Source organism: Lynx rufus, unplaced genomic scaffold, assembly GCF_022079265.1.
Source record: "Lynx rufus isolate CCGP_SWC_20201006 ecotype Redwood Valley unplaced genomic scaffold, mLynRuf1.p SCAF_2, whole genome shotgun sequence".
Taxonomy (NCBI): Eukaryota; Metazoa; Chordata; class Mammalia; order Carnivora; family Felidae; genus Lynx; species Lynx rufus.
Genome location: NW_025814834.1, coordinates 187,305,248 through 187,749,569, shown reverse-complemented (window position 1 = coordinate 187,749,569; position 444,322 = coordinate 187,305,248). Strand labels below are relative to the sequence as shown.

The window sequence follows — 444,322 nt, the reverse complement described above, 5'->3', positions numbered from 1 at the left end:
GGGGAGTTCACTTTCGAGCTGTGAAAGAAATTTTTTAAATAACAAAAACTTTCTAAGACCTAGAGCGACCCAGGTCCCCCATTTCCGTTTTCCCACCTCCCAATATACTCATGAGGTGAGTATAGGCTCATAAAATGACGTGTTGTATTTAGATGGCTGCTCGTGATTAGTTCATTCAACAAGTCATTATTATCATCCATATTCTGAGGTGGGTCTGGGGAGAGCTGAGAGGAGGGAGAATTTAGGCTAAGAAGAAAATTCTTAGATTTTTGAAGGGCCTCCTACGGAAGAGGGAACTGACTTGTTCAGGTTGGTTCCCGTGGAACATCAGAGTTAAAAGAGTTCTGGCCTCAACTATAGGGAGCTACCACAGAGAGTCTCTTCTGTCATCTGGAGGGAAGTGTGGCCAAAGACCGAGACGTGTTTCTTCATCTTGGTTATGGCTCTTTGGGAAGCCACGGGTAACAGGTTCTGAAGTGGGAAACCTGGGCCTTGGCCAACGATGGCTTTGATAGCCTCCCCATCAGCCAGGAACCATCTTCTGGGACCAGCTTGGTCACCAAGCCCTCTGTCTGCCATTTGCATATTTTCACTTAAGAAAATGATGTAATTTCTGGGCCCTACTACCTCTGTGAAATCTGACCTTTAACATAATGGTTCCTGCCTGAACTGGGAATGCCTAGTAATACCCCTATAAGGGAATGTCTTCCTTAATCCTGCATAATAGGTTAAGTGATTCTACTCTGCACTTACAGAATTTATTGCATTGTTTTATAATTGTCTATTTCCCTGTCTCTCCCCCAGGCCTGTAAATTCACTTAAGGTAAGCATTATTTCTATATTGTTTATCAGTAATACCCAGCACAGTTCCAAATATAAAGCAGGAATCTGGTAAATGTTTGTGGACAAATGAGGAAACAAACATCAGCAGGGACAGATGTCACTTAACCCAAGGTCGGTAAAGTGGATGCACATCTTCCTAACCTTTGATTCTTAGAGCTGGAATTGAGTCTTCTTCCTCCCGTTGATGTCATCGAGACGTTAATCCCAGTTGATTAGTCAGTCAATATATATTTATAGTGTCTCTGTTAAGTGTCAGGCACTGTTTCTGTTGCTAAGGATTCATTGGTGAATAAGACACATAAAACCTGTATCCTTGAGAAGCCTTTATATTGGGGAGGAGAAAAGAGAGGCAGAACAAACAAACAGATAAGTAAATAGACAAATGAGAGGCCCTGAGATGGTCTCTCCTGTCCTTGGCTTTGTTATGTCCTGAGTCTGGCCTAAGAATAGGGCACAGCCAACCTTCTTGGCTGTAAGAATGAAGTACACCTACTGTCTATAGATTGGAGGCTTCTTTTAAGGCCCAGCACCAGTATCCTCCAAGGAGCCATCCATGGTCCCCTTAACTTCTCCAGAATGTGCTCTTTCCTACTTGGTACTCTAGAGCTCACCTTTACAGCTTTCAGAACTTTACCAGACTATAAGCTCTTTTTGAACAAAGACCAGGCAAAATGTATTCAAATAATACAACAGTTTAAGAGCTAAATATATACGTGGTGCCTTACACCGCTGCCAACCTAGCATTTGGCTCCCTCAAGCCTTTGGCTCTGTTGTGATTCCCTCTGTTTTATGGTTTCCCAGAAAACAGCCTGAGTAAAGCTTATTGTGGTAAAACTTCATTGGGAAATACAAGCCCTGGGCAGCAAGAGTTGAGGAGGCAAAGGGAAGTGAGGCAGAGAAGAAAAGAAAGAAAATATAAGGTTGTGTATTATAAAGTTGACCAGAGCTTCAAAAGAAACATGACTAGTTGCTCTCTTATTTAGGCCACATAAAACCATCACTTATCAGAGAGAAAGGGAGGGTTGTGTTACCCCACTACTCCGGTAGCCACAGGGGACACCAGATCCCACACCCTAAAGCACAGTGGTTCAACAGACTAGAAATGATGAGAGGAGTCATAGCCCCTGGTTTGGCCAAATTAGGCCCACTGCAGTCCCATCACTGTGGGCACATTGGAGGCTCTGTCCAAACCTAACCCTTATCCCTGAGGAGGCTAAGACAACCAGATGTGTTAGTAAATGAGGTGACCGTAATGGCAGCTGGGCTGCCCAAAAAACCAAGTGGCCAAAGCCCTGGTGTGGGGGTATAGATGGGGCAAGTGAATTTTTGGAGGCAGATGAACTGAGTACAATACACAGACACAGATATACCTTGGGCAGCCTCCGGGCTTCTGGATTAAGCGACTGAGCTAAAGTGAACACTGAGAGCAGGAGCTAAAGAGACCAAGTTGGTTCTTCTGCTACCCTTTGAAACCACAAGGGTGGCCAACAATTGTAGGGCTTACCAAGCAATGGAAGGGCAGAGAACCCAAGGACCCAAGAACAGTGCATGACAGCTCCCAAACTTGGCACAGCTGAGACAACCCAGACTGGGTCTGAAACTATTTTATCTAAGAACCGGGAAAGCTGCTTCTGCTGTTCACAGTCCCTGTAAGCTGCATAAGACAGCATAGTGTGGTTACAAGGAGTATGAGCTCAGAGAAAACCTGTTCAGGTTTGAGTCCTGGCTCCATCTGTAGCAAGCCACTACCTCTCTGAGGCTCCATTTCTTCATCTCTAGAGTGGAGATAATACTAGTACCTACTTAGTAGAATTAAATACAAACATGCTTAGCATGGCATCCAGCATAAAGCATAAAGAGTTCAGTAAATATTGGTTCTTATTACTATTATTCTCGCCCCTCCTCCACACCTCTCTCCAACTCTTCTTCCCACCATGACCACCACCACCACCCCACCTTCTCGCCCCCCCCCCCACTACTGCCCACAGTCTCTGCTGCAGAAGCTGTGGGAGCTGGACCTGGTCATGCCTTCTTCACCCTGCTTTTCCCCAGGGCTGTTCCCCATGAGCCTGAGCCATTCATCTCCCTGGTGACCTGAATCTGAACTAAGAGATGGATGTGGGGTGGCTGAGGCCAGGGTGGTAATGTGCTCCCTTATCTCTATGCCCCTCACTGGGGCCTAGTTAATTTTCCCTTTGATTTTAATATAGATTTATTGAAAGTTTCAGTTATCAAAACAAACTGCAGCAGCAAATTGGTGTTCTTTGCAGGCCTACAAGTGCCTATAAAGCTGCCATGCTCGGGAACGAATGGCGCTCTCCGGGAGGTCAGTCATGGCAACAGGAAGTCCCTGGGGACACACACACTGCAGTTTAATATTTTTCTTATTAGCCTTTTTCTTCTTGGCCATCTAAGCCTCCCCTTTAAATCGGAAATCAAATGGAGCCACCTGCCCAGGGAGGCTCTCTTGCCCAAGCTGTTCCACTTTGCCTTCTCTGTCCTAGCCTCTTCAGCTCTCATTCTCTGATTTCTCCCTGCCTTGCCCACTGTTCAGAGAGTGTAGTGATTCACATGCCCCAGAGATGTGGCTCACAGTCCTACCCCAACTATGGAAGGTTGGCTTGGGCTATCTAGCCACTCTAGTCAGCAGAGGCAAAGCATTAGAAAAGATTGGGGCCCCAGGCCTCTTCTAGATCTGGTGCTCAGAGGGGAGAAAAAAGACAAGGTTTTAAAGCAAAAGAGTTGTTTGGGGCACCTGGCTGTCAGAAAAGAGTATGACTTTTGATTGCAGGGTCATGGGTTTGAGCCCCATGTTGACTGTAGAGATTACTTAAATAAATAAAACAAGAAGGAAGGAAGGAAGAAAGAAAGTTGTTTTTAAAAAGGCAGACAATCCTTTCAGGATCTATTGAACTCAACAGAAGCAAAAAGGAGATGATGATCCTAGAGACTGGGCAAGTTTTCCTTCCAGCCCCAAAATTGTCTGATTTCATTCCCATTTCCCCAGTGCCACTCCCAATATAGCCTCTCCTCTCAATCACAACTTGATTTTTGAGACCCTCCTTTCTTTGGTCCCAATGTGCCTCTCTAAGAACCAGCCTGGTTTATTGCCTCCATTGCCTTCTATAACTAAAACCACACACTGCCACCTCTAGGCTCTGGAATCAGTCCTACCCTAGGGGAGGGCCTCCATGACCTGGTAACCTTGAGGGCACCATCATCTCTTCTGGACCTGAGCTGCTGCTGGGTCACCTGTACAGGCCACATCTCAATTCCCATTGTCCTCTTCTTGCTCTTAAAAATTTCCTGCCAGCATCAAGGGCTACTGCCCTTCCTCAGAACTTGGACTCTGACAACTATTGCTGTGTGGCTAGAGTGGTGGAAGGTGCTAAGGTTTGAATCCAGACAATCCAGGAATTGATTCCTGGTTCTGACATTTACTGACTCTGTGACTTGGGAAACATCTTTGTGGTGTCATTGCACCTTGTGCTTATGCCTGCCCTTGTCTGCCTCTGTGTCTTTCACCTACAATATTCTGTGGTCCTCAAAGAAGAGGACTGTGTTTTAATCATCTTTATATTCCAAGTGAGTATATTTGATGAATAAGCAGTCACCTTATCTTGGCCTGTTTCCTCCACTATGAGGTGGAGATAATATCTGCATAGCCAAAAAAGTGAAGAAAGCATCTACCACAGTACCCACCCTTCTCCTGAGGTTGGTCATCAGCCACCAGTGCTCCCACCTTTTGCCTGTTCCCATCACAGCTTCAAGTTCAACTCTCTCCTACTGCCTGTTAGAGCTTCTTATCACTGATCAGATGTCTGCATTCACCCTGGACCCTTTGGAGTGGTACTGATGTCTCTTCTCCACCAAACCAGGCTCCCTCAATTTTTCCAAACACACTCATGAACTGCTGCCTCCTGGTGGCTCTGTTTCTATTCCATAGACTGCCTTGTAGTTTGTCTGTAGCATTGCAGATATTCCCTACCATCTATTGCAGCTAGTAGCATCAAGGAGTTTATGTTAACATTAATACACCAGTCTTGCTAATTCTAGACCTCTACCTGCTCCTATAGAAATAACAATCCCTAGCAATGTTTCTTTAAAAAGCTTCAGTTGTGCCCATGGATCAGTCAAAGCTACTGTGCTCCACTGGTTTCTGTCACTAAGTGTACCATGGATGCTGGCCTTGAATGCCTCTGCCTGATATGCTGAATTCTCATGGTATCATGACCATGTGAGAGCACAGCACTCTCTCACAAAGTAAGAAGAATCCCTCCATATTTCATTTATCTAAGAGGATGTGAAGCCCTACAGCAGAATGTTTGAGCTCTTAAGTGTTTCAGAGACAGCTCTTTCCACTTATTTAACTCATTCTGCATGCCTACAACCATGAGAGTAGCTGGGATAGGGTGAGTTTATGTAAGAACCATCACAAAGAACCAGAGCCATGGTCCTCTTCAACCATCAGTCTTACTGTGGAAATTGGCTCATCTTCCAGACTCCTCCCTCCTCTATCATTAAGCCTCTCTCTCCCAAGCTCTGCTGGCCCTTCTAGCAATCTGGTGTTCATTGTGTTGTTCACATACCCCTACTCTAATCATGTTGGTGTATACTGGCCAGGTTTGGTTCAAATTTATTTTTCTCTGAGAGGCTTTGTACCCTAATCATGTTGGTGTATACTGGCCAGGTTTGGTTCAAATTTATTTTTCTCTGAGAGGCTTTGTACCCCCATGTAAAACAGTAGATTCAAATAGATGTTTAGGTCAGGGGATATTGCCTAACTCCTCACAGTGGATGTAGCCCAGTATCATCCCCAACCCACTAGGACCCCCATTACACTGCATATTTCCCCCAAGATTTAGTGAATAAACTTGTACTGCCTGCTACTTTCCTTGATCTTCCTAGACTAATACAGCCTTGTTCTTCCACTGGACCCCTTGTGATTTCATAGTTCTTCCTTCCTGGTCTTGACTTGGCCTTCAAGTGCTTTACAACTCAGGCTCCAACCTACATTTCCAGCCTTATTTCCTAGTAGTTCTTTACCTCCCCCTCTCTTCCAGGACAAAAGGACTATTACTCATCAAGGTGCTTTGTATTTCCTTACCTCCAAGACTTTATTTGCTGGTGGTGCTCTCTCAACTAGGAGTAACCTCCCCATTTTCAACTCTACCACTGAACCCCCAGAGAAATGTGCTCTGCCCTAGGAAGCATTTCCTGATCCTCAAGTGATTGTTCCTTCCCCTCTCTGAGCCCCAAACCCCATCTGTGTGTCCTGTGCAGCATGGCATCCACAGGACCAGGGTCTTGCTCAGTGTTGTTTTTTTTGTTTTGTTTTGTTTTTTTTAGTTGACTCCACATCCAACATGGGGCTTGAACTCACAACCCTGAGATGGAGAATCATGTGCTATACTGACTGAGCCAGCCAGGAGCCCCTTGGCATTTTTAATCTATAGGCAGTGTCTGACCACACCCCTCAGGACCTGAAAGATGCTATGGGGCTTTTAGGAGGCATCTGAAGCCTTCAGGGGGATCTCCTCCAACAACCTCAGCTAAACTAAGAGCTTGAGCCCACTCTTCTTAAAGTGTGTAATTTTTCAAGATTCAACAACATTCTTTGAATATCTGCTTTGTGCTAGGCTCCTTGAAAGCATGGGACAAAAGCATGAGCAATAGACACAGTTCCTGCTCTCGTAAAGCTTACACTATAATGACGGAGACACTGGTAAAGAAATGTGTCACTTCAGAGTGATAACTGTGATCATAGAGACAGACCACTTACAATGAAAGTTTGAAGAGGAGGCACTAATCACAGCTGGAAAGGTTTAACATTGAAGTCCAGTGTGTTTTGAGTAGTAATTTCCCAGACCAAGGAGTGGGGGGAAGACAAGAAGACAGGGTATTCCAGGCAATGGGAATAACATGAGCAAAGTCATGAGGCAAAGAAATGGCCTACATGTGGATGGGAAGAAACTCAGTACTATTGGAGCAGAATGTGTGACAGAGCCAGTGGTGAAAGAGGAGTTTGAAGTAGGCAAGGGTTAGATCATCCCTAGTCTTTTTTTAAAAAAAATGTTTAAGGTGTTTATTTATTCTTGAGAGAGAGGGGGACAGAGCATGAGAGGAGAAGGGTCAGAGAGAGGGAGACACAGAATCCGAAGCAGGCTCCAGGCTCTGAGCTATCAGCACAGAGCCCTACGTAGGGCTTGAACTCAAGAACCATAAGACCTGACCCAAAGTCGGCGCTTAACCAACCAAGCCACCCAGGAGCCCAAGATCATGCCTGGTTTTAAAGTAAACCTTCTTAATGGGTTTGGACTTGAGCTTGAGGGCGTTAGAAAGCCACTGACAGGTTTGAAGCAGAGCAGTGACTAGGTCTGTTCTGTGTTAGAGCAGTGCTTCTCAAACTTGAGTGTGCATTCCAGTCACCTGGGAATCTTGTTAAAATGCAAACTGATTATGGGGTCTGGGAAAGGCCTAGATTCTGCATTTCTAACAGATTCCTTAGTGATGTTGATGCTGCTGGTCCCCAGGCCTCACATGGAGTAGCAATCCCTCTGGCCCATCTTCCCTAAATGCATCCACTTACATCTGCAAGCACAGAGCATTCTTTCTGCTGAAAATGGTCCAAGGCTGCTGTGGCTCTTCGCTTTTAAGAAGTGCCTATCTTTTAGAAGCTGTTTATTGAATATGTATTTGCTATATGTCCGTCTAGCAGAGAACCAGGGGCAGGGCTGGGGGGCTGAGAGAAAACAAAAAGCAAGACATTTTCCTGCCCAAAAGTATTTGGTATCATCTCCGAAGAGGCAGCTTTCCCTGAGCTGCCCTCTGCCAGACCTGTCATAAACATGGTAAATGAGGCCTGTCTCAGTGGTACTCCCTGGGGCCCCCACCACTTCTGCAGCCCCATCCAGAAATGAGCCTGTTTATCCCTAACGGTTGTCTCTGACCTCTAAATCAATTCCCTATCTGATACAAAAACTCCAATCCTCCCAACCAGCCTCCCAATCCTCGACTCTGACAGTTTTTAAGACTGGAGGTGGTATATGATGACAGCCATTCCCAGCCCAGGCTCTGAAGTAAAACTGCCTGGATTCATAGCCCAGCTATACTACACATTAGCTGGGTGACCTTGGGCAAGTGGCTTAACTTCTCTAAGCTTCAGTCTTCTCACCTGTAAATTGGGGATAATAATTATTTCTGCATCATGAGGCTGTTGTGAGAATCAGTATGTCAATGCATATAAAGCATAGCCTCTGAAACATGCAGAGAACACCCAATAACTGCTAGGTATTATTTTCATAAATATGAAAACTTGTGTGTGTAGAAGCTTATCAAAGCCCTTTTGGAAGCCTGTATAAACAAAAGTCCCTGTCATCCCTTATCTACCTATGATGGCTTTTCCTGCTGCCATTAGCCCCTCTCTAATGCTGGGGAGCCAGAGGCAGCCTTGGAGGTCAGTGCAGAGAAGCCTTGCCCTTGGGAGGAAGCAGTCCTTGGGGCCACTTTTGGGACAGGAGGCTTCAGCCTATGAAAACTGAGGCTCTGTGTTGGAGAGGGATCCTTTGTGGATCCCCTCCTACCTCAACCCCATCCCCGCAGTGTCCCCTCTGTCCGGGGTCACCCAGGCTGCCCCTCCTTCTGGCTGCAAGGAAAGAGGCAGCTTCAATCATTCATCTTAATGTCTCTATTAAGCAGGGTTATGACCAGGACGAGACAAGAAACAAGGTCTTTTAGTGTAAAAACATGGCTCCCAGGGCTTGGCCTCAGGGGACTCCTCCCCTGCACTGCTGCTGCTCCCAGATACCACTGCTGGAGGGCCAGTTGAGGCCCCAGATTGAACAAAATGATTCTGCCCTGAGTTCTCTTTCTCCCTTTCCTTCCTGGATCCTTCTATGGGGCTGCCCAGAGTTTTCTTTTCCAAAGAGAAGAACGATGACTTGGCGTTTAGAGGCAGCCACGAGGGTCTTGAAGCTATCTGTTTAGGCCTGCACCCAGACTTGGGATCACTATTCTCATCACCTTCTCATCTCTTGCCAGCAATGTGGAAGCAGTTACAGCCTTAGCCACTAGGCCCTGGGCACAACAGGGCCTCACCTGGAGTCTGGGCTCAGAGCCTTGGGGATAACAGGAGTATTCCTGATTATGGAAAGATCTTAAAAAGACCATACCATAAGTCCCCATCACTCATATTAGAGGTTTAGGAGCTACTGGTAGAGTCAGCATATGCTGGGACCTGGGGCCTGGGTTCTAGGGCAGTAGCTGTCCTCCTGAGGAGCCCCACGCTTACTGATTCTTACCTACACCCATGCACAGGCAGGGATTTGTGAGCAACAGCAGGATCAACCCCCTCACCTGGGAAGAAGGGCTGAGTCTCCTAGAGAACTAGAATCAAAAGGCCTCAAAAAGAGCATGTGCACAGATCCAGCCTTCAGAGGCATAGAAAGAGTCCCCAGATAACTACTCCCATAGTTAGTAATGTCCCCGTTAGAACACAAGTCCTTTAGCTAACCGGTGCTGGAGGGTAAGAAAGTAGAACACAGAGAGGTCAGGTACCAAAGAAGGAGACAGGTCCTTCTCAGCAACACTCCTTGCTGACCACAGCCCTCCTAATCCTCAGGCCACTGACTTCTATTTCCCACTGTGCTGCTGCCTTCTCACTGGTCCTGGAATTTCCCTCTCTATCACTACTTACCCTAAATGTGACCTTTCTCTGTGAGCTTCCCTGAATTGGCCTTCCCTGAGGTGGGCTGGCAAAGACGAAACACCCTAGTGTGGGGCCAGGTAAAAACGCGTTCACATCCTGGCCCTACCTTGTGACCCTGTGCAAGTCAGCGCTGCTCCCTGAGCTTTAGTCTGCTCTTTTGTTCTTAAGATTTTGAGGAGTCAATGAGACAGCATGCATGCATTTGTTTGGCTTAGTGTAGAACCAGGAACACCGTGGAAAGGGAGAAGGGATGGAAGAGAGAACTGGGAGTCTCACTCAGGGTGTGTGGGTAAAGGGGTCTTGACTAAGGAGGGCTGCAAGAGCAGGGGGGCTGTGGAGGGAATGCCAGAGCAGCTGAGGGCAGCACAAAGTCAGAGTGAGTTAGCGCTGGTCCCAGGGGCTGCATGAGCCAGGCAGGCTTTTACAGAGATATCCAGGGAACAAGAAATACCAGCAAGGAAGTTGCCCCATTAATAAATAAGAAGGTGGGAAATTAATGATGGTCTGAAAATGGCTGAGCTACTGAACTCGTTCTTTAAATCTGTCTTTAACAAGAAAAATAAAGAAAAGAGATTTGGCCAATTAGGAGGTAATGAAGACATTGTAGAAATAGCACCTGACAAAAGCACACGTGGTGGTGGGGGTGTTGCTGGGTGAATATCCAATGGCTTTGACCCTGCTCCCTTCAAAAGGAGAATGCCAGAGAAGGGGGGGGGGGCGGGGACAGCCGATCACTGCAGGGCCTGGGAAGGGGTAGGGAGGAAACTAGGGGTGGGGGCAGGATACTGTCTCCTGAGGAGGCTGGAATGAAGGTGAGAATGGGGGGTGGAGGGGACAGATGGAGGTAATAAGAGGGGGCCCAGAGAGGAGAGATCTCTAAGGGCAGAGAAAACCAGAAGGACCCTGATTAGAACTATAAAAGAGCTAGGTCCCTTTTAGGAAGTCTATGCCTATAAATGGAAGAAGGGAAGAGGAGAGGGGGCATGGGAGGGAAGGAAAGAGAAGTCAGGGGGGCCTGAGAGAGAAAGGGAAAGGTAACTGCACAGAGAAAGGAAGATTAAAGATGGTACTTGGGCAGGGCTTAGAGAAGCAGCTGGGGTGGAGGGTGGGAGGAAAAGGGGCCCTTTTGCTAAGTCGAGGAAAACCACATTGCTAGCCAGTTCTAGCCCTCCACTGAGGTGTAGGTGATCCACCCAGGGAGCAGAATGGCAGCCTCTGTGACAGGTGGCAAAAGGATAGAGGGCTCACAGGTTGAGTTTACTTAAGCAGGGGAGCTCAAGAAGTAAGGGAAGGGGAAGCTAGAAAGATGAGGGTGAGAAAGGAGTCTCAGAGCAACTTTACCACTGTGGGGGAGCTTTTGGGGGAAGGAGTGTGAGGGCAGCACAAAGTCAGAGTGAGTTAGCACTGGTCCCAGGGGCTGCATGAGCCAGGCAGGCTTTTACAGAGATATCCAGGAAACCACCCAGGGTCACTGCTGTAGCAGTCCTCATCCTAGCCACACTCTATGAGGAGGTAAGAAAGGATGGGTGCCTATGAGACCAGCAGTGCCACAGAGAAGGCCGTTTAAAGGAACGCTCTTGGGAAGATCTAGGCAGGGAGGGAGTGCAAGGCCTGGAAGGAAGGAAGGAAGGAAGGAAGGAAGGAAGGAAGGAAGGAAGGAAGGAAGGAAGGAAGGAGAATACAGATCCATCTACTCTAGCCACCCTTCCCCTCTCCTACACAGAAATAAAGGCAGTCCTATAGCTAGGAAGGGAGCCCTCTGCTCCCTTAGCCCTCGCATCCTTTTCCAGGCCAGAGACTCCCTCTCCTGTAGCTGCTGGATCCTACCTTTGGACTAACCTCCCTCCACCCCCACCCAGGGAAGCCAAGACCCACAGCTCCCCAGGGACAGATGTGGTCTGGTCTAGGAAGCTTACCAGCTCCAGAATCTGTCCTGAATCTGCATCCGGAATTCAACCCAAAGTGGCTGGGCTATAACAACACTGACACCGTCTGCATGGGGGCATAGGGGGTAGGAGCAATGAAACTGCAGGAGAAGGAGAGGGCAGCCAGTGATGAATAGGGGCAGCCAGAGCCTCGTTAGAGGGGGGTGTGGAGAGGCTGGCCGCTGCAGGGATGAGCCCTGGGCCTGATTTATCATCTTCAGAGCTGATCTGAGCGAGAGGGGTTAAGTAGCAAGTTAATGAAATCCACAGATGCCGCTAAACGGGGAGAGCGGGGAGCACCAGGCTAGAAGGGGTCCAGGAGGGAGGCAGGCAGGCTGGCCACTGAAGAGGGGATTCATCTGGAGGGGAGAGAAGATAGACATGTTCCCGCTGAGGGGGATCCTGTCATAGTCTCTGAAATCCAGTTTGGGCCAGCCAGAGAGAAAGAGGTTAGACAGACAGCAGGGATTCAGGGAGAACCCAGGTCCCATCCCAGGGACATCCTCAGTCAAGCTTCACAGCCCCCTGCTCCAGTCCCAGTGGGCTTCAGCAAACACTTACTGGGCGGCCCCTGAGCCCCTGAGACCAGGAGGTGAATCAGAACAGGTCTCTGCCTCTCTTTCCCCCAGGCTGATTGGTGAAACAAGTAACTACAGTTCGCTGTGATAAGTGCAGTTGAGCAACACAAAAGGAGGGAGCAATTAATTCTGACAGGGGAGGGCAGGGAGGTCAGGATGACATTAAAGCAAGGCTTGAAAAATAAGGGTTTTACCAGGCAGAAAAAGGAAAAGTGGGATTCTGGACAGAAGGAACAGCATGAGCCAAGTTCAGGAAAAGCACAAAGGAAGCCAAGGGAAAGGGAGCTGACCTGGCAGAGATGCCTGTTCAGGGAAGGGAAGGGGCAAGGGGAATGCTACCAAAAGGCCTGTGTGTTCTACCACAGGGCTCTCAGCTGGGGGCGCTGGGTGTTGTAAGGCCAGCGGGTCCAGATCCTATGGTGGTCCTGTAGTGGTCTGAATGCACAGGACAGACACAGGAGCAGCACAATCCTGGCCAAAAGAGCCCCTTCTGCATGCTGACCTCATGCTCTGTCTCCAACAGTAAGCCTGGACCTCCATTCTAGGGCTGACACAGAATTAAATAAAGTCATCCATAGAGCTTTTGGCACAGGCCTGGCACACAGTACATGCTTACTAAATGTAAATTATTATTTTGGTAGTTAATATTACCAGGCTGAACTAAAAACAAAAACAAAAAACCAAAAACAAAACTGGGTTAGTGTAGGACTGCAGCTCCAAAATGCACCCAGGGGACAGGCAGAGACGTGGTTACTTAATAGGTAAAACTTAGGCCCACGGGGCAGAAAGTAATCAATCACTTTAATGATACAGTGGGACAGAGTACTGCAGACATCAAGACTGAGATCCCCAAGAAGGGGAAGATGACACATAGGCTATAACTAAAGGAACTCTGAGGACCAGACCATCAACACTTCCGTCCAGACCCAAGAGGGGCAGCTTTGGGAAGCAGAGGAGAGCAGTTTGCATCTTAGAGCCAAATAGCCAAGCCATCTTATTCCTCCTTCAGCCCACAGAGCTACCTGGGCAAATGAGCTACCTGGGCAGCCTTTTCTATTGATGCCCTCCCTTTCCTACCCTTGTCCTGAGCAGCAACCCTGCCCTTATAGAAGAACCTCCCCTAAGAGAAGTGGCAAGGGTATAGCAGCAAGACATCTGGTTCACTCATTTTTATCCTATAATAATTAGGTATTCACTGAATATTTGTTGGATGAAGGAATGGGTGAGCTCGTAAAAATCTTGAAGCTCTTCAGCAGAGCACAGCACAGCCATAGTGAAAAACCTCCCCCTGCCCACCACACACACACACACACACACACACACACACAACTCTTTCCTCATTCCTCATTCTATCTCATGGCAGCTGGCATGAAGAGATTGGCTGATAGTGTGGCTATTTAAAGATTAGGCCTTGGTGGGGCGCCTGGGTGGCGCAGTCGGTTAAGCGTCCGACTTCAGCCAGGTCACGATCTCGCGGTCTGTGAGTTCGAGCCCCGCGTCAGGCTCTGGGCTGACGGCTCAGAGCCTGGAGCCTGTTTCCGATTCTGTGTCTCCCTCTCTCTCTGCCCCTCCCCCGTTCATGCTCTGTCTCTCTCTGTCCCAAAAATAAATAAACGTTGAAAAAAAAAATTATAAAAAAAAAAAGATTAGGCCTTGGAGTCAGACAGTCCTGGAATTCAGACTTTGTTCTTAAGGAGCACCAACTCTGTGCTCCTTAAGAAGTTACTTAACCTCCCTACATCTCAGCTTCTTCTGTAAAATGGGAATAATAATAATAGTGCCTACTTCATATGTAGTATAGATTAATATATGTAGTATAGATTAAATTAATAATTCATAACAGTTTGTGTGAAGAACTTAGTACAGAAAAACTGGAACAGAAAAAGTAACTTACACAGATGGAATAGGATTTAATCAAATTAAAACAGTAGTAGAGAAAACATCTTAATTCCCCTTCACCTCCACTTTATCCCTTCAGATCTTCTCTGGGTGCCTGTACTCCCTCTGCTGCTGCATGGTTTTTCAGGCAGGTCTTATAACTTCATCCTCTCACTAAAACTGAATTCTGAGATCTGCTGAGTCATGAGGTTACTCAGGCCCAGTGACAGTCCATCCTAAGATAGAAGAGCTACATGTGAGGTCGAGTATGGGTAGAACTGGAGGGCACAAGCAAGCTGCAGCGCAGTATCACAGGCTCCCATGTCATCTACCACTGGTGCAGCCAGTGCCTCTCATCTGCACATCTAACTTGTACAGAGGGCTTCCTTATGACCAGAAAATAGGAGGGAAAAGCCCCACCTTAGTTCATGGGCGGGTTGATGCAGTATGTGAGTACAAGCTGAAATGGACAGTGGCTATACTGAAAGACAGTGGAGAGGGAAGATCCTCCCAATGGGCAGGGCCCCTAGTCGTTTACTTTATGTAAAAAGCAAAGGGATTCAAGGATAGAATATTTATGGACTCATGGGCAGTGGTAATGACTGTGCTAACTGGAAGGGGCAAGACTGGAAGGTCACAGACAAGGAGGCCTGGGGTCGTAGCCAGTGAACAGATATATGAGAATGGGCACAAAGTGTGAAGATCTTTGTATTACATGTTAGTGCCCACTAGTGAGTATCCACCATGGGAGGGGAATTAAACCATTAAGTAAATAAAATGACTCATCCCACTGATACCAGTCAGCTTCTATCATTGGCTACCCCAGTCTCAGCATGATGAATGCATGGATAAAGTAACTATGATGGCAGGGATTTTGGAAGTTATGCACAGGCCCAAGAGCATGAGTTCCCACTTACCAGGGCTGGCCTAGCTACTGCCACTGTGGAATGTTCAATCTGCTAGTCACAGAGACCAATGCAAAGTCCCCAGGATGGCACCATCCATTGAGGAGATCAATCAGCCAGTTGATGGCAAGTTGATTATTTTGGGCCCTTTCCATTTTGGAAGAAGCGGAAATTCACTCAGGAATAGATCTATATTCTGGTTATGAGTTTGTGTTTCCTGCCTACAGGGCTATAGCCAGTGCCATCAAAAGAAAGCTTATAAAGTGCTTGATCCATCAGCATACAATCTTATATGCTACCTACCATATCATACCAATGGATCTACTTTATAGCAATGGAGGTGCAAGAGTGAGCCCATAACATAAGGTCCATTGGTTGTGTCACATGCTACAGCACCTGGAAGCTGCTAACCTAATTGAACAATGCAATGACCTATTGAAGGCACAGCTGAACCACCAGCTAGGAGATGATACTTTATGAGAATGGGGCACCATCTTTTTGGATACTGACTCTCAACTGGGGACAGTTTTGCCTCCTAGGGCAATTGGGTAATGTCTGGAGACATTTTTCATTTTCTCCACTGGAGAGGAGAAGGAGAGGTAGTGCTACTGGTTGGTATACAGTAGGTAGAAGTCAGAGGTGTGCATCCTACAGTGCATAGGACAGTCCTGTCCCTCTCCTCCCCACCTCCAAATAAAGAATCATCCAGCCCCAAATGTCAATAGTGCTAAGATTGAGAAACTCTTGTGGGACACAGCATGCATTTTAAATCAAAGACCTTTAGGGGCGCCTGGGTGGCGCAGTCGGTTAGGCGTCCGACTTCAGCCAGGTCACGATCTCGCGGTCCGTGAGTTCGAGCCCCGCGTCAGGCTCTGGGCTGATGGCTCGGAGCCTGGAGCCTGTTTCCGATTCTGTGTCTCCCTCTCTCTCTGCCCCTCCCCCGTTCATGCTCTGTCTCTCTCTGTCCCAAAAATAAATAAAAAGCGTTGAAAAAAAAAATTAAAAAAAAAAATAAATCAAAGACCTTTATATGTAGATGTGTCCCCATTAGGGTCCAGAAACCAAGGTCTCATTATAATTACTCCCAGTGATCCACTTGTGGAATATGTTATGCTGGGCTTTGCAAATTTAGAATAGCTGATTCCCAAAGGGGAGCATTTCTGTTAGAAGACACAGCAAGAGTCCCACTAAACTATATGAGATGGCTGCGTCCTGGCTTCTTCAGGTTCTTCATGCCAAGGACACAGGCAAGAAGAAAAGTCACTGAATCTTGGCAGAGGTAATTGGCTTAGATCATCAGGAGGCAGTAGGGCTGCTGTTACACAATGGGAGTAGCCAGGTGATTCATGTGACATGTGATCTGTTAGTACTCCCTTCTCCTAATTTAATGGTATAGGGACAAGTGCAACAACCCCAGCCTGAGAAGGGCATGGTAACCAGTCTGAGATCCCTTAAGGATGTGAATCTTCATCATGCCACAAACCAAACTACCATGACCAACAGATGTGCTAGCTGAAGGTGAAAGGAATCTGGCATTGTGAACAGAGAAGGAGTGAAATGGATAAAAGCTGTGACCCTGAGATCAGCTCCAATAGTGGGGTCTGTAGTCATTCTTCAAACCTTCCTCTTCTGTAAGTTTCCCCTGGGAAGAGAGGCCCACTGAAATCCTGGAGGATGTGCTCTCAGAACTAATATGAAAAAGTGAGTCCAAGTGGTACCAGGGTAGATTACAGTGAATGCAGTGATCTGCTGCCTTTAGGAATGAAGGACCAGTTCCTCCAGTTGCTGGGAGTGCTGCTAGCAGCCTTCAACTGTTAGCCTTGTTGGGGGATGGCTGCTGAAGAAAATTTCTTTGTTCAAGGTCCTATCTCCTTCTAAGGACAATTCGCATCAATGACTGATCAATACTGAGACATAAAGATCCAGCCCGCTTGTCCCAACTGTGGATGACTCTGAAAGACCATCCCAGCTCCAGGGCTTCCTATAGGATTAGCTGAGGACTTTGTTGGGACTGCTTCACAATTCAGCTTCTCCCTCTGCCTAATCAGGCTTCCTTCTATTGGTGTTGATCCCAAGAGCAGTCTATTAAACATCTTGTATGCTAATCTTTGTCCCGGAATCTGCTTTCTAGGGAACACAACACATGACAGTCAAAAGCAAAATAAGACCTCTATTCATATTGAGGTTACATTCTGGGGTGGGGGGGAGGAAGCAGGCAAAAAACCATAAGCAAATAAGTAAGTTATCATTAAGTATGTTGGAAGATGATAATTGTGATAAGTTCTAAGGAATAAAGAATAAGTAGAGCAGAGTAAGGAGATCAGTAGTGCCTGGCTATAGGAGTTGGCAGACAGGATGCAGTATTAAATGAGATGCCAAAGCAGGCCTCATTGACAAGATGAGATTTCAGCAAAATTTAAAGGAGGTAAGAGAGTTGAACAAGTGGGTATCTGGAGACATTCTAGATAAAGAAAAGAGCAAGAGCAAAGATCCTAAGGCAGGACCAATGTGTTTCAGGAGCACACAGAAAGCCAACGGAGGTAGAGTAGGGTGAGCAATAGGGGAATACAATGACAGGAATAGAATTTAGGAAGACAATGTGAGAATAGAGGGTCAGATTATGTAGGGTGATCTTAAGGGTGATGATTTTTGCTGTGAATAAAATGAGAACAGTATCTGACTCATCTTCCTCCAAGAAGCCCTCCCTGACTGTCTCTGGCTAGATGTACTCTTTCTGGCGCCTCCTCTGTGCTCTCATAGCCTCCTGGGCTTCTGCTGTAGTTGTGTTTATCACACTCTGTTGTAATTGCCTTATTGTCTGTCTGTGTTACCCACTTAATCATGTTGGTAATAGGGGATCATTGTGAGGATATAGAAAGAAATAAGGAAGTCAAGACATAGCCACACCATGGGACTTCACAGAGCCTATTGAAACTCTGAGAACTCTGTTGTTCAGGACACAGTGTAGTGCTAGAAATTAGGTGTTTTCATTACTGCCTCTGAGTGAGCATTCATTGATCTCCACTCTTGAATTTCACCAGTATAGTCACTTAGTACTCTGCCCTTGCTTCAGCAGCACCTAACACTTATAATTAACATGAGTTTATATTTTCCAAGAAAAAGGATCTAACTGACTTGGCCACATCCCAGTCAGTAACTCTGTTGGGCAAATTTCTTGCTAGGCCACTTCATGGACTCCTGGCCACTGAATAGATTGGCTGTCTTGGGTCACATGTCTATCCCTGATCCAGTTAGGTGTGGCCAGAGTAGTAAAGTCACTTGATACAGGGCATGGTCATCTGTGCATAAGGAAACACCCAGAGCCTCCTTTCCTAGCACGGAGCTATAGATGTAGCAGTTATTCACTCTCCAGTACAAATGACTCTCCAGTAAAACTTAGAACAGTGACTGGTAAATAGGAAACATCAATCAATCATTCTTATATAGTGTCCATCCCTCCCAAGGGCCCAGCACAGTGCCCGGCACCGAATGGATAATAATAATTATTTTGGAATGGAAGGCCAGTGCATGCAGACAGCACAGCCCAGAAAGAGGCAGTACATAGTGGTTTTGCATGTGGACTCTTGCCATAGACTGCTTGAGTTCAGATCCCAGATCTGCTACCCAGCAACCATATGACTTTAAGCAAACTACTTAACCTCTCTATAAATTAATTCTTGCATCTGTAAAATGAAGCCACAAATGGCACCAATGACATAGGAGAATTGGGTGAATTGAAGGAGACAATGTACATAAAGTACTTTTCTATAGACCCTAGCACATGGTGATGCCTCAATAATAGTGATGTTGTTATTTTCTTTTGTGAGACTCATGCTAATGAGCATGGAGCTCTAGGCTAAATACAGGTCTGGAAGGTAGTAGTCATATCCCTCCCTCAACTGAGTGGGACAGGGTCCTACCACACAGAGAGCTGCCTAAGCACACACTGATTCTGAGACTGGCAAGGCTGTGGTCAGCTGGCTGGACTCACTGCCTTCCCTGTGCCCCCACCCACCAGGTTACAAGAAACCTGGTGTTTATGGGTCATCTGGGCAGCTATTGCTGATTTTAGCAAAGAAAGCCACTATGAAGGATATATTCCAAACTTTTCTGGGTCTGTAATAAATATATATATATTTTAATGTTTTTATTTATTTTTGAGACAGAGAGAGACAGAGGATGAGCAGGGGAGGGGCAGAGAGAGAGGGAGACATAGAATCCAAAGCAGGCTCCAGGCTCTGAGCTGTCAACACAGAGCCCTACACGGGGCTCGAACCCATGGACTGTGAGATCATGACCTGAGCCGAAGTCGGACGCTTAACCGACTGAGCTACCCAGGTGCCCCTGTAATAAATATATTAGTTACTGGGCAAGCATGTTGCTATACCCTCAGTCTCTTGAAGTGACAGGTATGTCTAGCAGAAAACAGGGGGAGAGAAGAGAGAGAAAAAGAGAGAGAGAAACAAGAGTGTGCACTGACCAAAGTCAAGGATTCAAGGATTCTGTATTCTCACTCAGTATCTCACCAAGCCAGTCTTAATATTTCCAGTATGGAGAAGCCTTCTGGTCATCACCTCTAGGCACACAGAAATCAATGAGGTGGTCAAGATGGAGATAGCAGTCTGTGCATATATGTGACGGTGGACATGTTTGAGATTGAGGGCTCATTCAGGGCAAGGTAAGGCCAGCCTTAACAAGACCCTCTTGAGCCCTGCGTCAGGCTGGCATATAGACTGGGACTGAGAGCTGATAGAAGATGAGGTTCTGCTTTGGAACCTACTTAACCACGAAGGGCTCCCCATGGAAGAGATTATAAGAAGGTTTGGGGAAAGGAGTGAGAGTAGTTGCCTTGGCTCAGGGTATGTTGAGGAGGCAGAGGGTGGTAGGCAGGGAGAAGGAATATAGAGAGCAGAGGGAAGATGGAGACACTGCTGCAAGCTGGCCTCGGTAGACTGGGCAAAGAGCAACGAGAGTTCCTCTCTCCACAGAGCTCCACAGTGGCCAGCACTGAGGGCGGAAGCCTGCACAGTCTCCCTTTGGAGCTTTCTGGGGCAATATGGATGGGCCTCTTGGTTCGCTCTAGGTGCTCCAACTGCTACAAAACCTGCTGTGCTGGCCCCCAAGGAGCACCACACAGCAACGCCAACTCCCCTTTTACTGTGCATAGCACCCGATGGCCTTGAGACACACTTGCCAAGGGAGAAGTCTCTATTAGGAGATCAATTTTCTCTTTTCCCCACAAATTCAGCTATGAATTTCCTTTGAGGAAATGGTGGTAACTCAGACACCACCAGGGGGCACTAGGGCCTCTAGGCACCAGGGGCCAAGGAAGATAAAATCCCTGAAGTGTGGAGGCCCAGGTCCAGCTGCTGAGCCCCTGCAGCAGCCCCCTCCAGCAGGACCTTGATGTAGTCGATCAGGGAGACTGTGTTGCTGGCTTATCTAACGTGAAACAAGAGGACTGGGCCAAAGAGCCCTATTTCTGTCCAGCCCTACACTACCTGCCATAAAATTAAATGATCACAATGAGTACATTAATTACCTGACACGAATGCTTTAACATAACAAAATTATTAGCCATTTTAGATTTAGTGTTTGTACAGCACTTTATATTTGCAAGGGCGTTGCAATAACTTACCCTGCTGAGGGTGCATTTCAGGCCCTGAACGACATCCTAAAGGGTTTCTTCTGGCCAGCCAGCTGTCTGGCCTCTACCACAGCTGGTCTCCTGCCTTTCTTGCCTGCACTGACTGCTTCTCTTCTTCTCCAGCTGCCACCTGGCATCTCCTCCTGGCAGCCCCCTCATCTGTTCACTGAATCCCTTTTTTCATAGAGCCATGAGACAGTTTCTTCACTTGTGCTCAGGTTACCTACCTGATCCTGCATCAGAATTAAAGGGCCCAAGGGCAACAGCCCTGGGTAGGGCTGGCCTTGGTGTCCAGCAATTGTCTCTCTTGTCCTGGCTATAGCAGCAAATATGGACACCTGATGGGTTCTGCCCTAGTGGGAACTCTGAGTTTAGTTTGGGGCCTGATGTTGCTCAGACTCCCCAGAAATTGACTACATGTCCTGTCCTATCATTTGCCAAGTGTTCACTGTACCCACACCAGAGCAAGCGCTAGGCCGTTGGGGGGCATGGCATTGAGGGGACTCACTACTGTACAGATTCAGTTCCAGACTGGACGGGATATTACAGGAAACTTTACTAGTCAAACTTGTTGCAGTTGGCTTGGGTGTGAAATCTGCTTCCCCAGGCAGAGAGATCAAAAGCTCAGTTGATGGATGTCTGTGTACCCAGCTCTCCTTGCTTGCTTTCATCTTCCTTCCAGAAAGAGGAGTAAACATTCAGCTAGTGAGCACTGCAGGTGTTCCCTTGAGGAGTGGAAAGGAATATCATTGAGAGCAGACAAGACCACCAATGACAGTGTCCACAGGATATGAAGGGTCTCAAGAAGGAACAAAATGAAGGACATTTGCAGCAGCAGTTCCATAATTTCTGGATAGGAAGGTCTTTGGGGAAGCAGCAATTTGATTGGAAGGCTGCTGGAGGACTTAACTTGAAGATGAATTTGTGTAGCTTATACAATGCAGATCAATAATATTTCCTAACATGTTTTTAGTCATACGTTACAAAAGTGGAGAAAATATGAGTTTTCTATGTAAAGTTTATCTTGGTGCATAGTATAGAGGTTAAGTAACTCTGGATCTGTATTGCTTGGGTTCAAACTTTAGCTTCACCATTAACCATCGAGGTGATCTCAGGCAAGGGCTTTAGCTTCTCTGTGACCTAATTTCCTCATCTATAAAATATGGATAACTATAGTGACTACCTCACAGACTTATGAAGATTGAATGAGTTAATTCATATAAAGTGTTTAACACATAGTAAGTCCTCTTTAAGGGTTTGCTACTGTTACTCATCAGGAAGAGACTCAAGAGGGCATAGGGGTGGCTATGGTGCTCAAACTGGGTTTTTGGAAGTCAATTGCTAAGTCATTCAAAGTGGAGTGGAGGTGAGAAGAGGGACTCAAGATTTAGGCGAGGAGTGCGTATGGTATGTATGGTGTGTACGGTGGGGTGCCGAAGAGACTCCTGGTAAAGTCAAGACAATTCCGTCTCCATAGGGGTCATGGAAGGGGAAGGGCTGGGTTTCAAGTCATTGAAGACCCACAGCTTTTCAGTGTGCACTAAGTAGCGGGGGCTGCCTGGCACCCTCTTTGACAAAACTAGATGTTACACCTACGAGTGGTGGGGGAAATGATGTATTCTCTTGCCCTTCTGAGCAGTCTGGGAAACCTGTGGAAGGGAGTACAGAATGGGAGGGAGGAGGGTACAGGCTGAGCCAGGGGAGTGGGAGGAGTGGGGTTGCAGGGGAGTGGGAGGGGTGGGCAGGTGGCTCCAAACCCCTGTCTTGCCCCTGCCTGACTGTCCGGGCCTTGGAGGGAGAGTGTTTCTCATGGATAATCACAGTGACTGGCTAATTAGCTGGTCTCCTCCTGCCCTCCCTGCTGCCTCCAGGCTCTGAACCTCCTAGAAACTCAAGGGGAATGGAGGGGCAGTGACCATTCCAGGGAATGGGGGACATCCTGTTTCCTGGCCCTGACCCAAAGAGGTAATGGGATAGAGAGGAGCTCAGCAGGTGAGAAAACCTGGCCTCTGGCTGGGTCCTGAAAAGCCCCCCAGTTGGGGGCCTTGTGTACCTCACCTCACATCTCCCTCTAAAGTGAAACAAGGGACTCTGACAAGCTTCCCCTAAGAGCCTGTTTCATCAACAAGCCTATCTGAGATTCTGTCTCTTCTTGTGGTTACGAACAGGAAAGTGAGGGAGCAGACCTGAGTTCTATGGTCTTCTGAGCTCTGGAACCTTAAAGCTGAGATGAACAGGCCAAACCCCTGGTCCTGCCCCATGCTCCAGAGACAGAGTAGGTTCACCCACCACACCAGTGAACAAAAAGACCCACATGTCCATGTTTTTTCCTTGGAAAAGCATTCTCAGGAAGACTCTGGATTAAGAATTAGAGAGCCGGGGTGCCTGGGTGGCTCAGTCGGTTAAGCGGATGACTTCGGCTCAGGTCATGATTTCGTGGTCCGTGAGTTCGAGCCCCGCGTCGGGCTCTGTGCTGACAGCTCAGAGCCTGGAGCCTGTTTCAGATTCTGTGTCTCCCTCTCTCTGACCCTCCCCTGTTCATGCTCTGTCTCTCTCTGTCTCAAAAATAAATAAACGTTAAAAAAAAATTTTTTTTAAAAGAATTAGAGAGCCATGGGGCACCTGGGTGGCTTAGTCGGTTAAGCATCCGACTTCAGCTCAGGTCATGAATCTCATGGCTCATGAGTTCGAGCCCCGTGTTGGGCTTTATGCTGTCAGTTCAGAGCCTGGAGCCTGCTTCGGATTCTGTGTTTCCCTGTCTCTCTCTGCGCTTCCCCCGCTCACACTCTGTGTGTGTGTGTGTGTGTGTGTGTGTGTGTGTGTCTCTCAAAAATAAGTAAACATTAAAAAATTAAAAAAAAAAAGAATTAGAGAGACAGCTAGAAAACTTCTGACCTTGTTAACTTGAGGGGGTCCTCTAGTCTAGGGATCTTCAAAGGTGATTCCTTAGGTCAGGAGGAAAATATCAGAATGTATATGTATTTTTAATGTAAGAAAGAAATAAATTGGGTTTTACTGATATTTGGCATACACATTGGGACAGGCACCCTACTTGGTAAGTCACCTGGTCACTTGTCATGAAGGGACATGATGGATCCTGAAGGGAATCTGGGAATTGGACAACATTAGAGGATTGACAGTGGTTCTTACAACATGTTGCAGATAATGTGTATCCAGTTGAGGGATTTACTGGTTATATTAACTAGTTTTAGCTAAACACCTTCATAGAATGGACAGATAGTTTAAAAGATTCCTACAAAGACAACATGACTTTTAAATAATACCCAAAAATGCAAGCACAATCAATTGCTTCTACTCCTAGTGGGAGCTTTTAGACAGATTATCAGATAGAAACAATTGTAAGCTAATCATATCTGACAAGAAGTCAGCAAAAACTTTTTGAAATTATTAAGAAGTGTATTTGAAATACGGATTTACATGCATTTTAATTAATTCTGCCCTAAGTATATATTGTACCTTTAGATATTAGCCGATGGTAGTAATTTAGAAATAAGTATACCTATGTTGGAAGAGTGTGTACTTTTTGTTTTTTAAATGTTTATTTATTTTTTGAGAGAGAGAGACAGAGTGTGAGCAGAAGAGGGGCAGAGAAAGAGGGAGACACAGAATTTGAAGCAGGCTCCAGGCTCTGAGCTGTCAGCACAGAGCCTGATGTGGGGCTCAAACTCACAAACGATGAGATCATGACCTGAGCTGAAGTTGGACGCTTAACCGACTGAGCCACCCAGGCGCTCCAAGAGTGTGTACTTTTTTACTGATAAGTGTGCATGGTCAAGAAATTTGGAGACCACTATGTTAGTTTCTCTGTGGCTCAAGTTTTGTCAAAAATAGTTATTGGGGCACCTGTGTGGCTCAGTCAGTTGGGCGGCTGACTGGCTCAGGTCATAATCTCGTAGTTCGGGAGTTTGAGCCCCGCATTGGGCTCTGTGCTGACAGCTCAGAGCCTGGAGCCAGCTTCACATTATGTGTCTCCCTCTCTCTCTACCTCTCCCCCCTCATGCTCTGTCTCCCTCTGTCTCAAAAATAAATAAACGTCAAAAAATTAAAACAAAAACAATTATTGTTTTCCAGAAAAGTGGTAAGATAAAATTTCACTTATCTTAACATATGATATGCTATTTGGTGTCTGGACTCTCATTTTCTATCTGTGAAACCTTGTACAGGTGTCTTAAAACTCTCTGAACCTTGCTTTGTTTATCTGTAAGTCATTACAGCATTGTTATAGGATTATATAAAAATGTTTATATGTCTGCCACACTGTGGACCCTTGATAAATGGTTGATATTATTACAAAGAAAGGTATTGTTAAGCCAAATTAAGAGGATTCATAAATTAGTAGGATAAACTATTTTTGTGCAACATTTTTAAAGTACCTGAAGGGTTCCAGTTCACTTTGGGCTAAGGGCTGAGGATACAGAGGTGGATTTGGTGGAGACTCTGTAGTCTAGAATTCGGAGCTGACATTGTCTAGATCCCTACAACAGCCTCCTGACTGGTGCCCCTGCCTTCCCTGCCTTCATTGTCCCCCGCTGTTCCCCCCGCTCTAGCTTTCACCTTCACGTGACTGGCAAACCAGTCCTCCCCATCACTTTCATCGCTCACTCCCATGTGCAAAGACCTTCAATAACTCCCTTGTAGTACACAATTCTCTGTTGTGTACAGTCTTGAATTGTTCAGTAATTTTTCTTCAATTCAGACTTCTCTTCCCAGATAAACCTGTTGTAGTTAGGACTTAGAACTTACAAATAAGGAAGATAAGGTTGTCCCTGAGAGAATTTAACTTAATCAGCAGGTGATGAAAGGAACCCAAAGTCTCCTAGGCCCTTGGGAACGGTTACTTGACTACTAATCAGTGGTATTAACACATCTAAGGAAAGAGAGCTTCAGTGTGGTCTGCAGTACAACTCAAAATAGAGGAAAGCCACAGAGATAAACTTTAGCTGAATGCATCCAGCACTGCCCATGGGACAAAGATACTGGAAATAGGAGAACCTGAACATTTCAATCATGAGTCTTCAAGGCTATTTATTGCCTCTGGCCAGGAGAGATCTTCCTCCATTGTACATTATACTTCTCTGGTAAAGATACTCAGCATTCTTGTCATCTTTGATCTCCCGGATGAAATATTCCCCCTTTTTAATTACTAGGTCTGGAAATACTATCAGGGTACTGATTTACTAATTCTACTTCTCAGGTATTTACAGAATGAGATGGGGAACCTCTTACAGGGTGTCAAGCATTCTGGTCAATTGAAAAATTATATCTCTATTGTTTATATGAGTCTGACAATCTTAGCTTATGTGAATCTGATAATTAAGTAAAGATCTAAGTGAAAAAGATGAAACTTATGAGGCAGGAGAAATACAGCAGAATGGTTGTTTTTTTTTTTTAATCATGTGGTTGAAATGCTCCTTTTAAGTAAGACATACCATCTAGAACCTACAAAAGAAAAGATTTAACTAAGTAAAAAACTTAACCTCAATACAAAGAAAAACACTATAAGCAAACTTGAAAGACATGATGGACTAGGATCACATATTTGCAAGTTACATAATAAATAAAGGATTGATATCGACACTATATGAAGAGAACCTAATAATGAGTAAGGAAAAGACAACCCAACAGAAAAATGGGTAAAGAATATGAATTAGGAAAGTTACAGAAAATATGTCTAATAATAATGTCTCACAAACATTTGAAAATGGCTCAAGTTCACTTTTAACTAAGGAAATGAAATTAAAATAACAGTGATATACCCCTTCCATAAGATTGCTATAGTTTTTAAAAGATACATGAGATACATTGAAAAATTGATAGTGTCTTTAATATAACTGATGAGGGTGTGGGAAAACATGTTTCAAATATTAATGGGATATATGTTGGTACAGTTTCTTTTGGAGGATCACTTGGAAGTTTCTATCAAAATCTGACTATTGCTATTATACAGGCACACCTTAGAGATATTGCAGGTTAGGTTCCAGGCCACCCCAATAAAGCAAATATCACAATAAAGCGAATGTCGCCATAAAGCCAGTCAAATGAATTTTTTGATTTCCCAGTGCATACAAAAGTTACATTTACACTACACTGTAGTCTATTACGTGTGCAATAACATTATGTCTAAAAAAAACCACATACCTTAGTTTAAAAATACTTTATTGCCAAAAAATGGTAACCATCAACTGAACTCTCAGTGAGTCATAATCTTTTTGCTGTTGAAGGGTCTTGCCTTGATGTTGATGGCTAGCTGACTAGTCAGGGTGGTGGTTGTTGAAGGCGGGGCTGGCTGTAGCAATTTCCTAAAATAAGACAACAGTGCCATGTGTCTCATTGATTGACTCTTCCTTTCACACAAGATTTCTCTGTAGCATGCAATGCTGCTTGATAACATTTTACCCACAGTAAAACTCCTTTCAAAATTGGAGTTAATCCTTCCAAACTTTATCAACTCAGTTTATGTGATATCCTAAATCCTTTGTTGTCATTTCAATAGTCTTAACAGCATCTTCACCAGGAGGAGATTCCATCCCAAGAAACCACTTTCTTTGTTCATCCCTAAGAAGCAACTCCTAATCTGTTCCAGAGTTATCATGAGATTGAAGCAATTCAGCCACATTTGAGGTTCCACTTGTAATTCTACTTCTCTTGCTCTTTCTACCCCAGGTGCAGTTACTTCCTCCACTAATATCTTGAACCCCTCAAAGCCATCCATGAGGGCTGGAATCAACTTCCTCCAAACTCCTGTTAACCTCTTCTCCTGAATCACAAATGTTTTTAATGGCATCTAGAATGGTGAATCCTTTCCAGAAGGTTTTCAATGTACTTTGCCCAGATTGTCAGAGGAATCACTATCTGTGGCATCTATAACCTTACAAAATGCATTTCTTAAATCATAAGACTTGAAAGCTGAAATTACTCCTTGATCCACAGGCTGCAGAATGGATGCTGTGTTAGTAGGCAAGAAAATAACATCCATCTCATGGTATATTGTCATCAGAGCTTTGGGTGACCAGGTGCATTGTCAATGAGCAACAATATTTTGAAAGGAATCTATTTTCCTGAGCAGTAGTTCTCAATAGTGGGCTTAAAATATTCAGTGAACCATGTTGTAAACAGAATGGTCAATGAGCATTGACTTCAGCTTCAAATCGCCAGCTGCATTAACCTCCAACAAGAGAGTCTGCCTGTCCTTTGATGACTTGAAGCCAGGCATTGACTTCTCCTCTCTAGCTATGCAAGTTTTAGATGGCATCTTCTTCCAATATAAGGCTGCTCTATGTTGAAAATCTGTTGTTTCATGTAGCCACCTTCATTAATGATCTCAGATCTTCTGGGTAACTTGCTGCAGCTTCTACATTGCCACTTGCTGCTTCACCTTGTACCTTTTTGTTATGAAGATGGATCCTTTCCTCAAACCTCATGAACCCCTCTCCACTAGCTTCCGATTTTTCTTCTGTAGCTTCCTTGCCTCTCTCAACCTTCATAGAATTGAACAGACTTGGGGCCTTGCTCTGGATTAGGTTTGGCTTAAGGGAGTGTTGTTGCTGGTTTGATCTTCTATCCAGACCACTCAAACTTTTCCCATATCAGCAATAAGGCTGTTTTGTTTTCTGCCTGAGCCAACCTGAAGGTGGTGTTTTCACCTTATTCATGTGCTCACTGGAGTAGCACTCTTAATTTCCTTCAAGAACTTTTCCTTTGCATTCTCAACTTGACTATTTGGCTTAAGAAGGCTAGCTTTTGGTCTGTCTCAGCTTTTGACATGCCTTCCTCACTATGTTTAATAATTTCGAGCTTTTGATTTAAAGAGAGATGTGCAGCTCTTCCTTTTGATCAAACACTTAGAGGCCAGTGTAGGGTTATTAACTGGCCTAATTTCAATATTGTTGTGTCTCAGGGAACAGCAGGGGCCCAAGGAGAGGGAGAGAGACCAGGGTAACTGCCAATTGGTGGAGAGTTAGAACACATAAAACATTTATGGATTAAGTTTGCCATCTTGTATGGGCACAGTTCATGGTGCCCCAAAGCGATTACAAAGTAACATCAAAGACCACTGATCACAGATCACCATAACAAATATAATAATAATGAAAAAGTTTGAAATATTGCAAGAACTACCAAAATGTGACACTGACACACAAAATGAGCAAATGCTGTTGGAAAAATGGTGAAATAGACTTGCTTGATGCGGGGTTACTACAATTTATTTAAAAAACTATGAAGTGCAGTAAAACGAAGTGCAGTAAAATGAGGTATGCTCATTGTTTTTCTGATGTTGAATGTTGCTTTACTCTTACCCCTGCATTTCCATCCATCTCTTGGTTTAGTTTGATTTCACCCCAAGTTGTTTTTTCAAGAAGGGATTGCATGTTATTTACTCCCCAAGTTCTTGTTTGAGAATGTGTGTTGTTGGCTTGTTTACCTAAATGAAAACCTGACCAGGTATTATATTCTTGGGCTCACTTTATTTCCCTAGAAACTTTGCAGCCACCGAATGCTGCCATGGAGAAGTCTGAGACCAGCCTGATTCTTCCTTCTTGTAAGTGATCTGCTTTTTCTGCCTGTATGACTAAAGAATTCCCTCTTCATCCTGAGAGCTGAAGAACTTAATCAGGATATATCTTTATTTCAACTGTTCCTTCTTGGTTTTTCTTGCAACATAGTATGTCCTTTTAATGTGTAGATTCAGTCCTCCATAGCTCTTCACATCAGGAAAAATTTCTTCTGTTATATATTAAAACACCTTTTCTTTTTAATTTGTTGCATTCTTACACCTGGTTTTATGTTTTCAAAGCATTTTTCAATATTTGAAGGTATCTTGTTTATTAGTTTAATGTCTTTCTAACCCACAAAATGTAAACTCCATGAGAAAAGGAACTTTATCTCTCTGTTGTAATTTCTGTAGCCCCAGTATCATGAACAGGGCCAAAGAAGATCATTGCTCTTTCAATAAATATTTATTTTCGATTTTACAAAGTATGCAGTGAACTTTCTCAGCATAGATCTTTTTGAACCATTTAAGTGATCTCCTTAAAGTAAATTTCTGGAAGTGGGATTACTATATGAAGAGGTAAGCACATTTAATATTATGTTCCCCATTGCCAAACTATTTCCAGAAAGATTGTTCAAATATATGCTCTACCAAAAGTGCAGGTGAGTGCCCATTTCACAGAATGTAGTCTATTTTTCCAATCTCTGCCAACCTATAGGTAAAACTTAATAGCTTATTGTTTTATTTCTATTTTCTTTAGGCTATTAGACACTTGTAGACCTTAGACTGTGAATTTTCTATTTATGCAGCTTGACCTGTTTCTAGTGTTGTTAATATTTTCTTGTTGATATAGGAGCTAGTTAGGTATTTGTTATTAACTCTTTTTAATTAAGTATTATAAATATTCTCACTATTTGTTATTTGTCTTCTGGTCTTATGTATGGCCTTTCTTGCTATGCAGAATGTTTACATTTGTATGTGGTTACTATTTTCTCTTTGTGGCTTCTAACTTTTGGGACATGTTTTGAAAGACTTTCTTCAACTCTAAGATTATACAAATATTTTCCCATGTTTTCTTCAAGTATTTTTATGGTTTCATTCCCCCCATATATTTTGGCTCTAAGGAGTGAGGTTGGGATAAAATTGTATTTTTTCTAAATGGCTGGCCAGTTACTCCAAAATCATTTACTGAATTATTCAACATATATCCACTGATTAGCATTTATCCACTATCATGTGCCAGACCCTAAGTCCTTTACATACATAATCTCGTGTAATCCTTTCATCAAGAGATGACAAAATCAGTTTTACATTTTGTTTGTTTGTTTTTATTTTTACTTGCATTTATTTTATGCAGAATTTATTCCCAGGCCATAAGTTTTTGTTTCTTCAGTTTCTTCTGGGATATCTTTTTTTTCTGTGCAGCTTCCTCTTCTGGTTTAGGAACAATCTGCTCTTTTTCAGTAAGGATCATCTCAATGTGGCAGGGAGAACTCACGTATGGATTAATCTGACCATGAGCCCTGTAAATTCTATGCCGCATTTTGGGGTCTTTGTTCACCTGGATGTGCCTAATGCCTAGAGAATCTACATCTAAACTCTTAAGTTCAGCATTACTCTCTGCATTTTTAGGCATATGCAGTAAAAATTCGGCACTCTTTTTGGGCCACCGACTCTGTGTCCAGCCCCACCGTTTGGCCTGGTCACACCCACACCTACCAACTCCACCCTTGTGGTGACAAAATGGCACACACTGCTTCTACAAAGTTACATTTTCAGATATACATACCCTTGATGGCCTGGGAAATTTCACGTGTATTCTTTTTTTTTTTTTTTTTTCAACGTTTATTTTTTATTTTTGGGACAGAGAGAGACAGAGCATGAACGGGGGAGGGGCAGAGAGAGAGGGAGACACAGAATCGGAAACAGGCTCCAGGCTCTGAGCCATCAGCCCAGAGCCTGACGCGGGGCTCGAACTCACGGACCGCGAGATCGTGACCTGGCTGAAGTCGGACGCTTAACCGACTGCGCCACCCAGGCGCCCCTCACGTGTATTCTTAAAGTGAACACGAATATCTGAACCTCTTAATTTGCATGATTTTGTCGGGTTTTCTGGGTCAAATGAATAGCAAACCATTTTCAGAGATCACCTCAGGCCACTCGCGGGAAGAGAAAATCAGATTTACGTTTAAACAAAACAAAACAAGAACATTGTTTCCAATGTGGAAAATAGACTAGAAGGGGAGAAAAGGAATTCAATGTAACCAGTTATTTAAGTGATCCCGGCAAAAGGCTCCTTTGCAGCTGTATATTCTAGCACTTACAGGTCATGGCACATGGTAGATATTGAGTAAATACTTATTGAACAAAAAATGATAGTGACTTGGACCAAAGAGGTGGCAGTAGAGATGGAGAAAAGTGGACAAATTTTGAGAAATACTTTGGAGATAGAATTAACAAATTGTATTTAAATATGGGGAGATTATTTAAATATGGCGAGATGTAAGAGAGGGAGTCAAAAGTGACTCAGGTTTCTGGAAGGAATAGATTTAATGGGAAAGTGATGAGTTTACTTTTGAACACGCTGAGCTGGAGGTACCTTGGAGATATTCATTTGAAGATGTCAGGTAAGCAGTTAGGTATATCAATCTGGAGCTCAAACAACAAACTGAACTCGGGTATGAATTTGAGGAGCATATGCACACTGATGGTAATTGAACCCATGGGAAGAGTTACGATTACTTAAGGAAAGGGTATTGAATGAAAAGAGAAAATCCCCTAGGACAGATCCCTGAAACACTCTGATATTTAAAGGTTTAGTAATAGAAGAGGGAGGAGCCAGTAAAAATGTCTGTGAAGGGCTGCCAGACAAATAAGGGAAACTGGGAGAGTGATGTCTTTGAAGACAAGGAAAGAGTGTGTTCAAGGAGAGAGTTCAGGGTAATTCTAAGACCGAGTGAAATGATGGACCATGAACGCTAAGCTATATAAACAGAGAAGTAAAAGTAAAGACAGGAAGGGGGTAATAGAAAGGAAGTGAAGTGATCAATAATCTTTTCAAACAAAGGGAGTACAGTTGCAGTCAGGCTGGTTTAATAAGTGAGTTGGAAAGATAGGTGATTGTGGTCAGAAAGTGGACTATTAGAATTATTTTATTTTATTTTATTTTATTTTACTTTATTTTATTTTATTTTATGCATGAGTGGGGGAGAGGAATAGAGGTAGGGAGAGAGAGAGAATCTTAAGTAGCCTCCACACTCAGCATGGAGCCCAACACAGGGCTCTATCCCACGACCCTGGCTGGTATCATGACAAAGCCAAAAATCAGGAGTCCGACGCTCAACCAACTGAGCCACCCAGGAGCCCTAGAATTAGTGATTTTAGAAATAGAGAAAGTAGAGGAGCTTTAGGTGATGATGACCAGGTCCAGGTAGTGACTGTAGGGGGCAAGTGTCAAGTAGCTTTGGAGAAGAACATTGGAGATTAGGTGGGTCTTTCACAAGGACTTTAAACTCACTTAGGACGATGGCAGGACTTGCAGTATAAGAAACACAGTAACCAAGTACCAGTATCTTCTGTGAACAATGCGCACACAGGAGGCAGGTAGATTACAGTGACCAATCAGGGAGAGGATAGCAGGGGTTTTACAAAAGGGTGGGGAAGAAGTGGACTCTGACTAGCACTGAGGAGTATCCTGGTCTCCTGATACTAAATAGGTGTGAAAATATGAGCAGACCTCACTGGAGAGAGTAGCAGGGAAAGTGGCCTAGAGAAGGCCAGGTTTAAATTGTCTTTTTTTTTTTTTTAAACGTTTATTTATTTTTGAGAGAAAGAGAGAGAGTGTGAGCTGGGGAGGGGCAGAGAGGAGAGGGAGACATAGAATCCGAAGCAGGATCCAGGCTCTGAGCTGTCAGCACAGAGCCCGACGCGGGGCTCATACTCACAAGCCATGAAGTTATGACCTGAGCCAAAGTTGGATTGCTTAACCAACTGAGCCATCCAGGCGCCCTGAGAAGGCCAGGTTTAAATAAGTACAGAAGTGGAAGGAACATTCAAGGAAATGATTGGGTGTGTTGAGGAGCTGGTTTCCAGAGGGCAATTGGAAGGTGTGCACAGGGAGAAAAGGGGATTTCATTAGGCTTAAGGAAATACAGAGCATTTTAGGAATGACAGTTCTGTAGAGGACAAATCTGGGAGGAGAGCAGGTAATTGTGTGTGGGGCTTTGACCTATGAAAATTGGAATGAAGCTTGGCAGGTTTAGTCACAGCTGACTCTTGGAGAACAGTGGACATTAAAGGCTTAATAAAAGTCAGCTGTGGTCTGGAAGGTCCTGCAAGTATTTGTTTTCATGCAGAAGTGTGATTAGTCACAGTAGATGCAGCAGAGGACAGTAGTGGGAGCTAAAAAGCATGAAGTTCAAGATTCTTTGAGGGGAGGAAGGAACAGTGGTCCTAAGATTAAATTTAGGTTGCAGCATCAACTGGTATCCTCTTTAATCAGGGTTTGGAGGTCGTGGTACTTACAGCTCCGGGTGGGGTGTGGGGAAAAAGGGACTTAGTAGTAGTCCAGGAATCGAGCCTCGAACTACAGATGCAGATACAGTTTAGCACTTCCACTGGAGAGGGGCGCCTGGGTGCCTCAAGTAGGTTAAGTGTCTGACTTCGCTTGACATGCTTTCATGGTTTGTGAATTTGAGCCCTGCGTTGGGCTCTCTGCTGTCAGCACAGAGCCCATTTCAGATCCTCTGTCCCCCTTTTTCTCTGCCCTTCCCCCTCGTGTGCATCCTCTCTCTCTCAAAAATAAATAAACGTTAAAAAAAAACATTTAAAGAACTTCCACTGGAGAACAAATTTTTTATTTTCACTCTCTGAGTATGGAAATGATGCCAAAACTATTATTTCCAAGTACTTTCACTTGTCATTACAGGCTCAAATTTTAAATGATTTGGGACATTTCCCCCGTTTCCTTCTTATTTTAGCAAAGTTTGTCTTTGCTTAATTCGTAATTTACATAACTGTTGGTAAGTTAAATTTTCCAACACAAGAGAGATCATGGTTTCAGGTTGGTAGGACTATAGAATTCAGAAGTCTTAACAAAACTTGAAGTCACATCTAAGGACGGGATATATAAATGTTAGTTTTCAATTTGTTATTTTCTTGCCAACCTTTATAAAACTGATAGAAAATACATTAGCAGAACTAGGTCAGTGTCATACACAGTACATCTTCCTCACCCCCCTCAGCTCCTTGTGACTTCTTGTTGCACTAAACTTCTGAGATGCTTTTTCATCTCTAACCCTCTGTTGGTACTGTTATGGATATATTCTATTTTTTCACTGCAGAAGCTCTTTGTTTTTTACCCACATATAAGCAGTTATTTTTGTTATTTTTAAAGTTTTTTTTGAATTTTTAAAATGTAGATTTATTTTTGAGAGAGAGCGAGCAAGCATGAGCATGAGCGGGGGAGGGGCAAAAAGAGACTGAGACACAGAATCCAAAGCAGGCTCCAGGCTCTGAGCTGTCTGCCCAGAACCCAGTGTGGGGCTCGAACTCACGAGCTATGAGATCATGACCTGAGCCAAAGTGAGCCACCCAGGCGTCCCAATTTATTTTTGAGAGAGAGAGAGTGCTCTCATGAGCAGGAAGGGGGCAGAGAGAGAGAGAGAATCCCAAGCAGGCTCTGTGCTGACAGCCCAATGTGGGGCTTTTTCTCATGAACCCCAAGGTCATTACCAACAAGAGTTGAACACTTAACCAAATGATCCACCCAGGCTTCCCTTTATTTTTTGTTTTTTTTATAATCACCTCTTAGATGCATATTTTTCCATGTTTTAACAGCTCAGAAATTGAGATACTTCTTATAACCCAAACTGTCTTTGATTTGATGAAATCTAGTGCTTTGTGTCACTCCCTCCCCACAGCCTAACATAATTTCTAATACACAGGAAGCACTGAACAAATGTTTGCTTGCTTATTGATTGACTAATATGTAAGTTAAGAAGAGGCTGTACAAGTTGAATTCTTCCTTCCTTCCTTCCTTCCTTCCTTCCTTCCTTCCTTCCTTCTTTCCTTCCTTTCTTAAAAGATTTTATTTTGAGGGCTCCTTGGTGGCTCAGTTGGTTAAGCATCCTACTTCAGCTTGGGTCATGATCTTACAGTTCATGAGTTTGAGCGCCACATGGGCTGTCTGCTCTCAGCACAGAGCCCACTTTGGATCCTCTGTCTCCCCCTCCCTCTGCCCCTCCCCTGTTCTCTCTCTATGTCTCAAAAATAAATAAAAACATTAAAAAATAAATTTAAAAAGATTTTATTTTTAAGCAATCTCTATACCCAACATGGGACTCGAACTCACAGCTCCAAAATCAAGAGTCACAAGCTCCACTGACTGAGCCAGCCAGGTACTCCAAGTTGAATTATTTCTTAAATACCAACTTTGACTTGACTTCCAGCATTTATTCAAACTCTTAAGTTTCATAAGTCTTTATTCAATAAAATGTTAGGTTATTACAAAAATAGAGGAAAGGAATAAAGAAGGTGTAATAATTTACCTGCTTTTATAATAATTTTAAAATGGATTTAATAAGCATTCCTTGACAATAATAATAATTCCTTAATAAAGCATTCCTTAACAATACCTACCTTACTTTTTTTTTTAATGTTCATTTATTTATTTTGAAATGGGGGGAGGGGCACAAAGAGGAGGAAAGAGAATCCCAAGCAGGCTCCACTCCCAGCATGGAGCTCAATGTTACAACTGTGAGATCATGACCTAAGCCAAAATCAAGAGAAGGACACTTAACCAACTGAGCCACCCAGGAAGCCCCCCCTATTTTACTTTTGTGTAGAATTTGTCACCTCCCCCCCAAAAAAAACAACATGTAGTATTGATAGAAAAAAATGACTATTAGAATCAGAGAGCGGCACCTGTCTGGCTTAGTCCATAAAGCATGTGACTTGGTCTCAGGGTCGTGAGTTTGAGTCCCATGTTGGGCGTAGAGATTACTTAAAAAAAAAAAAAAAAAAGACCATTCACTTGGTGGGGCACCTGGCTGACTCAGTGTTGTAAGTTTGAGCCTCAGGTGTAGAGATTACTTAAATAAATAAATAAAAATAGAGAAAGTATGTCATTTACCTAAGTTCCACAACTAAGCAGTCTTGGTTTCTTGGTTTGTAGTACTTGTTCTTTACGATGGGCTGAGTCATTCCATGGAAAGACAGATGTACCAAAACTATTCTTAAATGCAGTGCATTTTTGCAAAGTGCTTCTTAAAACTGATGGCCTTGAAGTGAAATTCTAACTGAATATGTGCTGTTGCATCCATTTCTTTTTAGCCTTCAAAAGCAGGGATAAAGGGGAAAGGGAAAAGAAGCAGCAGAGCTGAAGTATAATTGCCTAGTAGGCACCGTTCAATGAGAGAGGCAGTAAAAAGTGAAACTCCTGTTATTACATAGTAAAGAACACCTTATTTAGCTCTTGGGAAAGATTGAAGGATATTTACTGCTAAAATGCAATTTTCACTCACTTTGAAGGAATCATCACAACTGTCAACTCTTTTTCTAACTTAGAACCTTTAAGTCATTCTCATGAAATGTTTGTATTCCTTTGTCTTACCTTTTCTGCACATGCCTCCATGGCATCACTCCATTGCTTAGCTTTGATTTGACTTTCGGAGTTATTTTCTCTTCTAAACAGAAATTTCCAGGCACTCCTTAGGTTATCCCTTTCTTGCTTTTGCTTTCATTGCAATGCTATCTTATCTGACATTCATTTTAGCCAAGATTAACTTTCTTTGCCCCGGAATATATGATTTTTCTTCACCTACAAGCTTGTTTGAAGCCAGGTGTGTCCCAGTGTAGAAGTGTCCGTTTTCCATTTCATTGAAGTTGCTTCCTGGAATTACTTCTCTCTTGGGAAACGAAGGGTGGCTTTCAGTGAAGCTCACAACTCCAGAAAATAGCGAGCACTGATTTTGCAAGTTACAGTGAGGGATCTTGATAGTAGTGGTTGCCCTCCCTTATGGGGATGGCATCATATTGATACCTTATTTCTCCCTTCCTACTCAGAGTGCTTCCAAAGTATCAGAGAAGGGACCTCTCATGACTTCCAGATATTTCGCCCTTTGATTTCTTTTTTCAATTATTTGTTTATATTTAGTTAGTTTTGCTTTCTAGCTATGTTTTACTTATTTTTTTTAAACAAGCTCTGATCAACTTTATTAATGAAAAATTTTGCATGTTTTACTTTTCACCAGTCTGTTCTGGCATGCTTCTAATGATATCAGAATCACCTGGATCAATGATAGCCAGTGTGCATACTCCACAGTATTTTCCACGTTCTATGCCCAATTCAATACTATTGCCCCTGTAGTGATAGACACCAGTTTTGGCTAACATGACATAATACTCTATTTCAGGTTTCTTCAAGGCTGGGCAGTTGTTGGTCAGGATGACCAGTTTCGCTTTGCCATGTCTGATCATTTTCCAAGTCCACTTGGTACTTTCCCCTTTTCTTTCTTTCTTTTTTAAAAATTTTTTTGAATGTTTATTTTTGAGGCAGGGAGGGGCAGAGAGAGAGGGAGACACAGAATCTGAAGCAGGCTCCAGGTTCTGAGTTGTCAGCACAGAGCCCGACGTGGGGGCTCAAACTCATGAACCATGAGATCATGACCTGAGCTGAAGTTGGAGGCTTAACTGATTGAGCCACCCAGGTGCCCCCACTTTCCCCTTTTCATAATGAGTTGGAGCCCAGAGTAGATTGACTACAGCAGCTTTTTCATCTTCATTGCAGCCACCATCTTCCCACCTTAGGTGCAGGCTGGCCCCAACCAAGAGTAGCCACCAAGATGGACAGGAGTGAGAAAAAGGTGCTATGTCTTACTTTTTAAGCTATGTTTTAGCTAACTTTTTGAGTGGGTTATTTAAGCTTAAATTATTTTGTCTATAAAATATGGATGAAAATGCCTACCAATCAGGGTTTTTGTGACATCGCTCATCTAAAAGTGGCTAGGTGGTTCATTTCATAGCTCTTTATAAAATGTCATTCAGTTCAGTACATTCCTTCACTATCTGCAACTTGAAATCATTCTAATTGCTTGCTATGCTCTTGTCCTAAATTTTCTTGCCCTTAACTCACTTAACTTCTCCAAATTCATGTGGTCTTCTGGTAGGCTGGTCATATAATTTATTTAGACACTTTTTTTTAACATGGGGGTTGAATTCAAGACCCCAAGATTGAGAGTTGCATGCTCTACCAACTAAGCCAGCCAAGCACCCCTGATTTACTTGGACACTTTTGAGAGTACAAGGGGGCAGCCCCATCAATAATTATGCTAGGACAATAGGTGTAAACACATTAACCCTCTCCTGGCTATAGAAGACTGCTTCCTACCCTGGGAATTATCTTCATGTTGCCATTTCAGGACTTCATTGCTTTACTGACCTGTATAAATTCTTCCCTCTGTCACTACTGCTATCAGAACTGCATGTATTTACTTTCTAAACCACCCTCCTTTACTAACTTTTCTATTTCTGTTAAAAGCTAGTCTATACTTCGGAGTTTATCTTTGACTTTCTATATTCCTTTAGAGCTCATATCCAGCCACTCGACAAAGTTCATTAGTTCAATTTTTTTAAGTTTATTTATTTATTCTGAGAGAGACAGACAGTGTGAGTGGGGGAGGGGCAGAGAGAGAAAGAGAGAGAATCCCAAGCAGATTCTGCACTCCCCAGGCAGAGCCCAACGAGGGGCTTGAACTCACGAAACTGTGAGATCATCACCTGAGCTGAAACCAAGAGTCGGATGCTTAATCAACTGAGCCACCCAGGTGTCCCTGCTAGTTCAAATCTGTAAGCCTATATTGAGCATGCACTTTGTTCCAGACACCAAGTGAAGTGCTAGGGATACAAAGAGAAATAAGATAGATAGTATCTTGGTATAGTGGTGATATTAACATGGAAGTTATCAAATATGCTTGACTGATTCAAGGAAGACTTTGCAGAAAATAAAGGTGAAGCCAACCTGCCACTTACTATGTGAATGAACTAATATATATTTTATTACCTAAATTTGCTAGACACTATGCTATGCACTAGGAATACATTGATAAGCATGCTGGGTATGGCCCCTGTCCTCTTGTATAAAAGTGAGACATGTTAGAAAGGAGAAGAATGGGCATAATATGAATGTATAAAGGGAGAACTAACCAACTCTGCTTTCAGGTAAGCTGAAACCTGAAAAGATGAATAGGGGTAGTTAGGTGAAGGGTAGAGATTGATAGGAGAGGGGAAAAGAGAAAGGTGTGGAAGAGGAGAGAGTATGATGCATTGAAGCACTGATGGGAGCCTAGCATGTCTGCAGAGGAGATAGAAGTGGGGAAGGGCACATAGAATGAAGGTGGAAGCACAGGCAGGGAGGGGCAAGAACGTATAAGACCTTAGAGACCATATTAAGGATTTTGACTTTATCCTTGGGACAGCCATAATATAAGCATTGACAGTGATATAAACAGATTTGCCCTTTTTAAAAGGAGCTGTTGCAGTGGCTTAGATAAGAGATGGTAAAAATGGAGAAAAAGATGGTTTTCAGAATATCTAGAAAGTATAACGACAAAATTAGTAATTGATTTGTAATGAATGGTGAAGAAGGAATGGTCGGGGATGACACTCAAAGCAGCTGATACTATCATTTACTGAGTTGAGAAACACAGAGGACCAGGTGTGGGAATGAAGATGCTAAGTGAGGTGCTAGTGAAACACTCAGGTAGAGGGCTTATGTAGGCAGTTGGATATGTGGGTCTGGAGCTATAGATTTGTGAGTTGCAGGTATATCAATGGTCATAAAGCTGTGGGAATGGATCCATTTACCTTAGGAAAAAGCCAAAGTAGGAAGAGACCTGTGCATTAGAACAGAATGGGAAAAACATTCAGTGGTCACACAAAGGAAGATTTGTCAAAGATGGTCAAAAAGGAACATCGAGAGAAGAAAGAAGAAAATCAGAAATGTGTGATATCACAGAAGTTAGAGGAAGAAAGCATTTCAAACAGGGAATGGTCAAGTAAAATGAGAAATAAAAATTGATGATCTTACTGAGGCAGTTTTCTGAAGAATGGCAGGCACAAATTCTAGCTTGATGGGGTTGAGGAGTAAGAGGTAGGTAATAAAATAAAGGCAGAGTCTGTGGGTAACCCTTTCCACAAGTTTGGGAAGGAGGGGAGGGAGAAAGAGCATAAGAGCTGGAAAAGGATGTGGATGAAGGACTAAGGAGGATTTATCTTTTTTTTTTTTTCTTAATGTTTATTCACTTTTTGAGAGACAGAGACAGAATGTGAGCAAGGCAGGGGGCGGAGAGAGAGGGAGACACAGAATCCACAGCAGCCTCCAGGCTCTGAACTGTCAGCACAGAGCCCGATGCGCGGCTTGAACTCATTAACTGTGCGATCATGTCCTGAGCTGAAGTCGGATGCTTACCCGACTGAGCCACCCAGGCACCCCCTTTTTTTTCTTTTAATGAGAGATACTTGAGTATGTTTAAATGTTGAATAGAAAGGAACCATTAAAGAGGAAGAGGTTGGAAACAGGAAAGAGACAATACTAGTGCAAAGACCCCCAATGAAAGCCAGGGCTCCAAAGCACAGGTGGAGAGTCCAGTCTTTAAAAAGAGGAGGGGCAGGGAGACTTAGTGGCTCAGTCGGTTAGGCATCCAACTCAATTTCAGCCCTGGTCATGATCTCATGGTTGGTGAGTTCAAACCCCGCACTGGGCTGCACATTGATGGTGCAGACCCTGCTTGTGATTCTCTGTCTCCCTCTCTCTCTGCCCCTTCAGTGTGCATGCTCTCTCTCTCTCAAAATAAATAAATGAACTTAAAAAAAAAAAAAGGAGGAGGGGCTCTTCTTCCTTCTCTGCAACAAGAGAGAACAAGGAAAGGGAATTACAGGTGCAAGTAGGAGGTAGGAAGTGAAGTAGTTTCCCCTTGATGGCTTTTCATCTTTCAAGAACAGGTACTCAATAAATATTTATTAAATCAATGAATAAATGCAAGTAACACAAATCTGAAATCACACAGTTTCTTCTTTTCGTCCAGAAGCATTCTGTTGTCTAAAAAAGCATGGAGATGATAGTGGAGGTGAGCGGGTTTAAGAGTATTTTTGGGGAGTGCCTGGGTGGCTCAGTTGGTTAAGCGTCCAACTTCGGCTCAGGTCATGACCTCGCGGTCTGTGAGTTCAAGCCCCACATCAGGCTCTGTGCTGACAGCTCAGAGCCTGGAGCCTGCTTCAGACCTGCGTCTGCCCCTCTCCTGCTCACACTCTGTCTCTGTCTCTCAAAAATAAATAAATGTTAAAAAAAGTTTGGTTTTTTTTTTAAAGAGTATTTTTGGAAAGAGCGCCTTTCAGAAGGAAAACACTGCTATATTGGATGAATTGAAAGTAAAAAGCTGCCTATCTGTTCTATACAGATTTGTTCTATACTTTTAGTTAAAAAAATTTTTCAATCCCTTGAAGTTTCAGGCCACAAACTCAGACTCTAAGGGGAGATCATGGAACTGTCACCTACTGAGCACTTATTTGTCAAGAACTCTGGAGAGTAACTTTCGTTTTACTTTTGTACTGACTTTATGAGGTAGGTGTAATTAATACTGTCTCCAATTTAATATGGTGGAAACAGCTTCAGAGAGGATAAATATGACAAGGCCACTCAACCATTAAGTGGTAGAAACAGGATTCATACCCAAATATGCCTTCAGTTGTTCTTAACTATGGTGCTGTAGGTCCATCTCAGATTTTTTTTTAATGTTTATTTATTTTTGAGAGAGAGAGACAGAGACAGAGCATGAGTCGGGGAAGGGCAGAGAGAGAGGGAGACACAGAATCTGAAGCAAGCTCCAGGCTCTGAGCACAGAGCCTGAAACGGGGCTTGAACCCACAGACTGTGAGATCATGACCTGAGCTGAAGTCAGACACGTAACTGACTGAGCCACCCAGGTGCCCCAAGTCCATCTCAGATTTTAACTCTTACCACTATAGACACTCTTTGTGGTGCCGTTATGAATAAAATGTTCCCCGACATGCTTTATTCTTGTGATATTTCCCATTCATCAAGATTCAAATCCTATCTCCTCTAATGCCCTACTTAAATCCTACTTTCTCCCAAAACACTTCAGGACACCTCAAACCCTGATGGTTTCTCGGTGCTTTGAAATTCTACAGCGGTTTGCCTGTGTTACTCATTTGATGAGTCTTTTCTGCACTGTAGTTAAGAATATTTAACCTTTCTTAGAATTTTCTTATAGTTATGACTTAACACCACAATTCCACAAACTTCTTAGGAAGTAGGAAGTGCATCTTATGTTCTTTTTTTTCTTTTTCCTTTCTTTCTTTGCTCCTTCCTTCCCTTCTTTTTCTTTCTTTCTTTCTTTCTTTCTTTCTTTCTTTCTTTCTTTCTTTCTTTCTTTCTTGACATCTTTTAAAACTTCTTCCTAATACCTTGTCCATATAGTTTGTAGTCAGTTTTTGTTGCTAATGAGATGAAATGGGATTTCTGGGTCAATCTAATCATTGATATTGGTTGAATGTCTCTGAGAACTGTCTGCAACTACTTCAGAAAGTTTCTTGATGATGTCAATCTGAGAAATGGAGGATTTATTACTATTTCTGCTGTAGATTTAATTTTTATTTTTTGGTTACAAAACTGGGAATCTCAAAAAGATTATTGGTTTGTATGTGTATGTGTGTATTGGGAGGGGGTTCTTTTTGAAAGGGACTGTAGAAAAGCAGGCTTTTTATTTTGTCAAGGTTTTTTTGCAGCTTACAAGTTCTCATAAAAAAAAAGTCCAAATTGGTTGAACTTGAAGTTCCCCTCCTCCTTTCTCCTTCTTCAGAGCCTTTTTCTAAACCTACTTCCCTTAAAATGACTTTTATTGATTTTCACTCAATGAGAGTTATTCTTCAGAATGAGGATGGAGGGGTCAGAGAGAGAAATTTACCCTGTGTTACCTGTGGAATAGGTGTACCTCCGTATCTAGTCTTGTTTTATTTGTTCTGTTTCCTGTATCCAGAAACCTGCACACTAGGGATCATTAGGTCCTCTGTGTCTTGGTCAGAGCTTCAGTACAGTATACTAATAGATCAATTTATGTGTTCATTCATTCAGCAAACATTTATTGAGCAGGCATGTCCTAGACATTGGAGATACTAAGATGAATAAGATGTAGTCACTGCCCTCAATGACCTCCAGATGTACATGAAGGCACCAACTTGGTGGGGGTTGGGGTCAGGGAAGGCTTCCTAAATGAGGTAACTGAATATCTTCCCTTAGGGAATCCTAACAGACTAAAGAGGTCAGCCTTGTAAAATACATATAAACATCTAATCAAATTAGCCAATTAGAAAGACATTTATTAAGAAAGGACAGTCTTTTACCAGTATGTCCTATTTCTTTTTCAATTTTTTTCCTAATATCTTTGTCTCCAGTCTTATCCCTATCCAGCCTGCATTTAAAATTGCCTCCAAAGTTATTTTTCTAAACCTTGATCTGATCATGTCATTCCTGTCTTGAGAATTTTTTTAAAAGTTTATTTATTTTATTTGGGGGGGGAGGGGCAGAGAGAGGGAGAGAGGCTAAGCAGGCTCTGCACCATCAGCCCATGGGGCTCAAACTCATGAACCATGAGATCATGACCTCAGCTGAAATCAAGAGTCCAAAAGAGTTGGACGCTTAACCAACTGAGTCACCCAGGTGCCCCTGTCAGGAGAATTTTTAATGGCTACTCATTCATTCATTCTATATAATCATCAATCACCTACTGTGTTGTTAAGTATTTGGGATGCAATGGTAAGCAAACAGTTCTTCTTCAAGAAGCTTATAGCCTAGACCAAGTAAGCAGACAGTTCATACAGTTTCATAGTTTCATACTAGCTTTGACAGGGTAAGCACACAATTCTGTGGGAGTATATAGAGGAGCACCTGTCCTATCTTGGGAAGCCGGGTAGTGCTTCCTGAATCTTGTGCTCAGATTTAAATCAATTCAATCTTCTAACAGATACTAGTATCTGTTGTGCTAAGTCCTATGCAAAACAACTGCTTTTAAGCAGATCTTAGTCTAGTGGAGGTGCCTGTAAACTTAATCGATAATTCCAGCACAATGTGGTAAGTGGATAGATAAATGCATTGGATGCTAGGACAACAGTGGTTGAGGAAAAGAGGACTGGTTGAGCCTAAGAGAGAAGTCTAAGGCCTAAGCAGGGTCTTGAAGTATGAATACAAGTTGTCTACATATTAGATCATCTGTATCCATAACAGACAAACAAAACCCTTCACAATCCATTGATCTACTTTTCCAATGCACCCTTTTATCTTCTATACCTTTGTTTTTCAAATTAGAAACAAGAACCCCTGAGTTATTTAGTGTTACACATGGGATATGAGAAAGTACTGGATAAATGTGGTGCATCTTTCTGGAGCATCAGTTTTATCAGCTGATAAATAATTGAGAACATTGTTTTATATTCAAACATAATATATTTGTGGGTTGAAGGCAAAATTCCCATGAATTTTTTCAAGATAAAACAGGATACATAAATTCCAAGCTAGTGGCAAGCCATTTCAGGCTTGCCCTTAGACACCACCCTCCACCATCACCCCTTTCTTGTGGAAAGTTTGAAATGTACTATCTGAATGTGCCAGGAACTTTCATGTCTCTGTGCCTTAGCATATGCTGTTCCCTCATCCTAGAGTGCTCATCCTACTTTTCTCCCTAGGCAATTTCATGCTTCAAAGCCCAACTTAAATGTCAACCCATAATAGTCATTCTTTTTTGTTGTTGTTGTTAAGTTTATTTATTTTGAGAGGGTGGGGAGGAGAGGCAGAGAAAAGAGGGAGAGAGAAAGAATCCCAAGCAGGGTCTGCACTGTCAGTGCAGAGCTGGATTGCGGGGCTCGAACTCACAAACTGCGAGATCATGACCTGAGCCAAAGTCGGATGCTTAACTGACTGAGCCCCCCAGGTAGCCCCCATAATAGTTATTCTTAATATAATTTCAATGTCATCCCATATAATAGTTATTTTTTTGAACACCCACTCCTGTCTCTGCCTCCTTTCCTGGTAGCTCCAGGCAGAGTTAGCACCTCCCTCTTTTGTGTTCCCACCACCCTTTACTCAGAATTTCCATTACAGCACTGCTCACATTGTACAGCACCGCCCACTATCTGCTTCTGCATCTGTCTCTGCTGCTGAACTGTAAGCTTCTCTAGGGCAGGGATGGACTATTTTAAAATTTATCTTTGTGTCCTTAGTATCTGGCACAATAAATGTCTGTTGAATGTTGTATTTATGGACCATTCCTTATTCTGCATCACCTCTGCTCTTACTTAAAGTAATATCTCCTTTACTTCTCATTTTCAGGGAATGATGTGTTCCATGAAAGTATATTTTCCAGACAACTGAAATTTACTTCCTAAGGTATTAGAATCTGCTTTTGGTGGGAATTTATTTTTCTAAGTTTTTACATACTTGCTTGCTCTCATAAGTAAAATATACTAAGCATAATGTGTTCCCTGATGACTACCCCTGAAAGCATTAGGGTTATGCTGGTTTGGAATTTGTGACATCCTCTGGGGCCACTGATGGGATAGGGCGTTTTGCCTCCACACCGTAGAACTCCATTCCCTTCTGGTTTTTGAGTTCTTGTGCTTGCTTCTTTTATATTGGTCACCACTTCTGGCTGTGAGCATGCTTGCTCTAACCACATTGCCCTTTGCTCTTTTTATATGCTTTTTAATGGATATTAAAATTACAAAACTAATATATGGTCACTGAAACACAAACAAACAGAAGCATTTGAAGTAAAAAGTCCCTTCTTCATTTCTGGCTCCCCCCTTCCCCCCCACCCCAGCACTCACCCACATCCACACTCCCACTCTCTGGCATAACCATTGTTGGCAGTTTAATGTAGGTCCCTACAGGCCATTTCTGTCAATATGTGTGTATACTCGGGGACATACAAAGATCCAGTCTTATTGTACGCTGTTATATGACTTGCTTTTCTTCCCACTCGACAACATACAATAGGTATCTTTGCATGTCAGTATATCCAAGTCTATCTCATCCTTTTTAATGGCTGCCCCCTTTTAATTTGACAATCTTAATCAGCTGTGAATGGGAAAGCCAAATAATCAAGCTTATTAGAATTGTACCTAAGAAAGAGTAAATCGGCTCTGAGTGAAGGCTTGAGGAATTCTCCTAGGGGTAAAATGTGTTAACTTTAGTACAAGGACTTTGTAATGTTTATTTTGGCTATTCTGGGACCCTTTTTGCTTATTTCCTGGTCCATTGTGTTTTGGATAGCTGAGGTTGCTGGACAATGACCTGTGAATTAGTGAGGTATTACATATTCAATATTGCATTATATAATTTTGCTATGATTTTGTGCACTAAATTTTTTCATTATTCCATCTAATTATTTAGTACTTGCATCATAGTGCAGAGCATTGAATATGGTAGCAGTTAAAAAATGGTTGGCTTGATGATTGACATTGGGCTTTTTATCATATCATCTACCTGTGAGAATGTCCACTGGATTTATGAGAACTCTAGAAGCTGATCTGAGGAAGCCTTTTACTACTAATGAACATTAAAGTACTGATAGCATCTTCCTAAAAATAATAAAATCCTATTTTGTATATCTGTAAGTTCTTCCTTCTACTATATCTACCATAGAAAGTGGCTAAATCCTGTTTTCTTTCTTTTCTTTCTTTCTTTCTTTCTTTCTTTCTTTCTTTAGTAATCTCTATACCCAATGTGGGGCTCAAACTTACAACACCAAGATCAAGAGTTGCATGTTCTACTGACTGAGCCAGCCAGGTGCCCCTAAATCCTTTCGATTCCACCTTTTAGATCTCACTGTAACATGTTCCCTCTTCTCCATTCACTGCTTCAGTCACTTGGTTCAGGCCCTACTAGATCCCAACTGAATTACCTGTAATAAACTTCTTAATTGGTCTTCTTGCCTCTTGTCTAACCTCCACCGTGCTCATCCAGTAACTAACTAGTGCTCTTTTTAAGAGAAATCTTACCATGTCACATCCCTGAAAAACCCTCTATGAGTTTCTCATCGGCTTTAGGATGAAGTCCACTTTCCTTAACTTAGTACACATAGTCTTTTGTGATCTGCCCCACTTGTCCTGATTATCTCTTGCTGCTCAATGCCTCATACTTCAAGTTCTAAGGAAATCAAGTGACTTATATAGTTCCTTGAACATATCACACAAGAGAATTCTCAACAAATGCTCGTTAAATGAATGGATGAAACACCTCATATAACTGGGGTGACCATTCAACCTGCTTGGCTCAGGATGGTCTCTGTTCACAGCACCTATCTCAGCATAATTATTAATAGTGCCCCTTTTCACTATCAGACCTGTCTCAGACCAATAAATGACATGGTCATCCTAATTATAGCAGGCATTGAATTGTTTTCTACCTCTAGTCTCCTCTACCAGATGGTGAGCTCTGTGGGGACAGAAATTTTGTTTGTTCATTTTACTTCTCTATCTTCATTTATTCATTCAACTAAGAGACTGCCACTGTTAGATACTGAGGATATAATGTTGAATAAAACAAAAATGGTTCTTGCCCTCAGGAAGCTTACAATCCAGCAGGAAAGAATAATCTAAATGGGAAGAATAGCACTTAATACAATAAATGCTGCTGTGAATGAATGACTAACTGTAGATTAAGATTTAGAGGTTCCTAAACAAACAACCCTAATCCCATGAATTACAGATACAGAAATAATAGTCATAACCATAGAACTCTAGGTTGATCAAACCAACCGTTATAGAGTTGCTAATTAAAATTTTGAAATACAAGCCACACATGTACACCTAAACACACATGACATTTAGATGCTGCCTTAATGTTAAACATAAAAAATGACCATGGAAAAGTAGCAAGAATGAGACTTTTGAGGGGTCTGTGTTTTTAGAGAGACAGTTTGTAACCCCATGTGGTTCTTTGCTTGAGTGGATTATCAGTATGTACCCTACCTGCCCCCCCTACTTTTTTTTTTTCAGATGAGAAATCTGAGGTTTCAGAAACTGAGCCACAAACAAAGGAATGATTTTTTTAAACCAGGATTAGACTTTGGTTGGGCTTTGCTTTCAGAGCTAGGACTACCTCTTATCCTGGACTTGTTAACCATGTTCCATGGGCAAACTGTAAAATGCTTTCAACCTCAGTTTCCTATTTTATATATAAAATAATGACAGTGTTATCTCCAGAATTAATCTAAGGATTAAATGAGGTTATGTAAAGACATTTAGTCCCGTAACCTGGCTCTTAGAAGGCACTCAGGGAATGTTAGTTCTCCATCCATTTCCCCCTATTTATCTTTCTGTCCTTCATATTTAAAAAATGATATAAAATGATTTGAAAAAAACTGTAATATAAATACAGATAAAATTTTCAATTTTTGATTCTGGGTGCTGAACTAGGCCCTCTCCACCATCTCTAAAAGTTGCAGTTTTATTTGTATTCATTTGTTATCTTATTATTATAGGCAAAGACCCTGAGAAGCATTCCAGGAGCAAAGCAGTAGGTAAGATTTTTCTGGAAAAGCAGAGTTTATGAGGGACCCAGGATTTGGGGATCATTTAGCTGCAGTGGGTGTCAGCGTTAAAGATTTACCCACTTATTCTTGGTCACTTTTGGTTCAAGAAAGGAAGAAGAGCACCAAACCATTCATTGAGGTCTCTCGGGGCAGGATGAGGGGGAAATGTGAACAAAAGCAACAGCTCTCTTCAGTTTCCACAATGTCCGGCGACCCCAAGACTTTCGAGCTCTTTCTTGAGGGCCAGCAGGTCTGTTCTCCAGGAGTGCCCTGGGTCTGGACTCCATTTCCCAGAGTCCCTTAGTGCCCTAATGTATTCAGTGCTCAGAGTGCCTGTATGTGTGTGAGTGTGAGAGAATGTGTGCGTGTGTGTGCGTGCGTGTGTGTGTGTGTGTGTGTGTGTGTGTCTCCGAGTCCCTGGGAGAGTGGAGGCTCATTCACTGATTAGAGCCAGCGCTGAGAGGCAGCACTGCTCCTTCTCTCACACCAACCGAGTCTCTTGATCTGTACATGCAATCCCAGGCAGCTCGCGAACACAAACCCGGGGCCAGCCGCCTACTGCTGCTGCTGCCGCTGCCGCCGCCGCCGCCACCGCTGCCTCCGCCGGCTCTGCGCACCCGGGACTTTTCATGCACCACACTCACCGCCTCCTTCCCTCCGTGTCCTGAAAAGTGCGACCGTTCTCCCAAGGAATTTCTACGGCAAGTATGGAGACCAGAATGGGGTGTGGGTGTGTGCGCATACACAGAGGGGTGGGTGTGAGAGCCGCGGGTTGCTCGGGAACCTAACTTTCCGGGTCCGTTTCCTAGGGATTCGGGCGGCTCCCCCCGACAGGGGCAGGGGCTGGGACCTGGGCTGGCGCGTCTCAGATCTTAGCGACGGTGCCTCCCGGCACCGGTGCCCTGCGCACTCTGTGCGCGCTGCCTCGCTCAAACTTTCCGTCTAGAGTTTTCCTTAATGTGTTTTATTTGGGGGGTGTGAGGGGGAGGGACCAGACGCGGGAATTGAACAAGTAGGGAGGGTGAGGGGACAGCCAGGGAAGGGAGCAGGACTTCTTTTCTCTATCTTTTAATAAGCCCCGTTCGCACTTTGTTTGGGTCGATGGGGAGAATGCCCAGTCGCCGGGCTCCCCCATGTACCCCGTGGTGATTTCCGGCAGGGCCCGGCCCGGGCGGTGCTCAGTGGGGAGCCTGAGGCGGCGGGCAGGATGGAGAAGGAGAGATCCTAGGGTCCCCACCGCCCCCACACAGCACACAACCAGCCCCGTGGGGTACCCGCGCACGGCTGGGAGCGTCGGGCCCGCGGGTGCTCGGCTCACTTTTTCCCAGCGGGGGCGGGTGTGAAGGGCGTGGAGGGAGGTGGGGGTGGGGTGGGGGGAGTCGCGGCGCGCAGGAAGGAGGCAGGTGCTGGCACTGAGGTGGACCGTTCGAAACGCAACCGGTAAACTCCCTGCTCCGCCCGGCTGGACCGGCCTGGCCTTAGAGCAACCCGACCCGTGGGGGGTCTCCCGGGATTTTCGGGGTCGGGACTCTCGCCCGGCGGTTCTATGGAGCGGGGCGGGAGGACAACCTTACAGACAGCGGCGCGTGGCTCTTTTTGAGGTTTTATTTTTATTTTAGACCTACCTTAAACTGAGTAACAATTTCTCTTCCTCCGACTTGAGAACAAAACTTTTCAGCGAGCACGCAGGTCGCTGCAGTCCTGCGGCCACCACCGCGGTGCTCGTCGGCCCCCGCGGAGCGACCTTCTCCGCCCGTAGCCGGGCCCCGCCACCACGCTCCTGAGCCTCCGGCCGGCCCCCCTCCCCAGCCTCGGGCTTTTCAGGGCTCGGCCTGGGCGTTTCGCCTTTGTGCTTTGTAAGGGAAAGCCTTTTCTTCCAGGGCACAACAAACTTGGGCGGAGAGCTTCCGTGTGGCCCCCCGGGCGAGGCCGCCCACGGTGGTGAGACTATCCGAGGGGATGCCCGGTCCGTCCTCTGCTCCACGAGCCCCTCCAAGAGCTCGAGGCCCAGGTGGACCCAGGCCGGCGAGGTCGCGCGGGAGCCCCGAAGGAGCGGGGACTCCGGCTGCCCGGAGGCAGAGGAAGAGCTCTCGTTTCCCGTTCAGAACGCGCTCCTTTTTTGGGCCCTGGCCGCGGCTCCAGCGGAGGGCCAGGGCCCGGGCCCCGAGCCGGGCGCGCGTCGCACCGGATGGGTGCTTGGGGCGGGGGCGCTCAGTGTGGGGCCCAGCCCTGCCTGGCGTGGCCGGGCCGTCCGGGGTCTGTGGCCTGCGCCGCCTCCCTGCCCTGGGAGCAGCAGAGAGGGAGGACTCTGGCGCTCTCTGCCCACGATGCCCACCAGCCATGTCTCGCCTCTAGCCTTCGCTCTGGACTCGGCTTGAGGGGCAAAGGGGAAAGAAAGGAAAAATAAAGAGAAAAAAGGGCGGGCAGTGAGGAAGCCGCGGGGCAGGCTGGAGGGAGCAGACCGACCAGGGGTGCCCGGCCTCCTTCTCTGCGGGTCTCGGGGGTTCTTGCCGAAAATGCAAAATGAGCCGTGGGGGGAAGGCAGAAAGAGCGTCGAGTAAGAGATGCGGGCGTCTTCCGTTCCCATCCCTCCTGGCCCGCGGAAACCCGGCAGAAGTGGCGTGAGTTCACTCGCTGCGATCCGGGACGAGGTGGGGGAAGGCCGAGGACTGGGCGGCGCCGCCCCGCTGGTGACCTACGGGGCCGGGGCCGGGCGCCCAGCGAACGGGGACACACACCTGTTCTGCGAGCTGCGTCGTGTGTGGCGGCCGGACGGCAGCGGCGCGAAAGGCAGAACCCTCCCTCCCTCGCCCCAGGCCTGCAGTCCCGGAACCGGGAGGGCCTGGCTGCCCCGCATTTACTGGAGCGCCAGAATCCATGAGCCCGGTGGCTGTCCGCCGAAGCGGTGGCGCGCGGCGATGAGACCCGGGTGACCGCGGGGCGGGGTTGTTCTGGGGCACGAGGTCCTTGGACTTTGATCGAAGGCAGCCTGCCCCCAGCTCCTGTCCCGCGGGCCTTGCCGGGCTGTGGACCAGGGTCCCTCGCACTTGTCCGTTCTTCCCTGGCCGGCGCCCTCGTTCCCCAAAGTTACAAGCAGCTTGTTCCGTGCAGAGGTTGTTGGGACCTAAAGTATTCTTTGTGCAATGGCAGCCGAGAGCTGGAGGGAGAGGTCTGGCCAAGGAGTGGTGGGCTCCGCTCTGTGTTGGCCCCAAGTTTTTGTAGGTTTCGCCTTCACCTCTTCTTCTTCCGTTTTCCCTAAAAGAGTTGGTTTTCCCCGGTTAAGACTCCTACCGGCTGAATTCTGCACCCGCTCAACTGAGCTGGCAGCCTCGTAGCCCCGCACTCTTCCACAGGCCGGGCTGTTTCGGATTCTCGCCCGTTGGCCAAGCCGGGCCTGGGTCGGGGTCCAAATCTGGGACCGATACTCGGCCACGTCTGAATCGCAGGCGTTGGCCCCAGCCGGTGGAATCGTGTTAAGCTTATGCTTCCTGAGCTCTTGCATATGGTGGTAAAATTTCTGTTAGAGCGGTGTTTCCAAATACCCCCTGGGCATTTGGTGTGCGGGAATTCTCTTCAAGCGGAGAAGTCTGTGAACTTAAAAAAAAAAAATTCTTTCCTGAGTTCTTCACAACCCCCCACTACCCTGGCCCCATTTCCCATTGTTCTTTGCTTTTTAAGTTGCCTGTTAATTTTTTAAAAGTTTATTTATGCAAAGGAAAAATATCGTTTAATTTGTTCTATTATTTTAATTCCTGGCTTTTGGAAACGGTTCAGAGACCACAAAAATGTCACCTGTTGTAATAAGCAGGGGAGTGTTGTGTGTGCGTTTTAATTGCCAGCAGAGTCGTAGTTTGGTGGGCGTTCAGAGCTAGGGCTCCGGGAAAGAGGCTTTGCAGCTTTTCTTTGTGGCAGTCATTTGCAAGTGGGTTTGGCTCCCAGCAGCGGCAGCAGCGCCGCTTCCTTCTACGCCGATCCCGGCGCGGGTCAGGAAGCCCAGACCCTGGACAGGGATGGTCAGAGGCTGGGGTGGGAGATTGCCGACTCTCTGAGACTTTCTTTCTGGCTTTCGATTTTTCAGTGCGAAAGTGGCTAGTTCGCGCCGGAGAGCGCGGAGCGCTGCGCATCAGCCCAGCTTCAGACATTTTCACGTTCCGATCGCCAGCTTCTTCGTTTCATTTGTCTTGGTTCTGGCATGTTTAACCACGCAATTAGTAATCTCACTAATTATTCAGTTAGCTGGCGTTGTGCAATCACTTTAAACCAGGGTCGGGTGTGTGATTTAACAAACAAACAAACTCCCACGCATACAGACCTGAACCAAACCCATCACGTCAAGGATTTGAAATTTTTAAAACTCAATATTTGTTGGTCCCTCCGTCCAACCTCACTGCCTGCCAGACAATTTATTTAGCTTCGTGAATTGATCCCTCCTCCTTGTTTAGTTAATTCAACAAAGACTTTTTGCAATCTGTTTGGAGTTTGTCTGATGCCGTGGAAAAGTAGCTGATGATTTATTTGGTTGCTTTTCGATTTCTGTCTTCAGCCCTTCTTTCTCCTCCTTTCAGCGGGGATGTCAGCTGTTATTACTTCCTATTGATCCCTTTGCAAAGTGAGAAGTGAACTAAAATTAATGTCAATTCCACTGCTCGGATCAATAGCTGGAGTTATTTTAATCTGGATTTGCACGAAGTGCTAAATTAAAAAAAATCAGCATAGAGGCAGAAAAGTAACAGTTACTTACTTTCCCTTTGCCTGGTTCTTTACAGTCACCCAAATGCTCCATCAAGCTGATTATCTTACAATCCATATTTTTTTAATTAAGAGGGTCAGTTAGTTTTCTTATTTTGGGTTCTGTGTTTAAACCCATGACATTTTGACATTGGGAGTGTATTAACTATAGATTTTCATAATGACTGTGGTCTGCTGAAGCCTCATCTATACAAGTTGTTAATGTGAGGAGGGGGTAAGAAAGAAAAGGAAAAAGAAAAAAAACCACTCCTCCTTCCCCCACAGAGACCAACGCCCACACAGTGGAGTAAAAGAGATGTGGCCTGGAAAAATATTGTTGATTTATTTTCAGTATAATGAAGTTTCAAATGAATAACCAGGTTTGAGTGATTCACCGTGTTCTGTTGAAGTGTCCGGTGCTGTCACCAGATTACTAATTTATGAAACTCATTTAACATAATGAGGTGATCCAGGAAGTAAAAATAGAAAGTGAATTCTCTGGGCAATTGGTTATTTGGGGGGAAAACATTTGTCCCCTCACCCCAGTGTATTATGTTCGTCCTCTTCTCCTGCTTGCCTCATGTAGTACTGCTTGTTGAGAGAGAAGTAGTTAGTTATTTCTGTTACGAAAAGCTGCTTAGAACCCTTGGAACAGCCCTAGACCCACTTTTAGAGCGTCCATGTTGTGTGACCATTAATCTGACTCGAAAACAGCCAAGAACAGGATTCCCAGACCAGACTCGTCAGGCTAACTGGCTATCCTTGGCAGATCATTCCCTGCACTGCTATAACTTGACAGGAAAGTTATTTAAAATTTGGAAGAGAGAAAAATCCGTTAATGTGAGATACATAATCTGGTAATTTAGCAATGATGTCTATAAGGAGAGATGCCAAATGAGGAAGCAGTCTGATGGTGTGCACTCATCTTCCCAATTAATAACAGTCATTGACACGTCTGCTACAGGATGAGAGAAGGAAATACTCTCTTTGCACTGCATTAAGCCAAGGGGATTCATCTGCAGTTTCACTGAGGCTTCTCTATTTGAGGGAATACCAAAGATACTCCATTATTTAGGTGTGTGTGTGTGTGTGTGTGTGTGTGTGTGTGTGTGTGTGTCTTAGGGGAGGGGGTAAATTCTTATTTGAGACATGATTCTCAATTTAAAGGTTTTAAGTAGTAGCAGATGGTGGCTTTTGGTTTATACTTTGAGTTTCATTAAGTTTCTATCTAGTGTATATTTTTGAAGCTAATAAATAATAGTATTCGTCTTATGTTGTTCTGACTTCTGACGTATAGCCCTTCTCGACCCATGCCTCAGCCCCCTACTCAAAATAAATTTTGAAATGGAATCAGTGGCTATAGAAATGCATAACCTAAATTTAAAAGGGAAATTGAAAGAAGTCTCTCCGAACTCCAATTTGTTCCAGGGACCTTTATCAGACATCAACTCTGACTGGGCCAATAAGCTGAGCAAAATAAGTCAGAAATTTTGTTAACATTTTGCTCCAAATGTTAATGGCAAATTCAAGGCTGTTTACAAATCTACTTAAGAGCAAGTGCATTAGTAACTAAAATTACCGATCCGCTCTTTGCTGCCCCTGGAAGACAGCCGCTTCTAGAGAACATACGCCAAAGGCACCCATTATGGTTTTAAATATTGTCAGAGATGCCAGGTATTTTATTGATGAAGGTTTTGTTCCTTCTCAGAAAAGAGAAAACCTGTATCATTAGAGAAGGGGTGTGCATCAAAAATAATATTGCTGTTGTTTCTTCACATAGCACTTCTTTCTGGAAACAGTCTTAGATGATACATGAAGATGTGTGTTTATGTATGTGCCAATGTGTGTGATTTATCCACATGTACAATTTGTAACAGCTAACACGTACAGATGGTCTAGATGTGCTTGATTTAAGAATTTTTCAGCACCAGGGCATTGTTAGGGGAGATGAAGAGAGGATGTGTTTTTTTGGAGGGGGGTCGTCTAGGTAGAACCTCGCCTCTCTTTGAACATCAGGCCAGCCATGGGTGGTGTATGCAGGGGGAAGCCCTTTAAAATATAGACCCCACCCAATCTACTGGGTGACTTGGCCTTCCAAAGCTCATTTGCTCAGGGAATATTGTATTTGGTGGTTTTATGATTTTTTTTTTTCCTTTGCTGGGCTCAGGCGCATTTCACCCGGAACGTGTAGGGACCAAAGTCAGCTACGCGTACATCACAGTAAGTTGTCTATTGATTTTCCTGAATGAAAATGGTCTGATGCTGCTGCCCACTGGCTCCTAAAGCCTGTGGTGTCTCTTGCCCGAGCATCTGTAAGCCAGAAGGATGGTGTTTCGATCACTTGGGGTTTCCCTTTTTTTTTCTCCCCCTGACCTTCCTCCCCCTTCTTTTTTTCTCTTTGCTGTTTCCACAGGTCTTAGAAGGGGATGATTCCCCAGTAATATTCCCTGCCCTTGATCCAAGGTGCCGCTTGGCCTCCCTCCCAGGGAAGACTGCTTCTTGTGTGACACCAGCCATAGAAAGAGACTCCGATGGACTTACACCGGGCAGCCTTCAAGATGGAGAACTCATCCTACCTCCCCAACCCACTGGCATCCCCAGCACTGATGGTCCTGGCGTCCACGGCTGAGGCCAGCCGCGATGCTTCCATCCCTTGTCAGCAGCCACGACCCTTTGGTGTACCTGTCTCAGTAGACAAGGACGTGCATATTCCATTCACCAACGGTTCCTACACCTTTGCCTCTATGTACCATCGGCAAGGTGGGGTGCCGGGCACTTTTGCCAATCGTGATTTTCCCCCTTCTTTACTACACCTCCACCCTCAGTTTGCTCCCCCAAATCTAGATTGCACCCCAATCAGTATGCTGAATCATAGTGGGGTGGGGGCTTTCCGTCCCTTCGCTTCCACTGAGGACCGGGAGAGTTATCAGTCAGCCTTTACGCCAGCCAAACGACTTAAGAACTGCCATGACACAGAGTCTCCCCACTTGCGCTTCTCAGATGCAGATGGCAAGGAATATGACTTTGGGACACAGCTGCCATCTAGCTCCCCCGGTTCACTTAAGGTTGATGATACTGGGAAGAAGATTTTTGCTGTCTCTGGCCTCATTTCGGATCGGGAAGCTTCATCTAGCCCAGAGGATCGGAATGACAGATGTAAGTACTTTGGTGCAAGCCCTCCCTACCCCCACCAAGCCCTGCCTTACAGTAGTGTTCAACAGGTCGGTGGCAGTTTTCATGCTCCTAGTAATGGGAAGGGCCAACTACTTCCCACTCAATGGCTGTGGAGTGTGAACATTTACTTGTCTGTTGTCAATGAGCATTGACAGTTCTGGTAGGAAATGTTTTTCTGAAGGTAGCCAGAGGCAAGTTGGCCTCCACGCTGCCTCTCTCCAGGGGACTCTGGAGTGAAGAGGGGTGCCATATACATACTGGAGTGACTATCATTTTACTAGAAAGCGTAGGTTTCTATGAAATTTGGGGGACCTGAACAAATTCATCCATCCCTCCTCTCTTTGCTGTCCTTGTTTTGTTTCTCTGATCTTGGTATATTATTTTTTAGCTTTTCCATTGTATCACATCTCTAGTGGACTCCACGTGATTTTATTTTCCCAACTCTCAGCCCTGCTCCACATTAGGCTTTTTTTTTCAGAGAAGGACAAAGGTGTCGTCAATCACCATAAAGCATTTCAAACAGCTGTGTTTTCCTTGTGATCGCAAGGCTAGAAAGCCGACTTCTCTTGGGATTTAACAGGTTTGCTGGATGCTTATCCTTGGGCTCACTTTTAGGACTAGACACGGTTGACCTGTGTGACTGCTCCATATTTGATGTTCACAACTATTATTAATTTCTGCTTATGGAACAGCTTTCTTGTGTTCTCCAAGTGCCTTGTTGAGCTTTGGCTACCCTTGGTAATAGTTAGAACTGAACCTTTATTTGGAACTTGTAGACCAGGAGTGCTGAACCCTACAATCTTCTCCTCTAATAGAATCAGAAAATAATTGTGTTCTGATGCTTTTGGGCTGTGGGTAGGCAGAGCAGTTTTCTTCAAGCCTGGTGAGAATTTATGAACTGAGGGTGTTTTCCCACCCAACCCTTTGTTCTGAGATTTGCTTCATTTTATTTTCTTAAGAAAACTACATCTGAGGTTTGCTTTCCCCTCTTCTGTATTTTTTGTGCTCCTGTCCTCTCTATAACCACCAACACGAATACCATTTTTTCTTCTCTTCTCTTTATGATGCCGAGGAGAGTAATAGAGACATTGCAGCTCTCTCCCCTGTCGGCACTGCTTCCTCAGGCTGTCTCCTTGAATTAGGCACTGTGTTAACTTTCCTGCGCTAAAAGGCATCTGCCTAAACCCAGCGTACCTTTTCAATAAAAGTCATCATAAAATCAACCTGCCTTGTAAATCCATCGCCCTTTGGTTTTGAAATATGTTGCAAGTGTGTCTTTTATGTCAGCGTCTGTAAGCCCGAGACCTCCCCACTTAAGGGAGAAGCTGCTGTATGCCAGCACAAGTGCCCGTGTGTTCTCACTTCCCTTCAGCTCCTTCCACCGGCTCCCCTTCTGGACAGCTGACGTGTGTGTTACCATCTTGCTTTTTGGGTATACCTCCCGAACGTGTTGGCTTTGTGTTGCTCTGTTTTGTTTTACTTCAGCGCAGTTTTCATTTGTCAATGTGCAAGTGATCAAGGCTAGCTGTAATCTGACCTCTGGCTAAAGCTGCCCTGGGTGAGGTTGTGACAGATTCTGCCCCCTTTTTCTCCAAATACAAGTTGAAAATGAAATCCTCTCAAAACTAATATGCTACAAAGTAACATCTGGAGATCAAGATTCCTTTCTTCTCTCCTAACAAATCCAGCTTGTCTCCATTTTTCTCTCTTTTTAGCCCAAACCTGTGTCAGACCCCCAGAGCAGGAGGAAGCTTGTTAGTCAAGTCAGAACTCATAGATGTGGTTATCCATTCCCTTTCCGAGTGTCAAAGCCATAACTCTTCTGTTTGCCTGGTTTGCATTGTGTGGTGGTGCCATCCCCCATGGAGATGGATCCCTCACACAGGAATACGCCTGGGTGGAGAAAAATTAAATGAGTCTATCTCCCAAAGTGAAATGGAATTCTGACCTTGAAATTAATGAGATTCTGATCAGAAGGGTGGGGAAACTTCTTTATTTGAAACTGTAGTATTATATAAATTGGAGCCCTTTCCCCTTTTATTTGTTTAAAATATTCTTCCTTTAGAGAGTACTTTGTGTTCTCTTTTCTCTATCACACAAACATAAAACCTCTAGGCGTGTCTGTGAGTGTAGGGCTTTTGCACACCCACCTTATTATTGAGAGTTGCATTCGTGACCAATCTTCAACAAGAAACAAAGGTGTAAAATGAACAGGAGCCTCTTAGCCTGTGATCCAGGGCTCCTTCCTCCTTTTCTTCCCTTAGGTGGCATAACAGCCCTCCCAGGGTTGTACTGGGTAGCATTTGTGCTTTTGATTTTGAGTTTTGGGAAGGTGGGAGAAACAGTTTTCTGTAGGGAAGGGCTGAAGAGGCACTGGGACAAAGTCTGCAGCAGCTTTCTTGGTTCCTGTCATATGCCGACGTGTGTCAGAATATTTATGGTCTGTTTTATGTAAATACATATTTAAGGGCCGTTAGAAGGCCTGATTATTCCCACTAGATGCCTTTCAGGTCCTCCCTACAGAACCGTTTGAAATAAGTAATATTTCTCAGATAATCGAGTGACAGTGTACAAGACTGCTTCCAAAAGGAGAGCTTAAGGGGCAGATGGGGCAGTGAGGGGGATGGGAAGGCAAGAAGAGAGGATAGAAAGTGTTGGAAAGAGCAAAGTAATAGGATGCAGTGGCTTTTGGTCAGATTGCCAAAATTAACCATGTATATTCTGGTTTTTTATTCTTAAAACTTAGAGTTAATTTCTGATGTGGTGACTTATTTTTCAGTTCTCTTCATATAAATAAATTTTCTCATAAAATGTAAAAAAAAAATGTTTTAATTAAATACAACAGTAAACCTCCTAAATAGGCACTTAGCTTTAGGGGTTTTTTTCAGGGGCGGGGTTTTTTTTCAGTATGGGGATGTGTGTGTGTGTGTCCTTTACTTAGAGTAGAAGTTTTATGACTGAGTTTTAGGTCAATGAAAAATCAGTTTTACAGTGGAAACACTGACAGTTTTTACTGTCGCAGCCACCCCCTGCTCACACACTGCATCCATATGCAGATATGTCCACATGTGAGAGCATTTGAAAGAGGGGCCTGCAGACATGGTGTAATGCACACGTGTGCTTGCCTTAAATCTGGGTACTGATAGGCAGGATTTCTTTTGTGACTAAATATGCATTTTTGTACTGAAATGTAGCTATTTGGGTAAAGTATTGTTTCTCTTAGTAGATGATTCCGGTTTGCTTGCCTGTTCATCTACCTGCCATCACAGGTGATTCATGAGGTAGGTGTTGGGGTCTATGGAGAAAGGAAGCCTTGACTCGACAGGACTAACTTATTTGCCCTGGAAAAAGGGAGACGTGTTTTGTGAGAAGCTATTCATGGAGGATGCGTAATTCCCCAGGAAGGGAACTGAGGTAACTCCTGTTTATTGTCACTCCCTGAACCAGTCTCCAAGGCTTCTTGTCCAGGGAAATGATGCTAAAATTTATGGACCAATTACGAATAGTCCACGTGTGTCTTACATATGAAGTGTCTACAGATATGTTTCCCAGGGCTTTTAAAATAAACATTTCCTCATTAAGGAAACTTTACAACAAAAGGGAAGATAAGTATTGTCTGCTGCCTTGTGCTAGAATCTATACATTTATTACCCCCTCAGTGCCCTGGCTCTTATCATGTGCATTTCCCGATTGTTCTCTGTAGCCACCCCCCCTCATGCCCAGATTCTTGCCTGGGTGACACAGGTTTTTTTGGCCAGCCTGCCAGTCATTCCACTCAGCCCAAATTGGAGTTGGCTAGTATGCACGCTCACCAGAGAGCTGAGAGGAACCAGAACTGCACCAGTTGGAGCAGTGACTGGCCCTGCCTTCTGATTTACCTCAGGGACATGCAATGGGCAATGACCCTAAAGTGTCCCTGCTTCCCTGGCCCTTCCCTGTGTCAGGCAGATTTCACAGGTAGGTAGGAAACCTGGTGGCTCACAGCAGTTCTTGGATGTTCTGCTTTGCTCTCATCTTTGATGTATTTGAAAAGTCATTCTTGGGCCCCAAAAGCCCTGAATAGTAGATGGTATTTTGTACCCTGAGAATGTGTCTTTATGAAGGCATGTATCATTGAAGACCCTGTGTCCTAGGAATCACTCAGCTGAGCCCATGTAGGCCCAAGGGCAGCCTGGAATGAGAAGTCCTGGCTACATTGTGGGGGTAGGATTAAGGGGGATACTTCCCAAGGCTCTGGGACTGGGGTGGCCAGGGACCCTAAACTGGGCTTTTAGGAGGATTGTTCTTGCTGGGGCAGTTGTCACCAGGCTCAACTTCTGGACTGTAGCTGGAGCAGATGACCACTGTGAAAGGGCCAGCAAATCACCAGAGGAGGTGGGTCAGATGGTTCCGTCCGTACTGAGTTGCCCAGACCTAGCCCCGTTGTTGCTCAGCTGCTCCCCAGTTTCTCCCTGAGCCCCTTTTCTCCTCCCTCTGGGGGTGGAGGGCAAGAACTCCCTGTGATGTGTGGTTGTTTCTGGTTGTTCACTCCCAGCACAGTCATGGAGACTCCTTTTCATGCGCTGGGTTTAATTGTCTTGTTGGGATAAAGAAATGTTTGCACAGCTAAAGTGGGGCCGGGCTGGACGGGAGCAGTCCCTGATGGCTGCAGAGCCATCTGGCCTGGCTTGGCTTGGCTCAGCGCGCCGCTCGCCCGCCGCCCGCCCGCCCGCCCGCCCGCCCGGCGGCTGGGCTCGCTCCCGCTCCCGCTCTCTTCCCCTGTCCTCGCTACACACCGCGCCGCTCTGGTCGGCGGCTGCCTCCTCGCGCGGCCGGAATGCCTAATCACCATGGTGAGAAAACGGACACCGCAGCCGTCCTCCCTCCTCGCCTCGCGCCCTCCCTCCCATCAATTGTCATGCAGAAGTGATCCGGGCTGCCGTTTCCTCGCGGCCGCCAGCCAGCCCCTCGCCGCTCCCGGCAGAAGGGTGGCTGGTAATTGATCGTTTGGGGGAGGGGGCGCGGAGAGGCGCGAGGCCCGGCCAGGGGGCTGGAAGGACCACAGAACGGGCACCGTTGGCTCACTTGGAAAGGACTCCCTAGCCTCCGCCACTGAGATGGCTTTTAAGTGGTTTGAGAAATGTTGGTGACCTCGCCGTCGCTCTGCCGGACTCGGAGACTGCGGAAGAACTCCCGGCCCTGCCCCAGGGCCGGGCGATCCCCGCGCTACCACCGCAGCCGCAGGCTGCGGCCCGGACCCCGCAGGCCGGTCTGGTCCCCCACCCCCGCCCCGCCCTCCACGTCGCGCGTCCCCAGGTCGCACTAGGAACCGAACCCTCGGTCGGTTTCCTGTACAGCGGTCTGAGCCGCAGAGTGTGGAGACGGGGTGAGGGGACACTGAGCGAGTGTGACCGGGGAGAGGGGCACGCCCACGCGGGTGTCAGGCTGACACGGGACAGGGCGGGAGGTGCACGTGGGCGGGTGGCGAAGTGAAGAGGCGAGGGGACCCCGCGCGGTCGTTGGGTGCCCTGCGTGCGGGGAGGGGGGCTGGGGGACTGGAGCGGGGGGAGTGGGAGTGGGAGGAGGGCGTGGAGAGGGCGCCGGGGCGCGTCGATGAGGAGGGACGTGTGTACACGCGCATCAGGAGCTAGCATTTCTCTCGGCACCCGAGGACTTTGAGGTTTCTCCTGTAGATTAGAAATGTTTTTTCCGTCTTGCTTTTCAAATCTGTAAAACGTTCCAGGGAATGTTTCCCAAAGTACAGGGGTTCGTGAATCCGCAGGATAGCTGGTATTCGGGCGAGGCGAGTCTTGGTCGCCTCTGACCGTCTGAGTCTCGCAGCCAGCACAGCGGGGCTTGTTAAAGTCCGGGCAGTTTCTGGAACTCTTCCCACGGGAAGTTTTCCGGGGCTGCCTTCCGGTCAGCGGCCCTAGGTTTGATTATTTGGTGGCCCTTTTTTGTTTGAAAACAAAAAACACACATTGTGTCCTAATAACAAAAGTTGCTCTCCTTCCCCATCCCCTTTCCTCATTAGGCAGGGAAGAGGAAACTGAAAAAATAGAATTATATTTTTATATTAGTTTTTGTTATTTTTAACCCTTGTTAACTACATCCATCTGGTCAATAAATATTAACACACATTGAAATGTATTCTTTGTAAATTCTCGGCATTTAGAGTGACAATACATTTAATAGAGTTATATTTTCATAATGGTTTTTCATATTTTTAACTCTTATTAACCACATCCGGAATGTACTCCTTATAAACACTTGGGATTTGGGGTGATGATACATTTTAAGTGTAAAATCCGCAGGATTTGAACACCAAAGCTACAATAATTTATGGATTTGAATTTTCTCTTCCAACAGTTTAACAGCATTTCCCAGTGCCATTTTACTCCTCTTAAAGACAGATGAACTGCAGACTTAAGGATAACTTATTGCTGTATAGCAACTAAAATGCCTTCACATTTTAAAAAATACCATTTAAATTGTGGCATTTGTGGCTGAACAGAGTCTATTTTTATCCTGTATAGCCTAAAAGTGTGTGCTGCAGGTGCGAATTTGTAAATATTTCTTTATGGGCAAGGAGGAGATTTTTCTGCAAAAGAACTTTCACCTACTTAGTCTCTTTCTTATGCCTTTTCCAGGAAAAGATCCTGATTTGGGACTATGGGTTTAGGCCTGGAGAAATGATAGGCTGTGGTATGAATCAGTTAACCTGGTAGATGCTTACATAAATGGGAGGAATTCATTCACTTCCATTTTTACCCAATGGATTTGACTTTTCTATTGTCTTAACTACAGTTTAGTTTTAGTGCTAAAAAAAAATTTTTTTTTTGGCATTGTTGCTAATCACATTGAAGGGTTCAGTAAGTGTTAGTTGAGTATTGAATAAATTAATGGTGGTAACTATAATCTAATGTTTCCTCCAAGTTTTCCTCAGTTTGCCACTCTTCAGCATTGCTCTGGATAATATCTATAAGACTGTGCTATCCCAAAGGTGTAGAGGTTTGAGGAAAGAAAGGAAGAATTTATTTATGCCTTGGGGTATCATAATGACCAAAGTAGGTAGGGAGTTTTTTAAGAGATATGTGAAATTACCTTTCTCAAATATAGACCTATTGTGTTGATTATTTGGGGTGCCACAAAAATCTTTCATAGCTTAACAAATAATTTAAAATTTGCTTTTCTCACCTAACTCTCTAGAAACCTAGGATCAGAGGCTATCCCCTTCCCAAATGTTTTCTCACAGCATTACATCCCCTATCATGGAGTCCACAAATGCTGATCTGCTTTTGATGTGTATTTTAGAAAAACAAGTTCCTACCCAGGTCCTGGTTGAAGCTGGAAGCAGACAAGTGGTGTGGGGGTTTTGTAGACACATATAACCATCTGGCAATTCAGACATTTGACCGTCAGTTTTCTCCATGGAATGTGTTCTGATTGAAGATGACCTAGAGGAAATGAAAGTTGTGTTTTGGGGGAAAGACATGGTGCTGCGTCCCGGACATTCTGTTCAGCAGACATAGAGCTTTAGGGAAGTCTAGAGCTGTATGTGTGAAGAAGGAACCTTTGGTACAGTCTCAAGAGAAATCAAGCCCAGTAAGCCCGAGTGTGACTCACCAGATGAGGGTTGTCTTTTTCCACTGAAATTCATTTGCAGGCTGAGACTTATGGCTTTGCATCCATCTTAGAGCAGCAGACAGTGGGAAAGCTGTAGGGAGGGGGCAAGGGCCAGCCCTGGAGAGACCTTTGGTTTATTTTCAGGTATATGATTCCCATTTAGGTGCCAGCTAATCCTATAGTGCTCTCATTTGGCCTTGCTTTTTGGGGTGTGATTTATACCAAGTCAGAGTGGTCTAGCATAATAAATACCTGTTAGAGGAATAAATGTTGTGGTGACCCCTTTGAGCCTCACCCTGGAGGTGTTTCAAGTCAAAGGTGGGGAGACAATATAACATAGTAGTTATGAGTTCAGCCTCTGGAGTAAGATCCTGACCTTTTAGCTTACTTACTCTGTGTCCCTGGGCACATTACTTGGCCTCCCTGGGCCTTGGTATTCTCACCTGTAAAATGGGAATTATAACCTTAAAGGATTGTTGTGAAGGACTGAATGAGATTAAGTACATAGATAATGCTTAGAACAGTTCCTCATACATAATAAGCCTTCCATATGTAATGACTTATTTCAAGGATAATCTGGTGGCATAATCTTCATTGTCAGAAGCACCAATATAGCCAAACACATGGTCATTAACAACCAGCATATATGCAGGATCCTTTCACACACTCATGCCTTATGGCAGTGTGGAAAAAGGGAGAGTCTCAGAGCCCTTTTCTATGATAGCCAGCTGCTTCACCTCCCTTCATTATTACCCACCCACCAGGATTAGCCCTGGTGGCCCTCTGACCTCTTTCTCCATCCATTTTATTTAGAAGCGAGACAATATTAGAGTTAAAGAAACCAAGTCTGAGTAAGGAAGGGACTTGACCAGGGTTAGGTATCTAGGCAGTGGCCCAGGTCAGGGTATCTAGATCTCATCATATTTTCTTATTCTGGAACTTGGTATTATCAGATATTGCTTGAAATAAATGGGCCATTAGAATTTGTTTGTGGTAGAAATTTGGACTATATGTAATCAGATTTTCTGTAATGGTACTTGACTAGTATTAGAATTCAAAGTACCAGAGTTTCTAGTATGTTGCTAGATTTTAAGTTATACAGGCACTTTTACCCTCTTGCCTGTGTGAGAGAAATCTGTGAACCTTCCCCCATCTGTGTGTGTCACAGTCCCACAGCATGATGGATTGTCTCTGCTTGGGGGAGGCTTAGGACGGGGCTTGAAGGGGCCTTGTAGGTCAGGAGAGAAATACAGCAGCAGGACTGAGCTGGGGGAGCTGCTGGGGAGGGATTAGCAGGGGAAGGGGAGGGCAGTGTTGGGCGGGGATAGGCCTCTTCCATGGTGTCTGTGTGCATTTTCCTAGGACTAAAAGAGGGCTGTCCATTACCCTGAGTGCACAAATAAACTCAATGTTTTCTTCTTTGTAGAAAGAAAGCCCCATGGGGCTTGGGAATATCAGAGAATGATTCTGCATGTCAGTGGGAGAGGTGGGGAGTAGGGGGATGGGAGTGGGCAAGACTGACCTTCTGCCTGAGGACCTTGAATTTGAGTCTGTTATTTAAATATAGTTGCTTGTATTTGAAGTCTTCTGTTCACTTATGTATGTAGCAGAAGTAGCCACTGGAGACCAGTGGAGACTGACACCTCAATCTTTATCAGTTCCTTCATGGCTCCGTTGAAGAGAAGGGATTCAGATCACTGTTGGTGGTGAAGAGCACCCACTTCTCCTCTCTCCCTATCCTCAGTCCTTTCCACATAGAGACAAAAGAATACGGGAGGTAGGAAGGGAAATGCTCAACATTCTTAATTTTCAGTTGTTAAAGAAGGGGGGAGGTCTGAGATTTAGGCCCAAATGCCAAAGTCATCGTAAGGAAGGAATTCCAGAAAAGAGAAGAGTTGGATCCAAGAGGTGAATGGAGAGGTAGAGGCGTAGCGCATGCTAGGGCAAGTAATCAGCAGGACTGCAGTTAGGGCCTAGGCTTTGGCTTCCTTCCTGAGCAGTAAAATTAAAAAAAAAAAAAAATCCTTAGAACAACAAAAGTCTGGACGCATGGGCTTCCTTCCTGACAGGCCAACCTGGTGGGGCTTCATTCAGCCTGAGCAGCAGTCAAGGCTGATTTACTGGTAAGAGATCCCAGACAGACGTTTGAGCTTAACCCTTTCCTAACTGCAGAGATGCCTCACTGCAAATACTTCCCTCTTCTCCCAACTTCCCATCATGGTGTGGGTAGCTTTTCACTGTCATTTGTTCTTTAATTAAAGAAAGTACCTGCTCCTGAAGGGCCAAATACCCTCTTCATGAGAAAGCTGGATCTATGAGAAGTTGAATGACTTGAAAGAGATCTTACCATCAAGTCGTGACAGGGCTGGCATTGTGGTTTATGGCCGGTTTAACTGTTAGGCTCTAGGTGACATTATATTGACTTTGGAGCATTGAATCCATCTTTGGTCATGGAAAGTGCCTCCTGGAGTCTGTATCGGGGGGATCCTGTGAGCCACAGTTCCACCTCCATACAGTCTGGCAGCGTAGAAGGAATAATGCTGCTTATCTTAGGTGTTTATTGGTGCATTATGGATAAAACTGGCAGAGTACGTGAGGCATGATTCAGTTTCCATCTTGCTAGTATGATGCATTCATTTATTCACATAATTATTCAATCAGTATTTACTAAGTACCTGCCTTGTTCCAGGCACTATGCTAGGTGCTGGGGATACAATAATGAGCAAAACAGATTATAGTACCAGCCTTACTAGAGCTTAAGGTTTAGCAAGCAATTGCAAGATGTAGTGAAAAGTATTATCATGAGGGAAGTATAAAATGCCATGGATTAGAAGCAGGAGCACCTAATCTTGTCTATGAGTCAGGATAACTTTCTGGAGCAAGTGACCTTTAGCTGATATCTGGAAATCAAAAAGGAGTTACTTATTCAAAGGGGCTAGGTGTGGCAGTTTGCTTTTCTGGACAAAGTATAGCATCTAAGAGTGGAAGAAAGAACTCCAGAGCTGCCAAGGATTGCTCACAATAAGGTAAAAATAGAATTTTTGTCTGCCAGGACCTGAGACATGACCTCAGATGTCTACAGTACTTCATCCTATAGCCAGTCATTCTTGAGAAGGTGCATTTGGTGCTTATGTGGTTCTGAAGCCCAACATCATATAGGGGCTTGCTTTTAAAGTAACTTTGTTTTGTTGTGTTTGTTTGTTTGCTTTATTGAAGCATAATTAACATAACAGTATTACATTAGTATCAGGCATACAATATAATAATTCAAAATTCTATACATTACTCAGTGCTCATCAAGAAAAGTGTCCTCTTAATGCCCTTCACCTATTTCACCCAGACCCCCACTCACTTCCCCTCTGGTAACCACCAGTTTATTCTCTGTATTTGAGAGTCTGGTTTTTTGTCTCTTTTTTTCTTTGTTTGTTTTGTTTCTTTAACTCCACATATGAGTAAAATCGTATGGTATTTATCTTTCTCTCACTGACTTAACATTTTACCCTCTAGCACCCTACATGTTGTTGCAAATGGCAAGATCTCATTCTCTTTTTTATGGCTGAATAATATTCCATTATATATATGTACATATATACACACACATACATACATATATCAATACATATATAGATACATATATCAATATTTTCTTTGTCCATTCATCTACAGATATGCACTTGAGTTGCTTGCATATCTTGGCTATTGTAAATAATGCTATAATAAACATAGGGGTGCATGTATCTTTTCAAATTAGTGTTTTTATTTTCTTTGGGTAAATACACAGTAGTGGAATTATGGGTTCATATGGTAATTCTAGTTTTAATTTTTTGAGAATAATCCATACTATTTTCCACAGTGGCTGCACCAATTCGTATTCTTGCCAACAGTGCACTTTTCCTCCACATCCTAGCCAACACTTGTTATTTTTTGTGTTTTTGATTCTAGCCATTCTGACAGGTATAAGGTAATATCTCACTGTAGTTTTTATTTGCATTTCCCTGATGATTTGCGGTGTTGAGCATGTTTTCATGTGTCTGTCACCCATCTGTATGTCCTCTTTGGAAAAATGTCTATTCAGGTCCTTTGCCCACTTTTCATCAGATCATTTGTTGTTGTGTTTTTTGTTTTTTTTGTATCGACTTGTATAAGTGCTCTATATATTTTGGATATTAACCCTTCATCAGATATATCATTTGCAAATATCTTCTCCCATTCAGCAGATTGCTGTTTTGTTGGTGGTTTCCTTTGCTGTGCAAACAAAAACAAAAACAAGGAACTTTCTAAAGATAAGTCACTATAGAATACTTTCTGCTGACATATGACATCTTAAGACCCACAAGCACCCAGAACCATGCTTGGCCCAAAGTACTCTGGAAATATTTGTTGAATATGGAAGACCATTATTATTACCCTGATGATCTTTAGGGGGATAGATCATAGGTCCTCGTCTTTTTACTCAAGTTCATGCTTAGCTGTATACTTTGCTTGCACAGAGACCTGATAGGTCTCAAGATCTAGAATAGTCCCTGACCGTTTAAACTAAGCCACATAGCACCCAGGATTCTTGGCAAGATTTCTTGGCAAAGTTTCCTATGGGAGGTGCTTTGCTCAGGCGTGACTTTCATGAGGGAGGTTAGGTGTGTAGTGCCAAGACTATTGAAGAAAGGAAAAAAGAAGGCAAGGCAAACCGTTGTCCCAGCCTGGCCCGCATCAGCATACTAACAACAGTTCCCTTCAGCAGGGGCCTCAGTGCTCTGCCATCCCTGCTGTGGTTTTCCTTCCCTTGGCCTCTTATCATTGTCACTGCTCAACATCCACAGTGTTTCCTGTAGAGTGCTGTGCTCAGGGCTGTTTGCAGAGGAGTCAAAAAAGTAGATGATACTTCCTCTTCTTGAGAGCCTTATGGTTAAGGTGAGTGGTTAAGATGTATATATGAAAAAAATGATAATATGAGATAACAGACAACAAGGGCTCCGGGATTTCAGGAGGAGTCATTCCCAAGGCTAGGTTTCTTAAAGTGTGATCTAAGAACCATGAGCTTCCCTACCATTTGTGGTGGTGGTGGAAGAGGGGGTGGCTTGGGGTTGGGGTGGAAATATTATTTATAATACAGATTCCCTAGGCCCACTCCAGACCTCCTACTCAGAATCACAGGGAATGTGGCCTGGCAATGTGTATATTTAGCAAGCAGGTGATTCTTAGACTCCTTAAAGTATATGCATCACTCACCAAGGGTGAGAGTCTCAGGGGGAAGCTTTCACAAAGGAGTACAGCTTTGAAGGAAGGGAACTCAGCTTAGGCAAGTAGAGAGGAGGAAGAGGCTGGGATTCGGCCCAGAAGCCTGGACTGGTAGGAGTGAAGATTCAGGCTCTGCTCCTGACGGTTCTTCTTCTGTTGTGGGTACGATCTGTCCAACTGCCTCTAGTTGCCCCCTTGGCCTTTGCTCCTCCTCAGGTTGTTTCCCTTTTCCTCCCTTATTGCCCACCAGCTGATTGTACACGCTCAGACAGCCCCTTTCTTGGTGTAATATTGTAGTTATAAGGTGGCCCAGTGGAGGGGCTCACAGTGCTTAGCCAGATGTGAGGGAGCCAGTGTGCGCTTTGGTGCTTCTTGGGCTCCAGCCAGCTTGGCTTCTCACTGCTGTTATACTGCCGAGTTGGGGCTAGAGGGGGGTTTTGCCAGCCTCCTCTCTCCCCTTCCCCAGCCCTTAAGCTTTCTTCTTATGCTAAAATGCTCATTTGTAAAGAAATAAGGGTTAGTGGAGGGTTGGAGGGTTAGAGGAATCTCTCAGAGGCTGAATTAGTCACCAACACCTGCAGATTGGCTCTCTGCTTCAAGCTTTAACACTGCTGGGGACAGCTGCCAGTGGAAAGAAGGTTAAATGAACCGTGAGTAGGGGCTTGGTTTGAGGTTCAGGTGGTTCAGACACCTGTACATTAGTGGATACTCTCATCAACTTTGCTCATGGACTTGGGGGGTGGTATCCTTTTCCCAACATACCCTCCCCTTTTAAAATATCCGTCACATTGTAATGTAATTATTTGCCTAATTATCCCTCCTCCATGGGCCCATGTCTATCTCCTTGTGTGATTCTATCCAGTGTTTCTCCCCATGTAGCACCTGACTCAATAAATATTTGTTGTGAGAATAAGTGAACCCAGGGTCACTGTTTCCTCGACTGTGTTATGCTGAGTGTTGCCAGCTGGCTCTACCCACTCTGACATAGTCTGAAGGACCACACAGGATCTGCCGCAGGGCTGGGCACCCCCTGGCACATTTACAAGTGGGAAGTGATGACTAGAAATAGAAGCTTTGAAAACAGCTCAGTGACAGGGCAAGCTCACAGAGCCAGAAGCTCCGGCTTCTCATTTACTAGCTGTGTACCTTTGGGTAAATCACTGTCTCTTTGAGCCCCAGAGCCTCATATATAAAATGAAAGGTGGCAAAAAAAATCCTTGCCCTACCTTACAGGGCTGTTGAATCAGAAAAGATAACACAGATGTGTTTTGTAATCTAAAAGTAACCTAAATGGCACACACACACATAGACCACAGATAGCACATACACATACACTGTATAATCTATTTATCCCCTTCTGAGAACATCTGTCTAAAGGAGCAGCATGGTCTTGGGAGGCTAACGTAGTTTATGAAATACCTGAGTGTTCAACCTAGAGGGAGCCCTCCTACATGCAGTTTCATCCTTGAAGTTGGACTCTAGAAGAAATGCATTCCCTGCCGCTGGCTGCAGCATTATTTTCCTAGGTGGTTTGGGACAAAAGTTTTGTAGACTCTTTGTGAGTGGAGGTTGGTAGGCCACTTCCTACACAGATCTGTGACATCTGAACTGAAATATTATTTTGCCAGATTCCCACTGAAACAAATTCACCTTCTGCCTTTCTTCTCAGCAAAGTTCGGAGCACCTTTATTTTTTCAGTTCCCAGGGCCCATCCATGACTCTGTTCCTACTCTGTGGACGGAAATATTTTGGCTTACAGGCGTAATGGCTTTACCCAAGGAATGATAGGCAGAATTGAGGTGATGAGGCTTTCTGTCCCAGAGACCTTGCCTAGGCTGCAAGAATAGCCATGCTTTACAGGCGAGTGTGATAAGATGAAGAGGGTCATCAGATTTGGAAGGATTTGGTAGGACTTGCCCTTTAGGCAAAATCTTTAGAAGTCTGAGCTGGGCCAGAAGGATTGGAAAGAGCAAGCATTTGAAAAAGGCTTTACTTGTGCGGTAAACTTCATTGTGTGATTATTTAATAGACCATTAACAAGCAGATTCATTAACAAGATCTTAATTAACAAGTTCCAGGGTTATTCCTCCAACTTCCCAGGGGAACTGTTCTCCTCCTATTTAGTCCCAGAGACTTCCTATCCTCCTTAAACTAACCATACCAGATGCATTTAAATTCAGTCTTTTTATTGCAAGTAAAATGACTGCAGGCAAAGGCAGGCACAGAGCACTACTCCTCATAAGAAGAGCTAACACCTTTGAGTGCTTTCTACCAGTCAGACACTATTCTGCATGCTTTACAAGTAATCATGTGTTTAATCCTCATAAATTCCCTGATAGGTATGGTTATCATCTCCATTTTACAGATGAGGACACTGAGGCCCAGAGCATTTAAGAAATACACCCACTGTCACGAAAGAAAGGGATAGCAGAGATGAGATTCAAACGCAGGCAGTCTGGCTCCAGAGCCAATGGGAAGAAGGAAAACCCCCAGGGGAGGGAAGCCTATGGGTCAGATTCCTGAGTTAATAAGAATAATGCTTGTGTCTACTCTCTGTGTGCCAGACACTTCTCAGAACCTCACGTCTGTATGCCAGGTTGTGTCCATACTGGAAAAAATTGTAGGAGTCCTTTGTAGTGAGGCAGCCCTTGGGCACAATTTATTTTGGCCCACTCACAGGCCTTCGCCACCCTACCTGCAACTGTGAGTTCCTTGGTAGGGACTGTCTTACTCACCTCTGTTCTCAGTACCTAATGTGTTGCCTGGAGCTTACTAGTTATGATCCAAAACAAAACAAAAACCAGTTTGTCAAACATACCCCTGATGGGAGAGAGGGGGAGATGGTTTGGCATCTGCTAACTCCTAATGCTCTTTGTGGTGCAGAGCCCGCCTTTGGCATGCTCTGCACTTCACAGCCAGAGCAGTTCGAGAAGAGCTAACTCTGAGACAGGACAGATGGGTCTAGTCTTTCTGTGCCTCAGTTTCCTCAGGGTAAAGTGGGACTGGTACTAGTACTAGTCTCCTAGGGTTGTTCTAAGGATTAAGTGAGTTCACATAAAATACAAATAAAGTCCCAAGAATAGTGCCTGGCGCAAAGTAGGCCTTTAATACATGTTAGATATAATCACTATTACAAGGGCCCAGGGACAGATCTGAAGTCTCTTGAACCAGATTCTTTCCCCCTTAGCCTCCATTCTTGATTACATTATGGGGGCAGTGACCGGTGAGCCCTGATCTCTTATGGGTTTGTGCAGTTTGTGACAGGTCTTTCTATAGCTGAAAAAAATTCCCAGTTGACATTAAGGGGTTGGTACCTATAATGTTGTCTTTTCTTCTTGGCTCCAGTTAAATGAGGGCTGGAGCAAGGAGGACTAGAGCTCACCTGATGATCTCCACCCCCCGCCCCCACCTTTATCCTAAAAAGCATAGGGTGGAAATAAGCAGAATTCCATACTAAACTCCTACCTGGGGAAGGCCAGTGAGCCATCATGACTTTATTTTGGGATAAAGGGTTTGGTTAGTTTTGTTCCTGCCCTCTACACTGCCAACCTTTCAGATAGTGAGCCTGTGGACTCTGCCAGCTATACTGGGGAGAGGACAAGGAAGTGGCAGAATGCCAGAAATCTTTGGGAAATTTGACCTAGGAAGGAACTGTTGCTGGTTGCTTTATTTGTCTTACTCTCTGATTACTTACATGGAGCTTACGTGAAGCCATGTTTTCCCCTTTATCCTAAGAAAACAATTATTTCTTCTCTATCCAGATTCTCATCCCATTTGTAGATTCTGCAGATACCCTTCTCCTCTGTCTCAGCTTGAAGACCTACAAGAGCACCTGTTCTCACGCTGGCTGCTTTTGCTCCCACTCTAGTATCCACCCCCTGCCCCATCATCTTTCGCTAATGATAAATGCTCATAAACCCCCACACTGGCCTCCCTCTTTGCAACTTAGCATCCTTGTGTTCTCTCTAAGTAGCTTGGCCATAATATCACTTTCTTTAGCAGCATTCTAACTTCTAAGAAGCTTAATAGGCAAGGAGATTGTGGGGTCTTTGACTTTCTCTGAGCCTCAGCCCTAAGTGGTTTATTCTATTAAGCTGATTCTTGGTGGTGGAGCTTTGCTGGATAAGAAGTTGGGGGTGAGGAGGGGGTTGTAGTTTGAGGAATAGGATACTTTCACTCCCTCTTTCACTGTTCCCCACCCTCCAACCCATTCCTGCACTAGGATCCTGTTTTCAGAGCTCAGGAATGAAAGGGGTGGTGATGGAGCCAAAGTAAAGAACTTTTCTTTAAGGACTTAAGTTGGCTTTTTTTTTTTTTTTTTAGTTGTGTTTTGCCTCTTTACCTCTACCCTTCCTGCCCATTTGTTCCTCTTCTTCAATCAGCCACTTTTGGATTTTTCCTTTCTTTCCTTCCACCCTTACTTTTGCCTCCTCTCCAATTCTAGCTACAAAAACAAAGAGTAATTAATAAAAATTATGAACTATTGATTCAAAGAGAGGAAATCCAGGAGTGGAATGTAGGGGGAAAAGTAACAGATTCAATTTTGACAAAGGAAACAATTCAGAATTCTTCTCAATGTTCTTTTTCTTTAGAGTTACACCAAGATGGATTCATTCCTTCTGATATTTTGGCCCCGATTAAAGACCTTCAGGTTTCCCTATTAACATTCTCTCTTGGTTTAGGAGTGCCAGCAGATTGGGAGAACAGGGCAGGAGTGGGGTTTTTTGGTTGTTGTTGAATCCTGTTGAGCTGCATAAAAACTATAAGGGGAATTTGTGAGCAGGAAAAACAAGGTTGCTGGAGAAGTGAGGAAAGGAAATTAAGAGTGTAAGTGTAGAAAAAAAGTACAGCGAGACAAGTGAAGGGGGTTAAGAGGTACAGACTTCTAGTTATACAATAAATAAGTCATGGGGGTGAAAAGTGAAACATAGGGAAGATAGTAATATTGTAATAAGATTATATGTAATGTGTAATAAGTAACATGTAATAAGGCGGTGGCTACATTTATCATGATGAACCTGTGTAATGTAGAGAATTGTTGAATCATTATGTTGTACATCTGAAACTAATATAATATTGTATGTCAACTATACTTCAGTAATAATTTTTTTTTTTTAAAGTACAGAACAGGGGCGCCTGGGTGGCTTAGTTGGTTAAGTGTCCAACTTTGGCTCAGGTCATGATCTCGCAGTTCATGAGTTCAAGCCCTGTGTTGGGCTCTGTGCTGACAGCTCCCGTCTATGAAAATTTTAAATGCGAATATCCTTTGATGCAATTCAACTGTAGGCATTTATCCTACATGTATTTGGTCAAGTACATAAAGATGTATGTACTTTATAGTATGATTTGTAATTTGAAAAACCAGAAGCAGCCTAAATGTACACTAATAGGAAATTAGTAAATTATGACACATCTCTATAGTAGAATACTATGTAGTGGTTTTAAAAGTAAGTTAGGGCCCTGTGTGCTTATATGTAAAACAAGCTACAGAGAAGGGCACCTGGGTGGCTCAGTCGGTTAAGCATTCAACTGTTGGTTTTGGCTCAGGTCATGATCTCACGGTTTGTGAAATCAAGCCCCACATCAGGCTCTGTGCTGACCAGAGCATGGAGTCTGCTTGGGATCCTCTCTCACCCAATCTTTCTGTCACTCTGTCCACTCTCTCTCTCTTTCCCTCAAAATAAATAAGTAAACATTAAAAAAAAAAAAAAAAACAAGGTTCAGAGGGGCGCCTGGGTGGCTCAGTCGGTTAAGTGTCCGACTTCAGCTCAGGTCATGATCTCGCAGTTTGTGAGTTTGAGCCCCGCATCAGGCTCTGTGGTGACAGCTCAGAGCCTGGAGCCTGCTCCAGATTCTGTGTCTTCCTCTCTCTCTGCCCCTCCCTGCTCATGCTCTGTCTCTCTCTTTTTCTCTCAAAAATAAATATTTAAATTAAATAAGTAAGTAAGTAAATAAATAAATAAATAAATAAATAAATAAATAAATAAATAATAAAGATTGAATCTTAGATGATTGGATAAAACTGGGGCATTTCTCTAGTTCTAGAACTAATTATTGATTGGTTCCATGTCTTCCAAATGGCACAGTGTGATGGTATGTGTAGTCACAACTGCTGTGAAAGTGTCTGATTTTGTTGGTGTTGTTGTTGTTTACAAAATTAATTTTCTGAATTAGTTTATGAAAAGGCTAAATTGACTGATGGTTGTTTTTGTTTCACCATCCAAAAAGTACAGACTGATCCAGGAGGTATACAGTGAAGAGAGTTTAAAAATGAAAAGACACTTAAAGGTGGTCACATACTTGCTACTTTCTTCAAGTGAGCAAGATGGGGGTAAACAGAGAACAGATGTGAGGACTAATGGTGTCCCACTTAACCAGCTCTGTTTGTACCCAATTGTATGAGATTTTCCCCACAAGTTGGTACTATGACCAAGTAGATGCAGGGCAGAAGACTATCCCTAAGCCATCCTCTCAGTGGGCTCTCTTCCTTCCTCATGCACTGGTCAGGGTTGGTGGTGGCCATTGGCTGAGGTCTTGGTAGGATTCGAGTCTGGAGAACATAGATCTGCCATTGGCTCAATATGATACGTGCTCTTCTATCTTTCTGCCTTTGATGCTAAAAACTGGTTAAGAGCAAATGTAAGAAGTTTTCCCTTTGAATTAATTTACATGCCAGCCAGAGGAAGGTAGAGTTGATTTTACCTTTCACGTAGTAAAGGGAGATCTCTAAGCCTTGCTCCCAGTTGGCCCTGATACCCAATTCAGAGGAGGGATCCTTTGTAGTATTGGATACAACCGTTGACTTCATCCTTCTTGGATTTCCCATTCCCTTGGCTTCTGGGACATTATACTTTCATTGTTCTTCTCCTACTCCTTTGACCCTGTTCTGTTCTCACAATACCTGTGTTTCCCCATATAACAGCACTTACAACTTTTTTACTGTGATAGTGTAGTGTGCATTGGTGAGGGGAGTAGAGTGCTATGTTAGTCTGTAGAGGAATTTTAAAACAAAAGTCAACTAAAGTTGGTTTGCTTTTTAATGTCATCATGTGCTAGCAGTTTTAAACAACATCAGTTTTAAAATACTTCTCCCCGAAAATATCTTTTGTTGGTCTAAGTTCTAAAAATTTGCTGTGGTTACTCTTGAGTTTTACTAATATATGTGTAAAGTTTTAAAGTAGCACATTTTAAATTTTATTCTTTAATAAGATTATATTCTATAAGGAAGAACTGAGAGAACTTTTAGTTATTTTGTGGACCCATGACACCTGCAGACTTGGTTTGCTTTGAGAGCAAGTGTCTAGCAGTTCAGAAGCAGTTGGGCTCACTTAGGACTCCAGCTCCTGTGATATTGCACATGCCTGCATGTAAATGGTAGATTCAAAATAAACAGCGAGAGCACATTAATTATAAAGATAAAGAAACATAAATTGAGTTATTTCAGTCTGCCATTCTTTTTGACCTCTTGGAGTTCTTATTTGCATTTAAATTTTGAAACAGTGAAACAAACTGTGAAATGGGGTGTGACATTTTTGTTTAGTATTTGCACATTTTAGTTCATCTAATAAAAGTTTACTAAATTAGAATATCTTTAAAAAAATTTTTTTAATGTTTATTATTTGTCTTTGAGAGAGAGAGACAGAGCACAAGTGGGGGAGGGGCAGAGAGAGGGGGAGACACAGAATCCGAAGCAGGCTCCAGGCTCTGAGCTGTCAGCACAGAGCCCGATGCGGGACTCAAACCCACAAACTGTGATATCATGACCTGAGCCACAGTTGGACGCTTAACTGACTAAGCCACCTAGGTGCTCCAAATTAGATTATCTTTAAAAATAAAGTATTATTTTTGGGGCACCTGGGTGGCTTAGTCAATTGAGCATCCGGCTTTGGCTCAGGTCATGATCTCACAGTTCGTGAGTTCGAGCCCCGCGTCAGGCTCTGTGCTGACGGCTCAGAGCCTGGAGCCTGCTTTGGATTCTGTGTCTCCCTCTCTGCTCCTCTCCTGCTCATGCTCGCTCTCTCTCTCTCTCTCTCTCTGTCTGTCTCTCTCAGAAATAAAGAAACTTAAAAAAAATTATAAAATAAAAAACTATTATTTTTATTTTTTTAATGTTTATTTATGTTTGAGAATCTCAATTGTCAAAAGGTCCCAAGTGTTCCTGATATCCCAAGGAACACCAGAGCAGGGTAGAAGCAGAGAGAGAGGGGAACAGAGGATCTGAAGTGGGCTCTGTGCTGACAGCAGAGAGTCTGATGCAGTCAAACTCACGAACCGTGAGATCATGACCTGAGCTGAAGTTGGACGCTTAACCCACTGAACCACCCAGGTGCCCCTAAAACCATTATTTTTAAATTATTAATCACTTATGTTAAACTGAAGAATCAATCAGGAAAATAATTGTCATGATTGATTGTGACATGATTATTTATTTGTCATAAAAAATGATCCGCTGTGTCCAATGTGCCGGGTATGCCCCGGGAGGTGATGTTTGGATTAAAATATGAATGGTGAGCAAGCACATATGGGTTTGGGAGAAGGGTGTCCTGGTACATTTGAAGGATAGACAGGTCTGAGGGCTAGGATGGGGTGAACTTGGGCGAATACAGCAGAAGATGAAAGAAAGAGCAGCCAGATCTCCATGAATCTTTTAGATCATAGAGAGTTTGGATTTTATTCTCTAGACAATGGGAAGCTACAGAGTGTTTTAAATGGAGAAATACCATGTTGTGATTTATCATTTAAAAGATGACAATGGCTGCTTTGTGAATAATGGATTGAAATAGGGTCAGTGTTAGTAAAAGAAGATCATTGTAAAAAGGCTATTGCAGTAGTCACAGTGAGAGAGGGGGAAGGAATAGTGTCTTACACTTTTTGAAATATTCACAATTCCCATTAAGTAGGTACTCAATAAATACTAAGTAAATAAATTTATAGAACACTAAATGCTTTTTTAAAAAACCCAAAACTGCAACAAAGCAGGTGCTGAACAGCGTGGTGTTAAGCCAAGAACACTGACTTTGGAGTTCAACAGATTGGGCTTTAGCTGCAGCTCAGGCACTTACTAGATGTGCTGCTTTGAGGCAGGTAATTTAAGCTCTTTGAGCCTCAGTTTCCTTGTCTGCAAAATAGGAATGAGCTGACTCATCTTTTTGTTTTATTGAAATATTATATTTATTTTTAGCCTAGTGCCTGATCCACAGTGGCCACTCAGTAAATGGTGACTGTTATGGTTAGCAGGACATGAGACAGTGGTCAGTGAAGCTTTGGTATGTTTACAGCCATAGGGAAAGGGCATCTGATGTTCCTTGGGATATCAGGAACACTTGGGACCTTTTGACAATTGAGATTCTGCCTCCTAAATCTAAACTTTTGCTGGCCTTTGAGTAACTGTGTTTGTGAGTCTTAAGAGGAAAAAATATAAGAAGAGACCTTTGGAAAGAGACAGGGTTGGCATATTTTCTGTCAGCTCCTGATTTGGGGAGGAGTCAGATCTCCTGTCCCTTCATTTCCAAGTTGAACAGTGAAGTCCTAAGATATGTGCTTCCTTTACACACAAAATAGCTATCCTCTGAAACAAGTTTCCAGTTTTCTCTGCAAAAGCTGCCTGGGGCACAGGAAGCTTGAGTCTTGTACCTAGTTAAATACCTCAATTAAGGATGCAATCATAGCTGTTTGGCTCTGTATATCATTTGACCCTCACCTAAAGCAGCCCAGGCCTCTGGGGCCGCAGCAGTGATCATTCTGAATCTGTGAGGACAGGGTGGAGCTGGAGACGTCTTTTATCCTTAGTGGAGAGATAGCCACTTCTTTGGGGGTGATATAGTTTTCTTTTTCTTAAGATTTTCTTGCCAAGGTGTGTGTGTGTGTGTGTGTGTGTGTGTGTGTGTGTGTGTGTATGTGAAAGAGAGAGAGAGAGAATAAAAAGAAAGAGAAAAAAAGGCCCAACAGTGCACAGAAACTGTTAGCACAAAGGCCAGGGGAGGGACTTGCAGGGGAAGACAAGGAAGTGATTTTGCCCAGTTTAAATCCCACTTGAACCGTGTGGTTTCTGAGTCCTGAACCTTTTGAGGTTCAAGTTGAGTGCACTCTTGACAAAACGTGATTTTCTGGTTCACATCAAAAAGGCTTTAAAAGACTTCGAAGTCTTTTCCTTGGGACATCAAACAGTCCTCAACAAAGCAGGGTGCTGATGAGATGCCTGCAAATGAACAGATTAAATTCTCCCGTGAGGATTAGATTCTCCTTAAGAAGCATGCAAAGTTGGAAACACGGGAGCCGAGGCTGTGCCCAAACACACTCACACGCGGGACCCCAGAGTGCCCTCACGCCTGTTTACCCACAGTCCCTCCCTCAGCCTAGGGGGCTGACCTTATTTGTTATAAGGTTCACACAGGAGTACCCAGGGAATTAGAAACTGAAAACAAACTCTTCTGTATTCTCTATGTTGCCTAAGGCAACACTTATGTTCCCCAATAAAAGGTGTAAATTAACTTAGAAAAGATAGGTCATTCCTTTGAAAAATTGTCAGTTGTCTTGGTGGCTTAGAGCAGAATTTTGCTTATTGAACCAGCCTCAATCTTTAGAGAAATAAGGACCTAAATGTCTGCTGCCTTGTGGTAAATGCACTAGCAGACTTGAGGATTGGTGTAGCAAACCAACCAGCGCAGTCGGATTTCTGTTAGTAAGCAAGCCCCTGGAGCGAAAGTTGACTGCGTAGACACAGCTGTGGGTGGGTCAGCTGCGAAGAGCAGTTTGTGAGCTGAGCAGCTAAAATATTAATGATTAGCTTTGAGGAGGAGCAACTCTGACTGAGGCCACGCTCTTGAAGAAACCATATTTAGCAATTAAAATATATTTTAAAAACTGTTCCAACCAACAGTTTCTAAATAAATAATTGTCACTGCTGATTGAACTTGTTTTATTTTCCTGTGTTTTTTCTTATCTTTTTTCCCCCTGCATAACTTACAACCCTGTAAATGCTCAGTAGCTGTTAATATGATTCTGTCAATACGTTTACCATGGTGACTTGGGCTGTATTTGGCGAGCATTTGAAGAAATCAGTCACTGGTTGGAGGGAGGAAAGACAAGCTGTCGATATCCAGGGAAAAATGCTAATAACCCTGGTGACAAATCGTCCTCAGGATTCTCCAAGGGTTAAGAAAAAGCACCTCTTAGACGTGGGAGCTCCAGGCTAAGTGGTAGTGACTCGTTAGGAAGCACAGACGTTAGCTGTCACAGAACTGCAATGTCCTTTTCATTGTCATACTTTGCACCTTTCAAGCCACAGATGAGTTTTTCAGAGACAAGCAGGCCTGGATTTGGATCCCGATTCCCCTGCTTTTTAACTGTGTGACCTTGAGCAATCACCAAACCTTCATTTTCTCATCTGTGAGTTAGAGGTTGTAATACGTAGTCTCATAAGCGGGTAGGAGAGGCCTTGCACAGAGACATTATTCACTGTTTCTCAAACTCTTCTGGGAAAGCACACAAATGATAAAATAAAATGAACTTCTAGCCCACAGCATTATAATGGTGTGTAAGAAATATAACATATTTGGGAGTCTTGTATTATCTTAAATTTTTGTGGATTTTATATTCTGGGTTTAATTTATCAAAACAATGTTTACTTATGCTTATCATTAGGTATAATTGGGGCTCTGATACATTTCATTAATTTAATGCATATTTGTTGAATGCCTACTATGTGCCAAGCAATTCAAGACACCAGGGATACCGCAGTGAATAAGATTGGTAGGGTCCATGCTCCCAGTGACTCACAGCTGCATCAACCAGGAAACCTAGTATTGGATGTTTCTTAGGTTCCCTGTGACTCATCTGAGGGGATACCAAAGCCCACACCTGAGAATCCTGGGGAGGACTTCACACTGGCTAACTGCCATAAGTTTAAGTGGGGAAAGAGAATCATTAATATTTTGGTGTATGTCCTTCCACATTCCTTTTTATGAGTTGATAGATAAGAAAGCTGACAAATATTTTTATGTAAGTAGGATCATGCTAACATGCTTGCTTTTTCATTTATTATAGATAATGCTTCATGTTAATAAATACAGATCTATATCACCACCCTTAAACAGCTATTTAGTGTTCCATCGCAGAGATATATTTTATTTAAAAAGTATCTGGTTGTCTACTCAGGTTTTCCCAGTATTATAAACAATGCTGCAGAGAACATCCTTGTAAATTCACCTTTGACAGGTATCTGAGTATTTTCTTAGGATATATTCCTAAAAGTAGAATTGTTTAATAAAAAGTATACATATTTAAATTTTTATGCTTATTGCCAGATTACCTATTTCTTTATACTTTTATCAATATATTATAAAACATTTTCATTTTTGTCAATTTAATAGACAAAAAATGGTATTTTGTTTATTTTATCTGCATTCTTTAGGTACTAATGACATTAATCATTTTAAAAGTGTTTATTGACATTAGTTTGTCTTTTTTGAATTGCCTGTTCATATCCCTTATCCATCTTTGTCTTATCGATTTTAAGAGCTCTTTTTATTTATCTATTTTTAATTTTTTTAATGTTTATTTTTGAGAGAGAGAGACAAGAGTGTGAGCAGAGGAAGGGCAGAGAAAGAGAGAGAGACAGAATCTGAAGCAGGCTTCAAGCTCTAAAGCTGTCCACACAAAGCCCAACGTGGGGCTTGAACTCACGAACCACAAGAGCATGACCTGAGCCGAAGTCAAACGCTTAACTGACTGAGCCACCCAGGCGCCCCAAGAGCTCTTTTTATAAGAAGGATATTCATCCTTTTTTTCAAATCTATCGTATATGTTGCACATTTTTTCCCAGTTATCATTTATCTTGACATATTAAGATGGTGGAGTTTTGTTGTCTATATTGCATACAGAAGTTTTTCATTTTTAATGTTATTTTATAGTTCCTTTCCTTTTTAGTTTCTGACTTGGGCTTATCCTTAGAAAGGTACAAAGCCATTTCTAATCAATCCCTAAAGCTATTCAAACATGCAGTAGTTATCTCAAAGGTAATGGTTCCCGACTTGGAAAAAGTCTAAATCCTAAGCTCCTGTGGATGTCCACTAAAAGGGAAGATAAGAGGCACCCAGATCCATGAGGTAGTCCATAGATAAGATAACTGAAGAAGTTCACAACCTAATGGAAAATACAGGCAATAATTAAAGTAAAATATGATAAGTGATATAATAGAAGTATAGAGGATGCTTGGAAGGTAACAAAGGGGAAACCTAACAGGGTCCAGAGTCCCAGGACACACATCCTGGAAGAATAGATGTTCAAGTTGAGATTTTAAGCCTGAGTAGAAGTTAGCTAGATAAAGAGTGGGGAAATATGTTTCATGCAGGGAAATGGCAAACTCAAAGACCTATAGTCTAAAACTGTAAATTGTTAGCCACCAGGTATGGGGGTTGTTTAAATTTAATTAAATATTTTTTCTCAGTCCCACTTAGCTACAATTCAAGTGCTTGACTACCCACATGTGACTAGGGGCTTTTATGGTGAACAGCTCAGGTACAGAACTTTTTCATTATTTAGAAAGTTGTATTGAACAGCACTGTGGAGAAAGAGCTTTATGTATTCAGGGAACTGAAAAGAGTTCTCTCTAGCAGGTACATAGTGTGCAAAGGAGAGGGTGGCAAAAGATGAAGAGTACATGGGAAAGAGTGGAGGGACTTAGTCAAAGCTGACCCTGATATTGGGACCAATGTTCCTAGCCTGTTAGAGAGGAAGTGGAAGGGAAACAGGAGGATAAATTTAAGTTTTATTATATATCAATCTCTCATAAAATGGTAGATTTCATCTCCATTTTACAGACAACGCAGCAGAGACTGAGAGAACTTGAGACATTTGACCAATGCATACCTAGTTAGTGGCAGAGCTGGGATTCCAAGACAGACCTGTCTGATGCCAAAAACCTGTACTCTTTCTGTCACTTCAGTTGACTAAGGAAAGCTCTACTGAGTGGTCTGTTGGATCAGAATGGAAGAGATTCTCTTTTGGAACAGATCCCTTCTCAATTTGATACTCTACTGTGGGAGTATTACTCATGGGTGAGTTTGGGACCCAGACTAGAAGTCCAAGAGAGAGAGTTTAGAGGCAGAGCTTCCTTTGGATCCCTGAGTCTTCCAAGAGAAATTCCTTCACCTGCCCAGGAGGGGCAGACGTTACCGTGGAGACCGTGACATTAGCCAAATTCAGGGGGGAGCTCTGGCCAGGGCCTGACTCTTAGAACCAAGACTACATTGCCAAAAAGAGCAACTGGCTTGAAGGACCCCATCTGAAACCTGTCAGAGGCACTCTTGGGTATCAGAATATACGACTTGGTTCATCCCTGACCTAGAATCGACTGAGGTGGCCACTTCCAAGTCTATTATCTTTGGAAAGGAAGAGTGATTGCTAGCTAAAGAGAGAAGTCCTTGCCTTAGTACAAAGCCCATCTAGTCAACAGTTGAGAGGAGCACAGGCCATGTCTGCTCCAGTCCTAAGCAGTCATAGGGACTGATGCTTTTAATTTGCTTTTAATTTGCATAGCACCAAAAATTTTCTGAGCCAATGAAAGTCATGCCTGGCAGGATATATTAAAGAGAATATTACTAACAGAATGTGAACTCTACATTAGTCTGTTTCCTAAGTCTAGTATTTTCTAGGGTGAGTATGTTACCTTCACATTGCCTGAGCTTGTATGAGTGAATGAAGGGGAAGATAAAATATGTGATCATACAGATCGGGAATAATGAAAGATGCAAATCTGAGAAGTGCAAGAGATACAGTTAAGGTGATAGATAAAAGGGTTAGCTTTGGAGATGAACAGGAAATCTAAGAAGAGTGATAGAAGAGAAAATTCAAAATGGATGAGGAGGAAGATGCCATGGCCTCTACCTTTAAAGTAGGAAGCAGGATACTTTGTGAAGAACCGTGGAGGAAAGGATGGAGTAGCAGTTAGAAACATAGTATGTAGAGGTTTCTGATCTCTGTCGAATGTCGTGCAGAGATTACTCGAGACTAGTAAGAGGAGTGAGTAGCATGTCATCATTCATTCATTCATTACACACATATATTGAGTACCTGCTATATGCCATGAGCCATTAAGCCATCATAATCCAGTTTAGGGACACCTGGGTGGCTCAGTCAGTTGAGCGTCCAACTTTGGCTCAGGTCATGATTTCATGGTTTGTGAGTTCAAGCTCCACATTGGGCTTGCTGCTGTAACCTGTCAGTGCAGAGCCCTCTTTGGATCCTCTGTCCCCCTCTCTCTGCTCTTCCCCCACTTGTGCTGTCTGTAAAATAAAATAAATATTAAAAAAAAAAAGAATCCAGTGTAAACAAGATCAGGTTCTTCCTTCAAGCAGCTTATAGTTCTTGTGGGGAACACAGATATATAAACAGCTCAATACATTACATTAAGGTAAGTATTTTAGAAGAGATAAGTACATAGTGTAGTTCACAGTAATAACACTCAGCCCAGAATTAGGTTAGGGAATCTCTCTCTCTCTCTCTCTGTCTCTCTTTCTCTGTCTCCCTCTCTGTCTCTCTCTCTTTCAGTTTTATAACTTTGTCAGTTCTCATTCACATTGTAGAATTTTGAAAGTGGTGAGAGGTACGTAGGTAACGAACATATAGAGCTTGTTCGGTGAATCTTTATCCTCATTACATTTGCTGGACGACTGCACACAGGAACAGATATTCCTTATCCCTTTGGCCCAGACAGCTTTGTTGAGCCTGGTTAACATCTGGACTTCCCATCTTCTTCACGGCAATTTCTGGATCTCTTTGAGTGCCTGAGGGGTATACTTCTTGAAGCCCACTCCATGGATGCACTTGTAAATATTGATGGTATGCTCCTAGGCCACCAATTCATTGATGGCAGATTAGCCCTTCTTCTTACCATCTTTACTTGCGGGAACCATTCTGCTGGACCCAGGTTGGAAAGCAGGGAATCCTTAAATACTGTCTTTATACAAATGGAACCAAAAAATTATAACTCCAACTGTGACCTTGTCCTCTAAACTTCACACTGGTCTACATAATTGCCTACCTGATGTCTGTCTTCAATTGGAGGACTAAGAGATATTTCAAGCATAATGTCTAAAAAAGACTAAAGGAGAGCTCTTGATTCTCTTTCCCTCTCTAAAAACAAGAACAATTTAAAATACCTTGTGGGGTGTCTAGGTGGCTCAGTCAGTTAAGCGTCTGACTTCGGCTCAGGTAATAATCTTGCAGTTTGAGCCCTGCATCAGGCACTGTGCTGACAGCTCAGAACCTGTAGCCTGCTTCAGATTCTGTGTCTCCCTCTCTCTCTGCTCCTCCCCCGCTCATGCTCTGTTTCCCTGTCTCTCAGAAATAAATAAACATTAAAAAAATACCCTTGGCGCCTGGGTGGCTCAGTCGGTTAAGCGGCCGACTTCGGCTCAGGTCATGATCTCGCGGTCCGTGAGTTCGAGCCCTGCGTCGGGCTCTGTGCTAACAGCTCAGAGCCTGGAGCCTGTTTCAGATTCTGTGTCTCCCTCTCTCTGACCCTCCCCCGTTCATGCTCTGTCTCTCTCTGTCTCAAAAATAAATAAAGGTTAAAAAAAATTTTTTTTAAAAATACCCTTGCTTCTTCACTAGTTTTTCCCATCTCAGGTGATGACATCACCATTAACCAGTTGCTCTGGCCAGAGAGTTACGAATCATCCCTGTTCCTCTCTACCATCACACCCAAGTATGCTCTTACTCTACTCTTTGCTCAGTGAAAGCAAGGCATCTCAAATTGATGGTGGCTCAAATTACATTGAAGTATTTAACAATTTTGAGACCAAGTATCTCTGGGCTTCATATGTGTATATCTAGCTGCCTTGTAGGCTTTTGTGCTTGGGTGTCCAACAGCACTTCCAGCTCATTAAGACCAAACTGAACTTAACCATCTTCTTGCACCAAACCTACTTCTCCCCCTGCATTACCTATCTTGATTTATCATGCTAACAGTTATTCAAACTAGAAACTTAGGATCTCTTTATTGCTTCACCCTTTACATCTAATCAATCTCCATGGCCTAAAAACTCTACTTATTAAATACCTCTGTCTGTCCGTTCTTCCTTCTCCCTAGTCCATGCTCTCACAATGTCTTACCAAACTATTCCAACAGGCTCTCAACATTCTCTGGCTTTAGTGTTCTCTCTCTTCCAATCCATTCCCATAGACTGCCAACGAGGATCTAACAAGCAAGCCCTTTGTGTTGTCCTCATCCCTAATACTCATTCCTATCACAAAGAATCCAAGACTCTTCATCCTCCCTTTCCAGGCTTTTTCTTAACGGTTCTCCTTCTCTCTCTCTTTTTTGAATGTTTATTTATTTATTTTGAGAGAGAGAAAGAAAGTGCACGTGCGGAGGCGGGGCAGAGAGAGAATCCCAAGCAGGCTCCACACTGTCAGCACAGAGCCCAACACAGGGCTCAATCTCATGACCATGAGATCATGACCTGAGCTGAAAACGAGTCGGATGTTTAACTGACTGAGCCACCCAGGCGCCCCGCATTCTCCTTGTCTTAACTTCTATCTTAGTCGTATAAAGTATTACCATTTCCCTTGTTATGCTCTGTTCTGTCATACTTCCATGGATTTTTGGACATACTATTTTCCCTCCATGGAATCCCTTTTTTTCCTTTATTGGCTGGGCAAATTCCAGCCAGTCCTTTATGTTTCAACTCACATGTATCTTCTATGTGAAGTCTTCTCTGATTTGTTTTTTATTTTCAACAAAAATAGTTTTTCATTTATAAAAACATCTAGCAGTACACAGCTGTTAATGTGCTTTTTGTTTTCTCCCCAAGTACATTCATTTTTTATCTTTTTATTCTCAAATATAACACACATAAAGAGAATGGTACACAAAACATATTGTATGGTTAAATAGTTATATGGTGAACATTCATAAAACCACATCAGCTCAAGACACAGAACATTTCCAGCACCCTAGACCCCCTTGTGTGCTTCTCCTTGATCACAGCCTGTCCCTCCCTTACTTGAGTAATTACTGTCTTGACTTTTACCATGATTATTTTCCTGATTTTCTTTATAATTGTATCACCTATGTATGCATCCCTGAACAGTATAGTTTAGCATGTTTGGATGTTTACCTAGGTGAAATAACTTTTTTGTACTGTTCGTATTTTGTTTCTTCTGTTCATCACTACGTTTGTAGGATTCAACCATATTATTGCATGTAGCTAGAGTTCATTTTTTTTTTAATTTATTTATTTTTGAGTAGGGGGGAAAAGAGAGGGAGGGAGAGAATGAGTGGGGGAGGGGCAGAGAGAGAGGAGACAGAGAATCCCAAGCAGGCTCGGCACTGATGCGGGTCTCCAACTCAACAAACCACGAGATCATAACAACCACGAGATCATGACCTGAGCAGAAATCAAGAGTCCGACGCTTAACCGACTGAGCCACCCAGGCACCCCTAGAGTTCATTCATTTTTATTGCTGTGTTATAATAGTCCATTATATGACTATACCCTGATTTGTATTTCCATTCTTTTAAAAAAATTTTTTTTGGGGGCGCCTGGGTGGCGCAGTCGGTTAAGCGTCCGACTTCGGCCAGGTCACGATCTCACGGTCCGTGAGTTCGAGCCCCGCGTCGGGCTCTGGGCTGATGGCTCGGAGCCTGGAGCCTGTTTCCGATTCTGTGTCTCCCTCTCTCTGCCCCTCCCCCGTTCATGCTCTGTCTCTCTCTGTCCCAAAAATAAATAAACGTGGGAAAAAAAAATTTAAAAAAAAAAATTTTTTTTTTTTAATGTTTGCTTATTTTTGAGAGAGAGAGTGGGGGAGAGAGAGAGGGAGACACAGAGTCTGAAGCAGGCTCCAGGCTGTGAGCTGTCAGCACAGAGCCCCACGCAGGGCTCGAACTCATGAACTGAGAGATCATGACCTGAGCTGAAGCTGGACGGTTAGCCGACTGAGCCACCCAGGAGCCCCGTATTTCCATTCTAATGGTGATACACATTTGAGTTATTTCCAATTTTTGGTTCTTATGAAGAATGCTTTATATGTATCCTCGTATATAGGGCATAAATTTCTTTAGGGTAGAGATCCAGAAGTAGAACTGCCAGGTCCAGGAGTAAGGGCTTCTTCAATTTTACTATTTAAAAAAAAATTTTTTTTAATGTTTGTTTATTTTTGAGAGAGAGAGAGAGAGAGAGAGAGAGAGAGAGACAGAGTGTGAGCAGGGGAGGGGCAGAGAGAGAGAGGGAGACACAGAATCCGAAGTAGGCTCCAGACTCTGAGCCGTCAGCACAGAGCCCCAATGAGGGGCTCCAACTCACGACTGTGAGATCATGACCTGAGCCAAAGTTGGACACTTAACCAACTGAGCCACCCAGGTGGCCTGGCTAACATCGTTTTTTTAAAGAGCTTCTACTGATTTGTTCTACTGCCAGCAGTGCATGGGAATTTTTATTCCTCCACATTCTCCCCAATACTTGGTATTATGAGACCTTTTAAATTTTGCCAGCCTTGTGGATATATAATGATTTCTTAGTGTGGTTCTTACTTACATTTCTTTGATTTCTGATAAGATAGAACACCTTTTCATATTTATTGGCCATTTAATTTTCTCTTTGTGAAGTGCCTGTTCAGAGTTTTGTCCATTTTTCTACTGGGTTGTTTCTTCCCTTATTTCTTCAGGGAAATCAGGGTCTATTCAACCATTGCTCCTTTTGAATATCACCTATAACTATAGCCTATATATTCCTTTTTTTAAGCCTATATATTCTTATTGATCTCATTATTTCTAAACTCAGACCCTTTCATTCCATCTTCTTCGTAGCCACTAGAGTTCTGTTTCTAAGACAAACCTTGTTCTCGTCATTCCCATGCCTGGAGCCCTTCAGTGTCTCCCCATGGCCTCATGGACAACATAGCATGTAAGGCCTCCATCTGCCTGAAAAGCCTCAGCTTTTGCTGGATCCTCTCAGCGCCCTCCTTCATCTTTATTTACTGTAACATCCATCTCTACCAAACTGCTTGCAGTTCCTTAAACACATAAAACTGTTTTGTACCTGCCTTTGCCAGAGTTACCCTTTTTTTCCCCTTTGTCTTTAATTTGGAGAATACCTACTCATCTTTTTTAAACTCAGTTTCAAGGTCACTCCTATAAGACCTTTCCAACGCTCCTTCTCATCCCTCATTAACGTCACCATCTATTGTCCTTCTACTAAACACACTATTATTATTTCTAGCAGGACACCTGGTTATTCTACTGCATATACTGGTTAATATACCTGTCTTTCCCACTAGACTATACATAAGCCCTCCAAAGACATGGGAAGCCCCTTAAATGGAGACATTTTTCTTATTTCTGTCTTTAGTTTTGGGGCCTACCACAGTGTCTGGCACAGAGCAGGTAGCGGTAAATGGTAGAAATTGTCATTAGTGTTATTAGTGTTACTGTGAGTACATATCCACCTGTTTCCTTATAAGATTGTGAATTCCTTGAAGGCCTGGCACTGGGGTGGCATGCAATGACATTTGTTGAATGAATGAGTACCTTTAAAAACTTCTGAAAACAACGATTGCTTTAAAGTGGTATTTGGAGTAGGAATATAGAAGCCATGTGTATTAAATATGCAGAGAAAGAAATTTGATTTACATTCATTTCACGAGGTTGAAATTTCTCATCTCAAATTCAAAGCAAAATTTTATAAGAACAAATGTAAAAGTTTATGCTTGGGTTAAAAATTTAAGCTGCAAAAGTGGGAAAAGCCTAACTTGTCAGTTCCTGTGGAAAAGGAGCTGAAATCTATTATATGATATTATCCTCCATCTAGAAAGATTAAGTTTTGCAACAGATTATGATTTGTATGTGAGTGTGACCGGAAGCGTATCCTTTGGTTAGCACCTATGCCTGCTGTCTAAAGAACTTGTCACTGTTACAGTGAAGTCTCATAGATGGCCCAGCTAAGACTTTCTTTGCTCAGAAAGAATGCCTCTTCCCCAGAGTAACTATTCTTAAACTATTTTCGTCTCCACACAGTGGATGAAGTTCACGTGCATGGTAATCTGTCATAGACAAATCTGTAGTGATGTGTAATTTCTGCTCCATGAGCTCTGCCTCCTCCTCTTTGTCTCCCCCTCAAGAAGGCATATCATAATGGAAGTGTACAATCATGACATTATTTATTATAGTGATAACCTTGATCTGCTCCAAGTTATATTTTCCAAAAACTCAATCATTTCCCTAAACTTCAATACTTTAATTATTAGTGGTAAGAAATTAGTATATTCCTCACAGTTGACATCTTGGTTGAGAACCAAGATAGGAACAGTGGTATATTTTATTTGTAGAAAGTTGAGACTTTGGAGTCGTACCAATTGTGATTCATTTTGCAGTGCAGTCACTGCCATGGGATCCTGAGCTAGTTGCTTAATATCTCTGACTTCCATCTGAAAAATGGGCTACTTTGTAAATTGCTGTCAGGACTATAAATAATTATGTAAAACACCCAGCATAGTGCCTACCTCCTAAATGTCTTTCAAATCTGTATACATATCTCTCCCCAGTCCCTACCCCACACCAGCTGTATCCTTGTTTTGAGCCACGAGTATCTGTGTTCTGGATTTCTGCAGAAGCCTTCTTACTAGTCTTTTGCCCCCACTCTTACTTGCTCTGTTTTGTTCAAAGCAAATATTCTGAAAGGCTGACTTGAACCCTTAACATGTATGTCCCTGGTGTGGAGATGGATGTAGCTGCCATTTATTGAGTGCCTATCACATGAGAGGATGGTCTAGCATTTTATGCATGATCTCACTTAATTCTCAAAATAAAATAAGCCTGAGAAGTAGGTATCATCATTCACCTTTTAAAAACAAGGCTGGAGAGATTGAGTGACTTGCCCACAGCCACTTTGCTAGGAAGTGAGGAGCTCTGTGTGTTCCAGGTTAATCTGGTTCCAGAGTTTATGTTCTGACCCTGTTTCATGCTGCCTCTGCATTGGGTTATCAGCGACTGGTGCTTTTAAACATCCTGATCCTATTACTAACTCCCTGTGTGCTGATTCTGAGTTTACCATAGGGTCTTCTAATAATTTGGCTTTGCACATCACTTGGCTATAGGGGTATGATGATGGATGCAAATATCTGGCCGTATATTAATAAACTGACACTCTAGTTTTCTATGTCAGATTTTTATGACTTAGTGAATGTGCATGTGCCTCCCTGTGTTCTCTCAACCAACAAGATTATATTTCTGGACCAGCAAGGCCAAAGGCCAGATTCTGGACTTGGATAAATTTGCAAAGGGAAATACCCCTTGGTATGAGTCTTCTGGCAACCAGCCTACTGTTCCAAGCTACAATTTTCTGATGCCTATCATTAACCTTGATGACATTGATGAAAAATCTTTTATTTGGTTTGAAACCTGACTGCCTCTATAGACTTTTAGATAGTAACAGAGATGGAGACTCTCTACGCTTGGTTTGCCAAGACTTAGGCTAGCCTTCGTGAATGGCTGCTTATTTCTTAATGTTTTCTCAAGCATTCAGTCGACAAACATGTTTTGGTTTTTATTGACATACATGTTTTGAGCCTTATAACAAGGAGAATACAAGAAATTTAATATTTTAAGACACTTCCTGGTGCAATTGGGAGCATTAGACATGAAAAAAGAAATGACCAACAATTAAAAATACCAGATCTGGGCGCCTGGGTGGCTCTTTTGATTAAGCATCCAACTCTTGACTTCAGCTCAGATCATGATCTCCGCACTGAGCATGGAGCCTGTTTGGGATTCTCTCTCTCCCTCTCTCTCTGCCCCTCCTCAACTCACGTGTGCTCTCTCTCTGTCTCTCTCTCTCTCTCAAAATAAATAAAACATTTTTAAAAATACCAGATCATACCACTTTCACATAGTAAGCATCCTATGAATCAAATGGGTTTGAAGTGAATGTTTGATATCATATGCTCCTGGAACTAATATGGCAGCTCAGTAAATATTTATTGAATGATTATTGAATGTTGACCTCCCAGATACCACTCTCCCATAGACAAGTTCCAATCCATATCTCTAGCTCTGACCTCTTTACAAAGCTGCAGACTTGTGATATCCAGCCGCTCCCTGGACTGCTCCACCTCAATGAATATCCCATTAGCATCTCAATCACAACATGTCAAAATTGATTTTATTAACTTTCCATCTTTAGAGAGGCAGTATAACCTCAGGATTAAGAGCATGGAATCTCGGATATTGGTTTGAATTGCAGCTCCTGTACTTAATGGCTGCATGACCTTGGGAAAGTCTCTTAACCCTTCTTTTCTTATGTGAGGTTGTTCTTAGGAGTCAATGAGATCATGATAATGGTTACAAAGCATTTAGCACAATATCTGCACATAGTCAGTGATCATTAAATTTAGCTATTGTCATAATTTCCCCCAAACTTCCTATTTTTTTTTAACTTGGTAATGACAACATTACCCACTCCAATCCTTTCCTTTACCCCATCTCATCTACTTACTTAGTCAAAACTGTATGTTCTACCTTTTTGTTATCTTCCAGATTATGATTCATTCTACATACATTTACTCAATATCTGCTGAATGCCAAACCCATTGTTAGGCACCAAAGACACAGAGATGAATACTTATCAGTTTGTGTTTGCAAAGGCAGATACATACATAGTTGCAGTCTTTAAGTGATCCCTTTAATGGAAATGCACAAAGTGAGTTAAAAAGAGCCTGGGAGAGATACTCCTTCCTCCTTTCAAAACCAATGCTCTCATTAAAGCCTGTATCACCTCTTAACTGTGGATATTTCAGGAATAATTCTTCCTCCTCCCCTCCTCCTCCTCTTCCTCTTCTCCTTCTCCTCCTCCTCTTCCTCCTTCCTCTTCCTCCTCTTCTTCCTCCTTCTCCCCCTTTTCCTCATCTCTTCCTCCCCTCCTCTTCCTTCTGTTTCTTCTTCTTCTCCTCCTCTTCCTCCTCCTCTCCCTCCTCCTCCTCTTCCCCTCTTCCTCCCCTTTTCCTCCCCTTCTCCTCCTTCTTATTGATTTTGAAAACATACAGGTAAAACAGAAATACATGCTCATTGAAAAAAAATAAGTTGCAGAATAAGTACAAAGTAAAAGTCTCTTTTACTCCACTTCTGTAATCCTACTTCCATCCATAAGGGTAAACACTATTTACAGTTTAGTTTGTACCCTCTTTAGACCTTCTCCTATTTATAGACATATATGCTTATATAGATATATACTTAAATGTAGGTAAAAAATATTTTGTACACAAATGTGTTCATACCGTAAACATATTTCTTGCTTTTTTAACTTAATATATCCTTAATCTTTTTTCATGTCAGTACATAATAGAATCACCTTATTCTTCTAACCCCTAATGCTATTCCATATTTTGTAACTATTATAATTTATTTAGTTGTTTCCCTATTCGAAGCCTTTTAGTTGCTTCATTTTTCACTATTACAAGCAAGCAGCAGTGAACTTTTTACACATATGTTTTTATGGACATACGCAATTGTTTCTGCACGTGAGTTTCTAGTAGTGGAAGGGCTGAGATAAAAGATGTGAGAATTAAAATTTTTGTTTGAGTGTGCTCCCATCCCACAGTGAATGAGAATACTCATTCACATACTCCCACACTGGCTATCATCAGTCCTTCAGTTTATGCAAATCTATTGAGTAAAAAAGCTGTATTATAAACTTTTACAGATTTGTATTTCTGTGGTTACTAATGAATTAGAGCATGCTTCCATATATTTATTGATCATATGTATTTCTTCTGTGAATTGCCTGTCTATATTATATGCCTATTCTCTATTAGATTGTTGTCTTTTTCTTATTGATTTGAAGGCATGCATCATTACGTTTGATATTAATTCTTTCTCTGTTATATACGTTACAGATATTTTTTTCCAAGTCTATTGCTTGTCTTTTTTTTTGGCTGTCTTTGTATACACTGTCTTACATGACACAAAAGGTTTTCTTATGTAGTAAACCCTGCCAGTCTTTTTCTGTTATGACTTCTGAGTTTTGTGTTTGGCTTAGAATGCTATTCCTACTTTCAGGAGATTTTATACATATATATAATCTTTTTCTTTTTAATACTTTCACAGTTTTTTTGTCAAATTAGCTCTTCAATACAATAAAAATAAATCTTTATCGATAGTATGAATTAGATTATAATTTTGGTTTTTCTAAAGTAATTTCCAATTGTCCCAACATAATTAATTAAATACTCTACCTTTCCCCCACTGATTTGAGATGCCAAGTTGTACACAGGTCTGCTTCTGGATTCTATCCTGTTTTCTTGATTTTTTTTTTTTTTTGTGGTCCATTTTTGTGCCCTCACCGCTCACTTTCGATTATTGTAGCATTATAGGACATTTTTATGCCTTAGGGGACCCAAAACTGCGTATTCTACCTTTTTATTATGTTTCTCTTTTTTTTGTCACATAGGTTTTTTTTTTCTCATAATTTTCTTGACTGCTTTTGTACATTTCCTCTACCAAGTGAACTTTGGAATCAATTTGCCAAGTTCCATAAAATATCCTATAAGTATTTTGATTGGAATTTCATTAAATTTATAGTTTAATTTGAGTTTCATCCAAGAACATGATGTATTCTTCATTTATTTTTGTCTTCTTTTAATGTCTTTCAATAAAGTTTACAGTTTCTTCATATAAATCTTGGACACACTGGTGAGTTTAGTCACATGTATCTTATAATTTGCTTGCTATTATAAATAAGGTATTTTCCAATATATGTTTCTATTTGGTTTTAGTTGGTGTGTAGGAAAAGGAGTTGTTGATTATCTTTTATCATGCTTTTACTGAAATCTAATATTTGTTTTGAATTTTTACAGTGAATTTTTAGATTTTCTAAGTTGAAAATTAAATCACTTATGAATTGTGACTGTTTTAGGTATGACTTTGTAATACTCCTATTTCTTTTTCCTGTCTTATTGGAGCAGCTAGGATCTTCTGGGCCATGTTTAGTAGTTACAATAATAGCAGTGAAAGCAGGCATCTTTTTCTTGTTCCTGACTTTAATGTGAATAGTAAATGCCCTTTATCAAATGAAAGAAGTTTCCTTCTATTACTGGCTTGTCAAGAGTTTTTAAAATTTTTGTTTTGTTTTTCATTTGTTTGTTTGTTTTTGCTTGCCTCTTAAAATCAGAAATGGAAATTAAAATATATCACTTTTTAAAGTATCTTTTTGTGTGGCGATCACAGCATTTTTCTTCTTGAATCTATTGATGTAATGGATTATATTAGTAGATTCCCTAATAGAGAATCAGCCCTTATACTTCTGGGTAAATCTTATCTATTAGTCATGAAAAAAGTTTTTTAGAACAATTAAGTTTAAGATACTTGTATTGATGTTCTTAAGTAAGCAGATAGTTTTCTTGTCTGTTTTTCATGTTGGACTAATATTAATTTAGTACAATGTTTCTCAAATTTTTCTGTCTCAGGACCCATTTACACTCTTAAAAATGATTGAGGAACCTCAAGGAACTTTTGGTTGTGTGTTTCTTGTCAATATTAGAAATTAAAATGGAGCAAATTAAAAAAAATTTTTTTTTAACGTTTATTTATTTTTGAGACAGAGAGAGACAGAGCATGAACAGGGGAGGGGCAGAGAGAGAGGGAGACACAGAATCCGAAACAGGCTCCAGGCTCTGAGCTGTCAGCACAGAGCCCGACGCGGGGCTCGAACTCACCGACCGTGAGATCGTGACCTGAGCCGAAGTCGGCCGCTTAACCGACTGAGCCACCCAGGCGCCCCAAAATGGAGCAAATTTTAAAACACAAGAATGTACGAGCACACTTTTCATTAATTGTCAGAACAATGACATCATTACACAGTTTTCCATTAGTCTCTAGAAAATGCCACCTACACTTGTGTGAAAGAATGAAAATGAAGAAGTCAAAACATCTTGCTATTGTTATCAAAATATTTTAGACCATATGGACTCCCGGAAAAAGCCCCAGGGCTCTTGAGGGATCCCTAGTCCACACTTTGGGAACTGTTGGCTAGCAGAATGAGTTGCAAAATTTCCAATTTTTTTCCTATACTATATAAATAACATAGAAATTATTTGTTTCTTGAAGTAGAACTCATCTGTAAATTATTTGGAACTGATGGTTTTTGGAATGTTATAGCTTTGTCTACTATTTTAATTTTTCATATGATTATTGGCCTACTCAGGTTCTATACCCCTCCTTGAGTCAGTATATACATTCATATTTACCTAGAAAAATATGCAATTTCATGTAGATTTTTATTTTTTATATATAAGTTATACTTAAATTACAATTTTTAGATTTTCTTTTTTTTTTTTTTTTTTAATTTTTTTTTTTTTTTCAACGTTTATTCATTTTTGGGACAGAGAGAGACAGAGCATGAACGGGGGAGGGGCAGAGAGAGAGGGAGACACAGAATCGGAAACAGGCTCCAGGCTCTGAGCCATCAGCCCAGAGCCCGACGCGGGGCTCGAACTCCCGGACCGCGAGATCGTGACCTGGCTGAAGTCGGACGCCTAACCGACTGCGCCACCCAGGCGCCCCTTTAGATTTTCTTTGTATGAAAATTAAATCCACTTTTTTATTTCCAATATTGTTTGCCTGTGTGTTTTCTCTTTTATTCTCATTTGGGTTTGCTAAAATGTTTTCTATTTTATTGCTGTGTGTTGGTGTATTTTAAAGAACCTGTTTTTTGTATTGTTTATCAGGTTTATTTTTTGCTTATTTCTGCATCTCTCTTTATTAATTCTTTTATTTTGGTGGATTTATTTTTTAAAGTCATATTTATTGAGATCTAATTTACACATAGTAATGTGAATTTATACTATAAATTCACTCTTTATGGTGTATAGTTCTAAGTGTTTTGACAAATGCATACAATCCAGTAACCACTAGCCCAATCAGGATACAGAAAAGTTCTGCTATCCTCAAAAATTCCTTCATTCTCCTTTGCAGTCAGCTTCCCCTTGATCCTCAGTTTCTGGCATCACATTTCCTGTTTTAGTAATTATTCTTTTTTTTTTCTTCCGAGTGATATTCCATTATATGGATGCATCATAGTTTTATCCATTCACCAGTTGAAGGATATATGGGTTGTTTCCAGTTTGGGGCAATTATGAATAAAGCCACTATAAACATTTGTGGATATGTTTTTGTATAAATTTTGGTTTTTGTTTTTCTGGAATAAATAACCTAGAAGTGGAATTTCTAGGTCATATGATAAGTATATGTTTGACTTTATAAAAAATGCCAAATCGTTTTCCTGTCATTCTCTGTTTACTGGATTTGTATTTGTTTTGTTCTTTCTTTTGCTTCTGTCAAATCTGTCTTTTTAGAATGTGAGTTTGATCTCCTCATGCTGATTCACCTTAGCAAGGGCACAGGGTAACCACAGTGCCTCAAGGATAAAACATGAGGGAGGACACCTCAGTGGCAAGACTTGGGAAGTGGTTGAGCAAGATGATATTAAGTTTTCCCAAGTGAGACCACCCATGAGGTCATAGGAGGGAGAGGAAGAAAATGGGAAAGATGAAAAAGGAGAGCAAAAGAAAGGGAAGGAAAGAAATGAAAATAAAAGTGCTACCTTGTAATACCTTAATGTTACATCAATGTGTCATGGCAGACTAGAGCACTGGCCTTGAGGGCAGTAGAATAGGGGAGATAGGCCAGGAGCCACAAATGCAGATCCTGAAAGTCTGTAGTTCCAAGGTTCGATCTGAGTAGAGACGTAAGCCACTGCAGGCTTTGGAAAAGGGGAATGTTCTGATCCCAGTGACTGTTGTGAAGGGATTGGGGTTTGGGAAAAGGAGAGAGGCTGAAGATGGGGCCAGCAGTGAGGCTACTTTAAGAGTCTTAGCCGGGGGTGGGGGGAGGGGGGAGTCATGGTGCTATCAAAGGAATGAGAAATTTGTGGGATGGAAAATGTGGTAGGTATTCAACAAATACTTGTTTAATTAACTAATTAAAAAACTTGTTATTTTAAGTTGGTTGCAGGAAATAAAGGTTTTTTAGAATTGCAAATGAATGATCTGGAGAGGTGAAAGCATTAAGAACAGTATGAAAAGATGAGTAAGTTGAGAGGGGAAAGAATTCTGATAACTAATTTAATGGTCTAGGGTATGGGAAGGAGTTGGCAACAGATACTTAAAGCTGTGAATATTACACAGACTTTCTGAATAAACATGGAAACATAGTGAAGATCAAGAATGACTTTCTGAGTTCTCTGGCTCTAGCACCTGCCACCTGTCCTTGGTTGATGCCTGAGCTTGTCTGAGGATACCCTGAGGTCAGGCAGCCAAGTGATGAGAAGGAATGTTACTGAAGGGGTTTAAGCTTTGGGGTGGGGGTGAAGGATAGATGACATGACTCTGAAGAACTTTACTAGCCTTAGGGTCTTGTGATTGTAGTGAAAATACTACTCAAATATCACAGTCCCAGAATAAGAACTCTCTTGACTTGGAGACAAGGCCCTAAGACCTTCAGGGGGAAAGAACAAATAAAAGCTATTGGGTAATCCAAACCAAGCCAATTATCATTCATCTCTAGAGGTGTTTAACTTAGGAAAGAAGGAAGCTCTTTTGTACTGCAGAATCTGTGGAGTTTTTTTGTCCAGTGCTTCCATGATGAGACATGGTTACTCCATATTGTAAGAGAAGGAAAAAAAAACAGGTGACAAATATCTTCTCCCTTCAGATTATATGATTTTTTTTCCACAGCTTTAACCATGCATTAAGTAGGACTTTAGTTTCCCTTTTACAGGAAAGGTCATTTACCTTTCGGAGCACTGGAAAAGCTCCGTGGAGATGAGATCCTTCCTGTGTACAAAAATCATTACAGTGTAGTATGAGAAATGACATCATAAAGTGGCGTTATTTAGATAACATTTATTAGGAGCCTACTAAGGGCTGGGTGCTGTTTTAGGCACTGAGGATACAACAGTGAAGAAACAGACCAAGGCCTTGCCCTCAAGAAGCTTCTCAGTTTTGGTGGGAACACATGGGAGAAAGCATTAAGTCCACTTAACTGGCCATACTCCCAATCTGTTCTCTACATGGCAGTCAGAAAGAACTTTTAAAAATCGCAAGCCTGAAAACACTATTCCTTTGCTGAGTCTCACCAATGGCTTCTCTTTGCTTTTCTGAGAAAGATCCACGTCATGTTAGCAAGGCCTTTAGGGCCCTGAGGACCTGGCCTCATCCTCCTGTAGTCTCCCTTATGCTCTGGCAATCCTGCATCCTCACCTTGTCCCACCCTCTGCCTCTGGGTCTTGGCACCTGCTGTTCCCTTGAATCTGGATCCTCCTACACCACCTCTTTGCCCCTATGCACCCCTGCCTCCAACCCACTTTGCCCAGTTAGTCCTACCTATCCCTCAGATCTCAGCTCCAAAGTGAATTCCTCAGTTTTCCTGACCAGTCCCCTTTTCCTGTAAGCCACATATACCCAACTTGTGCCCACCCTGCTTTCCTCTGTTTTCCTTCTCCTCTTCTCCTTCCCTCAGGTATCAAACAAATGAACACAAAAATAAATAGAAAATGGGAAATTTTGATAAATGCTTTGAAGGAAAAAAACAGCTTATCATACATTTCAGGAAGGATATATAAATATATATTACATATATTAATTCATTATTCACACAAATAGATGTCCAGAATTATTTGTTGAATAAATGAATGAAGATCAATTTTGAATAAGATATCTCAAGTTGGAAAATATAATAAGAGAATTCCAGGTAAATAGTATGGCATGTGAGGTTGCCTGGATGGCACATTTGGTTAAGTGTCAGACTTTTAATTTCTGCTCAGGTCATGATCTCACAGTTCATGAGATCAAGCCTTGCATCAGGCTCTGTGCTGAGCATGGAGCCTGCTTGGGATTCTCTCTCCCCCTCCTTCTCTGCCCCTCCCCTGCTTATGCTCTCTCTCTCTCTCAAAATAAATAAAAATAAACATTTTTTAAAAAAGTGTAACATCTGAAAAGGTACAGAAGCATGAATGGGCATGAAGTATAGGCACGACTTGGAGATGTAGTGGGTTCGGTTCCAGACTACACCCAAAAAAAAGCAAATATGGCACTAAAGTGAGTCAGATAAATTTCTTGGTTTCCCAGGCATATAAAAGTTATGTTTACACTATACTGTATTCTATTAAGTATACAATAGCATTGTGTATAAAAAATCAATGTACATACCTTAATTTAAAAATACTTTAGGGGCACCTGGGTGGCTCAGTCAGTTAAACTTCCAACTCTTAATTTCGGCTCAGGTCATGATCTCACATTTCATGAGATAGAGTGCCACATGCTGAGCATGGAACCTGCTTAAGATTCTCTCCTTCTCCCTCACTTTGCCCCTCCCCCACGTGCACACGTGCATTTATGGTCTCTGTCTCAAAAAAAAAAATTAATTGGTTAATTTTTAAAAAGTAAAACTACTTTATTGCTGGGGCTCCTGGCTGGCTCAGTTGGTAAAGCATGTGACTCTTGATCTCGGGCTCATGAGTTCAAGCTTTACATTGGGTGTGGAGTTTACTTAAAATAAACAAACAGATAGCTAGCTAGCTAGCTAGATAATAAATAAGTGAAATTTTTAAAAAATACTTTACTGTTGGGGGCACCTGGGTGGCTCAGTCAGTTAAGCGTCCGACTTGGGCTCAGGTCATGATCTCGCGGTTAGTGAATTTGAGCCCCGAGTCGGGCTCTGCTGACAGCTCAGAGCCTGGAGCCTGCTTTAGATTCTGTGTCTCCCTCTCTCTCTGCCCCTCCCTCACTTGTGCTCTGTCTCTGTCTCTCAAAAATGAAAAAATGTTAAAAAAAATTTTTTTAATACTTTATTGCTAAAAAATGCTAAACATCATCTGAGCTTTCAGCAAGTCATAATCTTTTTGCTGTTGGAGGGTCTTGCCTTGATGTTGATGGCTGCTGACTGGTCAGGGTGGTGGTTGCTGAAGGCAAGGGTGGCTGTGGCAATTTCCTAAAATAAGACAACAGTGCAGTTTGTCTCATTGATTGACTCTTCCTTTCACAAACAATTTCTCTGTAGCATGCAATACTGTTTGATAGCATTTTGCTCACAGCGGAATTTATTTCAAAATTGGAGTTAATCCTCTCAAACCCTGCTGCTGCTTTATCGACTAAGTTTATGCAATATTCTAAATCCTTTGTTGTCATTTCAATAATCTTCATAGCATCTTCACCAGCAGTAGATTCTATCTCAAGAAACCACTTTCTTTGCTCATCCGTAAGAAGTAACCCCATTCAAGTGTTATCATGAGATTGTAGCAATTCAGTCCCATCTTCGGGCTCCACTTTTAAACCTAGTTCTCTTGCTCTTTCTACCCCATCTGTACTTACTTCTTCCACTGAAGTCCTGAACCCCTCAAAGTCACCCATAAGGATTAGAATCAACTTCCTCCAAACTCCTGTTCATGTTGCTATTTTTGACTTCTTCCCGTGAATCATAAATGTTCTTAATGGCATCTAGAATGGTGAATCTTTTGCAGAAGATTTTCAATATACTTTGCCCAGATTCATCAGAGGAATCACTCTCTATGGCAGCCTATAACCTTACAAAATGTATTTCTTAAATAACAAGACTTGAAAGTCGAAATTACTCTTTGATCCATGGGCTGCAGAATGGATAATGTATTAGCAGGCCTGTAAACAACATTAATTCCATTGTATATCTCCATTAGAGCTCTTGGGTGACCAGGTGCATTGCCAATGAGCGGCAATATTTTGAAAGGAATCTTTTTTCTGAGCAGTATGTCTCAATAGTGGGCTTAAAATATTCAGTAAACTATGTTGTAAATAGAATGGTAAATGAGCATTGGCTTCAACTTAAAATCACCAGCTGCATTATTAGCCTCCAGCAAGAGAGTCAGGCTGTCCTTTGAAGTTGTGAAACCAGGCATTGACTTCTCTCTAGTTATGAAAATCCTAGATGGCATCTTTTTCCAATATAAGGGTGTTTCGAAAAATCTGTCGTTTAGTGTAGCCACTTTCATTAATGATCCTAGCTAGATCTGGATAATTTGCTGGAGCCTCTATATCAGCACTTGCTTACTTTAGACTTGTATGTTACAGAGATGACTTCCTCATCCAACCTCGTGAACCTACCTCTGCTAGCTTCCAACTTTTCTTCTGCAGCTTCCTTACCTCTTTCAGTCTTCATATATTGAAAGAGAGTCAGGGTCTTACTCTGGATTAATTAAGCTTTGGTTTAAAGGAGTGTTGTGGCTGGTTTGATCTTCTATCCAGACCACTCAAACTTTCTCCATATCATCAATAAAGTTTTTTTGCTTTCTTATCATTCATGCATTCACTGGAGTAGCACTTTTAATCTCCCTTAAGAACTTTGTGGGTGCCTGGGTGGCTCAGTCAGTTAAGTATCAGACTTCTGCTCAGGTCATGATCTCCTGGTTTGTGGGTTTGAGCCCCATGTCAGACTCTGTGTTAACAGCTTGGAGCCTGGAACCTGTTTTGGATTCTGTGTCTCCCTCTCTGCCTCTCCCCTGCTTGCGAGCTCTCTCTCTCTCTCTCTCAAAAATAAATAAACATTTAAAAAAAATTTTTAAAAAGAACTTTTCCTCTGCATTTGCAATGTGGCTGTTTGGCACAAGAAGCCTAGCTTCTGGCCTGTCTTGGCCTTCCACATTTCTTCCTTGCTAAACTTAATCATTTCTAGCTTTTGATTTAAAGTGAAAGATGAGCAACTCTTCACTCGAACACTTAGAGGCCATTGTAAGGTTATTCATTGGCTTAATTTCACTATTGCGTCTCCATAGAACTGAGAGGCCTGAGGAGAGGGAGAGACACCAAAGGAACTTCTGGTTAGTGGAACAGTCAGAATACACACAACATTTATCTATTAGGTTCACTGTCTTATGTGGGTGGGGTTCATGGCACCCCAAAATAATTGCAATAGTAACGTCAAAAATCACTGATCACAGATCGCCGTAATAAATATAATAATGAAAAAGTTTGAAATATTGCATGAATTACCAAAATATGACTCAGAGACACAAAGCAAGCAAATGCTGTTGGAAAAATGGCACAAATAGACTTGCACAACACAGGGTTGCCACAAACCTTCAATTTGTAAAAAACGTGGTATCTCTGAAGCACAGTAAAATGAGGTATGCCTGTAATTGGCAAATGACTAGAAATATGAGTAAGGGTATTGGCTGAAGATAAAATCATAAAGATAAGGAAGATCCTGTTTGTATCTTTGGATTTTTTCCCAGCTGGGAGTGGGCGGAGCTGGTGGAAATCAAAGGCTTTTAATTTTAAGCAAGGGAGTATTATATTCATATCTGTGTTTTCAGAAGTTAACTGATTCTTCATCTGTTGCTATTCCATCTCCGAAATTTTAGATTCCAAAACAGAGAAGTCCTACTCATTTAGCATTACTAGGTTCATTAAGCAAAATCAGCTAAAGTAGGAAATCATAAAAAGTACCACATATATATGTTCAACATTTTATTCTAATTTAGAATGTATAAATGTACATCCACCACCTAATCTTCAGGTAGTATAGAGTCCTTTATTCTTTTTTTTTTTAACGTTTATTATTTACCTTTGAGAGAGATAAGAGAGAGAGACAGAGCACAAATGGGAGAGGGGCAGAAAGAGGAGACACAGAACCTCAAGCAGGTACCAGGCTCTGAGCTGTCAGCACAGAGTCCGATGTGGGACTTGAACTCACTCCGAGGTGAGATCATGACCTAAGCCAAAGTTGGATGCTTAACCGACTGAGCCACCCAGGCACCCCTGGAGTCCTTTGACTCAACTTCTTTAAATTTTTTTACCTTCAACTTCTTTAAATTTTTTTAATGTTTATTTTTGAGAGAGACAGAGACAGAGCACAAGTGGGGGAGGGGCAGAGAGAGAGGGAGACACAGAATCTGCAGCAGGTTCCAGGCTCTGAGCTGTTAGCACAGAGCCCGATGCAGGGCTCCAGCCCAGGAACCGGGAGATCATGACCTGAGCAAAAGTCAGATGGTTAACTGACTGAGTCACCCAGGCGCCCCAGCTTCAACTTCCTTAAAGCAGAACAAGAAACTTAAATATTTCTTGTAAAATAACCTGAGATTCTGTTGCTATGATTTTTCTGGTTTTTTACATGATAGCATCATAATGATTAAGAGCACAGTCTCTCAAGCCAGACTGCCTGGGTAACAAATCCTAAATGTACTGCTTCCTAACTCAGGCAGATTGCTTAGTTTCTTTGTGCTTCAGTTTCCTCAATACTCACTTCAGAGAGTCATTATGAAGATCATACAGATATTTTATATAAAGCCTTTCTGTGGTGCCTGACACATAGTAAACATTTGATAGATACTAACTATTTTCCAGTTGTCCTACCCATACCCAATTCAACAGCATTTTAAATTTTTTTTTCAACGTTTTTTATTTATTTTTGGGACAGAGAGACAGAGCATGAACGGGGGAGGGGCAGAGAGAGAGGGAGACACAGAATCGGAAACAGGCTCCAGGCTCCGAGCCATCAGCCCAGAGCCTGACGCGGGGCTCGAACTCACGGACCGCGAGATCGTGACCTGGCTGAAGTCGGACGCTTAACCGACTGCGCCACCCAGGCGCCCCTCAACAGCATTTTAAAAAGGAAATTTACCTTTATTGAGACATTACAAAGCATTTGGTTTTGTGTTCTTAGAAGCAACAATTCTTTCTCTTTGCACTGCTGGTTTACGTAATATTTAATTAAATTCTATGAATTCAGTAACCATTACCATTGGCATAAACAAATTTTGGAATAATCACAATGACTTACACTCAACTGGTAGAAGCAGACATGGATGTGCCAGAGAGTAGCTTACTCACCAGGAGCATTCAAGGTGCAGTGACCATTAAGTAGTGCGTGTTACAGTGAGAATGAAAAATTATAGCAAACCCAGTAGGTCATTAAAGACGAGGTCAGTTAAGAGAGCATCTAATCTTGGATGGCAACCTCTATCCTTCCAGCATCCTCTCTCCCTTGCTCCTGTTTTATCTATATTTTAATTTCATCAACTTCCTAGACCCAGGCCAGACCTTTAATCTTCCTAAGCACCAGAAAAGAGAATGCTCCCCTATGGAATTTAAAATAAAAACAATACTAACTTGTAAAATAAGCATAAGGAAGTCCAATAAAGTTCTGACTTTTCCCCTGGTGATTATTTCAGTGCTTTCTTTTTTTTTTTTTTTTAATTTCAAATTCTTTCCCAAAAAATGTTGTAGGTGGTCCCTTTGCTTTGCTGGTGCCCTGAGAATATGTGTATCTGTTGGGTAATTCAGCACTGCCTTTGGCTCTTCCAATTTTTTTGCCAATCTCTCAGCCTCCCCCCAGAATCACTTCTCTCCTTTTTGAGCCTAGATCCTGTGGTCCATCACTTAAAAAAAAAAATTAATGTTTATTTTTGAGAGAAAGAGAGAGACAGAATGCAAGCAGAGGAAGGGCAGAGGGAGAGGGAGACACACAATCCAAAGCAGGCTCCAGGCTCTGAGCTGTCAGTACAGAGCCCGATGTGGGACTTGAACCCACAGCCTATAAGATCTTGACCTGAGCCGAAGTCACACACTTAACCAAATGAGCCACCTAGGCACCCCATCACTTTTTTTAAGAGTTGATTTATTTATTTTGAGAAAGAGAGAGAGCACAAGTTGGGAGGGGCAGAGAGAGAAGGAGAGAGAGAATCCCCAGCAGGCTCCATGCCATCAGCATGGAGCCCCATAAGGGCTTGATCTCACGAACCATGAGATCATGACCTGAGCCAAAATCAAGAGTCAGATGCTTAATTGACTGAGCCACCCAGGTGCCCCTGGTCAGTCACTTGACTTTCTTGCCAGTATCTTCTACCCCATTTCCTTACATACTTATCTTTGCACAGAACCCATCCAATAACCCCTCAAATACTGGATATATTGAATTTGAAGTGACTTTGCAGCTTCTGGGTAAAAATGTCCAATGGGCAATTGAACATAAAAGTCTAGAATGCAGGAGATAGTAAAAATAGATAAAGAGATTTGGAAATCTTGAGTAAATAAATGGGATATGACCCTATGTGAATATGTCACATCACTAAAAATGGGGATGTCAAGTGGGAAAAGCAGTGGCTGAGCAGAGAGCTCAAGGGAATATCATTGTGTAAGGGGTAAGTGGAACAGGAGCTGCTGATGAAAGGGGGAAGCCTGAATCCAAGGAAAGAGGGCTTCAAGAAGGAATGGTTACCAATATCAAATGTAACAAAGAGGTGAGGTAAGATTAGACAGTGCCCAACACATAGTAGGTACTCATTGCATACTTGTTAACTGACTAATTAATTAGGACTAAAATAATTAGGATGTTGGTGGTGATCTTGGTGCTAGGTTTGGGTTTCCCTAGAAGCAGCCTCTGAGATAAGGATTAGTGTATTTGGAAGATGAAGGAACACTAGTAGGAGGTGGAAGAAAGTGAAACAAGCCTGGGGTACCGCCAATAAAGGATGAGTTATCAAGCCAGCAACCACTTCGAGCAGTTAGAGTTTAATCTCACAGGGAAAGCTCTGGAAGTCAGTGCAGAACACCCAGTTATCCCTCTCAAGGGATGAGGGATCTGGAGTATTTATATACCAATTCCTACAGGTTATTGGTTGAGAGCTGATCAGAGAAGGCATTGATTTATTGACATTTCCAGCCTGCTGCTTGGGCAACAAAACAGACCTTGGTTGTACAAGGAAGCAAGTGAATGCAGATACTGGCAGTTGGAAGTCTGGTGTGCACTCTAGTAATAAGTGGAGGAATATGGACAGGGCAGCAAGAGCACCTGTAACTCTTCAGATCTGCAGTTTCGGTAGTAGAAGCTGGATTTTGGGGATTGGTAGTAGATTGGAGGTGAGAAGTGGAGATAAGGAGTGTAGATATCTATTTTAAGAGGCTTAGCTGAAAAACGAAGGTAAAAGATATCTCAGCAGGTTGACTCTGCAGAGAGGAGGAAAGAAGGGCAGGGTATAATGGAAGATCAGAACCTCCTCGTGATGTTCACTGAAGAAATTCACCACATTTTCCCATTTTTAGTTAGGATGAGACATACTTAGCTGCACTAACTACTACTCGCCTCAGGGTCCTTCTTCAGCTTCCTCGGACCTGCATCCAGAGTTTTCTCTGCTGGGCTTTGGGACCTGTGTTCCCCTGCTGGAGAAGCCCTGCTGAACTAGCCTTTTCTAGCCTCAAGGTCCCAGAGGAAGAGACTGACTGTAGTGCCAAGCTGATTGTGGCAGGTGTGGATCCCTGGCCAGTGGCCAGACTGGGAGTCCACAGAGAACTACAAGGTCAGAGGAGAGCTGCTCCTGAGGGGTCTTCCACTAAGTAGCTCCTTGCTTTTTGCTTTCCTGGCCTTCCCCTCTCATGTCCATAAATCGCAATAAGTGGTTTCGTTGGGGCATAACAGGCATAATGTTGAAAGAAATATTCTTGTGACATTGATCTGAAGAATGGCTCTTTATTTGATTGATGTCTATCTCTTAGCTAAAGCATAAGTTCATGAGGGATTGTATTCGTTTTAGCCACATCCTACCCCTAGTGCCTGGCACATAGTCAGTATTCAATAAATATTTGCTTAATGGGGAAAAAACCCACAAATACTGCTGTCTATTGATGGTGCCTAGACCAAGAAAAAGCTGAGATTTTTATCTCCCTAGAAGTAGATTTTCTATGAAGCTAATGAAATATAAACTTACAAGGGCCCCTGACTTGTAGAGCTCCTTTCAAGACCCTGGGAGAGGCCTTAGCAATATTTTTACATGGTCACATTTTTCAAATTTACAAAAATAAAATAGCTTAAAGTTAAGTTAGATCACTGTTTCTGTTCAGACTTCACACATCCCTTCCTGTGGAGTGGCTTTGGAGTGGTTGTGGGTATTTGGGGGACCTGGTGAAGGGAAGTTGAATTGGGAATATATTTAGTTTATTTGGATTCAATGGGATCTATTTATGTGGTTTGCAGTCTCTTCTGTGCTGAGTCAACTTACTACTGGGTGTCCCAGTGTATGGCTGTCAGGAGTACCGCTCCTGCCCACTATGCTAACTCACTGGGTGTCAGGACATGAAGGCGCATGGCCAGAGCTTGTAGGGAACATGAATGTGCCCCATGGCTCCCTGTAATAGAAAAGAAACAAGGCTTAAAATGCATGGATCCATAAAGTAGTCATCACATATGTAAAACGGTAACTGGACATTTTTATTTTTAGTGATGCCTGGTCAAAACAGAACCTTTCACCCATTGGAAATATACTTCTTAATGCAGTATCTACAATGATATACAGTGATAAAGTGTGTGTGTGTGTGTGTGTGTGTGTGTGTGTGTGTAGGATTTTTTTAATGGGAAGCACTTAATAAGATAGTATTTGTTAAAATTTCTGTTTAGGGGTGCCTTGGTGGCTCAGTTGGTTGAGCGTCTGACTCTTGATCTTAGCTGAAGTCATAATCTCACAGTGTGTGAGTTTGAGCCCCACGTCAGGCTCTGCACTGACAGTGTGGGACCTGCTTGGGATTCTCTCTCTCTCTCTCTCTCTCTCTCTCTCTCTCTCTCTCCCCCCCCTCCCCTTCTCTCTCTCTCTCTCCTTCTCTCTCCGTCTCCCTCTCTCTCTGCCCCTACCCCACTTGTGTGCTCTGTCTCTCTCAAAATAAATAAATAAACTTTAAAAAAATTATAGGGCATAATTTTTAATAATTGTTTATGTTTATAGGGCATAAACGTATAGCAATACTATTAATAATGAGTGCATTCTTATGTGAAGTTATATATTTTACTTATCTCCAGAATATTGACATCACCAAAAGCAACATGAAATTCCTAGTATGCTATTATAGCTAGGACATCAATAATAAACTGGTAAAAGAATGTCAATAAAGAGTATTCAGAAAAATTTGAAATGCACTGAAACCTTACAATTCCTATATGAAAGAAACTTGGTAGATGTTTCCCAAATTTCACAATAATCCTAAATGATTTATATAACAATAGGGAGTTTTGCAGCTAAATTATAAGTAATAAAGTTTGATCAACAATGGTAGAAGACTGAATTATATTTCTATTTCTCCATAGAAAGTGACAATATTGTTCATTTGAAGAGTCAGTCAAAAAACCTGCAGCCCAAAAATTGTAGGAAATAATCACTTAGGGGTGTATCAGACAATTAATTTCAAAATTATATTAAAAAATTTTTGTGGGGGCGCCTGGGTGGCGCAGTCGGTTAAGCGTCCGACTTCAGCCAGGTCACGATCTCGCGGTCCGTGAGTTCGAGCCCCGCGTCAGGCTCTGGGCTGATGGCTCGGAGCCTGGAGCCTGTTTCCAATTCTGTGTCTCCCTCTCTCTCTGCCCCTCCCCCATTCATGCTCTGTCTCTCTCTGTCCCAAAAATAAATAAACGTTGAAAAAAAAAAATTTAAAAAAAAATTTTTGTGATGTTGATGGTCAATTTTAAAATTTTTGTAATCTGTTGTATTATCATTTGTCATGCTTAATAAATACTCACATTGAACCTAAATTTATACTTGTAATTTTGTTTCTTTTTTTTTTTTTTTTTTTTTAAGAGTGCCCTCAAAGTTGTATATGCTAAGCTTCGGATGCCACAAAACATTAATCTGCCCCTAATCCTCCTTTATCTTCCTGGCATTAGGTGGTTTTGGATAAAAAGCAGTATCATCTTTAGAGTCCCAGCTGCAGATAATTGGTGTATGACTAGTTTCCATGCAGACATTTTAGATGGCTCCTGGCCTTCTTTTTTGGTTTATAGAATAAGTTGAGTTTCTAGAATTAACCAGGAGTTGAGGACTACTCCCTTCTGATTCATTCATGGAGTTTGAGTTTGAACCTCTTAATCCTAAAGTCTCTTTGAGCCCAGGCCCTAAGGACAGCTTTCTTCTTCCTTTTTCATTTGTCTGAATGGAAGCAGAGTTGAAGGGAGGAGGGAGAAGAGGGCCTCAGTCATGTGGAATTCTAATTTGATGACTTTTGGAGAATGCCTCCTAATTGGTCCCAGTTGGTATATCTTGCTGAGAAAGGAGAAGGCATATGAATGACCAGTGGAAGGAAGTAAAGATATTTAGCCTAGAGAAGAGATATGTCTGTTGGACAGCTATATTCACAGCTCTTGCCACATTGCATAACAAACCACTCAAAACTCGGTGCTAGAAGGTGGTGGATGTTCATTTCTTGAATGCACAGGTATTTGGATCAGCTGAAGTTCAGCTGATCTAGGCTGGGCTCAGCCAGGCTTGGCACCACTGTGGGTAAGGTCCAAATCTGCTGCATGTGTCCTTTATCTTCCTTCAACCAGCAGCTACCAGAGGCATGATTTTTCTCATGGTGAAAGGCAGGAGACCAAGAGACCAAGCCCAACTTTGCAAGCACATTTCAAGCCTCTGCTTGCATAATATCTGTTAACATTCCACTGGATGAAGCACATCAATAGCCAAGTCCAAATTCAAGGATAGAAAAATCACTCCACCCTGCTTTGAAGACAAAGCAAGCCATATGGGCAAGGCAACATGAGTGGAGCAGGGAAGATGGAAGTGGAGGAATGGAAGGAATGAACATTTTGATGAACAACCTTCTGATATGCCTCAAGAGCTGTCATATCCAAGAAAGAGCAGATTTCCTCACCTCTCAGTCTTCAATGCACTACAGTCTATTCACATTCCCTGCTTTTACCAAAATCACTAAGTCTTACTTATTTTGTCTCATTATATACAATCTGGTTCTTCTTCATTCTCACTGAATTGCTTGCCTAGGTTGCTGCTACAGCCTGCTAGCTGCTCTCTTCGTCTGTCATCTTGTCCTTTCCCAATTCATCATCCACAGAGCTGCCAGCTATCATCACTATCTCATCAGGATCAGCAGCATCATTATTGTTGTGTGGTTTGCATTACACTTACTGGTTTATGTGCCTTGCTCCTTCATCATATTGAGAGCTTCTGGATGGCAAGAACTGTGTTTTACATATCTTTGCATCTCCAGCATCCTGCACTGGGCCTTCCACCTTGTAAAACTTCAATAAGTAAATAAGGAAAGAAGGAAGATGGTATTCCAATTTAAGTCTGTATGACCTTAAAGCCTAAGCTCTTTCTACTCTACCATAAAGTAGCCTTAGTCACAGATGTGTTACTGATAAAAATAAGGATAAAGCTCAAACTCTCCCACTGCTCTACCAGTGGAAAAGTAGGTACTAGATCTAGATTAACTAAAATCCTTTCTCCAATAATCCCAGTTATCCTTCCTAATCCTAACTCTTGGGAAGTGGAAAGGTCTTGAAGCCATAAAAAATTTTTTAATGGCCATCAGCACTTTAAATATATGAAAAGATGCTCACCTTCACTCTTAGAGAAATATAGATGCCATTTTTTTACCTATCAGGTTGGCAGGGATCAAAAAAATGTTAACATTGTATTGGTGAAGGGTGTGGAAAGAGGCATTCACATGTGTTGCGAATGGGGTATAAATCGGTTCACCCTCTACAGAGAGCAATTGGGCAATGTCTATCAGCTCTTTATGTACTGATACAGGGAGGTCTCCAACACACCCTGTGTTGTAAGTAAAAAAGGAAGTTGAAGAACACGGGGTACATGGCTACCTTCTGTGTGTTTGGGGGAAAAACAGATGTACCTGTATGTTGTTATTGTTCAGGCAAGCTCTGGAAAAATATCTAAGACACTCTTAATAGCACTTGCCTTTGGGAGGGGAATTGAGCTGGAGAACAAGGGTGAGAGGAAAATTTCTTTTTCTTTGTGTATTCTTTTGTATCTTTTACATTTTGTTCCATTTAGAATAGAATTGTTTAGATGGCATAAACTATATCAGAAGATCAACAAACTGGAAAACAGTTGCAACATAATATGGCAAAGGGCTAATTTCCTTAATCTATAGAGTTTATAAATCAGTTAAATTAAGACAGAGGGAGAAGCGGGTAAGGGATATAAGCACTAGTTTTAGAAAGAAATACAAAAGGCCAATAATTACATGAAAAAGATGCTTAATTCATACATTATTAAAGAAAATAAAGGAAAAATCAGAAGGAATCCTTCAGAGAAGAATTGTGAGCTTTATCATTAGATGTGTTCAAGTAGAGACTAAGTGATTGGTTATTAAGGTTGTCGTTGAGTTTCTTTTAAGAAAAGGAAAGGAAAAAGCAAAGCAAAGATTTCTGGCATTTGAAGGAGTGAATTCATTCCAATCCCTAGAGGCCTTAATTCTTTATGGTACCCAGTGGAGGGGTGTTCACAAGGCCTATGTTAAGAGAAGGAAAAGGAAAATAATGAAAAGTCACCTAGAAAGCACAAAATCTCAGAAATGGAAGGGAACCTCCTACCTAATACTTCGTCTCTTGGGACACAGTCCTAGATTTGCCACTTAAGAACATTGGATGAGTTTATTACTACATCATTGCTTCAATAAATATTTACTCAGTTCCTTATGTGTGTCAGGCATAGCCCCTGTCCTCATGGAGACAGACATTAATCAAATATGTATTCAAACAAATGTAAAATTGCAACTGTGACAGACTCTGTAAGTCTAAGGGTAGGCTGTGACCCAGAAAGGGATTTTAGGAAAGTTGAACAGGAGTTTAACGAGGCGACAAGGAGAAGGGAAACGTGTTAGGCGGAGGCAGTAGCATGTGCAAAGGCCCCATCAGGAGGGCTCACAACAAGGTCTAGGAGGGAAAAAATTGGAAATGGCGATGACCATGTGGTATGAGGCAGGGCTGAGGAGATAGGTGTCTGACCCTTAAGGAGCTCATTCAGAACCCAAGAGCAATGGAAACCCTTCAGAGGGCTTGGGTATGAGGAAGAAGGGGACCAGGGTCTAGATCAGATTCACATTTTTAAACTATTACTCTGACTACAGAGGGGAGAGAGAATTGGAAGGAGCCAAGAGTAGATTGCCCAGGTGAGGTAGGAGGGCGAGAGGCTGGTTGGTTGCTCAGGTTACAGTGCTGGAGTGCAGGTGGAGCAATCTGGACCAATGTAAAAGAGTCCTAGGAAGTAAAATTGACAAGACTCTCTGATGGATTGGATCTGAAGAGTGACAGAAAGGAAGGACAAATGTCTATAATGCTTCCTGACTGGATAGATGATGGTACCATTCACAGACAGAAAATAATGGGAGAGAACAAAGTTTAGGAGGAAATGTCAGAGATCAGTTTAGAAATATGAGATGCTTTTGAGAGGACACATCAGTCAGTCAGCAGCATTCATTTGTGGAGTGTGCACTGTGCAGCTGGCAGTGGAATATATGGGTTTGTTTATTTGTAATAAAGGGGACAAAGGGATAAACACAATACCCCCTTTGAGGCCCCTTCTGTTCCACTCTTCTGTTGTCTATTCCTTCTTCTGTCATTTGCCTGTTTTCTGGCTCTCTTCTCTCCTCCTTATTTGCTGGATGGAATGATCCAATACCTTACATTTATAGTTTCTTGGCCTATTAACTTCTAAAGACCTTTATCACCACTCCCGTCACTGTCTAGTCCCATGGCCACACTGTGAACCTTATCATTCAGAACTCATCAACCTTAAACTTCTTGCACTAACAGAGCTCTCCTGTCCTTCTGGCTGTTTCCACTCTGTGTCCATGTCCTCCTCCATTTGCTGTCCTGTTTCTTTCCTTCCCATTATTTCCAAACCTCCCAAAAAGATCTCCTCCCTATCATAACCTGACACATAATAGACATTCAGTAAATATTTGTTGAGAGAATGATTGTCTCCACTTCCTTAACCAACCGCTTGTAGTTCAGTGTTGACCTCCATCACTGCATTAGTAGGCCAGTAGGGCTTCCTAATTACCAAATCCAGTGGGTACTTTTCAGCCTTGATTTTATCAGATGCCCCTCATTGTTGCTGGCATTGTTGCCTTCCTTTTCACACTCTACATTTCCTTGAATTATGTATTTTTTGCCTCTCTGGCTGCTTTTTATTTGCCTCTTTTGAGAAATTCTAACCCTCAAGGATTGTCTTCAGCCTTCTTCATGCCTCAACCTACCCATTTTGCCTAAACGATCCTATCCATTCTCTTATGTTGTGAATCCCAAACTACGTCCAGCTCAGAACTCTCTATCAAACTCCGAAAATGTGTTTCTACCTGCCTACTGGATATTCTCACCAGACACCTAGTAGGTATTCATTAAATACTGGTTGAATGAATGAAGCACCTATAAGCTCCCATAAGCACTTCACAATTACCATGTCTAAAAAAGGAATCATCTTTTCCTTCCAACCCACTCCTCCTCTTTTTTTATTTCCTATTCTGGTTAATGGTAGCAATGCCCATCTAGCCATCCCAACTCCTCACATTAAGCATTAAGATCTGATTATTTTTACCCCTAAATATGTTTAAATCTGTTTCTTCCTCTACCCCCACTACTGCTATCTTAGTCCAGTCCCTCATCACATCCCTACTGGTTTTTCCTTTCTTATTATTATAACTCACCTAGATTATTTGAATAGGTATCTAAACTAGTCTCTCTGGCCTTTATCTTGCTTCTTTCCAGTCTTTTTTTTTAAATTAAAGATAAAATTCATCATTTTAATCATTTGTAAGTGTACAACTTGGTGGTTTTCAGTATATTAACAATGTTGTGCAGCCATCACCATTATCTAATTCCAGAATTTTCCCATCACCCCAAAAAAGAAGCCTTGTGCTTCCCAACTCCTCCCTGCCCCCATCTCTTGGCAACCACTAATCTACTTTCTGAATTTGTGGATTTTTGCATTCTGGACAATGTACCTAAATGGAATCATACAATACGTGGCTTTTTGTGTTTGGCTTTTTTCACTTAGCATAACATTTTTGAAGTGCATTCACATTATAGCATTTATCAGGACTTCGTTCTTTTTTATGGCTGAATAATATTCCACCACACGGATAGCTACATCACATTTTGCTTATCCATTCATCAGTTAATGGACATTTGAGTTGTGTCCCTTTTTTGGCTATTTTGAATAATGCTGCTGTGAGCATCAGTGTAGTTTTTTATGTGGACATGTATTTTCATTTCTCTTGGGTATATACCTAGGAGTGGAATTGCAGGGTCATATGTTCACTCTGTGTTTAACATTTTGAAGAACTGCCACACAGTTTTCCATTATGGCTGCACAATTGACAGCCACCATTCCCATTGGTAGTGTATGAGGGTTCCAAGTTCTCCACATCCTGGCCAACACTTCCTATTTTCTGGTTGGTTAGTTGGCTTATCTGTTTTTCATAACCATCTTCCTGGGCGTGGAGTGGCATCTAATTGTGGTTTTGATTTGCATCTCTCTAATGACTGATGATGTTGAGCATCTTTTCATTTTTTGGCCATTTGTATATTTTCTTTGGATGCAGAGAGTCTTTTTTTTTTTTAAGCAATTTCATCATGGTACTTCAGTACTGAAAAACTTTAATCACTCCCTATTGTCTAAATAATAAAAACAAAATTTCTCAGTGTGTCATTCAAGGCCCTTCAAGATCTGGCCTCAGCCATTTGCTCAACATCTTCTATTACTCTCCTCCTCCGACTTGATGTTTTTAACCATGTTGAACTGAGGAGAAGAAGGAGGGTTGTACTTTTGTTTCCCTTTTTTGCCAACTCAGTCGCTAATGATACAGGATGCTCAACCAGAGTTAAGGAAGAGTCATCTGAGCAGTGAGGTGATGAGGTGGGTTTAGGATATCTGCGAGCCTGCTGGTGTTTTCTTTCTTACTCTTTTTCTCTTGGCAGCACTCACTTTGCCCTCACCAGGCCATGTAAGTGCTGGACAGGACTATATTCATGTCTCTAGACCTTACTGAAAGGCTCTAGCTTAGGTCTTCCTGGGCAACACGGTGTGTGTTTCTTCATGTCCCTACACATCCTGGAACTCTTCAACCCAGGAGGAGGCAGGTGGGCAGAGGATAGTGGCAATTTGTTCTGTAGACCCCTTCCCTCTCTTGTCTTGACTGCAAAGGGCTGGAAACTCAGCTTCTATTGTGATTAAGTTATAATTTAAGGCAGTGAACATGTGCTCTGCTGGCGGCTATAAAGATTCAAATCATAAAGTTTTACAGTGGAACGGTTTCTGTAAAAGCATCGTTAGGAAGTGGGAACCATGCCTTTAATTCTTATGACATATGGGACTGCCTGGTTTGTTTTGGTTTCAGTGGAGTTTAGTAGGGTGATGGTCTGACTAATTAAAGTCAGACCTTCTTCTTTGCCGCAGTGCTCTGCCCTGTCAGAGGACAATGTAGAAAGGTGGAACTTTCTCTCTACTTCTGTTCCTATCTCAATTTAATTTATTAGGGACAAGGAACTCTTAGAAATCAAGAGTAACCCTTTAATAACCGAGTATTTTAAAATCTCCTCCAACCTTCCAGGCTTCATTCCTTGGGGAGTCCCTTTCTTCTTTGTCCCTTATTGGCCAAGGGGCAAACCTAGACAATGAACCAAGCCTAACATGATTATCAGGGGGATCAGCTGAGGAGATAGGTGGGCCTTGTAACTCTGTCAACAGTAGAAACAAAGAGAATAATGAGAGTAGTTCTCTTAACCAACTTTCATTTAACTTACTTGCCTGGCTAACCAACACTCTCTATACCCTGTGTAAAATGTACTGATGCCTACAATATACTCTCAGGTGATGGTTGCTCTTCATTTTGCTGTTATACAGTATGTCCTGTCACTGCTACTCCCACCAGCTGACCTATATGCTTACCAGGATTCAGCTATACTTGTCCCGAAGCCTGTTCATGCCAGAGGTAGTTGCTATTACAACTGCCTGATTTCATTAAATATTTTATAAACTCAACAATAAAATCAGAAGGAGAGATGCTTTTTGTTGTTTTATGAAAGCCAAGTTGAAAACTCAGATGAGTTCTTAAAATAATGGTTGCCAAAAGAGCTGTAATACTGATTGAGGGGAAACATTACAACAATCTAGGAATCTGCACTCTAATTTCTTTAATTTATTTTTCTACAATTAAAAAAAAAAAACTAAAACCAAGAATGGTAGACAACGTATTACTGGTGTGATTTATGCAGGAAAGATCTGGAAAGCCAGTTAGCAGACACATTCCTTGGACTTACATCAAAAAATTGGAGGATGAATCTACATTTGTATATTTTAAGTTAAAACAAAATGTTTGAGGTAAGTATATGTCTTTTTAAATGATATTTTGCTTTACAGGACTTTTTAGATAATCAACCAGTACATTGGGTGAGAGGGTTTCTCTGTAATAGGATTCATCATTTATTGGTGTCATGATTGAGTGTGTTAAATCTTTGCAGAGAAAGGCATTGCTAGCCCCATTTTATAAGTGAGGAAACTGAGGCTTAGAATAGTTCAACTTGTGCTAGTTCACACAGAGAGGGTGACCATTCGAGGTCTGTTAGCTATAGAGCCAAGAAGAAGAAAATGAAAAGTCTAATGTGGAATACATGAGCAAATGGACAAGGAAAGAGGTGTTTGTGTTTGATCAAAACATTAATTAATTAATAATAATAATAATAATAATAAATGTTCCCAGCACTTCATAGGCTGCTGGGAATATCAACTGGTATCAACACTTTGGAAAACATAGCATTATCTTCATTTATTCATTCAATAACTATTGAGTCACCTACCCTGTGCCAAGCACTGTTGTAGACTTTAGGGACATGGCAATAAACAAAATAGACAAAAAACACAGACCCTATGCATTGTAGCTTACATTCTTGTAGAGCTGAACATGTATATATCATATGCCTTAGCACTTCCATTCTTTGGTATAATCCCTAGAGAAACTCTTGTTCATATACCCCAAGAGATGTGTATCAAAGAACGTTCGTGGCAGAATTGTTCATAATAGCAACAAAACAAAGCCTGTAAATAACCTCTATGTCCATTAACAGGAGAATGGATTAACAGATTGTGGTATATGCATATAGCTGAATATTATACAGGTGAAAATGAAAACGCTATAATCGTATGAATCAACGCAAGGAACTCTTAGAAATATAATATTGAAAGGACAAAAAGCCAGTTGCAAAAGAATACACACAGTGTGAGTATGGACTGAGGGGAGAAAAAGTTTGGGGAAGGATGAGGGAGGTAGGGAGATGGGATCAAGAAGGAGCACATAACTATTAGCAATTATGTTCTATTTCTTAAGTTTGGAAGATGGCTCACATGTTTGTTTTATTATTATAAATAATAAATATAATGTTCATATGCATTCATAATTTCATGTCTTTATGTCATATCTTTGTATCATATAAGATATTTTCATATCATATACCTCATACAATATTTAATAAAATGTTAGTGCCTTGAAGAAGGAAAAGAAAGTAGAAAAGTATAGAGATTAAAGTCAAAGATCTTGGAGCACCTGGCTGGTTCAGTCAGTAGAACATATGACTCTAGATCTCCGGGTTGTGAGTTCAAGCCCCACATTGGGCATAGAGCTTACTTCAAAAAAAAAAAAAAAAAAAGGTTGGGGCACCTGGGTGGCTCAGTCGGTTAAGTGTCCTACTTTGGCTCAGGTCATGATCTCACCGCTCATGGGTTCGAGTCCTGTGTGGGGCTCTGTGCTGACAGCTCAGAGCCTGGAGTGTGCTTCAGATTCTGTATGTCCCTCTCTCTCTGCTTCTCCCCAGCTTGCACTCTGTCTCTCAAAAATAAATAAACTTAAAAAAAAAAAAGTCAAAATCCTTGACTTGGAGAGGTAGGGTTAGAAAAGCTAGAAAGCCAGACTCCCAGAAACAATTCGTCTAGCTTGTACCAGGATCCAGGCCCTGTTTTTAATTTCTACCCCTCCCTTATAGGAGGGTCTTCATGCTCTGGAACCCCTGTGTTTCTCCACACTATGTGGTCTAGGGCTTCAGAAACATTGTTGAGACTGACATTGGGACCTTGCAGCAGGGACAGCAAATGCTACAGGGAGGAAGCTATTGGTAGCTTGGGGAAAGTATATGTTAGAGTTACCAGGCTATGGGCTTGAAGTCATCAGGCTGAAGGTAGAAGATATCTTTGGACTTCAGGTTTCTACCATAGTCTTGAACCAAGCTCTGTGTGTCTGCATGTGTTTTTTGTGGGTATACTTATGTTTTTAGGGTGGATGGAATACGCCAACCAAGCTTGGTGAAAAAATTTGCTCTGACTTTGGCAGAACAGCAGATGGCCTGATCTGCCTCTTTGACCCCCAAGTCCTAATATTTGTCCTAAAGCAATCAGGTATAGTGTAAAGAAGGAGCCCATTAGTTATGTATTTTAGCTGGGTTTGTTGGTTTGGTTACCAAAAAGACAACCTAATTCCTTGGGAAGTATAGCTCATTAAGAAGGGGAAAAAGCAGTTACTCTTAAAAATATGAAGAAGAATGGAAATAAATTGAATTACACTTTCTAAATCTGTCTTCTGAGTAGCCCAAAGAACATTCCAAGTGTTTCCTACTTTAGGTTCATTCCCTCACTTTAAAAATTCCTTTATTCAGGGCGCCTGGGTGGCTCAGTCAGTTAAGCATCCAGCTTTGGCTCAGGTCATGATCTCATGGTTTGTGAGTTTGAGCCCCACCTCGGGCTCTCTGTTGTCAGTGCAGAGCCTGCTTCAGATCCTCTGTCTCCTTCACTTTCTGCCCCTCCCCTGCTTGCATTCTCTCACTCCCTCTCTCTCAAAAAGAAATAAACATTTTAAAAAATAAAAAAATAAAAGTTCCCTTTATTCAGCAAATATTTACTGGTAAGCCTATTATGCACTAGTATTAATCCTAGACTTTGAAAATGCATTAATGAATAAGTGGATATGGTCCTTCCCCTTACAAGGCCTATAGTCCAGTGGGGAAAGCAAACAAACCTAAATATTTATTATTACACATGGGGATGAATGCTACGAAATAAATGGCACAATAATATAGAATAATTGGGTAATTTCTGAAGAAATGCTTCAGGTCTATAAAGACCTGAAGTGAAGGCCTTCAATGAGCAAGGGCATGTTCAAAAAGAAAGAACAGGTTATTTCAATAGTCTTGAAGCAGGAAAGTGCTCATTGCATTTGAAGACTGAGAAAGAAGCAGTTAGCAATTGCTATGTAACAAGCAACCACAAAAATCTCAGTTGCATACAACAGTAGCACTTACTTCTTGTGCATCTATAAATCAGCTAATCTAGCTTCAGCGTGGCCAGACATCTTTGCTCCTTGAAAGTGGGTTGAGCTCTAGTCTGATCCCTTGATATTCATTCTGCAGCTTGGGCTGAAGAGTAGCAGCTACCACGGGAGGATTTCTCTTCAAGAGGGCCAACCACATAAGTACATTTCAACCCATGCTTGGGACATATCTGACTCCATGTATTATTAGCCAAAACAATCACATAATTAAGCCAAAAGCCAAAAGTTCTCCATGGAGGTAGCAGGGGAGTAACCGTTCTTGGATGATAATCTAATCTAGCACAGTCTACCTGTTGTTCATGAATTCACTTCCTCTCACCTACAAAATACACTCACCTACAATCCCAAGTCTCCCCCAAATTTTATCTAAATCATGGCACCTGGTGGTAAACTCCCAAGATCATATCATCTCTATATCAGGACTAAATATGATTTCTCTTGATCTGAAGATCTAAAAACCAAAATAAAAAAAATAAACCAGGGGTGCCTGGCAGGCTCAGTCAGTTAAGCTTCTGACTTAGGCTCAGGTCATGATCTCATGGCTAGTGAGTTTGAGCCCCACATCAGGCTCTGTGCTGACAGCTCAGAGCCTGGAGCCTGCTTCAGATTCTGTGTCTCCCTCTCTCTGTGTCCCTCACCTGCTCGTGGTCTGTCTCTCTCTGTCTCTCAACAATAAGTAAATGTTTAAAAAACTAAAAAAAAGTTAAACCATTATCTCCCCTCCCACTGCCACCACTTAATATACAGTGTTGGAATAGGTACAAGATAACAGCAATAAACTACTCCATTCAAAAAAAAGGGAAGAATTAGATGCATATAGAAACCACAATCCATATAAATTCTGAAATTCTACTAGGCAAGTATTGGCAGGTCCCACCATCCTGGTAGTTGGGAATTCTTTGGTTAGTCCTTGGTTCTGTTTTATGGGAGTGGATCTCCAATCCATTGTTCTCTATGGCTCTTTGTTCTCATCCTCTAGAAGTCCTTCCTTTTCCATCAGCCTGGGATGCTTCTAAAGAAGGCATTAAATAATAATGCCTTTTTGGTAGCTGAGCAACTTTTTCTGTCTACTGCCTGCCTGTAGAAATTTGGGAACTCAGAGATCTTTTTACATCTTTTTTTTTTTTTTTAATTTTTTTTTTTCAACGTTTATTTATTTTTGGGTCAGAGAGAGACAGAGCATGAATGGGGGAGGGGCAGAGAGAGAGGGAGACACAGAATCGGAAACAGGCTCCAGGCTCCGAGCCATCAGCCCAGAGCCTGACGCGGGGCTCAAACTCACAGACCACGAGATCGTGACCTGGCTGAAGTCGGACGCTTAACCGACTGCGCCACCCAGGCGCCCCAAGATCTTTTTACATCTTGAACACTCTCAGTCTTTTTCGGTTGGAGCTGGCAGTGCTTTTGCCAATACAACTCTTTCACAAACGTTATGGGTTTTCTATGTATTTGATACTGGTCTACTCTATGTGCCACAAGCTACACCTCAAATTTTTGCAAGACATGATCTATACAGACTTAATTACTGGCAGTCTGGGCATGCCATACTGCTGGAGAACCACACCCATAAGCTTTCTAAGAGCTTTTTTTCCCAGCTGAAAGAACCTACTAGATGCTACCTTATAGCCCTCAGAGCTTACTGAAAACCCTTGATTTTGACTTCACCTTGAAATGATCTCTTCTGGAAGCATCCTGAATTTGATCTTTAGCCCCAGGATGGATCTGAATTTGAAAATCTTTTACTGGAGAGGCTGGAATTTAGAATGTTTTATGTTTCAACTCATGAAGTTTTGAGTTCTTTATATTTCCACTGAGCTCTGCTTCCAGACTAGCCAGTTCTTTTCTAAGTTACCTCTTTCTTGTTAGTGCCTTATCAAAGGCAGCTAAAAGGAACCAGCTCATGATCTCAATATTTTGCCAGAAGGTCTCCTCCAACTGGACTAGTTCATTAGATACATTTCCTGTCTTCCAGATTATTATTGTTGAGCCAAATGTTTACCTCTATATAATACAAGTTGCTACTATTCTGGTCTTTTATATCCACTTCCTTGCAGCTCTGTCTAGTTCCAAAGCCAGTGTCCCATATTGCAGATGTTTTGTTGTTTTGTTAGAACATCATCTCAATATTTAAAGTGATTGGAAAAGATGAAATCACCAAGGCAAATCATGTTAAAAGAAAATAAAAGGGCACAGATCCAACCCCCTGAGAATAACATTTAAAGATTTAGTAGTAGTAGTAGTAATAGTAGTAGTAGTAGAAGGAGAAAGAGAAGAAGAAAGGAGACTGAAAAGGATGGTAAAACCAAGAACAGAAGGGGAAGTGTTTTAGGAAAAGAGTAAATGGGGAGCTATGTTAGGTGCTACTGAGTGATCAAGTACAGGGATGTGTCTGCAGGATTTGGCAATACGGAGGGTGATTGGTAGCCTTGAGAGCCATTTCAGTGGAGTGACAGGGCAAATTCAAATTGTCATGAATTGAAGAGTTAATGAGAGGTGAGAAAAGGTACACAACATATGTAGACAACACTGGGGATGTTTGGCTATAAAGAAGAGCATGAAAATATGATGGCAAGCACAGAGATGTGAGGTTAAGTGAGGGATTTTTTTTAGTAGAGGAGACTAGTACATATGTGGCTGCTGATGGAAATGATTCAGACAAAGAAAAAGACTGATAATGTAAGAAAAATAGATGATGATTAATGACATGGTTTTTAAAAAGCAAGAAGCACATGTAAAGGACTAGACTTTAATAGAAAGAGGATTTTTGTTCTCATCGGGAAAACGGGTGCTACTCCAGAGATCGGAAGCCAAAACAATGATAGCTAACATGTCCTGGATGCCTGTTATTTGTCAGGCATTGTGCCAAATGTTTTGCATGCAATACAAAGTCCTGTGAACTTGAGTTTTTTTCACCCCCATTTTACAGACAAGAAAACAGAGGTTTAAAGAGGTTAAGTAGTTTTCCTAAGATTTCTCCATGTAATAAGTGGCAGAACTAGACTTGAACCCAATCAATCTGACTCTGAACCCACACTCTTCTATTCCAAACTGAATCAAATCATTTTTCCATAAAGGGATAATATTTTTTAAATGAGATAAAACCAAGCCAGACCAGAGCTGGTCTAGACAAGATCTCTGCAGTCTCCCTTCTCAAGTGGGTGGCATGAGGAGGGTGGAGGAGGGAGAGAGGGCTGCCGTAAAGACATTTGAAGGAAGGAGGGAGATAAGACTCATGCTTATCCTGATGTGTTCCCCTTTTATACACTGCATATTTTTTCAAAGCATTTTTGTATTCCTTCTCTCAGTGTGTAATGACTAGCTTATATGGAGCCTACAGTCTTTCTGTAGGAAGAAAAGGAGATCTTTTCTGGTGGCCATGAGGTACTTGAGTACTAGGGGATCTGAAATGGGATTCTTCACATTTCACATTGCTAGCCGTTGGCATAGCCTGTGGCTAATTCAACCACAGTGTTCACTAACATACACCTTTGAAGTAGATGAGTTCCATCTCCTTGTGGGCCAGTTAGCTCTGCTCCACGCTGCTCAATGCCACAGCCCAGCTTGCAGATACTTGCTCTCCATCAGAAAGAAACCTGAAAGGAAGTATGGGGGAGGAACTATCTCCAGTGTCACAGCACTACGTTAGAAAACACCTCCATGTGTAGAGTAAAGGAGAGGGAGGAGTGCCATGCCTGTATCAGAAAATATACTCATCACATTGGGTGCAATGTTTTGTACCCATTCATTCAGCAGATATTGAGCTGGTCCTGGGTTGCAGGCTTTGTGCTGGCTAAAGGGGTGTAGAGGGAAATGAGGGTCTTCTGACCTTGAAAAGCTACCAAGCTTGTGGACAAGCAGATTACTTTGAGAAGGTGTTTGATGAAGATACGTCCAAGGAGCTGTGAGAACCAGCAATAGACAAGGAACCAGATCCAGAGAGGACCAAAAGGTGTAGTGTAAGCAGTGATGCAGCTTGATCTGATTTAAGATTATGATTTTTAGTTTGCTTTCATATACATGTTTATTATTCTGTTTGAATCAGATTTTCAGACTTCCCCTCATTACCTTTTCTCCCTTGAGCCTTCCAAAGCCTCATCAGAATGAAATTGTCAGGTATGTGAGAGACCAAGAAACCCCCAAAGCTGTGAATTCCCTTTTTCAGGTCAAGAGTCTGTGCCCATAGCTGGCCTCTGTTCTCCTAAAACACGTATCCTATCCAAGCACTGAACTATCTTCAAAATCTGTTTTCCCAGCCTTGGACTCCATATTCCCCTTTCTTACTCATCCTTCACATGCTGTCTGAGGAAGGGACTTGGTCATCTCACTTTCAGAGTTTATTAGTCAGGATAAGGTAATTACTACAGCAAGCAAACCCTGTTCAGAAGGCAGCTTCATAATGGTGATTTTGGAATTGAGGTTTGCCAACCCCTAGAGTTCAGAATCCTCTGCTGGATCTTCTAGCTGCTGTATGAGAAAAGAAAGCATAAAGGATCAAGTAGGAGATCTTTATTGGTCCAGGGAAATAGCATAGCATATGCTACCTTCGCCTACAACCCAATGACTGGTATTCAGACATCTCTAACTGCAAGGGAAGCTAGCAAAGGCCATCTAGCTGTGTGCCCAGGAAGAAGAAACGGGTTTCAGCGGGCACACAGTAGACTCTGCCACACAATAGGTAGAACTGACAGAGAGAGTAGACTGCTGAGCTCTGGTAATGATGTTGACAGTGAAGCAGCAACAGAATACCCCAGTGTCCATGCCTAGAGACCAAGAATATTCTAGTTCAGGTTTTAGATGGGATGGCAGGCAGAGGTACTATCCACTGTATTAGGAAAAGGATCTCTGCATGAGGGGATGAGTGAGACCTGCTTTGAATGGGATGGCGGCTGACTCATGTGGCCTGGAAGAGGGTTCTCTAGTGGGCTCTCTGAGTAATGCTGTAACTGAGTCTGTCTGTAAGCCTTTTCAGTCAGGGTAAGCACAAATGCCCTAAGCCATCCCTTCAACCCAATTAACTTATTTCATACGCATTTAGAATATACTGTTTAGATGCACTAATTGTACCATCCTTGGGAGAACTAAGAAAAGAATTACTCAAGTAATTTTTCTGTCCCCAAGGTTCAGATGAGGGACCCTGGTTGAGAACCATAGCCTCTGAAGATGAAGACAGCATTTTGTATTTGAAGCAAATGCTCTGGACTCCTTTCCCCCTTCCCCCAATCTCCTGCCCCCTGAAAGGAAACAAAATGATGTCATGAGAAATTCCTTTCTAATAACAAAAACAAATGGGAGGTCTCAGGGGATTGTCCGTATGGAGAGACAGTGGTCGTTTAAGAATGAGAAAATGGTGACTCCTGCTCAGAGTTCTGGTTAAGTATCAGGTAGAATTTTTCCAACATCATTCTGAATCAAGAGAGGCAGTGAAATCACTTTAGTAAAATCTTGGAGTGGGAAAAATGTAAAGAAAACAAAATCCAACTAAGGCTGCTTTTCCCCAGGAAAGGCATTAGTCAGGCAGCCGTTGGAGCCAGCCGCCTCTCAAGAGCCTGTTTTTCAGTGTCACTACGGTGACTCTCCATGCTCTGGGTTTTAATTCTAGCCTCTAATCTCAGTTGCTTCTGTGATAAATTAATTGTAATGATAGAGGCCCCAGTTACGAGGTCTGCACCGTTTGCTTGTAATGTGAGCGACAGGTTTAGGACCTGCTTTATTTAAGATGCTGGGGTAATTACATGGGAGTTAGCATATGCAGGCAGAGATATGATTCATTCTTCCAGCCACAAGCATGACACAGCTGTTTGCGGGATAAAATAGGGGAACCGTGTTGTTACAAAATGTTCCCCTTATTATACCTCATTAAAAACAAGGCTGTGATAAGTCAGGACTGGCAATGAAGAAAATCTATTGCCCCTCTGTAAAACCTGATAGGAGAGAGACTCAGAGCTGTGCTGTGTCATTTTATTTTTTATTTATTTTTATTTTTTTTATTTTTTTGTCCTTTCTCTGACTCTTCTCCCTGTTATTTAGCAACTCACCGAATACTTGGGGAAGGAACAGTCTCCCAGAACCTCTTCCTTTCTTCTAATGAAATAGGGTCTGCCCTTTCCCTTTCTTAAATAAAGCTGAGGATTTTCAGAAAAAGAGAGCATTCACTGAGAACAAAGGATAGGGGTCTTTTTGGTGACCTGGCCCAATTTTGTCCTCATCACCTTCAACAGGAGCACGTGGGCTGTGAGAGCGCCCAGAGCAGAGAGAGCTCGGAGGCTCCAGCAGGAAGCAGAGCTTCAAAGTCAGAGAAAACCACGGGCAAGAGACAGAGGCTCGTTCCTTTCAAGAGACAGATATATGCTGTCTTCCCCCATCATCTTGCTTTTTAAAAATAACTTTAAAAATGGAAATGCATTTTTGGCCTCATTTTCCTTCTTTTCTCTCTGTACAAGGGAACTAGTGAGAGTCTAAACCAACCTGCAGATTAACACTGAACTTCAGACCCAGGGCCAAATAAATTAGGCTATTCTTTATCAAAATGGATGGTTAGGAAAGAGGAGCTACAGGATAGAAAATATTCTTCAGGAAATAGCTACTGAAGCCCATCCCAGAAGAGTTGTTCCTTGAGACATGCATGTGTCTGTCCAACAGTGAAGCCCACTTGAGAAGCCATAGATCTTATGGTTAACAGCATGGTCTGGAACTCTAGACTACACAGGTCCAAACTTTAGCTCCACCACTTCTAGCTACGTGGCCTTGGGAAAGTTGAGTTAATACATCTGTGCCTCAATCTTCCCAGTCTACAAAATGAAATTGACAATAATATTACCTACCTCTAGGGTAATTATAAGGAGTAAATATGATAATACATGTAAAGAGCTTAGATGCCTAACAAACACCAGGTGCCAAATAAGTGCTAACTATTATTATAAGTAGTAACACAACTAACAGCAGCAAACTGCTATGAGCCAGGTTGTATGTTAGATATGAAAGGATAGTTTTGTTCTGTTTTGTTTTATAATGTTGTTGCTGCAACAGAACTAAGGACTCTAACCTGATTTGTGATCCTTCTTCAGAGTTTGGGCTTGGGGACAAAGTCTCAAAATCTGGGCTAGAGATACAGGGAGAGAAGTTCATGGGCGTTCTTAGTTGTTTGAATAATAAACCAAAGACCTGCTCACCTTGTAATATGGGTTTCTTAGAGTAGTGGCCTTCAAACTTTGCACACTATGATTTACATTAAAAAAATGTTTTACAGTGCAACTCAGTACACACACTCACCAACTGAAACAAAAATTTCACAAAGATAGTACTATCCTTTATGTGATGCACTCTACAACATTATCTTACTCTATTCTATTGTATTTCATTTAAAAGTGCTCATGATCACTATTAAGTTGATATTAACCTCCACTAACAGTTCTCACTTTGTAAGTGGTGGGCACTTGGTTAATTCTCAAAAAGTGCTCGTTGAATTGAGCTGAAGTATTCTGGAAAGGGGGTTAGAATATGAGGACAGAAACAAGTGTGCATGACACTTTAAAGTTTTAAAATATTGCTGAAGTGATAAAAGTTGATGCTGAAGGGGTAGTCAATGGCTAGATAATGTAAAATCAGATAGATAGATAGATAGATAGATAGATAGATAGATAGATATCTTAAGTAGTTAGGATCAGAAAAACATTAGATACTAAGAGAACAGATAATGCAGATTTATAGATACCTATACTATGAAACAAACATGGTAAACCATAAGAACAATTCTGAGAAGTTGTGGGAATTCAGAGGAAGATGAGATGGCTTTCAGCTGGGATTCCTGGTACTCCTCAGAATTCTGTTCTACACATTGTTCATTCTTTCATTTGTTCAATGAATGTTTTTTGAGTCATGTGCCAGACACTCCCCGTTGGCTCTCATCCATCTCCCTAGTTTCAACTACGTGAGGATAACTTGGGTTTTTAGCTATTCATTAGGCATTTTCCAGCATGGAAAGGCAAATCATTTTTCTCAAAATCCCAGTTGAAGTCCCAGTGCCTGCTTTTAGCTTTGACTTGTGCCATCTTGAACCAATCACCTTGGCCAGGGCAACATAATGCTCTGATTATCTTATGCCTGTTCATACCCATCATCGTGGAGTGAAGGGTAAGAATGTGCTTCACCAGAATCTCATAGACTGAGGATGGGGGAAAGGATGGTCTTGAATGCCATATTTAGAGTTGTGAAACTCTAAGTCTACACTTACTGTTTCCACATCCTGGGAAATGGTCTTTCATAATTTTGCCTAACTAATGAGTTACTATATGTCCTTAAAAAACCCTGCTCAGTAATTATCTCTATTGTAAGACTTACTTTGCTAAAAAGAGCTAATGACTTTCTTTTCTATGTTCTTTTGTACTTTGAAAGTAAGTCTGTCATTGAATTTATCAACCTACAATTGTCTGTTTCAGGATCATCTCTCCCACTGTACTGTGAATTACTTCAGTTCAGAAACTGTCTTAAACATTTTTATATTCCCAAACCTGAGCTTGAACATAGTAGGTATGCAACAAATGTGTATTAAACTAGATTGTTCTTCATGAGACTATTTGGGCAACAAAGTGTAATATCAACTAGAAAGGGAGATACTGGGTATGTTTCCTAGGGACAGTTAAAGATAAATAATGAGGTATCAAAGAAGAAATCAAAAGGGAGATTAGAAATTGAGATGAATGAAAATGAAAACACAGCACACCAAAACTTAAGAGATGCAGCTAAAGCAGTGCTCAGAGGAAAATTTATAGCTTTAAACACCTCTATTTTAAAAAGAAGAAATATCTCAGATTGATATCCTAACCTTTCAACTTAAACTAGAAAAAAGAAAGCAAACTAAACCCAAAGGAAACAGAAAGAAGGAAATAATAAATATTAGAGAATAAAATAAATGAAATATGGAATAAAAAACAAAGGAGAATATCAATAAAACCAAAAATTGATTCTTTGGAAAGATCAACAAATGAACAAACCTTTAGCTAGACTGAATAAGAAAAAAATAGAGAATATTCAAGTTACCAAAATCTAGGAATGAAAGAGAGACATCCCTACCAGCCTTGCAGAAATAAAAAAGCTTTATGAGGGAATACAGTAAATAACTGTATGACAAAAAAGATAGATAACTTAGATAAAATAGACAAGTTTTTGGAAAAGTACAAACTACCAAAAGTGACTCAAAAAGAAAGAAATTCTGAGTAGACTTATAACAAGGAAAAAAATTGAAGTAGTAATTTTAAAACTTCCCACAAAGAAAAGCCCAAATCCAGATGGCTTGACTGGTGAATTCTACCAAACTTAAAGAACAATTAATACCAATCCTTCACAAACTCTTCCAAAACCTAGAAGAGGAGGGAACCCTTTCCAAGTCATTCTGTGAAGATAATATTACTGTAATACCAAAACCAGGCAAATGTACCACCAGAAAATAAAACTACAGATCCCTTATGAACATATGTGCAAAAATCCCCAATAAAATTATAATAAGCAAAATCCAGCAACATCTAAAAACGATTATGCACCATACTCAAACAGGAATGCAAAGTTGGTTTAACATTTGAAATAAATCAATGTAATACACCATATTAATAGAGGACAGAAGCCATACAATCATCTCAATAGATGCAAAAAAAACAGTATTTGACAAATTCATCAGCACTTCACTATAAAAACACTCAACAAACTAGGAATAGAAGGGAACTTCCTCAAAGATGAAAGATTGGGAGTATCAAGAACAAGACAAGAAGTCTAGTGTCACTACTTATGTTCAACATTGTACTCAAGAGTCTAGCCAGAGGAATTGGGCAAGAAAATAAAATAAAAGGCATCCAGATTGGAAAGAAAGAAGTAAACTCAATAATAAAAAGAATAACTCAATATTAAAATGGACAAAGGATTTGAATAGCTATTTCTCTAAAGATATATGAAAACTCAATAAACACATGAAAAGATGCTCAATATCATTAGTTATCAGGGAAATGCAAATCGAAACCACAGTGAGATTCTACTTTACATCCAGTAGGGTGGCTATAATCAAAAAGTCAGATAACAAGTGTTGGTGAGGATGTGGAGAATTAGAACATTTATAAACTCCTGTTGGGAATGTAAAATGTGCTCACTTTGGCAGCACATATACTAAAATTGGAGCAATACAGAGAAGATTATCCTGGCCCCCATGCAGGGGAATGTAAAATGGTGCAACCACTTTGGAAAACAGTCTGGCAGTTCCCCAAAAAGTTAAACATAGAGTTACCATTTGACCCAGCAATTCTAACTCCTAAATGTATACCCCAAAGAATTGAAAACATATGTCCACACAAAAATGTGTACACAAATGTTCATAGAAGCATTATTCATAGTAGCCAAAAGGTGGAAACAACCCAAATATTCATCAAGTGATTAATGGATAAACAAAATGTGATTTATCCACACAGTGAAATAGTATTCAGCCAAAAAATGGCTGGTACATGAAGTACCAAACATTTAAAGAAACATTAATACCAGTCTTTCTCAAACTCCTCCCAAAAACTCAAAGAGGAGAAACACTCTCAAACTCATTTCACAAAGTCAGCACTACCTTGATGCCAAAGCCAGATAAGGATACTATAAGAAAAGAAAACTATAAGCCAATATCCTTGATGAATATAGATGCAAAAATTCTCAACAAAATATTCGCAAACTGAATTCAACAGCACATTTGAAAAAAGGATGATACACCATGATCAAGTGGAATTTATCCCTGGGATATGAGGATGGTTCAACATATGCAAATCAATAAATCTGATACACTATATTAATAGATTAAAAATCATATAATCATCTCAATTGATTCAGAAAAGCATTTGACAACATACAGTATTCTTTAATGATAAAAATTGTCAACAAATTGAGTATAACAGAAATATACCTCAACATAATAAAGGCCATATGACAAGCTCACAGCTAACATCATACTCAATGGTGAAAGATTCAAAGCTTCTCTAAGATCAGGAATGAGACAGGGTGCCCACCCTCACCCCTCTATTCAATATCATACTGAAAGTCTTAGCTAGAACATTCAGGCAAGAAAAAGAAATAAAAAACATCCAACTCAGAAAGGAAGAATAAAATTGTCTGTTTTTAGATGATATGATCTTAGAGAAAATCCTGAAGACTCCACCAAAAAAAAAAAAATTGAACAAATCAAAAAATTCAGTAAGGTTATAAGATACAAAATCAACATACAGAAATCATTTGTGTTTCTATACACTCACAATGAAATATATGAAAAAGAAATAAAGAAAATAATTCCATTCACAATAGCATCAAAAACAATAAAATACTTAATAACTTTAACCAAGGAGGTGAAAGAGCTGTACACTGAGAACTCTAAGACTTTGATGAAAGAAATTGAAGAAGACACAAATAAATGGAAAGATATCCCATGTTTATGGATCATAAGAATTAATATGTTAGAATGTCCATACTACACAAAGCCACCTAGACATTCAGTGCAATCCTCATCAAAATTCCAATGACATTTTTCAGAGAAATAGAACAAATAATCCTAAAATTTGTATTAAACCACCAAAGACACTGAATAGTCAAAGCAATCTTGAGAAAGAACAGAGCTGGAGGCATCACACTTCCTGATTTCAAACTATCTACAAAGCTATAACAATCCAAACTGTATGGTACTGGTATGAAAATAGACACAAAGAGCAATGAAACAGAACTGAGAGCCCAGAAATAAACCCTCACATATACAGTCAACTAATATTTGACAAGGGAGCTCAGAATCCTCAATGGAGAAAGTCTCTTAAATAAACAGTGGTGGGGAAACTGGAGAATCACATGCAAAAAAAAAAAAAAAATGAAATTGAACCCCTATCTTAACACCACTCACAAATTTTAACTATAAATGGATTAAAGACTTAAATATAAGATCTGAAACCATAAAACTCCAGGGAGAAAACAGAAAAAGCTCCTTCAGGGGCACCTGGGTGGCTCAGTCTGTTAAGCATCTGACTCTTGGTTTTGGCTCAGGTCATGATCTCGTGACTTTGTGGGTTGAGTCCCATATTGGGCTCTGCACTGGCAGCACAGAGCCTACTTGGGATTCTCTCTCTCTCCCTCTCTTTCTACCTCTCCCTCCACTTGTGCTGTCTCTGTTTCTCTCAAAATAAGTAAATAAATTTAAAAAAAGAAAAAGACTGCTTGACATTGGTCTTGACAACAATTTTTTAGGTATGACACCAAAAACACAAGCAACAAAAGCAAAAATAAGTAAGTAGGACTACATCAAACTAAAAGTTACTGCACAGCAAAAGAAACAATCAACAAAATGAAAAGACAACATACTGAATAGGAGAAGATATTTGCAAATCGTATATTGTTAAGGGGTTAACATCCAAAATACATAAAGAACTCTTACAACTTAATAGCTAAAAAAAAGCCTGATTAAAAATTGAACAGAGGAGGAGCGCCTGAGTAGTTCAGTAGGTTAAGTATCTGACTTTGGTTCAGGTCATGATCTTGCTGCTCATGGGTTTGAGCCCCTGTCCAGCTCTGTCCTGACAGCTTGGAACCTGGAGCCTGCTTTAGATTCTCTTTTTCAGATTCCCTCTCTCTTTCCCCCTCCCCCACTCACATTCTGTCACTCTCTCTCTCAAAAATAAATAAACATTAAAAAATTGTTTTTCAGTTGAGCAGAGGATCTGAACATTTTTCCAAAGAAAACATAGAAATGTCCCATAAGTTCATGAAATGTACTCAACATTACTAATCATCAGGGAAATGCAAATTAAAACCACAATGAGATATCATCTCACACCTATTAGAATGACTATCATCAAAAAGACAGGAGATAACAAGTGTTGGTGAGGATGTAGAGAAAAACGAACCCTTTGGCACTGTTGGTGAGAATGTGAATTGGTACAGCTACTACAGAAAACAGTTTGGAGGTTCCTCAAAAAATTAAAAATACAACTGCCATATGATCCAGCAATTCCACTTTGGGGTATATAGCCAAAGGAAATGAAATCAGGATCTCAAAGAGATATCTGCACTCTCATGTTTATTACAGCATTGTTCATAATAGCCAAGACATAGAAACAACCTGTCCATCAACAGATGAATGGATAAACAAAATGTGCTGAATATATATACAATGCAATAGTATTCAACCATAAAAAAGGAAGGAAATCCTGTCATTTGCAATAACATGGATGGACTTTGAGAGCATGATGCTAAGTGAAATAAGTCAGACAGAGAAAGATAAATACTGTATGATATCATTTATATGTGGAATCTAAAAAGCCAAACTCAGGGGCGCCTGGCTGTTCAGTCAGTAGAGTATGCGACTCTTGATCTTGGGGTCATGAGTTCAAGCCCCACGTTGTGGGTAGAGGTGACTTAAACAGAAATAAAAATAAAAATAATTAAAAAGCAAAACTCAGAAACAAGACAGTAGAATTGTGGTTTCCAGGGGCTGCTAGGTAGGGGAAATGGAGAGATATTGGTCAAAAGGTGCAAACATCCAGTTATAAGATGAATAAATTGGGGTGCCTGGGTGGCTCAGTTGGTTAAGTGCTGGCTTCAGCTCAGGTTGTGAACTCGTGGTTCATGAGTTCAAGTCCCTAACTGGGCTCTATGCTGAAAGCACAGAGCCTGCTTCAGATCCTATGTCACCCCCCTCTCTGCCTCTCTTTCTCTCTCAAAAATAAATAAACATTTTTTTAAAAGATGAATAAATTCTGGGGATCTAATGTACAGCACGGTGATTATAGTTAACAATACTCTATTATATGCTTGAAAGTTGCTAAGGGAGTAAGTCTTAAGTGTTCTCACCACAGAAAAAGAAATGGTAATTATGTGAGGTGATGGAAATGTTAACTAACCCTGCTGTGGTAATTATTTTGTAATATGTGTGTATCAAATTAACACAATGTGCATCTTAAATTTATGCAATGTTCTGTGTCAATTATATCTCAATAAAGATGGAAAAAAACAGGGATGGATTACTGATACATGCTATAACATGGATGAACCTTGAATACACCATGCTAAGTAAAAGAAACCAGACACAAGAGGCCATGTATTATTTGATTCCATTTATATGAAAGGTCCAGAATAGGCAAACCTGTAGAGACAGAAAGTAGATTAGTAGTAGGGCTGTGGGGCATAAGGGGATTGGGGGTGATAACTCTAAGGTATGGCTTTTGTGGGGGGTGGGTGACAAAAATGTTCTAAAATTCACTGTGGTGATAGCTGCACAACTCTCTCTGAATATACCCAAATCATTGCATTTTACACTTTAAATGAGTCTATTATGTGCTATGTAAGTTACACCTCAATAAAGACATATAAAAAAAGACAAGAGGGGCGCCTGGATGGCTCAGTCTATTAAGCATCTGACTTCCGCTCAGGTCATGATCTCACAGTTCCTGAGTTCGAGTCCCACATAAGGCTCTCTGCCGTCAGCACCGAACCCATTTTGGATTCTCTGTCCCCCCCTCTCTGCCCCTCCCCCACTTGTCCTCTCTCTCATTCTCTCACTCTCTCTCTCAAAAATAAATAAAATAAACTTTTTTTTAAAAAAAAAGGACATCCAGGTGGCTCAGTTAGTTGAGCATCTGACTTTGGTTCAGGTCATGATGTCAAAGTTTACTAGTTGGAGCCCTGCATTAGGCTGTCTGCTGTCAGCCAGAGCCCTCTTCAGATCCTATCCCTGTCTCTCTCTGCCCATCCCCCGCTCATTCTCTCTCTGTCTCTCTGTCTCTCTCTCTCTTTCAAAAATAAATAAACATTTTTCAAAAAATGAAAACATTTAAAATTTTTTTCAAAAGACAAGAAATCTGAGGATTTGAACTGGAACAGTAATAGAATAAAAAAGAGGGAGATAAACTAAAGACAGATTACAGAGCTACAGGATCTATTGGATTTAACTAAGATTTTGATTTATGGACAAGTGAGAAGAAATACATTCATGATCAAGTTTCTAAGTTGGGTGCCTGGGCACAATGGGTAACACCATTAATAAGAACAGAATATAAAATATTTTTAAAGAGGACTATGTTTGGGGGCTCCTGGCTGGCTCAGCCAATACAGCATGCGACTCTTAACCTCAAGAGTTGTGAGTTCAAACCCCATGTTGGGCATGGAGCCTACTTTAAAAAAAAAAAAAAAAAATATATATATATATATATATGATTTAGAAAATAAAGGAGAGTATGTTTGGATGGCAAGATAAATATTCTCAGACTTCCCCACAATGCTTGGCATGGAACAGGTGATAATTAAATATCTACTTAATTAACTCAACAATGTTAGGCACTAAGGATACAAGATAATGTCGAAAATTGCCTTCAAAGAATATATAGTCTTATGGCAATACAAACAACTTAAAAAGCAGTTAAAATAAAATGTGGTGAGTGCTTTGATAGGGCTGGTACAAGTTGCTTTAGAACCGTGTAGTTAGGGGAACCTAACCTAGTCTGGAGAATGAGAGAGACCTAAATGATGAGTAGGGGTTAGCTAAGCAAGGAGGAACTGGAACAGGGAGATTTCTGGTAGAAGGAAGACAATGAGCTTTCTAGGCAGTGTATGCTTTGTATATACTGGCCCAGAGGTGAGAGGGGAACAGAAAGTAAATCAGGATAGCCAGCGCTCCAGGATGGAGATCCATTTTTTTCCCTGCTGTATTCCAGCAGTTAGAATACTGTCTGGCACATAGTAAGCCCTCAGTAAATGTTCACTGAATGAATGGATAAATGAAACAGTGACAAGAGATTATGCTGGAGAGATAGGCAAGAGCCATCCATGTGGGGTGGACCAAATCCTAAAGACAATGGGAAACCATTGAAGAGTTTTAAGTTTTAGGAAACATGGCAGATTTGTACTTTAAAAAGAATAGTATGGCTATGAGTGGAGAATAAAGAGTAACTCCGGGATAGATTAGGTGAACAGAAGGCCATCCATTGAGATGGAAGGACAAATTAATGTGAAGGGGAGAGAATATGAGTTCAGCTTTTGACATATTGAATTTCAGGTGCCTGTGGGGAATCCTGGTGATGTTGGGGATGCAGGCAGTTTTACCAAGATGGAATTCAGAAGAAGGGTCTGGGCAGGTGATAGAGTTAGAGTCACTAAAGCTGTGGAAGTAGATGAGTTATCACTGGAAGAGAGATGGAATGGCATGAGAATGAATGAGTGAATGAATGAATGAATGAAATGCAAAAACCTGCTCTGAACAGCTTTAGCTAAAAACCTGCAGGATGAGGAATGCTGTGGGAAGAAGGGAAGGTGTAAATGAATGAATCAATGCCCCCTCCCAACCCCATGCTGCAGAGCTGGCGTAAGAGAAGAAAGGTGTTTACCATGGAGGAGGCAAGGGTGATTTGCCACATCAGCAGCTCCTACTTTTCACCCTTGCCTTTTGTCACCTCCCTAGCGCCATGCGGTGCTGCTGTGTAATAGATTTGTATGATGTGGGCTGATGGTCCAGAGCCCAGCTATTATTATAGCTCTTCCTTCTCCACACCCCACCCCCAACAATGAAACAGTGTCCCCTGTTCACCTAGCACGTTGCTAAAATTAAAACTTAATCAAGCATATTCACTTTGGAATGCTGAATAAGTTTGTAGCCAGCCCTAGAGCATAAGGAACTGCTAGGGCTGAGAATTATAGCATGACAGCCACAAAAGGTGCCTCCACTTTCCTGTGGTCCCCCCTCCAAACTCCTGATGAACAGAAAGACAATGCACCTGCCTCCTGCCCACTTGCCTGTTGCTTCAAAGGTGACGAGTCCTGGCCAGTAACGTCTCCTGGCCTGAGGAGGGAGGGCAGGATCTTCAGGACAATTTCTCCTCTGGCCACTTCTGCCCTTTCCTTGGATGCAGAACAAGAGTTACATTAGTGTCACTTTTCAAATAAATTCCAAGTCTTATAGTTCAGAATTCCTGAAGTACCTCTGGAGGTTCCTTTAAAAACAGTGCTGTTATGACCAACATATTGCATGTATCTCTTTCCTCCTTTCTGGTTGTGTCCACCTTATCCACAGTCTGGGTTATGTTCTCAAGTGTCTTATTGGTTCTGGGCACGTATGTACTTGATAATTCCTTCTGTCCCCACCCCCCACATCACCAGTATTCTACCCTATGCTTAGAGACCAAGCTCTTGCTATATAAAATCACCTGCCCTTTATACCCTTGGGCCCTAACACACCTGTGTGGGATAATGTAAAATCTTGAGTGAACATCAGGTCTCCCTCCCCAGGGTATGATCAGACTCCAGTGCATGGCAATTCCTCACCTGTGTATGATAATCCCTTATTGTCCCATCACCACCATGTGATAATCCTTCTCTTTGGCCTTAGTGTTGTTTCATTATATGAGATAATCTCCAACAGTCAAGTCTTCCTGCATAAAGGCCAGACTTCATGAATATATGATCATCCTTACTCCCTTTCCCCAGTACACGATAATCTCCCCATTCCCCCACATTCAGTATTTCTCCTCATTCCTGAGTTTATTATCTTTTTATTAAGCACATATTATACTGCTGTCAAGACCCCCCCCCTTCCCATGTCCCCCTTTTTTCTGTTAAAAGTTGCCTCCTAAATTCTTAGGGTACATCTTTCTCCAAAACTAATGATGTTCCTTCTCTTATCTGAACTCCCAAGGCATCTGGACTGGACCTGGAGGCCAAGATGCCTGACACATGAAAACTTTCTTGTGGTTCCATGAGAACAGAAACCAGCTGAGTAAATCTTGGCGTGCCAGGAGCTCACTGGTTGGAATTAGTGAATCAGCAGAGACCTTGCCATAACTTGGGTCAGACAGTGCTTGCTTCTCTAAATCTGGGCATGCCCAAAGAAAGCCAGCATTTACCATGGAGTGTATTTGGTAGGCAGTGAACATCCCTATTTCTTTCATTTATAGATCTGTCCTCCCAACATTTCTTCTGGGTTTCCAGAAGAGAAAGACATATTGGCAGGTATAAAGTAGAAATTCTGGAGGTCCACATGCTCCTGATAATACTGTCACAACTTCAGTGCCAGCACAACCAGTCTCACCACCACATTCTGCCCCAGAGTCTACCTGAACCAATGTCATCATGCTTTCTGTTTACTTCACTCACCACAAAAGCCCCCTGGCTCCCAGGACACCTTCATCACATGGACTATATGGGACTACATGTCCCATAATCTAGTGGTTCTCAACCTTACCTGCATATTGGAATCACAAGACAAACTTTTTAAAATACTGGTATCCTCAGGCACCTGGGTGACTTGTCAGTTAAGTGTCCCGCTCTTGATTTCGGCTCAGGTCGTGATCTCACGATTGGTGAGTTTGAGCCCCACATCAGGCTCCACGCTGACAGTGCAGAACCTTCTCTCTCCCTTTCTCTCCCTCTCTGTCCCTCCCCTGCTCTCTGTCTCTCAAAAATAAATAAATAAATAAATAAATAAATAAATAAATAAATAAATAAATAAATAATACTGATATCTTCAAGGTCCCCATCCCTGACATTATAATTTCATTAACTCTAAAATACAGCCTGGGTACTGGGATTTTTAGAGCTCCCCTGGTGATTCTAATGTTGTGTGACCGTGGTTGAGAACTACTCCCCTAATCTGACCCTACTCTCACCACCCCCCTTCAACTCCCACAATCCATCAAAATCCACTATACCAGTAATTCTCAAACTTTAATATCATCAAATCATCCAGGAGGGCTGGAGGGCTGGGCCATACCCTCCAAGTTTCTAATCATGTAGGTCTTGAGTACAGCCCAAAGATTTGTGTTTCTAACAAGTTCACAAGTATTACTGGTGCTGCTGGTCCAAGGACCCCACTTTGAGAACCATTTCCAATTTAATGCTACCTCAGATCTTACACCTTCTTTCTTCCAATAGTCTTGTCTTCCATCCTACCTCAATCAGGGACTCTGAAGTTCATCCCAAAACCTTGTCATTACCAATAACTGTACCCCTTTGTAATATCCATTTTAAGCATCCTTCCCACAAGCCACTAATTCACTCCTTCTAAATGCCCCAATACTCACCCCAGTGGGACAATACTACATAGGTCCCATAGGACAGCTTTTCACTGTCCCTCACCACATCATGCCCTAACTTCTCTCCGAACCTAGCTTAAATTTTTTTTTTCAACGTTTATTTATTTTTGGGACAGAGAGAGACAGAGCATGAACAGGGGAGGGGCAGAGAGAGAGGGAGACACAGAACCGGAAGCAGGCTGCAGGCTCTGAGCCATCAGCCCAGAGCCCGACGCGGGGCTCGAACTCACGGACCGCGAGATCGTGACCTGGCTGAAGTCGGACGCTCAACCGACTGCGCCACCCAGGCGCCCCATCTCCGAACCTAGCTTAGATTTCATGGCCCACTGTCATTTTTACTGCCTTGTATGTACCCTCAACCAATTCCCTTACCCCTCTCTCTTTCATTATACTCTCCTAGCTAACCTCCAACCCTGGCCGAGTCCACTTCTTGCCTTCTCTCTGCTTAATTCTTGCCTCTCATTTAATTAATGCCTCTTGCTTAATTGAAAATGGAGCAATTGGAAGATAATTTCTACCTGTTACAACCTGTTACAACCATCTCATGTACCACATCTCATTGGTGTCTGCACCCATTTTGTAGCTTTCTCTCCTGTTCCTGTGGGTGACTTGTCATGCTTCTCTAGAAGAACTCCTACACTTATGCTCTGGATCCCAGTCCCTCCACTTAAGGATGTTCACTGTCCCAGCAGTTGTCCACTCTCCATCTCATCATCAGATTTTCTCTCTCTGCTGGATCATTCCTGTCAACATATAAACATGTGGTAATATTGACCACTGCCTAAAGAACCCTTCCATTGGTCCCATTCCCCTTTATGTCTACACTTGTTGTCACCCTTCTCTCCTTTCATTTTCACTCAAACCCTGTCTAGTCAGATTTTCCCCAGTCTTTCCTCTGAAATGACTTTTTGTCAGGGTCACTAGTGACTTCTCCTATTGCCAAATCCAATGGACCAATCCTCAGTCCACAACACACTCAACCTACCATTCCCTGCTCCCAGCCTTTCTTCACTTAGCTTTTGGGACACCGCTTTCCCTTAGTTCTCCTACCTCACTGCTTGCTCCTCTTTTGCTTGTTCCTCCTCCTCTCTCTGATCTCTAAACTTTGGGACTTGGCCCACAGATATCTTCTCTTTTCTATCTACACTCCCATCCCAGGCAGTGTCATCCAGTCTCATGACTTTAATACCAGATTTGTGCTGGTGACTCTTAGATGTAGATCTGTAGCCCAGACCTCTCCCCTGAACTTCAAATCCATGTACCCAGTTGCTTACTGGACATCTCTAGTTAAATGTCTAATAGGCAGCTCAGATTTATAAGCCCAGAACTTAACTCATGCTTCCAACTGCACAGACCCAAACAAGTATCCCCTTTATCTCTGCCATATCAGTAAATGGTGACTTCAGTCTCCCATTTGGATCAGGCCCCAAACTCTGAAGTCATCCTTGATTCCATCCTCTGACACCTTGCATTAAACCAACCAGCAAATCCTGTTGGCTCTACCATCAGGATATATCCGAAATCTGGCCACTTCTCTCCATTTCTACCACAGTCCCTGGTCCAAGCCACCATCATCTCTCACCCAGGTAATTGCAACAGTCTCCTGATAAGGTCTCCCCACTTCTGGGTTCGCCCTGGGAACTTTTAAAACATAAATCAAATTATCTGACCCCTCTGGCTTCCCACTCATTCAGAGTAAAATCCAAACCCCTTATCAAGGCTTAAGAGACCCTACATTATCTGGCCTCCCTGTTCCCCTCTAATCTCATGCTTACAGTCTTCCTTTGATCTCATGGCTTCAGCCTTTCTCTTCCTTAATCAATAATTTAGGGCCTTTGCTCTTGCTGTTCCCTGAGGCTGGGATCCTCCTTTCCCAGACACTTCCTCCGGGTAGGTCTCTGGCTGAATTCTGACTGTATCAGGAGGCCTGCCTTTATTACACACTCTCCCCTCCCCTCATGTAATGTAACTCCCACCTGGCATTCTCTAGCCCTTTTTCTTGCTCTATTTTTCTATATAGACTTATATCTGAATATTATGTATTGATTCGATTTGTTGATTGTCTCTCTCCCACTAGAATGTAGTAAGCTCTGCAAGGAGGGACTTTATTTTGTTCACTGCCATTTCCCCAATGAGCATATGATTATATGATAGATGCTCAATAAATACTTGTTGAAGTAATTAATTAAATGAAAATTGTTTAGGTTTTTCCTCCCCCACCCCCTTGGCTGCCACCCTGCTCAGGGAGGTGTCCCCAGGCTGCCTTTCTCCATTCTCTAATAGCCTCCTGGCTACCACCTGGGCCCCCTCCCCTCTCCAGAGCCTGCCAGACCATTCTAATCGCTCTTGCAGCAGAGGGAGGGAGTAAGTCTCTAAAGAGGAAGGAGGGAGGGAGGATCTCCATCTGGTGTCCAGGAAAACAAGGGAGCAAGCTTGGGTCTGCTGTTCTAGGTTCACCCTCAAGCCTAGGACATGTGGCTAGGGAGCTATGGGGCCAGGCCCCCTTTTGGCCTAGACTTGCTCTTGGCTCTTTTTCCTTTCGTCAGAGGGTGGGCCTTGAGCCTCCATAGAGGCCCCAACTTCTCTTGGTTTGGTCAACTAAACTGGGCCCAGCGTTAGGCCTCCAAGCTGCAGAAGGCAGTGGGGGTGGGGGTGGGGGTGGCCAGAGACAATGGAGAGCCCAGAGCCAGCTCTCCTTTTCCACCAGCCTCAAGTGATACAATGATACAAAGGGAGAGTCTTGTGCTTGGGGAAAGGGGGTGGGAGAGCCCTTTGTCTCTCTATTTTATGCATTGCTGGGGGGGTGAAGGGTTGGAAGGTTGGGATGGGGGGGGGCTGGTGACCGGCTGTCAATATGGGGAGGAGTAGAGAGTAGTGCTGAGGCCCTGGAAAGTTTTTGAATTTCAATCAGATTGGCTTTGAAAGAGTTTGGCTTTTGTTATAGGAGAGAGAAAGGTTAATGCTAAAGTCGAGGGGGAGGGGGTGGGTTCTGAAGATGAAGTCCTGCTTGCAGGCCAGTCAGCTGTGGGACACCCAGGCTGGCAGAAAGGCTGGGATAGGAGAGCAGAAAAGCGCAGGAGTCCCATCTCCCTCCATTGGAAGCGGATTGAGGAGTGCAGGGCAGAGAAGAATCAGGGCTATTGACTGGGAAGAAGCAGAAGAACCTGGTCGGCAGGGAAGCACTGCAGGGCAGGGCAGGGCAGTCTGTGACATCTCATTCCTTTTGCAAGCCTTATGGAGCCTTTGACTTATTTTAAGCCACCAAAGAATGAAGTTCCCTCCCTCTCCCCCTCCCCCTCCCCCAATCACCCTGAGGCAGCGCCTTTGCTAGGACTGACTCTGTGACTTGTGCAAGCTTAGGTTAAGGGGGAGGGTGGTTTAGGACCTCCTGGTGGTCAAGAATCAGCTGTTTTCCCTGCTCTGGGCCTCCCTTGACCCTCCCTGGCATCCTAACTCCTCCAAAAATAAAACATAAAAACATGGAACTGTAGTGGTCTTTGGAACAGCAAGAAAAGAGAAAGAATGAGGGAGCCCTGGCCACAAAACAGGCTGCAGCTCAGAGTAGGGTGTGGGGGCCAGCCATTCCCCAGCTCAGCACCTTGGGGAAGACAGACAGGCAAGGTCCTCAGGTCTCCCCCTTCCCTGAATTTGTGGCAGAAGTACATACACACACACACACACACACACACACACACACACACTTTATAAGGCTCTTGGCTAAGGTTGCAGCATGATCTGGTGTTCTGGGAATCCTTGTGGAGAAATCTAACGGGATGGTCAGTTCTCCAAATGGTACCACTCTGTGCTCTGAGCTCCACAGGTTACGGACCTGCCAATGATACCCCAGACTAATCCCTGAGCTCCAGCCTGGAAATATTTGAGAGGAAAAGGGCCTGAGGAAGAAAGAAGGAGAATTGGGTCAATGGACTTATTCTCATTTTTACATTTAATAAACATGTACACGGTATTAGGCCTCTTCTTCATGGAACAGATATTGCTTCATTAAATATCTGTTAAACATTCCTGTGTTAAACATTATACCAACCCCTTGGAGACAGGAGGGAATAAGAACTGTCCCTTGCCCTCAAGGAGCTCACCTTCTAGAACAGAAAAACATTAACAAAATAATTATAATCCAATGAGATAATATCACCGCACCATACAACACATTGTAACATAAATCACATCTAATTTCATGTAACAGAAGAATACTACAGAACTATGTGTGAATTAGGTTTTTTTTAAGATTACATTCACGTTTTTGTCTTTGATTCTGGCACATTTGAAATGTTTACAAAGGAAAAGCATTCCAGAGATGAAAACTCACCCCAGGGAACAAGAAGAGGCTTGGACTCCAAATCCTGACTCAAGAAAATAAAAGAGGAATGTACCCATTTTTGTATGCACACAAATTTGCGTGTTAAAAGATGGCCATAACTGTGCTGCTCTTCATCTGATGACACACAGAAAAGTATTTTTCTGATTTAATTCTCCATCTGGTTTGCAGCCAAAAAATAATCCCAGACCCCTCAGCACCAACCTCCATCCCCACCTCCACCATCTGTCAGGACCAGGCCTGAGGTGAAGAGAGGGCACTGGGAAAGTTAAGCAGAGGCAGATTTCTAAGCCAGTATTCTCAAAGCCTGGTCCCTGGACCAGGAGTGTCAGCCATCACCTGGGAATTTAGAAATGTGAATCTTCAGGCCCCACTCCAGACCTACTAAAGCAGAAACTCTGGGTTTGGGCCCACAATCTGTGTTTTGACAAGCTCTCCAACTGATTCTGATGCTCCCTAACATTCTAAGCGCTGATCAACATTGTTTCTCTTAGATAATCCTGATGTGCCTCAAAAATAACCCCCTCTGAGTAGAAGCCAAGACAGTGGGCCAGTCCAGCCCAGCACCTGTCTTTGGGTTAGGTCATGGGCTCATCTGCCCAAGGGTATGAACATGAATGGCTGTCATACAGACGCTCTAAGGACCACGTAATTGTGACTACCTGGGGCCCAGGCCCTTCTGATCCTCACTGGCCTCCTGTGCTCACATTCGGAGAATAGGGCCTGGCAGAAGGAGGAGGAGCTGGCAGAAGCGCAGAGTGGCGACTCAGTGTGGCTGGTTCCTTTGAGATTCCTGTCAGGAATCCAGGCTGTAATAACACCTAATGCAGTTTGATTCTCTGGGGTTCTGGATGGACATGGGTTATGAAGAGCTGGTTAGAATGGGACAGGGGAAAGGGCAAACTCCCCTCTTCCATATTTGATTTTGCAGATAGTCTGTGACATCTCAGGAATGAGGCTTAAGAGCCCCTGGTGCCTGCATCTCTTTGGTGTCAGTATCTTTCTCAGCATAGATTGACAGTTTCTCTTTGGAGGCCACGTGACCATTGCTGCCTCAAGAAGGTTAGCATCTAGCCTTTTATCCAATCTGTCTCTTTGGCCTCTTTACCCACTCCCAGCTTTCCCTTTTACCTTGAGCTAGAAACTTTTGGCGTCCTCAGGACCATTTCAGATTGCTGTAATCCCATGACCAGTCTTAATTTATAAAAGTGAAGCTAAGAATTCCTTTCAAAGGGAAAGAAAAATCAACAGTAAGTAGATGTTAAGGCAAAGCACCGTGCTCCCTGCTTTACATTCATTTCCTTTATTTTCAAGGCAACCCCTGAAACTACATGTTATTTCCCCCGTTTTATCTCTAAGGAAACCGGAGTTTGTGCAGGGTCCACTAGCTTTTGAGTAACAGCAGGATTTGAACCCAGATCTGACTGGCCTCAGAGCTCATGTTCGTTCCTCTTTACCACACCATTTCAAGGGAGTTCCTCTAGGTGCTGGATCCCTCCCAGGCAAACATCAAGGAAACGGGACTCTGGCCAAGTCCATGAGCCACATCAGTTCTGGCTGGATTCCCTCTTGGTTAGGCTCAGTGTCAGGCTTTACCTAATTTCTCTCCTTCCCTTCTGGCTTGCTGTGCCGTGTGCCCTCTTGACTCTTCATGGGCTCCTGGGGGAGAGGGCAGAGTGAGGCCTAGACAGGTTGCTGTGAGTGTCCCTTCCATCGTCTGTTAACCCCTGCGGCTGGCCCACAGCAGGGAAGCCTCCTTGCCCGGCTCAGCACAGACTGCTCGCCTGCCTGAGTTTGCATTATTTATTTAATGTCTTGTACCGTAAATAATGGTAACTTTATGGTTATTAGGAACGGGTTAAGGTACATGCGGGTAGCACCAGGCTGCCTTCAAAAGGAACAGTCCTGGCATAAAATGTTGCGATAATTGCTTTACTGCTGAGTGTTGGTCTTTATTTTGTGTCTGATTTGTCCCTTAAGCCAGCGTAACATTCTCCCCACGGCAGGAGAATGCAGAGAGCAAATTGAAGGGCTGAGCATGAACAATGCGACATGGCGCACTGCTGGGTTTTTCTTTTTTCCTCTTTCTTCGTTTCTCCCTTGACCTCCCTCCAATCCTCTCCGCTCCCCTCCCCCCATGCCCTGCCCAGTCTCCGCCCTACTCTGGTTGGTAGAATCATTTTCCCCCACCCTTGACACCTCAGGAAGGTATCCCATATTACCCCCTTATTTTGAAAATTAGGAGAAAAGAGCACTCTTATCCCTTACCTCTTCTCTGGGCAGCAAACAAGACAGAACAAAAGAATAGACACAAACACCAAGGCTTCCTCTGCATGGACCCAGTGCCCAAGCAATGCCTGGGCATCAGAGCCCAGAGGTGGTTGTCCCTTCATTTCTTACATGGAGGCAAGGGACTGGCACCAACCAGGACACTCGGCTCCTTAAGGCCCACCTCACCAACTTGACAGTCCTGCCCGGCATTGCAGTGGTCAGAGAGGGCAGGTGTGCAGGAAGACCGGGTCTGCCAGCGACTTCCTGATAGTGGGATAGGGGATGGTCTCCAGTGGCCACTGGGACTCTTCCTCTTCTCCTCATGCCATACACCAAGGCAGGCAGGCTGAGGGCATTGTACTACCCATATTTCCCTGGTCCTCCCAGGAATACTGTCATCATAGGCAAGGGAATGGAGAAGGAGGGCAAGTGCCATGGGGCCCTTAGTTTGGGTCAGACTTTTGCTTTCCCAGAGGTGGGTGCTCCCAGCCTTCATCTGTTGGCCCCCAGGGTTATCACTCAGCCTCTGGCAATGCCCCACGAGCTGGGATGGCCCAAGTAAAACCTCCACCCCCTCTCCCCAAAGAGCAAGCCCAGAATCCCTGGAAAGGGTGCTGCAGCTTAACTTTGGGCCTCTCTGACATTCCTGGTGTTTGGCTGGGGGAAAACACTGGAGTAGGAGTCAGGAGGCCTGGGTTCTTGTCTTAGTTTTCCTACCGACTTGCCCAATAGTAGTAAATGTGTGATGATGGAAGTTCCTTGGAATCTTTCCATCTCAATTTCATCTGTAAAGTGAAGGCAAAAATATCTGCCTTGTGAGCTTTTGAAGATCAAAAAGGAGATAACAGATTACCGCAAACCCCAGAACCAGTGTTGTGGGTTTATTATGGAGGCTCCAATGCCTCATCATGCTCTCTAGCCAAAGGCAAGTGGCTAATTCTGGGCAAGGAAGAGAAGGTGGGAGTGGGGGAGATTTGGGGTGATACAAAGAGGGGGAGATGAGCGAGGCAGAGCCCCCTCATCCAGCTCCCAAGGCTCCCCTTGGGGAAGGAAATCACTGTCGCTCTTCTCCACATAGCTGGTCATCAGAGCAGACCACAGGGCTGCGCCTGGCATAGCAGGACACCATTCAACCAGCAGCCAGGATAGTGTCTCACCCTCAGGCCCACTCCCTTCTCCTTCTTTGGCTCCCTTGCCTCAAGCTCCTTTTCCTCCCTCCTAGGGTTTCTCCCTCTTGGCTATAAGGGACAACAGCGTCCAAGCATGTTGACAGCCAGCACTTTAAGCTACAGGAGGCTGAGGAGATTTGTACTTCTCTCCACTCACCCCACCTCTCCAGAGCCTAGTAACTCATCAATAGCGGAAATTTGAACAAAGTGGAGAACCTGGGATGAAAGGAGAAATGCTGCGGTGATTGGGGTGGGGGGGCAGGGGGCAGGGGGATGGCTTTAATTAGGGCTTCTTGGCCTCTTTAGTCCTGGGGCTGGTTGGGGTAATCCAGTTAGAGTCCTCGCCTTTCATCTCAGCTGGCTGGCCTCTCTGGGGCCCTGTCAGAGCCTTTAGGGGGCAACAAGTAGCGGAGTGGGGGAGAGGGGTGGGGGTTGGTACCGCACTCATTTCCAGCTGGACGCAGAGGGGGGTGCGGAATGAAGCCCAGCCAGCACAGCAGTTGGTGGTGGGCAGTGAAGTGGCCTGTGCGGGGCGGCTTGGGCGCTGGGCGGCTGTCTCCTGACACCAGAAACTCTCTTTATGAAAGGATCAAGTCAGGAGCATTGTTCCCTAGGCCAGGGAACCAAGGGCTCAGAATGCTCTTTTGTGTGGAGGTGCCCCCCCACCACACACTCCCCCTTCTTTTTTTCTCCCTTTGAGCCACTGCTGGCTGCGCCTCTGCCCCCATGCTTGGGAGGGGGGAAGCAATGGAGTGGTGGAGATGGGCTCGGGACAGACAGTCCTGGGGGAGCCATCTGTGCTGGGGTAGGATCCACTGGAGCTGAAAAATTAAACAGCATTTTCAATTAACTTTTCCTCTCTTGTTTGGGGGTGGGCGTGAGGGGGGTGGTGGAGCAGGCTGGTTGAATTTAACCTTTGAAAAGCTGCTGTGGAGACCGAGGAGGAGGGAGTGACCTTTCTTCCTGAGGCAGGGTTGGGCGGGGGTGGAGAGCAGTGAGATTGTTTCCTTAGGCCAGGCAGGGACCCTCTCCTCTGGCGAATATGCTGAGAAGCTCTTGGTATCCTTGGCCTGAGGCCCCACCTGTGTAGATTGGGTTTGTGCATGTATCCCCAGAGGGCACACACTAAGGAGAGATGGGGGGAACTGCATGGGGTCAGCAGGTGGAGTACAGACTCACTGCTGGGCAGTGAGAAACTTTTTTACCCTTTAATTGCCCTCTTAATGGCTATCCCTGTTTCTCTACACATCTCCCCTTCTTTTCCTCAAGAAGTCTTGCTTTTTTAGTTTCAGCTCTTGGGACGGGTGCCCCAGAACATGGAAGAGCACTTGTAGAAGGGATTCTGTTCATGTGGTGTTTGACCTAGATGTGCTCAAAGGCCTTTTCAAGCCTGTTCCGGTGGCAACGTAAGACTATACATTATATCTAGACTATAACATGGCTGGAAGTCATAGTCCAAGAGTTCAAGTTGTACCATTCTCACATCCCCAATGCTGCATCCCATGTCCTGTGCCTTCGTCCATCTTCCTGAGGCTCTGGGAACAGATCTTCCTCAGGCTTTGCCATTCTCTTCCTCCCTCTAGGCCACATAGCAACTATAGGACCCCCAGCTCTTCCTAGGTCTGCCTAGTGAAGACTTCTCTCACCATTCTGACTACTAGTACCTGAAGACCACTCTGTAGTTTTCAAGACTCATGTGAGTCTTCTTTTAATCTGTGGGGATAGGTGGATAAGGTTAATCCCTTTTATGTGATGAGGAAACTGGGAATCAAGAGAGGTTAATTTTGAAAAATTAACCCTTGGATGGTACATCAGCATCACCTAGGGGGCTCTTACAAATTGCCCATCCATCTCCAAAGATCCCAAAACTTTCATTCCTCCTACCCTTACCTTCTCTCCAGAGTAGAATTATTTCATGAAATTGTATCTTTTGCAATTTTCTTTAACTAAGTATAGAGTCCCACTTACAAGTGAGAAAATCAGGAAGGTCACTTGAGTTAGCTAAGGCAAAAGAGAGAATAAATCCAATGGTTTCATTTTATTTTTTTCCCAGCCCTGGTTTTCATCAGAGCAACAGGGTACATGATATTAGAATATTTCAAAATTTTGGAAATGAGTTGTCCTTCAACTCTTCTAGGGCACAGTGGAGCATAATTTTCTTTCCTGAGCCTGTTCCTTGTCTTGAATTTCATGCTCAGTTTAGGACACTATTCTCTGGCCTCAGCTCAGGGCGTTCTCCCCTACCCTGTAGGCAGTCAACTACTTTTCCTTTGGCTCATCAAACACTCCAACTTTCCTTTTCAGCATCTTAGCGTATACTTCATCCAGCTCTTACCCATCCTTCCCATCTCTGTGAATTTTACTGCTTAACGTAGCCTTTCTTGTCCTCCCAATGTAAATTTTGTCCTCCAGTCTTACTTTCTCATAGCATTCAGAGAGTATTTAATGTCTCTCCTCCACTGGACCTTAAGAACTGTGAGAGCAGGTATCCTGCCATTTTGTTCATTACTCCATCCCCAGTGCTTGTGGTAGGCACTCAAGGACTTAATACATGTTGAATGAATGAACAAATGACTGAATGAAAGGAGAAAAGGGAAAGGCCACAACTCACAGACAAAATGAGCAAAATGAAAGCCAAGTCTTTCCAAAGGTAAAAGTGAGGACTGAGTATTGCTTTGACATCTAGAAAATCTCTTCAGAACCCCATAATGGAAGCCAGAGAGGCTGAATGGTGCAGAGAACGCTTTCAGGGAAAGGATAGGAGAAAATGGGAATGACGGTTGAGGTCTTTTAGGTGAGGCAGGGAAAGCAGGTAGCCAACTTCTGATTTTCCCCTATATTCCAAGATGCCAGTCCAGTTTTGGAGCCCTGAGAAGGAGAAGGCTGGAAGAATGCTAAGAACTGCAGCCAGTTCTGACACCGAATAAGAGAAAAAGAAAGGTTTTGCCTGCTAGAATAGCTTTGGGTGAGGTCACCCTAGCATTCAGCAAAATAAAAGGGTTGTCTTTGGTAGACAGCAGAGGAGAGATCCTGGGGACTGTAGGCAAGAGAACAAACCAGAAGAGGTGGAGAGAAACTTGAACTAATGAAGAGTTAAAGCAAGTAAACATGTTTCGCAATATATTGAGGGTGAGGGGAAGGGAAAGGTGGGGGAAAGACCAGTGAGCATATAGACCCTTAATAAATGAGGAGAAGTGGGAGATTCATCTTACCTCCTACAGGGCAGAGATACTCAGCTCATTTTTTAGATCAGTCTTTAAAAAGAAAAATGACAAAAAGGAATTTGGATAATTAGGAAGTAAATGCAGACTGTGCAAAAATCGTTACTGATAGAAAGCAGGTAGGAGAATACTCAGAAAATGTAAAGGTTTCACAAATCAGCAAGCCAGGATGACATCCATCATGAGGTATTAAGGCTAGTGTTCTGGGAACATGCTAAGCGGGGAGCTGATTGAACCACTTATAATTATGTCTGGAAAATCATAGAAAGTAAAAGGGGCCATCAGGAGCCTGGGGAAGTGAAACGGATGTGACTTCTAAAAAATGGTACAACAGTACTCACAATGTTCATCCAGTTAGTTTGGAGCTAGATACAGTGAAAAGGGGAGAGAATCTGTCATCTTCGGAAGGAAAATAGAACTAAGAGCAGTACGTGCGTACATGTGTGTGTGTGTGTGTGTGTGTGTGTGTGTGTGTAAGTGTGCCTAAGGGCCAAACCACACCAAACAGAATAATACTAAGTGATCAAATTGGAAACAGAACAACAGATGTGTTGTAACGGGTGTATCACAAGTGGCTGTTGTTAAAACAGGTTCAGGTTTTTGCCAGGGGTGTAGTCATGTCGGTAAAGTCTGCACAGAAAGGAAAAATTGGAGGCAGAGAATCCATTCAGGGAGAAGGATACCCTCCCAATGAACAGAGGATTCTGAACCCATTGACAAGGTCTCACTTTGGACCCAGGAGGGTGGTGGGGAAACTGTGTGCACTGAAGAAACTTCTAGGTAGATGTGGCTGAGGATAACACAGGAACCTGAAGAAGTCATCAGTGTGAGCACCTACGTACGTGTGTGTGGTGGGGACCAGATCGACTCCAACAAATGAATTTCCGGGGGAAACTACCCCTCCTCTTCCAAGAGAGTCATAGGAAGGCGCTGGAAGCTACCTAGCTTTGGGGGCTACCTGCACATAGTTTGGGTGCAGAGCTCTCAGGCCTAGAGGGGAGGTGACAGTCTGGTGTGGCTTCAGAAAGAGTGGGGAAGGCCCCTACCAGGCGGCTGAGAGGGAGTGGCCTCTCATGGTAATGATCCTAACTGACTCCACAGCCCCAGCGCCCTGCACGCTTTTACAAGGTTAAAGCAACAGCTTGAACCTGTATGGGGTGAGCATTTGTTTCCTTTCCAGATTGCCAGCTAATGAGGAAAGATTAAAGGAGCTAAATCTGTTTAGCTTGGCTAAGTGACGACGGAGGCGGCGGGAGTGGAGTGGCGTGCTGGGCCTGCCTGGCCAGGCTGGGGGTGTGATAACTGTCTGCAGATTTCGGAAAGGTGGAATATTCCTGTGCAGGAGGAACAGCTGTCTCAGGTGGTGCGTGGGCCTTGGCTTCTTCCCATGGAGGGAGATGAAGAGACAGTTTCCCAATAGTGAGTATGATGCTCCTGGAGTAGTCAGTTGACCCGAGGAGAAGAGTGTGTGCAGAATGTCCCCGCTGAGCTAAGGGAAGGACCGAGCCAACCTCATTCTTAGCAGGACTGTCCCAATGGACCAGCTTTCATGTTACTTTCTGCTAACAGCTTCTTCAGTGTTCCTGAGGGTCCTCTCTGGCCCATTGTCCCCACCACAGCCAGTGACATAGGAGGGTTGGAGCCCAAAAAGATTACCCCTCTTCCTTGCCTGTGACCTTAGTAGCATTCTGGTAGTTCATATAGTCAGGTCAGTCTCTCAGGATGTCTTCAGATGGAGTCTTCAAGCTGTGAGATCAGCACCTGTGAGAAGAGCTCTTCTGGGAGTAGAAAGAACTCCAAAAAGGGGGACAAGGCCCAGTGGTCCCCAAGCCTGGACCCTTAGGAGTGCTGAGCTGCCTCTCACCATGCTTCCTGTTGGCAGTCTCATGGTTAAACACTTAAACAATCTTTCTTTCTCCTCTTCTCTCTCTCCCCCTCTCTCTCTTTCTCTCTTCTTTTCAGAGTTGACAGGGGCCAAATAAAGGCCCTTTTAAAAAAAACACACAAAACAATTTTGTTCCTTCTGAAAGTGATGGAGCGAAAGTGAGTGCAGATTATAGGCCTGTGAGGCGAGGGCCTTCCTGACGGGGAAGAAGCAGTGACATGATGGGAACCTAATGGCAGTAATTGGCCCTGGCTTTGACAGGGCCCATATCACAGCTCAGGAAAAGAGAGATGTTTAAAGTAAAAATTTACACAAAATTATATGTTTTCGGGGTGAAAAAGACTGTTTGGATTTCATTTTTTTTCTTCCTCTTCCTCCCCCTCAGGGCATGTTTCATGGGTTTTCTTTTGCTGGGTGTGTGTGTGTACATGTGTATGCACACATGGCCATGCATCTGTCTGTACAGGTACATGTGCATTTTATACCTGCATTGTCAATGCCTTCTATTTTCTCCCTTACTCATTTAGAGGCACTGGTTAGCTTTGGAAGTTTCTCTTTCAGAAGTAGAAGGAACCTACAAGAAGGCAGGAAAAGGGAGCCATTCGGCCACCCTTAACAATTTTGCCTTAGCATTGCTTGTTCAGACCCAATATATAGTCAGCTAGCATCTTGTATTTATCCTTGTAGCACTTCATCCTAAATATAACCAAGTAATAGTTTGGGTAATTATATTTGTTTAGTGTCTGACTCCCACTCCTCCAGACTGTGAGCCCTTTGAATGAAGGACTTTGTTTATCTTGTTCAGTGCCATAATCCCAGCACCCAGCACAGTGCCCAGCATACAGCGGTCTTTCAGTATTTGTTCAATGGGTGGCCCAGAATCACAGAATTATATTGAGACAGTAGCTGTGTTGGAAGACCACACCTTCCTGAGTATAAAATGCTGAGAAATAAGACTTTTGTCTTGGGTACTAAAACATTCAGGTAATTGATTCTTCATTGCTCATTGGAAATGTGGCCTGACAGGAAGACTTCTGAGGTGGCAATGAAACTAGAACATTAGGTGTTCATCCCTTATTTGGAGTAGTTAAGACTTTCTCCATTGGGAACTGTACTAGAAACTCTATAGTCAAACTCCAATCAACTCTTTAATGCTAATGACCATTTCCAGTGTAGACTGGTCCAGTTGGGGCTTGCAAGATAGACTGCAGCTCCCTGTTTAAGCATAATGTATGGGCTAAGCTGAGAACTAGTCAGCTGTCTACTTTTTAGATTTTCAAAAAATATATACCCTTCGGCTAAAGTAGTAATGAGATGCACGAATGAAGCTAAATCAAATGTTTTCTTCAGGTGAGCTCAAGGTGAAGTACCAGAATCTCAGAATCTCAGACTGGGGAACAGCATTAGAGGTTCTGAAGTCCATCATTTTTGCTGGTTGTATGCACGACCTCTACAATAACCTCTCAAGCTCCAGAGGCAAAGATTGGCATGTCCAACAAGAGTCAAGAAATGTAGGAGCTAGGAAATGTGCTGGGCAAGAACCTGTCCTTGGGAATGGGTCAGTCGTGGGAACAAAGTTAGAAAGGGAAGACCTAGCAAGGACTGTGCTGGGGAGTTGCTGTGGAGGTGGGAGCCAATTCTGAAAGGAGAGTCCAGAAGACTGGGATAGAGGGGGGATGTATAGGTACCAGCAACAGAGACCAGGCAATATTCTATGTCCTTTCCATTTTACCTTAATTAATTGAAGAAAATTTCAACCCAGGCAAAGTAGAGGTTCCAAGACCAGAAGGGGAATCTGGGCATTGCAGTGGGGTAGGAGAAAGGCAGCAGAGGCTAGAATCTAGAGCTGTGGCAGTCACTGAGATGCCAACTGATGATGAGTCAATACAATTCAGTGGACAGTTCTTGAATAATATAGGGTATGGTACATGTGCTCAGTACAGTAATAATAGCAAGTGATGTAAATTATTCATAAGATTCATGTGCTCTAGGAGCAGAGAGGATGAAGTGATTATTTATGGTCAGAGTACAGGTTCTAAAAGAAAAACTGAGGCATTTGGGGTTTTAGAACCATTTATTTGTACCAATATTTATGGAATGGCTACTCTACTCCAGGCATCCTGTTTGGTCAAATCCTTTCAGACATAACTATTTAAGTCATTCCCCTTTTATTTTCCCTTTATATGCTGAGTTGAGATTGTTAGTAAAGGAAAAAATGGCTGGCATCCATCAAGGAAAAATCACAAAATATGAGAAGTCTCTCTTGGCAACCTCAGGGTTCTCCAAGCTGTGTAGATCCTCCAAGAGTCCAGGGAAATAGTTGCAGCTTACAGAATTTTTCTTCTTTGACATTTAGCACAGAGATGATAACCTTGTCCTCCTATATTACCTCTGTGTAGGACTACTAAAATTATAAATTACATGCATTTTCCTAAAATAGAGTCCTTTCACTAGGATCAGGAATAATGACTTGGCTGCAGGTGCCTCTCAGTACCACTCGGCTTGCCAGTCAACGCAGCACGTTGATCTAAAGATGAGATGCCAAAACCTACTAGCCTGATTCCCTTGGACGTGATCTTAGCTGTTACAGCATACCCTCCTAAAAGGATAGCAAAGGAGCTGTGGGTGGTGCTTGCTTTTTCACTCATCTAAACTTTTTGCTTAAAATTATGGAATCTCAGAGCCTTCGAGGTCATGCAACATTTTTTAATAGACTGCCTACTCTAAGTTAAATGCTAGAGATCCAGAGGTTTAAAAACAGTTCCTGCCTGGGGCACCTGAGTGGCTTAGTTGGTTGAGTGTCTGACTTTGGGTCAGGTCATGATCTCGCAGTGTGTGAGTTCAAGCCCCACATTGGGCTCACTGCTGTCAGCTTGTCAGCACAGAGCCCACTTCAAATCCTCTTTCCCCTCCCTCTGCCTGTCCCCTGCTTGTGCTCTCCCAAAAATAAATAAATATTTTTTAAAAAAAGTTTCTGCTTAAAGGAATTCATAGTCCACAGAGGAGATAGCACAGCTAAAGAGCTAAAGAGACCATTTCACTCCACTATGGTAAGTGCCAAAATGGATGTATGAGCACAAGTTGCAACACCACCTAGAAGAAGCAAGCACCCAAATCAGCTAGAGACCTCGGAAAGACGTCACAGAGTTGGCAAAACTGGAAATGGTTCGTTAGGGAGAACAGAAGTTTGCTAAGCAGCGGAAGAGCAAAGGGAAGGGTGTTCCAAGCAGATGGCAGAGCATAATTGTTGGAAGCGTGAATTTTAAGTTGACTAATCCTGGCCCTAAGTTCCTTCGCAGTTTCTAAGAAGTTCACTCTCCTCACCTTTGTGACAATTGTGTGCAATGTATAGGGACAGTGAGAAAGGTAAAGGGCTTGATGAGCCACTAAGAGGAAAAGTGGGAATAAATTAGAGGGAAAGAAGAAGAGAAAGGAAAGAAACCAGTATTTATTGAGTGCCTATTATGGGCCAGGTGGTTTTTACATTGTCTCATTTCATGTGACTGCTCCCACTTTAGAAGAGGAGAAAATGTGGTTCAGAGAGATGAATGAATTCCTTCACCCTCCCTTTACTCCTCAGTCCTCTCCCACCCCCCCTCCCCGCTGTCCCCCCGCCCCTCCCACTGCAAGTCTACCTCAGACCCTTCTTTGAAGCCCTCACCTGCCACTTGGCTCTCTGACAGACACTCTGACCTACCTGTTCAGAATTCTGCCAATAATTCACCTCCCCTACTCCCAAATCGGCTCCTTCTCCATTATTCCCATGCCATCTCCCCATCTACTTGCTTGCACAGGAAACCAGAAACATTCTTGACCTTTCCCTCTTGCTCAGCCCCATATTTGACACATCACTCAATCCCAACCATGCTATCTCTAAAACTTATCTCAAATACATGCACTTCTACCCTGCTTCTCTGGCACCTCCGCCAACTAGGCCGTCAGCACCTATCCTCTGTTACTGCTGAAATAGTCTTATTTGATTTCTCTCTTCCATTCTTTCCACCTCCCAATTCAGCCTCTCTGCCAAGCAACCCAGAAATCTCTTTAAGATGCATGGTCCCTAGAGTCAAGCTCATAATCCTTAACCCAGCAAGATTTGCTCCCTGTCTGCTCTGACTCTCCACTCACTTTGAGGTCTTTGCATCCCACCCACCTCTTCACATGGCTATGTCCTTATGCTTCAGATCTTAGCTTAAATGCCATTTCCCCAGAGAACCCTTCCCAGTCTAATAAAAATGGCCCCTATTTTTCTATTTATTATCTTTGTCTTTAAGTGTTTATGATGAATTGTAGTGATATGTTTATCTTGTGTGTTTGTTTAATGTCTGCTCCTCCACTAAGCATAGGTTCTGTGAAGGTAGTACGATGTCTCATTTGTTCAACACTGAGTCACTGACACCTTGTGCAACACCAAGCACTGAGTAGGCATTTCATGTTATATTTTAAAATATTATATATTTTGTTAAGGAGGAACATTAAATGAAACTGGTTCAGCATAAAGAAGAGCTTGGATTTAAGCCCACCTCTTCCTGACACCAAAGCCTTGGCACTTTCCTCTCCACCATCCTGCCCTCCTGTGGATGAGATCCAGCATAGATGGGCAGGCAGCGTGTGGTCTTCCTACAGTTCTTTTCAGAGATGGGATGAAGAGCCACCAGAAAGTTAATCCTGATTGGACAGTGAACTCTATGAAACCAGGGGCCATGTCCTCACTGTTCAGCAAAGTGCCTGGCACAGAGCAGGTGCTCAATGAATGATGAATGAACAAATGAACCATGAGAAACTCTCAAGTTTCTAGTAGGAGCCAGTGGGCAGAGGTACCATTTACTGAGGTGGATACAGGAGAGGAGAAGGAAGAGATTTACTGGTGGGTGGGGAGGAGTAGGGAAAAATGAAGAGTTTAGTTTTGGAATGACATACAGAGAAGGCACAGTCATTGATAAGCATGTGTTTCAGGAACAATGAAAAATTTACTCATTTTATTGGTCATTCATTGAATAGACAAATGCTACGTGCTTAACATAAGACAATAAATCAGATAAAGGCAAACAAGGGAAATGGATAAGAAAACAGATTAAAATGTAGAGTGGTTATGCCATTATAAAAATGAGCACATAGTTCTGTGGAACTTCAGAAGTGGAGGCAAAAAGACTTTCTGGAGAAAGTAACACCTTGCTTGCATCCTGAAAACTGGAGGAAGTAGGTGCCAGCCTGACTAAAAGCCAGAGAAATGGTGTTCAAAGCAAAGGAAGTAGCATGTGCAAAAGCCCAGTGGCAAAAGAAAAAAAAGCATTCAGGGAACTATAAATAATTCAGCAAGTGGGAATCATGGTGTTGGGAGCAGGTGCTCCATGGAAAGTAGTTAAGAGATCCAAGCTGTGGACCTCTTCAACATCCCTCCTTTCTGTCTCCCCATTCAGAGAGATTAGATAATGCTGAAAGTCAAGTGCAGATGTTAGTAAGTCACTGTGGCTCACAGTGATGTGTGTGAGGGGAAAGTGAGGAGAAAGTGGGGTGGGCATCATTAGCTTGGACCAAACTGATAAGAGCCTTATTTGCCATAATAAAGAGTATGACTTCTAGGGGCAATTGGTAATTGAAAGTTTTAAATCAAGAAGGGAGTGGTAGTGATCTAATCTGATACATACCTTAGAAAGATAACTCATAACTAGTGTGAAAAATGGATTAACAGAGATATAACCCAGAAGCCACTTTCCATCATATTTTCTGTCAAGAAGACATTCTTCAGATTGAAAAAAAAAGGAATGGTAAGAAAATACCAAAGTCCAGGGGCACCTGGGTGGCTCAGTTAGTTGAGAGTCTGACTCTGATCAGGTCATGATCTCACCATTCGTGAAATCGAGCCAGGTGTCTGGCTCTCTGCTGACAGCACAGAGCCTGGTTGGGATTCTCTCTCTCCCCCTCTCTCTGCCTCTCCCCTGCTTGCTCTCTTTCTCAAAACAAATAAACTTAAAAAAAGAAAATAACGAAGTCCAAGATAATGTGGGGTGGGGTGTGGGGTGTGGGGTGTGTCTGTGTGTGTGTGTGTGTGTGTGTGTGTGTGTATGTGTGTGTGATTGTAAGAAGCTACCTGCAGGAGCCCTGTTCTGACCCTCACAAGTCATCTACACTACTTATTTATTTGTCTCACATATCCTGGGTTTGCCTCCATGCCCAAACACATTTTGCCTCCTCTTTGCCTCCTCCCTGCCTCTTATCCATCTTAAACTAAAACTGTAAGTCTCTAGTTCAAGCCTTCCCTACCATTCCTCTCCAAGTCTGATTTAACAGTTCCATTCTCTGGACATAACAACTGCTCTAGAACTACTGGTTTTCTTATCTGTCTCCCAAACTAGACTATCAGCTCCTCAAGGGTTAAGACTGTGAGAGTTTCTTTGTATCCCCAACATCAAGTGCATTCAGGGTAAACAGTAGATACTCTAAATATGAGATGGATTGAAACGTAATGGAATACTAATAACTGGGGTGGTCTAATGTGAAACTTAATAAATGCAAATTCCTGTGCTTGGATCCAAAACCATCTGCACCAGTATAGGACGGGAAAGAAATGATGTTTCATTTAGCAAATATCTATTGAATATCAAGGGACTGTGTTTGACACTGGACATAAAGCAGGCAACCAGGGAGACACATTCTTTGCCCTCGTGGAGTTTACAGTCTATTGGGAGGACAGATTTTAAACAAGCAATTAATGTAAGTGAAACACTATAGAGAAGAATATGGCGAGCAATGGAGACCTCACCTCGTCTGGAGGATCAAGGAAGACTCTAGGAGGAGGTGCTATATAAGCTGACCTGAAAGACTGCTGGAGCTTTCTAGACAAAATCAAGGATTGGTAGAGCCTGGCAGTGGGGTTTGGGGTAGGAAATGTGGTTCTCAGCAGATCTCAGCTCTTATTATTACTTCTATAGGTCAGCTTTCCCTGACCTTCTTGACAAGGTCACACCTCCTGCAGCAACATGGATTGCTCTTGCAGAACTTATCTCTGTCACAGACTCATGTGTATTTCTGTCATTAGTGAAAGAATGCCCATCACCCCCCTAGACTGTATGCACAGTGAAGAGACTTATCTCTTTTTGTTCACCAGTGTATTCCTAGTGACTACCATACCTGGCATATAGTAGGCTCTCAACTGACGTTTATTGAAAGAATGAAAGAGTAAATGAAGGAATTAGCAAGAGAATGAATGAGGAGGTGGGTGTTCCAGGCAGAGGGAACAAACACCAAAGACCAATGTGTCTAGGAATATAGTGAGGGGGAGACCAAGAGTCTGAGAAAATCTGAGGGTTTAGTTGACTGTCAGCTATACATGAAACAACAAAGTAAGATAGATGGCTGCAAACTTAGGCTTCATAAGAAAAATCTCTCTACTCTGCCCTGGCTAGACTAAACCTAGGGTGTTACTTTCTTTCCTGGGGGGCCACACTTCAGAAAGGACTGTGACAAATATTTGCAAAACATTTCCATGTGGGAAGCTCCATCACATACTGGAAAGATCATGGGATTTCTGATTCAGACAGACCTGAGTTTGAATTCCAGCTCTCCCATTTGCTCGCTGGATTGGATGAATCACTTAACTTCCCAGAGCCTTTTTTCTTGTCTATAAAATAGAAATAATAATATCCAGAGCTCTGAAACCTGAATAAAATAACATGTAAAATGCCTAACATGGTACCTGGCACCCAAGAGGCACCTAATAAATGTGAGCCCCCACATCTATTAGAAGAACTCTGGGCTATTTCAGTTAAGGAAAGCTTCTTCAAGGGGGCAAAATCTGAGCAGGTCACTTAAACACTGGGGGATTCTATTTTATTAAAGAAAACAGACAGACCTTGTTGAGGGGGTGGGCGATTACTAAACATGGCACTATGCTAGGCTCTGTGCATGGACAGAGAACCAAGTAGAGCCCATTCCAAGCTCCAGACCAAGAATTTCCCTTCTGGGCAGCGACCTTCTATCCTTCAGCTCACCTTCCCAACAGGAAGATAATGCCCCAGAAACATTTCTGACTAGTGTACACAGTTTTGGAAAGTAGGGAACCTACAGTCTGGTTCAGGGTTTGCTCCCAAACTCAGGCAGAACCTCTGAGAACATGTACTCTTTGAGCTTATGTAGTACATGCACTCCACTGATGGAGCTTTGAGTAAGTGTGTGCATGTATGCGTGCAGGTGTGTGTGCGCACACGCACATGCACACACCAAAGTATGAAGCCAAGCCAAAACAAAACAGGCTACTCACACCGGAGCTTGGCCGTAATAACCAACAGCAGCCCATCTAGAGGGTAGCTTTGGGTATGGAAGGACTAGTGAGGGAGAAGGGAGGCGAGAGATGGGAAAGAACATATGTTCAAAAATAAACACTGCCTCCTGCTAAATGGTCTAGAAAGCATCTGTAAGAGGGGCTCTGGGCTGTGGGGTTTCCGAGGATGGTTAGTGCGGGAATGTTTTGTCTGTACAGTTGGGGTTGGGGGCTTCCACATCCTGCCCCACTGCCACATCTGGGAAAGTCATCTGTGCTGGGCTGATGGCTCCCCGAGCACTCCTATTTTAATGGCTCGTGGTGCCGCAAGAAGTGGCCCTGGAATGGCCATTCCAGGTCACCCTGGGGAAGGGTCTGGGGCAGGCCCCAGGCAGCCTGTTTGCTTTTCTCCCACCCCAACCCATCTACCACCTTTCAGCCCCTTTTTGCCCAGGTGAGCTGGCCTGCATCCTGGTTGGGATCCTCCAACTGCCTGCAGGGTGACTGTAGAACAAGAGGACTTTGGCATTCAAGAATGGGGAAAGGACTTGGCCCTGCCCTCCTGGACTGCCATCCCCTTGATGAGGCACTGGCTCCTACATCCATCACGGCTTGCTTTCTTCTTTTGATGCAGCTCTGTCTCATCTCTTTGCAAAAGAGGGAGGTTCAGGGTTATGGGGTCACTTCCAAGACCAAGTGGTGCAGAAAGGGCAGGCACAGCACATTTTGAAAGAAGTGCTTCTTTCTGTGAAGCATGGTATTAGGGAGAGAAATGAAAAGAGCAAAGCAGAGAGATGTGCTGAGGGCTCCTGCCTCTGCTGTCCCCTAAGGTCTTAAGAGGACCCCCTAGTAATTTCTGCCCTCATGCTCCAGTGCAGCCCCATCCTATAGACAGTCCCTCAGCCTGAAACAGATAACTGCAGGTGTAGACAAAGCTGCTCACCAGAGAACTCTGGGATGGCATAGTTTAGTGGCACAGCCTCCTTGCCTTGCTGCCAGCCCTGGAGAATTACCTGGAAGACCCCAGAGAATGAGCATTGCCTGCAGAGATACCTGCAGGTTGCAAGGATTGGGTAATGGGCCATGGCTTCAGCAAGGGTGAGGACCCCCCCCACACACACACCGTGGTGCCCACACAGCAGCCTGGCTCAAGTGGGAGCCCACAGTGTATGGGGAGAAGCTGGAAGGGGCAGAGGAGAGGGGAGGGTTTGCGCTCCTCTCGGCAAGGGCTCGTAAAGCTGCAGGTGTGAGATGTTGTTATTTAGTCTAGAGCCTGGTATGTGACAGCCCGGGCCCTCTCTCCTGTGACTGCCCCCGCCACCGCCTCTGCTGGCCAGATAATTAGTCCATTACGACTCTCCCACCTCGGGTGGGTGGGGGCAGGGCGAGAGCCCACCCTCAGACTCCTTGTAATTCAACTTCCTGTGTTTTATGGAAGCGGGCTGTTGGGGGCAGAGAGTGAAAGGCCCTCCCTAGGCTTGGCCAACCCCTTGCTCAGCTCCCAGCCCCCACCTCTCTCCTTCCACCCAAACCCAGTTGCTGTGGTGACCAAAGGTTATTTCCCAGCTTCGTATTCAAACTAATTTGTAAAAGTTTTTCTACATCTCTTACCTGCCGAAAACATGAATACAAGACGGGTATATCTCGTCCTGAGTCTTGCTCTGCCTGTCTCTCTTCCTCTGCATCTCTTCTCTGTCTCTCTCTATTTTTATTACACGCTTATCGCCTTTTTCCCTCCTGCTTTTGAAATTGATTTCCTTTCCTTTCTCCCCCTATTCAGGACCTAAACGCTGAATGTTCGATATTTCATTTGAGACCGCTAATCGCATTACTGCCCTTGACGTTTTACAGATATCATATTATGGGCGCAAATTTGGCAAATTATTAGCGCTGTAATGTATAGCTTGTCAGAGGTATTTAAGACGCTAAGAGCCCAAGGCTTATCGGGGTTAGCAGAAAGCTCTCGTTGAGCTTTTGAAATGCAGAGAGCCAGTTATAAAACACACTGTGACTCTCTCTTCAGCTGGTGAAAAAAAGGAAAAGAGAAAAAGAGAAAGAGAAAGAAAAAAAATGTCACCCGTCTATCAGAGGCTTCCAGGGCTGATAACAAGCAAAATTCTTCTCTGTGGGTTTCACTGGAAATGTGAGAAGCTTTTAAAACATTTCTCAAGCTGTCTGGAAAAGAAAAAAAAAAAATCTTTATTGAAAGGATGTAGCAATCTTTTTTACTGTGGCCTATTTATCTCTGGGGAAAAAGCTGTAACAAGAAGATCCCCTACTGGCCATCAGCCGTGTCAGGGCCTGCCTGGCTTTGGTGGCAGGACTTTGGTGTGGGGGGCTTGCTGAGAGAGAGTGGGGCCACCTTTGGCAAAAGGAGGAAAGGCTGCCGGTTCTAGTGCATTCCTCTGGCAGAGGTAGCCTCAGCGCAACAGCTAGTGCAGTGCTCAGCCCTCATCAGACACATCTCATCAAATCCCTTTTGAATGAATGGGTGATTGAACTAGCCAACAAAATAAACAGAGCCTTGAAGCTGCTGCCCCTCCTTTGGCTGGCTTAACTGTGCCCCAAACATGTTGGCCCCTAGTACTGTCAGCAGTGATACCTCTGTGTCCACTGAGGTGCTCTTTCCCCCCTCCTACAACCAGCCCTGCTCTCTGAGGCTCTGCCAGCTTCTTCACCTTCCTGTCACCGCCATCTGCTGATGACATATCCCCTCTATTCACGGTGAACTTTGGCGCTTGGCTCAGTATCTCCCTGGCCTCTGTTCCTGCCTTCATCCTGGGAATTTCAACACCCACAGGGACCATCCAAATCCTGGATTCTCTACTCCAGTCTCCTTCACTCCTACAGCAGAAGTCCAGAGGAACGCGGCCCCGCCCTCTGTCTGACCATCCCCAGAATTTCTTTGCCGGAGAAATCCCACGTTCTGACCAGACCTTTTACACCTGTGCTACTTCCTCACTCCCACTGAGACTGGTTTTTGACCTTACTTAGACCCTTGATCCTTGGACCATTCCTAATTTAACAAGCCCATCATCCCCTCCTAGCTTCACTTTCTTTCTTACTCAACCTTGACCCTTTGATCAATCTCTTTAAAGAATCTCTTGGTTCAGTTTCCTTACCCCTTTGCCTTTCTGCCTATCTCAAGTCCAACTCCATAGAAGCATTTGCTTTGTCCTCTACCTCTGCCCTGCAATGCTTGACTAAGAAAAATCACACAACCATTCTGCCTGCTATGAACTTTAGCCGGGCCCTGAATGGTTCTCACTGCTCCTCCAGCTTGGCCTGTCATCAATTCCCTTTTCCATTTCCCACAGCAGTTGCTTTAAGCCTTTCCTTCTCTCAAAAAATTTCCTTCCTTGCCTCTATTTACCACATTCTCCCTGGATGACTTCATTTCCTGCTGTACAGAGAGACTTGAGGCCAATAAGTTCAACTTTTCTCCCCTCCTAACCTTACCCTTAACCCTGGGGGTCATCTTCACAGCCTGACATCCTGACTCAGTACTAATCCTCTACCTGTGCCCTGGTGCCCATCACCGCTGCTCCTTGAGACCTCACACCACCATGTCTTCTTCACTGTCCCTCTTCCTACCAGTGCCTGTCCCTCTACCTTCGAGAGCCCTCATGTCTCCCCTTTAAACCTTGTTCTAATGCTCTCATTCAAGCATGTTACTGCCCCATCTGCCTCTTTCTCTTTACTGATAAACTTGTTCGAAAGCAGTCTTAACTCGTGTGTGTCCATGTCCCCATCTCCCTCAGCTCATTGCAGACTGTGTTCTATCTCATACTTTATGGTTATTCTGGTCACCTTTTCCATCCTCAAATTCTCTTTTTCCTTAGCTTCTCCAACCCATTTCTTTGGATTTTATCTACTCCTTCTTGTTCTCATTCCCTAACCTCTCCTCCTTTGTATGCCCCTTCAACATGGTTGCTGCCCAGAATACCTTCACTCGTCTCTGTTTACACATCTGCCCTGGGTGAGTTCATTATCCATGCTGTGGTGCCACTTGCTGTCTAAATACTGACGACTCCATGTCTACAACTTCAGCCTCAACCTCTCTCCTGAGTTTCATGCCCATATTCCAACTGCCAACTCACTATCTCCCCTTGAACCCTTGCAGGACACCTCATATTCAACATATTCAAAAGTGACATCATTATATTTTTTTCCATCCGGCAACTTAAATGATCCTAAAGCACCATCCAACCAAACACACAAGGAAAACTTGGTTCAATCTAGATTCTTCCCTCTTTCCCTGCCCTTTATGTGTCCTCCGTCACCTAAAAAGAAAAGAAATATTGGAAAGTAGCAAAGGAGCTACTCCTTGCCTTGTACCTCATATTAAAATAAGTTCCAGATGAATTAAAAAGTTAACACAGAGGGGGCGCCTGGATGGCTCAGTTGGTTGAGCTTCTGACTTTTGGTTTTGGCTCAGGTCATGATCTCACATTTCATGGGATGGAGCCCCCAGGTTCCACGCTGACAGAACGGAGCCTACTTGGGATTCGTTCTCTCCCTCTCTTTCTGCCCCTTGTGAGCACACATGCGCACTCTCTCTCAAAATAAATAAACTTTTTAAAAAGATCTATAAAAAAATATATATAGTTAAATACAGAGGATAAAGCCATAGCTAGATCTGTTTCAAATGTGGATATGTATCTGGTTACAGAAGAACCTTCTTAGCATAAACAGAATGGAAGAAGTCACCAAAGCTTTTAGATTTCTATACAACAACAAAGAAATCCCCACCACAAACAAAAGTAAAAAGCAGATACCAAAATGCCACCTGAAAAATAAAGATTTCCTGTAAACATGGCAGAATATTTGATATTCCTAATATATAAAGAGCTCTTACAAATCAATAAAAAATATTACTAGCTCAATATAAAACGAACTAAGGCATGAACAAAAAGTTTGCAAAGGAAATATGAAAATCTTCAAATTAATATAGCTAGCATAAATTAAGAAAACATTTTGCCTATACAAACTGACAACTTTTAAAATTATAAAGTTCAGTGTTAATAAGGGTGGAGTTAGGCATTTTTACATACTATTACTAAAAGCACATATTTGTATAACCTGTCTGGAAGCAATTTTGTAATGTGTAGCAAAAGCCTTAAAATATTCATGTCCTTTATTTTAGTAATTCTCTTTTTGGAATCTATTCTAAGAAAATAACTGGAAATGTGCTCAACAATTTATGCATAAGAATAACAATTTCAGTATTATTTATAGCAGGGAATATATGAAAATAACCTAAGTATTCAACAACAAAGGAATGGTTACATAAATTATAGTGAAATCATATGATGGAATATTGTGCAGCTATTTAAAAAAATCAAGTTCTTGAAGAATATTTCAGCAGAGATCCTAAAATAATGTTAAAACTATGCATAGAAAAAAATTAAAGGAATTACACCAACCTTTATACTGGGTGGCGGGATTATAGGTCACTGAGTTTCCTTCTTTAGAGTTTTCTTGATTTTCTAAGTTTTCTATAGTGGGCATGTGTTACATTTACAATTAGAAAAAAATTCTTAAAAATTTCTGAGCATCTAGTAACCAGTCATCCATGCTTGTGCTTCCCTTTCTGTAGCCTTCTTCCATTTCAGTCCTTCCTTACAGCCCATGACAGTGATCATTTTTAAACACAGGTGGTTGGAGGGGGGGAGCGCCAGGGTGGCTCAGTGTCTGACTCTTGATTTCGGTTCAGGTCATGATCTCATGGTTTCTGAGTTCGAGCCCTGCATCGGGCTCTGCGCTGACAGTGTGGAGCATACTTGGGATTCTCTTTCTGCATCTCTCTCTTCCCCTTCCTTCCCCCAAAATAAATAAATGAAACAAACCTTGAAAAAACATCTTTAAACACAGGGGGACTGTGTCACCGTTTTTAGATCCCTCCCATGCTTCCTGTAACCCTTAAGGTACATTTGAAGTCCTCAGTACGTTATACTAAGTGCTTCACAGTTTACCCCAATCTATTTGTTCCCACATACCTCATCTTCCCTAAACGTGTTCTGCTTGTCCACAGTTCCGTGGCTTTGCATATCTTGTCCCTTCTACCTGTTGTACTCTTAACTTCCCTTTTCCATCTGATAAGCGTCTTTCTTCAAAACTCAGCACAAGGACTCCCAGTACTTAGTTATTCTTTGGCGTGAGCCCAAGCACTCTACCAGACTTCAGTCACACACAGCATTTAGCCTTATTAGACTGCAAGAGCTCTGAGGCCAAAGTCTTTTCCTTATTTTTGTGTATTTTCTCAGCAATCTAGCACAATGCCTGGCATGTAATAGACATTAATGAATATCAGAATTGTGATCAATTTGAAGATTTCTGACTCTCCCCCCTGCACCCCTGAACTTGGTGATAGAGAACAGGAGGAAGAGAGCCCCTGTAGCCATGATATTTCAGGGCCAGGAGAGCTCTGGTCCCAACTTCTCTGTTTGAATTCCCTCTATTAGGACCAACTAACATCAACCTCTGCTTGAGTACCTCTTATGAGAGGGAGCTCATCACTTTTCAAAGCAGTCCTTGTCTGGATATCTTAGATTGTTAGAAAATACTTTTCTTAAAAAGAGCCTGAATCTGAGGAGTCTAAATCAGCTTTCAGTTTCCTCACAGGGGACATACAGGAATCAGCTTCCTCTGCCTTTATCAGCCTCCTTTTTACAAACTGATGTTTCCCCTTTCTTTCTATGGTGTTCAGTCCCCTACCCTGCCTTGTAGTACTGTTTGCTCCCCTCTGAAGTCACTACAGATTATCTCTACCTCACTCATTAATATGCAGCTGATGGTTCATGATAGTGCTTTCTATGTGTAAAAGCTCTATGGTTTACAGTAGGCTTTCACATATATGGTTGGCTGGGGCTCTTAGAGAACTGTGCCCAGACCTGCCCTACCCAAGGCAGCTGACGCAGGGTAAAGCAGGGTGAGCCTGTCATTGCTTTGTGAATGCAGCAGGATCTCTCATTAGCTGTTGACTCTGCTTGAGCTGGTTACCAATCCAAACCCCAATATCTTCATTGCTGAGTCCCATCTCTTTCACCCTATTCTATGCTGTTGGATTTTTAGATCCAAATTCAGGCCTTTACATTTATTATTATTAGTGTTATTATTATCATTATCATCATCATCATCTTGTACTGTTTATTGAGTCCCTACTGTATACCAGGGGTAGACACTTCAGATATATGCATATATGATATCTTTTGTCATATGTTTCGTTCCTTATTAAAATTATAGGTGGGCTTTATTATTTCCATCTTATAGGTAGGAAAACGGGAGCTGAGAAAGCTACACAGTTTTCCCAAGGTTGCATGAATAGCTTAGAAGAGACAGAAGTGTTTTCGGACTTCAAAGCCCGTGTTCTTCCCCCCCCCCCTTCTTCTGCTTCTGATTATAACAGTGTGCCTTTCAAAGGGGAAGAAGGACCAGGACAGTATGACTTCAGTGTTCGTTGTGTGACTGACACAGTGTTGGGAGCGCTGCATCAATGATCTCAGTTAATCTCCATAACGATTCTGGGAGAGGCATCAGTTGCTTGCTTCCTGTACACCTAAGGCTCCTGCAAATGGAGCCCAAAGCAGAGGGGGCTCCTGGGGCTTTCTGTCGGACAGCCCCTGAAGACCCACTGACTACTGCATGGGAGGAACAGGGAGCTTCCAGAGTCCTCAGGGAGTGGGAGTGGTGGTCTACCTGGCACAATAGGACTGAGCCACAGTGGAGCTGTCCAGGGACAGCTGGTCAGTCACTCCCTGTGCCTTTAAGGACTGAATTCAAAGGAAGGAGAAAGTAGATGACAATGAAGTAAAGGGCTTTCATTACCACGGAAGCAGGGGTTCGCCCTTCTCTCTGGTTTTGGAGGGGATTGCCGGGCTCTGAGTGCCTAATGCATGCTGGATTCATGGTTGTTACCTAGAAAGTAAACAAAAGGCCACTGACGGCTCTGTCTGGTTTGGGATGCCGGTGTGAGTTTAAAGCTCCAGGCAAAGTTGGTTTGCTCAAACTACGATAAGTAAAAACATGTACTAAGTGCTTGGTCTGGGCCAGCCTCTATGCTAGGTGCTGGGACTGTGAAGAAAGACACCTGCCCTGTAGAGATTGACACTGAGACAAAGGTAAGTACAGGCACATAAGGGCACATAAAGGGTCACCTAGATCAGACTAGAGATGGAGTATTACAAAAAACTTCTGTAAGAGATAATACCCAACCCAAGGTATGAAGAGTTGGCAGTGAAAAAAAGTAGATGGGCATTCCAAGCAGAGGGATCAGAATGAGCAAAAGCAGAGAGGTACAAGAAAACCTCCTTTGTTAGGGGGAACTAGACCCAATTCAGCATTTCAGGGGCATTGGGTGAGGGGCAGAGCACAGAAGATGGGTTGAAGAGGGAGGCAGGTACCAGTTCACAGAAGACCTTGCAGCCTCTGCTGCAGAACTTGAATTCACATAACAATTGCCCATATCCCAAATACCATTTATTCACTGTCAGACTCTGCCAGAACAGAGTATGGTATGTAGTCTATTCTAGAGACACGAATCACCCTTCAGCCCACTGTTCTCCCCTTGGATATGGGGACTGTCAGATGTCAGAATGAGGTGGTCATTTCTTTATCATCATTGCCATCATCATTATTGTGGTTATCATAATAACTGAATAATAAAGTGGAATTGCATATGAGAGAGAATTGTGATCCTCTACTTCATCAACCTAAAGTCTATGTTACATGAAAGCATGCCTCTGGCACTAGAAAAGAGTCAAATGGAAAAAAAAGAAGAAAATAGTCAAATGGTCACTTCTCTGGCCATTTGTAGTCTGGTTGATGCAAACATTTAAAGGGTATAGAGAATTAAGACAACAAAGGACATATCTAGAACAGAAAGTTTTGACATTATAAAGCTCTTCAAGTGGAGATGTTAGTCATAGTGGAGAAGGTGAACTATTGAGTTGTCCACAGGGTATTTACAGCATGTATGTACATATACAAATACAGCACATATGGCATGTATATGACCAGGGAGGTAGTTACAGCATGGCCTCTTGTTAGGAGGAGTAAAACCTTCTGGTTTCATGAGGGTGGTGGCCGAGTAGACTGAATAGCTTCATTCCATTCCTTTCATCCTCGTGGGGAGGGGCTTCCAAAATCCCCTCCCTTCAGGAGGCTGCTTCTTCTGAGAATTTAGTGGAACTCCTACTGGTATTGCCTTGTCTTGTTTACCATTGGGGTTCTTTGGGGTTTTTTTCCTTTTTTTTTTAATGTTTATTTATTTTTGAAAGAGAGAGACAGAGCATGAGCAGGAGAGGGGCAGAGAAAAGGAGACACAGAATCCAAAGCAGGCTCCAGGTTCTGAGCTGTCAGCACAGAGCCTGACACGGGGCTCGAACTCACAAACTGTGAGATCATGACCTGAGCCAAAGTTGGACACCTAACCGACTGAGCCACCAGGCACCCCTACCACTGGGGTTCTTTGGAAGGAGCCCAGAGTCTAGGACAGATATGTTCAAAGTTTGAATTTAATATGTGAATTAGCAGATCTACCATGGATCAAGAAAAGGAGTATGGCTGCTTGGGGTACATCCCCAGCTTTTGAAGTTGACATCCATTTCCTGGAACCTATATGCATCCTTTGGTACTTCAAGACAGCACGTGCAAGACAGAACTGACTCATAGTTCTGCTATAGCTCCTGGGGAACTACTAAAGCTGATGTCCCCTTGCAGGTCTGGGAGGACACACAGAGCCTAGTTAAGACTTCTGGTCAGAAGGCTCCCTTTTAAAAACTAGCTTCTTTGATCCTGTGGCCCATTCCTGACAGTGAGGCTGGCAGGAGCTGGCTATGTGCTGTGGGTGCAGACAGTTCACAGGAGACCTTGATAGGAAAGCAAGTGAGAGCCCTGCAATCCTCTTGCAGCCTGGGGAGAAGTGGGAAGGGGTGGCAGAGCCCCAGAGCCTCCTCCTGCTTCATCACTAATAAGGGAGCGCTTAAAATCTAACAGAAAAACTGAGAAGAGGGCCTGTTTCCCAATCCCAGCGCCACTATGGGCCTCTCCTGTGTCTGCTGGTGATGATGGAGTAGAGTGACCCTAAGAGGTGTGGCTTGGGCCCAGTGGACTGGCTGGAAAAGTTGGGGGTTCCCTCACTTGCTCTTAGCTTCTCCTATGGAGCGGGGAACTGGGTTTTAAGAGTGCCTTGAGGGCACTGAGGCAGAAAGCAACTCTTCACAAGAACCACTGATCTCTGGAACATCTTCCCCAAACAAGGCTGCTTTGGCTAGAAGTCATTCAATAAGCAGCACTTTGGGGTAAGGCAATGGGGGCGAAGTGTTGCTTTGAACTGAGTTACTGGAGCCACCACTCTGGAAGGTTGGAAAGTAAGTGGTACAGATTTACAAGGTCTCATTAAACAGCCTGTGAGACTGATACAGGACTCTGTCCTTGGAGGTTCTGTGCTGTCCAAAGGGCTATGCGCACTGTGCCTCTGGATCCGGAACTGTGGCCCTGCAGCCTTCTTCAGTGCTCACCCTCCTTGCTCTCCCCCTGAGCTGCTGAGGTGGGGAAGGATGGGATCTCGTTGCTTCACTCTCATGAAATGGCGCATCAGTAAGTGCTACTTAAGAAAACACATGGTCTGCCCCTCGAAAAGGCCCCCCTCTGCTGCCGCCGCCACCAACACCTTTCTTTATTCCGCCCAAACCTCACCAAGGGGAATTCGAAACAACTGTGGTGATAAATCCGCCTGCAGATAATTGGCAAGAAAACAACACTTGTGCAGTATATAACGTTTTATGGTTGTTTCATGTACTTTATTATAATACTAATGAGCAGTTATATATCAGGAGCTAACTGCACGCCGGATTAGCTTGTTAGCATGATATGAAATGGCAGAGCAAACAGTCCAGGCCCCTCGCTCCCTGCATGCCTCCCCCACCCTCCCTCCTTACCCCTCAGTCCCATTTGCACTCAGTAATTAGTATGCAAATTAGGCCCCGGGACCACACAAGTTCTAGTATATTACAAGGGCTTTATTATGCTCTTGTGAGTACATGATGGAAACGGCCCATGACAGTGTTTATCTCAGTACCTCTGTCTTGCCTTCTCCTTTATCTCTCTCTCTTTCTCTACCCTTCTGCGCGCGCGCGCACACACACACACACACACACACACACACACACACCTTGCTTTGCATGGTCTACAACCAACCTCTTCCTGAAATAGAGCTCCAAACTTGATAGAGGTTTAACTAGGTCTTTCTGCCTCTATTTCTCCCTCCATCTAGTAATGGGAAGCCTGCTCCTTCTGGAAGCCATAGTTCCATTCCAGTTGTCATATTTGAGAGACAATTCTCCCTTTTTTTATGGTTGTTAGGGTGTGTGTGTGTGTGTGTGTGTGTGTGTCACAGACCCCTTTAAAAATTTGTTGAAAGTCATGGACCCCGTACATATTCACATATACACAACACTTTATATTCAAGTTTAGGAGTCCTAAAACCCATGCGTGAAGGGGGAGCTATAGACTCCTTACCTCATATTAAGCAAAAATTTGTTTGCCTTTATTTAATTCTCACCCTGGGATTAAAGTTCTGCCCTTTGAATCACTTCGGAAGAAATCTCTTCTTTACCATATGACAAACTGGCAAGTGTTTAAGAATTCCTATCACATTTCTCAAATTCTTCTTTCCCCAACTTCCTAAACCATTGATCACAAATCACAGTTTCAAGACATCTTTCCACCCTGACCAAATGTGCCCTGGTGATCCAGGGCCCACTAGCTGTATGAAGCCCAAATTGGAGCAGAATGTCTCCACTGTGCAGTGATGTGGCCAGCCTTCCTTTGTTCTGTCCACTGTACCTCACTAATGTGGCCAAAGTCTTCAGAAGTCTTTTGGCAAATGTAAATTCACCTAGAACTTCCAGGTCTTCTTCCCATGAATTATTCTCAAGGCATAACTCCTCCAACCTACACTTTCTCAGATTTTATATGTTTTTTTAGCTTACATGTAGAATGCTTGCTTTTTTCTATTAAATTTCACTTGTGTTCAAACTTGCAGAAGTGACTTTTGAATCCTGATTCTGTACTCCCTCTTGTTAGCTGTCTTTAGCCTTGTCTCACTTATACGTTTATTTAGCCTTATTGTTTGTGATTCAAGTTGTTGATAAAAATGCTGAATAGAGCAAAGGACGTAATCCTGCTGTATGTCACTGAAGACTGATCGATATTCTTTGGGCATGGTTATCCAGTGAGCTCTGGCTCTTCCTTTCTCCTATATGTGTGTCACTTCTTTTTTACCCTCTTTTTTGTTTGGTTTTACCCTACAAATGTTTTTGAAACCCTCCCCCTTCCTGAAAATATCTCCCTTGATCCTGTACTTCTCCTGAAGTACACCTATTTTTCACATTCCCTTCTGAGCTATATTCTTAAAAGAGGAGTCCACACTTTCTCACTTCCCATCCAGAAGTGAACTGACTGGTCTGGCTTCTGCCCCTACTCACTCCAATTAAACTGCTCTCACAAAGATCACTAACAACCCCTGAATTTCCAGATCTTATGGACACTTTTCTCTCTTTGACTTATTTAATTTCACTTTTGCATGTGGCACCAAAAATCACTACCTTCTTTTTAAAAAGCTCTCTATTCCCATGACTTGCCATGACATGACTCATAGATTTATCCTAACTCTGAGCACTCCTTCTCAGTCTCCTTGGGTGGCTCCTTTTTACCTGCCCCTAAGCCCCTCAGCTCTCTACCTCTAGTTATGTTTTCCCCCTTCTTTTTATTTGTTCATTTGTTTGCTTATTCAGAATAAGTACCCCTGAGTAAGTCTATGTGCCAGGCACGTATTAGATGGTAAGATTCAAGGATTCTTACAGCACAGGTCCTACCCTCAAGGAGCTCAAGATAATAGTTATAATACAATGTGATGAGTGTTTGAAGGGAGGAGAGGTATGAGAAAGCTACTATAGGAGCCAGGAGGAATGGGTGAGCCAATCTGGAGAGGGTGGAAATGATTTCACAGCAAAGGTAATACTAAAATAAGTCTTAAAGAATGAGTAGGGGGTTACTAAGCTGTCCTAAAAATCCCTCATTTCTTTTTTTTTTTTTTTTTTATCAACGTTTATTTATTTTTGGGACAGACAGAGACAGCATGAACGGGGGAGGGGCAGAGAGAGAGGGAGACACAGAATCGGAAACAGGCTCCAGGCTCTGAGCCATCAGCCCAGAGCCCGACGCGGGGCTCGAACTCACGGACCGCGAGATCGTGACCTGGCTGAAGTCGGACGCTTAACCGACTGCGCCACCCAGGCGCCCCAAAATCCCTCATTTCTGAATCCACTACTTTATTCTGTTTCATCATATCACTGCAACACTCTTCCATAATTTCCTGATTCCCATCTCATTCCTCTCTCCCTTCCACCTGCATGAGTCCCCAGTCTATTCTCCACACTCATCATGAGACTCTAAAATGTAAATCTGATTCTTTGTAAAAGACTTTATCGACTCCCTTTGCCTATAAGATAAACTCCAAACTCTTCACCATAGTATGCACAATCTCTCTTACAAATCTAGCCTCTGTTAACATGTCAACTCTCTTTGGGTGCTTTTTGTTTGGCAAGTGTCTTGCCTGCTCTGATAGGTTCCATCACAGTTGGCCATGAGAAATCCAGCCTATAAAAGGCATTCTCTCACATAGCTTCAGTTGAACTTTGAAGAATCCTCCTCCACCCACCCAAGCTCAAAGTCTACTCCTGAAGACCCCCCACAGATATCTCCGAGCCACCTTCCTCTCCCACTGCCCACCTCTCTTTCCCAGGCTGCAGCAGAGCCCTTCAGTATAAGCAGGAGGAGAGAACAGGGCATTGCTGGCCAAAGGAGAAAGACAGAAAGGAAGAATCTGTAAAGCAGGAGCACAGAATAATGGGCTTCATGAATACTTAGCATAAGGAAGAGAGGGAAAAAAAATCTGTGTAGCAGGCAGTTTTTGTAAAGTGTTGAACTGTACCACACATCACCCCCTGACAGGCCCTGATGTTAGCTCCTGGAATGGATCACAAGAGACTCATTAGAAAAAACAAATATTATCGCACGCTGAAATGATTTATGGAGAAAAATGAAAAATTTTGTGTTGTTGCGTTCCCTCTCACTCACTCCCCCTCGCCTCTGCCTTCTTATGGGGAAGTTATTTATGGCTCCAGACCCTTAACAAGAGAACAGCAAAGCTCTGAGCTGATCACTCCTGCAAACTGCCTACATTTGATTTTTATTAGTGACTTAAAGCTTCCTTTTTTTTTCTTTATTGTCCTGGGTGAACCAAAATGCATTTTAATGCCTGCTATTCAGGCCAGATAAGAAATGTGTATATGCCTCACACACAAACCAGCCACTACAACGTCTCTGCCGAGAATCAAGGGTGATGCTGAAGTGGGGAGGGAGAAAGATCAAACTCTTTGAGAGGGCAAGCCAGGTGCCATGAATGGGGCACTTAAGACATCTCCCCCTTGCATGGTGACCACGAGGTACAACAAACTGGATTTCCTTGTTGAGGTAGAGACCAAACCAGGGAAGTTTCAGACAAGGAAAAGAGACAGTAATTAACAGTTATTGTAGTATTTGCTATAAACCAGGCATTATTCTAGGTGTTTTTACTTAGATTGTTTCACTTAATCTTCCTAACAACCAGGAGTTAAGGATCCTTATGCCTATTTTATGGAAGAGGAAACTGAACCTCAAAAAAGTCAACTAACTTATCCAAAGTCACATGGCTAGTAATCAACTGAGCTGGGATTCCAATCCAGGTCCATCTCATACCATTGTCTGGATTTTTTCCTCTGTACACATTGTCTCCTAGATTGAATCATGAAGTCTCTAGGAACGTAACTTCTGAGCACTAATTGGAAGATTCCTCAGAGACCTATTTCATAGTCCCATCCTTTGCCTGCCATAGAATCTTCCCCTTTTCTGTCCTGGATAGGTGTCACCAAGCCCCTGCTGGAGGGTGTTGTTTTTCAAGCCAGCCCAGGGCATTGTGGAACAGTTCTAGGTGACCCCAAGTGCTCCTCACACTAAACAGTGATCTGAACATCTCCAGTTTGGTCCATTGCTTCCCCATTCTGGTCACTTCACTCTGGAACAGGGCAACTGTTAAATCCTTCTTACCATGCATCTCTTGGCTATAGTTAAATTTACAAGATGAAATATTGAGAAATTCCTCTTGAGAAAAATTTTAGCATTTGAAAGTCCCCAGGTGGAAGGTAGTCCTTGTTTTTCTTTCTTTTTTTTTTTTTTTTAAATTTTTTTTTCAACGTTTATTTATTTTTGGGACAGAGAGAGACAGAGCATGAACGGGGGAGGGGCAGAGAGAGGGAGACACAGAATCGGAAACAGGCTCCAGGCTCTGAGCCATCAGCCCAGAGCCCGACGCGGGGCTCGAACTCACGGACCGCGAGATCGTGACCTGGCTGAAGTCGGACGCTTAACCGACTGCGCCACCCAGGCGCCCCCTTGTTTTTCTCACTGTGGCAACCAGGACCTGTGCTACAGGAGAGTCTGGGCTTGATGTAACTAAAGCTGATCTGCCTGGCTGTCATGACCTTTGACCTCTGTCTTTGCACTCTGGTTTTCTAAGGCCCTAGAGTCTCTCTAGCTGCTTCTCATATAAATGATGGCAGCACTGGGCCAAGAACAGCGTGAGTACCAACACAGACCCCTGTGGGCCCTCAAGATATGTTTACAGTTAACCACCATTTTTTCTTTTCCTAGTTATTTTCATTCTGATGCAGCAAATAGTGAGCTTTTATCCTGAAACAGTTAACTAAGAAATCTCAGCAGGGAGAAGCTGACCAAGTCTTTCATTTGTATGTGGGTGCTGCTATTCCAAGGTCGTGGTCTCTCTAAGGACAGTGAGTGGTGGGTTACAGACTGAGCCCCCAGTGACTAGCCTTGGGAAATGCCCTGCTAATGCCTCTGTGCTTCAGATTGTCTCTGAAGTGGTCTCTGGAGAAGTAGTCAACAGGAAGTAGGGAACTACTGGAGAGTTGGTTTGGGAGTACAACCCAGCTAATCCTAATCTGTGCTCTCCCCTCCTCAGTTTGTCACAGGGGAAGCTAGGGTCCTAAGAGAGAGGACAGTGGTATCGGCACCACGGGCCTGGGAGCCCCAGATGAAAGGCCATGGGGGCTGCACTTCAGTGTGATCTGTAACTCACTCTGACATCCGAACAGAAGGAAGGGCCACTGACTGAGAAGCAGCCCATCCCCCTACCCTCCCTCCCCCACCACCACCAGCTTTCTTTTAATCCCCAGGAGAACTGGCAGCCCAGCTGGGACATTGCTAGCAGTTCCTCCCAAGCACCAAGTTCTCCTTTGGCAAATTGGGTTGGGCCAAAGAAGCCTAGAGATGGGAGCATAAGAGTGTTAGAGAAAGTAGGGGTGACAGAGCAGCTTGGAGTCTGGAGGGTCTGAGCCTCCCCACCCTGTCCTGGCCCTTCCCGGGCCTGCTCTAGGGCCAGCCACACGGGGCCTCATTCCTGCAGGGCCCCGTCTCTCAGCAGTGTTGCTAGGTGCGGTGAGCCCCGGCGCCTGCCACCGGCTGGCCAAGGCTCTGCCTGGAGACCACTGGGGAGGCTGGGAAGAAGGAGCTGCATTATTTGGTTGATCCCTCCCTCCCTCCCCCAGCCTCAGCACAGTGAGCTTTCCGGAGGGATGGTTATGAGCCAGCCCATCCCCAGGCCTTCCTCTTTGTGCAGAGACCTCCCCGTCAGACCCCCCACCTTCGTGCACTACCCCCTCCCCCTTCCCTCCGGTTCAGCAGAGCCAGAGTTAAGCCCGGGGTTAATGCCCAGTGACACCTGCAGGTTGGCTAGTGTTGTTGACATGGGGGTGGGGGGGAGGGGAGGGGTGATGGGGGAGATCGTTGGTGGCTTTATTATGGAGAACTCAGCAGGCCTGGGGCCTTCTATTGTCCAAGTGGCAAATAAATAAATAGGAGAAAGTAAGTCTTCCCCATGGCTTACCGACGGGAGGTTAACAGCTGGACATGACATGACAAATTGGGCATTTTTCTTTGGGGACTGATCCTTACAGCAGCTAGCAGGGAGAATGAGAGAGAGAGAGGGAGGGGGAGTTGAGAGAGAGAGAGAGAGAGAGAGAGAGAGAGAGAGAGAGAGAAAGCCGGAGCACAGACCCAGCTAGTTACCGAAGTCAACGTTGAAGCCGCATGTGCATGGACAGGGGTACGTGAACATGGCATCATATTTTGGACATTTGGAAAAAAGCATACACAAGCATCTTGCATGACTGCCTCAGGAGTGAATCCCAGAGCCCCAGAGGCTGGGTATCTGGCTGTGGGGGGAGATAGTTCTGGGATCTGTCTCCTTGGACCCTCTCCCCAATCCTGCCAAATGGAAAACCAAAAGGTCAACCTTGGCTCCAATACTAAAGGATCTCCTCCCTCCAGGTGGGTGGAATGTTGACAATGGTGGAGCCTATCTTCCAAGCCTGAGAGTGCAGAGGTGTACCCAGTTGGCTGGAACTGGTCCCAGCTGGGCAGCAGAGCATCCCGCTTGTACCTGTAGCTGGGGTCAGGGAGCAGCAGCTCTCCCCTGGCCCCAATCCACCTTCTCTCTCTTCCCCTAGGAGTGCCCAGCAGGAGGGCTGGAGACCCAGAGGCGATTACCTCTCTCAGACCATCTCAGTTGCCCACTGTAAATGGAAGCCGGGGTGGGGTGTGGGGAGGGGAAGAAGCAGAGCAGAGCAGAAGCAGATGGAGAATGCTTGATCTCTGCCAGAGCCTCGGAACTATTCAAGCCAAGGACTGGTCTCCACCTTTTTCTGAGGCAGCAGAGATGTGTTGGTTAATAGCTTGTTCTTAAGCCAGACAGATCTGGTGTCCCATGCTATTCCTTTTCTTCTTGGCCCTGTGATGTTCACATGTTACTTAACCTTTCTAAGCCTTGGTTTCCTTATAGGTAAAATGGGAATAATACTAGACCTTCCAAATAGGAAGATGCAAAGTTTAAGTGGGTTAATGCATGAAGTGTTGAGTGTAGAGTATGGCATACGACAAATTCTTTATAGACGCTACCTAGTACTATTCTGGGGCTGGCCAATCTTTTTCTCCCTTTTGCTCTATAGTTTAAGATTGACCAGTGGGTGGGAGCTCAATGGAACTGTCTTCTAGAGAGGGCAGGAAGTGCATATCCAGTCCACATCCACAAAAGTTACATCTCCACTATCTTCAAAGGCCGGGTGTGGATTAGTCTAGAGCCTTGCCTGCAAGAATCACCCCTTTCCCTTCATCCTTCCAAAACTCACGTTTCTAGTAGTGGGTTGCAAGGAGAATCCTTGCTGGCAGTGATTATGCTATGCTCCCTGCCCACTCCATGGGGGAAGCCTGGCCAACATTTCAAGGACATTTCAAGGGAAGAGAACGTTCCTGACTTTCAGGAGGGTTTGCAGTTTGTTTTTCTAGAGGGCAAACATCCATTCTCTTTCTAGAACCAGAGAAAAACTGCAGGGAAATGGTAAGAGAAACTGAAGCGATTGATTCCTTTAAGAAAATACTTATTGAACACTTACCAAGTGTCAAGCGCTGCTCTAGACACTGGGAATAGAGCCAGAGACAAAGTAGGCAAAAATCTCTGCCCTCGGGAAGTTTACCTCCCAAGTCTCTAAGAAAGGCACCTCGGTGTTGGGACACCTCAGAGTTGCTTCCACCCCTTATATGGGCTTTCCAGTGTGGCCTTGGCCTATTGTGGTCTTTGATGCTCTTCCTGTTGGATTCAGGCCCACAGGAAAGCCAGTCACAAAGGAGCCTGGGAGATGTGCAGGACGTGAGCAAAGAGCTGATGGAACATCTGGCACCTTTGGTTGCACGGAGGGCAGTTTCTGACAATTAGCAGAAGCTTTATCGAAGGGAGGTTTCAGAGGAGGGGGAGAACCGTGGAAAAGGAAACTAGAGCATATTGTGAACTTATTCCATGCCGGAACATCAGGCACTTTACGTACATTGTCCGATCTCACCTCATAGCCCCTCTGCAAGGCAGTTAATATTATTCTCCCCCTCCCCCACCCCAGGTAAGACACTGAGAGTCAGAGGAGAATGTGACTTGTCCAAGACCTAAAGCTGGTACGCGACAAGAACTGGATTTGAATCCAGACTTGTGGTTCTTTCCTCTGCCCCGTAATGCCCCACATTGGTTTGCAGGAGAGAGCCTGTCAGAGGGTTCAAAGGCAACAACTGTGGAAGAGAAAGAGGTCGGGAGAGCCAGAGTTTCGAGTGTTAAAAGGGCAAAGGAGAGGAGAAGCCTAGTGGGACCTCAAGAGCAGAGGAGACCTCAGCCTCCCTAAAACATCAGCCCCTTTATCCTTTCAAAGTTACAGTCCCTATGCCCTGACCCTACTGCAAATCTTTCTGTACTAGGTGAGGAACAATCTGAACCTGAGCAAGAGAGAGGGACAAGCTCTCTAAAGATCACTGACAGACCATAGAACAAAAGGGGTAGAAATCTAACAGGAAGGAGATTTGAAAGCTGTAGGGCCTTCACGTGTTGCAAAAATAGGAAGTACACCTTGGTGGCTCTTGCACATCGTCAGGTGGGCGACTTGTGGGAGGCTTGGGGGAACTCACTCCCAGCCTTGGTTGTTCTGACCATTCAGCCTCCTTACAGCCAGTACCAAAGGCTGAATCCCTTGTCCTCCTCCCCAAGCCCAGAGCCTTGGTTCAGGGACCCCTGGGCCCAGCCCAAGAGTCCCAAGGGTCAGGCTTTCTACCTGGAGAATCACTTCCGCTGCCAGGATCTGAGTCCAGGAGCCACACAGGAGTGCTCATCTTCCAGGAAGCCCTTCCCCCAGCCCCCGCTACTCACTCCCCTATATAATATTCCACGTTAGAGCTCATAAATGCTGCTGCGGGTCCCCAGCCTGATTGAATTTGGAAGCCATTGTTTACAGACGTCTGGCTGTACAGGGGGATTTATTGAATTTTCCATGAAATGTTGCTCCCCTAATGCTGTAAAAGGCAAGCAGCCCACATCAGAGGAGCCCTGCGTTACAGGATCATGTTACCCCGAGATGGAGTGCCTGCTTCAGCTCTGGCTGTGAGCAGGCAAGAGAGGCCTTGGGGCTCACTCCTGACCCTGCCACACTGGCACCCCAGTGCTGCAACTTCTGAGGCGACATCTGTCCCTTTTTTCCCCTCAGCCCTCTTCCAGTCAGTCTCAAAGGCCTGGAGTCTCTGTCTCAAACACAGTCCTTAGAGCCACCCTCCCTCTCCCACACCTGCTCCTGCCTACTTCAGACGGCTTACTGCTGCGGCCTGGCCTGCCCCCCTGCCATGCTTCCCCTCTCAGCCTTATTGTGCCCCCTAACGCAGATGACATGGAATAGGTGTTCAGTAAATGTTTGTTTCACAAAGGAAGAGGAGGAGTCGGGGCAGAAAGAAGGGAGGAATGCATCAAGGTGTTCATGAGTGTCACAGGTGGAAGGGGACCCTTCCTCCAGGGATCACTGGCACACTGGCCCTAGGGATCTATGAACACAAGAGGTCCCAGGACAGGGGAAGGGCATTGCAACAGCCCCATGAGACAACTAAAGTGGAGATGTGTCCTTGTGTGCATCACAAAAATGCAACTGGCCCAGTCTTCCCCTATTTTATTTTATTTTATTTTATTTTATTTTATTTTATTTTATTTTATTTTATTTTATGAGAGAGAGAGAACACAGCGGGAAAGCAGAGGAGGGGCAGAGAGAAAGAATCCCATGAAGGCTCCATGCCCAATACAGAGCTGTTGTAGGGCTCCATCTCATGACTGTGAGATCATGACCTGAGCCAAAATCAAGAGTCAGACACTCAACTGAATGAGCCACCCAGGTGCCCCATGTCTTCCGCATTTAAAATATCTGTACCCTTCACTATCTCATGGCTCAAAGGGTTGTTTATAACTTAACCATCTTCACTTCTCAGCACTGGCTCATTTCTGCCATCATCCCTTCGTCTTTCTTCATTGGATCTGTTCTCTTAAAGGTCATGCATCTGAATCCCTAAGTCTATCTTAGTCCTTGCCTTTCTCAGCACCTCTTCAGCTAACCTGCTGGCCACCTTTTGGAAACTCTTCTCTCTAGTACCATACTCCTGATTCTTGCAGACAGCTCCTTCTCTGGCTTTTTGCCCTCCTCCCGCCCTAAATAAAAGTAGGTGTTTTCCAGTGTTCTGTCTTTGACCCTCTGCTCTCCGTATACACTTGAATCTGATGATCTCATCCGCTCTGCAGCTGCAGCCATCATCTTTATTTAGAGGACTTCTGAATATAAAGCTCCAGATCTGACCTCTAGCTGCTCTGATCCCATTTTTTCCAACTGCCTGGTGAATATCTTCAGTGCCATGTCCCATAGACATTGCAGAATTCAATCCATCATCTAGCCCCACCCCCATCATAATTCACCTTCAGTGGTCCTTATTTCTGTTGATGACATTATCATCCTTTCAATTACCCAGTCATGAAATCCTGGAGTGATATTTGGTACAGAGGCTGTAGATCCATAAACCCACTGCATACTGAATATCCCCACTTAGACCAAAGCTCAATCTCCACTCAGCATTATGACACCTCAACATGCACACACATACACACACAACTTGTTCTCTATCCTTTATGTCTCTCTCAGCATGAACAGCACCACACACCTCCCAGGGAATGTAAGCCAGAAACCTAGGCATCCTCACTGTCTTCTCTCTTGGCCTTATATCTCCCATGTTCCATCAGTCACTAAATCTTATGGATTCCTTATCATCCCTTATGTATGCCTCCTCATCTCTAGCCCCTGCTACCAACTTAGCTCAGTATGGGGTCTTCAGTATGTCTCACTTATATTATCTAAAAATCCTCCCAACTTGGTTGTTCACCATTCAGTCTTTCTTTCCCCCACCAATCCTCTACCCTGCTGGTAGCACAATGCTGCTAGAATCCCACTCTAATACCTGCCTAAAGCCCTCCAAGTGCTCCTCATTGCTCCAGGATAATCTCCAAGCCCTCCAAGTCTCCAAGCATTCTCACACACCCTTTACCTGGGTGTCGTCTACCCAAGCGCCTCCCCACCCCCCACCGCCGACTCCTTTATTCGGCCTCCATCAGTACACTCCTGATCATTCTTTAAGACCTAGCTCAGAGGTCCTCTCCTCTGTGAAGTCTTCCAACCCTTCTAGGCATAAATGAGCCCTTCTTCCCAATATGCACTTGGTTCACTGCCACCATCAGAACAGACACAATGTAGCTTTATCATGCTTAGTATATGTGTATGGCTGTCTTCTCTAGCTAGGCCATATCTTGTTAGTTTCTAGCCCCAGCGGCTAGCACAGCACCTTACAATCTAGGAGGATCTCTGTGAATCATTGCTAAAGACAGGTCAAATTTAAGTAAAAGAGGCACAGCATCTTTATCTATGGTGGGATTTTTTTTTTCTCTCCAACTTTTCTGTCGTTCTCAAAAGGGGCAGATTCCAAAAGGGATAATCTCTCTCTTGCATCACATTGTTCCCAGGCTGATCCTGGTGTGTTCAGGAGGCATTCACCAGCCTCAAGTCTCTAAAGTCTAGGAACGACCTCCCTCTCCCCCAGCTTCAACCAGCCTGATCTGTCATCCCTCCCAGTTCTGCCTCCCCAGTCTCACAACCCCCTTCCTCTTCCTCTCCCCACCTCTTAGCTGGGGAACACCTGGCCTCTCCCATTCTGACTGAAGGACCTCAGAGAGAAAACAATGATCCTCCAGAGACATGTGTTCACCACGTTAAGAAAACACACCACACTACGGGGGCCAGCCTAAAGGAGGGGGTCTCTAGCCGGGGACAAGGAGAGTCCCCACACCAGTTTCTTAGCTCTCAGACAGACCCAACCTCAGTCTGACTCAGGGGGTGAGCAGTGGTTCTGGAGAGAAGTAGCAGGACATTGTTTTCTCAGATTTAATTGGTTTATTTATCCTATGCCTGGGCTCCATCTGTCCAACCTCCAAAAAGAGAAGCAGCAAGGGCTCCAAGCCACCATAGGAGCCCTGTCCTCAGCCTATAGCTCTGCAGGGACTTGGAGCCATCTGAGAAGTTTGGAGTTTGTCCTCTGCAGGGCAAAAGCCAGGGAGGCTTTCAGGCCCTAAGGGCCTATTGCCCAAAAAGAGAGCAAATTGATCAAGGAGAGAGCATAGAGAGCCTAAGTGCACACCTGAACCTTTCTGACTGCTGACTGGTGTCCTCTGTGGTCCCCTTATCAAGGCCAGGAAGTCCACGGGGTTTTAGAAAGGTGGCCAAAGGCTGACCCAGAGAAAAAACCCAGAGGGCCCGGGTCTGACCTCTCCTACCTGCTGCTGTGTGAGGTAGGTGTGATGTGGAGGCAGGTGGAGGTATTTAGGATTAGATAGACATCCCCTGGGGGGAACCCACTCTGTGCCAGTCTCGGGGTGCATTAGCTGGGAAAGCCATTGAGTGCCAACAGCTGCCCTTGATTTTGCAGCATTCTGGCAGCATTTGTGTCCCCAAACTCACGGAAAACAAGGGTAAAGCTCCTCCCTCGGTGCCTAGGGAGAATCTGAGGGCTTGTCATTAATGATGAGCTGATGGGAGGAAAAAGAAATGGGGAAATCAGGAGAGCCTGAGATTCTAAACAGATGCAGAAAAATCGCTTTTCCACCTTTAGGAGCAGGAACCTCTCCAGAAAGCCAAATTGTATCCGCTGAGGATTTGCCCAAGATAGGTGCTCCGCCTTGGCCCAGCCCCAAGATTAGGCTGCAGGAGATGTACCAAAGTATATCATAAGCTTGTATTGTATGGATCATAAGCATAACATAAGCCTGTGATCAGCTTCGGTGGCAACTTATCGGAGACACTCAGGAAATTCTTGACCCTCCCTGCAATGCTTCCCTGGTTGGGTTGGTCCCATTCATGTCATCCCCACCCTCCACCCCTGAATGTGTGCCTCCTCCTAGTGTTACATAGCATACTTAACCCATGGTTCCCAGAACCATGAGGACCCTGAGGCAGGCCTTGACCTCCCACTCAGGTTGTTCATGGAACTTTGGATATCCCATAGTACCTTTATGCCAGCAGAGCAGAAGCCAAAGTCATTGTTTTCCCCAGTGCCCACCAAAACTGGCCCCTTCTCTGGAAGTAACACCAAAATGTGCTACCGTCTTCAATTCTTGACTTTATCACCCATGCATCATCAGATGGGAAGTCCTATCCTTTCTTTCCCCTATCCTTTTTCTTCCCACAACAGCCCCCATGGGGGAAAAAAGGAAACGTGATTCGACCTTCCAGAGATAGCCACGATTAACCATTTGGTACTGCATTTCTTTTTTTCAATGAAGAATTGAAATAGCACAGACCTTAGAGTCAAGAATATCTGAATTTGAATCCTGGCCATATTACTTAAAAACTGTATGACTTTGAGCCTCTGGTTCCTCATCTGTAAAATGGGCTTTAATAGTACCTACCTCATTAAGATAGTAATGAGGATTAAAGGGAATATTATAAGGAAGGTAGGTAGTTTATACAATGCCTGATGTGTAGTAAGCTTCAAAAAATGTTAGCTACTGCACACCTGGTATTTCAGTTGGGTATGCATCTGACTTTGGCTCAGGTCGTGATCTCACGGTCCATGGGTTTGAGCCCCACGTTGGGCTCTGTGCTGACAGCTCAGAGCCTGGAGCCTGCTTCAGATTCTGTGTCTCTCTCTCTCTCTGTCCCTCTCCCATTCATGCTTTGTCTCTTTCTCTCTCACACACACAAAAATAAACATTAAAAAAATGTTAGCTACAGATTTACAGAAAAATTACAAAAATCATATAAATTTTTCCTATATACCCCTCATCCAGCTTCCCCAATGTTAACATCTTAGATCACCATCTTATATTTGTTGGAACTAAGAATTAGTTAATATTGGTACAATGTTATTATTAACTAAACTATTAAGCTATAACTACAGACTATATTTGGATTTCCATAGTTTTTCCACCAATATCTTTTTTCTGTTCCAGGATTCAATCCAGGATACTAAATTTCATTTGTATCATGATTTTACCACTTATCACTCTATTGCAAGCATTTTCTAATTCTATTTAAATATGCTTCCAACCCCTTTTTTTCCAGTGATGTTAAAACATTTATTTTCTTTATTTCCTTGCATTTTAATTTATTGAACCCTTCTCCCTTTGATGAATTCTTAGATGATTCTTTCTTTCTTTCTGTCTTTCTTTCTGTCTTTTTTTCTTCCTTCCTTTCTTTCTTTTGCTATTATTAATAACACACTGATGAACATCTTTGAGCATACATATTTTTGAATTTCTGATAATTACCTTAGGTTATATTCCTAGCAAAGAAATTATTGTGTCAGATGGTATGAACTTTTAAAAAGTTGTTGATACATAGTGATAGACAGCTTTCCAAAAATGTTATACCAATTCACAATCTCCTCATATAGTGAATGACTGTACCCATTTTCTTAAACCATCACCCACATTATCAATTTTTAAATCTTTAGTAATTTGGTTAGCATTAGAAAACCCCCATACAGAAAAAAAAAGCCACTTTCTACATTATTATAACAACCTCCCCATTGGTCCCCTTACCTCCGATTCACCTTACACATCACCACCAGGTTACACATCGTAAGGCTACAATTTCACCATGGTCCTTCTCTGCTCAGAATCCTCATTCCTGCTCCCAGACTTGCCTACTCCATAATGCAGAGCTCCTCAGGCTGACATTCCACAAACCAAGCCAAGCCATATATTTTGTTTCCTCCTGACATGCACCTCCATCTTACCTCCTTATGGGAGATGGATGGGAGCCCTGTGGGGCCCTGACCCAGAGTTGGAACTGGTTTGATGTATGCAAGCAGAAGCTAGTGCCCCTCCAGTGCTGGGAGATGCCATCAAAGAACAGGCAGCAGGTTGGGGCGCCTGGGTGGCGCAGTCGGTTAAGCGTCCGACTTCAGCCAGGTCACGATCTCGCGGTCCGTGAGTTCGAGCCCCGCGTCAGGCTCTGGGCTGATGGCTCAGAACCTGGAGCCTGTTTCCGATTCTGTGTCTCCCTCTGTCTCTGCCCCTCCCCCGTTCATGCTCTGTCTCTCTCTGTCCCAAAAATAAATAAACGTTGAAAAAAAAAATTAAAAAAAAAAAAAAAAAAAGAACAGGCAGCAGGCTATTGAAACAGGAAGTATGGAAGCTGCTTGGTGGTTCTGATAAACCTCATCCAAGACAATTTTGGGGTACTCAGAGAAAGGAGCTCAGTAGCAGACTTAAAACTTGTGAACTTGGAAACTCCAGATCCCTGTAACTGGCTTCCTTTAGGCTATACTCGGACATGCCATCTCAACATCTCTTCAAGAATGGAAATGAAACACACCTTCAACCTCCTGTCAGACCTGCTCCCCTCCTCTTCCTTATTTATGTCCCCTCTCCACAGACACTAAGTCAGAAATGGGAGCAGTCCCTGACTCTTCTGTCTTCCTCCCTCTCCCCATGCAATCACTAACCAGTCCGTATTCTATGAAGTCTCACTGTCTCTGTTCCTGTTCCTGTCCCTGTCCCAGCCTCCAAGATGGCCCCCTGGTCCTATCTTGCCTCTTCCAACCACAGTACAACCAGCTACTTCAATACAAAATTGATCGTGTTCATTCTCTACTTAAAAACCACCAGTGGCTCCCCATTGCTCTCAGAACAAAGTCCAAACTCTTTAATACAGTCTAGAAGGCTATATATGATCTGGTCTACCACCTTTCCAGACTAATCTCTCACCACTCTACCCCTGACCTTCAACTCCAGTCATACTGACTGACTTTCAGCCTTCCAACACACCAGGTTCCAACTCCTCACCTTTGTACATGCTGTTCCCTCCTTCCCCCCAACTCTTCACTCCTGTCAACTCCCAAGATTTCCTTCAGATCATAGCTTGGACTCACTTCCTCTGGAAAGCCTTCTGTGTCCCACCTCCGAAGATTAGGATAAGTGCCACATTTGTGTATTTCCACTTCACCCCATACACACCCCTCTAATAAGGTTATCTTATTATAATTGCCTAATTACTCCTTTGTTTCTCCAACAAAATCACATGCACAGTGAGACCAAGATTGTATTTTGTTTATTGTTTGTTGAATCCATGGTACGTAGCATGGTGTCTAGAACATGGTAAGTGCTCTACAACTATTTGCTAACTATAAGAATGAATGAATGCTTCAAACCACCCACCTTCCCAGTTCTGACATTTTCTGTGTCTCAGTTTAACTTCTATTTTTATTTATTTATTTTTTTTAAGAGAGTGAGCAGGGGAAAAGGGCAGAGGCAGAGAGAGGGAGAGAGAGAGAGAGAGAGAGAGAGAGAGAGAGAGAGAGAGAGAGAATCTTAAGCAGGCTCCATGCTCAGCTCCATGCTCAGCTCACCATGGAGCTCAGCCCGAGGTGGGGTTTGATCCCATGACCCTTGGATCATGACCTGATCTGAAATCAAAAGTTGGATGCTCAACCAACTGAGCCACCCAGGTGCCCCAGCTTCTTTTTAGCCATTGTACTCTGCAAAGCTATAGGAATGAACATCTAAGTAAAGTTATATGAGAAGCTGCCCAGGCCAAGAGCATGGAATAAAATTTGTTTGGTTTCTCTACAGTTTGCCCATCAGCCCAGAAAGGAGTGGCATTTACTGATACAATCCCAAAAAGTCCATGGTAGACAAAGTAGGATGGAACTGAAAAGAACTTGTTAGAACAAATATGTCTAGCTAGTGTGATACATCTGAGGATGCCTGCAGTATTAGAATTCTAGGGGAAAACAGAGATCCACAAATGGCGTAACTGAGGAACATCTGAGGAAGGGACTATTTGCAAAGAGAAGGTAAAGTGCAGCAGGGGAGCTGTTACCACTCCTTGGCCTGAGGGAGCATGTGCCAAATCCCAGACAGAGCTGTGGCTACAACTATGGCTGTGCTTAGGAGCTGTGACCTTCAGTAGAGGAAGAAGGAGCCAGGATAATATTATCCCAACTGCCTCTCTCCTCCTGTTCACTAATGTCCTCTATGTGTCAAACCCAGTAAGAATCCTGAAGGCAAGGGAGCTTGTTTGAGGCAGTCCATTGTGGTCAGCTTCCTGGACATAGGATAGGATGGAGAAGGGTGGTACGTAGAACTGGAGGGGCAAACAGATCCTGCCAGCCCCTACTCCTAAAATGGAGGCAGGATGGAGATGAGGAAGGCTGGATCTCCTTGTCCACTCAGGCTTACCAGAACAAAGAGCAAGAGTCTCTGAAGAGGCAAAGCCTAGAATGTAGGGAGCTGACAGCCTGGTGGGCACTGAGAAGAGACAGGCCAAAAAGTGAAAACCTCTTATCACTGCATAGGGAGTGTCCTTCTCCCTCGCCCTACTCCTCTGCTGATTCACTCCCTGAGTACAGTATCGGGCCCCAAGCTAAGCAGAGTAGGAATCCTGACATGTGTCTCAAGATTACACTCCCTGGTCTATCCATGCTCAACAAAGCTGTCTGTCCTGTAGAGCCAAGAACCATCCTAATAGCTTCTTCAGTGTGCAGAAGGAAGAGGTTTGATGTTAGATTCAAGAACAGGAAACAGGCTGGGATAGGAGTGGGGCATTGATCAGGGGCCCAGAATCAAATGACAGGAGAATGGAATGGCAAAAAGATCTATCTTTTGCCCAGAAATCATCTGAGGCAAACCTGTGGGGCCAGGCCACCCAATGCTCCATAACGGAACAGATCCTTGCATGCAGCCAGGTGGAGAACCAGTCTAGGTCCTGGCTGGAATTTCACAGCAAGCAGGTAGAAGGCAGTGGCCTTCCCGGCTCACCTTCCCCACTCACCTCTTCACTCTGTTTGATCTCTTCCTCTTTATTCCCACTGTTTCCCTGTTCCATTGTTCTAGCTGAGACCTCTCATCCTTTCTCCTGGATTTTTGCCATAGCTCCTTCGCAGTCTCCCTGCCAATAATTCTGATTCTTTAATTTCTCCACACTGTTTCAAGAGTGATATTTCTTTTTTTTTTTTAACATTTATTCATTTTTTGAGAGACAGCAGCATCAGCAGGGGAGGGGCAAAGAGAGAGGGAGACACAGCATCTGAAGCAGGCTCCAGGCTCTGAGCTATCAGCACAGAACCCAACGCAGCCCAAAGCGGGGCTGGAACTCACAAACTATGAGATCATGACCTAAGCCATCCAGGCGCCTGAGAGTGATATTTCTATACTGCAAATCCAATCATGCCTCACCTCTTCCTTAACTCCCTCAATGGCTCCTTTTTGCCTACAGGATCAAGTCCAGACTCGTTAGTACAGCATTTAAAGCCCTTTATGAGCTGACCCCACCCATCTCCCCAGTCTCAGCCCTTATGGCGCCTCCATGCATACCCTAAATTCCAGCCATATTGAAGTACTTCCTTTGCAAATACCAATTTATTTTTACCCCCTTGACTACACATACCCTTCCCTCTCCCATGAATGAGCTCTATCCCTTCATCCACCTGTTGAACTCCTACTCATGTTCCAAGATGCAGCTCAAGTGACATATCTTCCTTAAAGCCTTCCTTAATGTTGCTGACCATTCCCCCCTTTGTACCTACCCAGAACTTACTTTTCTAACCACACCATTTTCTAATGATCTGTCCATATGTTTTTCTTCCATACCAGACTTTTAGCTTCTTAAAGACAGGTACTGTATTTCCTTGGATCTAGCACAGTGCCTGGCACATAAAACATGCCCCATAAATTGCTAGTTAATAACAGCCTGAGTGAACAAATGACTCCCTTCTGTGTCCTAAGATTTGGCCACTGTCCTCTGGTAAACCTACCTTCTTTTTATTGCAACCCACCCCCCCCCCACACACACACACTGGTGGACCTATTTAGGATATCTCCTTTCCTCTCTTATCTCTTCCTGGCTGCTCCTAATGTTCATTTTTAATCAAAGTTCCCCTCTGTACAAATGTTGCTGGACAGGGAGGGAGTACCCAGGGAGCTCACAATGCAACTGGGCTCAATGTTCTTGCTCACTAAGAACCCCAGGAGGCCAGAAATGGCAAAGACAATCTCTGTGTTAATGGGGAACCATGGGACCTCATTCTGCATCTCTCTGGGGGCTGAGCTGAAGGAGCTTCTTTCTGCTTAGCTCTGAAATCTACCGGTTATTTTGAGTCTTAAATTTAAGAACTACCCTAATCTCTGTCTGCTCCTTTCCATCTCAGGGCCTGATTGTCATAGGATCTGGAAGATCTTGCCTTGGGAATTCTGACTCTGCTTTTTTACTCCCTATAGGGCAGCACAGACTTTCCTTTGCTATTGGACTGACACTATTCTGTTCTAAGTATCTCTCTCACTCCCTATTTCCCTCCTCCCCACCCCTTCTTACTATGCTTATTATTAGTACTTAAACATATTCTTTTATTTTTTCACCTCCAAATCTTGGAACTTGTCATTTCCTTGTTCTGGGATACCTTTATTTCCTTATCACCTTCTCCATAAAATCTTTTTTGATCCCTTTTCTAAACCTTACAGAATTTCTCCCTTCTGTGAGTACCCATGGTCTCATGCATTTTTCTTACAGCACTCACTGCGTTCTCCCTGTGTTGACACTGTTCTTTCTAATCCTCTTATAAAAGTGTAAGCTTCTGGATAGAAACTGTTCAGGTTTACATCCTGCACAATGCTTTGTCATAGTAGGTACTCCATGAATATTTATTGTATTGAATTGAAATACCTTGAAAACCAGGATCATTCATATTCATTGGTTCATTCACTGAACAAACCCTGATTAAAGAGGCATATATGACTGTCTTTCATAAATTTGTCCAAATACTTTTTGATTCATTTATGTTTTCCGCTAGACCCACCACTTGGGCTAATGAATTTAAGTTTACTGGCCACTGTGTTAAATAGCAATCACCTTTGTTCAACTCAAATGTGCTCAAGCTTCCAAAGCAAACCCACTTGCCTAGGGTTTCAGGATTTCATGAGTAAGTCTTTAATCACCTTCTCTACACTGTTTGTGATTTCCTGTACATCCCCCAGCAGCCTTCAGCTTTGCAGACTTGAGAGTAAGTCATTTAAGCTTTCCTAGTAAGGAAGTTTCGCACCTCCTGGATCTTCTCTAGGACAGGACAGATTGACACAGCAGAGCCCTGCAGATAGGACTGCTCCAGCTGGACACCTCGAGAAGTATGTTCTCCTTCTTCTTTAATATCTTATTCACGGCTCTCTTAGTCTTTTAGCCAACAGCCTCGGGGAACTGTCTAAATGAAGAAGGATTTCCAGGTCCTTTGCCAGAACCGTGGCTGACCATGCAGAGTTGAACACTGGAGAGGGAATTTTGATGTGTTTATCACAAAAGGCGCTGCCTTGCACTTGCTCACATTTAATTGAGTCTGTGCCCTTTTGCCCTGAAGTCTTCCTGCCAACTAGATCCAGAAGGATCCTGGAACACAGCATCCCATGGCCCATCCCCCACCATATATGCTCATATACTCCAAGGGTCATGCCTTTCTTTGGCTGGATGCCTGGTGCTCTTTTCTGGGAGAGTCCTTGCACCATGTGAAATAGCTATCTCTTCTGTCTAATCAGACACAAAACCTGTAAGACTTTGTCTAAGCTTTCAAGGACCTCATGGTAGACTAAGGGGGGAAAATAGATGCATATGATAATACTATTAGTAGTAGCATCTACTGCTTATTGAGCATGTCCTACATGCCAGGTACTGTATACATTCTTTACAATGAGGATCAAGTTTAACCTTTTACAAGAGTCCTGCAAGGTGGGTGCTTTAACCCCATTTTACAGATGAAGACACGACAGCATAGAAAGGTTAACTAACTTCCCCAAAATCACACAACTAGTAAATTCACAGCTAGAATTCATACATAGGTGTGTCTTACTCCAAAGTCTGTGTCCTTTGCCACTACATTATGTGGTCTCAACACATAACAATTACACAACATGTAACTGGTGAAAGTGAGCAGTTATTGGGCTATTCCGGTCTCTCCTGAGTTACCTGTCACCTGTCTCAACCAGTCTTTTTCAGACCTTAGCTTAAACCTCATTTCCTAAGGGAAGCTTTCCCCAGTCCCCATTGTTTATTACCATAACACCTGTCATTGTCCCTCACGGACCTTATTTAGGAAATTATTTGTTGAATGTTTTTGTTTCCTGCTGGAAAGCAAGTCCATGAGGGCAGGGCCTATGATAATTTTGTTCCCCATTCTGTCCTTAGCACCTAACATAGTTCCTAGCATATAGTAGATGTTCATTAAACATACCTTTCTCAGAATGTCTCCCTTACAGAGCTTCACTGGTTTGCAACCCCACCTCATCCCCAGTTTGGAGCAGGATACCCCCGGCTGGCTGTGCTGTGCCATATCCACTTGCCTCTAGAACTTCCTTCAAAGGTGGTGGCTCTGACACCCCTGGCCTCTGGCCTTAGCCTTCCTGTCTCTTGGCTACCATGAGTTTATTTGCATTTTCATGCTTTTCTGTGGAAGCAGGGCATCCCCTCAGCCCCAGCAGGGAAGGGTGCTGACAGGAGCAGCCAATAGCCAGGATACCAGGTTTCCCTTTGCTAAGCTTTTTCCTAGGAGTGATTTAAGGCCCTGAACAGATAAGTGAAGAGCAAAGCCGCAATGAAGTCAGCACTCTGCTTATTAAGTGGAAAAAGCTGTGCTCGGCTTATTGAAATGTTCATTAGACAGATATATAGAGATGAAAAGGAGGAAGGGGGGGCAGGCAGCACCACAGGATCAGACCAAGCTCATGTAGGTGAGGCAGGGGGCACCTCAGGGGAGACCTCCGTCTAGCCCAGAAGGAAAAGGAGTTGGGGCTGGAGTGGGTGGGTGGTGCCTGGGAGGCAGAGGAGCCACAGCTCTGACTCATGGAAAGCAGAGCAAAGTTGGGGAGAGCTGTGCCCACTGAAACTGCTCTCAATCCAGGGTGGTGGATGGAGGGACTTGGCTCTAGGGCGTCAAGGCATCTTGGCCCACTTTTGAGGATGCTCGCTTCTCTGCATCAAATGCCATTCCCTTTGCCCTGGGCAGATAATTTCCAAAGACCCCTGACCCTGTTCACTTGCCTGCTTTGGAGGCAAGAGGGTGACCTGTGCTTTGTGAGGGAGAATGGGCCTATACAGAGAAGTGTGGTGAAGTGGCCCCATACTGCCTCCTCTGAGGGCGCCTCCTCTCTGGCAGAGCCCCCCCTTCCCCACCTACTGCTCCATCAGCCCTGAGCTCCCTCCAGGAAGGGCTGTTCCTGGGGTGGGAGCTGAGGCTTGCTGGGCCCCCTCGGACCAGGCCGAGTCATAGCTCATTTAGGACCCTCCACACTCCCTGGCTTCTGTCCTCTTTAGTGCCCACCCAGATACCACCAGCAGAGCTCAGGGCTCCGGAGTGGGGCGGCCTTTAAAAAGGCTGTAGCCACTTGCTAACTGTATCACCTCCTGAGACATGGTGAGAACCTGTGGTGAGCAAGAACTTGTCCGATGGTTCTACATCCCCAGCACTAGCACAGAGCCCAGGGCCAGAGAAGGGCATCTTCCATATAAGGTTGAGTTGAGGGCCAATTGAGTGAGTGAAAATTCTGCACCCCTCTCTCACCTCTCAGATACCGGAAGAGGGAAGAACCATAATGTGACTAGAGGAGCAGGTGTAGTTTCTAAACAGGAAAAATAGCCTCAAGATTTTCCAGCATCCTCAGATTCCTTTCTTGCCTTCATCAGTTTGGGTCCCGGAAAACAAAGGTGGTGGTAACCAAAAGGATAAGAAAAAGGACACTGGCAGGATATGTGTGGGAACAGAACAATGAAAACAGTGTCTTTAGAGTCTGGGTGTTTTCACACACATTATCTCATTTAATCCTCATTGACTTATTCAATTAATAATTGAAGTCCTATTCAACTCCTGTACCTAGCAAGTCAGCAAGCTGTGTTCAAACCTCCTCTGAAGCCATCTGATCCATCCCTTCCCCTCCTTCCCAGTGCCACTGCCCTGGTCAGACACACCATCTCTCGCTCAGCCCAGGGATCCGGCGTCACTGCCTTGCCCCTACCCTTGTGCCACTGCCCCTACCCTTGTGTAGCGAGTGGCTCTGCAGAATGCAAACTTCATAACACTTCTCCATTCATTCTTTCACTCAGCAAACCATGATACCAAGCCAGACTCCTGGGGATGGAGAAATGAATCAGACATGAATCCTGCCCTAGAGAAGTTTATACTCTATGAAGCACTTGTACAAGGAATCACGATTATCAAACAGTGTGATTGATGAATGCATTGAGAGGTCAGGGAAGCCTTCCTGAAGATGTCTGAGCTGTGTCCTTAAAAAAGAGCATATGTTTACCAAGCATTTGGGGAGAAGGAATTTCTTGGCAGACAGTACATGGATTTGGGGGGAGACTCTAATTGTTCAGCCATGGTGGGAAATAGTGGAAAATTGTGTTAAAGATCAAGGAAGGGTGCAAGCCTTGAAGGAATGCCCATGCTCTGTCAAGGAATTAGACCCATTCTGGAGGCAACTAGAGGTCACTGAAGAGGGAGGATCACCCCAGGAGCAGTGGGAGAGGTTGTCTAGAGGGGCCGACCAAAGGCAGGGCCTTTGGGAGGCCATCTAGATGGACCAGGTAAGAGATGATGCATCTGACCAGAGCAGTGGCACTGGGAGGGAGGAGCAGGGATGGGTCTGTAGCTTCAGAGGAGGTTTGAACTCAGCATAGTGACCTACTAGATACGGGAATGAATGAGGCAGTTTCCATTTCACAAGGTGGGAGAACGCTGGGGTAGTGCCCCATCCAGGTGGACCCAGAGCAGGGTGAGGAGTCCAGGATGCTGCAGGGAGCTGGGGCCACCTCAGCCCACTGGGCCATCTCTGCCTCTGATGCTGAGGCAGCTGACACCTGCTCCCAGGCCCTGATGACTCCATTTCCCAGCTCCAACCCCCCCTCTGCCTCGCTGACTTTGGAGGTGATTAGTAATAAAACTTTAACAAGCATCCATAGGTGCGTCTCCCTGTCACTTTTATGAGGCCATTTCCTGAGCAAAGATATAGGAGCGCCTTCAGCCTCTCCCGGCCATGTCGTTGCTGCCACTGTTTCAATCTCCGCCTCAGACTCAGCAGGTCCCAGACAACCACAGGGGCTAAGTGGGCGTCTGGAGGGAACTGGAACATGCTCAGCTCAAGGAAACCCTAAAAGGCAGGCACAAGCTCCCTATATGCCCCCAAAAGTTTCTTCCTAAGGACTGGAAACTGTTGCTAGAAAGCCTGGGGCCATGTGCACTGCTTGGGCCGTTATGAATCAAAAAGGGCCTCATTTCTCCTACCTTCCCCTCCTCCACCCCACATGTCTCCTTCCAGCCTTGTCCTAGAGTTTCTTGATTCATTCCATCAATGTGTATTTATCCAACACCACCACAGAAGGATGTCGGGGATCCAGTCAAGAATCATACTCCCCCCCTGCCCTTGGGCTGCTGATGACCTGAGTGGGGCTGAGAATAACAGACACCTACCAGGTAACTGAAATATACCGTGATCAAGTTCTCACAGGCCTAAGTAAAGAGCTATGGTGGGAATCCAGAGAAGAGAGCACTTCGTGAGGCCAGGGCCATGGGGAATAGCTTCAGGATATTTCACCAAGAAGGGGACAATGGGCCAGGGCCTTACCAAATTAGAAGGGTTTTGTGAACTGGGGAGGAGGGAGGCAGCCCCTTCTCTCCCAGCACCGTCCTAGGGACACAGGGGTAAGGCCAGGCTGGGCCCCTCCAAGCTGAGCATGCTCTAACTGGGCTGAGCTGAAGCTCAGGCACAGCCCCCACCCCCAACCAATCTGCCTGTTGGCCGCCTGCTGTGGGAGGCGGCTGAAGTGGCACAGTTGATTGTGGACAAAGGGGTTCTATCCAAAAAAGCTGAGGACTTGAGGGGTGCCTTGCTTTCCTCCCAGCCCTGATGGCACCTGTTCCAAGGCCATCCAGGGAAGTGGGGCCAGGTAAACAGGAAGAGGGGAGGCTGCTGCATTTGATACTGTTGGCTCCTTCCTCATCCTTGAAATTCCCTGTCACTGGGCTCTGTGACCCTTGTGTGTCCTATAGTATGCCATAGTGCAAAGATGCCTTAGATTGGACAGACCTGGTTTCACATCTTAGCTCCTAAATTTGGGTCCCCTCACAACACCTGAGCTGAGTTACACTCTCGGACCCTGGATCTCCATCTGTAAAATAGAGACAGAGCACCTCCTTCAAAAGGCTGTGAAGTCCAAATTCAGTGATAATGGCTGGACACCCAGGACAGCATCGCAGGGAAAGCTGGCTACTTCGTTTATTCCTTCCTCCACAACACCTTTCTCTGCCTCTCTGGTTGTCCTTCTGTCTCTTTTCTGCACTTCTTTTCTTCCACAAGCCCCTTGGTCTTCCCCAGGGCTAGTGTCCCCCCAGTCTGTGTTTTCTCCTCACATCTGTCTCCTCAGCTGGGGACCCACACTTCTAGGTGCCCACTAGTCAGTTCAGTTCAGCATCTATTAGGTGTCTATCCTGTGAGAGCTCCACTGACCCCTGTGAATTCAGAACTGCTGCCTGCCTGTAAGGACTTCCAGTCCTGCAGAGTTTTACCTGATGGCCTCAGTTTCTTCTGTGAAGTCATGATTGAGGTCATATGAGACGAATGGTGGGAGTATTGGTTAAATGGGAGACCAGATAGTGTGACCAGTTAGAAACAGCTGCAAGAGAAACAGTTCTCAAATTTCCTGTCCCTTCCATCTACATTATTGCTACCCTTGTGTGGATCACTATCTTTTCCTGCCTGGACTATTGCAGTAGACATCTAATTCACTGGTTTTCAACCTTGGCTCCAGGACATTGGAATCTCCTGATGGGGTAGGGCTTTTTTAAATCTTATGCCTGGATCTCTCCCTGGAGATTCGTATTTAATTGATCTCTGTGTGGCCTGAGCATCATCATTTTTTTTTAACCTTTATTTATTTTTGAGACAGAGAGAGACAGAGCATGAACGGGGGACGGTCAGAGAGAGGGAGACACAGAATCTGAAACAGGCTCCAGGCTCTGAGCTGTCAGCACAGAGCCCGACGCGGGGCTCAAACCCACAGACCGCGAGATCACGACCTGAGCTGAAGTCGGACGCTTAACCGACTGAGCCACCCAGGCGCCCCTGAGCATCATCATTTTTAAGCTCCCCAGTTAATTCTATTGTACAGCCAGGGTTGAGAACCACCATGCTGCTTTCCCATCTCTGCTCCCATCCCCATTCATCCATTCTCCACCCTGTAGGGACAAGTCTGGTTGTGCTGCTCCCTTGCTTACCTGCCCTTCAATCTTAAGTTCCTCCAGGACAGGGAATGTACCTGAATTAGCTCAGTATCCCCAGTACCCAGCCTAGGGCCCTCAGTAGAGTGTTCAGTCAGCACAGTGGATGAGTGAACGAATTAATGAATCAGTAACCAACAAACTGATAGCTGTTGGTTCTGTTCCTAGTAATATGTTGGTGAATGATAGCAGTTTATTACTGAGCCAGAAGAATAAGGCCAGTTGGGTACAGATCTGGAAGCCTGGGGAGGAGGTGGGAGGTGGGGTGGGAGCGGGAATGCAGGAGGAGGTGATGAGAGGTCAGAAAGGCAGAGTTTCCTGAGAGGTGAATTATCAGTGGGACCACCATGGGTCGGGTAAGCACCTCAGCCTGGGAGTAATGGAGTTAGGGGAGGAAGGCCCAGGCAGAGCCGGGGAGAGCGATGGGCGCAGCTTAATCTGCCCCCAGGAAGTGCAGGCTGGGGACAAACAGGCAGGAGGCAGCAGGCCATTCCTCAGCGGCTAATGCCCCCAGCCTAACCCAATTCCTTCTCTCTTAGCCCAGGCAAGGGGGAGGTTGCATGGAGGGCAAGCATGCCCCGCAGCTGGGAGGGTGGGGGCACTGCTAGAAATCCAATCAGGAGTTCCACTTCTGCATCAGTCTGTGCTACCCGATTCAGCTGGTGGGGCTGGCAAAGAGTCTGGGTTGGAGCTGGGGCAGAGACGCTGCTGGGAAGCCTTTGAAGCCCTCATTCCAGGCCCTCCCTGGGCACCACTGGGACTTGATCTGGAGACTCCTATCCAGTCCTCACGGCCAGCAGCCTTACCTCTTCTCTGAAGCCACTATGCCACCTCGGGGTTTGCCCCCAATGCTGCTCCTCACTCCCCCGCCACAGCCTCTCACCCTCCCTCTCTGCTCCACATTGATATAAATGGAGGCTTCGGCTGCCTTTAAATAGTCCGATCTATCAGAGGGGCACACGCTGCCCATAAATCTGCCGGGGCTGATGGCTCCCTAAGTGGACTGATGGGAGCTATTTCCGGCAAGGTGTTCAGTTACTGTGCCCCTCCCGTCCCTCCCCCCAGCTTGCCCTTCCCCAGGGGCAGGGACCCTTTTTGTCATCTGGTAATTGGCGTTTTTTCACTTGCACTTGGTCCTACAGAGGGAGTGCAGCGCCCTAGCCTGGCCCCTAACCCGATTAGCATTGGCTTTCAGAGAAGGCCCCTCTGGAGTCAACCTTCCTGTTCAAGAGATCAAGATCGAGCTGTTGGTCCAACAAGGAAGTGGGCCAAAATGGGAGGAGGGTGCCCAGGGGAGCCAAGACTAAGTGTTGGGGGGTGGGGTGTGGATCAAGTCCTAACCACTCTCTAGCTAAACCTGCCTGTTTCCCAGACTCTGGCCTGTAGGGCATGGAAGGGACCAGAAGATAGGCTTTAGAGTTGGGGACTTAACACTCTGATTGCAGATCTGTCTCCCCCTCCCCATTAAGCCTGCTTTGAGCTAGTCTTGAGCTTTCCTTGTCTAGAAGTGACCCGGTATTGAATAGAGGAAGGGGTCTCTCTGGACAAGTGGTATGGATCTGAAACAGAGCTGGAGAAGCCTCAGGGCTGACTGTTATACTGTAGGGGGTCTGTGCAGGAGCACATACATTACCCTAATTTGGAGGGCAACTACTAATGGACAGATTTCCCTGGGGGAGGAGAAAAGACCTCAGGAACTCTGCTGGCCTCCTGGCCCCAGGGCCCTGCTTGGGGAGACATAGAGGTGCCCTTGGAGGTCACCCTGGTAGCCTCTGGTCAAGAGGTCACTATGTCAGTCAGAGAACATCACTAACATAGCTCTGTTTCCCACCCTATCCTCACTGTTTTCGGAGGAGAGAGCTAAGCCATCCCAGTTATATAAGCCTCAGCCCTTGCCCCTGCTAAGGACTACTAGAATATTCCTAAGGTTTTTGTGTCTAAAGAGGAAAAACCAGAGATGGTAAAGGGCAGGGAAGAACTGGTGGGGAATTATCCTGGAATATGTCCATAGAGCATTTATCAGGGTTCTCTCTTGAAATCTGGGTTCTTGGGAATGAGTTTGTGTTCTTTATCAGGGTGCACGAGGTTGGATGTTCCTGCTATGGACTCTGGTTATGGAACCAGGAAGAGTCCAAACAGAAGGCTTAGAAAAATATTATTTTGAACAAAACAAGGTTTTCCCATTATAGTGGCCCCATTTCTGTCCAGTCACTGGGGATTTAGACATAGCAAGAAGGTGAAGGGAAGGGCATATGATGAGATTTCCAGCTGGGTGGAATCCTGGGGCAGTTGAGTCAACACAAGTTGACCATATAGCCCCCAGCCAGAGTTTGGAACCTGAAGGGGACCTTTTCTCCTGCTCCAAGGAAGGGCCAAGCACTCATAGCAGTGACAGACTGAGCCCTATGAATGACATCAGGAATGCCCAACATCATGGCAATTGTTAAGGTCATCAATAGCATTTCTCACGTGATCTTTCAGGACACTGGGAGAGAGCCTGCCCTTTCTTGGGTGGAGATGGGGGTGGGGGGTTTAGAGCAATCCAGAAAGATTCTATGGTGCCCCCAAGACCACAGGTCATGCCTCACAGAGCATAAGCATTGCCTCCCCTCCCTCCCTTCCTCCCTCCCTTCCTTCCATCCTTCATTCATTCATTCATTCATTTGCTCATTCAGTGCACTCTTGCCATCAGCAACTGCATACCCTGCCCTGTGCTGGTGACCAAAGGAGGAAAAATTAACCAGTCCCAGTTCTTGCCCCAAGGAGCTTAAGTCTAGTAGAGAGAAATAAACTTGTAAACACAGATGATGAAATCCAATGTGCAAGGAACTGTGTGAGCCCAGAGGCCACTGACTGAAACCAGCCTATAGAGCCCAACCTCACCCTGTCACTCCAGATTCCACCTAGGCCCCTGGACATGCCCACTTGTTTGACCCTCATACTCCTCAGATTCAGCTTGTCCAAAATTGAGCTTATCTTCTGTCCCCTAGTTGGCTCCCCCTTCAGTGTCTCTAACTCAGTGAATGACACCACAGTGAACAGGCACTGAGTCACTGTAGCCAAAATTCCAAATCATCCTAGATTCCCTCCTCACCCTCAACCTCCACATCCAACTAGTGATCCATTAGGGTGTTCTTTTTAACAGGTAACACTGTGCCACTCCTTTGCTGAGAATCCTCCAGTGACTGTTCTTCTCGCTCAGGATGAAATCCTTACTGTGGTCACAAGGTCCTGCAGGATCTACCTCTCCTCCCCTCACTCTACTCCAGCCACACTGGCTGCCTGGCAGTTCCTCAAACATTCAATAATAATTAAACACTTGCTATGAAATAAGCATGTGTTATCTCACATAGGTGTTTGTGTACCTGTTACTATCTTTGGTGAGGACACCAAATTTATCTTAATTCTTGTTGGATAAATTCATCTTTGTAACCCTGGTACCTGGCACAGTGCCTGGCACATGGTAGATGTTTAATGAATGAATGGGAAAATGTATAGTGGGATATCCCTGAATGGAGAGAGATCTTGAAGAAATGCACTGGTCTAACCACTCTGCAGAACTTGGAAGTGTTTCTCTACAGCCCTTGCCTTCCTGGAGCTCTGTCCAGACCCGTGACAATCCTAAACAGAAGCCAAGGCCACATGACTAAGACCAAAGCACATGAGACCACCTACTCATTGTAGGTGCTCCACATTTGAGCTGGGTCTTGACAGATGAGGAGGATGCCCAGGCTGGGGCCCCACAAGCATGAAGCTGAAGACAGGAGAGGCTTGGAGGCTGTCCACATGCAGAGGCATGTGGAAGGTCCCTTGGGCTGAGCCCCTGCTTTCCTGAAAACTCACTGTGTAGCATAGAATAACCCATCCCCACTCTCTACCCTTTTTTCCCTTTCATTGATAAACAGGGATGGGTGAATTAGATGGAAAGACTTCTGAGGGCCATTCCTTCTTGAATATTCTAGGGTGCTACAAAAATGGTTTGGGTCCAGGCTGATTAGACCTGGAAGCTCAGCAGAGGAGTCTGGCTTCGGTCTTGTCATCAGAACGGTTTCTAGGCAGAAAAGTTTGTCTTCAGAACTTGGTCCATTTGAGGACCAGAAGCAAAACTTCCTTCCTGCCCTCCAAACAGACCTTGAGGTTTTTCGAAAATTAATGAAGAACAAAGACTTCACTTGCAGGCGGTCTGGGGCACGTGGAGCTAAAGAGAGGTGGCTGTGGCAAAGGTGTTGTCCCCCCAGGGAGACTTGGGAAGGGGGCTTTTGTCTGTTTTTAGACTAGCCTCTCTCCCCGCCACACTCTCCCCAAAAATTATTATAAAGAATTATTGCCATTAGTACGTCTTTCCTACTGAAAGGAGAAAATCGCCTCATTCATAATTTATACCCTCAATTACTATTAATAAAGAAATATTTCAGCAGAAAATCGCCTGGGAAAATTACACGTAACATTGCATTAACATTCTATTTGAACATTTTCATCACATTTGTTATAGAGTTAATAAGAGGGATACGGTCCCCTGACTTCTTCATGAAATTATGGGCTGACGATGATAGTTTAATCTTTTAGACTTTATATAATATATTCACTTTACTAATTGAGCTATCCAAGGAGCAGTTAGAGATGTTCTTAAACGTGGAGACAGAGGAGTCAGGGCCATGACTTTGCTGCCAGAGGCACCGCCTGTCAGGGTGGGGCTGTGGGCGAAGCCTGCTGAGTTAAGCTGGCTAGCCTAGACCTCACCCGGGCAGAGCCCAGGATCTTTGCACTACCTCCAGGGGCAGCAGCTGGCCAGGACCCTATGGGAAGGTGTGGGGGGCTGCTGAGAGACAGCAAGAGAAAGGGAGAAGGGAGGCCATGGGGAGATGAGAGAAGAAAAGAAGATGAAAGGAGCATTCCTTTCTAGACCATTCCTTCAAAAGTCATTTACTTAGATGCCTTCTGCTTTCTGTCCTGGACCCCAAGGGGAGCTCAGCCCCATAATGATGATTTGTGGGATGGCACTTGGTGGTGGTTCTAGATACCTAGAGCTCCTGGAAGATCTGGCATCTTTGGAATAATCCTGTGAATCCTGTGAATCCTAGAGACAGGTGCTGGAGAAGGTGGTGCCCCTAAGCACCATCCCAGCACACAGGAAGGAGTTGTGGGTTTGTTTGTTTTTTCAGGTCTAAACAGAAATGATGGGTGTATATTTTGGGTGGAGACCTGAGCCAAGTTAAGACAATCATTTTTAACTGCTTTCGTCAGCGTGCTTTTCCATTCATTGTCCTAGTGAACACCCAACAAAGCTGGGAGGCAGACCCAGCGAGGGGTGCAGTTCCCACTCATGACTCAGGTCCAATGTCACCTCCACAGGGGATTTTCTTACACATCTCCCCTTTCCTTGTCACTTTCTCTGACATACGCTGACTGATTATTTGGTAATGTTTATTACTTCCTAAATTGCTTATTTTCTTTCCTACTGGAATTTAAGCTGTTAGGCCCAGCACCTAGAACAGGGGCTACATACCATAGGCACTCCGTACATATTTGTTGGACTAATGAAAGTGAAGTATAGGATGGAAAAGTATAGGAAAGTGAAGTATAGGATAGTGAAGTATATACCTGAGACCACAGAGTTAGAGCAGAGTAGAAACTAAATCTGAAGTCTCCTTTCAAATTCTACTATGATTCTTGGCACCTCTTCTTACTTTCTTTATCCAATGTATCAGCCAATGGGAATGTGTTCAGACTACTTCTCACCATCTTCATTGCTTATATGGTAATGCAGGGCACCATTTCTCACTCTACTAGTGCAATAGTCTCCTGCCTCCTTTCTTGTCTTCCAACAATCTGTCCTCCACCCTAGCAGCCACAGTAATCCTTTACGACGTAAGTCAGATTATATTACTCCCTGCTGCAAAGTTTTCCAGGCCTTCCTGTCACACATAGAAGAAAATCCAGTGTCCTCATCCTGGCCTACAGGACCCCACGGTCTGGCCCCTGGCTTCTTTCCACCCTCATTTCCTGCTCCTCTCCCACATGCTCTCTGCACTCCAGCCACATCAGCCCTGCTGCTCCTTAATACACCAACTGTATCTTGCATCAGGGCCTTTGACCTTGTTTCCTCTGACCGAAACACTCTTCCCACAGATTTCCATGAGTCTCTTGCTCACTTCATTCAGACATTTGCTCAAATGTCACTTCTTCAGAGAGCCTTTCCCTCACCGCCTACCATCAGTCTGCACCTCTGTAGCCTGCTTTATTTTTCTTCATTGCAACTATCCCTTTCTGACTTCCTATTGTATTTGTAGTTGTCCGTTGTCTGCTTCCACCAGTAGAAGGTAAGTTCCATGTTCACTGGTGTATTTCCAGCACCTGGAACAGTACCTGGAACATGGTAAGTGCTCACTAAATTTATTGAATGAATGAGTGAATGAATGAATGAATGAATGAAATTTTGTTCTGTTTTTCTCTGCACACAGCCTGTCTGGGTGACCTAATCCACTTGCATGTAAATGCTACTCCAGTATGCCAGTGGCTTCCACATCTCAACTTTAATCCGGGTCAACCTTCTGAGCTCCCAAATCACTTTCCAGTCATCCACTGGACATCTCTCCATGAAGATACCTAAAGTACAATACATATCATTTTTCTCCCTCTTTTCATTCCCATCTCATTAAATGACACCACAATCTTAGATGTCCAATCCAGAAACCTGGGATCATTTTTTAAAAAGATTTTCTTTTTAAGTAATCTCTACACCCAACATGGGGCTTGAACTCACAACCCAGAGCTCAAGAGTCACATGCTCTACCAACTGAGCCAGCCAGGCACCCAGCCCTGGGATCATTTTGGAGTCCTCCTTCTTTCTCACTGGTATATCCATTCAGTCTCCCATTGAATCATCAGTTCAAATTCTGTTAATCCTACTCTTAAATATCTCTCAGCTCTAGCCACCTCTCCCAATCTCCAAGGCTCCTTGCCTAATCTAGGCCAGCGACATTACCTCTCCCCTGAATTACTGCATCAGCCTTCAGCCAGTCTCCCTGCCTTCAGTTTCCTTTCCCTCTAATCCATCCTCTACAGGATGTTTTATGTTTTATCTAAAACATAAATCTTGGAGTCAGAGATAATGTCCAGGCTTCTAGCTTGAGGAATTAAATGATAATGAGTCCTATCACATTAAATGGAAGAGGAGGCAGTCTGGAGACATGTGACATTTGACTGCCTTTGTGGCATTTTTTTAGCTTGGTTGTCTCCTCCCACTAGGTGGCAGAGATCATCTCATTCATCTCTGTGTCTTCTGTGTCCTCAGCACCCAGCACAGTGCCTGACACAGAGCAGGTGCTCATGAATATTCATTACATGTAATTGTCACCCTGAAATTCATTAAGGGACTCTTTTTTAAATCCATGTCTCAGTGGCACCCCCCCCCACTGCTATTATGATACTTATTACATTGTACTGTAATTTCTGTTTACTTGTCTGATTCCTTACTAAACAATGAGCCCCCTTTCATAGCCAAATCTTCTGCACAAAGTGGGTGCCCAATAATATTTGCTAACTAAACAACAGATTGAGTCTCTCCCCAGTACCTTGCAGCATCCTATTTACTGGTTCTTCTACTCCTCCTGACCAGCCAGCCTTCACAGCAGAAAGGCCAGCCATTCTGTGGGGCTCATTTTCTCTGGCTCAGCCACTTCTCAGCTCTCTGGGTGTCTGTGACTCACTGCCTCAGGGTAGCTTTTTGATCTCTACCATCAGCTACTGCCACTAAGGATTTGGGTCATTGTCACCCCTTCTCTCTACAATACCACGTAACTATTGCTAAGAGAAATGTGTGTCTGTAGAATTTTGCTCTGCTGCTCTACTTGTGGATAGATGCTCATGAGGAAGGATGATGGGGAGTTGATCAAGTAAACAATAAACAAGCCTAGGGTCTTCCAGGATGAAATGAGTTTGGATGAAATGGATGAGGACATAAAGGCTTGAAAGAGGAGTTCTCTCAGAGCACATGGAAGAATGCGTGGAGGAGAATGGCACAAAAGGAGAATGAAGAGGAAGATGGGCAGCAGAATGTAGGTTGGAGGGAGCTTAGAATATGATTACAACATGATGTATTATTAAATTATTATGTTAGTAATAATAGCTATTAATTGAATTCCCCAAATGTCCCAGGTGGTGTGCCAAATGCTTTACGTGCATTATCTCATTTATCCTTCACTAGAAGTCTGTGAGTTAGGTGCCAAGGAGTTTGAACTTTCATCTTGTTTACCCTGAGGGCATGGGGATCCATTGAAGACTTTGAAGGAGGGGAGTTGCATGGTCAGATTTGTGTAGGGCCTGCATGTGGAATGCTGCATACAAAAAAGGGAGATGACGGAATCAGGAAAACCATGGGTGGGTACTGACCTATCAGTCCATGGGACACCAGGCCAGAAAGAAGAGAGGAGGCCAGAATCTATGGAAGGAAGTTAAAGACAGGCATCATGGAAAGCAGACCTGAACCAGGGCAGAGGCCTGAGCTAGGATTAAGAATAAGTTTGGGGGGCGCTTGGGTGACTCAGTTGGTTAGGCAACTGACTTCGGCTCAGGTCATGATCTCGAAGTTTATGAGTTTGAGCCCCACGTCGGGCTCTGTGCTGACAGCTCAGAGCCGGGAGCCTACTTCGGATTCTGTGTCTACCCCTCTCCTGCTCATGCTCTGTGTCTCTCTGTCTCTCAAAATTAAATAAACATTAAATTTTTTTTTTTTAAAGAATAAGTTTGGAAGGAGACCAGGAGGAGTTTCTATTGGATAGTTCGATTTTCAGGCGTTTACATCCACTGATAGTTGGATATGAGAATCTGATAGTCCCAGGAGAGCTCCAGGGTAAAGATACAAATTTAAAATCAACAGAATGTAGATGGCAGTTGATTCCATGGAAATGTATTCCCATTCAGGACAAAGATCTGGGCTTACTAGGCCCTTCATCAGCCAGCCCTTGCTTACCTCTCAGGAATCATCCCTCAGTGTTCCCCCAGAGTTAGTCTCCCCTCTGGCCATACTGTAATTCTTGGATCTCCTCAGCTAGATCTTGCTGGCCCACCTGCAGGCCGTTTCTTGGGCTCTCCCCACTAGTTCTAGTTTAGAACTGTCTCTTCCTTACCTTCTTCCACTTGGCTAACTCCTACTTGTCTGTCAGATCATATTTAAAGATCAAGCTTTAAATACTTGCTGTTGAGAAGGTTGATGCACTAAATCCAGGAGAACATATGGCTATCCTGTGCTTCCTGCAGCCCACAGGTACACCATCACTTTCCTCTTCCTGCTCCAGTTGAAGAAGATTGGATAACAGGGACAAAAGCTTGCCAAGGCTTCACGTGATTCTTTAATAAATTTACTTAGGCAAGCCAGATCCAGACAGTTCTCTGGCCTCAGGGCCTAAAAGCCTCAAACCAGGTCCTTTCAGTACTATTTTGGGAGGACAAAGGGGTAAAGAGAGATCACCCAAGTCACCCTGCCCCTGCACTAGCATTAGGGCTTCTGCATGTTCATTCTTTCTTCATTTAATAAGCACATTTGTCCACTGTATCTTAGATGGCGTTACCTCAGAGAAGCCTTCCCTGACCTCCAGGCTGGGAAAGATGTGTCCTGTGTGCTTGCTCGGATCCTGTGCTCATTCCTGTCCTATCATTGCTCACGCTATGTTTTTATTACCTGTCTCTCCCACTAGTCTGAGAGTTTCTTGAGAAATATTTGTTTAATAAATGAAATAATTGTGCCCCCACTGTGTGTCATGCTCCACAATGGGCCCTGGGGCTACCAAGTTGATGAGGATAAAGGCCCTACCTTGAACAGCTGCCAATCTAGGACTGGAGATCATCTGTTTCATTTCAATGAATTACCATAGATCATTTCATCATAGTAACAAGTGCTTTTTAAGTCTTGGCATACACATAATTTCCTTTGATCCTCAGAGCAGCCTTGAGGGAGGTGGCAGATAAGGCAGAGATTAGTTCCCAGACCTTAGCTACCAGGAAGAATGGGGGTGGGGAGAAGGGGGCTGCCATCTTTGTTGTCACAAGTTCACCACCTGAAAGAACAGAGACAGAGGCCATGGGATTCCAGGTCTTCCTTCTCTGGGATTCCTAAGGGGCAGAAGTTTGGCTGTGGGGCCAAGTCTTACTCCATTCTTACTCCATCTTGAGGTCAGTGCCCTCCCTGGCCATTGGGCATGTAGGATCCCCCAGACCTATTGCTCCCCAGCCTGAGAAAGAGACTGAGAGGGTCTGGGCTAGGAGAGGCCACTGGCTGGGCTCTGACTTGAGCTCCCAGCCCAGCCAGGACAGGATGGGCCCCAGTGTAAACCGGATTCGCCTTGTAAACAGCTGAGCAGCTGGGCTCCATCTTGGCGGGGGAGCCCCAGCAACAACCCAGCAGGACAGCCCCAGCCCAGCAGGGCATTGTCCAAAGAAAAAGGTGGGGAAAAAGCTGAGTAAACAAAGAGGGCTGGCCAGTTTTTCAGTCTCTGACTTGTTATTTCAGCCGGACAGTGGCTATGCTGACTGTGAGGCTCGGCTGGGCTGGGCCGACCTAAAGTCTGAGTAATCTTCCTCACCACATCTCCTCTCTTCTCCCTCACCTCATCTCACTCTGCCTTCTCTACTCTAGGCTCATTTCCAGGAAAGGGGCTAAAGATGGAGACTGCAAACCAGTGAAGGCAGGCTCCAGGAGCTGATGGGAGGGTAAGGAATTGGGCATTTGCCAAGTTTCCTAGCATCCATGGGGGTGTGTCCAAGGTGCTGCAAGAGCATAAAGCAGGGATCCAACCAGTCAAGACAGCTTCAACCACATTGTCTTGGACACCCCCACTCTGGCTCTGCAAAGCAAGATCACCCTAACCTTGCAGTGATCTTGATCCCAAGGTTCCATTTGGAACCCTAGAACTGTCCTTCCTATCAGGTGTCACATCCCAGCCATCCCCAGTCACTGCCCAAGTACAAGCCCCTACAGTCTTCTCCCCAGTGTTTTCATGCCAAATTACTATACACCCCTCTCCTTACCCACTGCCACCCCTCCTTCCAGCTTTTCCCTGCCACCTGAAGCCACCAATAAATTCTACACAACCCACACTTCTGAATATTCCCTCTACTTTCCACCCTGCCTGAAATGCAGCTCTCTGCAAAGGCCTCATCTATGGGTCTACAGCTCTTGTCAGCAGAGGCCACCCACTCTCCCAGATTCCAGCTTCATGCTCCTCTTCTGTGCCATTTCCAGGCTGTCTCTACTCTACCTCCATGCAAAGAGAAAATCCCCTTCAAGCTCTTGACATTTCATCAGACCACTTACCTTTGCTACCTTTGTCATCTACTGGCTTCTTTGTTGTTCCCTACATGTATACCTGTATCAGTCTTCTCTCCCCTACTTCCTTCCCTCATCTTAGGGGATCTCAGGACCCATGAAATGATGAATTACCCAGCCACCCCCCCAGTTCTTGGGGCTTGCCACCTCAGCTTCAGTGGTTTTTACCACCACTTTATTTGTCCATCCCTGATTCCATGTCATTCATTCAACATGTGTTTGTTAAGTGCCTACTCTGTGTTCTCAACACTACAGATAGAGTACTGTACAAAACCCTGTTGTTATCAGAAAGCTTTGGGTTTTGAGGTAGGAAACAAACAATGAAAAAATACCAAGTAATTAGAGTGATCAATACCATGAAGGAAATAAACAGCATGCTAAGATGGGGAGTCATAGTGGGAGGGACTCCTCTATATAGAATGGTCAGGGAAAGGATTCCTCCACATTTAAGCTCAGAACCGATGGATGAAATGGAGTCAGACATGCAAAGAAGGGTCCCAAGAAAGGAAAGAAGTGGGAGTAATCAAGGACCTGATAAGGAGGCCAGAGTAGCTAGAATGTATTAGGGGGGATACAAGAAGAAGTCAGAGAGGCAGGAAAGGGCCAGGATATGTAGAGCCTTGTAGCCTGTGGCAAGAAGTTTGGGTATACTCTAAGTACAGTGGGAAGCTATTTGAATGTTAAGTCAATGGATAAAACTGCATTACCTCTGAAAATGTCCACTACAGCCACCTATAATTCCCTGTCTCTCACACCCAGACTCCCACTTCACTTCCTACCCTCCTCCCACTGGAGGGGCAAAGACAGCATCCACCAGGTTCCACCCCTGTATCCCTGGCCCATGGTTCGTTCCCAATAAGTGTTGTCTGCATAAGGGAGTGAATAATCAAATAAATTACAGTTGAATATCTCCCCTTTGACCTCATCAAGACGTCCCATACCCAATTCTAACATTTTCTCCCAGTGTATCAGCACACCCTGCTCATTATTTCTTTACTCTGACTCAACCCCTGCCCTCTTTTCTCACCAATACTCCTCAAGTCCTGTGCACCTGTCCTAGGACACTACTTAGCAAAACCCTAACTCTAGATCATTTTTACAGTCTATCTCTACACCCATGGCTGAGAGCTGGTAAACAAAATGACACACCTCTGCACCATCTGTGTGTCGGTATTGACTTTCTTCTATCCTTCTACCACTCTCGCTTCCTATTTTACCTAGAAAACAGGGATACCTGCCCCCAAAGTTGAGGGCAACTTTGAGCCTCTCCCTTCAACTCCACTCAAACCCTTTCTTCTCCCCTACTCTCTTCCAGAGGCTGGCTACCTCTTGTTTCAAACCAAGCTTCTCTGCCTGCATCCAAGTCCCCCTGTGATCTGATTTCTACCTTTCCCTTCTCATCTCCCTTCTTTCTATGCCTTCTCCTTTAACACCAAACCATGCTATACCCAGTAGCCAACATAGCTAATGTTTATTGAGACCTAATTCCATATCTGTTTCAGTGCTAAGCACTTGATGTGTTAACTCATGTCATTATCACCATGACCATATTACACTGTATTACTCTCTACTCTAAAGCACTGTACTATGAATACTATGCTATAACTCTCCTCATTTTGCAGATGAAGAAATTGAGGCACAGAGAGGCTCAGTAACTTACCAAAGTCACATAGCCAGTACATGGTAGATTTAGGATTCAAATCTGGACAGTCTGACTACAGAGTTCATGCTTTCTGCTCTAATATTTTTCTGCTGAGCACACTATTTGCCTCTACTTCTTTGCCTAATTTCTACTCATCCATGAAGACTAAGCTCAAGAATGATTTGCTCCAGGGAATGTTCCTTTACCATCCTTCCCCAATCTTTCTCCCAGCCCTCTAGTTCTACGCTACCAATACTTAGCATGTAGTAGATGCCTGATAAATTTTTTAAAAACAGCATTATTCAGTTATAATTCACATACCATATAATTTAAAGTGTACAGTTTAATTTAATTGGGTTTTTTTAAGTGTGTTCACAGGGCTGTGCAACTGTCACCAGAGTCTAATTTTAGAACACTTTGTCCCTCCTAAAAGAAACTCCATTAGTAGGCAATCTCCGTCCTCCCCCACCCCAACCCTAAGCAACCACTAAACTACTGTCTCTATAAATTTGCCTATTCGTATCAATGGAATTCTTTAATAATATATAGGCTTTTTTTTGTGACTGGCTTCTTTCATTTAGCATGTTTTCAGTTTATCCATGCTGTAGCATGTGTCAGTACTTCCTTCCTTTTTATGACCAAATTATATTCCGTTGTATGGATCTAACACATTTTATTTACTGGTTCATCAGTTGAAGGCATTTGGGTTGTTTCCACTTTTTGGCTCTGATGAATAATGCTGCTATGAACATCCACATAAATGTTTTTGTGTGGAAGGATGTCTTCTATTCTCTTGTGTATATACCTCAGAGTGGAATTGCTCTCTCTTATGGTAACTCCATATTTAATATTTTTTAGAAACTGCCAAACTGTCTTTCAAAGCAACTGCACCATTTTACATTCCCACCAGCAAATAATGAGGGCTCTAGTCCCTCTGCATTCTCACCAACACTTGGTATAGCCTCTTTGGTTGTAGCCTTCTTAGTGAGTATAAAGTATTCTGACAAATATTTTTTAAGCTAAATATTAGTCCAGGGTTCTTAAGGAAGGTTGACACTGGAGTTAGGTCCCAAAGAGCGAGAATGAATTTACCAGGTAAACTAGGAGGACTTGAGACAGCTGGCTGCCAGGCAGAGGGGATGTTTTCTCTCTTCTGGCTCTGAACTATGGAATTTCACAAAAGACCTAAAACCATATTGATGAGACCTGCACAAGACACAACTCTAGGAGGAAAAATGACTGAATCAGTGTATCAAGTGATCTTGATTGGCTCGAATAATGGGTAGCGACTTCCAGCCAGATGAAGTGCAACCAGGATAAATATTTGATTTTGAGTACATGCAGAGGGAAGGGAGGCAAAGCTAGAGAAGCTCTGGGGAATCTCTGATAGTAAATTCAGAAGAATCCAGCAAGTGCTATACCTTACCCCTAAGTATCTGGTATCATTTGGATCCCATACCAATTGAGGGGACAGTTATGCTCCACTTCGCGCTGATCAGACCAACCTGGAGGCCTATGCCCAATGCAGGAAAATAGGCAGTTGATAATTCGAATCACCCCCATAGGACACAGAGCTTGATTGTTTGCCAAGAATGATATGTTTCTATTATTTAGCACCCATGACCTTCACAACTGTCCTAGGAGTGGGATAATAATAATAGCCAATATTTATTGAGTGCTCACAGTGTGCTCAACTTTCTTTGTTCTGTTTTACATTATAACATCACATAATACTTGCAACAACTCTGAAGTAGGTAAATTATCTGCATATTTCAGATGAAGAAACAGGTACAGAGGGTTAAGTAACTTGGCCAAGGTCACACAATTAGTGAGCCGTTAGACCAAGATTCAAACCCAGGTAACAGAAGAGTCTGAGCAAGCCAAAGAGACTCTCTGGGAATCAGCACTAGTTGCCATGCAGGCAGTGCAAGGCTGGGTCTTATCTGTCTAGACTTGGGGAGCCCCACTCTGAGCCGAGATACTTGAGTTCTGATGCTGTGGGGCCTAAGAAGGGGATGGCTCTTGGGGCACCTGGGTGGCTCAGTCAGTTAAGGGTCCAACCTCGGCTCAGGTCATGATCTCACAGTCCCTGAGTTCGAGCCCCATGTCGGGCTCTGTGCTGACAGCTCAGAGCCTGGAGCCTGCTTCAGATTCTGTCTCTCTCTCCCTCCCCCACTCACACTCTGTCTCCCTCTCTCTCTCAAAAAATAAACATAAAAAAAAAGAAGGGGGTGGCTCCCTCACTGAGACAAGCAGCCTCTTACATGTGGGCTTGTTTGTCGGAGCATGAAGGGCAAAAATGGAGGTAGACTGCATGCTTGAAGCTTTTTACTAGGATTTGGGGCACTTAGTTCTGGGCACTCATCTGGGACGAGGAGCTATTTGTGGACAGTATATACTTTTTCTGCCCTTCATCCTACAACCTCTGCTGATCTCCTCTGACTGAGCAGGTCTCCACTGAGGTCCTGGCCTATCCTTGGACCACATCCTGAAGAAGCTGTTCCAATAAGGAAGTTGTTGCTTCATCTAGTGTTATGATAAAGAAACTGAATCTCAAAAAGGTGAAGTACCTTATCCAAATTCATGTCACTATTAAATAATGAGGCCAGGATTTTGAACCTTGGGCTCCGACTCGGGATGCTTGCCCTTTTCCCCTTTATCACACAGATTCCCTTTGCCCATGATGACAATAGAAAATGGGCATAACGTCCTTAGTGGAACAGAACTGGAGTGCCTATGGGTCATTATACATGAAGTTGGGTCACACTGGGAATCATCAAATGGACTAGAAATGCTCAGCCTGGAGAAAAGAAGACTCCAGGGAACATTGTTAGTGTTTTCAGATTCCCAAAAGGCTATTGTGTAAAACAGAGATCAAACCTCTTCTGTCTGAGGCCAAGGGGTTAAACACAGACCAGTAGGTGGAACTTTCAGGGAAGCAGATTTTAGTTCAAGCTGTGTGTGAACTTTCTAAATAGCCAAAGCTCTCCAGAGCAGAAATGCTTCCTGGGGATGTCTGGAGTCTCCTGGCTTTGGAGGTGTTTAGGCAGGCCACCTTTCAGGAATATTGTAGAGATAAGCTAGACCATGGGAACTATGAGGATTTAAACAGAAGAGTCTGGGGTTCTTGGCTCCAAGTCCAGCCTCTCCTGGCCTTCAGAGCTCTGGAGGCCTCTGAGCATCACACTTGCCACCTGGCCTGCTCTCTCTGGTTATGTGTCCTTCCTTCCCGAAGTGTCCTCTGGCTTCTTCCAAGGGGAAGAAGCAGAGTCCAAAGGGAGGAGACAAAGGGGAAGAGACCAGTATGCCTAGGGCCTGTGTCTACAGGACATCAACTTCTGGATGGCTGCCTCCTCCAGGTCTTGCTTTTCCTCTGATGCTGGGTAGAACTTCCTAGACCAGGAAGTGGAGCCAAGGCCAGGTCCAGAGTCAGGGTCTGAGCCAGGGAAACTTTGTGACAGAAAAGTTTATCTGTGTTCAAGAGCTAAGGTCTGGGGCCAAACCCTGGCCAAGAGAGGGAGTGTCCTAAAGGACTGCCTATCTAGGGCTGAGGAGGAAAGGCTCATTTGATGACATCTTCATTAGGATTTTCCTCTCGTCATACCGACTCTGCACCACACTCACACACATATATAACTATTGGAAAAACGATTTTAATACCCATGGCACATTGTCCTTGTGTGATATAAAATCCAATGACATGTGGCATTTGGAAAAGGTCACTTCTCCCATCAGGATTCATTAGCCTGTTTCAGCCTCTACGCCTGCAGGACGGGTCCCAGCTGCCTGTCCCCTGCAGTAGGGCCAGCTGGACAGGTGGAGCCCACAGGGACCCTCCTTGGAGAGCAAAAGGACTCCCCAGGGTGCTAGCCAAGGAATCCTTGCTTTGGCCTAGCTCTTTCCCACACATGCCTGAGGAGGAGGGAGGGGTCATATCCAGAGAAAATGAAGTCTCTGGCCAGGCAACCATGACTTCCAGGTCTGGAGTGCATGGAGAGGGGAAAGACAGAACCAAAGCCTCAATGTTTTCCTAATGTATCATTCCTAATGTATACATTTCCAATGTATCATCCTTTGGGCAGAGGGAAGGAAACTCAAGGAGCTCTGCAGAGAGAGAGAGCTGGGGATATAGAGTGGATGCTCTGAGGAAATGTGGGGGAAGAAAGAAGCCTGGGAGGCCACAGTGAGCAGGATCCTGGGCCTTGCTTTGGGGGTCTGGATCAAACCTGGGATCTCCTGGTATTCATCCATTCCCCTTTGACAAAGCTGGGGCCCAAGACTGGTCTCCTTATATCACGCTTGTATTCTTTATGTTCTTGGATTTCATCTCTAGAATGAAACAGCTGGGCCCAATGGGCAGGTGCATGGGAGCAGGCAGTATCCATCAGTGCTGGCATTGGTGGGACCAAGGGATAAGCCAGTTGGCACCAGCGTTTGTGCCTCCTCTGCTCCCTGCACTTGACCCCTGCCGGTGCTGCATCTGCATGAAACACCCAGCACTCACCTTGGGAGGCCATCTCCTTACCTAAGCTAATGAGAGCTGCCTGATCCCTGGTCTCTGGGGTGGTTTGTTTGTAGGGAGCTACCAACAGATCACAGAGGAGGAACTCTAGTTTCAGAGTAGAAGCATGAGGACAGTCAGAGAGACAACTTTGAAAACACTGGAACTGGGGGCCAGTGAGCTAGGATCAGGGGAACTGGAAGGAGATACTCCCTGACAGAAAGCCTGAGAAACTAGCACCCTAGCATAAGCAGAGGGGGTTGGAGCCTGGACTTTGTGTCGGTTCACTCACACACTCATGTGCACCTTCTTAAGTATCCATCCTTGCACTGCAGTATTTAGAGGATGGGAAAAGGTGGGACCTCCAGCAAAGAGACTAAGGAGGAATGTCCAGGGGAGGCAAGAAGAAAACAGGAGAGCATGTTGTGGCAGAAATCAAGTAAAATAAGCCTTCAGGGAGGAAGGAGTGAGCTACTGTGCTAAAGTTGCTGCCAGAAGAAGGCGAGGGTGACTGAGACCTAACCGTGTGAACTGGAAAATGGGATGACACTGGCCATCCTGGGAAGAGCACATTCGAGAGAGGATGGGAGAGAAGGAAGAGAAAATGATAAATATGGACGACTCTTTTGAGGAGTTGTGCTCCCACAAGCAGATATATACATGTACACAAAGAATCATTTATTCATCTGAGAAACATTTATTGAGGCCCTAATTTCTATGAGCTTCCATACTAGGCCCTATGTACCCAGATGGAAGCAGCACAACCCTTGACCTTGGCAACCTCACAGAGTCACGCGTGAACAGACGAGATGAAGCCTCGGTTCTCTCACTGATGATTTTAGCTTCATTTTCCTAACTGTTCAAATAGAGATACTGAAATCCCTGCCCTCTCTGCTTACGGAACTTGGCATGTCACAGACTTTTTAAACAGCCCAAATTCGAAATGTTTTGACCTGCTGTCACACCAGGTGGTCACACTGGGTTCTAATTTTTTATTTAGAAAATGTGGTCATTATGGGATTGTCGTGAGGATCAAACGAATGAATCACATGGCAGTATTCTGTGACCTGCCGAGTGCTATGTCAGGACAAGGCATTATTCAAAGTGGCTTAGACTAGACAGGCAGGCCTGGCCACTCCTTTCTTTGTGCTTCCAGAGTAACGCGCACATCCCTCCTTCCCAGCACTGGTCTTCCTGCATTTTCAGTGTGTGTGAAGGTCTGTGCCTCTCACACCAAATTGTGTGTGACACAGGGCCTGGCACACAGTGTAATTTCTCAATGACGATTTATTGGATTTCTGAATGAATGGACAAATGGCGAAAGGACATAGACGAATAAACAGCAAATTATGATGTAAGACAGAAGAAAATGATAATTACTGTAGCTATCACTTATTGAGGACTAATGCTGATTTCTTCACATGTGTTACCTCACATCTTTTTCACAGCTACACTAAAGGGTAGATGATATCCTCCCTCTCTTACAGATGAGGCTGCAAGATATTAAATGACTTGCCCAAGACACAAAGATCCTGAGAGCCTGGGGACTTCGGCTCACTCCAACCTAATGGGGGGTTACAGAAAGGGTCCTTTGGCCCCTGGATTGTCCCTCCTCCGGTCCTCTCAATTCAGAGCCCAGACAACTGGCCATGAACCCACCACTTAAATCTTCTCCCCTCCTTCACCAGGGCAGGCCAGGCCAGGCTAGTCTAACCCTAAGCAGCCGCTAGGGAAGGAGCTGCCCAGAGTATTCATTCCTCTTTTACAACCCTTGTCAAACTCCAAAGCAAGTCGTAAATTCATTAACCTCGAACGGATTAAGCTGTACAGCTTACTTAGCACCATAAACAAGATCATTGGGATGTTGATTTTCCCCTTTTATTGCTTCACTCAAGGAAAGCATAGCTGGCCCCAGCTCTGGAAATAGGGGTTGGCTCCCCCGGTCAGGGTGTAGGATGCTGGGGAAATGCCAGCTGGCTGTCCCTTACTAGTTGCTGGTACCCAGCAAGGCAAGACTCGGACTTAGGGCTCAGGTATGTGTAGCCCAAGAGTTGCCCTCCCTCACCTCTGGCTTGTCTTGGTACAGCCAGAAGTGGCTATTTCTAATCCAGCCACCCAAGCCCCTCTTTATGGAGCTGGCCCTAAGCATTCTGAGGGAAAGCTCAGGAAAGAAGCTCAAATGCCCACCCTCCAGGTCACTGGCTGTCCCAGCAAAGATGGTATTAAGGAGGCATCTCCTCCCAGCTCTCCAACCCCTGGGGTTTCCTCCAGCTCAGCCCTGCCCTAGTGAGGTTGCCATTATCTGTTTAACTCAGATCTCTCTCCAACAGAGTAATGTCCTTCCTGGCCAGGAATTGTCCCCTCTCCTGGGGCTTTGGATCCTATTTCCTCCTGTCCTCTCTGAGGCCTGGCTTCAGCAATGGTGCTCCCTCCTGGAGTCCCAACCCTTTTCCATGCACTAAAACAAAACACACATTAGTCGTTATCCAGACTCTGTGCCCTCTCTCTCCTCCCTTCAAGTTCTTGAATGGGTTGTCCACACCTGACACCTATCTAGCCTCCTTCTCTCCCATTCACTCCTTAGACCACTGCAGCTTTCCCTATGGCCTCTTCCTGGACCCTGCTTTTGCCAAGGTCAGCAACTCTGTCAAATCCAGCAGGTGCATTTTAGCCATTTATTTGTACTCCTTTACTCAACGGATATTTTATGGTTTCCTAGATGCTGGTGACAATAGGAAGCAAAACAGAGTAAAACTAAGACCCTAAGAGGTTAAATATAGCAAAGTGGCTTTAAGTACAGACTGCCTTCCTGCCTGGGTTCATTCTTTGGCTCTGCCACTTACTGACCTATGTGACCTTGGGCAAATTTCTTAACCTCTCTGTGTCTGTTTCTCCGATCTCTAAAATGGCATAATTGTAGTAATACTGTGGTGGTTGTGCAGATAAAGTGGATTATAAAGGTAAGGCCTCTAAGTCAGTGCAAGGCAAATAGGAAGTGCTCTGTGTTCACTTTAACTTGCCTAGGAGCACGGGACACCTGGGTGGCTCAGTCGGTTATGTGTCCAACTTCGGCTCAGGTCATGATCTCAACAGCTCGTGACTTTGAGCCCCACGTCAGGCTCTGTGCTGATAGCTCAGAGCCTGGAGCCTGCTTCAGATTCTGTCCCCCTCTCTGTCTTCCTCTCTCTCTCTCTCTCTCAAAAATAAATGAACAAAAAAAAAATTAAGTAATTTGCCTAATATCACATGGTCAGCAAGCAGTGATGGGGCCAGACTTTGAGCCTGAATCTACCTGATTCCAGAGCCTTCATTCCTGGTGGCACCACACTACTCCATGTTTGTCCTGCCTCCCATCTCCACCCCCACCACCCTGGGCTATTTGGGCTTTGCACATGATAGTCACCTGGAAAATATTTGCTCAATATATTAATTTAATCAGTGGATCTGGTGTTTGGGGAGGCTAGGCAACCAGAACAATAGCTATTTTATGGATAGAAATGAGGTGGAGGAAAATGAGCCGTTTTGAAGAAAAGGTGATGATGTCCAATTTGCGAGTTTCATCTGAAATGAAAGTAGAGCATCTAAACTGTTCGGTCCTTTGGACAGTTGACAGCTCAGGGTGGGAGTTCAGGAAAAACATCAAATTAGAGGCAGCTTTGGGAGTCACATAGAAGAGGGGGAAAGTTGAAGTCCCCGAGGGTAAAAAGACAAATTCTCTAAGAGGAAAGAGCACAGGAGTGAGCCTTGAGTCAGGAGGAGTGGGAGGAGGAGACACGATACTGGCCTGAGATCAGCCGAGGAGGAGGGCGTGACAGGGAGGGGAGGGACCACAGAGGTGAGGTGAGGTGGCAGAGCAGGGGCATGAGGAAAAGCTACAGGTGCTGTGAGAAGGAGCCCACAGAGGACCTAGGGTCATGGATTCCATGGGGCTCCAGTGAGTGGCTGAGGGTGAGGCCATGGCAGTGACACCAGCAATGATGGGCACTCCATCCCAGAGGGTGAAGGCCTTTCCTTCAGGAGGCAGATTAGAAGACAGAAAAAACTTAGGAAAGAGGTATAAGAATTAACAAGGTCAAGGGAAGGGCTGGCCATGGTAAGAGAGAAGTTACACACACGTTGGAAGACAGAGGAGAAAGGACTAATCTAGGGGCAAAAGCACAAGAGTGAGAGGAACGGACATGAGGATGAACTCCATGCTGAGGACTGAGAGAACTGGCCCTAAAAGACAGTAGGCACCAGCTTTGGAGAAAAGGCAGAAATTCTGAGACTTGACAAAATGGGAGGAACCAACTAGAGGCAAATGGTACATGAGCCGAAAAGAGAAGTGGCAAACTCCTTGTACTTGGTCTTCCCAAAGTACAGCAATAAGAACAAGAATGACAACGATGATAATACATTAGCCAGTTTATTGAGTAGCTCAACTTGGGAGGCACAAATCTTTTCCCTCTCTACCAACTATACCTTCTCAAATACCCTTTCTCGGATGGGTAGTTGATCCCTTAACAACATGGGCAGACTCCTCCCTAATTCCCAATGACTTCTGATTTTTAAACGTTTGGGTAGTTTTCAATCCCAATCTCATATCTGGTTAAGGCATTCCTCTCTTGGTTTTTAGTCTCCCTTCTATCACTTTGCAGGGGGCCCAAGGGACAGGTCTGCCTCTGAAACATTCCCTCCCACTCTGAACCAGCCTCAAGCTGCTCTGATGGGGAAGAGGGAAGAGGGTGGGATGGCCTCTCTTACCCATGCCCCCCAGGCTTCTGGAGCACCCATTCTCTGATAGATTTAGTGTTTCCCTGGCCAAGAGCCGGGGCACTGGGGCTCTCTGTAGAGCTCAAATAATTTAACCTGCCTGAGCCTTAGTTTGCTTCCTCTCCTATAAAATGAATAACACTGCTTCAACCTTACAGGATTGGTGTTAAGGATTAGACAGATGCCTGTAAAGCACCTAATACACAGTACTTGTTCCACAAACAGAACTCCCATTGCCAAAGGCCTGAGCAGGATAGCTCCTGGGCATGAATGTGCGTTTGTGTCGCTGTCGAGATGTGTGCATGTGTACCTGTGTGTGCAAAAGAGAGTTATGTGTGGGCTGGAAATGGGGCACCCTTGTGAGTCAGCTATTGTGTGTGTCATTGCCTACAGCTGACCCCAGAGCTGTAAATCCTGCCTCAATGCCGGCTACAGTGAACACTTTATAGCCGAAGGTCAGGCCCATGAATCATAAGTGGGGCTGGCAGGAAGCAATCAGACCAGGCTGGGTGGGGCCGGGCCAGGGTGGGGAGCTGGGCTGGAGGAATTCCCAGTATCAAGACCACTTGGAGAAAGGCCTGAGCATATCCTTCAATCCCAGATCTCTGGGAGCCCAGAGGTCCCCAGCAGTTTCCCTGGACCCTCCACTGTCAGGGGGCCCTTCTCTAGATGGCACCACCCAAATTGGGACTATGAGCTGAAGTCCTGCCTTCCCAGGACAGGCCTCTTCTGTCTTCTGGGCAGCAGCTTTGTGGGGGGTGGTGAGCTATACTTCAGGCTTTGGGGGATGCGGGTCCTGAGACCTGGGCTCTCAGCTTAGTGGATGGGGAGCACCCAGCCCTTTGAGCCAGATGCTTTTATTTCTTCTTTTCCTTTCCAATCTGTCTTGGGGAAAGTGGCCCCAATAAGGCAGCCCTTTCACTCTGAAACCTTTTTATGACTCCAGCCATAATTAACTTGAGTAATAAAATTTTTCAAATCCAAATAGATATAATTAACATTTAATGCCCCTGGTTGGTGCTGGTGGCTGGGCCCATTAAGAGCGCAGTATTGATTGAGAAGGTGAGCCAGCTGGGCCTGCTGCTGGGCCAGGGGGCAGAGGTAGCTGGAGCCCAGGGCTGCCCATGGGCTGGGCCCCAGCCCAGGTGTGAGGAGGGTGGCAGGTGGCCAGTCCCCACTCCTGCCTGTGGAACCAGGTTGTGGAACCAGGTTATGAAGAGTACCAAGCCTGGGCCGACTCGTCTCTACCATCCGTCTCTTGTGGCTCTCCTGCCTTCAGACCCTGTGTCTCAAACCTCCTTTACCATCATGCCCTTCTACCCAGCCCACCTGCTGCCTTTCCTTGTGCCTGCGGCCTGCCTCCTCTCCCAGAATTTATCAGGCTCTCAGAAGACAAGGCCATGTCTTCTCCCTGAGGAACCACCCTGGCTTCAGGCATGCTTCTCCCCATTATTTCTCCTTTCGGATTTACCCTGCGAGGCTGTGTGCTTCAGGCTGAACTCCACACCCCACTGGTCAGATAAGAACCTTATCTGACTCCCCTACTTGACTTATATATCCATACCTGCAACCAAACTTCACATTCCCACCCCCAGGAAGCTGGAGAGTAGCAGAGAGGAGGAGAGGATTCCTTTGAATCCCAGCCCCTCCACTTTCCTGCTGTGTGACCTTGCACAAGTCCCCAAGCTTCTCTGAGCCCCACTGTGCTTAATAGAAATAATAGAGATAAGAATATCCACCCCCTAAAGGTGGACTAATGCCAATCTTACACTTCCCAAGCATCCCAGGTGATGGAGATTACTGTCTCCATTTTACATGTAACAAAACAGGCTTAAGGGAGGCAAAACCCCCATCCCTGTTTCTTATACTTCTGGCTCTCCCAGTAGTTAAATTTAACATATATTTATAAACAACACATAGGCTGGGAACAAGATGATTCTAAAGCAGAGCCCCTGCATTCAGGAAGCTTCTAGTCTGGAGGGGGCAAAGCCAGGTGTGAGGACAGAGGGATTGGGACAGGGCACACTGGGACTGGTGTGTGTGGCTCTGTGACCATGGCCACAGTCTGGTCCTCAGAGAATGTATTATCTGTGGTAAGCCCTGAGCTGAGGAGCAGGCACCTGGTGTCAGGATTCACAGGTATAATTTATAACATCCCAGTTCATCCACTCAGCACATTAGAAGGACCAGTGTCCTGGGCAATCACCCACATGGTGCCCTTTGGTGAGGTGGGCAGTCTGGGCCCTGCTGGGCAAGGAGAATCTAGGCAGGGGGCTGAATTCCTTCCTCTGCCCGTCTCTGCTCCCACTCATCTGCCTGCTCCTAGGCTTACAGTCCCTGTGTTCTGTCCTGGTGGCTCAGTTGTAGGCCAGGTCTCCCAGGGCCAGGGCTGGGCTCAAGATATGGAATAGGAGTAAGGAGGGTGGAACATGCGTTCTGGCGTCAGAGAAATCTGGTCTTGAAACCTGCCTGAGCATTACTAGCCATGCATCCTTTGGGCAAGTGCCTTACTCTTGCTCTCCATGAAGTATGGCGTTCCCCATTCTTCAAGGGCTCTCTGCTCAAAAGCACCTTTCCAGCCTTCAGGAGCCCCGTGTTTCCTTGAAGGTTCACAAGGGCCTGCTTCAGGCGAGGTCTTGCACTAACTTAAATTCAAGTAAGTCTCTGCTTTCTCCAGTGCTTTGTTCCTGGCAGGCCCAGGGCCATCCTCAGCACCTCCTGTGTTCCTTGAGCCCAGGTGCCCACCCTCCATGTGAAGCAACGCTGCTGAGACCGCAGCCAGCATAGGAAGGCTGGGACGGGCAGAAGCTCACCTCTCTACCCGTCCATTCATTTGGCATCACTCACTGTGTCAGGCCCTGCTGAGAAAATAGACAAGAAAAGTGTAATTACAATGTGATGGGTAAGGCTTGGAGGCTTTGGGGACACATATTCTAGCCTAAAGATTCGAGTCGTCCCACTTACCAGAAGAGTTCACCTTGAAGTTCACCATCTAGGCAGAGGGAACGACATATGTAAAGGCCCCAAGGTGAGAGAATATGGCCCATTTGAGAAACTGAAAGAAATCAGTGTGGCCAGAAGCATGGTGTACACGGCAGGAAGTGGGAAGGGACAAGGCTGGCTGGCAAACAGTGGTGTATACATAAATGCCCGTGCAGGCCTTGCTAAGGAAGCCAACCTTGCAAGTCCCAGCTCCATTATGTGCTTCAGGTATCTCCCCTGACTCCTCTCACTCCCTCATCAATAAAATGGGGATAATAACCCCAGCTACATCCACCATGTGCAAGGATCAAACTGCTTCATGCTGGGTCAGGGCTTGCCTTGTGAGAGTTACAGACATGTAAGTTTTCCCAGCTCTGAAATGCCAAGGCCATGTTCTTCCCTGGCTCCTGATGCCTACAGAATGAAGGCCCAAGGGAGTCCCCCCACCCCAGCCTGTATCACCCAGGCCCATTACCCCCTCCACCTTCCCCTACTCCAGCATACTCTCCGGCTCTGCTGGGCTGTCTCCCCACCTCTGTCTTGGTTATTGTTCCACCCTTCCTTCTCTTGCCATCCATCCTACACTCCAGACTTCTGGTGCTCCCTCCTCCAGGAAGCACTCTCTTCCTCTGAGTTCCAAACCCATTCTCCTCCTCTATCTTCCCACATCAGCCTTGCAGTAGGATCTTCTGTGCCCGGCCCTGGAGCCTGGGCTGCTCTTCTTTCCACCCCCCTAAGTATTGGTGCCCCAAACTTTGAGGGTATTCCAGGAAGTTTGGAATAGCTTGTGATAAAATTGAAAGAAAAGGGAGAAAGGGACGGACGGACCAGTGGACAGAGGGAGAGAGAGCAGAGGGCAGGCTCTCCCTTGAGCCAACCCAGCCTGAGCTATGGTAGACTTCGCTGGATTCCTTTTCCTTTCCCACTCCACAATTAGAACTGAAAACTAAGACTCAGGAGCCCAGGGCTGGTGACTTTCAGCTAGGGGGTGCTGGTGGTGGCAGGACTTAGAGCCCCAGGGTGCAGCTGGTAACAGGCTGTGCCTGGCCAGGCCTCCCAGCTGCCCCTGCCTCAGGTCCTCTTTCCACATAACCTTCAGCCCAACCCCCCACACAGCTGCCTTCCTCATGACACAGGCCTGTGTTGTCCCGATGACCACTGACCACTCTGTCCTGGGGGAGGGCTAGGCCTGCGTGGAAGGAAGAACTCTAGAGCCTGTGGGCAAACCTCCCCAAGCCTCCCAGGCTGTCAGCCTGGTCCCCCTGCACTCCCAGGCCTCCAGCAACCCCACCACCCCCATTTCCCAGCAGGGCAGGAAGACATGCTGACTCCTACTCAGTGCAAGCCTTTGTGCTTCAGGCGATGCACACTCATTTGTTTGTTAAAGCAACCTGGGAGGTCAGTATTATTGTCCTCAGTCTCTGGGTTTGAGGAAATGAAGACTCACATAGAGCAAGGCACTTGCCCAAAGGATGCATGGCTAGTAATGCTAAGGTAGGTTTCAAGACAGATCTCTCTGACTCCAAAACTCATGTTCCACCTTCCTTACTCCTATTCCATACCTTCAGCCCAGCCCTGGCCCTGGGAGACCTGGCCTATGACTGAGCCACCAGGACAGAACGCAGGGAGTGTGGGTGGAGGGAGTGTACCAGTGCCAAAATGAAAAAGAGCCTGGAGGGGAAAGGCTCTGTTTCTGGTCAGGGGATTGGGTCCAGATCTGCCATGGTTAAGCGTCATCACTCTAGCTGTCTCTCCAGGTCATGGAAGCCCAGCCGGCAGCCACAGAACAGATCCAGGAGCAGAGCCCACCCAGTCTCCTGCCCCCACTCAGACCCCCCATCAGTTCCCACAGCTCAACAAGGGGGAGGTGAGCCTTCCTCCTCTGTTCCTTCCCATGCCCTAGACCCAGCAGAGGGCAGGGGACTCTTGGACCTACCCTCCTACCCAGTCAGTCTTTACTTCCTGATACAGATTGCTCTGGCCAGATGTTTTTAGTGTAGTAGACAGAACACAGCACTGGACTGTAGATGCCAAGAGTTTCATTTTTAAACTTACTAGCAACAGACTTGGGACAAATACTTTTACCTACCCCTATCTAAAGAAACTACCCTGGGGCGCCTGGGTGACTCAGTCAGTTAAGCACCCGACTTCAGCTCAGGTCATGATCTCATGGTTCATGGATTCAAGCCCCGCATCAGGCTCTGTCCTGACAGCTCAGAGCCTGGAGCCTGCTTTGGATTCTGTCTCCCTCTCTGCCTCTCCCCAGCTCTCTCACTCTCTCTCTCTCAAAAATAAATAAACATTAAAAAATTTTTAAAGAAACTTTCCCTAAGGTGCTAAATATCCCAGGATATTAGTAATAACAACAACAGCAATAATAATAGCAACTACTTGACATAAAGGACTTATATGTGCCAGGTATTATTCAAATAACCTTATGTATAATCCTGTGAAGTAGCTGCTTCTATTCTTTCCATTTTACAGATGAGAAGATTGAGGCACAGGGAAGTAAAGTAACTTTTCCAAGGTATTCAAGAGGATCTTTTTATTTAAATGGTTGCTGAGAAGTGATTTGTAAAACTAGACAGCTATTTTGTAAATATGGAGGTGCTCTCTAAAGGCAAAGGTAGTTTTCCTAAATGGAGCTATTTATAAATGGAGAAGGGGAGTGCTTTTTAAAGGCAGAAGTGTTTGGCACACGCAAGGGCATTTTTTATTACACGGTGCCTTACAGTGTGAGAGATGGTTCTCTGATTGGACCCATCTTCTGCCTTCCAGAGCTGGGGAGTTGTCACAGTGCATAGCTCACCAGGGCAAAAACAAATTATTCCTATTTAAAATTGCATTCCTTCTTTAAAATCACAAAATGTCAGACTAGGAAGGGGCAAATTCTTCTAACTTATCACCCCTGCAAGAATCAGCTTCTGTCGTGCCCAGGAGGGCCAGATAGTAGACAGGGCTAGGAAAAGAAGAGGGTCCCTCAGAAAAACCTTTATTTGGGGGGGAGAAAGGCCATTGAGGGTGCTTTGCTTACTTCACCCCCCAAAACTCACACACTCACATACACACACACACACACACACACACACTCTCCTTTTTCACCTGCAATCAGGGCTGAGCTAATAGATATGCTTCCTCCCTGCCTTCTGCACATCCTTAAAAATGGAACCTTTAGGACAGAGGAGAACACAGAATAAGGACAAGACTCACCCCTTTCCCCAGCAGAAAGGGGCCTTCCAGAAAGTGTGTGGGAATGCCTAGTCTCAGCTAGACTGCCAAATTGCTTTTTCCCCTCTGCCTGGGGCAAATGCCTAAATTCTGCTGCTAAGGCCTGGACCAGCTTGATGAGGCAAATGTTCTCAGATCCTACTGCCCCATTGTCCTGACTCAAACTGGTATTGAGAAGAAAGTATGGCAGAGGACCAGAAAGATTATCAGAGAAGCTAAGGGAGCATTTATTGAGCAGAACTGAAGCAATGGATACTACAACTGTTGGACTTAAGGGGGCACAAGAGTTGGGCTGAGGTTGGTATCGGGATGTAGCTCTGAGGGTGGGAACTGAGGTTATTTGGGGAAATTGGGATTGGATTCAGGTTTAGATTTAAATTTAGAATCTGAGCTAGGTGGTAGGGCTGAGTTGGCTCAGAGGACCGGAGGTAGGTTTTGCTTCAGAGCTTCCCTAGAAACTGCCTGCTTCATGCTGGTGTCCAAAAAGAGGGGGTTCCGTGACAGTTACCCATGGCCTCTGGTCTGGAAGCTTTACTGAGGAACTAGGAGTGAAGGTGAGTGTTGGCTCTGGAAGGGAGTGCAGTCAACGTCCCCCAGCCAGGGAGCCGTCCAGGCTACAACCTTCCCACCTCAAAGAGTGGTCCACAGAACAGCAGCATTAGCTTCACCTCTGAACTCTGTAGAAATGCAAAATCTTTGGGACCCAACCCAGAGCTACCAAATCAGAATCTACATTTCAACACGAACTTCTAAGGGCTCTGGACACTTGAAGTTTGAGAAGCACTGGGGAGGATTTCCTGGCAGAAAAGCCTGAGGTGAGGGCAGGGAGGCCAAAGGGCATCCAGCCCCTGGGCCTACTCCAGGGCCCCCTGCCTTACACCCCCTCCCAGTGCTGGAGCCACAGCGACACCTACTGGCCATGGGTGCCTAGATCACCCCCTCCAGGACATCTGGACCCTACCGTCCTGCCCTGCCTGGCCTCTACCCGGAAGCTGGCATTCCTGAGTTCTGGATCTCTGGCTTCCCCAGCTAGGCTGGAGCAGGTGTAGGATGGCCCAGGGCCTCAGAGTGGGGGCAAGGCTGCGTGCAGTCTAGCGCTCTGAGGCCTCAATGTGAAGAAAGCAAGACAAGTAAGCAGGTGTCCTCTCAGCACAGAGTTCAGGACACATCCCTGTCCCTGGTGTTCTCGCCACACAGCAGCACGGAGCACATGTTTGTCTGCTCTCTTCACTGAGGGCTTCAGCCAAGACGGACAGAGTGCAGCTTCCCGTCCCAACCAGCATGTATCAGACGCTCCTCGAGGAGGTGGCATTTGAACCTATGTCTGAACAACTCTTCCTGAAAGCGGACTTTTAAGAACTACAGTTGAGAAGCAACTCAGGGAAGAACAGCTAGGGTATTTCTGGTCCAGGGTGGTAGTTGCTGGAGACTGAATTCCCGTGACAGAATTCTAAGTCAAAAGGAATTCCCAAATCCCAGTTATTGTTGACACACACCCCGCCCCCTGCTGTCTGCTCTCAACTATGAGAAGGGGTTTGCCTGGGAACGAAATGATTGTGATTGCCCACCAGTGTCTGCCATTAGTGGTGATTAGTTAAAACATCAGAGTCTAAACAGTCAATTGGTTCTAATAATTAATACTATGGCTCAGCTGTGACTGAGAGAGTGCGAGGCAAGACAGAAAAAGAAGAGAGAAAGGCAAACAGGATTGGTAGGGAAGCCCTAGTTGTCTAGCTACCATTTCTTGACCCACACGCCAGGGGCTGTGCCAGAGTGACCCCAGCTCCTAATTCTATGTGCTCACAAGTCATTTTAATACATTCCATCACTGAATTCTCATACTTGCCCCATTAGTCTCCGCTTTCCAGGTTAGAAAAATGAGGCACAGAAAGGAAAAGCCAGTAAATGCTCAGTAACAGTTGGATGAATGAATGGATAAGTAAATGAATGCAGTACCCAAAACTGAAATTCAAACCCAGGGTAGCCTGACTCCAGAAACTCTGGGAGGAGAAAGATGGGAGAAATTGCAGAGACAAAGAAAAACAGAGAAAATACACACCAACCCTTCTCTGTCGCCTCATCTCCTTTTATACACCCTCCCTCTTGCACACTCACTCCCCTCTCTAGCACCTGACACACAGATGTCCTCTGTGCTCCCCTTACCGAGGGCCCTATTCATGCACAGTGTGTCCTCTCAACCCCATCTACACACCCACTCTGTCACACACACCCGCTTCACACAAGTGTCCCCTAGATGCTCCCTTACACTTGCCTGTCTCTCTCTCCCTGCTCACACACAGACTTCCCTCTGCCTTTCCTCTGAACCTCTCCCTCTCCACTCCTGTGTTCACACCTCTCTTGCTCTCTCTCACCGCCAACCGCTCGCTTTCATTTCTCTCTCACATGCTTCTTCCTCTTTCTCTCACACACACACCCCACCTCTTTCTCGGGGCCCTGTCTGTCCTCTTCTATGCTGTATTTCCAACTCTTAGAATATCACTTGGCCCATAGTAAGCACTCAAAGAGTGTTTGGGAAATGAAATAAACACACCCACTGCTCTCTCCCTCCTACACACACTCCCCCCACTCTCTCTGTCCACCTCTACCCCACACCGTGCACACATCTCTCATACACACAGGCATACACTTTGGGCCTTATCCTAGAACCAGCCCCCATCATGCACTCCTGCTATCTCACCCCTCCAGGAGTCAGGCCCCAGAGGCCTCTAGCTGGGCTGTCCCACTCTGGGCCTGCTCATCTCTGGACTGTCCCCAGATCTGGAAGAACCACAGGGACTTCCCTCCCCGGCAGGGGGGGGGGGTTGGGGGGGGGCCTCTAGCCCAGACCCCTTAGTTACCCTAGATCAGGCTCAGCCACTCCCCACCCCCTCCCCGGGTCACACGCAGCAGCAGAGCGGCCAGCGAGCAGGATGGCTGTGTGTGCATTGCTATTAATCACCCCTCCTGGTCCGCTAACGAGGCTAATGCGGTAAGTGACAATAGCCCATCTTGGTTCCTGATTTAGGGGCTCAGGACGGAAGCTGGGCTCCTGGGAGTGAAGACGTGAATTCTCCACGACACTAAACCTTCAAATAAATCTCCTCCAGTCAGAGAAGCCCAGGGCACTAAATCCCATGCGCCGGTAATTGAAACCCTTAGAGCTTTCTTGGGTAGGGAAATTGCTGAGAGAGAGAGCAGCTTAGGGGTTCCACGTGGGGTGGTGGGCTAGCGGGCCCGCAGAGGGCTCTGTGATGGGGGAGGCTACTGAAGACCCTCTCTGAGCACGTGGGTATCTGTCCGTCCTGGTGGGTATGTCTGTCAGTGTTTTTTAGGCATGGGATTTTACTGTCCAGCTGTGTTCACGTGGTCACTGCCCACCTTCTTCTCACCAGGTCTGTGGACACTGGCATTTTTCTAGGACAGCTAGAGCATTCGTCTTTCAAGGGCTTCTACCTTTTGAAGTCCTTGGGGCTTCTCCCTCTCACTGACCATGAAACCAGGCTCTATTTAAACTATAGGCTTGACAACATTACCTCGATTGCTTCCTTCCCCTCTTCCTTCACCCCCACCCCTCCACCACCTACCTACTCCACCATTCACTGTCTTTTCAGATGTTCTCCTGCAGTCCCATCAAGTTCCCCTCCCATTGACTTGGCCACTGAATCATTCAACAGTCACTACCAGCCACTGTGTGCCAGACCCCGTGTGGGGTCCTCTGTGTACCAGGCGAATCAGAGAACCTCCCAGCCCTCAAGGAGCTCAGAGTCTACCAGGGGAGACCGATGTATAAACAGATAATTGCAGTATTAGAGGTATAGACATAAGAAATAGCATAACAGAGTACTTAATATCAGGGAAAGCTTCAAAGAGGAAATACTGTCGGAGTGTGGTCTTAAAGAATAAATAGGAGGTATAGGTTGCCCATGGGAAGATGGATGTCACAGGCACCGTTGGCAGTGAGAACACGTGAAGAGCTGGGACTCATCCAGCCATAGCATACAGCATTGCTGGAGGGGTAAGAGGCTGGAGAGGGACTTGCACGATAAGGAATTCGGAATTTATGCTGTGGGCTTTGAGAGCCAAGGAAAGGTCTTAAGTGGCCAAATGATAGGATCCTATTTATGTTTTAGGAAGACCCTGCTGGCTGTAGAGATAGAAATGGATTAGAGGGGGACAGAGATGTGTTAGGAGACTTGACAGTAAAGACTGGAGATGATGTCTGAACTAAAGCAATGGAGAAAAGAGGTATAAACAGCTAAGATGTAAACTTACTGGATGTAGGGGCCAGAGCAAAGAGTAAGCGTCCCGATTGCTGATGGAGGGAAGTCTGCGGGTGGTGGTGGCACTCGCTGAACTAGAAAAAGCAGGACAAGGGCAGGTCTAGAGAAAGGTAAGTCCCATTTAGGCACACTGAGCTTGAAGAGCCTGCGAAACATCCGAGCGGAGGATCCGGTACGCAGTGATACAGGACTGGAGGTGAGAATTGAGGAAGAGAGTGTGCAGAGAGAGGAGTGGCTGAAGACAAGGTAATGGCTGACATCCAAGGGGGCAGAGCGGAAGGATTAAGAGCAGGGCTCTGGTATTGCCCTGCCAGGGTTGAAAGTCCAGCACCACCACTTACCTGGGCAAGTTACAGAGCTTCTCCATGCCTGTTTCCTCACTTATGAAATAGGGAAGTGCTTGGCACAGAGGAAGTATTTGGTCAGTGTTATCCCTTCCCTTCCTCCTCATCTATTCAACTCGTACTTATCCCTCACATCTCAGCTTGTGTCTCGTCCTCAGGGAGGCCTTTCTGGATTCCTCTGGGCAGGGCAACTCTGCATTTATAGGTTCCCACAGCACTGTTCGCCTCTCTTTGGCACGACTGCAATTTTACAGTTGTTTGTATGCTCTTATTGTATCTGTTTCCTCACTACTTTGTAAGCTCCGTAAAGACTTGGAGTTTATTGTATCCTTAGACCTTGGTGCCGTGCCTAGCACATGGAAGACCCTCAATACATATTTACAGAGTTAATGAATAAATGAATACAGCTGGAGTATACATTATGTTTGGTGAATGATGACCATCCAGGATCTGACTGAGCACAGTCTGACTGACAGTGGGGTGATGGGGAGGCAGACTGCGGCGAGGTAAGAAGTGCTTAGGAGACAATGGAGTATGGACAGCAAGCAAGCACAACTCTGGAGCATCTTAGGATAAAAAGGGAAGAAGGAGAAGGCGTTAGCTACAAGGCAGAGATGAGTTGTTGAAATGTTTGCAATGGAGCCGACTCCAAGCACGTAGATTCTGATGGAGGGAAGCATGAGGAGGGAAAGGAGAAGGCACAAGAGAGAGGGGGCCCATGTAGGGAACATAGGCAGGAATGGGATTCTAAATCCAGGAGAAAGATTCTAAACCCATCTAGAACAGGAGGATGAATACATCTTCCACTAAAACTGGAAGAAGAAAAAACGAGGCAGGTGTGGATCTGGAAGTTGAGGGAATTCATACCTAAGGACTTCAGTTTTCTGAGCGAAGTGGGAAGCAAGGCCACCCAGTGAGACAGAGGGGGACAGAAGATGGGGTGGGGGACTCCAGATAGTAAAATATGGGTTGTCTCTGTGGGAAAAGGAAGACAGAGCTGACCAAGGGCATGTTAAAGGATTGCTTAGTAGTGCTGAGATTGGAAACTGTGAATTTTTATTGGCACATATCTGCGTGGTTTTGTGATTTTCCCCCAGCTGCTTTTAGCTGTCTGTGTGTCTGAAACAAAAAGGAGAACAGTTGGATTGTGGAGAAGGCAAAGGAAGCAGGAGGGTGTTGAAGCGATGTGCCCTAGGATTCGGGCTAGAATCCATGAGTAAGTGGTGTCTCAGGAGATGGAAGGACAGAGCAGGAAGCAAGTATGATGGGTGCAAGGCTGTAGGAGGGTTGGGTGAGAGGGAGTTCTATCAGAGAGGAATTCAAGTTGTTGACAAGGGCCTCCAGGAGGAAGTGAGTACAGGAAAAGATAACAGTTGCTGAGGAGGTCAGTGATGGGGCTTGGGGTATACAAGTGAGAGTCGAAGTCCTCCATGACTATGGAGAATGGGGGATGACAGTGATGAGAGATGCAGGGTAGCACTTGACCGCAGAGCCCATCGGGTGGGAGAAACGGTGGTCTGGAAGTGGCAGTGAGCACAAGGAAGACACTGACCTCACCTCCTGGCCTGAGGAACCTGGAGTTGGGAGAATAAACAGCCTGCACTGGAGAGGATTTCAGGGAGTGGTGTCTGCAGGGGAGGTGCCGGTTTCCAGGAAAGTAATGAGAGAAAGTAAAGGAAGTATCTAGGGACCAAGGAAGGAGAGTTTATTGGCATGGTACTCTGTCCCAGAGGGCATGATGGGAAGATGGTAAAGAGACATCAGTGGAGCCACCTCCACCCCCTCACTCCCCGGCATCTCTCCCAGGACTGTCGGCCTCTCCAGCCCCCTTCCCCCAACTTGACATCTCCTCCTGCACCGTCTACTCCGCACCCCACCTCCCACACGTATGTTCCCCATGTTCCCCCACCTCCTCCCCGGGCCCTCCCCCTGCCCTGCCCCACCCCAGCCGGCCTGAGCGAGCAGGAACCCCTGCACCTTCATTTCTCAGGTCACTGCTTGGCTAATGGGCTATTAATTTGCTCAATCGTCCCCTGTGAGGCAAACTCAATTTCTGCCAGCCAGTCGTCCCTCCCTGTCGACAGCGTGATTGATTGGAGGAACAGCTGTCACCGCCCGGCTGCCTGCTCCTTGCCTCCTTTCCTGCGAGTCCTCACTACCCCTCCTCCTCGGGCCGCTGCCCCGCGCCCACAGAGGCAGCGCACCCCTGCCACCTGCCCAAGGATCTGTCGCCAGCAATGAAAAATGACAGAAATATTTAAGGACAAATAAGGTTTCCCAACGCAATTGAAAATGATTACAGGCAGCTACAGATGGGGCCAATCTGATGCGCAGCAGCAAATCAAATCGAATTTCCTTATCGGCGTATTATTTTAGGCGTTATCTGGCACGTTGATGCAGTTATCAATTCAATTTCAGCCGCCGGTCCGCTGTTTACTGTCTCGCCTTTGCTGGGAAAAGGTAAACATGCTCAGCCCAGCAAATTAATTTCTGGCTGAAGCCAGAGGCTGCGAAGGACTGCGATGCAGGACCCACGGCCCCCACCTTGGCCTTGGGCTAGTGGGCCAGGCTGGCTGGGCCCGGGGCAGGCAGGAGCTTGCCCAGGGAACAGAAGCCCCGCTAACTGCCTGCCCCGGCCCCGCCCCGGCCTCGAGCAGGATTCAGGGCTCCTAGGAGGCTGAGGTGACCGCTGTTGGCTCCGCGGCTGCTGCCAGGGAGAGGTGAAGGTCTCCCATTAATTCCCAGCTAAAAATGACAAATTCATCTTGGACGACAATTAAATGAAGTCAGTAATTGATGCTAATTGATCTCCAGATGCGAGGGCTCCCCTCAGCCTCAGCAGCACGTGCCTGTCTTGCTCACTCTCCCCACCCCAGTCCTCTCCTCCCCTACTTGTCTCTACTCCTCTCTCGGTCCTCCCTCACCGCCTAGGGCTCTGGGTCTCTTGACCCCGCAGGTCTGTGGAAGACAGCTGGCCTGGGCAGAGCTAGCAGGCAGGGCCTGAGGCCGAGCAGCTGGCCGGGTGCCCACCCAGCCCCGCAGGCACTTGTAATCAGTGCCCCGAGTCCCAGCCATGAGCCCAGAAGGCAGGTAACATGCCCTCCTCGGTGGTTCAGGATTTATTGCCCGCAGCTGTAGAGGTTCCCACTTCATTTTTATAAGCCCATAGTCAGAGCCAGCAGGGGGTAAAGCACACTTGGATTTACTTTACTTTAAACAGTACAGTCCTAGCATTTTGGCTCCATGGCAAGGAAGGCACTGGGGGAGAGTGAAGTGTGTGGGCATGCTGGGGAGAGTATATAGGTATACTCAGTCTATACTCGCAGATATGTACGCATACGTGCTCAGGTGTGTTTGTCTAGATGTGAAAAAATGCCCACACTTGTGTGAGCACCTGTGTGTGCCAGTGCCCTCACGTGCACGCGTGTGTCCAGACATTTGAGAGGATATGTGTGCATGTCCATATGTGGATATTTTCCTGAATCGGGCCCTTTGCCACAGTCAGTAATGGCTAATCCCAGAGAACTCTGCGAGGCTCCACCTGCCCCGCCTACCATTGGCCCGGCCCAGCACAGGGCACTGTCTGGAAGTTATTAGCTAAGGGAGGCGGGGAGCTGAATTGTGTACCTCTAGAAGGGGAGAGAGGCTGCAGTTACATTTGGGGTAGCCAAGATCAGGGATATGAAATAGCTGTGACCCCTGAAGCTCCACCAGTCTCTAAACAGGTTGGCTGGTGTACTCGGTGGAGCAAAGGCCGGTGGGGCCAACAGTTGGGGTTCTATGCCCCGGGCTCAGTGAGCTTGATCGTGACTTGGCCCAGAGCCCTTGGCTCCGGTTTGAGCCCAAGTCTGGGCCTAAACCTGTCCACAGGGTGACTGACCTCCACCTGGGCGTCCTGCATATGTTTGCCTTTGGCCACCCAGGAGACATGCCTGGGCTCAAACCAGACCCCCTCTACTGCTAGAGACAGCAAATAGCATCACAGTAGGTCAGGGCACCAGCCAGGCTCTTGTTTCGCAAGAACCTGGAGCTGGCAGGAGGCCACAGAGAGTGGGCAGTGCCTCTCTGAGCTTTTTCAGGCTGAGATGGGAAAAGGGAAGATGGCATGCGGGCATAAATATGTCACCCTGTGTATTATATCTGTGTATAAATGTCACATGTACGGAACCTGGTGCTGTGAGGAGTCTGTACTTCTTAAGGAAGGAAGAGGAGAAAATGAAGGAAAAAGCATATATAGGAGAGATGACCAGACCAGACCCTAAATAAGGGTCAGAGTGGAGGCAAGGAATCAGAGAAAACTCCCACGACGTCCCTCAGCTAACCTCTGCATCTTTTGGGGGAGTTTGGCAAGGTCAATGGTCATTTATTCATTTGTTCATTCAAAGAATATTTATTGATTTCTACTATTACTATTATGATTTTCTTACTTTGGGCTAGGTCCTCTGCCAGATGCCACAGTCTAGGGGTGCCTGGGTGGCTCAGTTGGTTAAGCGTCCAACTTCAGCTCCACAGTTCATGAGTTTGAGCCCCACATGGGGCTCTGTGCTAACAGTTCGGAACCTAGAGCCTGCTTCAGATTCTGTGTCTCCCTCTCTCTCTGCCCCTACTCTGCTCGCACTCTGTCTCTCTGTCTCTCTGTCTCTCTCTCTCTGTCTCTCTCTCTCTCTGTCTCTCTCTCTCAAAAATAAATGGACATTAAAAACAATTTTTTAAAAGAAATTTACAGTCTAAAGAGGGTGACAGACACAGAATAGGCGATTGTAACATGGTGTCACTAGAGGTGGCACAAGAGGCTTTGGGAACACAGAGAAGGCACCTAGTATAGTCTGGAGGAGTCGGGGAAAGCTCCCCAGAGGAAGGAGTTCTGAGTCCTTAAGAGTGAGAGTAAGAGCCAGCTTGAGCAAGTGGCCCCTGCCATAACCTTTTTGGTTGTTTGGCAAGCCCAAAGCAAAGACAAATAGGCCTATTTGGTTCCAGGTGACTCAGGAACTGCTGAAAATGTCACCTCTGCCCCCCGAGCACCAGCCATTGCCCTGGAGTCTGGGCAGGAGGGTATACAGTGGTTTTCAGGGCATCTGGGTACTGGCAGATAAATATGGGCCGTAGCTAAATACACATCTCTCCTCTGCCTGCCCCACCCCCACCTCCTCGACCAGGGATGCCTATTAATCCTGACAAATGATGACTTACGAACATGTAATGCAAACTGATTCATCATACATTCAAATCCGCCGCCCCGCCCCAGCGGGAGGCCCCAGCCAGACAAGTGTATTACACGGATAATGTATTTGACGTATTAATAAAACCAGCCGCATTGCTCTGGCGCAGGGACTGGGGAATGCCAATATACGATGACAGATCACATATTGATGAAATCCAGATGTTTGGAATCATAGTCTTGGGGCCTTGTTCATATTGACTGAAGGTAAAAAATGCCATCTGTCAGCATGTTAACTCTTCCTGTCCCACACTCAGCAGAGGCACCAATCATGGTTTTCTGGAGGGAAGAGAAGGAGAAAGGGGATGAGTGAGAGGGGGGAGGATGAGTATGTAGGTGGTCTGGATGGTGATGGATGGATGAAGTTGGGGTATATGGCTGTACTGTGGATACAATAGGTGGAGGGGACATTTTCATGCCTTATGTTCTTGACCTCTCAGTAGCATGTGACCCTATCAGTGACAGCCCCCTCCTTGAAACTCTTCCCTTCCTGGCTTTGACGATACCATGCTTATTTTCATCCTCCTGTTGACTGTTCTTTCTTAGTCTTTGATGACTTAAACTTCTTCTACCTGTTGGAGTTATTCAGGGTTCTGTTCCAGCCTCTTCTTACTGTATACTCGCTCCCTAGGTGATCTCACCTACTCTTAACTTCGGTCACTGATTTATTCATTCAGTGAATGTTTGTTGGGTATTTACTATATGCCAGACATTGTGCCAGGCACAGAGGAAGCCTTAGTGAACTTTAGCTCTTACCTATATGTCAATGTCTCCAACTCCATAATTCTGACTCCAGTTCCCATAGAGTGCCCAGAAAGCATTTTCATGTGGATGTCTTAACAGTTCCTCAGAGTAAGTACTACATCCAAACTGAACTCATTTTTTTCCTCACCAAGCCTGCTGCCCCTCCTCCTATTGTACAAGGCAGTAAATGGTCTACCACCCAGCAGTTGCTCAAGCCAGAAACCACGGAATCACTGTTGGCTCCTTTCAGTCCCTTAACCCCCAGATCCAACCTGTCCCTTTCAGTTCACCTCCATCATCATCGTCATCATCATCATCATCATCATCATCATTATGCTCCAGCAAGGCACCATCATGCCTCCCCTGAATTAGTGAGATCACCTTCTAAAGAGCCTTTCTGCATTCTCTACTTTGCCCCCTCAGACCGTTCTGTACTTTGCAGAAAAATTTTTAAAAAAATTTTTAGGGGCACCTGGGTGGCTCAGTGGGTTAAGCGTCCGACTTCAGCTCAGGTCACGATCTCGCGGTCCGTGAGTTCGAGCCCCGCGTCAGGCTCTGGGCTGATGGCTCAGAGCCTGGAGCCTGCTTCCGATTCTGTGTCTCCCTCTCTCTCTGCCCCTCCCCCGTTCATGCTCTGTCTCTCTCTGTCTCAAAAATAAATAAAACGTTTAAAAAAATTTTTTTTAATTTTTTTTAATATGTATTTATACTTGAGAGAGAAAGAGACAGTGTGTGAGCAGGGGAGCAGCAAAGAGAGACAGAGACAGAATCTGAAGCAGGCTTCAGGCTCTGAATTGTCAGCACAGAGCCTGATACGGGGCTCGAACTCATGAACCATGAGATCATGACCTGAGCCGAAGTCAGACGCTTAGCCAACGGATCCACCAGGAGCCCCAGCATGATCTTTTTAAAATGCAAGTCTGATATGTCTCTCTCCTGCTTAAAACTCTTCGATGACTTCTCACTGTATGTTAAAAACAACAACAACAACAGGGGTGCCTGAGTGGCTCAGTCAGTTAAGCATCCAGCTCTTGATTTCAGCTCAGGTCATGATCTCAGTTTGTGAAATCGAGCCCAGCTTCTGGCTCTGCACTGATAGGGAGGAGCCTGCTTTCAATTCTCTGTCTCCCTCTCTCTCTGCCCCTCCCCAGCTCACACATACTCTCTAACTCTCTCTTGCTTGCTTGCTCTCTGGAAAAAAAAAAAAAAACAAAAACTAAATATACATTAAAAAAAAAATCATTAACGTAATTAAAAAGTCCTCCAGGATCTGGCCTCTCTGTCATTCTCATACTCTGTCCATCACCCTTTCTGTTGCAGCCACACTGGACACTCTTCACTTCTTCCGTTGGGCTGTCTTCCCTCTGTACCTTCAAACATGCTATTTTGTACCTAGAACACCACTTCTCCACAATCATTGCCTGACCAGTTCCCTCTGATCCTTCACACCTTTGTTTGGATGTCACTTCCTTCACCTCCCAGGCCAGCTGATATACTCCCACAGTTCCGTGCACTTACCTTTTTCTAAAACCACTCTGGGGACATTTGTTTAATGTCTCTATCTGCAACCAGTTCCTAAGCTCCTCGAGGGCAGAGAATGTACCTGTCTTGTTCATTATTGCGTATCCAGCTGCCATTGGTTGGATACTATCAAATTATTGCCTGAGTGGATAAGGAGGTAAGTAGCTGGGTATTATTCAGTAGTTAAGAGCACTAGCACTAGTGGAGTCAGGCAGACCTGAATTTAAATCCTGTTCTGAACCTTCTAGCTGTGTCATTTCATTGTTCTGAACCCCATTTTTTTCATCAGTGTGATTGCAATAATAATACTTACCTCACAGGACTGTTGTAAAGATTAAATGAGATAAACTATGTGCAACATTAAACCTACAGCCTAACATATAATAACACTCAATAAACAGTTATTATTATTAATAGACAGATAGTGGATAAATGGTTAGATGGATGGACAGATGGATATAGTGGCATACAAACCAATCAATAGATACATGCATGTGGATGGATAGGAAGAAGGAACTCCATGGAGGCCAGAAGGGCCAGGACCAGAGCACCTACTGAATGGGATACAATCTTGACCATAGCAGAGAAGAAGGCCGGATACAGGGCAAGGCCAGGCCCTGTCAGAAGGGGATGGATACAGGCACAAACAACAAACTGTGCTAGTGTCCTACTAGAGATGATAATGAGCCATCACTTTGTAGAGAGCCCTGGTTTAATGGAATCCTCACAAAAGTCCTGGAAGTTAGATATTATCATACCTGTTTAACAAGAGGAAAAACTAAAGCTCAGAAGTGTTAAGTGATTTGCCCAAGGTCTCACAGCTAATAAGAGACAACTCTGTTGAATTCTGCTTGAAGCCTCCTCTGTGCCTTGGTCACCAGGAAATGGAAGCCGTTCTACTAGGGGGTCGGGGAAGGGAAGGGTGGGGCACATATGTGTGTACACACACACACACACACACACACATTCTCTTAAAAGGCCCCACCTCTTTTGCCATTTGTCATTAGCGGTACCCTCACCCTCACTTAAACCCTGTTCCTTCTTAAATCAGACACCAGGCAGTCAAGCCCTGCCTTTTGTGGTCTGCAGAGCCAAAGATCATCAAGATGGGATTTGAACAGAGAGGCAAGAATGGAAGCCACAGGCAACAGAACTAGGACACAACCAAACAGACCAAACCCGAGAAGCAATCCCACAGCAGGCGTGTGGCAGGGTCAGACGTGAGTTAGTGATCCAAGAAGGGAAGGCTTTCCCTTTGAAAGAGTCCCCATCCTCCAGTGTCCAAGTCTGCACCTGTCTTCACTCCCGGAGATGGCAGAGATGGAGCAGCTTGGTGGGCCTTTGAGTCACCCGCCCCCGATGGTCAGCACTTCCCAACAGAGGGGGGCAGCAGAGGGCTGATCTGGGACCCCAGGTGCCTGAGGCCCAGTTCCAAGGCCTGATGGCTGCACTGGTTGGAGCCTGGCCCAGGCAAGGCAAAGGCTACTTGGCTTAACTGCTCCTCTCTCCTCGGCCTGCCTATCAGTCCTCACAGCCTGTAGTCACTTGTGGTGGAGCGTGGCTGTTCTGGGTGTGGAGTATTCTAAGCAGCTCAGAAAGGGAAAGGGGCCTTCTGGAGGCCACACAGCTAGGGAGACTGACCCCGCAATCACCTCTGGCTCTTTGAGCTCGAGGTGCCCCGCGTAAGGCTGAGGACAGGGTCAGGCCCCTCAGCTCCCTGCTCTCCTGCTTCAGGGGATACCTGCAGCAGGCAGAAACGTGGAGGTGGCAGGCGCTGTGGTGGCGGTGGCGGGAGGGAGGTGCGGTAATGAATGTGGACGGGAGGCGGAATGAGCGATCCATCTTTGCATGGGAGGGGAGGGGGCCGCAGGCGTTCCCCCCACACACTCACACACTCAATCAGGCGCTGTCAGACCTCCGGCCGCCTGGCATTTTGGTGAAGAATCTCTCAGCTAAAAATTGTTGTCAGTCCCATTTCCTCGTTATCAGTGCAAGGGCTGAGGCAGCGCCCGGGGATTAACAGGAGCGGCGAGCGCCCGCACCGCCATCCACCGCCGATAACACCAGGCCTCCCGCCTCACCTCCCCCATTCATCATCTTTAGCACTGACAGCCCGTCCCAGTCCCTGTCCCCAGTCCCTCATGCTTCCCACGTCTCCCCACTGTGCTGCTCAGCCTGCCTCCTGACCTCCCTGGGGAGCTAGGCCTCCTGAAGAAGTACAAGATTCAACCTAGGCCCACATGACCTGGACCCACCTGTGGCAAAGGGCCTGGCCAGCCGTGGGGTGGGGCACAGGGGCAGGAGTGAGGAGTGCTCAACGAGAAGATGCTTCCTGACAGCCTGCCTCTGGGGGGCTCCGTCAGCCTACCTGTGATGCCGGCTTTGGCATTGGAGAAGGAACTCCTACATCAGAGGGGCAGCTGGACTAGGGATTTCCAGAGGTCTCTCCAGCCTGAGAAGGACTCTTAGATTCTCGGAACTGTGGCAGAGAAGAGCCAGAGGATGTCTACTCCCAGGCTTAGGAAGAGTTGGGGGTTGAGGACTTCGTTCCCACCCCCACAAGACCACAGCCCCCTCCTCTTGGCCATTCCCAGTGGTTTTATGGCCCGTTTTATGGCCACTGTAATGGCCCAGGTCAAAAGCTTCAGGGAGCTGTATTCTGGGAATTATGCAAACGAGGAGCAGGCCCAGGGCCAGAGTATGGATTTTGTCATTAAACCTGGGCAGGCCATGTCGTTAGTGCAGTAAAACCCACGTCATGACCACAGGTCTCAATATAAAATTATAGGGAACACAGCGGGGGAGGGGAAGCAGGGGGCCCATGGCCAGGCTGACACCTGCCACTCTAACCCCTGAGAAAATGGGGGTGGGATGGAGGGCATAGGCTGCAGGGGCCCTCTGCTGATCCCTGTCAGTGCTGTACCTAAAGCTGGGAGTCAGGAAGAGGACCCATTGTCCCAGTAGAGAAACTGAGGCCAAGGTCAGAAAAGTAGATCTCTGTGGCAGCAAAGCAAACAGACTGAGAACAAGCATGTGGGAATGCTGATTCCTGGTCCCAGCCTTGAAGGGAAGACTCTGGGCTCCAGGAATCCCTAAGAGCCAGAGTTGGTATCCCAGGCTACCGGGCAGAAACCCTGATATTTCCACCTCAGCATAGACCCCATGCCCTGAATCCTCCCCTTTCATAGGTCTCCTCTCTTACCATTTCCCCGCTATGCCCCAGGCCCTGCCTCAATGACCCATTTCAACAGCCTTGTCAACTCTCCCTTATTCATCCTTCATGCCTTCCATCAAGTATTGCCTTCCCCTGGACCCTACCAACCATCTACCAGCCATCTTCGGGCCACTCCTGCCTCGATCCTGGGGTGGCCATTCGTGCCTCCCTCAGCCCTGGTCAGGGCTGTACGGACTGGATCCACTGACTCTTCTTTGGCTTTCCTATTAGTTTGTGATCTCCTTCCGGCCAAGAATGTGTTTTATTTATCTCTGAACTCCAGTTTCTCCTAGAATAATGCCTGACGTAAAAGAATTGTTTAAATTTTTTTTTTCAACGTTTATTTATTTTTGGGACAGAGAGAGACAGAGCATGAACGGGGGAGGGGCAGAGAGAGAGGGAGACACAGAATCGGAAACAGGCTCCAGGCTCCGAGCCATCAGCCCAGAGCCCGACGCGGGGCTCGAACTCACAGACTGCGAGATCGTGACCTGGCTGAAGTCGGACGCTTAACCGACTGCGCCACCCAGGCGCCCCTAAAAGAATTGTTTAATAAATGTTTTTGCTGAGTGAATAAGTAAATGAAGTGATGAGATCATGAGCTGAGTACAGGGGTCACTATCCAGTTCTAAGCCTTACTTTCCCCATCCTTAAAACAAGGTAATGGCCTACAGAATTTCTAGGGTCTCCCTCACCTGGGTGATTCTCTGACTGAATGAAGTTAGAGTCAGAGCTGAGACTAGAATCCTCAGCTCCCATCTTCCAGACCGGGCCACACCTGCTTCTTTTACTCACAGCTTCCAGCTGTCCTCCAAGCATCTAAGGCATAGCCACCAAGGCACATGATCAGCAGGGCCCCTTTGCCTCCTCAGACACCTGACCGCACAGACTAGAGCCACACCCACCCCACCCTGTCACACACAAAGCCTCCACAGTGGACATCCCAGCTCTGCAAAGATCATCTGGCTTCTAGGACAATCCGATCTTCATTCCTATCCCCTTTCCCTTTCCTCTTTTCTCCTCCCATTATTCATTATTGCTTCATTATTGCCCATCAAGTCAATGCCAGGTCTGTTTTCAATTGTCTATAAATATAAAGTTAGGTAAGAAATGGCCCCTGCCCACAAGAAACTCACAGCTCATTCATTTACTCCTGTTCTCTGCCTGGAATACTTCTAAGATGCAACTTAAATTTCATTTCTTTGGTTAAGACTTCTCTATTTTCACTCCCCTAAACATGCAGCCAGAATGAACTACTCCCTCCTTTGAGCTCTCAGATGACTCAGTCTGGACATCCAGGAGAGCTGTGACCATCGTCAATCTTGTGTCAAAGGGAGGTGGGTTCTTGTGCTCAGCCTGAACTGGAAGCTCCTTCAGGCATGGGGCACTAGAGTTAGCAAATGAAAATATATGATACCCAAGTAAATTTGACTTTCAGAAAAACAGTGAGTAACTTTTAGCATAAGTATGTGCCATGCAATATTTGGGACATACTTACACTAAAAAAGTATTCATTATTTGCCTGGAATTCAGTTTTACCTGAGCATCTTATATTTAATTTGGTAACCCAACACAACCACCTTGGTCATCACTAGCATGGCCTTTATCTCTCTGAAAGCTAATTTTGACTCTTGAGAGACAAAAGTGGGAAGAAGAAGCAGGGAGGAAGATCTTGGCTTAAGCTAAAGAAGTCTTTCTACAGGTGTGCCTTGGTGGCTCAGTTGGTTGAGTGTCCAACTGCAGCTCAGGTTATGATCTCACATTCGTAGGCTTGAGCCCCGCATTGGGCTCTGCACTGACAGCTCGGAGACTGGAGCCTGCTTTGGATTCTGTGTCTCCCTCTCTCTCTGCCCCTCCCCTGCTTGTGCTCTGTCTCTCTCTGTCTCTCAAAAAATGAAATAAAAATTTTAAAAACTAAAAAAAAAAAGTCTCTCTACGGAGTTTACATAGATAGGCAAGGATATGTCTGGATAAACAGGCCTCCTCAATTCCACACCTTAAGCAGAGGCCAGAAGAGCACTGGGTGAAGAGAGTGGCAAGAGAAGGGGTTTAGGCTCCTCAAAAGGCGTGCATTAAGCAACCTTCAGGCTCCTTCCTAGCATAGTGTGCTCTGGTTACCATCAGCAACAGAGACAGCGACAGAGCTGGGACAGAGTGGGAACAGAGTTCAGGTTCCCAGCTGGCCCCCAAACCAACGGAGCCAGCAAAATACCCACTTGGGCTCCCATACAATTTGAAGGATATTTTGGAGGGGGATACCCAGACTCTGTTAGATTCACAAGAGGCCAATAATGTTATCCAAGTGAGAGGTGGTGAGACCCAAACAGGAAGAATATAGATTCCAGGAATCCTGTAGAAGCAGAACGAACAGGACTTGGTGGTTAAATGAATGTGGGAGGGACAGTAAGGCACGAGAAGGGGCCTCAGGGGAGGCATAGGCTGGGGTAACCAGGTGAACATTGGTGTCATTAACTAAGAGGGCACTGCTGAACAGGGAGCAGGGGTGAAGACGCTGAAGAACTTGTTTTTGAATCATTGAGTTTCAGATTCTTGGGGGACACCCAGGCATTGATATCCATTAGGTGCTTGGATAGAGGGGCCGAGAGAACCAGGGAGCGATCTGGAGCAGAGATACAGATTCTGGGAGTCTACAAAGCACAGGTGGGAATTAGGGCCTTAAGAAGGAAGAAGATGATCCAGCATACAGAATAGGGAGAGAAGAAGCTACGGGAAGAACCCTGGGAAGGTGAGGAACTGGAAGAAAACACTACCCCAGAAGTCATGCAGATCCTTTTTCGTCTTTCCCACTCAACTGCGAGGGCCTCAAAGGCAGGGACTAGATCTGATTATATGCTGTGGCCCCACTGCTCTGCACTAGGGCTAGTTCAGAGTAGACCTCAGACGATGTTTGTTGAATGACAACAGGAATGCAGGAATGAGTCCTCTTTCTCCCTCTTTTCTTCCTTCTCCAGATTTGGAGAATATAAAAACAGTAAGGAAAGGAGAGACAGAGGGGTCACTGGATATTCTGAGTGACGGTATGATTAAACCAAGACCTTCCCTAACCTGTATGAAATGAAGTGATCCAGGTTTGATTACACAGAGCATTGACTGTGTCCCAATAGATTTCCCACAGGGGCGGCCGGCTAAGGAGGCACCGTTCATGGCCCCTGGAGCCACAGGGAAGAGTGAATGGTCATGGGCTCTGAGACCCTTGGGCTCAACCCCTCTCTAGGCCAGTAAGCCCTAGGAGGCAGCAGCACGCTTGCATTGGAGGATTGGGACACTGGGTTTCTATATGTCCACAGACAAGCCCAGCTTATCTGTCTGTCTCTTCTTCTTCCCTCTCCAGGTAAGAAAAAGGCAGCAGCATTGTTTGACAGCCAGGCCCCTATTTGCCCTATCTGCCAGGTCCTGCTAAGGCCCAGTGAGTTGCAGGAGCATATGGAGCAAGAACTGGAACAGCTGGCCCAGCTGCCTGCCAGGTAAGCCACCAGCTGGGGGAGCCTGCCTGCCAGAGGGTTCCACTCAGTGTTCTGGACACCAGGTCCCAGGAACAGCCACGTGGCCCACACTCCATCCTCTAGGTAGAAGTAAGGCCCTACTGTTGTTCTCCTCTACTCTGCTTTCAATCCTCAGATCCTGCAGCTAAATGGTGATGCATTTCCCTTCTTGCTGTATTTTCAGAGATGGGAGGAGAGTGACCCCCTCTTCAGGCCTCAGCCTCAAAAGGGCACAAGAGGAGCTGGAAAGGGGATGAGCCACTGCCACAGGCCTGTACTGCCATGCTAAGCCTCAGGGTTAGGGTACCGGAAGCAGGGACTGGGCCTGCCAGCCTAACCAGAAGTGCAGCTTCGTGCTGCCATCCAGGAGAGTAAGCACTACCTTCTCTATCAGTCTCAGGGTCTGAAAGGTGACAATCAAGCTTAGCCATGCCCTGCTGCTCTACCCTACTTCCCTTCTCCCTGCCTGAAGGACCAGGTGGAGTCTCCTTGAGGGCCTTATGGAGGAGCCAGGTTATCAAAGGGACAGAGGAGAGGTATAACAAATCACCCCAAACCTTAGCAATTCAAAGTAGCCACTTCATTATACTCATGGCATCTGTGGCTTCAGGAATCCAGACAGAGCACAGAGGGATGGCCTGTGTCTGCTCCAGGATGTCTGGGGCCCCAGCTGGGAAGACTCGCTGGCTGGGAGCTGGGATCATCTGGAGCCCCCTTCACTCACATGTCTGGTGGCTGATTCTGGCTATCAGCTGGGACCTCAGCTGGAGCTGTGACCAAAGCACCTCCACTTGGCATCTCCACGTGGTCTGGGCCTTCTTATAGCATGGCAGCCTCCAGGTAGCTGGACTTTTTATGTGGCAGCTTAGGGTACTAAAGCAAATGTCCCAGCCAAAGAGATGGGAGCTGGATCACCTTTTACAACCTAGCCTCAGAAGTCACTTAATATCAGTTCTGCTGTACTCTATTGGTCGAGGCAGTGTCAGCCCAGCCAGATTGAAGGGGAGAAGATATACACCCCACTTTTTGATGGGAGAGTGGCAGGGTCATATTATAGAAGAGCACGTGGGATGGGAGACATGGGTGGTTGCAGCCATCTCTGGAAAATATGGTCTGCTACAGGGGAATAGCCTGTCCCACCTCTCCCAACCCCACCCTACCCCTTGTTCAGTCCAAGTCACCAGACTTGACTGATCTCCTTCCATCTACCCACACCTAATTCCCCACGCAGGGTGCAGGTGACCCAAAGGTAAACCAGAACTGGTCCCACTCCCAGAAGCTCACTACATGACAGTAAGGAGAGCTGGGCCACGAAACCCCAAGGGATAGAGGCTGCTCTATGGGAAGAACTGTGGGGCATGGAAAAAGCACCAACCCAGCACAGAGCAAAGACCTCCTAAGGGAGGTGAGGCCTGAGCTGAATTTTGAAGGAAGAAGTATTAGTTATCTACCACTGTGTTACAAATTACCCTCAAACCTAGTGGCTTGAAACAACAAACATTTATTACCCACAGTGTCTATGGACCATCAGTTCAGGAACAACTTAGTTGGGCAGTTGTGGGTAGTTGTGGCTTTCGGCTCAGTCTCTCATGAGGCTGCAGTCAAGATGTCAGCCAAGACAGTCATCTGAAGGTCTGACTGGGACTATGGGAGCCATTCCCAAGATGGCTTCTCCACACATGGGTCTCTCCATAAGACAGCTTGAGTTTCCCTATGACATGGTGGCTGACTTCCCACAGACGAAGTGAGCCAAGAGAGAAACTAACTGGGAAGCCACAATGCCTTTTATGATCTAGTCTCCGACGTCATACACTGTTGCTTCTAGCGTATTCTATTCTCTTCATTAGAAGCAAGTCACCAAGTCTAGCCCACACCAAGAGAGGAGAATTAAATTCTATAAACTCTACTTCTTGACAGGAAGAATATCAAAGAATTTGTGAAAATACTTAAAACTACCACAGAAGACTATACAAATGATAAAAATAATAATCTGTATGAACCTTCGCTATATGCCAAGCACTTTACATTGCATTAATTTATTTACTCTTCACAACCATCTAGGTAGGCAATAATTATTAAGTCCATTTTACAGATTAGGAAACTGAGGTACAGAGGGGTTAAGTGACTTTTCTAAGGTTGCACAGCCTGTAAAGTGGTAAAGATAAGATTCAAATCCAAGCAGTCTGTGGTGCCATGCTCTTAACCCACCCCCCACCCCACGCCCCCTGGCACGCACACACACACACACACACACACACACACTCCTGGGACTAGCCTAGAAGGGGCAGAGCATGAAAGAAATATCCTTCCGCAGATGAGTTCTACACCTTAGCTGTCTGGGAGAGTGTCTGGGTAATAGAGGATTTCCCTCAACAAGAAGAGGAATAGAGGCAGAGATGTGTGTGGAGGGCCCCGCAGGGCCCTGTAAAAGCAGTGTACCCCTAAGGGTCTGGAAAATGGGGGCCCAAGCTCTCCTTCTGCCTCCTCAGTGGGGGCCACACTAGAGCCTCATCTTCTTGGCCCCAAACCTGCACTGCCCAGGGCATCCACATCTAGCCACAGAAGTGCCCCCCCCCCCAGCCATGATTCTGCACCAATCCCCCGCCCGCATATTTTCTCGGGGCACCCCCTGCTTCCACACCCTAATCCCCATGTCCATTTCCCCACCCAGAGCCCCCACATCTGCTCCGCTCCTCACGGCTGTGTCTTGCGTCCCCCACTTCTGTGCCCCTCACGTCCAGGCCCCGCCCAGCACCCCCTAACCCCTGGCATGCCCCCCCCACCCGGTGTCTGACAGCCGGACAGCGGGATCTGCACAGCAAGTGAAATTCCCGTCGGATCGATAAAGCCGAAGCGCTGGCGGCGACGGGTCGATGGTTTTATCTGTCTCGGCCCCGCCGCGCCCGGCGCGCTGACAGTCCGACCGGCCGGCAAAGGCGTTCAAGGGCAGCCGCGCCCGCCGCCCCCTCCCCTCCCCTCTCTCGCCCTCCCCTCCCTGCGGCCGCTGCGCCCACCGGACTGCAGGCTGGACCGGCCGCTGCCGCCCTCGTGATTTATCTGGATTTTTAATTGGAAAAAATTTGCGAATTAATTGATTTCAGGAACTTGCCAATTAACATTGTAATTGGGTGCGTGATAAATTCCCAAGGAGCGTGTCAGCTCCCTCCGGGCTGAGGGCGCCGCAGAGCCCGGGTAGCGCTCGGGGAGGGCCCCAGCCTTGGCTGCCCTTGCCCCGCCCCTGCCCGCTGTCTGGGAGACCTGAGGAGAGCAGAGGAAGTTGGGAAAAGATGTGGCACCTGGACTCCTGACACCCCTGAGACTCCTCCCTCCTCTCTCCCGCCGCCCGCAGCTCCAGGAGCTGAACGGAACCTTTGACCAGCCATTTCACAGATGGGGAAACTGAATCCTGCAGGAGGACACTAATCCTGTGTGTGCCTGGGCACAACCCAAAGGAGGGCATTCCCCCATCCATGACCTGTGGCCAGAGCCTTTCTCCACAGCTCTCCAGTCTTCCCCTTTCCCTTCCACTTCACGCTCCCTCTCTCTTCTCCCTTCTCCCTGCTTCCCTGCCGCCTTCTCTCTTCTCTCCAGTTTTCTCCCTCCCTCTCTTACCCTGCCTTTGCCTCTTTTGCTCTCCACCCCCACCCCCCACCCCAGCTTAGCCAGCTCTGGAGCCTGTAGATGCTGCTGCAGGGTGGCTCTCCATCGCCTGGGGGCCTCCCTTCCTCCCACACGGCTGCTTCCCCAGAAGTTCTTCAGGATGGGCCTGCGTTCAAGGGCCCATCTGCCTCCCTTGTGCCTTCTGTCTCCCTTTGCCCAACAGCACAGAACAGGCCTCCCTGGGCTCAGGCTGCTATTTCAGACACACCTAAGGACTCACACAGAGAAACAGGGCCGGGGGCGGAGGGGGGGGAGCTCCCAGCTCCCAAACTAGGGCTGGCTGCTTTTCAGAGACACAGGCAAACATGCATACATAACATACAGGCACACGCACACCCCCACATTCCAACACACATAGATGTGCTCACCACACACACACACCCTGAAAGAACCACTTCCAACACATGCTCATTCCCACAGGTACATGGGCACACAGACACGTACAGGAAGAAGAGTCAGAACTCCTGTTGGCAAAGCGTTTATACTTTTCAAAGTACTTTTACATTTGGGATCAGAGGCTATGGCCATATACCCTCCCTCACCCCGCCCTCTATCTTTCCCTTTCTCAGTCCTGCACTGGAGCATCAGTAGACCCCAGGACTAAGCTAGTTCGAATAAGGAGGGTAAAGTTAGATTGAGGACAGGTTGGAGGGGGCTTTCAGGGCTGAAAGGTTGTCCTAGCTGTGGTGGGGGAGCTAGAACATTGGTGGGTCTCAGGAAGCTTGATCACATTGCAGAACTGTAGGAGAATCACTCTGGAGGCCAGTGCGGAGCATGAATTGGGGGTTGAAGGGGGGCAGGTGAGGAGGTTGGGCAGGGTCCAAGGGACAGATGATGAGGCTGACCTGGGACAGTGGCAGTGGGAATGGAGAAGAGGGAATGATGAGAGACTGGTGGAGGAAGAAGCAAGACGGGAGCAGGGTACTTACTAGGAAGAGCTTTCTGACCTGGGTGATGGGAAAGGTGATGATGGCGAGGAAGCAAATTTCTGAGGAAAGGAGGAAATAATGGATGGCGCTCTGGGCACACTAAGCCTAAGATGTCTCTGGGATGGTGATGGGGTGGAAACTGGATGTGTACAGACAAGCAGCAACATAGATGGAGGCTGAAGATTGGAGGGTGGTGGAGAGCAGCCCCCAGACTTGTGAGGCTTAGCTTGGTGAGGCCTGAGCCCAGAGACCTTTTCTGGGAGACTTCCAAAGCCACTTTTAGATCTGGCCTGTAGGATAGGAAGCCAGCTCTGTGGTCAGTGCTTTCAAAGGGCTGGAAGGAGCCACAGGGAGGCTGGGTGACTCTAGAGAGGCGGGGTATGGAGATGGCAGTGCCCCCACCCCCACTTAAGCCTTATTTAAGGCCGGCCTCGGTGTTTGGTTGGGTAATGAACTAGATAAACAATTCCCCAAATAGATTAAAACGAAGTGTAACTTACAAAGGCGGCTGGTGATGATGGTTTATTCCCGGGCAGCACACCATTTCTTTATTTCCAAGGATAATTCAGTGTAAATCACCTTAATTAAAAGTGTCAGCCCAGCCCATGAATATTGTACTTAGGAACGCGTTTCCTGGGTCCCAGTTATAATTTAAAACCCATGGATCACTAGGCAGCGAGTGACTGAGAAGGGAGGAAATCGTTGGGGGTGGGCTGTGGAAACAGGGAGGGACGGAAGGCAGAGGAGCCGATGGGCTGGGCAGGATCCAGTCTGCCTGTAGCTCTGAGGCTCAGACCTCTCCTTTTGGAGGCAGGCTTTTCACCAGACTCCTATCTCTGGGGGACCAAGCACACTTGGTGGTGATCAGGTTGTTGGAAGAAAGGTGGGGTAGGGTGGGAACACTTGCTCAGAGAGAGGGCGGGAGTTTGAGGTAGTACCAGTCCGACTTAAGGGAAAGGTAAGAGTACTGGCAAAGGGAGAGCCTGGACATTCTCACCCTAGATGTCCTCATTTTCTATTCACCAGCCGAGGCAACTAAAGCCCAGAGTCAGTAGGATGCTCCCCAAAGTGGAGAGAGAAAAAGAACTCCAAGCTCTGTCCTCCATCCTAACCCCTGAGTAGCTTTAGGAAATCAGTGTGGGCAACTGAAAAGCAGCACTTTGGACTCGGTCAGACATGAACTCAAACCCTACATGGGCTGTGTGAACGTAGAGGTGTCACTCAACCTCCATTGGTCAACTTTGTAAAGTTTTTGTGAAGATTAAAGAGAGAACACATATAAAGTACCCGACCCATACCTGTCACATGTGGTTGATGCACAATCATTGTTCACTCTTTCCTTTTCTGTCCCAACCTGATCCTGCTCAGATAAAGCTCAAACCTCAGGCCAGCAAGAACGCTGTCGCACAGTAGATGCCTCATTTCTGTACCTGTCCAGGCACGGTGCCGGGCACAATGGGACGTCAGTACTTGTTGACTGAGTGAAGGAATGCTAAAAGTAATGAACTCAAACTAGTTGCTCCTCAAGAGCAGCTCAGTTTCCTCTCTGTATCCCCATTGCCTAGATCAGGGCCTGACAGGGAGCAGGAATACAGGGACTGTTTAAGAACCAAATGTAACTGAATGGAACCTGGTCTGGTTGTCCTTCCCAGTCTGTGATGCCCACACTCTGTAATCAGCCAGGCAAACAGTTCTGTGTTTACATTCAGATCTGTGATGTGTGTATCTATGTGGGTGTGTGTCCACGTGTGTCTGCATTTGTGGATGTGTAAGTATCTGGGTGTGTGTTGGTGCATGTGGGTGTACCTGTGCATGTGTTTATGTAGATGTTGGTGCCCGAGCAGCTCTTCACAGTCTGGGTGACTGTTGTGAATGTGTCTGTATTTACAACATGTTTGAGCCACTGGGTGTGACCACATGTGTCTGAGTGACTGTTGACAGAATTATGGACAGTGCATATGTGTGTATCTGCCTTTATACCAGGGTTTCTCAACCTCAGCACTATTGACATTTTGGGCCAGATAATTCTTTGTTGTGAGGGGCTATCCCATACACTGTATGTTGGTTAATATCCTCTACCCACCAGATGCCAGTAGCAAACTCCCTACCCCCATCTGTGATGACCAGAAAGGTCCCCAGACATTGCCAAATGTGCCCCGAAGGACAGCTGCTACTTTATCTGAATCTATGTCTTTGCTCACGTATTGGGGTACCTATGTCTGACCCTATGGGTGATTCCTGTGTATATGCCCTGAGTCCGTGCGTGTCCTATGCACTCTGCCTTGAGTATGTGTCTTTTGTGCTTTATGGACATCTCTGTGGGCATGCTCTACCTGAATAGCTTGTATGGGTGTCTGTGCAGGGACCCTATGTGAATGGGCTGTGTCTGCCTCCTGCACATATCAGCCAGCGCCTCTGCGTGCATGTATTTGTATGTGTGTGTGAGTGCACGTGCGTGAATGTGTGAGCACAGATGTGGTGAGCACAGTGGGGGCAGCAGGGAGGGAGGGACAGGAACAGGGATATTAATGTTTCTGAAGTGGATCTGATTTGATACGTCTTGTTCCATTGTCAGCATCTGTTTAGCAGGGATTTGTAATACTTTGTGGCTCTGGATCACTCATGCTTAGCGCAGGATGTGGCCTTGCATACCAATTTTGTTATTAAACACAGTCCTCGCCTCCCCCACAGCCCATCCATCACCTCCCACCCCCGCCCCCGCCTGCTCCGAGCCGCCCACCATATTTCAGGGCCCAGCTCCCGCCCGCCTGCCGCGCCCGATGCCGGAGGGCCTGGGGCTGACAAATTGAATCAGGGGGAGATCATTCCTGGCCTAACGCAGTTTGCAGCGTGTTGGAGGGAGAATTGACAAGAGCCATGTCAGCTCCATCACCCCCAATCCCATAGGAGCTAAGAGCAGGCTGGGGACAGGAGGTGGAGGGAAGGGGGCATCCAGGACAAGCAGAACCCTCAGGGCTGATACCAGGAGTCAGGTAAAGCCCCTTTCCTCAGATTCATGAGGGAGCCTACCATGCCTACTGTCTCTGTCCCCCTCCCAGGAGCCAGCTGTTGCCACTGGCCCCTGATGGAGGCTGAGCTAGTCAGGGCCAGCTGAGGTTGAATGGCCTTGGTAGAGCTTGGCTGAACAGGGCTGGGCTAAGCTGGCTATGCCTTCTCTTTTTGGGGTTTTCTTGCTATTCTCTTGCATGCCCTGGGCAGCAAGTGGGATAGTCACCCTGTTCTCTTCTTTCTTGGCAGCAAGAATTCCCTTCTGAAGGATGCCATGGCTCCAGGCACCCCCAAGGTAGGTGGACAATTGTATGTTTTCCTCCTACCCATCCTAACCTAGGCTTCCCCATAACTGATTCCTCTTGAGGAAAAGGAGCTCTTCCTGGATCCCCAACTGTCTCCAGGGTTTGATCGTCAGCCTGAGGACTAGGGCTTCCCTGTGTGCTTGAGAGGGAGAGAGAGAGAGAGAGAGAGAGAGAGAGAGAGAGAGAGAGTATGTAGTCTGAGTATGAGCCAGAATATGCTCATCTGACTTCTTCCTTTTCCAGTCAGAACAGGAATCAAAGCTAAGAATGACATGGGGGCATGGGGGACCCAGACACTAAGGCTGGGAGACTCCAAGAAGGAAGGTGAGCTGTAGCAGGTAAATAAAAATATAGAAGTGCTGGTCAAGACAGATAGTACACAGGCCTTAGAAGACACACCATGGGGTGTGTGTGTGTGTGTGTGTGTGTGTGTGTGTGTGTGTGTATGCATGAGTATGTGTATACTTTGTCCTGAGGGCAGCAGGGAGCCAGGGAGGATGTTGGACTCATCTGGGGAGACAGTCTGCCCCTCTAAACAGATACCATGGGAGAGAGGTTTGGGAGCATCAGATGGAGAAAGGAAAAATGAAGGGCAAGTAGCTGGCTCAAAGGAGGGGCCAGAGAGGCCTCAGCACAATGATGTGATTTGTATCAAGAACTCCCATAGATGGCCACAGAGGCAGATGGTACTGCTTTCCCAAAGGTGATGATTTTGAGGAAGTGGGGACCTGGGGAGGAGAACTAAACCCTACTCACTAAACCCTTCCTCACCCTCGGCAGGGCAACATCTTTTGTTAAAAGTTCTCACAATGACTCTTAAAGGCAGGAATCCCTGGCCCTTTTTATAGGGAGTGAGGAATGAGTGTTGAAGCTTCCGAAATGGATGGAATCAGTCAGGAGGACTGCACAGAGAAATCAAAGCAAAAGCCAGGAAGAGTATCTGGGGACCTCTGTGGGGGGGTCAAGATAAGGTACAGGCACCAGGAAGGGGCCAGAGGAGGAACAGTCATGCATCGGGATGGGTACAGGAAAGCATGGTATCCCAGACTCCTAGGGGAGAAAAGTTCCAAAACCTATGGGGTGGTCAGCAGTCAAAGAGAGAAAGTCTGGAGAAGGGGGCCATTGTGTTGAGAAATCTTAAAGCCACTGGTGACCTCTGAGGGGGCAGTTTGGAGAAAAGGAGCCAGAGTGATAATATTACCTCCAGGGGTTGGCCCAACTCCCCTGCAGGCCTTTAAAAAGGGTGGGAGTGGATTTTGCACCTTCGCTCAGGAAATCGCTCAACACAGAAAGTTGGACAGAGGAGGGGCAGGGAGGCTGGTCCAGTCTTAGATGGGTGCAGGCCCTGACCAAGGTAGCAAAGCCCTCCTGCCTAAAGAGAAAAGGTGGGGGTTGCCAGGCAGCCGTGGATCATACAGGTAGGGAGCCACACTCACAGAGCTTGGCCCGGCCTGCAGCATTCAGTGGTTGTGGTTAAGGAAGGTAGGCCATGGACAAGCTGCCAGGTCAGCCACCGCCACAACCACAGACACCCGACACCTGAGTGTGGCTGTCAGGGCTGGGGATTGGACCGCAGTGAGGTCAGTGCTCTAAGGATAAACACAGATACAATCCAAACCCATACCTAGTCCCCCGCATACGCAGATGCACACACACCGAGGTCAGAATACTCACACAGGAAGTCCTAAAACACATGCAGATCCTCCAACTGCCGACACATGCATATTGATAATTAGGCAAGGACCCCTGTTCGCCCAATTCCAGATTCACACTTATGCCCCCAAAGCCGACCATTTCAACCCCCAAAGCTGACCATCCCCTGCCTGTGGCTGAGGCTTTAGGGGAGCAGGTCACGGGTGGAAGAGGCATGAGGTAGAAGGTTCAAGCAAGAAACTGAGAGGACAGGGAGAAGGAGGGAGGGAGGGAGAGGAGAGGGCGAGGGGGCCTTAGACAAGATTGATGGCCTCATTGCCATTAAGAAAAAAATTAGCCGGTGGCGGCTATCATATTAAAGGGTGAAGAAGCCGTGAATTATTTTCTTAAAGATCTTATCGCTTACAATGATAATTTTACCTTCCAAAAGGCCACTTTTAATGAGGCGAAGAGCCAGGCAAAAAGTCATGATTTAATGCCGGGATTTTTTTTTTCAAAACACATTTTACTGCTTTTTGGTCCATGTTTAAAAAGCGCCAGTGACCTTTTTTTATTCTGCTTGCCCCAGGTGTAATGCTGGGGCCTCTCAGGGCTTCTAACCCAGAGAGAATGAGAGAGAGAGACAGAGAGAGAGACAGAAAGCAAGCATACAAGAGCAAGCTTTCTCATGGTGGGAGACAGGGACCCCACTTTGTTTCCCCTCCTCAGCATCTTCCCTGGGACCAGAGAAGGCAAAGGACATTGCCTGAAAGACCACCTCAATCTGGAGTGGGGGCTTAGTCACCCACTAGGCCTCCCCCTGGGCCTCGCTGGGTGAAAAAAGGGGCTCTGAGTTGCAGGCCCTTCCCAGCCTCTTTCCTCCACCAGCTCTGGGGGGCCAGGCTGAGTCAGGGAGCCCTGCCAGACCAGCAGCTGCCCCTCCCTTCCCAGGGCCCTTGCCTGAGGATGTGCAGCATGGCCACCGCATGCGGGTCACATCCTAAGGCTCGGTCGGAGATGAAGGATAAATGGCTGCTCCATCTTTCCCAAATTGCTTTCTTTGGGCTGTCACTGGTGATTTGGCATGGTTTCTCGGCTGGGGAGGCCTCCTAGGGGCTTGTATGCTTCCGGCTCAGAGCTGTGCAAACTGGAAAGGGTGGGAGAAGGAAGTAGGGATTGCTTTCAGGTCTCCAGGCCCCCAGGTTGCAGCTGAACAGGCCTTGGCAAGAGCCAGCAAGAGCAGGCTGAACGTGCCATGTGGTATTTAGGATTGTGGCGCTCACACACAATGTAAAGCGGACAGTTTATTAATCTACACTGCAGGCGCACGTAGGAGAGGCCATGCGGGACTGACGTGGGGGGGTTAGTTCTCCTAGGGTTCTCGCTGGGGTCATTGCCGCAGCGCAGGGATAAATGGACCCAGCGTACATCCCTAGCTGCATGCAGGAAACTCATACATACTATTTAATTTACTGTCTCCATAGCAGGGCTGCCTTCAGCCCGTATTAGGGGCAGGCAGGGCAGCAGGTATGCGGCTTTACCCCCAATCCTTCAGAACAGTCCCAGAGTCTCTGCTTGTGAAGGGAGAACAAAGCATGTATTATCTCATCCAACTGGGAGTGGGCAGGGAGTCCTACCCCACTGGGACAGAGATTACCTGGGGTCCATGAGGTTTGGACCCTCTCAGAGGTCTCTACCCATCCCTGAAATCAAGCCATCCTCTCCCACAACCACACCCTCAGGGCCTCAAAGCCTGCCTTCCGGATCTCAAGAGTGGTTCCTCTATCCCTCTGCCTCCCTCCATGGCCCTCTCCCAAAAGCTCTGTTGGCCTGGGAACCCTAGGGGAATGACCGACTGGAGGTCTCATTTGGCCTGAGGCGACGTGTCCTTTTTCTTCTTCCAGTCCCTCCTGTTGTCTGCTTCCATCAAGAGGGAAGGAGAGTCTCCAACAGCATCACCACACTCCTCTGCCACTGATGACCTGCACCATTCAGACAGATACCAGGTGAGGAGGGAGTGTGTGAGCATGAGATGGAAGCTCCCGTGGTGAAAGCTTAGAGGGGCATGCTGGTGCTGATTCCTCCCCTCCTGGGAGGTGAGAAGAGAAGCCAGAACTGTATTTGGTTCCCTCTGTGTCTAGTGCCCCTAACTGAAACCAGAAGGCACACGTGTCAGGGAATGGGCCTTAAACAGATAGGTTTTAAGGAGCAATGCAAGGTCACCTGGGTTCTGGTGGGCTGTAAGCACTTCTGAAGCCATCAAGAGGTATCCCATGTGGTTTGGTTTCATGAGGGACCCAGAGGCATAGCCCCAAATCCCCTGAAGACTTCAGACTTCCAAACCAGGATCCCTTGAGCAAATAACTATTCAATCCTGCCAAACCTTCATATCAGACCCAGAATGAGACAAGAAGACACTGCCTGAGTGCCTTGAGCAAACAGAAAAGTTGTAATCACACAGTCCTAAAAGATCACAGCAAGAGGGGGGCCTAAGGGTAACATCCTAGCTCTAAATGGGTCTCCTTTATGGTAGAAAGAACTCCCCCAGAAACTTCTGTCTGAGGAGAGACAGAGCCCTGCCCTTGGGAGCCCCAGTCAGATGGAAAAGACAGGGCCCTGCTCTAAGAAACATTGGTCTCAATGGCAAAAGGGCTTCTTGGGGAGCCCAGTACGAAAGGAGAAAACAGCCCTGACTCAGAAGCCCTGATCTGATATGGAAAGACAGGCAGCAGGGACCTACAATTCTGGTTGGAGAGCCTGGGTCACTGCCCCGGCATACAGGAACTCTTTGTTGGAATTAGAGATGTTCCCCTTGGGCTCCCTTTCCTCCCAACTGACACAGCCCGGCATCAGGGTGCGAGCTCAGAGAAGGGAGTGGACACCAGCCTCCACTGGCACCTCCTCTGCTGGGTGCTTCGGTACTGGGACTCAAACTGCATAGCCCTAAGTGTGAGCCCCAGGGAGGGATGCCCCTCTCATAAACCCTGGTTCAAGACAGGCAGCCCAGTCCGGCCCCTGAAAAACACTGCTATTACCCAGACAACCCTAACATAGGTGGAGAAATGACCCAACCTCAGGGAATTCTGGTCTGATAGGGAGACAAGGCTCTGTAACAGAAAGTTCCACTCCAAAGGGATGGACAGAGCCCTGCCCTTAGGGTGCATCCTGCCACCCTCTCTACTTCAGTCACAGCATTCAGCCTCAGCACCTGCTGAGCTAAGAACTACCGTCAGGCACAGGCAAAGCCTGCTAAGACATGGCACCAAGGTCTTCTGTGATTTAGGTTCAACCCGTATTTCCATTGCTAATACTTCCATTCCTAATACTGCCCTCCAGGAATCCTATGAGCTATCCTCACAGAATTAATGCTCACTACTCCCTGACTGTGCCATTCCTTTCTTGCCTGCACACTTTTACGCATGCTGTTTTCTTTTAATGGGACTATTTTACCCCATCCCATCACATTTCTATTTATATTTCAACAACCTGCCCAAATACCATCTCCAGGAAGCCTTTCTGGATTAGCTATCTCTTCTCACAAACCCTATATGTCCCTATGATTACTCTTATCATCCTATATTGTGATCACCTGTTTATCTATGTTTCCACTATTTATTGACATATAACCAGCCATCCCAAAACTTAGTGGCTTAACACAATTTCTTATTTCTCATGATTTTTTCAGTTGACTGGGCCTTTCCTCATTTATGCAGTTCATTCAGCTAGATGACTGACTAGGCTGGAAAGCCTCACATTCTGGGAGATCAGGGTGCCTTGGTTCTCTTCCATGTGGCCTCTGGTAGGTTAGACCGGCTTCCTTACTTGGCAGCCTCAGGGCAGTGTCACACCAAGGGGACGAAGGCCAAAAGTGCAAAGCCTCTTGAGGCCTAGAATCTGGAATTCACACATCACTTGACAAAGCAAGTCCCAAAGCTACCCCATAATCGAGGGATGAGGATTCTGTCTTCTTGACAGAAGGAGCTGCAAAGAATTATGGCTGCATTTAATCTATCACAATGAGCATGACTGTTTCACTAAACTGGGAGCTCCTCCAAGGCAAGGACGTTGTCCCATCCTTCTATACTCCCTTCCTGTACTCACACACGCCCGGCCCAGTGTCCTTGCCTTCAAGGGGTTAGATTTGCAAATAAATAATTATAGCCTGGTGTTTAAGTGCTGTAACAGTTATAAATAAGTTTCTGGGATAGTGCAGTGTAAAGAGGGGGTTTATCAGAGCAAGTTTCACAGAGAGGTAACGAATGAACACGGTTTCAGAACACAAGTAGTTCACTTTGATGAACAAGGAAGATTCTTCGTCTGCCATTTCAAGGCAACACTGTGTAAAGAGCACAGAGGTGTAATACAGAATGATGTATTTGGGGACTTGCTAGCAGTTCACTTTTGTTAGCATGTAAAACCCAAGGGGAATTAGCAGGAGGTGAAGCTGGAAACCCCAGGGACTAGCTGGATATCCCATCCCCTGATCTTTACACAATGTCTGGCATGTACTAGTTGGTTGGTTATGTTGGATTTAAAAAAAAAAAAAAACCATCAGTGTAGGTCTTGAAAGCAGGGAGTGTTGGTTTCTGGTTTGGATTCCCATTTACTTAGCCCCTGCTGGGTTAGCCCTCTTAACCATTCCTCATTTTATCCTCATAGCAACTGTGAAGGCTAGGATTCATTGTCCCCCATTTACTGCTAAGGAAACAGGCCTGGAGAGGGGGTGTGACATTTTGGGGAACACATAAATTATGAGGAACAGAGTCAGAATTTGAACTAGGATCTGTCTGGCCCTGAATCCTAAACTGTTTCCCAGCCCTGCACTGGGCTCAGGGAGTTCCATTGTAAATATCCTTCTCCCATTACCACTGATATCTCCTGCATGCTACGCCCTGTGCTGGGTGACTGGATACTGGAGAGATATCATCACCACCACCACCACCAGCCCCCACCAGCCCCCACCGTAGAAGGGACACATAGGTAATCACCATATGCAAGATCAGAGGGAAGCCAAGGGATGGTGAAAACTCAGAGGAGGCAACAAACCCAACCTGGGGGTGGGGGGGGGAGTGAAGCTTTCTCAGAGTCCTGAAGGGAGGAACAACCGTTAACCAAGCAGGGGATATGGAAGCAGCAGGATAATCTAGCCCAGAGTCCAGAGCATGAAGTGCTCAAAGAACTATATATAGTTAGCTCTATAGAGCTGAGTGTGGAGATGGCAAAGGGAGAGCGCAAGAGTGGTAGAAGAGTCTGAAGACAAAAACAGGTCAAATAAGGCCTGTGTGCCATGCTACAGATCTTCTAGGTGGAGAACCACTGAAGGATTTAAAGAAGTGGGGGAGAGGGAGAGAGGGTCGATTTTGCATGATACAAAGATTACACTGTCTGTTGTCTGAAGTATGGTCAGGGAGAGAAACTGAAGACCAGAAGGCCAGGTGAGAGACAAATTTTGAAAGCTCACACGATTATGAACCAGAGCAGTGACATCCAAGACAGGTGTAGTCATAGAAGAAACACTCAGGGATGTCTTGCCTATGCCAAGCGCTATGCGGGGACTCTGGGTTCACCTGTATGACTCAGACATGACCCCAACCCTAGAGTGGTCAGCCCACCGTACAAATTTGTATGAGCTATAATGAGGGTAGAGATGGAAGCACTCTAACGGGAGGAAAAGAAAGGTATTTTTGCTTAGGTCTGGAAAGATGAGTAGGAAATGCGCAGAAGTGGAGATGAGAACATTTAAGAGACCTTTAAAGACAGACTTCCTTGGAATCTAAAGTTGGACTGAGTATGAGGAATGAAGGAGGGTGGGGCCAACGACACCTCTAAAGTTTCCGGTGTGGGCACACCTGAGTGGATGGTAGTATCCCCTTACAAACTGAGCACCCAGGAGAAAAGCTGCTGCTTGCGGGATGTTGAGTTCCACGTTGGCTGTGTGGGTGTGAGGTACCCGTGAAAGCTCCAGGGGCTGTCCAGCAGACAGCAGAAATGGGAATCCTCTAATAACGGGACTACAGAAAGGCTAGGGGTTGGGGCGGGACAATTTGGGACATTCGGTGGGACCGCCCAGAGACGACCCGGAATCCAAACGCCTCCTCCCCAGCAAAGCGCCAGCAGCAGGGCCGGGGTCCGGGCTGAGGCTCTGGGACTGAAGGAGCTCCGCGCGGGCAGGGCGCGTGGAGCGGGGTGGGAGGACCCGGCAGTGTCTAAAACTGGGGCTGGTAGGCTTTGGGTACGGTGGGAGGGACCCCAGAGCGGCCCCAGCCGGTTACTACCGGAGTAAGAGCAGCTGTTTCCTGGTCCTGGTCCGGCCGCCCCCCCCCCCCCCCATCGTGAACTTTCACCCCGGCGCGCGACGGCAGCGGGTCACGTGATCAGGGCCAACATGGCCGCCGCCGCCGGTGGGAGCTGAGGTGCCGCCGCCGCCGGGCAGCCGGGGGGAATCCGCCCGCATCGCCGCCCTCGCCGGCCGGGCGGCCGCAGGGCCCGGAGCGCCGGAGACCGGGGTTGGGGCGGCACCGTGCGGCGGCCACGGGGTCCCGTTAGAGCATCCCCCGGCGGCTATGCCGAGGGCCCGGAACGGCCGGCGGAGCAGGGGGGCCGGCGGGAGGGAGGAAGTAGGTTTGTTTACGGGCTGTTTGGGGCGGGGCAGCCCGGGACCGGGGTCCAGTGCTGGGGCGGGGGTCAGGGCTCCAGGCCGCGCCTGACGCTCTCTTTTCTTGCTTCTGCCCGGGATCTTCTCCCAGACCTTCCTGCGAGTGCGAGCCAACCGGCAGACCCGACTGAATGGTGAGTCTTGCCCGGCCCCTCCCTCCGCCCCACCCCCGGCCTCCTCCCTCCCTCACTGCCTGAAGCTCCGGGCTTGCCTGGGTCTCTTCGACTTTGGGGCCATTTGGCTTCGTCGCAGTCACAGCGCCTGAGAATGTGCTAACCAAGGTGGCCGCCCTCAGTTTCCCCGTCTGTCTAATGGAGGTTATGGTTCCAGCTCTTGCCCACGCCTCTCTGAAGGCCTTCAAGAACCCTGGCGGGCAATAAGTACCAGAGAATGAGGAACAAGCTACACAATTCCACTCGGGAGCTCAGCTTTGAATTTGCAAACTGCTGGGACCTCACTGTACCAGCCGGCAGGGCGCTGAGAATGTTTTTCTTCCAGTTTTTAATCAGTGCCCAGTAGTGTGAATACAGCCTCTCTGCTGAGACTTGACAATGCAGTGAGATCTGGAGTTCCCACGGCAACAGGAACTAACTCATCCCAGGGCTCTTTGAGTTATCAGTCGGCCCACATTTCACAAAGGTGATCAGCGTGGGCTCGACAGCTCTTAGAGGCCTTCTCTGAAAGCACGTCGTGTATGCACTACCTGGCGCCCCCCCTTTTGGATTCAAACCTCTGGAGCATTGCTGTTTGCTGAACACAATTGGATGATCCTAGCTTTTTGTGCTGACATGGGTGTGGTATATCTGGGTGTTAGCTGTAAGGGGCTTTAGGGTCTCTGGCCAGCTCCTGCCACTTGGTTTCTGCTCCCTGGCTGAACTCCAATCTGGGAACGGGAAAGCATTCATTATGGGCTGACCCCATGTTAAGCATTATTATCACAACACTTCTGAGAGGAAAGTGGTAACACATTTTGTAGATAAGGAAACTGAGGCTGGGAGAGGGGAAGGTGATTTGTTTAAAAACACACAGCTGGGATGTAACTGAACCATGATTTAAACTGAAGTTTACCTTCAAAGCTTGTGCTTCTGTGACCGTGCCGTGTTACCTCCTTAAGCAAATACAGACCTTTCCCTACCTACATTTTAGTAAGCTTAGTTCAGGATTTAGAAGGTGAATGGTGAGTTCCTTCATCAGCAAGGCAATGCCTTGAGAATTTTCAGGTGTTGTCTAACCCCAACAGGGTGCTTTCCTGGGATTACAAGGGATCTTCTGTCCTGGGTGGCTTGGGCAAGAACAGTGTCCAGTATCACGCTCTCCTTGGCAATTCTGTAAGATTCATTTCTTTATTCAGTCATCAGTGTCTATGATAGGCCCTTTGTATTGGCACACTGCTCAATACAGGCTTCAAGAACCACCAGGGCCCCTTGCCTTTCTGATACCTAGAATTCCTTCTCCATCCCAGCCATGGCTGTAGGGTGCCAAGGTCACTCGAGTCTGAAATTCCAAGCGTTAGGACAGTCAGGGTGAGGGGATCTAGATCTTTGTCCACAGAATCAAGGACGACACTGGAACATAGTCACCTCTCCTGGGTAAGAGCACAGGAAGTTGAAGATAAGGGCCAGGCTACTGACCAAGATGTCTCAAACTTCATGCCAACCCTGGTGGGATGATGGCTTTCCTGTTGGTTTAGGTCTTTCTAGAGTTACTCGTTTGGAGTTGGAATAGCTCCCTGCCTCAGACTCTCAATAGGCAAGAGCTAGGTCCCCAAGTGCATGTTCTTGCTGCCCTGGCACACTCACGGATCAGTCTTTGTTGCTGCTATCAGTCAGTGGGGAGATTGTTAGGACAGGAGAGCATTCTGACCTATGGAGTCAGGCCTGATTTCTTATCCTGCCTTTGCCACTTTTTAGCTACTTGGACAAGTATCTAGTTCTCGCTGAGCCTTGAGTTTCTTCTGTTAAAATGGATAATACAGCCTTGCTTCAGGTTGAATGTAGAATTAAATGAGCTACTTTGTGGAAGATATTTGATGCTGAGCCTGATACACAGCTGAAGCTCTAAATTGTAACATCACCTTCCACCTGTGTCCCCCCCACCTAAACTGCATTCATGAGTTTCCCACCAGGATCAATATCCATGAGAAAGTTTTTCCTGGCCCTGCAATGGGGAACATTTTTCTCCCCGATTGTCTTGCCACTCCAATCACTCTGGTCTCAGAGTGGCTAGCTCTACTTCTGCTATTGCAGGGGGAGGGGGGCAGTCCCTTGTTTTGACCCCTTCCTGCTTCAGTGACAGGAGGGCTGCAGAGAGGGATTAGTGAGCTAATTAGAAATGATTGCATCTCTCAGCATTAATTAGCAGTGCTGTGGGCTTGCAGTGTGCACTTTGGAATTGAGCCCCCTGCGGGACAGCGTGGCAAGCAGCCGTCTGCCTCAGGGGCCTGCCAGCCCCCTGCACTGATTAGAAATGATAGAACAGGTTTGGGTAGGCACAGTAAAGGCTGCCCTCTCAAAGTACTGTGGGCTCTCTGATTCAGATCCTCTATACCTGTATGACTAGGCCTCAGTCTCCTCTTCTGTAAAATGGGACCAGTGGAGTGCTTATTTCAGCAGCACATATACTAAAATTGGAATGATACAGAGAAGATTAGTATGACTCCTGCACAAAGATGATATGCAAATTCATAAAGCATCCTCTCTCTCTCTCTCTCTCTATATATATATATATAATATATATATATATATATATATTTTTTTTTTTAATGGTATCTGGACATGAGAGAAAATCTTCCTGAGGGATTCTAGGTAGGATACTAAGGGCTGTACCTCAGGGCCCTTGGCCCTGGAACAAAAAAAAGGGTGATGAGTGAACAGCAGGCCAAATCAGGCCCCTGGAGGGACCTTGGGTTCTAGCCAAGAGAAGTTCTTTAAGAGAGCCCATGGTCTTGGGTTTCTGGGCAGATATCTAGCAACTTGGAATGTCTTTGCTCACTGGACTTACTGAAGGCTGCAGGTAGGGAAGTATGGATTGAACCTGAGCCAGCTGTGGCCAGAGTGGACACTTCACTGGCCTACCACCAGCCTCCTCCCCAGGTGCTCTTGGCAAGGCTCGGTCCCCAAAGGAGCAGAAGGCGCTACATAATGAGGGCCAGATCAGGCACTGAACAAAAGGGCTAATGGCTGGCAAGGGGTCAGGATGTGTCAGCTCCACTGGGACCAGGGGAGCTACAGTGACCGTTCGCCTGTTCTGTGCTTTGTTTTCGGTTTCTCCATGCAGCTCGGATTGGGAAAATGAAACGGAGGAAGCAAGATGAAGGGCAGGTATGTCCCCTGTGCAACCGCCCCCTGGCAGGATCGGAGCAGGAGATGAGTAGGCATGTGGAGCATTGCCTTTCTAAGGTAGAGGGGCCATCACTACCTACCTCTTCACCCCTTCCTCCCTCCCTTCCCCTACACTAGCTGCTGACTACCCCCAGATTTATGGGCTGTGTTGGGGTCTCCATGTGGTCTCAGCAGCTTTTTCCTCTCTGTTCTTTGCCCTCTTCCTTTGCTTTCACTCTTCCGCTCCTCCCCTGGGGTTCCAATGGAAAATAATTGGGAAGAGGCCCAGGTCTTCGACCTCCAGATTGGTTTATGTGAAAGGGACCCTAGATCTGGAGGCCCATCTGGCTCACCAAAGCTGGAGGTTAGGGCTATGCCCTCCTCGTAGACCCTGGGGAGCAGATAGTGGTGGCCTGGGACCCACATGATCCTACTCTGCTCTTCACAGAGGGAAGGCTCCTGTGTGGCCGAGGACGATGCTGTGGACATCGAGCACGAGAATAGCAACCGCTTTGAGGAATATGAGTGGTGCGGGCAGAAGCGGATACGGGCCACCACTCTCCTGGAAGGTGGTTTCCGAGGTACAAGCAGCTGACACATAAGCAGTGGCATTCTGGTGGCCAGGCCTCTGCTGGGTATCCATCTGTTGGGAGCCAAGAGGCCAGGGTTGGTGGCTGGTCATCCGTTCCACCACGTGGGAACTGCTGCTGGCGGGGCTCCTTTGTGACCGTGCTGCCTGCCTGTGATGTGCATATTAAAATGGATGTATTTGGGTGGGGAAATGGAATTGTGAGGCTGCAAGCTAGGAATGACGAGGGGGGCTCTCAGCCTCGGGTGATGCATTGAAGGTGACAGCCAAGCCGCGTTAGCACCTGCATAAAATATTAAAGGGACGGTTATGCATTTATCACTCCATCCCTCTTAAGGCTGATAAATGAGAATCCAGCAACCTGCTGTACACCTCCAGCACTGGGGGCCCTCAGGGCTTCCAGGCAAACACATTGGATTTTCCTCCTCCTCCTCAACCCCACGTCAGGGAAATCAGTTACAGAGGAGAGAGTGAGTTATGGCAAAATTTGACCTCCCCTGAGCTTCATTGGTGAATCTAATTTTAGCTCTGATCCCATCCCTTCTCCCTGGGTGCCCTCTGCCCTGAAGCAAGAGGGGCCTGGGCCCAGCTGCTCCTTGCTTCCCTTGGGCTCCCCAGTTGCTGCAGAGGGGTCTACAGGGCTTTGCACAGCTCCATTACCCTCCCAGCGCCTTGGAGGGATATGACTTCGCTCAGTGGAAGTCTCCCACCCCTCACCAGGTCAAACAGTACACAGGTTGGATGCCCAGGGTCGTGTCCTCTTGTCAGACTCCTCTGCTTTGGGCAGGAGGAAAGGGAAGCAGTTTGCCTCCTGGCCTCCGGCTCTCTGTGCACAAGCACAGCTGGCTCTGCACCTTACAATCATTAAGTGAACCAATCTGCTTCCCATCTGCCTCCAGTTCTCTGGGCAGCACCCTTGGGAGTTCTGGTGTGTTTGGTCCCTGGGGAATCTCACAGCAGCTGGGAAGAGGGTGTCTGACTTATGGGGGCTTTGTTGCATGGGCTGGTTTTGAGGAGTGGTCTCCATAGTGCCGTGCAGTGCAGACTGGATACGTGAAGGGGCGGCAAGCCCAGGTGGGGCATTATGCTTCTGGGTCTCTCTCATTCTCCAAGCATTTGGGGCAAGCCAGAGTGTAAATCAGGAAGGTAAATCAGCCCAAACCATTGCCCGAGCCTGAGTGGAGAGTTCATTTGCCACTTCGCTGTTGTCCTGTCCCAGAGTTTTAGAGTGCCTGAGGCCCTGAGAAGATGAGCAGCAAAGACCAGGATCCTGAGAATGGTACACGCAGGTGTCTGGTGACAGCCCATGCAGGGTCAGTTGCAGGATGCTGCTCCGGGTTCGCTCTGTTGGCAGCTGGAAATACTCACGCCTTCTATTACTGTGGCAACTTCTTAGGTTTCTTGGCACAGATCTGGACCTGATGGTTTCTGGGCACCAGACAAGGCTTACGGGGGATAAAGCTGCATAAGGCCTGCTGATTTGACAGTATTTCCCCGCGCTGGGATGCACTTGCAGAGCCGGTGTGCGGTGCTCTTAGGCCCTGGGCGGGTGTCAGTTTTCCCTGAGTGTTTACACTATGAGGTTGTTCCTTTCAAGAATTCCTGAGGGGAGTTCAAAGGGGGCTTTTCTTTGAGCGATTTGGAGAGCGAGAATGAGAGTGAGGCTTGAAGAGGGAGCAGGGCCGGAGGTGCCTTTATCTGCAGAGAATGGTTCCAGCTTGCCTGATAGAAGCCGCTGCTGCCTCTTAAACAGCTTAGTGCAGTCAAAAGACAGGCAGACTTGAAAGGCTGTTTTACAGCAAGATCAGCGGGGGCCACGAGGCAGAGAGCGGGGCACAGCGGAGCAGAGGAGGCTGAGGCTCCTCAGTGGGGGGGGCATCAAAGGAGGCCCTGGTTGATCCCGACTGCCTCTGCCCCCTGAAACCCTGTCTGCAGAAACTGGCCATCTGTCAGTCTACACTCCCTGGCCAGGACTGGTAGGCCCCAACTCTTGGGGGGTTGGGTGTGGCCCCGCCAGGCGGGCTGGTGTCAGTGTGGTGCATTGATCGCCCGCCGGGCGGGCCGGGCCGCAAGCCGGGCAGCGCGTGCTTAATGTGATTGAAAGGCAGTTAAAATGGCGGTGACCTTTTCAGGAGGAATTAGATTGCCTGCCAAGACCGGTTAGAGGGAGTGATAACGCCGGCTGAAGAAGCTGCCCAGCCGACTTCAGAGAGAGGGAGCAGAGGCAGGATGAGCGGGCGAGCAGTGAGGCCCATTTAAGCTGCGCTGTGCGTGCTGACAGAACAGAGATTGCTGTCCTTGTTAGATATGAAAGAATTGAAGAATTGCAGATAAGTTCCTGTATCCGATCATCCCCTATTCCTTCCCCCAGACCAGGGCCCCTTCGTCATCCTCAGCAAAGCTTCCCACCAGGCCCACTGGGAACTGGTTTGATGGAGCAGATCTGTTACCTTGAACATAATCTGCTGTGGAGCCAGTGAACAAGCGAGAGTTTTGGTGGAGACACTTGACTGAGGGGAACGGGCCTTGCAGTTGGACCTATGGCTATTGAGGGCAAGACCGGATAGCTCAGGCCCAGGAGTGTTTGGCATTGGGACTTTAGAACAAAATGAAGGACCAGACAGAACAGGTAAGCACCAAGATAGGTCCAGCTGGACATAGATCTTTAAGAGGCTAAAGAAAATAAAGACTTCAAGAGAGTAGGTTGGAAGACCTAAAACTTTCAGTGTCTAGGAAATACTGTGGCCTTCTTAGTTCTCAGAAATTCTGGACTGTGTGCCTAAGCTGTTGGACCTCTCAGTACCTTAGGTTTGCTAACCTGCTACTGCTGTTTCCTCCCACCCAGCATTATAGTTGCATAGAGGGTGGCACAGGGCCTAGTGCTTCACCAACATTCCCCTGAGAGAGTTCAGCAGCTAGGAGTAAAAGATACTCTTCTGGGGCACCATGCCAGCCCTGAGCAGAGCAAGAAGCCTCTGGGCTAGAGTAGCAGGCCCCAGGGAAAACCTAATTATACAGCCCTTGAGGACAAACGTACTCCAATCTGTAGTCAAGAAGGTATGTGACAGACGAACCACACCTTTCCTCATTTTCTATCTCCAGTCCTGGGTCCTAGAGAAGAGACTCATGTTGAGCTTTGATCCCTCCCCTGGATTGGTTGCCAGTGAAAGTTCACCCAGCTGGATTTGGGGAGCCTGGAGCCCATCATATCTGGAGTGGACAGGCTGGAGAGAGGACATAGGAATGGTTGATTTCAGATAAGGTGACAGTGATGTGGCAGGCACAAGAGTGGCAAGATGGAAAAATTTCCCAGGAGGCTGCACAGGAAATAGAAGGTGCTGCAGCTGTCTCTCTGAGCCCTGGCAGGGAAACACATTACTAGAATCCAGCACTGAGCCCCTTTGAAGCAAACAGGTGGAGGGGAGGGAGACTATGGGGACTAAGAGAACTGCTCTTCAGGCCTCTGCCCTGCCCAGATCCTAGCCTTGGGACTGCATCTTTCTCAGGTTCCTGTCTTGGATTTAGGCTGCTTCCAAGTAGTCTGGGATGAGATCTCATGGAGAGGACAGGCAGGGTAGCTGTGGCACAGATTTTTTAACTGGCTGTTGCTTGCTAAAACTTCACGAGATTCTGAGTCAGGGAATGAGAGGTTTTGTGAGTCCAAGGGCACAGAGAAGTAGGCCTTCCCCTAGCCCCTGCTCCCTTTGGCATGTTAGTTCCCAGAAAGTGGGAGCCCCAGCTGCTAAAAATGTTCCCCATTGCAGCCGTGCTGCCTTGTCTGGTCAGTGACAGGTGTTGGAACAGCCGACTGCTGGAGGCAGTCTTGATATGGAGAGGGTTAGGGCTGCTGCCTTCCAGCTCCCTACCACCTTTAGTTATAACTGTCGCCTGGTGGGAGGGGAGAGAAGAGGTGGCAAAGAGCAGGGCACCTCTGTCCCCTGTGGCAACTGACGGGGATTTAATCGCCTTTTGGAACACAATTGTTAAGCTGGGACAGAGGGAGTGCAAGCAGAAGGAGCAAGTATCAATGGTTTTAAACGGCGTCTGTCTCTCTGCGTCTCTCCTGACGTGAGGCAGTGAAACGCGTTATTGAGGAGGCCCGGAAAGTGGCTAAGTGCGTTTGACACACGCCAACTCCCTGCCTCCACACTGGATAATTGCATTGTCAACTGTTCAGCGAGGTGGCAGGTGACACTGCAGGCCGATTGATTGTCCCGCATCGCAGCTCCCCAGACTGTCAGCTCCCCAATCGATGGCGTTTACACAAGACACCGTAACTGCATCTGTAACTAATTCCAGTGTAAAACTCTCCGGAAGCTGCTGCCCCTGTCTCCTCCCCACACACACAACCCCCCCCGCCCCCGCCACAAGAGCACAGCCTCTGGAGGGCCCCAAGACTTTCCTTTCTCCCTGGGCTCTGGTTTTGTTAGGAGCAGCAGGTGAGGAAATTGATGGCTCCTTTTTTTTGTGGTTTCAGGTTCCAGGACGTTAGTGCCCCCAGTAAACGGGCATCTCCAGTTTCTCAATCGATCACCTAATCAATTGATTAAATTAACACTGATTTTTTTTTTTTTTCTTCTCCTCAATGAGCCAGGAAGAAATGAGTTTATGGGAGAGGGGTCATTTTTATAAAATTTAGACTTGCTTATCATTTCTGTACCGAATCCTCTTTTTGTCTGTTGCTAAGTATTCATTTGCAGGGAAGGGATTTTTTCACACTGCCCACCCTCCCAGAACCCACTCTGCTGAGTGTCATTGACCATCAGGCTCAGTTTGCTTATAGACAGCAGCCCAACACATTGTGCTACTTTAGGTGGGGCTGAGCCATAGCAAGGGGCCTCCCCTGCTGATTAAAGGGTACTCCAGGTCATCTTGGAGGTCCAGGGAGCTGAGTCTCTTCCCTGGATAGCAGCAGCAGGAGTGGCAGCTTGCTTGTTATCCCCAGAGCTATACAGAACAGGAGCCAGAGGCTTGGAAAGGAGCTCTGTGTGCCATCTTGCCTCTGAGTACTGGCTTGGGATGTGCCAGCAGCTGAGAACATAAAATGACTGTGGAGCTTTCCTCTCAAACCAGGGAAGGGGGGGGGCAAGCTGGTGGGGGCGCTGTCTGCGTAAAATGGCTTTATGGCTGTTTCTTTTTATTATGATTCTGCCAGAAGTCAGCAAGTGACATTTCATTAAGAAAATAAAGTTTAATGTGCTGGGAAGGAGGTTGGAGCAGGCTGGGGCAGCATAAGAGGGAAATTGGCAGTGGCAGCCCGTTCTGAACACCTGTGGGGGTAGGAAGAAGTTCCCAACATCTGTCTCCACTGCAGGATGGGGTCAGGGTCAGAATGAACTGCTCAGACCAGAGACAGGCCTTTTCCTTGGCAGATAAGATGTGCCATGCTCTCTGTCCTGCCTGGCTGGTCAGAGGAGCAGGAGGTTACCACCCAGCTGGGGGAAGCTGATAGGGAAGGTTGTATCCTGAGTGGCTTCACACCTCAGCCTCCTTTCTGACGCAGGGCTCTCAGCACTTAGTAGAACAGTATCATCAGTGGTTAGTCATTTCTGCTGAGGTGTCTTGTATAGCACCTGCTCTGGGCCTGGCCAGCTCTGTTGGATGGTGCTGAGATCACAGTAGTGAGTCAGACCTGGGCTTTCAGTCGGTGAGGGACCATGACAATACATGTAATGACTTTGGAGTTCCATAGGAGTCCATGTGGACACCAAGGAAAGGACACCTATCTGTATAGAAATACCTGGGGAAGTCTCCACACTGAGCACCTTGAGGGTGGGGATCACATCTTGAAATTCTTTGTCTCCAATGCCAACCCAGGCAGAGGATGAGCTCAGTAAAGGCTGAAAGAATATTCCTGAGGTGAGTTCATTGCGGAAGTATTTCTGGAGCAGCTATGCATATAGGCACTGTGAGTTCCTAGCAGGAAGCGTGGTTGAGCTAGGTCAGACTTGCAGAACAAGCAGGCATTTGTTTTGTAGACCAGGAGGGAGAAGAGATAATAAGATGTACAAAAGCACAGGAACACGAGCAAACACGTAGGGTTGGGGAAAGCACAGTAACTATGGTCTGCTGGAGTATGAGTCCTGTTCTAGGCCTGTCAGAGGAGAGGACTTCAGGCCATAGGGCTACTTTCTGTGTTGAGAAACTGGGACCTTTCCTGGCATCTTTGGGGTACCCTGTTTTATCAGCTTTGCCATGGATTCTTTGCTTTCCTTTTTGTCCACTTACCAGGCAGGGCTGGGCAGGGCCAGGCTGAGGCAAAGATGGGAGGCTGACTGCTGAGCTGCATGTACGTGGGGGCGGGGGCGTTGGCAGGGTTCGGGGGCACAGGCTGTAAGTGAACCTGATAGCTACATTCTGATTGATGGCAGAGTTTGTCTCCCAAACTGTCAGAGGGTTTATAGAGGTGCCACTCACCCACAAGGAGGGAATTGCTTGTCAGGACACCTGGCTGTGAACAGGAGACAGAGCTGTAACTTGGTGTTTTCTCAGCTTAATGGCCCTGCTGCTGACCTGCCTGCTGCCTCGAGTTTGTTGATGCCTCCGTGTAGAGGGGGAAATGAGGATTGTCGGGGAGGGGTGGAGCCTAGGCAGTGCCTAGCTTCTCTCTTTCCCTTGTGCTGTTTGCCTTTGGGATGGATGGAGCCTTTGTGAGACCAGAGACCAGAGGTGTAGATGGGAGAAGAAAGATCAGGAAGAAAATGCTTTGGAAATGGACTTGAAAGATGGAGAACGTTCCACATGGAGTGAATAGCATAAGCTAAAGTCTCAAGAACAGGATATACAGGGTTTTCTGAAGAGCAGTAAATAGCCTATCTGTAGGCATCTGGCTTATGGAGTAAAATGAGAAAAAGGGCAAAGGTGGAGAAGTAGGTGCATCCACATCTTGACGGATCTGGCTGAGAAGATTTTGTATGCAGTGGGAAGCCATAGCTGGTTTTGGAGCTGGGAAAGGAATGGTCAGAGCCATATGGTAAACAGGATAAAGGAATAGACAAGAGGCTAGAGGACCCGTTATAAGATTGTCATCCTGATGAGAGTGGAAAGAATGGATAAGAAGAAATTTATGAGATTATCAGACAGAACCCTGAGATGCTTCCTCATCTCTTTGATGATTTCCTTGCTGCTTCTACTTGCCACAGATTCCATCGTTTTCATCTCTCTCTGTCCTGGCATGGTTGCTATGCTGGCCAATAGGGTATGGTCTCAGTCCACTGAGAGGAGTCAGAGGCAGGGAGGGAGAAGCAATCGGCTTTGTGGCTCCTGACCATCAGGAAGGGTGGTCCTGGGTGTCAGAGCACATAGCAGGTAAGGGGGCCTAATGTGACTTCAGCAGCTCTCCCCCTCCCCATTGGCCAGGGGTCTACCAGTGGCTAGGCCAAGCACACCTTGGTAGGGACAGCCACCTGCCTGGCCAACGGCCCTGTGTCCACCCAGCCTGCTTGTCTTCATGGATTGCTTTCAGAAGCAGGTGTGCGTGCCTTCCTCCCTCATCTGTCCCTTCCTAATCCCTTTATAACTGCACTTGTCCAGGAATCTGGGCTGAGTGAGGTGGAGATGAATAATTAATGTCAGGCGCTTCAGACACCAAATATTTGAACAGCTGCCTGGTGTTTTTGCTGGCAAGGACCTGGCGGCCAAAATCAGGACATTGGCTGGGGGTCTTGCTGTGTGCCTCTGACTGGCCCTAGCCAGTTTGCTCTTCCCTCTGATGGACTGTCAGGCTGGACCATGGGACACAGGGGGATGCCCAGGTCCTGGTTGGGGATAGCCTTGTAGACCTGAATTTCTGTGTCTTCTTCCTGCTCTTCCTAGACCTAGAAGACAGGTGGGCAGCAGGGCTAGCTTGGGTGTCTCCTGAGGACCTAACATAGTGTATGAATGGTCTAGTTTATGAGCAGAGACCACTAGGAGCAGCAGGAAGTGGCAGAGAAGGATGAGGTACGCAGAGTGAAAGGGATTGGAATGTCAGAGCCACGAGTACCTAAGTAATTGGCTTTCTATGCTCCAGGCCCAAATTTCTGAGCCTTACCTGGCCCAAAACCTGACCCCTACCTAGGGAGAACAGAAAGGGCACTCTTGGCCTAGTCTTGCTGGCCCCTGGCCCTCCTCACGTCCTGCTTCCCACAGGCTCTGGCTTCGTCATGTGCAGCGGCAAGGAGAATCCGGACAGTGATGCTGACCTGGATGTGGATGGGGATGACACTCTGGAGTATGGGAAGCCACAGTATCCTTGGGGCACTGTGGGACAAGGTGGGGCTGGTGGGACAGGTCAAACGGAATTTAAAAAGTAGCCAGCACCTCTGGTACTTGCCCATACTATCCACCCCCCCCCCCTTTGGGGTCAGTGTCTGAGCTTTAACTAGGATTCAACCTTCATGGCCTACTGTAAACTAGGATCTGTTGTCCTTGACCACCATGCCAGATACACAGAAGCTGACGTCATCCCCTGCACAGGCGAGGAGCCTGGTGAAGCCAAGGAGAGAGAGGCACTCCGGGGTGCAGTCCTAAAGCAAGTGTGGGCACAGGCTTGGGTGGGTGGGATAGAGGGGTGGGAAGTCCTGAGGCAGGGGTCAGCCTAGTACCCACTCTCAGGGCTCCCCCACCTGCCTTTAGAGCTCACTTTGTTCTTTTCTTCTCCTTTCCCTAGTGGCGGCCCTCCCAGCACACGCATCACGCCCGAGTTCTCTAAATGGGCCAGTGACGGTAAGTCCTGACCCACCACAGGAGTAATTAATGGGTAGAGGAGACCTCTTTGGGTGGTGGTGACTGACTCAAGCCCAGCCCCTCACCTGTGCTGCCCAGTCTGGCCAGAGTATGAGTTGCCCCTCTGTCCCAGCAGAGATGCCATCTACCAGCAACGGTGAGAGCAGCAAGCAGGAAGCCATGCAGAAGACCTGCAAGAATAGTGACATCGAGAAGTGAGTGTCTGGCCAGGAGGGGGGCCTCTGGAATGGCAGTTCAGAGGGAGGGGGGAGAGAGGGGCTCTTTGCTAGCAGGAAGGCCTGCTGCTAAGGCTCCTGGCCTCCAGAACGTGACTTAATCCTGCAGCCCTGGGCACACGACGGGCATTGGGGCCCAGCTGGTGCTAAGCATGACTCTGTGAATTGATCACTGGGCCACGGCCCTGGGAGTCTTGGCGGAGGGAGGAGTAGTCCGCCTGCCTGCCTGCCCGCTGCGGCGGCCTCCGCCCGGGAATGTGATGTATGGCCGCCCAGCCCAGCCGGCGCACTTGATTCATCTCCAGTTTCTGTTTCTTAATCGGGAGCTAAATTGGTTTCATTTTTCTTGTCCCGGGTGGCGCTTGCAGTGGGTTTTAGGCAGGAGCATTGGGTCTCATCACTTCTGGTAGGAATTTTTGGCCTGGGTTCTCTGGCAGGGGAAAAGGGGATCTGTTAGCACTTCACATGGGGCTGGGCAGCCCCTGGCCTGGATCCCCAGGAGCCACAAGCAAATCAGTTGGGCATCTTACTGTCTTTCCAGAAGCCCATGCAAGGCCAGTTCTGGCCCCAAGAGGTGGTATTGTCCAGCTCTGGCTGCCTGGAGTTGCTGCTGTTGGCCATTGCTTAACTCCCCGCACCCCACCCCTCTCTCTGCTGGAGGCTAGGTTGCCTGGGGTTAAAAGGCAGCCTCTTCATTCCAGGGCCAGTGTTCCATCTTGCCTCCTGCCAGGAGAGTGGATTGCAGGCCGGTGCAGGGCTGGGTCGGTGGCCCAGGGTCACCTCCCATTTGTTTCCCTCCATTTTGTGTTGTCATAAATTCATTCCAGCCCGTTGTGGTTGATCAGTTTATCTCGGCCGGGGCCGCGAGTGCTGCTGGCATGATGTATGGGCCGCGGCTCGGGGCCCGGCTGCCCATGAATCACCGCAGCTGCTCCGTGTCAGTGCTGGAGCGGGCCGCACGGGTTCGGCGCAACCAGCATAGGGGGGCCGGGGTGGGGGGGAGGAATGACGTATGGATGTTTATTTAATAATTCTCTCCTACTCCAGCTGAGCGGGGCGGGCGGGGCCATAAGGGGCGCCCACCCTCGTCTGGAGGGGCTGCTCATAAATCAGAAAGACAAGATCATTAATCAGGGATGGCGCCTGAGGGGGAGGTGGGGGCCAGAGCTAGTGGCCATCCATGAAGGTACTACCCACCCAAGGCTGGAGAAAGTTGAGACTTCTGTCCCACCTGTGTGAGCACAGGAACCAGTAGGCAGGGTTCTCTGGGATGCATCATAGACACTCAGTCATATGCAGAGATCTCCACTGGGTCTGGATCTGTCCAGATTGGGACCCTTCAGTCCCTATGGCTTCTCTCTTCCTCGTATACAACATAGGTTCCTGTCCTAGATCTTATTCACCACCTAGGGGAAACAGGAAGGTAGGATGCCATAGTTTCTTCCAGGAAATTCTCCACTCCATGCCTTGGAGGGTCTCAGGAATAACTCAGAAGCAGCCTGGATCAGGAGCTAGAGAATTGGGTATTACACCAGAGCAGAGATTAGAGGTCAGGTGTATGCTGAGCACATCCACAATAAGGTGGGCTCTGGAGTTGGATGTGGCCTTGGAGCTTTTGGATATAAAGGGGGAGATGGCTTCATTCTCTCTTGGCCCCATCCTGTTTGCTTTCTATATCTAACTCCTCTGATTTGGGGTTTGAGAGTGCTCAGCTCTGGGGTAGCCCTGTGCCCCCAACTCCAGGCCTTTGTTTCCCTATTTTCAAAATAACTACATAGGACCAGGCAAATGCCCAGCATGGTCGTCGGGAGAGAAAGAGAGCACAGCTACCCATCCTTGTCTCCTTGTCAAGAATTTACCAGCAGATGGGGTGGCACATATGGCATTGGGCAAAATGCCAGGGGAAGAGCCAGCTGTGCTGGTGATAGTAAGGGTGGAGGGGGTGGTGAAGGCTTCCAGATCTGGAAAGTTGAATGGACACTTCCAGAGAATCAGCCAATGCCAGAGGAAATGGAGTCAAGCCCTTTGCAGCTTCCCTGGAGAGACGTAGGGCAGAGAGGGAGTCACAGACCTATGGATAATAGATCTAGGGCATCTCTGGTATAGGGACACAGCTATCGAGAAGTCATATTCTGTGTTTCTGCTAAGAAATTCGAATTCAAATTCTGTGTTTCTGCCCTAAGAAAGGTAAGAGATCAAAGTTTGTTGTTGCCCGTGGAATGTTACCCACCATCCTCCCTGTGCCCCCCAGTACCACTTATGCCCAGCAGGGAAAGACCACCTGTAAGCTTTCAGGCTTTCTGAACCGATGATCTGCTCCAAGCTAGCAGAACAGGTCACCCTAGGAGAACATCTCTGCCATACTGCACCACACTTACAATTCCCCCTCAGTCCGCTCTTTCTCCTGATTGAATACATCTTGTAGCCTCAGCTCTTCAGCTCTTACCCTGTCACAGCCCTCCTCCAACACCCCCAGCAACTTCCCATTGCCTGTGAGATAAACTTCACTTTCTGATTGTGCCTCTGAAGTCTTTTCTGATAGAATCTCCTTGCCCACTTTAGCATTGTCTACTTACCCACAGGTGAGCCCTAAACAGCCACGTGGGTCTCTTGGGCCTCTTAGCCTGTGTTCCTACTGGTCCGTAGACCTGGAGACCCAGCTCCTCTTGGGTATTTCCAGTGTTGTAATGTTAGTCATGTATTCTTGGTTGATCACAGCATCTGTCTTTGGGGTTTGAATCCCACCTCCCCCATTCTGTGTGAACCATAAGCAAGCTATTTAATGTTCCTTTGCTGCTTTAGTTTCTTCATATGTAAAATGGGAATATTCGAATCTCCTCATGGGGTTTTGTGAGGTGTAAATAAAATAATAATTTTCAATCCCTCAGTACAGGCCCTGGCATTTAGTAAGCACTTAATAAATGTTGGCTCTTTTATTTGCATTACCATCATTGTTATTCCCTAACGCCCATCTCTAGTAGCGTCTTCTCCAAGAAGCATTCTTCTCCCTCGGTGAGCTCCTCTGGGTTCTGTCCACTTGTTTTAGGAGGGGTAGGAGGGATCAGTCCTCAGGATAGTCCTAGCTATTCACTAGCTAGTTCAGTACTGCAGCCCAAAGAGTCTTCAAGAAGTTACAGGGGACCTTCATGGGCAGGACTTGAACAGCAGGCGAGGACTCTCAGGCCATCTGATGTGCCTGCCCAGGAAGAAACAACAAGGAGCCCTTGAGGTAGGCAGGCCTGTGGCCCAGGACTGGATTCTGTGGGACTCACGCAGTCCCCACATCTCTGACTGTTCCAGGAGTGAGACTGGCTTTTCGGTCAACAAACATTTACTCATACTCACGTGCCTGCCAGGGGGCTGATGTTCGTAGTCAGTATTGGTGGCATGGGCAGCTTGCCCTTGGAAAACTACGCCTCGTACAGGAGACAAGGACGTTTGCAGTTGTGTTGCTGTGGTGGAGTCCGGTGCAGGGTGCTAGAGAGTACAGAAGAGCAGCCACCAGCAGTGGTGCTGTCAGGAGGGTTGGAAAAGGCTTCTGGTGAGTTAGGAGGTAGGGTGGCCCAGAGAAGGCAGAAAGTGCCGCAGGAAGCCAAGGGAGTGAAAAATGGTGGAGCGTGTGGAGAGGCTTTATAGTTTGGTGTGGATAGAGCATCAAGTGTGGCACAGTGCTGAAGGATGCAGGCTGGGGCTAGACCAAGGAGTCCCCGGTCTCAGTTTATGAGGAGTTTAGTAGAGCTTTATTCTGAGGGAAACATTGAGATGTTAGAAGTAGAAACAGTCAAATTTGCAAAATTCTAGGTGCTGGGAGAATGGAATGAGGAATCTGGAGGCAGAGGGGCCATTCAGGTCAGTGGAGGGATCGTAGGAGAAATCATGAGGGCCTGGACTAGTGGTAGCGGTGGAGAGACTACAGATGCTAGGAGCTAGATGACAGATTGTGGGCGCCGAGGGTGACTGGGAAGCAATGGTTTGAGAATGGTTCCTATGTATCTGGTTTGGAAATTGACCAGGATGGAGGTGGAAGAACAAGGAGGATGAGGAGTTCAATTCCAGAAGATGGAGTTTACAAATACAGGATATGGGCAGGTGGGGGGCGGGGATATCCGGGAGACATTTATATATGCAGTTCTAGAATTTAAGGGCGGTGTGGGCTGGAGGTTCAGATTAGAGATGTCAGCCTGCTGCCTGCCCAACCATGCTGTCCTCTTCACAGAATCACCGAAGATTCAGCTGTGACCACGTTTGAGGCCCTGAAGGCTCGGGTCAGGGAACTTGAACGGCAGCTATCCCGTGGGGACCGTTACAAATGCCTCATCTGTATGGTGAGAGAAAGGGAAGCTGGGATGCCTTTGGTCAGGCTTCAGTGCCCTCTGGGGGTTGGAAAGGGCCTCTGCACTGTGATCTGAGCTCTTTAGAGGGTAGACCAGCCTCAGAGTGACCCCCCCCTTCTCTGCCCACCTCCTCCCTAGGACTCCTACTCGATGCCCCTAACGTCCATCCAGTGTTGGCATGTGCACTGCGAGGAGTGCTGGCTGCGGACCCTGGTGAGGTGGCATGGGGGTTGGGGAGTGGGTGGCTACTTCCGGTGCTACCCACATGTCCATGCTTATGCTTGAGCCTGCTTGAGGGGAGGGAGGTGCAAGGGCAGGGGAGAGCATGAGCATCAAACACAGCAGCGGGAAACCAGGATGTTCACCCCCCCCCAAACTCCCCCCATTCTTGTCTCCACCACCAGCTTTATTAAATTCTCTCCCTCCATGGGTTCACTGCCTGCTCTGCCCACCCCCAAGGCCCACTGTATCACACGTATTGGTGTGATCCCAGGTCAGGAGGAGGCTGGGTGTGGATAAGCAGGACTAGGGCCTCAGCCCCTCCCCCTGCCATTACTAAGCTCCTTCTGCTCCTGCCCCTGTTCTTCGCTCGGGAGCAGCCATTAAAATGTCGCCCGGAGACAGCAATAAAAGGCCCGGACGTGGGCTCTGTGTCCTGATCAAAGGCCGCATGTAATCTCGTTAGGGCCGAGGCAGCCACAGCTGGACCCAGCCTTGTTCTCATTACCGGGGCTCCCGCTGCGGGGCTGGCCAGGCGGTTTGATCCTGGCGTCCCCCCAACACAGGAGTATGCCTGCCTGCTTGCAGAGGCTGCCCATGCATCCCCAGCCTGGGCTGACAGGACCAAGGTGCCAGCATACAACTGGTGCAGGGGGACATGGCTGTGGGCCCAGGTGCTCTCATGAGCAAGTATGCAGCATAGTGTGCATAACCAGAGCCCTCCCTGTTCTCCCTGCAGGGTGCCAAGAAGCTCTGCCCTCAGTGCAACACCATCACAGCGCCCGGAGACCTGCGGAGAATCTACTTGTGAGCTAGCCACCCCCAGCAGGCCTTGCCTGGAGCAGCCCCACCTGCCCGCCTCTGTGACGTGACCCTCCCCCTTGTACATATTTGCACACAGGTTCCCCATGTACATACATGCGCACACACACGTGCACATTCGTGTGCGTGCACACACACATACACACACACACACACACACACACACACACACACACACGCACGCACGACTCTGGAGCCAGAGTGGAGGCTGAGACCCAGGCCTTGCCTGCTGGTTCCCACCAAAACTAAGGACCATACCTGTTTGGGGTTTTGTTCCCAAGGTGGGGCAAGGAGGTGGGAGTGAGGGGGAGTAGTTGGGCAAGGCTCCTGAGATACAGCCCCCGGACTGACAGACGGACAGACAGACATGCAAACACCAGACTGAAGCACATGTAATATAGACTGTGTATGTTTACAATGTTGTGTATAAATGGGACAACCCCTCGCCCCCCACTCCACCCTCACCCCTTTGGTTGTATGATTTTCTTCTTTTTTTAAGAACACCTGGAAGCAGTGCCCCCTTCAGGGCTGGCTGGGGGCTCGGCCCATCCACCTCTCAGGGTGCCTGCCTCTCTCTCTCCCATGGTATCCCTTCCCTCTCCCACGTGCTCGGTGTTCAGTGGTGTATATTTCTTCCCCCAGACATGGGGCACATGCCTCAAGGGACACGATCCTCTCCTTAGTCTTAGCTCCTGGGGCTCTTTATAAGGAGTTGGGGGAGAGGGGAGACACAGGAAATGGGAACCGAGCTGAAGCAGGGGCTGAGATTGGGGCTGGATGAGTATGCTCCTGGCTGCCCAGCCTTCTACCAAGAACCATTCCTGGGATTAGAACTGCTGTTCCCAGGGAAAGTGGTCTCCCCCGCCCCTCCCGTGGGCCCCACGGTGTGATGCTGTGTCTGTATATTCTATACAAAGGTACTTGTCCTTTCCCTTTGTAAACTACATTTGACATGGATTAAACCAATATAAACAGCTGCTGCCTGTGTGTATGTGTGCAGGAAGGGGTAGGTGATGGGGTGGTATGGACAGAGGCAGTTAAGGAGTTAATTCCTGGCAGCAGTGTGGGGAAGAAGACTTGGATGTCCCTGTGAAGCAGAAGCAGTGCAGGGTTGGTCCACTGGGGGTGGGGGGCCTGAAGCACTCCCATCAGGGGTGGGGGTGGAGCTGGGGACCTGGACTCCTGACTATTGATGGGTAGGGGCTCCAGGTTAATTCCTTATCGATGCAGAATCGTCAGCTCATTAATCACAGAAGAGGTCAGAGCTTGGGGGTACAGAGGGGATGCAAGCTCTATCCCCCAATCTAGAGCAGAAGCAGCTATAAGCTTGGGTAAAGACAAGCCTCAAGCCTCTATACCTTTCTAATGCCCAGAAATGAGCCAGGGACCAAATGGAACAAGCATCTTGGTCTCTGCGACCTTTTTTCTAGTGACCAACACCCCAGTATAGCTACTCCCTAGATTCTCAAATAGCTACCGTAGAAACCCCAGTTATCCAAGGTGGACCTTCATGTCAGGGAACTGAAGCTGGCCAGCTAGCACCGGAGATTGCACTCTATCAAATCATCCCCAAGGCTACCCGCTGCCAGTGAGTAATCCACATCCTGGGCTCTGGCAGGTGCTCACAACTGCAGATGAGTCCTTTCCTTTATACATTCTCACACACCAGGCCCGTCGTCCACCTTTCCAAATTCTCCACCTTAGACACCGATCTCTGGGTGCCCGCGATGCATATACTACAGAATAGGATCCAGTTGGCAGCTCCTGCCTCTTGGTTAGAGCCTAGTGAAGGCCCTGCAAAGACCCGTGCCCAGCTTGATGGCATCGAGTATCCTAAATAAGAGAAACCTGGGGCCCAAGATTCCGGGGAATGTAGGTGTCCTGCCAAAGCAGGGCGGCCCCAGTAATGGCTGCTTTTGGAAGAGAGGTGGATAATGTCCAGTTCACATCGGGCTGGCTGCTTTCAGGTCTCAACTCTCCCCTCTCCTTGTCTTGGACTCAGCAGGTCCCTGATGGCTGGTTACTCTCACCCTAGGGGCCATATGCTCTCAAATAGGGGACGTTAACCCTGCACGAGGGCACGAAGCCCACTCTGCCACGGGATCCTTAAGCTTGGTCTCATGGCCCAGGCAGCACTGCCACCTGTTGGCCATGGCTAGGAATGCAACCACACAGCACCGGGATTGGTGGCAACTGTCCCAGAGGTCCCAGAGGTCCCAGAGGGCTGACAGATGCAGATTGAGCTCAGCTCTTGAGACAGAGTCCATCAGCCCTGAGAATATCAAGGGTTAGCTGCCACCCAGAACTTGGCCAGCCATCTCCTTCACTGTCAAATTATCAAAGCCCATTCCTGCCCCACCAAGTCCCTCGAATACCACAGCAAGCTCATCCAATCAACAGATATTTACTGAGTACCTACTACGTGCCAGCATTGTGCAGCAGTGGCTTATAGAATGAGAGATGATACAGAACTCTAAGGCTGAAGCCCCCTCTCCTGCCTGGAGATGATCCAAGTGCATCTCTCAAGAAGATGGAGTTGTTTTAGTCAAATGGCCCCCAGCCCTGGTTCTGATCTTCAGGGCTACTGAGTTTGTCCCAGCTCCTGTATGGCGCTACTGTCTTCCTGCTCCCCACTCCACCTGCCTGTTACACACCTTGCAGCTTTCCTGAACCAGTGGCTTCCTGGCAGTATGACGGACCCAGGCAGGCCTGCCACCTCTGCATCCTCAGCTCCCCATCTGGCTCAGGCTCCCCGGCAGTGAGCACAGAGAAGCCTCTCTTGGTGAACTATTAAGTGGGATCTAGGCGGATGGTGCTTCATGCTGCAGGACTTTGCCCTTCTGGGGCCTTGGGGCAGAAATCATAGCCCCTGCCCCGGCCTGACCCTCCTTTCCGGCACCTCCCACAAAGCTCACCTTCCCTTCAAGAAGTTAAAGATCAACCCTGGGGTTCATCAGCAATCCCACCCTCCCCACTTTGTTAACCCTACACAGCCTAACTGCCACAGAAATTAGCAGCCTCACTTGCACTTGTCCAAACACAGCCGCTGCAAGACTCCTACAGAGACCTGTCCAGGCGCTCCCACCCACCAGGATCCTGGGATAAACAGACCACCACAGTCCCTGGGGTAGAGGCTGCTAAAATTCAATGGGAATTCTCTATTTGCGGGACCACAAAGTCCCAGAGGGCTGTAAGGGAGGTGAAGCAGAAGAGGACCCCACTCGTGGATATAGGTTGTGGGGAGGTGTCAGGCATTTATTTCTGGAGTAGGGGTAAGTTGGGTGGGTGTTGGGTGGGGAAGGAGCTCAGCAGTGGACACAGCTGCGCATGAAGTTGACACAGAGGCTTGTGTAGTAAGCAGGGTAGTCGCGGAGGTGGCTGACATGTGCAGATGACACAAAGTCCACAGAGCGCACCAGGACCCGGTGTGCCAGGCGTGCCTCCACCATGCGTTCCACATCCCTGGCCAGGACCACCTCGTCGGCCCGCGAGTAGAGGTAGAGCTCAGGCCAGCGAGAGGCTGCATCGAGTAGCCTGTCATAGAAGTGGGTGTGGAAGAGGGCAGTGAGTGGAGCGAGCAGGACATGGAACAGGATTGCCACCAGGGCGAAGGCCACCAGGAGCAGCAGGCGCAGCACAGCAGGCCGGTGCTCCAGGATGGCTGCCAGGGCCCGCAGAGCCCCCACCAGGTTGCTATCACCAGGACCGCTGTCAAAGATGGTGCCCACCACACGCAGGTGGCAGAAGCGCCGATGGGTCTGCAGGAGCTCCAGCACGTATCGGTACAGCATGGCACCAGCATTGCTGAAGACATGGAAGAGCAGGGGCTCCTTCTCAATCTCGTAATCAAAGAGTAGCTCAAGTAGCTTCTGGGCCAAAACACGAAGTGAAGGGATGCCCAGGGACTCGGAGAAGAAGACCATGTGCCATGGGGCTGTGTATCGGATCACGATGCAGCCCTGGGGAGAGGAGAGAGGCCTGGTCGGTCCTCAGGGATGGGGGTAGGGGTAGGGGTAGGGGAGTACCGCTAGGTCAGAGATGTCCAGAAGCTCCAAATGCCAGAGGCCCACAGGCCTAGCAGTGTCCAGGCACCAGCTCACCATTCACAGATGCGGGTGCCTTCCAGAGTGGAAGGTACACTCAAGGCCCATTTATGGAATAATCACTTCATGCTGGCCAAGGCCACTCAGCCTGGCACGGTACGTGAGGCTTGGAGCTCGCTTTGGAGATATCTAAGCTGACCAGAAGAAAGTCTCACTCCGGCCCACACCCTGTCTCCCTCCCAACCTCCCCCTTACACCCTCATCTGCTCAACTCTGACATATTTACGGCCTCACTGCTTGGCTACACCTTGCTGCAGTGACTCAGCTCAGCACTATCCCCACGCTCCCAGGCCCAAGGAGGACCATCCGATACCCCACCCCATAAAGACCCAACACAGGAGCTATAGCCTGCAGGCCCCAGTCTTGACCACCAGAGGCCACTCGTGAGCTAGACCCCGCATCGTGTCAGTCTCTGGCCACTGCCACCTTCCAGCAGGGCCTTGAGAGCAGAGTCCATACTCTCTGGCACAGGAGCCTGGCACCCAAATCTATCTGGTTCCAAGGCCCAGAATCACTCCTCCCACTCGCCCTGAAATTCCAAATATAGTAAACACTGTTGTTCCTCAAATTCTAAAATCTGAGCCAAACTCTTAGGCTTCTGTACCTCGCAACGCCTGGGTCAAGTATGCCTCAAAACCTCCAGATAGATCCTCTTCTAGGTCAGTTAGAAAAGGCAGCCAAAGCCATGAGCCTGCGTCCTAATCCCCTCTCGTTGTCCTGTTCCAGAGACAAAGGGCCCTTTGTCAGGGGAATCTGTTAGGTGGGCTCTGGGGTCATACAGGTCTGGGTTCAATTCCTGGCACCACTTCTTAACAGCACGAGCAAAAAGAAGTCTCCTTCATCTTCCCAAGTCTGTGTTTCCAACTGTAAACTAGGATGACATCCATCTCACAGGGCTATGAAGATTGAATGACAAAATGCATCTCAAGTGCCCAAAACAGCACCTGGCACAAAGTAAACAGTAGCAGCAATCAGTAACGGTAGGAGTGATCATGAGAACATCATACGGCCACAGTACTTGAATGACCTATAGCTCAACGCAATGGTCGGCTGAAATAATCCTGCCATTAGCCCCCTAACTTCACCCCTCCCGCTGACTCCAATCTGACATCTGCCCCAACTCCTCCTGGCACTGTTCTTACCAAGGCCCTGGCATGCCTAAGCCCCCTTCCTGAGACTCTGCAGAGGGGGTCACCAATGCCACCTGCCCCCTCAGGCTCTGGGAAACTTCACAAAGTGCTCTGTTCTGACTTCCCAGTGGGATGTGAAACGTCTTCCCCCCATGCGACACACAGCATTGCCCACAAATGCAAACACACTCCCACATCACACCACCACACACGTGCAACTCCTAGGACTAAACAAAGCCCACCCACATCGCCATCCCACAGAGGCAGACACACGCGGCACCCACCACTCACTCACGTGCACCTACCATACCATCTGTGAGTGCACAAAAAAGCAATAGCCAGCTGTACACACCCACAAGCACCCACACCACTGGCGGGGACACACTTGCCTGCTGCACTCCCTTCAAGAGTATACACACACACACACACACACACACACACACTCCCCTGCTGGAGGCTTCACATGCAGAACCACCTGGTGGTGCAGAAACAAACAGCAACTCCTGTGAACACGCCATCTATGAGGACACGCACGGCATGTGCCCTCCAACTGCATGTCACCTGTGAGCAGACACACAGCGCACACAACCTCCACCCCCCGTGAAGGGCATGACATGCCAAGCTTCCCCACTCGTGGGTCTGGGCCTCACTTCGAGGCTTCCCAGGTGCCTGGCATCTCTGCTGCCAACTCCCCAATCAGATGCTCCTAGAAGTCCCTGCACATCAGATCCCAGTGTCCCCCCGCCCCTCCAACCAAGCATTTCTCCATCTCTGTGCACACTCGGCCCCAGGGCCTTGCTGAGGGTCCCTGCCTCCCTCGCCTGTGTTTTCAGTCTCTTCTCTCTAGATTCCTAGCAAACCAACCTCATTAAAAAAAAAAAAAAAAAATCCTCTGCAGTTTCATTGTGTCCCCCTCTAACTCTATCCCACCCTCTCTCTCCACCTTCCTAGACGGTCTTTGACACCTTCCCTCTCCGCTTCACCCCTTCCCACTGGCTCCCCTACACTACTCTCACGAAGGTCACCCATGCTCTCCCAAATGGTCAAACCCCATGATAGCTTTTAGCGCCCATCGTACTTTCCTTCCAGCACCTTCGGGATCACGCACTCGCCCCACAGTAGGTGTAGAAATTACTTAAAAATAAAATCTTAAAAAGTAAAATAAGGAGCGCTTGGGTGGATCAGTCAGTTGAGTGTCCAGCTCTTGATTTCAGCTCAGATCATGATGCCAGGATCATGAGATCAAGCCCCACATGGTGCTCCATGCTCAGCATGGAGCCTGCTTAGGATTCTCTCTCTCTCTCTCTCTCTCTCTCTCTCTCTCTCTCTCTCTCTCTCCCCCTCCCTCTGCCCCTCTCCCCTACTCGTGCTCTCTCTCTCTAAAAAAGTTAATTAATTAAATAAGACCTTTAAAAAAATAAAAGAGCCTTAAGGAACAAAATAACTAGATGCCATGGGTGACCCTGGATTGGATCCTGGTTTGGGCAAATCAGCTATAAAAGACATTCTGGGGACTGCGGAAGAACCTGAATACAGACTGGGAACTAGAAGAGATAAAAACAGATTAACATGGGAAGGTGGGGATCATGATCTGAAAAAAGGCAAGATGCAAAATAGTGTAGTCAACAGATGCGGTTTAGGTAAAGAACAGATACAGAGAAAAGCTGAAAGGATGGGCACTAACGAGCAGATAAAGGTCATCTCTGTGTGTAGATGCAGTATTTTTCTTTTCTTTTAAATAATAAAGTATTAGAAGTATGGGTTTGGAAAATCTTTTTCTCCATACCCATCCTGTCCTGACCCCCTTCCTTTCCCAGACAACCCCTCCACCAGCTTGCCAACTCGACCCCACTGCCTTCCCTGGGATCTAACATCACCCCTCTGCTTAAATCCCCCCAGGACCCTCCCAGCCTGTCTCTTGACACCTGCCCTTTCTTTCATTCTCTGTTCTGGCCACGCTCACCTATTCCTATTCTTCCACCTGCCCTCAGGGATCTCAGTCCACTGGAGAAGCCAGACAAACCAGCCTGGCCCAGTGAGTGGAATTCAGAAGTAGCTAAAACTACCCACAGAGCAAGGCCATTCATAAACAGCAATGCCTGAGGACCAGCCTTGTTGGTGGGGGAAGGCCTCAAGCTCAGAACTACATGTTTCCCCCAACCCTTCTCCCATTCCAGGGCCACCATCTACTTCATGCACAGTGCAGACAAAGGTCAGTGGAGAGAGGCTGAGGCAGGGGGCAGAGGGTACTGCCTGGCCTTTCTCCCAGGAGATTCCCCACTCCTCAGCCCAGGGCTTCCAGGTGGCACCTAGGGCTGTCCACACTGGTGTCTCCCTGCTTTGGGAGGTCTGGGCCGAGGAAGACAGGGCCAGGCCAGAAGCCAAAGATGTGAAAGGGGCTTCCAAAACATAACCCAGCCCTCCTAAGCCTCTCTCCAATTACCAGAAGCTCTATATCCAACTCTTGGGGTAGCTTAAGAAGAAGCAAGAACCTCCAGCCTGAATCACTTTTCCAAGAGGCCCTTCTACTATGGGAATGTGAAGGTCCATGGTCAACCTAAGACAGAAACTCACCTGGTCAGAAAAGGAGAAAATTCCCAGCACACTTGGCCCAGGCTTTTGCTGCCCATCAGGGCAACAACAGACTTGAGGTCTGGGCTGACTCCACAGCTGGGAGCACATCAGGGCTGGGCTGCTGTGGGGTTTGAGGAGGAGGAAGGGGAAGCAGGTCAGGGGGCTGAGGGAGACAGACCAGGCAACAGAGCCAGCAGCATCAAGAAGGGATAATCCTGCCAAAATGCCCATGACCCCAACATCTTCCTCACAGGCTGTTCTTCGTGCCATTCCCAGGCCTGCCACACTGCAGCCCAGGGATGAGGGCGGCCAAGGCTGAGTTCCCCACAGAGGGGCCACAGGGGACAGCGCCCCAATGAGCTGGGTGTCCTCAAGCCTGCAGTACTCACCCTTTTGTGGTAGATGGCGCTGTACTTGGCAAGGTTCTTGTCGGTGCAGCCACCCCAGCCCAAGAGAATCACCAAAGGCTGTCGTGTCCCCACCTCCTTCCCGCCTTGGTTGGGGCTGTTCTCTGAAACACAGACACAGTGGGATTGTCAGCACCAGAGCTGTCATGTGGGGTGAGGGTGACTGGCCAGTCCGGAGCCAGCACCACTCTAGCTGTAGGCAGGGAACCAACAGGTGCCAGACCTAGGCATCCTGCCAGCCCCTGGGCCTCTGATTCCCACGGGGCTCGCTCCTCTGTCCTGCCTCAAGTGGCATTTAAGCCTCTTAGGAGGCACTACAGGGTCACTGGAAAAACCCACAAGAGGGCACCTTTCTTTAGTAACTCAAAGACATAGCCCAGGTGAGAAAAGTAAGTGAGGACTTTCTCCATGCAATTTCACCTTCTAATCCAGATGTCAGCAAATTACAAGTCATGGGCCAATTGTGACACGTGGTCTGTTTTTATATGAACCGCAGGCTAAAAATGATTGTTGTTATATTTTTAAATAGTTTAAAAAATAAAAAGAGAATCGTATTTTGTGACATATGACTTCTATGAAATTCAAATTTGACTGTCCACAATAAAATTTTATTGGAACACAGCCATACTCATTTACTTAGTGTATGTAGCTGCTTTCTTGCTAAAACAGCAGAGCTGAGTAGTTGCAACAGAGATCGTGTGGTTCACAAAGCCTAAAATACTTACTGGCCCTTTACAGAAAAAGTTTGTCAGCCCTGTTCTAATTTCACGAGCACATGGAAGAAGAGGATTTTTTAAGTACAGTTCACGCCCAACGCGGAGCTTGAACTCACAACCTCTTGAGCTCAAGACCTGAGCTAAGATCAAGAGTCAAACATTTAACCGACTGAGCCACCCAGGAGCCCCAGGAAGAAGAGGATCTTAAAAGGAGAAATGGCTAGGACAGCACCAACAGGGAGGTGAAGCAGACTGACTCTGAGGGCCCATGCCAATCCACCCATCCTGTCCTGCCAGAGAATAATAATCGCCAATATTTATTGAGATGTAACCCTCCTAACAACACTAGGAGGAATATTATTGCAGATGAGGAAACTGAGGCACAGAGTGCTTACGTTACTGGTCTAAGGTCACCCTGGAAGTACACAGCTGGCAATTTGGCCCTTGCTCCCCATCCTAACTAAGCCACTTGAGACCTCCTGTGCCACGAGCACCACCCACAACTAGAAGCATGTCTCCTTCGGTGATATGCTAAGGCACAAAGCCAGCTGTTTCTTCTACGGCCGCTTTCAAAGAGGCCTCCCTGCAACCTTGTTGGTCAGACCTCATCTCATTCCCCCTGCCAAGCCAGCACCCACCCAGTCAGGGGGACTTTCATGCGGGGGCTGTCTGTTCCTAGTTATCTGCCCTCCCAAAAGGGCCAGGGTGTGCCCTTCCAAGTATCAAGCCACTTGGCAATACTCAGCTGCCACCTCGAGATTTATGGATGCCAGCGGTGACCTGGCAACAGTAAATTTCAAGGCTAGTTAAGAGGATGGTAAATATAAATCACTAACCTTTGGACAAAAGGAAGACAACAATTTCCTGTGGAAATTAATGTGATTGAAAAGTTCAATGTGCCTGCTCTCCAGCAGTGGTGACTCTGGCCTTCAGAGATTAACTACCCGCCCCCATGGGGATCCCAGGCTGGGTCGCAACTCAGCCTGGAGCAGGAGCTGCCAGCGCCTCAGTCCCTTCTGATGCCTGCCAGCGCTCCCAGGCTCCCCTGATGCTGGCCTGACCTCTGATAAGGGAGAAGGTCCTACACCGGGCCACTCCAGAAATTCTCACCACCTTTCCCAGCCTGGTGTCCCCACCCCCTGCCAGGGCAGCTCTTCGACTGCCCTGGCCCTTCTGGTGGAGAAGCCATATCTGGGGAGGACTTCCTGGGGATGACTCCCCATGAAGCTCAGGCTACAGCAGTCTCAGGGGTAGCAATCAACAGCCACCCATTTGGATATGCCTTTGAATCTCTGAGACCCAGGAACTAGATGTCTGAGACCTGCCCCAGGGAGGCCCCCTTACCTCTGTGCAACTGTCTGAGCATAGGCTCCCCTCCCCCAGCCTATAGCGGTCCCCTCCTAGGCCACCACCAAGACACCAGCAAAGGGCCTTGGCATTTACCTCAAATACAGAGAGGGCAGCCCCCTGGTGGCCACACCCCCTGGTGGCCTCCTGAAGTTAAGGCCAGCCCCCACCAGTGGCACTGGTGCATTCCCAGTTGGACAAGGTTCAAACAGCCTCTCCTGGGCCTCTGACCTGCCCTCTCCCAAAGCTGGATGTGAAACCCCATTCTGCTCCACCAGGTTTTACAGGCTCCCTTGGCTTCACCAACTCAGGTAGGGATGACCCTTCCCCTAGATAGGCATTTCCATGAAGAAACTCTCAGAATACGGACACCCTGAACACACTGCCTACTGCCAGAGCCCAGCCTTTCCGTACTACTCCTAATGGGAGGCAACTGGCCCCTCCACTCAAGCCAGGCCCTCGAGGCTGCCCCTGAGCCACAGGTGCCCTTCCTGTCTGCAGGCATGCCCACTCCCCCGGCACAATCTCCTCCTGTGACCCATTCCTAACTGGAGCCTTCACCCTGACCTCCTCCCACCAGAGCCATGCTGCCCCTTCTGATTCTATTATTTCAAGCGCTACAACCCAGAGAGGTCCAAGGTGCTTTGGCAACATGGCTGAGAGTGACGGAGACTGGGAAAGATCTCCCGAAGGAAGACACATTTGTTGTGCTGGCCCTGAGGCCCGTTAGGAGCTGCCGGGTGGAGAGAGGGCATGAGGCTTTGGAGATGCTGCAGTTGGTCTGAGGCCCAGCAAGCAGTCCTGGGGGGTTGGGGGGTGGGTGGGAGGGCTAGAAGCCTGGGTGAGGAGAAGCAGTGGTTGGGAGAGCTGCCTGGAGCAGGTCTGGGGGCCCAATCGTGCAAGGCCTTTCAAGCCATGCACACGAGTTGGGATTTTATTCCATAGCAGTAGAGAACAAATGATGATCCTGGAATTAGGGAAGTGGCACAATCCAATCTGTATTAATAACTCGCACAATTATATAATGTCTATCTCTCCCTTTAGCTGGCAGGCTCTGTGAAGGGGGGCACTGAGTGTGTCGTGTTTATCCCCACATCCCCCAGTGCCCAGCCCTGTAGCTGGCCCATTCAGGCACTCGGGAGACACGTGCTGGAATGAACATGTGGCTGCAAAGTGAAGGATGGATCCAAGGAGAAAGAGCTGGCATTCTTCTTGTTACCCATTGCCCTTTCCAGAGTAATAAAAGTAATTGTTATGGCTATTGTTATTTATTGCCACATCCAGATCATGATTCCTCCATCCTCCTATAAAAGCCCCTGTTCCTTTTATGCTCATTCCACTGGCCGTATCACCCTCTCCCCGCCGTGGCTGCTGCCCCCAGGGCCAAGACTCAAGCACTGGCTCCATCTCTCATTTATACTCCAGGACTTCCCATGACCCTGCAGAGGCAATCAAATCCACCTTGTTCCTAAACCATCACAGACCTCTCTGAATTCCACATCTCCCTCCAGCTCCTACCTCCCCCTCTTTCCCATCACAAAGAAAAACAATAATGATAACAGGAAAAGAGCATTATATGTCAAGCACTCTCTAAGCACTTTATTATCAACTCATTTAATCTTTACAACAATCCCATGAACAATGTACTGTTACTATTCTCATTTTACTGATGGAAAACTAAGCCACAAAGATAATAAATGACTTGCTCAGGGTTACACAATAATCAGTGAAACTAGAATCCAAACCCAAGTGGTCTAGAGACCAGCTTGTCACCACTATCCCAGCCGGCACCCTGGGTAACAAAATCCAAGCCCCCAGTCTGTTTGTCTGTCTGTATTTATTTATTTGGTTCTTTATGTTTGAGGGAACACAAGCAGGGAAGGGGCAGAGAAAGGGGGACAGAGGATCCAAAGCGGGCTCGGCGCTGACAGCGGTAAGCCTGATGTGGGGCTTGAACTCACAAACCGTGAGATCACGACCTGAGCCAAAGTCAGACGGTCAACTGACTGAGCCACCCAGGTGACCCCCAATCCCCTAGCCTTAACCAAATCTCTATTACCTCAGCTCCAAACGTGTACACATAGCTCCCTCTGTACATCAACAGATCCAATGCTGACCTCTTCCACCTGCTTCTCCTCAGGGACTGGCTACCCCAACCAGAACCCCAACATATGGGGCTTCATTTGGTCCTGCAGTCATCCTAGGAGTTAGTTACTAATGTCCCCATTTTACAGATGGGAAAACTAAAACACAGAAGAGCAAGTCCCCCTCCCCAAGAACATGCAGCCAACAAGTGGCAGAGTCAATGTCCCTCTCTCTGGACCACCATGCCACCCTGTCCCACCCCGCTCCAGGACCTTGCACATGCTCCTCATTCCCCAGCCCAGGATGCTGATGCTCCATGTTCATGCTTTGCTAATGCCCACTCCCCTTGCTGAGTCAGCTCACTGTTTGCTTCCAGGAAGTCTCCCTTGATGTCTTCCTCAACCCCTTTTCATCCTCCACCCCAAATCACCAGACTGGTTAGATGCCCCTCTTCTGTTCTGTCACAGCACCTGTCATCACCATGCCACCACACTTATCACATTGCATGGGCAGTGCCCATTAGGAACAGACAGAAGCCTGCTGTAACGTGCAAGGCAAGAGATGGCGGAGGCCTGAACCAGAACAGTGGAAGCCAGGTGGGAGGGCAGAGGGAAATGACAGGGACAAGAGCAATTTTGGAACATGTATCAAAAGTCCCAAAAACATTCGGTCTTTGACATAGCAACTCCACTTCTAAGAAAGAAAAGTGTTTAATCATATGAAAATACTCAATAATACCTTAAGAAAATCAGAAACATTAACGTGGGAGCTAAAACTATAGAAAACACAGGAGTCAATTTTTGTGGCCTTGCGCTAGGCAATGGTTTCTCGGACATGTACAAAAGTACAAGGAATAAAAGAAAAAAAATAGATAAATTGGGACTTCATCTAAATTAAAAACATGTGTACTTCAAAGGGCACTATCAAAGAAGTGAAAATAACAAGGGATGCTTGGGTGGCCCAGTCGGTTAAGCATCTGACTCTTGATTTCGGCTCAGGTCATAATCTCACAGTTCATGAATTCAGCCCCACAGCGGGCTCTGCGCTGACAGTGCAGGGCCTGCTTGGGATTCTCTCTCCCTCTCTCACTGCCCCACCCCTACTCACTCTCACTCTCTCAAGAAATAATAAATCAACATTCTTAAGTGAAAATCAAAGCCCCAGAATGGGAGAAAATATTTGCAAATCATATATCTGATAGGGGACTTGTATCCGGCATATACAAGAAAACTCTTACAACTCAACAATAAAAAGACAACCCAATTAAGATGGGCAAAGGATTTGCAGGGTGCCTGTGTGGCTCAATCGGTTAAGCAACCGACTCTTGATTTCAGCTCAGGTCACGATCTCACAGTTGTTAAGATCAAGTCCCCTGTCTGGCTCCCCACTGGGCGTGGAGTCTGCTTAAGATTCTCTCTCCCTCTCCCTCTGCCCCTGCCCCACTCATATATGCATGCACGTGTGCACATTCTCCCTCTCTCTCTTTCTCTCTCTCTCAAGGTAAATAATTAAATAATTTGGTATATCCATACAATGAAATACTATTTGGTCATAAAAAGCAATGAAGTATTGATACAGGCTACAAGTCACGGATGAACCTTGAAAATATATGCTAAGTCAAAGAAGCCAGACATGAAAGACTATATATTGTATGATTCCATTTATATGAAATGTCCAGAATAGGTAAATCCATAGAGAAGTAAATTAGTAGTTGCCAGGAGCTAAAGGAAGCGGGGGATGAGGAGGGACTACTAATAGGTATAGGGTGTCTTTTGAGGTGATGAAAATGTTCTGGAGTTAGTGGTGATGGCTGCACAATTCTGTGAATATACTCAAACCCAATGAATTGTACATCTTCAAAGGGTGAGTTTTATGGTATGTGAATTATATCTCAATAATGCTATTATTTTTAAAAATTAATAGTAATAGGGATGCCTGACTGGCTCAGTCAGTAGACCATGCAATTCTTGATCTTAAGGTTGTAAGTTTGAGCCTCACATTGGGTGTAGAGATTACTTGAAAAAAAATTTTTTTTAATTAATAGTACATTAAGTGAAAAAGCAAGTTGAAAAGCAGCATATACAACAGAATACACACACACACACACACACACACACACACACACACATATTTATGCATAGAAAAAAACACATCAAGGGGTGCCTGGGTGGCTCAATTGGTTAAGTGACCAACTTCAGCTCAGGTCATGATCTCATGGTTCAGGAGTTTGAGCCCTGTGTCAGGCTCTGTGCTGACAGCTCAGAGCCTGGAGCCTGCTTCAGATTCTTTGTCTCCTCTCTCTGCCCCTCCCCAGCTCACGCTCGCTCGCGCTCTCTCTCTCTCTCTCCCTCTCAAAAAATAAATAAATATTTAAAAAAATTTTAAAGAAAACAGAAAAAACACATCAAATATTAATAGCAATTATTTCTGGGATTAGAGGCAATTGGTTTTTCCTGATATTTTTTACCCATTTTCTAAAATCAGTATGTATCACTTTTGCAATGAGAGTTAAAATGTTACTTTAGCCCAGGGGCCCCTGGGTGGCTCAGTCAGTTAAGTGTCCAACTTCGGCTCAGGTCATGATCTCACGGTTTGTGGGCTCAAGCCCCACATCAGGCTCTGGCCTGCTTCAAATTCTGTGTCTCCCTCTCTCTCTGTCCCTCCCCTGCTTGTGCTCTCTCTCTCAAAAATAAATAAATGACCACTAAAAAAATGTTACTTTAGCCTCTTGGCAAAGGCAGAAGTATTCTTTTCAACCCTGGCACTTCTTGAGCACCCACAAAACAATTTAATCTCACAGGTTCCCTGTCCTCTAGAACTCAACAAAACAACACTGACACCAATAATACAAGAATTACAAATATATATATTGTACAACAGTCCAAGTGATAAAATTAAAGCATAAATTAGATTGTGTCTATCCCAGGGGCATGTGGAGAAGACAAAGGAAAGGCTGATGAGGCACAAGGGTCTGTGACACAATATGTGCTTTTTCTCTGTAAGCCAGAATCAAAAGGCAAAGAACCTGTTTTCTTTTTAAAATGCAAAGAACAAAAGATCCTCAGTTTCTTCTGCTTCCCCAGAAATACCTTCTAAATTCTCACAGTCCTGATATATATTTTTTAAAGAAACCGTACCCCAACATGGGACTCGAACTCATGACCCCAAGATCAAGAATCACATTAACAGGGGTGCCTGGGTGGCTCAGTCAGTTAAGCATCCAACTCTTGATTTCAGCTCAAGTCATGATCTCACGGTTTGTGGGATCGAGGCCCACATAGGGCTCTGCACTGACAGCTCAGAGCCTGCTTGAGAGTCTCTCTTGCTTCCTCTGCCCCCTCCCCATTTGCATGTGTTCTCTCTCTCCAAAAAAAAATAATAATAATAATTAATTTTTAAAAAAAGAGTACTTACTATATAAAATCATATCTGAATTCAAGAGAGAAAGACAAACCAAGAAACAAACTCTTAACTATAGAGAACTAACCGATGGTTGCCAGAGGGGAGGTGGCTGGGGGGATGGGGGAACTAGGTGATGGGGATTAAGGAGGGCACATGTCCTGATGAGCACCAGGTGTTGTATGGAATTGCTGAATCACTATATTGTACACCTGAAACTAATATAACACTGTATGTTAACTAACTAGAATTAAAATAAAAACTTTAAAAAAATAAAAATAAAACCTTATCTGCGTTCAAATCTGTGCCTCTGCCACAAATAAACTGTGAAACAGACCTTCAGCAAGTTCTCTAAACTTCAATTTCCTTATCTGTGAAATGGGGCCAATAATACAAAGATTAAATATAATAATGATGATAGAGGGCTTAGCATGGTAGCTGGCACAAAGAAAGAGTTCAATAAATCAAAGATACTATCCCTTCACGAGGAGCACATGCTTACTGTAGAAAAGGAGAAACTGAATATCTAATAAAAATGGAATCAGTTTTGTAACCTGCTTTCTTCCATTTAGCAATATATTGTGAACGTCTCTCCCTGTCAGTTTATATTTTTCTACACCACTCTTTTTAGTGGCTACAGAGCGGCTGTAGAATATTTCATAATTTGTGGTGAACAATCTCCCATTATTGGACATGATATTTCCAATTTTTGCTGTTATAAAAAGACTTTATTGGACACCTCTTTCTTTGTGTGTGTGTGTCCTTAATTGTCTTCTAGAAATGGAACTGTATTCAAACAACACTTACTAATGGCAACTGAAATCTGCATGCACTAGCTCAGGAGTGGAGCTCCAGAGTTGAAAGCTGGGATAACTTGGGGTAAGATACTGGAGTTCCCCCAGGTTTCTGTTCCTCATTTGTAAATCGGCGTAAGAGCGCCCCCTGCTTCACAAGGTGGTTGTGATTGGGGCGCCTGGGTGGCGCAGTCGGTTAAACGTCCGACTTCAGCCAGGTCACGATCTCGCGGTCCGGGAGTTCGAGCTCCGCGTCAGGCTCTGGGCTGATGGCTCAGAGCCTGGAGCCTGTTTCCGATTCTGTGTCTCCCTCTCTCTCTCTGCCCCTCCCCCGTTCATGCTCTGTCTCTCTCTGTCCCAAAAATAAATAAACATTGAAAAAAAAAATTTTTTTAAAAAAAAAACAAAAACAAAAAAAAACAAGGTGGTTGTGATTAATAAAATCATGAGAAGTGCTCCTGGCAGGCCTGGCACGTGAGCAGGACATGGTCAACAGTGTAAGTACAACAGCAACCCTGGAGACCTCAGAGAAGGGAAGCCTGTAAAGGGTCCACCAGGTCTGGAGTTCAAATCCAGAGCCTAGCACAGCACCTGGTTAGAGCAGACAAATTAGAAAGGGTTTTTATTAATGTGTGAAAGACACTATGATTCAACAAATATAGGCATACCTTGGAGATATTGCAGGCTCATTTCCAGACAACCCCAATAAAGCAAATGTCACAATTAAGTGAGTCAAGTGAATTTTTTGGTTTCTCAGTCCATACAAAAGTTGTGTTTATACTATACTGTAGTCTAGTAAGTGTGCACTAACATTATGTCTAAAAAAAAACAATGTGCATACCTTAATTTAAAAATACTTTATTAAAAAAAAAAAAAAAAAGGGGTGCCTGGGTGGCTCAGTTGGTTGAGCGGCCGACTTCGGCTCAGGTCATGATCTCGCAGTCCGTGAGTTCGAGCCCCGCGTCGGGCTCTGTGCTGACAGCTCAGGGCCTGGAGCCTGTTTCGGATTCTGTGTCTCCCTCTCTCTGACCCTCCCCCATTCATGCTCTGTCTCTCTCTGTCCCAAAAAATAAATAAACATTAAAAAAAAATTAAAAAAAATAAATAAATAAAATAAAAATAAAAATACTTTATTGCTGGGGCACCTGGCTGGCTCAGTTGTAGAGCATGTGACCCTTGATCTCAGGGTCGTGGGTTCGAGCCCCACACTGGGGGTACAGGTTACTTTTAAAAAATAAATAAAATCTTTAAGAATACATTATTGCTAAAAAATGCTAACCTTCATCTGAAATCTGAGCTTTCAGTGAATCACAATCTTTTCGATGGTGGAGGGTCTTGCCTCAGAGTTGATGGCTGCTGACTGGTCAGGGTGGTGGTTGCCGAAGGCTGAGGTGGCTGTGGCAATTTCCTAAAATAAGACAAGGAAGTTTGCTGCATCTGTTGATGCTTCCTTTCACGAAAGATTTCTCTGTAGCATGCAATGCTGTTTGATGGCATTTTACCCCACAAGAGAACTTCTTTCAGAATTGAAGCCAATCCTCTCATCCCCTGACACTGCTTTACCAACTCAGTTTATGTGATATCCTAAATCCTTTGTTGTCATTTCAACAATCTTCACAGTATCTTCACCAGGAGGAGATTCCATCCCAAGAAACCACTTTCTTTGCTCTTCCATAACAAGCAACTCCTCATCTGTTCAGGTTTTATCAGTGAGATTGCAGCCATTCAGTCACACCTTCAGGCTCCACTTGTAATTCTAGTTCTCTTGCTCTTTCTACCCCATGTGCAGTTACTTCCTCCACTGAAGTCTTGAACCCCTCAAAGTCATCCATGAGGGTTGGAATCAACTTCTTCCAAAGTCCTGTTAATGTTGCTATTTTGACCTCTTCCCACAAATCACAAATATTCTTAATGGCATCTAGAATGGTGAATCCTTTCTAGAAGATTTTCAATTTACTTTGCCCAGATCCATCAGAGGAATCACTGTCTGTGGCAACTATAAACTTACTAACTGCATTTCTTAAATAATGGTAGGTGAAAGTTGAAATTACTCCTTGATCTATGAGCTACAGAATAGATGTTGTGCTATCAAGTCATGAAAACAATATCAATCTCATTGTACATCTCCATCAGAGCTCTTGGGTAACCAGGTACATTGTCAATGAGCAGTAATATTTTGAAAAGAATCTTTTTTTCTGAGCAGCAGGTCTCTACAGTGAGCTTAGACTATCAGTAAACCATGTTGTAAACAGATGTGCTGTCATCCAGGCTTTGTTGAATTTACAAAGCACAGGAAGAGTAGACTCATCATAATTCTTAAGGGTCCTAGAATTTTTGGAATGGTAAATGAGCATTGGCTTCAACCTAAAGTCACCGGCCGCCTTAGCCTCCAACAAAAGTCAGCCTGTCCTTGGAAGCTTTGAGGCTAGGCACTGACTTCTCTGCAGCTATGGGAGTCCAAAATGGTATCTTCTTCCAATATAAGGCTGTTTCATCTACATTGAAAACCTGTTGTTTAGTGTAGCCACCTTCATTAATTATCTTAGCCAAGTCTTCTGGATGACTTTGCTGTGGCTTCTACATCAGTACTTGCTGCTTCCCCTTACACTTTGATGTTATGGGGATGGATTCTTTCCTCAAACCTCATGAACCTGCCTCTGCTAGCTTCAAACTTTTCTTCTGCAGCTTTCTCACCTCTCTCAGCCTTCACGGAATTGAAGAGAGTTAGTATCTTGCTCTGGATTAGGCTTTGGCTTAAGGGAGTGTTGTGGCTGGTTTCATCTTCTATTCAGACCACTCAAACTTTCTCTGTATCCACAAGAAGGCTGTTTTCTTATCATTCGTGTGCTCACTGGAGTAGCGCGTTTCATTTCCTTCAAGAACTTTTCCTTTGCATTCATAACTTGGTTGTTTGGCTTATGCCAAACATAGTGTTCGGCCTATCCCAGCTTTCCACATTGTCCTTCCTTAATAAGCTTAATAATTTCTAGCTTTTGATTTAAAGTGAGAGTCTCGTAACTCTTCCTTTCACTTGAACACTTAGAGGCCACTATAGGGTTATTAACTGGCTTAATTTCAATAATGTGTCTCAGGGAATAAGGAGGCCCAAAGGGAGGGAGAGAGAAGGTGGAATGGTGGTCAGTAGAGCAGTTGAACACACACAACATTCATCTTACATAGGTGGGGTCTGTGGAGCCCCAAAACAATTACAATAGTAACATCAAAGATCACTGATCACAGATCACCAAAAATATATATAATAATGATGAAAATTTTGAAATATTATGAGAATTGGGGCACCCGGGTGGCTCAGTCAGTTAAGCATTTGACTTCAGCTCAGGTCATGATCTCATGGTGTGTGGGTTCAAGCCCCGTGTCAGGCTCTGTGCAGAGCCTGGAGCCTGCTTTGAATTCTGTGTCTCCCCCTCTCTCTGTCCCTCCCCTGCTCACACTCTGTATCTCTGTCTCTCAATAATAAATAAACGTTTAAAAAATTTTTTGAAATATTATGGGAAATGCCAAAATGCAACACAGACACGAAGTGAGCAAATGCTGTTGGCAAAATGGAACCCAGAGACTTGCTTGATGCAAGGTTGCCGCAAAACTTCAATCTGTAAAAAAAAAAAAAAAAAAAAAAAAAAAAAAAAAAAAAAAAAAAAAAAACCCACATCTGCGAAGGGTAATAAAGCAAAGCAATAATAAATAAGACAGGGTATGTCTGTAAATAAACTCCCCTGTTCAAAAAAAAAAAAAAAATGCCTTTAGGAGGCCCGCAGGCAAGGAGAGGATCAAGTCCCAACTCAGTCTTCACCTGGGCCTCCGAGGCCTCTCTGGTGTGACAGCTCAGGCCACCTCAGGCCTCTCCAGCGCCCTTACTTCCGCACTCCCTTTGCTCACCATCGGCTCTGTGAAGCTTTCGGTCACCTTGGGCCACTGTTCTCCAGGAAGCCACCTCAATGCCTGGAGCCCACCATGGTGTTCAAAACCACTCTGGACTGTTTCCCAGGGCCAGTGAAAGCTTCCTGAGGGTTAATTGGCCATTTTTGGGACCCACTTTTTTTTTTTTTTTGCTAGTGCTGACACTAGCAGGTTCACAGTAAAGCCTAGGCTTACAATACACCCGTCACTTCCCCTCTCTGTGACCTCCGAAGGCCTTCCTTGTACTCTAAGATGAGCCCTTGTCCAGACCCTGTGAACCAATCATTTCTGAAAATGTTTACTGAACATGAGAGCAATATAGTGCTCCCAGCAAGCCGAGGGGGGGCCCTGGGGCAGGACTTGGCTGACCATTCTCTGGCTGGGAGGAGGGGCAGCATAGCCTCGGCCTGGAATGTCAGAGCATCTCTGGCTCAGGCCCACAGAGCTGCCAAGTGACTCCATTCAGCCTAGTTGGCACCTCATCCTTGCCAGCCCCTAACAACAGTGAGCAAAACCGTCAAAAGCACTGACAGGGATCCCTGCTACGAGAACGAGAGAACAGAACCTTCTCCAAGGAAATGAGATAGGAGCAGAGTATTAGGAGGGGGAGGGGATCACTGGTCAGAGAACCAGGATGCAGGGAGACACCAGGGCAAGGGAGCAGCTTCAGCAAAGGACCGGGCGGACTATCCTCCCAGCATGGGCAACCACAGACACTGGCTGGTGGGATTCCCGGCAGAAGGATCCTGGGCTGCCCAGCCTGGGCTCTGAACAACTGCAGGTGTGCAGCTGCCTTCTAGCTAACTGATATGCCAGTAGCAGCTGCTCGCCTGTCACTCACCGCAGTGCCAGGCACTGCAGTTTTGATGTTTAAATACAGGGAAAAGATATTCTGGAAACCAAATATAACTGTCCTATACACTTCTCCACCATTAAACAATAAATGCAAAAGAAAGACAATCTCCAGGATCCCCACAGAGTATCCCTGTGTGAAGCCATGTCGGCCTGGAAAGAGCTCTCTGCAGACAGATTCAGGGGATCATGGTGCTGTGACCTCCTTCTGCGGTCCCACAATCCAGCTCAGCTCTAGGGCACGCACTCTAAGAGGGAAAGGCATGATGAACTGAAGCCAATCCAGAGGGGCCATCAGAAGGAGGAGGTTCTTAGGACCACATCAGAGGAGTGACAGCTGAAGGCCCTACAGGTATTTCTCTAGGAGAAGAGAGAGGTGAGGAAGGCATGAGCTGACCTCTTTTTTGTTTTTTAAGTGTTTATTTTTGAGAGAGAGAGGGAGAGAGAGAGCGCCTGAGTGGGGCAGGGTCAGAGAGAGAGGGGGACAGAGGATTTGAAGCAGGCCCTGCACCGACAGCAGAGAGCCTGATGTGGGGCTCAAACTCACAAACCATGAGATCATGACCTGAGCCAAAGTCGGATGCTCAGTCGATTAAGCCACCCAAGCAACCCCTGAGCTGACCTCTTGAAGACAGAGGAAGAGAGACTACCTTGCTGTGCTGCACCCACCACGACCCTCTAGCCCTGCAGTTATCACATCATTGTGAAACCACCTGCTTATAAACCCTCACTCCTCCCCCAAACCACAGCTCCCTGAATGGAGCCTGTGCCTGAGTCACTTCTGAGGCACCAATAACTAACCCGTGGCCAGGACACAACAAATGCTGAACTGAAAGCAGAAATGACAGGAAGGCCTGTTGTGGCTCAAGAAAGGGAAGTGCTTTCTAACAATCCCAGTTACCTACAGCAGTCCAGGATGTTTGAGAGGAAGCATCCTATCAGGGAAGGGTCTTGAAGCAACAGAACACCCTCATGCTAGTAGAAGGACGCAGTACTAAATGGCCCCCTAGGACCCAGCTTCCTCAAGCAGTGAGGGGAGCCACAAATAGAGGAAACACACAGACATGCCAGGCACACACACCCAGTCCCTATCTTGTAAACCCTCACAATTTCATGATGCAGACACTATTACAATTCCCATTTTACAGTGGAGGAATCTGAGGCCAAGGAAGGCTCAGTCACTTGCCAAAGCCATAGAACCAGCAGGAGGTAGAAGTGAACTGTGAACCAAGACCAGCAGGCTGCCCACCTGGGCTGAGGGAGAACACCTGCCCTACCACGGCAGCTCTACCCCTTCTCGTGGCTGGTGGCTCTCCAAGGGCAATAATATTAACTGGCTTCACCTCCCCCTGATGCCAACACCTTTCAAAAGCATTTTTACATCTGTAAGCTCAAGAGCCCTATGCCAACATACCCAGCTCTAAGGAAATACATCTGGTCTAGAGCCATCTGTCCTGTGGGAGCCTAGCGGCTGCCCTCTCCTCCTAGACCCCAACCAAGTAAAACAGATGCAATGGGAGGGGATGGGAAGGCTCTCCTGAAGGAGAGCAACATCTGAGCTAAGCCTTCAATGATGAAACGGACAAGGACAAGGGAGGGGTGGTGTGGGGCAGCAGAGGGGAAAGGGCATTCCAGACAGAGGAAACAGCAGAAGCAAAGGCAGAGAAGCAAGAAGTGTGTGGAGAATCACAAGCAGTTTGTGTTGCCAGAACATAAAACTTAAATTGAACAGTGGAAGGACACAGTGATCTAAGTGATAAGCAGGGGCTGATAAACTACGAAGGACTCTGAATGCCACGTTAAGGAACCTGGACTTGATTTATCCTGAGGGCAATAAGGAGCCGCTGAAGGGTTTTAGGCAGACCAGTGATAAAAGCAAACCTCTACATTAAGAAAGATCACTGTGGTAACCATACAAGAGGCTGAGCTGCTGGCAGTGAGACTGGAGGGCGGAAAGGCCATGTGAACTAATGCAGGGAGAGACATGCTGGGCTCAGTACTTCAAGCCTCCTCTCTTAAAATTCCCAATCGAGGCCAGACTTTCCATTCTCTGGGCCCCCAATTCAACTCTCACTGCAAGGATCCAGGCCTGCTCTACAGGCTACTCATTTTGTGGAGCCTCCCACACACCACTCTTTAATGATATGACTCTAGGGAGGAGTAATGCTAATCACTATACTTACTTCATGCCAGACACTATGCTGGGTCCTTTACACAAATTACCTCAGTTGTGTAACCAACAGCCCTGGGAGGGAGGTTACTATCGGTAGCCTCGTTTTGTACATGAGGAAACTGCCAAAGGTCACCCAACTACTAAAGGGAGGATCTGAACCGACTTCTACCTGACAGCAGAGACTGCTCGGTTAGCCACTGTGAAGGACAGTGGGAGGGATGAGTCCTGTGTCCCGGGCTTCTGCAAGGACCCCCGGGGAAAACAGTGGATGGAAAATAATGGGTGGGTCCTCCAGCCACAACCACCGAAGAGAGGCTGGAAGTGGGAAGCCTGACCCCAAACAAACGAATCAGGACAACCCCTGTCCTAGGCAGCTCTCAGCTGCGAGAGAAAAGAGGGCACAGACCGGAGATCTCCAACTGAAAAGACAGAAAAATCCCTCAACAAAGCCCAGGCCGCAGGGAAGGGGCGGGGCTCGGACCCGGAGACGACTCCGGGGGCGGGGATTGTACAGGGGCGGGGCTCTGTGGGCCCGACAAAGTCTAGGACCTGCGGGACCCCGTGAGGGGGCGGGTCGCGAGAGGGCGGGGCCGCGAGAGGGGAGGAGCCACAGCTATGCTTGCGACCCACAGACTCGCTCGGTTACCTCCCCACGATTGGACCCAACCGTCGTTCCATACCCTGGCTCCAGCAGGGCTGATCCGGGATCTCGATGGTGTAGTCCAGCTCAGACGAGGCCATGGTGAAGGCGCCAGCACTCAGCACGGGCCTCCGCCGGAACTCCCGCTTGCGCGCCCGCGCCTCACCCGCAGCCTCTCGGGCACCGCCCAATCACCACCCACCTCTCCCGTCGCTGCCCAATCCCTGAGCCGCGCTCTGTGACCTCCCGTCCTAGCAACCGCCGAGTCTCTCTCGGAGCCTCTCGCCGCACCCCACCAGTAGGCCCTAGCAACCATGCCCCGCCCCATCTATCTCTGCTTCTCAGCCATTGGCTGGATCTCCTGATCTGGGTCCGCTATTGGTCAGCCGGGACGCCAGTCGGAAAGAGGTCCCACCCGCCAGTGTAGGTAAGAGGGTCTGCGGGAGATTTGCGGTATTCTAGAAATGGGAAGGTTTCCCTTCCCGGTCGTGTCTTGTCCTACGAGGTGGACGGCAGTGCCCTTTGACTTACATCATCTCCTACCTCTACCATCCTTTACCAGACGCAGCTCCGAGGGCTGGAGGTAGAAAACCGTACAAAACGGCCTAGGACGCGTGCCGGCCATCCTCTACCCAGTGGGTTCAGGCATATTCTGGTTGGTGGGGTGAGTGGTAGGCAGGGGAGTGGTGTCTTAAGGGGGAGACTCTAGAGAATGCTCTGTTCATGGGGGCACAAAGGAGCTAGCGAGTACAGTTTTCTTGCATTTATCCATGCATTTAACAAATATTTATTGAGCACCTGTTATGTAGGTGGGCTCTAGGGAGGATTAAGCTTTTGGCCCTGACTTCCATACATCTTAAAAGGAGAGGGAAAAAAACCACGCATGAACCAACTGTAATTCTGTGTGAGGGATAAATACTACAGAAGGGTAGGCCCTAAGGATTTTAGGGGCTCAGAAAGTATTGAAGGGACATTTATGGCAATGGGGATGTCTCTTGAGCTGGGCCTTGAAAGACTGTGGAGATAGGGAAGACAAAAGACTCCTTCCTCAAAGAGAGGAAACTGAGGGGTGAGTGCCAGAAATCTTGAGCATCTTCTGGCCAGAGGAGATACTAATGTGAAAATAACCTTGGAAGAACAGTTAGGTCCCAATCCTGGAGGGTCTTTGATGCCACACTCAGCTCTGAGCTTATAGGTAGATGGTAAAAATTTTCCAGTGTGTTTTACAGCTACAAGCACAAGAGTTCAGACTTTATCCTGAGGACAGTGGGGAGTCATTGAAGGGTTTTAAACAACAGAGTAACAATCAGATTTGTGTTTTAGAAAGATCAATGCAGAGAATGAATTGGGGATTGGGAGAAGGAGGGAGACCAGTTAGGAAGTTGTTTCAGTAATGGGAAAATATGGCCTAAAGAATGGCCTAAGAGTGGCCTAAAGAATGAAGAGGAGGGGATGGATTCCTTAGACACTTGTGAGCTAAAAAGAACCAGACTTGGTGCTTGGTGGGGCAAGTAGGAGAAGTGAAGAATGACTTCTAAATTCCTGGCTGGAGCACACAGAAAGAAGAGATAGCAAAGTTTTTAGGAGAGGGTAAGTTTTGGGACTGATGAGTCCAGTGGGACATCCAAGTGGAAGTGTTGAGGCAGCAGTGAAATATGCCTGACTGGAGCTTGCAAGATAAGTCTAAACTAGAAATCGAAATGAGGTGGTCTGTAGTGCCTTGTAGACATCAGCCACACGGTGGATGGATTTGTTGGGCTTTCCAGACAGTATATACAGGAGTAAGAAGAGAAGAAGGCCTAGGACATAGTCCTGAGAAGCCCCTGAGTCTGAGGGTCTTCAAGGGAGGATGAACTTGCAAAGTCAATGGAGATGAAGTACCCTAAATGGTAAGATAATCAGTGGTAGAACGTGCTGTTTGAGAAGCCAAGGCAGGAAAGTGTTGAAGGCTGATGACTAATCAAGTAAAATAAAGTCTGAAAAAATCCACTGGATTTAGAAACAAGGAAGTCGTTGGTGGCCTTTGCAAACGCAGTTTCAGTGGAAGTGATAGGAAGAGAGGTCAAATTACCGTGAGTCGAGAAGTAGGTGTGAAGGTGCGGCAGTGAAGACTGTACAATACATTTTCAAGACATTTGGCTCTTTCCAAGAAAAAAGAGAGAAGGCAATAGGAAGGAGGCAAAGATTTTTATTCAGATGAGAAAATGCTTTTGGCGTGGATCCAGCAAAAGGAAAAAAAAGGCAAATTTACAGAGATAAGTGAGAAAGTAGCACCCCCAGAAAAGGAATAGGAGGAAATCCAAAGCATTGGTGGAGAAATTCACTTGGAAAAGCAGAGGGACATTTGCACTGTGACAAGAAGGAAGCATGAGAGATTAGTACATTAGTAGGTTTCGTGGCAGGAATTTGAGGAAATTGTTGTTTGGTGGTGTCTAGTTTCTCTGTGAAATGGGGACATGATATCAGCCAGTGAGAGTGGGATGGGAGATGGTATGCAAGGTCTGAGAAGAGCAGAGAAAGATTGAACTAGCCTCAGTGAGTGAACAATGGCAGCAAGATGACTGAGGCCGCATACAGATTGCTGGGCAGTTATGAGGCCTCTTGAGGTCAGTGACCATTCATTGTAGCAGCAGCAGTCTGCATGGTTGTGTGATAAGCATTTTTCCCCAACAGTATTCAGCCATCTAGTGGGGGGTGCAGAGAGGTTAGTTCAATCGGTCCAGGTTTGGGTTTCATCAGGTGGTGAAATGGAAGGACAAAGAGGTGGATGATCCTGCAATGGGTCGAGATGATAGAGTTTAGCACCTAAACTGCATGAAAGAGTGTAAAAGTGTTATAGACTGGGGGTCCCAGTGAAGTCAGACATCCCTTATCTTGGAAATAGTTGAATGAGAGAGGTGTGATCAGAAAGTGGAGTAATGAAGCTTGACTAGGTCCAGCTGATGGCAAGGTCCAGGATGTAGCCATGGGAGTGGGTAGCTGGAGTGGAATATAGAAGACAGTCAAGATGTTGACATGGCCAGCCCCACCGGTTGATGGCAGGACTTGAGGAGGGAAAAGGATGCTTGTGAGCTAGGTACCAAAGTCCTTGATGGATTAAGAAAATTGTTCTTGAGTCTGATGCTTAAGGTGATGCTGTGAATATGAGGAGGGATAATGGTCAACACATTAGAGTGGCATGACCCTCAAAGTAGCAAGGGTTTTTACAAGAAAGAAGCGGAATAAGGAACTGGGTTGGGCTTTGGTGAGGAGACCCCAGCCCCCCTGCCAATCCTGTGACTTTTGGGGTATAAAAATATAAACAGCCTCCACCAGGGAGGGCTCTGCAGAAGTGGCACCTGGAGTAGAGCCAACTTTGGGGGCAGGCTGAGGGGAGGCAGAGCAAGTGTGGAGAAGCTAAGGGTGGAGAAGACTGCTGATTGGGAACAAAGGCCTTTGAGGACAGAGTAAAGAGGCTGGGAAGGAAGGAGGGGTAGGAAATCAGGTCAGGGAAGATGAAGCACCGAGCAGTGCAGGGGTGAGGAGACCATGGGTAGAAAGATGATGGTTGGCCTAGAGAGTTAATGTTTTGTGGGGAGAGCATGAGGGCAGGTCTGTGGAGTGGAGGTCGGAAGCAGAAGTGATCTAGGAGAGGAAAATTGGGGTCTGGGTAGAGAATGAGGGTAGGTCTGGCAAGAGGATGAAGGCAGAGGGTTTCACAGGAGGGAAATGGGAGAAAGGTGGTCTCTGGGGAGAGGATGGAGGGAAAATAAACTGGGGGAAAGATGGGGCACATGGAGTCTGTAGGGAAGTGATGGGTGGCAGGAGGGATCTGTGAAGAAGTTATGAATGGGGAGCAGAAGGAAGGGACTGAGAGAAGGAAGTGACAAACTGTAGTACATCTGCCCTGAGGGAGAAGTAAAGGCCTGGCTAGGCCTGAGGTCAGAAGGAGAGTGTTTCTTTCTCTGTCTCTCTTCTCCCTCCCTCTCTCTTTCTGCATGGGGAGCTAAGAGTGAGGAGTTAGGATGGGAGCCCAAGGAGAAGATCTCTATCCCATTCTGCAGATGGAGCCTGCAGGAACAGGGGACACTGACTGCCTTGTCTCCAAGGCCATCTGGGGACAGGGAGCCAGGCTGGCAGCCCATGCTCCAGAGGCTTCTTGCTTTTAGAAACGTGTCTTTGATTTAGGGAAAGAAAGCCCTCTGAGAAATTTTATTTAGAAACAAGACCAGGTGACCTTTTGGTTTTTATTACCTCTGCTCGTTTGTCACTAAGGACTTTTGACTTAGTACAATAGCTGGGGTTTTTGAGATTTTGTGATCTTAGTTTCCCTGCGTGAAGAAGAACCATTTGTCTGCTATAGATATGATTTATGGGGGAGTCCAGATTTATTAATCACCTCTGAAAATGGAGAGGAAATTAAAAACAAAGAGTCCACTCTGGGCTGAAGACAAAGTAGGTTTGTCGTCCTTGCAGAAGACTTTGCCAAGGTTAAAAGGCCACAAACAAACCAATTTGGACCATGGTTCCTAATCCGGATTTTAATTTCATGTGCTTTGATTTTTTCAGGCCATTTTCTCTCCAAGGTAAAATAATGACAATTTTAATTGGCTGCCACTTACAGAGAGATTCCAATAAGCATGATGGCATACATATATTTTTCTCTGGCATTCCATGTGTGCTCCAGTTCTTATGATCAAGCTGGTGAGGCTGACTTTTACTGCATGCTGCATGCCATGATCAGTTGACTATAAATTAAATCCTCTTTTCCAAAAGCCATTTTCCATTAGTGCTAATTTGTTTGCTTCTCATTTCCACTGATCATTAGAGTCTCTGCTTGTGAGCACCAAATTGGAAATAATTTCTTTGACATTTCAAAAAAAAATCTCCCCTTCTTGAATGCCATTTGGCTGTGCAGCTAAAGAACATTATGGTTTGCAGAGGAACAGTTCACTCCAATTACAATTTAACTGACCGTTCATGGCACTGAATCCCTGTCCTTAGTGTCCAGAGATGACACCGTTGCTGACATTGCTATTTCCTGTCATAGCTGTAAAATGCCTCATAGACTTTGCACTGGCCTTCTTGGATGGAGATTCTGCCACCCTGCACATGGTAGCTTTGGGAAGTTGGTAGTTTATGGACCTACATATCATGGACCCTCAGATATAACCATCTAAAACAGGAGCAGGCTGATTTCTTCACTCATTCACCCAGCAAGCATTTATTAAACATCTATTTTGTGCCAGGCATTATGCCAGGCCCTGGGGACACAGAGATAGGGAAGACCAACCCCTGCCCTTGAGGAACTCACACTCTACTGGGATGGATGGTTAGTTTTACAGCATAGTAGGGGAAGAGGTGGCATAGGTGGGACCACAGAACCAAGAGCCCCTAGTTGTCTTGGGGAATTAGTCAAAGGGCAAAAAGGAGGCTGGCCATTCCCCATGGCAGAGCATCATTGAAATAAAGAGGGCCTGGAAGGGTCTGGGAAGTTGAAAGGTGAGATGAGGTTAGCCCGGGGCCAAGTTTGAAGGGCCTTGTATGCCACGTGTTGTTTAGAGAAATTTGGGGGTGAAGAATGGAGGAAGGGTAGAAGCTTGAAGGAAAGATCATCAAAAAAAACGTTATTTACCCATTGATTTTGGTTGGTGAAGATTGAGTAGGTATTTACAAGGAGTCAGAAATGGGGTGCCTGGGCGGCTCAGTCGGTTAAGCCTCTGAGTTCGGCCCAGGTCATGATCTTTCAGTTCGTGGGTTCAATCCCCGCATCGGGCTCTGTACTGACAGCTTAGAGCCTGGAGCCTGCTTCAGATTCTGTGTCTCCCTCTCTCTCTGCCCCTCCCCTGCGTGTGCTCTATCTCTCTCAGTCTCTCAAAAATAAATAAACGTTAAAATTTTTTTTTTAAAAAAGAGGAGTCAGAAAGATGGAAAGATTGAAGGTAGAAGGGCAGACTCTAGCACCCGTGGAAGGGCTAGGTGCTGACATGGTAGTGTTGAGAATGGACAGGAGAGAAGGGCCCTATTTTCTCTGTTAAGTAGGAAGCAAGGTCAGCTGGGCATCCTTGATTCCTCCCCCACTTTTATCCTTCAGTGCCAGTCACCAGGTCCTGTCGATTCTACCTATGTGGTATTCCTGCTCCTCTCCAGCCCTACTGTCACCAGAATCTTTTGCCAAGATTAGGGGAACAGCCTCCTAACTGGTGCCCCATGTCCAGTCTTGCCCCCTTACAATCATCTTTCCACACTGCAGTCAAGAGATTTCTAGAACAAACTCTTTTCTTGTCACTCTTGACTTAATACCCTTTAGTACCTTCATGTGGCCCTAGGGATCGAGGGCAGACCCTGTAGCACAGCACACACAGCTCTTCATTCTCTGGCCTCTGCCTATTTTCACAGTTTTATCCCTCGCCACTTCCATCCTCATACTGTGGCCAGACATTCTGAAATGGTCTCAGCAATGAAAATAGGAGCTAAGTTTTATGTTGGCCCTTTGAGGTATGGTCACCTTTTCTCAGGTAAGAGAGCTGAAGCCTAGAGAGACGTTAAATACTTTGCATAAGGTCACACAGCCTGGAGGCGGGAGATCATGGCGCTCTAGTGTCTATGTTCCTAACAACAGCCCTGTACTGCCTCCCACCTGGAATTCTTTAAATATGCCTCACACTCTCTCACCTCTAAACCTTTGCATATTTTATTTCCTCTACCTGAAATACAATTTCATCACCTCTTCACCTGGCTGGGCATCTGTCATAGCCTTTCAGCCTGGAGTAGTACTGTAGAGTGCTTTTAAGAAGCTCTCCTGGGGGCGCCTGGGTGGCGCAGTCGGTTAAGCGTCCGACTTCAGCCAGGTCACAATCTCGCAGTCCGTGAGTTCGAGCCCCGCGTCGGGCTCTGGGCTGATGGCTCAGAGCCTGTTTCTGATTCTGTGTCTCCCTCTCTCTCTGCCCCTCCCCCGTTCATGCTCTGTCTCTCTGTCCCAAAAATAAATAAACGTTGAAAAAAAAAAATTAAAAAAAAAAAAAAAAGAAGCTCTCCTGTGGAGCACCTGGGTGGCTCGGTCAGTTGAGCGTCCAACTTCAGCTCAGGTCATGACCTCACGGCTCATGGGTTCGAGCCCCGTATCGGGTTCTGTGTTGACAACTCAGAGCGTGGAGCCTGCTTCGGATTCTGTGTGTCCCTCTCTCTCTCTCTCTCTGCCCTCCCCCGCCTGTGCTCTGTCTCTCAAAAATAAACATTTAAAAAAAAAAAAAAAAAAAAAAAAAAAAGAAGCTCTCCTGTGAAGTAAGAAAACCAGAGAGGGGACTGGAGGGAGACATGGGGTTGAGGTAGTGGGTTTTGTTTTCATTTTTGCTTAATTTTGTTTTAGGCTAGGCAATAATTAAGTTAACAAGAAAAATGCCTAAATAAAGAGTGCAGTTGAGGATACAGGGGAGAAGGGGGCAGTGGGTGGAGTGAGGGCCTTAAGAAGGCAGGACGGATGGAGAGTTCTGGGAGAGGGAGAAGGAAAAAAGGACAGGTGTGGGTACAGGTCAAATGGGAAGAGTGAAGAAGACTGTGAGGACATTCTTGCCTCATGGCTTTTTGTTAACCCAGGAGTAGATGTCCTGAGAACAGATGGAGGAGGTGGGAGGGCAAGGAGCTTGCAGACGTCACAGGCGGCTCATCGTGAGTATGAATGCGGGGTTGGTTAGAGGTGCAGGTTCAGGGTCATTGGAATCTAGATTCTGTGCCTCTCCTACCTGCTTCAACAGATCCTGGGATTTACTCCATCAGAGCACTTTTCACTTACTTTTTAAGTCGTGATTTTTTTTTTTAGTTTATTTATTTATTTATTTTGAGAGAGAGAGAGAGCATGAGCGCGTGTGTACAAGTGCAGGGTTGGGGGTGGGCAGAGAAAGGGAAAGAGAGAATCCCAAGCAGACTCCACCTGTCAGTGCAGAACCTAATGTGGGTTTCAATTCCATGAACCATGAGATCATGACCTGAGCCGAAATCAAGAATGGGATGCTCAAGGCGCCCAAGAGCACTTTTCACTTTTCATTAAAATCACCAGGTTGCCTTTTTCTCCACCCACCAATCTCTAAGCATCGTGAAGGCAAAGACTAGATTTGTCATGTTAACCAGGCCCAATCCCAGTACTTGGCTGGGAATCAACACCCAGGACATCTGTTTAATTAATTACTGTGTGAAGTTAAGGAAATTAAATGCTCATTATGAGCACATTATGTCAGATGTCAACTAAAATAACCCTTGTTGAGCACCCATTATGTGCCAGGGATGATACCAGCCACCCAGATTTCAAAGATAGAGCATGTTGATGTTGAAACTGCCCAGCCGTGCTTGGGTAAACAGGAAGACAGGTGTCCAAACCATCATGAGCATCAGGGAGTGGTCCATAAATGAGCACCGAAGCATAGAAGAGGGGGAAGGACAAGAGGCTGGACCTCAGAGGAAAAGAAGTAATTTTTTAAATTTATTTTTATTTTATTTTTTTTTAACTGCTGACTTTTTTTTTAAGTTTATTTATTTATTTCGAGAGAGAGAGAGCACAGGAGCAGGGGAGGGACAGAGAGGGGGGTGGAGAGAGAGAGAGTCCCAAGCAGGCTCTGCGCTGTCAGCACAGAGCCCAGTGTGAAGCTCAATCTCACGAACTGTGAGATCATGACCTGATACGAGATCAAGAGTTGGATGCTGGGGCGCCTGGGTGGCTCAGTTGGTTAAGCATCCAACTTCAGCTCAGGTCATTATTTTGTGGTTCACAAGTTTGAGCCCCATGTCAGTCTCTGTGCTGACAGCTCAGAGCCTGGAGCCTGCTTTGGATTCTGTGTCTTCCACTGTCTCTCTGCCCCTCCCCTGCTCTCTTTCTCTCTCTCTCTCTCTCTCTCTCTCTCTCTCTTAAAAATAAATGAACATTAAAAAAAAAAGAGTTGGATGCTTAACTGATTGAGTCACCCAGGTGCCCCTTTTTATTTTATTTGAGAGAGGGAGAGCGCACAAGCAAGGAAGAGGGACAGAGAGAGAGAGAATCTCAAGCAGGCTCCACACCCAGCACAGAGCCCAACATGGGGCTCGATCCCACACCCCTGGGATCATGACCCGAGCCAAAACCAAGAGTCCAGTGCTCAACCAGCTGAGCCATCCAGGCACCCCGAAAAGAAATGATTTAATATGGGGAATTTAGAGAAGGGTTTGAAGCATGGGAAAGAGGGCAGCCTCCTCTCAACTCCCACTGGAAGCCGTGACTTGGGGCAGGGGCGGAGGAGGTCAGATTTCAGTTGTGGCAGAATTTAGAAGTTCTTTGGGCTGAGATGTTTGAAACTTTATCTTGAGACTAATGAGGAACAACTGAAGAGTTTGAAGCAGGGAAATCTGTCGGATTTGCATTTTTTTTAAATCTCAGGTGACTGAAGATTAGGATGAGGTAAACCTGAAGATCGGGTGGAGGCCATTGCAACAATCCACGTGAGGGATGACGGGGTCAATGGAAGTAGTGGCAGCGGAGATGAAGATAAATAAACTGATGGAGATTTAGGAAGGCCAACTGGCAGAACCTGGCAACGGCTCAGACAAGGAGGGTAAGGGAGAGGAATGTGTCAAAGATAGCTCTTGGGGGAGTGCCTTGGGTGGCTCAGTCGGTTAAGGTTAAATGTCCCACTCTTGATTTTAGCTCGGGTCATGATCTCACAATTGGTGAGTTCAAGCCCTGCATTGGGCTCTGCACGGACAGCACAGAGCCTGCTTGGGATCCTCTCTCTCCCTCTCTCTCTGCCCCTCCCCACTTACTCGCTCTCTCAAAAATAAAAATAAACAGGGGTGCCTGGGTCGCTCAGTCGGTTAAGCGTCCGACTTCGGCTCAGGTCATGATCTCGCAGTCCATGAGTTCGAGCCCCGCGTTGGGCTCTGTGCTGACAGCTCAGAGCCTGGAGCCTGTTTCAGATTCTGTGTCTCCCTCCCTGTCTGACCCTCCCCCGTTCATGCTCTGTCTCTCTCTGTCTCAAAAATAAACATTAAAAAAAATTTTTTTAATAAAAATAAACATAAAAAATATATATATCTCTTGGGTGACTAGGAGAGTGGTGAGCTAGTTACTGAACTAGGGCAACACAGGGGAAGGAGCAAGTGTGAGGGTTTGGCAAGCTCAGCCGTGGATTTAGGATTTGAAGAGTGTGTGAAACATACTGATGAGGACGTCCACTGGTCATTTAGATACAGGCATCTGGACCTCAGAAGGGAGGCCCAGGCTGACAGTGTGGCTTTGGGAGACCTAAAGCCTGCAGATGTAATACGAAGTGATTAAGTGGAGGAGGCCAGCCGGGAGATTACAAAGCGTGAGAAGACAACTGAGAACAGAACAGAGCTGCACAGGAGCCTGAGGAGGATCCAGTGAGGGGTAGAACCAGGGAGAGTGAGGTCAGGAAAGAAATGTTGAAAAGGGAGTCACCCACAATCCATCAGAGGTCAAGCAAGATGGGACTGCAAGTTAGCCACCGAATTTGACAATAAGAGGTGTTTGGTGACATTTTGGAACACAAGGGAGAGCAGAATCAGTGCTTTTGGTTTAACGGAGAGAAGATGGACTCGAGTTACACACAAACCTGAGTGCAGTTTCCGTTTCCACCCCTGCTTAGCTGTGAGGCCGTCAATAAATGAGCAAACTTTCTAAACCTTAGTTTTTCCCATCTAGAAACTAGAGATAATAATAAATACTTCCTCAGGATCTTAAGAGGATTAAAACAATGTCCATAAAATATATGTGACTAGCTCTTATAAACACTAAAAAACATTAGTTTCTTCTCCCCACCATCATTCCATCTCTCCTCCCTTCACCATGAAAGATACAGAATGTATCCGCTTATATTTGGTAGTCAAGAAGAAGAAGCTCAGATACAGAATTTATCCCAGCCACTCTCTCCCGAACGTGGCACATTTCTCTCCTTTTCCCACTGTTTTCTTCTTTTTAATTCTTTTTAAAATTGTACTTACTGGTTATTTGGTTTGGGGTTTTGGGCTTTTTGTTTTGTTTTGTTTTGTTTGTAATCCTCATCAAGTCCTATTTTGAAGAAAAGCTGAGATAAAAATAAATAAGTGGCTGGAGGCTCTTGATTCAACATGACTGCCATCCTGTACCTCCCCTACTTCTCCATACCCCCCTAACATAACACTAAAGAAATACAAAAAGGTATTACAGCAGATGAAAGCTCGATAAATATTTAGAAAGCAGGTAGGGAAATGTTACCTGGCTTGAAACACCCTAAGAAATCACAAACAAAGTGCCAGCAGGGGGAGATTACCAACAAGAAGCAAGTCAGTTCACCTAGTTTAACTTCCAAAAAGCTTAGTGCCTTGAAGGCACGAATTAGCACATGTCAGAATGAGGTATGGGGCTAACCGAGGGGAACTGGCTGAAATCTGTATGCAGAGCACTTTGCCCCCACCCCAAGCTCCTTCCTCAAAAGCCACATGGCAACTCTAAACTCTCTTGCAGCATCAGAAGGCAGGAAATTGAACCCTGGAGGCCCCCATACTCAAAGAGACCTCAGGCATAGTCTGAAGGGCTGGGATGAGATATAGGGTGGAAAACTGAGTGTCGGAGGGAAAGCCTACACACTGCATTGGGGCAGCCCGAGGCCCTCACCTCGTCCCAGGCATCTAGCACCCTCCAGCCTCTCACGACCTGTAAAGTAGAAAAGTCCTGAAGACACCCAGAAGGGGTAAAAAAACAAGCAAACAAAGAAAACAAAAAAAACCCTCCACTGACATTTATGTGTTCTTCAATGAAAAGACTGGTTATTGCCTGATAAAGAAATTTCCAAAACCCGAAGGAACATAGCACCTGATCAAGAGAGCCCACCAAGGGCCTAGAATACTAAGTGAAAAAGACCTGCACCAAGGCATACGGTCATACAATTTCAGAAAAGTGTTCAAAAGCATCGAGAATGAAAAAGCAAGCCACAGGCAATGGCACATAAATCAGAACGACATCAGACTTCTCAACAGCAACAGGGGAGGCTCAATCTGAGAGAAGTTTATTTCTAACACGGAATTATATACCCAACCAATCTAACACAAGGTCAATATACTTTCAGACTTTCAAGGACACACACACACAAAGTGATTTTCATTTCTTAGGAAACTACTGAAGAATATACTTTGGGAAAACAAGAGAGCAAACCACAAAGGAGGAAGAGGTAGATCCAGGAAATGGAACAGTCAACAGAAAACTGGCAAAAAGGAAATCCTAGGACAACATTTGTGTGCCAAGCTTAGCAAGCAACCAGTCTAAACTGGAGCAGAAAGACAGAGGTCTGTGGGAAAGAAGTCGCCAGAGACGGGGCTCCTGGGTGACTCAGTCAGTTGAGCGTCTGACTTCAGCTCAGGTCATGAGTTTGAGCCCCACAGTGCAGAGCCTGCTTTTCTGTCCCCTTCTCTCTCTCTGCCCCTTCCCAGCTTGCTCGCTCTCTCTCCCTCTCAAAAATAAATAAACATTTAAAAAAAAAAAAAAGTCGCCAAGGAAAAGATGGAACTGATCTGTTAGGGATTGAACATTTGGAAAAATTGCCATGTGTTTGGAACATTGGGAAGAAAATAGCCCTAGGTACTCAGAAGTCTAAACAATTAAAAAAAAAGAAACAATTGTTAGCTCCAGGTTAAACCAACTTGTAAGGAAAGAAAATGTAATAGTAGTTTACGGCTTGAGTGGACAGTATTTATTTACCTAATCAATAATGTAAACACTAACTATTGATTTAACTATAAATTGTGGAAAACTATATTATGAGGATAAGGGGAGAAGAAAAAATGGAAGTTAGCATGGTACGAGAAAGCTAATTCCTCAACTGTCAGAGTAAGAAATAAATACTGCCTAAAACAGATAAATTAAGTGAGGGTGATGTAAGAGTTTGCTGGGGCTGCCATCACAAAGCACAATAGGCTGGGTGGCTTAAACAATGGATATTGGTTATCTCACAGTCTGGAGGTTCTGATCAAGGTGTCTGAGATCAAGGGGTTGCAGGACTGGTTTCTCCTGAGGCCTCTCTCCTTGGCTCCCAGTCTGACTCCAAGTCTCATGTTCTTCCACTGTCACAAGATCTGGGGCTCCTCAAGGGCCCTGGCAGTGCTGTATTCCACCCCGCATGTCCCGCAGCGCCTCACACAGTGCCGCGTGATGGGCCTGCCCCACATACTCACTGATGGACAGCTGAATCACTGTGACCTTTAAAGCTGCCATTTGTTGGTTTTCCTTTCCTGTTAAGAAAAGATTAAGAAAGGGAAGATCCAAGGAAACCTCAGGATCCAAAGTGGGGAGAGCCCAGCTGCAAGTGTCCCACCCTCCCTGGCCTAGAATTGCTGGGTGCATCTCAGATGGCACTTTAAATTTTAATCCTGGAGAGAGTCCACCCACGGCAGCAGGGGGCAGTGGGGTGGGCACAGGGTGCTTTTCTGCTTCTTAAACCTAATGGTGGTGTTTCAACTCCTCTTCCCTGAGGTCCAGAATGGCCATTCATCCCCATTTTCTTGAGGCCTGTTTGGATGCTGAAGGTGGCCACGGCCTCTGAAAGTTATTCCCAGACTTAGGGCTGTAATGTCATTAACAGTGATTGATTCCTGATCCTATGAGGGATTTTGGTCATTTTTGTGTTTAGGGTGATCCACAGTTACTCACCTGGCTGTTAAGGCTGACAGGATTTCGTGGTTGTCTCCATCCCTGAGGCTACGTGGACGCCCTTCCTGAGAGCGCATATCCAGTGTCCTCTGGGGAGTAGTGGAGGTTGGTGTGTATGTATGTCTGTCTCAGTGTGCCTCAGATTATTGCTTCCTAATAAAATTCTGATAGCTGGGCCCCATCAATATCTCAAATACATGTGAGGAAACGTTAATTTAGAATCAATTTTAGGATGTTTCAGACTGTAAAGTCCTTTTAACTAGATCTCTGGCGAAGATGTAGAAGCACTTTATGGGACTGTAAATTTCATGTTGAACAGTCTTCGTGAAATACACATCTCCCCTACACACAAGCTGTTCTCTCCATATCAATCATGGCCCCTGCAAGTAATGTTTCACAAATATTCTGTAAATCACAGAAAACCCCGTGATAATGTGAAATATGACTTTCACTTGTCTGTTAGACAAAAGAATCACACATGCCTCTCTCCCATCAGCACTAACATTTGTTATGGATAATAACACTTTCAATCACAACTATTTTTGGAAAACGGGTTGATTTTAAACCTTCCCTCCCCCACTGAAAACACTCTCCCAAGGACACAGACTCCTACAAACCACAGCCCATTAATCCAACTATGGAATGGGAACTTTTTATTCTTACTAACTTTTTTTAAAGTTGTTTTTAAAAGAGTAGTATAAGAGCCCAAGGCACAAGGTTAAGAGCATTTTTCCTTGGCCGATTGGTATGAGAAGGGCCAGGTCTCTAAAGACCCCAAATCTCTGACACTGTGTGAAATGAGGGGTGAAAGAGACCCAGGTTTTTAGCAAGCACCCTCATCTCAGCTGGCATCAGCAGAGGATCCAAGGAGCTAAAATCTTAGCTCTTAAATGTGAAGCAGATGTTTGCCACCTTGATATTCCTCACGCCATTATAACACAGCTAGATCCTGCCTGTTCAAGTAGGAGGTGACCTGTTCTAGAGGTATATTTTGAATGTTTCAACATCAATGTGGGTGACAGAGACTCCCCCTGCCTCCCGCCGATTGCTGGAAAAGCAAAACCCGTAGAGTAGCCCATGGGACTTGCATGGTTCTAACTATTTTGGTAACCTGTTTTCCCTCCCTCTGTAGCCAACTTCAGGACTGACTGACCATGACTTCTATAAAGGAGCAGGCAGCCATCAGCCGGCTCTTGAGTTTTTTACAGGATTGGGACAATGCTGGCAAAGTTGCAAGGAGTCACATCCTCAACACTTTCATCGAGACCAACCAAGGCAAGACCGCCCCTGAACTGGAGCAGGAGTTTTCTCAGGGAGCCAGCTTGTTCCTAGTACGCCTGACCACCTGGCTTAGACTCATGTATCCTTTGCTGAACAGAAATAAATTGGGCAATCTTCAAAGGAGAAAAGGAATGAAGATTATTGAGGGAGCTCTTCTCTTGAGTCTAAGATTTTAGATCAGGACATCTGGTGATCAAAGTAGTGTCCCCAAAGTCAAGAACTCTCTCCTTTCCTGTCTTCCCAACTTATATCCTCATTCTCACCCCTAACCCCTTCCACTCCCATAAGATTTGACATGGGTATTCCTTCCATCTGGGGTTGTCCTCTCTCTGTCCTCAGGAACCTTATTCTTTCTCTCTGGTGGTCTTCACTTTTGCCTCCCTACCAGCTTTTTCATTGGCATTTATATATGCTCAAATCCCTTCTACCTTAAAACATTAAATTAAATCCGCATCTCAAACCAGTATTCCACCTAGTTCCTGCCCTTCATGGTGAAGCTTCTTGAAAAGGTTATTGACTTTCCCTGTCTATACTTCTTTACTTCCCTTTTCTCCCCCACCCACAGCAGTCTGACTTCTGTCCCCTTCACCGATGCAGGTCTTGCCAAGGTCACCAATGTTGTTCTAATTGCAAAACCCAGTGACTACATCCTCAGTCATTATACATGACCTCTCAGTGGCATTTGTCGATCAACCATTACCACTTCTCAAAACACGCTTCCCTGAAACTAATATAATGTTATATGTCAATTATACTTAAGAAAGAAAGAAAGAAAGAAAGAAAGAAAGAAAGAAAGAAAGAAAGAGAAAAGAAAAGAAAAAAGAAAAAAAGAAGAAAGAATGCACATATAGATCATCACAAACAAACAAACAAAAAACTATATACTCTTCCCTTGGTTTCTGTGACACCAATTCTCTTGGTTTCCTCCTTTATTTCTCCGTGTTCCAAATTTTCTTCAGCCATCCCTGAAATATGGATGTTTCTTGGGACTCCATCCATGTCCCTCTTCTCTGCTCACTCATAGATTCTCCCTGAGTGACCTAACCCATCGTTGTGATGTCAACCCCACTACTGTTAAAGGGCTCTCAGTTGTGTATCCCTGCCCACGTTTCTCTCTGGAATCTGAGTTCCATACCTATTAATCCAACTACCATCTCCACTTCTGTTCCACAGAATGACTCTCATGTTTCTGGCTTGGGAAACTGGGCGAATGGGGTGCCATCATGTGGGAAGAGAATCCAAGAAACGAGGGAGCTGGAGTTGATAAATCTGGTTTGGGACATGTTGTGTTTGAGGTACCTTGCTCAGGAGCCCCGGAGACAGATAAGGGTTGAAGACAGATTTGATAGTTTGAGTTAGGGATGAGTTTGTGGATATTCCTGCTGGGTGCCCACAGCATTCCGAGGATCATCTCAGATCCTTTTATATATTTTTCTCCTTGCCTGAACCCTCCCCTCTTCTCTAAACCTCCTCTTAATTTGACTAATTCCTACTCCAGTATTCAGATCTCAATCTAAAACATCCCTTCCTCAGAAAGCCCTTTTCTGAGCCCCAGACTAGCCTACGCACATACCTAGCCTGTTACATATGTAGCTCATGACATTCCCTCTGTCTTCATTGTCATAATATTGTACTGTTCATACCTGCTCAGTATCTCTCTTCCCCACTGGATCGTAGACTCTGTGAGGCAGGAACCACATCTGTTCTCCTCATCTCTACAACCCTAACACGCAGGACCATGCCTGGCACATTAGGGATACTTCCTATGTGTTTACTGAACAAAGGAATGAGTGAACCAGAGTCTGCACCTGGGCAAAACTAAAGGCTTAAGTAATTACAGCTCTCTTCTTACAGTTAAATCATTGATAAAATTACTAATCAGACTCAGGCCTAGAACAAGCCAAGGGGAAAACCACTGAATATATCTCTAGGTTGACCCCAGTGTCCTCAGACATTAGCGTGCATAAAAGAGGTTTAAGATGCAGATTATGAGTCTACCTCCCCACCCCCACCCCACTGTTCTGATTTAGTAGATTGAGGGAGACTCCCTGGCCTCTTTGTTTCTCACAAGCACCCTTTGGTGACTCTCATGTGATCCAAAGATGATACTTTGAGAAACATCATCACCTATAATCTGGCTTCGACCTCACAATTTGTGACACTGACCTCACCAAGGTTATCTGCAACCCCTTTGTCACTGAGTCTAGACTACCTTTTTTCCTCCTCATCTCACTTGGCAGCACTTTCCACATGACAGGAGGAGGGGAGGGAGTCAGGGTTGTACAAGCACAGGGTCAGACCCCATCTTCATTTAAAACTTTAATATTTTATTCATCATGGATTTTTTTGTGTTCATTTTTATTTTTTTAAATAGCACATTGGAATATTATTTGATTACTGGGTTGTTTGATGCCCCCTGAAATTTCACAATCGAAAGAAAGTGCCTCACTCACCTCACCCTAGCCCCCATCCGGCTTGTCCACTGCCCCTATCTATGCTCTCCTCTCCTCCACCTTCTCCCAAGGCCATTTCTCAGTCTCTGTTGCAGGATCTTTCCTACACCCACCCCTTAAATGATAATGTTCTTTTCTTACTCAGTCACTGCCCTTATTACTCTAGGCCTGGTATCATTCTTCCCCATATCCCAAGTGCCAATCAGAATGCCTAACATTTAGTAGATGCTCACTCAGCACTTACTGAATGATTCAAATCATGCTTTTAATATACAGTTGTATGTTCAGTGTCTATTCCTGAAATTATTCATAATTTCCTAACTTGCTGTGACCTTGTCATACAACAGAGAAAATAGACCAGCCGAAGTGATACCGTGTTTTAAATCAGTGACTTCACTCCTCCTCCCCAGTCCTCTAGTTATGGTGGATTTTGAAGGAAAACAAATCAACATAACATCATTATGTTTTACAAAATCGACTACCGCCTAATCTCACAGAAGCCTCAAACCCCTTTTTAAACCTTGAACTTCCAGAATAGACCAGTAGAATTAAGGATTTACAGGGGCACCTAGGTGGCTCAGTTGGTTCAGCGTCTGACTTTAGCTCGGGTCATAATCTCACGGTCCATGGATTTGAGCCCTGTGTCAGGCTCTGTGTTGACAGCTCAGAGCCTGGAGCCTGCTTTGGATTCTGTATCTCCCTCTCTTTCTGCCCCTCCCCTGCTCAACTCTCTCTCTCTCTCTCAAACATAAATAAACATAAAAAATTTTTTTAAAAAACAAGGATTTATATATTATAATGACAAAATTATTAGTTGCCATTTATTGAGTCTTTTTATGCTCTAGCTATGTGATGTACAAATATTATCTCCTGTGAGCCTAACACCAAGCCTAATAGGTGATTGTCATTACCTGAAAAGTTTGAGTAATTTACTAGTAAACGGCAGAGATAAGGTTTGCAAAGGGTCTATCTGGCCCAAAGCCCGTGTATCATCCACTCTATTTCACTGTCTCCCTCCCCAGTGAGAGGGCAGACCCATGATTCCACCTCCAACACCATCCAAGGAAATAATCCATAAATAGCCCCACTCCCTCCATCTGTCTACAGGCAGAGAGGCCTGACAGGAAAAACTCAGACTCTGAATTAGACTCCTAGGTTCAAATCCCAGTTCCATCAGTTACCTTTGGGACTTAGAGAAGTCATTAACCTGGCTGAGATTACATCCTCATGAAGTACATGGACATGTTATAATAGCAGCCCCCATGGGGTGTGGTGAGGATTCAGTATGACAATGCAAGCAAAGCAACACAGTGCCTGGCACACAATGAATGCTTAGTACTGGTTAGCACCTGCTGATATGGTGACAGACTTCTGGAACTAATTGCTGAAAATAAGGGATCAGAAATATGCATAATGAGTGACTGTGAAAGCAAGACTAGCCTGGGGTAGAGGAAAAAGAGGTGACAAAAGTTGGTGAGCCTAGCTAGTAACTGAGGAGAAGAGGGAGAAGGCAGTGAGGTAGGAAGGGGGGACGGGGCTGGGGCTCCTGGGGAGCTGGGTGGAAGACAATGGAGGAATACAGAGACTACCCTGTGGGCTGATATCCTGGCCCCCAGCTGGAGTGGCAACAGGCAGGGGAGCCTGGCTCTAGAGCAAACACTGTTTTTGCAGCAAAGAGCCTTTCCTAATGAGCCAATCTGTCTCCACTTCTATTGGCATCCTGGGAACCAGGGTGCAGCAGAGATAATTTGCCTCACGCGCCCTCCGCCCCCCCCAACAAAGCACCATTACCTCCAACCCATTACATTAGCCTTTATCAGTCTTGGAAGCTCTCAGTCATCCTCCATGAGCTGCAATAATTTCAGCTAATTTCTTAAGTGTTCTAAGAGCCTGTGATGTGTTATGAGCCTAGTAATTGTTGACTGGTTTCTTTTCTGTTGTGGGTTGATTTCATACCTTGTATCTGAGCTGATGCGTGCTCTGGGTGCTTTATTACAATGAGGCTTTTTGCAAGGCTCACATTAAAAAATAACATTAAATACTGAGGTTGTTTTAAATCAGAGTTTAATTTTTCCACCATCTCCCGTTGTTCTTATTAGGAAGACACGCAATTCTTCATAAAGATAGTGACCTCCAGTGTAAAGCTCTGAGCAAGTACAAAATTGAGAATTAATGATGAAGCTGATTATTTTTAGAGAAGTCTAAAAACGAGGCACAAAGTAATGAACTGTGCAGAGACCCAAGGGTGCAATGGTCATAGCATAGAGAGGCTTGGAAAATTGACTATGCTTTCTCCATGCACCTTATATTCATCAGAGCCTCCTTGCTGTCTAGGGGGCCTGTCAGAGTCAAGGTTGCTGAACTACCGGTGAAAAGCTTCCTGGGGAACTGTGAACATGCCTGCCAGCATTCCCCCACCCCGTGTTTGTTTCCACTTCCCCTTCACCCTAGGGACCCTTCTCAGATAAAGGATACAATTCAACTATCGGTCATCCTGGGCCATAGATGTAGACCCAGGAATGGGCCCAGGAATGGGCCATGATCATCATAGATGATGACCAGGAATCAGTCACAGGATCTGGTTTCTGTGTGAAAAACCATCCTGAAATTCACTCTTTAACTTGTCATACAGCTATATGACTGGCTCGTGTTTAGATAAGCTTCTAAAGTCAATTGGCATCTTCTTGTCAGCTGTAAGCAGGTGAGTTCTATTCTAGAGAGATCCTGGGATCTCAGTTGTATGTTGGGCTCATGGTGGCCTTGGCATTCACACCACATGGGACCACCACATTTCACCATCTGGGTAGAAATGCAGATTTTCGGCCTGACTAGATTCAAGGGCTTAAAAAAGGTCATCAGTACTTGGTCCCCACCTCTCTTTTTCTCTATTTCTCAGCTCTGTTCTGAGCGCTGTGGCTCTCAGAAACTGCAGACATGCATCCTTCTAGCTCAGTCCACCCAAAAGAGCACTTATCTTTCCCAGGGATTCCTAAGAAAGTCCCCAGTTTTGAACCTCCTTGAACCAACTGAGGTCACATGGCTGGTCCCAACCGATTACTGCAGTCAGAATGATGGTGTTCCCTGTCACCTGCTCATCCTGCCAAAACCACATGGCCCTTGAGTGGCAGAGGGGTGATTCCCCAAGGGTCATTGAGGTGCCATTTCAAGAAGAGAAACAGATGCTGAAAAACCAAACACAAGATATGTCCATTGTATTTAACTTTTTCATTTGCTGCTAGAAGGAAGAACTTCTAAATTATTGTGTCACTTTGCCCATGAGCACTTCCTAGATAGGAGGGCAAAGTATGTGAAGAAAGGCCCTTGAGATCCCTCAGAAGGGTGAGTGCCAAGGAACCTGACACTCAGGTGTCTGATTTCTACTCTTGTATTTCTCTGGACAGTAATCGGTACCTTATAGAATTTCTCGAGGTTGGAGGCGTCCTAACACTCTTGGAAATACTTGGGCTGGAGAAGATCAAGGAGGAGGACAAGAAGGAATCCATCAGGCTACTTCAGGTCATTGCGAACTCTGGCAGGAAGTACAAGGAGCTCATTTGTGAAAGCTATGGTGGGTACTGTGTATAACAGGGTGGCGATTCCATGTCTTCCCAGGGGCCTGGGCAAAATGGTGGCAGCACCCAGCACTGCTCTAGGAAAACACATCATGGAACTGGTTGCACAGAAGCACTTTGTACAGTGGAGTCAATTAGCCCCTGTCCACGTCACTGCCAGAAGAGTCAGATTTATGATTTTCTTGATTTGTCGTTTGCTCAAATCTTTCCATGGTAGTTTTGGAAATACTTCTCCATTTTAAATATATCCTCTTTTATGCACTCATTCAACAAAGATTTATTGAGCCATTGCCTAAAATCCTTTGTGAAATTAAGTGAGTTATGAATAACTCTAGAAATAAAAAGGAAATAAAGTCATTGAATGTGTGCTAAGTATACACACACACACACATATATACACTAAGGTGCTGGGAGTACAAAGATGAATAAAATACAGTCCTTGTCCTCAAAGAGCTTACAGTATAGTGAGAAGTGTAAATAACCCTGTAATTTCCGTATGTTCCATCAAGTGTCCTGATCAAGGTGGATAAAGATGATGCCATCCCCCCCACACCCCTTTTTCAAAGTATTTCCCTCACTGCACTTTTCATCATGGTTCTCCTCTATGTCTCCCCATGGCCTCTCTGAGCCTTAGTGTATTTATCCATAAAATGGGACTAACACCTCCCTCTCAGTATAGTGATTAAATGAGGCAGCATGTGTCAGAACATTTAGTAAACTGCTGAATGCTGCATATGTGTTCATTATCACATAGCAATCCCAAACACGTGTTTAATTGTGCATTTTGCAGAGCCATTTTCAACTTTACAACAGATTTTGACAAGCGGACATGCCCTGTGTTGAAACAAAATCCTCTAGCCACAGAGCCATGAGGCAAACAAGGCAGTGAGGCAACACAAGAGCCTTGATTTTTGCTTCGCTTGAACAGGCTTGGTTAACACATTTCAGTCCTTACCCCGTATTATGTAATCTCAAGTGAGGCTCTTTCTCATAAATCCCTTCCAATTGGGCATTTCCTCTTTTCTTTGTTCAGGTGTAAGATCCATAGCAGAATTTTTGGCAAAGTCTAAATCAGAAGAGACCCAAGAAGAAGTGCAGATTCTATTGGATTCTTTGGTCCACGGTAATCCCAAGTACCAGAATCAAGTGTACAAAGGTCTAATAGCTTTGCTGCCTTGTGCGTCCCCAAAAGCTCAGCAGCTCTCCCTGCAGACTCTCAGGACTGCACAGGTGAGGCAGCCCACATGCTCCTGTGGTTCCGATTCAACACACTAACCTGAAAATTACCTTCCACAGTTGCACTTCACTCAGGCATGAGAAACCGAGCTCAGCCTCCCACTGCACGTCTGCTGTTCAATCAGCGTTACTTCCAGAAGGCCAAGGCGGGACAAAGAGTTCATGTCTCCCAGCAGAGTGATTTGTCCTGTTTACTTAAGGATCAGAAAGATGTTGGCAGACTTAAAAGTGGTTGAGACAAGCAACAAGGATGATGAAAAGACTGTAGAAAAGCTTACAGGAGTCAATTTAGTAGGGAAGGCATCATGGGCACATTTGTTGACAGCACGGAAGTGAGAGGCCAGATCGCCAGGGCTTGGGAAAGCTCCTTTTCTCTTGCGGGCTCTACCTTCCTCTCAGTGCCCTTGAATGCTAGTGAAAGCAGATTTGGGACATGGTGGCCACATGAAGACCCTGTGCTAATAAGGAGGGAAGAGAGGCTCCAAGATTGGTCTTGAGGTAAATTATTAAAAGCTCTCAAAACAGCTCCAGGCTCAGTGGAGGCAGGGAGACAAGAGGTCAAAGGAAGGGTAAGGTCTGAACTGTGGCAGTGGGAACAGAGAGGACAGGGTCAGACAGACATTTCTGAGACGGAGTGAGTGGCAAGTGGGGCAATAAAAGAAAAGCAGTCAAAAATGACATCCAGCTTTGGACTTAGCATCAGGCAGAGTTGGGTACCAGCAGGAGAGAGCAGGAAAAACCCATCTGATTTGGGAGGAGTTAGGTTTTGACTTGATGAGCCTCGGTGGCTCCCAAGTACCATTTAAGGAGCAGGCCCAGCCAGCTGCAGAAGATATAAATAGGCCAAAAAAAAAAAAAGATATAAATAGGTCATTTATGGAAAAAATACCAAATCCTGGGGGCATCTGGGTGGCACAGTGAGTTGAGCCACTGACTCTTGATCTCAGCTCAGGTCATTATCTTGAGTTTGAGCCCCAAGTTGGGCTGGGTGCTGATGGCATGGAGTCTGCTCGGGATTCTGTGTCCCCTACTCTCTGCCCCTCACCCTCTTGTTCTCTCTCTCTCTCTCTCTCTCTCTCTCTCTCTTTCAAAAATAAATAAAATTCAAAAACAATTTTTTTAAATACCAAATCCTGGGCATCCCTCCCATAGAATCTGACAGTTTTCAGGCAGCCTTTGGTAATGCTTTTTCTTGTTAAGCTCCCCAAGTAATTCTGACTCCTAGCTTAATTGAGGAATTACTGTTGAGGACATCTAGTAGAGAGGCCCACTGGGTTTCATGAGCAGAGAAGTGGTAACTAAAACAACAGAAGTGAATAAGATCAGCCGGGTAAAGTGAACCAAGTAAGGAGAAGGGACATTGCCAGCATTTAAGAGATGAGCGGAGGAGAAAGGTCCAACAAAAGAGCTGGATTATTATTATTATTATTATTTCCCGTTTTCATTTTTTAAATGCCTCCTACCTGCCAGGCACTGTGCCAGGGGCTTACTTTAGTCTTTACAATAGCTTATGGAGGCAGACATTATTATCCCCATTTTAAAGATGATGTAACTGAGCCTTGAGGGGTGTTTGGTGACTTATTCAAGGCCACACACTAAGTAAGAGGTATGTACTAAGTGGGCATTTAAATCCAACTCTCTTGGGGCCCCTGGGTGGCTCAGTCGGCTGAGTGTCTAGCTCTTGATTTCAGCTCAGGTCATGATCTCACTGTTGTCAGTTTGGGGCCCACATCAGGCCCATGTCAGGCTCTGGGCTGACAGAGTGGAGCTTGCTTAAGGTTCTCTCTCTTGCTCTCTCTCTGCCCTTCCCCTACTCACTCTCTCTCTCTCTCAAAATGAATAAATAACCTTTTTTTTTTTAATTAAAAACTAAATTGGGCACCTGGGAGGCTCAGTCGGTTAAGCGTGCAACTTCAGCTCAGGTCATGATCTCACAGCTTGTGAGTTCGAGCCCTGCGTCACGCTCTGTGCTGACAGCTCAGGGCCTGGAGCCTGCTTCTGATTCTGTGTCTCCCTCTCTCTCTGCCCCTCCCCCACTCATGCTCTGTCTCTCTGTCTCTTTGTCATAAATAAACATTAAAACATTAAAAATAAATAAATAAATAAATAAATAAATAAATAAATCCAACTTTAACTCCACAGAGTTCTTAGTTTTTCTAAAACTTGTTTTAAATGTTTATTGCGAGAGAGAAAGAGAAAGCACGAGCAGGGGAGAACAGAGAAAGGGGGAGAGAGAGAATCCCAAGCAGGCTCCATGCTGTCAGCGCAGAGTCCCACACAGGACTCCATCTCACAAACTGTGAGATCATGACCTGAGCCAAAATCAAGAGTCAGATCCTTAACTGATGGAACCACCCAGGCCCCCCTGAGAGTTCTTAGTCTTTCCATATACCACTCAACCTCTTTGGAAAAAAGCAATGGAAGGCATAAAATGAAAACAGGGAAAAAACAGGACTGTGAAAATGCAGGGAAAAGAGTTTCAATAAGGAGAACATGACCAGCTGGGTCAAGTACAACAGAGAGATTAAACGTGGGTAGAACCGAAAGATGGTCCCCAGAAGAAAAGTTTGGATGAATCTTGGTCCCATGGCAGGAAAATTTAAATTGCAGCAGCCTGTCAAAGGGGGATGCATGGAGGATGAAGTAGTTTCCCCTGGGCTCCTGCAAAGCTTAGGTGTCAAGGGGGAAAAGAGCAGTAGCAAGAGAAGATTGAGCCGAAGGATAATTTTGTGCAATCTGGGTGAACTTGAGGGTGTTTCATGCTAATGGACAGGAAGTGATGCACAGATAAAGGTTGAAGAGGTAGAAAGGAGCAGTTCCCCTGTTGGGTGAGGTTCATGAGGGAGAGAAGATATAGGATCCTGGATCAGTGCCACTCTCCCCAGCCTGTGCCCACCCTCCCCCCAGCAAGGGGGGAGGCTTGTCCCCACACCTCTAGCAGGTGGCCAGCTAACCCCAACTGAACACCTCCTGAGCTAGAGGGGTCAGTGGTCACCTCAGCAGACGCTTCAGTCTGATTCTTGGATGCCCATCTGTCCCTCCCCTGGAAAAGAAATGTACTTGATGGTGCAGGGGCCAAGGCCCACTGACTCACCACTCCCCTCCCTCTCCCCACTCAGCCAGGCTGCCTAGCTGTCTAGGAAGTCTAGATCTAAAGAGTACTAGATCTAAAGAGTAACTAGTTTGTCCTGTTGTCTATCTTGTCAGTCAATCGTTGGGACCACACACCCCAGCATTGTGGACTGCGTGCTGAAGGTACTGCGCACGATGCACCTGGAAGTGCAGTATGAAGGTAGGGGAGGCGGCCGGGTCTGCTCCCACTCACAGATTATAGTCACTGTGAGAGCTAGACAGGTTTGCTCTTCAAATTTTCTTTTAATATTTATTCATTTTTGAGAGATAGAGTGTGAGTGGGGGCGGGGCAGAGAGCGGAGACACAGAATCCGAAGCTGGCTCCAGGCTCCGAGCTGTCAGCACAGAGCCCAACGTGGATCATGACCTGACCTGAGCTGAAGTCGGATGCCCAACTGACTGAGCCACGCAGGCGCCCCCAGACAGATTCACTCTTGAGAGTTTTCTCTTAGTCATGGGGCACCTGGATAGTTCAGTCTGGTTGAGCATTTGCTCAGGTCATGATCTTACGGTTCTTGAGTTTGAGCCCCACATCGGGCTCTTTGCAGTCAGCCTGTCAGTGCAGAGCCTGCTTTGGATCCTCTGTCCCCCTCTGTCTGCCCCTCCCCTGCTCTCACTCAAATACATACATACATACATAGAGTTTTCTCTTAGTCACAGGAACCATGTTAAGTATCCTGGGTAACCTCAGCAGATGGAAGATGCTCGTTCGATCTGATCAGCCAGAAAATGACAGCCACTTTCTATACTTTGAATCAGCCACATGATGCTTTAACATTTGCTAGGACCTGCCTGGGTGAAGAGCTGGCTCTGGTTCTCAGTCTTATGTAGTACTTCCCCACTAAATAGAAGTCACCTGGGGGACTGTCCCTCTCCTAAGAAACTAAACTGGATGGTGGTAGTATTAAGTTTTCATGTATTCAGTACACCTATGTGCTAGCCACTTTCCATGCATCATTTCATTTAATTCTCAAAAGAACCACAAGAGTACAGAGCCTGGCACATATTAGGTTTCAAATGTTCGAATGAATAAATGGTGGAGGTAAGTATTTTTATGTTTTTCAAGCTAAAGCATCAAAGCACAGAGATATTAAGTATGCTTCCCAAGGTTATGCAACTAACTAGATTCAAACCAGATCTGACTGCAAAGTGTATGCTTTTTAATTTTTTTAAGGTTAATTTATTTTTGAGAGAGAGAGAGAAAGAGAGAGTGAGTGGGGGAGGGGCAGCTAGAGATGGAGACACAGAATCCAAAGCGGGTTCCAGGCTCTGAGCTGTCAGCACAGAGCCAAATGTGGGGCTCGAACCCATGGACCACAAGATCATGACCTGAGCCGACGTCAGACACTTAACTGACTGAGCCACCTAGGTGCCCCTAAAATGTATGCTTTTAACATGAGCCCATAGTAGGTGTTTACAGGATGTTGTTTCCTTCCCTGTTCCTAGAGTGGTTCAAAGAAAGAAAATTCTGTTTTCAACAGGAGGGATCAAAGAAGGGTTTGCTGAGAAGGTCGTATTTGAGCTGAGCCTTGGAGAATGGGAAGGATCTGGGAAGGTAGAAAGGAGAAGAGGAGGGCATTCTGGAAAGGGGAATGGTATAAAAGAAGTCCCAAACATAGGGATATACAAGATGTATCTGAGGAGTGACAGATCATTTAGTGGAAATTTGATAGAGGTCTCAGTCCAGAAAGATCTAGAAAGGTAGGCTAGGACCAGATTGACGAGCACCTTGAAAGCCAGATGGAAGAGTAGCAGGTACTCTCTCCAGTAGGCAGCACAGAGCCATTGAAAAGTGAGCCGTGAACAGGGGAGTGGCAGAGGGAAAGCACTGTCTCAGGAATGTTACCTGAGTGGTGGTGTGCTCAGTAGGTCAGAGCCACAGAAGGCTCTCGAGGCTCGAGGCCAGTTGGGAGGCCTTTCAGGTTGTTCAGATAACAAAGTAAGAATGTGCTGGTCTGGGGGTGCCTGGCTGGCTCAGTCAGTGGAGCATGTGACTCTTGATCTTGAGGTTGTGGGTTCAAGCCCCATGTTGGGTGTAGAGATTACTTTAAAATTTTTTTTAAATCTCTAAAAAAGTTTTAAAAAAATGTACTTGGTCTAGCCAAATATACAGGCCCTGGGAAGAGAGAATGGACAGGACTGGGAACTGCCTCAGTATGGAGAATGAGATGGCATATGGAACGGGGAATGAACAGGGCTGTGGAGGCCAGGACAGAGAGACCTATTAAGCAGGAAAGATCTGGACATCTGGACATATCAGGATTCGGCAGGTGGAGCCCCAGACCCAGGAAGTCTGGGAGGGACAGAAGGAGCAGGCGTGTACCAGGGTTCAACTATGCATGTGAGATCCTGGGGAAGACCAACAAAGGTCCAGACGCTGACTTCCAATATCATTTATTTTGGGAAGGCCGTGTTGAAACTAAATGTCAGTCAGTTTTTCCTTCAGCAGCATTGTCAATTTCATATTTGTTTGACCCCTGCAGGTGTGCCTGGGAAAATGGACCTTGTAAATTGAGAAGTAATGCTATGTTGAAATCCTTTACCAGCTGGAGGAGAGTCTCCTAGCTTGGCAGGAGTTGCCAGTGAAGTGTGGGGTAGTGGAGGGAACCGAGTAAAGGTCAAACCCAGCAGCAGAGAGTTGTTTCTGCACTGGAGCAAGGGGGTAACCTGGCAGTTGAATCACGTTAGGAAGCATAATCAAGCAGCCCAAGGGGACTAGACTGGGTGGCACTGAGCCTCCCTCCCCGCCACCACCTTCACGTGACTCACGTGACCACTCCTACTCATCATCACTTCTTAGCTTAAGCATGTCTTTCCCAAGGCCTTCTCTCACCTGCCTTCAACGCCTGCCCAGATGTCAGCCCTCCTTCCTTTGTACCACCCTGCACCTCCTGCCCTCCAGTACACCCCTTCCCTAGAGCAGTCATCTCTAGAATGCACTGTGTACAGTTTCAGTGCACTTCTTACCACTTCTGTCGTTATCTCCTCAGTGCAGTCTCTGGCATAGGGTAGATCCTTGTTGCATGTCTGTTGAGGGAGGGAGGGAGGACTGTACATACACACTGAGGCAGAGGCAGGACAAACATGAGATTTTCTCACTGCCTTTTTGGTTTGATGTCTGCTCCTGTGATAACAGTAAAACCGTGAGCCTCAAGATAATTTCAAATATGCCAAACTCATAACAGGTGCCCAAGATGTCTGTTGAATGAATGAATCATTCTTTTTTACCAGGAACTTCAAAATAGTCTTGGTGGAACTGGGAACGTAGAGCATGTATATGCATGTATATGCATGTATATGCGTTGTCCACAAGGGGGAGCTATGCCACACGATCGGTGGAGTGGAAGTTCTGGAAGAGAACACAGTGTTAGCTCCCGCTGAGACTCCTCCAAAGGCAGGGGGAGGGAAGGTCTGACAGGTCTTAGATGTGGTCCTAACAGTGACAACTGGAGAGGATCATAGATTAATTTCTCTGAGTTGGACAACACTAAATTACAAGACCAGGATGATGGCAACAGTCATGGTTAGAGAACCCAGTAACCAGGAGGTATAAGCGATATAGTTGAATGGACTAACCTTAAAAGGGCCAGAGTTCGTTTGTTTTTTAGAAACAAATATTAACTGAACATCCGTGGTGTGCCAGGTACTATGCCAAGTACTGGGGGTTGCTTGTGTTTGTATTGAGGAGAAAAGTTAATGGGTCATAGGGCATCTGGGTGGCTTAGTCAGGGGGGCGACTGAGTGACTCAGTTTGTTAAGTGTCCCACTCTTGATTTTGGCTCAGGTCATGATCTCTGGGTCGTGGGATCAAGCCCCATGTCGAGCTCTGTTCTGGCTGTGGAGACTGCTTAAGATCCTCCCTCTGCCCCTCCCTGACTCTCTCTCTCTCTCTCTCTCTCTCTCTCTCTCTGACTCTCTCTCTCCCTCTTTCTCTCTCTCTCTCTCTCTCTCTCTCTCTCTCTCAACAAACAGAAAAAACAAAAAACAAAAACAAAAAAACAAAAATGAGTGGTTCAGAAGGAAGGAGGAGGTTAAGGAGGATGTTCACTCTACCTTCCATGATGGGAGGGGTAGTTAACATCCTTCCCCTGAGAAGGCTACAAGGAAAGTGGAGTTCTCAGGGAGAGTCCAGTGAAAACAGGGTGGAGAGGCTTAGGAGACCTGGTGACTCTTTCCCCTTGTCAGTGGTGCAGGAGCCAGGTGAGACCTTCACCTCTTTTTTCATTGAGAACTCCACCCCCACCACCTCCAAATCTGCCAGTCTGCCTGGCCCGTTACTCATTCTCTGTTCTCTTTCCCATTACTACCAAATGTCCCTGCTCCTACCACAGGCCAGCTCTTCTGCTGCTTCTTTTTTTTTAAGTTTATTTTTTAAGTTTTTTTAAGTTTATTTTTACTTAAGTTTATTTTTTTAAGTTTAATTTTTTTAAGTTTATTTATTTACTTATTTGAGAGACAGACAGCACAAGCAGGGAAAGGGCAGAGAGAGAAGGAGAGAGAATCCCAAGCAGGCTCCACACTGTAGATGTCACCATAAGATCATGACCTGCGCTGAAACCAAGAGTTGGTCACTTAACCGACTAAGCCACCCAAGCATCCCATCTTCTGCTTCTGCTTATTCTCTGAAGCACATTCATAAAGCCTTCTCACAACAGCCTCTCTCTTTCTGTCTGGTGGATCATCTCCATTGACATGCAAATATGATCTGTATCCCCCATCTTTTTTTTTTAATGTTTATTTATTTATTTTGAGAGAGAGAGTACAAGTGGGGAAGGGAGAGAGAAATCCCAAGCAGGCTCCTTGTTGTCAGCGCAGAGAGCCTGATGTGGGGCTTGATCCCATGAACCGCACAATCATGACCCAAGCTGAAATCAAGAGTTAGACACTTAACCAGCTGAGCCATTCAGGCACCCCCTGTATCTCTCATCTTTAAAAGAGAGCCCCTCCTTGGTAATCTATGGACTAAAAGAGATTTAAAAGACTTGCCCCCCAAAATTAAATTAAATGATAGCATTCAAGGATGCATATCCCTCCTTGATCCCAAGTTCCCCTCCAGCTACCCATTTTTCCATTGACCCAATTGGCCCAAAGCATCTGGCTTTCTTCTCTGGGTTTCTGTGATACCACTTCTCGTTGTTCTCCTGCCAGCTGGGTCTGCCATGTTTGCTCTGCTTGCTTTTCTACTTTCTCCTAATTTCTCTACCACTCTGTTAGGTCAGCCTACTTCTCATCTCTTTACCAACACCTCCTGCTCGTGTGATTTTGTCTAGTCCCCTGGCTTTACACACCACAAATATGTTATACATGCAGATACCAGACTGTATCTTTGGCCTGATCTCTCCCCTGAAACCTCCCCAGACATCTGAAATTTATATCCAAGACAGAACGCTTGATTTTCTTCCCAAATCCTTTTCTTTCTCCTATTTTCAATAAAAGGTGCCACTACCAACCCAACTGTTCAGGTAAAAAGTGTAAGACCAGTACCATGATCCGCACTTTCTCTTATCTCCCACCCCATCCCACCCTTAACCAAGTTCTATCTGGCTCTCTCCCTACTTACCCTCTTTGTCCGCCCCAACCCCACCCCATGATCGCCCAAGGCTAACCCACCATCCTGTTTGCTAACGTCTGCTTCCATTCCGGCCTCCTGTAACCCATCCTCCCAGTGCAGCCAGAACAATCATTTCAAAATAGCTTCCCACTGCACCTACACTAAAATCTACACATTGTCATGGCCAGCAAAGCTTCTGGAAGGCTCTTCCCCCAGACCTTGGATTGATGGACAGCTTCTCAAACTTCAGCTCAGATGTCACCTCTGCCCACTCTCTCTAAAGTTTCCCCATTCCCTCCTGCCACCCACGTCAGGCTCTCTCCATCATAGCACATCATTGCACTTATCTCCTTTAGAAATCACCTTGTTTGTTTGTTTACATGTTTAATGTCTGTGCTCTGTAAGAAAATCAGCTCCAAAAGAGCTGAGAGTTCCTCTTCTTTGTTTACCATTGTATCCCTAGGGCCTGAACAGTACTGGCAAAAGTAGACTCTTAAATATTTGTTGAATGAATGAATGGAGACGGGGTGAATCGTGTATACCCTAATTTATACTGAACAGGCATCACATTGGAAATAGAATGAAATACCTAGTTTTTTCAGCCCACGTGGCTAAGTGGAGGCTGTGTGTAGTAAATTACCCTTTATTTCCTGAGAGTTCCTAGGGCCAAGGAAGAAGGTTTGGAGAGAGAGAAAAAAGAAGTGGTACTTGGAGGAAGGTAGGAGATAGTAAGGCCACAGGAGCAGGGCGTGGATGCCCTGGTTACCTGTTGCTTGTAACAAACCACCCCAAATTTCATGTCACAAAACTATCACTGTTTTACTCCCACACTACATAAGTCAAAGATTACAACAGGACACAGCAGAGATGGATTATCTCTGCTCCGTGTTATCTGGGGCCTCACCTGGAAGACAGCTGGGGGCACAGCTGGAACCAAAGGCTAGTGCGGATTAGTATTACTGATTTCTCCTTTTCTCTCAGGGTCTAGTATGGTTCCACAATGGCACCTTTTTCTCCCAAAAGAGTGCCAGAGGAAATGTGTGCATCAAAGAATGGTTTCCTAGTCCTCACTGCAGGGGATTCTGGTTGTCCATTCTTGTCTGTTCTTCACTTTGAAGTAGAAATAACCATGGCAAGGGTACTGGTGACCACTAATTTCTGAAGGATTTTTTTTCCTAGAATTAAGATTTTAGAATTTCTTTTAATGATGATCCCATTTAACATTAGAGAGCCAAAATTAAAATTAAGGGAGGCCTTCTTCAAAGTGGTCCTGCCTGGAATTTATCTCCATTTATGACTTCTGTGAAGTGAAAAATGGCAGTTTCCTCCCAGGGAGGATTGCTATTCCAGGAATTGGTGGCAGGCAAGGACTTAATCATGACGAGCAGTCTAAAGCCACAGAAGTACTCTCTCACTGGCCTCTCTTCCTAGAGAAGAGAAATTTCAAAGTCATAGAAAGTTTTGCAGAAGAATAAATTAATGAGTTCTGTTGGGAATTTGAAATATATGTATGTGTAAATATATTAGCATCTTTTACAAATAAATTATTACCTTAGGAACATCACTATGTATGACTTAATTAGAAGCAGACCATTCATTGTAAATTAATTTGCTAAATATATGCTTGCCAAAAATCAATTGGCCGAATGACCAATTTGCTGAGTGCCCAGTTCACCAAATTCCCAATTTACTGACATGTTTCCTTTAAATATTTGTGAAGTTTAGAGCATTGGTTGTATTAATGGGACCTAAGAGAGCTGAGAGAGGCCGGAACTTCAGAGTTCTCAGAGATTTTACACTCTCTCTGTCCCTCAGTTCCCCCATCTGCCCTTTGTTGGCCCTTGGTCTCCCTTTCTTTGTCCCACCTCTCCCCATCCTCTCTTCTCAAGGGTGGGCAGTGTAGGCTATGCAGTATGGTGACCTCCAGCAGGCTCCTCCACCGGGTCCCCCTTCCCTGCCCCCGCTCCCTGCCACTGCAGCCACAGAGCTTGGGCAGAGACAAATGAGAATTCCATAAAATGCCACTATGAAGACAAAATGAAAGCCATTATATTCACACTTTGCAGAAATCTATGAAAACTGCTAAATCCATCCATCTCTATCCATTACCCATTGCTATATAACAAATTATCTCAAAACTTAGTGGCTAAAAAATAAACATTTATTATCTCACACAGTTTTTGTGGGTCAGGAATCTGGGAACAGCTTAACTGAGTGGTTTTGGCTCCAGGTATCTCATGAGGTTGCAGTCAAGCAGTTAGCTGGAACCATGGTCATCCAAAGGCGCCACGGGGCCTAGAGGACCCCCTTCCATCATGGCTCACTCACAGACCTGGCAAGTTAAAGCTGGTTGTTGACAGGAAGCCTCAAGTCTTCGCCATGTGGGCCTCTCCATTGAGCTGCTTTAATGTCCTCACAGCATGGCAGCTGGCTTCTCCCAGAGTGAGTGATCTGAGGGAGTGCAAGGAGGAGGCCCCACTACCTTTTATAATCTAACCTCAGAAGTCGTACACCGTCCCTTCTGTTTCACCCTGTTCACTAGAAGCTGGGGAGGAAAAATGGGCTCCACCCCTTGAGAGGAAACATACTAAAACTTTTGTGGACATATTTTAAAACCACTATACCATCTCATAAAAATTGCTGAAAAACAAACACAGGCATAAGAAACAAGTTCATGGTAAAATGGAAATGTTTGTGAATTTGGAAAAATGGTTACTTGGGGAATAACATTTTTGCCTAATTGACCTAGAACCTAGGATTAATTTGACTTTCTAATAAATGATCGTATTTCATGTAGTGAAGTTTGAAGTGTAGCTTATCAGCCACAAAATGCAAAAGCAGGGTTAATGGCTGAGCAAACTGTACTGCACTAACAAAGTAGAATCTTCTAGAAATGTAGTTCAGAGAAACAGTGCCTAAGTGAAAGGACAGACATAGACAAGTCTTTGAATCTCTTTCCCTGCCCCTCAGAGACCTGGAGAAAGACTGGCAGTGGACAAGAACTTCATTGTTAATTTTTCTTAGGTTTTGTGAAGTTACAAAGATTCCTAATACTAAGGAGAATGGTTTATTTAGAAATCAATCACAGGGGCACTTGGGTGGCTCAGTCAGTTGAGTGACTGACTTTGGGTCAGGTCATGATCTCACGGTTTGTGAGTTCAGGCCCTGCACCAGACTGTGCTGACAGCTCGGAGCCTGGAGCCCGTTTCGGATTCTGTGTCTCCCTCTTCTCTCTCTCTGCCCCTCCCCTGCTCATGCTCTGTCTCTTTTTCCTTCAAAAATAAACAAACATTAAAAAAAAAATTTTTTTTAAAGAAAGAAATCAATCACAGATTTGGTTTACTTCATTTTTCTTCATTAAGACATTTTTTAAAATGTTTATTTATTTGAGGTGGGGTGGGGAGGAGCATAGAGGGAGAGAGAGAATCCCAAGCAAGTTTCACAATCAGCATGGGGCCTGATGCAGGGCTTGATCTCATGACCAGGAGATCATGACCTAAGCTGAAATCAAGAGTCAAACGCTTAACATACTGAGCCACCCAGGTGTCCCCATAAAGGCATTTTTAAAATTGAGGTAAGATTCCCATAACATAAAATTAACCGATTTAAAATGAACAATTCAGGAGTCTTTAGTATATTCACATTGTTGTGTGACCACCACCTCTATTTAGCTCTGAGATATTTTCATCCCCCCAAAAGGACACTCTGTACCATTAGGTATTTGCTCCCCAATCCTTCCCCTCAGCCCCTGGAAACCACCACTCTTCATTCTGTCTCCATGGATTTGCCTGTTCTAGATATTTCATATAAACAGAATCATGTAACATGGGACTTTTTGCATCTGGCTACTTTCACTTAGCATAATGTTTTCAAGACTCATCTATGTGGAAACATGTATCAGTACTTCATTCTTTCTTATGGCTGAATGATATTCCATTGTGTGTATATACCACAGTTTGTCTATCCAGTCATCCACTGATGGACATCTGGGCTGTCTCCCCCTTTTGGCTATTGTGAATACTGCTGCCATGAACATGCATGTACATGTACGTTTTTGGTGCCTGTTTTCAATTCTTTGGGGTGTATATCTGGTAGAATTGCTAAGTCATATGGTAATTCTGTTGAACCTTTTAAGAAACTGTCAAACTGTTCTCCACAGCAGCTAGACCAGTTTAAATTCCTACCATCAACGTATGAAGGTTCCAATTTCTCCACATCTTTGCCAACACTTGTCATTTTCCTTTTTTTTTTTTTTTTAATAGTCAACCTAGTGCATGTGGAGTGGTTTGGGTTTGTGGTTTGGGTTCGCAGTTTCCTAATGACTAAAGATATTGAACATCTTTTCAAGTGCCTGTTGGCCATTTATTTTTCTTCCTTGGAGAAATATCTACTCAAGTCTTTTGCCCATTTTTAAAATCGGGTTGTCTTTTTGCTGTTGAGTTGTAAGAGTTCTTTATATATTCTGGATACTAGAATGGTTTCTCCCACTAGAATGGCTGTCTTATCATTTTTTTGATAGTGTCCTTTATTGATTCACTTTTATTTTATTTTATTTTATTTTATTTTATTTTATTTTATTTTATTTTAGAGATGGGAATCAGGGAGAAAGGGGCAGAGAGAGAGAGAGAGAGAGAGAGAGAGAGAGAGAGAATCTCAAGCAGGCTCCATGCTCAGTGCAGATCCCAACACGGGGCTCGATACCAGGACCCTGGGATCATGACTTGAGCCAAAATCAAGAGGTGTATGCTCAATCAACTGAGCCACCCAGTTACCCCTTGTTGGTTTACTTTTAAATTATTTAAGTTTTTTGTTCAATCATTTACTTATTCAAAAGAGCAGGCACTAGGCTGGGTACTGAGTGTTTAGTGACCAACGAAACAAAGTCCCTGCCCTGGTAGAGCTCTGATACAAGAGTAATAACAACAATAATAGTAACTAGTAATTGCTACCAGGGACTGGTGAGGACTGTGTGCCAGGCACTGTTTTAAGCTCTTCAATCAAGTCACACAGTCCTCAGAACAATTCTGAGAAGTAGGTACTATTATCATCCCCCGTTTACATGAAGAAACTGAGGCACAGAGCAACTGAATAACCCACCCAAAGTCTCAGAGATAATAAGTGGGAAAGTTGTGGGTCACACCCAGGCAGAATGACCCCTGAGCCCAAATCCTCACCACCACACTATGCTGTCCTTCCAGTGTTATGAAAAAAGACTTGTAAAATTTTTACCACTTTGAGAAATAGTCAAAAACCTGAGGACAGACAATATTATTACTACCATAAAACATAATTATGTTTTCTTAGCTTCATGCCCTTCACAGGGTCATGCAAATACTATAAGGTCTCATTTTTAAAACTACACTTTTTGCCCCATAGAACCTTGTGCCTTTGTTCTCCTTTTCTGAGCTAACCCACAGTAGCAGGAGTTTCACCCTTTCCTGCTGTGTAAGAGGCCACCCGTCCTGTGCAGCTTCACTGAACAGTCACAAGGCTCTGACACTAATGGATAGTTTACCATAAAAATCTGCTGAATATTCTTAAAAGATGCATTATTTCCCCCAAATTATATGAGCACTTCAACTGCCACACTTTATTCAGTGTTCCTAAGTTTTATTATATAGTTTCCCATAGTTTGTTGTTGTTGTTGTTGTTTTTAATAAGTTCTTGGGAAAACTTGTTTCTACTTGCCCGATTTGCCTAGCCCTCAAAGCCTCTGTGTCTGCCCTGGCCTGGCGCTGTCTCCCCTTGTGCACCTCGGGCAATGGTGCTCCACTCGGGTGTCAGGGCCAGTTCAAAGCACCAGCGCATGGGCTGGTTGGACTTGGTGAGCCTTGCCCAGAATAGCAGATGCCTAAAGAAGACACACTACAGTAATTCTTAATTTGGCAGTACATACACCACCAGAGTACATGAAATTAACTGCTTTCTCGCCTGACTTTTTCATTTTTTTAATGTTTATTTATTTTTGAGAGAGAGCGTACGTACGCAGGGGGCTGGGGGTGGCAGAGAGAGGGAAAAAGAGAGAATCCCAAGCAGGCCACACTGGCAGCACAGAGCCTGACGAGGGTCTCAATCCCACAAACTGCCAGATCATGACCTGACCCGAAACCAGAGTCCCGTAGTCAGTCTCTCAACCGACTGAGCCACCCAGGTGCCCTCGCCTGAGTTTTTTAAAAGAAAATAGTGTGTAAAATATGTTTTCTGTGTTTCAACAATGGGTTTTGAACAAGATGTGGTGAAAGAGGTGGTGAGATGTATAGGAGTAAGAGATAGAATGCGGTTGGTCAGGAAGATGCCTGACACTGGCTTCTTATGAGTTATAAGTTCCTCACAACAGCAACTTGCCGAATGTATTCACACTTACTTGCTGGGAAATGAAGCCTACTTGTGTTCGGACACCCACTGAAGCACACTTCTCATATGTGGCCAGTAGGTGGCAGTCTCGTATGAAAGTGAAAACAAAGAACTGAGACCTGGGTTTCCCAGGGCTCTAGGAGCAAAGAATTGTAAAACAAACTTCCTCAGTGCTGAGTGCCTTAGAAGTAGTTGCGCACCATCTCCACAGCTCCCAGGTGCAATGCCATTCATTTCTAAGGTTCCGTCTGCCCAAAGAATACTGAGCCCGCTGCTACAACCTTGTCTCCTACTCATTGTGACTTCCAGGGCAAGTCATTTTGTTCCGGCTTCCTTCAGCTATCAGACAGGTGATCCAGGAACTTTCTTCCTGGGCTGACAGGCTGTGGGTTCTGTGGTTCTTCCTTGGATTGGAGGAATCCCTCCTTTTGCACTGAAGTCTCCTTTGAGTGTCAGTGGGCCGGCCCTTGCATCTGTTTTGTTTCCTGCTGTTCCAGTCAGCACTAGCACTGTAGCTGACATGTACCCAACCGGTTTGTCAAATGAAAGCTTGGGCCCTGCAGAGCTGCTTCTCAGCCTCACTGGGCATGACCTCTCAATGGCTCCTGATCACCACCCTCCTCCCGGAAAACTCTGATCTCTTCCTTCCCTGACACCCGCCCTCCCAACACTCTCCTGGTTCCCTCCTATCTTTCTGGGACTGCTGCTCAGTCCTTCCTTTGCATATTCCTATCCCTCCACCAGTCCCTTAGGTGCAACTTCCCTTCTATTTCTCTCAGGATTCAGTCCCAGGTCCCCTGCTCTTCTCTTTCTGTCTGCGGTACCTCATCTACTCCCACAGTTTTAATTACTGCCTATAATGATAGACACGCTAATGGCTAGCCTTTATAAGGTATTTACTCCGTGTTAGGTACTGCTCCAGCTCTCTACTCATTAATCCTCACAACAAGCTGATGAAGTAGACACAATTATTATTCCCATTTTGTGGCAGACGGGCAGAGCAGTTGAGTGACCTCTCTCCAGCTCACACTGCTCTCCTGAGCTCCACCCCATTGTTCCCATTTGCCTTCTGAACATCTCCCCTTGGATGTCACTGACCAAGTTCAGAATTGGACTCCTGAGATTCCAGCTCCAAGGCCTCAATCTCAGTGAAAAGCACCCAAGGCTGGAAATGTAGGTCATCAACATTTCTTCCTGCTTCCCACCTGTAACCAACTTCTAACAAGACCAGTCAACTCTTAACTCCTTAATATTGTTCAAATCTCCCTCTTCTTCATTCTGTCTCCACTGGTGTAACTCATATCTTTATATGTCTCACCTCTAAACCAATCTCCATCTTTCCAGCACAGTGTCTACACAGTCTTTTCTCCTAGTCCTCCACCGAGCCAAGGTAGCGGAGCTTAGTGGTGAAGAATATGAGCTTTGGAATCCGAAAGAGTCATTCTGCTACTTATTAGCTGTTGGGCCTTGGGCAAGCTACTCAATCTTTTTAAGTCAGTTTCCTCTGACATGAAAGACAAGAAAATACTTGTCCTATAGGGCGGTTGGCCCATGCAAAGCCCTCGGAATCCAGCCTGCCTCCTCAGGCTTAGCTCTCACTCCATGGGCCGTCATTTCATGTCAGGCAGACCTCCCTGCTTGCCTGGCCACAATAGGGGCATGCGCTTTGCCACGTTCATAATTCTAGTCCCTCCCTTCACCCCAAGACTTTGTCAGCTCACATGTCACCTTCTCCAAGAAAGCCTTTTCCCGATTCTCTAGCCCCCAGTTCCTCAACATACCCTCACACCAACCTGGCTTCCTTTGTGTTCCCATGGCTCTTATAAAACTACATCATAGGGGCGCCTGAGTGGCTCAGTGGGTTAAGCATCTGACTTCAGCTCAGGTCATGATCTCACGGTTCGTGAGTTCAAGTCCCACGTTAGGCTCTGTGCTGACAGCTCAGAGCCTGGAACCTGCTTCATATTCTTTCTCTACCCCTCCCCTGCTCATGCTCTGTCTCTCTCTCTCTCTCATAAGTAAATAAACATTAAATTTTTTTTTAAAAAAACTACATCATACATGCCAGTTTCCTTACTGGTATCCCCCCCGCCCCCCAACCTTAGACTGTGTCATCTCTGAGGGCAAGGATGCTGTCTTAGTCCTCCTCTTAGCCCTAGCACAGGGGGGCTGGCACACAGAAGATGCTCAATGAATATTTTGTTAGATGAATGAATGAATCAATAAATCAGTGACTGAGCCAATTTAGGACAGTTGAATGTTGTCAGAACCACAGGCTTCAGGCAAAGCTGCCAAAGACAGTAATCCCCTGTTGCCCTTTGCTTTCTGAATGACTCTGCCATGCTTAGGAACTAGCCCCATGTGTAAAGAATTGTAACTGGCTGTGGTTCTTGTGAAGACATTTGGGCAGAGACTGGCGCTTTTGCTTTAGGTGTAAACATTGACAGCTGTGAATTTTAAAACTCAATCAAAAATGATTCAGTGAATAAATCTTCCTTTTTCCAAAAGAGTTCCAAGTATTGCAGATATACTGGCAATGAAGGATTCAGAATTCAGGGTAAAGTGAATAGGCAGAACCAGATATTTATCTCCTGGAGCACTTGGTCCTGCGTGGGCAGAAACATTTCATAAAAATATGTTCATCCATTCATTGCCACCCTGAATGTTCGCCAAGTCATTTCTTGCTGCACGTAGAACTCTCTCAGACACAGGCAAGTGTTCTGCCCAGGTGTCCTGGCACTAAGGTGCTGCCCACATGGGCCTGGAAAGAGCACAGCTACTAAGGCAAGGTGTGCTGCGGCTGACAGAGCCCAGCAGAGTCAGGTATGGGGGGAGCCAACCATGCAGATCCCAAACCCCACTGATTCAAAAAGAAGGAAGAAAGTTTCAGGACCAAACCCTAAGAGAACAAGTAAAAACTACTTGGGGGGTGGTGTGTTCAGGCACTAGCCAAGCAGCCTGAGGCATCCCAGGCTACATTTTTTGTCCAAGTGGGAGAGTGGGGTGGGGGAAGCCAGGGAGGGTCAGTGCGCTGGTCCCTCTCCCTCTATAGTGTTGCTGTCTCTGTGATTTTGAATTAGAACCATATCTGAGTACCAGAGGCTAGAGTGGGGGCCCATGGGATTGTGAGGGCTACCCTGGAAGACCTGGAGGAAAGAGAAAGCCCAGAAGCAAGCAGAAGCTAGACAGTCCTTGGAAGTGTTTCTGAATGAAGCAGCTATTTCTGAGTCAGGTTGGTCCAGAGAGAAGGGGCTACTGCAGAAGGTCTGTCCTCAGAATGCTTTGCACTAGAAGGGGTAGCAGGGATGTTCTTAAGAGGTCTTCTGCTAGCGAGTGAATCGTTGGTTCTGTGATTGGGAAAAACAGGCCAAGACAACACTGGCTTTGCATGGGGCTTCAGGACTGGGCCTCTGTGTGCCCCACGGCTCTGCAATGTAAATGGATGGGAGGCCCCCCCAGGATCTGAGATGAGGGCAGCGTGGAAGATGCCTTACTGGTGCCTTTCTTTAGATTAACCCACCAGCCAAAACTGGTTCTCCTTCCTGCCCAAGGACACTCTGAGGCCTGGAGTGCAGGGGTCAGCCCCCTCCTTCTGGGGGTACTGGCAGCTGAAAATGCTCAGCACCAGGCAGGAGAGTAGAGTGTGTGGCATATGAAACACAGCATGGGACTGCTGGCTGCCTCCCCAGCCTCTGCTTCTGGGTAAATAGGCCACTGTGCTGTTGGTGACTCCCTGAGAGTTTTCTGACAAGATTATAAATCACCAGCACATGCTCATGGTTAGGCAACATATGTTTGGAGTTAAGCAAATAAAGCTTCCAAGAGCTGCAAGCAGCCTGTGTAGACACCCACTCTGTGTGCTCTGCAGATCCATGCAGTCCCTGTCCCTGGCTACTTCACCTGCTGCCCCTCGTCCCCCACTATGTGGGAGGGGCCGCAATCCCTTCACCTTTCCATACACCTGTCTCGTATGAAGTGAGTGTTCATGGCATGTGTGGCTCAGTTCTGGGCTCACCAGCAAGTATAAGATCCTGGCTTCAAAGAGCTCTCTTGGTTGGCCATGGGGGTAGAGGGATGGTGCCGTGGTGGATGGCTCCATGGCTCTCCAGCCTACGAAGAAGCAGAGCGAAGAACACTTCCACGGCTCAGGGTGGACAAGGGCCATAGTGACCAGTGCAGAGCCTCCTCTGAGGCCATCTCCCACCAGGTAATGGCAGTTTCCCAGCACAGTCCTAGGCTGCCATTACCTGAGTGGTCATTAGGCCATAGGAATGCAGGATCCAGTCAATTCTTTTCAACATTCACGGACTGGATGGGTTTGAGGTTCTGGGTAGGCAGAGATGCCTCAGATATGTTCAGGAGTTCACAGTAGTGGAAAGACTGTTACTGGATGACGCCAGTATTCCACAGTGAGAAAATGGTGCTGTAGGACCAGAGACACAGGACATCTACTCCTGAGTGGTCCAGGGTGGAGGCAGGGGGAGAACAGGCCAGAGAAAGATACTTGAAAGCTAATTTCTGAGGTGAGTCTGGAAGAATAAGTAGCAGTAGTCAGATGAAGAAGACTCTTTTTTTCTGATAATTGTAGGCTAGGAAATGTGGATCAATTCCCCTTCTGGGGGGATTGATGTTGAGTTGTTTTTACTACAACACTTCTGATACCAAATGGGGGGAGGGGAGTTTCCACATTAAGCAATTCTCCTGTCCTCTGCAGACATCAATTGGGTACCCTACATTTCAATTCAATTCCATTCTGACACTATCTGGAGTAGTTAACTATCTGGAGTAGAGTTAGCTTCAGACTCCCCAGGTTTAAGGGCTCAGCCCCACAAGATTGCCCTCACTTCAAATGCCAGTCACAAGTATTAGGTCCCCAGGTTATCCATACTTCTGTCCAACTTGGCTATAAAGCCAGGGGGCTCCCACACCCTTCCTCCTTTGCAGGTTCAATCATTTGCTGAAACAATTCACAAAACTCAGGAAAGCATTTTGCTTACTATTAGCAGTCTATTATATTCTTTTTTCTTTTTTTTTCTTTTTTTTTTTTTTTGAGAGAGAAAGAGAGAGAGAGCATGCATGCAAATGGGGTAGCAGCAGAGGGAGAGGGAGAGAGAGAATCTTAAGCAAGCTGCATGCCCAGTGCAGAACCCGATGCAGGGCTCGACACGGGGCTCAAGACAGGGCTCCATCTCGTGACCATGAAATCATGACCTGAGCCGAAATTAAGAGTTGGACGCCCAACCAACTGAGCCACCCAGGCACCCCAGTAGTGTATTATAAAAGATACAATTCAGGAACAGGAGAATGGAAGAGAGGTATAAGGCAAAGTATGGGTTGGGGGACTGCTCCGGTTACACACCCCCACACACCTCAACGCATTCACCAATTCAGAAGTTCTCTGAACCTATCACTTAGGGTTCTTATGGAAGTTTCATTACATAGGCACGGTTACTAGATTGGTTCTTGGTGATTAACTCACTTTCCAGGCGCTCTCCCCTCCCCAGAGGTCAGGGGATTGAGCTGAAAATTCCAATCCTGTAGTCATGCCTTGGCCTTTCTACTGATCAGCCCCCATCCTGATGCCATCTAGAGGCTCTCAGTCACCAATTATTTCATTTAACACATAAAGTACACTCTGGAGATTCCAAGGATTTTTACAAGCTATGGGCTAGTAACCAGGGGCAAAAATCAAATATCTATTTCCCATCATACCGTAAATATCAAAAGGGAAAAAAATTGTAATCTTCTTAATAACAATGAAGAGCAGGGAGCCTGGTTGGCTCAGTCAGTAGAGCATGTGACTCTTGATCTCAGGGTTGTAAGTTCAAGTCCCACATTGGGCATGGAGTCTACTCAAAAAAACCAAACAACAATGAAGAGCAGTACAATGAGCAATTACCAGACCAAAACCTAGGGGAAGGTGAGAACCCAGAAAGATAAGACCAGCAATCAAAACTGAGGCCATTTTCTGATCCTGAAGAAACTAAGCAATATCAGATGGCAAGAGAGAGAAAAGGCACTCAAGGCCTTCCCCCAGTAGGAATATGATACCTCAAGTATAAATACATTAAGCCAGGACCCCAGAAGACAATGTGTTCAAGATAAGGATGAGCCAGAGGTAAGTCAGCCTTCAAATGACCTTGCATAGATTGTGCAACCACCTGTGTGGTCCAGAAACCCTCAAGTCTTGAACTTGTATAAAGATGGTTCAGAATTGTTAGTGCCCAGGTGGCTGATAGAAAGAAAGGAAAATGCTCTCTGGAAAAAGTGTCTCCTTCCTAGCTCTGAAGTTTTTTTCCTACAATTAATTTTGCAAATACAAGACCAACCCAAACTATAAGACAACCATACACACAAAGAAGTCACTATAAGTGATGAGTAGACTAGAAAATGACTCACAAAGACTTCAGCCTATCAAAAACTCAGTTAAAAAAATCTGTCAAATAACTTTAGGGTACAGGAAGTTATAAAAAGTGACATAATAGATTTGAGAAACAACCAGATGGAATTTCTCAAATTTAAAAATACAATAGCTGGGGCACCTCGGTGGCTCACTTGGTTGAGAGCCGACTCCCGCTTAGGTCATGATCTCATGATTTGTGAGTTTGAGCCCCATATCGGGCTCACTACTCTCAGCCTGTCAGCACAGAGCCTGCTTCGGATCCTCTGTCCCCCTCTCTTTGTCCCTCCCCTGTTTGTGGTCTCCACAAAATAAATAAATATTTTTTTAAAAATACAATAGCTAAAAGTAATTACTCAATGTACACATTTAACAGTAGAGCAGACACAGAGATGAGTGTCTAACTCAGACAGAGAAAATTAGTTAGAATTAGTTAGAAAATTAGTTAGAAGAGAAAATTAGTAACCTGGAAGAGGGGAAGAAGAGTAAGACTAAGGATAGAGCGAGATTATCTAATAGGGGCAAAGAGAAAAGAGAAAGAACAGGGCAGCACCATTAAAGAGACAATGACTGAGAATTGTCAAGAAATGATGAAAGACTCCAATCCACAATAAAATCTAAACAGGTTAAATAAAAATAAATCCATACACTATGACTCAACTATGTACTGTCTCCAAGAACTTCACTTCAAATAAAACAGTATAAGCAGGTCGAAAAGAAAAAGAAAAAGATACTTCATGAAAGTACTAATCAAAGGAAAGCAGGAATAGCTCTATTAATATCAGATGAAGTAGACTTCAGAGCAAAGAAAGTTACCAGAGATGGAGAGGGATATTATATAATGACGAAAGGGTAAATCCACGAAGAAGGCATAGTAATCCATAAACATAGTATATGGACATATACATTTATGTATATGCACTGAAAAAGAGACCTACCAAAATATGTAAAGCAAAATGATAGCATTGAAAAGAGAGCTCTACAATCATAGTTGGAGACCTCAACATCCCCCTCTCAACAATGTATAGAATAACTAGAAAAATCAGCAAGTATAAAGAACTCAATAACACCATCAACCAGCAGTGTATAGGGGCGCCTGGGTGGCTCAGTCAGTTAAGCGTCCAACTTCAGCTCAGGTCATGATCTCACTATTCATGAATTCGAGCCCCACATCAGGCCTAGAGCCTAAAGCCTGCTTCAGATTCTGTGTCTCCCTCTCTCCCCTCCCCTCCCCTGCTCACGCTCTGTCTCTCTCTCAAAAATAAATAAAAATTAAAAAAAAGAAAAAAGAAAACCATCAGTGTATACTGATATTTATAGAACACAGTTCTGTATTTCTAGAACACAGAAAGGGAGGGAGTAAGTCCTAATTGATTTTATGAGGTTAGTATTACCCTAATACCAAAACACACAGTGGCAGTACAAGAAAAGTACAGATCAATATCCATCCATCAATATAGATGCAAAAATCCTTAACAACATATTACCAGTTAGGATTCAGCAACATGTAAAAAGAATTATACACCATGACCAATTAGGGTTCATTCCAGGAATGCAAGGCTGGCTCAGTATCCAAAAATCAATCAATTTTATATTCCAAATAAATAGGCTCTTTAAAGAAGAAAAATCACATTATTATATCAATCAGTACAGAATGTGCATTTGACAAAGTCAGCACCCATGATAAAAACTCTCAGGAAAATAAGACTAGAGAAGAACTTCCCCAACTTAATTAAAAAGAAAAAAATCTACAGCTAACATACTTAATAGTGAAACACTGAATGCTTTGCCCCTAAGTTCAGGAGCAAGGCAAGGATGTCTGCTGAAGGAGTACTTCTAGCAAAAGAAAAATAATCCTAGGAGACAATTCTCAACAGGTCTGTCACATTTCTGCAGGTCTTTTTAATTGTTTTTTTTTTTTTTTTTAATTTTTTTTTCAACGTTTATTTATTTTTGGGACAGCGAGAGACAGAGCATGAACGGGGGAGGGGCAGAGAGAGAGGGAGACACAGAATCGGAAACAGGCTCCAGGCTCTGAGCCATCAGCCCAGAGCCTGACGCGGGGCTCGAACTCCCGGACTGCGAGATCGTGACCTGGCTGAAGTCGGACGCTTAACCGACTGCGCCACCCAGGCGCCCCTTTAATTGTTTTTTTAATGTTTATTTATTTTTGAGAGAGAGAGCATGAGCAGGGGAGGAGCAGAGAAAGGGGGAAACACAAAATCCAGAAGCAGGCTCTAGGCTCGGAGCTGTCAGCACAGAGCCCAACGTGGGGCTTGAACTCACAGACTGTGAAATCACGACCTGAGCTGAAGTCAGATGCTTAACTGACTGAGCCACCCAAGCTCCCTCTGCAGGTCTTTTAAGTGAGATGCTAATTGCTCTTTGTTCCAGACTATCTTTTCAAGGATGTTGGTTAGCAAACAAGCTTTGGAAAATATATTTCTCCGTTTCAAGCAAAAGCCAGGCATGCTTACTGACTAACATTCAGGTTCTCTGAGATCAGGGTTTCTCTTTGTAGTGCACACTCCTGCATAAGCAAGCATCCATGGCATTACACCCATGGGACCTAGGGGCAAAGGGAACTGATGCAAAAAGAGAAAAGTCATGTAATTAATATGGAGAATATAAAAGGATACATCACTATGGATGCTACACTCATTAAAATGATTTTTTTAATTTTTTTTAACATTTATTTATTTTTGAGACAGAGAGAGAGAGAGAGAGCATGAACAGGGGAGGGTCAGAGGAAGAGGGAGACACAGAATCCGAAACAGGCTCCAGGCTCTGAGCTGTCAGCACAGAGCCTGACGCGGGGCCCGAACCCACAGACCGCAAGATCATGACCTGAGCTGAAGTCGGATGCCCAACCGACTGAGCCACCCAGGCGCCCCTAAAATGATTTTTTAAAAGATGATAAAATGAACTTTTTTCAATATGTTTGAAAATGTAAATGAAAACTGCTAGAAAAGATAACCTACTGAAATAGACTTGGGAAGAAATAGAAAACACAAATAGTCCCCTAACCATTAAAGAAAATGAATCAGTAATTTTTTCCCTATAAAATCAGCTTAAAAGAATTCTAACAAACATTGAAGATAAAATTCTAGTCTTACACAAACTCTTCCCAAGATTAGAAAAATAAAGTACATATACCCCCAACTCATCTTGTAAGGTTAGCCTGATCTTAGTATCAAAATCCATGAATAACAGCATGCAAAAGAGAAATCATACACCACTCTTATTCATGAACATAACTCAAAAACTACGTAAAATATTAGCAAATTGAATCTAGCAGAATATGCCAAGGATAATATATCAATCCAGGAATGCACATATATCATTTTAACAGGAAAAAAAGTTTGAAAAAATCTCTGTTCAATAAGAGGCATCTACAAGAAACTATAGCAAATACCATATACCTAACAGATGAAACGCTGGAAACTTTTCCTTTGAGCTCAGAAATAAGGCAAACTTGCAAACGTTTCTCTCCACGGAAATCGTTAGCAAAAGGTGAGCAATCTGAAGAGAAACCAGAGTATATGTAGCTATGTTTGCCCCTCTTTCTGTAACTGATTGCAATTCTCCAAGCCTGAGGTCTATTCCTGTGCTGCAGTCACTCTGCTAGAAAAATTTGTGAAGGGGATTTTTAGAAAAGACATAAATTGATCCATGCAAACAGAGAAATGCCCAGTTTTAAACCGACCTGTAGTACTAAGGGCAGCACCAATGGGTATATGCAAATGAGTCCTCTGGGTGAGATGCCAGGGTTGGCACAAAGTAGAGCACGAGTCTGCAACCTGCCCCACCACCCATGGCTCAGGGGAAGGGAAGGCACCCAAAACATTTGTTGAGATGTTGCCCAAGCCTAGGCCTTGGGGCCCTAAGGAGCGCAGGTGGCGACGGGATAGGACCAAACTGGAGTCTCACTTGTAGCTATGATGGGGGGTAGGGGGAGCGTGGAAACCCAGCGACCCAATCTTAACAATCTTAAGTTCTCAACCTTGTGAAGGAGTACACGCCCCAGGACAAAAAGAAGCTCACCAAAATAATCTTTAGCAATATAACTTAGTCTTAGTTTCTTATTACTAAGTTAAGAGCCCATTCAGGCCCGTACAGTGTCAAGGGACTATCTTTGACATGCTCAACATTTAGCCTTTCCTAAGCAAGGCCTCTGAAAGTTTCACTACCAATTTTCTAATGTTTCATCCCACAAAACCTTTAGCATCTAAGCCAAAGATTCACTTAAGAAGGAGAGAAACGAAATATTGGTGCTCTTTCTGTGCCCATCATCCTGGATACTGGCTGATGCCCCTGCACTTGTGGTGCCTTTGCATTTGCAGACAAAAGTTTTTCTTCCAGTGCAGAGAATTATCTCAAGTATATCCTTACTAGGTAAAAATTTCCTCTCAAGGAAATAAAGGGTTAACTTCTGTTATTCAAAGAGATAACACTGATAATAGTTCCCATGTGTATAAATGCAGCCTGGTATGCAAATGAGCTAGCCAGGGATGGGTGGTTTCCCAAATCTTGGCTCCCCTAGGAGTAAGTGGAGAAATAGGGGGGACCTGACTCCTATGCTGGGGGACCATGCGCTCTGTCTTCTGTGTGGCAAGTATATGTGTTTCAAATAACATTTACCCCAGTGTTCCGTCACATTACCATCTCACCGTGCCCCCTTCCAGCTCTGCCTCTCCGTGGTTCCTTTCCCTTTACAAAAAGATTCAGTTTTCCCCAGTGCACTCCCAGGCACGCCACGGCCTATGAACCCCTTTTAAAGCACTTGTCACCATACAGTGCACCTGTGCCAGGTGTTTAGTGCAGATGTGCCCAAGGGCTGAGTGAATGCTGGAATGAATGGGTGGCTGGAAAGTATCTACAGGAAAACCCCTCAATAAATTCTAGTTCCTTCTTTCTTCCTAACCAAGTCTTTCCTTTTGCTTCTACCACTTCCTAGCTATGGTACCTTAGGCAGAGTGCTTTACCCCTGGGCCTCATTCCCTGAAATGTAAAATGGGCAAATGTAAAATATTGCAAAGCAAATCTCATTTGGTTATGGTAAGCTTGCTTCAGCGCAATACTGTGTGGAAAGCCTAGGCAAAGAAGGGCTCCATAAATGGGTTGTCAGAAACTAAAGTTTCCCCAAACCACAATCTACCTTGCTTCCACCCTTCTCACTTTCTGCCACATATCCTCCACCCACTTGCTCTGTCTCCCTCTCACCCCTTGTCTTTGTCCATCTTTGTCTCCCTTTCAAGCCCTAGCCCCTCCCACACGGACACCCGGATTCCTCCAAGCCCAAGGTGGACCCACCTCTGTGGGGCCTCCAGCCCTGACAGCATCTAAGCCTCCTTGATGGATAGGCTCACCATCCAACCCTCCTCTTCCCTCTATGGCTGGTTATGTGAGGGGTGAGGGGTGAGGTTGGGAGATGAGGCTCAGCCCCCTCCTCCTCTTTAACCACAGATCCAGAAAGGACAGGAGTGAGGTGTTGCCTGCCCAGCTTGCCCCACACACACCTTGCACAGTGCTAACGAGTAAAAGGTGCTAGGAGAGGTCCATGAAGGGGATGAGGGTAAAGGGAAGCGACTTGGTTCAAGGGGGGATCTTTGCTTGTTGGATGGGGATGGGTAGTGTTGGAGGTCAGGCCTCCCCAGAGCCTCTGCCCTTCTCCAGCCATCGAGCTGATCAAGGACCTGGTCAACTATGACGTGTGTCAGGCGCTGCTCAAGGGCCTCGTGGCGCTGCTGATACCATCAGTCAAGGAGACCAGCAAACTGCAGCCCAAGATCCTCAACGGTAGGGAGCCGCTCAGACTGGGGCTGCGGGAGGGGCTCCTGGGCTTGCGAAGCAGGGCCTTCCGCCTCACGGCCGCCCCTCCTCCAGACTCCGCGGTTCTCCAGCTCACCGCCAACCTGCCGGTGTTCTTGCAGCAGGCCGCGGCGGCCAAGGCCATCGGGTAAGCGGGCAGGGGTAGTTGGGGGGGGGGGCGCAAAACGGGCTGGCGCTGCCCGCAGGCCCCGGAGCGCTCGCGCCGCCTGGGGGGTTCCAAGGGGTCGCCGCAGCCGGAACTCCTGGCACAGGGTCCTGGCGCGCAGCAACACGAGCATCGCCGAGGAGATGCTGCACCTGCGCGTGGTACACAGCCTGATGGCCGCCATGGGCAACACGGACCACAGCAACAGCCAACGGCAGGCCAGCCTCACGCTGGAGGTGAGCGGCGGAAGGGCTGGCGAGCGGCGCGGCGGGCCCCGGGCGACTCCACCGCGGTCACCCCGCCGCCGCCCCGTCCGCCGCCGCAGTACTTCGTGCAGATGTTCCCAGTGGTGGAGGAGCACGTGCGCAGGTCCATGGGAGAGGAACTCTACGAGCTCTTCCTCGTGAGTGCTCCCGCCCCGCCCCGCCCCAAAAAGCAGTGACCCCGACAGTACGGTGCCGCCTCCACAGCGTCCCTCCCCTGGGACACACCCCCTACACAGATTGGACCTGGTGGCCCGCTGCAGGAAGGACTGCCCTGGCTTGCGCTCTCCCCCTCTCCCCTCCCCTTCCCCGCCCCGTGTCCTTCCGTTCTCTTTACTGCCCTTCCGGTCAAGCACTGGATCCTGCGACAGTCCTCTGCCCGAGCCCACCTCCAAGTGCAGACTGCCCTTGCACCTCAGCGGGTTCCCCTTGCTCCTGTCCTCAGAGCAATGCCGAGGACTTGTACATGAAAATAGATAGCATTCAGGCGGACATCTTGGCGGCCAACAAAGTCAATGTTTCCAAAGGTGAGTGGGGAGTGAGGGGACCTGGAGCAGAGGTGCAACGGGCACCCAGACTCAGGCTCGCCTCCCCTGCTTCCAGCGTTATCCATCAGTGGCGTCTCCTACAGCAACATGAGCTTTTACCTTGGCCCTTGTGGTGAGGATCAACTGGCTTACACCACATACTTCCAGAAGGAGGGTTCGGAAGGAAAGGAGTAACGGAGCCTCTGAGGCAACCCGGAAAGGCCAAGGCTGTGTTTTACCTGGCAGAAGGAGCCTAGGGTCAAGCTCAGGGTGACTCCCTCCGTTAGCCCTAGGTGGGAGGCTGCGGGGTTCATGCCAGTAGGGGAGAGGAAGGGCTGCTGTCTGGGAAATTTCAATAAATAGTCTTGCTGTCTGTTTGTTCTCTCTGTAAGGGGGGGGAGGATTAAATGAGAGCTTCCATGGTGGGTTGGGGTGCCTCTGCTCGCCAGAGAAAAGCTGGTTCTGAGTGAAGGAACATCAACATCCTTTAAGGTTCAAGAGCATAGCCTGAGGAGAGACCCTCACTTCAGCTCCTTACTGGCCCCTGCACTCCCTCCTCCAGGAGACCACACTCACCTGGTTTTCTCCTATCTCTCTGGTTGCTTCCTCGTTTACTCTTTTGCTGATTTGTCCTCTTCAACCCAGCTTCTTTCTTTCTTTTTTAAATGTTTATTTTTTAGAGAAAGAGTGGGGGAACACAAGCAGGGGAGAGGCAGAGACAGGAAGAGAGAGAGGACCCAAGCTGGCTCAGCGCAGAGCTCAGTGTGGGGCTTGATCTCACAAACTGTGAGCTGAAGTCGGACGCTCAACTGACCGAGCCATGCAGGCACCCAAACCAGCTTCTTTCTAACTAGAGTGACCTTGAGCCTCTTCTCCATCTACTTTTTCACCCTGGTGATCTCATCCAGTCTCAGAACTTTAAATGCTGTTCATATTCCATTGATTCACACATTTATATCTCTGGCTAAACATTTCCACCTCTTTGTGTCCAAAACTGGACTCCTGATCCTGTGTCACCTCCCCCAACTCAAGTGATAGCAGTTCATCCTTTTTGTCACTCAGAACAAAAGTGTTCTCCTTAATGTCTCTCTTCAACATCTGTATCCATTCTTTCTGTTGATTCTACCTTACAAATATATCCAGAATCCAACCATATCTCATTACCTCTGTTGCTAATGGTCCAAGTCCAATCCACCATCCTCTTCCCTCTGATTTACTCTAGAGGGCTTTCTGCCCTTCCATTCCCATTTAAATACAGCAGCCAGCGTAGTCCTTTTAAACTTCAGTTTCTATCTTCTTGCAGGGCTCTCCACTTAAGTAAAGCTAAAGCCCTTATAATGGCCTGCAGGGAGGACCGTAGGCAACCTAGTCTCCCATTACCTCTAAACTGTCTCCTCCTCTCTTTCTCCTTTACTGGATCCACACTGGTTCTGTGTTTCTTGAAATGGACAAACTCTTGCCTTAGGGTTTTGTACTGACTTTTCTGCTGAACAGTGAGAGAGGTTCTGTCTTAGAACCTTTCACCTCAGATATGTAGCTACATAGGCGAACTCCCTCACCTCCTTGCAACTCTCCAAAAGTCACCTTCTCAATGAGGGCTACTCTTAAAGTTGTCACTATGTTACTACCCCCTATACTCTGGCCCTCAAGCCCCTTATGCCTCTATTTTTTTCCACGACACTTAATACTTTGTGTATTGTCTGTCTCTCCCCCTGAATATAAATTCAACTAGGGCAGGGGTGTTTTTGTTCTTTACTAATATTTCCCAAACAATGTCTGGCATACAAGAATTAATGACTTAAGTATTGGGAGGAAATTGTCCATCAAATCAGAGGAAATGAAGTCAGATGGCAGTAACTCTCCAGGCGGCCACAAGAGGGCATCACCGGCTCTGATATTGTCAGTCTGAAGCGGCCCAGCCTTCCTTCAAACTGAGTTTCAGCTTTCCTCCATTTGGGTTGAAGGAGGAAAGAAAAGTTAACAAAATATAGTTATGCTGTCCATAAAGCTAAATGGATTCCTGTTTTAAAGAAGTGTCTGTTCTTAGTTCTGTTTTGTTTTGTTTTATCTTTATTTTTGAGAGAGAGCATGTGTGGGGGGGTGGGGGGGTGCAGAGAGAGGACACAGGATCTGATGCAGGGGGCTTGAACTCACCATGAGATCATGACATGAGCTGAAGTCAGACGCGGAACTGACTGAGCCACCCAGGCGCCCCTGTTCTTAGTCTTGAAATGCCCTTTGTTTTGTAGAATGATGGTAAAAAAGTACTTCAAAAATCTTTTGGAAAAAAATTTTTTTAAGTTTTTGGTGGTTTTTTTGTTTTGTTTTGTTTTGTTTTGTTTTGTTTTGTTTTGTTTTGTTTTTTTGAGAGAGAGCAGGAGCAGGGCAGGGTCAGAGAGAGAAGGAGACACAGAATCCAAAGCAGGCTCCAGGCTCTGAGCTGTAAGCACAGAGCCTGATGCAGGGCTTGAACTCATGAACTGAGATCATGACCTGAGCCAAAGTCGGACGCTTAACTGACTGAGCCACCCAGGTGCCCAAAAGAGTTTTATTTTTAAGTGTTCGCTATACCCAATGTGGGGTTGAATTTACAACTCAGATCCAGTCACATGCTCTACTGACTGAGCCAGCCAGGCATCCCTGGAAATTTTAATAGTCAGAAAATCCAAAACTCTGAAAGCCACTGGTCTAAGGTGACCATAGTTTGATAAAAACTATGGAACTTTTTTTTAAGTTTATTCATTTTGAGGAGCGGGGGAAGAAAAAATCTCAAGCAGGCTCCACACTGTCAGTGCAGAGCCTGACCAGGGGCTTGAACTCACCAACTCCGGGATCATGACCTGAGCCAAAATCAGGATGGGGTGCCTGGGTGGCTCAGTTGGTTGAGCGTCCGACTTCAGCTCAGGTCATGATCTCGTGGTTCGTGAGTTCGAACCCCACATTGGGCTCTGTGCTGACAGCACAGAGCCTGGAGCCTGCTTCAGATTCTGCCTCCCTCTCTCTCTACCCCTCCCCTGCTCACTCTCTCTCTCTCTCTCAAAAATAAATAAACATAAAAAAAAAAGTCAGAGGCTTAACCGACTGAGCCACCAGGCACTCCAAAAGCAATGGAACTTTTAAAATGAATCTTGGGGCGCCTGGGTGGCTCAGTCGGTTGAGCGTCCGACTTCGGCTCAGGTCATGATCTCACACTCTGTGAGTTCAAGCCGCGCATCGGGCTCTGTGCTGACAGCTCAGAGCCTGGAGCCTGCTTCGGATTCTGTGCCTCCTTCTATCTCTGCCCCTCCCCTAGTTGTGCTTTGTGTCTCTGTCTCTCAAAAATAAATAAATGTAAAAAAAAATTTTTTAAATAAATAAAATTGAATCTTAAGTATAAGACAAATATCTAAAACATACACATTATGTGGAATTTATTAATACATACATCAATACATTAATACATATTTTCCCTTCTTATTTTTATAAGTTAAAAGCTATAAGAAAAGTTGAAAGAAAAATACAATTAATACCTATATATCTATCACTCTTAGACACGTTTGCTTTCTCTCTCTGTGTTACTGACCCATTTGAAAGTTTCAGTTATTGGGGCGCCTGACTGGCTCAGTTGGTAGAGCATGCAACTCTTGATCTCAGGGTCATAAGTTCAAGTCCCACGTTGGAGGTAGAGATTTCTTTAAAAAATAATAATAATAAAGTTTCTTTTTTTTTAATGTTTATTTATTTTGAGAGAGAGAGCTAACAGGGGAGGGGCAGAGAGGGAGAAAGAGAATCCCAAGGCTGTCACCACAGAGCCTGATGAGGGGCTGGAACTCAGAACTGTGAGATCATGACCTGAGCCAAAATCAAGTCAGGATCCCCAACCAACTGAGCCAGCCAGGTGCCCCCCAAAAAATAGTTTCAAAAAACAATAAAGTTTCAGGTATCATGATATTTCACCATTAAATACTTCACATGATGTTTCTACTACGAATAAGGACAGTCTCCTACATAATTATTATTTTGTTGGTCTTAGTAATGGCCCCCAAATATGTCCACATCCTAATTCCTGTGAATATGTTGGGAGGTTATTCTGGGGAGGTTATTCTGGATTAGCCAGGTGGGCCTGAGGTAATCACAAGAGTCCTTATAAGAAGGAGGCAGGAGGATCCAGAGTTAGAACTAGGAGATGACAGGACAGAAGCAAGAGAGTTGGAGTGATGCAGTGAAGGGGTCACAAGCCAAGCAATACAAGCAACTTCTAGAACCTGGAAGAGGCAGGGCGCCTGGGTGGCTCAGTCGGTTAAGCGTCCGAGTTCAGCTCAGGTCACGATCTCGCGGTCCGTGAGTTTGAGCCCCGCGTCGGGCTCTGTGCTGACAGCTCAGAGCCTGGAGCCTGTTTCAGATTCTGTGTCTCCCTCTCTCTGACCCTCCCCTGTTCATTCTCTGTCTCAAAAATAAATAAACGTAAAAAAAAAAAAAAAAGAACCTGGAAGAGGCAAGGAAACATTCTCCCCTAACAGCCTCTAGAAAAAAGGCAGCCCTGCCAACACCCTGATTTTGGACTGCTGGCCTCCAGAAGTATAAGAGAAAACGTTTGTGTTAAGTCACAGTTTGTAGTTACTCGGTACAGCAGCAACAAGAAAACCTGTACAGTTATTAATTCAATAATATCTAAAATAGAATACATACTAAAATTTCCACAATTGTCCCCACAATGTACCTTCTGTTTTCTTCTTTCCTTTTTTTGTTTTTGTTTGTTGTTTTTTGTTTAGCATTCAGTTAATGTTGTATGTTGCATTTGATTGTCATTGTAGTATAAATTTTTTAATGTTTGATTTTGAGAGAGCATGGAACCCAGCGGGGGAGGGGCAGGGATAGAGTGATCACAGCAGACAGTGCTCAGAGCTCAGTGCGCTCAGTGATCACAGCAGACAGCCCCATGCAGGGCTCCAACTCAACAAGCGTGAGATCGTGACTTGAGAAGTCAGTCGTTTAACCGACTGAGCCACCCAGGCGCCCCTATAGTATAAAAATTTTAAGTACAAATTTTAACACTTACTTGCTGTCTTGATCTACATAAAAATTTGAAATCACTTACAAAACTGAGAATTTCCTTACAATTTCAAATGACCCACTTCTGAAGAGGCTAAATTAACTCATCGGGGAAAAAAGTATAAATGTCACACAAAAAGCTTGAATTTATACTTTAATTTTTAAAATGTTTCTTGAAACCAAATTTATGTAAGTGCAACACTTAGAGTGAGAGCCCCAGAGAGACGAGCCTTGCCTGAGGTACAAAAGTGTTGCCTTGAAAAATGTTTGTGAACAGTTACGCCCAAGCTTGAACTTTAAAGGTTTATTCTATAGATAGCAAACATCTATTGGACGACTGCTCTGTGCCAGACCCTAGGCACAGAAGGCAGTTCAAGGTAAAGCTTGGTGGTCTCCAACCTGTAAACATTGCAAATTCAAAGCCTTAGGGATGAAGTGTATCAGCCATCTCTGCTAATGTACTTGAGGTTCTTAGCACTGCCATTGCTAGAGGGTTAGGCTGCCCTTGGCCCCACCCCTGCTAGAGGGTTAGGCTGCCCTTGGCACCACCCCACCCAAGATGGCCCCTTCCTTCCCGGTTCTACCGGGTTAAGGCTTTCATCCTCTCCTTCCTCCATGGGCGGTCAGCATTGCCTCTACAACGTAAACGCCACACAACTCCGTGAGAACCAGCTGCACCATCCAAGCCACGCCTGAGACATAAACATTTTTCTAAAGAGAACCTAGCAGGCAGAGTAGTAACACAACCCACCATGGGAGTGACCTTCCTTATGCCTAGATTGACCCTTTGAACAGCGGAGGTAGATCCATACACCCAACTCGTTCTTCAGTTTACCCAACTGAAGAAATCGGTCGCGCTAGTGGGGCAGGTGAAAATGGCAATTTCCTCAAAATGCGTACGGGTGAGAAACCCTGCAGGAAAAAGTGGAGATTTCAGAGAACCACGTGAAACTGGGTTACTGCACAGGTGCAAGAGTGACTAGCTCAGATGGTCCCACGCTGCCTTTACGACTTGGCCTCTCCTAAGTCCAGATAGAAAATTTGATGAGGAACATACTTCAAGTGGAGCTAATACAAAACAGTCCAAGTTTTATGTTAACTAACATACGATGGATAGTTCAGCTTGGTAACAAAAATGACCAATGACAGAAAAACTTTAACTTCACTCTGTGAATTAAAACCGACATAAAAAGAACACCAATAACCACAAAAAAGGTTTCCACGAACGTGAAGCACTAAAAGGAAAATAAAAACTACAAACTAATCTTCTGAAGAAAAATGACAGAAGCGTATTCTCGTGTCAGCTCTATTTTTTAACACGTATTAGCAAGCCCTGCAAGCGCAAGGCCTCAAAAAATTGGGTAAACACTCAGAATTGTTCCTCTCCACGGAAATCTTTAGTAAAAGGCGAAAGATTTATACGATCTGAAGAGAAACCAGAGTATACTCCAGATACTGGTCACACAGTTCTCGGGTAACTGTAACTCCTAGAACAGCAATGGTAGTTATTTATCCAAAAGATCTAGTGGCTTCTAACTCTATCTCAGTCAATCCTGTGAAGGCGGTCTCATTTTTAGGAGGAAAAAAAAGTTGAAAGAAAAAAAAAATCTAGCCGTTTTAAAATAAGAGATGCCCCGGGTGCAGTGCATTGTGGGTATGTAAATGAGCTTAGTCACCAGTCTCCAGTTTCCGGAAATTCTTTTAGTTCTTTTACCTGCTAAGCCTACAGCCACCACCAGGGGGAAGCCAGATTGTCAAGAAAATAGGTTCCAGGTTTAGCCAGAAAGTCTCTCTCTCTCTCTCTCTCTCTCTCTCTCTCTCTCTCTTTTTTTTTTTTTCATTTTGTTTTAGAATTGGCACGCCAAGGTAGAATTTCTCTTGAATTAAAATTAAAATTGAGGGGCGCCTGGGTGGTTGAGTCGGTTGAGCGTCCGACTTCGGCTCAGGTCATGATCTCGCGGTGTGTGAGTTCGAGCCCCACATCCGGCTCTGTGCTGACAGCTCAGAGCCTGGAGCCTGTTTCAGATTCTGTGTCTCCCTCTCTCTCTGACCCTCCCCCACTCATGCTCTGTCTCTCTCTCTCTGTCTCTGTCTCTCTCTTTCTATCAAAAATAAATATTTTTTAAAAAATTTTTTAAAAATTAAAATTGAATTTTTTTAAGTCTTGAAAAGGAGTGTCTTCAATACATTCATTGAACAAAAATGTATTAAACATTGTGTCAAACCCTGTTCTGGGCCTTAGGAGACAAGTATGTGTGGTGAGTACTGATAACAGAATGTTCAGTGACACATGGGCGGATCATAAAAGGATTCATCAAAGTAGGGTGGTGAGGGCATTCTAGGCAGTACCATAAGCTCTAAGAGCCTGGAAAGGGCAAGTGGCTAAGTAGCCAGGGCCAGATTTTGATGGGTCTTCAATGCCAAGCTAAGAGCTTGGACTTACCTTTGAGGGCAAAGGGAGCAACTTAAACTCTTTAAAAGAGAATAGGATCAGATGAGTGTTTGAAGGAGCATCAGCATCACCTGGTGTTATTGGTGTTTATTAGTTGAATTGTGCCTCCCCAAATTCATTTGTTGAAGTCTTAACCCCCAGTATCTCAGAATGTGACTTTATTTGGAAATAGGGTCATCCCAGGCATAATTAGTTAAGATGAAGCTTCCAGAACTGAGACAATAATTTCTGTTAAGATACCCAGTCTGTGGTGCTTTGTTATGGAACTCTAGAAACACCTGTGTCCCTATTAGAACCACAAAAGATCAGGCCCCCACCCCAGACCTACCAAGTCAGAAACTAGGGGTGGGACCCAGACGTCTGAGCTTAACAATCTAAGGATGATTTTGATGCAGGCTAAATTGAGAAACACGGGACAGCAGCTCTCTAAAGTTTGGAGATTATAGTGAGCAAGAAGTTGAGAGATAGGGTGCCTGGGTGGGTAAGTTGGTTAAGGGTCCAACTCTTGATTTCAGCTCAGGTCATGATCTCCAGGTTTATGGGTTTGAGCCCTGTATCGGGTTCTACACTGACAGTACAGAGCCTACTTGGGATTCTCTCTCTCCCCCTCTCTCACTCAAAATAAGTAAACTAAAAAATTAAATTTTAAAAAAAGTTAAGAGCCAATTTAGGACGTTGAGCAGTAAAGCGGAGATAAATAAATGATGGCCCAGAGTACCCAAGGGATGAGCCTCCGGTGAGGAGAAGAAAACAACCGGGAGAGGACCCTGGAGAACAGTGGCCTAGAGGAGCGGAGCAGCTGGCGCAATTAGGAAGGTTGGCTGAAAACCAGGAGTGAGACAGCACAGAAACCAAGGGCAGGAAAGAAGTTTCAGGAAGGGAGTGGTCAGTTCTGTCCAGTGAGTGAGATGGGGGCTGCAAACTCCATGGGCTTCAACAGTCAGGGCACTTGCTGGTGACCTGGCCAGAGCTATTTCCAGGGAGTGGGGCACAGTGGCAGCAGGACTGCAGGGAGGTGGTGAGGGGTGGGGAGGTGGAGGTGGAGGATACGGGCAGACAGGGCAGATGGTACAGGCAACTCTACTGAGAAGATTGACCCTGAAAAATTAAAGAGAGGCTGTTTCTGGAAGGGCAACAGATCGAAGGCTAGCTCTCAGCCTCCCTCGGGAAGGTGAGCACCGTGTTGAACACATTTCCTCGCTGAAGGCGCCGGTACAGGGACAGAGTGCCTGTCCAGAAGACTGGAATTAAACAATGTGGGGAGGGGTGAGGATGGTGGTCCCCCTTAAGTGAGAGGAAGGACCCGGACCCCTGACTGTGTCACCCCAGCGGCAGGGGGGAGGAGGCATGCAGGTAAACACCACAATGACTAAGGTCCCTGGAGCCGAGTGCTCCCCAGCGCTTCTCCTCTGCTCTTGCTCTCCACCTTCTTCCACCTTTTGGCATCTGGTCCAGCCCCAACCTTCCACCGCTCAGCATCTCCCCTGGAGCGGCTGGGAAAATCAGACAACTGAGCCACAGCCCTGATGAAGGCCCCACTCCTACTTGCCAGGTCTCTTGGCTCGGTTTCCCCAAGCCCGAGGCCCCCACTTTATACCCTCTTCTCTCATGGGAACCGTCCCACACTTTCCCCCAATCTCTCTCAGGAGACAACCTCACAAAAGAACTCCCTGAGAAGGCAGAAGCCTTTTGCCTTCTCTCCGCCCCCCCACCCCCCAACCGAGCATCTCTCCCCTGGCATCAGCCCCTCCTCCTACCAAAGGCCCATCCTCCACCAGGGCTTGGGGCCCTCCTCCAACCCCACGAGGACTGCGAGGACTGAGGGACCTCCACCAACCCCTTAGCGGACAGACGTCTCTCGTCTCTCCTCTCTCCCGGGTCCTCCGTGCAGATCCAGTAGGTTCCATTTTCTCTCAGCTGAAAAAGAAAGGGAGAAGGAGGGAGAGAGGGAGGTAGACCTACATCACCCTCCAACCGCATTCTCCTTTTGGAATGTAGTGAGAACCACAACAAAACAAATTTATTCCGGGGCGCCTGGGTGGCTCAGTCCGTTAAAAGTGCACGACTCTCAGTTTCGGTTCGGGTCATGATCTCACAGTTTGGTGAGTTCGAGCCCCGCGGCATTGGGCTCTGAGCTGCCGGTGTGGGGCCTGCTTGGGGCTCGCTTTCTCTCTCTCTCTCTCTCTCTCTCTCTCTCTCTCTCCTCTCTCTCTCTCTCTCTCTGCCCCTCCTGTACTCACGCTGTCTCTGTCTCTCTTAAATACACTTTAAAAAAATCTTTTTTTAATTTATCTTGTGTTTTGTTTCAGAAAAAATTTTTTTTAAATTTTTTTAAATGCATATTTATTTTTGAAAGACAGTGCGTGAGCAGTGAGGGGCAGAGAGGGGCGGGGGGAGATACAGAATCAGAAGCAGGCTCCAGGCTCTGGGCTCTGAGCTGTCAGCACAGAGCCCAACATGGGGCTCCAACTCAGGATCATGATCTGAGCTGAAATTAGACACTTTACCTACTAGCCACCCAGGCACCCCTAAAAAATTTGTTAAACAATGCACTGAAAATAATGTAAAAATATATATGTAATAAAATTGCATTGGAAGAGTAAAAAAACAGGTGCCTGGCTGGCTCAGTTGGAGGAGCATGAAACTCTTGTTCTTGGGGTGGTATATTCCAGCCCCACATTGGGTGTAGAGATTACTTAAACTTTTTTTTTCTTTAATTTTTTAAAAAAAGTTCCTGCAGCCACAAGAGAACATATGGGACTAGTTTCCATTGATTTTCACTTTAAAGAACTTCCACTATGGATGCATTTACATCAACTGGTACAATTTTGAATTAATTTTCACGCTAGACTTTTTAAGTTTGTTTATTTAGAAAGAGAGAGAGCACAAGTGTGGGAGAGGCAGAGAGGGAGAATTCCAAGCAGGCTCCACAGGGTCAATGCAGAGCCAGATGTGGGGCTTGAACCCATGAACCCTGAGATCATGACCTGAGCAGGAACCAAGAGCCCACACTTAATGGACTGAGCCCCAGGCACCCCTTCACACTAGACTTTTTTAAATGACTCATGTAATTACCTAAATAATGCTTCACAAATCTTGAAATTGATTCAAACATCAAGTTTTTACTAGGTGAAATAATTTCTACAGTAAAACAGAGTTCTTAGTTTTCTCCTTGTCTCTACTTCCTCATTTCTCATTTTTATTTTAAAAATTTATCATGGGGGTGTGCCTGGATGGCTCAGTTGGTTAAGCCTCAGACTCCTGATTTTGGTTCAGGACATTATCTCATGGTTCATGAATTCAAGCCTGGCTTCCAGCTCTGCATTGACAGTATGGAGCCTGCTTGGGATTCTCTCTCTCTCTCCTCTCTCTTTGCCCCTCCCCCCACTCACGGGGGCTCATGTGCACACATGCATGTGTACACACTCTAAATAAGTGAATAAATAAATAATTTAAAAAGTTTGTCTTAGGGGCGCCTAGGTGGCTCAGTCAGTTAAGAGTCCGACTTTGGCTCAGGTCATGATCTCACGGATTCATGGGTTCGAGCCCCATGTTGGGCTCTATGCTGACAGCTCGGAGCCTGGAGCCTGCTTCTGATTCTATGTCTCCCTCTCTCTCTGCCTGTCCCCGGCTCATGCTCTCTCAAAAATAAATAAAGGTAAAAGAAAATTTTCTTTTTAAGTTTGTCTTAAATTATTTCTAACTCCACAGAAAAGTATAGAAGACAAAAAAAAAAAACCCACACTTGATACTCCAATTTAATAGATAAAACATTTCTTCATATGTGCTTTAGATATGCTTGAAAAGGAAAACCTTAATTTCTTTCCTCCATGTTGGAGCCCGTGGAGGCCTGCTGTGGACAGGACTTCTAAAATGACAACTATGTCTGGAAGGCTGTGGGCCAGGGCCATTTTTTGCTGGCTATAAGTAGGGTCTCTGGAACTGAGTGAGCACACAGCTCTTCTGAAAATCAAAAGCATTTATGCTAGAGACAAAATTAAATTCTATCTGGGCAAGATTATGTGTACAAAGCAAAGAAGGACACAGTGACTCCTGGTGGCAAACAAAACAAAATCTGAATAATCTAGGGAAAGGATAATTTGCGCCTGTGGAAACAGTGGCATAGTTCATGCCAAATTCCAAAGCAATATTCCTGCTATGGCCATTGGACACAGAATCCAGGTGATGCTTTACTCTTTAAGGATTTAAACTTATTGAGAAGCGGGGTGCCTAGGTTGCTCAGTCAGTTGGTCATCCGTCTTCAGCTCAGGTCATGATCTCATGGTCCGTGAGTTCAAGCCCTGCATCGGGCTCTGTGCTGACAGAGCCTGCAGCCTGCTCCAGATTCTATGTCTCCCTCTCTCTCTGCCCCTCCCCATCTCACACTCTGTCTCTCTCTCACTCTCAAAAATAAATAAACATTTAAAAAAATGGGGGGTGGCCTGGGTGGCTCAGTCGGTTAAGCGGCCGACTTTGGCTCAGGTCATGATCTCACAGTTCGTGAGTTCGAGCCCCGCATCGGGCTCTGTGCTGACAGCTCAGAGCCTGGAGCCTGCTTCGGATTCTGTCTCCCTCTCTCTCTGCTCCTCCCCCACTCACACTCTGTCCTCTCTCTCTCTGTCAAAAATAAACATTAAAAAAAATTTTTTTTAACTTATTGACAAGTAAAGTGTGGATCTGTTCTCCTGTATTTAAAAAGAGCAAGAGGAGGGGTGCCTGGGTGGCTCAGTGGATTAAAAGTCCCACTTCGGCTCAGATCATCTCAAGGTTCATGGGTTCAAGCTCTGTGTAGGGCTCTGTGCTGACAGCTTGGAGCCTGGAGCCTGCTTCAGATTCTGTGTCTCCCTCTGTCTCTGCCCTTCCCCTGCTCATGCTCTGTCTCTGTCTCTGAAAAATAAATACACATTTTTAAAAATGTTTATAAAAGGGGAGGCTGGGGGAGGGCTTACATATAACAACTTATCTCTGAATGAATAAATTTCTTTTTTAAATCTCTTTTTCACAGATTTCTGCCTTTTTCCTCCATCTCTTATTTCTTTGAATCTCAACTTTGCAACTCTTTCCCAAATTATTGAACAAAGTATTTGTTAGGAATGTTTTCAGCTGCAGGTTAAAGAACGTGAATAAAGATGGCTTAAACAAACAAGTAGGCTTTGTTTTGTTTTGTATTTACACAAGGAGTCTTGGTGTAGGTGGTGGCTGGCTTTGATTCAACAGCTCAGCCATCAGGAACATGGGTTTGGGCTCTTGTCTCTTTCCTACCTGGCTACCCTGTGTTGGATTTTTGATCTCATGACTGTCAAACTACTTCATGATCACAAGGCAGCTGTCACAACTCCAGACAGAGTATCAATGTCAAAGGCAAGAAAAAGGGGGATGAGATGTTACAAGCAAAGCATCCTTCATGTCATCTCATTCCTTTCCATTAGAAAACAACATTTCCTGCCCAGAAGCCCCCAGAACATGCCTGCTTATATCTCATTGGCCAGGACCGTGTCACATGGCCAGTTCCAATTGCCTGGGAATCTAGGAAAGCAGGTATTTTCCAGGCTCTAATGTAGACATGAATAAGGAAGCTGGGAATAGCTGTTGGATTAGCCACCAAGAGTGTGTGTGTCACAAACAACTGGCTCATCTGTTTTCAGTCTTCCTTGTTTTCTTTAACCCTTCCTGATGCCTTTGGGGTGAATCCTCACCCTGATGTTGTTGCTCATTGTTTCATTTTGGCTATAACCATTCTGCTCTTCAATCCATGTATGGATTTCAGCTATTAAAGTTTTCATAACCAGTATTTCCATCTGATTCTTCCTGTTAGTTCCTGCCTTAGGTTAACAATATCCTCTCTTATCTTTTGAGGATATTTATTAAGCTTATTTTAAACTCAATCAGGTCTAGTAAGTCGGCCTCATCTATTATTAGTTTCTCAGTTTGTTTTTCTTTTATTGCAAATGTGTTCCCCTTTGAGTTCCTATTACTTTGGGTATGTCAGTGAACTTGGCAGGGGAAGGCCAACGTCCAGACTGTAGGATATGAAGAAGAAGGGGAGAAGTAATATTTCAGGTTCACTGGTCTAGCCCTAGCCAGGATGGAGTACTTGATAGGGCTGCTGGCTTCCTGCCTCATGCACAGTAATGAGGCAGGTAAAGATTCACTCAGGGCCCTGGAGAGTGGGGGCACAGAGGGAAGGGCAGTGGAGAGCACAACTGAAAACTCTCCCTTGGCTGCACCCTCATCTCAAAGCACCTGACCCTCTTCCACTCTGGCTGCCAGTCACAATCTCTCCACAACTGGCCCCAACCACCCTCTGTCTCCTCATGGATGATTTCTCAGTTGTTGTTGCTATTGTTTTTAATGTTTTTATTTATTTATTTTTGAGGGGGGAGCAGAGGGGGGTGGACAGAGGATCCAAAGTGGGCTCTGGGCTGACAGCAGAGAGCCCAACGCAGGGCTGGAACTCATGATTGTGAGATCATGAACCGAGCCAAAGTTGGACACTTAACCAAGTGAGCCACCCAGGCACCCTGAATTTCTCAGTTTTTACCTTAGTTTCTCAAATACTCAACCCCTTTTCACTTCTGTATCTTCTTCTTCTTCTTTGTTGCTGTTAAATAGAAATTTTTGAGCAAACACAAGTTAAGTGCAAGGACACCATTTCCATCACCCAGCACCCATGATCATCAATTCATGGCCACTATTATTTTCTACATCTCCACCCCTCACTGCTGGCCTGCTGGATTATTGGATTGTTTCAAAACAAATCTCAGACTTTCACTTCTGAGGCATCTTCAAGTTTTGGCAGAAGGAGCTACCACTATCAGTCTAGATTATTTCAGCATCTTATCTGCCCCATTTAATAATTTCCCCCACCTTTATTATGAAAAATTACATACAGACAATAAAGTTGAAGGACTAGTACAGCAACCACTTGTATACCCACCAACCTGATTCAACATCTTTTAACATTGTGATATCTCATCTTTAGCTTGTTTGTATGTTACTGTAGAGGAAGAAAAATATTTTTTTCCCTCTACCCTTCTGGGTTCTCAATTGGGGCTCTGTAACAAAAGATTAACAAGAGAAAAGCAGACAGAAGTTCATTAACATGTGTGTCTCCTGAATACCTGGGAGATTGTAGGGATGAATAACTCAAAGAGGTGGCCTGAACTTGGGCTTATATAGTATCTTCAGCAAAGAATGATACATTTGTAGAGAAATAATAGGACAAAGGAAAATGGCTTTAGGCTCCAAGGACAGGAAACTGTGGGAAGATAAATATATGGGAGCAGATTAATGGGGTAAGGTTTGTTTGCAGATTCCTCTGATGCCATCACTGGGTGGATAAGAGTCTAGAGTCCTCTCCAGTAAAGGAAAATTTATATTCTGCCTGTAGGCAGAAAGGGGGAGGGTAGAGAACTTTTCCTGTATATGCTGCTTCATAATTGGCTTCAACTCAAAAGAATTCTTATGTCAAACAGGCATATTTTAAGGTGACATATCCTGGTTTTCTTCATTATTTTTTCTGAACCCTGTGAAAGTTGCAAACATCATGACTCTTTAGCTCTAAGTATTTCAGCATGCATCTCCCACAAATAAGAACATTCTCGCACATAATCATGGTATCATTATTATGTGTAAGTAAATTAGAAATAATTCCCTAAAATCTTTCTTACCTATTCCATATTCAAATTTCCCCAGTTACTCCCAATTTTTTTTTAAGTGTGTTTATTTATTTTGAGAGAGACAGAGACAGCACAAGTGGGAGAGGGGCAGAGAGAGAGAGAGAGACAGACAGAGACAGAGAATCCCAAGCAGGCTCCACCTTGTCAGTACGGACCCCAACATGGGGCTTGAACTCATGAAACCATGAGATCACGACCTGAGCCAAAACCAAGAATCAGACACATAACCTATTGAGCTAACCAGGTGCTCCCTCCCAATTTCTTTTTAACCATGATGCACTCAAGATTCATGCTTTACATTTGGCTGTTGTTTGGATTATCTTTTAATCTAGAACAGTCTTTGTACTTTTTTTCTCCGTAGGAACTTTTTAAAGAGACCCCCAGGTCAAATACCTTGTAAAATATCCTGCATTCTAAATGTGCCTCATTATTCCTCCTGGTATTGTTCAATCTGTTCCCTCATCCCCTGCATTTCCTGGAAGCAGGAAGTTAAGTCTAGGGGCTAGACTGGATTTAGGTTACACGTTTTTGGCATTATTGTCTCCTGGATAATGTTATATACTTCATATTATATCCAATGAGAAGACACATAATGTCAGGTCACCCCATGACTAGTGATGCTAAGTTTGATCACTTGGGTGCAGTAGTGACTGTCACATCTTCCACTCAAAGGTATGCTTTGCCTTTGCAAACTGTTAATTCAAATTATCTGTGGAGCAATACTCTGGCATCCTGCAAACATCCTACATACTCAGTAACCTTTCACCTATGTCCACTAAATCATTTATCTCATTGGGAGTTGCAACATAGTTCCAGAGTTGTTGTTGTTTTTTTAATTCAGTGGCCATATTTTAAAAAGTTTTCTGTTCTGTTTCTTTTTATATATTGCTCTATGCTTTCACAATGATTTATTTATTTTTTTAAAGATTTTTTTTTAAGTAATCTCCACACCAAACATGGGGCTGGAACTCATGACCCCGAGACCAAGAGTTGTGTGCCCTACCAACTGAGCCAGCCGGCACCCCCACAATGATTTGTTAATTTTCTTTCTTTTTGATATTAAGCATACCAATTTTATAGACTCTGGCTGTTTTATTACTAGTTCAAGGAGGGGAGGGCTTTTTTTTTTTTTTTTTTTATCTTAGTAATGTGTCTGTGGTAATATGCTAGATTACCTGACATATGTGTCCCTAATCTTTGTGTTTTCTAAGGTCCTAGAAGTTTCATTATTCTCAGAACATGGGCCTCTCCAGGGTCAGCTGCCCTTGCTGCTCTGACATCTCTCTTCCTTTTTGGCACAAAAGAAATTTTTGACTTTGGGGCCTTTGAGTTTCCTGTGGGTTTTACTATTTTTGGACCACTCCGTGTTAATTTCTTGACTTTCCCTTTGTACAACAGGAGGGGAGGAGTTTTATTACCCATGTGAGGCCAGGAAAAATTCACTGGATCTGCCCAAGGTTGAGGAATTGGAAATAAACCCTCCTGAAAAAACCCATGTGCCCCAAGGGTTCCACATAGGCCTTGAGAAGCAGCCAGGAAGTTTGCAACTACCTGGACCCACATGTAGAAAAATAAAAAAGGTAGGGATGGGTCCAAATTTACATCAGCTTCCTAACACAGGAAGTACAGAAAATAACATAATGACCACTCATGTATATGCATGACTCATGTAAAAAAATAAATTTTTATTTGTTGCTGTACCCTCTCCAATTGCATTACCTGCTCTGCCAGAGGCAAATGCTCTCCTAAATCTTAGTATTTATCACTGAATATATCTTTTTTTTTTTACATACGCATGTATCCCTAAGCAATATCCCACTTCTACTCTCTAGTCTGACTCTCACCCTCACTACTTCACCAAGACTGCTCAAAGTCACCAATGACTTAAGTGCTAGCAAATTCAAAGGATACTGAAAAGATATTTCTACGTCCTCTTCTTACCTACCCTTTCCACAGCTCTCCTGATACTTCCTCCTTCTTCAGTCCTTCCTAGGCTTCTACTCCCTGGTTTTCCTCACCCCTCAAACCACCCTAATCTCATCTTTGCTGCTGCTCCTCCTCTGCCCTACCTCAAAATGTTGGTGTGTCCCATGGTTTAATTATGTTCTTTTAGATCTCATTCAGTTCCAGGACAGCAAATACATATACAGAAATACATCCACATAAAATGGCTACCCAATCTCTATCTCTGGCCTTGATCTCTCCCTGAGCTCTTAGCTTGCATATTCACTGCTCACTTGACACCTACACTCTAAAGTCTTGCAGACATCTCAGACTCAACATGACCAAAATGAAACCCTTGACTTACTCCCCATAAACACACCTGTTTCTTTCACAACCTGACTCTCCTATTTCAGGAAATAGTTCATCATCTACCTACCCAATTGCTCTGGCCAGAAACCAGAAGTCAGGCATGATTACCCCTTTTCCTTCACCCCCATCTCCAACTCTCCGGCAAAACCCATTCATTCCATCTCCCAAACTTTAAGTCATTCTCTTAGTTACATTTCCATTATCGCTACCCCAGGCTAGGGCAGCATAATCCTTGCCCACTAAATAGTCTCACTTCATCTTCCCCCATCAGATCAGTTCTCCATACATCAGCAAGTCTGATAATATCAATCAAATCAAATGTAACTCAGATCTTGTCACTCCTCTGCTTAAAATTATCCAATGACTTCTCATCCGAATAAAAGCCAAAATTATTACTATTGGCTAGAATATGCTACATGTTCTCACCCCACTGTCCCTCTTCTCTTGCTTTCCAGCCACACTAGCTTCTTTCAGTTCTTCAAACAAGGTCAAATTCTTTACTGCCGCAGGGCCTTTGCACACACCATCCTTAGATCTTAGCCTGGGAGGCTCCCCACCCTTCCTGCCCTCCATTTTGACAGTTTGTTCCTTTTTGTTCTCTAGACCCAGGTAAATATCACTTCAAAGATTTCTTCCCTGGGCACTTTATCTAAAGTTATCTAAAGTTCCTCCATTATTTTCTATCTCAGCTCTTAGTTTCCCTGAGAGCACCTACCACTGCTAATTTGTTACTTCTTTGTATCCCCTGTTCATATTAGAAATGTTAGGTCAAAGACGGCAAGAATTATGCCTTGTTCACTATTACTGTCTTTAGCACTCAGGTACCATGCCTACCACGTGGTAGACAATAAATATCCAGGTAATCTGTGTCTCCCAGGCACTTGAAACATAGTTCCTCATTTAAACTTCGCAGTAACTCCGTGAGGGAAAAAGCATGCTCCTCACTGGGCAAAGGAAACCGAGTCCAGTTTCTAACCTGCTCAAAATCACTGAGCTAGTAACTGAAGAAGTCGGGATTGGAACCCATGTCTGTAGGGGCCCAATCGCACTCGGTCTCAAACACCATACTGGAGTTTCTCAGTTTTGGGGAGGTCAGTCGCGCAGCAGGCTCTCAGTAAGACGCCCGGAACAGGCTACCTGCAGCCCGGCGTGCGGGCCAAGCTCCCAGGAGCCCCAGCGCGCAGGGGTGTGACCAGACGGATGGGCGGTCTTACGCGCCGGAAAACCGACCGTAGACTACATATCCCAAAAGGCTACGGAGGGCGCCGCGGACTGGCGGTAGCGAGGCCGGCGACAGCGTGATGACGTTCTCAGGGACGCTGGCGCGCGGGATTTAAACTGCGGCGGTTTGCGCGGCGTTAAGCTTTCGTAGGGTTAGCGGAGCTGTGGTTGTTTGTATTTCGCGTTTCTTTTCCCCGCGACTGCCCATGGACTCGTCGCTTCAGGCTCGCCTGTTTCCCGGTCTCACCATCAAGATCCAACGCAGTAATGGTGAGGGGCTGGGTCGCGAGGCCAAGAGGACCTGTGGGCTGTGAGATGGCTGAAATTACTGCCCCTCCCCAAACGGCAGGGCCGAGATGCTGTTAGGGATTCCCCTGCTTCCACCCGGTCTGGGTCTCTGCACTAGCGTTGCGTCTCTTCTACCCAGGTGCAGGGGCCTCTGCCCTGGCTGTGGGTCCCCTTCCCATCCTCGGCAGTGGGCGGGGCTCCTCCCTGTCAGAGGACCTCCCAGGAAAATTAGGGTTGCTAGATTCACTTCACTTCCAGACTTCGCTGAAATTGCTATGCCCTTGTAGGGACCTCGGCTTCCTGGCCCCTTTACTCTCCTCTAAATATTCCGCGCTTGCAGTATGTCAGGCACTGGGATTCAGGGTTAATCAGTAGAAAAGATCCCTGCTTTTCAGGAGCTTGAAGTTCTGCCCTCTTTTTTTTGGTTAAGCAGCTACCAAATCTCTGGCAGGTGTAATACCCTGTCATTAGGAGAATGGTCAGACATAACCGTCTCGTAGGGCAACCCGAGGGCGCCAGAGCGTCAGTGGGAGTTGAGGAACAGTACCCAAGAACTAGAGTGACTCCCCTGCCCAGACATACCTTCACTCACTGTAGGCCCTCTTTTGAGTGGGAATGGATCCTTATTCCCTGCAGCTCAGTTTTAAGACCTGTTCCCTGCCTACCTCACCGTGGGATGTTCTAAAGGTGGGGAGTTGAATGTTATAAAAGCCAGGGGTTGTATTTGTTTCCTAGTGTTAAAAAGAAAGAAAAAGGCAGCTGTTCCTTCCTTCAGGCCAACTCCACGTTGAGAATCTCTGTGGGATCCTAAAAGTGAAAAAGATGGGTAAATTCTGGACTTTTTATACTGTAGGCATAATTCACAGTGCTAATGTAAGGACTGTGAACTTGGAGAAATCCTGTGTTTCAGTGGAATGGACAGAAGGAGGTGCCACAAAGGGCAAAGAGGTAAGTTCTGTGAAAATGCCTCTGCCACATTTAACACCTTACTCCCTATAAGATCTGTGTGAAGGGGCATCTGGCTGGCTCAGTTGGTAGTGCATGCGACTCGGGGTCCTGATTTCGAGCTTCACATTGGACAGAGAGATTACTTTAAAGACAAACAAAAAGCTTTCTGTGGAAATGGAACTTGTGAGAACCTTATTTCTGATCCTGCCTTGTCCTCCCTAATCTTGAACATGGTCCTCTTTGGACCTATTAGGATTTTATTTAGTTGGGCCTGATCTAAATTGAAGCAATCAACAGTTTCTGGTGTGTTTGAAGAAGACAAACTGCACAGAATCCTAAAACCTTGCTTACCTACGCTAGCTTCTGAGTGCAAACTACCTACAATATCGGTTTGGGGAGCAAAACTGATAACCCAGTTGAGACAAAAGTATGTTTCTGAAACCCCAAGTAACAGAAGGCAACTTGTGATAAATGGCACAGATGAATAGTGCTTGAGCAGCTCAGAGGTAGTAACTCACTGAGGATGAGCTTGACTGGTGGGGGTGTGGTGGGAAGGTGTAGCAGAAACAATAGTGAGATAGATGGCCTTCATCGAGACTAGTGAAGAAGCTTGCTCCAGGCAGTGGGAAGGCTCAGGATGCTGGACAGTTGAAAGGGGGGACCAGAGGGTTATCATCTCTGGCACTAAGATGTTTAAGGTTTTATTCTGTATGGACTTGGGAGCCTTGGGAAGATTTTGAGAAGAGGAGAGATGTGACTAAGGCATTTATGTTTTAGAGGCATTGTGGTGTGGTAAAAATTTCACTGGGCTAGGAGTATGGAAACCTGGATTCTAGTCTGGCTCTGCCACTATTTTGTGTTCTCAGACATGCTTCCACCTCTCTTAGAAAATCAGTTTCCTTACCAAAAAAATGAGGATGATAATAATATCTACTTAATAAGGTTATTGTGAGGATTTGTTCAACAGATACTTTTGTACTGGTTCCAAAATGCCAGACGGAATACTGAAGTGCATAAGACAGACCTGGACCCTCTTCATGGAACTTAATGAGATAACACATGTAAAGGACTTGTCTAGCATAGTGCCTTATGGTAGGTAAGCAGATACTTAGTGGTATATTTTAGAAATAAAAGGATTGAATACTTTACAATATCTGCTCTTAAATCAAGAGGTTCCTAAAATTCTTTTCAACCAGCTATTAGAAGTTCCTTGTGATTTTTGTTTGCTTATTTTTGTTGTTTGTTTAGAAATATACCTCTTGTTGGGTCTCACAACAGCTCAGATACTGCCTTTGGAATAAGGTCTAAACTTCTTAGTGAGGCATTCAAAGCTTTTTCAGGATAAAAACTTTTTTCTTTGTACCACACACTCTTCCAAAGTATGCTGTGTCAGGGTCAAATGCATCAGGTCCCCACTTTGTGTCCATGCCTAGTGCCTTGCTGCCTTCACACAGTCACTCTTACTCCTTCCTCCTGGGATGCTCATCCTGAATCATCAGTGTGAGAGTTAATGTCAGAACTAGGGTTAAAACATTGATCTCCTATATTGTCTGTTTTCTATGGTTTAAGTGTTGGAAATGGGAGGAATGTGTAGTAAGGGTCTATAGCTGTCCAAGAATTGGGGACAAAAGTGTGGTTATTAAAGTACCCGCGAGCTTTTGCTTTTAAACAGTACTCTGTCCCTGTTTATCCTGTGCTGCTTTGGTTTCTTGCCTTCTGTGCATATGATTTTTCCATTAGAATATGAGCTAATTAGGGGCACCTGGGTGACTCAGTCGTTTAAGCATCCAACTTCAGCTCAGATCATGATCTCACTGTTTATGAGTTCAACCCCCATGTCTGGCTCCGCACTGATGGTGCAGAGCCTGCTTGGGATTCTCTCTCTCTGCCCTTTATGTGAGCATGCTCGCTCTCTCTCTCTCTCTCTCTCTCTTAAATAAATAAACTTAAAAAAGAAAAAAGAATAGGAGCTAACTGAAGGCCAGGGCAATATATGTGTTAATTCATCTTTGAATATCTTCCCCCTATTGCCTTAATTGTGCCTAATAAATGTTTGAATAAGCTAATTAATAAATATAGGTTGCATTGTAGGAGTTAAAGCTTTCACCCTGGAGTACATGCTTCAGCTCTGAAACATTTCAAGATTGGTTGGTACTGGGGCACCTGGGTGGCTCAGCCGGTTAGCATCCAACTTCAGCTCAGGTCATGATCTCACAGTCTGTGAGTTCGAGCCCTGCGTTGGGCTCTGTGCTGACAGCTCAGAGCCTGGAGCCTGCTTCAGATTCTGTGTCTCCCTCTCTGCCCCTCCCCTGCTCATGCTCTGTCTCTCTCTGTCTCAAAAATAAATAAAAACATTAAAAAAAAAAACTTAAAAAAAAAAAAGATTGGTTGGTACTATTTTGGTGTGTTTGAACTGCTGTGAAGTATGCTGATGAAGTTTGAGTTGCTCCTGGAGGGTGGCAGGGCTCTGGTGATGTAAACCTAGAATTGTGACCTCAACTGCAGGCATGTGCAGGAAGTTGTTATTGGGGAAGAAGTTTCTGGGCCCAGTAGAAAATGTAGGTAGACTTAGGGTTAGGTAGCAGCTCTTGGGAACTTGTCCCCGCCCATAAGATCCTGAAGGGCCCTCCAGTTTGACTATTGCCGGGACAGTTAGAACTTGTTTCCTCCTCCGTGTCATCTAGCAAGAGGTGCTCAGGGGACTGTGCCCAGCAGGACCTCACTGCCCAGCAGAACAGTAGGGAAACCAAGTGGCCTACATCTGTGGACTACCTGACTGGTTACCTGTCTGTCTGCCCTCCTCTTTACCTCGTTCTCATCACCAACATCTACCATTGGCTTGGCAATCAGAAACCAGTATTCATCTAGATGGTAAACCGTGACTAAGGGCTATTTGTTTATAGTTGTTGGTACTTGGTGGAACTTAAAAGTTGATAATGTCTGAATCTAGGAGTACTAGCATTGGTTGTAGAGATGCAATTGGGTTGAAGAAGCTATGTTGTTCCACTGAAATTTTTTACTTGCTCTTTGCAGATTGATTTTGATGATGTGGCCGCAATAAACCCAGAGCTTTTACAACTTCTTCCCTTACACCCAAAAGACAATCTGCCCCTGCAGGAAAATGTAACAGTCCAGGTAGGTGCTTGTCATCTGGCTGAACCAGTGCCCCAGATGATTTGCTTGGCTTGCTGGCTTTTGCTGATTTTCTGGAACTGCCTAGGACTTCAGCATAACACATGGATCTAAGATAAGTCCTTGAAAATTGATAGGAACCACATATTGTGATGTTTTTGTTTTTATTTTACAGAAACAAAAACGCAGATCAGTCAACTCCAAAATTCCTGCTCCTAAGGAAGGTAAATAGATTTTTACTGGCTTATCGTCATGGGGTTTGAGCCCAGGATAATATTCCTGGGGCACAGGAAGCTGTGAAATAGACTCATTGCTCCACTTTAGCAGGTGGCTCTATGTGGGCTGAGTCCTACCCTGTCTTCTAAGCATCTTAGTGGAGAAGAATCGAACCTACAGGGAGGTTTTGGTCAAAAGGTACAAAGTTTCAGTTATGAGAAATAAGTCCTCGAGATCTAATGTACATTTGGCCTGTGATTAACAACACTGTATTATATACTTGAAATTTTACTATGAGGGTGGATCTTATAATAAATACCCTAACCACAAAACAAAAATAAACAAAATACAAAGCAAAGAGAGTGGGAGCAAACCTTAGGAAGAGATGGGTAAGTTTATAGCATTGATTATAATGATAGTTTCATGGGTGTTTATTTATCTCCAAAATATCGAGTTAAACACATTAGATATTTACAGTTTTTGGTATTTCAATCATACTTCAAGAAGTGCTTTTTTTTTTTTTTATTTTTAAGTGTATTTATTTTGAGAGAGAGTGTGAGCAGGGGAGGGGCAGAGAGAGGGAGGGAGGGGGGAGAGAGAAAAAGAAAGAAAAGAAAAGAAAAGGAAAGTAAGAAAGAAAGAAAGAAAGAAAAAGAAAGGAAGGAAGAAAGAAAGAAAATGAGCAAGAGAATGAGTGGGGGAGGGGCAGAGAGGAGGAGACAGAGGATCCGAAGCAGGTGCTGTGCTGACAGCAGAGCTCGATGTGGGGGGCTCAAACTCAAATTGTGAGATCATGACCTGAACTGAAGTCAGACACTTAACTGACTGAGACACTCACGCGCCCCTATACCATGTGTTCTATTTCCAAATTTCTGACTGACTTTATAGGTGATGAATTGTTTCTCTCTTATGGAGGTAAACTATATAAATGGGTAGAAATTAATAAGAATTCAAATATAACTCAGTTGTTTCTCTCAGTTAAGCATTCTTATAAGATTCCAGAAAATCAGTGTAGCTGACCCATGGGTTTCTGATGATGTGCCCCAGGTCTGGCTCTGTAAAGCATCCTGAAGCAGTGGAAAAATCCAAAATCCAAATCCCAGACTTTGGAATCTACAGTTTTGGGTTAACATCCTGGCTCCAACACTTAGTACAGTGTGGAAGTTCCTTAATTTCTCTGAGCCTTATTGTCCCCTTCCATCAGATGGGAAGACTGATATTTACCTTACAATGTTGTTTTGAAGTATGGGAAGATTGTACAATGATAGGTGTTGCTGCTGTTAAGGTTAATAATGCTTTTTTCCAGGGATTAGGTCTGTCTCTTCAGAAAGGATTTCGGATTGGCTGTAGGTCCCTCCATTTACTCAGGACAGTTGCTCTTGTGGGAGATATCCTTGCCCTTGGGAGCTCTCAGATTGGCAGAATGTGAATAGATTAGTTTTGGGGTCACTAGTACTTGGCCTTTCTAATTTTTCCTTTCCTTGGGTGGAAGGAGTGGGAAGTTGGGCTCTTTTTCCTGGTGATCTGGACCCATCCCACCCTATACAGAATCTTGGAGGGTTGCCCCCTAGTGGCCCCCATCAGCCCTCCTGATCATGCCCCACTGATTGGCTGCTGCTGCCCTTGGTGTTTCAGGTCTCCGAGGCCGCTCCACCCGAATGTCCACTGTCTCGGAGGTTCGAATTACCACTCAGGAGAATGATATGGAGGTGGAGCTACCAGCGTCTACAAATTCCCGCAAGCAGTTTTCAGTTCCCAGTGAGTAATGAATTTGTTTTTCCTGTTTGAGGCTCTGCAGCAGCTGCTCATATATTGCCCTGTCCCTGTTCTGAAATACCCTGAGATTTCTACATTCCCCTGTCTTCAGTTCTATTCTGCTCCCTTATTTGGAAATCGTTTAATAATTTTACTCTTTAATTTTATTGAAACATTACACACACACACACACACACACACACACACACAAAGAAAAGCGACCATATCATTTAGTTCACAAACCGAACGTACTCACATAACTCAATCAAAGCATTATGAGCAACCGAAAAATCCCCCTCAAGTTCCCTTCCAGTTCATAAGCCCCTATATTAAGTACCTATAATCTTGACTTCTGATACCATAAATTAGATTTTTCCCTTTTTGGACTTTATATAAATAGAATTTGAAAAATATTTTTAATTGTTAACTTTTATTAGATAAAGCAGGTACAGATTGTGTAAGATAGACAGTCATTACATCTTACATGTATCAAATTCAGCTCTAATAAAATGAATGTAAACAAGAGGGTCACAACCAGGTATGGGAAGTAGCAAGTTGTCATGGGCTTTCTGGGGTTGAATCAATATGTTGTTGCTCAGGTTTCTGTTACTCCTGGCTTTTCAGTCTTTGTCCCTCTTAACCCAGGTTCCAAGACTTGGAGAAGTCTGGCTTTTTCTTCCAAATACGCCCTGGCCTGAGAACTCAAGCTTGGATGAAGCCTAAAGTCTTTAGGCCTTTAGAGGCTTTCCCTTTGTGGTGAAGTCCATGCTGAGCTACTCACATACCTTCAAAGATATATATTCTTTTTTATTTAAAGATTTTATTTTTAAGTAATCTCTACACCAAACTTACAACCCTGAGATGAAGAGTTGCATGCTCTACCGACTGAGCCAGCCAGACACCCTACCCTCTAAGACTTTTGATCCCAGGAGTCAGCCCCTGTAGAGACTGGTTGGGTTCAGGGTTTGGGCTGAAGTGAGGGGAAAAGCCCAAGCTCTGCTCACACGGTGGGAGCCCAAGGTTTTGCTGAGCTGGCGGTCAGTTGCACTCCTCCTGACCCACGACCTGTTAGGGCTCAGAGGAGCACAGCTCTGGTATGCCTGCCTGCTTCTCCAATGACTCTTGTTCCCCCACAGCTGGACCCCCTAGGCCCTCCTGCCCTGCAGTGGCTGAAATACCATTGACGATGGTCAGTGAGGAGGCGGAAGAGCAAGTCCATTCCATCCGAGGCAGCTCTTCTGCAAACCCTGTGAACTCAGGTAGACACACTGAGCTGTCTGCTGCCCTGCTCCTAGTGCAGGACAGGTTGTTATATCCTCTCCCAAACCTGGCCTGCTTTGGCACCTGACTTCAAACCATGTTTATCACGTGGGGGCATATTTCCTGTGGCCATCGCATCAGTCTTTCACAAGAGGTGACCTTGTTCCCACCAGCTGGCAGGAGCCCTCTAATGTAGTTGAGGTGTTGCCATAGCTCAAGTCTTGGCCAACACCTGAAAAACAGCCCAGAATGCCCATCAAAATCAATCAGGGATGGTATCACCTCTTGTGGTTGTTGAGAAAATGCCACAGAGACACGGAGAGAGCTTGGGTTAGGCCTAGAGCGCTTGTGCAGGTCTTTACTTTGCAGGCTTAGCCTACAACGGGTAGAGTCATATCCGTTGCTTCCTCTCCTTGCATATAGTGGTTTAAGAGCAAGGGTCTAAGGAAGGCCTAGGCCTGGGAATGGCCCTTGACTCAATAGAACAGCTGGAAAAGAGTAGGCTGGCTGGCCTAGACAGGTAAAAGTGGGCTTCCTTCTTCCCCAGTTCGGAGGAAATCATGTATTGTGAAGGAAATGGAAAAAATGAAGAACAAGCGAGAAGAGAAGAGGGCCCAGAACTCTGAAACAAGAATAAAGCGAGCTCAGGTATCTTTCTTAGGTCAAGGGTTTTTGGACAGGCATTCTTAATTGCAACCTCACCAGCAGCAGAGATACAGCTGGGCCCCAGCGTTTCTGAGGCTCCAGTTCTGATATCCAGGAAATTTAACTGGTTTTTCATCTGGATTCAGAGAAAAAATAAATCAGATATTTTTCTGAAGCCCTTTGGGTGGGGAATATTTCATGCTGATTATCCAGTAGGCACACCCATCACAGTGCAGTGGCCAACAGAGCTGCTGGGCAGAGTTGCCTGTTTTCCCCCCGACCCCCACCTCCACCTCCTAATTGTGTATATGGGGCAGGGGTTTGGGGTTGCAATAAAGTCCCAGTTTGGAGCACTTCCCCTCAGTTGGATTAATTGCTCCAGGGAATCTCAACCTGCTGGTCTCCTAAGAAGGGGACAGTGGCCCTCGCCCTAGTTCCTAGAGTGGTTGAATGCATGCCTAAAACCTACCATCCCCCACCACCAATCTCTGTTCCCAGGGCCTTTGCTTCTGAGTTCTCAGCCTAGAGCCAGGGTGGGAGGAAGGTAAGATGTGGGAGGGCTTTGTCAACTGAAGGGCTGTGTGTATATAAAGAGCTGTTGCTGATGCTTCAGCACTAAGCTCTGAGAGCATTTACATGTCAGCAGTCAGTCCTTTTTTTGCCCTTGTCCCAAACAGGAGTATGACAGCAGCTTTCCAAACTGGGAATTTGCCCGGATGATTAAAGAATTTCGGGCTACTTTGGAATGTCATCCACTTACTATGACAGATCCTGTAAGTAAACCTAAAAGGCTTCTATCTCTCCTTCCTGAGTGTGTGTACAATTGAGAGACAAATCTCCTCTTTAAGGATGTGAGAGCTTGCAAGAATCTCCACTTACCCTTGAGGATATTTTTAATACCTTTAATGGGCTGGAGCTAGCAAGGCTGGATGGGAGAGTCAGCTGCATAAAGTGTCACCCTCTTCACTTCCATAGGTTGGCTAGATCCTTACTAATAATCGTGTAAGTAGCACTGAAACCTGTAGGCAGCAGGGTGAGAAAACTGGGAAGGAAATTCAAAGCTGCCTGACTGTTTTTGAGAGTAACTAATGGTGGAGCTGGGGTCCCAGTATTAGGTCTTGGCCCTTGAATGAGCCAGAGATGGGATTGGAAGAGGAGGAGTTCTTTCAGTATTGCTCTGACCTTTTGGTGGTTGGTTGTCTTCTTTCATCCTTTTGAAGATCGAAGAGCACAGGATATGTGTCTGTGTGAGGAAACGCCCGCTAAATAAACAAGGTAAGCCCTGATCAGTCAGAAGGAGGCTTTTGACTGACTGACCTTCTCCATGTCCAGGAATCATCCCCTGAAATACTCTTCTTCTGCAGAATTGGCCAAGAAAGAAGTTGATGTGATTTCTGTTCCCAGCAAAGGCCTCCTCTTGGTCCATGAGCCCAAGTTAAAAGTGGACTTAACAAAGTATCTGGAGAACCAAGCCTTCTGCTTTGACTTTGCATTTGATGAAACAGCTTCAAATGAAGTTGTCTACAGGTTAGTTTCTTGGCCTCTTTTATTTCCCTTTCCCAGCCTTCCTCTTGTCAATGTGGGATATTGTACTATTCACCGCCACACTGATCTCTGAGGCCTTTCTTGGCCTCCTCATATTTTCTTTGGATCAGCCATTACAGAGCTAGTTCTGGCTCTGTCTCCTGGCACCAGGAAGGCCCAGTTTGGGCTTGTCACATCCCATTTTGCATCTTTAGCAGTGCATCCTCAAATGGATTACAAGTGAGGTATTACCCATTGTACTCTCTGAGGCTGGGTTGGGCAGGTCGAAGGGATTCTTCCAGTGTCTTATACAGCCACTCCATTACCCACTGAGCTTAGCAGACTCAGCAAAGACTAGGACTGCTCTATCTAATACAGCACCACCAGCCTCATGTGGCTATTCAAATGAAAGTTAAATAAAATTAAGAAGTCAATTCTTTTTTTTTTTTTTTCTTTTTTTTTGGCTTGAACTCACAACTCTGAGATCAAGAATTGCTTTCTCTACCAACTGAGCCAGCCAGGTGTCTCAGAATTCATTAAAAAAAATTTTTTTTTAATGTTTATTTATTTTTGAGAGAGAGAGAGCACGTGCACAAGCAGGAGAGGGGCAGAGACAGAGGAAGACACAGAATCTGAAGCAGGCTCCAGGCTCTGAGCTGTCAGCACAGAGCCCGACGCAGGGCTTGAACTCACAGTGAGATCATGACCTGAGCTGAAATCAGATGCTTAGCTGGCTGAGCTGCCCAGGTGTCCCAGAATTCAATTCATTAGTAACACTAGCCACATTTTAAGAGCTTGACAGCCACCTGTGGTAGTGGCTGCTATTAGCACAGTAAAGAACATGTCCACCACCACAGAAAGTTCTATAAACAACACTGCTCTAGACCAGAGGTTGACAAACTATAGCCCATGGGCCAAATTTGGTTTGCAATTCCTTTATTTATTTATCTATCTATCTATTTATTTATTTATTTTTGAGAGACAGCATGAGACAGAGCACAAGTTGGGGAGGGGCAGAGAGATAAGGAGACACAGAATCTGAAGCAGGCTCCAGGCTCCAAGCAAGTGTTCAGCACAGAGCCTGATGTTGGGCTTGAACCCACGAACCATGAGATCATGACTTGAGCCAAAGTCAGTGACTTAACTGACTGACTGAGCCACCCAGGCACCCCTGCAATTCCTTTTTATATGGTTCTCAAAATAAGAATGAATGGTTTCTGTGTTTTTAAAGGATCGTTTTTAAAAACATGTGACAGTAAGGGGCACCTGGATACCTCAGTCAGTTAAGCATCTGAGCTCAGCTCAGGTCACGATCTCACAGTTTCTGGGTTCAAGCCCCATGTTGGGCTCTCTGCTGTCAGCGTGGAGCCTGCTTTGGATCCTTTGTCCCCGCTCTTTCTCTGCCCCTCCCTGACGTGGGTGCATGCTTGCTGTCTCTCTCTCTCAAAAATTTTTTTTAAATTTATTTTTTAAATTTACATCCAATTTAGTTAGCATATAAATAAACATTTTTTTTTTTTTTTTAATGTGGTAGTGGGGTGCCTGACTGGCTCAGTCAGTGGAAGGTGCAACTCTTGATCTCAGTGTTGTGAGTTCTAGCCCCATTTGGGTGCAGAGATTACTTAAAAATAAAATCTTTAAAAAAAAAAAAGGTGACAGAGACCTATGTGGCCTAAAATGTTTTAGACTCCTACTTTAGAGGGTTTCCTCTGATCTTTGTAGTGTTTCTTATGCTGGCAGTCAGCTACTAAGCTCAGGGTTTCATCTTGGGTCTCCAGAGTCAGACAAAGGGCTGATGGCTCAGTTAGAGTGTAGGCCACCAGCTTACTCTTGGCAGGTCAGTCCAGCCCTTCCCAGTTGGCTGGGAGAATTTCAGATTTGTAAGTGGGGCTGGGGTCCAGTGGGACCACTTTGCAGAAGAGGAGTGCTATTGTTTGGAAGGAGGAATTGAAGACTGCAGTAGTTCTGCAGTGGAAGGGCAGTAGGACCACATTCTAGGGAGCACATTTTGGGGAGAGATGTATACTCTTTCCTGTCCTTTCTCCCAGGTTCACAGCAAGGCCACTGGTCCAGACAATCTTTGAAGGGGGAAAGGCAACCTGTTTTGCATATGGCCAGACAGGAAGTGGCAAGACACATGTGAGTATTCAGCCCGGGCAGGGAGCAAACCAGCCCATGGTGTCACACTGGGTCCCTGTAAAGGAAGCAGGTAAGTTGCTTGCAGAAAGTCCCCTTGGTACAGATGCCCTATCACCAGACACTCTTGTTGTGCCAGATGCCTTAGCAGGTACAGCTTCTCAGCTTTGATGTGGTGGCCCACTGTGGTAATGGAGCCACTAGTGCTCTGGCCTAGGCCCAGGGTCCTTTACCACAGTCTTCTGCCCCTTCCGTTTGCAGACTATGGGCGGAGACCTCTCTGGGAAAGCCCAGAATGCATCCAAAGGGATCTATGCCATGGCCTGTAAGTAGTGTGTTCTGCCCCACTTGGGTTGGGCACAGAAAGGCAGGTTGCTTACTTAATCCAGGCTCTCTCTCATAGCCCGAGATGTCTTCCTCCTGAAGAATCAGCCTCGCTACCGGAACCTGGGCCTGGAAGTCTATGTGACCTTCTTTGAGATCTATAATGGGAAGGTAGCTAGCTGGCAGGGAGCCCGTCTCTACTGTTGGGGCCACTGAACTTTCTAAAACCTTGAGGTTGGCCAGAAATTGTAGAAACCAAGCAGCCTGTGGGCTGTCAAGCCTTTAATGGGCTGCTCTGTCCTATCATTGTGGGAGGTTTCATCTGATGGTGGGATGGTGCCCAAGCTCGGCAAGTATGACAGGAACACTCCTCGGGGCTCCTTCTCACATGTCTCACATGGGAGGTTTGCCTTGTGTGTGCCCTGTCCTCCCTCGACCCACCTCCTTATAACCTTTCTACTCTTCCCCTGATTGTGTACATTCATTTTCATGTTCATACTCTCTTTCTCTCACTCTCTCCCCTACCCCTTATACTCCATACCTTCTACCTCTACCTCTGTACTCTGCTTTTGCAGAGTTGCCTTCCTCAGAGCAGGATCTTGATAATAATAATGGCTAATGTTGATTATTGGTGTAGTATCATGTGCTAAGCACTTGTCTCAACTCATTCAATCGTTATAACCTATGAGGAAGTATTCCCATCATTATTCTGCAGATGAGGAATAAGCCTGGAGTAGTTAAGTACTGGTCGAGGCTCCCATAGCTGGCAAAGTAGCAGGGTCATATCAAACTGAGGCAGCCTGATTCAGCTTTCAAGTGTACTGCCCGCCACCCAGCTTAGCTTCTCTCTGCCTTCTCTGCTGCCAGCTCTTATCTAAGCTGGGACAGGCCCTGAAGGAGGGGGTGTAGGTAGGGTGTCCAGGACCTAATGGCCTTATCCTTGTTCCCCTGCCTGGCACAGCTGTTTGATCTGCTCAACAAGAAAGCTAAGCTGCGCGTGCTGGAGGACGGCAAGCAGCAGGTGCAGGTGGTGGGGCTACAGGAGCATCTGGTTAGCTGTGCTGACGATGTCATCAAGATGATCGACATAGGCAGTGCCTGCAGGTCAGAGTTCTGGTGAGGGGAAGGGGCCACCTAATGCCCGGTTCAGGTGATAGACCCCCGCTCTGAGCCCATTGCTGTTTCCACAGAGCGCCACTCTCTGCAGCTTGGTGAGGGCTGTGAGGGCCTCTGCCGTAAGGACTCTCAATAGGGCAGATGACCCAGGGCAAGAGGCTCATCAGGAGCAAGTGTCTTAAATCTAACTAAGGTAGACTTTATTTCCAGGTCCTTACCCCAAATCATCCTTCCTGACTTCTCTAGGTTTCTTCTTGCTGTCCCCTCCCTCTGTGGTAGGAGACAAGCTCTGGATCTAGTCTGGGCTGGAAGGGATGGGGTCATAGCTTCTATACAGAGGTAGGGAAGTGCTCTTCCACCAGGCATGGTGCAGTGGAATGCTGGGTGGCTTATGGAGGCCCAGGGAGGGGGTTGCCCTCTCCAAGCCTCTCAAGCTTTCACAAGTGGTTCATGACAACCCCTCCTCCTCATGTGCCCTGCAACACAGGCAACTCCCCTTCCCCATGTGCTTTTGGGCCCTCTGGGCTGGCTAAGGCCTAGCACAGAATCTAGTACTTTCACTGCAGGAAAACTTGCCAGATCTGGAGGTAGAGGGAAAGCTGCTGCCCAGGAAGGGCAAAACAGAAATCTGGGATAAGAAAACACAGGACTGCTTAGAGTCTTGACCTGTGTCCTTTGTACAGAGAACTCAGTGCTGTGGAGTGAGGTGGCTTGAACTCTGGGGAGCCACAGTGGCTCATAACCTTTCTTTGCCCTCCTTTGCCACAGGACTTCTGGGCAGACATTTGCCAACTCCAACTCTTCCCGCTCCCATGCCTGCTTCCAAATTCTTCTTCGGGCCAAAGGGAGAGTGCATGGCAAGTTCTCTTTGGTGGATCTGGCAGGGAATGAGAGAGGTGCGGACACTTCCAGTGCTGACCGGCAGACTCGCATGGAGGGTGCAGAAATCAACAAGAGTCTCCTGGCTCTGAAGGTAGCAGGGCCTAAACAGGTGGTTGGCCTGGAGGACTGCTGGTGGAGGGAGGGAGAGAGGGAGGGAATGGGCAACTCAAGAGGAAGAAAGGGACCTCAGTGGCTCCTGCTGCCCCACAGGAGTGCATCAGGGCCCTGGGACAGAACAAGGCTCACACCCCATTTCGAGAGAGCAAGCTGACACAGGTGCTGAGGGACTCCTTTATCGGGGAGAACTCAAGGACCTGCATGGTGAGTAGGGTCACTTTGGAGGTGGTATAGGAAGACGTTGAGTCCTGTCTCTGGGCAGAAGGCTTGGTGCCCTTGGCTACCTGGGTTTCCAGGCTCAAACTTTACTGGGCACCCCCCACTGCTTTTTAGTACCAGGTTCCTCTTTGCCTATTCAAGAGGGAAGGAGAGGATCTGCTCCCTTTACTATATGTCTGTGCAGCTCTTGGTTTGGGGTCCAAAAGGGCCTTACCTGATGAAAAGGGGCCCCAGAATTCAGAAGGATGGCCTGTGGGAAAGCAGGAAAGCAAAATTCTCCCCTTCTATGGTTTCCCTCAGGTTCACTGGCTCCTAATTAAGTACACAGGAAAGGGGTATGGCCTCAAATGACTTTTTGTTCCCTTCCTTATTTTATCTACAAGCCTGCTAGCTAGGATCTGCCTTCTTCCCCTCTAAGGAATCTCCTCTTCCTACTGGAGATTCCTTCCTCCTTCCTTCCTCTTCCCTGTCTACTAGGGAAGGTAGGAATTTCTGACTAAGCCACAGAGCCTTGAGATGTGACCTTGGTGAAAGAGTCCATAAAGAGATAAAACAACAGGGGTATCCAGATGCACCTTTAAAGGCAGGGAACCAATTTTTAAGGTGCCTTAGTTTTCAGTGCCTGGGGCAAATTGCCTGGCACAGACTAGGCGCTTAGTTAGCTCTCCGCCCCAATACTGTGTGGGTGTCAGCAGCTCAAAGAGACGACTCCTGGCAGTATCCAGTACTAGGCAGTCCAGCGCCTTTACCCTACCCTGTGATCCTCAACCCTTAACTGCCTATTTCCCCGTTTTGCAGATTGCCATGATCTCACCAGGCATAAGCTCCTGCGAATATACTTTAAACACACTGAGATATGCAGACAGGTACTAGTACCCATGACCAGTGGGATGGGGAGACGGGTGCAGGAGGGGGGAAAGGAAGAGGGAGGAAGTCTGGAGCCTCAGTGCCTACTGTATATTCTTCTGTGACTCAGTGAATCTGAGTTCAGACATGTCCCAGTCCCCTTCAAGCCTTAATGTGAAGCCAGCATGGCAGCTTGGCCAATGTAAAAGCTGCCGAGCCTCATGGTCTGAGTGATGCTGCAGTCCTGTGAGTGCCAAAGAGGTTCCTGTGGGATCTGAGACCTTCTTGTTCCTCAGGGTCAAGGAGCTGAGCCCCCACAGTGGATCCAGTGGTGAGCAACCAACTCAAATGGAAACAGAAGAGATGGAAGCCAGCTCCCATGGGTCCCTGATCACAAGCAATGTAAGGTGTAGGGTGGGGCCAGGCAGGATGGAAACGTGGCCTATCGAGGGAAACTAGGCCATACTGTTGTACCTCTCCTTTTGGCCCCTCAGTTCTCCAAAGAAGAGGAGGAACTGTCTTCGCAGATGTCCAGCTTTAATGAAGCCATGTCTCAGATCAGGGAGTTGGAGGAGAGGGCCATGGAAGAGCTCAAGGAGATAATACAGGTGATGAGCTGGTCCTGGTTAGGGATGGACTGGATATCCACCCCAGCACAGGCCCTCAGCAGTGCTCAGAACCATTCCTTGAGCATGACCTGGGCTTTGCTCCCACAGGTTTTCAGGTAGGGATGGCAAGAGGCAGACCTTTACCTAGTATTCCTCAATTGTCCACCTATTCATCTAGCTGTTCTAGAACAATGAATTACCATACCCTTTTCTCCAGCCTGGCCTACACAGGCTTTCCTCCATCCTCCTAGCCAGAGCTAGTCTCTCCCCTCTGTGTTCCTGATCGAGGTTTTGGAGAGTGACTTCTTTGCAGAGATCTTGGCTTGTTTACTCAGTGAATGTTTGGTGAGTACTTTCTATATGCCAACTCCTGTGCTAAAACCAAGGACCAAAAACATCAAGTATGGATAGCATGCCCTAAAGTAAGACTTGCTCAATCCTGACTCTTCTGAGTTGTTTTTTTTTCCCCTGACTCTTCTATTTATAAGCTGATTTCTTTAGGAAAGTCATTTAGCATCACTGGGCCTCAGTTTCTTCATCTCTGAAGTGGGCAAGACAGGATGATTGCATCTGAAGATTAAGAGATATGCTTTTAAAACAGTGCCCAGCACATGGTTAGTGTATAGTAAGTGGTAGATGCTGGTGATGCTGTGACTCCCGCTGTGGGAGAACAGGGAGAGGGGAGGGGAGGCCCAAGAGTGCACTCTGCCAGTGGGGTATTCAGGGCAGGGTGCAGTGCAGAAAGAAGGACCTTGGGCCACTCAGAAATGAGAAGGGAACATGAAGAGTAAGCGCTTAGGCATGTCCTCCCTCCCTGGAGTGCTCAGGGTACAAATGTGTGAAAGGACATGGTATTTTCAGAAAAAATGAGAGGTTCACTCTACTCAAAGCAAAAGATGTAAGCAAGGGACATTGATTAAATATGTGTCTAGGTCAACAGGTAACCTGATGCTAAAAGACCTATGGCTCACTCCAAAGGCCTGGACTTGGTTATGAGGGCAGTGGATACCTTTGAAGGGAGTAGAGTATGGTCAGATCAGATGACGTGGTCTTATCACAGCTTTAGGTACATCACTGTGGCTGCAATGTGGAGTCTGGTTTGGGAATGAGGGAGAGCATGAGTAGAGGTATTTAGGAGTTACGAGAAATTAGGAGATTGTTATAAAGAGTTCAAGAGGGGTACCTGGATGGTTCAGTCAGTTAAGTGTCTGACTTGGGCTCAGGTCGTGATCTCATGATTCGTGAGTTTGAGCCCTGCGTCAGGTTTGCTGCTGTCAGCACAGAGTCCACTTCATATCCTGTGTCTCCCTCTCTTTGCCCCTCCCCCATGTTTTCTCTGTCACTCTTCTCTCTCTCTCTCTCTCTCTCTCTCTCTCTCTCTCTCTCTCTCTCTCTCTCTCAAAAATAAACATTAAAAAAAAGTTCTGGACACCTGGGTGGCTCAGTCGGTTAAGTGCCTGACTTTGGCTCAGGTTATGATCTCACACTTTGTGGCTTCGAGCCCCACATTGCACTCTGTGCTGACAGCTCAGAGCCTGGAACTTGCCTCAGATTCTGTGTCCACCTCTCTCTCTGCTCCTCCCCCACTCATGTTCTGTCTCTCTCTGTCTCAAAAATAAACATTAAAAAAAAAAAAGTTCAAGAGAGATGTTGGAGCCTAGACAGAGTGTGGTCATGGTCACCATGAGACTGGAGTGAGGACATGAGACTCAGGTGCCATTTAAGAAGCAGAATTGGTAGGATTTAGGGACCAGCAGGGTGAAGAATAAAGTTATTATTCCCATTTCCTGCTTGGCATCAAGACAGATTGTGACATTCATCTGACCTGGGAAGAGGATGAATTCAAGATGAAGATTTCTACAGGAGCAGGTCAAGAAGCAGAGCACAAGCTATGGCTTAAGGAGTGGGCATCTTGCCTAGGTTGTCTGCATTGCAGATGGTAGGGGCCCAGGAATAATTTGCTAAGTTTATTTGGTCATTTTTGAACTGACAAGGGCCCCCCCCCCCCCCATGTCATTGCAGCAAGGGCCAGGCTGGCTTGAGCTCTCCGAGATGACCGAGCAGCCAGACTATGACCTGGAGACCTTTGTGAACAAGACAGAGTCTGCCCTGGTCCAGCAAGCCAAGCACTTCTCAGCCCTGCGAGGTGGGTGTGGCTGGAGGATGGGGCCTCTGCCCTGAGGGAACGGGGCTTCTGAGACACCCACTAACCCCCAGTGCACCACCACTCCTTCCCTCCAGATGTCATCAAGGCCTTGCGCCTGGCCATGCAGCTGGAAGAGCAGGCCAGCAAACAAATAAGCAACAAGAAACGGCCCCACTGACGACTGCAAATAAAAGATCTGTTTGGTGTCACACCCAGCCTCTTCCCCTCCCCAACCTCCCCAGCAAACTTTGGGCACCTGGTGGGTCTAGTCAGGGTCTGAGCTGGAAAAGGCTTTGGTAAACGCCAAGTATGGAGGCAGCTGGGGAGAGGGTCAGAGTGACGAGGGACACTTCTCTCCTTTTCTTCGGTTACAGCTCTCCAGGGAGCAAGGGTGGGAAGATAGAGCTTTTAGTTAACTCTGGGTGTTGCCTTTCTCTCCAGGAGGGGAAGACTCTCTGGTAAAGAGTTTCCTTGGGTGTCCTTCTGCCTCTGAGGACTGGCTGCTGGTAAAGGGCTCCCTGGGGTTATCCTGGTGCTGGGGAGAGGAAAGGAGCCTTTAGTCCAGCTCTCTGCTGGCTCTGGCCTGCCTTCCATGCCCTTGGTTCAGGCACCATGTCTTGTACTCTAAAAAAGTTTCTGGGATCTCTTCCTTGCTGTTTTTTGAGGCCCAAGAGGATCCCTGCTGTTTCCTGTTTTACGTGTTTATACATTGTGTCTAACAATAAAGAAAGAGGAAAAAGTCAACCTGTTGACTGGTGTGTGGGAAGGGCTGAGACCTGTATGAACCTTCTCGGACTAAGGACAGATATTACTGCACCTTTCCATAGTGCTGATTCTGTACTCTACCTAGGAGGCCAAATCCATACCAGCAGTTTCAATGATGTGGTAAAGCTTCCAATCTCTACCTTGTTCTGTGCTTACTAGGTCCCAGGTCTTCTGGGAACAGGAGCCATAAGCAGAAAGATGGTGCTTTGTCAGCTACAGTCTTTGCTCAAGACACATTACAGGATTCTGTGGCAACACTGACAAGAAAGCACTTGGCTTGCTAGGTGGGAAAGGATCTGATGAGCAATACCAGTTTGGTCTTGAAAAATTAGAAGTTTGCCAGGTGAACTGAGGAACCAGTCATAGAGCATGGACAGTTGGGAACTGGAAGATTCCAGATTCCTTGCCCTGGAATATGAATTATCAGGGGCGCCTGGGTGGCTCAGTCGATTGAGCGTCTGACTTCAGCTCAGGTCATGATCTCATGTGTTCAAGCCCCGCCTCGGGTTCTGTGCTGACAGCTCAGAGCCTGGAGCCTGATTCGGATTCTGTGTCTCCCTCTCTCTCTGCCCCTAACCCACTCGCATTCTGTCTCTGTCTCTCTAAAAAATAAATAAACATTAAAAAAATTAAAAATAATTATCTAAATAGTAATAAGGTATTAAAAGATTTTTAGCCTAAGTGCCACACAACCAAATGCACATTTTAGAAAGACCTCAGGAAGAAGGGGCACCTAGGTGGCTCAGTCGGTTAAATGAAGACCTGACCAGACCTGACCCATCTTCTCACTTGGAATGGCATATGAGTCCCTCATGGGACCAGCCAGGGGAATCCTTATAAGTCATCACCTGCTTCAAACTCTTTTCTTTTTAAAATTTTTAAAATATTTATTTACTTTGAGAGGTACAGAGAGAGGGACAGAATCCCAAGCAAGCTCCACACTGGCAGCACAGAGCCCGATATGGGGCCTGATCTCACAAACCGTGAGATCATGATCTGAGCCAAAACCACGAATCAGATGCTTAACAGACTGAGCCATCCACGTGCCCTCGAACCCTTTAATAATGTCCCTTCGCACAAAAGATAAATTCTGAATGTCCTGCTGTGGCCTGGTCAGCTCCTTCCTCTATCGGTCTAGTTGGAATGCAGTTTGGGCAGAACACTTAGGTTAAAAGCCTGGCTCCTGAGGCCACCTTAAGTGGGTTGTTTAACCTCTTTGTGCTATTTGTGAAATGAGGATAATACTGGTATAGAGGTGTTAATATACACACGGTAGTAAGGACAATGTCTAACATTTAATAAGTGCTATATAAGTTCTAGCTAGCTTATCGACCATAGCCAAAGTATGGAAAGAGCCCAAATGCCCACTGACGGATGAATGGATAAAGAAGATGTGGTATATATATACGCAATGGAGTATTACTCGGCAATCAAAAAGAATGAAATCTTGCCATTTGCAACTATGTGGAAGGAACTAGAGGGTATTATGCTAAGCGAAATTAGAGAAAGACAAATATCATATGACTTCACTCATATGAGGACTTTAAGACACGGAGCAGATGAACATAAGGGAAGGGAGGCAAAAATAATATAAAAACAGGGAGGGGTCAAAACATAAGAGACTCTTAAATATAGAGAACAAACATAGGGTTGCTGGAGGGGCTGTGGGAGGGGGGATGGGCTAAAAGGGTAAGAGGCGTTAAGGAAGACACCTGCTGGGCTGAGCACTGGGTGTTAAATGTAGGGGATGAATCACTGGAATCTACTCCTGAAATCATTTTTGCACTATATGCTAACTTGGATGTAAATTAAAAAATAAAAAAATAAGTGCTAGCTAGCTAAGCGCATAAGGACAAAGATTTTTGTTTTATTTAATACTGTATCCATAACGTCTGGAACATATGGTAAGCACACAATTCATATTTTTAAATGAATGAATACACTGCATCTCCTACCGCTCCAACTACACTGACCTTTATTTCTTGAATATACCAGGGCTTTTTTTTTTTTTAAATAACAGCTTTATTGAGATACAATCCACATACTATAAAAGTCACCCTTTTAAAATTCACATACTATGAATTCAGTGGTTTTGGTATATTGATTTAATCAGGCAACCATCACCACTGATTCCAGAACATTCTTTCTTTTTTTTTTTTTAATGTTTCTTTTTGAGAGAGCACGCAGCATGTGCACAAGTGGGGGAGGGACAGACAGCGAGGGAGACAGGATCTGAAGCAGGCTCCACGCTGACAGCAAAGAGCCCGATGCAGGGCTCAAACTCAGAAATGTGAGATCATGACCTGAGCCAAAGTTGGACGCTTAACCAACTGAACCACCCAGGTGCCCCAATTCAAGAACATTTTCACCCAAAAAGAAACCCAATACGCATTAGCAGTCATCCCCCAATCTCCTCTTCCCCCAGCCCCTGGCAACCACTAATCTACTTTCTCTATGGACTTGCTATTCTGGACATTTCATATAAATGGAATCATACAATATGAGGTCTTAGCATTTAAGATCCATGTTGGGGTGCCTGACTGGCTCAGTTGGTAGAGTATGTGACTCTTGATCGCAGGGTCCTGAGTTCAAGTCCCATGTATGGTGTACAGATTACTTGGAAAAATTAAATCATGAAATAAGATTCATCAAGTCCTCTATAGCTTTCTCTCTTCATTTTTGCACTGTCACTTTTAACACATTAAAAAAAATTTTTTTTACATTTATTTATTTTTGAGAGACAGTGTGAACAGGGGAGGGGCAGAGAGAGAGGGAGACACAGAATCTGAAGCAGGCTCCAGGCTCTGAGCTATCAGCAGAGAGCCCATGCGGGGCTCGAACCCATGAACCATGAGATCATGACCTGAGCTGAAGTCGGATGCTTAACCAACTGAGCCACCCAGGTGCCGCCTTTTTTTATTTTTTATTTTAATTTAAATCTAAGTTAGGTAACATATAGTGTAATAATAATTTCTCTCCCTGCCCCTCCTGGAATTCTCCCTCCCTCTCTGCTCCTCGCTCACTTGCGCCCTCCTCCCAGAAATTTAAAAAAAAAAAAAAAGGTGGTGAGAGTTAATGTCCTTGTCTTGTTCCTGATCATTAAGTTTGATTCTACCTATGGGTTTTTATAGATGGTCTTTCTCACGTGGAAGTTCAATTCTGTTTCTGGTTTAAGTATTTTTATCATGAAAGGCATTAGATTTTGTCAAATGCTTTTTTTGTGTGTTTTGAAGTGACCATGTTTTTTTCCCATTTATTTTATTTACTTTTTAAGTTTATTTATTTATTTTGAGAGAGAGAGAGCACGCACAAGTGGGAGAGGGGCAGAGAGAACGAGAGACAGAATCCCAAGCAGGCCCAGTGCCATCAGCACATAGCCCAATATGGGGCAACTTCACAAATTGTGAGATCACGACCTGAGCAGAAATCAAAAGTAGGGTGCTTGGGGCACGTGGGTGGCTCAGCCAGTTAAGCATCAGACTCTTGGTTTTGGCTCCAGTCATGATCTCAGGGTTCATGACCTGAGAGGCCCCAAGTTGGGCCCTGTGCTGGCAGTGCAGAGCCTGCTTGGGATTCTCTCTCTCTCTCTCTGCCCCTCCCACATTCAGCCTTGCTCTCTCTCAAAATAAATAAATAAATATTAAAAAAAAAAAAAGTAGGACCTTTACCTGACTGAGCCACCGAGGCACCCCTTGATTGTTGTTTTTTTAAAGTAAGCTCTACCCCCAACATGGGGCTTGAACTCATAACCCAGAGATCAAGAGTCACATGCTCTACTGACTGAACCAGCCAGGCACCCCAAGCATTATTACTTTAGAAAGCAGCAGGCTCAGGGGCGCCTGGATGGCGCAGTCGGTTAAGCGTCCGACTTCAGCCAGGTCACGATCTCGCGGTCCGTGAGTTCGAGCCCCGCGTCGGGCTCTGGGCTGATGGCTCAGAGCCTGGAGCCTGTTTCCGATTCTGTGTCTCCCTCTCTCTCTGCCCCTCCCCCGTTCATGCTTTGTCTCTGTCCCAAAAATAAATAAACGTTGGAAAAAAAAATTTTAGAAAGCAGCAGGCTCAGAAAAGTCCTCCCACGTGTGTTCGTACATGGAGGTGAGATTTTGAGCAGAGACAATGAGAGAATCCCTTCAAAGGGCTGTGATAGGATTGGGAGCAGAGTGTAAAGGACTCCTTTAGGCAATTTACTCCTTTAAATACTGCCCTTTGATCCGTTTCCCCTCCAGCCACCAGCCAGTCTCCTCTCTTATTATTTTTTAAAAATTTCATTGCTGTGGGGAGGGATGCCTGGGTGGCTCAGTCAGTTAAGTGTCCAACTTCGGCTCAGGTCATGATCTCAAGGTTTGTGAGTTCAAGCCCCACATCGGGCTCTGTATTGACAGCTCAGAGCCTGGAACCTGCTTTGGATTCTGTTTCTCCCTTTCTCTCTGCCCTTCACCTGCTTGCTCGCTCGCTCTTTCTCTCAAAAATAAAACATTAAAAATTAAAAAAAAAAGGTTTTCAAGTTACTAAATCCAAGAATCCCTTTTTAGACCTTCACTACCCTTTACAGTAGCATTAGACCATGATATACTATGCTAGCTTTCTTCCTGTCAGTCTAACTGCTCCTTGTCTCCTCTGCCAGTTTTTCTTTACCTGGCCTTAAATGTTCATATTCCTCAAGCCTTGGACCTAGAACATTTTCCTGTATTTCTTTATGCTAAGGGTTGGCACATCACAGTATGCTGATTGAGCCCGTGCGCCAAGAGTTGTTGTTACGTTTTTAAATGTTTGTAAAAAATCAAAAGCGTAATGGTTCATGAGAGATGAATCTCAGTATCGTAAGTTTTGGAACACTGCCACACACATTTGTTTACTATTGTCTAGGATTACTCTCACACCACACTAGCGAAGTCGAGTAGTTGTGACACAGACTCTGTATCTCACAAGCCTAAAGTATTTATTTAGTACATTTTACAAGAAAAGTGTGCTTTATGCTCTCTCCCTAGATGCCATTCATTCTGGAAACTTTAATTACATTTGCATAGTAATGATTCCCAAAGTAACATCTTCTGTCCAAATTTCTTCCATAAGGATGACCAAGACATGAACATCCAGCTGCCCGTCATTCCCACTTAGAGGTCACCAAGATCTCAAAATGAACATGACCAGAACCGCTCCTACCTTAGTTTACCCCATCTCAGTAAAAGGCACCGATTTTCATCCAACTCATCAAGTGAGGAATTAGTAATCCTCGACACACACCCCTTTCCCTAACCCCCTCCCCCCAAGTCCAATGTATCACCAAACCCTTCAGAATCAAACCTAAGTCCACCATTCGTTTCCCTCCCTGCTGCCTTCCACCTTTTCCCATCGCAGCTGCGCCCAGCTTCTAAAACGAGTCTTTTCAAAGCGTAAAGCCAGGTGACTCCACCTCGGATGTACCCTAAAGTCCTCAACCTCTAGCGAGCGGCAGCAAACGCGGGTCCAGCGCTGTCCACGAGTTAGGAGCGCAGAGGCCCCTCTCGCAGCGGGAGGTCCGCGGTACTGTCGCAGAAACGTCAGTGACGTCGCACTCAGACTCCGGGATCCTCACAGCGGCGCGCAGAAACCACGTTAAAGGGGCGGGACTGCGTTTTACAAACCGGACCGTGAGGCTTTGCGTTTTCCCTTTCTCAGCCAGCGCCGAGAGTGATGGGTGAGTGTCGCTCTGCTTCGGGGCCCGGGAAGGGGGACGAGCTCGATCCGGCGCCATCCTGCCTCGCAGTCAAGTCAGGAGTGCGGGCGCCCCGACCCCTAGCACGGAGCAGCCACGAGGAGGGTGGTGCTCGGGTTCTGGCCGCCGAGGCCCCCTCCAGGGGCTGTAGGAGCTTGGGGTTGCAGGCATACCAACATGGCTGCCATGGGAAGGAGACCGGGCTGGGCCGCATGTGGATGATGACACCTTGATAATGCTGTAAACTCCCGAGTGCTCAGTGGGGGAACCAACCTTGGAGAGCTGAGCGTGCGGCCCGTCCGGCGCGGGGGTTTGGGGCTTGCGAGGTGCCGGCCCGAGGCCCAATGGCTAAAGCTTCCGTCCCCGCTCCGGCATGTAGGCATCTCTCGGGACAACTGGCACAAGCGCCGCAAGACCGGGGGCAAGAGAAAGCCCTACCACAAGAAGCGGAAGTATGAGCTGGGACGCCCCGCTGCCAACACTAAGGTGCGTGCGGGGCGTTCGCGTCCCCCTAGTCTCCGGCGTGGTCTGGCCTCTGCTTGTGGTGGTTGAATCTTTGCAGGGCTCTGTGATCTGTCTAGGGGACTGGGCGGCCTCCTCACCTTTACCTGTTGGTTGAGACTAAAGAGATTGCATGGAGACAGATGCTGTGTACTAGGACTTAAAGGGCACTTGGAGGGGATGGGCTCCTCAAATGATAGTCAGAAACCTAGTATAGAGACTTAGTTTTCAGTGTTTGGAGTTAGGTTTTTCCTCTTGGAGGTAACTAGAGTGATGAAAAAGTATCCTTAGGCGTGGTTGTGGCCGTCTTGGTCACCTGTGTGCCACTTGCCAATGCTAGGACTTGTCATAGTTACACTGACTGTGTTGCCTCCGTCCAGCCTGGGTACCCTTCCCTTTGTTGTCTTGCTCTCTTGGATAACCTAGTTCCTGTCTCCTTGTGTTTTCCAGATTGGCCCCCGCCGTATACACACAGTCCGGGTTCGGGGAGGCAATAAGAAGTACCGTGCCTTGAGGCTGGACGTGGGGAACTTCTCCTGGGGCTCTGAGTGTGAGTGAGGCCCTCTAGGATTGGGTGGGAACTCAATCCCTAAAATTTCCTAAGCTTCAGTAGGTACTTTTTAACAGGAAGTCCTTGGCCTCCATCAAGATACTGAAGTTTCTCTTTGTTTGAAAGATCTGAAGGTTGTGGTAGCTGGAGAATTCCCTCTATCCTGTTTTGTCTCTTAAGTCCTATAGCCTCAGGGATTGGGGCTGAATCTAGACCTTATTTATGTGTGGTTGCCAGCCATCTCTGGAAAGGTGGCTTTGTGGAAGATGAGCTGACACCCTGTGGCTGGGTAACGGCTTAGAGTTCCCTTTTCCTTAGGCACTATGGGGTAGGATGTGCAGGGAACAACAAAGCCAGTTGTTTACAGGACTTGATTCTGAATTTCTCCTGTGAGCAGGTTGTACGCGCAAAACAAGGATTATTGATGTTGTCTACAATGCATCCAACAACGAACTGGTCCGCACCAAGACCTTGGTGAAGAACTGTATCGTGCTCATTGACAGCACACCGTACCGGCAGTGGTACGAGTCCCACTATGCACTGCCCCTGGGCCGCAAGAAGGGGGCCAAGCTGGTGCGTTTTTGGGGTGCCAACTTCCCTGTTGGGCGGGGGAGGCCAGCCTCATTGCAGCCTTCTTATGATGAAAACTGCGTCCAGTTCTGCTGCTGAAGGGAAAGAGATGAAAGCTTTTAGTGCTGAGGAAGGCAGCAGGGATTGGGATGTACTGGGCCCAAAGCTGTGAGGACATTCCTTCCCTGAGCCAGTGCTTGGGGAGCTCCAGCTAAGTCATCTGTCTCCTTTATTTAGACTCCCGAGGAGGAAGAGATTTTAAACAAAAAACGATCAAAGAAAATTCAGAAGAAATATGATGAGAGGAAAAAGAATGCCAAAATAAGCAGTCTTCTGGAGGAGCAGTTCCAGCAGGGCAAACTTCTTGGTGAGATAGCTGTTGCCTCGGGGGAGGGGGTGTCCGGATAACTGTATATCCTCTGCATTTTATTCTTGCCTCTTTTGTTCTTTTTACTGGCCAGCCTTGTGGTAGAGGCTTCACCAGGAGAGTTAAATGATAACAGAATACAAGCAAAACTCAGAACGTGTGGTCATCCCATTTAGTATGAAGCTCAAATGGGAAATAGTGGGCAGGAGTCCATAGGCCTAAGTTTGCCCTCTGCCTCTAACTCCCAGAAGTATTTTGAGAAGTCCATGCATGTGTGGGCTGAGGGGGCTGTCTCAGTGATGAAAACTTTGTCCAGTTCTGCTACTGACTTTTAAGTGACGATGAAGCCTTATCTGAGGAGACAGTGGGCTTCAAGCTTGCCCTCACCACCACCCCCACCCCCCCAGGATACCTAAACCAACATGGACTTCTAAGGCAATACCTAGGTTTGGATAGGGCCACATTGTCATTTTGCTAATGAATGCATACTCTCTTGCAGCATGCATCGCTTCAAGACCAGGCCAGTGTGGCCGAGCAGATGGCTATGTACTGGAGGGCAAGGAGCTAGAGTTCTATCTGAGGAAAATCAAAGCCCGGAAAGGCAAATAAATCTTCCTCTTCCTGTCTTCGGTCATGTAATAAAAGGTGTTTATTCTGCCCTGTATTCATGTGTGAATATCTGATTGCTTGGGAAACCGTAGAGTGCCCCAGCTCACTCTGCCTGAAGGCCAACCTTAGGTGTGGGCTATGTCGGTAACGGGGAGCATTTCTCACCCCCCAAAGGCTAGCGTTTAGTGGGAACAGGGATGTGGCATGCAGGCCAAGCAGAAACAGTATAAGGGAGGTATCTCAGCACTGGGCCCCCAATATTACTGTGTTGACCATGACTGGTACCTGAAACCATGCTGCCTCTGTAAATTTGGCTCTTTTAGAGGTCCTGTACCCTTTCCCTATGTGCACCTTGGTCTTAAGGTTTTAGCTTGGAAGTTTTCAGCCTGGGTTTGTGAATAGCCTATAAACCTGAAAATTGTATTCCAAATTTCTTTTGTACATTGTTGAGGAAGTTGAGCACACTTACGTATCTGTATCTTTCAGTTTTTTAATGTCTTTCTGAAGTTAATTTTCTTTTGAAACCTAATCCCCCTTCCCCTCTTACTAAAGTGTGCAAGATAACCAGTAGTTTCTGCATTGCTAAATCTGCAAAGTTCAGTTCTTTGTCTCCAGCTTGGCTGTACATTGTCTGTTGTAGGTATTGAATGTGGTTTATGATGCATTTTTTTTTTTTAATGTTTATTTTGAGAGCAGAGGAGGGGCAGAGAGAATCCCAGGCAGGCTCCATGCTCAGTGCGGACCTGACTCAGGGCTCCATCTCGTGACCACCAAGATCATCACCTGAGCCTATATCAAGAGTTGGGCACTCAACTGGCTCAAGCCACCCAGGTGCCCCATATGATGCATTTTTCTAACTTTAACCCAAACCTACTTAACACCTGCATTTGTATATCATAATTGGACTCTCAAAGGTGAACATGTTAAAAATGGATAACATTCTTCAGCTTTTCCTTTTCAAATAGTTTCTCAGCTATTTGATTATAGCAAACAGTTGTCTTTACACAGCTGCTTAAATCAAAATCTTGGGTCATTCTGACCCTTATATGCTAACATCTAATAATCCCAGGTCTTAATTGCTTCAACCTTTATTTTTATTTATTTATTATTATTATTTTTTTTTAATTTATTTTTTCAACGTTTATTTAATATTTTTGGGAGACAGCATGAGAGACAGCATGAACGGGGGAGGGGCAGAGAGAGAGGGAGACACAGAATCGGAAACAGGCTCCAGGCTCTGAGCCATCAGCCCAGAGCCTGACGCGGGGCTCGAACTCACGGACCGCGAGATCGTGACTTGGCTGAAGTCGGACGCTTAACCGACTGCGCCACCCAGGCGCCCCAATTGCTTCAACCTTTAAAACCATCCACCTTCCAGTCACTTTTTTATAAGTAGCACTCAATGCTTCTGTTGTCCCCAACACAATCCTAGCAATGTTGATAAGTTTGTGGGGTTTTTTGTGTTTTTTTTTTTAATTTTTTAAGGTTTATTTACTTTTGAGAGAGAGAGAGAGTGCGAGCAGGGGAGGGACAGAGAGAGGGAGACACAGAATCTGAAGCAGGCTCCAGGCTCTGAGCTATCCTATCAGTGCAGAGCCCGATGCGGGGCTCGAACTCCTGAGCCATGAAATCGTGACCTGAGCCGAAGTTGGATGCTCAACGGACTGAGCCACCCAGGCGCCCTTGTTGATCAGTTTTAAGATCAGGTTTTTGGGGCATCTGGGTGGTTCAGTCAGTTAAGGGTCCCGACTCTTGGTTTCAGCTCAGGTCATGATCTTGGAGCTTCATGGGTTCAAGTCCTGCACTGGGGTCTGTGCTGGCAGTGCAGACCAAGACTATGTGAGCAGTAGAGGAGCAGAGAGGAAGGGAGAGAGCATCCAAGCAGGCTCTGTGCTGTTAGCTCGGAGCCTGACGACATAGGGCTCAAACTCAACGAATCTTGAGATCTTGACCAGAGCCAAAATTAAGAGTAGGATGCTGAACCAACTGAGCCACCCAGGCACCCCCTCTCAAACTTAAAAAAATATATCAGGTTTTTGACAGGACAACTTACCATCTCAAAAGCCTAACCAAACACTATGGAACTCTACATGACCTCCCTTTTTCTATAGTGCCTATGATCCTGGCCTTACTGAGTAAATAATGTATGTTCATTTGCCATTCTTTTGTTGGAAACAATTTCTTTCAAATACCCACATGGCTTACTCTCCAGGTCTTACTTAGACCCTCGTTTTTGCCCTCTCTGATCACATTTTTTTTTTTAACGTTTATTTTTGAGACAGAGCATGAACGGGGGAGGGTCAGAGAGAGGGAGACACAATCCGAAGCAGGCTCCAGGCTCCAAGCTGTCAGCACAGAGCCCGACGCAGGGCTCGAACTCACGGACCACGAGATCATGACCTGAGCCGAAGTTGGCTGCTCAACTGATTGAGCCACCCAGGCGCCCCTGATCACCGTTTTTTAAGTTAGTCCCTTCAATGCTGTATCTTTTCCTCCTTTTTCTCCTTATCCCTTAGTTGGGCATAAATTTTGCTCATTTTGTCTTGCCCTACTAGAATATAATTCCAGGGAACAGGTATGTTTGTAGCCTGCTCTGTCTCCAGTACCTGGAAGTACAGGGCAACATAGCAAGCACTCCAGTGTGCTAAATTAATTTTTTATTAAAAATTTTTTTAATGTTTATTTTTGAGACCATGCGAGAGACCCTAGTGCAAGCAGCGGAGGGGCAGACAGGGAGACCCAGAATCCGAAGCAGGCTCCAGGCTCTGAGCTGTCAGCCCAGAGCCCGATGTAGGGCTCAAACTCATGAACCGTGAGATCATGACCTGAGCCGAAGTCGGACTCAACCGACTGAGCCACTCAGGCGCCCCTAAATTAATTTTTTAAAAAACAAGATTTTATCGAAGTTGAAGTTGATGGAAAGTGTAAGTATGTAACTTTTAAGAGTTAAAGAAGCGAACACCCAACTGGTTCATTAGCTTGGCAAAATTGCAGACTTCTGTGAAGAGACAATAGGGAAAGATGACAGCCACCACTTTTGAGTACAAAAACTTCAGGACACAGATCAACCCAACCTTCTGAAACCTTACTGTTGCTCTGGGGAGGCCTGTGCCCCACCTTTCCATCCAGTGATTATCTTCATGCAACACCTTAATTTTAGCTATTGTTGACTGAGAGGTATGAGTCAGGAATTGGTATGGGTCAGCAAAGCCACACTAAACACTTTGCCTTTATTTCCTAATTTGAGTTCCAAAAAACTATACTTCCCCTTCTACTTATAATTTATGAATAGAATCTTTTTTAAAAAGTCTTGGATCCAGGCAGTATTCATGTCCACAGCCTTCAGATGACCATTCTTGCTCTGAGCAAGGCTTCTTCCTATTAACCCTGTGAAAAAAACTTAAATACCTTACGGGTGAATGGCTGTCCTGGGGGTGCTATTGTTTCCATACATTTGGAGACCTATGCTTAGGTATCCAGTAACCTATGGTCACCCAGCAGTACGAAAGTAGCAAAACCAGCATTATCTAGTCAGTCTACAATGCCAGAGCATGCACTCAACCTCTATACTCTTGTGTCTGCCCTCCTTTGACTTCTGTCCTCTGTAATTCTTTGATCTTAAGATTCAGTTTTAGCATTCACCAAGTTCTTTAATGGAGGCTGAATTTATAGGCCAGGAATCTTAGAGGAGCTCAGTTCAGGCAACTCCATCTAGTGTTGTCTGAGTCTGGTTTCGCCCCAGCACTGTAGGCCCACCACAGAGATGGAACCCCAGCTTCACCCCTTACATCGTCTCTTCTGTTGGTTGGTGGGTACAGAGAAGGATGTGGTACTCAGAAGTTCAAATGCCCAAGGTCTAGGCTGGGTGGTGTAAGACTGCCTTCAGGGGCGCCTGGGTGGCTCAGTCGGTTAAGGAGCCGACTTGGGCTCAGGTCATGATCTCGCGGTCCGTGGGTTCGAGCCCCGCGTCGGGCTCTGTGCTGACAGCTCGGAGCCTGGAGCCTGTTTCGGCTTCTGTGTCTCCCTCTCTCTCTGACCCTCCCCCGTTCATGCTTTGTCTCTCTCTGTCTCAAAAAATAAATAAACGTTAAAAAAAAAAAAAAAAAGACTGCCTTCACATATGAATTCAATCAGCCTCCAATACAGATTCCCAAGCCCTTCCATATCATCTTTATCTCACTATCCCATTGCACAGCAGGCCAATTTAGTTTTAAGCAACCATAACTGCACAAGTAATGATTATATTCTCATTGTAAACAAAAACAAAGAATATTATAGGAAAAGCAAAAGTCCCCCAGCACACACACTTTGATCCCTCTTCAGAGTAAGATTATCAAGATAAGGTATACCCTCAATATCTTTTTATGTCTCACACAAATTGTAATGTTTGGACCAGCAGCAGCAACAGCACCTGGGAATTTACTAGAAATGCAACTTCTTGGGTTCCGTCCCAGATCTAATGAATCAGAAATGCTGGAAGGGGCACCCATAACTGTTCCGAACAGGCCCGTCAGTGACGCTGATAGTCCCTCAAGTTTGAGAACAGGCCCAGCTCCCCGGGAAATTAACCGTGCACCTGGGTTCTTGTCCTCTAGGCCTCGCACGTGTATCCTTCTAGCTACACCGTCCCCAAGCAAGCCATCCTACCTTCTCCCGCCAAAGTGGACGCATTCCCAGCCCTGACACTGGCCCCGCCATCTTTCTCTTTCAAGATCCGTCCCTAAACGCTCTGGCTCAGGGCACACAGCAAGTGTTCTTATGGCGTCCGAGGGCAGGACCAGCGCCGTCTGGAGGGCAGCGGGGGGGCGGAAAGCGAGCAGAGGCAGGCTTGGGGGAGGCAGGCAAGAGGGCCCGGCCCTGGCAGCCTTTTCTCAGGGCTCCCCGGCCTCGTCCCCTGACCCCACCGACGCCTCCTCAATGCGGTCCGCGGCCTCGGGGTCGCCGCCCTCCTCCGCTCGCAAGCGCAGTAGATGAGGGGTCCGGGGAGCTCCGCGTACGCGGCCAAAGGTCCGGAGGCTGATCGCGGGCGAGGGTGCTCCTGCGGCAAACAAGTGGCCGAGCAACGGGGTCTGCGCGGCCGGGAGCGGCCTAGCGGACCCTGGGGACGTGTCCACCTGCACGTTCTGCTCGGGGTCGTCGCTCACGCTGCGGACGGGAGGGAGGTCTGAGCGATCTTGGCGCCGAGCCGCCCTGGCACTGACTCTCCCGAGAGGGCGGGGAACAGGAAGGACCGATCCATTGGCGCCCCAGAATGCCAGGTCAACCCCTGCCTCCACCAGCTTGGGTCACTCACCGAAGGTTGAAGGTGGAGCCCAGGAAGGAAGGCCGCAGAGCCTCTGCTGCCGTGGCCACCGTGTAAGGCGGCTGCGCTGAGTCTTCGTCCCAGTACAGGTCCTTCTCGGCGGGAGGCAGGTTCTGGTACATGTCGTCTACGGAGAGCAGGGACACCTGAGGCAGGCAGCAAGTCATAAGGATCCTCCTGTCCTCTCCACACTTAGGCGGAGAGCTGGCAAGGAGGGGAGCACAGGGAGTTGCCCCGGGACAGGGCGCACCTGTAAGTTGCGGTCTATGAGCTGGTTAGTCTCAAAGTCATCATCATCCTCCCCAAAGGGGTTGATAATCTGTTCGGCCACCTGCAGGTTGTAAGACAGTGTTTTCAGGGCTCAGAGCCCCATTCTCCATCCCCAAAGTTGAGGTGGACCCACATGTCTACAGAACAAGCTGCTATGTGCCCACCTTGAGCCAGCCAGCATAGAAGAAGAACTGCAGCAGAGTGGTGAGAGGCACATACATGTCCAGGTCCCCCAGAGTAGACGCTGGCTCCTGGCCTGGCTCTAATGGCTCCCGAGGTTTGGCAGGCCCTGCCTCTGGCTCCACAAACTGGCGGCCGACCAGGGAGAGGGCAAAGTAGGAGTATACGGCTATGGTCACCACCTGGAGAAGGAAGCCGGGCCGAGTAAGACAGGGAAAAATGCCCTCCCCACCCCTGAGGGCCAGTGAGGGACTCTGACAAGGAACTAAATGTGTAGCAAGGTGTGGCAGCATCAGAGGGGATGGGGTCCTATTAGTGGGGGTCCGGGGATGCTTTGAGGATGAGCCCTTAGTTGTTCGGTGTCTCACTGGACTGAACTGCCCCAGGGCAAGTGCCATCTCTAGTTCTCAGTGTCACACACAGCACAGGACATGCAGTAGGCACTGGGACTGGGGAGGTGAGAGGCAGTTACTTGGGTGTAGACGAGAGGTATGCTGATCCAGTCATAGTGGAATAGCATGCTGCACTTGGCCCGGTACTTGTTCAGCTCCTGGTGGAAGAGCAAGAAGAGGAAGTCAGTGGAGGTGAGGAAGGAAGAATGGGGAAAGAACTGGGAGCCCAACACAAACCAGGCCTAGAGGCCCAGTTGGCTGTTGGAGGTGTTACCAATGTGGGAGTGCTTGTGATGGGAAGCAGTTTAGCAATGTAGTTCCAAGCATGGACCCAGAATGTATGAGTCCCAGCTCCACTAACTATCTGTGTGATTTCGGCAAGTTTCTTTTCCGCTCTGCCTCAGTTTTCTCACCTGTGAAAGAGGGATGCCGATAATGTCTCAAGGGTTGTGATGGCTAATGAGTTAATGTACGTACAGTGCTTCCAACAGTGTGCAGTACAAAGTTGGCACCATCTAAGTGCTCATTACTAAAATTATTGTTCTGGTTTGCAAAGCTAGGAGGAGGAGGATAAATGGCCCTGGTCTGAGCAGACTCACTTCCAGGAGCAGGCAGAGAGCAATGTCATCACGGATTCTCCCATCCCTCCGGGCCTGGGCCGCCAGGTTAGTAAACCAGACACATGGGATCCAGTACTTGTTGAAGTCGGATTTCAGGCTCTCAAACTTTTTCCTCTCTTCCTGGGACATGAAACCTGAGGGGATAAAGTGAGTGGGGCGCAGACTCAGCCCCTGTGCCTAGGACTTGCCCCTTGGGGGTCAGACCTCTCCTCCTAGGAGGCCCACCTTCGGGCTCTGGTGGGCTGTGCCAGGGCTCCCCAGCGTGGCACCTGCATCGGCCCGGCCGAGCCCCAGGGGCCCCTGTCCGCACCTGCATCCACCACGTGCTCCATAGTGGGGAAACGCTTGAGCACGCGGGTGCTGACTGAGCGCAGCACCAGCACAGACGCCAGGTTGGCATAGCGGATGAGGGTACGGCGCAGCAGGCGGCCATGCTGGTCTACGCCGTGCACGCTGGCCGAGATGACGCACATCAGCTGGTCTGGCAGCGGGATGCTTGTATACTGGGCCCACCAGCGGTTCACCACCAGGGTCACGTAGAAACCTGGTCAGCCGCCCCACAAGTGGGGACAGGAAGGGAAGAGGGAGCATCTGGCAGTTAGCGTGCCCTGCCCCCCAGCTGGAGCGCCTGGTTCAGGCTAGGTTGAACTGAAGCAGGGGGAAGGACACATCTGGCTCCAGTGTCCTGCCTTGATGTCAGGGGAAGTGCCTCTTCCTAAAGCCTCTTCCTTGCTAAGCCAGGCCCGGAGGATGGAGGAGTGCAAACCTCTGGTAGAGAAGTGGTGGCTCAAGGCCACTAGTAGTAGTTAACTCTGAGCCCCTCTTCCCATGAAGGTGGGAAGGGGATGTCACCTCTCTGCAGCTCCCCTCCCCCCAGAGCGGGGGTTTGAAGCCAGCAGGTGTTTTGTCCCTTGTTTGTGGAGTGAGGGTCCAGCAAGTGATAGGCAGGGTCTAGCCCTCTGGAAATCCTGGACCCAGGATACAACTCCCATGTCTGCTGAGCCTGCTCTGGTTAACCTCTAGGCTGTGCTGTTGGGGTAATTCTGACTCTCAGCGCTATCAACTCAACCCAAAGGTCAGGGAAGATGGTAAGAAGGATACCAGGGAGAACTAGAGGGAGCCTTACCCAGTACAAAGGATAAGGGGATGAGATCTGCCGAACGATTACAGTATCGGGCCACCTGAGCATATACATGCCTCTGCTCCTGGGTCAGCAGCAACCTGGGTAAGGTCAGTTGTAAGCCTGGGTTAGAGGGAAGTGGGCAGCCCTGTCCCCCACAGGCCAGCCCTGAGACCTCACCCTCACCGGTAAGTGATGCTGAGCAGAGCATACAGGGCGATGAAGAGGAGGAACTCTTTGTAGAGGAGCTTGTAGATGCTTCCCCTCCAACGGAGAAGCAAGCCAGAGAAGCCTCCGAAGCGAGCCTCCGCCACTTTGAGGGTGTATGAAACCGTCATGGTGCTGGGGGCCTGAGCAGGAGGTCACAAGAGCTGCCCCCAGAGTGTCCCTCTTTCCCAGCAAAACTTCTCCTTAGCTTTCCTTCTTATCACCAAGCTTAGTTCCCCGGGCAACCTCCCTTCAATTCTGGTCACATACACCCAGCCTTCACCCTGTGTCAGTAGTCATGGGGGAGGAAGCTGCAGAGCAGACAGAGCACATCCCCATCCCCTCCAGAACTCAGTGTACGTGGGTCAAGCCAGGATGGCATGGGCCTAGGGGAGCTGAGATCTATAACCTCTCCTGCAAGAGGCTTCCCTGGGATCCTCTTCCATTTGCAGGGCTAAAAGTAACCAGATCATAAACTGCTAAGGACAGGAGATCCAACTCTAGCCTAGACCCACAACTATCCCTTGGGGTCTTGTTGATAGCTGGTCTCCCGAGGCCCAAGGTACTGTCACCCCCCACTCCACACCTGCCTACCTGCTCTGAGCAGCAGCATGTGTTGAGGAAGGAGAACTGGGCTAGCCCCCACGTGAAACACACTTAAATATCTGCCAGGCCCATAAAGCTTAACTGGACTGTGGTTATCATTGATGGATTGAGGCTGTCACCCAGCTTCTCCTGGTCCTGGGAACTAGATTTGTCCCCCTACTCCTGCAGGGCTGGGCTGGCCTTTGGGTGGCAGAAATGCCATCTGCACTGACCCCACAGCACACACAAATAACACCATGTCCTTGAAACCAGGATGACAGGGATTGCTGTCCCAGGCTCCAGGTGAGAAGACAGATGCATGATGATCAATTGTTACAACAGCTGCTGATCACAGAGCACTGACTGACAGGCACTGTGCCAAAGGCACTACTATATCATCCTCTTGTGGAATCCTCATCACAACCCCATGAGGCAGGACTCATCCCCATTTATAGATGAGGCTCCAAGAGGTAAATGTCTTGCCCAAGGTCATATAGCTGGGATGCATTGGAGGCAGGATTCAAAGCCTGAGTTGGTGGACTTTGTTAAGCTTGAAAATAAAACATCCAGTTATTTTACCAGCAAAATGGGTTTATTAAAAAAATAGAGGAATTGCAATTCAGGGCATGCAAGCTATAGCAAACCATAGGCAAGTCTAGAAAACAAAGGAAAGGAATGTTATTTCATAGAGAAAAAGGAGGATGTTGAGAGGGGCTACTTTGAACAAAAGTCCACTGGAGGCTGGTGATTTTTTTCTCATTGGCTGAGTTGTGGCATCTTCTCATTGGCTGGGCTGTTGCTATTCAAAGAAAAAGTCTTTCTCCCTCTTGCAGGGGTAGTAAGGTAGGTTCTGTGTTGTTGGAAAATGCAAGGTATGCTTCTTCCTTTTGGGGTCTGCAATTGAGGACAAATTGGTAGGGTGTGAGAACTACCCTCCTTCTGGCCTACAGACTATTTTATTTTATTTTATCTTATTTTATTTTTGAAGGGGGAGGGGCAGGGGAAGAAGGGGAGAGAGAATCTTAAGCAGGCTCTATGCTCAGTACGGACCCCAGCTTGGGGCTCGATCTCATGACTGTGAGAGCATGACCTGAAGCGAAATCAAGAGTCAGATGCTTGGGGCACCTGGGTGGCTCAGTCGGTTGAGCTTCCAACTTTGGCTCAGGTCATCAGGCTCACTGCTGTCAGTGCAGAGTCCATTTCAGATCCTCTGTCCCCCTCTCTCTGCCCCCCCGCCACCGCCCCGCTTACACTCTCTCAAAATAAACATTAAAAAAAAAAGAGAGAGAGAGAGAGAGATGCTTAACTGGCTGAGCCACTCAGGTGCCCCCAGACTCTATTTTACATGGTTTTCCTGTATTCAGTTTCACAACCTCAAAGGCTGGAAGTGGCCTACTTGGGCCTAAACAAGGGCTTGAGCCCTAGGACCATAGTCCTGTGCACTGGCCACACTGCCAGGCTTCTAGTCCAGGCTCTGAGACTTGGCTTAACCATCCCCCATCCCTATCCCATAGAGTTGACAAGGCCACAGGCCTGGGACTCACGCCTAGCGATGCAGACCTCCCTCAGCCCTGTGTCCAGCATCTTGACTCCTAAGGGTGCCTAGCATCCTGAGTGGCCATTTGTTTTTGTTTTGTTTTGTTTATTTTTTTTAACGTTTATCTATTTTTGAGACAGAGAGAGACAGAGCATGAACGGGGGAGGGTCAGAGAGAGGGAGACACAGAATCTGAAACAGGCTCCAGGCTCTGAGCTGTCAGCACAGAGCCCGACGCGGGGCTCGAACTCACAGACCGCGAGATCATGACCTGAGCCGAAGTCAGACGCTTAACCGACTGAGCCACCCAGGCGCCCCCTGAGTGGCCATTTGTACTTCTAGGCCTCAATTTCTTCATCTGTTAAACAAAGGAAATAATATTTGAGGCACCAGCTCAATTACCCACCCAGTGGTGAGGTCATCCACAAAAACCCAGGAGTGGTGGTCCCACTCTGACCTGTATTGAGAAGCTCCTTCCCCCACATTGTGAGCTGATTCTTACAAGCATTTCTGAAAGAGAGGAACATGGAGAGGTGATTAGGAGCACAAGCTTAGGAGTCAGACAAACCTGGGTTTGAATTCTAGTTCTCTGTAGCCTTGTAAGAGTTACCTAATCTCTCTGAACTTCTGTTTCCTCCTCTATAAAACAAGATCAATAACACCTTCCGCATAGGGCAATTGGGATTATTCAAAAAAACAATATCCAGAGCCTGGAGCACTGCAGGCATTGAGCCTGGGCTGCTATTACCATGAAAAGCCAAATTTGTTCTCTTTGGTTTCTACCTATTAGTCCTCTGTTGTGTCCCAGAACCAGGCAATCCTTCAGAGATGAAGAGGCAGAGACGTTTCACCTGAAGCCCTGCCAGCCTGTCCCCAAGCCAAACAGTGCCAGGTCCTGGCTTTTAAACTGGATATACAAGGCCTTTTGAGATGACCCCATCTCTGCTCCCATCATCAGCCTCTGGTCTAGCTCCTTTTCACTGCTTCTGCAAGGTCCAGCTCAGAGCATCCTCAGGGAAGCTGTCCATGATCTTCCCCAGATCACTCCCCAACGCACTCTAGGTTTCCTCTCTCAGCAGCAAATCACACTGGGCTATGTGACCTGTCCGCAGGGGTCATCTCCTTCCAGCCTGTGTGGCCCTTGAGGACAAGATTGTACCTTTTTTTTTTTTTTTTTTTTTTTTTTTAGTTTATATATTTTGAGAGAGAGAGAGTGCAAGCAGGGAGAGGGGCAGAGAGAGAGGGAGAGAGAGAATCCCAAGCAGGCTCTGCGATGTCAGCTCAGAGCCCAACCCGGGGCTCAATCTCATAATCAGTGATATCGTGACCTGAGCCAAAATCGAGAGTCAGACACTTAACTGACTGAGGCACCCAGGCACCCAGGGACAGGATTGTATTTGATTCATCTCGATAGAGCTGGGGAGTCCTTGAGCCCAAGCAGGCTTTTCTTTTCTTTATCTTTTTTTTTTTTTTTTTTTTTTTTTCATTTTTAACCTGAAAGACATCTGGCCTTCCTTCCCCTTTTTCTGTAACAACCTTCCTGGATGAACAAGGTTTGGAAACCTACTCATGGCCAGAAGAGTTATGTTCTCTTTCCAGGGCCCAGGTGAGCCAGGTGAGATATGAGATATGAGGAAAGAACTGGACTCAGGCTGTGTGTGTGTGTGTGTGTGTGTGTGTGTGTGTGTGTCCCAGAGGTCTGGAATACCAAGGATCTTTCCCAGGGAGGGTGAGATACCAGCTCTGGGGACTCAGCCATCATGGCCATGCATCCCTTCCCAAGCTCTGATCTGTGGCTTTCCTAGAGCATTCTGGGCTGCACTTAAAGAGTGCACTTAAAGAGTCTTGTTATCTAGGCACCCAGGCCCTGGGACTGAAGGAACTCAGGCTCTGAGGTCCTGGGAGCTTCTGTCAGTACTCCTTTAGGGCATCCCAGGCAGCTGCATTTCAATCATTGCCCTCATTCACTTCTGTGGCCCTCACCTTCCTGACTGTTACCAACACTCTGGATCACTGGGCTGTGAAATTTCCCACAGAGCCATGGATAAAGGTACAGACTAGAAGACTTGCTCCAGGAAGGGGCAGTTCCCAATCCCCACCCAGCCCCTCCCTCCTGAGTCACCTTATCTCCCTTCCCAGCTGCTGACAAATCCCTTTGGTTTATGGTCCAGGAGAGGGAACCATTCCACCTGTAAATCATTTACTCCACCTGTCTTTATCATTCCTCTAGTTCTTGCCTCTCACCCTCTTCTGGTCCTACCCACCAATGACCCTCTCCCCTCTTCACAGCCCAGAGTTGGATATATGGCTTGACAGTTTACAGCATGGAGTTTGGAGCCAGACTGCCCAGATTTTCAAATCTGAACTCCACTGTGAACTACCTTTGTGACCTTGAGCAAGCTGTTTTACCTTTCTGTGTTTAATTTCCCCATGGGGAAATAGGGATGATAATACCTTTCTCATAGAGTTGTGAATATCAAATGAATTAATATTTAGAAAGTGCTCAGAATAGCACATGGTAAGTATGAAACACTACTGTAGCTATTAGCATCTGTCTGGTTTGGCTTTAGCACTTCTACCTTTGCACCCACCAAAGACACCTGTGATCTTACTGCTTATTCCAACAGCCCCCTCCCAGTTCTAACCTTACTTGGCAGCTCTCATTCTTTTTTTTTTTTAATTTTTTTTTCAACGTTTTTATTTTATTTTTGGGACAGAGAGAGACAGAGCATGAACGGGGGAGGGGCAGAGAGAGAGGGAGACACAGAATCGGAAACAGGCTCCAGGCTCTGAGCCATCAGCCCAGAGCCTGACGCGGGGCTCGAACTCACGGACCGCGAGATCGTGACCTGGCTGAAGTCGGACGCTTAACCGACTGCGCCACCCAGGCGCCCTGGCAGCTCTCATTCTTGAAAGACTCCCTTGATCTCTGTGACCTGACACTGTGAAGAGATTCTGACTCTGAGCTGCCAAGGGAGCAAGGAGTGTGGGACATGTGCTCAACTAGGGGCAGAGGAGCCTGACAGAATCGTCTGGGGGATGAGGACCCAGAGAATTCAGAAAAACCTCAGCTTGGGCAGAGATTGTGAGAGTCTTGGGGGAAGGAGAAAGAGCACTAATAAGAGGGACATGGAGACATGGAGCAGTGTAGAAGGAGGACAGGTACAAGGACAGAGAACCAATGATCCCCAGAAAAGTCAGGCAATGGTGAATAGTGAAGTCAGACATCTTGGATTCAGATCTTAGTTCTACCCCTTGGTAGCTGTATATGACCTTGAGTAAGCAGCTTAACCCCTTGAGTCTCAGTTTCTTCATCTGGGAAATGGGGGTAATAATCACATGCATATCATAAGGCTACTGTGAGCAGTCAGTAACATAAATTCTTAGCCCAGTTCCTAGTGCATGGTAGGTGCATAAGATTTATTCATGGTAGCATATATTGCACTGAGGGAGGAGGCAGAGGAAACTTCCAGGCCTTTCAGTTACAACATCCAGCAGGATCTCCTCCTTGTGTGCTGGCCTCTGGAGGAGGGCTCAAAAACCTTGATAACCTCCGAGGGGGAGAAGACGGTGAAGAGTAACAGAATATGGCACCCAATATGCCACTTAGGCATATTGACTATTTTGAACTGTAGCTACATGCAAAAGAGCAAGTGCAGGGAGAAGCTTTCTCTGAACTCCCCTTATCTGCCTAAAGATGGATCTCTAAAAGGACTCAATGGGAATGAATCCCCTTCCTGGGAGTTTCTTCTTATATCACAGGAGAGGAGACTAGAAGTGTATACCATATCCAGACAAACTTTGTCACAAATGATCATATCTCCCAACCATTCTTCTAAGGACCCATTCAGTTTTTCCAGAAATCATTTACTCTTCCCCAAGAGGTCTACATTTCCCTTCCCTTTTCCCTATTAAGATGGTATTTAAGGGGCACCTGGGTAGCTCAGTTGCTTAGGCATCTGACTTCAGCTCAGGTCGTGATCTCACCGTTTCTTAGTCCGAGCCCTGTGTCAGGCTGTGTGCTGACAGCTCAGAGCCTGGAGCCTGCTTTGGATTCTGTGTCTCCCTCTCTCTCTGTCCCTCCCCTGCTCATGCTCTCTCTCAAAAATAAAAAAAATAGGGGCGCCTGGGTGGCGCAGTCGGTTGGGCGTCCGACTTCAGCCAGGTCACGATCTCGCGGTCCGTGAGTTCGAGCCCCGCGTCAGGCTCTGGGCTGATGGCTCAGAGCCTGGAGCCTGTTTCCGATTCTGTGTCTCCCTCTCTCTCTGCCCCTCCCCCGTTCATGCTCTGTCTCTCTGTGTCCCCAAAAAATAAATAAACGTTGAAAAAAAAAATTTTTTTTTAAATAAAAAAAATAAAAAATAAAAACATTTAAAAAAAAAGATGGTATTTAAGCCTTAATTCTAAACAACATGAGAGACTTACTCATTTTTCCCTCAGTATCTCCCATTCTCCCCTGCATGCATAAGTTATACATGTTAATAAACTTCTGTTTGTTTTTCTTTTGTTAATGTTTTTGTTGGAGAGTTTAATCTGAAGACTAAGATGGATGGAGGTAAAATTTTGACTCCTATACAAAGTCCTAACCCCAGTACCTTAGAATGTGACTGTATTTGGAGACTGAACCTTTCAAGAAGAAGTCAAATTAAAAGGAGGCTATTAGGTGGGCCCTAATCTGATTTGAGAAGAAGAAGAGATTAGGTGTTTTTATGAGAAGAAGAGATTAGGACACACAGAAAAGAAGATCATGTCGATAAAGGGGATTAAGAGGTATACATTTTCAGTTATTAAATATGTAAGTAACGCAGAAATGAAAAGTATAGCATAGGGAAATAGTCAATATTACAAAAATGTTGTATGGTGACACATGGTGACTACAGTTATGGTGGTGAGCACTGAGTAATGTGTAGAATTGGCAAATCCATATGTTGTATACCTGAAACTAATATAACATGTATGTCAATTATACTTAAGTTAAAAAAAAAAAAAGACTGGGGTACCTGGCTGGTTCAGTCAGTAGAGCATGTGACTCTTGATTTCAGGGTTGTAAGTTCAAACTCCAACTTGGCATGGAACCCACTAAAAAAAAAAGGAAGAAGAAGAAGAAGAAAGACTATTAAGTCAGAGGGAGAAGACTATCACCTACAAACTAAGAGAGAGTCCTCAGAAGAAATTGTTAAACAAAATTCAACTGGGGCACCTACGTGGCTCAGTCGGTTAAGTGAACAACTCTTATTTCAGCTCAGGTTATGATTTCACAATTCCTGGGATCAAGCCCTACATTGGGCTCTGCAGTAACAGCACAGAGTCTGCTTGGGATTCTCTCTACCTCTCTCTCTGCCCCCCCCAACCCCCACCGTGTGCTCTTGCTCTCTCTCAAAATAAAAATTTTTTTAAATAATAAAAATTTTAAAATTCAACTAAGTAAATTTGAAGATCTAATTGGCTTTATTAAACAAAACATGAATCAGGCAGCATCCCATCTAGGAAGTTGAGGGGTCTCTGAGGAGTTGTACAAAATGGAAAGTTGTTATAGGAAGCAGTGTGGGGCAAGAAAGAAGCAAAAGAAAATAAAGAATTGTTTCTTGCAAGGTCACTTTCTCTTAGGAGGAAGAGCAGGGGGTCTTATCATGCAGATCACCTCATCTTTCTTTGGGAGATGGAGAGGGTCCTATGCAAGATTTATTGGCACCTATCAGAAAATTCCTGACAGGTTAAAATTTATATTTCTGGGGGAGATTGAAACTGCAATTAGGTTAGGTACTAAGCTCTGGCTTAGCGACTTTGCCTGGCTCAAGTGACACCATTTGAGGTCTGTGGTTTTCTTTTTAACAGAATCAACCTGTCAATACCTTGAACTTGGACCTCCAGCCTCCAGAATTATGAGAAAATAAATTTCTATTGGTTAAGCCACCTAGTGTGTAGTATTTTTTTATGGCAACCCTACCAAACTAATACAAAGACATTTTACTTCATTTTCGAAATATAAAATTGCAAAATCAAATATGCCTTTTCAAACTACACATGCTTCAGCTCCATTTTCCCCACAGATCTGTCCTTTCTGGCCCACTGCTACCATCTCCCCACTGGAAAATTGTCAACTTGTAGGATAAAAGTCAAACTCCTGAGTATGGTACTTAAGGCCCACCCCTCACCCCTCACTCCCCCTGAGAGTAACTAGAAATTCTCCACATTTCAGGATGTTTGGTTTCTTCCATCAGTGGCCATGAAGGGCAAGGGTAGAGAAGTAGGACTTTGTGGGCCTGATGAAGGATTGGGTGGGCTGGTGACATGGAAGGAGGATAAAATGGAGATGACACCAAGGGTAAGGAGACCAGCAAGATGCTGTGGCAATAATCCGAACCAGAGACTGCAACTCAGATTAGGCTGCGAGGGGAACATGGGAAGTGGGTACTTTTCAGAGATTTTTATCTTTGGGGAGATAAAACTGACAGGAACTGGGTACTCAATAAGTATTTATTGACTTTCCTGGCTACTCTTTCTAAAGCAAGCTCTTTGATTACTTTTCTGTTTACCTCCTTCATAACTTTTCAAAGCCTGCGATTACCTTGTTGGCATACTTGCCAATTGTCTGTGTCCATCAAGCAGAATGTAAACTAAATGAGGGCTGCAACCTTGACCAGTCTTATTCATCCAGTGCTTGGCACTTAGCAGTTGCTCTCAATAAATCTTTGAGGATTGAATGGCTTAATAATTGACTGAATAGTACAGAGTGAGGGCAGAGAAATGACAGGGAAAGGCCAGGGGAAGCCTGTGAAACTGGAACAAACACTCGAGAGGGGTTAAGACCCCACCTCTCTCTGTCTCTGGCCCTGGAAAGGGCAGGCATGAACTAGGGGTCCAGCAGTCCAGTTGGCTCCAGAACCACCTGCCCAATTGTCCATAGCTAGATTTGAGAAAATCCAATTCTCATTCTTCACTTTCTGGCCTCTGGCTGCTGACTCCAGGCAGTGGGAGTTTTCAGGGAAGGGTAATAGGGGACCCTACCAGAACTGGAGACCTGTTCCTCAAGAATGTGTAAGAGAGGGTAGCCTGGTTGGCTCAGTCGGTTAGCGTGGGACTTCGGCTCAGGTCATGATCTCACAGTTCATGAGTTCCAGCCCTACATTGGGCTCTCTACTGTCAGCGCAGAGCCCGCATTGTATCCTCTGTCCCCCTCTCTCTCTGCCCCTCCCAGCTTGTGCGCGGGCGCCCTCTCTTTCTCAAAACTAAACATTAAAAAAAAAAAAAAGAATGTGGAAGAGGGTTGTAGAAGATGCGGCCTGGCACATAATAAAAACCTTGAATGCTGGTCTCTGTTTGACCACAAAACTTGGCGTGGCAGTCTCCTACCCACCCCTCCCCGTCCCAAGCCAGGCTTCGGAGTGTGCAATTCTTCCCAAGCCCTAAAGGGGGTGGCACCGGGCTGCGCCCGCGGGCTCTGGCCGAGGGCAAGGGACCAGCGGAAGGGCTGGCGCCCTTAAAGGGAAGTTTTGGTGACTCCCGCTGGCGAAAGCGAGCGCCGCCCCTGCCTCTCCCTTCCCGCCAGGATTGCTTGTCCATCTAGTTGCCTGGCGGAGACTCCGGATACCCAGCCCCCTTCGGACTTCAGCATAAGCCCCGAAGGATGGGGAAAGAAAGAGACCTCCATTAAAGGGACTCTCGGTCACCAGGGCGTGGGGCTAGGGGTACGGAGAAACGGATGCTCCCTACATGCTTGGTGCCTACCAGCAGAGTTGCCTCTTTAAGGCTTGGGTAGGAGGCTGGGTCTGAACTTGCGTTGGGTGGGAGGACGAGCTTCTTGGTGACGTAAGACCTGAGGAGGGGCGTGCCTTCTGAGTGACTCGTCGCCTGGAAGGGGGCGGGCTCTTAATGACGAAACTCCGGGGAGGAGACAGGCGTTCATTGATAAAAACGCCGGGCTCCCTCGGGCGCGAGCGCAGCGTAGCAAATCCAGGCAGTGCCACGCGCGGCCCGGGCCTGGCGGAACAGAAACAAGCCGGGCCCGCGCTGCGACGCACCGCCTGCATGGAGCCCGCCGCCGGCTTCCTATCCCCGCGTCCCTTCCCGCGTGCTGCCGCCCCGCCCGCGCCCCCTGCCGGGCCCGGGCCGCCTGAGAATGCCTCGCCGGGACCTGATCTGGAGATGCTGGCCGGACCACCGGCGCCGGACTCAGGGCGCCTCATCACCGACCCGCGCAGCGGCCGCACCTACTTCAAAGGCCGCCTGTTGGGCAAGGTGAACTGGTGGGGTGGAGCGCTAGCGAGGGGCGGGGGTTCTTGCCGACCTTCTGGACGGCGCCTGCTGGGGCGGGGGCGCTTGTCCTCAGCGCGGGGACGCGGGGACGCTTGTCCTCGGCGCGGGGACGCTTGCCCTCAGTGCGGGGACGTCTGCGGGCCAGACTTGGCTATCCTGGAGCGCTCTGCCTGAAGCCCCCTTCCCAACAGGGGGGCTTTGCCCGCTGCTACGAGGCCACTGACACGGAGACCGGCAACGCCTACGCTGTCAAAGTCATCTCACAGAGCCGCATCACCAAGCCGCATCAACGCGAGAAGGTGGGCCCCAGGCCCAGAGGATCAGGGGTGGGGTGGGGACAATAGTGAGGGAGCCCTTGAAGGATGACCACCCCGCGCCCCCATTGCAGATCCTAAACGAGATTGAGCTGCACCGCGGCCTGCAGCACCGCCACATCGTGCGTTTCTCACACCACTTTGAGGATGCTGACAACATATACATTTTCCTGGAGCTCTGCAGCCGAAAGGTGAATGATGACAATGGGAGTGGGAGAGAGAAAGGGGCCTTGAGACCCAAAGCTGGAGCCCTGTCTCTTCCTTCAGCGAGCACAGATGGAGGGAGGGTCAAAGAGGGCGGGCCAGGGGCTGAAGCAGTGGCTCTCTGCAGTCCCTGGCCCACATCTGGAAGGCCCGACACACCCTGTTGGAGCCAGAGGTGCGCTACTACCTGCGCCAGATCCTTTCCGGACTCAAGTACTTGCACCAGCGGGGCATCCTGCATCGAGACCTCAAGCTGGGTGAGAATCCTGGGCCAGCAGGATTGGGGTTTGAGGGCGCAGAGAGAAAGGAGTCTGACACGCCTCTTTCCCCCTGTTCAGGAAATTTTTTTATCACTGAGAACATGGAACTGAAGATGGGGGACTTTGGGCTGGCAACCCGGTTGGAACCCCCGGAACATAGGAAGAAGTGAGTGTTTGAGGAGAGGGGTGGCCACAGTCTGTGTGATACAGATGACGTGCGTGACAGACAGTGAGTTTGTATGTGGGAGGCATGATGACTGACTGATGTGTGTGTGTGATAGATGGGGAGGGATGACGGTTGTTTGCGTGTGGGGGAAGGTGGAGGTGGCAGCCACGACTGGTGGAAAGGCTGAGGGTCCTGTTGGTGTTTGAATACCTGAGACAGACGGGGATGTAAGGATTCTTGGAGATGTTTGATCCTGTGTGTGGCTGGGGGAAGGTGACATAAGCAATGTGTGTGTGAGACAGACCGAGTGTGGGAATAGCAGGACATGACATCCTGTGTAAGAAGACCCTGCTGTGGCCATGATGACTGGGTGTGAGTGACAACAGATAGCATGTGTGACAGAGGAGTGTTTTGGGGCAATATGACAGCTGGTGTTGGTGTGTGTGTGGCACAGACCATAGGAGGTGACAGCCTGTGTGGGTGTCTGACAGACGGGAGTGGGGGAAGGAGGAAAGGATCAGTGATGGACTCTGCTGGCCTTGGAGGAGGGAGCTGGGTTGGGGGTCAGGGCCTTCCCCCCCGCCCCCCACGCCGCCCCCCATCATCCTGCAGAGCAGCTGAGCAGCTGGGCCAGGCGGGTGGGCGGGGACTCAGCTGCCATCTCCAGCATCCATTGTCCCAGGACAAGCAGGAGTTCTCTGGCCTTTGGTGACAGGCAGCTGCTTTGTCTGGACTCACAGTGGGGGCAGGGATGAGGGTGGGGGGTGGCTAGCCAGGCTGGGTCTGAACCTTCTCCTCTCTTCCTACTCCTTTTCAGAACCATCTGTGGCACCCCCAATTATGTGGCTCCAGAAGTGCTACAAAGACAGGGCCATGGGCCCGAGGCAGACGTGTGGTCCCTGGGCTGTGTCATGTGAGTCCCAGGGTCGTCTACACACGGGTGGGTGCACGCATGGGGTGTACCTTCCACTTTACTCCTGACCCCCTTATCTCTACTTCACAGGTACACACTGCTATGTGGGAGTCCCCCCTTTGAGACAGTTGACTTGAAGGAGACCTATCGCTGCATCAAACAGGTTCACTACACACTGCCTGCCAGCCTCTCACTGCCTGCCCGGCAGCTCCTGGCTGCCATCCTTCGAGCCTCGCCCCAAGACCGCCCCTCAATTGACCAGATCCTGCGCCATGACTTCTTTACCAAGGTCTGTGGCTCCCCGAAGTCAAGTCTGCATATTCCCAGGGGATTCAATGGGGGGTAGGTGACAGGGCCCCTAGGACCTCCCTTCTCTGCTCACATGACTTCCCTCCTCAGGGCTACACCCCCGACCGGCTCCCTGTCAGCAGCTGTGTGACAGTCCCAGACCTGATACCCCTTAACCCAGCTAGGATTCTGTTTGTCAAAGTTACCAAGAGCCTCTTTGGCAGGAAGAAGAAGAGTGAGTCTGCGATATCAGTGGGTTTGAGGGTATAAAGTGGCAGGGGGGCTTGTTACATATATTGTGGGGGCCTGAGTGTGAGTGCCTTTGAACCCCTGGAGAGAGCATGTGCCCATTTGTATCATCCCTACAGGAAGCCTGCGGGGTGGGCAGGATACTGAGGGCTATGTCTTCCCCACCCAGGTAAGAACCATCCTGAGGAGCGGGACGAGGTCTCCGGTTTGGTGAATGGCCTCACTCGGACGTCCATTGGCCATCAAGATGCCAGGCCTGAGGTGAGGTACTCACGTGGGTAGTGTTTCCTGACTCACTCTCACCCTAGCAGCTGCAGGAAGCCTGGGATAAAAGAAGCTAGTGAAGCATCTAGCCTCATGGTAGCCTAATTGGCTGTGTCTCATTAGCCAGGCAGGGCTGACCTGGAGTGCCCTGGCTGCCAGGGCAAGGCTGGGCCATGGACTCTCAAGAATTTGGATTTTGAGGCCTATCTCACTTCCTTCTCCTACCCAACCATCCAGGCTCCAGCAGCTTCTGGTCCAGCACCCCTCAGCTTGGTAGAGACGGCACCTGAGGACAGCTCACCCCGTGGGACACTGGCAAGCAGTGGAGATGGTGAGGAGCCAGGAGGATGAGAAGTGTTAGAAGTTTCTGGGGCTGAGACCAGGGACCAGAGGGAAGGAGTGGTCAGAGGTCAGTGGTCATGGCCTGTGTCCTGGGGAACTAATGCCTAATTCTCAGTGCCCTGTTTCCTTTAGGGTTTGAAGAAGGTCTGACTGTGGCCACAGTGGTGGAGTCAGCCCTCTGTGCTCTGAGAAACTGCCTGGCCTTCATGCCCCCAGGTGAGATTGGGGTAAGGTATGGGTGAATGGTGGTGGGAGTTCTTTGGCTGCCATGTTGGGAACAGATCCTCACTCCTTCCTCTTCCATGACAGCGGAACAGAACCCAGCTCCCCTTGCACAGCCAGAGCCTCTGGTATGGGTCAGCAAGTGGGTTGACTACTCCAACAAATTTGGCTTTGGGTATCAACTGTCCAGCCGCCGTGTGGCTGTGCTTTTCAACAATGGCACACATATGGCCCTTTCAGCCAACAGAAAGTAAGTGCTATTATGGAGTGTCTTGTATCCAGGCCATTGTGCCCAGCAGCTGTGTGCTTCTGCACTTGGGTGTCCTGGGGTCTCTCGGGGAGGGGCATCAGTGCGGGGTTCTCTCTGACCTCTTGTCTCCTCTCTTCTAGGACTGTGCACTACAACCCTACCAGCACAAAACACTTCTCTTTCTCTGTGGGTGCTGTGCCTCGGGCCCTGCAGCCTCAGCTTGGTGTCCTACGATATTTTGCCTCCTACATGGAGCAGCGTCTCATGAAGGTGTGTGGACTGGAGTGGGGCACATTGAGGACTAACACAACCTGATCCCTTCCTATTCCCCTTGGCAGGAGTGGCTGGGGGACTAAGAGCTAGAGGCTGGACCTCTAAGGGAGACATTAATGGGGAGGGGCCAGACTAGTGTCAGACAAATAACCTGCTCCTGCTCCCAGGGTGGTGATCTGCCCAGTGTGGAAGAGGTGGAGATGCCTGTCCCCCCACTCTTGCTGCAGTGGGTCAAGACTGATCAGGCCCTACTCATGCTGTTTAGTGATGGTACTGTCCAGGTAAGAACCCCTCCTGGAGTTGGGGGCAAGGTCTAGGAGGCCCACTATGCTGGGGAAAGAAACTGGACCTGGGGCCTAGGCCCTGATCAGTGCTACCCTTCTATGCATAGGTGAACTTCTATGGCGACCACACCAAACTGATCCTCAGTGGCTGGGAGCCCCTGCTTGTGACTTTTGTGGCCCGCAATCGCAGTGCTTGCACTTACCTCGCTTCCCACCTTCGGCAGCTGGGCTGTTCTCCGGACCTGCGGCAGCGGCTCCGCTATGCTCTGCGTCTGCTCCGGGACCGCTGCCCAGCCTAGGCCCCAACCTGCAGAGCAGGCCTTGACCTAAAGCCTCAGGGCTGAGGCCTGTGCCTGTAAGGCTCTGGCCTTTGCCTTTGTGGACCTCCCTGTCCCTTCGGTGCCTCACTGGGGGCTGTGGGCCGAATCCCCCAGGGAATCAGGGACCAGCTTTACTGCGGTTGGAGTCTGCCTGTCTCGGCAGCCTCCTACCCCTTCTCCAAGAAAAGCCTGAGCCTTAGTCCCCAGCTAGGGGACGTTATTTATGGACCACTTTTATTTATTGACAGACATTTATTTATTGGGATTGAGCCCCAGGGAGGGCCTCCTCCTGGAATAATAAACCGTTTTTGCATAACTTGGAGGCCTCTTCAGTCGTAGTAGAGCCCATGGACCACGGCCACGGCGAAGAGTGAGGCGTTGGTGAAGGCGGCGGAGGCCAGACCATCGCATTCAGTGTCCCAGAGCGCGCGGCTGACCACGTGCACGCCCTGGCCGGCGCGCGGCCCCAGCACCACGCTGCACACTAGCTTGTAGCGCGGGGGACTGATCTCACGCAGGCGCACCCGTACCAACTCGCACAGCTCCTGAGCCAGAGGCCCGGCCTCCGCACCCGAGTAGCACGCATTGTGCAGCCTCGCCGCCAGCGCTGCCTCCAGGGCGCACTGTAAGCGCGAGGCTTCCCAGCGCTCCCCTGGCGCTGGCTCTGTGCGGTAGGAGGGTGCCACCTGACGCACGGGCGCTAGGGGCAACCCAGAGAAGCTAACCCTTGAGCCCAAAAGAGGAACTGGGCCCAGAGATGGTCGCCGACCCCCAGGACCCATGCCTGGTCCGGCCAGCGAGTTGCGGCGTGAGAAGGACGAGGCTGGGCCCAGCACAGAGCCACGGCGGGAGGCAGGGCCCAGACTTGCTAGTCGGGCCTCTTCAATACTGGGCAGGTGGCCTGGAGGCCTCACCGGTGATAGTTTCAGCCCGGGGTCTTTGGTAGTATCCTCCTCCTGGCGTCCTGGGGGCACAGACCTGCCAGCCATGGACCTGCCGGCTGGAAGACCCACACATAGACGGGATGGCCTAAACTGGCCGTCTGTACCACATCCAGTCTTTCACTCCGTGATAAGGGTTTTTACCCCCTAACCCCTTCTTACCTGTGTTTTTGGGACAGGTGAATCAAATTGTCCCCAGCTGTGTGGATTCCTAGGTGCTTAGAGGATTAAGGGCTGTTAGGGACATAAGCGATGCTGCTCAGACTATCATCTTGGGGTTGCCCCTGTCCCCTTGAGCTCCACTTTCCCCTGGGCACTATGGAGGTTAGCTAAGTGAGCTCTAAATAAATACACCTCCTTTTCTCTCTTCCACCTGACTTCTCCAGCAGAAGGGAGATGAACCTCCCCTTTGTTTTCCTCAGCCTAGATAGTGGTGCCTCAAACCCCTAACCAGAGGGAGACACAGACAGACCAACTCCTTCAACCCCACAGATCCTTCTAGCCCTGTGTCTAGAATCCAGACACCTTCGACCCCTACCTGCTTCTAGGGTGGCTGGCACAAAGATCTCTCCTACAATTGGTTCAGGCTGGATGGAGGCAGGTGACTCAGGAAGCTCCTTCCACCCTCTCCAGTTGGCCTCTGGCCCTACCTCCAGAATTAGTTCTGGGATGAATGCCCTCTTCTCCCGAAACTCCCACAGGAAACTGAGTCACCTGCAGCCTTTGGCCTCCAAACTCTCTCCTAGCTCCACAGCCCTTCCTCACCCAGCTGGCCTGACTGGCAGACGGGAAGGTAATGGCCCCTTGTGTTGTGGAGTTGCCCTGGGTTACTGGGAAGGCACTCCTGTTTTTTGGTTTCCTCCTTCCAGTCCTGGCTCTGGCTTAACTTGGAAGTGTTACTACACAGTACATGCTGTGTGCGGGGTGCCTGGGTCATCAGGCAAGAGGAGATAACAGGGGCCTAGAACTCCTATACTGAGGGGGCAGATGTAGAGAGGGGCTCTGGTCAGAAAGGTATTCCCCTACACCAGGGCTCTTGAGCCACTGTCCATTTCTCCCCTTCTGAAGGCTGGCTCTGAAGCTGTGAGCAAGTTGCAGAGGCCTGGTATATGGGGAGACCTTGAGGCTGTAGGGGTGGCTGTTCAGGAATCAGGATCTTCCCCCACAGGAAGAAGAACGTCATGGCTCTATCCTCTCCCCATTAGCCTCAACAAGGACAAACATTTCCGCTCTCTGTGCAGAGCTGGGGTGGGGTTTGGATGACTTCCTCAGCTCAGGGCTGTGTGCAGGGGGAGGGGAGACCCATTAGCCCTGCTGGTGGGAGCCGACCTGATGCAACAGTGGTGACTAGACTTGGCAGTGAACCAGAGTCCAGCCTCCTGACCCCTGCTGACCCAAGTGCTCTGGAGCTTGTCTCCAGCTGGCCACACCTCTGCTGTGCCCTAGTGCCTAGAGTGCCAACCCCCTAACTGTGGTTGCATTTTAGGGATGCCAGAGGCCATGACGCCTCTGTCAGAGCTGACACCTCCTCACCTGACCTCCTTCTGGGAGGGACAGGACTGCCCCCTCCCAGACAAGCCAGTCTGGGCCCTGAAAGCTCCATGAGGGTGAGGAATTTCCCTATTGAGGGGGGTTTCCCAGGCCTGGCTAACCTGATCCTGACCCTGTGCGCATGTGAGGGAAGGAGTAGGAGGGTCAGGGAGTTTGAACTCTGAATCCAAGGCAGGCAGGGGCCTGGGTGTTAAGACCCTCTACTAAGCTTCCTGCCCCTCTGAGGGCTGAAGTTTTCCCTGGGCCTGTGGAAGATGGGTGGGGCCTCTCAAGCTGAGCTCCAGTTTCCGTGGAAACCCACAGGCTTCCCACCCACTGCTGCCTGGGCAGGCTCCCAGCTGGGGCCTCATGCTCTGCCAGCCTCTCCTCCCCAGTCCAGTCTGCTCCACCCTCAGCCCGTCTTGGCCCCTTCCCTGACTCTCCATCCCCAAGCCCAGCCTCTGGCCTCTTCCATTGGGCTCTAATGCCTTCTTAAGGAACCTGGGCCTCTCCTGCCCCATCCCTAAACTTCAGCTTCTCAGCAAACAGGCTTCCCAAGCTCCTGCCCCTCCCTCTCAGGCCTTTCTAGCCTCCTTACCAGCTCCCAGGCCTAGCCAGGCCTCCTGCTCCTGCCCACCTATCACCTCCCACAGACCAACAGACAACAGGTCTCCTAGGCTATTCTGTCCTCTTGCTCCCCTGCCCCACCCCACCCATGGAGACCCCAGGACTGGTTGTGCACGGGGAGGCTGCACCCTTTTCCACAGCACTCCGAAGCCTTCTCAACAATCCCCAATACAGGTGAGGGGGTGGGCCCTGTCTGTGGGATTTCCTTAGCTGGCTCTGCTGGGTCCCATGACTCTGAGGAAGCCTTGGGTACAGAAGAGGTGGAGATGACCCTCCTCCCTGGTGAACTCAGTCTGGGGAAGTCAAGTGTGGAGAATGGCTACAGGTTACAACACTCAGTGTCCATGATGTCTTGAGAGCCAGAAGTGGGGGCGGGGGGAGAAGAGGGGGAGGCAGTGGGGGCTGGAGCCCGGAGCAACTGGTATGACTTTAGGCAAAGGCCTTCTTTTGTGGATTTGGGTTCCTGGCAGAGAGGAGCCCTTTGCCCCCTGGATCTTGAGAGATGGGATGTGACTTGAGTCCCTCCCTGGGAGGCAGAGGAGCAGATGACCCTGTTCTGGGAACTGGGGATTCACAAGAGGAACAAAACTCAAGGGACTGAGCCAGAGTTTCCGGCAGGAAGCAGTTCAAGGGTGCTGCCTAGGGCTCACTGCACAGGATGCTAGTGGTGTCTGAAACCAGGGATAGAATATGGGGGCAGGGCTGGTCAGGAGAACTAGAATGTAGCTTTCTGTCCCCACTGCCTCCCTAAGGGTTGAGGACTCCCATGACCCTACTGCTTTGGGGATTACAGTCTGGTCTGAGTAGTGGGAACCCCTGGCCTTGGACCTGGGACTAGGAGGCTCCAGAAGCCCAAGCTTCATTTCCTGCCTCCTACCCTCTATGCTGTTGGGAGGCCCAGAGGCTGGGGCCGGAAGTGGTTGTGAAGATGGAAAATGTGGTCTGGTCTCATGATGGTGCGTCGCTGCCATGTCTATCTGCAGCCAGTGCACTCTGCACCCCCGCTCCCCCACCCCCTCCTGCCTGGAGGAGGCTGAAAAAAGCTGAGTTTGCAGTCTGTGGAGGTGGAGCCAAGAAGAGCTTCCCTTACCTCAAGAGTCAGGCTGGGGAGAAGAGGGGTATGTAAGATCAATCTTGCATCAGCCTTGGTGTCCCCTCAGTGATCAAGCATAGCCACCTCCTCTAAGACCTGAGGGTTTGGGATTACTATCCCATTTCATGGATGAGAAACCTGAAATTCAAAGGTATAAGTCACTTGCCTGAGGCACCATGGGATGAAGCTAGGACTAGAATCCAGGCCTGTGTGTATACTCCAGACCATTGGCTGGAAGGACTAAGCCCTGTCCCTTATATGACAGATAAGGAAATGAAAGCTCAGAGTGGGCAAAGGCAAAGCCTAGAGTTATATCCAAGACTCTGGCCTCTTCCCTGGCTCTCTCCTTCCCTTCCCACAGTGATGTTTGCTTTGTGGTCGGTCAAGAACGGCAGGAGGTGTTTGCCCACCGGTGCTTGTTGGCCTGTAGATGCAACTTCTTCCAACGACTTCTGGGTCCGAAGCTGGGCTCTGGCATGCCTAGCCCCGTGGTGCTAAGCACTGTGCCAGCTGAGGCCTTCCTGGCAGTGCTGGAGTTCCTGTACACCAACAGCGTCAGGCTGCACCGCCACTCTGTGAGCCTGTTGGGCAAGGGTGTGGATGAGAGAGGGAGGGGGAGGGGCAGGAGACACTCCCTTCCACATCCCTTCTACTTTGCAGGTGCTGGAGGTGCTGACCGCGGCTATAGAATATGGGCTGGAGGAACTGCGAGAGGTAGGTTTATGTGGCAGGCCCTTGTCTCATTTCTCTTGCTTCTTATGGGCTCAGATCACACCCTGCCTCACACACACTCTGGCCTGGAGAGGAACGTGTTCCAATACAGAAGTATGGATATCTCTCTGTGTAAATAGGCATTATGTGTGCCTATGTGCAATGGATATGTACATGCCCTGTGTGTGCTGTGGGGGCATATGGCGGGGGTTATGGCTGGTGCCATAGATGTCAGGACAAATCAGCCTTGATCTTTGTTCTTCAAAGAGAGATAGACACATGAAAACTCTTAACCCAGGGGCATAAGAAGTGTGATAAATGAGGGTATATGGTGCTGAGACTCTACAGAGGGTCTCTCTAGTCTTGCCATAGGGGAGAAAGGAAGGGAAGACTTCTTGGAAGGGGAAACATTTGTGTTAGATCAAGTAGAATAGGTAGAGGTTTGCTCAGAGGGGGAGTGGAAAAGGTGGCATTCTAGTCACAGAGGCACAAAAGGAGCTAGTGAGCCATTTAGTGTGGCTGGACTAAGTGTGAGAGGAGAGAGACAGATGAGACTGGAGACAGTGCCGGGGGCTAAATCATACTGGACCTTAAAAAATTTGGACTTTTTTTTTACTCAGAGGGCATGGAAACTCATTGGAAGTTTCAGGTAAGGGAGTGAGGATTTGGAGCTAAGAGGATAAGTGATTGGGAGAGATGGGAAGGGCTCCACAGTCCAATGGGGATGAGAGGCAGTGGCAGCCCATGACTTTAAGAGAAGTGGAACTGGCATGACCCAGTGCTTTTCTGGATGTGAAAGTGAGAAGGAGAGGTCATGGGTGAAATTCAAGTTTCTGGTTAAAACAAAAAGGTCTTTGAGTCAGGAGTGACACAAGATAAGTGTCCTCAGAGAAGGAGAGTGGATTTTCACGTGGCTTTCATCTAGTTTCATTTGTGGGGAATGTGCTAGAAGGTAGACTGCTGGACCCAAAGTAGGCTGCTAGTGTCCAGTCCCTTCAGGCTTGCCAAATCTCAGACCCTGGTGATTTCTTGCCTCTCTTGGTCTGGGAGGTCACCTTGGGCATGTGGCTGCTTAGGAGCTCGGGTGGCTCACTGCTTCTGAGGATGGGGTCTTGGAGGGGGAGACACCTTGGCACAACCCGCTTTCATTTCTGTTCCCAGCTGTGCCTGGAGTTTGTGGTGAAGGTGCTGGATGTGGAACTGGTTTGTGAGGCCTTGCAGGTGGGTGTTCTAGACAGGCTTGCAGTTAGTCCTCGGTGTGGAGGACTGGACTACAATGGTCTCTCCAGCCTCCAACCTGATGGCCTTCATCCTGTTCCTAGGTTGCTGTAACCTTTGGCCTGGGACTGCTGCAGGAGCGTTGCATAGCCTTCATAGAGGCCCACAGCCAGGTATCGCTCCCCATCTTCATAGTCTCAATCCCTCAGACCTCATTCTGCTCCTCCCTGACCCATTCGTGGACCCACAGGAGGCGCTCCGGACCCGCGGGTTCCTGGAGCTGTCGGCGCCAGCGTTGCTGTCCCTGTTGCGCAGCGACAAGCTCCGCGTGGACGAGGCTGAGCTCGTTCTGGCGGCCAGGAGCTGGGCACGCGTGGGTGCGGTGAGCGGGGGTACTAAAGGGACCCTGGGTTGGCGTGCGGAAGGAGGCTTGGGGCGCAGGAACACGGCAAGCCGGAGGCGGGGCAGGTGCTCCTGCCTGTCCAGGCTTAGGGCTGGCGTTCGCAGGCTGTGCTGGAGCGGCCGGTGGCCGAGGTGGCGGCCCCGGTGGTGCGGGAGCTGAGACTGGCTTTGCTGGCCCCGGCGGAGCTGAGTGCCCTGGAAGAGCAGAACCAGCGGGAGCCGCTCATCCCGGTGCGGACGCGGGGAACCAAGCTCAGATCCGCTCAGCAGCGTGGGGGAAAAGCGCGAGGGTGGGGGTGGGGGGCTCGGCCCAGGGTCTGCCGGGTGAGGGGGTATTGCAGGACTGCCGTGACCGGCCTTCCCCTGCAGGTGGAGCAGATCGTAGAGGCGTGGAAATGCCACGCTCTGCGAAGAGGGGATGCGGCCCGGGGCGCCCCGTGCCGCCGCCGGAGGGGAACCCTGCCCCGGGAGCATCACTGCTTTCTGGACCTGCCCTTTAAGTGACCAAAGGCCGCGGTTTGCAAGGAATTCTGGGCTTGTCCCAAGCTACAACTCCCGACGTGCCTAGTGCTCGGAGCCGACTTCCGCCCCCAGCATGCCCTGCGAGCCGGGCGCTGGAAGGGCGACTGTCGCCCGGCTCTGCGCCCTGTGGGTGGGGCTCTGGGGGTGGGGAGTGGGTGTGGGCTTGGGCGGGGCCCAAAAGCGATTTCCCTTACACTTTACCCTGACTCTACCCTGGCCCTCTGGCCGCGCAGGCCTGCCGCGTTTACTTTTATAATCCCCACGTTTTTCGGCTCAACTCCCTCTTTAATTCCAGAGCTACCTCCTAGACAGCGCTCTCTAAATGCCCCACAGACACCTCAGACTCAATCCAAAATTGGGCTGCCTCATCTTTCCCCAGTTCTGCCCCCATCGTGTTTCTCATCTCTGTGAGTGTCTAAGCCAGAAACCTGCATCTCAGCTTTGCCTTGTTCTTCATCCTCACATCTGCCTCCCGTGACTTCTGCCTTCTAAGACACTGAAGGGTAGTAAAATGTGCCAATCCAAAATACGCCTCTTTGAGCTAAGGATTATTTTAAACTGATTATTTTGAGAAAAAGTGGAAGCTCTGGAAGCAGAATAGAATTTACCCTTTTGTAAGGGAAATTTGTAATTAAAAAGGGAATCTCCATTAGTAAGGGCGTCTCCTCTGTACCAGGAAAAGGATGATCAACTCACAAGATTTTAGTGGAGAAGGCACCCACTGAAATCTGCTTAACAAGCCTTACCTTATGTACTGTGTTTTTCCTGGTAGCATTCTCCTAACTGTCCTCCCTACACTTTTCTTTCATCCTTAACTGAAGATGGTCTTTCAGCAGGTATTTTAGACCACCTCAGGGAGTTACTCATTTTTCCCTGGGTATCTGCCATGTACACAAGAGGTATACATATTAATAAACTTGTTTTTCTTTTGTTAATCTGTCTCTTATTACAAGGGTCTCAGCCAAGACTTCATAGAGTAGAAGGAAAATTATTTTTTCTCCCCTATGAGATCTTTCCAGTTGGTTCAGTTCTCTTCACTTTAGTTCACCCAGCACCATGTTAAGAATTAATGCAACAGGCTCTTGCTAGTCTTTCTGCCTCCACACCAGCCATGCCCCTCTTCGTGCCATTTCCCACACTGCAGCCAGACTTAAGATTATCAGCCGTACTACCCTTATTAAGCCCCCAACATCCCCATTGCTCAGACAAAATACACTCTATTTCACTTTCAGGACACTCCGAATTACTAGTGGTTCCAAATGTTAGCAACTCTTCTCTCAACAACTACCTTTGCATAAAGTCACTGGTTCTGAAGGCAGTAGTCCTCTGGCTGCACAGTCATTCTCTTGGTTACTGATGACTCCCCATGCTACAGATGCAGTTTTGGAGTGATGGTGGGGTCTGGAGCCGATGGCCAAGAAAGAATGGTTGAGTGCAAAAAGGTGATTTTAAAGCATGGGGACAGGACCAGTGGGCAGGAAGAGCTGTATGTGTGTGTGTGTGTGGGGGGGGGGGTGTTGTGAGGAGTGACTGATTATATACTTAGGGGTTGGGGGAAGTAAAGGCCAGGGGAAGTTTCCAGAAGGACTTTCATATGCTAATCATATGCTAAAGAAGACTCAGGGGCACCTGGATGGCTCAGTTGGTTGAACTTCCCACTTGGGCTCAGGTCATGATCTCATGGTCTGTGAGTTCAAGCCACGCATCGGGCTCTGTGCTGACAGCTCAGAGCCTGGAGCCTGCTTTGGATTCTGTATCTCCCTCTCTCTCTCACCCTCTCCCGTTCATGCTCTCTCTCTGTCTCAAAAATAAATAAACATTAAAAAAAATTAAAAAAAAAGAAGACACACAGGATCCTGGAGGCCTTGCTCTTGTCAAGCTAAGGTTGTTTTTTTCCCTCTAGCAAAACATTAACATTAAGACAGTAGGGAGTTCCTGGAGGAATGTTGGAGTTGACCTGCCTCAAGAATTTGTCAAAGGGCTGCAGGTTATGAGGAAATTTAATTTTATCTACATTTCCTTCTGCCTTTGTTTCTCACATCACTACCTTTTTCATTCATTACACCCTTTGTCTTCCTGAGGATCTGAATCTCCCTAGACAAAGATCCCTGGGATTGGAGTGGTGCCTTATTCATTTCTTGTTTCTCCAGTCTCTGTCACATAATCAGTGCTCTGCAAATGTTCAGTGATGACGTTATTTCCTTATTTAAATGCTATTTTATTCCATAAAGAGTTTAAAAGAGCTATAAAACAAGATACTATCAATCTAAAATGAGGGACAGTTGATTAGTAGAAAATAAGGTTAAACTTCTGTTTCAGGGATTTTATACAAAAATATGTTGCACATGAATTAAAGAAAGTTATTTGGCATTACTTCTCAAGACCGAAAATGTGGTTACTCATAGTACCACTTCATAACAGCATTGTTTGGATAATGAAAATTGAAAACAAGCTAGATGTCCTGGTTTAATCTAGAAGACTGGCTAAACTATGGTATATTACAGTGATATAGAAAGGTATCTGTGACTTTGGAAAAAGCTCAGTGCAGATCAAGTAGAGCACAATTCCTTTTGCTAAAAGAAAAGGTAGTGTAAGGGAGGAAAAAGTTCTCCCTGCCCCTCTTAGGGTCCCTGGTTGGGTTTGAAAATTAAACTTGGGAATGCAAGCTGGTGCAGCCACTCTGGAAAAGAGTATGGAGTTTCCTCAAAAAACTAAAAATAGAACTGCCCTAGGACCCAGCAATTGTACTACCAGGCATTTATCCACGGGATACAGGTGTGCTGTTTCGAAGGGACACAGGCACCCCCATGTTTATAGCAGCACTATCAACAATAAAGTATGGAAAGAGCCCAAATGTCCATCGACGGATGAATGGATAAAGAAGATGTGGTATATATCTACAACGGAGTATTACTCAGCGATCAAAAAGAATGAAATCTTGCCATTTGCAACTACGTGGATGGAACTGGAGGGTATTATGCTAAGTGAAATTAGAGAAAGATGAAAATCTTATGACTTCACTCATGAGGACTTTAAGAGACGAAACAGACGAACATAAGGGAAGGGAAATGAAAATAATATAAAAACAGGGAGGGGGACAAAACATAAGAGACTCTTAAATATGGAGAACAGAGGGTTACTGGAGGGGTTGTGGGAGAGGGGGATGGGCCAAATGGATAAGGGGCACTAAGGAATCTACTCCTGAAATCAGTGTTGCACTATATGCTAATTTGGATATAAATTTTAAAAAAATTAAAAAGAAAATTAAACTGACATAGATTAACAGGACAAAAGCATACAAATTTATTTAATATGATTTATGTATGTATGTATGTTTGTAATCTCTACACCTAACGTGGGGCTCACACGACCTTGGGATCAAGAGTCACATGGTCCTCCGGCTGAGCCAGACTGGTACTCCAATATTAGGTTTTAGTGTGCTCACTTCATCAGCACATATACCGATATAAGTTTTAGCAATACAAAAGCCTTCATAAGGAAATGAAGACTAGAAGAAATGGTTAAACAAGAATTTTTTTTAATGTTTATTTATTTTTGAGACAGAGAGAGACAGAGCATGAACGAGGGAGGGCCAGAGAGAGAGACACAGAATCTGAAGCAGGCTCCAGGCTCTGAGCTGTCAGCACAGAGCCCAACACAGGGCTCGAACTCACGGAGTGTGAAATCATGACCTGAGCCAAAGTCGGCCGCTTAACCGACTGAGCCACCCAGGCACCCCTAAACCAGAGTATTTTTATGCTGGGTTTGATGAAGAGTGGATAGTGATGGAGGATATAATGGGTTAAAGGGTATGAGGTAAGTGTAGTAAATGGGGAAATTTAGCAAAACCTGTTTGGATTCTTCTTGGAGTCCCTTTGACTCTGGAGATAAGGATGACTCCTTGCCTCCAGTATAGGAGGGCACCTCTCACTTGAGGGTTTTATGACCTGTTTCAAGGGAGAAGGGAGATGGGGCCAGGGTGAGATGAGGCGGTAAGAGTGACTCTTCTGATTTCTCAAATTGCTTAAAATATTCAATATGCCAAAATACTATATTTTGGGGTAGCATGTCCTGAACCCCATCAGTAGCACAGTGATTAAGAGTATGTCTCTTCTGGATCTAGGCTGCCTGGGTTTGAATCCTAGCTCCACCACTTTCTGGCTTTGTGACTTGAGTAGGGTAAACTTTCTATGCCTCAGTTTCCTTGTTTTGAAATGGAGATAAAAACAGAATCTATTGAATAGAGTTCTTAGGAAGGTTAATTTTGTAAAGTGCTAACCTTCCTAAGAACTATATTAAACATTTAGATAATATATAAATTAAATATCTAAAAATATTTAGTGTATATATATATATATGAATCCATTCATTTGTTCCATAAGTATTGAGTGCTCATGTGAAAGGCACTGATTTAAGGTCATGGGATCCATCAGAGAATAAGTCAGGTAAATTCCCTGCCTCGAGGAACTTACATTCTAGGAGAAACATACAGCAGACAAGTAAAGAAATTAATGTATGATATAATTTCAGGAAGTAGTTTGTACTCTGAAAAAAAATAAAACAGATTAAAAGGATAAAGAGTGATGTGGTGGGAGTGGGGTTGTTTCATACAGGGTGGTGAGGGTGGACCTCTGGAGACTCAGGACTGGAGACCTAAAGGACGAGGGGCACAAACCACATGTCCTGGAGAAAGGCATTTGGAGGGGTTTGTGCAGGCTGGAGAATGGAGTGTGTGATCAGATTTACATTAAAACAATTTGTGTGTGTTGTATGGAAGATTAGGACAAAGGGGCGGTAGGGAATGAGGTACAGTCTAAGAATAGTTACAGAGGAGAGTTTTGTATGAATCCATCAAGAGCTCTTCTTGGACCAGGGTGGAGTAAAATGTGGTTGCTTGAAGCTTATGCTTTGAATATGGCCATCACTGATCCCAGCTGTAAATTTATGGAGGTCACCAGCCATGACATGGTATGTAGTTAAAGCCAGAGAAGACGCTGGGGTACCTGGGTGGCTCAGTCGGTTGAACATCTGACTTCAGCTCAGGTCATGAACTCAGGTTGAACATCTGATCTGACTTTGGCTTGGGTCATGATCTCGTGGCTCAAGAGTTCCAGTCAGAGCCTGACAGTTCTGAGCCTGGAATCTGCTTGGGTTTCTGTCTCCTTCTCTCTCTGCCCCTGCCGCATTCACACTCTGAAAAGTAAACGTCAAAAAAAAAAAAAAAAAAAAGCCATTGAAAATACAGATAAATGGGAGAATCTGAGTCTAAAACCCAAGGACTCATGTGGTGGCTAGCCGTATATCCATTTCTCCACAGCTCTCCCCACTGAGATTATAAATTACTTATCTGGCTATGTTAGCTACCCAGCCTTTTCAACGTTTGGCGTCACTAATAAACTAAGCTCTTTATAAACGAAGAAGCTAGTTACTACAGTGTTACCCACACCGGCTCTGAAATACCTTCCCAGGAAAACCTAAAAAGCACCTCACACTTACTTTTCTTTAGGAAGCAGAGACTATACCCACCCCGAAATAAAAGTCACAACGTACTACGAAGGCTGGATCACTTCTTTCCTTAACCATAAAAATTAGCCTCAAAATGAGGCCTCAAAAAATTTGGGTAAAGACTCATAACTGTTTCTCTCCACGGAAATCTTTAGTAAAAGGCGAAAGATTTATGCGATTTGAAGAGAAACCAGAGCATACCCTCCCAGCTTCTCTTGGAATTCCCTAGAGCAAGACAACACTTAGCACACTTATGGTTGTTCAGTGTCTGCACGGTTCATGCTCCCTGCTTGGAATTTCTATAGACCATAGATTTCTAACAGGTAGTATGCCCTAAACAGCGCGGAAATCTTGGTGGGGCTGGAACTCCAGCAGCGTGAAACTGGTTTTTCGTGGTGCACCATGGGTATGCAAATCACAGGCGTCTCCGGGCGGGTGGGAGACACCAGCTGTGGCGGCGGGGTGGCGCTGGGGTGATGCCTCCGTAGTAGCTCTGCGGTCCACACGAGAACCCGTGCCCCGTTTGCCCAGAGAGGTAAGGGCGTTTCCCGCCGGTGCCTGTGCCGAGCTCTTTACCAAGGGGTTGGGATTGTTAGTCCCAGTTATTGAAGTACAGCCTTACCGGCAGGGACACCCTCCACCCCCCGCCCCCAGTGCTGGGACCGAAGCAGAAACGGTTGAGCAGAGTCCTCAGGGGCCCTGGGACCTGTAGGAGGCACATCACTACCCCTCCCGGAAGAGATGGCATCCAACTAATATTAAAGGATGGTTCCATCAAGGAAGAAAAGTGTCCTTGGCAGAGAGAATGACGTCTGTGAAATTGTGGAAGGTGCACACTGAAAGTAATTCAGCCTGTCTAGAGTGTGGTGTGTCTGAATGAGGGTGTGAGTCCGGCTAGACACTGTCTGGGAGAGAGCTGGATGATGGCAGAGGCTAGAGTGATTGTGCCTGGGAAGGGCTTAGATTTCGTCTTGTCCATGATGGGGAGCCATGAAAGGGAATTTAAGTCAGAGGACTGAGTAGTGTGAGGTACCACACAGGGTGGGCTGCCCCGCAAGGCCTGGGACTTGTCTCGGAGACTGGAGGTGATTCATACCCCTGGATTGAGCATTCTTGGGGTGGTCGAACTCCAATCGGCTGGAATCAGTTTGATTGCTGCCACACCAGGACACCTTTCCAGTCAGAGCAGTCAGAGCAAAAACTTTCAGCACAGTTAATATCTATACACACTACAAGACTAGGGAGCACTTATGAGATACCAGGTCATTTCTTACATAATTTCATTGAAAATCCTGAGGAAAAGAAATAGCACCCTACGAGATAGGCTCTAATCTTCCCATTTCACAGATGAAAACACTGAAGCACAGTGAGTTTAACTAACTTTCCTGGGTCCCTCTGCTGCTAAGCAGCACAGTAGACTGACATCTTTTGCACTAGTCCAGCTTGGTGAGCTCTTCTGCTCCACTCAAAAGCCCCTCCACCCAGACACTAGTGGCTTGAAATCCAGCCTCCATCCCTTGCACCCCCTATTTTAGGTTCAAAGCCAACTACTCAAGGTCTTTTTAGGCATTTATTTTAGTGTTGATTCAACTGCTATAGGTTTGTTCATGTATTTAATTAAATGAATTTATTTTATATTTAGTCAGAACATGATTTTCTGGCCTTTAGCCTGGTGGGTGGGGTATAAGAAGGCAGTGGTTGTTCCTGGTAAGTGAGTGGCTAGAACCCACTGTGCATATTTGTATCACTTGAGACTGAGACCTGGAATAGTTTGAGGAAAGATAATAAAAGACCTCCCTCACCTCATAGGGCGAGGTGCTGTAATCTAGCCCAGAAGTGTGGCCAGAATCTTCTAGCCCTCTATATAAGAACAGAACAGATAGCTTAACTATAGCACCTCACTGGCCACTAGCACAATCTCAGTTTCTGGACAGTTCCCCCTGTGGATCCCCTGGCTGTCTGGCCAAAGGTGCCTCTGGGGCACCAGGCTGCTGATTTGCAGAGGCCTCTTGCCTTGGAAGATGGTCTAGACATAAACTCCTAAAATGTCTCCCCAGACCTTGCTATTCCCATCTGTTTCAGTTGGCTACTTTCTCTATCTGCTTCCATTTTACCTTCTACCTGTTGCATGGCTCTGCCCCCGCCCATCCCCCCACCCCCACCCCCCACCCTCCACCATGCTGCTGAAACAGAGGCTGGATTATGATGGCTCTGAAAGCCACACAGCAGTGTCACCAAAAACATTTGTATCATTTGGTATACTAAGCACTTACCCCAGGTCCTGTTACCAACTATATGACCACAGTATATTTGTTGAATATGACCTTCACTTGCCAGGTGAATAAATAGACCAACATTACGTGACAAAAATTTAGAACCTGGGGCCCTTCCGTTTCAGGACTAGAGTAGCCCCAGGAACTTAGACCATGATACCTCTAGTTGCAAACTCCCAAGTTTGTTTGAAAGAAAAGCACCAAAGTCATTTGAGATGAGTTCATATAGAATATATTTCACTCTTTAAAAATAAAACTTTCAGCATAGCTAAAATCTATACAGACTACAAAAATAAACATCTTCATATAAATAATTTACGTGGTAGAAGAAGGGCAGATACAGACGGCCTACTCAGGAGTTACCAAGCAGTGGGGGGCCAGGACTAGCAAAGGGTGCTAGAGGATCCCCCAGGCTTGGCCTGCGAGGGGCCAGTAGCACATGGGAGGGCGGGGAGAAAAGGGATGAACCGCAGCCTGAGGTGCTGGCTTCTACCCCCACGCAGAAAGGCACAAACACAGAACCAGGTGTGCAAGGCTGTTCTCCCAGCCCAGAGGGTGCTGGTTTTGCATGGGTATCAGGGAGGTCTGTGATGGCTGAGGCAGGAAAGGGAACGCAGGCAGACAGCAGCAGCAGCAGGGCTTTCCAGGTGTCTGTCCTGCATTCAATAACCCACCCACTGCTTCCCAGTGACTTCATGTGACCCAAGCAGGGTCTCCATGCTTCAGGTGCTCTATCACCCAGTGGCTGGGCATGGTCCCCTAGAACTGAGGTTGTTGGAGCCGCTGGCAGCTGGTGTGGCAACAGGGGACCAAGTGGGTTCATCAGAGGCTGGGTGGATGTAGGCACCAGGCAGCGGGGGTGGGTGGAGGGCCACTGTCATGGAGGTAGTCACTCTGGCAAAGCTCTGGGGCAGGGTGGGGGACAACCCCCACCTGAGTCCTCCTTCCCGTGGAGCTGGAGGGCTGAGGACCTCTGGGCTCTCCTTGTATATCTGTACCACCTGGGGGAGACACCACTCCCAGTGAGCCCAGGGGTACCAGGACCTCAGTCCCCTTCAGCAGCTCACTGGTGCATCACTCTGATTGTTGGGAAGTTGTGGCCCTTGTTGGCTTCCAGCAGCAAGTAAGAGCTGACAAGGGACAGGATGTCAAGGCCTGGGACAAACTCTGCATGTTGCTCTTGACCCTAAACACTAAGGTGGGTCCCATAAAGAAGCCAGGAAAGTTGAGGGACAGGGGCATGGTGTTTGGGCAAAGGGAGAGGCTGCCACCCTCGGTTGACCTCAGGGGGAGGGTCCTTGTGAATTGAGCCCTGTCTTTTGGCCAATGAGATTTTGTCCTGGCTCTGTCTCTTCCCTTGCCTGTCCCACCCCATCCCCTGGGCTGGAAGCAGGGGGAGGGTATGGTCACCTCTGGTGGGGGGCCCAGGATGGACAGCAGCACAGGCAGCAGCATGAGCCCATGGAGGAGGCCCAGGAGTGTGAGCACTGTCAGCACCACGAAAAAGTACCTGTGTGGAGGTAAGTGGTCAGCCTGGGTAGCCCCTGTGGCCAGTACAGGCAGGCCCTACCTCCTTGCCCCATGCCTCCCCTACCTTATGATGAAGTCAAAGTTCGAACCAGCAAGCATAAGCAGACCCAGCAACGTGGAGACGGCCCCATCGGTCACCGGAGCAAATGTGTGCTCTAGGGCACGGGCAGCCCGCAGGTTCCGGCTACCCTGGGTGGTCAGGAAGCCCTGGGGGAGAAAGGAGGCCCTATAGCTGCTCATTGGCCAGCCATGCCCTCAACTTCTCATCTGTCCCTAGGGCTCACAGGTCAGGTAAACTGAGCTCCTGGAAACTATCCAGGAAGTATGCATGGGTCTATTTATTTATTTTTGCATGAGTCTATTTAAGTAACACTGTATACATATGTCTGGTGAGACACAGAGATGTCTAAAATCGTTGGTAAACAGAGCCTGTCACCTGTTTTTGTAAATAAAGTTTAGTTGAAACACCGCCACACCCACTCATTTACATATATCTATGGCTGCTTTAGTGCTACCTCTGCAGAACTTCTACAGAGACACTGTGACCTACCAAGCCTAAAATATTTCCTGTCTGGCTCTTTACAGAAAGTTTGCTGATCCTGGGTCCAGAAGGATGGACACCAAATGGTCACAGTTACTTGTTTGGATGGGATTTCAGAGGATTTCTAATTCTTTCTTTGTACCTCTCTGCGTGCTGACTTTTCCCTCCTTCAAGGTTCTTATATATTGTTCTTACAATCAGAATAATAACAGGGCTATTATGGTGGAAAAAAGGGAGCTGTCTGTGGGGTCTAACCACAGCTGGTCTGTGGCCCCCACCTCTGCTCCCACTCCTCCTCTGCCAGAGAACACAGAGCTGTGGGAGAGGCTGAGCCCACCTCACTTCTACCATCTTTTTCTTGGAAGAATCCTTCATTTGCCCCACATTGCCATCCAGCTACCACCCCCCATTTCTCTGATCCCTTCACGGTAAAGCCATCCAAAAGAATTGTTGGTTCCTGTTTTCTCACTTTCCATTCTGTCCCCACTTTGGTCAGGCCTTTGTCCCGTCCTCTCTGCTGAAATGACTGCTTATTTCGTTGTTTACATGTTTATTGTTTATCTCTACCCTCTAGAATATAAGCTCCTTGAAGGTAAAGCCTGTCTGTACTGGTATTATATCCCCAAATCTTGTTGTAAGTTGGTTTGTGTGTGTATGTATATATGTATGTATGTAATCTCTATACCCAGTGTGGGGTTCAAACTCACATCCCTGAGATCAAGAGTCCCATGCTGTATGGACTGAGGCAGCCAGGCGCCCCTGTATCCCCAATTTTTTTTTTTTTTTTTTGCGTCCAAACAAGGCTTTGAAACCAATCCTTAAATAGTACCTAGCACATAGTAGGTGCTTGACAAATATTTGCCTGACACTGAATCAGCTGGCCCACCCATCCCCCAGTGCCTGTGCTCACCAGAGCCACATGGACTGTGAACTCGACACCAATGCCTACAGAGGCCACAAGGATCACCACGGGGATGGCACTCAGTTTGATGCCCAGGAAACCCATGATGCCAAAGAGCTCCACAGTCATCATCGCCAGGACCAGTACCTGGGGAAGGCAGGGCTCACTCAGGCTCCTGGGAGAAGGGATGACAGGCTGGGCAGGACAGGGGTGGGGAGCCATGGGTCTCTCTTGCCCCATCCCTGCAAGGACTCACTATGAGACCAGCCGTCCAGGGATTGAGCAGCAGCAGGGCACAGACGAGGAAAGTGCATACCAGCAGGATGCAGATAGCCAGCAAAAAGTAGCGCCGCAGGCCCAGATACTGCTCCCAGAAGAGGAAGGGGGAGCCACTGGGGTAGGCACGCACCCCGGCCCGGCCTGCCTCGGTGCACGCTGCTCGGGCCCCCTCAATGGCCTCCACGAAGTCCGCAGTCTTCTGGAGGCCATGCAGTAGGAAGGGGAACTGGGCAAATTCCAGGGGCTGGGCCGCCGGGACTGTGAAGGGTAGGGAGCAGCAGGGAGAGGAGGGGTGGCCAGTGAGCACAAGGAGGAGAGGGCAGGGCCTTAGGATAGGGCCTGTGTGGGCCCAGGCTGAGGCTCTTGTTGGGCTTCCCCCCAGACTCACTGCGAAGGTTCTCCCCCGTAGTGTCATATTTGTCGTGCAGCCACTCGGGAGGTGGGGGGTAGAAGTTGGCCTGTGAGGCTGCCAGGCCCAGTGGGTCACTGCTTACCCACATGGTCAGCCCCACGTAGAAGAGTTCGGGTGGGATCAGCCCCTCCTTATCTACTAGCTTCCTTGTGGTCAACTGCAGAGGCAGAGAGAGCTGAAGGCCTGGGCCCGTAAGGCCTACAGCCTCTCTGTGCTTCCTGACCCTTCCAGCCCCCTTCCAACCTGGCTGAAATCCAGAGGCTCTTGGGCATCCCCGGTCTGGATGAGCAGCTTGTAGGCCAGGGCCCCATCCTCAGAGCCATTGCGGCATGAGTGGCGGGTAATGCGCCCAGAAGCCCAGTCCTGGTCAAACGCGGCCTGGATTCCTAGGGGAGAACAAGGTAGGGTACAGTCAGCCTGCAGCCCTGGGGGCTTCTGCCCGCAACAGCCCCCCCTGCCAGTTTCCTTGCCTCTTACCCTGTAGCCAGTTGCGGTAATAGTGCAGCCAGGTGCGGGGCGCCTGGGTGGCAGGCGGGGGCAGCACGGCCTTGAGAGAACTGAAGCGCTGGTGCAGATCAAAGAGGGCGCGTTGGGAGTGGGCGTAGTCAAAGCCACCCTGTGTCACCAGGGCCACCTCGTACAGGGAGAAGTACCTGAGCTGGGCGCTCAGGAAGGCATGCTCCTTGGTGCCCCGAGGCACCACATCTGTCAGGGCCAGCCCATCCTGCACCAAGGTTGCTCCGTAGAGGCTCAGGCCCAGAAGAGCCCCAAAGAGCACCAGCACCATGGCCTGTGGGAAATGGCAACTAAGCTGGAGGCCCAGGGATGTGCCCCAGCCCTCAGGAGGTGGCATGGGCCGTCTACCCTTCTTGGGGCCCAGAGACACTTAAGTCTCTGCCTGGTGCACCCCAACTTCTCCAGGCCTAGAGTCTTACCTTGCTGTGTGACTGGAGCAGCAAGGGTGCAAAATGATAGCGGGCGAAATGAGCAAGATTCCAGCGGGCACAGGGCAGGGAATTGCACGTTGCCTTTTGCCTTGTCCCCTCCTCTTGGCCTAGAAGGTCCCGTGTGGACCCTCCTGGGCTGAAGAGCTCAGAGCCCAGTGGGTCAGAAGGTGGGGGCACCAAGTGGGCCCGGGGAGGCAGGATGGTGACGACATGCTGGCTGCTGGCTTCACAGTGGGCAAAGGCTTGAACTGTGGCAGTCAGGTGGGCAATGCCCACTGGTACTGTCCTATCCCCTAGTTCCTGGGGCAGAATCTGAATCACACGGGCAGAGCAGGGGCTGGAAGAGGCAGAGAGTGGGGGTGGCAGGTCTGTGGAAATGCTGGTGAGGGGACAGGAAGTGATGGGGCCCGAGGAGATGAGGCCTGGTGGGGTGGGGATGCAGGGACGGTACCTGGAGAAACAGCAGAGCACGTCAAGGCGCTGGCAGTGGCGCCGATGCAGGTCCAGGCTGAGGACCGCCGGGAAGACAAGCATCACGGCTGCAAAGTTGCAGCCAACCACTATGGCCGCCTGGGGGATGGACAAGAGGGACACAAAGGCTGATGAAGCATGCCCCCCGTTTCATGCTCACCCTGAGCCTGGGCCCTGTTCCTGAGGCCTCACCTGCAAGGAGAAGGCCCGCAGTGCAGGGATGGGAACTAGGGCAGCCATGAAGAAGGCAACCATGTGGTTGATGGATGTGAGTGCGACGCTGGTACCTGTGCGCCGCAGACACTCGCCTGTGCGCTCCTGCCAGGACAGGGGAGGAGCCATGGGTCTTCAAGGTAGAGCGAAGGGGAAGCTTGGGAGCTTGGGATGGCAGAGGAGGGACAATAACCACGCGGCAGCTAACAGGTATTGAGTACTGTACACGTGTCATGCACATTGTTCTAAGCACTCAACCTGAGTTATCACCGATTCTTACAACAACCCTCACGACACCAGCACTATTATTACCCCTGTTTACAGATGAGGAAAACTGAGGCACAGACAGGTTAATTACCAGCCCAAGGCCACCTAAGCCAAGAGGCTCTTAACCCTATGCTAAACCGCTTCAGATGAGCCCAGGCTGGAGAACGAGGCCTCACCTGGAGAGGGGTGCCAGGTGGAGCCTCTGTGAAGGCATGTGCCAGCAGGAATATGTCATCCACACCGATGCCCAGTGCCAAGAAGGGCAGCACCTGGAGGGGCACAGGGGTGGGCAGCTGGAGGAACTGAGGAGCCTGGACTGTGGACCCCAAGTGTGCCCTGTAGTCCTGGTGTACCTGGGTAGTGGCAGCGTTGAAGGCGATGCCAAGCAGGGCACAGAGCCCGAGGCCCGAGGCCACTGCCAGGGCTACCAGCAGCACCCCTGCAAGGCCTACAGCACCCTGGGACTGGGCACAGTCCCAGCGCAGCATGGTCACACAGGCATAGGCTAGCTGTGGGGAAGGAGGGCACAGTCTTGGAAAGCAGCTTCCTGGCTGAGCACCGGGCAGAGGGTGGGGTAAGGTGCCGGGAGCAGGACCCACCATGAGCAGATAGCCTCCCACCACACGGGCAGCACTGACTTCAGAGAAAGCGTGCAGGATGTCATCCAGGGTGGTGGAGGAGAAGGCATGGATCTGCTGGGATGAATTCTGAGGCAGGGCCTCCTGGGCCAGCTGGAGAGACAGGGTGGATCTGAGGGGCAGGAGGAGGGAGTGGCCTCAGGGCGCCGCCCTTGCCCTTCTGCACACTGACCTGCACAAAGCGCCGCTGCCAGGCCCTCAGCACTGTGCCAGCCTGCTCCTCGCTCCAGCCGATGTCGTGTGTCTGGTAGTCGCCTCGGAAGTGCTCATACAGCTGGCGGGGACTCATCAGCAAGAAGGTGCTCTGCAGGGCTTCTGCCCTGGTGAGGGGTAGAGGAGAGTTGGGGGGCAGAGCTGGCCTGAACGCCCAGCAGGAGCT

The 444,322-nt window shown here is 46.4% G+C and overlaps 11 protein-coding genes, 7 non-coding genes and 1 pseudogene across 23 annotated transcripts in view; 11 read left to right on the top strand and 8 right to left on the bottom strand.

Annotated features, from left to right (window-relative positions):
• Nucleotides 1-30,355: 30,355 nt before the first annotated feature.
• On the bottom strand, nucleotides 30,356-31,132 carry LOC124515927 (60S ribosomal protein L17-like). The gene is given in 3 exon segments (XM_047085005.1): nucleotides 30,356-30,773; nucleotides 30,775-30,802; nucleotides 31,039-31,132. Coding segments are annotated over 3 exon segments (540 nt in total).
• Nucleotides 31,133-37,233: 6,101 nt separating this feature from the next.
• On the bottom strand, nucleotides 37,234-37,790 carry LOC124514534 (60S ribosomal protein L30-like; annotated as a pseudogene).
• An 18,051-nt stretch (nucleotides 37,791-55,841) lies between these two features.
• On the top strand, nucleotides 55,842-280,638 carry RNF220 (ring finger protein 220). 3 transcript variants are annotated; one of them, XM_047082931.1, is made up of 14 exons: nucleotides 55,842-56,483; nucleotides 245,095-245,227; nucleotides 253,093-253,138; nucleotides 256,685-256,786; nucleotides 261,527-261,569; nucleotides 264,712-264,755; nucleotides 265,204-265,336; nucleotides 273,475-273,571; nucleotides 273,770-273,856; nucleotides 273,995-274,050; nucleotides 274,187-274,265; nucleotides 278,503-278,611; nucleotides 278,759-278,833; nucleotides 279,579-280,638. In XM_047082931.1, the coding sequence occupies exons 1-14, from the start codon at nucleotides 55,859-55,861 to the stop codon at nucleotides 279,648-279,650; spliced, it is 1,701 nt and encodes a 566-aa protein (XP_046938887.1). In that variant the 5' UTR covers nucleotides 55,842-55,858; the 3' UTR covers nucleotides 279,651-280,638. The 3 variants fall into 3 exon arrangements, with proteins under 3 accessions (XP_046938887.1, XP_046938886.1, XP_046938888.1); XM_047082930.1 differs by having other exon boundaries at nucleotides 264,712-264,833; XM_047082932.1 differs by lacking the exons at nucleotides 55,842-56,483; nucleotides 245,095-245,227; nucleotides 253,093-253,138; nucleotides 256,685-256,786 and adding an exon at nucleotides 261,188-261,397 and having other exon boundaries at nucleotides 264,712-264,833.
• On the top strand, nucleotides 264,032-264,138 carry LOC124516722 (U6 spliceosomal RNA). The gene has a single exon (XR_006963130.1). It is a non-coding gene; the product is annotated as a U6 spliceosomal RNA (small nuclear RNA).
• A 2,161-nt stretch (nucleotides 280,639-282,799) lies between the features above and the next one.
• Nucleotides 282,800-303,998, bottom strand: TMEM53 (transmembrane protein 53). Of its 2 annotated transcripts, XM_047082934.1 has the most exons (3): nucleotides 303,840-303,998; nucleotides 287,858-287,979; nucleotides 282,800-283,620 (listed from the first exon to the last, which is right to left on the bottom strand). In XM_047082934.1, the coding sequence occupies exons 1-3, from the start codon at nucleotides 303,898-303,900 to the stop codon at nucleotides 282,967-282,969; spliced, it is 837 nt and encodes a 278-aa protein (XP_046938890.1). In that variant the 5' UTR covers nucleotides 303,901-303,998; the 3' UTR covers nucleotides 282,800-282,966. The 2 variants fall into 2 exon arrangements, with proteins under 2 accessions (XP_046938890.1, XP_046938891.1); XM_047082935.1 differs by lacking the exons at nucleotides 287,858-287,979; nucleotides 303,840-303,998 and adding an exon at nucleotides 287,469-287,529.
• A 13,471-nt stretch (nucleotides 303,999-317,469) lies between these two features.
• Nucleotides 317,470-354,580, top strand: ARMH1 (armadillo like helical domain containing 1). The gene is made up of 12 exons (XM_047084467.1): nucleotides 317,470-317,549; nucleotides 318,577-318,804; nucleotides 323,811-323,879; nucleotides 324,580-324,746; nucleotides 325,784-325,980; nucleotides 329,194-329,278; nucleotides 353,100-353,222; nucleotides 353,310-353,382; nucleotides 353,507-353,636; nucleotides 353,726-353,803; nucleotides 354,109-354,190; nucleotides 354,267-354,580. The coding sequence occupies exons 2-12, from the start codon at nucleotides 318,599-318,601 to the stop codon at nucleotides 354,383-354,385; spliced, it is 1,329 nt and encodes a 442-aa protein (XP_046940423.1). The 5' UTR covers nucleotides 317,470-317,549; nucleotides 318,577-318,598; the 3' UTR covers nucleotides 354,386-354,580.
• Nucleotides 354,581-360,550: 5,970 nt separating this feature from the next.
• On the bottom strand, nucleotides 360,551-360,666 carry LOC124516681 (U5 spliceosomal RNA). The gene has a single exon (XR_006963092.1). It is a non-coding gene; the product is annotated as a U5 spliceosomal RNA (small nuclear RNA).
• Nucleotides 360,667-373,050: 12,384 nt separating this feature from the next.
• On the top strand, nucleotides 373,051-391,792 carry KIF2C (kinesin family member 2C). The gene is made up of 21 exons (XM_047085619.1): nucleotides 373,051-373,156; nucleotides 374,028-374,122; nucleotides 377,156-377,257; nucleotides 377,430-377,478; nucleotides 379,106-379,228; nucleotides 380,362-380,484; nucleotides 381,033-381,133; nucleotides 381,808-381,903; nucleotides 382,351-382,405; nucleotides 382,495-382,657; nucleotides 384,703-384,793; nucleotides 385,052-385,115; nucleotides 385,194-385,285; nucleotides 386,076-386,218; nucleotides 386,999-387,203; nucleotides 387,323-387,433; nucleotides 388,247-388,314; nucleotides 388,591-388,696; nucleotides 388,789-388,902; nucleotides 390,925-391,048; nucleotides 391,144-391,792. Exons 1-21 carry the CDS (start codon nucleotides 373,093-373,095, stop codon nucleotides 391,224-391,226), a joined length of 2,172 nt encoding a protein of 723 aa, XP_046941575.1. The 5' UTR covers nucleotides 373,051-373,092; the 3' UTR covers nucleotides 391,227-391,792.
• A 5,638-nt stretch (nucleotides 391,793-397,430) lies between these two features.
• On the top strand, nucleotides 397,431-400,160 carry RPS8 (ribosomal protein S8). Its single transcript, XM_047085252.1, has 6 exons — nucleotides 397,431-397,490; nucleotides 397,888-397,994; nucleotides 398,460-398,559; nucleotides 398,957-399,132; nucleotides 399,367-399,496; nucleotides 399,996-400,160. Exons 1-6 carry the CDS (start codon nucleotides 397,487-397,489, stop codon nucleotides 400,103-400,105), a joined length of 627 nt encoding a protein of 208 aa, XP_046941208.1. The 5' UTR covers nucleotides 397,431-397,486; the 3' UTR covers nucleotides 400,106-400,160.
• LOC124516811 (small nucleolar RNA SNORD55/SNORD39) lies at nucleotides 397,722-397,801 on the top strand. Its single transcript, XR_006963200.1, has one exon. It is a non-coding gene; the product is annotated as a small nucleolar RNA SNORD55/SNORD39 (small nucleolar RNA).
• LOC124516821 (small nucleolar RNA SNORD46) lies at nucleotides 398,273-398,376 on the top strand. The gene has a single exon (XR_006963210.1). It is a non-coding gene; the product is annotated as a small nucleolar RNA SNORD46 (small nucleolar RNA).
• LOC124516819 (small nucleolar RNA SNORD38) lies at nucleotides 399,193-399,262 on the top strand. Its single transcript, XR_006963208.1, has one exon. It is a non-coding gene; the product is annotated as a small nucleolar RNA SNORD38 (small nucleolar RNA).
• On the top strand, nucleotides 399,788-399,858 carry LOC124516818 (small nucleolar RNA SNORD38). The gene has a single exon (XR_006963207.1). It is a non-coding gene; the product is annotated as a small nucleolar RNA SNORD38 (small nucleolar RNA).
• Nucleotides 400,161-404,976: 4,816 nt separating the features above from the next.
• On the bottom strand, nucleotides 404,977-408,327 carry BEST4 (bestrophin 4). Its single transcript, XM_047085561.1, has 9 exons — nucleotides 408,176-408,327; nucleotides 407,996-408,090; nucleotides 407,180-407,413; nucleotides 406,849-407,003; nucleotides 406,330-406,407; nucleotides 405,842-406,039; nucleotides 405,658-405,738; nucleotides 405,399-405,553; nucleotides 404,977-405,250 (listed from the first exon to the last, which is right to left on the bottom strand). Exons 1-9 carry the CDS (start codon nucleotides 408,325-408,327, stop codon nucleotides 404,977-404,979), a joined length of 1,422 nt encoding a protein of 473 aa, XP_046941517.1.
• Nucleotides 408,328-418,258: 9,931 nt separating this feature from the next.
• PLK3 (polo like kinase 3) lies at nucleotides 418,259-423,487 on the top strand. Its single transcript, XM_047085783.1, has 15 exons — nucleotides 418,259-418,555; nucleotides 418,765-418,872; nucleotides 418,962-419,078; nucleotides 419,219-419,348; nucleotides 419,430-419,517; nucleotides 420,335-420,430; nucleotides 420,521-420,719; nucleotides 420,830-420,953; nucleotides 421,137-421,228; nucleotides 421,469-421,562; nucleotides 421,706-421,789; nucleotides 421,883-422,045; nucleotides 422,186-422,315; nucleotides 422,486-422,599; nucleotides 422,710-423,487. The coding sequence occupies exons 1-15, from the start codon at nucleotides 418,346-418,348 to the stop codon at nucleotides 422,899-422,901; spliced, it is 1,941 nt and encodes a 646-aa protein (XP_046941739.1). The 5' UTR covers nucleotides 418,259-418,345; the 3' UTR covers nucleotides 422,902-423,487.
• On the bottom strand, nucleotides 423,252-423,911 carry DYNLT4 (dynein light chain Tctex-type 4). Its single transcript, XM_047085784.1, has one exon. The coding sequence runs from the start codon at nucleotides 423,909-423,911 to the stop codon at nucleotides 423,252-423,254; it is 660 nt and encodes a 219-aa protein (XP_046941740.1).
• A 1,199-nt stretch (nucleotides 423,912-425,110) lies between these two features.
• Nucleotides 425,111-430,901, top strand: BTBD19 (BTB domain containing 19). Of its 2 annotated transcripts, none has more exons than XM_047083868.1 (8): nucleotides 425,111-426,194; nucleotides 427,475-427,688; nucleotides 427,774-427,827; nucleotides 428,986-429,045; nucleotides 429,147-429,215; nucleotides 429,293-429,424; nucleotides 429,550-429,675; nucleotides 429,814-430,901. In XM_047083868.1, the coding sequence occupies exons 1-8, from the start codon at nucleotides 426,109-426,111 to the stop codon at nucleotides 429,946-429,948; spliced, it is 876 nt and encodes a 291-aa protein (XP_046939824.1). In that variant the 5' UTR covers nucleotides 425,111-426,108; the 3' UTR covers nucleotides 429,949-430,901. The 2 variants fall into 2 exon arrangements, with proteins under 2 accessions (XP_046939824.1, XP_046939825.1); XM_047083869.1 differs by lacking the exon at nucleotides 425,111-426,194 and adding an exon at nucleotides 426,858-427,264.
• A 4,655-nt stretch (nucleotides 430,902-435,556) lies between these two features.
• On the bottom strand, nucleotides 435,557-435,670 carry LOC124516682 (U5 spliceosomal RNA). Its single transcript, XR_006963093.1, has one exon. It is a non-coding gene; the product is annotated as a U5 spliceosomal RNA (small nuclear RNA).
• A 2,808-nt stretch (nucleotides 435,671-438,478) lies between these two features.
• The window catches only part of PTCH2 (patched 2), a 14,421-nt gene continuing 8,577 nt past the window's right edge, over nucleotides 438,479-444,322 (bottom strand). The window contains exons 8-22 of one of the 2 annotated variants that reach the window (XM_047085079.1): nucleotides 444,116-444,263; nucleotides 443,905-444,036; nucleotides 443,659-443,814; nucleotides 443,482-443,574; nucleotides 443,018-443,143; nucleotides 442,806-442,924; nucleotides 442,343-442,691; nucleotides 441,885-442,197; nucleotides 441,651-441,793; nucleotides 441,384-441,564; nucleotides 440,973-441,253; nucleotides 440,726-440,863; nucleotides 439,339-439,481; nucleotides 439,155-439,254; nucleotides 438,479-438,745 (exon numbers count right to left, since the gene is read on the bottom strand). In XM_047085079.1, the coding sequence (XP_046941035.1) occupies nucleotides 438,479-438,745; nucleotides 439,155-439,254; nucleotides 439,339-439,481; nucleotides 440,726-440,863; nucleotides 440,973-441,253; nucleotides 441,384-441,564; nucleotides 441,651-441,793; nucleotides 441,885-442,197; nucleotides 442,343-442,691; nucleotides 442,806-442,924; nucleotides 443,018-443,143; nucleotides 443,482-443,574; nucleotides 443,659-443,814; nucleotides 443,905-444,036; nucleotides 444,116-444,263 (2,689 nt within the window). Of the gene's footprint in view, nucleotides 438,746-439,154; nucleotides 439,255-439,338; nucleotides 439,482-440,725; nucleotides 440,864-440,972; nucleotides 441,254-441,383; nucleotides 441,565-441,650; nucleotides 441,794-441,884; nucleotides 442,198-442,342; nucleotides 442,925-443,017; nucleotides 443,144-443,481; nucleotides 443,575-443,658; nucleotides 443,815-443,904; nucleotides 444,037-444,115; nucleotides 444,264-444,322 lie in introns of both variants that reach the window. The other variant, XM_047085078.1, reaches the window with a different exon arrangement.

Bases quoted from the DNA above. Each gene is read 5' to 3' on its own strand.
- RNF220 (XM_047082930.1), top strand. From the start codon at position 55,859: ATGGACTTACACCGGGCAGCCTTCAAGATGGAGAACTCATCCTACCTC. The intron at 256,787-261,526 runs GTGAGGAGGGAG...ATCTTCTCCCAG, and splicing joins ACCATTCAGACAGATACCAG to ACCTTCCTGCGAGTGCGAGC. The intron at 273,857-273,994 runs GCAAGTGTGGGC...TCCTTTCCCTAG, and splicing joins CTCCGGGGTGCAGTCCTAAA to TGGCGGCCCTCCCAGCACAC.
- TMEM53 (XM_047082934.1), bottom strand. From the start codon at position 303,900: ATGGCCTCGTCTGAGCTGGACTACACCATCGAGATCCCGGATCAGCCC. The intron at 287,980-303,839 runs GTATGGAACGAC...TCTGTGTTTCAG, and splicing joins TCAGCCCTGCTGGAGCCAGG to AGAACAGCCCCAACCAAGGC. The intron at 283,621-287,857 runs GTGAGTACTGCA...TCCTCTCCCCAG, and splicing joins GCGCCATCTACCACAAAAGG to GGCTGCATCGTGATCCGATA.
- ARMH1 (XM_047084467.1), top strand. From the start codon at position 318,599: ATGACTTCTATAAAGGAGCAGGCAGCCATCAGCCGGCTCTTGAGTTTT. The intron at 323,880-324,579 runs GTGAGTTCTATT...TTCTCTGGACAG, and splicing joins TTCTTGTCAGCTGTAAGCAG to TAATCGGTACCTTATAGAAT. The intron at 353,223-353,309 runs GTAGGGAGCCGC...CCCCTCCTCCAG, and splicing joins GCAGCCCAAGATCCTCAACG to ACTCCGCGGTTCTCCAGCTC.
- KIF2C (XM_047085619.1), top strand. From the start codon at position 373,093: ATGGACTCGTCGCTTCAGGCTCGCCTGTTTCCCGGTCTCACCATCAAG. The intron at 377,479-379,105 runs GTAAATAGATTT...TTGGTGTTTCAG, and splicing joins AATTCCTGCTCCTAAGGAAG to GTCTCCGAGGCCGCTCCACC. The intron at 385,286-386,075 runs GTAGCTAGCTGG...TGCCTGGCACAG, and splicing joins TTGAGATCTATAATGGGAAG to CTGTTTGATCTGCTCAACAA.
- RPS8 (XM_047085252.1), top strand. The intron at 397,995-398,459 runs GTGCGTGCGGGG...TGTGTTTTCCAG, and splicing joins GCCCCGCTGCCAACACTAAG to ATTGGCCCCCGCCGTATACA. The intron at 399,497-399,995 runs GTGAGATAGCTG...ACTCTCTTGCAG, and splicing joins CCAGCAGGGCAAACTTCTTG to CATGCATCGCTTCAAGACCA.
- BEST4 (XM_047085561.1), bottom strand. From the start codon at position 408,327: ATGACGGTTTCATACACCCTCAAAGTGGCGGAGGCTCGCTTCGGAGGC. The intron at 406,408-406,848 runs GTGAGTCTGCTC...CTCTTCCACCAG, and splicing joins CTCTCTGCCTGCTCCTGGAA to GAGCTGAACAAGTACCGGGC. The intron at 406,040-406,329 runs GTAACTGCCTCT...TTCCTTCTCCAG, and splicing joins TACCTCTCGTCTACACCCAA to GTGGTGACCATAGCCGTATA.
- PLK3 (XM_047085783.1), top strand. From the start codon at position 418,346: ATGGAGCCCGCCGCCGGCTTCCTATCCCCGCGTCCCTTCCCGCGTGCT. The intron at 418,873-418,961 runs GTGGGCCCCAGG...CCCCCATTGCAG, and splicing joins AGCCGCATCAACGCGAGAAG to ATCCTAAACGAGATTGAGCT. The intron at 422,046-422,185 runs GTAAGTGCTATT...CCTCTCTTCTAG, and splicing joins GCCCTTTCAGCCAACAGAAA to GACTGTGCACTACAACCCTA.
- DYNLT4 (XM_047085784.1), bottom strand. From the start codon at position 423,911: ATGGCTGGCAGGTCTGTGCCCCCAGGACGCCAGGAGGAGGATACTACC.
- BTBD19 (XM_047083868.1), top strand. From the start codon at position 426,109: ATGGAGACCCCAGGACTGGTTGTGCACGGGGAGGCTGCACCCTTTTCC. The intron at 426,195-427,474 runs GTGAGGGGGTGG...CCCTTCCCACAG, and splicing joins CTCAACAATCCCCAATACAG to TGATGTTTGCTTTGTGGTCG. The intron at 427,828-428,985 runs GTAGGTTTATGT...TTCTGTTCCCAG, and splicing joins GGCTGGAGGAACTGCGAGAG to CTGTGCCTGGAGTTTGTGGT.